This window comes from Ostrinia nubilalis, chromosome 16, assembly GCF_963855985.1.
Source record: "Ostrinia nubilalis chromosome 16, ilOstNubi1.1, whole genome shotgun sequence".
Taxonomy (NCBI): Eukaryota; Metazoa; Arthropoda; class Insecta; order Lepidoptera; family Crambidae; genus Ostrinia; species Ostrinia nubilalis.
Window position 1 is genome coordinate 13626978 of NC_087103.1, and position 479466 is coordinate 14106443.

General features: G+C 40.5%; 20 protein-coding genes and 3 long non-coding RNA genes across 26 annotated transcripts; 12 read left to right on the forward strand and 11 right to left on the reverse strand.

Annotated features, from left to right (window-relative positions):
* Nucleotides 1-21189: 21189 nt before the first annotated feature.
* LOC135079566 (E3 ubiquitin-protein ligase RNF126-like) lies at nt 21190-40127 on the reverse strand. Its single transcript, XM_063974218.1, has 9 exons — nt 39889-40127; nt 39106-39279; nt 35534-35589; nt 34782-34930; nt 33697-33797; nt 33544-33634; nt 32741-32902; nt 29601-29780; nt 21190-25907 (listed from the first exon to the last, which is right to left on the reverse strand). Exons 1-9 carry the CDS (start codon nt 39970-39972, stop codon nt 25714-25716), a joined length of 1191 nt encoding a protein of 396 aa, XP_063830288.1. The 5' UTR covers nt 39973-40127; the 3' UTR covers nt 21190-25713.
* A 10914-nt stretch (nt 40128-51041) lies between these two features.
* Nucleotides 51042-100828, forward strand: LOC135079427 (myotubularin-related protein 10-B). Its single transcript, XM_063974086.1, has 12 exons — nt 51042-51471; nt 51665-51719; nt 61995-62131; nt 64930-65088; nt 83426-83881; nt 84532-84696; nt 88610-88739; nt 89540-89675; nt 90145-90379; nt 91428-91548; nt 93863-94023; nt 97976-100828. Exons 1-12 carry the CDS (start codon nt 51412-51414, stop codon nt 98186-98188), a joined length of 2028 nt encoding a protein of 675 aa, XP_063830156.1. The 5' UTR covers nt 51042-51411; the 3' UTR covers nt 98189-100828.
* A 50-nt stretch (nt 100829-100878) lies between these two features.
* Nucleotides 100879-104906, reverse strand: LOC135079426 (metaxin-1). Of its 2 annotated transcripts, none has more exons than XM_063974083.1 (6): nt 104584-104906; nt 104349-104495; nt 103948-104217; nt 103619-103853; nt 103211-103362; nt 100879-101363 (listed from the first exon to the last, which is right to left on the reverse strand). In XM_063974083.1, exons 1-6 carry the CDS (start codon nt 104659-104661, stop codon nt 101238-101240), a joined length of 1008 nt encoding a protein of 335 aa, XP_063830153.1. In that variant the 5' UTR covers nt 104662-104906; the 3' UTR covers nt 100879-101237. The 2 variants fall into 2 exon arrangements, with proteins under 2 accessions (XP_063830153.1, XP_063830155.1); XM_063974085.1 differs by lacking the exon at nt 100879-101363 and adding an exon at nt 101685-102636 and having other exon boundaries at nt 104584-104881.
* A 1561-nt stretch (nt 104907-106467) lies between these two features.
* Nucleotides 106468-107816, forward strand: LOC135079178 (B-cell receptor-associated protein 31-like). Its single transcript, XM_063973767.1, has one exon. It carries the CDS (start codon nt 106642-106644, stop codon nt 107281-107283), a length of 642 nt encoding a protein of 213 aa, XP_063829837.1. The 5' UTR covers nt 106468-106641; the 3' UTR covers nt 107284-107816.
* Nucleotides 107817-110859: 3043 nt separating this feature from the next.
* Nucleotides 110860-166784, forward strand: LOC135079567 (uncharacterized). Its single transcript, XM_063974219.1, has 56 exons — nt 110860-110918; nt 111010-111157; nt 111341-111475; nt 111527-111634; nt 111686-111793; nt 111844-111951; nt 112002-112109; nt 112160-112267; nt 112318-112425; nt 120145-120382; nt 129050-129169; nt 129219-129453; nt 132465-132664; nt 132783-132881; nt 133039-133137; nt 133295-133393; nt 133527-133649; nt 135371-135513; nt 136883-137003; nt 138320-138457; nt 139853-139942; nt 140505-140633; nt 141047-141124; nt 141589-141754; nt 142288-142497; nt 142918-143120; nt 143809-143913; nt 144746-144880; nt 145582-145803; nt 146978-147084; nt 147503-147671; nt 148719-148893; nt 149821-149913; nt 151307-151436; nt 151750-151851; nt 152393-152598; nt 152898-153107; nt 153513-153698; nt 153952-154137; nt 155212-155468; nt 155576-155744; nt 156547-156732; nt 156864-157073; nt 157366-157551; nt 157804-157920; nt 158428-158613; nt 158772-158957; nt 159531-159656; nt 161709-161826; nt 162076-162255; nt 162514-162714; nt 163774-163880; nt 164489-164649; nt 165065-165151; nt 165282-165510; nt 166286-166784. The coding sequence occupies exons 1-56, from the start codon at nt 110860-110862 to the stop codon at nt 166395-166397; spliced, it is 8325 nt and encodes a 2774-aa protein (XP_063830289.1). The 3' UTR covers nt 166398-166784.
* Nucleotides 166785-167169: 385 nt separating this feature from the next.
* On the forward strand, nt 167170-171641 carry LOC135079568 (uncharacterized). The gene is made up of 5 exons (XM_063974220.1): nt 167170-167528; nt 167851-168813; nt 168884-169922; nt 169987-171278; nt 171529-171641. Exons 1-5 carry the CDS (start codon nt 167411-167413, stop codon nt 171639-171641), a joined length of 3525 nt encoding a protein of 1174 aa, XP_063830290.1. The 5' UTR covers nt 167170-167410.
* A 73-nt stretch (nt 171642-171714) lies between these two features.
* LOC135079179 (uncharacterized) lies at nt 171715-173908 on the forward strand. The gene is made up of 2 exons (XM_063973768.1): nt 171715-171838; nt 171922-173908. The coding sequence occupies exons 1-2, from the start codon at nt 171730-171732 to the stop codon at nt 173811-173813; spliced, it is 2001 nt and encodes a 666-aa protein (XP_063829838.1). The 5' UTR covers nt 171715-171729; the 3' UTR covers nt 173814-173908.
* A 7413-nt stretch (nt 173909-181321) lies between these two features.
* On the reverse strand, nt 181322-188814 carry LOC135079428 (uncharacterized). 2 transcript variants are annotated; one of them, XR_010258800.1, is made up of 4 exons: nt 188404-188814; nt 188064-188217; nt 181881-182076; nt 181322-181472 (listed from the first exon to the last, which is right to left on the reverse strand). It is a non-coding gene; the product is annotated as an uncharacterized LOC135079428 (long non-coding RNA). The 2 variants fall into 2 exon arrangements; XR_010258799.1 differs by having other exon boundaries at nt 188064-188809.
* On the forward strand, nt 183184-184833 carry LOC135079429 (uncharacterized). The gene is made up of 2 exons (XR_010258801.1): nt 183184-183596; nt 184270-184833. It is a non-coding gene; the product is annotated as an uncharacterized LOC135079429 (long non-coding RNA).
* Nucleotides 188815-188824: 10 nt separating the features above from the next.
* On the forward strand, nt 188825-193934 carry LOC135079569 (uncharacterized). Its single transcript, XM_063974221.1, has 7 exons — nt 188825-189039; nt 189279-189666; nt 189808-190005; nt 190100-190775; nt 191444-191573; nt 192841-193206; nt 193528-193934. Exons 1-7 carry the CDS (start codon nt 189028-189030, stop codon nt 193666-193668), a joined length of 1911 nt encoding a protein of 636 aa, XP_063830291.1. The 5' UTR covers nt 188825-189027; the 3' UTR covers nt 193669-193934.
* A 2728-nt stretch (nt 193935-196662) lies between these two features.
* On the reverse strand, nt 196663-205314 carry LOC135079430 (mitochondrial import inner membrane translocase subunit TIM50-C-like). The gene is made up of 7 exons (XM_063974087.1): nt 204996-205314; nt 204567-204747; nt 203335-203506; nt 202331-202464; nt 200819-201044; nt 197864-197987; nt 196663-196944 (listed from the first exon to the last, which is right to left on the reverse strand). The coding sequence occupies exons 1-7, from the start codon at nt 205132-205134 to the stop codon at nt 196757-196759; spliced, it is 1164 nt and encodes a 387-aa protein (XP_063830157.1). The 5' UTR covers nt 205135-205314; the 3' UTR covers nt 196663-196756.
* Nucleotides 205315-205466: 152 nt separating this feature from the next.
* Nucleotides 205467-253469, forward strand: LOC135079570 (recQ-like DNA helicase Blm). The gene is made up of 24 exons (XM_063974222.1): nt 205467-205662; nt 205768-205847; nt 206036-206058; nt 206215-206340; nt 206510-206773; nt 207297-208488; nt 209390-209545; nt 210040-210152; nt 218867-219045; nt 222357-222522; nt 223080-223204; nt 223626-223785; nt 224380-224670; nt 224824-224902; nt 231269-231526; nt 232014-232205; nt 232961-233118; nt 241494-241654; nt 243602-243736; nt 245826-245987; nt 248795-248985; nt 250158-250326; nt 251924-252195; nt 252797-253469. The coding sequence occupies exons 1-24, from the start codon at nt 205562-205564 to the stop codon at nt 252892-252894; spliced, it is 4851 nt and encodes a 1616-aa protein (XP_063830292.1). The 5' UTR covers nt 205467-205561; the 3' UTR covers nt 252895-253469.
* LOC135079455 (uncharacterized) lies at nt 225565-230268 on the forward strand. 2 transcript variants are annotated; one of them, XR_010258804.1, is made up of 4 exons: nt 225565-225935; nt 226206-226392; nt 229454-229519; nt 229772-230268. It is a non-coding gene; the product is annotated as an uncharacterized LOC135079455 (long non-coding RNA). The 2 variants fall into 2 exon arrangements; XR_010258805.1 differs by lacking the exon at nt 229454-229519.
* A 4401-nt stretch (nt 253470-257870) lies between the features above and the next one.
* LOC135079449 (sorbitol dehydrogenase-like) lies at nt 257871-265085 on the reverse strand. Its single transcript, XM_063974113.1, has 8 exons — nt 264923-265085; nt 264646-264679; nt 263544-263677; nt 262005-262195; nt 261185-261369; nt 260425-260603; nt 259571-259692; nt 257871-258730 (listed from the first exon to the last, which is right to left on the reverse strand). The coding sequence occupies exons 1-8, from the start codon at nt 264971-264973 to the stop codon at nt 258580-258582; spliced, it is 1047 nt and encodes a 348-aa protein (XP_063830183.1). The 5' UTR covers nt 264974-265085; the 3' UTR covers nt 257871-258579.
* A 1765-nt stretch (nt 265086-266850) lies between these two features.
* LOC135079448 (sorbitol dehydrogenase-like) lies at nt 266851-280150 on the reverse strand. Its single transcript, XM_063974112.1, has 8 exons — nt 280043-280150; nt 278712-278745; nt 277428-277561; nt 273741-273931; nt 272940-273124; nt 271869-272047; nt 268785-268906; nt 266851-267028 (listed from the first exon to the last, which is right to left on the reverse strand). The coding sequence occupies exons 1-8, from the start codon at nt 280094-280096 to the stop codon at nt 266851-266853; spliced, it is 1077 nt and encodes a 358-aa protein (XP_063830182.1). The 5' UTR covers nt 280097-280150.
* A 10034-nt stretch (nt 280151-290184) lies between these two features.
* On the reverse strand, nt 290185-296560 carry LOC135079431 (serine/threonine-protein kinase RIO2). The gene is made up of 9 exons (XM_063974088.1): nt 296408-296560; nt 296192-296333; nt 295868-296036; nt 295357-295477; nt 295066-295154; nt 293655-293846; nt 292830-293001; nt 291564-291683; nt 290185-290605 (listed from the first exon to the last, which is right to left on the reverse strand). The coding sequence occupies exons 1-9, from the start codon at nt 296471-296473 to the stop codon at nt 290201-290203; spliced, it is 1476 nt and encodes a 491-aa protein (XP_063830158.1). The 5' UTR covers nt 296474-296560; the 3' UTR covers nt 290185-290200.
* Nucleotides 296561-296940: 380 nt separating this feature from the next.
* Nucleotides 296941-300759, forward strand: LOC135079432 (arrestin domain-containing protein 2-like). The gene is made up of 6 exons (XM_063974089.1): nt 296941-297383; nt 297463-297612; nt 298001-298212; nt 298410-298589; nt 298842-299222; nt 299447-300759. Exons 1-6 carry the CDS (start codon nt 297263-297265, stop codon nt 299885-299887), a joined length of 1485 nt encoding a protein of 494 aa, XP_063830159.1. The 5' UTR covers nt 296941-297262; the 3' UTR covers nt 299888-300759.
* A 3099-nt stretch (nt 300760-303858) lies between these two features.
* Nucleotides 303859-313607, reverse strand: LOC135079571 (arrestin domain-containing protein 3-like). The gene is made up of 6 exons (XM_063974223.1): nt 313386-313607; nt 308577-308729; nt 307486-307691; nt 306798-306980; nt 305420-305605; nt 303859-304776 (listed from the first exon to the last, which is right to left on the reverse strand). Exons 1-6 carry the CDS (start codon nt 313498-313500, stop codon nt 303859-303861), a joined length of 1761 nt encoding a protein of 586 aa, XP_063830293.1. The 5' UTR covers nt 313501-313607.
* Nucleotides 313608-319679: 6072 nt separating this feature from the next.
* Nucleotides 319680-321864, reverse strand: LOC135079181 (THAP domain-containing protein 5-like). The gene is made up of 4 exons (XM_063973769.1): nt 321433-321864; nt 320954-321198; nt 320675-320728; nt 319680-320264 (listed from the first exon to the last, which is right to left on the reverse strand). Exons 1-4 carry the CDS (start codon nt 321531-321533, stop codon nt 320095-320097), a joined length of 570 nt encoding a protein of 189 aa, XP_063829839.1. The 5' UTR covers nt 321534-321864; the 3' UTR covers nt 319680-320094.
* Nucleotides 321865-327844: 5980 nt separating this feature from the next.
* LOC135079572 (bumetanide-sensitive sodium-(potassium)-chloride cotransporter-like) lies at nt 327845-371637 on the forward strand. Its single transcript, XM_063974224.1, has 25 exons — nt 327845-328560; nt 336956-337065; nt 337291-337405; nt 339987-340146; nt 340719-340814; nt 341308-341477; nt 343610-343612; nt 345528-345720; nt 347809-347948; nt 348884-349081; nt 354431-354538; nt 355117-355240; nt 356271-356392; nt 357443-357578; nt 360206-360305; nt 360415-360526; nt 360993-361127; nt 362011-362117; nt 363094-363227; nt 363805-363867; nt 365377-365491; nt 365924-366072; nt 367816-367930; nt 368672-368823; nt 369263-371637. Exons 1-25 carry the CDS (start codon nt 328162-328164, stop codon nt 369508-369510), a joined length of 3504 nt encoding a protein of 1167 aa, XP_063830294.1. The 5' UTR covers nt 327845-328161; the 3' UTR covers nt 369511-371637.
* Nucleotides 371638-382459: 10822 nt separating this feature from the next.
* On the forward strand, nt 382460-466245 carry LOC135079451 (mucin-2-like). The gene is made up of 12 exons (XM_063974115.1): nt 382460-382627; nt 425585-425618; nt 444521-444610; nt 444776-446800; nt 446939-448407; nt 458491-458670; nt 459430-459666; nt 460716-460853; nt 461336-461621; nt 462824-463009; nt 464193-464377; nt 464979-466245. Exons 3-12 carry the CDS (start codon nt 444583-444585, stop codon nt 465030-465032), a joined length of 4788 nt encoding a protein of 1595 aa, XP_063830185.1. The 5' UTR covers nt 382460-382627; nt 425585-425618; nt 444521-444582; the 3' UTR covers nt 465033-466245.
* Nucleotides 466246-466400: 155 nt separating this feature from the next.
* Nucleotides 466401-467158, reverse strand: LOC135079182 (uncharacterized). The gene is made up of 2 exons (XM_063973770.1): nt 467119-467158; nt 466401-466913 (listed from the first exon to the last, which is right to left on the reverse strand). Exons 1-2 carry the CDS (start codon nt 467144-467146, stop codon nt 466447-466449), a joined length of 495 nt encoding a protein of 164 aa, XP_063829840.1. The 5' UTR covers nt 467147-467158; the 3' UTR covers nt 466401-466446.
* Nucleotides 467159-470114: 2956 nt separating this feature from the next.
* On the reverse strand, nt 470115-476789 carry LOC135079183 (uncharacterized). Its single transcript, XM_063973771.1, has 9 exons — nt 476656-476789; nt 476138-476372; nt 475818-475954; nt 475617-475733; nt 475175-475318; nt 474778-475057; nt 474578-474705; nt 474010-474169; nt 470115-470585 (listed from the first exon to the last, which is right to left on the reverse strand). Exons 1-9 carry the CDS (start codon nt 476743-476745, stop codon nt 470455-470457), a joined length of 1422 nt encoding a protein of 473 aa, XP_063829841.1. The 5' UTR covers nt 476746-476789; the 3' UTR covers nt 470115-470454.
* Nucleotides 476790-479466: the final 2677 nt, after the last annotated feature.

The following is a 479466-nucleotide window of genomic DNA, read 5'->3' on the forward strand; positions in this document are numbered from 1 at the left end:
GTGGCTACGTGTTACATTTCAAATAAGAGCATTTAGCTGAATCAGAATCTGAATCATCATCATTTGCTTTAAATGTGGTACAAACGATGGATACAGTTAATGGATCTCAAATGGTCTCACAAATGATATTGGTGTTTTCTTCCTCTTTTTAAATCTATCTGCGATCAACCATCAGCCATTATTAGATGGGATTGAATTTGTAATAATGACAGTTCCACCAGCTCTGCACATCCCATGATTTGTCACCTCGATTCTTTTACAATACGTTTTCAGATTGACGCTATTCGCTTTCTCCTGAGCCTGATTGTAAAGTTCTCAGAATTTAGAAGGGGTGCAGCAAATACATTTCCTCTTTGACGTTTGGTATCACTTCAGTGGACTTTGTAAACCAAGGTGCACAGCTCAAGATTTTTAATACTTTATTTCGAAAACGTTAAAGTATTTCTACATTTGCAAGGCTGGGTCGATGCCATATGTCTACATGGGTCTTAGGATGCATTTGTAATAATTTGTTCTCCAAGCTTCTTCTGCCCATTATCCATTGCATATCACGAAGTTTTTTCTATACATATGTTTTTTCTAGGCAGGTAAGATGCAGTCCATTGTCTGTTCATTTGTTCCCTTTTGTTCTTAATGTGTTCACGCCAGGTAATTACTGTTGGACAATCTCTTCTTAGGGCGAAGGTAATATGGATAGATTTTAATGGTATTATATTAATATTAATTAATGATTTAACATGCTAATATCAATGATATTAATAGTAAAAATAAATATCTGGTACGAGACATGTTTCACGCAGGGGTGACATCTCCTGGCCATCTGGAAGCCTCGATTTCACTCCAGCTAACTTCTTTTTTTGGGGTTACCTTAAGAGTTAAAATATACTCTATAATCCAACAACCATGCAGCAACTGAAGCTTAACATTCGTCATGAAATCGAGGTATCTATTTCGAGGTAACTCTAACGAAAGCTTTCAAAATATTGATGTCAGATTGGAAGAAAAGTCCGTAAAGATGTTATGCGAAAGTCTAGGTATTTTTTCATATTTTATCATTATACTTATTCAATCGTGAGTGCAATTTGTAGGTAATAAATTCATACAACGGTGATTATAAATATATGGTAATTAGTACATGGAAATTATAAAACGATAGTTTTTCTTCAAAATTTCCAAAATCTGCAGGGTATGCAAATTCTGTCTTACTACAATGTACGGAGGTCAAAGTAATGTTTCTATTTAAACTAACAACGTGGATCTACCTTTATAAATCTAGTATAAAAATAAGGACATGGTAATTAGAAAAATTGAAAACCAAAGATATGGTAATTATACTCTTACGCAATTCATCGACGGTTACACCAACGCAATAGACATCCACTTGCTAACAGCTCAAGGCACTAACTAGGGGCTAACGCCGCGCGGGGTAATGATGTGTCAAATACTATTATTTAGGCTAGTATGATCACGAACAGAAAACGTAACGGTAATTAGGACTTTAGCTCGGACAAGCGGTTTTTTAATTATAATTATTTACAGAATGGTTCTATTGAATAGATATTTTGCCAAGCATAAGACAATCTTATAAACTCTTTAAAATGTTGAATGGAGTAATTTAAATCTACACGACATAAAAATTACAGCCACCTTTTAACAGTAAGTCGGTGTGCGGACGCGTCACTGTAATTATAGAACACAGGTTCATGAAATTAATTTAGCCACTTACACTTAAAATAGACGCCTATGATTTTATGCACAACTGGACAGGGTTGTTAAGTAACATATAAAAATACTTGCATGTCTCTACTTTGTCATTTTTAAGGATTTAACAGCCCGGACACGTAAAAACTAGCTAATCTGAGAATGGCCGTTAGGAATATGTGTTTTTAAAAGCATATTTTTGAAGATATTGTGGATTCTAGATTTAGAAGATACCTAGTTGATTTAGATTAAAGTATCATCAATCTAGTTTTTTTTTTCAAAATTATCACCTAGTCTTTTTGTGCAGACTTTTTATTGATAAGTGTATGTAAATTATGAATTATTTCAGTGAAAAATTAAGTTTTTAATCGGAAAATATGGTTGAATTTAACAAAAAATGTAATGCCATTCCATTCTTTGAAGTGGTCTTATTAATACCCTAGAGTTCCAGGAAATCAAAAAGAACACGTTGTAGAATAGATATTTATTTTAATAAATGTGGTCACTATAACATTAACCGGCGTTTTTGGAGATTGACAGACTTTTGACGGTTATTATTAGTTACAGAAAGATGGTGCAACTCAGGGCTAATAGGTTAGTCAATTGATACTTAATTGATTTTACGATTTAGTACATAGGCCCTTTCCACGGCGCTTATACACGTCCCAAATAAAGCTTGCCCTACCACCACTTCGGGAAACATATGGGCTGGTGCTGAGAAGAAGTGGCGGATGAAACTCTGTCACCTTTAACAACAACTCGCAATGAGTAGCAAAATTCATTTAAATTGTTCGTTATTGGTGTAGTCTTTGTATGCGCATGCTTTCGTGGAGGTACGGAGCACTCTGCATTTATGTTGTTTGCTCACAGTCTGCAAGTTCGAGCAGCCTGATTGGGTATGCTAGCGACAATTAGTGAAATAGTCTCATTTTCATTACATTTCATTGGTATTAAGTATTTCTAAAATTGCTGGATGCAGGCCGCTGCCAACCGTGCGATGTGGAAGTCATTGGGGGAGGCCTATGTTCAGCAGTGGACGTCCTGTGGCTGAAATGATGATGATGATGATGATTTCTAAAATTAAGCTCAGATGATTTGATTTTAATCAATGTTACGTTGATTAAATCTCATCTCAGTCTCTATTAGCAGAATCCTTTGCCTGTGTGTATTTCAATTATAATGGCTAACCTCTGTATTGTCTGTTTTAACTAAAATATCGTACGATTTGCTTTTACAATTACAATGCCTATAGTTAATTTTAAACACGTTTAGCTGATATAATCGTCACATGAAAGGACCCAAATAACTATAGCTTTCCACTTCGTAAGTTTTCTTTAATATTATCATGTGTGACAAGTTGAATACAAAGGACCCTCTTTCTCCCTTAGCAAAGAGCCCCTTTAAAGGGATCTTGCAAAGTTTTTGAAAGACATTTCTGTCTCTAAAAAGTTGGTAGAGTTAAAAATACGTGTTATTTTAGTAATTTGATGAAATAATAAAAACAGTAACATGTTTCAAAAGCTGTTAGAATGATTATCCCAATAATCTCAAAATTCATGAACTTTCAATACTACAAGTTCTAAGTAGGTAATCAATAAATAAACCCGTATTCACGAACGATGCTTGCTTAAGTGAAGCAGCAAATCGAACGCACAGCGTTGAATAGAGCTCTATGATTGGTTCTTGTGTCACCATGTGCGTCCACACGCACTGTGAGACCTCATAGTAATGTTTGTGAATACGGGCGTAATTATTTTAAATGTAGTAAAATTCAAGTTTAAAGGCTACAGTAGTTCCAAATACAAACAGAACGCCTACCTTCAATTTAACTAACCAAACAGTGGGTCCACAAAAGGGCAAGACTAGCCTGTGGGAACCCCAGTACCAGGAGTGCAGGACGCAAAAACAGATTCCCCATTACGTGAGTCAGCCCAGACGCGACGTCAATATTTACACTGCACACAGCACTCGCTCTGTGCCCACTACGAAGTAAACTATAACTTTGGAAATATACTGAAGAAAAGTACTTACTTTGGTATACCTGATTAGATATCAGATATTTTGTTAAGTATAATAAAGGGATCTTTGGCACTAATTTTGACGCATAGTGCACCAATTTATAATACATTATAATAACTAATCTGTAGAAGGACTACATAAAACCTAACTTAGGTGTTTTTTATTTAATCTGGCATTAATGACCGTGAAAACTCGGAAAAATTACCAGGAGCGCAGATCATAAAGGTCCAATATTATGTAGTTAACGAGATGACATTATTATTTATACCCCGAATCCGGATACACGACAGAATAGTATACGAGTATGAAGTCGTAGTCACATTTGAATTAGGTAAGTTAGCGTTAGCTAATTAAAATTTATCATTCGTGTAGCATCCACTGGACCACCGGCACGGCGAGTCGAAATTGCAATCTATCGGTTACCAAAGGGCCGATAACTCAGCCTCGCTGCCTTCCGCAAACATTCCCCCGTGAAAACCAATACTCCGCTCTTATGAGCGCCTGGTCCCCGCGGCGCAGTGCGTACTGCGTATGCAGATTTTTAACGCCCGCCAAACATTACTATGAGGTCTCACAGTGCGCGTGGATACACAGGGTCACACACGAAACAATCACAGAGCTGTATTCAACGCTGTGCGTTCGATTTGCTGCTTCACTTAAGCAAATATCGTGTGGTTCGCTTAATGCTTTAGATTTTTTTAAAAATTCAAATTCAAATTCAATAATTTATTTGCTAGAAATGCGAGAAGGTACGATTTTAATCACAAATAGTGACGTTTTAAAAACGTCATGTATGAAAATATTAGTGAGCCCCACTTGATTTACTGGTTCTTTGTGCACGTGTAGGATCTAGCATATCTAGGATCTTAAGCTGAGTTACACTTAAACCGTAACTATTTAACGTTAACCGGTGTTTTTGTATGGAGATTGACAGACTTTTGACGTTTGTTATAATAGTTGAAAGCAAGATGGTGCAAGCAACGCAAGCATAAAATGATTCCATTTAGTAGATTCAGCGTAGTATGATTTTAAACAACAGTAAACTCAATGAATTGCATATTTTTTGTTTTATTCTCTAGAAAATTCTGCCCAATAGACACTACCAGGGTCGCCATTTGTTTACATAACTTTTTACCCCCAATGTTCAGTAACATCGAGCTGTGTAACACCGAATCTAACTTCGATCGCGAGACCGATACCCATGGTAATGTTACACTATAAACTTTACGGGCCGATTGATCAATAGCCGAGCCACGACACCGTACCAACACGCACTGGTCGATAGTAATGAGTCAACGAACTTTCAATTTGGGTGAAAGAGTTTTTTCCCCATTCTAATTGCATTTTTACCGGTTAAAAATCGATCAAACAGGTTAGAACTTACCCTGGAACTAACCCTCGGCCCTTATTACGTTTAAGTGTACTATAATTTTAGCCACACTTAAAAGAGGGTACTATCTAGTTAATTTAAGTGTTTATTCAGTTTCAGTAGATCTCGACATCCTCTTAGACAGCTTAAATAATATAAGAGCTCTAAGCCAGATTGCGATGGCTGGAGGAAAATAATATTGATGCTAATATCAACTTTAGTTAGACTGTAATCTCTCGATGGCTTCTAGAGAATGAGAAGTTTTGAGATTTTCTTCTGAAATAATTAAGTTAATTAAGCTGGAATTGTTAGCATACCTGTGTATAACTAATCATTCCAAAGATAAACAAAATGTAATTGAGACTACGTATCAAAACACTGCATAAGTATGCTGCTTATGTATTACGAAGGATAACTTGAAATAAAATTACATGTCCATAAGTAGGTACACATGGACTTTTTAATGGTATGTCCTAAACTGAGAATCGAACCTAAGATTTCCAGGTTCCGGGGAGAAAGAGTTCTCATCCCGCTAACTAACAAAGATTCGAACTTGGCCATGCAGTTAAGATCCAGCGTGATTCTAGGTTCCTGTCAACATGTAAATTGTAGACAAAGAGTTTCCAAATTAAGTAAATAAACATCCTCCATCCATGATTCTTCAACGATCTCCAGACCGACTTACGTTTATAGTGGTCTAATACTTGACTTACTTGACTTAAGATCCTATGTCCCCTAGATGGGGCAGAGGACGTCCACAAACAGTCCTCCATCGCGTTCGGTCTTGAGCTTCGCGTTTGATCTCGCTCCAAGTCTTGCCGATCTTCTTCACCTAATACACAATACTAGATTTTATTTCATTCCAAGTTAAGCCGTCGTATTAGCTAATACGTGGTCTCCATTCATTCTTTCTGCCCTACAAATTGTGGTGCGTGCAAAGTTCTATGCGAAGCGTCCAGTCCCACCATAATTATTTAGGTCACGCGTAAGCCCTACCCGCTAGGGTCATATGCATACAGGATGAGGTCTTTTTTCTGTAGTAGTCAAAAGTTTTAACCGCCAGTTTGCACTTACGTAAATATGAAGGCACCTTACTTTTAGTCGTTTGAAACCACTTTGAAACAGATCACCCGTTTCATTATACAAAATTTAAAACAAAAAATCTTAACCTGATTGAAAAAATATGAACCAAATAACCAATTAGCAAACATTATTATAAAGTCAATCTACTAATACTTACTCCAACAAATAAAAAATAAAAAATAGTAGAGCTACTCTTAAAATTTTCACCCTATACATAAACGATGTCCTGGAACTTTGCATACCGCAATCCAACGCCATTTGTTATGCTGATGATACTGTCCTTATTTTCCACGGGAAGGACTGGAATGACACCATGGGGGCTGCTGAGACTGGGATGAGCATCCTGTCCAACTGGCTCGACAACAACCTCCTGACTCTTAACGTCAAAAAAACCAACTTTATTATGTTCCAAATTAACCGCGTTAATATCCCGGACAATACATCGATGAAGATCCATAGCATTGATTGCCATGCTTCTATGTCACCTACGAATGACTGCAACTGCAGTAGGATTGACAGAGTAGAGTCTGCTAGGTACCTTGGCATAATTATTGATCAACAATTGAAGTTCAAAGAACAGATTGCGCTGCTCTCTAAAAGGACACGAAAGTATATATACTTGATGAAACTACTACGAAGTTGCGCACCTATGGACATTAGTAGAATGGTATATGTATCACTCTGCCAATCTCTGTTGCAGTACTGTGTTGGCATTTGGGGTTGTGCTGCTAAGACCATCATGATCGAACTTGAGCGGGCTCAGAGGGCTGTTCTGAAGGTGTTACTTGGCAAACCACGAAGATTCCCCACAGACGAGCTATATGTAGAGGCCAAAGTCCTTAGCGTCCGGCAACTTTATGTCCTGGGAGCACTTACGAATGCGTATAAAAGCAAGTCCATTCACCTGTATAAGAGCAGGAATAATACTTACCGTTTACCCACTCCCATGATCAGAACTACTTTTGGACGTCGTTTTAGTCGATTTCTCCATGCACACATATTTAATAAAGTTAGCAAAATCATCACAATACCCGAAACGCTATTCGAAGCCAAAATTAAGTTCAAGAGATGGATAGGTGAATTAACTTACTCAGAAACCGAAAATCTTTTAATTAATTAGAACTTTTTAGGAACCACAGACAAAAAAAAACAAACACATAAACACACAATATGCTGGTGTTCTAATGTTACGCACTGTTTTATTTTATTTATTTTTGGTTTATTCTTTCCCTTTTCCTTTTTTTTTTTGTTTATATAGACTGTTTCACTACACTTAGGTATAGCTGAACTGTACCGCGCTGTGCCAGTCACTTTAATTTTGCAAACTGCACTGTTTGGGCCACCAAGATACAGGCTATGCCTAGTTTGGGGCCCACTGTTATTGATATACATCTTGCTCTTTTTTCTTACTGTTATTGTTAACACATCTTGCCTTTATTATTTTGTAATGCAAAATGTAACCTGTGCCTATTTAAATAAATACTTTTTTCATTTTTCATTTTCATTTTCAAAATGTCCGGAGTTAATTTCAAATAGAAATGAAACATTTAAAATATTCCTAAGTATGTTAAAAGAACTTATGTTTATTCTGAACGGTGACCAAATATTTTTTGTAATAATTTCTTCTAACAAAATAAATCATTCATAACATGGATTTCTTTTATCCGTGTATTTGGATATAGGGGACGGCAAAGTCCTCGACCTCGATACCGCGCCTCGATGGCATGCCACCTTAAGTGTGGGAGTTCTATATAATCACAGGAAAAAATACATGTCACTACGTCTGTTCATGACATATTTATTATGATAAAATAAAACGTCTCTATCACTAAGTTAAACCATGCATTGCCATGACAACGATTAGTAGCGACATCTTTTTTACTTTTACAAAATATTAGAGTCAATAAAAACATTGAATATGGGTCGTAGTAATTTCTTGAACTGTATTTATTATATTTTTAAGTTAAAAAAGAATTCCACGAATATCACCTGCCCAAAATATCGATAGGCGCTCTAAGTGGAATAGGCCAGGTGCTATTCGTGCAGGTACTATTTAGATGGGTGTAATACGTCACAATTTTAGGCTGAGTCTTTTAAATTATATTGTCCTTTTGTCGTAGTAACAGGATGTATACGGCCTGAGTGTTGTGCCCACATGCATACCCCATGCCACTTGCTAATACAATTGAGCACAGGACACCTGCCGCCCACCGCGATGCCTCAGTGCCAATGCCTTTTGCGCACCTTGTAGCATACATGTACACATGAGATCTTTGCAACTGTAAGTCAAAACAAAAAGAGATGACAAGTCGAGCATTGCCCACTGTCTATAGAACCATAACCTTTCAATTGTATCAAATCGTCAAATAAATAATAGAGTCGTAAAAAGATTGACGCTTAATGCAAAGTTTAACTAAACAGGTACTTACTTACCTAATTACGTGGTATGTCGACGACTTTGAGCGGAACATAGTGACTCTGTAACATATCACCATTGATTCACAATAACAATTTTTGTATTTGTATTTTACTTGTTATTACATCTGCAATATTTAGTGGTCTATGTGTATTTCCACCAAAATATATTTTTACAACTCAAAAAAATATCTTAGAATCTTGATTATTAAATTTAATTTTTACTTTTTGCGTTATACAACCCTTAAAAATTCTATTACCTACTTCACGATTAAAAAAAGGTATTATTTTATTAGAGATATATTTAAATTTATATTATACGTTTGTATAGTTGTTTTGCCGCATCAATGGGGTTATATCACAGGCACCTGGGGCACCCTCAGGGTGCGACCATGGGGCTATGACCTAGTTTCGGCTCACCGGGCTGCACCATCGATCCATGGGGTGTCCGCCCCTTGAGCCATGGAGCCCCTAGCTCATTTTTGCCCTATTTCTGTATTTATAATCTCAAGGCGGTTTGGTTTTATAGTCAAACGTATCTGACGGTAATAAAATTATGAATATTGCATTGTAATAAATAATTTCTCCATAACGAAGAAGCAGGTTGTAGATAATGTCAACTCGGCTGACGTCATCACTTAAAAATATTATTAACTTAATTTATAGTAGAGTTATTGTTACAATCTTAATTCGATTCTTATTGGCGGTTGTCTTTATTAATACATAGTATACTCTTACTCGTAGTATATTAGTCCAGGAAATATAGGTAAGTACTTAAGTACAAAAGTACCTAACAGTAACTAAATAATCTCCGTGATCCGCCACATATCAATTTCTTATATGATCCTTATTTTTCCTGGATAATTTAATAAGTAAGTCATCATAAAGCTATGTAACAAAATTTTTATTGGTGTAATATTTCCATGAACTCTACCCTCTACCATGCAATCCCGGAAACGCGACACCTCTTCTTGACTTAAACATTTACCCCTAGATGGCGCTGTACAAAGTTAAATCGCGATATAAAGTGCTTGAAGCATTTGTGGCTACCTACTAGCTACTACTGTGACGTACTGAAACTATTTTTAAATATCTAATACAAGTTAGGAGCTGTACAGAAACTATTTAAGTACCATCATTACAAAAGAATTATACTTAAACTTAATGTAGATGTATTATTAGTTATTACTTAGCTACGGGTTATTCCAACCCTTAAAATTACATCCTGTGGCCGATATCGACAGTTATCATTACTGCTAACTGCCGCCAGGTGGCGCTGCCAACAGCCGCGTCACAATGGCGGGACGCCGGCGCAATGGCCTTGACAGCCCGAGTGTATTTACACCTGATTCGTTTATAGGTTTACAATACTTAATCACAGGTCTGCAGGTTAGTAGCCTCTACTTATGTGAAGGGATCAAGGTGAGATTATCGTAAATTCACAAGCGATTGGAAGCGTGCAGAGTAGGTATTAACGATCACAATTTAAGCGATTTCTTCCAGGCAACCTGAGAAGAGGGCAAAATTGATCATCCAACCAAACTCTATCTTAATAAGTCATACCTACTTTCATGCAACTATAAATAATTAGGTTAACAGTAGGTTATTTTACTGACATGACAACAAACGAAACAGCAGTATCATAATGTAATCCGGTAAGGTCCGGTATTTACATGAAAACGACCGCACCCGATGAGATTAACCTATAAAATAAACATCAACTTGATGGATGTAATTTACTTCAGAAGAACTTTTCTCGTTTACAATAGTTATTAAAAACAACTTGCCATTTCAACGGCACACGAATCCTCGCATTATTATAATTTGCAAATTACCTGCTCTCAAAGCATGCCACAGCAATAAATAAATAAATAAACCTTTATGTCTTTGACCTCGCTGCGCGGTAAACAAAATAAAGTGGACACGCGGGCGCAATTATTACAGAGCTAAGGTGCGCGAGCAGCTGACGGAGCACCTGCCGCCATCTTTAACATTTCTTTAAGTTTTTTTCGCCTGCCAAGTTATTGGCCTATTTTTTATGGCGCAAGCTGTGGAAACAGCTGACGGGGGCCTTTGTTAGCGAGCCTTGACTGGCGAGGCACAGGACCTCGAGGCGATTTCTAGGATAATAAGGACGTGCAGCTGCCGTCTTGGATCAAAGGTTCGGGGCCAGGTGTGGGCGCCACGTGTAGGTATCAGTTTTTTGTGTTTATTCGGCGGTGTCCGCATCAAATGTGTTGCCCGACCGATACTCTGATATGCTTCCTACCTTTCCCCTAAAGCCTTTCGTATCCAACTTAAGAAACAGTTAAAAAATACTAAGAGCCGTCTTTGCTAGAAAGTTGAAAGCCAAGCAAAGACTTACTACCTACTTACTTATGTGCCCGACCACAGGGACATCATTAATCAATCAAGTTACATACTTGCCTATAACTCTGTAAATAAGTTAACTTACTATCTTAATTAGAATGCATTCCAGACGAGAAACCTCTTTCAATCTTTTAAAGAACATAACAATAATTTTCATTCTTCTTAATGTTTTTAAAATTATGTATTCAAGTTCGACTGTATGTGTGGCATCTGCATCAAGGTAATAATTGTGCATACCGACATCATTTATGACGCGATGATGTAAGAAACACAATAATAGCACAAAGAGTGTCCGGTTCAATTCCTTGATTGGACATTTTAATTTAAAAAGTTTTGTAACAGTAAAACTCAAATTAATGTAGTCTGTGCTAAGTCATCAGTTCCCAGCCATTTAAAATAGGCATAATGCCACTAGTGTTGATTTCATTTAGGTACAGTCATAGATTAAGGCTTTATTAATCTAAGGGTACAGTCAGTGTCATGGTTCGTGACACCCAAAGTAACCAATAAGTTCGCAACACTCTTCTTTGTTACAATGAGGGCTATCGTTTAAGCGCTCATTAAGTTAGCGCCACTGTAGAGTAAGGTCCTGTCACTTGCTAGTAGCGAAGACAGTGGCACCAACTGGTGAGCGCGAAAGTGGTAGGAGGACTATCGCATTTGCACTCATCAAGATGGCGCCACTGTAGAGTAGGGTCCTGTCAATCGCCAGGGGTGCCAACTGTTAAGTATAAAAACGATAAGGTTGTGTTATCAACTTTTTTCCACTTTAGATGTCACGAACTATTTGACACCACTATTTGTACCTACTAGATAAAATTGTTAATAAGAATAAGAAAAGTGATATTCACCAAATTAACACTAGAAATAAAAATAAATTGGCTATACCCGCTTTTAGACTTAATAAAGTGTTTGCCACTTTTATGGGACAAGGTATCCATTTTTATAACAAAGTCCCTGATAAATATAAAGAGCTACCGTATAATAAATTTAAAGGTATAGTTAAAGATCACATGCTTAAAAAAGCCTATTATACAACTCGAGATTTTCTTAATGATAAGTCATTCTGGGAGTAGGATTATGGTCCTCTCATGCTCGCACTAAAAAGAATTAAAATGAAAAGTAATATTGTATAAACTAATAATAATTTCTCAAATGTTATAGTGTCATGCTTCTCAATCTGGACTGTTACTTAGCTTTATTATTAGTTTTTTTTTTTAAAGAGATAACTTGGCATTGTCATTCTCACTAAAATGTCTCTGGGGTGGTGGCGTAGTGAGGCGGGTCGTTACATTCCCTCTAATATGGTCGAGTGAAGCGATGGCTGGTTCACTCGTCATGTCTGTGAACAGGCGCTGCTTTCGGGGACTGGTCAATCCAAGTTATTCAAATTGATGTATGCGAGTCATTTCTACTAGTACCTTAATATGTAAGTCTAGATATTAGCACGTCACTACCTTGTTTAATATACCACGCAATCTTGTATACCCATTCTTATGATACACCATACAAGAATGCATGGTAAATTCAGTGAACTGCTCCTGAATCGAATGTACCTACTACTACTATTTCTATTTATTTATATTAACCGGCAGACAGTGGTGACTGAGTTTGTTGCGGCGCTTCTTCTCAGCACTTGCCAAATGTTGGTCTCGAAGCGCTGGTAGGGTAAAAAGATTATGAGACATGTAGAGGCTCCTTAAGAGCATATGACGATTTGTAAGAACTATTTATTAGTCTAAACAAATAAAGAAATTTTGACTTTGACTTTGACTTTGAATACCTAATTTGTCTTTTTATTTAAAAATGTTTCAATAGCCTTTCTTACGTGAACGTCAGAATGGCGGGTGTATGATCACAGAAATGAATAAAATAAATATGATTAATTAATACCTGAGGTGTACCTTGGTGTACCTTTAGTTATTTATTTTGTACTTCTCTAAGATGGGAGCAATTACGATTGCAAAATGAGCCGCCAACCTGATATCAGGTTGGCGGGTGTATGCTGAAATTGGACGAAACAGGTAAGTTATGGTATTTAATTATTTATCATTATTTAGTACCTGAGATGTACCTCACAAATATATTAATACGAACCAAATGCGATGAATAATTAACGAGAAAATCGATACGAAAAATTTGATATCCACCATTTTCTTGATGGCCACCATTTTTTATAAGAAGTTAGAAAGTCGACACCGACACAGATAATACATACCATAGTATTTTTATTTTTTTAAAGGGGAACTATAATATTTTCTGTGAACAAAATTTATATTTTTGTCATCAAGTTGTATCACCAAATAATTAGATCTATCGTCACGAAATATTTTCGTTCTCAGATAAACAAATGTGTTCCTAGGTATGAATCACCATTAATGTTAATATACAACGTGTCCCAAAATTCAAGGATAAGCCGGCGCCGCAGGATGAACATAGTCATGACTACTTTAGGAAAAATAAGAAAAAAAATCTATCTCAATTATTTTTTAAGTTACACAATAAATAATGAAATTCGTCGAAAATTGACACCCCTTATGATATTTTACATTACCACGACTACAATTTTTCAAATACTTCTGTTTTTTTGTTTGTATCGGCAACTTAAGTAGTGCTGCTGTCCACTCCAATTCTTAAAACCCCCAGAATCCTTGCATTTTTTACACAAAAGTTAATCAAAATATGATATTTCCTTAAAATTTTGAACGAGTTTTACGTTCACTCCACTTTGACTCGTCGTTTTGTAAAAAAACAGTATGAACACTACTGCGGCAAGTTTTTTATAAAGTTGACGCAACTATCCAAGATTCCAAAATGGTATAATACTCTAAGAAAACTAGTCGCAAAAAAGATATGCGTACCATTTTTACAAGCACTTCGCTCGTTAGTAGTATGGGATAAATCTTGCAACTAAATTTAAAACCAGTTCTCCTCAACCAATTGAGCTGAAATTTGGTATACTTATGTAAGTACGATGACAATGCAATATTATGGTATCATTGAGCTGGATGGAGTCTGGAGGTGGCCATAGGAACTTCTAAATGAAACGGCGAAATTGCATCTAGTTTAGGTTCGTTAGATTTGTCTTTTCAAGCACTTGGGCTATGAGATTGAGAAACAACTAAAAAGTTTAAAATAAAGTTATAATCGCGCATGGACTTTATTCCTCTTTTTTTCTGTTTGCGCTACAAACTTTCGAAATTATTTGAACATTGCATACAATTACTTTTATCGTTAAATTCTTTCGTAAAATTTCGCATGAATGCTTGTTTTTAAAAAAGTTTTTTTTTTATTATAACTTTATTTTACACTTTTTAGTTGTTTCTCAATCTCATGGTCCAAGTGCTCGGGAAGTCAAAATCCAACGAACCCAAACTCGATAATCTTCCGCCATTTCGATTAGGAGTTCCTTTGGCCAGCTCCTGGCCACCTCTTGACTTCATCATCAGGACCCTGGACATCATCTAGCACTAAAGTGCTTGAAAAGATATCCAACGAACCCCAAACTAGATGCGATTCCGCCGTTTCGTTTAGAAGTTCCTATGGCCACCTCCAGACTCCATCTAGCTCAATGATACCATAATATTGCAATATCATCGTACTTACATAAGTATACCAAATTTCAGCTCAATTGGTTGAGGAGAACTGGTTTTAAATTTAATTGCAAGATTTATCCCATACTACTTAACAAGCGAAGTGCTTGTAAAAATGGTACGCATATCTTTTTTGCGACTAGTTTTCTTAGAGTATTATACCATTTTGGAATCTTGGATAGTTGCGTCAACTTTATAAAAAACTTGCCGCAGTAGTGTTCATACTGTTTTTTTACAAAACGACGAGTCAAAGTGGAGTGAACGTAAAAATCGTTCAAAATTTTAAGGAAATATCATATTTTGATTAACTTTTGTGTAAAAAATGCAAGGATTCTGGGGGTTTTAAGAATTGGAGTGGACAGCAGCACTACTTAAGTTGCCGATACAAACAAAAAAACAGAAGTATTTGAAAAATTGTAGTCGTGGTAATGTAAAATATCATAAGGGGTGTCAATTTTCGACGAATTTCATTATTTATTGTGTAACTTAAAAAATAATTGAGATAGATTTTTTTTCTTATTTTTCCTAAAGTAGTCATGACTATGTCCACCCTGCGGCGCCGGCTTATCCTTGAATTTTGGGACACGTTGTATGTGTAAAATAAAAGATGGATCACCAAATAAATTGTAGTGCATTGATTGAATATAAACATCGTTCTCATTATAATAGTTTTAATTACTTAAATAATAGCTTTGTCCTCGAAATGGTAGATCTGTCACCAAATAAATCGATTTTCGATCCCAAACAGCGATTCCCTTTAATTTGTTATTTTGTCACCAATACAATGGTAACATTTTATTTCAATGTTGATTATTACGAGAATATTTCACGTAAACTATGTGTTTTATTTACTATCCTGCTAGAAATTTCATCTAAATACTGCTTTTACCTGTGGGAATTAAGGTCCTTGGGGGAGGCATTATATGCCCAGTAAAGTAGTAGGTAGACTGTTTTCGTTGAAATGATGATGATGATGATAACTCCTAATTTTAGTGAAACTTTTTGAAATTTTCTAGCGACAAAAATATGATTTATTGGTGATCACTTTAAATTATTTTGCTTCAATACTTATTAGGACAAACCTATTAAAATACATTCAAAAATATTAATTTGGTACTAGACCCTATATTATCTCCATGATTTTAGGTGTTTTTTCGTGGAACTGATTTTATATTGTTTGGTGACTAGATTTTGGTGACAAATCTATTATTTTGGGGACAAACTGTATTATTAAGGAAACAGAAAACGACTTTAATTGGTAACAGCTTAAATCATACCCTTTTAAAGTCTGTTTTTTATGACACGCACACTTGTGAATTTGCCAATACCATTAACTTGCTACTAGACGAAAAGAAGAAGAGAATAAAATTAGAAGAAGAAGACGTCGTCCACGTTGGACAACCTTATTTATGACATTTACAGGAGGGCGCTGCTATCAATACTTTTTGATTTTAGCAAATTAATGGTATTGGCAAATTCACAAGTGTGCGTCATAAAAAACAGACTTTAAAAATACTTCGGTATTTATTATCTGTGTCGGTATCAACTTTCTAACTTCTTTTAAAAAATGGTGGCCATCAAGAAAATGGTGGATATCAAATTTTTCGTATCGATTTTCTCGTTAATTATTCATCGCATTTGGTTCGTATTCATATATTTGTGAGGTACATCTCAGGTACTAAATAATGATAAATAATTAAATACCATAACTTACCTGTTTCGTCCAATTTCAGCATACACCCGCCAACCTGATATCAGGTTGGCGGCTCATTTTGCAATCGTAATTGCTCCCATCTTAGAGAAGTACAAAATAAATAACTAAAGGTACACCAAGGTACACCTCAGGTATTAATTAATCATATTTATTTTATTCATTTCTGTGATCATACACCCGCCATTCTGACGTTCACTTTCTTACGAAGTTATGTGACCGGAAAGAGCACGATTATTTTATGAAAGTTGCACTTACAGCAATGATTGTTGAAAGGTTGTGCCTAAGTGAGCCAGAGAATGGAAGGCACGGGCACACACCTCGCTATTCGCAAGGCAGGTGCCGGTGGGCCGTTCAACCAACCGCAGCAGGTGGTCTTTGCATGTGTCGCTTTAAAAAATATAAAAAACTGGCAGGAATTTAGAGGCTGTCGTGGGAACCGTTGAGCCTACCCTTAGATGCCTCCTATTGCTTGCACGACTCTATCGACAGTCATTCGTTTCCCAAATTAATTGTTTAAAAACACGTTTTGGTTCCTAGTTTGATAATTTCAGGCTTAAATCCGATAAGAAAAACTATTTTGAGTAGTGTAGACGCACATTAATCGACTAATAGAGCTCTAAACTGAAATAAAATCAGTTTATAAACACTAGCACGTCTCATAAGCTATCCTCTGAGTGAAGCCGAGACATTGGCGTATCTAGGGTTCTTTTTCAGGTGGTGGGGCGTCTTTCAACTCTCAACGTGTTTCATATTGGATTTGCTTCTCTTACATAAGTAGATAGCCAAGGGGCTCTACGATAACTACGAGTTACCATATGACAGTTCATCATGGATTTTCTTTTTGCATAAGTTACTAATCGCTAAAAAGAACTCTGCAATATCCTTTTTCTGTAATTTAAGGCCCCCTTTCATCCTTAACAGGACAACAGTAGGTTAATTAAAGATGACCCTGCTAAGCCATTCCCTGATGTGATATGCTTAGATCACGGTCTCGACGAGGCTCGCCGGGGGCATAATGTAGGTACCTGACGACGCCGCGGTGGCCGGCGCGTGTCTGCGCATCTGCGCCTGCGCCTAATTGACCGCGGCCCGTTCCACAGCGCCTCACTCTTGGCGTTACCGCTTATTTTTTATAAACGATTTTTCGATAATTTAATGATATAGATTTAATGTAACTTTGGCCCAGAACAGACGGTGAAACGCAACTGCAACGAAACTGCAACTGCTAGTTACTTTTGAGTTGCATCTAAGTTTCTGCCATAGCGTCCGTTGAGAGACCACACATGACGCGACCAGTTTGAAAGTTTCAGTTTCATTCATCAGAATCATCAGAAAGTTGCAGTTTCGTCGCAGTTGCGTTTCACCGTCTGTTCTGGGCCTTAGTCTTCGATTTCGGTTTGAGGTATTTCGTCATACATCTACTTGCTTATAAATATACCGCGATCACAAAATCGAATCCGTTACATGCTTCATCATCTAGCCAAAATTCGAGGATATATGAATAAAGGAATTGTAAGTTTGTGTATGAAATAAAATAAATGAGCCGTAGATATCTTTCATAGCTTCATTTATTGTTATTTTTCACATAACTTTTAATTCAACTTTATCGTTACAATTTCAATAGTTCATTATGCCTAGGCTTCGATAATAATAAATACCTAAGTACCTACCTAACATCCTTCCAACAAAGGATGATGGGCATATTGGGCGTTAAACCAACAGAAACAAAAAGTGTACTAAATTAAAGCTTAATACTAGTACTTCATTTCATAGTATGACAACAATCCTGAAATACGCGGGGATACGGAGATAGAGGTCATTGAATATGCAAAGTTTCCATAGTATTTACATCACATTAGGGTAATAAAAATAATATTAGGTTAATTAGATTGCTTGTATCGATCATATTGATAGTACTGTATCATATCTTACTATCGATTCTATCGATTAAGTATGTATACCGAATAAATCATAATCGATTATTCGATTGCAATAATCGATTATATTGCTGAAAATAAAGAATCGAATTAACAATCAAAATATGATAGTGATGGTGGTAATCAATAAAATAGATTAATCGAATTGTTGATCGATAAATCTTTATTTGGCAATATCGTTTAATAATCGATCCGTGATCGATTATGCGACAACACTACAGCTTAACTGATAGAAATCCCATTGGAACATGACTGTGTTCATGACATTTCTCCAAATTGTACCTAGGTGTGGTCCTACGCACATAATGTAGAACGTGGTATATTATTGTATACCATTTGTTGGCCACACTCCTGAACTGTTGGACATAATAATTGATAAATAACTTAATGTATAATAAATGTAGATAATATATTCATTAATCATATTTTTTGTTTGCGCAATAAAGCACCTATTACTATTATACATTATGTCAATTTTCAAGCAAACCCGGGAGTTGTTGGTAGTTATTTATATGAAAACATATTTCTGATACAAAGTCCTAACAAATAATAGTAGTTACATTTCTGTTGGTTTTACGCCCAGCTTCCATAGAAAAGTGCCCATCATCCTTAGTACTAATGAGTGTATAAAGGTTGTACAAAAATATAACAACAATTTCTATTGGTCTTTATGGAGTAAAACCTATTAAATTATGAATTCAAATTCTACCTTAACATTTAAGAGTTCATCAGTCTTATTTATAAATAGACCAAGTCAGTCTTAAAAAGTTAAATAATTTGAAATGCATAAAAAACGGACAACAAATACAAAATTAAATCCTATTCCTACTCAGTTGGTCTCACGGTAAATGTTTCGTTTATTGTAATAATTTTCTTCGTTTATTACCTACGAGTGTTATTAGCCTGTAAAATGTTCTGAACTGCAACATTTACACTTATTACTTGCACAAAAAGACATAGTAAACCCATGGCTGCGCCGACTCATGGCATTGGAACGCTGCGCGCGCGTCGACTTACTGCGGACAGCCGGACACTCAAATTATCCTTCGCGCTATTTTCTTTCTGTGCAAAATAATACACATGCGTTATTATAATGTTCGTGCAGTTGACTGACAACACATACCTTTACTCCATGCACACTATTGCATGACAAATGGGTAACGCAAAATTTTGTAGAGCAAGCCTTTCGATACAGAATAGTTCTTTTTTTTAACGAACAATTTGGTGATTTTGGGCACATATCTGGTACCCCTCTTAATGGTAGACAGTTTCTTGTCCATATCATAGACTAATTTGCTTGCAAGTTTCAGGGACTATTGTCGCAGTTATAAATTCTTATTTTGACGCGGCGCGAAATTCCCTGCACACATCATTTCATTTTTATCAGAAACCTTACCTGTGCCGAAACTGATAATTTTATGCCCGTTTTCACCATCAATCCCTAATTTTTAAGTGACCCCTATAAAAGTGTAAAAAATAACAGGAATTTTGTTTACATAGGGGTACTTAAAAATTAGGGATTGATGGTGAAAACGGGCATTAGGCTATCATCGTAACAGTAAGCCCACCAATACAAATTAGCAACAGTTGAATCTACCTAGCATATCAAGCAAGTTAAGAGGTCGCACTTTGCCATGGGTCAACGATTAATGCGAACGCGCGACGAAGTTTGCAAGAGCAGCACTAAACCTTGGGGAATCGTATTATGGGTTATGTTGAAGCTCGGAGCGTGTCGAATCAGAAACTCATCTCGAAAAGCATTAACGTCCTATCTGTTTATATTATAATACATCCGTAGTCATAAAAACCGTCAACGTCCTTTTTCTTTGTGTGAACTGATGATAGGCGATTTCTTTTTGGTATACTTATTGTATTTGCGAAGAACTATTTTGTATCGGCACAAGACTCATCCAGAAACACGATGTCTTGCCTTTCTTGAACCAGTTAAAATTTTCGCGCAGATAGGTTACTTGTGCATTTTTACCAAAACAGCGCAACAGACTCAGAGAAAGTAGGTAGGTACCTATCTACGTAGTCACTTCTCAAAAACTAAGGAACTTAACATCTAAAGTAAATAATAGGTATTTTTTAAAGAAAACGTATTTTTTCCATACTTTTTTTAATGTCACCTAAAAAGACAGGCACAATATTGCACATAGGGTCTTTTTCACCACAGCTGTTGTATGTAAATATTTATTTGGTACGTTAAATATCGATTATAAATATTGTACATAATAATTTTTCACTAACTTTTATTTACCTATCTATAGTTAATGGAATTGGCAAACCGTAGGCTTAGGCTTAGGTCCTGGTTTAATTTAATAATGTAAGAGTATGTAAGTATATTATCCCTATCCGTTATGTATTGTGCTTTTACATTTTATTTACAGAAAATCTTCAAATCGAACGGCACTTTTATTTGATCTAGACATTACACTACTTATACCTATCCATTACATTTTACCCGTTTTAATTGTATTGTTAAACACAAGAGAGATATAGTAGATCCAATTTCAGTGTCCGAAAAACGACACTCGCCCCTTTCTACTACAATAAGTCAAAACGAAATAGCTAGCTATTTGACATGGCAATGGACGAGACACTTGACCTTATTTAGTAGAAAGAAACAGTCGTACTTCTAGGAACGCCTCTCGCTCATTTTTCATTCCATGTTAATTATCTTTTAAACTAGGATATAGCTTTTTTCAGAAATGGGTAATAAATTCCAAAAAAGAGGACAATAATGTAATAATAATATGTCAAAATGGTGGAAAAAAGAGGAAATAAAGATAATAACAATAGAAAGTCGAAAACCAGGAATAAGGTGACCAAAGAAGTGAAGTAAGTAATTTGACATACCCCCAGCAAACGTTAGACTAAACTGTACCTACTATACCTTTCTAGTGTCACCACATAACTACCAAAACTACACTACATTCTAGCCCACTCTACAGATAAGGTACACACATCCAACATCAAATGAAAAGATTATGTCATAAAATATTTTTAATAAGTTCAACAGAAGTGAAAAAGACCCTATCAATAAATGAAATGTTATACATATTTATCTAGAGTAAAAAGTATATTCTTCTCACAAGCTTAACACAGGAATGTTCCTGTTTATACAGATTGTATATTAGATTGCAGGCAAAAATTTAGGTGACTGATCTTATAAAAATATTTTTAATATTTTTTTTTTATGATCACTTTTTAATTAGAATTTATGATGCGTATTACAATAATAGTATCAACTAAAAGTTTGCCCGCATTTGTACACACATCCCATATTTATAATATGTGGCTAACGAAACAAAATAATAAGATCACAATCTTTCACTCGGTTGCACAGAAAAAAACATTATGCCGTAGCTACTGATAGCTAACTAGAGCAAACAAAATATGATACAAAATAAACATGGCAAAATTTAAAACATTGCATTAGTGAAATTATTCAATCCCAATAGATTTATGTTTACAGTTGAGCAAATCAATTCTCACGAAGAAGTTACATTCATACACACCCCATGTCTACCCAATAATAATTTACTAGCCATACAATCCAACAAATTCTCCTAATCTAAGTTATGAAAGATTGACAGAAAAACTTTACAATTTGTTACTTGCCAAAGAAAAAACACGTCACGAATTCGCTTCACAAAATTAAAAACATTAATTGTAAAATTTGATGGCACCATTTTTTTTATTGTAAAAAAATGTGTTTTAAATTCAGATTAGACAAATAAACACTATACTACCACGCAGGTAGGCTGTACAATGGCTGGCAAGTGGCAACACTATCTACATTTTTTCTTTGGCAAACGTAACGTCCAAGCTACGCCTATGACTGGCCCAACCGCACGGCGTCATTCCTTTGATTAAAAAAATAGCTTATCGGAGCAATCTGGATAAAATGTGGTCGACGTAACGACTTAGGAACTTCTAATGTATGTAATTATTTCCCTTAATCAGCGATATATTTACAGAAACTAATAAGGGGCTACTGCGCAAAACAATTTCGAATTTTCAATACATCGTATCATTTCATCTCCCTCTCTCCTTTAGTTTCAATCGCGTATGAGAGATACAGGCAATAGGAATCGCCGCACAAATCTCAAGATTTCATTCTACTCCCGTGTTTGGTAAAAATATTGAAACCAATTTGACAGGTTTGAATTTGAATCGAATGAGGGTTTTCGCGTATGAAAAATCCGCCAGATGGCAATACGTAGACGCAAGGTCCAAATGCTGCATGATTGGTTATTTTTGACATGACATTGACAGATATGTCAAATCACGCAGCAGTCAGACCCCACATCCACGTCCCGCCATCTAGCTGATTTTTCATAGGCGAAAACCCTCATTCCTCTCATAACTCTGAGCTTACTTTATTCAAATTATTTTGCGTAGTATCCCTTTGACATTGTATATTGTGGTCTGATAAATGCCAGCTATCCTAGTTTAACGATCGCTCGTGGTTCCACGGACCCTATCAATACGATTCGACTACAAGCATTGTGTACATCATTCAAACTATTGCTTTGCCGATGTTGGTATCGGCGGCTTTTTACTAATCCCTATCTATCCATCACTTCTATAAAAAGCATTGTGTAAAAGTCAATTAATTCAGAAATGGTCACATCAAAACATTGCAAGTTGAGTTGCTGCTCTGAGATTACTACTGTTAACGCAAAAGGGTTCATCTAACTTTTTGTAAAGTTCAGAGATGTAATGAAGAAATTTAAAAAAATAAGCGTATGCCTTGAACGTGTAACTTGACTTAGGACAGTTGTTTTAAAAACTCATTAAACACAGTTGACCATTTCTGATATAACTGGCATCATGTCCATTATAAGTATACAGTTGCAACCTTAGTGATCTCCTGAAAGGTGTACCATGTACACGTAAAAAAATAACTATAAAATTGAAGTTTGTTATTAATTATTTATTACATTGATGTTTTCACGCAATCTACTAACAATAATTTATAATCACTGGTACATTCTATTCGTTATAATACATATACATAGTTTAAATGCGAAACGCGGGCCCCGGCTCTTAGGTGACAAGTTACGATGACTATGTAATTTTGTTTTTTATCTCTTACACACAAAACTTTTCACGTAACTTCTTTTGGAAAATTATTACTTCTATTTCCTCGCAAGTGCACTATGTATAATCCTATTGGAACATCATTGTATTGGAAGCACCATAGCCGCTCACAATAAAAACTACAAGTAACGCTAAGAAAATTTTGATATTACGAAGATAAAAAAACAAAATCACAGCCTAGAACAGTTTGCGCCGTGTGGTAGCTCAGATTTTATTCTTCAATCTAACATTATATCTTCGAAATAACATTTTATAGTAGGTATTTTATTATAGCACTAATAATTATTTTAAGCGATCAAGTGATACAATAATAAGTCTATTTTTAAGTCATATGAAAAATACAAAATATAATTTTATTTCATATTGTTATAAGTATTGGTTATACTATATCTAGCCAGCCCACTAAGTTTATAACATCAAAACACACTTATACTCGCACATTTGTCAAATAATAATAAATAATAAGAAATCTATTTACAATAGTATTTTTTTATTATTACATAATGTATTTATTATATCGACTATGGATATAGGGTGATATCGGCACAATGTTTGGAACCAAGCCTATGGGCATAACAAGTCCAAATTTTCATTGTTTTTGGACCTTAAGACAAGGGAATAAAGTTCAAAATATGGTGGGAACTATATTCCCACTGCCGTATAGTCTCAGTAATGTTTAGTTGTCCTAACACAAGGGAGCCGGGACCGATGTCTGGCACTTGCGCTGTAGTCTAGACGTCGCAGGGCGCTCCCCAAGCGAACTTATTGCCCCAAGCTACACGAACGGCTGAAAGCGGAACTAACACCAAATGTCTGGCATCAAATAAATTACATGAAACTAAACACTTATTCCCAGAACTACAACCGATTATAATGCTATTGGAGTAATTGGGAAATTATTTCCCACTTTACCAGAGATAAATCTGATTTGAAGGTGGGAAAAAATACTTAGTTTAACTAATAGTTAGGGAAAGTTTATACCTTTTTATGGATAGTTTAACGGAAGAAAATAACAAGAATTTATTTAGTTAGAATAAGCGCCAACACTCAGATTATTAGTACTAATTGGCAGTAATTCTGGGAATAGTAATAAATGGAGGACGATAAGTGTTAATTTGACTTTCAGCAGTCTTCGTTATGACGTCGCACTGCTCTGTACACGGCGACGCGAGACCTACATTACTATTATTTACAACATTTACACTAGAGGTCGCAATCGGACAAACGACAGCGTATTCCTCGAGTTGAATTACCAACATTCTTTACCGAGCGCTTATATGCGGTTATTACGGATCAATTTTGATTTTAAGAATTCTACAAGTGCTACTAAACCATGTAAACATCAATTATTATGTCTGTGAAATTACAATTGTATTAACATAGCAAAAATCTGCCATATTACTACACACACAAAGATTAATTTAATTTATTGCAATCAAGATGGTGGTCCCTTAAATTGAGAAATAGTATAATATCAGCAATTTATAATCCGGTTACCAATCACTTAAGACGATATTTAATTTAAAATCCACGCATGGACAACGAAATAAATATTTTGTTTAAGATATTAACTTTCAAGTTTCGACGCAGCACCAAATTTAAAAAAACTTCAAATGTACTCACGAAGTAATACGATTTCCTCGCGTGTCGTTCATAGCCGACTCGTACTGTGAACTACCGCTAAACTATACTGTTTCCAGGGTTTGACTGACTACAATGCATTAATTTTGTACTCATAGACATATTTTTCCAATGGCACTTTAGAGATAAAAAGAAGAACTTTATATCACTCGACAAATAAACATTGAGTATCATAAATACCTTGGATAGATGTTTAGCGTGTAAAATACCCCTGGAATAGTATAATTGAACAGTAACACTTAATTTAATGGCCCAACTTTATAATCACTTGATATGTTAGCATATTATTATCGACGCGAGTCCAAAACGGCATAGTGCGACGACAACGCGCAAAATCGCATTCCGCGAGATTCGGCTTGCTGTCAGTAAACTCTAATTACAACTAATTACAATACGATCTCGCAATCAATAATTTCACATCAGTATGTAGCATATTGTCAAAGAATTAAAATTTATCATAGAATGGCGTTCGAGTGATACGTTTCAGACAATGTAGCGTTTGTTACTCAATCGAGTATATTTCATTGGATTCAAATCATAGGAGCGTCCAAATCATGTAACATTATAATAACTTTAGTTATACACGCCCACAGAAGTCTTATTAGCACATATCGTCCATTAACAAAACTCGCTAAAACGTGCCGTTACAGTTTGGACGCGACGCTACACCATCCAAAATCACTTCACCGCTAAAACAAATACGAAACGCATTCGGAACTCGAGTCACGTCTTCAGTCCCGGCGACGCACTAGCAAGTCCGCACTAGTCGTAGTCGATGTCCATGTTGTAGCGCTCGCGCTCCGACGCCGAGGACGAGGCCGAGTGCGGCCACGCGGCCACCGACGACGACGACGAGCCCGACGACGCCGAGCCCGAGCCCGAGCCCGAGCCGGAGCCCGAGCTCGCGTCGCGCCCGCGAAGACCCACCCGCCGGACTACTATTTGCGAGAATGATGCTGCGGGAAGAACATAAGAGTTAAACCACAGAATAATAATAAGTACTACGTACAGAAGTTTTACTTCGCGTAGGTATTTAAAAAAATGTATGCTCAATGTCACTAACAATATGGTGTAATTTAGCCTGTCTCAGGAGTCAAGCACCATTTTGTTGACAAACGTCAGTGATCGGCACTGCGCCGAAGCTATAGGACTGACTTCGGTAAAATGACGTGACATGAGGTGCCAAACTGCGGAAAATGGCGGAGGAAATACATGGCAATTAAATACTGCACAGTATTTCGTACACCATTTTCTTTATTTTCTTCCATTATACACAAGAATACGCGTGCGTGAGTCAATGTTCGCTCGTATGTGAGTGAGGCCTTGTCGAATAGTATCCTGTAGGTGGGCCATCGTGTGTGTTTTGTTTTCGATGTAAACTCGCGGAGATGAACAGGCCTGGTTAAACTCAGAACGAGCTTAGGGCTTGGTTTCCACTAAGGCGGAGAGGAGCAGAAGTGTTTTGAATAATCAATCAGATTTCATTATTTAAAAATCTTTTCTCCACACCGCACAGCTCCGCTCCACGCCCCTTTGGTGGAAACCGGGCCTGATGGTAAAGTCGAGTATTTTTTTTAATAACGTTGCGTTGCGTGTAGTGGTCAGTCGGATTCCTTATTAGTGCAACATGTACTATAAATTAAGGTGGGCGTGTATTAAATCAGATTCTGAATACTCGATAGCACACCAGACTACATTTTATTGCAACATCACCCCTATTACAACAGTATAAGGTACCACAGTGCTTACGCGCGCACGCTCCCTAATAGCAATACGTGTATCAAGTATAGATTTATGACTATAGTCTGGTCCGTGAGCACGTAGAATTTTGTCCGATGACCCCAAGCTACCCATCCTTATCGCTCGTGCGTAATTATGTTGCTATCGCGCTCGCACACTCACTGCGGGTGCCAGTCGCACAGTCGCGACAGGAATATAATTACGCGCGAGCGATAAGGATGGGTAGCTAGGGGTCATTGGACAAAATTCTACGTGCTCACGGACCGGGCTTTAGTATTATGTGTAAGGTCGCATTTTACCTAGAGTTATGTATAAAGTCCGGTCGCCGTCCAATTTCGTCCAATGACCCCAAGCAAGCTACCCATTCTTATCGCTCGCGCGTAATTATATTGCTGTCGCGACTGTGCGACGGGCGGCGAATGAGTGTGCCAGCGCTATAATTATGCGCGAGCGATAAGGATGGGTTGCTTGGGGTCATTGGACAAAATTCTACGTGCTCGCAGACCAGACTATATACCTAGTATGACGTGTAAAAGTACTGATTTGTGCAACGTTTTATGTTCTGACAGGTGCAACGTCTGGCGTAAAGTCGAGTCCTAAATAACGTGACGTGTAATGTAAAGTCGGGTTCTGACTGGTGCAATGTGTAACGTAAAATCGTAACGTGTAATTCAAAGTCAAGTTTATTAATTCATGCAACATGTAACGTCAGGTTTCTAAGCTTCAACCACATCAACGTGTGCAATGACAGGTCACGCGACCCATGACAGTTCACGCGACCTGTCATTTTCGTATGATCGCGCCGGCGATCTGCACGTGTTGGTGTGATTGAAGCATTAGTATTATGTGTAAGGTCGCATTTTACCTAGAATTATGTATAAAGTATAAAGTCCTGCTCGGCGACCAGATATAATTTCGTCCAATAACCCCAAGCAAGCTACCCATCCTTATCGCTCGCGCGTAATTATATTGCTGTCGCGACTGTGCGACGGGCGCCCGCAGTGCGAGCGCGACAGCAACATAATTACTCGCGAGCGATAAGGATGGGTAGCTTGGGGTCATTGGACAAAATTCTACGTGCTCACGGACCAGGCTTTAGTATAACGTGGAATACTGTGTTTTGACTAGTGTAACGTGTAAAGTCATTTTGACTAGTGTAACGTCAAACGTGTATAGATAACCCACGCTGAACTGTCCCGCCAAACTCAATGACAGGGGGGCGCTACCATCGTTCAACTATATGGTTTCCAACATGGCAAAAATCGGAACTAGCGATCCGGTATTGACGGTGGCGCCCCACTGTCAATGTGGGTCCATATTCGGTTGCATAAAAAATATTGTCATAATTTAAGAGTGCATAAAGTTTTTTGGCATACTCATCATTTCGCATAACGTTCATACAGAATAATTCATAAGGCATATTTTTTTTGCCATAACCACTTTTATTATAATAATATTTTAGTATATATTTTTTCTGTATACTCGTTTTTTTAATAACGATTTCTAGGCATAACATTTATTGGCATCTAAACCAATGCCATAAATATTATCATTCATAATATACAAAATACCATAATTTTAACAAATATGAAATATAAAAATGTTATAAGTTAACAAATATAAATAGACAAGCAAGCATGCAAACAAGCATGCAAGCAAGCAGCAAGCATGCAATCAAACAGCAAGCATGCAAGCAAGCTGCAAGGAAGCATGTAAGCATGCATGCAAGCAAGGATGCAAACAAGCAAGCATGCAAGCAAGCTGCAAGGAAGCATGTAAGCATGCATGCAAGCAAGGATGCAAACAAGCAAGCCTGCAAGCAAGCAGCAAGCAAGCAGCAAGCAAGCAGCAAGCAAGCAGCAAGCAAGCATGCAAGCAAGCATGCAAGCAAGCAGCAAGCAGCAAGCACGCAAGCATGCAAGCAAGCAGCAAGCAAGCATGCAAGCAAGCAGCAAGGAAGCATGCATGCAGGCATGCAAGCAAGCAAGCATGCAAGCAAGCAAGCATGCAAGCAAGCATTAGGATTGCCTTATCTCCGGCGCTGCGGGAAGTGCGGTCCTTCCGCTTTGGCGTAACATATACCCGGCATGCCATGCTCGCTTCCGCAGCTTCGGCTTGCTGGTCGCCTTCGGCGACCAGCCTCAGCCGCTCCAGCTCGCACGGCTGCCGGATATATGTTACAGCGAGCGAGGACCGCACTCCCTCCGCGCCTCCGGCTTTTAAATTACACTCTAGTATAGGGCAGACTAGTACCACGTGGAAGAGACCACGGCCAGTCGGGATCAACATAATTTCAGACCAGACAAGCTTAATGTTGTAAAAGAAATGTGGACTGTATAATATGTGCGTTTTAATAGATAAGAGGGATTCAAGATCAAACAGAATGTAGTTTCACGAGCTTAAGTTTTCTAAGAAACAGGTCAAAAATTAAGAACAAAAATGACAATGATACAGAGAATTTAGTTTTTGCAAATCTATAGGCCGAAAGAGTATAAAGGTGGAAGGAGGATCGTTCGCAACATCACAAATACATAATTATTTACTCTTCAATGTTGGTTGCTCTTATAGACAATATTTATGACTTTAAATGTTATAAATAATTAAATTATGTTTATAGTATTTTATTAAAAACAAACTTTATGTATATAAAAATTATGTTCTTTACATTTATGATTATTTAAATTATGGTATTGAAAATTAGAGAAAGTTATTATTATGCCTAAGAAACCATTATGCATTTAGAAAACTATGCATATCAAAGTTTATGCGAAAAAACTTTATGCAAATACTGTTATACCAAACTAAATTATGATGAAAAATGTTATGCGTCTAAGAGGGCACCCTGTCAATGTCATGCATAGGACAGTTCATTATTTTGGAAGTATAGTCAAACAACTGCAAGTACTCACGTCCCTCGGCCTCGGAGGTGGGCGGCGCCTGGGCGGGGGGCGGGGCCTGCGCGGGGGGCGGGGCCTGCGCCGGCAGCAGCGAGCGGCGGCAGATGGGACACGTGGCGTGCAGCTGCAGCCACGGCGTGATGCACGACGAGTGGAATATGTGGTCGCACTCTAGCCGGGACACTGTTTCACCTGGAACGAGACAGATATTATTGTTTTTAACTACTCGTATAACGCAGATCAATCGTCGACACACTTACATAGTTTAAAATCGACGTTTTGTAAGTTACAGAGATCAACAATATTTGTGGTCACCAATGAGCCCCTATCGTTTTAGCGCTCACCAGTTAGCGCCACTGTAGAGTAAGGTCCTGTCACTTGCTACTCTAGTAGCGAAGACAGTGGCGCCAACTGGACTATCGCATTTGCACTCATCAAGATGACGCCACTGTAGAGTAAGGTCCTGTCAATCGCCAGGGGTGCCAACTATTAAGTATAAAAACGATAGCCCTCATTGGGACCATTGGCGAATAAGGTTTTATTACTCGATAGTGCATAGGACAGTGGCGCCAACTGGTATTTAGGAAAAGTAGTTGGCGCCACTGTCAAATACGGTCATGGTCAAGATCACGGCCACTCGCCATTGGCATTACAGTAGCCGACATAATGAGGGTTTTCGCGAATGAAAAATAGTAATCGTACGTAGACGCAAGGTCCAAATGCTGCATGATTGGTTATTTTTGACATGACATTGACAGGTATGTCACAATCCACCAATCACGCAGCAGTCAGACCCCACATCCACGTCCCGCCATCTAGCGGATCTTTCATTCGCGAAAACCCTCATTAGTATCTCATCGAGCTGGATGTTAGATTTAGGAAGGCGCCAGTGACGCTATCTAGTGAATGCAAGCAAATACAGTAGCAAACTGTCATACTCTCCTGTCCGGTACTCTATGATATCTCGTTCTCTGGAAGTTCTATGTTAGGTCATGATGGTTATGGTCATGGTCACTCGCCAGTGTAGCCAACTAGTGACCACATGTAACTTGTCCAGTATTTCATGATCCCTACCGAGCTGGAAGTTCTCCCAGCAGACGGAGCAGGCGGCGCTGGCGTCGGCTGCTCCTGCGTGATGCCCCGCTGGGCGCGCGGGCCCGAGCTGTCCAGTTGGCCCGGTAGCTGTGTCCCACTGCTGCTGCTGTATGCTCACCCAGCTGGAAGTTTTGTCTAGGGACTTGTCGTATAAGGTCATGGTTATGGCCACTCGTTAGTGTAGCCAACTAGTGACCACATGTAACCTGTCCAGTATTTCAAGATCCCTACCGAGCTGGAAGTTCTCCCAGCAGACGGAGCAGGCGGCGCTGTCACTGGCCAGTCTCCAGCTGACCCAGTAGCGGTGTCACACTACATCTGGACCTGCTGCTGTATGACGATGTATGATGCTCACCCAGCTGGAAGTTTTGTCTAGGGGGGCGGGTTGTCGTATAAGGTCATGGTTATGGCCACTCGTTAGTGTAGCCAACTAGTGACCACATGTGACCGGTCCAGTATTTCATGATCCCTACCGAGCTGGAAGTTCTCCCAGCAGACGGAGCAGGCGGCGCTGGCGTCGGCCTGGTCCTGAGTGATGCCCCGCTGGGTGTACGGGCCCGAGCTGTCCAGCTAGCCCAGTAGCTGTGTCCCATTGATGCTGTATAATGCTCACCCAGCTGGAAGTTTTGTCTAGGGGGGTTGTCGTATAAGGTCATGGTTATGGCCACTCGTTAGTGTACCCTGTAACCTGTCCAGTATTTCATGATCCCTACCGAGCTGGAAGTTCTCCCAGCAGACGGAGCAGGCGGCGCTGGCGTCGGCCTGCTCCTGCGTGATGCCCCGCTGGGCGCGCCAGCCCGAGCTATCCAGCTGGCCCAGCAGCTGTGTCACTGCTGCTGCTGTATGATGCTTGTGCCGGTATGCACAATACTAAATCTCTTCATATCTTATCTTGATCACGTTCACAGTGTCAGCACATTTATCACGTATAGTGCTGATGCTGTGACGTCATTTACCTTTGATCTATATCGTACAAATAGTCGCGCAGTTCACATTAATAAACAGATTAATATCAGAGACTAACTACAACCCGTGTCTCATTCATACGGTCTCCCAACATGGCACAAATTGGTGACCCCGACGAAGAAGACGAAGCCGACGGAGCCGACGATGAACCAAACGAAGATGACACAAATTGGTGACCCCGACGTGATCCCGACGAAGTTGACACAAATTGGTGACGACGAAGATAAACACGTACGATACAACGTGATGTGAGACGTAACCTCCATCACAGCTCACTACACATCACACACCACACATCACACACCCAGCTGGAAGTTCTCCCAGCAGACGGAGCAGGCGGCGCTGGCGGACCCGAGTTGTCCAGCTGGCCCAGTAACTGGGTCACTGCTGCTGCTGTATGATCCCTACCCAGCTGGAAGTTCTCCCAGCAGACGGAGCTAACCCAGTAGCTGTGTCATACTGCATCTGAACCTGCTGCTGATGATGTTGTATGATACTGATACTGTATGGTGCTCGTTTCAGCCAAATGACGTCCACTGCTGGACATAGGTCTTCCCCAAGGTTTTCCACAATGAACGTTCCTGCGCTGCCCGCATCCAGGTTCTTCCCGCGACCTTCAACAGATCGTCGGTCCACCTAGTAAGAGGCCTGCCCACGCTACGTCTTCCAGCCCGTGGTCGCCACTAGAGAACTTTTCTGCCCCAACGGCCATCGTCTCTGCGAGCTATGTGCCACGCCCACTGCCACTTGATTTTAGCAATTCTGCGAGCTATGCCGGTCACTTTGGTTCTCCTGCTCGTAGCTGATTCGATCACGCAGAGAATCAAAATGAAAATCAAAAATATTTATTCAGTTTAGACCACAAGTGGCACTTATGAACGTCAAAATGTAGTAAAAAATATATATCTAATAAATAAAAATGAATTGCTGTTCGTTAGTCTGATTAAAACTCGAGAACGGCTGGGCCGATAGAGCTGATTATGGTTTTAAAATGAAATTTGCTTATTTACTGCCTTTAAGGCGGAACAGAGTTCGCCGGGTCAGCTAGTAAAAAATAAAAGGTAGTAGGTAATTGATTGTGTGATGCTCACCCAGCTGGAAGTTCTCCCAGCAGACGGAGCAGGCGGCGCTGGCGTCGGCTTGCTCCTGCGTGATGCACTCGCTGGGCAACGCGGCTATACGCTCGCGCGGCAGCGGCGGCGGGCCCGAGTTCTCCAGTTGGCCGAGCAATTGTGTCACTACTGCGTCTAAGCCTGAAAAAATTTGAAGGGGTGGTCAGTGGAAAATTAATTGAATACACGGTAGCTTTTTAAACCGGAGCAAGCCAAAATTTCGAGAAGGGTTCATAAGGATTTTTAATTGCTAATGAGTAATGAGTTTACGAGCAGCTGGTTAGAAATTGTGGTTTTTGGTAAAGTTAGTTAATAAATTATTCATTCCAGCTTAAAAAGCTAGCCGTAATTAGTTTCAGGATATCAATAAGTGACCAGAGAAAGGCACTGGCATTTTTCGAGTGTTATGGTACTAGCTCATTATCGCGACTGCTGAACGCCGGATCTCTGGATTGGCATCGCGAGGGAATGAGGGCTATCGTTTTAGCGCTCACCAGTTGGCGCCACTGTAGAGTAAGGTCCTGTCACTTGCTAGTAGCGAAGACAGTGGCACCAACTGGTGAGCGCTAAAGTGGTAGGAGGACTGTCGCATTTGCACTCATCAAGATGGCGCCACTGTAGAGTAAAGTCCTGTCAATCGCCAGGGGTGCCAACTGTTAAGTATAAAAACGATAGCCCTCATTGAACGACGACAAGCGAGTCGACGACGTTCGAAAGACGGTAGTGTGGGGGAAGCCTAACACGTCTTGATAGAATTCGAAGTGATTGTTTCAGAACTGTACCTTCGCCCCCAAACACGTAGTCCCCGGGCGCCCCGACCAGTACAAAGGGCCCCCCTGCCGTGACGGCGCCGGTGCCTTGCCGCCCATATTCCTAGCTATAGAGTAGCAACAGTCCCGTAGTGTTCATCCCTATTATACATAATATGACTGTACCTTCGCCTCCAAACACGTAGTCCCCAGGCGCCCCGACCAGTACAAAGGGCGCCCCTGCCCCTGCCGTGACGGCGCCGGTGCCTTGCCGCCCATATTCCTAGCTATAGAGTAGCAACAGTCCCGTAGTGTTCATCCCTATAATACGTAAATGTGACTGTACCTTCGCCCCCAAACACGTAGTCCCCAGGCGCCCCGACCAGTACAAAGGGCGCCCCTGCCCCTGCCGTGACGGCGCCGGTGCCTTGCCGCCCATATTCCTAGCTATAGAGTAGCAACAGTCCCGTAGTGTTCATCCCTGTAATACGTAAATGTGACTGTACCTTCGCCCCAAACACGTAGTCCCCAGGCGCCCCGACCAGTACAAAGGGTGCCCCTGCCGTGACGGCGCCGGTGCCTCGCCGCCCGTATTCCTAGCTATAGAGTAGCAACAGTCCCGTAGTTTTCATCTCTACAATACATAATGCAACTGTACCTTCGCCTCCAAACACGTAGTCCCCAGGTGCCCCGACCAGTACAAAGGGCGCCCCTGCCGTGACGGCGCCGGTGCCTTGCCGCCCATATTCCTAGCTATAGAGTAGCAACAGTCCCGTAGTCTTCATCCCTACAATACATAATGCAACTGTACCTTCGCCCCCAAATACGTAGTCCCCAGGCGCCCCGACCAGTACAAAGGGCACCCCTGCCGTGACGGCGCCGGTGCCTTGCCGCCCATATTCCTAGCTATAGAGTAGCAACAGTCCCGTAGTTTTCATCTCTACAATACATAATGCAACTGTACCTTCGCCTCCAAACACGTAGTCCCCAGGCGCCCCGACTAGTACAAATGGCGCCCCTGCCGTGACGGCACCGGTGCCTTGCCGCCCATATTCCTAGCTAAAGAGTAGCAACAGTCCCGTAGTCTTCATCCCTACAATACATAACGTGACTGTACCTTCGCCCCCAAACACGTAGTCCCCAGGCGCCCCGACCAGTACAAAGGGCGCCCCCGCTGTGACGGCGCCGGTGCCTTACCGCCCATGTTCCTAGCTAAAGAGTAGCAACAGTCCCGTAGTCTTCATCCCTATAATACGTAAATGTGACTGTACCTTCGCCTCCAAACACGTAGTCCCCAGGCGCCCCGACCAGTACAAAGGGCGCCCCTGCCGTGACGGCGCCGGTGCCTTGCCTTCCGCCGCCGATCATCCACACGAGCTGGTCCATAAACGTCTCACGCCGACCGGTGGTCGATGCCCCTCTGGAATTTAACGAAATTATTTGTTCAAATACTCGAGGGAATATCACGCAAAACTCTCGGCAGAAGGCGCTACTAGAAACAGTAAAAAGCCTTTGTCAAACATTGCATTTCAGCCAGTCTACGGTAGCCAATCGAACACAATATGACGGTGTATGGGAGCCCGCACACTAGGCAGCCAAGAGTGTTCATATACCGGATTGGTTGTCACAGCCAGGCTGTGGCACTTATACATTAACGCAAAAGATGACCAAAGTAGTCTTGTCTTAGATCTGAGACATAGCGGTTGACGGGGGTTGCACAGATCTGAGACAAAGCATAGGAGAGGTTAATCTCTCTTTTTTAATGCTAGCCTACAGTTCTACTACCCGATTTCTCAATCGCTAGATAACTTTTATCTGAAGTGTAAAAAATATGTTAATAGTTCTTTAGATAACACAATCTATCGATTTTAGGCCTTTGGAATAGTTCAGACAGAAGAACATTTTTTTTTAAACTTTTCAGGCTAAATTAAAAATATGTCAGCAACTAATTATTTGATTCCATGACTTCATAAGCACATTGGTTAATTACATTAATAATGTAGGTCAATAATAATCGTCTTACCGCAACCGGCCGCCGGACATCAGAAACGCCAAGTCGTTTAGCATTGGTGGCGCGCTCTGAAATTTTAAACAGATTAACTTAGTACAAAATATAACAAAGAGTAGGTATTAATGCTTATGGGAGTTCTACCAGGCCAGTCTAAACCGCACAATAAAGCACGCACCGCACGTAATGCACGTACCGCAAACGCAAACTTGAACAGTATGGTCTAAAATTGCACACATAACTCTTTTACTTTGATTGACCTGATAAATTCAGGAATTCATCTCGAAGATTTTTTTTTGTATGCTTCTATAGGCATACTTCTCTTCACCCTAATAGGGGCTAAATCTATAATATAAAAATTAATAGCAAAATGTGTTGGTAAAAGCGCATAACTCAACAACGCCTGGACCAATTTTACCAATTCTTTTTTTTTTTTAATGTACATCCAAAGATGGTTTTTAAATGGTGAAAAATTCGAATAATTTCCGGGAAAACCCTAAAAAAACTCGAAACTTCACCCCTAAGAGGGTAAAACGGGGTACCCGCGTATTTATTTATACAAATACACCATTGATGTGACATAGATGTTTCACCTGTAAGCAATCAGTCAAAACTTTCCCTTTAATAATCATAAGGTATTTATAAACAATGTCATGTGCTTGCGCGCGCGTTGTTCCGATAACAGCCAACTCACGCGAGGTGTTGGCGATAACACCACAGAATAATAATAAGTACTACGTACAGAAGTTTTACTTCGCGGAGGTATTTAAAAAAATGTATGCTCAATGTCATTAACAATATGGTGTAATTTAGCTTGTCTCAAGAGTCAAGCAAGTTTGTCAGAAGTTTTGTTGACAAACGTCAGTGATCGGTACTGCGCCGAAGCTATAGGGCTGACTTCGGTAAAATGATGTGACGTGAGGTGCCAATCTGCAGAAAATGGCGGAGGAAATACATGATTTAGCATGAATTATCATGAATAATATTAACTACTTATTTACCTCTCAGTGTCTTGAGGCAACTTAAAAAAGTACATTCTGTGTTTTTATTATTATTTAGGCAGTTAAATACTGCACAGTATTTAGTACACCATTTTCTTTATTTTTTTCCATCATACACAAGAATACGCGTGCGTGAGTCAATGTTCGCTCGTATGTGAGGCCTTGTCAAATAGTACTCTTGTAGGGGGCAATCGTGCGTGTTTTGTTTTCGATGTAAACTCGCGGAGATGAACAGGCCTGATAACACGTCGATATGACTAGGGACGTCACCTATTAATATGGTGAAATGTATGTTGCACATCACTATAAACAAACAATGCAATTTTATGCCCATTTATAAACAAAATATGATTCTAGGGACGTCACCTATTGATATGGTGAAATGTATGTTGCACATCACTATAAACAAACAATGCAATTTTATGCCCATTTATAAACGAAATATGATTCTAGGGACGTCACCTATTGATATGGTGAAATTTATGTTGCACTTCACCATTAAGAAATGCAAACACGTCGACATGACTAGGGACGTCACCTATTGATATGGTGAAATGTATGTTGCACATCACTATAAACAAACAATGCAATTTTATGCCTATTTATAAACAAAATATGATTCTAGGGACGTCACCTATTGATATGGTGAAATGTATGTTGCACATCAATATAAACAAACAATGCAATTTTATGCCCATTTATAAACAAAATATGATTCTAGGGACGTCACCTATTGATATGGTGAAATTTATGTTGCACTTCACCATTAAGAAATGCAATTTGATATGCTCATTTATTAACAAAATCACAATGTAAAGTAAAGTAAGTCAAACTACTATAAATGGCGAATTTTCGCAATGAATTTTGAACTTTGAAACATGGATACAAAGTTCATAATCAATTGAGAAAATTCGACGTGATAAAATGTGCTTGACTGTAATATGTATGTCATGTTCAATGCCTTTAAATAAATATGACATCAGTGAAACTGAATTTTACATCAGTTAACATTATTATGGAATCATATCAACTCAACACTTTTTATTGATGACTCATGAAACTAATAATGTCCAAAGGCTAACCTAGTTTGTTTGCCATGCTAAATTATTTATTAGTCTGATTACTTTCTATAGAAAAATAGCATCATAGGTTTTCTTCTTTTATGCATAACAAGATACGTATTTGACTGCAAATGCACCTACTGATAAGTATTTAAGTGAGATACAGTCTAGGTATTATAAAAAAAATAAATGCATTTTTTTTTCAGTAGTGTAAACTTGGCAAAATATCATTGTTGTTATCAATTACCACTTTTAAAGCCTTGCCATGTTGTTTACAAACCACATAATGGTAGACCATACCTAGCTACAGATAACACATTGATAATGATGTGTAAACTGACTCCGAGCCAATTTCAGAGTGAGATATGCAAAAGATAACCACGTAAGAAACTTGTGCATTCTAGAACGAAGCCGTGACGTCATAAGCATTGGCGATGTTGATTAGTATCAGTTAATTGATTTATTTGGCAAAAAACATCTGTTCTTTAGACACTGATTTAATAGAGGAAATTGTTGAATTAATCAATTCTGTAGTATTATTTATTTTTTAATTTAATTAATTTAAAACATAAAGTTATGTAAATGGTTGATAAAATGCCAATAAAGTGTATGAGTCATACTTTGAAATTGAATACTGCCATTATGCAATATAAACTACATAGTAACATAGTACCAAGGTCATGGAAACCAGTGCTTACAATTACCATTATTATTAATCCATTACTTTTTTAAATTTTATCAAATTGCAGTTGGCTGAAAAAGAATCCCTCCAGTAATAATTATGATAAAAAAATAAACTGATGTTTAAGAAAGTATGTGTAACATAGCTCTTATAAAAACCCTGTACTTGAAAGATATCAAGCTGAAGGTATAGGTAGATGGCTAGAGTGGAGAATGCCATTATATTTCTGAGTTCTGTTGTACGGGATTGACTGATAAAGATTAATCTTTCAAGTGATAAACTAATAAACACTTCTCAGAAACTAACACAAACATTAAATTCACTTCATTTAGTTTAGTTACTATTATAGAACCCCATTTCATAAACTTAGAGGACAAAATGTAATATGGAGAGATTTGAATCTTATTCTTGAATGAACATTCATTATGTATGAGCAAATTATATCAGAAATTCAAAGATAATATTCATAACAGATTTTGCAGCATGATTGTAAACTGAATCTTATCTTGACCATAATTTGGTTGTTTAACAAAAAGCAGACTCAATCCCCCTTATTACAAAAAGTTACTCTGGTTGAACTCTGGTTTGTTGAAATTGACATTTAGTATGGAAATGTCATTTTAAGCCAGTGTTTGGTCCCTGGTTTAACTTTTTTCTAATAAGGGGGTAATGAGTTTGAGTCTAATTTGAATTAGGACCTATTAAACTAGGACTTCTTATTACTACCAATCTTGTTAGAAATACCTAATTGGATCTGTGATTCTAATAAAACTTAAATTCTTGGGTATAACATCAATTTCAGAATACCAGGGGTAATTATTAAATACAGGTTATTGTTCATACTTGGTGCATATCATCGGAATCGTCTAGGTTGCTCATGTCGTCCAGATTGCTCATGTCATCGATGTTGCTCATGTCTGCGTCGCTAAAATCGTCTCCGGGGAGCCGTACAACATCTTCTGATTCGTTCACTAGGAGCTCTATGAATCCACTGGCGCAGTATGGGCATGTGTAATCCTGAAACCACATAAAGTTACTATCAGTTTCTTATTTTCTAATTAGTTTCTTATTTGACTGAGAAATAGGATTTAATTATTTAAACCAGAAGTTTTGTGTTTGACAGTTTCACCACAAAAAAGATTTGATGACCAAGAAAGTAAGATTGGATGTTCAAATTGAAATCAAATTGGCCATAGAAACAGGACTCTTTTACCAACAAGAAACTTTGTAATTAAATGTAGGGTCAAGTGGTAGGGTTAGGTATATTTCAGGCCTAAAAAGTTTTGGTAGCTCATCGTCATCACCGTGGTCGCACAATGTTTACACTAGTGGAGTTGATATTGGTGGCCAGATCATTATCACAGTTCTGCTGGCGCTGAAGCTTTCCTTTAAGCATTTGTATCTATAAATTTGTCGCTTCCAACATCCACATTTGACAAAAAAGACCGGCAGTCCAAGAAAATTAGTCGCAATAAATTTTAATCAAAGCACCAATCATGTCGTCTAAAAAAAGGAATTTATCACCAATTAGAAAACCATTTAGGGTACACAGACTCAGGCCCCACGAGCGGAGCATTCATAAACAATTAAAAATCTTCAAAATTGGCAGTAAATATTGATTTTTACCTGCAAAACATCTTCAAATTCAATGTTACACCTGTGGCAGAAAAATCTAGCGGTCGGCCTCCGCTCTACCATCGCATCGGCCATCCTAGGTTTTATTCACAGTTACACAACAACAAATATTTAATGTTTTAAATATGTGCCTGAAGATTGTGCTTTCAAAACCTGAACAGAAATTTAACAATCGCCATTTTTTTGAGACATGCACAATCCAACTTTTTCCAAAAAGATTTCTTGCCACAGATTACTAAAGCATGAGCAAGACCATAGACTACGAATAAATATAGCACTGGAGTTGCAAGGTTTGGCCGTTTTGATAATAAAAAACGTGTCCTTAGCCATTGCATTATTTCTTAATTTATGAACTCCCAATGTTAAAGCTAATAAAAAAATATATTCAGTGACTGACTGACGTTTTCCATAGAGAAAAGTAATACATAGGAAATAGAGAACCCTCTCTGTCAAATTTTTACCTGAATGTCTCCAACTTCCTCATTGGCCCTAGAGCAATTCCAAGTATACCATCAATAAAAGCCTAATTAGAGTCATCAAACCTCTCAGTCATTCAATTAGAGCCATTAGAACTTCATAACTATGAGTTGTTTTCTATGTGTAAGCTGAGGACACGTGTCTCCAGCTGACACATCTGTATCTTCGTAAATATTTATGCTACGATAATGTATTATACCTCAAAAATTACAGTCGAATCCAAATAGTAGGCTTTCCACTTTTCAAGACTTTAGCTCAAATACTGTTAAAACCACGATCAAAAAACTATGTGCGAGCTGGAGTACCGTGTCTCCAGCTTACACATCTGTATCTTCGTAAATATTTAAGCTACATCAATGTTTTATATCTCATAAATTAAAGTCGAATAAAAAAACCCGACTTCAATTCTTTCAAAGCTTTATTTCGAACCGTTTTCGAACTACGAACCGATACGTATGTGTAAGCTGGTGACACGTAACACACGGTGGATTATTAAAACCGTATAAGTTAGAGTTGCGTTTTAAAGATCAAATAATTCGTTATAATTAAAGTACACACGAGACATAATTTCAAATCTCTAGGCCTCTTAGTTTCAGAATTAAAAGCCAAAAACTATTTTCCCGCCAAATAATTCAAATAATATGGGTCGACTGCGACGTTGCCGTTCCGTGCGTCCACTAGAGCAGTCGAATTTGAACCTAAAAACTAGTACTGTTTGAATCATTTTTATTTGTAGTTTAAATCATTTAATTTCGATTATAAGAATTTTAGACTAGGAGCCGGCTGATTTCTGTATTGATAATGAGTATTTCTCAAAAAAAATGTACATTTTGAAAAAAAAAAGTGTGCTTTGAAACAGTTCAAAAGTTTTATATTTATAAATCATCACACAAAAAAAACACACACACAATTTTGAAGGATGAATATTAATCTTTAAGATAACGAAGAATTATAGCTATAATCCTACTTATTACCAAATATTTAGATATTTTAAAAATAGTCCTTTTTTACCTTTCATACAAAAACCTGTTTGCCACCCTAGCTTTTTCATGTGTTTTTGTTTCATAAAATGCGATACGTAACTAAATTATTGTAAATTTCTTTGTATTATCGTTCTACAGTAATCGCAGTTTCTGTATCAAATTGATTTTCTATGGGGTGTCATAATGAATTGGCAATTTAAAGCAAAAAAACAAAATGAGTCGCTCTCACTACTATTTCGTTATTTACTCTTTAGTTACGATTTATTTCTACTTTCCCATGGTTTCTGAACAATTCCGTATTTATTTTACACGGACAACAATAGCTGCACTCTGAATGGCTGTTGGCCTGACGTCTCCGCCATTACATCTATCGCGAAAATTAGTGAAAACGTGTGTGTTTTGTGGGATTACTTTTTCGTAACAGGCAGTAAAATCAGCGATTTTATATAGAACGGTAAGTCTTCATTTAACCATTTTTTGTAATACGTGTGGTACGAACATTTAGTAAGCTTTTATATTTGCTGTAACAAATTTTATCAAAAAAATACTTGTTTCTGATCTCATTTTGTCTAATATTTCGTTACGTTTTTTACGAATTTCGTTACGTTACGAAAAAGTACAACATAATGCTGAGTGTATACTGTTATTACCTGACTAAGCATAGTAATATTCACTGCTTAATTTATTTCAAAAAATATAGAGCGTCAATAACAAAAGGATTGGATACTATCTGCTTTACAGAAGTGCCACCAGCAAAAAATAATCAAATCATTTAGATTACGTTTTTATGTGATTACTTCTTTTGTTTTTTTAGTAATGCCGCCAAAAACCAATGCCAAAAGGCAAAAAGCTTACCGAGAACGACTCAAAATGGATAAACATGATGGAACAAAAATAATTTTATTAAAATAGTATGAATGATTACTCCCTTATTTTATTTCTAACCCCTTAATATTACCCCGTATTTGGGTGCATACTTACAAATATTTCGAATTGAATAAAGGACATCATCCACGTTTCATATATTTTTGGTCCAAAATCAAAAGTGCCGGCCAACAAAAAAAAGTGCTGTATTCTGACAGAATACGTCTGCCTTAGCATTTGTTACTATGGCACCAAAGCCGTAGCTCCACTGTGCGTCGAGTATTTGAGATCTAAAAGTCATCGACTATTCATACATTTTTTGTTCAAAATCAAAAGTGTCGGCCAATAAAAAAAAAAGTGCTGTATTCTGACAGAATACGTCCGCCTTAGCATTTGTTACTATGGCACCAAAGCTGTAGCACCACTATGCGTCGAGTATTTGAGATCTAAAATTCATCGACGATTCATACATTTTTTGTTCAAAATCAAAAGTGTCGGCCAATAAAAATAAGTGCTGTCTTCTGACAGAATACGTCCGCCTTAGCATTTGTTACTACGGCACCAAAGCTGTAGCACCACTGTGCGTCGAGTATTTGAGATCTAAAATTCATCGACGATTCATACATTTTTTGTTCAAAATCAAAAATGTCGGCCAATAAAAAAAAAAGTGCTGTATTCTGACAGAATACGTCCGCCTTAGCATTTGTTACTGTGACACCAAAGCTGTAGCACCACTGTGCGTCGTAGTATTTGAGATCAAAGTCAGTCGTTTCATAATATTTTTAGAACTCAAATACTACGATGCACAGTGGTGCTACAGCTTTGGTGCCATATTAATAAATGCTAAGGCGGACGTATTCTATCAGAATACAGCACTTTTATTTTTTGGCCGGCACTTTTGATTTTGGACCAAAATGGATGATGTCCTTTAGAGCATTCACAATATTTCGCCAATGTATAACAAGCCTTATGGCCTTACTATTTCGTTACTACCGTTTCGTTACGTACATTTTTTTTGAGAAATACTCTAATAATAACCTATATTTTATTAATAAGAAAAAGCTAGGTAAAACAAAATTATATTTTAATATACAAGTATAATAACGAACTTGTTTCCAAAGACTCAAATATTTGTGGCGTTTCTAAACGCAACCACTTTAATTTTTATTTAAATACCGTGAAGTCCCACGATTCTGCCACGTCAAGTGGCAAAAATGGGCAACAACTATACAGGGTGGAAACGTTAAGTGATCTCACTCGATTATTTCTTAACTATACAAGATATTAAAAAACTGGTTACTGATCCTGAAAGTGCTTAATGAGCTCTTTCAAACGGTACCAATAATAAGTTACAGAATAAACTGGATCTATCTGAAAATTCAATGTTTCCAGCTTCCATACTAAATGTATGCCAGACACACAATATTAGAAGTGTAATTTTTTTAATTTAATAATAAATACTTAAAATAAACTCGTAAATTGTATTCTTATTTTAAATTATTAATGAAAAACATTGGTTTTAGGCTTTACTTGCTATAATATTGTCAAGAGATGAGTGTCATGACTGTGGTAGTACTAAATGTATGGAAGAAGGAAACATTGAATTTTTGGTTAGATCCAGTTTATTCTGTAACCTATTATTGATACCATTGGATAGAGCTTGTGAAGCACTTTTAGAATCAGTAATCAGTTTTACGATATCATTATGTAGTTTTTAAAATAATGTGACTTTACCAAATGTATGGAAGCTGGAAACATTGAAGTTTCGGATAGATCCAGTTTATTCTGTAACCTATTATTAATACCGTTTGATAGAGCTCATGAAGCACTTTCAGGATCAATAACTAGTTTATTGATATCTTGTATAGTTTAGAAATAATCGAATGAGATCACTTATCGTTTCCACCCTGTATTTTGCTCTATGGTTACAAACAGATTTTGCATGACATTGACAGATATATGTCAAAATCCACCAATCACGCAGCATTTGGACCTCGCATCTACGTATTGCCATCTGGCGGATTTTCCAATCGCGAAAGCCCTCATTGAATTCTTCTTCTTTTGTTGAAAAAAAAAAATTAACAACATTAACATCACAAATCACAATCACTACTAAGACATCACAAAATAGACGAAACACAGCATTTGCACAGAATTGGCCGTAGCTTAGATTAATAAAGCCCGTAAGGATCTATATCCATAGCCGTAAAACTTGTATTAAAAAAAAAGATGACAGTTGACTGCAATATTGAGAAACAGTCAGTGTTGCCAGAAGGTTACTTTTGTAACCTTTTAGCTGATTTTTGAACTGCTTTGGTTTACTTTTAGGTTACACTAATGAAAAGGTTACTTTTAGGTGATTTAGTTAGTAAAATATGATTTATCTGTGGTAATTAAATAGATTAATTAGATTTACGAATCTCTGACTGATGAGTGATACCCGACCCGAGGTTTCCGCCAACTGGGACCGCAATCAACTAGGACCGCGGTCCCAATCGCCAGATCAGTAAAAATTAAATACTTTTCTGGGACCATTCATAAAGGACAATGACCAAAAATGTATGGAGTGTGGTCCAAATGTCAACCACCACCTACCTATGTAGTAAAATAGTCTACTAAATACTGATTCATTATAACCAAACCGCAATCAAAAATATGCTGTCAGTAAAAAGTTATGACTGAATGAAAAGTCATGTTTTTACCTTTTCATCTGAAAATTAATGTTCTTGATATCATTCTATCCATCGCACATTTCGGATTAATCTATGCATATTATGTCATGTCGCTTAGTGTGCCGTGTTAGATTCTCGCTAAAAGAAAAAAAAAACTCAGAAGAAAGACAACAATATTGGAATTATGGTCGGGTGGTCGCTGCTCCGCCCCTATTGGTTGTAGGGTGATGTTATAATATAACCTAAAACCATCCTTGATAAATGGGCTATCCATAACAAAAAGAATTTTTCAAATCGGACCAGTAGTTCCTGAGATTAGCGCGTAAACTACTACAATTTTTCATACAGTCATAACTTTTTACTGACAGTTTATTTATTTTTCGTCCCATACTGAAAGTTAATCTCTATTTAATGGACCATAAGCCAATATAGGTCTCATTAGTGGTGGACATTTGGACCACTTTTGGTCATTGTCATTTTAGTACGATACCGATTTTGGCTTGAATAATATATTTTTTTAAGTTATCTATGAGTGAACCTAGTCGCTGGAAGAAAAATATTTAATTTTTATCGATCCAGCGACTGGGACCACTGTCCCAGTTAATTGCGGTCCCAGTAGCCGGAATCTACGGCCCGATCGCGAACGTCTTCGCTTTCGCTTCGCGAAGCCCACACTCGGCCTCGTCGGCACGCGCACCGACGATCGCCAAACGGCTAGAGTACCTTCTGTACTCGCCACTCTGCCCGGTGAAGCTGGAAAAGCTCCTCCAGCTACCAGCGCGCGTCCCTTCAAAAAAAAAAAAAAGCCGGAAACCTCCCCGACCCGACCGTGGATCACCAGTATTCTACTACACAGTAAAGTATAGGGTAAGGTGGGGCACAATGTTACACGGGGTACAATGTTACAATGCATATTTCTCCGTCCCTTTCTATTAGTTGTATGATGTTCAGCGGCTCAGTTCAGCAGCTCTTATGAGCTTGACAAACGTGTATACCAACATCATACAACTAATAGAAAGGGACGGAGAAATATGCATTGTAACATTGTACCCCGTGTAACATTGTGCCCCACCTTACCCTACCTAGGTTATTAAAAGTTGATCGATCTGTGATAAATAATTTACCTGATTAATTAGTTTTATGAAGTAGGAATTTTATTTCATTAGTGATACCCGACAAGAACGTAGATCATCGGATTTCTAGTAAAGTGTATCTACCTTAATTATTAAAAATGTTAATTGATCTGTGATAATAATCAAGCTGAATAAAAATGTTTTTGATTGTTATTTTAGTATTTCATTCTAGCTATTATATTTCCAAGAATAACCTGGTTTTGCCATGTCTGAATACAGTTTTTTTTTCGGTTTCGGTAAAACCGGTTTTGTGACCCCCTAAATCCCACCCTTACGTTCATATAAAAAGAATGTGCGTAATCTATACGTACATAAGGCACCTAAAATAATAGAGAGGAAAGAATTGATTGTATTGAACAATGAACCGTCTCAGCTATAAAAGACCCACTAAACTGAACTGTCCCACCAAACACATTGATAGGGGGCGCCACCATTGTTCACCTCTACAAGGTTTCCCAAAAAGTACTGTCAAGCCGAAGCCCAGAGGTAGAGTATCACTAGGGCTACCCGAATACTCGATTTTTTCAAGTTATTTATAATTTTCAGATGATTATGATAATGATGAAAATATTTATCATATTTCAAAAACTGGGATAAAATCTATCCTACGTCCTTTCCCGGGACTCAACCATCTCTATGCCAAATTTCATCAAAATCGGTTCAGTGGTTTAGGCGTGAAAGCAAGACAAAGTTACTTTCACATTTATAATATTAGTATAGATGCAATGTTTTTGCCTCGATTAAATAAAACATTGTGATCAAAATAAAAACTTATTATCAAAATATTTTATAGGTTATTAGGTACTCAATACAGAAATCAGCCGGCTCCTAGTCTAAAATTCTTATAATCGAAATTAAATGATTTAAACTACAAATAAAAATGATTCAAACAGTACTAGTTTTTAGGTTCAAATTCGACTGCTCTAGTGGACGCACGGAACGGCAACGTCGCAGTCGACCCATATTATTTGAATTATTTGGCGGGAAAATAGTTTTTGGCTTTTAATTCTGAAACTAAGAGGCCTAGAGATTTGAAATTATGTCTCGTGTGTACTTTAATTATAACGAATTATTTGATCTTTAAAACGCAACTCTAACTTATACGGTTTTAATAATCCACCGTGTGTTACGTGTCACCAGCTTACACATACGTATCGGTTCGTAGTTCGAAAACGGTTCGAAATAAAGCTTTGAAAGAATTGAAGTCGGGTTTTTTTATTCGACTTTAATTTATGAGATATAAAACATTGATGTAGCTTAAATATTTACGAAGATACAGATGTGTAAGCTGGAGACACGGTACTCCAGCTCGCACATCGTTTTTTGATCGTGGTTTTAACAGTATTTGAGCTAAAGTCTTGAAAAGTGGAAAGCCTACTATTTGGATTCGACTGTAATTTGTGAGGTATAATACATTATCGTAGCATAAATATTTACGAAGATACAGATGTGTCAGCTGGAGACACGTGTCCTCAGCTTACACATAGAAAACAACTCATAGTTATGAAGTTCTAATGGCTCTAATTGAATGACTGAGAGGTTTGATGACTCTAATTAGGCTTTTATTGATGGTATACTTGGAATTGCTCTAGGGCCAATGAGGAAGTTGGAGACATTCAGGTAAATTTTTGAACCTACTAATTGACAGCCTGGTGTTAAATTCCCTGTACTTAACCTACGTACGTAACGCTCACATACATACATAGTCCACGCACACATACATACATAAAGTCCACGCACACATACACACAGTTCACGCACACATAGGCCCTCATAACCTTCAAAGAATTATTGTTTTTTTGATGTACAATGTAGAATTTTTTCAAATCCATTATTTTGAAAGTATTTATCTTTATGGTGTACGTATTGTATTATTTTCAAAACAATGGATTTGGAAAAATTCTACATTGCACATGGAAATGCAAATAAACAAAAACTTTTCAATTTAATAATTTTACTTTATTTATGAACACACATAATATTATACACCAAAAGCGTCTTTTCGCAAAGTTTTCAACAACACTAAAAAAGCATTTGCACTTTGAGAAAACTCAGATCACTTGTGAACATAACAGAAAGTTTCTTCGCGATTCACGAAGGAACGAACAAAACTCCGATGAACCAGAACAGCAGCAGGTACGAAGGAATGAACTTGAATTTGACTCGACTCTTCAATACTTTAATAGGGCCACAGAACTCATAAACGATGGCTAAGAAAACAAGAATGCATTCAACCTAACAAAAACAACACCGGCCATTTTGGAGGAAAAACAAAGTTGCCATATGTTAAATAGTAATTTCTACTACTCTATTATGTAAATTATAACAAAAAATGTCACCGTTCAGTTTTAAATTAAAACAAATTAATTTCATTTTAAAAAAAGTTTTCACATTGTAATTAACAATATTCTGAAATATATTTTAATTAAGAAAAAAATGAAAATATGAAGGAAACAGGAGCAGCGACATCTAGAGCGTTTTAGGGTAGTTAAAAAGTATTGCTTCCTCATTGTTATAGCATTGCTGCAAAATCTGAAAAGCTTTTAAATATTTTAAGATGTGTTTCTGGAGTCTGGTGGGGTGCTCACCCAGCGTCATTAAGACTTTTATACAATGCTATTATAAGAAGTGTACTTGACTATGGCAGTTTCTATCTAGAGCCTTGTAATTTAGTTGGTTTAAGTAAATTGGATGCGATTCAATCTAAAGCGCTAAGGATTATAGCTGGTGCTATGAAATCGAGTCCAATCAATGCCTTGCAAGCTGAATGTGTTGAGCCCCCATTGAAATTACGCCGCCAATATTTATGTGACAAGTATCTTTTCCGTGTACTTCAATTTGCTGACCATCCTATATACAGGGTGGAAACGATAAGTGATCTCACTCGATTATTTCTAAACTATACAAGATATCAAAAAACTAGTTACTGATCCTGAAAGTGCTTCATGAGCTCTATCAAACGGTACCAATAATAGGTTAAAGAATAAACTGGATCCATCCGAAAATTCAATGTTTCCGGCTTCCATACATTTGGTACAATCTCATAATATTAAAAACCACAAAAGATATCGTAAAACTGGTTACTGATCCTAAAAGTGCTTCACGAGCTCTATCCAATAGTATTAATATTAAGTTCCAGAATAAACTGGATCTATCTAAAAAATCAATGTTTCCATCTTCCATACATTTAGTACTATCACAGATATGGCACTCATCTCTTGATAATATTATAGAAAATTTTATAGCAAATAAAGCCTAAAACTAATGTTTTCCATAAATTATTTTAAATAACAATGCAATTTACGAGTTTATTTTAAGTTAAAAAAAAATACACTTCTAATATTGAGTGGTTGGCATACATTTAGTATGGAAGCTGGATACATTGGATTTTCGGATAGATCCCGTTTATTCTGAAACCTGTTATTGGTACCATTTAAAAGAGCTCGTGAAGCACTTTCAGGATCAGTAACCAGTTTTTCGATATCTTGTATAGTTTAGAAATAATCGAGTGAGATCACTTATCGTTTCCACCCTGTATAGCAAACTCAACAGACTTAATGATTTAATTGATACTTCCTCTTATTGGTCACGTAAATCTCCTCCTTGTGTGATTATTAGTTTTCGTAAATTTATATCAATCCAAGCCCCAGTCCACAGAACCTCCTTTCTTCCGATATTTTCTGTAAATTTTGAATCCCTTATTCTTACTCCGACAATTCATTTCAACCTAGACATACATAAGGATGACTACAATGCTAACATTAAGTTCAATCAGATCGTAGACGAACACTGGGGCGATTGGCATCATATCTATTGCGATGCATCTAAGCACTCTCCAACGGGTCATGTTGGCGTTGGCGCATACCATAAACAATATCATATTGTCCAGAAAATAAAACTCCCTCCAGAATCATCAGTCTTTACAGGAGAATGTTTTGGACTGTTTAAGGCTTTAGAGTATGCTCTCCTTATGAAATTAAACAAAACTGTAATATTTTGTGACTCTAAAAGTGCTTTGCAGGCATTACATAAATTTCCATTTAAGAACAATACTAATTATCCTATTATTACAGAATGCAGGAAATTACTTCACAAATGTAGTCTTAACAGTCATTTAATTAATTTTGCGTGGATTCCTAGTCATACCAATATTCCAGGAAATGATAAAGCTGATAAGCTGGCCAATGAAGCGGTTGAGTGTGGAGATATACACAAATTATTGCCATGACTTAACGGCAGCCCTTCCCAAAGCTTATCTCAAATCTGCCTGGGATGAGAATTGGGAGTTCACTAGCCAATCTAAGGGGAAACATTACAAGCTCATTCAACCATCCATCCTTTGTAAACCATGGTTTGTTAAAATGAATCTTTCCAAAACAGTTACTACCATTTTAACTAGAATGCGACTTGGTCACGTGTGCACTCCAGCACACTTGGCTAAAATTCATGTACTTGATAATGATTCGTGCACTTGTGGTTCTGGCGTCGGAGACTTAAATCACATATTTTTTTACTGTTGCCTATATATGATCGTTCCTCTTTTATTAGTTCTCTTTTAGCCATTAAAATTCCTTTTCCTACATCCATCACTTGCCTATTATATACCAATAACATTGATGTTTATAATATCCTAGCCGAATTTATTACCCATAATAATATAAAATTGTAAATAGTAATGTATATTGTACTTATGTAAATATTATTTTATTTTTATTATTTTGTACTTATATCACACCTAAATTGATCCTATGAAAACCATCCTTTGTTCCGTTTCCTTCCGTAATTGATTCGTTTCCCTACCTTTTAACTTTAACCCAATCCCACCCTGTCTAAACGCAATGTCCGCAAAACTTATGGCAAAACTGAACGCAAAAATCAAGAACCCTGTCGTGGCTAAACGCAATCCGCGAGAGCCATAAAGAAGAAAAAAAAAAAAAAAGTATTGGAATTTATCGACTGAAGTCGCTGTTTGGAAGCAAGTTTGATCGTAGTATGGAAGTTTCCGCACCCTGACGTTTTCTAAGTTTCATTGCGGAGTTGGGACTTGGGTCATAAATTTTGTGTAAAATTTATGTTTATTCCATCAGTATCCATAAATATTCGGGCTATTTTATAATAAATGATGTGATGTTCGATGTTTAACGTTCATATAATGGCCATAGAAACGTTATGTTGGTGCTGATATCCGTGTGAAAAGTTGTAACTGTGTTGGAATGATTGTTATCATATTTAGATGTATTTTCAACAAATCATGTGGATTTTATATAATTTAATTATGTATCATACCCTATTACACTTAATTTAGTGTTCATTAAGGCTTCTTTGTGTAAATAGAAGCGTAACAAGACTGAATTTCGTCGACCCAGTAACGCATAGTAGGCTACAATGAATGAGAAAAAAAGGCTAGTGCAGAATTTCAAGAGTTACATCAACGTATCACCTAAGGTAATTTTAACGTTGCAATTGTGAAAATACTTTAATTGGTGAAATTGGTTTGAGTTATTTTTTACACTCAAGTTAGGTTAGGTAGTAAACAGACTTCTAAAAATTTTCTTTTTTCCTTCTGCTAATTAACGTTTAGTTCACGCATAAAATATTGTGTTTGTGTATGTAAATAATATTTTATTTTAATTTGCAGAATAATGGGGAAAAGAATGGATCACTCCAAGAAGTAAAACCAAAGTTATTAAATGGTAAGTGATGCATTTTATTCAATATGCACTTGTAGATATGCTAAAAATTGTATTTAAACTTAATATTTATTTGAATCAACAAAGTTTACTTATTAACTCTTAAAAATATACCTACAATAAACTCTACGGCCCCCTATTAAATGCTATGGAGGAGTAGGATAGAGAAATAATTGTAATTATTTATTAGAAAATTACTTACAAAACTTACTTGATTACTTTAGTCTTGATAAAATGTTTAATAATTTTATTTTTGCTATAAAATTTTATATGAAAAAACTTTCTAATATTAACATGTTTTCCTATATTATCTCTTTTGTTATGTTTTTTATGACTAGTAATAAGAATAAGATTCAATTAAAACACAATACTAGTGCAAAATTACAGTTGTAATTTTTTCCTTGACTTTTGTTTCCTCAACTGCTCACATAGGGATGTTTTGCATTAGGGAAATAATTGATGATGATGAACTTATTACATTTTTAATTAATGAGAGTGAAATAAATACATGTTATTTATATCACAAACATGATTGTAATAATTATAAATTAGACAGTTTAAAAAAATATAATTGTAAGTGAATAATTATGATAACATTTACATCACTAATATTATATTTAAAACTGTATGGTCTCTGACAATCAAGATATCAGAATATAGGTCCATGTTTAATTACATGGGTTTTGAAGTTAGTATTCAGATAATTCTTGAATATCACAATTTATTTACTATCTTAAAATATTAGAGACCCAAAAAGAGTAAGAAATTGTATGGGTGTTTTCTATGTATAACATGTATGTATTTACAAAAAAAAGTATTTAAGTATGTTTATATCTGATGTCTAGTACCCATAGTACAAGCTTTGCTTAGTTTGTGACTAGAAGCGCAGTGTAAAATGTCCAAGGATATATTATGTTTAAAAAAAAAAGAAAAGAAAAAGGAATGTAAATCCTGATTTCTAATTAGATAAGATAATTTATTATTTGCATTATTTTTCTTCTTACCACTCTAACAATTCTAAGTTTTAGTCATTAACAGTGTTGTTTTCATCATTGTCAAGCTAATTTTATCAACAAAGATATAATAAAGCTTATTTTGGAGGGGGAAATGTACATTCATATTATCTTTTTCTTATCATTCAAGACTAGTATTTCATAATTCTTTTATAGTATCGTTGATCCGTAGATCGATTAATTATGCACAGCGTATACGTAACTGTATCGCCATGTACGTCTGGCATTGTTTGACGCCATGGGAAGTGCGGCCCGGGACATAATTGACGAAGACGTCAGTAAGTCCGTAAATCCGCCCTACGCGTAAACTTGCTTAACTACATTTGCGTGCTGATTCTTTAACAAACTTGCCGGTCTAGGATGCGTTTCTCGATATAATCTTAGTGTCGTCTTTAGCCTAGGCGCAGACTACCGATTTTTAGTTGGATAGCATGCTAATATGGACATGCCAAATCGGTGTAATTAATGTGCCGATTTTACACCGATTTGGCAAATTAGAATCTGACCCAACTATCGGCCAACTAAAAGTCGGTGGTCTGCGCCTAGGCTTAGACGACAAATGTTTGTGTCTGAGTGTAAAATGATCTGAGAGTTTTAGACCTGCAACTTACAAATTGACTCGATTCTATCCACCCAAACATTTTGCGAAGGTTTCGGATGCTTGAAGTCGGACTGTCCGAGTCCGAGCCTAATTGGCTAACATGTACTACCGTCGATTCTACCTGCCCATCGATTCGATGTTCATTTATTAATATCATAGCTATGGTCTGAGTGTAAAACCGTAGTATTACCGGCTGAGTATTTAAACTGGGACTGAATGTACACTTGTGACCACGGCTGCAGCATCGCAGCCGAAACGTCAAGCCGTGAGTACAAATAATGTAACTCATTAATAATCGTCGCGTTAAGACCCGTGTCTTACTATTTCAGTTGAATGTACACTACATTCAGAATCAGGATCAGATACTTTAGATTACAGTGATGCTTCTGATCCTTACGTTTTTGTACTCGTAATAGTATATCGTATATTGCGCTTAAACGCCAGTGCCGTACAGTGTTGCCTGTGACATGGGTGTACTCAGGAAAGGTCAGATAATTATTTACACAGCTTTTGTACTGCACAAGTGCACAATCGATTAACACCCCACTTTCATTTGTTTTATTTGATTAAGATTACAGTTGCTATGCGCTATTACAGAATATTTGTCTGAAACTAGAAGAGAAAAGTTAATTTAAAAAACGTGTCCATTACGGGGTTTGAACCTGAGTCTCATGCGTATGCGCTTTTACCAACTATTAATCTGTTTTCTATGTATAATATGCACATTTTCCTGAATCCATTAAACTCAGACATCATCTAAAGCTAAACTACATTTACAAGAAGTGCAGACAGTAGTCTCTATTTTTCTTATCAATTTTATAAACTGTAAACAAATAATGTTTCATCATTGGCATTAAATATTTATAGAAATGAATCCAAGATAGTCGTATCGGTCGCAAGTAGGTCATTTTTATGGGCCAGTTATAATGGTTCCAGTAATAATAATAAAAATGACCCAAAGTATAGGCATCAGACTACATTTTATTTGCCAAAATAGCTTGTATTACGACGAGATAAGACAAACTCAGTAGGAGTTTAGTTTGATGTGCTGTCGTCTGAAATGCAACACATGCTATTATCGCAGCAGTTTCGGTAGATAAATAAATAAATTGTTTATTTCTCTCTTCACGAAGTACATGCGTACTTAAATACAAGGTCTTACTATTATTTATTATGAGTGAATCACTGTAATATTACTAGTTAACGATTTTAATTAGGCAGTATCCATTTTTAACGTGATTTAAAACTTGTTTTTGTTTGTTCCAATCACATTTTTTTGACGAAAGAAAATCATTTATTTTTTCCGACTTCAGGAAGCGAAAATATTTTCTTTCAGTACCTACATAGTTATTTATGGCTAAAAATAGTTGTGTAAGATTATATTCTAGTAACACAACGTAGTGTAGTAATAAAATGTAAAATTATCCACACAAAAGCCTAACCCTTTCGGACCCGCGCTTAAACTAGAAAGAAATTTGTAATTTTGAACATGAATTTTAGATAATTTGGGGCCGCAGATTACGAATCTGCTATAATTTTCCAGATTTTCCGCCGCCATCTTGGAAAATTCATATACCAACAATTGTATCAAACTGGGCCCTTCACTTCCTACGTACAATTGTGAGGGTCAAAATTGTAAGGGTTTTGGAAATTTTATCAAAGGCATGTATTCCGAAAAACGTATTTATAACCAGTAAGAAATAAACAGGTTTCATTTTTATACGAGTATTTGCCATTTAATATTGATTTGTGGTCAAAACCATCTGTTCCATGCGCTCAACAGTAAATATAGCACTCGAAATATTCCTATGTAGCTTTAATATCTCCTGGATCATGAACAGCATCTCCTAGAAGATGTTGGCATTTGAAGGGCTTGGTCTGCCATGCTACTTGCATACTCAGAGGTATGTATCCTCATGAATGTCAGTGCCTTCATCAGAAGAAGAGGAGTAGTTCATCTGAAATAGCCGAAACTAGCTTTTGTCGTTGTCATCCCTCCCATCCCCATATGTATTGAGCATCTCTGCGATAGTAGCGTCTTTTAAAATCGGAAACATGGTGCGGAAACCATGAAAAATGAATAATTATGAGAAACTTAAAATACGCATAAAGGTATTGTAGGGCCCACATTGATACAATTGTGTCAGTAAAGTTCGTTAAGCCGTTACGCCCATAGCCTTTGCCTACAAGTAGTCACTGTTATCACAAAAAGATGCTATTTTTAACTATTTGTCTAATCAATAACTTGTATTTTACTACAATTACAAAATAAAACCATAGTAGGTACTTTCTTTCGCCAAGTCGGAGAGCGCAATCAGTCATGAACTGTACAGGTTATAACCGGCTCACCAACTGCGCTTTGGACAAAATTTGCACGGGAGGTGAAAGAACGCATCCCGCACAATCGTACGATACTCAGCCCATCCACTTCCGATGTAAAACTAATTAGATATTCTCGATTTTGTAACCCGCACAATTGTATTGGAGCGGTCCGAAAGGGCTAATATTTTTGTTGCAAAATCGCATCTACAAGTCCTACAACTACATGAAAGAACACAGTTGTGTTGTAGTTATTTTCAATACAAATCGCTCGAGAATTTACTTATTACGCAAACCGAACTGTTAGACTAGGCGCAGACCATCGATTTTTAGTTGGCCGATAATAGTTGGGCCCGATTTTAAATTGTATGAAGAATCGGCCAAATCGAATCGGCGTAATGTGCGCACTCCCATACTGATCAACTGCCCGACTAAACTATCGGCCGACGAAAAATCAATGGTCTGCGCATACGCATAGGCTTATACGAGTAGGCCTCATATAAAAAGTAAACAAAGCGAAAATAGTAAATGACTTATTCACGGTCAGGATAATTAAGAGCCATTTTACATTTTCGTGCGAATTTCTAAGATTTTGGAAGCATGAATTACTATCTTAAGCAACACCCAGAGATTATTTAATAACTGCGAAAGATAGGTCAATCCTTGGTGTTGACCATTAATGAAACGGATTTACTAAAACTCTTTTGCTTAATTCACAGTGCCCCATCTCCCACAACCATTTTACGGAAAAATTGCCGCAGACTCATTTTCAAAGTCCTGTATCTATTATTTATGCTCATATAATAAGCTTAAAAATATATAGTAATCATCGGACATATATTCTTGTAGTCCATTAATGAAATAGATTCTTGAATTTCATTACCATTATTGAGTAAAATCTAAAAATAATTTGGAAAATTTGAAGATTAACGTCACATTTTGATCGTGGTTTTTGGTTTAAAAACACAGCAATAACTGCAATAAAAGTATACCCAAATAAAGAATATTCATTGTAGAATTGATTTCTACAGTTATTGTTTAAATATTAGTAACCACTTGGTCAAAATATTGATGTGAATATCAGTATAAATTACAATGCGCAAGCCGACATCGATTAGTATGGCGCGAGCGCCCGTCAAGGCAGGACCTGTGTCATTTTTCCCGCCGTGACGTTTACGTGCGTTCGTGTCGTAAAGCGGTGATTTGTACGGCGACCAAATACATTTGATACTATGCTGAGAGGCTGTTTCGAGTCGGCCGGCCGAGCAGAAATTGAAATGATGAATTTTAAATTCTTTGACGGATCTGGGTGTAACTATGTATAATATGTAGGTACCATGTATTTAATTTAATAAATAAATAATAAAAAAAAGTATATCCATTATGCTAGCACCCTTAACACAAGCATAATAATATTGGTTGCCTACTTTTGGACTAGATGGCGCTGTGAAATTGTCCAAAGATTTGTATATTTATTTATCCGCTTTGAGTTTTGTTTCGTGAAGAAGAAAAAGAAGCGTTTTGTTTCGAGAGGGAAGCTTTGTTGTTAAATCTATACTAATAAAAGAAGAAAGATTTAATTGTTTGTTTGTTTGGACGCAATAGGCTCCGAAAAAAAATTCTTTCACGATTTAGAATCCTAATTTTTTTCTATGTAGGCTATAAAATATTTTCAAAAACTTTAGTCCAAAATCTTTGATAAAATTCGACGTTTAATAAATAAATTAGATAACATATTAATACTTTTTTTTTCAGTACGATTTTAGTACCTACTTGTTTTTCAGAAATTTTACGATTTAACTAAACTTCTAAAGTGTTTATATTTTATGCATAATTTATTAACTTCTAAAATATACATATTTTATATCCTATTGATAGATGACGTGCTTCGTATTTTATTAAAATTATTACCTGACTAGGTTAAAAAGGTGTAGAATGTTATTTTGGAGATAACTTGGTTCCATAGAAATATAGAGAGATGCTAAGTAATGCGCTGAGTTCGAAACTCAGTGTCGTATTAGAAATTCACACACACAAAGAAATCAAATTATGTGCTCATTATCCACTGCGGTATCAGTATTCAACGTTCGAATAATCTTAGTACTATGCAAGAAATACAGGGTGGAAACGATAAGTGATCTCACTTGATTATTTCTAAACTATACAAGATATCGGAAAACTAGTTACTGATCTGGGACGTGTAAAAGTGCTTTTTTTAAGCCTATTTACAGAAATAAATGAGTTTTTAATGAGTTTTTGATCCTAAAAGTGCTTCACGAGCTCTATCCAACGGTATCAACAAAAGCTTGCAGAATAAATTGGATCTATCCAAAAATTTAACGTTTCCATCTTCCATACATTTAGTACTATCACAGTCATGGCACTCATCTCTTGATAATATTATAACAATTAAAGCCTAAAACTAATGTTTTCCACCAATAATTTTAAATAAGATGCAAGTTACGAGTTTATTTAACCGACTTTTTAAGTTTATTATTTAACAAAAAATAAATTACACTTCTAATATTATGTGGTTGGCCATACATTTAGTATGGAAGCTGGAAACATTGAATTTTCGGATAGTTCCAGTTTATTCTGTAACCTATTACTGGTACCGTTTGAAAGAGCTCGTGAAGCACTTTCAGGATCAGTAACCAGTTTTTCAATATCTTGTATAGTTTAGAAATAATCGAGTGAGATCACTTATCGTTTCCACCCTGTATAAACTGTTTACATAATGACGTCGCTACTGTCATCATTGCTTTCACAAGCAATATGTTCCAATTTGTCCCTTGTCACATTTCCCTTTAGTTTCTGTGATCTGTGCTTGTTTCTAAGTTGATATCAATAAAATATTCTTTAGTACTTTTGATTTAAATTATTTTTTTTATTTTGAACATTGTTTACAAATAAATCTGCGGCAGGTGTAGTGTTTTAATTTTGTTTTAGAAAGATCTCATAATTTTGTAAGTATTCAAATATTTAAACATAATAATTTGTAGATTTTATATCAAAAAATATAATTATTTAACAAAATTAATTTTCTTAGAATATTTTAATTCTATTAGAACCATTTTCCACTTCATCGCAGAAGAAGTCGCGGGCAAAAAGCTAGTATGAAATATGTAGTATTGCCCGCGGCTTCACCCGCTTGAAATTTAGTTTGTCACAGATCGTCATAAATTATAGCCTATACATTGTTATTCTGGTCGACGCCAGGGATGGATGAGCGTCGCTGTCGCTGGCGACAGGGTCTTCTGGTTCAGGGTTCATGGCGTAGGTCTCAGGCAAAATGAAATCCACTCGTAGAAATTAATAAACTCAGTGTATTCACGAAAATAATTACACACAGCACTAGAGTCGTATCGGAACTGAGTGAACCAAAGGTCTTGCGATAGGAACGTCCGACCCGAGTGATAGTTGAACACAGACTGCCTAGTACTGCTGTACTGTACTGTAAAGTTTCATCAAAATCTGTTCAGTAGTTTTTGCGTGAAAGTGTAACAAACATCCAGACATCCACACAAACTTTCGTATTTATAATATTAGTAAGACTAGTAAGAAGTAAGATAGTAAGATGAATTATTTTAGTTATTTGTTTACTTATAATAATACTAGCTTTCCGCCCGCGGCTTCGCCCGCGTGGAATTTTGTCTGTCACAGAAAAACTTTATCGCGCGCGTCCCTGTTTCAAAAACCGGGATAAAAACTATCCTATGTTCTTTCCCGGGACTCAAACTATCTCTATGCCAAATTTCATCAAAATCGGTTGCGAGGTTTAAGCGGGAAAGCGTAACAGACAGACAGACAGACAGACAGACAGACAGACAGACAGAGTTACTTTCGCATTTATAATATTAGTTGGGATTTATTTATTTATTTCTTAGCTCTGTCTGATAATGGATCTGGAGGAGATGCAATGGCCACCTCCGTAACAAAACAATAGAACCCTATGGAGTTTGGGCTTGTGTGATTCGCCTTGACGAATATTTCATATCCAGGGTCCGATGATGGAGCTGTAAGGGGGCAGATTTTTTTTTTCACTATGTGACTGTCTTTATTTTGTACTTAATATATATTTTACATATTATACCTATTCGTGTTTCATTATGAATCGAAATATAAAAGACTTAACAAACTCTATTAAAAATTTAAATTAATTTATCAAGTTTGAATACCTCATTCTACCTTAAAATTAATAACTTAAATCAAGTCTTAATACGGTCACGGCTCAAGATTTTTTTGTCCATTTCAGCGTTCTTTTTACTCTTTTGACGTTGCGTTGACAGCTTTTACCTAAATTCGCGCGGAATGTTTTTGTGAAATGGCTCTTAAGCAAGCATTGTTTTTGCATCGATAAAAACGCGGGCTGCTTCGCTGCGCGAGCGCAAGGCTGTGGCGGGGCCCTTGGCGGATTCCATTTCACTTAATTAAACAATTCAAGTAAATAACGGCTTCAGTTGTTTAGGGCTTGTGTTACGAAACTACATTCAAAAATTGATTAAATTCTCCAAAACTTGTTTTTTTTTAATTGATTTTATTTCTTTAATATTTTTTCTACAGTAAATTGTCTAAAATAGGTATTTTAGACAATTACTAGGTAGTACATGCGGAAAAATTTGCTTTATCGCTTTATCCCACACTAAAACATTTGGGATGAAAGGCGCTTCATATGGTACTCATAAAACTCATTTATTTTTGCAAGTAGGCTTTAAAAAAGCACTTTTACTGTACCAGAGTAAAGGGCGGCAAATGTAGAAAACATGAACGTATTTTTGTAGATATGTAGTTTGGACAATAAAACATTGTTACTCGGTATCATCCAAAACCGCTTACACTAATCTTATCTAGTATAAATATCACATATGTAAGTATACTATGACGAATGACTAACGGTCTGGTGAGGGTGACGCGGTAGAGCAGTACATTTTCTTGAGAGCAAGGGTGACTGGGTTTATTTCCCGGTGGAGTCATTTCGTTTTATAGCAAGCAAATTATATGTGCGCTGAGAGATCCATTGTTTTCTCTTATATCACGTTTACTACTCTGGGTAAAAGTATTCTAAACCAAGGAGTGCATTTTCTATGGCTGGGAGTTTCGATAAAACTGAATTTAGCTTGGCTTTCTGAATATCATTCCCGCCTTACTTTATCTTAATTTAATTTTATAGGTCCTAAGAATCAGTTCTTTTCATGAAATTTTGAAATACATGTTATAAGGTACGTTTATTTGATAGAGAAGCACTAGTTTCCAATAAGAAAATCGAGACCTTGGTCCGCGGCTGTGGAAAAAAACCTTGGACTCCCAAGATACAAGGAAAGTCCTTGTTTTTTTATCCACACTATAACAGCAAACGAACCAAATCGGCCGATTTTCACTGATAACGTCGAACTGACTGATAAAGCTGCTAAATACTGTTCTTTAGTTAATAAAAAGTCTCTAAAAAGTATATCTCACGTTCCAACGGTATCTTATCGCGCTAAGAACTAAGGACGAACGAATTTACGTAATTAAGTGGAGTATCACCACAATCAAAGTTATTATAGTGGGCGCGTTTTTCATTGATATTTTACTGCTGTTAGAGTGACAGGATATTAATTAGAAAAAATACTTTCACGGTGATAACCAAAGCTAAGAAAAAGCCTGCTGCCAGAAAAATAATGTAAGGCGTTGCAGACCTAGCTTGTGTTAGCCGAAGCTTCGGGTGACAGAAGATAGTCTTATTTAAATAGAGAATAGATTATTCAGTAAAAAAAAATTAGGCTTAAGTATCACTAAAAGGGCTGATATCTCGAGGTGCATATCTCGAGGTACCAAAAACACCCTGACCCTGGTCTTCCGTATTTAACATTTTTGGTGAAAACTTGACCTTACTGCATCCACGTAGATTGCGATATCACCGTGAATCACCTCTAGGTCATTGCCGCTGTTGTTCGTATCAGGCGCGTAAAAATACGTTTATTTTTGCATTTGTTATAACTACCATACACAGTGCACGGTAACTATACGCTGTGATATGGGTCAGCGGCACTGCAGTGGGTGCACACTGATGAATTAATATTCTGCATTAACACGTACATTGATAGATAGATATTCTCTTTATTGTACAGGGGATGGCACATCAAACTTACATAACAATGATAAGTTTTTTGCATTTAGAGATCAACAAATCTATCGCTGGCTCAGAGCGTGATCCACTTTGAAATTTCGAAGGGTTTACTTCATATTAGCTCAGCGGTCAGAGCAGCCGCTCGGCAAGCGAAAGATTGTGGATTCATTTCTCACCTGAAGCAATCGAAAATATCCATTATAAGGCATGAATTAAGCTAGTATTTTCTTCTCCAGGCGAGCTGATAGTGGGCGCGGCGCACAGCGTGATCATGCTGACGCCGCTCAGCGAGTGGGACCAGGGCCGGTTCGGGTCGCTGTTCGTCACCAACTACAAGCTGTCCTTCGTACCGCTGGAGAGCTCGCCCAACGATGTAAGTGCTTAGTTCCAGCCAAAAGACGTCCACTGCGTGGCAAAGGCCTTTCCAAGGATTTTCACAACCGCCGGTCCGCATCCAGGTGTTTCCGCGACCTTCACTACATCGTCGGTCCACCTAGTAGGAGGCCGGCCTTCGTTCCGTGGTCGCCTCAAGGAAATTTTGCTCCAACGGCCATCAGTTCTAAGATACGGTACGGTAGCACAGTACGAGGATTCCCTTAATTGCGCTCACGAGTAAGGTCCTGTCACCAACCTGGTGATTGCGAATGCGATAGTCCTCCTTCAGCGCTCACCAGTCATGGCATCGCCTGAATTAATGGGTAAAAAAATGAAAAATTTCGATCATCGTCTTTAATTTCATACATGCTATTAAAAATGAATAACATAATACTTATTAAGGAATTTACCATTTAAGCACTACAAATATTTGTGTAAATAATTTTCAGGCATCAATAAGGAAAATTTGCTTGGATGATACACAGTAAACTAATTTATTTGGGTAGTCCCCTAGTTTCTAAGAAGCGTAAATAATGATGTACGAAACGCGCCTTGGGAGAGTTCTATTTTTGGCCGCCACCTATTGTGGGCTTATTGAATAGACACTCTTATAATAACTATGATGTGGGAACATTTTGGCTGGTGGCATTCTTTTAGTACAGACATAAATAATAATAAGTATTTGTTTTTGTTATTCTAAAAGGTACTTCAAACCTATACTTGTAATATTATTGCTTCACCTTCATATTAGAGAGAGCCTTGGTACCCATAACACAAGTTAAATCTTAGCTTGGGTGCCAGGATTCACTCAACATACTGTTTGTGTACCTATCTGGATTGTCGTAATCTACATTAATTACTGTGTTGTATGTTTTAGTGTAACACTTTATGTTAATAAAGAATTTATTATTATTATTACTTACTCTAGCGCAGTGATGGCCAAGAGGACGATTTTGGTAGCCCGCGAGAGTAAATAAACTGATCAGAATGATTGAAAATGAAAAATGTTTTATTTCACTTTTCTAAACTGTGCCTTGCAGTCGACAACAAGAAATATTTTCGAGCATAAGTAGACCTCACAGGTCAAAAGTTTGGCCACCCCTGCTCTAGCGACTAGATCAGCGGTTCCCAAACTTATTTTGTCTACTGCCCACTTTGAGAATAAATTCTTTTTAGCGCCCCCATTTGTAGTTGAGTGTCGAGTGCTCAATCGGTGTCTAAGAGTCCTCCTAGTAAATGACGCCTCCCAAGCCTGTCTGTACACAACGTCCCGATTTTTTTTCTGGGTCTCTTACCGCCCCCCTTTAAGCCTGCAGCGCCCACAAGGGGGCGTTATCGCCCACTTTGGGAAAGACTGGACTAGATAATAGATGGATATACCCACCTAAATAAATTGTATGCAATAAACACACACACAATATATGCTTTAAGTGGATCTGTTGATCCTGATCCTTAATGAAGATCCCGGGGTCTAGCCTAGTATTTACACAAAAGTTGCAGTGGTGGGAACAAAAGACGGAACAAGTCCCGTCTACTTTAAACTGGTGATGAGTGATGACATAATCCTTTCAAAAGCTCGAGACGCGTTTTGGCGGCTCCCAAAAAGTATGCCAATTAACTAATGAGTCAGCTGTTAGTTGTTTATAGGATTTGCCACACCGGACGCGTACAGGTCTGCGGTCAGGCCAAAGTGAACGCAGCCCGCATCATGTATGAACAACATTGTAGGTCAATCAGTAAGCGGTCAAAGCAAAACAATATGTCAGCGGTTCTAACAAGGCGATCTATCAGCGGTGCGGTTAGCGTTCTTTTTTTTTTTTTAGCTAAATATGCTTGTCTTGTATCACGAGTGAGCTCACCACAATAGTCGAGCGACGGCGGGGACCGAACCCGCGTTTCCCACATCACGAGTCGGCCAATCCGACCCCTTCACCATTCTTTACGAGTAAAGAGCACGGTCAGATCGCATCAACACAAAACACAGGGTGTTAGGTAAATGGGTATATGAGCCGACACTAGCCCATATTAACATGGTCATATAATTGGTATGGTGAAGTCAGAAAATTGATATCTTCATTTTCATTATTTTAAATTTCATGCAAATTGGATTTTATAAAATTTATTTTGTATGAAAATTAAAAAAATTAAAATGATGATATCAAATTTCTGACTTCACCATACCATTTATTTATATGACCATGTTAACATGGGCGAGTGTCGGCTCATATACCCATTTACCTAACACCCTGTATGTAGAGATTGACAATGTTGTTCATGATGCGGCCTATGTTCACCTTCTGACCGCAAAACGCATCCAGTGTGGAAAATCCTAAAGTCTTGTGATTCGTTTGTACAGTTTAAAGTAATCGACAACCGTAAAACACAATAAACGATCAACCCCAGTTCCCAAAAGACAGGATTACTTAGTTTGGGAACTACCAGTAATCTTCTTCTTCTTATTCGTTACGCTCTTGGCAGAGCGGTCGTGGTCACGTTGAGGCGTTGTTCACATCGGTTGTAGAGGCGGATACAACTCTCCGCACGATCTCCCTCCATCTCTCTATTGGCAGACTGTCTGGTGCAGTCACATACGCCGTCTCCCACTGCTGCTTTTACTTGTTCGGTCCAGCGCATTGGTGACCTGCCACGCGATCGGGTTCCTTCGACTTTTCCCTGGACGATGGAGTTGTCATCCCGCCTCGAGACATGTCCGAAGTATTGCAGTATGCGCGCAGTAATCTTAAGTTATTGTAAATCTTTCTGGAATAAATTATTTATTTATTTATTTGTCAACAGGAGTACTGCCAGCGTAACTTCCTGCTCGGCACATACGATGTGCCGCTCACAGCTGTAGGCGCCGTGTGGCTCACGGACGGCGGCCCTTCGAAGCGCCGGCGGCTCATGCCCTACGGGGATATGCCGGGCAAAGTCAAGGGGCTGCAGATTGTGTGCAAGGTAACCTGGCAAAGAATACTTAGTCTTATAGATTTTGATCTTTCGCGTCCTAGTACATTTCAAACTGAAAGCTGATCTTAACTGGCTTGTAATTACGGCTGTAGCAACACAGCCGAAACGTCAAGTTGTAACGATTACATATTATTATGTCTACCCAAGTAACATTTTACTCCATTTAAGAGTTCAATAGTCGTTCACATGTACTCCACAAGCTGTGTATGTCAGCTGTATACGAGCTGTATAGCTTGCTATAATGCTTTTATAGAACCAGTTTGGGCACAAATTAGACAGCTTTAAGTTCACTATGGCTGTACATTAGCAGTATAATAGCAGTTTAAGTAGTAACATCGTACTTAAGGCTGACTTACGGCACTATATGGGACGCAGTGTGAACCATACAACGTACGTGAGGACAATAAAGAGTAACAAGTGGCTAAATGCACAGCTTTCAAAGTTATAAAGTCCGACAAAAGTACTCCAATGCTACCTAAAGTTCACGTGTGTCTTAAATTATTTCCACATTTTAATATTAGTTTGGTATTTGTACGTGAGTGCCAAGAGGGAAACAACTCGGGCGGATAATCATTTATGCAAATAATAACACGGGTTTTAAATACTTAATAATGTTAATGCCATTGGGAATGCAACTTTATCGTGAAATGTATACATATTTACAGCTAAAATATTTACGCGCCTCTGTAAAAACGCGATATTCATTTTAAAATATTTAAAACTGGCTGAGAGGAAATCTACAATTTTCAGTTTTTGATATTGGATTGGCATTATAATTATATTACGGTAATTAATTATAACATGAAACCAAAACTCAATCGCTCTATCTGCGAATTTTGTGATAAATCTGCATTAATTTTGGAGATTTATTTGGTAAATATTTTAGGTTATGTAGAACAAAATGGTGGAAATGAAATACGGCTATGTGAACTGTTATAACTCCAATTTAATGCGGTGAGCGTATATTAGGTTCACATGTGTTCTGTTAGAATGCTGTTATCTATATGAAGTTCCACATTTGTACCACTACAGCGCTAATGTCTATAAAGGACATTGTCAGAAACCGCCTTAGATTCCTGGGCACAGCAGTAAAGTATCAAAATTAATCTCTTACTTTTTGAATACTTAAATATTAATTAGATTGTAACGGACACTTGAGGATTAGAAAATGAAATAATAAAAGTCTTTTATATGTATTCCATAATACTATGACGACATCCGGACATTTTAGGGCGTGGCCTGCTCCATATCCTATGAAGTTCCATAATTTGTGTCGATAAAATCTATGTAAAATCGGCACAAGGCAATGCCGTACTTCATTGTTAGGAATCCATGTAATAGTGATGTTGACTGCGGTCATCATAGACAATAAGATACCGATATTGTAAATAAAATAAATCGTCCAAATTGCTACAGTATGACTAGATTTTAATTAAAAGTTAAAAATATATTGCACGATACTACAAGAAGCTATCTAATGTGTCCAACTGGTCTAAAAGGTCATGAATAAAATAAAAAGAATTGTGATCATAATACTGATATTGACAATGACAATTTTTTTTTTTTTTTTTTTTTTTTTGCGCGCTGGTAGCTTGAGGAGCTTTTCCAGCTTCACCGGGCAGAGTGGCGAGTACAGAAGGTACTCTAGCCGTTTGGCGATCGTCGGTGCGCGTGCCGACGAGGCCGAGTGTGGGCTTCGCGAAGCGAAGCCCAGGCTCGTCCGCGTCGGTCGCAGACCGACGTTCGCGATCGGGCCGTATCGAGCGCATAAGGCGCCCGATCAGTGGCGAACCCAACTAGAGGGTTGCCCACCGCGGTGTTGGACCAAAGTCCAGCCTACGGCGGGCTCACTCTAGTGGGCCCGATCGAGGGGACTACGGACGCGGCCTGAGGGCGCCACGGTAGGCTCGGACCTCGGCTCAGGCCGTGTCCGGGGGACGGATAGGGGAGAACCGGCCCGGTACATGTCTGTACCGTCCGAAATGGAAAGCAGGGCCTCGTACTCGCCGGCGAGTACGGTGTAACGAGCTACTGTGTTGTGGAGTAGTTGGCGTGCTTAAGGCAGTGATGTCAGTGTTCAGAAATTCGGTAATAGGATCGTCCGGGTCGTCTAGGACATGCCTAGGTCGTCGGTATTGGGCAGCGACATCTTTCTGGGGTGTATACGTGGCGGCGCTAACGATAAGAGGGTTCTTGTGGTTGATCGCTTTATCAAAGTAGCGGCGAGAGGCTTCTTTCATAAAGTGATCAATCGATGGGATCTCGAAATCTCTATGGAGATTCGTATTACGCACGAACCACGGGGCATCCGCGGCTCGGCGTAAGAATTTGTTTTGGAGGGTCTGGAATTTCTTAAGGTCTGTGCAGGAAGTGTGAGCAAACACCGGACTGGCGTAAGTCAACACTGGACGGATGCAGGTTTTGTAAATTGTCAACTTATTTCTAAGTGACAATTTACTTTTCCTTCCAACTAGGTGGTAGAGTCGGTGGATGTAGTGGTTCGCACGGCTCAAGACGCGTCTGAGGTGCGGAGCGAACGATAATCTCTGGTCGAGAGTGACACCTAAGTACTTGGCCTCACTTTTCCAAGGAATAGTTTGGTCAAATAAGGTGAGATGGGTGGGGACATTAGGACGAGTGCGAACCGGAGGACGTTTCGCAGACAAAGCCCTAGAAAAGTACACTGCTGCACTTTTTTCGGGATTTACCTCGACACGCCACTTCCTGAACCATTCGCCTAATTGTGTGACAGCGCGTTGGAGCGCCAAGATGACGTAATTCCGATTACGTCCGGACTTGTAGAGTGCGGTGTCGTCCGCAAAGAGGGCTAAATCCGTATTCGGATATTTGGGGATGTCATTGACGTACAATGAAAAGAGGATGGGCGAGAGCACGGAGCCCTGGGGGACTCCGGCTCTTATGGGGCGGGGGGAGGAGAGGGAGCCATCTACTCGGTAACGAAAGGTGCGATTCGATAAAAAGTCACGTAAGATGTGCACGAGACTGTCCGGCACACCGAGTTCGTAAAGCTTGTAAATCAAGCCATTGTGCCAGACTTTATCGAATGCCTTCGCTACGTCGAAGAATAGCACTCCTGTCCCTACGGGTGGCTTAGCAGTGAGGCCGCTAAGTATGTGCTCCGTTAAGCGGTGCACCTGCTGTACGCAGGAATGTGAGGCGCGGAAGCCAAACTGTTCGTTTATTAAGAGTGTTAACTACTTCGATAGCGAATATGAGTTCCCCAGTGTCGTCCAGGCACAACACAATCAACAAAACACAGCAACAATCGAACAGGTACCTTGTCTGCCGCCGCGCTGCTGGTAGGTACTCTGTAGGACGCCGCCGGCCGGTAGTTAGGGCTTCGCCCGGTGTCTTCGGTGGTTCACTTGAGTCACTAACTTCAAGCAAAGTACTGTGGAGGCCTCACACACAAAACATTTCCAAAAAGTCACCAAATTTCACATTTCCGTTGGAGCACACAATAAGCGTGGCACTCGCGGAGCCGGCCCAAACGCGAGAGGGCGAGCTGCATAGCTTTCGTTCGTTTGCCGTCGTGGACGCGGCGCGGCGCTACTGTAGTCGCGCGCGCTCGCCGTGTAAGTTTTGGCGGGACGGAGTTGGCGGCAGATTTAAATAGGTCCCGCGCAATCGTACCGTGCTCATTGAAAGTATGTGTGCCTGAACATACACTCCCCCCCGAACCAAGGTCGCCTTGGTTGACCTAATTACTAATAATTGGAAGCCTACCGAGTTTAGATACAGGCCGTAAGAGCCTGCCGTTTGCAGTCTGTACCTCTACTACTCGTATTATTTTGTCCTTGCCGGGTAAAAGTTTAACTACACGACCGCGTTTCCACTGTAAAGGTGGGTAATTATCCTCTTTTATCAAAACTAAGTCACCGAGTTTTATTGGCTCTGTTGTATCCGTCCATTTGTGTCTTATTTGGAGGGTATGAAGGTATTCGTCGCGCCATCGACACCAAAAGTGTTGTGAAAGACGTTGCAATAATTGGAAACGATTAAGCCGGCCGATATGAACTTCTTCAAAATTGTACTCAGGCAGGGCAACCAAGGGCTCGCCGATCAAGAAATGTCCGGGTGTTAGAATTTCGAGATCATTCGGGTCTGAACTTAATGGAGTCAATGGTCGAGAATTCATAACAGCTTCAACACGCGTAAAGAAGGTAGTAAGTTGTTCAAAGGTCAACCTTTGTTCTCCAAGAACTCTACGCATGAGAGATTTAGCAGATTTAACAGCAGCTTCAAAGATGCCACCCATGTTTGGGCTGCTAGGTGGGTTAAATAGCCATGTGACGTTAGATTTTGCTAATTCTCGGCCTATTTCGTAGTTATGATCACGCAGATATACGAATAGTTCTTTTAGATATTTATCAGTTCCGGTAAAGTTGGTGCCGCAATCGGATCTCACAAGTGAAGGTAAGCCGCGACGGGAAACGAATCTCGTGAATGCGTCAACGAAGGCTTCGACTGACAGTCCCGTGACTACTTCTAGATGTACCGCCTTCACCGTTAAACACACGAAAACGCAGAGATAGCACTTCTCTACACGAGAGCTTCTTAACGAGCTTGATTTTATGTAAAAGGGTCCCGCGAAGTCCGTACCTACACTTTGAAACGGTCGTAATGATCTCACACGGTCTGGAGGGAGATCCGCCATCAATGGTTGAGCAAGTCTAGGTCGCGCTCGATAACACTGAATGCATTTAAACGTAACACTCCGAGTTACGCGTCTCACGGATAAAATCCAATAACTGCGTGACAATATTGAGGCCAAGGCATTGGCTCCTACGTGGCAGTGTGAGTGATGATAATATTCTACCAGACTTTGGGTAAAGGCACCCTTCCCCGGGAGTAGAATTGGGTGTTTCGCGTTAAATGGCAGGTTGGAATGGCGCAATCTACCACCCACTCGGACTAGCCCGTCAGTGTCAAGAAACAGATTTAATTTCTTTAAGTGCGACTTAATTTTAGAATTTGATTTTAAAGAATCTATTTCTTCTTTGAAAGCCTCCGCCTGAACTAAAAGAATAAGTTTTTTAAGTGCGTTCCTACGTTCCCCGACCGACAAATACTTGTTTTTATTAATTTCGTTTTTATTTTGAATACCCTGTATAAAACGTAGGATAAAACCGGTTACATTTATTAGCTTATCAAATGAACTATATCGCTCAAGCAAGTCAAAGTTAACGTTGTCCTGTGATACTGCAACATTAGTAACTACAGTTTTTAATTTAATACCAGGTAGTGAACTTTCGGGAATATCCGGTTTGTTAGAAGGCCACTCTTCGGGTGGAAGACAGAGCCAGTCAGGGTTCCACCACAAGGAGTGGTTAAGCAGTTCGGCTGCCGATGTGCCACGCGAGGCCGCGTCGGCACAGTTCTTGTCGGTTGGTACGTGCCGCCATGTGATTGGGACTTCCGATGTTATTATTTTTGTTACCCGATTTCCCTCATAGACTTGTAATTTATGTGGTTGCGTCCGAATCCATGCCAACACTATAGTACTATCACACCATCCGAAAACATCCTCAATGCGAATACCCACTTCGCTCGCGAGTGTATCATAAACATGTTTTGTTAAATTTACCAACAAAACCGCACCGTTAAGTTCCGACTGAGGTATTGTAACCTTTTTCTTAAGTGGTGATACGCGTGATTTAGCCAATAAAAGATGAAGAGATACATGACCGGTATCACTTACTGTCCGCAAATAAACAACCGCACCGTGGCCCGCCGATGATCCGTCACAAAATCCGTGTAAGGAGTAGGTATTATTTTTACTTCCGTGTATCCGTAAACGTCGTGGTATTGTAAGCCGAGTCAAGTTAGGTAAATCTGAGAGAAGATCGCGCCACTTCTGTACTAGGGCCTCGGGTGCAGGTGCATCCCATTCAACACTTTTACTGCTATCTCCCGTGCTTAGCAACTCCTGCAATATTAGTTTCGCGCGAAAAATTACCGGACATATCCACCCGAGCGGGTCAAATAACTTAGCTGTCGACGACAAGATGGTACGTCGCGTGACCTGTGTTTCGGTAGGGACATTTACCTTATATGTAAAACAATCCGTCTTTGGTTCCCACTGAACTCCCAATACCTTAATACAGCCAAACTGATCTTCTTTATCGAAACTACTAGGTACTTCACAATGATCTGACGGCAAGTCCTGTAACAACCGTGGGTCATTCGCAGACCATTTGCGAAGTTCGTAATTTGCCGTGGACATTAATGCAATAAGTTCGTCACGAACGCCTATCGCCTCCTCAATAGTGTCTGCGCCTCCGTTTAGGTCATCGACAAAACTATTATGCTTCAAAAGTTTAGCTGCTCTAGGATAAACCGAACCTTCATCAGCCGCTAACTGCTGCAAACACCGAATGGCAACAAAGGGACTTGACTTAAGACCGTAAGTATTCGTGGTGAGGCTATAAACACCTACGGGATCCGTACTATGCTCTCTCCAGAGTATTAATTGATATTTCCGATCATCCGGGTGAATCCACGTTTGTCTAAACATCATCCTTATATCCGTAGTAAAAACAAAGTTGGGATATCTAAAATTCAAAATAATTTTAGTTATGTCATTTTGTAACTTCTCCCCCGCATACAAACAATCATTGAGAGCGACCCCGTTGGAAGTCTTCCCGCTGCCGTCAAATACCACACGTATTTTAGAAGTGTCTCCCGAAGATTTAAAAACGCCGTGGTGTGCCAAAAAATAATGTTCATCCGAATAACTATGAAAATTAGCCTTTTCCATATGTCCGAGTTCTATGTACTCATTTATAAAGTTGACATATTTTTCCCGAAATTCCGGTTGTATTTTAAACCGTCGCTCTAAAGCTTGAAACCGCCGATAGGCCATCTGCCTAGAATCACCCAACCGATCGTGAGTAGGTATAAGCGGCAAGCGCACCGTGTACTTGCCGTCCGCACCGCGAGTTGTCGTGTTAACAAACAGCTGTTCACATTCCACATTCAAGGGATCCATAATTTTAACCAAAGGTGGCTCTTCCGAAGCCCAAAACCGTTCAACCGCTTCAATAAGTGTTATACCAGATGTATTAACCGAATAATTAACCGCCGCCGAGATTTGCCGTAAACCGATATTTTCAGACTTATCGCCTGCCGAAACCGAAACCGCCGAATTTTCATTTGAAACCGAAACCGCCGAATTTTTATTTGATACCGAAACCGCCGAATTATTATTTGATACCGAAACCGCCGAATTATCATTTGATACCGAAACCGCCGAATTATCCTTTGATACCGAAACCGCCGAATTATTATTTAAAACCGAAACCGCCGAGTTTGTATTTAAAGCCGAAACCGCCGTGTTATCATTTAAAACCGAAACCGTGACGTCATTATTTGCCGGACCGAAAACCGCATAATCAAAGATAGTGTCTAACGCATACGGACCCCCAGGTCGCAACGTCAACTTGCCGCCGTTAATAACCTCCCCCAAAATATCACATCCGAAAATGATATCAATTTTTGTCAAACCCGTAATATCCGATAAATCATAATTTTCCTGATTTTTTACTACATAAGTTGTAGGTATTTTCATAACCACCGCCGAACAAGACAAATCTTTATTCAAGTTATCTTTAGGTTTAAAATTCAATACTACCATTTGATTATTAAGTTTATTATTACCACCTACACCCGAAATAGAAATTAAACAGCAATGTCGCTTCAAGCACAATGAATTAGCAAAGTCACTCCGAATTATTGTTATTTGAGAACCGAAATCTAATAGAACACGAGCTGGAACATAATTACCGTGAGCCGTTTTAACGTAAACAATAACAGTAGGTAATAAAACATTTTCGGTTAACTTAGGTTCGGATGAAACGACATTACTGTTACTTAATTGCTATTCGCAAGCATCCCGAGACTCCCGAGTTTGTCTGTAGCAGGGCGAAGCGGAGCGACGATGTGGCGCAGGCGAAGCGGAGCGACGATGTGGCGCGGGCGAAGCGGTAACCGGCGGCGCCGCCGCCGGCAGCGAGCGGGCGGCCCTCGGCTCCGCTCGGCATGAACACTCGCGCGGCTCGACGCACGCCGACTGCGCCGGGGTGTTATTCTCAAAACATTCGACCGGGCGCGAAACGGATCGCTCGAAATCGTCATCATAATACCTATAGTTGTCTTCACATATTCCTACCGATACGTGACGAGCATTTTTGACAAATTCTTTGTTATTATTAATTGTTGAGCAAATCAGTTTATGGTGGCCCGAGTTGCCACAATATGCACACGGAATATTACGGTTACAAGAAGCCGCAGCGTGGTTACCGAAACATCTAAAACAACAGCCTTTTGATCTAACCCAAGCACGTCGTTCGTCACAAGCCATGTTTGAAAATTTATAACAATCGAATATTTTATGATTCGAGTTCGTGCAGAATAGGCACCCGCCGCCGGTTTGTTTACGTGAGCCCGCCGAGTCAAAGTTTGTCCTACGAAACCTCGTAATATTAATATCAGCTGTTCCAACCGTGTCCGAGTAGTTAGCGGTATCGATAAAATGACATTCATTTTGAAGAAATGAAATAAAAGTATCAAATTCTGGCAAGGTATTGCGTAAGCCGCCGTGTAATTGTTCATATCGAGTTTTTATATCGGAAGGTAACTTTGACAAAACAATAAATAAAAGTACATAGTCTTCGACACATAAACCCAAGTTTTTAAGTGACCGAGTACATTCAAGCACGGGGTTCAAAATGCCTACGCGCAAGTTTTTTGGGTTTGTCAAAGTAGGTAAATTAATCAAACGACCGAGGTAACGATCGATCAACATTCTTTTATTGTCAAATCTACCTTTTAATATCTCGAGAGCTGTATCTAAAGATTCGTCAGTCATTGATAAATGTTGGATTAAAGATCGTGGTTCTTTATGTACGTGTGTAAATAGGTAGTGATATTTCTCGGTTTTCGAGAGGTCTTTTCGTGATAATACTATGGAGTTAAACATGCTAATAAAACTGTACCACTCGAAAGTATCTCCGTCAAAATTTTGTAAATCAATTGCTGGTAATCTAGTATGTACTGAACTACTTTCCGTGGTTACATGAGAACCATCCTTTTGTGGGAATCTTAGTGAAATTGCCTCGAGCTCGTTATAAAAAATTGTAGCCGTTTTAAATTGCTCGCCATATTTGGAAATTTGCGACTCGTCTTCTAACACATTCAACAGACTCTCATAGGAGTTGGATAAAACCTTAAAATGATCATCCAATTTACGAATACGCGCAGTTAAAACCCCCGATGAGTACTCATTTGTTTTGATCATATCAACCGTGTGTGTAAACCACTCAAATTCAATTTTAAATTTAATTTCTTGAACTTTGGCCGCCATATTGAAATACAAAGTCTTTTCACAACACCGTGTAAAAATTATAAATTACGTAGAAAGCAAGAAAATAAACCGATAACCGTACCGTACTAAATAAAATTAGTTTATAACCGCCGAAATATGTGTACTTACTACGTAAAACCGAAAAATTACCGATAGAAAAAGCCGATAGGTACCTACTTAACCTCAAAAATCCCGGATCGATGGACCAAATTATGTTAACTACTTCGATAGCGAATATGAGTTCCCCAGTGTCGTCCAGGCACAACACAATCAACAAAACACAGCAACAATCGAACAGGTACCTTGTCTGCCGCCGCGCTGCTGGTAGGTACTCTGTAGGACGCCGCCGGCCGGTAGTTAGGGCTTCGCCCGGTGTCTTCGGTGGTTCACTTGAGTCACTAACTTCAAGCAAAGTACTGTGGAGGCCTCACACACAAAACATTTCCAAAAAGTCACCAAATTTCACATTTCCGTTGGAGCACACAATAAGCGTGGCACTCGCGGAGCCGGCCCAAACGCGAGAGGGCGAGCTGCATAGCTTTCGTTCGTTTGCCGTCGTGGACGCGGCGCGGCGCTACTGTAGTCGCGCGCGCTCGCCGTGTAAGTTTTGGCGGGACGGAGTTGGCGGCAGATTTAAATAGGTCCCGCGCAATCGTACCGTGCTCATTGAAAGTATGTGTGCCTGAACAAAGAGATTATTAGAAAAAACATAATCTCTTAATCGAGAGACAATTATACGTTCGTATAACTTACCCATGGTCTTTAAGAGACTGATGGGTCTGTAGCTTGTGGGGTCAGCCAGTTTCTTACCGGGCTTCGGGATGCCAATGACTTCTGCCTCTTTCCACGCGTCGGGAAAGATGCAGTGAGACATGGCCGCGTTGAAAATAGCAACCAAGAGGTATACTAGGGGGGCGGGCAGGGCGCGTAAGACTCTATTAGAGATACGGTCCGGGCCGGGGGCTTTGTTGGGACGGAAACCTTTGATTATCGTTCGCACCTCGTCGACGTTGGTCGGGTCTAGGGTTGTGGTCGGAGGGAGGGCGGCTCTACGTTCGACTTCGCTGTCCACCATGCGGAGGTGGGCAGAGTCTACTGGGAGGGTACTGGGGGAGCACTGTGCTTCTAGACTGTCGGCTAGACATTCGGCTTTGGCGTCGTCGTCAAACGCAAGCGTTTGATCGGGACGTAAAAGCGGTGGCGTGGACGCTACGGTGTCAGACTTAAAGGCTCTCGTCAACTTCCAATAGGCTTGGTGAGATGGCGAGATTTCTTTAAGTAGATCATCCCACTGATTGTTACGGAGTTCCGCGATACGGGCCTTGACAGCGCGCTGTAAGGAACGTAGGCGGACTCTGTTTTCCTCGGTTGGATAAGCGTCATAATCGCGAGTGGCTGCGTTCTTTGCCCTCAATAGTTCTCGCGCGTCGTCCGGCAACCTGAGACGGTGGTTAGCCATCGCAGGCACTTGCCTAGACGAGTCGCCGATGGCGACCGAGATGTGACTAGTGAGGGCATCGATCGCGTGAATAGTTTCGTGAGGCGAAACTATATCGTCGGGGATTGAGGACAGTTGTGGGCTCTGACAGTTCCCAAGTTTTACCTTGAGTTTGTCCCAGTCCACAACTGTCTTCATAGTGGGTGTAGACTCAGGAGAGCCTAGTTGGAGTACGACCGGGCGATGGTCAGAAGTGAGCGCGTGCATGGTTTCTATAGAGTGTAGGCGGAGGCCTATATTCTTTAGAATTGCCATGTCAAGAATGTCGGGCCGATGCTCGACATTGTAAGGATAGTGAGTGGGCGTCATAGGGACTAAGATGTCAAAGATGAGTTCCTCAGAGAGTTCGCTTAACATGTTGCCATTGGCAGTGGATGTTACGCAACCCCAATGAGTGTGTTTGCTATTAAAGTCGCCGCCAAGAATGACTGCACTATTCATAGCAAAGAGGGCCTGAAAGTCGCTCCTTAAGGGAGTCTTGTTCGGGGAGAGGTAAACCGAGCCGATGAGGATGGGCTCGTGTCCGGTCATGGCTAGCCGACAGAGTGAGACTTCTAGGTTAGAGAGAGAAGGGGGATCGACTAAAGCACAGTGCAGAGAACGCTTATAATAAATAAGCGTGCCGCCGCCACGTGTGGGCCTATCGTGTCTAATGATATAGTAGTTCGCTATCCTAGGATTGCGAATAGAGGGTGTTAGGAGGGTCTCTTGAACCAGAAAGATGTCGACCTGGTGGTCGGTAAGGAACTGAGTAACCTCGTCCTTCTGCTGTCTAAGACCGTTAGCGTTGAAAAATGCTAAGGTGATTGACCGGGGTTTGATCCTAGCGGTGGGATTAGCCATTACGGAGCGTGGAAAGAGGAGATAGCGTAGCAAAAGTCTACGTGTTCGGCGAGGATAGATAACCTATCCATGATGTTGCCTTCGCCATTAGTCGCGCGCAGTTTTGCGGCGATCACAAACATCTCGCCGACATTAATTTGGCCAAAGAAGTCTCTGACCAACTTAATGTCAGCCGCAGGTGAATGTGAAGGCTGGGGCTTGGCCTGAGGGGCCGGGACTTTGTGGGCTGGTGCCTTAGGGGCAGGGGGACTTGGGTTAGGCGCCTGTTGGGTAGGTGCCTTTGGCGTAGCCTTAGGGGCTGGGTGGGGTTGAGGAGCCTGCTGGAGCGCGGGTGGGGCCACAGCTGTTTGGGTGGGTGTGGGAGTAAGGCTGGCAGCCTGGGTGTAGGCCAGAGGCCTAGCCCAAGCATTGGGCCTGTTGGGGCGGAGGCTAGGAGCCTCACTTGCTACCGCAAAGTTGCGAGTAGCATTGATCTGCCTGGGGGCAGAGGGGATGGGGGCACGCGGCTGAGTGCGTGGAGCCCGGGGACAACCGCGATAATTCGCAGGATGACCCTGGCTACCACACAGTATGCAGCTCGGTGGTTCGGTGGCTGTGGCCTTGTCACGGACACAGTCGGCTGTGCCGTGATCGCCTAGGCACTTGACGCACCTAGGACGGGCGTGACAATTACGGGCAGCGTGCCCGTAATGTTGACAGCGGTGGCACTGGCCGGGAGCGCCGCGCTTTCGGGGTGGCTCAACTTTGAGCCCGGAGATGAAGCAAACCGTTTTCAAATTGAAAATCGATTTCGCTTCATCGGAATAGTCCAAGACTACTTGGACAAGGTCAAATGGTTCACGAGTACGAGTCCTGTACAGACGATGAACCTGTTTGACAGGGAAGTTTTGGGCCTTGAGGTCGGCCAAGATGGAGGCGGAGTCTAGCTCCTTGGGAAGGCCACGGATAACAACCCGCAGCTCCCTTTCCTCCTCGCGGGGGAAAGTATGATAACCGATACGGTTTTCATCTAGGAATCGTGTTAGGGCTCGGTGCTCGTCCGAGGTGGACAAGGACACCTTAATACCTACGTTGCACGACTTAGCGTGCGAGAAGTTGATGTGACGCTCCTTGAGCGCGCCGGAAATCTTGTTCTAGGACGCCTTGTCCTGGACAAAGACTGGGGGGACTCTGACAGTCCGCCCGGTGCTCGACTGCGAGCCGGAGGGCTGGGAAGATTGCGAGGGCTGAGAGAGGCCTGAGTTGGCCTTCAGGGCCTTCGCAGGGGGGGAAGGAGGGGGAGAGGCCGCGGATTTGCGGGTCCTCTTCGGACGACTGACGGTGGTGAAGCCACCGTCATCGGCGTCTGAGACAGAGTCACATTCCATGTCCCTACTGGGGGCATGGGATTGGTGATCTATCACAATAGAGTGCTCGTTCGTGAGCGGGATTGGTAGCGGGGCCGAGTTAGGATCGCACATGGCGTCCTCGGGACATGACGGGGAAGCAGGCTCCTCATAGACGGAGCTTGCGAGGGATTTTGCCCGTATGTGGGCTTTAAACCCGGAGAGAACCTCCGGGTGAGTGGCCCGGAGGAACTTTAATAGTTCCTCCGTGTCCATGGCATGGAGGGTGTGTTCGCGACGCGTGAATCTACGCCGGTTCGCAAGTCGCAACCACCGAGAAGAGCCGGCAAGAAACTCGGTGGTTATAGCGGTGTGTAAGTCCCGCACAGTCGACAATGACAACAATATGGGATCATCTTTAATATATCTGTAACAGTTTCAAAATCCGATGAAAAATCCTATGCCACTTAAAGTGAGAGAAATGTCTAAAGTTCTAATAGAATTGAAAGTTTTATTCGCTCATAATGCTTATAACTATAATTGGTAATACATTTCAAATATTAAGTACCTTTATAATGTATCGATAGAACCAAAATGATGTCCTCTCAGCTTGGAAAGGGAAAACCCAGGATTGGGGGAGCGCTCCAGGCAATTTTCAGAACATTTCATAGGTGGTAGTAAATAATATTTATTTTATTATTAAAATTGAATATTTTGATATTGATAAAATTGAATATATCTTTCGATTCAAATACCGAATATTTTTCAATCGATAATAATTATCGAGAATTGTTAATAATATTCAATTAAAAGTTGTTCAATCCCTAGTCATGCATAGACTAAGACGGTAACCATGGAGATAGTTAGTTTGGTAAGTCACGTGTTAAATGTCAAGAGTGGAAAGTAAACATAGGACTCATGTTATTTATTTACGTGCAAAATGTAAGTAAGTAAATCATAAAAGTGGAACGCCGAGCTATTTCCAAAACCCGTCCAATATTATAATACAATTTGGCTGCGACAACTACAATACAGAACATCTCCCAAATCGATGTGCATAAAATAATATAATACAATACTAGTAAGTAAGAGGTTATGATAACAATATTGCTATCAATAAGTTTATAGAATTGGTCCGCCAGGAATAATTGTTCTTACATAAAGATTTGTGTCATTTAGAACCTAGAAAGTATTTTTTCGGCACTGTTGATCTAACGGCGAACAATGTATGGAGAACGAACATTGTCCTTTATTCTAATGTGAACTTATGTACAGCTTTAAGATGTACCTAGTTCAGGTCAATTGTGTATCTTTAATTCTTTCAAATACTGAAATTTTAGAGATCCGCAATAAAAATTATTAATGTCCGTTAAATCGCCTAGCCCAGGTACTAATAGTCAAGTATGAATACCTAAAGCATCAGACGGTAGTGTTCCCGGCTTAAATTCGTTTATTATGCTTGACAATTTATTCAAAGCGGAATGAGGAATACGATTTTCAATAGCTCATGTTCTTATTTTTTTTGCGAAAGGTTAAATAATTGTCCAAATCAAAATGGTATTCACTATCACTAGAACTGCAATCATCACACTCTGATATCTGGTATATTTTGAAGGGAAATTTCAGGTTCAGGCATAATATTTTCCTCTGCATAATGTACAGAACCACCATGAACAACTAAAAACAGGCTTGGGGAAATGTGTAATAGAATATCACATTCACATTCGTGTTCAGCTTAAAGCAAATAAGAGTAGTACTTGTGGACAAATAAACTGCTATTGATGTTAATGGACAACACATATAGTCCTTTTAACAGCCTACAGTGTACAGTCAGGGCATGAAAAGGTTCGTCAGTTTTCAAATTGATTCCTTCAACGAATTGCGAGCACATATTACCTTTTGATACTATGTTACAGAATAATCTCGAGTTAGAGAAAATAATCTTTAACTGTTCGTCAGTAAAGTTCAAAATTATTCTTAATAATAATAAAATAATTATTATGATGCTGTTAGTACATACTTACTGTATAAATTGTAATCCGTTTCTATTCAGAATGTAACAGTAACTAAATCATGTACTGTAATATTTTTGGACTAAATAAATATCATTTTCATTTTCATTTTCATTCAGATCAAAGTTGTTTGACGATTTATCTTGTCAAGATTATTATGATTGATAAACTAAAACCTTCTTGTTGGTTCAACCTGCCATTATTATTTCTATTAAATAAAAAAAAAAACTACATTTTGTAACATTGCATGGGATAGAAAATTAAACAAGCAAAACCTTATTCGTTAGCAAACGTCATATTTATTTTAATGTTAGCAGCACTGTTTCTTGCACTGTTATGTTGGCAGGTTTGACTCTCAGTACCTAGTGCAAGCGAAAACCGACACTAAGGTGACGAACCTTTTCATTCCGCGATTGTACATGCGAACCATTGAAACACTTTTGTACAGATAGTAAAAAAAGGTTATTTTAATTATCACAAACAAGTCCCACTACAGCTACTAGCTGTATAACAGTCTAAAACAAGTAAACATAACAGCCTTTGGCTTTATAAATGACCACGTGTGTTCTATTAAAATGCTAGCTCTATAACATCGTACAAGTAGGCCGTTAAACAGCGGTTGCCGTATCTCTACCCTCCTATAATGCTCTTAGTCAGATGGCTGACTAAAGGATAGTTGTTAGAGTATTATAACACCAACAATCGTATAAAAGTATAACTCTACACTAGTCTACACTCCTATAAGTCCCTTAGACAGTATAGGTGTAATTAATTGCAATAATACAGCTTATACATCACGAGTGAACTGTACTAATGCTTTAAGTACACATTGGAACTAAATGTGAACTCTTAAATGGAGTAAAATGCTACTTGGGTAGCGTCTCAGTTAATTTAACTTATGACCACGGCTCTGCCAACAACCGAAACGTCAAGTGCTTATGGACTACAACAAATGTTGCGTGTGAGTCTCGTTGCTCTCAGTTATAAAAGTTAAACAACTTGACATATTTTTAGTACGTATTATGATTTGAATAAGAATTGAGCTCTAGGTCGATATGATTGAAAATCAACTATGTATGCCTATTCTCTACTAATCGTTTTGGTTTGTAAAAATTGAGTTCTGACTCTGGAGTCAGATTTCATAGCCACCACAAGATCAATCACTCATCATATCTTAAATCTGATACAATCATAACTGAAAATAACAATAGCACTCTTCGTCAGTAAATGGGTACTACAATTAAATAACACCAGCGCATTTCCCAACGTTCGGTCCAGTTGTGCGTTTACGGTAATTGTCAACACTTCGCAATAGGTATTTCACACTACCCGAAGACTTTCCATTTATTGAATTCGCATTCGCAATAACCATTTGATATGACTAAATTAAATTATGTTTCCCAGGCATTTCGAAAATGATTCGAGTGTATTTTGGAAATTCCTGGACCTAATTCATCTACACTAATATTATAAAAAGGAAAACTTTGTTTGTTTGTTTGTTTGGTTGTAATGAATAGGCTCAAAAACCACTGGACCGTTTTTAAAAATTCTTTCACCATTCGAAAGCTACATTATCCACGAGTAAAATAGCTACATTTTATTTTGGAAAAAAATAGGGTTCCGTAAAATATGTAGATAATGTAGACCACGCGCGCGAAGCCGCGGGTGGAAAGCTAGTTCCAAAATAAAAAGAGTTGTGCCCATGCACAGAATCACACTATAGTTTCTGTTTTAAGAAACCAAACAACATAGAAATGCATGTAAACAGACCGTAATTTGTAATATTTTGTTCATTTCTTTTGTGTCACAAGAACGTTTCTTCTTTAAAAGGGTATTTGTGACTTTTAACGTAGGAAGTGATGAGACCATGCTCCTAAGAATTTAGTACGCTTTATGCCTTATTTAAAATAAACAAAAATATTTGCATTATACATATCGTCTAAATTCTCAGGGTTATTGAGGTGACATTGAAAACATTACAACACTTACGTCATACACTTAAAGTCGTATATTTTTGAAGCCACGATAGCCGAACGGTGAAGGGTTAGGACTGGACGACTCGAATCGTCATCCGAGGAACCCCGATTCGAATTCCGCTGACGCTCGACTATTGTGGTGAGCCCACTCGTGACACAAGCATATGCTTAGTACAAAGGGGTAACGGGAGTATTAGTAATTTGTGCAATAAAATAAAAACCAAATGACTTTGCAAAGATACTTTTAACTGGACACTAATTCGAAATCGTACGAGTGGTAAACTTCCACATAAATAAACATTGTACAGATGACTGCACAACAGATTTAACATTTTTTTTTGCAAATTCACCTTTATTACAACTGCTTAAGACTTCACAGTGTTAAGCTTTACGTGCCATCGACTGCACCTAATATTAATCACCATTTTTTGTTTGGTAGTTATTATTAAATCGAGCTATCATCTCACATAAATGTATCTTTTAATGTCTAGACATAGAACCATGGTTGAACTCTTGTAAAGTCAAAAGCATATCAAACTATACATTTTTGTTGCAATATCGCACCTATTCCAACTACATGAAGTGCCAATGTCAAGCTTGATGTGCTCGCCTGTACGTGTAAACCAGTTGAACAGATAAGTGCGATATTTCGGGCAATCTGGCCGGTATCTAATCACGCTGATTCATCTTCAAACTGGAATGCTCGTGATTTGCTCTGTTTTCGTAAACAACTTTGTTTGTGAGTAGAAATATGTACAAATTAAAATGCATGCGAGAGTTTTCTCCAGAACTAATAATATGAGTAAGTTAGTGTCAAAGAATTTACCGCGCATAAATGATTGATGACTATGATGACACAGTCCAGTCACTTTTAAAGAGCGAAATATTCCTGACTGACTCACTGAACCTTCACAATTCCCAAATGATATAAGAGTAATTGACACTAAAACATGGACATACTCGTGAGATGCATTTTTACGCGAGTAAACCTCATAGAAATGGTATCGTACAAATTCAACTTAACTATACATTTACTGACTACCGATCCTGAGGTCCTGATTAGTGTTCCTTGTTTTGGTCACGAGGTGGCAGACTTAATAACCCTGATTATCCAATAAGAAATAGAATGTTTAGAATGTTTTAAAAGGCGCGCTAAGCCGTCTTTCTGATTGGATCATGAAGTCTGATGCCCGGATTATGGCCTCATTTTTACGACTTACACGTCATTTATAGAACACGATTAAATCTTTACACAAGTCTATAATAAAATCAACCATCTCTTTCAGAACATGAAAGTCCTACTCTTCAGCTTCGTCAACTCCCCCATAGACAACGGCCGCAAAGTGGCCATGGCGCTAATGCACCACGCCTTCCCCAAACGGCACGATCTCCTCTTCGCGTACGAGTACAAAGAGCCATACTACCCCACCCTCCCCAACGACTTAAATATGTTCCAAAGACCGAGCGACTGGAAGAGAGAGCTGGAAAGATGCGAATGCGTTCATTGGAGGATTACTTGTATAAATGGGACTTCGGATGCGTTCATGTTGACGGCTGGGGAGACGTTGATAGTGCCCAGTTCGGTGTTAGATTATAACCTCATGGAGACTGCAAGGCATTTTAGGTCGGGCAGAGTGCCCGTTTGGGTTTGGGGAAGGCCCGAGGGTGCAGCGTTGTTGCGAAGCGGGGAATTACTGCAGACTGAACAGTCGGCTTCGACGGAGAGCGTGCTTTTGGAACAAGTACGTATTCTGTTCGTAATTTTCTATTAATTTATTCTCACTGGAAGATTTTCTTTTGCTTCTCTTGATTTTTTAACCGACTTCAAAAAAGGAGGAGGTTCTATGTTCGGCTGTATGTATTTTTTATAACATCGTGACTGTTCATGAAACTGACATAAAACTGTATACGGAGCTGTCGCTGTAATACGGTTTTATGTCAGTTTGTTCTATGTGTTAAAATGAGGAGCTCCAAGAAACCTCAAAGCAGAACTCCAACTTTTTTCATGGCCTTTAGCATACTATGAGACTATTCCTATCTCTGCAACTCCTGTATAGACATACCTGTACTACAACTTGACCTCCAAAAAAATAACCACCAGTGAAATCTACGAGCTTTGTGCCCTGTTTCTTTGGTTACAGTACTATTCCCACCTCTCGTTCCCACCACTGCAACTCCTGTGTAGCCAGGATATACAGCTTGACCGCCATAAAAACCTAACCAATAAAGGTCAAGCTTGTCCCGGGGGAAAGTTAAACTGTCTTTGGACCCGCAACGAAATTAATCAGAAGAACATAGGAGGAGTTCGATCTTTCGATTCTGTTTTCTTTGGTTGTCTTACAGGTCTTCTGATTTCTAATTCGATCGACTTTATTCATAATCTTTCATCCAGGTCAGAAGATCTCACCCGAAGCTGACGCCGCCCTACGTCATATACCTGTGCGGCAACTCGTATTCCAACAATACGAGCGCCGTGCTGCCCCCATTAGCCACGCTGCAGTCTTCCTACAAAAAACTAGTCGAGTTGTGCACGCCTACAACGCTGTCGGCGTTTTGGGTAAGTGAATGAATTTTTTACCAATAATGGAGAAGCTCTTGGACATGCAACATTGAGCCGCCTCTGTGGTCTACGACCACCTGCTTCAGACGCAGAGGTTCGATTCCCAGTGGGGCACATTTTTCTGTTTGGTTTGGTTGGTGGTAGGGCTTGTTCTAAGTCCGCCTGGCTAGCTACCACCATCCTACCTAAGTCTGTCGCCATAACAATAATGTTAACAGCATTGTTGTGTTCCGGCAGTTAGAGGTAAGATAGCCAGTTCGTCTGTGGTTGAGGATTCCGGGTGAAGCTCGCTTTCACCTTCGGCCTGGCATCACTTACCATCAGGTGAGATATAAGCCAAGAGCTTACTCGTTGAGGATAAATGAAAATGCATCTCACCTGATGGAAAGATTATAAGGCTGAAATTCGAGCCGGAACCACAAAGGAACTGGCTTTCAAATAATAATTTTCAGACGCCAGTTACATGTTAAGGACATAATATAAGTTAATCGTCTCATGAATCATATTTTTTGTGGTAAAAAGCTATAATTTTATATGGTTTTATTGTTTTCCACACTGTCAAAATTAATCCATTTAACAGTAGGGAAAACTGTTCTTTTTTTAGCCGATCTTTGGTTAGCATGGAAGATCTCAGTTTCGATTCCCTGTAATTCATTCAAATATTGATACTGCTAAGTTTAAGAACCAATTTCACACGAAATTCCTTCGCAAATAGCAGCAGGATAACGCACTCACTAAGCTCATAATTTCAGCCGTTTTCCACAAATAAATAAAGTAAATACTTCGGGAATAACCGCCGTCGTTTCTCAGAGGAGTGAACAGACGTTATACGACCTGACTCATGCTTGCACCGAAATAGTTTACTCAGTTGTCAACCTTAATGCTTGGTGTTAAGAGCCAACTTGTTGAGCCTTGAGGGTAAATTGTTCGTATGATTGCAGCTTTCTGTGTGACCGATACAGATACAATACAATAATAAACATTGCGTAATAGTTACATTGTCACTTGAGTTCTTTTCTTTAGTTGAAAGCGAGAGTTCTTATGAAGTATTTGTTGATGTAAGGTCAAAGTTTTCGACGGTTTTGAAGAAAATATGTCACGATAATAATGGTTCATTTAATTTTTTACTGTCCTTGTCATTGTTAATTGAGAGATTATGTCATATTATAGTTCATTCAACTTATGATGGTGATTTAGACAGATAAAACGTTTCGTTTTATGATTCTAACTTTCTATGAATAAAAATATTGAGTTGTAAAAATCAATTACTTTTGTGTGTTTTCATCCTTCCAAAATATAAATCACTAATCTTTCTCAATTAACCTAAACAAGAATTTCTTATTATTTATTAGTTTATTATTTAGAAAAAATTGTGAAAAAATATTAAATGAATTGCTTCTGCGTTAGTCGGAACTTTTGCTCATAGGGATGGGACATAAACAATCGCAATAAATCAGTAATCGGCATGGTGGTCATCTTACCATCGAATCACGATTATTATCTCAGGCAGGTCAAAGCTAAGTCAGTACGGTCAGTACGTGTGCGTTTGCCTTTGATGACGGTTTTGTTTTATGCGATTTCTCCACGTATTGTTTGTTATTGTTATTTTGATGTTTTATTGAATAAAATGCATATATTTAATTCTTTGTGATTTATTTTGTACCACTAAGAATATTCACGTTTATTCCATTTCCAGATAGTTCAAATTCATAGATATAATTTTGATCAAGATTAAAAATCAAACAAATAAAAGGCGATTAGATTTCTATAAGGTGTTATTTTTTGTACTGATCATACTTTACCAACGCATCTAATAAAATCATACAAATACAACCCAAGTGTTTTTAAAAAAAAATTCAGGCTAGTTTTTGTTTTTACTTTTCCTAACAAAAAAAAGATATTATTTTTACAACCATCCTGTCTTCACTCACTGCCTCTCTCTCTTTCTTTACTCATTTCATTCATACGAGTACGAACAATGGCCGCGCGCATTCATTCAACGTTCACACACATAAAGGTTAGATTACACTAAACCTACGTTACCAAAAATTATCACTCGTGAGTATGTACGATGTTACGTCATGTTAATAGGTACTACGCGCTGGGAGAAACAAAATCTAGCTACATAAGTAGGTAAATAAGTGTATTTTCATTAGTGTAATAGCGGGGGACTTTTCCAACGAACCGAGGCGAATCATCCGCGTTAAACTAGAAATTTAAAAAAGGATAGAAATTGGAATTCAATATCTACGGTTTCGTAATGCCTACGCAATTTATTTAGAGACGTAATAAAAAATTGATAGGTACATACCTATTACTACTTCGCTTCGCTTCAGTGGAAATGCACCCTAATATTGAATATGAATGTGTTGTAAATAAAACTCACTGATCAATTTTCCTGGTTTTAATTCCTAAATTATGATTTGCCATCACACTTTAGATTCATTGATTTTACTTATTCACACATTTACCTATTTTGAATGTTGTTATTTAAAGTTCCTAGGTTATTATTACACTAATCACAATACATTTTGAACGTCAAGCCTTTGTTGAATGTTCACGTAAACACTGTCTTGCACTGTCTAATCTAGCCACGATCGAATTGAGGTAATGCTTTCGGGCTGCACACTTGCTTGCTGTTCACTAGACACCACGTCGGATGTTGTATTCACAATTCGCGCACTAACTTTTTTACGGAAAAAGTCCCTTTCGCGTAAACAAGCACTCATCTGTCCAAATCACACTGTAGGTATGTACCTAGGTAGACTTCCGCAATAACCATCGATAGAACTAGGTCGCGGTCGTGGCCCTCTGGCAACAACTCCTTGATAAGGCATTCCGTATTTCTACGCAAAAGCCGCCGTCTGCGGCGCTCGCATCTGGGTACCGCCAGCACTGTGCCGGTGATTGAAATTGAAATCCAGAACTTCGTCCTCGAAGCGCACGGAATCTCGTCAAGTCAGGATACGGCTGCGCTCCCTGAAGCGCTGCGCGGCTCCAAACAAGCAAGGTATGAAGGTTTTCGACTCGTCAATGTTTCTCGTCGGCCAGTTAGTGTGCCCGAAACATAATTTCACCTGCGTTTTGTTATTGATCAAGCGCGGCATTGTAATAAACCACACATACACTGCAATACGTTTGGGCGCATTGGACGGACTGGGACGATTATTTATGTTGTTGCGCTCCCGCATGCCGATCGGCGGCTCGGCGCGGGCTGTGGGCGCGGAGCGACTGGCAGCGATATCAATATGGCCGACTCACGCGGCGCGGCACGTGGCAGTGGTCGTTGCCCTCGGCCGGCTACTACGATAGTGCGTACAAACGAATACTCACCGCGCTCAAAGGATGATTTATTTTTTATTTTTTTCGAAACATTCTTTGTCGTTTTACTCGAAAACTAGCCTGAATTTTTTTTTAAAAACACTTGGGTTGTATTTGTATGATTTTATTAGATGCGTTGGTAAAGTATGATCAGTACAAAAAATAACACCTTATATAGAAAATATTCTCGATTCTAAAAAATATCGATTAGGTTTATAAGGAGCGCCTCACTAAATAGAACTGTCATAATCACCATCTTACGCTGAATGGACTATAGTCATATAAGAAGTATACTGTGTAAACAAAGAGGCTTACGAGCAATATTTCATAATTATTGTGGTCAGCCAGATAATAATAATGATGCGAGCTTTGTCCCCTTACAGTACAACAATTATTTTTGTATTAGTTAACTTATTTATCACACGAAGTGTATGAATGTGACTTATTTACAGACATATCTAAAATAAGCCAACAAGTGTTATGCAAGACCCCAATGACAAATGTACCAGTTATAATAATGTTAGTTCAAGCTTTGTTAAATTTGACACTAGATGACGCTGTCTGGTATTTATTTCGCACATGTTTGCAGATGCAAGACTCGCAATACTACACGTACCTGGAGTCGAGCCGGTGGCTGCGCTACGTGGCCAACTGCCTCGCGTTCGCCAACGACGCGGCTGCGCATCTAGCTGACAATGTCACCACAGTGTTACAAGAAGGTGAGTGAGAGACTTCAATAGTCACGGGATCCAGTGTTTTGTTACATCAAATGCCACAAAACTTCAGACTTGTTACAGTGGCAGTTCTATTGTGTCAAAATTACCTCTCCCGCACCACTACCATTACACTTCATTATCACATTTAACTGTCGATCTGATTTGTGGAACCAACATTTGTAGCTTAACTGATACGTAAGTCCCAAACAAGCTACCGGCCAATCTGTCTAGTTATCTTTTGTCTTTGAAGCAAGTCTTTAATTATTTTAAGACCCCGCAGACTAAACAAGACTTGTCGGCCGGTAGTTTAAGGCTGCATTGTATCTATCACTATGAAAATGTGTGAAGTGCACGATTTGGTATAAGGCCGATTCCTCATAGAAATTAAAAGCCGAACAAACTATCGGCCTATGAAAATCGGCTACGGAGACTCACCCACAACTACGCCAGAAGAAGGGTTATGATGTTTGCTGACATATAATGTAAAATAATGTAATCGACTGTAGTCTGGTCCGTGAGCACGTAGAATTTTGTCCAATGACCCCTAGCTACCCATCCTTATCGCTCGCGCGTAATTATGTTGCTATCGCGCTCGCACACTCACTGCGGGTGCCAGTCGCACAGTCGCGACAGCAATATAATTACGCGCGAGCGATAAGGATGAGTAGCTAGGGGTCATTGGACAAAATTCTACGTGCTCACGGACCGGGCTTTAGTCTATGGGGAATCTCACCCACCACACTACGCCTGAAGGAGGGTTATGTTTTTTGACATATTATAATGTAAAATAATGCAATCTGCAGGCGATGGCGTGGACTACTGCGCGGTGGTGTCGTGCCTGACGCAGCTGCTGCTGGACCCGCACTGCCGCAGCATCGCCGGCTTCCAGTCGCTCGTGCAGAAGGAGTGGCTCGCGCTCGGACACCCCTTCTGCGACAGGTAACGCGAGGCCCGCGACGCGTGGCGGTTGATGAGCTGATTGTTTTAACGCGATCATCTAACGCCACAGCAAATCGAACGCACAGCGTTAAATAGAGCTCTGTGATTGGTTCGTGTGTCACCCTGTGCGTCCACGCGCACTGTGAGACCTAATAGTAATGTTTGTGAATACGGGCGTTAATGACCTGATGATGACTTCTTGATTGTTGGTGTAAGGAGGCGTGGCTGTGATAAAGCACCGCCTCAAACAACTACTCTCCATAAAAGACTTCGATCGAGTTGACTTTTATCGCAGCACATGACATGATGAATTCCTTCCCAGACTGATAACTGACTGACTGAGACTGTTATGTAAGAGTGGGATCTCTCGACTCAAGTTACATAGTACTCAAAAGCAGATCCCAATCACATTTCATTTCAACTTTTTTCAACCAAGATACAAATACTGAATAAGGTTTTTTTTTTCAAGGCTTGGGCTCCCTCGTCCCGGCAGTCCCAAAGAGAGCAAAGAAACCAGCGCGGCGCAGACTGCTCCAGTATTCCTTCTGTTCCTGGACTGCGTGTGGCAGCTGACGCAACAGTTCCCGGCAGCCTTTGCCTTCAGCGAGACGTATCTGACCACGCTGTGGGACTGCGTGCATAATCATCTGTTTGACACGTTCCTGTTTAACTGCCCTAGGGATAGGGAGCTGGCTGTTGGCAAGGTAGGTTTTAGTAATATTAAGTTTTTCATAGCACAAGTTGTTTTTAGTAGCACATGTTAAGTTTTTAAATGACACCGGTTAAAAGATTAATGTGCAAACCCAAAACGCAACGAATATAACCATCTAAAATAGGTATACCTTCATAATACAGGGTGTGGTTTTGTAAAACAACGCCCATCTCAGGGGTGGTGGTAGTATACATGAAAGTAATTACAAGAAAAAAAATACAATTTTAACTACTGCTTTATTAGTAAAAAAAACTTTGTTCAAACGTCTCCTAAAACTTTCAAGACGGCGCTTGTTACCGCCCGCACCACCCCCGCGTGCCCCGCTACACGGACCCACGCGGCCGCCGCCCCGAGAGAGCGGGAGGATTGACCGATAGCTCGCCCGCGTAATAATACCATTTTTCTGATTCCATGGATTTGTCCATGTAAATTTTTGTTAACTTTTTTTTTTTTTTTTTGCTTCAGTGTCGTGTATACTACCCCTGAGATGGGCGTTGTTATACAAAACCACGCCCTGTATGAACACTCGTTTCAGTCAAATGACGTCCACTGCTGGACAAAAAACTAACCCAAAGATTTCCACAACGACCGATCCTGCGCTGCGTGCATCCCTCACCAGATCGCCCATACTACGTCTTCCGACCCGAGGTCGGAGGCCGCCACTCCAAAACTTCTGTCCCATCTGCCATCAGTTTTACGAACTATGTGCCCTGTTCACTGCCACTCCTCAATATACAGGGTGTTAGGTAAATGGGTATATGAGCCGACACTAGCCTATGTTAGCATGGGCATATAAATGGTATGGTGAAGTCAGAAAATTGATATCTTTATTTTAGTTATTTTAATTTTCATACAAATTTGATTTTATACATTTTATTTTGTATGAACATTTAAAAAATTCAAATGATGATATGAAATTTCTGACTTCACCATACCATTTATATGCATATGTTACCATGGGCTAGTGTCGGCTCATATACCCATTTACCTAAAACCCTGTATAAGTAAAATCTGAATAATACGAGCATTTGTCATCACAGAGCCTGATCCAGCGGCCGGTGTGGGACTGGGGCGAGCAGTTTTCGGACGCGGACCGCGCGCTATTCCACAACCCGCTGTATGGAGTTTCTTCGCTTGCTGCGCCCGCGCACAGGATGGCTGGTGAGTAATGCTGCTATTGATATACTTTTTTTATTTATTTTATTGAAGGATTTCGCGGTAGGTTTTTTTTATAATGCAAATAAAACTTGTTTTTTTGTAACTTTTAATAATTAGTAATTTGTGTATTCCCCCTTATTAATAAAAAGTTACACCCTAGTGGAACTTTGTTTTAAAGTGACATTTACATACTAAACGTCACTTTAACTACACTCGCGAGCAAAACTATGGAATCACTTACATGAAGTTGTTTCCACGCGATCTTGTGTACTAACGAATTTGTTAGTAACAAAAAAAGTGGCACCATTTTAAAGATTAAACTTTTAACTTTAAATTGATACCAAATTTATTTAAATCACATCAGTATTTAAAAAGATATCCCGGTTAATGTGACGAAGTAAGGAAAAAGACATGTATCCACTCTTTGATACGTCGCGAGTTGCGGCCTATTTACCCCCTATAAAAGCACGTGTTTTCGAATTTTGCTTTTACACGTTGATCCTTACACATCTCCGCTTCTTTTGACACTTTACCTGGGATTCTACACCTTCAGAAGCAGCACAAATCATTGCACTATTGCAAGAAGAGCTCAGCCAGCGGGCTGTCGCACGTCAGCTCCACATACCTAAGCCAGTCCTGGGTTTCGAAAGTTTTAAGACGCTTTCGGGAGGCTGGTGGCTTTATCCCGAGACCAAGTTCTGAACAGCACCGGTGCACATCGCAGAGGGATGACCGTTTTTTCATGTCAACCTCTCTATAAAATCGTCATTTGACTGGTATCGACGTCCAGCAAGAGCTCAGAAATGTTCGTAGGATAGCTGTTAGCAAGTGGACAGTTCGTCTAAGATATAAGCAATAGAATTTGACTCCAAAAAGGCCTGCCACGGGCTCGAAACTGACGGCAGGTCACCGATAAGCACGCTTTCAATTTGCTCGTACACATCTCGATGGGAAGTCGAGCAAGCCACCCCTATAAGCCACGGTTTCAGCGAATCAGCACTGCACAAATCTCTCCCCAGGCCGCCTATAGACCCGACCTCTTCGACTGCTGCACTGCAAACACAGTCTGCATTCATCGGAGAACAAAACTCGCCTCCATTACTCGCCTTCCCATCAAAATAAGTGCGAGCTAATTGAAAGCGTGCTAGTCGGTGACTTGCCGTCAGTTTTGAGCCTGTGGCAGACCTTTTTGGAGTCAAATTCTATTGCTCATATCTTAGACGTACTGTCCACTCGCTAACAGCTATCCTACAAACATTTCTGGGCTCTTGCTGGACGTCGATATCAGTGAAATAACGATTTCATAGAGAGTTTGACATGAAAAAACGGTCATCCCTCTGCGATGTGCACCGGCGCTGTTCAGAACTTGGTCTCGGGATAAAGCCACCAGTCTCCTGAAAGCGTCTTAAAACTTTAGAAACCCAAGACTGGCTTATGTGGAGCTGACGTGCTACAGCCCGCTGGCTGAGCCCTTCTTGCAATAATGCAACGATTTGTGCTGCTTCTGATGGTGTAGAATCCCAGGTAAATTGTCAAAAGAAGCGGAGATGTGTAAGTATCAACGTGTGAAAGCAAAAATCCGAAAACACGTGCTTTTATAGGGGGTAAATAGGCCGCAACTCGCGACGTATCAAACAGTTGATACATGTCTTTTTCCTTACTTCTTTACATCAGCCGGGATATCTTTTTAAATACTGGTGTGATTTAAATGAATTTGGTATCAATTTAAAGTTAAAAGTTTAATCTTTAAAATGGTGCCACTTTTTTTTGTTACTAACAAATTCGTTAGTTCACAAGATCGCGTGGAAACAACTTCATGTAAGTGATTCCATACTTTTGCTCGCAAGTGTATAATGTAATTTTTTTTTATTATAAGAGGTTAGTGCTTGGTTAAATGTATTTAGGTTCATCAGTAGAGTCCATCGAGCCCACGTTTCTCGGATTTCGAATCGGCCAATGCGACACCGACGCTGTTGCGCTACATCTCCTTGGATTTAATCAGCCTGTTTCGTTTATTTGTATCACACTAATGGTGTATCCACATATCGGCCGTGCATCTTTTTCTAGCAAGGTTGTCTGAAAGTCTGAGGCAAAACCGGCGACGTGTGGATATGCCATAAGCAGTGTGAACAAGAAACATGAAGGCACTTTGACATCGCAGGCCGCTACCAACCGGGCAACATGGAAAGCATTGGGGGAGGCCTATGTTCAGCAGTGGACGTTTTATGGCTGAAATGATGATGATGATGATTTTGACATCGTATAATTGATTTTTTTTTAATTTAGTTTGTGACGTCATATCTTTTTTATTTTACAGGTGCGTCACAGCCGTCGCGGCTAGACAGGTTGGAGCCGTGCTGCTGCGTGGCGGGCGTGGAGCTGTGGGCCGTGTGCTACGAGCGCTGGCTCGCGCCGCTCGACGTGCCCGGCCAGGGCGCCGTGCAGGCGCACGTCAGGCACGCCAGCACACGCCACCAGGTATACGTGACATATAGGGGACATGACACGCCAGAGGGGACACGTGCACTTTCATAGGGGACAACTGCTCAAACCAGGGGACACGTGCACTTTCATAGGGGACAATTACACGCAGCGCACTTATTCAGGGGACAAGTACTCACGCACAGGGGACATGTGGTCAAACCAGGGGACACGTGCACTTTCATAGGGGACGCTAGAGCCTTGCTGCTGCGTGGCGGGCGTGGAGCTGTGGGCGGTGTGCTACGAGCGCTGGCTCGCGCCGCTCGACGTGCCCGGCCAGGGCGCCGTGCAGGCGCACGTCAGGCACGCCAGCACACGCCACCAGGTACAGGGGACATGTGGTCAAACTAGGGGACACGTGCACTTTCATAGGGGACACGTGCGCTTACACAGGGGACAACTGCTCAGTCTCAAATTCAGGGGACACGTGCGCTTACACAGGGGACAACTGCTCAAACCAGGGGATATGTGCACTTTCGTAGGGGACTGCTCAAACCAGGGGACACGTGCACTTTCATAGGGGACAACTGCTCAAAGTCAGGGGAAACGTGCACTTTCATAGGGGACAACTGCTTAAACCAGGGGGCACGTGCGCTTACACAGGGGACAACTGCTCAAACCAGGGGACACGTGCACTTTTATAGGGGACAACTGCTCAAATTCAGGGGACATGTGCACTTTCATAGGGGACAACTGCTCAAACCAGGGGACATGTGCACTTTCATAGGGCGCGCCGCTCGACGTGCCCGGCCAGGGCGCCGTGCAAGCGCACGTCAGGCACGCCAGCACACGCCACCAGGTATGGGACATATAGGGGACGTGACACGCCAGAGGGGGCATGTGGTCAAACGAGGGGACAAGTGCACTTTCATAGGGGACAACTGCTCAAATTCAGGGGACACGTGCTCAAAACAGGGGACACGTGCACTTTCATAGGGGACAACTGCTCAAACCAGGGGACACGTGCACTTTCATAGGGGACAACTGCTCAAACCAGGGGACACGTGCACTTTCATAGGGGACGCTAGAGCCTTGCTGCTGCGTGGCGGGCGTGGAGCTGTGGGCTGTGTGCTACGAGCGCTGGCTCGCGCCGCTCGACGTGCCCGGCCAGGGCGCCGTGCAGGCGCACGTCAGGCACGCCAGCACACGCCACCAGGTATGGGACATAAGAATAAGAATACATATAGGGTACATGATAAACCAGGGGGGACAACTGCTAAAAACAGGGGACACGTGCACTTTCATAGGGGACAACTGCTCAAACCAGAGGACATGTGCACTTTCATAGGGGACAATTACACGCAGCGCACTTATTCAGAGGACAAGTACTCACGCACAGGGGACATGTGGTCAAACCAGGGGACACGTGCACTTTCATAGGGGACGTTAGAGCCTTGCTGCTGCGTGGCGGGCGTGGAGCTGTGGGCTGTGTGCTACGAGCGCTGGCTCGCGCCGCTCGACGTGCCCGGCCAGGGCGCCGTGCAGGCGCACGTCAGGCACGCCAGCACACGCCACCAGGTATGGGACATATAGGGGACGTGACACGCCAGAGGGGACACCTGGTCAAACCAGGGGACACGTGCACTTTCATTGGGGACAACTGCTCAGTCTCAAATTCAGGGGACACGTGCGCTTACACAGGGGACAACTGCTCAAACCAGGGGACATGTGCACTTTCATTGGGGACAGTACAGGGGACATGAGGTCAAACCAGGGGACATGTGCACTTTCATTGGGGACAGTACAGGGGACATGAGGTCAAACTAGGGGACACGTGCACTTTCATAGGGGACAACTGCTCAAACCAGGGGACACGTGCACTTTCTTAGGGGACGCTAGAGCCTTGCTGCTGCGTGGCGGGCGTGGAACTGTGGGCTGTGTGCTACGAGCGCTGGCTCGCGCCGCTCGACGTGCCCGGCCAGGGCGCCGTGCAGGCGCACGTGAGGCACGCCAGCACACGCCACCAGGTATGGGACATATAGGGGACATGACACACGAGAGAGGGACACGTGCTCAAACCAGGGGACACGTGCACTTTCATAGGGGACAACTGCTCAACCCAGGGGACACGTGCACTTTCATAGGGGACAACTGCTCAAAGTCAGGGGACACGTGCACTTTCGTAGGGGACAACTGCTCAAACCAGGGGACACGTGCGCTTACACAGGGGACAACTGCTCAAACCAGGGGACACGTGCACTTTCATAGGGGACATCTGCTCAAACCAGGGGACACGTGCACTTTCATAGGGGACAATTACACGCAGCGCACTTATTCAGGGGACAAGTACTCACGCACAGGGGACATGTGGTCAAACCAGGGGACACGTGCACTTTCATAGGGGACGCTAGAGCCTTGCTGCTGCGTGGCGGGCGTGGAGCTGTGGGCTGTGTGCTACGAGCGCTGGCTCGCGCCGCTCGACGTGCCCGGCCAGGGCGCCGTGCAGGCGCACGTGAGGCACGCCAGCACACGCCACCAGGTATGGGACATATAGGGGACATGACACGCCAGAGGGGACACCTGGTCAAACCAGGGGACACGTGCTCAAACCAGGGGACACGTGCTCAAACCAGGGGACACGTGCACTTTAATAGGGGACAACTGCTCAAACCAGGGGACACGTGCACTTTCATAGGGGACAATTACACGCAGCGCACTTATTCAGGGGACAAGTACTCACGCACAGGGGACATGTGGTCAAACCAGGGGACATGTGCACTTTCATAGGGGACGCTAGAGCCTTACTGCTGCGTGGCGGGCGTGGAGCTGTGGGCCGTGTGCTACGAGCGCTGGCTCGCGCCGCTAGACGTGCCCGGCCAGGGCGCCGTGCAGGCGCACGTCAGGCACGCCAGCACACGACACCAGGTACAGGGGACATGACACGCCAGAGGGGACATGTGGTCAAAACAGGGGACACGTGCACTTTCATAGGGGACAACTGCTCAAATTCAGGGGACACGTGTTCGAATGCAGGGGACACGTTCAAATTCAGGGGACACGTGCACTTTCATAGGGGACAACTGCTCAACCCAGGGGACACGTGCACTTTCATAGGGGACAACTGCTCAAACCAGGGGACACGTGCACTTTCATAGGGGACAACTGCTCAAATTCATGGGACACGTGCACTCTCATAGGAGACAACTGCTCAAACCAGGGGACACGTGCACTTTCATTGGGGACAACTGCTCAAATTCAGGGGACACGTGCGCTTACACAGGGGACAACTGTTCAAGCCAGGGGACACGTGCACTTTCATAGAGGACAACTGCTCAAATTCAGGGGACACGTGCTTTTTCATAGGGGACAACTGCTCAAATTCAGGGGACAACTAATCAAACCAGGGGCATGTGCACTTTCATAGGGGACAACTGCTCAAATTCAGGGGACACGTGCGCTTACTCAGGGGACAACTGCTCAAACCAGGGGACACGTGCACTTTTATAGGGGACAACTGCTCAAATTCAGGGGACACGTGCACTTTCATAGGGGACAATTACTCACACGCAGCGCACTTATTCAGGGGACAAGTACTCATGCACAGGGGACATGTGCACATCCACAGAGCATGAAAGTAGACATAAGCATAGAGAACACAATATACTGACCATAGCTGGCAAAAGCTTTAGTTAATGAAGTTAACTCTTTTAGTAATGCATTAACTTCTTAGGATTAGAACTTTAAATATTAACAAACTTCTATTAAACTTTCTTTACTTCCTTATTCTTAGTTGATTTGCCCGTTTTCACCATCAATCCTTAATTTTTAAGTGACCCCTATGATAACACATAACAGGAATTTTGCTCTCGTAGGGGTCACTTAAAAATTAGGGATTGATGATGATGTTTTTAACGGGCATTAGTTGTATTGTTTGACAAAAAAATACCTTAACGAAATTAACTATCGAACTACACCCAGACATCTGACACAAGTCCAACTTTGTCTCCAGATCAACCAGCTAACCGAGAAGCTGAATTCCCTCTCGATCCTCAACAACCGACAATCAGTATCAGAAGAGGCGGCGCCGTCGCCTCCTCCACTAGTGCCACGATTCTTTCCCTTCAGCGTGGGGCGCTCCGCCCTGCCTGCCGCGCCGCCCGCCTCTGCCTTCGACGCGGGACAATTGTTGGACTCGCAGTCGCTGCTGAACGCGCCCGATTAACATGTAAAGGGAGGTGAGATGATAAATCAATGGCGGTTTGACGGGTGGGAGTAGCTTGACTGGAAATATAAATAAAAAGTATTTATTTGACATGAACACAGGAAATTACAAATGAACAAAGATAGGTGAGATTGGATGCCGGTAATTTATGAGTTCTGAAAATATTAGCTGTCTTAAATTGATCAGTTGTTGTTTTTTGATCAGTTCCAAAAATGTTAACTGCGAGTAAGTCATAATAATGTCTTGAGCAAAATGGATGGCAAATAGGAAATATTTGGTTTGGTTAGGTTTAATTTTCACCAGCCAAACTTTATAGCACTTTTGTGTTGGCGAAACACTAGCAATTGATTCATCCATTAACGTGTAAACAGTTCTAGAAATGTTAGAGTGATACTACATTTCTGGAGTTGATTTGCTATCAAGTACGTAGTTGACATTTTTGGAACTCTATTATCTTGCGAAGTTGCGATAGTTAACTAATTTTGGAAATCTTAATCCATGGTCAAGTTCTAACTTTCACCAGCCAAATCCAGTAGTAGTATTTTTGTCACGATGCTAAATAACTTTAGTTGTGATTTCGTCATAAACTGTTTCGATGTATAAATCTTTTAAACGATTGTGTTGTGCTCTTTTAGTTAGGTCTTCTCTAGCTAGATAAAGTACTGGCGACACAATATGCGTTCAGTGAGATACGTAAATGGCTTACACGCCATTCAATATTACGTAAATGTATCAACATTTTACATAACGGGCCTACGGGAGCTCCTTGCGACACACCCTATTAGTTGTCCCGTTATTAAAAAGCGAAATACTTCCATTTTAAACTATAAAAGATGTTTTCCTGCTTGATAATTATACATATTAGTATTTGACTATACATGGCGAATAATTGCCCGTGCACTAGTTAATGCATTTTCAGTTTTGTAAGATTTTTATGAATAATTCAGTCTTTCTGAAAATATTTTCACATTATATTTATGTAAAAAAATAGCCTTTATTTATAAGATGTACATATATTAGAAATAGTAATTGCTTGATTGTAAAACGAACATTTTAAATAGTAAGTTATTTTTAGTAAGTTATATTTAAAAGGAATTGATTCAATATATTCCGTAGAACAAAGTAGTGATATTTTTTTATAAATATGTATGTATTGTAAATTCTATGAAAATAGTACATGGTATAACCATTTATTTTTTCTAAGACGGAGTAAATTATTTTTTAAAATCGAAGTATAATTTTAACAATTGAAGGTATTTCTAAAAGCCATTCCAGTAGAAACTAAAAATGATTTGAAAGAAAATTTAATAAATATTGCGTATTTGAATGAGCTATAATTTAATTAGTAGAAAAACCTTCCTTTAGCATGTGTAATGTAAATCTGGATACCTAGTTACCAATACGGTAATAATGTTTGTGTGTGTATTAAAGTTTATGGTCACAATTTACTCTACGTAGCTTATGACATACGACCACATAGAATCATAGGCGGTATACCATGTAATTGATCCCAATCTATTCTGTTACCACTACTTCTAATGTTGTATTTATTTCCTTTGTACAGATACCAAAATCAGTAAGTTATTTTAATTGTTGTTGTAAATATGGCAGCTCCAAGTTATTCACGTTTTATTGTTCTTCGTAACTGATATTTATACAGATTTTAGCACCATTTTGTATTTCATATCGCGTCGTTTATATTGCAATGCAAATAGTTTATATCTTTGTTTTATAACTTCAAGTTATTACGTGTCTTGGAACACACGAGGACTGATAAAATAAAGATAAGTGGGTGTAAAAAGTTTTCATTAGTAAAGTAGGATTACATTTCTTGTCTACTTCGGTTTGTTGAGCTTCCTCTCCACGGTATGAGCTACAAATTACTCCATGATCTACTTACAAAATTTCATGTTGGCAAAAATAGCGTCTTGACGATTATTTGGTTCAGGATTTTATTTTCAAGAATTGTAACCGTTATTGCCTTAGTGTGACTGAGAAACTAGTAAATTAGGTAGTTTTTTCTTGACATAAATAACTAAATTCCGCATGCCGATATTTAGACTAAATCTGCCTAAAGTACACGCAGTAATTTCTTCCAGTCTTGATCTTGGTTGTATTTTCTCTAATCTAGAAGTTTGTTTAGACAAATATTTTACCTAGCAAGATAAAATGCCCCAAACCAGAAGCTAACCATTGTCGTACTAAAGTATTAAACCACTCATTTATTTTAACTCGCCCAATACGTTTTGATATAAATATCTTTCAACTACCCGCCATTGGACGAATTGAAATAACTGAGTGAATTGTTGACTTGTTACGTTTAGTGTATAGTGTAATATTGTAAGAGTAAGTCAATTGTAATTATTATATTGGTTTAATAATAATTTTACGAACTGTTATATGATTAATATATACAAGCGAAGGTATGCTTTTGTGACTAATATCATTCGTCTCAGCCATGGTAATTTGTCGTGCCATCCCATTGAATAGGATGTCGGTTATGTCCAGTCTAGGATCCCAGTGTTAATGGCGTAGTCCCAGTTCCACCCACGTAGCGTCTCAATGCCTGTTGTTAAGTGTACCTGACAACGTGAAATGCAAAATGTTCAAACATGAGAAATAAATGCGGTATTATTGAAACATGTCTTTTATTTCTCTCGATATACACCTTGGCTTGGCACGTCCAACTCACTACACCAACGATACATTCCACTATCCACTACGCATTCAATAATCTGCACAAACATTTATAGATAAATTATTTACATTTACAAAAATCAGGTACATTTGGGGCGCAGCTTACATACATTATTGAATAGTGAATCACATTAACAAGATTTCAGGAGTCTGTTAGATACGTGTTTCTTACTTTGGAAACAACTCCGAGCTTTTGCCACAAGCAAAATCGTCTTCCTTTCAATAATATTGCACATCATTTGAGGCCTTTTAGCATTCTTCTCATTGTATCTCTTTCTTGTACAAAAAATTAAACTATCTAAGAATATAGAGACCGTCTTTTAGGCAAATAAGTAGATAACCGTTCTAGAATCTACTTGCTTTTCTCGGAGCCTTTGTTTTCATTTGACCTGATCTTCCTAATCCTGTCAAAGTGTGCCTTGGCGATTCGCAGCCGGTTCAGCAGCATCGTCCGCTCCCAGCTCCAAGTCGACCAACGCTGTGAAAAAACATGTTATAATAATGGTTGTCTTGTGATATTATTATAATAGAAAGAAGGGAAAACGAGCTTTCCTTTGCTTTTCACCAAATTTTGATCCAAGTAACCTAAGGAGGAGGATCTCCTTACATTATACATAACATAATGTTGAAATAGTGAAAGGTGCTTGTAATTTTTGATAAAATATGTATATGTTACAAAAACTTAAAAAATAAAATAGTTCTCAATACTCACTTTATAGCCAATCGATTTCAAAAAACTAAATAAATAATACAATTCGAATTATTTATAGCAATTTAAAGGGAGAAAGAAAAATACATGTTAACATACCACAATCGCATTTAATTCATGCACTGAATAAATAAAACTAACCATTCCTCGTTCACAGAACAAAATTGCGCTACTTTATCAGGCAAAACATTTGACAGTCACAAACTGCCTCAAACTAATTTCACTAACACCACTAAATGCTTTGGATATGTTACAGTGCATATTTGCAAAGCGGTGCTTATTCTGAGATACAGTATATAGGTAATTTTAGACAATGCAGTACTTAATATTATGGTCCATTCTTCAGAATGGACCATGACCATGAAGTTCTAATGACAAGATTCGATATGACGGATTTACAAAGGGCTCGGCGTCTCTCGCACGAACATTTAATTATATCTCAGAATTGACACCTTAAATCTCCTATGTTATAAACATAAATTCACCATAGGATTTTTGGTCATTATCATTACAGGAACCACAAATCTAAATCTAATCACCAAAAAGCTGCGATGAACCTACCCTAGACTAGCTGGTGTAACAATAAATAATATGGTATATAATTTGGTCAACTTTATTAAAATCACATTTAAAATGTATATTGCTTTTGAAGTCCACTTTCAAATTGAAATTCTAAATCAAATGAGAAAATTGTTGGCCAAGGTAATTTATCAACAATCAAAAGCATATAAACATGATCGATCATGGTAACAAATACACAACGATTAAGACAGAAAACAATCATTTCGATGCTGTATTTAAATGCAATAACAGTAAATGTTTAACAATAACATTATATCTATTACAATTACAACAGTACAGTAAACTCACAGTCATTTCGAGGCATAAACAAACCTGAAGTTGCCTAACATCTACCCTAACGTTATGTCTTCGGTGTTCTGGCGCGCGCATTCGAGCTAGTCAAGCACCAGCGTCAGTTGTCGTCCTCCTCATTCTCAAACATCTCGTTGTAATCCCCGGAATGTTCGAAATCTTTCAAGTCCTGGACAGAGAAACGTCCATGAGTCTTGTTGAGAATGAATAAGAATACAACAGTGTTCAACCAAAATATCCACAATGTGGGCACATTTTTTGGCTTGATATAGGAAAAGTTAAAATATTTGGTTAATGATAAATTTTAGTTTTAGACATTTCATGTTATTAATACAATAAAAACATGAAAATTAGCAGATATAATGGTTGAATAGTTATATTACATGTTAGCTACATTACTACATAACACATTTTCAACATGCAAGGAAAAAGATATAAAATGCAGCAGACAAAACAAAGCCAGGCATATATTATAAAAGCTTTAGAAGGTAGTTATTTTCAGGGTAACTAATTAAACATGCAAAAAATAATACAAGGCGTATTTGAACAAACATAAATTATTATGGTACTTTAATTCTCTCTTTGCCTTCAATCACAGAAATATTAATTTCAAATAAGCCCAGAATTCACACCATCAAGTTAACAGAAGCCAAAACAGAAATGTGCAAAATCATTAAAAGTTAAAAGAGTAAACATGCAAAATACAAAGGTGACATAACTCAAAAAGATTTTCAGTCACTCACTTGGAACATGCCATTGGCCACAGCATAACCAGTCATAGCAATGGCAGCGAAGAGAGCTGCCAAGACCTTGTTCCTAGTTTGGTTAGGGAAGTTCGCTGCCTCTCTCTCTGATTGTGTGCCTGTTGAATGTTTCTTGTTTTGCTTGTTATATTCTGCAAGTTTTATACATCATTATTTTAATGTGGAATTCATAATTTTTGCATCAATTTTATTTTATAATTAACTGACACATGGTGAACTTCGTGCTGCCAATAAAAATTCCATAGCCTATGTTTATCAGGGATAATGTAGGATTCTAATGGAGAAAGAATTTATCTAACCGGTCAATAGTTTCGGAGCCAATTCAATACAAATAAACAAACTGTCAAATCTTTCCTATTTACAATGTCACATTTTAAAACTACGTACCATCTGTAACATGCCTGAAGTTTTTCTGATTGATCCTTGCAACAAACCGAGACAGGTTAGCTATGCCTTTTACATGGTTCGACAGTGACGAGTTGGGGAAAGGAGCTTTAACTAATGGAGCTAAGTAAGCAAACACTGTTGCGTCAAATGAAGAAGGCCTGTTACCAAAGAAATATTCGCTTTCTCCAAGGCGGTCTGACAATGTTTTAAGGCACTTTTCTGCTTCGTTGTAAATCTGAAAATATTAAGACAATTTTGAGCTTAAGAATCATTTGAACAAACAGAATAATTTGAATGAAGTATAAATTTTAAAACAGTATGAAACTTACAGTCTTTTCTATTTCCTTTAAGTCCGTATGCTCTCCATATAATGCATCTATCATTTCTTTGGCTGCATTCTGATACCGCGAAGGGTAATAAAAGTTAAATGGAATCCTCAGGGCTTTAGCGTATGTGGGACGTGTGAGTTCACCATAGTTCTTCTCGTCTACCCACCAGGCATACATATACGCAGGGTACAGCTTATCTCGGAGGTACTGAGTAAATGCACTAGCCTCTGCTGCTTGCTTTGTGTTTAAGTGGACATCTGTGCTATAATGCTGTAAGATTTTGATAGCTATTTAATATTCAACTCTTACTAATTGTTAATTTAATTTAATATTTATTATTACGGCTTCCGTAGTACCAGGATTAAACTTTGTATAAATTGAATTACAAATACAATACTCACCAAGGACCTCAAATGTTCCACAACTTCTTCAAAGTTAGTAAGAACTTTACGTCCATCTCTCATAACTGGTAAACGCCCTTTTGGGGTGAAGAACGGATTATTCGCTTCGCGGACTCGCACTGGTACTCCAATAAATTTCATGTAAGTCTGCAAAATGTTTTGAAAACCCAAAATTAATAAAACCATTCACAGGAGCCGGTTGACAATAATACGCTAGGTTATGTAAACTTCTTACCAAAACCTTGAGGCATTCCAAATCAATGGATGCTAATCCCCATTCTCCTCGCCAAATATCAAGCTCTATGCTAGTCATTGTTTAAAATTGTATCTAAATTATTTAAAAGAAAGCTCTCATTTCATAATTTTATCCACAAGATTGATGATCAAGGATCGAAAGCGAATTTGACAATTTTGATTTTGACATATGTTTTTGACAACTACGAATGGGAAAGTTGTGGGAAAAGTCTATGATGAACTAGTGAGAGAAACAAAAAGGGTGAAAATTTTTAAATCTCCCTACTGACTGCAACGCACACAAATATCGGGATCGTAATGTAATCGTCCCACCTACGCGCCTTGGCACAAAGCACAGAGCCCTGATTACGGTAATTTTTTGGATTGGAGATGTTAAAAATGACCGTAATCGAGGCCCAGAGCACTGGCACAAAGTACAAACTCACGACACGAACCGCGCTGCATGGGATCAACTAACTTACAGGAAGAAACTAATTTTAAAAAATAAAGCAAAAAAAGGAATGGAATAAAGCAAAAGAAGGAGGAATCGCAAAGTTATAGACATTTTTTAACTTTTATTCGATTTTGAATGAACTTTTATATCGCCGCGTCGCGGCGTCGTTGGTGGTTCAATGTGCATTTTGGCTGCCATTTTCCGATCGAATCGAATTACTGGAGACGCGGCGACTGACATTAGCGAAAACTTCCTATTGGTTTGCGATGGCATTTTGACTAGACCCACAGAGTTGCAGAGTGTGCTGTGACCTTTTATCACAGGGGGGAAAACAAAATTGGCATAAACTGACTGACCGTAGACTATAGATGACGCTGTCTTTTTGACGTTTTGCCTGCAATGACGTGACATCAGGGTGCGGAAACTTCCATACTACGATCATCCAAGTGAAACTTGCTTCCAAACAGCGACTTCAGTCGATAAATTCCAATACTTTTTAACTACCCTAAAACGCTCTAGATGTCGCTGCTCCTGTTTCCTTCATATTTTCATTTTTTTCTTAATTAGAATATATTTCAGAATATTGTTAATTACAATGTGAAAACTTTTTTTAAAATGAAATTCATTTGTTTTAATTTAAAACTGAACGGTGACATTTTTTGTTATAATTTACATAATAGAGTAGTAGAAATTACTATTTAACATATGGCAACTTTGTTTTTCCTCCAAAATGGCCGGTGTTGTTATTGTTAGGTTGAATGCATTCTTGTTTTCTTAGCCATCGTTTATGAGTTCTGTGGCCCTATTAAAGTATTGAAGAGTCGAGTCAAATTCAAGTTCATTCCTTCGTACCTGCTGCTGTTCTGGTTCATCGGAGTTTTGTTCGTTCCTTCGTGAATCGCGAAGAAACTTTCTGTTATGTTCACAAGTGATCTGAGTTTTCTCAAAGTACAAATGCTTTTTTAGTGTTGTTGAAAACTTTGCGAAAAGACGCTTTTGGTGTATAATATTATGTGTGTTCATAAATAAAGTAAAATTATTAAATTGAAAAGTTTTTGTTTATTTGCATTTCCATGTGCAATGTAGAATTTTTCCAAATCCATTGTTTTGAAAATAATACAATACGTACACCATAAAGATAAATATTTTCAAAATAATGGATTTGAAAAAATTCTACATTGTAGGTACATCAAAAAAACAATAATTCTTTGAAGGTTATGAGGGCCTATGTGTGCGTGAACTGTGTGTATGTGTGCGTGGACTTTATGTATGTATGTGTGCGTGGACTATGTAATAGTATGTATGTGAGCGTTACGTACGTAGGTTAAGTACAGGGAATTTAACACCAGGCTGTCAATTAGTAGGTTCAAAAATTTGACAGAGAGGGTTCTCTATTTCCTATGTATTACTTTTCTCTATGCGTGACATTTCCCATCTGACAGTGACGGATGGACAAAGTCTTGCGTGTTTTTTTGTGAAAAAATCAAGAAAGTTCTTTGGTTTTACGAATTACGTTACTGGAAAAAGGTGTCAACAATCGGAGAGAAAACAACAATCAGCAGAAAACTAACCAATTAGTAATAGGCTATTGAAAATTGATTAAACATGTCTATACAGTGGACCTTTATTGCCGGCTATCTTTACTTCGAAGTTGCAGTTGTTATGCTGATGATACTACCCATCTTTAGTCCTCGGCGATGGCATCTGTTCTTCAAGTCGCGTTTGTTTGCAATGTTCAGGGAGCACGCGGGTATTTACTTCTACGGCCTGCTCGGAATTCTGTGCCTGTTTTTGGTGGACGCCATTAGAGAAATGAGGAAGTACTCTCACACAGATGCCAGTTATACACATTTCGCCAGCGAAATGAAAGGCAGCGTCAAGCTATTCAGAGCTCAAAGAAACTTCTACATCACTGGATTTGCAATTTTCTTATCATTCGTAATTCGTCGTTTAGTGAATATGCTGATTATTCAGGATGAACTGAGTTTGAAAGCTCAAAGAATTATTAAGGAAGCTGAAGCCGCTGTGAAATTAGCAAAGACCACTGTGCTTGCTAATACCACGGCTAATACTATACGTGCAGCTGGAGAGAATTATCATGAGGAGACCAAAAAGCAGTTAGAAATCACAAAGAGTTTGTTGGCAGAAGAGAAATCAAGAGTGAAGGAATTGGAAGAAGAAGCTACCAAGTGGAGGCTGAAGTATGAAGAAGTATCAGAAGGGCTAAGTGGAAAAGGTGATGAATGAGCTTGATCATCAACCTGGAAAGCCTATTATGATCTAAAATTTGCCATGTGAAGGAAGAAGTGTTGAGAATGAAGAGTTTGTTTTAAATGCTCATAAATGTATACCCACATCAGAAATATTATGTACTACTTCTTACTTTAAATTCTGTGATTGTTTGATGAAGGTGCTGTTGGTAGATACTTAAATTAGATTTGGGCATCATATCTAATTAAATTATGACAATGACTGGCAAAATTTTCCAAATATTAATCTAGTCTTTTTTTAAATTATCTTGCTGGTGTAATTTGTTGATAACATTTCAATAACCAGTTTAAATATAAATAAAAGTTTGTTTTTTAGTATTAATACTAGTCTGAAATGTAATATGTGTGTGCAATAAAATGCATGTAATCTCTCTACCTAGATTTACTCATGTATTTTAATATTACATAAGTTTTAAATTGATTGCTACTAATAACTTATGGTATTTACTTAAGTATTTGGTTATAATGACCTATGTAATGTGACTTTAAAATAAATAATTGTAATTCTTTTAAAAACTTTATTTTATTCTCAAACCAACATCATAGACCAGATTTTGCATGTCTGCTGCACTGGTTCGAAATGTTTGTTGAAGCACCTGGTTGACCTGGTATAATCTAGAAATGCGTTGGTGATGAAATGCATTTAGAATAGGTTGCATCATTGATCATCATGATCATGATTAATTTTATTTAAAATCGAGAGTATCGGACAGAGAGTCCCAAGAATCTAATGATGGCAAGGCAGTAAAATACTATGAGGAATGATGAGTTTTGCCTGCATCCAAAGAAAAGATTTTTCATTTTGGTATGCGTTTTGGTAAAACGATACTTGCTTGTATCGGACAACTTAATCGTTGTCAAAACAGCCAACCAAATGTCACTGTCAAACGGCGTCGTCTGTCAAAAATATTTAGATTATTTTTTGGATTTTTGGAAAAATTATCCAGATTCCAGATTAAATTCTATTAGAATTTTCAAGTGCATTGTTTTCATACTGCATTTTCACTGATTGTGCTTTTGCAACCGCGTGTGTACGATGAAACTGTGCGTCTAACAGTACTTGATTGTGCAGCGAGGATTTTGGTGACGACCGTCACCGTTACTCTCTATTTATGAATGTGGGAATCTTCAATAGAGTTAATCACCAGGTGAGGCAGACACGTCGATGCTATTCATGCGGAAAAAAATATATTTTATACGTCTAGAATGGTAAGTCTCGCCTCTGTTACAGTTATCCAGTAACATGTATTATTCGGTCAATTATTATTGTTAGAATATTTTAGACCTTTATTTACAATGTTCAGTAAACAAATACAATCATTTAAACATTGAATGTTGTTGGGGAATCTGTATTGAGAACTATTTTTAATATATTTCATTGTAATATTTAAGATTATAATTTTCCCTATTATTGTTACTGGTAGGTGTTCAATAATTGGAATACACACAACTATAAATTATTTTCCCATTGTGTTTCCCAGGATATATTAATGCTTTTGTTTTGTTTTCTAGTATGTGCTATATTTACATTATAATTTTGCCACATGCACCTAACAGAATAATTATTGCTCCATGTTGTTACACAAAGATGTTAAACTTAAATAATAAATGCTGATAATGATTTCACTAATAATAAATTCAGCAGATGAAGCTATAACTTTGCTTCTACATGTTACTGTAGTGCGTATGAGCCAATAATTTAATGATGATCTAGTTTCCGATTTTGTGGATAACTGAATTAGCTACACAACTTACAAATAAAATGTACATTCAAATCAATGATGATCCATTGTATATGCATCATGAGTTGTTAAAAAGCTACTTGGTGTATTTATAAATTATTATAGCTGTTTTATGCAATATGCATTCTAAGACAATTTATTAATATGTTAAAGTTTAGTTTATTATGTAGAAATATGTAGAAATATCAAAATATTTTTGCATTTCCTACATGCCAATGGGTACCTATAAAATTATCACTTCACGGGATTTATTGCAACAATATCTATTTTAACGGTAAATAATATTTACCCTCCCGACGTTTCGGCTCGGTTGCACGAGTCATGGTCGCGGGCAGACTGAAGAGATGCGGCGTCGTCTGCTCCGGCGCGATGAGTTTTCTTCACCCACCCGCATTTGCACAATATTTTCGTCAGTGGTACAGTCAGTCCGACAAACTACACTAACAGTGTCCGGGTTTCTCTGAGACGGCCTAGAACGCGATTTGTACTTCGTTATCACCGGATTCCACGCTGATGATAGGTTAAATCCATCTTCTCGATTGAAATTCTTATGCTTTTTAATTTCAATGGCTTCACGTATCAACCTAACATGGTAATGCCTATCAGTTGAGAGGATTTTCGGGTCATGAAGTTCCATCCAGTGATTAACGTCCGAAGTTAACAAATGTTCAGCTATCGCAGATTTGCACGTCTGTTGGTTCTTTACAGCCGCTATGTGTTCTTTGACTCTTTCAGCTATAGACCGCTTAGTTTGTCCTATATAAGAACTACCACAGCTGCAATCGATCTTATAGACACCCGGCGTCTGAAGAGGTATAATATCTTTTGGCGAGCGAATTTCCTTCGTTACTTTTGACAACGGACTATATACAGTCTTAATGGAGTATTTGTTGAGTACTGTTCCAATTTTATCCGTTACCCCTTTCACGTACGGAAGGAAAGCTGGTTCCCTGCTCACCATTGGTTGCTTATCCCTCTTGAATAAATCCCGTGAAGTGATAATTTTATAGTAAAAAATGCAACAATGGGTACCTATTAGATAAAAAGCTTTCAATTTATCTAACCTCCGCTTTACAAGTGTGTGTAAGACTGTTAATGTGTTATCACAGGCTGTGTAAACATATGTTCTGTTAATTGATAAAGCTGAAACAGAATCCAGACATTCTGTTACTTTATTTATGTTACTGATGTGCATGTGCTTTATAGTGAAGGATTTTTTTATTAAAAATGTGTGATATGGTTAGTAAAGTTTATGATTGTTATTAGTGAATTAGCTCATTTAAATGTTAATTTATACTATTCCAAAATTTCAAAAGTTATATTGCATGTGTTAGAAGTGGGTTCAAAATAATAGTCCAGTGGATGAGAGGAACCAACTAGTGGTTCTCAAATCGTCAGTCCGACCTGATATCAACTGACTAATTCTGTGTCTAAATAGACATTTATTAACTTCAAACTCCTATGTTCTTCTGATTAGTTTCATTGCAGGTCCAATGACAGTTTAACTTCCCCATGACAACTTGACCTTCACTGGTTGGGTTTTTATTAGTGGTCAAGCTGTAGATCCTGGCTACACAGGAGTTGCAGAGGTGGGAACAGTCCCGTTTTAATTCTGTGTCTGTCAACATGTCTAGAACAACGAGTGTGGCGGCATGTACTCGGAATGGAGCTCGCTGCCGCTGGAGGGCGGCGGGCGCGGCGTGCTGGGCGCCGTGGGCGGGCGGGACGTCGTGCTGGCCGTGGTCAAGCAGCTGGCCTCGCCCGAGCCGAGCCCGCTGACTACTGACGCCGAGGTGAGGCCAGCGTGGAGTATGTACTCGAATGGAGCTCGCTGCCGCTGGAGGGCGGCGGGCGCGGCGTGCTGGGCGCCGTGGGCGGGCGGGACGTCGTGCTGGCCGTGGTCAAGCAGCTGGCTTCGCCTGAGCCGAGCCCGCTGACTACTGACGCCGAGGTGAGGCCAGCGTGGAGTATGTACTCGAATGGAGCTCGCTGCCGCTGGAGGGCGGCGGGCGCGGCGTGCTGGGCGCCGTGGGCGGGCGGGACGTCGTGCTGGCCGTGGTCAAGCAGCTCGCCTCGCCCGAGCCGAGCCCACTGACTACTGACGCCGAGGTGAGGCCAGCGTGGAGTATGTAGTCGGAATGGAGCTCGCTGCCGCTGGAGGGCGGCGGGCGCGGCGTGCTGGGCGCCGTGGGCGGGCGGGACGTCGTGCTGGCCGTGGTCAAGCAGCTCGCCTCGCCCGAGCCGAGCCCACTGACTACTGACGCCGAGGTGAGGCCAGCGTGGAGTATGTAGTCGGAATGGAGCTCGCTGCCGCTGGAGGGCGGCGGGCGCGGCGTGCTGGGCGCCGTGGGCGGGCGGGACGTCGTGCTGGCCGTGGTCAAGCAGCTGGCTTCGCCTGAGCCGAGCCCGCTGACTACTGACGCCGAGGTGAGGCCAGCGTGGAGTATGTACTCTGTATAGAGGTCGCTGCCGCTGCAGGGCGGCGGGCGCGGCGTGCTGGGCGCCGTGGGCGGGCGGGACGTCGTGCTGGCCGTGGTCAAGCAGCTGGCCTCGCCCGAGCCGAGCCCGCTGACTACTGACGCCGAGGTGAGGCCAGCGTGGAGTATGTAGTCGGAATGGAGCTCGCTGCCGCTGGAGGGCGGCGGGCGCGGCGTGCTGGGCGCCGTGGGCGGGCGGGACGTCGTGCTGGCCGTGGTCAAGCAGCTGGCTTCGCCTGAGCCGAGCCCGCTGACTACTGACGCCGAGGTGAGGCCAGCGTGGAGTATGTACTCGGAAGGAGCTCGCTGCCGCTGCAGGGCGGCGGGCGCGGCGTGCTGGGCGCCGTGGGCGGGCGGGACGTCGTGCTGGCCGTGGTCAAGCAGCTGGCCTCGCCCGAGCCGAGCCCGCTGACTACTGACGCCGAGGTGAGGCCAGCGTGGAGTATGTACTCGGAAGGAGCTCGCTGCCGCTGCAGGGCGGCGGGCGCGGCGTGCTGGGCGCCGTGGGCGGGCGGGACGTCGTGCTGGCCGTGGTCAAGCAGCTGGCCTCGCCCGAGCCGAGCCCGCTGACTACTGACGCCGAGGTGAGGCCAGCGTGGAGTATGTACTCGGAAGGAGCTCGCTGCCGCTGCAGGGCGGCGGGCGCGGCGTGCTGGGCGCCGTGGGCGGGCGGGACGTCGTGCTGGCCGTGGTCAAGCAGCTGGCCTCGCCCGAGCCGAGCCCGCTGACTACTGACGCCGAGGTGAGGCCAGCGTGGAGTATGTACTCGGAAGGAGCTCGCTGCCGCTGCAGGGCGGCGGGCGCGGCGTGCTGGGCGCCGTGGGCGGGCGGGACGTCGTGCTGGCCGTGGTCAAGCAGCTGGCCTCGCCCGAGCCGAGCCCGCTGACTACTGACGCCGAGGTGAGGCCAGCGTGGAGTATGTAGTCGGAATGGAGCTCGCTGCCGCTGCAGGGCGGCGGGCGCGGCGTGCTGGCCGTGGTCAAGCCGAGGTGAGGACAGTGTTAACGTTTATACTTTATTCTGACACATTTATAATATTAAGTTCAAAACAACCTCACTAGATGGCGCTGTACTATTTTACATCGCGATGATGAAGTATTTTTCTGAGTCTACAAGGACTCATACATTTGTAATGTAGTTATTAAGATTCTCAATAGATGGCGTTGTAGTACTTTAGAACGCGGTATTAAAGTATTTTACTGTTCCTATAAGGTCTAAACCGTGTCATATGTATGTAGATCAATCTATAGATCAATATAGTTCAATAGCCCAAGTACTACGGTGGTTTTATTTACACACCTATAGTATTAGTGCTAAGTGCAAACTAGATCAGCCAGAAGTGCGACTTTTAACAAGTTCCTTCGAGCCGGATTGCATAGAGGTCATTTTTGAGCAGTGGTCATTGAGACCACAACCCCGCGCTCGCAGTGGATTACTGCGGATAAGGTGCGGTCCCAGCCACAAGCGGCAAGCGGAAAGCGTTTTGCTGTAAGGCGCTGGCTGAAGCTGCTGAAGTTGAAGGAGGCGCTGGGTGGAGCCAGGCGGAATTGAGGCAACCTGGGAGGCGGCTTTGCGACCATCTTGGAGGCGGACTGAGGCCATCTTGGAGGCGGAGTAGCAGCCGGCGCAGTGAGTGACGTGTACGCACTCAAGCCGGAAAGGACAATACGTCACACCAGGAAATCAGGTTCAGTTCAGTGAAGTGTTCAAGTGAGTAAACTTTTATTAAAACTTTACCAAGAGATTTTGAACTCTATTTGATCGCGTTTAAAAACTTAGTGAATACGAAGACATTCAAGATAGTTTGGAAGAAATAATTTGGACTTGTAATATTTTCGTGATTTGGACATTAACTTAGAATAATTTGCATGTTAGTTAAGGACTTAGAATAAGATCTCAAAAAACGGGGGAACGGGGAACCTATGCCCAATTTTGTATAGAAGTGTAAAACACTTAGAATAATTTGCACAAAATTTGTTAGCAGTAGTTTGAAGTTAGAAATTTTCTAAGTTACTTTTAGTTGAAAGTATTTACTATGGAACAATTACTTAAAGTTCAAGCTGATTTACAAAGTTCAATTCAAAAGGGTTTGTCTAATTTTAAGAAAAGTCCTAAAGATAGGATATCTAAAGAATATGTGGAGGCCAGACTTGAAAATTTAGAAAAGGATTGGTCATCATTTAGGTCAAATAATAGTAAATTATGTGAGATATCAGAGCCAGACCGATTAGCTAAATCAATTTATGTATCAAATAATTGTTATGAAAACACAGAAGAAGAATATTTTATTTACAAATCCTTAATGAAATCAGTTCTCAATAAATTAGCAATGCGTGAACCACAAGTACAAAATAAAGGTTGTAGTGACGCGTCAAATCAAATTTTAAGGCTACCGAAAATTACTATTCCTACATTTTCGGGTGCTTACTCTGAATGGACCACTTTTCGTGATTTATTTGTATCTTTAGTGCATAAAAATGAATCTTTAGATAATGTTCAAAAGTTACATTATTTGAAAACACATTTGTCTGGTGAAGCAGAGCAACTGATTAGGTATACGCCTATATCAGACGCAAATTACAGTCAATGTTGGTCTCTTCTTGAAAAACGTTATAATAATAAAAAGTTCCTAGCTAATTCTATTTTAAAGCGTTTTTTCGCACAAAAAAGAGTACAAAACGAGTCAGCTACAGGTTTAAAAGAGCTATTAGACACCACCATGGATTGTATGAATGCGTTAAAAAATATTGATATCGACGTGAGTACATGGGACGTTATCATTATCCATATCGTCGCGTTTAAATTAGATCCTGAAACACGTAAGCATTGGGAGTTGCATAATTCTGAAACAAGTTCGAATGAATTGCCAACGTTAGATCAATTTAAAACTTTCATGGAAAATCGGTTCCGAGCTTTGGAATTTGTAGATCAAAAAAGACCTATGCATCACCATAGCAGTGGTCCTCATGCCAAACCAAAGGTCTTATTATCTACAAACACTAATTGTATGAGATGCGAATTTTGTTCTGAAGGGCATAAACTGTGTTTTTGCAAACAATTCGCAAAGCTAGATACTGATCAGAGACGTAATTTTGTATTGAAAAACAAGATCTGCTTCAATTGTTTAGGTAGCAACCACTGTAGCTATGAATGCAAGAAAATGACGACTTGTAGACTTTGTAAAAAGCGTCACCATTCACTGCTACATCCAGAAGCCGCCAGAGCTGTGGTGAGGGACGTATCAGAGAGTAACAACTCTGAGGCTGGCCCTTCCCCAATAGTTTCGTGTACGTCAACTCATAAGGCACCTAAATACGAACAAGTTTTGCTAGCCACTGCTTTAATCAACATAGAGTCTGAAGTTTGTGGACAGCAAGCAGTAAGAGCTTTAATAGACCAAGGCTCGCAAGCTTGTTTCATTACAGAAGCTGCTGTTCAATTACTTAAACTCAAAAAGGAGTCAATAAGGGGAACAGTGACTGGATTAGGAGACAAGGGATCGACGACATTCAAACATGTAGTCACAATAACTCTCCGGTCAAGGATTGATAGACAATTTCAGGTCAAAATTAGAGCTTACGTCATGAGAAATCTCATAATTTCACATTTACCAGAGAAAAAAGTAGAGTCACTAAATTGGGTGGGTTTAGGAAATTTACAACTAGCAGACCCACAGTTCAATATGCCCAATAAAATAGATTTATTGTTAGGGGCTAATGCTTTTAGTCAAATACTAAAAGAGGGAGTGCAAAAAAGTCCAGATGGTTTGCTTATCGCGCAAAATACGTCATTGGGATGGATCGTGTCGGGGATACTTATGAAGTATAGAAAATCATCAAGAATAGGTCATGAAAATCCCAAAATATCAGTAATGCATGCGCAAATTAATGAAGACGATGCATTGAAACGATTCTGGGAAATAGAAGAGCAACCACATTCTACTAAGAATATGTGGACAGAGGAAGAGCAAAAATGCGAAGAAATTTTCGCCAGTACAACAAGTAGGACACCTGAAGGACGCTATATCGTGAAGTTACCTTTTCGTGAGAGTCAACCTGGCTGTAAGGGTGGTAATTCACGCGATATCGCTGTAAGAAAATTCAAATCACTAGAGAAGAGGCTATCGAAAGATTCAGATCTGAAAAAGAGTTATATCGAAGTGATAAATGAGTACTTGCAGCTAGGACACATGAGACCTGTAAAAAAGAATGACTCAAAAAAGGAGGAAGCTGTCTACTTACCGCACCACGCTGTAGTTAGAAATGATAAAACGACAACAAAAGTGAGAGTAGTTTTTAATGCGTCTAGTAAAAACAGTTTCGGAATATCGCTAAACGACACATTGATGGTGGGACCCAAGCTTCAGGCAGATCTACGTCATTTGGTGTTGCGCTGGAGAGAGCACCCTATAGTACTCGTGGCTGATGTCGTTAAGATGTATCGGCAGGTCAGGATAGCAGAAGAAGACCCTATTTTTCAGCGTATTGTGTGGCGTGACGACTCTGAATCTGAAATACAAGACTTCGAGTTAATGACTGTTACTTTTGGAACTGCTTCTGCTCCATATTTGGCAGTACGAGCATTGCATCAAGTCAGTTTCGATGAGGCCAAAAGTTTCCCGCTGGCAGCGCCAAGGGTAGTTAAATCATTTTATATGGATGATTTAATGACAGGGTGCAGTGATATTACGGAAGGAGTAGCATTGTATAGAGAAATGAGAGAGCTATTGTTACGAGGTGGGTTTCAATTACAAAAATGGAATAGCAACAACAAACAATTACTTTCAGAAATATTTAAAATTGAAAATCAAAGTACAAATAAGACAGAACAACAGGACACAAAAACAAATTTAGAACAAGATAATACAAAAAATGAAAAGAACAAAGAGATTGATATGAAAGCTGATAATATAACTAAGATTCTGGGTATTACCTGGGATAGAAGCGAAGATCATTTCCGGTACTCGGTGAGTCTCCCTACGGCGTCGCCTGGACCTGAAACAAAAAGATCAATATTATCAGAAATAGCGCGATTATATGATCCGCTAGGTTGGTTAGCCCCTAGCATAATTATAGCAAAGATGTTCATCCAAAAATTATGGCTAGCTGGCATAACTTGGGACGAACCAATCAGCGATGATATGAAACGTGAATGGTATACTTACCGGGATTTGTTGATTAAACTCACATCTGTTCGAGTTCCTCGGTGGCTGGGCACTTCCGGTAGAGAAGACATGCGTGAGCTGCACGGATTTTCTGACGCATCCAAGTTAGCTTACGCAGCAGTTGTTTACTTGCGGGTTGTAGACGCCAAAGGCAATGTACACGTTTCTTTGTTGGCAGCTAAGACTAGAGTCTCTCCCATAAAGCAAGTAAGCATCCCGCGATTAGAGTTGTGTGGTTCTACTCTTTTAGCACGACTTTTGTCTGAAATCAGTGAGGTTATCAACATTCCTAAGAGCAACATTAAGGCCTGGACGGATTCAACAGTGGTATTGGCATGGCTAAATAGCCACCCAAGTAAATGGAAGACTTTTGTAGCAAATAGAGTGTCTGACATTTTGACGACTTTGGATTCATCGCAATGGTATCACGTGTCGACGAAGGAAAACCCTGCCGATTGCGCCTCCAGAGGTGTTTCACCCGACGCCCTGGCTAGTAATGAACTATGGTTTTCCGGGCCAAAGTTTCTTCATGAACGCAACATACCCTATAATAGACCAAAGAATTTGAAACCAACTCTGGAAGAAGCTGTGAAAGTACATTTGAACACGATGACTGAAGATACATTATTGCAACGCTTCTCTACTTTAAACAGATTGCTTAGAGTAATCGCTTATTGTAGACGGTTTTATAACCGCGGAGAGACACGTAACAATTACTTGTCTAAGAAAGAAATCGAAAATGCATTAGTTTGCTGTATCAAGAAAGTGCAAAAGGAAGAATTTAATGAAGAGTATTTACATTTGCAGGCCAAAGGATGTTTACAATCGAAAAGTTCAAAACTCAAATCTTTATGTCCATATCTCGACGAAAACGGAATAATGAGAGTGAGCGGTAGACTGCAGAAGTCGCAGTTACCAGAAAACACCAAACACCCTATTATATTACCGCACACTTCACATTTCACAAAGCTCCTAGTAGCTGATGCACATAGAAATACCCTGCATGGAGGAGTCCAGTTGATGATAAGCTACTTAAGGGAGGCATATTGGATAATAGGTGTTAAGAGTCTCGTTAAACAACACATCCGTAAGTGTGTCACATGTGTTCATCAGAATGCTAGAGTTCAAACCCAATTCATGGGGTCTCTCCCAACAGTGCGATGTACACCAGCCAGAGCATTCCTACATAGCGGAGTGGATTATGCTGGCCCTATAAAGGTTAGAACAACCAAGGGACGGGGCAATCGCTCCTATAAAGGCTATATATGTTTATTTATTTGTATGGCCACTCGAGCCATACATTTAGAAGTCGTGAGTGACATGAGTACACAAGCCTTTATAGCAGCATTTAGACGGTTTGTGTCTCGGCGTGGACACTGTGCTCAATTATGGAGCGATAATGGCACTACATTTGTTGGAGCTTCGAAAGAGTTAGCGGAATTGAATAGTATTCAAGGGGAAATTGTGGAATACTTAGAAGGCCATGGGACAGAGTGGAAATTTATACCGCCCCACGCACCTAACTTCGGTGGGTTATGGGAGAGTGGTGTTAAATCCACTAAATACCATTTGAGACGCGTAGTGGGGGACACAACCCTCACATTTGAGGAAATGTGTACCTTCTTAACACAAGTGGAAGCTTGCCTGAACTCGCGACCACTAACTGTAGATAGTTCAGATCCAAATGATCCAAGACCTTTAACCCCGGGTCACTTTCTGGTTGGGGGGCCACTGCTAGCGGTACCCGATGCAAGTAACTTTGTAGAGTCAAATGTTAATTCACTAACCCGTTGGCAAGTTGTTCAAAGAATGCTACAATGTTTTTGGAGTCGTTGGTCAAAAGAGTACTTATCAAACTTGATAAATAGATATAAATGGAACAACATGATTCCAGAACCTAATATAGGAGATGTTGTCCTTATCAAGGAGGATGATTTGCCACCGAGTCGTTGGTTAATGGGCAGAATAGTGGAAAAGCACAAGGGTAGTGATAATGTAACCCGTGTAGTCACTATTAAAGTTAAGTCATCTACAATAAAAAGACCTACTTCTAAGTTGTGTGTATTACCCACTGATGGTGATTAATGTTAAGTTCATTGTTAAGTTTAGTTTGTTAATATTTTATTGTTAAGTTTTGTCACCGTGAACCAAACTGTAGGTCACGGTGGGCGGATTTCCTAAATTTTATTTGTTTGTTGAAGTACATTTCTCACTAAATGTCCTTGGTGGGCGGAAATGTTAACGTTTATACTTTATTCTGACACATTTATAATATTAAGTTCAAAACAACCTCACTAGATGGCGCTGTACTATTTTACATCGCGATGATGAAGTATTTTTCTGAGTCTACAAGGACTCATACATTTGTAATGTAGTTATTAAGATTCTCAATAGATGGCGTTGTAGTACTTTAGAACGCGGTATTAAAGTATTTTACTGTTCCTATAAGGTCTAAACCGTGTCATATGTATGTAGATCAATCTATAGATCAATATAGTTCAATAGCCCAAGTACTACGGTGGTTTTATTTACACACCTATAGTATTAGTGCTAAGTGCAAACTAGATCAGCCAGAAGTGCGACTTTTAACAGACAGCGTGGAGTATGGAGTGTCAAGGATCAATGTTTACAGTGTTTAACAGTTCAACGCGCGTAGATTTTTTTGTCATATTTGATTACGTACCTACTCTAGACAAAGTAACATTCGTGCCTGTTTTAATTCTAAAATAGCTGCCATATTGACTTAGATAGGACGGATTACGAAGTACAATCCGGCAGTGCAACCCTCGCATTCCAGTCGCGCACCTGGCTGACTGGAATGTGAACTTGACCGGGTTCTAATACCAATTTCCGAGGTATATTGAAGTGCGAAGTAAAATGAGCCAGTGCCATCTCTTGGTCGAAGCCAGAACTAAACCCTATTACTAGCCTAACGCAACGAACGTACGCATTAGGTGGAATGGGTGCTAGAAGTGATCCGCTACGGGCTCTTACCTTACTACCACTGAGCTCGCACGAAGCGGTGCGCTGCCCGCATCCAGGTTCTTCCTGCGACCTTTACCAGACCGTCGGTCAAATTGTATTAGTAAAGTAACGTAACATTCGTGCGCTTCAGGTGGAATGGGTGCTAGAAGTGATCTGCTACGGTCTCTCGCTCCCGCTGAGCTATTACTATCTTAATGTAACGCGCGTGCGCTTTAGGTGGAATGGGTGCTAGAGATCATCCGCTACGGGCTCTCATTACCACTGAGCACGCACGAGGCGGTGCGCGAACTAAATTCTATTAATTCGTTCGTGACGTTCAGCCAAATGACGTCCACTGCTGGACATTAGGCTTTCCCCAAGGTTTTCCACAATGAACGGTCCTGCGCTGTGCGCATCCAGGTTCTTCCCGCGACCTTTACCAGACTGTTGGTCAAATTCTATTAGTTAAACGTTACACTCATGCGCTTTAGGTGGAATGGGTGCTAGAGGTGATCCGCTACGGGCTCTCATTACCACTGAGCTCGCACGAAGCGGTGCGGGACTGCGTCCGCGTGTGCTGCGCGTGGCTGGCGCCGCTGCTGCCGCCCGCCGCGCCCGCGCAGCCGCCGCCGCCGGCGCTGCCGCAGCCGGTGCGCGACCACCCGCACCGGTACGCTAGGAAGATACTGGCGCATCTGCAGAACCTGTTCGTGCCGAGGCCTGATGAGAGTGAGCGCCCTTGTTTACTCATATACTTTTTAAATACACTCGACATCAAATAAATCGACCCTCCCGCGACGCGAACTTTAAAGATTTTCTTCTGACACAATCATGGTACCCCAACAATATTGGTGTTATTTGAAAGCCCAATAAATATCCTTATAGAAAAACACATTTCATTTCTTAATAAATGATTAACATATACCATAAATGTGACTTGAAAAAAGACCTTACTTTAGGCTCACCTCTGGGATCAATTAGACCAATTTTTATGGTTATAAAACCAAATAATGATCTCACGTGCCCTCTTTAACAGATGGATAGCAATTAATCCCAACTTAACAGTTTTATAGCCATAAAAGTTGGCTCAAGCGTAACTACCTATTTTTTGAAGAAGTGACTCTGGATTCTTCTACAGACACATTTTTGGGGTTAAAACCTTTCCTTTAATGAAATTAAATTTAGAACTGGGCTTTTAAATGGTGCCAATATTTGTGGGGCGTAACTCCCACATTAAAGAATGCTTGGGTAAGGATGCTATGCTGTGAGGATGTGAGTGATGCTGAAGGGTCGGGAGAGAGGTGGAATGAAAACGACCAGTTTGAGTGACTGTTAAAAATACACTGATTTATTGCTATAACGTATTCAATGCGTTTGACGCTAATTTGGGTCAACCGCGCAAACGCTTACTTAGCAATAACTTATTAGCTATATGAAAAGTGAATACGCTTGTACGATAGCTCGTACATCTTTCCCACCAGAAAAATAATATAAAATAAGAATGAGAAACAAGAATGTTTAGTGGATGCTGGGGAAAAAGATGCCTATCGTTACTCCTTGAATGATGATTGTGAAGTTTATGCTAAATGATATAAAGGATTGTTAGGTGATATAAGGTGATTCCATTATAACGGGTTAGTATTTTTATGCTACGAGATGCTAAATGATATAAATGCCTTTTTATATGAGATAAGATGATAACCTTTGTTTTAAAGACTAACGTTAGAGTCTTTAATATCCGTTATCTAAATCTACACTTTCACTAGGCATGTTAAACTTCACTGACCGGGACACCATCGGCGAGGTGCCTTTATTAACACTGAACAAGCTTTGAGACCGCACTATGTCCGCCACTTCACTAACAACACTAGCACTGACGTCACTGACACTAGCACTGAGATGAGGTCTCGGGGCGGGCGCCGGCGCGCCCGTCTGCCCCGGCTGCTGCGGCTGCGGCGGCTGCTCCGACTGCTGCGGCTGGGCCTTCCTGGCCCGGTTGATAAGTCTGCTTCTTATCTTTGTATACGCAAAGATACTTCCGACGACTAAAATGACGACCACGAGACTGTATGACAGGGTGTAGTGGTGTACATCGTGAACTGTCAGTGGATCCGACTGACTTTGCTTTAGTGTGTTTATTTGCTCTTTTATTTGGTTATATTCCTGTTCATTATCCTTAATGGGTGGAAACTCATAATGAATAGACGTGTTAAGTAGTTTATTCAGTACTGAGACTTGCGGAACCTCCATCTTTTGATTTATATTGATGGAGTTGATGTAATTGTTATGGGCATATAATGAAAATGAATCACTTTTTAGTGAGCAACCTTGACCGATATCTATGATGCCATTGTTCTTGAGCGTTTTCATTATCATATTTGTTGACGGACAAAAAATACGAACATTACACTCGTTGCAACAAGAGAACAGCCAAGCGTTTTGCTGATGTAGCTTAGTCCATTGATCGCGACAGGTGGATAACGACGATAAACAGGGCGACCCACTTTCATTGTTGCTATACATTTCTTTCGGTGTGCCCCGGCTGGCGCACATCCTCCTGAAGGCTGCTAGAAATGCTGGTGTGCTGAGGTCCGACACTAGCTCTAAGTGTACGGCCTTTGTACTCAGACACACAAATATGGCAATGTAACCTTTTGAGGTTTTTATGCCACGTCCCTTGTTCGCTTTTACCTCCACGTGACCTGTAAAATCGACTCCACAGTGTGTGAACGGCCGCGAAGGTGTGACCCTTGGTTTGGGCAGGTCCGCCATAACTTGACCAAGGTTTTGCTGGCTGAAGCGCCGACACGTAACACAACGCCTCAGTTGTTTTTTAACGGTATTAATTCCGCTTAATATCCAATATTTATCTCTCAAATAAGACAATGTTAATTTTGCTCCTCCATGTAAACAATTTTGGTGTGCTTGTTCTATCAATAGTTGAGTGAGGCGACTCTGTTTCGATAAAATGCAAGGATGTTTAGTTGTGCTATTGATGCTGGAGTGTTTGAGTCGTCCTCCTACTCTAAGTAATCCTCTCTCATCCACGAAAGGGTGTAAGTTTGCTAATTTGTTGTTAGATTTGACGTGACCTATTTTTTGAAGGTCGTGAATTTCCTCTGCGAATTCAATTGATTGATCGTATTTTATTATTAATTCGTATGCATTGCTTATTTCTGTCGAAGTCAATGACTTGCAATGCGACACGTTTACATTTTGCTGAGTTTGTGGATTACGACACCGTGCAATAAATCGCGTGATCCATGCTACGATTTTTGCTACTCGAGATATTGAGCTGTGTGTACATAAGAGCTGTTTTATTATCGGTTCGTCTCCTAATTGAGTTGTTGCTACAATTTTTGTTTTCCTGACTTCAATATCGGGTTCCGGATATTGAATGGGTTCGATGTCCTTAGGGTTGTTTAGCATCCATTGTGGCCCTCTCCACCACATGGGATCGGATGCTAATTGTTTGCTAGTCAAACCTCGGGTGGCACAGTCAGCTGCATTTTCTTCTGACTTTACGTGATGCCACTGGGATGCTGGAATGACGTTGATTATCTGTTGTATACGATTTGCTATAAATGTGCTCCATCTGTTTATGTTTCCCTGAAGCCAACCCAAAACAACCATAGAATCTGTCCATGCGTATAGAGTTGCGTTTTCATGTGGAATGGCTTGTAAAATTTTGCTGACTAATTGGGATGCTAATAGCGCTCCGCACAGCTCTAAGCGCGGTAGCGATATTTTCTTTTTCAGTGGTGCTAGTTTTGTTTTGGCGGCCACGATGTTCGATGTGCGCACGCCTTTAGGATCCACTGTTACTATGTAAACAACACAGGCGTAAGCCTTTTCTGATGCGTCACAGAAACAGTGAATTTCGTAATTTTGAAGTATATTTCCAATGTATCGAGGTATAATAAATTGATCAATATTTTCATAATCTGTTTTTAATGCTATCCATTCCTTTTGAATATCTAGAGATAATTCGGTATCCCATGATGTTTCTGTTTCCCATGCTCGTTGAAACAATAGTTTAGCTCTAATGCTAATAGGTGAGAGCCAACCTAACGGATCAAAAAGCTTCGATATTTCAGATAATAATTGTCTCTTTGTATGCTTTTCCTGTTTACTTTGTTCAATGTTGTTATTGTGAAAAGTAAAAGTATCAGGCTGCGAATTCCATCTTAATCCGAGTGTTTTCCTGGTTTCCGTGCACTTGAAATCGAATGGAGCATTTAACTGATCTGCTGTTAAATCCTCTACAAGCTCTGGGGTGTTGCTGGACCACTTCCTGAGGTTCATTCCAGCACTTTTTAGAATTTCTATTAACTGATGACGTAATTCCTTTGCTTGATCAATAGTGTAATGACCGCTGAGAAGGTCGTCCATGTAGAATGAATGTTCAACTGCTGGTGCTGCTAAAGGGTAGTTAGAAGCTTCATCTCGTGCTAACTGCTGAAGTGTCCTCATTGCGAGGTAAGGCGCGGCCTTTGTGTCGTAAGTAACGGTTGTAAGTTCATATTCCTGCATGGGCTCCTGTGGTGAATCCTTCCAGATGATTCTTTGTAGATGTTGATCCTCCTCCCTGATTAAGATTTGACGGTACATTTTTTCAATGTCCGCTGTTAGTACATAGGGGTACTGTCTCCATTGTAGAATAAGTCCTAATAAGTCCTTTTGTAAGTTAGGTCCACATTCCATGACGTCATTGAGGCTGTATCCTGAGTCCGATTTAGACGATGCGTTGAACACGACACGTAGTTTGGTTGTTGTAGATTCCAGGCGCAGGACACCATGGTGTGGTAAGTAATACGGTAAGAGCTGTTGTTTGTTTGCTAAGCGCATGTGACCTAGTTTCCTATATTCGTTCATGAATGCATTGTAATCATTGGCTAGTGGTTGATTACGAGCCAATCTATTTTCCAGTTGTCTAAATTGTCCTATTGCTTTAAATTTAGAATTACCAAGCTTTTCCTGGTAGCCTGGCTTCATTGGTAATGCGACCTGATAGCGACCATTCTCTAGACGCTTAGTAGTTTCTTGATAATAATCCTCGCAGTATTTCTCTTCAGGTGATAAGAATGATGATGATGATGATTCCGTTACATCCTCGAGTTCCCAGTATTTTGCTATCTCCTCCAGATTGTTAATAACGACGTGACAATTGAAAGTTTTTGTTTGAACGCTCCCCGAAAGTATCCAGCCCAGTTTAGTCTGTTGTGCTATGGGAGCACGGGTGGGACCTTTGATGAGACCGTTCATGATGATATCCGAGTATACGCTTGCATCTAAAAGTAAATCAGTCGGCTTTGAGATGTTATATTCGGGATCCGCTAAATTGATGTTTTTAAGATGAGTCCATGATTGCTTGTTAAACGTTTTTGTTGGTAAGTTGTTTATTAACTTTGTGACTACTAAAGCTTTCGTCACAAAGGCGAAATCGTCGTGGATGGATTGACACTGTAAAGTTACAGCGCCTTTGCTTTGCTTCGTTCCATTTCCTACTCCTAGGACAGAGGCGTGGTAGCTTTGACGCTTTAATCCAAGTAATTGTGCTGCTCTCTCCGTGATTAATGAGATCTGCGAGCCCTGGTCTAGCAAGGCGCGTAGAGTAACATAGGTTCCATTGGCTGCTTTAATCCTTATTAGCAATGTAGTGAGCAAGATCTCCTCATCTTCACTCGCCACGTGATTGACATTGTGCTGTTTGCTTGATGTTGACTTGTTTGACGTCATCGGAACGGCCGATTGTGAGGTGCTCGGGGCCGATGACCTCCGTTGCACGAACGATTCATGAAGTATCGTATGATGCGTGCCATTGCATTCTTTGCAACGTTTGCTGGAATGACATTTACTGTTGCGATGCAAATGTAAGCAATTAGTGCAGACGTTTAATTTTGTAACTGACCTCAATTTCTGTTCAGAGTCCATGCTGATGAAATTTTTACATTGATATAATACATGTTCCTGATTACAAAATGGGCATCTTGTATTTGTAGGTACAGAGACTGTGTATGCTGGATAAGATCTCTGATAGTTTGGCTTGCTAAATGATTTTTCCGGATGGTGACGATTGACGTTGTTGGTGGGTTGCCTGTTTGTAGATAGGGTTGTTTTCTCTCGTTTATGATAGACGGTCTCAAGAGCTGTGAATTTGCTCTCGAGGAAGGACATTAGCTCATCGAGTGATGGAAGCTCGCGAGGTGCTTTACGCGCTTCCTTGTAGTCGCTGTAAGTTTCTATATCCAGTTTTTTAGAGATGAGATGAACTAACAACGGGTCCCATGTTGTAGTATCGATCCCTAAATTATGTATTGCGTGTATACATTCTGTAGATGTGTCATACAATCTCCTGAGTTCAAATGCTGTTTGTTTTTGTATTGTTGGTTGGTTCAAAAATATGTCAATTTGTTTAGAGAATAACACTTGTGGGTTATTATAACGATGAATAAGTAGTTCCCATGCTATGTCGTAATTTTCCGCTGTAATATGAAGATGCTGGATTAGTCGTTCTGCGTCTCCCTTGACTTTCCCTTTGAGATGCTGCATTTTTTGTGTTTTAGTAAGTAAGTTGCTGTTATGGATTGCTTCACAAAATAAATCATGGAAGGTAGGCCATTGTGTGTACTTCCCAGTAAAAATTGGTATTTCCAGTTGTGGTGTACTTTGCTGTAAATGTGCTGTAGATGCTAGTTTCCTGTTCAATGCTCGCTTGATGTTTTTGTAGGATGATTCCACACTTGATAGCTGTTCCTCGTAACTTCTGTCCTCTCCTTGCAGAAAGTTGTCAATTTTTAGATGAAGATTATCGATAACATTCCATTTTGATTGTACGTTGCGAAGTTCATCCTCCAACTCCCATTTTTCCGAAATTCTGTCAAGGTTGATTCCTGCTATAAGCCTATTAAAAGCCCTGAAGTTGGTTTTCTGCTGTGTCATTAACTCCTCTATTTTCTCCGTCCATTGTGTTGCTGTCTCGTTTGTGTTCCTGGATTCTCGGGGTTGTGTCTCCATTTCTAGTAGCTTGGATCTCTGTGCTAATAGTAGGTTGCGAGTTGATTTATAGATATCGGTTGCTTTTGAGTATATGTCATCCGTGAAGTATACTACGTCGGATTTACCGGGATAGTCCTGAAGTAATTTGTGATTCCTTTCAAAGTCCGCCCAGTGGTTTTCCAACGCGTCCAGTCTCATTTTGACATAGTCCAATGTCTTCCTTGATTCCGAGTCCTTGTGAAAGTTGATTTGTATTTTTTGTATTTTCTTGATGTTTTCCTCCTGGTAGTTTAGTAGGGTTTCCATTTTTATAGGAATAAAAAGTACAATAAGAGCAAATAAAAAAGAACGATCTTACTTTGAGGATGCTGCTGTGATTTCAAGTCTCCTGACTTGCGCTGCGATGCCTTGCTGCGTGCTGTCGCGGTGTAGGCGAGCCTCCTGGCCCACGCCTGAACGCTGATGCTGTGAGTATCAGCCTCCTGGCCGATACCTTGATGCTGGTGCTGTGAGTACAAGCCTCCTGGCTGGTACCGTAATGCTGATGCTGTGAGTACAAGCCTCCTGGCTGGTACCGTAATGCTGATGCTGTGAGTACAAGCCTCCTGGCTGGTACCGTAATGCTGATGCTGTGAGTACAAGCCTCCTGGCCGGTACTGTAATGCTGATGCTGTGAGTACAAGCCTCCTGGCTTGCGTTGATGATAGCACTTCAATAACTTAGAGAGCACTAGTTCACTGGTTACACGTTCCGTGACGTGGTGTTAACGTGTCAGTTGACAACGCGAACTATACTGCACTGTACCGGAAACGCGAGATCAAACCAGTCCGTAGGATCGAAGGACCATTTAATGTGGGGCGTAACTCCCACATTAAAGAATGCTTGGGTAAGGATGCTATGCTGTGAGGATGTGAGTGATGCTGAAGGGTCGGGAGAGAGGTGGAATGAAAACGACCAGTTTGAGTGACTGTTAAAAATACACTGATTTATTGCTATAACGTATTCAATGCGTTTGACGCTAATTTGGGTCAACCGCGCAAACGCTTACTTAGCAATAACTTATTAGCTATATGAAAAGTGAATACGCTTGTACGATAGCTCGTACAATATTGGTGGGAAGTGGGGATGCATACGTTTGAAAGTGTTTGTCGCGGCCCGCGGGAGGGTCGATTTATTTGGTGTCAAGTGTAGTAGTTATAAAAAAAACTTTATTACAAAGCATTTTTCTTCCCAACTTGTTTCCAAATTCAACTGCCGTCTAATTTAAAAGTGTAATATTTCGATTGTAAAAAATCTATTAGCACGAAAAGTTATTCTATACACTTTGTACATTGCAATACATAAGATAAAACTCAATAAGCCTCATACTTTGGGCGTAATATTTTGTTTTTAAATAGTCTTTGAGCACTTCTTTGTAAATAATTGTGATACATTTATTATTATGACTCCAACAGCACCTTAATGCGTAAATACTAGCTGTGGTATGAGCATAATTATCATCCCCAATTTTATTTCAAAGAGCGCTAGTGAAGCCTGCACATTATGCATTTTTCATAAACGGTATTCTTTGTCTTTCTTTCAAGCACTCTCATTTGTTTACCAACTGGAGTTAGGTGAGTTTAGATTAAATGCTATATTGTTATTGTAGATATTATTATAAGCTGAAGTTGTCACAAAAATAGTTGAAACAAGTGAATATTCCATTTCTTCCATATTTTGAGACCATAAGGTTCTATGCGCACGTATTTCCATTGAAGACCTTTAAAAAATCGGCGCTGGATATTCGCTTGTAGTGTTTTAAGCATCACTTCAATACAATGCAGCACTTTATGACCAATAGTTTAGAATGTGTAACATATACGTCTAACGAGAAACTCGCTTCGCTTCGTCTAATCCGCGTCAATAGTTCACATAGACCGTGGGTGGCAGGTGGCGACCGGATCAGCAAGCAAGCTGTCCTGTGCCACCGCGTACTGCGAATAGCTCGTTCTCTCGCCGGCTCGGCTATGCTGGCCGTGCGAATTCCACTGAAGACCTTTAAAAAAATCGGCGCTGGAAATATCCAGCTACAAGCGAATACGCTTGTAGTGTTTTAAACAAGCACTTCAATACAATGCAGCACTTTATGACCTAGTTCAGGATGTGTAATGCTACGTCAAACGAGAAGCTCGCTCCGCTTCGTCTAATCCGCGTCAATAGTTCACAACTTTATAGTCCGTGGGTGGCAGGTGGCGACCTGATCAGCAAGCAAGCTGTCCTCTGCCACCGGGTGCTCCGACTCGCTCGCTCTCTCGCCGGCTCGGCCATGCTGGGCGCGCGCGAGTGGCGCTCGCTGCTGCTGCTGTCCCGCTTCTGACGCCTCAATGTGAAGTCTTATAGTCACTGCGTTGCTCCCAGGCGGCGACCTGATCAGCAAGCAAGCTGTCCTCTGCCACCGGGTGCTCCGACTCGCTCGCTCTCTCGCCGGCTCGGCCATGCTGGGCGCGCGCGAGTGGCGCTCGCTGCTGCTGCTGTCGCGCTTCTGACGCCTTAATGTGAAGTCTTATAGTCACTGCGTTGCTCCCAGGCGGCGACCTGATCAGCAAGCAAGCTGTCCTCTGCCACCGCGTGCTACGCCTCGCTCGCTCTCTCGCCGGCTCGGCCATGCTGGGCGCGCGCGAGTGGCGCTCGCTGCTGCTTCTGCTGCTGGCGTGCGCATCCGCGCTGCTGTCGCCGCCCGCGCCGCACCACTCGGCCGCTGAGCAGCTGTGCGAGCGCGTGCTGTGCGTGCTTTTCGAAGTGTGGATACTGGCGTGCCACAGGTAAAGTCGAAGCTTTTTATTCAGTACTATTAGAGGTCGGTAGTTTTATTCTCATAAATAAAACATTGGATATTTAACTTTCACATTATATTGCCTCATTTTAAAATACAATTCATCACTTAGCACAAAAGCGCGCGGAGTCGTCCACGCGTCCCTCTAATCTGACGTTTCTAGTGTGAAATTGACATTTCGTCAATGTCACTATGATAGCAGCTCATTATCTATAACGATACCGTTATTTTAACGTTTTAGATTTTTCACAATTAACAGTACTTAGTAGGCCCTTTCCAGGGCGCTTATACACGTCCCAAATATAGCTTGCCCTACCAACACTTCGGGACAACATGGGCCGGTGCTGAGAAGAAGTGGCGGAAGAAACTCAGCCGCAAAAGCCTCCTAAGCTTACGGGATCCTCATAGTAAACGTCAAACGCTGAGCCGTCCGATACATCTGTTCCACAGGATTTCAGTTCAGAGACATGCTAGAAGTTTCTCAAGCATTTCTTTGGGGAGACATTTTCACGTGGCGAGGGGTATGCTTTAATCTGCCTATTCTAACGTGACGAAGAGGATTATAGTCACCGACTTACTTGTTAGACTTTCGCACGCCGCGTGGCAGTGACCTTAAGTTAATGGCGGCTGTACACTCTCGCCCACGAGACAGGGCTGAATGTGTCAATGTGAAAGCTGCCTAAAGTTCGGTCGCGCTCGCACACACCTCCGCGGTTAGGGGTCGCAAACCGGGATACCGAATTTCGAAAATACCGGAATACCGGGCCAAATTTAGGTCTAATTAATACCGGTATTCATTTCACAAAAACCGGGATTTTCGGTATTTTCGGTTTTAGTAAAATAAATAAAAAACAAATACAAATAGAAAAATTTACGCGCCGTTTAATTCAAAATACGCGCGCGCGAGTTCGTTTTGAGTTGATTGAGTGATAGTCGACGTAAACTCCGCCGCCAACGTCCTGACACCTCTCATCGAAAACATCTGGATGGAAGAGGAACTACCAGACGACTGGAATAAGGGGCTTTTAATTACTGTGCCAAAGAAAGGGTACCTAAGCCAGTGTAGCAATTGGAAAGGTATAACTTTGCTCTCGATACCGTCAAAGGTATTCTGCAAGATTATCTTGGATAGGTTATCGGGAGCCGTTGAACCTCTTTTGCGTAGGGAACAGGCTGGCTTCCGCCCGAACCGCTCCAGTGCACCGACCAGATCAATACTTTACGTATCATCTTGGAGCAAGCATCAGAATGGCAAAGGGACTTTGAAAAAGCCTTTGATACGCTAAAGTGAGCAAGCATATTATTATGGTCGAGACTCGCTGACATTGGTGTCCCGCCGAAAAATATCCATCTACTTAATGAAGGCCATCTTCAAGAAATATTCATGTACTGTCACTCACGACAGCCTCATCTCCGAAGACATGGAGGTGCATGCGGGCGTCCGGCAAGTCTGCCTACTTTCGCCGCTTCTCTTTCTGGTTGTCTTGGGTGGAAGAATCATGTGTCGTGCATATCAAAACCAACGGCGTGGAATAGAGTGCGGTATAATCGGAGTCTTAGAAGACTTAGATTATGCTGATGACCTCTGTTTGCTGAGCCACACGATATGCAATCCAAAATTGATGACCTACATCGAGAGGCGGGCATCACGGGGCTCAAAATTAACTGCCGGAAGACCCAAGAGATGCGATCTGGAGTGAGGAATTGCACACCATTACGGATTGGTGCAGAGGATGTGGAACGTGTCCACAATTTTACCTACCTCGGGAGCGCCGTGTCAGAGACTGGAGGTACCGAAGAGGACATCACTTCGCGCATTGCCAAGGCCAGAGCTATCTAGCTAGAGCTTCGCACAACTTCGCCCCGTATGGCAGTCACGGAAACTGACCCGAAGGGTCAAGATCAAAATTTAAATCCGTTCCAACGTTAAATCCGTTCTGCTCTATGGGTGTGAAAAGTCACCAAGGTCATCTCGCACCAGCTGCAGGTCTTCGTCAACCGCTGCCTTCGCCGAATTCTCGGCATATACTGGCCTGAGAAAATCTCCAACGTCGAGCTATTGGAACGCTGCCACGAAATTGCGATCGACCAGCAGATCAAGCGCCGCAAGTGAAACTGGATTGGCCACACTCTCCGAAGAGATCCCGATCACATCCCCAAGCAGGCTCTGGATTGGAACCCCCAAGGAAAACGCAAACGCGGTCGCCCCAAGCAAACTTGGCGGCGCACTGTGGCAGACGAGGCGGAGAAGATCGGCAAGACTTGGAGTGAGATCAAACGCGAAGCTCAAGACCGAACGCGACGGAGGACTGTTGTGGACGCCTTCTGCCCCATCTAGGGGACATAGGACCTTAAGTCAAGTAAGTCAAGAGTGATAAAAGTTTAGATACTTTACTGTTTCTACGATCTCATTACAAGGCCTAAAAATTTAATCTAGATTTAATAATATTTAGATTACCTCTTTATAACTCAATTTGATTTGGACTGAATTTTGTTTTATTTAGAAGATAAATTAATTTAGGTTAGGTACCTACTTACTATACCTCCGCAAACTAACTTTATTATACTAAATTTGCTAAATTAAGCTTAATCTCGGAAATATCGAAAATACCGGATTATCGGTATTCGTCTGGAGCCAATACCGAAAATACCGGTTTTGCTGAAATGATTCGGTATTGCGACCCCTATCCGCGGTGCCGCGTCGACACAGTAAGTGTGCGAGCGCGACACGCGAGCGATAAGGATGGGTAGCTTGGGGTCATTGTACGAAATTCAAAATTGATGGTGAAAAAGCTTCGGGAATGGCTGACTACTGTTTGTTTCTACAGTGTTCGGGAATTCCTTACCCGTAAATTTGCATGTTAATATATTTTAACAGAATAGAATCCTTAATACATGTAACATCAACAATGACCTGTACTTACCTATTCTTGCAAATAAATATCTTTATCTTTATCTATCTGCTCGGCGACAGGACTTACAGTGTGATGTCATCCACAGATGCTTCCCGTCACCGCCGCTATGGCGCACGCTGCGAGCGCAGTGCGTGCGCTGGCGGCACCGCGCGGCGCTGACGGAGCAGTGGGCGCGCGCGTCGCTGTGCCTCACGGCGCGCCTGCTGCGCCACATGTACGGCCCGCTGTTCCCCGCCATGCCCGTCAGTGAGTACTGTGCGCTCGCTGCGGCGCAGTGCGTGCGCTGACGGAGCAGTGGGCGCGCGCCTCGCTGTGCCTCACGGCGCGCCTGCTGCGCCACATGTACGGCCCGCTGTTCCCCGCCATGCCCGTCAGTGAGTACTGTGCGCTCGCTGCGGCGCAGTGCGTGCGCTGACGGAGCAGTGGGCGCGCGCGTCGCTGTGCCTCACGGCGCGCCTGCTGCGCCACATGTACGGCCCGCTGTTCCCCGCCATGCCCGTCAGTGAGTACTGTGCGCTCGCTGCGGCGCAGTGCGTGCGCTGACGGAGCAGTGGGCGCGCGCGTCGCTGTGCCTCACGGCGCGCCTGCTGCGCCACATGTACGGCCCGCTGTTCCCCGCCATGCCCGTCAGTGAGTACTGTGCGCTCGCTGCGGCGCAGTGCGTGCGCTGACGGAGCAGTGGGCGCGCGCGTCGCTGTGCCTCACGGCGCGCCTGCTGCGCCACATGTACGGCCCGCTGTTCCCCGCCATGCCCGTCAGTGAGTACTGTGCGCTCGCTGCGGCGCAGTGCGTGCGCTGACGGAGCAGTGGGCGCGCGCGTCGCTGTGCCTCACGGCGCGCCTGCTGCGCCACATGTACGGCCCGCTGTTCCCCGCCATGCCCGTCAGTGAGTACTGTGCGCTCGCTGCGGCGCAGTGCGTGCGCTGACGGAGCAGTGGGCGCGCGCGTCGCTGTGCCTCACGGCGCGCCTGCTGCGCCACATGTACGGCCCGCTGTTCCCCGCCATGCCCGTCAGTGAGTACTGTGCGCTCGCTGCGGCGCAGTGCGTGCGCTGACGGAGCAGTGGGCGCGCGCGTCGCTGTGCCTCACGGCGCGCCTGCTGCGCCACATGTACGGCCCGCTGTTCCCCGCCATGCCCGTCAGTGAGTACTGTGCGCTCGCTGCGGCGCAGTGCGTGCGCTGACGGAGCAGTGGGCGCGCGCGTCGCTGTGCCTCACGGCGCGCCTGCTGCGCCACATGTACGGCCCGCTGTTCCCCGCCATGCCCGTCAGTGAGTACTCCCCGCGCTGTGCGCTCGCTGCGGCGCAGTGCGTGCGCTGGCGGCACTGCGCGGCGCTGACGAAGCAGTGGGCAGATTGCAAGCGGTTTCAAAGCGGAGCGTGACGCACGAGACACGTCGCGGATGCTCAACGTTTCCGCGTCGAGTTTTCGCCTCTTGTCCGCCGCGCAACCGCGACTTCTTCGCTCCAGTGTGGCAAGGCCCTAAGGCCCGGTTTCCTTTCACCAAGGCGGAGTGGAGATGTGCTTTGAATAACCGATCCCGATCAGATTTTATTATTTCCACTTCTATCCGCTCCGCGCCACGCCGCCGCCGTTGTCAAATTCTTTACCGCCCGACACATCTCTCTTCTCCGCTCCGCCTCGGTGGAAATCGGGCCTAACTGGCAGAAAAGTGGGGCCTGCCCACTAAAATCCTGTAGTAAGTATCAGACAAGAAACATGGCCGTTTGGTCAGTGTGATTCCATTTAAAGTGTGAAGCCGTTTTGATTCACCAGTCGCCCTTGGTGACATCGCTAACCTTAGCAGAAAGTAGGTGCCTACGCAGCTATGAAGTGCCGTCGGGAACAGTGACTTGGAGACGTGAGACACTGGCAGCTACCTTAAGGCCCTTTTCACATGTCCCGGTTGCCGGCTAACCGGCGCCGGGTACCCGGTGGTGAAGTGTATGGGCATAGTACGTAGCTTTCACATGTACCGGCGTAATTAATCCGGCATGCCCATACGACACCGGTTAGCCGGCAACCGGGACGTGTGAAAAGGGCCTTAGTTTCCCGCTCGGCACTTTACACTCTTGATATTGCGCAAGCGCCACCCGATATTTGAGTGAAGTGTTTCATCTTGGGTCTTTAGCGAACGGAACGAAACATGAACGTGATTGGTAACTGACATAGTAGATAGGTAGAACACACTTTATTTACGAACCGATCTCATCCACACCACCCAGAGTAGTAAAAAAAACTTTTTTAAAAACAAGCTTTATTCTGAAATGCAGTTGCCTACTAAAACGAAAAAAATAATTTTATGCAATGTTCAAGTAATTTCGAAAGCTTGTATCGCGCATGGAATTTATTCTTCTTTTCTCTGTTTGCGTTACAAGCTTTCGAAATTACTTGAACATTGCATAAAATTATTTTTTTCGTTTTAGTAGGCAACTGCATTTCAGAATAAAGCTTGTTTTTAAAAAAGTTTTTTTTATTATAATTTTATTTTGCACTTTTTAATTGTATCTCAATCTGGGCCCTGGTCATCATTTAGCACCAAAGTACTCGTGAAGACGAATCCAACGAACCCAAACTCGATAAGTTTCCGCCATTTTGTTTAGGAGTTCCTATGGCCACCTCTTGACTCCATCATCAGGACCCTGGACATCATCTAGCATTAACGTGCTCAAAAAGACAAATTTAACGAACCCAAATTCGATGCGATTCTGCCGTTTCGTTTAGGAGTTCCTATGGCCACCTCCTGACTCCATCATCAGACCGGCTCTATGGTACCATAATATTGCATTGTCATCGTACTTACATAAGTATACCAAATTTCAGCTCAATCGGTTGAGGAGAACTGGTCTTAATTTCAGTTGCAAGATTTGTCCCACACATACTAACAAGTGAAGTCAATATAAAGCTTGTAATAAAGCTTGTAATAAAAAGCTTGTAATAATAAAAAAGATAAGCTCAGATTAATTTAACTTTCTCATTATTACCCTCCAGGCGAGGAGGACGCGACCCTTATCCCGGCAGACATGAGTGCGGAAGCGGTGATGCAGAGCTGGTACCGCATGCTGCACACCATCGGCAATCCTGTGGACCTGTGCCGACCGCATCTCATCAGCCAGACGCCCGACTTCCTTCAGGTGGGAATATCTCATTAAAAACTCATAAAACTCATCTTATTATGAAACACATTAAGCAATTCACTTGTTTTCACTCCCCTTTAATGTAAAATTTGAAACAGTTACACTTTTATTTACCTGTGTTGTGTCAGTTAGACTAAGAGCTAGTGAACGCCAGACCTACGTCATTTTATAAAAGCTGAAAGTTTGTCAGCGTATGCTCGTTTGTATTGGGAGCGCTAGCGCCAGACCTACTGGCGTTTACTAGCTCTTAGTCTAAGTGTTTAGTGTGTTTGCCACACTTTCCCACACCTACAATTCCTGTGTAAACAGACCAAGTTAGGTTACTTGGAGCTGAATAAAAATGAAAAAATTTCGGCGTTCGAAGTAAGCAAAGACTCATAATGAAATAATTAACAAGTTAACCTTCTTTGTATTCCGCGTAGATCCCCCCACCCCTCCCTGGTTTTTCTCCTATAACAACGTTGTTTTGGTAACGGTGACGCGAAAGACAAGAGTCCTTTAACATTAAATTATTATTATAGGTCTAGCTAGAGCTTAGCTAAATCAGTGCCTTAGGTATATAAGCTGTACGGGAGGGTGTTTTTGAGACGTCAAACGTTATTGGGACTTCAGACTGGAATTTCAAACTGCACTTTGTATGATTTGTCACGTAATAATATGTCAATGTGATCCCTCCAGCCTCCCGTGCCGTTTCCATATCTCAGGCACTGCCTACTACTACCTATAGCATAGCCATCAAGTAACTAACTTCCCTAACTAACGCTACCAATCGATCAACGTGGAAAGCATTGGGGGAGGCCTATGTTCAGCAATAGACGTCCTATGGCTGAAATGTTTGTCTGCTTGCTCTTTTGTCGGCCGTTTGGTGTAGTGGTTCAGAACGGACTACTATGCCGAGAGGACCTGGGTTCGATTCCCGGCCGGGCAGAAATTGAAATGATGAATTTTAATTTCTGTGACGGGTCTGGGTGTTACTATGTATAATATGTAGGTATGTATTTAAAAAAAAAAAAGTATATAAGTAGTAAAGTATATCCGTTAAGCTAGCACCCATAACACAAGCATATTAATTGCTGCGTTTTCCGGAAAACGCAGCGTGGGACGTCCACCCACAAGGTGGACCGACGACCTGATAAAGGTAGCAGGAAGGCGCTGGATGCAGGCCGCTACCAACCGTGCGATGTGGAAGTCATTGGGGGAGGCCTATGTTCAGCAGTGGACGTCCTGTGGCTGAAATGATGATGATGATAATGATGATTAATTGCTTACTTTGGGGTTAGATGGCGCTGTGTGAGATTGTCCAAAGATATTTATTTATTATTTTATTTAATGATGATGATGATGTTGAACTAACTTCCCTTGGCAGTATTCAATCACAGCGGAAGAGGGAGCGCGCGACCCGAGCCAGCACCCGTGCCTGGCGGCGCTGCCGTCCATCTTCCACAAGGCCATGAAGGGCGTGGCCGCGCACGTCGACGCCTTCCTCGGTGAGTGCTACAGACCTAGTAGCAGTACTAGCTCCGGGTCACTTGATATTAGCTGCCTAGTATCAATACTAGCTCCGGGTCACTTGATACTAGCGTCCTAGTATCAATACTAGCTTCGGGACGCTGGATACTAGCGACCTAGTATAAATACTAGCTCTGGGTCACTTGATACTAGCCACTTAGTAGCAATACTAGCTCCGGGTCACTTGATACTAGCGACCTAGAAGGCTAGTATCAATACTAGCTCCGGGTCCCTTGACATTTGCTGACTAATGTTTGAAGTGTGCGGTTGTGACTTCAAGGAGATCTAAATGATTTTGTATCAGTAGGCACTACTCCGGATCACTTGATAAATATATTCACTGACTAATAAATTTGAATTGTATCTTTTATTCTTTTCTATGTCAATCAGGCCTTCTTGAAGTCACAAACTTGGAAATAATCATTAGATATTTTGGGATATTTTATAGTTTTATTGATCGTGAGTGTTTCATAAGCACTTACAGAGATGTAATAAAATTGTTTGCTGTGTCATATTTTGGAGGAATAGTGGGATCAGTAATTGAGGTTTGAATACCAGTATTTTTAGCTACTTAATTTTCTATGGGTACAAGGTGATTCTGGTTAAATTGCACTTAGTTTTTAAGTTAGCACAGTTTATATTGTGAATATACTTTTGAACTTTCAGTGCACTGTAAGATTTTAAATACCTGAAACTGAACGCAAGTAGTTTAGAAAATTATTTTATGAAAATGATTGAACAACTTTTGGGAAATAATAATTATGAACAGCTTCAAATCTTTTCTGCATTGTGATATTAGCTTCTGAACACTTGGAAACGATGTATATTGTTGGATATATCTTGTGCTGCCAATGTGCTACCTTTATTGTAGATTTACTCGTGATTATTGTTGATCTTATCTAAGCAATAACATTCTCTACCCCATACTACCATGATCGGGTGATCATGTCTAATCGCAATCTCCGAGAGTGACGGAGAGAATAATAATAAATATGCACAAAACGATGTGAAATGTCGGTTTTGTATCTCATTTCGCTTAAATCTTTCTTACCGCGATAAGTTTAATAAAAATAGGCCATGAGAAGTTTTGAATTTTAGTTCATTGTAGGTGCATTTCGCTTAAATCTTTCTTACCGCGATAAGTTTAATAAAAATAGGCCATGAGAAATTTTTAATTTTAGTTAATTGTAGGGGCAATTAATAACCTAAAAGTTCGCTGAATATCTCGCATAAAAGATTGGCGAATACATAAACATTGGCACCACAAGAGCTATCCTAACGCGCGCACTGCTAGGGCGGGGCGACTGCCGGTGGTGGGCGGTGCCAGAAGCGGGCGGGGCGGCCGACGACGAAGACACGCCCCCCGCGCACCGCCGCCTCGCCAAGTCCTTCAGCGTGTCCTCCCGGCCGAGGGAGCCTAAGCCCGAGCGCGGTACGTGGACGCTTTGCGCTTGGATACTTCGAGTGTAGATTGTTTAGGCCGTTTGTAGACATGTTTTTTCACCGGACGACGGACAATTTTTCGTCGGACCTATGTCCGATGCATGTGTACACGTTCATTATAAACCATACACCACCGCTAAATCAAGCGAAAAAATCGAGCCGTAGTCCGGTCAAAAAAAAAACGGATGTTTACAAGCGGCCAAAAGTTCGTTTTTTGACGGTTCGTCACCCGGTTAAAAAACGGATGTCTACAGACGTCCTTAGGGCCTCCGTTAAATCTTACGCGGCCACATGCTTGTCTGTATCGCAAGATAGTATAAGCAGCCGCAGTGTGGCTCCTATGTTCTTCTGATTAATTTCGTTGCGGGTCCGATTAACTTTAATGGCAGTTTAACTTTCCCCTGGGACAAACTTGACCTTCACTTGTTGAGTTTTTATTGGCGGTCAAGCTCTAGATCTTGGCTACACAGGAGTTGCAGCGGTAGGAACGAGAGGTGGGAATAGTCCTGAGCCGCAGTGTGGCTCGGAAGCGTGAGACGGGTTTCAACACTGCGGGCACCCGCTTAAGTAGTAGTGTAGGCCCTTATGGTCCAAAGATCATTGCAATGTAGCTGGTATTACAAAACTTTCAAAATATGGTTATCGTCATTAATATTTAGCATTGACTTAAATGTTATAGTATCAATTTGATTCGCTTTTATGCACGTAATTCTATTGCTAATTACGAAAATACGGTGCTCGAAGTATTCAAGTGAAAAGAGAAACTAGATAAGAGGTAAATGTCTGTAAATAACCACTTGACGCAGCATAAATTGGTATGTATAAATGCACACACAAAGCTTTTGTGAAATTAGGTTCTGCATGTATAAATGTAGTCTTTTAAAATATGAGTTTGTACTTTAATCGTTCAAAAGCGGTCATGTATGTCTGATTTGCTTCAATGTTTAGACCGTATCCAGATGACTAGTTTTCCGCGTTTCTACATAAGGTAGGCTGAGGTCTATCGTTACTCATCTGTTTTTGTTTTGTACGTCACGTCTTGCATCTAGTCGCCTGTAGATGATTGGTTTAAGTTATGATACAAAGTTAAAGTCGCATTTGTCACAAGTTAGATGCATTATTTTAACCGTATAAATGTCATTTGAATACGGACTTTACATTGAAGCAAATGGCGGGTGATGCGCATGAGTGGTTTCAGTTTCTCGTGTTGTTTTATTTGGTACTTTACCTTTAGTTTTGGGTGTTGTTGGGTGTCAGTGCTCAAAACTTTTGTAGTATTTTTCTGGTGCTTACTTTATTCGTCTTATGTTTGTGACTAACGTGAGTTGTTACGTGTAAACGTTGATCTTCAAGTACGTGAGTACATGTGTGTCATACAACGCAGGCACCCCGCGTACGTCTCTGATTGGACTGACAAGCAGCCGGCCGGCCAGCGTTGCACCCACCACGCCGCCCAACTCCATTACGTCGCAAGGTAAGGAAATAAAAATATTTGGCTCACATAATACTTGCAAGAGTCAAGCTAGACATTCTGTATTTATAGTATACTAGCTTTTGCCCGCGGCTTCACCCGCGTTAAATGTAGTTTGTCATAGATCGTCATAAATTGTAGCTTATATGTTTTTCTGGGTTATAACCTATAATATATAATAACAATAATACTGTAAAGTTTCATCAAAATATGTTCTGTAGTTTTTGCGTGAAAGAGTAACAAACATCCAGACATCCATAAAAACTTTCGCATTTATAATATCAGTAAGACTTGCTCCATACACAATAAACCTGGAAAGCTCTAGTGAAGCTTTCCAGGTTTATTGCTGTGTCATCAAATTAAGATTGGGGTAATATGAAAACTCATAAAACTCATTTTATTGCAAAGTAGGGTTATAAAAAGCACTTTTACATATATGTTTGTTTATGTCAGAAATCTCTATCTGAAGCTTAGAAGTGGTCGGTGGTGTAACAGATAAGTTCCTATAAATATCAAGAAAATTATTGGAAAGTGAACATCTCTTGAAATATAGTGATACTTCCAGTTTGCGACGCAGAGAAGCCGCCACTAACACCGCTGCGGCCAAAAGTGAACTCGATTTTCCACCTGTTTGGGGAGTGGCTGTTTGAGGCGGCGCTTATCGGGACCACGCCTCCTTACACCAACAACCAACGTAAGTCATCATCATTCAGTCATTTACTTACGACTGTAGGAGCCTCTCCAATTTACCAGAGAATTTTATCTATAGTCTGGTCTGTGAGCACCTAGAATTTTGTCCAATGACCCAAAGCTACCCATCCTTATCGCTCGCGCGTAATAATGTTGCTGTCGCGCTCGCACACTTACTGCGGGCGCCCGTCGCACATTCGCGGCAGCAATACAATTAGGCGCGAGCGATAAGGATGGGAAGCTTGGGGTCATTGGACAAAATTCTACGTGCTCACAGACCAGGCTTTAGTTAGTTTAGTCTTGGGAGGTAGTTTTATTAAAAACATGTAACGTACAGACGACAGCACATTAGACTACACATTTTTGTTGCAAAATAGCACTTATTACAATAGCATAAAGTTGGCGATATGTTTTCAGAACGCGCCGACGGCACACCGCCACCGCCGTCGATGTCTGACGCTACGTACAAACTCAATATGATGAGTTATCAGCCAGGTTAGTCAATTGACATGATTCATTTCTAGAGATTGTCATCGTCGTCGTCAAATGACGTCTACTGCTGGACAAAGGTCTCCCCCAAGGTTTTCCACAATGAACGGCCCTGCGCTGCCCGCATCCAGGCTCTTTCCACGACCTTCACCAGATCGTCGGTCCACCTACTAGGAGGCCTTCCCACGCTACGTCTTCTAGCCCGTGGTCGCCACTCGAGAACTTTTCTGCCCCAACGGCCATCGTCTCTACGAGCTATGTGCCCCGCCCACTGCCACTTAATTTTAGCATTTCTGCGAGCTATGTCGGTCACTTTGAGATTGTAAGATTTTTAAATAAGTGTGATAGAAAGTACAATTTTAATGATAATCGTCCTTATTTGTTTGCAAAATGTCAAAGCCTATTGGAGCTACTAGCAATCTGTATTAAACATTATACAAACATTTTTAACCAGTTATCTGTACACACAGGTCGTGCCGAAGCCCTGGGCACGCTTTGTCGTGTGCTGTGCTCGAAACAGTGCCGTGAAGAAGTGTTGGCTCCATATTTGGCGCGCTGCTACGCTGCCATACACCGGGGTCTGCGGGACCCCGCCACTGCCGCTGCCGTGGTCTTGAACGCGCCCGACATATTCAGGTAAAAATAGTACCAAATGTTGTCTTTAGTTTGGGAATAAATGGCGCAGTATAAAAATGTCCAAGGATTTAATAATTACAGCTGGTTTATTATTACCTACCAAATGCCGCGAAATGTTGTTGCTGTAATTGATACGTCGCTAAAATATGGCCATACTCAAAGGTCTGTGTGACCCCGCCACATCAGCTTACAGGCTTACTGCAAGCTGGCTGCTATTGGACAATACTGACTGGACTGGACTGTGTTTTTCCAAGTGTCAGTTTTGTAGTTGGCCCAGTTTAAATGCAATGTTTAAAAGCATATGAGAAATAAGATTCATGTAAATAAGTGTTGCGCCCAGTGTCAGAGACACGTCATTGACTGTGTCATTTATTTTCCTAATCATAATGTAATAATACATCGCTGCTTCTTCTCAGCACTGGCCCATTTATTGTCCCGAAGCAGTGGTAGGGTTAATACTGGGATATGTAAAAGTGCTTTAAAGCCTACTTGCAAAAACAAAATTAGTTTTATCTTTCCTTTTCTCTTCTCAGATTGGACCTAGACGGCGTGTTAGTTCTTGTGCCAGACTTCATCTCGGCACTCGAGAAGATCCTCTGCGAGCGGGAGCCCAAGCTGGAGTGCGGGACCATAGACAAGCGCGAACTGCGCAAGGCCGCTATAAGCGCGCTGTTGTCTCTGGTCGCTTTCCCGCATCATTATAAAGGACTGCCGGTGCCTGAGTTCCCTGGGTGTAATGAGTAGTAAGTACTTTAACGTGATGTTTATTGGTCTTCCCAAAAACTGCTAATTCTTATAAAAATAACACTAAAATAAAACATTGTCGATATTTCACCAGTTCGCATTAAGCGTTTCGCTAACTCCTTTATAATGCGAATAGCTAGACTGAATAAAATAGAAAAGGGACTGGAATTCGCTGCCTGTTACTGTTTTTTCCGAATACAATATTTCATGGTGAGAGTGAATAGGCACTTATAGGGCAACTATGTACAGTCCTAGACTGCATCTCACTTAATATCAGGTGCGATTGCGGTCATATACCTGCCTTGTTCTGCATGAAAACAAAAATGAAGAACATACAGAAAGTTTCACGTTATCTAAAACTGTGTAGCTGCGTTATAGCTACAATAGCGTAATTCTAAGCTTCATCGACGTATTTCCAGCGCGGGCATGACACTAGGCGACCTCGTGCGAGGCAAACTGTCTCTGATCTGCGTCTCTGCTGTGCAAGTGGAGTGGTCCGACGCACTCGCTGTACCGTTGCTAAGTGCGCTATACCTGTGCGTTCGACACAACGCACAGTCTGGCGGGAGAGCCGCGTCTGCTCCGCCTGGGTCGACTATGTCGCAGACTACTGATTATAAAGGTTAGTGATGCGATTAATTATTATAGAGAGGGTGTTCAAAGAGTAATAGTAATTATTATGATTTCAGACTTTTGAAAATCTATACCTTATCGTCATCAAAGGAGTTTGACGTTTGCTCAAGTTACTGCAATCACTTTAAATATACAATGTTTTGAAATGAATCAAATTTTCTCACTTGACTACTGTGTTAAAAAAACGGAAAGATTTTATTCCAATTTTTCACTTTTAATTTCGTCTTTATTTCAAACCACATAAAAACACAGAAAATGTAATAAATATCACATATTTTGTCACTAGTTCGCTTTTACCACCGACCAATATCGATACGTTAATCACACTTACATTTTTCCGTTACACGCTACGTTTATTTTGCTTCAAGATCCAACATCAATCCCTGTCTTACTATTTGTCATCAATCTAGGCTGATTACTTTACCATAAGACGAATCAGCGGGGGCAGATAAGCAATATCAATGATATAGAGGGAGTTGGTGACAAAATTTTCACATTTTCTTGACAAACCATACATACATCAATAATATGGATGAATTTGGTGGAATAAAACCTCATATTTCTGTGACCAGTTCGGTTGTGGACAAATTGTCTCTGTCACATGTATTGCTTATTATTTGGAACCGTGTCACCTTGTCTTAAGATCCAAAATGAAAGGGTTATGGGGGGTGTTTTAGCGCGGTCGGATAGCGGCAGCGCGTCGGGCAGCGCTGAAGGACACTCGTCCCTCGACGACTTCGCGGCTGACGTTAGGGAGCTAGACCCATCCTCGCCTGTTTTCGGTAACATTCACTTTTTTGTTTGCTATTACTAATGGAATGACGTTTACCGTTGACTTAAGTCCATTTATTTTAGCCAATAAACAAATACTTCTCTATATTTCGTCTCCTTATAGAAAACAGTGTAAGATAATAAATTTTCTACTATAAAATTATTTTCATCCGGCTCGAAGGACCATGTTTTCGACAAACGTCACCCCATGAATACACTACTAAAGTACTTTCGGTGTATTCGCTTTGTGTTCTAAGTTGCTGATACAGCTTGCTGTTTTTTATTAATTACTTATTCATTGTTCATTGTCGTTCTAGAAATGAGCTAGAATCAATCATATACAATGTTTTTTGTACCTGTTATGCAGTAAGTTTTACCTAATAGATTAACTAAATCTTAAATAGGAGGTCTACGGTTATAAATATGTGTGTTTTCTGAATATTATAGTTTTTTAAAGTGTCTAGTTTCCTACACATTATAACACGTCTTGTATTTGCAGAATAGATGTCTGTATATTATGTTACTTCAAAATTTCTACTGTTTTCGATGTAATTCTTAATGTTAAGTATGTTTTTTGACTTGTAGTTTTTGATATACATATCTAATTGTTAGAAGCTAGTTTTGTTTACTTTAAAATTCTAGTTATCTTTAAAATTTTATTGTTGCACATATTATTGTCTTGGGCTTTGATTAAAACTGAGTCACATGTTAGTAGTTGTTAGAATGGTGTTCGGGCTATTGATATCGCAAGAATGGATTATGAATTTTTAAATTGGTCACCCGAACCAAATATTCGTGTGACCAATTTCTTGAAGCAAATAGCTGAGACACCAATCAATATAGGTGCAGCGTTAGTGGTTCGCGCGACGTACCTCGTGTGCCACCGGCTCATTTCTTCGTGGAAGGGAGACTTGCAGGTCTCGTTGGCTGCCTTGGAACTGCTGTCAGGTCTAGCCAAGCTACACTCCGCTAAACCGGGTAAGTTTGTTGTTGCTAATACAGATGATTTAAGAGTAATTTTCAGAATGTGTTAAAAATATGTAAATTCTATTTGTTTTCATGCATTCTAGAATATATGATCGGTGAGTAATAAAATTGCTAAACTTCGTCATAGTTTCATCAAGTTTTATGATATTTCTCAAACATTTTGATCAGCGAAAAGTCTTAGGGAAGATCAAACCGACGACCACTGAATATCCGAATATGTCCTATTTATAATGTATCCTTGTATGTAACCTAAGAGTCTTTTCCGAGATCCGATTCCGAAGTCGGGCGATTTCTTTTTGCAGTTAATTTATGAACAATGCGCCATTTGCTCGTTGCGTGAAAGCTGTGTGCTTACTGCGTGTAAGCCGAGATATTATCTCGCCGTAATAGCGTGAGAAAACGCTTAGGCTAAGTTGCACCATCTAACTTTAAGGCCCAGAACAGACGGTGAAACGCAACTGCAACGAAACTGCAACTTTCTGATGATTCTTATGAATGAAACTGAAACTGAAAATTTCAAACTCGTCGCGTCATGTGTGGTCTCTCAACGGACGCTATGGCAGTTTCGATGCAGTTGCGTTTCACCGTCTGTTCTGGGCCTTACGGTCAAAGTTAGGTGGTGTAACTCAACCTTGGAGTACACGTTCGGCTTCGAGCCTGACGTGTGCATAACGCAACTTTACCATCAACAGAGGCGGTGGAGCGCAAGCGCGCCGTGCGCTGGATATGCGACTACATCGTGGTGCAGTGCTCGCGGCCGCCGCAGGCGCACTCGCGCGACCTGCACTCGTGCGTCGTGTGCGCCTACGCCTGCCTCGCCGCCTGGCTGTGTCCGGCGCTGCTGGACGCGTCCGACACGCGCGCCACGCTGCTGCAGGTCGTCGAGCTGGGGCTGTCCGGCGCGCGCAGCCAGGGTGAGTGCCGGACGCGTCCGACACGCGCGCCACGCTGCTGCAGGTCGTCGAGCTGGGGCTGTCCGGCGCGCGCAGCCAGGGTGAGTGCCGGACGCGTCCGACACGCGCGCCACGCTGCTGCAGGTCGTCGAGCTGGGGCTGTCCGGCGCGCGCAGCCAGGGTGAGTGCCGGACGCGTCCGACACGCGCGCCACGCTGCTGCAGGTCGTCGAGCTGGGGCTGTCCGGCGCGCGCAGCCAGGGTGAGTGCCGGACGCGTCCGACACGCGCGCCACGCTGCTGCAGGTCGTCGAGCTGGGGCTGTCCGGCGCGCGCAGCCAGGGTGAGTGCCGGACGCGTCCGACACGCGCGCCACGCTGCTGCAGGTCGTCGAGCTGGGGCTGTCCGGCGCGCGCAGCCAGGGTGAGTGCCGGACGCGTCCGACACGCGCGCCACGCTGCTGCAGGTCGTCGAGCTGGGGCTGTCCGGCGCGCGCAGCCAGGGTGAGTGCCGGACGCGTCCGACACGCGCGCCACGCTGCTGCAGGTCGTCGAGCTGGGGCTGTCCGGCGCGCGCAGCCAGGGTGAGTGCCCCCTGTCTGGCTGAGCGAGCCAGGGTGAGGATATAGTGGGAGTAGAGCCAGTCAGGTGACTGATCCAGGATAAGATACAAATTCGTAGCCGACTCCATGCAGCAGCTGCAGCCGACGACGTGTTGTTTACTAAAGCCTGGTCCGTGAGCACGTAGAATCCCGTCCAATGACCCCAAGCTACCCATCCTTATCGCTCGCGCGTAATTATATTGCTGTCGCGACTGTGCGACTGGCATCCGCAGTGAGTGTGCCAGCGCGATAGCAACATAAATTACGCGCGAGCAATAAGGATGGGTAGCTTGGGGTCATTGGACAAAATTCTACGTGCTCACGGACCAGACTATAGACGACGACGACGTGTTGGTAAGTAAGGTGAGCTCCTTGTTCCACGACCAGAAGTGGCGCTGAACACACTGGAGTGGAGATTCATATTGTTTGAGGCCAAGACTCACTTTGAGTTGCTGCGCCTTCTTAGTTAGTTAGGTGGTGAGTACATGTACTCTTCACGTTCAAACGTCACAATTACAAATTCTTTACAGATTGAACGACCACACCTAGTAGTTACCAGTTCTCTATCATAAGGGCAAATGTTGTACTGTTCACAGGTAAACCTGGCGACCCACCAAAGATGAAAGACGAAAAGGAGTTGAAACCTGTCTCCATGAGGGTTCGAGATGCTGCCGAATCTTTGCTAATGCTCATATTGGACCAGGTGACTACAACTTTTAAATTGTATCAAAATAGGTACAATGTGGAGTAGAGGCCACGTACCAGAAAGCGCAGCGTAGGATGCCCACCTACAAGGTGAACCGACGATCTCATAAAGGTAGCAGAAAGGCGCTGGATGCAGTGGACTAATTCACGTATTTTGACAGTCAAGATCTCGCTGACGTTCAGAAGTCGTCGAAAAAAATCCGTATTCACAAGGGTCATTTCGATAGAACGGTTACTCAATAGGATCGCAACTCAGCGATTGTTGTCGTTAAGTTTTGTTACGTGCATACTGCATAAGGCTACAGGCCGCTGCCAACCGGCCTTTGTGGAAATCATTGAGGGAGGCCTATGTTCAGCAGTGGACGTCTTATGGCTGAAATGATGATGATGAGATCGAACAATTTGTTTATCTTTAGGAGGGTGAGAACGAACCGGGTGGTGGTCGCTGGTGCAGACTCGACGAGAGATGGTTGCGAGCGTTAGGCCACGGCAGACTGCGACACTTCGTGGCGGACGGTGGTTTACTTCTGTCGCTGCTGGAAGAACCGCTGGCCAACAGTCAGGAGCCGCAGCCGACGCTAGTTGGTGAGTGGCTAATTAGCTGAGATTTAGTATTCAAATTCAAAACGTTTATTGCATGTCACATTACAATTTATATGTTGTTGCAAAATAGAGGTAGGTATACATGTGACGCCCTGCAAGGGCACAGCAAAACATCAGAGTACCCATATTTTCACAAATAAATTGATTTGATGTTTAGAGGTTGTGCAAACGTACCAGTGGATATTCTATTTTCATAAAATTAATTACTTACTTCCGCGTTGATGTGACTTGCTTCCACTTGATACACACTCCGATTAAATAGTGGTCGGCAACTAAAAGTCAGTAGGCAACACAAGCTTAATTGATAAAATTCGTTACCATGAAATTCACAGCTAGTATATTTGGGACGTGTATAATTGCCCTGGAAAGGGCCTATGTACTGAATAAACTACTTGAATTTATTTATTTATTTGCCGTATCGGGTGTACGAGTGTTTATAACTTCGTAATACTTCCAATAGATGGCGCTGTGCTGACTTAGCTCGTGTAAGTGAAGTATACTCAACATCAAATAAACCGCACCTTCCGCGACGCGAACTTTAACGATTTTCTTCTGACACAATCATGGTGCCCCAACAATATTGGTGTTATTTGAAAGCCTAATAAATATCCTTAAAGAAAAACACATTTAATTTCTTAATATACCATAAATGTGACTTGAAAAAATACCTCACTTTGGGCCCACCTATGGGATCAATTAGACCAATTTTTATGGTTATAAAACCAAATAATGATCTCACGTGTCCTCTTTAACAGATGGATAGCGATTAATCCCAACTTAACAGTTTTATAGCCATAAAAGTTGGCTCTAGCGTAACTACCTATTTTTTGAAGAAGTGACTCTGGATCCTTCTAAAGACACATTTTTGGGGTAAAAACCTTTCCTCTAATAAAATGAAGGTTAGAACTAGGCTTTCAAATGGTGCCAATATTGGTGGGAAGTGGGGAAGCATACGTTTGAAAATGCTTGTCGCGGAAGGTGCGATTTATTTGATGTCGAGTGTATTTCATGGGCCCCTTTTTCTTGCAGTGATAATCCGGTGCGGCTGGGGCCGCTTCGCGTGGTCTCTCAGCAGCCGGGGCGCCGCGCGCTGTGCGGGCCGGGGCGCCGGCGCGGCCTGCGCGCGCCCCGTCGACATGCTGCCCGCGCCCCGGCCCCCGCCCCCCGCCTGCCGCCCGCTGCAGCCGCCGCCCCCGTGCGCGCTGTGAGTACACTACTGCGGGCCGCGCCCCGGCGACATGAGGACACTACTGCGGGCCGCGCCCCGGCGACATGAGGACACTACTGCGGGCCGCGCCCCGGCGACATGAGGACACTACTGCGGGCCGCGCCCCGGCGACATGAGGACACTACTGCGGGCCGCGCCCCGGCGACATGAGGACACTACTGCGGGCCGCGCCCCGGCGACATGAGGACACTACTGCGGGCCGCGCCCCGGCGACATGAGGACACTACTGCGGGCCGCGCCCCGGCGACATGAGGACACTACTGCGGGCCGCGCCCCGGCGACATGAGGACACTACTGCGGGCCGCGCCCCGGCGACATGAGGACACTACTGCGGGCCGCGCCCCGGCGACATGAGGACACTACTGCGGGCCGCGCCCCGGCGACATGAGGACACTACTGCGGGCCGCGCCCCGGCGACATGAGGACACTACTGCGGGCCGCGCCCCGGCGACATGAGGACACTACTGCGGGCCGCGCCCCGGCGACATGAGGACACTACTGCGGGCCGCGCCCCGGCGACATGAGGACACTACTGCGGGCCGCGCCCCGGCGACATGAGGACACTACTGCGGGCCGCGCCCCGGCGACATGAGGACACTACTGCGGGCCGCGCCCCGGCGACATGAGGACACTACTGCGGGCCGCGCCCCGGCGACATGAGGACACTACTGCGGGCCGCGCCCCGGCGACATGAGGACACTACTGCGGGCCGCGCCCCGGCGACATGAGGACACTACTGCGGGCCGCGCCCCGGCGACATGAGGACACTACTGCGGGCCGCGCCCCGGCGACATGAGGACACTACTGCGGGCCGCGCCCCGGCGACATGAGGACACTACTGCGGGCCGCGCCCCGGCGACATGAGGACACTACTGCGGGCCGCGCCCCGGCGACATGAGGACACTACTGCGGGCCGCGCCCCGGCGACATGCTGCCCGCGCCCCGGCCCCCGCCCCCCGCCTGCCGCCCGCTGCAGCCGCCGCCCCCGTGCGCGCTGTGAGTAAAGCCAGGCCTGTTCATCTCCGCGAGTTTACATCGAAAACAAAACACGCACGATGACCCACCTACAGGATACTATTCGACAAGGCCTCACATACGAGCGAACATTGACTCACGCACGCGTGTTCTTGTGTATGATGGAAGAAAATAAAGAAAATAGTGTACTAAATACTGTGCAGTATTTAACTGCCTAAATAATCATAAAAACACAGAATGTACTTTTTTAAGTTGCCTCAAGACACTGAGAGGTAAATAAGTAGTTAATATTATTCGTGATAATTCATGCTAAATCATGTATTTCCTCCGCCATTTTCCGCGGTTTGGCACCTCACGTCACATCATTTTACCGAAGTCAGCCCTATAGCTTCGGCGCAGTGCCGATCACTGACGTTTGTCAACAAAATGGTGCTTGACTCTTGAGACAGGCTAAATTACACCATATTGTTAATGACATTGAGCATAATTTTTTTTAAATACCTTCGCGAAGTAAAACTTCTGTACGTAGTACTTATTATTATTCTGTGGTAAAGCCTGGTCCGTGAGCACGTAGAATTTTGTCCAATGACCCCAAGCTACCCATCCTTATCGCTCGCACGTAATTATGTTGCTGTCGCGCTCGCACACTCACTGCGGGCGCCAGTCGCACAGTCGCGACTGCAATATAATTACGCGCGAGCGATGAGGATGGGTAACTTGGGGTCATTGGACAAAATTCTACGTGCTCACGGACCAGGCTTTAGGGCCAACTTCGAGAAAAAGGTCAATCGTCGAATCCAACTCGGCTGGCCAGCGTTCGGAAAGCTACGCGACATACTCACGTCAGAAATACCGCAGTGTCTCAAGACAAAAGTCTTTGATCAATGTGTGTTGCCAGTGATGGTATATGGATCTGAAACGTGGTCGCTTACTATGGGCCTCATAAGAAAGGTCAAGGTCACCCAAAGGGCGATGGAGCGTGCTATGCTCGGAGTTTCCCTGCGTAATTGGAACAGAAATGAGAAGAATTGTAACACCTACTGATGTAAACCCATTTTCGCAAAATACATAATTTAAATTCGAAAAAAAATTGAGATCCGCAGGAGAATCAAAATGACTGACATAACCCGAAGAATCGCTAAAATCAAGCTCGTAGAGCTGATGGCTGCTGGGGCAGAAAATTTCTCGAGTGGTGACCACGAACCGGAAGACGTAGTGTGGGCAGGCCTTCCGCTAGGTGAACCGACGATCTGGTAAAAGTCGCGGAAGGTGTCGGATGCGAACGGCGCAGGACCGGTCTTATGTGGAAATCCTTGGAGGAGGCCTTTGTCCAGTCTTTCGGCTAAAACGAACGATAATGATTCTGACAGCTTCAGGATAAAAATGATAACATAAACCATGTTTCTTTCCACAGCGACAGTGCGTTCCCAAGCCTAGAGTCTGTGCTGAGACAGCTGAACGACCCCGAAGCGCCGACGCTGTTCAAACTGCTGGACCAACAGGCCGCGATAGAGAAACGCGTCACGGAGAGCGAAGATAATGTTGTGAGTATATTCGTAGAAAAGTAGTAAAAGATGAGTATTTAGAACGCACTTTACTTAATCTTTGTTTTGTCACCGTTTTGCACTAGTGGGAAGTCGAACCTTAACTTCGAACTCCTCCTATGTTCTTCTGATTAATTTCCTTGCGGATCCAATGACAGTTCAACTTTCCCCGGTCTTCTTCTAACTTTTCCTCGGTCAAGCTGTAGATCCTGGCTACACTGGAGTTGCAGCGGTGGGAACGAAAGATGGAACGTAACTTTATAAATTGTGAATTTTTAAAACATAAACTACGAAACAATGTTTTTATTCTAAGGTACCTGAAGAATACGTGCCGCCTGAGCCTGTTACCGAGTTCCAGACTGCGAGACTGTTCTTGTCACATTTCGGATATTTGAACATCGGAGGGGATAAAAAGGTAAGAACTATTTACTTTCTACTCTTATAGGGACACTTAAAATAAACAGGGTTAATAGATTTGTTAGCAGTTGTTTTTGTAGTTAAAAATGGAACGACTAAGGAAAAAATGGGTGGAATATAAAAGATGAAAAACATGCTGCATCAATGTGGGTAAAGTGTTCAAGTGCGTACGAGTATAGCTAGCATATAGGTCGCGATAATTTCAGGATGAATAAACGTCGTGATATCAAGGCAAAAACTGCGTCATTCTATGTACATATGTAGTTGTATAAGTCCGTACGATTGCACCCTTACGAATGATGGATTACGTTTTTAAGGGTGGATTTGACCAAACAAGAGTAAATATTAATTTCAGAATAAACTTGTCATTTTGATATATTTCCCATACTGAAACTATCAATGTGCCAGTTATACCAGGAGTTATTCTCGGATAAAAGTTTGGTGGAATCGGGCCTAAATAGATTATCCCGCGTCTCTTTTGATTTTAATGTTTTTTTTTTGTGTCAAATAAAAATAGTTCTATTCTATTCTCGCACTAGGGAGGGCCCCCACGTCTAGTAGCCCTAGACGACACAGCCCCAGGCTTCGAGGCAGCGTTACGACGTCTCGACGCGTGCGGGTCGCGCGCTCCTTTGACGGTGCACGTGTTCTGCGCGCGCGCCGGACAGACTACTGCCGCGGCTATACTGGCTAACGTGCACAGCTGCGATACCGTGCCGCCTGGGTTCATACGGATGCTGCACGGGTGAGTTACTTAGTGATTAAAAGTCATGGGAACAAAAGCTCTAGTCGTCATACCACCAGGCTACAAGGCGACACCGCACGGGTTCATTGCTGCGGCTATTCTCGCCAACTTCCACAGCTGCGATATTGTGCCGCCTGTGTTCATACGGATGTTGCACGGGTAAGTTAGCTTCCTTACTAGTAACTTGAAGCCGAGTTGAAGAGTTAGATTCTAGATGACACAGCCCCCAGCTTCGAAGCGACACCGTACCGGTCCAGATTATTTTACATGCTGAACGGGTAAGTTACTGTTCTTACTAGTGATGTAAAGTTATTAAAGCTACGAGCCCTAGACGACATAGCGCTAGGCTTCGAGGCGGCGTTGCGGCGTCTTGATGCCTGTGGGTCGCGCGCGCCACTAACCGTTCACGTGTTCTGCGCGCGCGCTGGACAGACTACTGCCGCGGCTATACTGGCTAACGTGCACAGCTGCGATACCGTGCCGCCTGGGTTCATACGGATGCTGCACGGGTAAGTTGAAGAAGAAACAGTCTTTTCTCGAATAATGGAGATCTCTCGAGGCTCGTGGTGCTAGACGACATGAGCGCTTGGAAGTGACGCTACGATGATTGGATGCGTGCACAGCTGCGATACGTTCCGCTTGGGTTTATAAGTATGCTACACGGGTCAGTTACTTACCTTATTATATTAGTGACGTGAAGCCATTACAGCTAGACGCTAAATGACACGGCGCCGGACTTCGTACTGCGTGCGAGCTGGCCAGACCAATGCTACGACTATCCTTGCAAATGTGCACAGCTGCGATACTGTGCCGCCTGGATTCAACAGGTCAGTCACTTTCCTTATCCCCTCAAGCGATTAGCGCCGCGAAAAGCACTTGAGGTGTTATTAGTGAAATGCCATGGGAGCTATAAGAACCCTTGATGACACAGCACCGGGTTTCGAGGCGGCGTTACGGCGTCTCGACGCGTGCGGGTCGCGCGCTCCTTTGACGGTGCACGTGTTCTGCGCGCGCGCCGGACAGACTACTGCCGCGGCTATACTGGCTAACGTGCACAGCTGCGATACCGTGCCGCCTGGGTTCATACGGATGCTGCACGGGTAATGTTACTTACCTTACTACTTACTAGTGATGTGAAGCCATTACAGCTAGACGCTAAATGATACGGCGCCGGGCTTCGTTCTGCGTGCGCGCTGGCCAGACCAATGCTGAGGCTATCCTTGCAAATGTGCACAGCTGCGATACTGTGCCGCCTGGATTCAACAGGTCAGTCACTTTCCTTATCCCCTCAAGCGATTAGCGCCGCGAAAAGCACTTGAGGTGTTATTAGTGAAATGCCATGGGAGCTATAAGAAACCTTGACGACACAGCGCCGGGTTTCGAGGTGGCACTACGGCGTCTCGACGCGTGCGGGTCGCGTGCACCTTTGACTGTGCACGTGTTCTGCGCGCGCGCCGGACAGACTACTGCCGCGGCCATACTGGCCAATGTGCACAGTTGCGATACTGTGCCGCCTGGGTTCATACGGATGCTGCACGGGTAAGTTGAAGAAGAAATGTACAATCTTTTCTCGAATCATGGAGATCTCTCGCGGCTCGTGGTGCTAGACGACAAGAGCGCTTGGAAGTGACGCTACGATCCGTGCTTCGATGATTGGACGTGTGCACAGCGGCGATACGTGCTGCTTGGGTTTATAAGTATGCTATACGGGTCAGTTACTTTCCTTATCAGTGATATGAAGACGCTAGATGACCAGCACTAGGCTTCGAGGCGGCACTACGGCGTCTCGACGCGTGCGGGTCACGCGCTCCTTTGACGGTGCACGTGTTCTGCGCGCGCGCCGGACAGACTACTGCCGCGGCCATACTGGCTAACGTGCACAGCTGCGATACCGTGCCGCCTGGGTTCATACGGATGCTGCACGGGTGAGTTGAAGAAGAAACAGTTTTTTCTCGAATCATGGAGGTCTCGTGGCACTAGACAACACAGCGCCAGGCTTGGAAGTGACGCTACGGTGGTTGAACGCGTACACAGCTGCGATACGTGCCGCTTTGGTTTATTTGTAAGTATGCTACACGGGTCAGTTACTTACCTTATTATATTAGTGACGTAAAGCTATTAGAGCTAGACGCTAGATGACCAGCACTAGGCTTCGAGGCGGCACTACGGCGTCTCGACGCGTGCGGGTCACGCGCTCCTTTGACGGTGCACGTGTTCTGCGCGCGCGCCGGACAGACTACTGCCGCGGCTATCCTTGCAAATGTGCACAGCTGCGCTGCGATACCGTGCCACCTGGGTTCATACGGATGCTGCACGGGTGAGTTACTGTTCTCATTAGTGATGAAAGCCATGGGAGCTAGAGCCCTAGATGACACAGCGCCGTGCTTAGAAACGTCACTCGCTAATTTGCACAGCTGCGATATTGTGCCGGCTGGGTTCATACGGATGTTGCACGGGTAAGTTGCTTCCCTTACTAGTGATGAAGCCATTAGAGCCAGACGTTAGATGACATAGTCCCCGGTTTCGAGGCGACACCGTACCGGTCCAGATTCTTTCGCATGTTGAACGGATCAGTCACTTATCTTACTAGTGATGAAAAGTCATTAGAGCTAGAGCCCTAGACGACATAGCGCCAGGTTTCGAGGCAGCGTTACGGCGACTCGACGCGTGCGGGTCGCGCGCTCCTTTGACGGTGCACGTGTTCTGCGCGCGCGCCGGACAGACTACTGCCGCGGCCATACTGGCTAACGTGCACAGCTGCGATACTGTGCCGCCTGGGTTCATACGCATGCTGCACGGGTCAGTTGAAGAAGAAACAGTCTTTTATCGAATCATGGAGGTCACACGCCGGGCTTGGAAAGAACGCTACGGTGGTTGAACGCGTGCACAACTGTGATACGTGCCGCTTGGGTTTATAAGTACGCTATACGGGTCAGTTACTATCCTTATTAGTGATATGAAGACGCTAGATGACCAGCACTAGGCTTCGAGGCAGCGCTACGGCGTCTCGACGCGTGCGGGTCGCGCGCACCTTTGACGGTGCACGTGTTCTGCGCGCGCGCCGGACAGACTACTGCCGCGGCTATACTGGCTAATGTGCACAGCTGCGATACCGTGCCGCCTGGGTTCATACGGATGCTGCACGGGTGAGTTGAAGAAGAAACAGTCTTTTCTCGAATTATGGAGGTCACACGCCGGGCTTGGAAGTGACGCTACGATGATTGGACGCGTGCACAGCTGCGATACCGTGCCGCTTGGGTTCATAAGCATGCTGCACGTGTAAGTTGCTTCCCTTACTAGTAACTTGAAGCCGAATTGAAGAGTTAGACGCTAGACGAAACAGCCTCGGTTTCGAGGCGACACCGTACCGGTCCAGATTCTTTCGCATGCTAAACGGGTAAGTTACTGTACTTACTAGTGATGAAAAATCATTAGAACTAGAGCCCTAGACGACATAGCGCCAGGTTTCGAAGCAGCGCTATAACGTCTCGACGCGTGCGGGTCGCGCGCTCCTTTGACGGTGCACGTGTTCTGCGCGCGCGCCGGACAGACTACTGCCGCGGCCATACTGGCTAACGTGCACAGCTGCGATACTGTGCCGCCTGGGTTCATACGCATGCTGCACGGGTGAGTTACTTAGTGATTAAAAGCCATGGGAACAAAAGCTCTAGTCGTCATACCACCAGGCTACAAGGCGACACCGCACGGGTTCATTGCTGCGGCTATTCTCGCCAACTTCCACAGCTGTGATATTGTGCCGCCTGTGTTCATACGGATGTTGCATGGGTGAGTTACTTCCCTTACTAGTAACTTGAAGCCGAATTGAAGAGTTAGACGCTAGACGACACAGCCCCGGCTTCGAGGCGACACCGTACCGGTCCAGATTCTTTCGCATGTTGAACGGATCAGTCACTTATCTTACTAGTGATGAAAAGTCATTAGAGCTAGAACCCTAGACGACACAGCGCCGGGTTTCGAAGCAGCACTACGACGTCTCGACGCGTGCGGGTCGCGCGCTCCTTTGACGGTGCACGTGTTCTGCGCGCGCGCCGGACAGACTACTGCCGCGGCCATACTGGCTAATGTGCACAGCTGCGATACCGTGCCGCCCGGGTTCATACGGATGCTGCACGGGTCAGTTACTTACTAGTGATGTGAAGTTATTACTGCTAAACGCTAGATGACACAGAACAGGGCTTTGTGGCGACACCGTGTCGGTCCAGATTCTTTTACATGCTGAACGGGTAAGTTACTGTTCTTACTAGTGATGTAAAGTTATTAAAGCTACGAGCCCTAGACGACATAGCGTTAGGCTTCGAGGCGGCACTACGGCGTCTCGACGCGTGCGGGTCGCGCGCTCCTTTGACTGTGCACGTATTCTGCGCGCGCGCTGGTCAGACTACTGCCGCGGCTATACTGACTAATGTGCACAGCTGCGATACCGTGCCGCCTGGGTTCATACGGATGCTGCACGGGTGAGTTGAAGAAGAAACAGTCTTTTATCGAATCATGGAGGTCACACGCCGGGCTTGGAAGTGACGCTACGATGATTGGACGCGTGCACAACTGCGATACCGTGCCGCCTGGGTTCATACGGATGTTGCATGGGTGAGTTACTTTCCTTACTAGTGATGTGAAGCCACTAGATCTAGACGTTAGATGACATAGTCCCCGGTTTCGAGGCGCCACTGTACCGGTCCAGATTCTTTCGCATGTTGAACGGATCAGTCACTTATCTTACTAGTGATGAAAAGTCATTAGAGCTAGAACCCTAGACGACACAGCGCTAGGCTTCGAGGCAGCGTTGCGGCGTCTTGATGCCTGTGGGTCGCGTGCGCCTCTCACAGTGCACGTATTCTGCGCGCGCGCTGGTCAGACTACTGCTGCGGCCATACTGGCTAACGTGCACAGCTGCGATACCGTGCCGCCTGGGTTCATACGCATGCTGCACGGGTGAGTTACTTACCTTACTACTTACTAGTGATGTGAAGCCATTACAGCTAGACGCTAAATGACACGGCGCCGGACTTCGTACTGCGTGCGCACTGGCCAGACCAATGCTGCGGCTATACTCGCTAACGTGCACAGCTGCGATACTGTGCCACCTGGATTCAACGAGTCAGTCACTTTCCTTATCCCCTCAAGCGATTAGCGCCGCGAAATGCGCTTGAGGTGTTATTAGTGAAATGCCATGGGAGCTATAAGAACCCTTGATGACACAGCACCGGGTTTCGAAGCAGCACTACGACGTCTCGTCGCTATACTCGCTAATGTGCACAGCTGCGATACTGTGCCGCCTGGGTTTATACGGATGCTGCACAGGTCAGTAACTTTCCTTATTATATTAGTAACGTGAAGGTATTAGAGCTAGACGCTAGATTATACAGCGCCAGGTTCGAGGCAGCGTTACGGCGTCACTGTGCACGTGTTCTGCGCGCGCGCCGGACAGACTACCGCCGCGGCTATACTCGCTAATGTGCACAGCTGCGATACCGTGCCGCCTGGATTCATACGCATGTTGCACGGGTAATTTGAAGAAGAAATGTACAGTCTTTTCTCGAATCATGGAGGTCACACGCCGGGCTTGGAAGTGACGCTACGATGATTGGACGCGTGCACAGCTGCGATACCGTGCCGCCTGGGTTCCTACGGATGCTGCACGGGTGAGTTACTTACCTTACTACTTACTAGTGATGTGAAGCCATTACAGCTAGACGCTAGATGACACAGAACAGGGCTTTGAGGCGACACCGTGCCGGTCCAGATTCTTTCACATGCGGCACGGTTCAGTTACCGTTCTGACTAGTGATGAAAAGTCATTAGAGCTAGAGCCCTATACGACATAGCGCCAGGTTTTGAGGCAGCACTACGGCGTCTCGACGCGTGCGGGTCGCGCGCTCCTTTGACGGTGCACGTGTTCTGCGCGCGCGCCGGACAGACTACTGCCGCGGCTATCCTTGCAAATGTGCACAGCTGCGATACCGTGCCGCCTGGGTTCATACGGATGCTGCACGGGTGAGTTGTTTTCCTTTCTATTGATGTGAAGATATTTGAGCTAGACGCTAGACGACACAGCCCCGGCTTCGAGGCGACACCGTACCGGTCCAGATTCTTTCACATGCTGAACGGGTAAGTTACTGTTCTTACTAGTGATGAAAAGTCATTAGAGCTAGAGCCCTAGACGATATAGCGCCGGGCTTCGAGGCAGCGTTGCGGCGTCTCGACGCGTGCGGGTCGCGCGCTCCTTTGACGGTGCACGTGTTCTGCGCGCGCGCCGGACAGACTACTGCCGCGGCCATACTGGCTAATGTGCACAGCTGCGATACTGTGCCGCCTGGGTTCATACGCATGCTGCACGGGTGAGTTGAAGAAGAAACAGTCTTTTATCGAATCATGGAGGTCACACGCCGGGCTTGGAAGTGACGCTACGATGATTGGACGCGTGCACAGCTGCGATACCGTGCCGCTTGGGTTCATACGGATGCTGCACGGGTAAGTTAGTTTCCTTACTAATGATGTGAAGCCATTAGACCTAGACGCTAAATGACACGGCGCCGGACTTCGTTCTGCGTGCGCGCTGGGCAGACCAATGCTGAGGCTATCCTTGCAAATGTGCACAGCTGTGATACTGTGTCACCTGGATTCAACGAGTCAGTCACTTTCCTTATCCCCTCAAGCGATTAGCGCCGCGAAAAGCACTTGAGGTGTTATTAGTGAAATGCCATGGGAGCTATAAGAACCCTTGATGACACAGCGCCGGGTTTCGAAGCAACACTACGACGTCTCGTCGCTATACTCGCTAATGTGCACAGCTGCGATACTGTGCCGCCTGGGTTTATACGGATGCTGCACAGGTCAGTAACTTTCCTTATTATATTAGTAACGTGAAGGTATTAGAGCTAGACGCTAGATTATACAGCGCCAGGTTCGAGGCAGCGTTACGGCGTCACGGTGCACGTGTTCTGCGCGCGCGCCGGCCAGACTACAGCTGCGGCCATACTGGCCAATGTGCACAGCTGCGATACTGTGCCGCCTGGGTTCATACGCATGCTACACGGGTGAGTGGAAGAAGAAACAGTCTTTTCTCGAATCATGGAGGTCACACGCCGGGCTTGGAAATGACGCTACAGTTGTTGAACGCGTGCACAACTGTGATACGTGCCGCTTGGGTTTATAAGTACGCTACACGGGTCAGTTACTTTCCTTATTAGTGATATGAAGACGCTAGATGACCAGCACTACGACGTCTCGACGCGTGCGGCTCGCGCGCGCCGCTCACAGTGCACGTGTTCTGCGCGCGCGCCGGACAGACTACTGCCGCGGCCATACTCGCTAACGTGCACAGCTGCGATACCGTGCCGCCTGGGTTCATACGGATGCTGCACGGGTAAGTTGAAGAAGAAATGTACAGTCTTTTCTCGAATCATGGAGATCTCTCGCGGCTCGTGGTGCTAGACGACAAGAGCGCTTGGAAGTGACGCTACGATCCGTGCTTCGATGATTGGACGCGTGCACAGCGGCGATACGTGCTGCTTGGGTTTATAAGTATGCTATACGGGTCAGTTACTTTCCTTATTAGTGATATGAAGACGCTAGATGACCAGCACTAGGCTTCGAGGCAGCGTTGCGGCGTCTCGACGCGTGCGGGTCGCGCGCTCCTTTGACTGTGCACGTGTTCTGCGCGCGCGCTGGCCAGACTACAGCTGCGGCTATACTCGCTAATGTGCACAGCTGCGATACTATGCCGCCTGGATTCATACGCATGTTGCATGGGTAAGTGGAAGAATATCGACTGTTCTCACATCAGGGAGGACTTCTATCGCCCCTATTCGCAAACATTACTATGAAGTCTCACAGTGCGCATGAACGCACAGGGTGACATACGAATCAATCACAGAGTTCTATCCAACGCTGTGTGTTCGATTTGCTGCTTTACTTAAGCAAGCATAGTTTGTGAATACGGGCGTAAGCCTCGTAACGCTAGACTACACAGCAGAAGGGAACAGCGTTGCGTTGCGGGGGTTAGTTACGTGTACAGCTGCGATATTGTGTCGTCCGGATTCATACGCATGCTACACGGGTTAGTTTACACAAAATATACAATAGATTGGTGATATTAATCTAATCTAATCCAGTATCTAATCCAGTAGCTAACTTTTTAAAGAGAGCTTCTGATACGAATTAGACTTCTCTATTTCGCCAATTCAATTGAGTAGTTATAATTTTTAAAACGACAACCTATATCTTGAAATTCACATTTGATTGAAACTAGTTTTTGCGAATAGAATTAAAACTTAGACATGCTATCAAATATCTAATTTGTAACGTATGTTGTACCAGGCTGGGCACGCCAGTATACGTGCGCGGGCACGGCGGCTGGTCGGGGCGCGCCAGCACCAGCTACGACGCGCACGCGCCCGCGGAGCCCCGCCCGCCGCCCCCCGACCCGCGCCGGGCCCCTGCCCCCGCTGTCTACGACGCGAGGGACCAAGTAAGTGTGTCGAAGGTCAACAGCATCCCTCCAGCCACCTAAGTTTCTACCTCACAGCACACGAATTGAATCTTACAAGAAAACGTAGGTATCTTTACGTCAATAGCGGTGTACAGACGCACGAGCTACGATGCGCACGCGCTTGCGCCCGCGCCTGCTGTCTACGACGCGAGGGAACAGGTAAGTGTATCACCGTACTATGTGTATAGAAAACACAGCGTGCGACGTCCACCCACGACCTAATAAAGGTAGCAGGAAGGCGCTGGATGCAGGCCACGCTACCAATCGTGGCATGTGGAAGTCATTGAAGGCGGCTGGTCGGGGCGCGCGAGCACTAGTTATGACGCGCACGCGCCCGCGCAGCCCCGCCCTTCGTCCCTAGACTAGCGCCGCGCGCCTGCCCCCGCTGTCTACGACGCGAGGGAGCAGGTAAATGTCAGGCTGGTTTTAGAGTCACGCTGACGCACGCTGACCGTCAGCGCTGACAGCTGAAATGTATGAAGCGTCGGTGCCGAGCGATCAGCGTCACACAACAGCATTCCTACTGCCACCTAAGGTTCTACTTCGCAGCACACGAATGGAATCTTGCGAGAAAGCGTAGGTATCTTTACATCAATAGGGCTGTAGAGACGCACGAGCTACGAGCCTACGACGCGCACGCGCCCGCGCAGCCGCGGCCTCCGCCCACCGACCCCCGCCGCGCCCCTGCCCCCGCTGTCTACGACGCGAGGGAACAGGTATGTGTAACACCGTACCGTGTGTATCGGAAAACAGCGTGGGACGACCTACAAGGTGGACCGACGACCTAATAAAGGTAACAGGAAGGCGCTGGATGCAGGCTACGCTACCAACTATGGGATGTGGAAGTCATTGAGGAGACCTGTGTTCAATAGTGGACGTCCTGTGACTGAAATGATGACGATGATAGTGAGGTACGTGTATCAACAGCATCCCTCCTGCCACTCTTGGTACTGCCTGCCTTACAGCATACGAATGGAATCTTTCGAGGGAGCGTAGGTACCTACCTTACGTCAGTAACGGTGCACGGCGGCTGGTCGGGACGCGCGAGCACTAGTTACGACGCGCACGCGCCCGCGCAGCCCCGCCCTCCGCCCGCTGACCCCCGTCGCGCGCCTGCCCCCGCTGTTTACGATGCAAGGGAGCAGGTAAATGCTGAGTAAACACCGGTATCGTCAATAGCCTCTTGTACTCGAGCAGTGCTCCTAAACACCTTCTGCCACTATCCCGCGCTTTCCGCCAATAGGTCCGCGCCGTGCCCCTGCCCCCGCCGTCTACGACGCGTGGGAGCAAGTATGTTTGTCAAGGGTCACCAGCATCCCTCCTGCCACCTAAGGTTCTGCCTCGCAGCATACGAATTGAATAGATGCGCGTGAGCAGGTATCATCAGGTATGTGTATCAACAGCAAGCCTCCTGCCACTCTTCGTTCTGTCTGCCTCGTACCATACGAATGGAATCTTGCGAGAAAGTGGAGGTACCTATTTTACGCGGCTGGTCGGGGCGCGCCAGCACCAGCTACGACGCGCACGCGCCCGCGCAGCCCCGCCCCCCGCCCACTGACCCCCGTCGCGCCCCTGCCCCCGCTGTCTATGACGCGAGGGAGCAGGTAAATGCTGAGTCAACACCAGTATCATCAGTAGCCTCTTGTGCCCGAGCAACACTCCTAACCACCTTCTGCTACCATCCCGCGCCCTCCGCCAATAGATCCGCGCCGTGCGCCTGCCCCTGCCACCTAAGGTTCTACCTCGCAGCATACGAATTGAACAGATGCACGTGAGCAGGTAAGTGTCATCATCATTTCAGCCACAGGACGTCCACTGCTGAACATAGGTCTCCCCTAATGACTTCCACATCGCACAGTTGGCAGCATCTTGCATCCAACACCTACCTACGGGACTATTCCCACCTCTCGTTCCCACCACTGCAACTCCTGTGTAGCCAGGATCTACAGCTTGACCGCCACAAAAACCCAACCAATGAAGGTCAAGTTTGTCCCGGGGGAAAGTTAAACTGTCATTGGATCCGCAACGAAATTAATCAGAAGAACATAGGAGGAGTTCGAAATTAAGGTTCGACTTCCCTCCATTGCAAAGCGGATGACAGGTGACAAACAAAGGTTTAAAATCTTTAAGAAAAGATTATGCACCACGGACAATAAATTAAATTAAGGGGGCCTATCTTATGAGCAATTAGCAACTACCTGCCAATAATATTTTTCACAAAATCGCTTAAAAGCACGGATATTTTTTCCTTCCAACACCTACCTGCTACCTTTATCAGGTCGTCTTTCTACCTTGTGGACGTCTAACGCTTCGTTTTTCGGTACGTAGCCTCCACTCCAGAACCTTGCTGCCCATCGGCATCGGCCGTAGGTACGTGTGTACAGCATCCCTTCTGCCACTCTTGGTGCTGCCTGTCTCATAGCATACGAATTTAATCTTACGAGAAAGCGGAGGTACCTACTTTACGTCTTTAGCAGCATTGCGCGTCCGAGCAATACTCTGGCACCCCGTAAACACCCCACCCCGCTCTATGATAAGCGATTCAGGACCGTAGAACGTGAATCATGAATCTTACTTAGCCAATACAGGTGGTGTTGGCGTCTACGATGCACGTAAGCTGAAGCTGCGTCGATGCTTATTTAAATTTTGATCTCATTTTCCAGGTTATTTACTGGGCAGACTCCACGAACGAGATAGCGTTTGTGGTGCCTTCAGGGCACGAGCTAGATGAAGAGAAAAGCGATACCGATGGCGGGTGCCAATCCACCAGGTATCACCATTTTATACGTCATTCCGTAAATACATTTTGTTATGCAATTTACATATCGTCCTCTTGCGACGACAGTGTAACATCTCTAACTTTAATATAAATAGAGTCATACTGTTGTTGTCGCAACTCGCAAGTAGACTATATTGATTTATTTTAGCGCAAAAACACTTCTTATATTTTGTACTCATCTTTGTGTATGGTTTTACAAAATTGCAAGGAACTCTCCAATCTAAAGTATATACGACAACACAGCCCTTAACTCAGCGACATCTTGCTGTAGATGTAATAGGAGTAGAAGCTATTTTGCCATGATGTGATGTATCTTACTATCATACTTCTTACTAATATTATAAATGCGAAAGTTTGTATGGATGTCTGGATATTTGTAACTCTTTTACGCAAAAACTGCTGAACGGATTTTTATGAAACTTTATAGTATTATTGTTTGTGACCCAGAATAACATATATTATGACGATTTGTGAAAAACTAAATTTCACGCGGGTGAAGCCGCGGGCAAAAGCTATATTTCGAACAACTTTTGTTTGATAACTGACATAAAACTTACGTGTGACGTTTGAAATCCCTTTACAACTGTTGTACTCCCCAGCAGAAGCTCGGACAAGGCGGCGGGCTCGTGCTGGGACGTGTCCGGCTCAGGCGCTCCGTCGTACGAGCGCTCGGTGTCCGAGTCGGACAAGGCGTCCGCGCCCTTGGACAAGGCGCGCGCGCTGTCGCTTGACTTGGACAAGCAGCCTGCGGCGCTTACAGGTAATTTACTGAATTATGAAGTTGTGGAGGATTTTGAAGTTTATGTGGTAAGTAAAGAGTTAACTTAAAATCAATCAAGGATATTTGTGGTAGGTTGATGTAGTAAACAGGTCGGATGAACTGATACAAAACTCAGACATTCGATTCGACCTGCTCGAATGTGTTTAGGACACAGAGAAATTATGTACAGTCGACAGCACATCAAGCTATACATTTTCGTTGCAAACTCGCCCCTATCGCAACTACGTAAGATACCGCAGTGTTTACGTTGACGTGCTGTCGACCGTACTTTCGTACTTGGTTATCAAATTTCAGTTACGAACGTGGACTAAAGGCTTTCTCCTTTTTTTATTCTGCTTTTTTGTCAATTGTAATCTCAAAACCTTTCACTGTAATGTTTGTTTTTCTTCTATAGGGAGCGGACGACGTAATAGAGACTTCACACCAAAGATCCTCATCATTTGGTTGGACGACTTTGAAGACCATCTCAATCTACCAATAGGTACGTTTGCACATATTACAACTTTTCTCTAACTTACAATTGGTTCCGCGCGGTTCATACATAAAAAACTAAAAAAAACTAATTTTTCGCATTTACAAATCTTCCTGTTTTCTCTTTCGATCTTCCACAGATGATCTTCTCCGTTACTGTGAGACGGGTCTCCCGTGGCGGCGCCACGAGGCCTACGTTATGTGTGTGTCGCCTCGTCGCAGCGGATTGCTACTAGTCCGTGTACCGCCGCCTGCTTCTTCCGCTGGAGTGTTAGCAGATGGCGCCCAGTTGGCGCCTAGTTTACTGCCCGACTGTCTTAGGAGAGCGGCGTTGGACAGGGCGAGACGAGCTAGGCTGCAGACTGATTTGTAAGTGTACTATAGATATGTCAAACCGGGCTTGTAGCCCAACGGTATCCTCAACTGGGAATACTGGCAATTGGCGCCCAGTTGGCGCCGAGATTACTGCCTGACTTATTGATCAGGCTGAAGATGGAAGCAAACTTCATTTGAAATCCTCAACATCCTCCCCAAATCCCACTGAGAATCGAACCCGGGACTCTGTGGTCTTATCATGAAGCTGCCAAAAGACAATGCCGGAAATTGGCGTCTTTTTTTTTTCGCACGGCCATCGACCAAACCATGTTTTTTGGATACAAAATAGTGTAATAAACCAAACTTACTATCACATGTATACCTCTAAACTCAGTCTGAACTGAGTTTCGAGCGTTAGAAGTTTGATGATTTACATACTAGATTTGCTTTTTGCGCGCAAATTTTGTAAGAAATTGCAACAAAATATTGACATTGTATGTGTAAACAAACAATACCATCCATTAAAGGCTCCAGACATCAGTGTGGAGCAGAATCAGCGCAATAAAAAAATAGCGCAATATTTTGTTGTAATTTCTTACAAAACTTGCGCGCAAAAAGCAAATCTAGTATGTACTAAATCATCAAACTTCTAACGCTCGTAACTCAGTTCAGACTGAGTTTAGAGGTATACATGTCATAGTAAGTTTGGTTTATTACACTATTTTGTAATCAAAAAACAAAGTTTGGTCGATGGCCGCGCGAAAAAAAAAGACGCCACCTTCCATACAAAATCTGGCATTGCCATTTTATTTTACCTTACCTATTTCAGATATCAACCGCCCCACGTGAAGCGGCGCCACCTCATCCAAGAACTAGCGCAGCAGTACAAGAAGGATTTGTCTGAACCCGAACTGCTGGAGTCCTTATTCCGAGCACCATAAGTTTCGAATTCGAGATGAAGCGATTGATTCGCGATTTCGAAAATATAAACTCAAAATACTCCACCATTTTTATCGCCGAATTTATGGGATGGTTACATTGACTTTGACACTTCCTTTAGAAGGATTAGGGAAGCACTTTGTAAGTAACAGAGTGTACAGCAGATTCATTTAATTTTACGCATTATTAATTTCGTACTTATTTATTAACGTTGATGTATTTTTTTAAAGTATTGTTTTAGTATTATCGCATATGAAATTATGTAACTTAATATTAAGACTGATTTTGTTAATTTTAATGTATCTCAAGTATTTAACATTCCCGAATAACATGATATGCATAGGTGCTTAAATGATTATTATATTTTAAAGCATAATATTATTGTATTTATGATTAAATAAAAACATTAACTTAATTTCTGTCTTTGATTCAGTCCTCAACCTTTTCCTTTTCCAGTCATCAAAGTTTTCAATTTGAAAATTATTTATGTTCGGTAAACCGAATTTGGTTTATAGTTCCAAAATACTGAACTGTCCTATCCATGACATTGACAGCGGGGCGCCACCGTCATTACCGGATCGCTGGTTCCGATTTTTGCCATGTTGGAAACCATATAGTTGAACGATGGTAGCGCCCCCCTGTCATTGAGTTTGGTGGGACAGTTCAGCAGATGGATGGATGAATGAATGAATATTTGGACTTTTGCATTGTCCAGCTTATAAAAACACGCTATTTTTGTGCTCAAGTTTGCTTCGAAATCCAGTTGTTGGCTCAATGTCGGTTGTCTATTAACTAACATCGATTCTCTTTTTATTTCCACCTTTTTCCACTCCAACCTCTGGCATAAACAACAAAATCGTTCGAAATTCAAACTGACTGACGTTACATCAATTCGTTTTCGAAAATGACGACTTAAAAATTTACAATAAAACGGTTTTGTCATAAGTGTTTTTGTAGTAATCGTTTACATTTAGATAATTAGCTGTTTGTTGGGTGTGGTGGGTCTGTCGATGTGATGCTGATCAGCAAAGTGCCTGACGAGACGGCGTCCTCGCGAGACCACTCGCACGAGTACCAGACCGCCAGCGAACTCTTCGATATGATGGCCAGGAACCACCCCTTCGAACCTGATGGTGAGTACACGACACCACATTAATGCTCAACTACCTACTTATGAAGTCATCTGTTTGGTCTGAGATTACAGTTGAAGGCCATCTTTGCCAGAACGGCGTATCCATTATGTACCTTAAGCCTTCGCCAAATAAAAGACGTTCCTCCTAGGTCGTCAAAGCGCCAAATTGTTTTGCTATGACGGGTTGGGATCTCGTGATCACGCTGTGTTTACCCGTAAAATTCGTGCGTCAGGAACGTGTTCTATTTGGAGAAGGTTTTGAAATGTTACTTATATTTTTGTTTGTTTGTGACAGTCTCCTTTTTTTCCTTTAAATTTTTCAGTGGGTGAAAGTCTATCAACTAGAGATTTAGTAATTTTATACAAAAACATCGATTTAGGCACAAAACTCATGTCCAACGCCGAAGAATTGAAACGAATCAGACCCAATCAACACGTGGAGACGGTCGTTTACAACGACGACCTAGATTCGGAGGACTCGGATGTGAGCGAAATTTACGGTAACGAAGACATGCGCAATGTATTTTCGGTCAACAGCGAGCGAATCGATCTGTTCAATGATCGACCTCCCTACCAAAACACTCTTTGCCAGAAGTTAGGCGATTTGGAAATACAAGCTTCAAACCTGTCTATGGAGTACGATCAACATTTCCTCTTCAAAGACCCCTACATAAAAGAGCAGCTCAAAAACTTAAACGGCATGGACGGGGAGTGCGATGGGATGGTTTTGCCGACTTCGCTCCTCGACTACATTTGTTGCAAGCGGTTAGAGGATAATTACAACTTCTACATGGAAAATATTATCCGATACGTCAAGCACACTATTGAGCAGCTCAAGCGCATCAGCAACGGGGACTACTTGACGGACAAAGCGAAAGAGAAATGGAGGGAAGTCGAGAACGCTAGCAAAGGCGACGACGACACCAAAGTCCTCGCCACATCGACAAGCATCCCACTACAAGTCGAGCGCAAACTGAACGGAGTCTCGACCACGTGGGACGACATCATACACTCGGAAGTAGACGTAAGATCTTTATCGAAGATACTGGAAAAGAAAATTATCGTGGAAGTGCCAAAATTAATCTGTGGATCGTACAAACTGTTTAGCAAGTTCTGCTCTGATAATTTAATTATTAGTTGCAAAAGAGAGGAGGAGCCGGTCGCAACTGAGAAGAAGAAAGAATCTCGAGTGGACGTGGTTCTTCAGCTAGAACGCTCGGATTCTGGACATGTCATGAGCAACATAAGTTCCATAATGATATTGCAAGCCACTCCTATCCAACTCGGTAATACTTTATACAAATTAATGTTGTGATATCGAAGTATATTAGTAGATAATTTATAATTTTGTTTCAGATGAGCGTCCCAAACCTCTTCCGTTGTCGTACAATGAAAAAGACGAAGAATGTTCGAACACTGAAATTGAAGAACTTTCTTCTGTGAACGAGCATAGAAAAGATGAAGTAAAAAAGGTTAAAATTGTTGAGGTTCAGGACACAACTGATGACGCTGATATCAATGCTGTCGGAGACAATGATACTGCTTTGAAAAATAATGAAGTTGAAATGCTAGCTGACGAAAACATTGATGATGGAAATGATTATCCAAATGATTCTAAAAGTAGTGCAATGGAATCGGGTGATTCAAGTATCGCATTGAGAGATATACTAGACACGAGAGCTATTCCGAATATACTGCGAAAAGAAGCGCCATATAATTTTATATCGCCCGATGACTTATCGCTGTCCATGCATAAACTAAACTTGAGCTCTCTACCTGAGGAGAACAGCGAAGATACGTCCCAAAACCAACCAACCAAAAAGAAATCGCCAATGAAAGTTAGGATTAAGTCACCCTACGAGAACAAATCATTTATAATGGAAGAAAAAAAGAGAAAAAAACTCTTGGAGATACGCGATAAACGTGAAAAAAAGAAAATGGCAGGAGGTGAAAACTGTAAAGTTTCCAAGCATAGATACGGTAAAGGAATCATGCCGTCGAGTTCCGTCACAAACTTATCGATTACGAACAAATCGTTTTATAATTCAATTTATGGCCAAAATGTGAATTTCGACAATAAGTCCACCAAAAGTAAAGGACGTAGGGGTAAGAGAGAATTATTTATCGACGCGCCTTTGGAGCAATTGAGAGGAGAGAACGAGTCGCCGATGTTAACTCCTGATAAAAATAACAAAAAATATGTCAATCGAAGTTATTACTTGGATGAGGCCGTGACAGAAATGATGTATACGCAACTGCGACAAAGCGACTGCAGCAGTGTCAGGGAAATATTCTCGGCATCCGCTTCTGCTGTGTCCGCCGAGTTCGCCGCCAACAGAGCTGAAGCTGACCCCAGTGATAAACTTGCTCCCAGTTTCCGGGAGGACTCGGAAAGGTAAGTTTGAATGACATTTCTCTAGTGTTATTGTTAACAAATACTCAAGAATATTTTTTTCCAGCGATGACGAAAACAAAGATGCATTTAATGATAATCCGGGAAAAAAAGATAGCCGCACAATTATGATCACATCTTCAAGAAGCATACTTAATGTTGTGCCTGCAAATTCGCCTAAAAATAACAAAGTTAATGATGAAGACGAAGAAGAAACTTCCGAAAATCCTGTGCCAACCGTCGCTTGTAGAAAGAGCATAGAAAAACTTTATGATCTGATGAAGAAATTAGGAAAGACCGACACGCTAGAAATGAGGTCTTCCAGAAGCAAACTCTTAACCAATATCAGCAAAGTTGACGCTATCGTACAAGGCACCTCTACCATACAAGGCAGCGACAGTGGAACCAGCCTCAAACATCATTTGACCTCATCGAATCCTAGCAGTTTTAGTTTTGAGAAAATTAATAATCACGATGAGATTCCAGATTCAAAAATAACGAGTAACAAAAATACCGATGCGCTCACTACGGTGGTCCCTAAAGTTATAATAAGTACAAAACATCAAACTGTAAAAGCTGAGGTTGAGAAAGTGAGAAAAGAGCGTAAGAAAATTGTCATGAATCCTTTATCTAAAGTGCCAGACAACCCCCTGAAGGCCATATCGCAGCTACTTCACGAGTTTGATAGCGTGCAAAAAACCAGGCAACGTCTTCCATCAGATTCCAAACCTAGCAGGAAAGGTGATTCATCACACGAAGGACGGAACGTACCCCGGCAAGGCTTCATGGTTAAAAGACGTTCCCGAATCGATCAGTCCGCTAGAGAAAACGAAATTCAAAGCGACAAAAATTTTAAAGTGATCGCTAGAGACCGAAGGGCCAGGCCCACCCCAGCGATGGAACTTTTAAAAATACCGCATCAGCAGATACCTATCGAGGAGAAGCACGTCGATCGCAATGTTAAGGAAGAAAGGCACAACCCGCACAACGATCGCGTTGCGAAAGAGGATAAGCATTTAGATCGTTTTAGTAAGAAGAAAATAGCCGACATAATAGATGAGGTGAAGGAAGCGAAAGGTGAGGCGGTGCGCGGGCCTTCGAAGATGAACTCTAGGTTGAATTCACTGGCGCAGCCGAAGAAGTCTTATGTGCAGGCGCACAGCGAGGAGTACCAGACGAGGTACGGCAGGAACCTCATGGCGGATCGCTTGCAGAGGCTGGCGTCGGCGCCGCCGGCGCCGCCGGCGCTCGTCGCCGAGAAGCCGGCGCTGCTGAACATCAAGAACAAGCCGAGGAGGACCAGCACGGAGGCAGTGTCGTCGGTGTCGGTGAGACCGCCTCCGCCGCCGCAGGCTATAGGTGTGTAAAGGTGAATTTTGTTGTGACATTTTGTTAATTTTTTATCAAATAAACCTAATTCGCCTCAGCCGATTTCCATACCGCTGCAAGCTTATCGTCGATGTAACATTAAACTGTGTCATTTTTATAACGAGTCTGAACACCGGCTCTCATTTTTGTAGCGTGCGATTTATTTATTTTCGAGGTAAAATCTAGTATTTTTTCCATTGGGCCGCGTAGGGTTGTCTAATGGTTATCCCGTGACGCACAGAGCGCGGGCTCAGGCTGCGGCGGTCGGCCAGCAGCAGCCCCGAGCCGCGCGCGCCCCCCGCGCCGCCCGCGCCCCGCCCGGGCCTCGCCTTTGATGCGCCAAATAACATGTGAGACGCTGACTTGTGATTGAAATCTGAAGTCGTATACGTTTGGTAGCTTTATTTATTAACATCGACAAACCTCTGCCAGGAAAAACAAGATGGTGGCGGTAGAGTCGTACGTGAAGAGCCACTTCCGCCGCTCGTCGCCGCACGCGCTCGGCGTGCACAAGGCGCGCGTGCCGCTCGTGCCCACGGACCTCGACCTGTGTACGTTCATCGTCCACCCTCTCATTTTCCTATCGGGAATGTGCAAAGGAAAACAGAAATTATTTAATTTTAATCGTTCGCAGCGTCAGTCGCGTCGTCCCCGACGGCGGAGGAGTCGACGGCGATCGGCAGCAAGCTGCACAGCATCATCGACAGCATGATCCACGCCGCGCCCGCGCCGCTGTCGGCGCTGCGCGAGAGCCGCGAGAGCAGCTCGCGCGACCCCGACGAGCCCGACGCCTACTCCCTCGGGAACCTCTCGCGCCAGGCCTCCTCCGTCGACTCCGACTACCGCGCCGACATATTCGAGGACAAGAACGTCGAGACGGCCGTCGAGAGCTTCCAGGACAAGCGGGACCTCACGCCCGAAGAGGAGTCCAAATCCTCGGAAACGAAGTACGACCGCGAGTCGAACGTTTCCTCCGGCGAGCTCCAGAAGCTGGAGGACGCCCTCCACGGCCGCGTGTCGGTGGGATCCTTTCGGCAGCTGAGAATGAACGACTTCGCGCTGACGCCCAAGCGATCGTTGCAGCGAGCGCTGGTCGTCCGTTCCGGCGACGTTGTGCTCAAATCTTCGATATCCAAAAGCCTGAAACTGAGCAGCTCCCGCTCTGACGTCTCCGCAGATTTAAACACGTTGCCAGCCCTTGGAAATTCTCAACTGGGTTGGAATTTTCGCAGCAACATCCCGATGCAAATCGCGACCGTCGGGTACGCGTTCCCCGATTACCACGCGGCCTACTGCGAACCGAATACGGCGATCAAATCCTTGGACAATATTTTCAAACTGGGAATCTCTCTGAGCAGCTCGTCCACAAAAAACAAAAAGTCTGATAAGACGAGTCAGTGTTTTAAGGGATCACAGTCGAAGTGCGATACTCAAGATAATACAGCATCGTCTCTGAATACTGCTGACGCGATGCCTGTAATGAGAATGAAGCAAATGAGTATTGCGTCGGTTTCCACGGAAGCTCGTCTGTTTGATAATATTGAAAAAACTTGTGGCGACTGTTCAATTGTAGTACCAGAAAAACGCCAGACCGAAGTCGAAAAGGTGAAGACTGAAAGTAACGCTGAAAGTATAGATTGCACTTCATCTTTGGACATGCTTGTTGGACTTCTGAACGAAATCCAGAAAATAACCACGGGCCATATCACTGACACTGTACAATATGCGGACGAGCAGGATTGCAAAGAGCTGGAGGATGTCATAAATGGCAACGATGCAATGAAGGATACGGCGAAAAATATTGACTCTCACGAATTGGTCTCCATCGCATCCTTGGACAAAATGAGGCAGTTGGAATCTAGCCCGAGTATTTATTCTCTGTACTTGTCCGATGGCGATAAAGAGTCGATTGAGGAGAAGATTGGGATTCCGCGACTGACTACCAGCTTAAAAAGCGTACTGCGTCACGAAATACCGATTCACGTGGACAAAGAAGTTGGCGCTGATTTCCCAGTGAGGGAATACACGAGTACTTTTACTGACGTGCCATCAACGTTTTTCCCTATTACCATAACTCACAGCACTAATGTCACTAATTCTCTAATCGGGATTCTGAGTAAGCCATCAAGCCAAACAATGTTTTCGCTCGAAGACTATGAAAGTGCGTGTGCGGACTCTACCTTAAATTGTAAAAAGATTATGGAAATCACAGAAGAGTCTAAAACTACTCAAATCTGTGAAACGCCTGTGATTGCGTATCCTGATAGCGAGAAACGTGTGGAGACTTTTACTGAACAGCAGGTGGAGGTATACAGTGATGTTGTTATTGAAAATGTATCAATCATGGAGGTGCACAAAGCTAAAACTGAGATGAATTTATTTAGCAATTATACCAATTACCACAAGAGTTCAGACTTTGATCCATTAATTAAAATGAAGCGCGATCTTTTAGTAACAATTTACTCGATGCTGGTTTTGACTGTATTTGCTGCCTTGTCGTTTCCAGAACTTGTGTACCATGTCTGAACTGTGAATGTAAGCTTTTATTTGGATGTCTTTATATGAAACTTATTTATTTTGGTATTTATTGTTTAGTTGAAAAATACAAGTATTTATTACAATATCTAGTTTTATTGTTGCGTATTACTTCAGACAGGTGCAACAAAAACATAACCCTCCTTTTGGTGCAGTCGGGTAAAAAGATAATATGAAACGTTCCATAGCACAAGACTCCTTATAGTGCTTAACCATAAGTAGGTTTGGTTCCTAGAGAGAGTGTGCGGAATTGAGAATGTTACTAGGTATGCAAAATCACTTGAAACCTATGTTACAGTTAGGCTTTTACATTTACAAATACATTAGTTTTTATTTTATTCAAAAATACCCAGTAGTTATGATTTTATAGGCATTCAAAGTTCGCTTAAATATAAGGTGTTATTTTTTATACTGATCATACTTTACCAACGCATCTAATAAAATCATACAAATACAACCCAAGAGTTTTTAAAAAAAAATTCAGGCTAGTTTTCGAGTAAAACGACAAAGAATGTTTCGAAAAAAATAAAAAATAAATCATCCTTTGAGCGCGCAGAGTATTCGTTTACGCACTATCGTAGTAGCCGGCCGAGGGCAACGACCGCTGCCACGTGCCGCGCCGCGTGAGTCGGCCATATTGATATGCCAGCCAGTCGCTCCGCGCCCACAGCCCGCGCCGAGTCGCCGATCGGCATGCGGGAGCGCCACAACATAAACAATCGTCCCAGTCAGTCCAATGTTGTGCCCAAACGTATTGCAGTGTGTGTGTGCGAGTTATTACAATGCCGCGCTTGATAAATAACAAAACGCAGGTGAAATTATGTTTCGGGCACACTAACTGGCCGACGAGAAACATTAACGAGTCGAAAACCTTCACACCTTGCTTGTTTGGAGCCGCGCAGCGCTTCAGGGAGCGCAGCCGTATCCTGACTTGACGAGATCCCGTGCGCTTCGAGGACGAAGTTCTGGATTTCAATTTCAATCACCGGCACAGTGCTGGCGGTACCCAGATGCGAGCGCCGCAGACGGCGGCTTTTGCGTAAAAATACGGAATGCCTTATCAAGGAGTTGTTGCCAGAGGGCCACGACCGGGACCGAGTTCTATCGATGGTTATTGCGAAGTCTACCTAGGTACATACCTACAGTGTGATTTGGACAGATGAGTGCTTGTTTACGCGAAAGGGACTTTTTCCGTAAAAAAGTTAGTGCGCGAATTGTGAATACAACATCCGACGTGGTGTCTAGTGAACAGCAAGCAAGTGTGCAGCCCGGAAGCATTATTTCAATTCGATCGTGGCTAGATTAGATAGTGCAAGACAGTGTTTACGTGAACATTCAACAAAGGCTTGACATTCAAAATGTATTGCGATTAGTGTAATAATAACCTAGGAACTTTAAATAACAACATTCAAAATAGGTAAATGTGTGAATAAGTAAAATCAATGAATCTAAAGTGTGATGGCAAATCATAATTTAGGAATTAAAACCAGGAAAATTGATCAGTGAGTTTTATTTACAACACATAATCATATTCAATATTAGGGTGCATTTCCACTGACGCGAAGCGAAGTAGTGATAGGTATGTACCTACCTATCAATTTTTTTATTACGTCTCTAAATAAATTGCGTAGGCATTACGAAACCGTAGATATTGAATTCCAATTTCTATCCTTTTCTAAATTTCTAGTTTAACGCGGATGATTCGCCTCGGTTCGTTGGAAAAGTCCCCCGCTATTACACTAATGAAAATACCTACACTTATTTACCTACCTATGTGGCTAGATTTTATTTCTCCCAGCGCGTAGTACCTATTAACATGACGTAACATCGTACATACTCACGAGTGATAATTTTTGGTAACGTAGGTTTAGTGTAATCTAACCTTTATGTGTGTGAACGTTGAATGAACGCGCGCGCCCATTGTTCGTACTCGTATGAATGAAATGAGTAAAGAAAGAGAGAGAGGCAGTGAGTGAAGACAGGATGGTTGTAAAAATAATATCTTTTTTTTGTTAGGAAAAGTAAAAACAAAAACTAGCCTGAATTTTTTTTTAAAAACACTTGGGTTGTATTTGTATGATTTTATTAGATGCGTTGGTAAAGTATGATCAGTATAAAAAATAACACCTTATATTGAGTCCCGCTAACGGTCACGTGACCCCGCGTGACGTACATTCACAGTGTCCGCTCACTAGAAAACGGATATAAACATACTTAAATACATTTTTTTTTGTAAATACAAACTTATTATACATATTAACACCCAGACCCATCACAGAAATTAAAATTGAACCAAATTCAAACTTGATGCGATTGTGTCGTTTTATTGCGAATTACCTTCCAGCTCCATTATTAGACCCTGATTACTATAAAGAATTAAAGTACTCATCAATACAAAACGAACGAGCCCAAACTCGATGGATTTAAGTCGTTTTATTATAGAGTTCCTATGGCCACCTTCCATCTCCATCATCAGACCAGCTCCATGTCATCATAATATTGCATGGTCATCCAAATCACATGTGTTTGCGAAATTTCAGCTTAATCGGTTGCCTGGAAGTGGGTCTTAATTCAGCTTGCAAGATTCCACCCATACAAATATGAGCCAGTCACTGTAATATGACGTCACGCGCATAAAGCCGGGTTGACACGATAAGAGTCAGTTCGGACCGAGTGGACTCGGATTACTACTCGGACGCTACTCGTATCGTGTAAACATGTAATCCGAGCGCACTCGTACGAATGTACTATGACAGAGCGGACTAGGACGCTGCTCTATTTTTTCTATCACTCGGATCTGAGCTCGGACAATTTTAATTAAAAATAATGGCGGCGTCAAGGAAAAAGTGGTCGGAATGTGATACTGTCAGGTTCGTGGAACTGTATGAAGAAGAAGAAGTGCTGTGGAACGTGAGACTTAAAGAGTATAAAATCAAAGATGCCCGAAATGCCGCTATTGAGCGCATTATATTGTTCAATTCTTTTATTAGTGGTAGCGCATTTTCTTACATAACTTTTCAATTCCTATCATTGAAGGTCCGAAAATATTTCTCATACAATTTGATAACATAATGATCATTCTTCATAAAAAATTTAAAACCTACATATTTAAAAACATAATCATTGATATTCATAATATCACTAATCATACACTTAGTTTTTACTAATATTTGTTTTCATATATTTTTCTATACTAATGATCAAAACTCATAATCATTCGAATAAATAACTATAATATTCATAAATGTAATGTATCCTAATATTTGTTTTCATAAATTTATTACTCATAAGTGTATTTATCCATATTATTGAAAATCATGATGTCTATATTCGTATTAAATCGTATTTTAACATTAAATTAATTTGAAATGGTCCAAAACAGGCAATATTTTGTGCCACAAAACTAACGTGACAGAAACGAATCGCTGCAAAACCGACTCCACGTAGTCTTGTCTGCCCTACCCCTAGAGTGTAATTTAAAAGCCGGAGGCGCGGAGGGAGCCCTCGCCCGCTGTAACGAGGCTGAGGCTGGTCGCCGAGGCGCCGAAGGCGCCGATGGCGATCCAAAAAGCCGAAGCTGCGGAAGCAAGCGTGGGTGCCTGAGCCTCGTTACGCAAGGGCGGAAGGGCTGCACATCCGGCAGCGCCGGAGACGAGGAGATATCAATGCATGCTGCATGCTCTGCATGCTTATCTACTCTATTAAATTATATATGATTTTTTTAAAGATACGAGTATGTCTGTTATAAAGTAAATTATTCTGAACAACAACATTATGAGTTGAAGTATGTTCTTAGTAACAACATTATTAATTAAAACAATATGATCAATGAATGTTATGAAAAAAAAAAGATCTGAAAATAAAAATTATGTATTTTAAATGGTTCTTAGTAGTAACAGTATTGATAAAAAAATTATGATTACTAACTGTTATGAGCTCCGATGGTAGTAATAAAAATGTATGAATAAAAAAAGTATGAAAAATAAAATTATGAAGAGAGATTATTATGAACACAAATCGGTAGTAAGACAAAGAATAGGATTTAAAATTTTATGTGAGCCAATATAGAACCTTTATTAGTATATCTGCAACAACTGTGATACCTTGCAACAGCAGATCAATCTGTTCCATGTTGAGCAGATCAGTGTTTTCCGAGAGTTGACACAAAATTGGTGCAAAATTGAATGAGCTTTGATAAGAGTACACTATGAACGTGTAAACCACTATTAGGAGTACACTCGTATGACGCTGACTCGTACGAGTGTACTCGGACGTGACTCGGTCCGAGCTGTCTCGTAACGTGTCAACCCGGCTTAAAATGGCGGGCCGGCCGCCGCCCGCACTTTTAAAATTCATTAACTTGGAAACTAATTGACGTATCGAAATAATTCTTTCACGTGTATTTTTTATTTTTAACAGTGAATACAGAAAGCTAAAAAACAAAATTAGTGAACATTCTTCATTGCAGAGGGATAGAGAAACCTCTTTCACTGGAAGAGTGGAGGCACCCCTCACCTAACCAAACCACATCAAGTTTCGGTTTGTTCCCGCCTTGGCTGTTTGTCAACGTCCAGGCTGTATAAAATACATAATACCAGTGTTGCCAGTCGGGTCTTGTCAGAAATTACCAGAAATATAAGAAAAAGTAACCTTTTTGAATAAAAAGTAACCTTCATACGGGGGGGGGGGGGGGGGGGGTTGCGGAGCGATTGTGTAAGGTTGTTCATGGAAATGAATACAATTTATTGATCATCTATCGTTTACCTAAATTTGAAATTTTGACCATTCCATGAAAGACCCGAAAAGTGACCGTTCGTATAAAAACGTTTCATGGATTTGCGTTTTATTATCGAAAAACATCGCTAATACTATTTTTTTTTAACAAAATAAATCAAATTCATGTTTAAATGCAATTTATGACATTATTTTTAAATGTCACTATTAATATTTTTTACTGAATAACCTGTAAAAGTTAATTCTACAATTTCTGAAAAATCACCTAAAAGTAACCTTTTCATTAGTGTAACCTAAAAGTAACCAATGCAGTTCAAAAGTAACCTAAAAGGTTACAAAAGTAACCTTCTGGCAACACTGCATAATACTAAACGTCGTTGTTTTTTTTTTTGGCGGGCTTTTGAACGCACTAGGCGCGATTTTCGAAGCCAATTTTGTATTTTTCTCTTTTTGTGTTATAAATAGTTATCTATCTATTGGAAGTCGTTAAGTCAACTTAAAACTCGACTATGCCGGACGGGGACGGTAAGGACCCGCCCAGGGGCAAGGAAAAAAGGAAGGCACCAAATAGAGATCACACCTATACGAGTGCAGATGAAGATTTCTACAAACCGTACGTAAAACCAGGGTATAGAAGGCTATTCGCGGAGAACACGGTGAGTGGCGAGTTTTCTGTATTTGTGGAAAGCACGAAAGAGAATGAGAAGATCGGGAACAACAATCCCATCCTGACTACCAACCTTTTCAAAAATGAAATCAAGGGCATTACCAATCTTAAAAGAATTAACGCCAATAAAATATGTGTCACATTTTCCCAGTCTAGTAATGCCAATAACTTCCTGAAAAACGATCCCTTCCTAACCAAACACCAACTCAAGGCATACATCCCAGCCACAGCAGTAGAAACAGTCGGCGTGCTTCGCTTTGTACCCACTAGTATCAGCAATGAGGAACTTTTTAAGAAACTCTTGTCATCTTACGAGATCATAGGTGTACGTAGGTTCACCAAAAAAGACAACGGCGAAATAAAGCCCTTCCAGTCTGTGTCTATCACATTTTTATCAACTGTGTTACCCGAACATGTGTATCTAGACCTTTTTAGGTTCAGAGTATTCCCATACAACGCTCCATTGTTGCAATGCTTCAAGTGTTTCAAATTCAACCATGGTGCTAAAATTTGTAAATCTGTGCAAAAATGCTCAATATGTTCTGAAGAACATCATTTTTCTGAATGTACTTCAAATAAAATAGCCAAATGCATAAACTGTCAAGGAGCTCATCTTGCGATTTCACGGGACTGTCCTGTCAAAAAACAAAAAATGGAAGATAAAAAAAATAAATTAACTTACGCTAATATGGTCTCCAGCAGTGCTGCGGCTACTAAGAGTAGCCCAGTTATCAAAAACTACATAAGCGAGTTTCCTCTACTGGCTGCTCCTAAAACTAACTTAAAATCTATTGCATCAAGGAAGCCACAAGCTAGCTCGGTTTCAACAGCGACCTCTTCCACTTCAACTAACTCGATGGAAGTTAAAGAAAAAGAACCACTTACCAATGAACAATTAATAGATGAAATATTAAACAATGATTTTATTCGCAAGGGCCTTGTAGGCGCCCTTGTCGCTATTGGCAACGAAACGAGGGCAGTTAATAGTTCTATTATACAGGAAATTCTTATAAAAAGTTTCAAAGGGCTTTAAATGGATAAAAGTTTCATAAGAATTTCTCAATTTAACGTCGAAGGTGTTATTAACAAAAAGCCATTACTCATAAAATTTTTGATTGATAATGATATTGATATATGTTTGTTAAACGAAACATGGTTGAAAGAAAACAGTTCTTTTCGTATTCATGATTACAATCTAGTCAGTAAAATAGGTAAAGAAAAAGAAGGCCGGGGTGGAGTCGCCATCCTAGTCAAAGATACTTTGAAATATTCAGTAATAGAGCTTCCCTTTTATGATTTTCTACAACCTGTAGCTATTAATTTGCGAACTGGCATAGGTAATTTAAGTATTCTATGTATATATTGTCCACCACCTAAAGAAAATAGATTAAGATTCAATGGTAGCAAACTGAAACAGATTATTAACTTACTACCTAAGCCACTTTTGCTATCAGGTGATATTAATGCTCACCACATCGCATTCGGCTGTGCTACTAGTAACGGTCGAGGTAATGAAGTTTACAATATATTTGACGAGAGCGACCTCTGTATCCTCAACTCAGGGGCGCCAACCACTGTTGGTAGATCTGTTCATAATCCTTCGGCTATTGATGTAACATGTGTCAGCCCTTCAGTAGCTCCATTATGTGATTGGAAAGTTTATGATGATCCAATGGGAAGTTATCACTATCCCACTATAACAGATATTCAGACTTCTGTTGATAAATATCAGATAGGTGAACCAGTACACAAATTTATTTACAATAAAGCTGATTGGTTTAAATTTCATACTGAAACAGAAAACATGGTAGTTAATATTAATTTAGATAATACAGATCCATTAAGAATTTATGACGATTTCTATAATAATTTGATTAATATTAGAGACAAATGTGTACCTAAACTAGTCAAAACCTCTCCCAATTTAATGAAAAAGCCTGTACCTTGGTGGGATGATGAGTGTAATAGTGCAGTTAAAAAAAGTAAAGATGCTTTAAATTTTTATAGACGTAATCCAAGCATTGACAACTACATTGCGTATAAAAAATTAGATGCTGCTAAAAAACTAACTCTTAAGGAAAAAAAGAAAACAGGTTGGAAATCTTTATGTGAATCTTTTAATCGATATACTCCTGTTAGTACAGTATGGAACTATATGAAGAGGTTTAAGCGTGTTTCAATTCCTAAACTGCCGAAGAATGATGAATGGATTCCCTCTTTTTTTGAGAAATATTCCCCTGTATCTCCTCCTGAAAAAGAAGTAAATAATTCATTATTGCAAGCATATTTCTGTCAAATTGGTGACGAAAAAGCAGCTTTTTTATCTCAACATTTTTCTTGGGAAGAGTTTATGACTGCCTTGAAGTCTCGTAGGAACACTACACCTGGTTTAGACAATATTCCTTATGAACTTATTCGTCGCCTACATAGTAATGCCAAAAAACTTTTACTGTACATTTTTAATTTACTATGGCAAACACAGGTCATCCCAGACTCATGGAAGACTCAATGTGTCATCCCTATACTTAAACCAGATAAGCCTCCTGATGACTGTAACTCTTATCGACCAATTTCTCTGTCCTCATGTATAGGTAAAGTATTTGAGTGCATGTTAAAGACAAGATTAGATTATTATGTCGAATCAAATAATATCTTACCAAATGAACAATTCGGATTTAGAAAAGGCCGAAGTGCAGCAGAAAGTTTTACAGCATTGGTCTCAGACCTTAGGAATTCTCTTGACGGTCACTCTGCTACAGCTTGTGTCTTCCTTGATGTACAGGGCGCGTTCGATAACGTGGTCCCCTCAATTTTAATAGCCATCTTATGTGATATTGGAGTACCCGGGGTAGTCTGTAAATGGATTTTCAATTTTTTGTATAAAAGAATAATGTATATAAAATTTAATAACATTTTTCATGGACCCGGATATGTATATAAAGGCACAATGCAGGGCGCTACGATCTCGCCATTATTGTACAATTTATACACTAGTCAAATTAATAAGTATTTAACACAAAGGGATATAAAATTTTTACAATTTGCTGATGATTTATTAATTTATACTGTAAATAAAAATGTAAATACTGCTGTGCATAGTTTAAACCTAGCTTTAGTTGAAATTCATAATTTTTATTCTGGTAAATTAAAACTTGATATTAGTCCCAATAAGAGCGGCGTTATGTTATTCTCGAAAAAATATAATGAATGTAATTCTAATATTTATTATAATAATAATCCTCTTCCATGGATTCAGGAAAAAAAGTTTTTAGGAGTGTGTCTAGATAAAAAACTCACATTTGAAAGTCATATCAAGCTTCTCATTCGCAACTCTTCTAAGGCTTTAAACTTATTACGCTCACTAGCCGGTGTAACTTGGGGCTCTGATCCTAAGATTTTATCAATGTTATACAAGAGTTTAGTGCGTAGTCATTTTGACTATAGTACTTTAGCATATATGAATTGTAGCCCAACCCTATTAAAGAAATTAGATGTTATTCAGAATAAAGCACTTAGAATAATAACAGGAGCTATGTGTTCAACACCTATCAATGCTATGCAATGTGAAACATGCATTCCTCCTTTAGTACTGAGACGTATTCAACTAGCAGCAAATTTTTGTCTCAAACTAATAACTTCAACTAACAAACCAGTACTAGATAGAATCATGCCACCCTTATCTTCCCAAATATGCTCTACTCCTCCTCCTCCAATTACAGGTAATGAGTTAATATCTGGACGCACTCCGGGCTTACTAAGAATTGCATTGTATATTGATTCTCTCACTGTAAATATGTATAAAGATAAGCCATGGCCCATGTACAAAGTTAATTATGAAGATCTTGTTGTAAATAATTTCACCATTTTAAGGGAAAAGATCCACCATTTTAACCATTTTAATAAATTTCTAAATAAGTCTTATTATTCGGCATGTGACGATGCACAGCATCTGGTGAGAGAGATGCGTCAACTTCCGGTGTAGTTTTATACCATTTTATACCTTAAATGACGTCATTTCCGCAATTATTTAATAGGAACTGATTTGACTTACTTCCGTTTGCCGCCATTTTAGTCACCTGGGGGCGAGCTTGCTCGGAGTTCTTCATAGCGTCTTTAACTTCCAAACTAGCAACATCGTAAGCAGAAACTCTGCTCAGATTTTTACTGAAATAATTTATTTCTCAACGTTCTTATACTAAGTTTAAAATTAAAAAGTGTAATTGACCGCGCGTGTGTGACCGCGAACGACATGTACGTGATGGTGGTTGGCGCCAAAGGGGACGAGTGTCTTCCGGACGACGAGCAGGTGGACCCAGAGCGTCGGATACCGGAGAAACTCGGACCCCGGCGAGATTCAAAACGGATGAAACGAGGTACGTGGGATTCTGATAGTTTTAACATTATTTTCGATCAAATGAGCATTCTCGCGAATCTCTATATTGTATTAATAGATTGAATAACGTACCCACAACCATCTTATACAATTCTAACGGCGGCCCCGTCAGCCCCAATCGCAAACATTACCTACCTACAAATGCTTTACCACATCAACAAAGCAATTTAAACTACAACTATTAGTAGACTGGGCAGTCAACCCCAACACTGAGCCAGCTTACAGCTTGAATTATTAAATTCTAATGTTTTTTTGCAAATCAAGAAGCTTAATAAGTATGACAAAATGTGCTAAGTGCATCGAACATGTATACTTCTATTTTGCAACAACATATAAATTGTAATGTGGCATGCAATAAACGTTTTTGAATTTGAATTTGAACATGTCACGAGCGTATCCTGGCTAAAATGCCTAATAAGCATTGTGCGAGGAGCACCCTCCCAGTGCTGGATTTTTGTTCGGCAAAATCACCCTGTGCTCGTACTGGTGATATCTAAAAAATAATCCGACCTTGGTTCTCTAGCCGGTCACTTCAAGCAAAATCAAAACATAATAATATCTTTATTTGCTTAGACTGCTTAAATTAGTTCTTACAAATCGTCAAATACTAATAAGTAAGTAACCTTTACCTACACATCTTATTATCTTTAAAGCAAATACATAAGCCTCAAAATAACTCCCTTCGATTTAGAACAAAAAGCCAAGGATTCCAAATCAGTCCCTTCAGGTCCCCTTGACGACCAATAAGTCAAATGACCATCCACTTAGCAAATTCTATGGAAGCTGCCTTTGAGCGTACCTATCTTGGGCATTGGCAGGCGTCATCATTCTGCGGAGGTCAACCTGTTACCTGACAATGGTTCCAGGGATGCGTCTGCCATTCACTTCCAAGCCGGTGCTTGCCCCTGCACCTGCAACGCCGTGATTTATTCAGCGTCTTAACACTCTTGACTGTCTAGCGCTGACCAAATAAGAATAGCAAAGTCAAGTGACTTTCCACTCAGCAAATTCTACGGAGGCTGCCTTTGAGCGTATCTTAGGCAGTGGCAGGCGTCATCAGACTGCGGAGGTCAACCTGTTACCTGACAATGGTTCCAGGGATGCGTCTGCCATTCACCTCCAAGCCGGTGCTTGTCCCTTCAACGCCGTGCTTTATTCAGCGTTTTAACACTCTTGACTGTCTAACGCTGACCAAATAAACCGAAATCCTGTTAAAACAGGTGCTGAAATTACCATATAAGTACCGCTCAGCACGAGCCTGCTCCTCACAATATTCCTTCGCAAGAAGGACAGACCAAACAACCTATTCTATTAAACGTCCTAATCAGTAGATACAATTATGAAAGTATTGATCCGATCTGAAGTAGTTGAATGCTAAATTCTAAATCTGGATGCAGATACCGATCACAGAGACACCGCCGGCCTCTCCGCATGTCTTGTCAAGGTACCCTAAAATTATCAATCTCTCGTTCTCTACTGCATACCGAAAAACATTGATACAATCACAAACTACTTACTAAACCTCGTCACCTTTGACAAACCAGACGAGACAGCAACTACTAGAACGGAAGGTTAGTGTGTAACATTTTATCTTCTGGAACACTTTAAACCTTGTCAATTACGTGAACTCAGGTTCAACAAGTCGTCATCTCTAAGGGTTTTGTCGGTAAATACGAAATCTATACGACTCAACAAGTGCCTATAATGGTTAGCTTAATCTCCAGTGAGGGCTCATCACAACTCGACCCCACACAACCGATCCAATACACAAGACTCCAGCCCAGCATCTCTTAACAACCATCTGGATGTCTACAAAATATCAGACGTCATAATCAGCGATGGGGGATTTCTCATTCTTTCATTCATTTCATGTGCGTTCACTAATTTTGCTATCGGACAATCAAAGCATAGCCTATACTTGAAACTAAGGGAGGAAGGGGCACATTCAGAACCTCTATTGGAACTGTCTCTCTAACTTTTCAACTTGAAAAACATCACCTCCTTCCGGTTCAGTCGGGTAAAAATAGCTCTGACAACGCAAAATATTATCTCCCAGATCGATTCAATCAATTTTATCTGATGATCTAGGTCGATTTACGGGGAAAACAACCTACTTAGTGGCATCTCCTGGGTTCAGATCCAAAGGTAAATATTCCAAAAGTTCGGGAAACTGGATATCCAGAGACCCCACAGAGATTCACCAGCAGCCTTTGCAACGACTTCAACCAGGGTGGCTATGGTGGTAAACTAGGCTAAATCTTTGCTGTCCCGTTTCTCACCACGGCAAAAGGTACCTGCTTAGCACCTCGAAGTGACCTTTTTGGCTTTTCTTAGCAGGGCTTGAGGCCGACCCTCAAAATACAGAATCTCCACCATGTTCTTACCACATGGTGACACGTCAGGATCAGGTAACATGTAATTTTTTAGTATGTTGAGTTGGGGGTAATAAGGTATCGTTCCTAAAACATACCTGGCAAAATTCCACTTTAAAAACTTATAAAATAACCTGGCCTTGGTGGTTAAACTAATGGCCTAAGGAAAACAGTCGTAGCTATATACTTACCTCTTGAAGCTCGACAGCAAGATTTATCTGCTAGACTAAATTGTTTATCTACTCTTCTACTACCTTTATGCCCTGTGGGTCTCAACAAAATTCACTTTAAAATCGCAAACCAGTCGAAGGATGGTCGATTAGCCTTCTTTTTTCTATATGAAGTTATAACGTATCCAATTTTCGATTCGATCAAAAAGTGCTACTTATCTAGGGGGCTGGTATTACTAATCTAAAACTATATTAAAGATAACTTTAATTTTCTTACTAAGCATAAAAGCTTAACCAATTTCACTTCCTGATAAAGGCCTTAAACCCAACAGTAGGTATCTAAAATGTGACCTTTACGAGGCTTCTCGCAGACTAGCTTATGTATATTTTTCTCCTACCATCTACATCAGCTGCTGACATGACAAAACATAGTCTCACCTGAATAATTTCAAGATTAAGTTAATAAACCTTGACCTACGAGTAAGTTCGACACCGTTACGGCATCATACAAACAACTGGGAAAAATGACAGCAAATCCCAAAAAACAACATAGGTATGCCCTTGCTACGGTTGCGTAAGTTACTGGAATCAGGCGAGCAGCGGAATATAATAACACATTATTTATTTATTTTTCAACACCAAGTAATACTAGTAATCTACATGAATAAAAACAGTATAAAGGTTGTTGGATTTAAAACCTCTCCTGGCATTGTTGACTTCGTTGTGGCATCTTTAATTTGGGTTGATATTTAGCCATAGATGAAATTATTTGATGAGATATTGGCGTAGGCAGAACAATAATAGCAATATGATAAGGCAGACACTTTTAAAACTGATCTACGACCGATACACCAAATAACATATTATTTAATTAATAACTTTCAATCAACAGATCTAAAGCATGTTGGATACTCTTCAATCACATCGTACGCCTGTATTATAAACTTATGTTGACGACTCGCATGAATCTTACTGCCATGCGGGCAAATTATATCAATACACACTCAATCTGCATTTTAATGAGGAAAGAATTTCTGAATTCAGTTCAGTAGCTTTCCAGTTTATTCATTTCAAACATACAAAAGTACAAGCCCTCCTACTTTGTGATATTAGTGCTGCTCTCACTGGGCATTTAGAACAAAACATGTTAATACCCTGAAATTAATCATGTTCTAATCTAGTTCTGTTACAGAAACTCGAAAACTTTCATCACATAGCGCCATTGGTAAGTAGTCACCAGGAGCTAATAAACAAGTCTCTCACCAGATGCTGTGCATCGTCACATGCCGAATAATAGTACAAGTTTTACAAAACAATAAAACTTGTATTATTGAGCAGAGACGATGCACAGCATCCCAAGAAGGCCTCCTGGTGAGCTCTCTATGAAGAACTCCGAGCAAGCTCGCCCCCAGGTGACTAAAATGGCGGCAAACGGAAGTAAGTCAAATCAGTTCCTATTAAATAATTGCGGAAATGACGTCATTTAAGGTATAAAATGGTATAAAACTACACCGGAAGTTGACGCATCTCTCTCACCAGATGCTGTGCATCGTCTCTGCTCAATAATACAAGTTTTATTGTTTTGTAAAACTTGTACTATTATAAAGTGTACACAGATGGTTCAAAGAAAGAGAATAGTGTAACCTCTGCATTTTATGATCCACAACTTAAACTTACTCAAAGTCATAAAATTGAAAGCCACTGTAGTATCTTTACTGCAGAAAGTTATGCTATCCTCTTAGCACTTAAACATATCTGTACATGTAATCCACCATCTGACAATATTATTATTCTAACTGACTCTAAAAGCGTATTACTAGCTCTGGAAAATAACTCTTGTAAATATAATTTGAATTATATAATTTATGATATTAAGAAATTAATTAATAACATATATAGACTTACTGGTAAGACACTGCTCTTCCTTTGGGTACCATCACACCGTGGCATCAGGGGGAATGAAATTGTTGATCTGGCTGCAAGGGATGGCTTTGATGTTGACCATTCTACGTTGTTGAAGTTACCTCACACTGACTATCAAGCCGCAATCAATCAAGACCTGAAAAAGATTTGGCATGAGTACTGGACTATTACTAGTATGGAAAAGGGAAAATGGTATGCTAAGATCCAAGGAAGCCCGCCCGCCAAACCTTGGTACCATCGGAGGAATGAGAATATAGATAACAGGAAGTTCATAACCATAATAAATAGGCTGAGATTTGGCCATTGCCACGCTCCCACTCACCTGAAGAGGCTTAATTTGATTCCGAGCGCTGAATGTACATATTGCAATGAAGAGCTTGCCGATATGGAGCACATAATCCTGAAATGTAGAAGTTTTGGAATCCAGAGACTGGTCATGATCGATGACCTTCAATCTATTTGTGAACGTGTACCACAGTCGTTGGACGAACTCCTCAAGGATCCGAAACTTTTCAAACCCATATATACTTTCGTGGTTTCAACTCTGGGAACTATTTGAGAAATTGAGAAGAGTAAAAACTAAGTAAATATCAGTGAATCACAGTGAATCAGTGAAGTGAAGTGTCAAACACAGTTGTCATGTGTCAAATTCAAACAAAAGTTCAACGGACTTCAAAGACTGGCTTAAAAGGGCATGCACCCAGAGCCGTGAAAAACTATATTAAAAAAAAAAAAAAACTAAACGTCGTTGACAATTTCAAAAAATACAAGAACAGCTGACTGCTGTCAAAGTCAAATTCGCGTGGTACGAAAAATGTAAACAATGCATTTTTTGTGAAATACGCTATCATAATTCAGAATTAAGTTACAAATTAATGAAAAACATAAACCGAGACATTATAATAATCTGTAATTTATATATCATTCAATCTACTCCACTCCAAATATGGCAGAATTGGTAAGTAAGATTTCCAATGTTACTCCAGCATTTCTTGTGGTGTTCTTTTAGGAATAAGTTTAATTTTGTGTTTTGTTCGTTCCTTGTAAAGTACCTAAATAGATCTTAGTTTACTATACACAAAATCATCGATTTGTTAAAATTAAACTCGAACTTAATAATTTCCAAACCTAACCTCAAAATCATACCTCGGCAAATGATGTTAACGTAGCTTTCAACAAAATGGTTAACAATTTCAGAGACAACCAGAAGATCAAGAGCTAGGAGCCGAATTCGTGGTAGACAGCACTGCTCCTGTAGAAGAGATTCTACAGAACTTGATTGAAAGGGAGCATTACAGTAAAGCGTATAAGTTCTACCGTTACCTATTGGTTCAGAGGCGGCACACAGCGAACGCCTGCTGGAACCTGCACTACACTCTCCCTGGACATCCCCTCAAAGTTTTCGCGGACGGCTGGGATGGGGACATTGAACTTGACTATTTCGAACCCTTCCCATACAGAAGCACAATGCCCAAAATCATAACTCCAATGCGGAACATGAACAAAACTGACCCTGTGACTGATTATATGAAAATGAAGAATGATTGGAAGCATGAAATTGCTATAATCAAAAAGCAGAGCGGCAGTAAGTATGATTTTATATTTTCTTTATTACTGTTCATTGCCATATGAGATAACTTTGTTTAATTTTGCATTTTAGCTTAATTAATAAAACTAAGTTATGAAGTTTTAATATAATAAAAAAAACTGATATTGTTTATTACAGGAAAAGTTGTACGCAAGCTAAACAATGATGTGATGCAAGTATCAAAGTTCTTAATCGACTTGGCAGCGACTATGGAAAAGGACCCTGACCCCAACTTTGACTCTACGTTCAACTGGTACTATGCAGGAAGCGGAAACTTACAGCTGGTCTGCATCAACTGGGTCGATTACCTGCTCCATAGTGAATTTAGTGTGGTGTGTGAGTATCATTTAAAATTTTCTTCAACATTTTGTTAGATGAAAAGCCACACATGGGATCAACTGCATACTGAACACACACTTTCATGTTTCAGATTTAACTAGATTTCACAGAGACAGTACTGTGAGCATTGAAAATGAGCATACTTCAAGTTTCGACTGTAAAGCTGGAAATATTCTAGAAACAATTTGTTCCTCTCAGAATATAGTAGCTCTAAGAACGAAACGATCAATTATTATGTTGAAGATCATTGAAACGGATGATAACATTAATTTCGAACTACTGAAAAAGTTTGACTCGGACGTGCCATTCACGAGTATCAGATTCGACAAGCACCACACGAATATACTTTACGTCACAACACTGGACGGTAATTTGAAAATAGTGAATGTGGATAGAGTAACGGCGAGGAGCGTCAAACTGGTTCGACAGAGCAAGTCCGACGTGAACAATTGGAACTGCGTGATCGGTGGGGAGCGTGCGACGTACGCTCACATCGAGAGGCGGTCGATAACATTTTACGACAAACGGACCCACGACGCAGTTTTTAAGTGGTCGGGCTTGCGGCAGATTATAGACGAGGTGCGGTGTAACGATATCACGGCGGCGACCCTGGTCGAAGGCAGCCCGGCTCTGTACTTTGCGACGGATCACCATTTGTTTCTGTTCGACGCGCGTAACTCTGGTGCTAAACGGCCGTTGCTGCGCTGGACGCACGGGCTCAAGTGCGCGCCGACGTATCTCGCCGTCGCTAGCGCAGAAGACAACAGGTAATGTGTTTTAACTTGTTTTCTATTGAAGCTTTTGAGTTCCTTAATTATTTATTTAAAGTAAACCTAAGATTAAAACAAACAAGTATATAATACAGCATAAGCGGAACTGTGGAAGTGTCACACTGAAATGGACGATGAAATGATGCCCATGGGCGCCATTTCGCTTCGATCACAATCTGGCTGAACTACTACTGCTTGTACTTATCTCACTTCGTTTATGAACAATCCAAGAATTAAAGACAAAGTCTACGGCATTACTTTTCAAATTCGCGATGTTGCCTAAAGCCTGGTCCGTGAGCACGTAGAATTTTGTCCAATGACCCCAAGCTACCCATCCTTATCGCTCGCGCGTAATTATGTTGCTGTCGCGCTCGCACAATCACTGCGGGCGCCCGTCGCACAGTAGCGACAGAAATATAATTTCGCACGAGCGATAAGGATGAGTAGCTTGGGGCCATTGGACAAAATTCTACGTGCTCACGGACCAGGCTTTAGTTTATTCCATTCTAGGAGGATTACTTCTGGGAGTGGGTGGTCTATAGCAATGTAAGCCCTGTGGCCACGTGGTCCTACTGCCCCTGTCCTACCGATCGGACCACATGAACTTTTTTATCTTCGTTTTTTTTAATCTAAGATTTCAACTTTATTCACAGTATTTTTTGCAGGGAGGTGGTGGTAGTCACGAGCCAGTGGTGCGAGGACGCGTGCGTGGTGAGCAACTACTCCGATTGCGTGCAGCGCGCCGGGGCCGCGCCCGGCGTGTGCCTGCCGTACCACCCGCCCAACTTGCTGCAGGTCAGTGCCCAGGGCTAATGAGGGCTATCGTTTTTATACTTAACAGTTGGCACCCCTGGCGATTGACAGGACCTTACTCTACAGTGGCGCCATCTTGATGAGTGCAAATGCGATAGTCCTCCTACCACTTTAACGCTCACAAGTTGGCGCCACTGTCTTCGCTACTAGCAAGTGACAGGACCTTACTCTACAGTGGCGCTAACTGGTGAGCGCTAAAACGATAGCCCTCATTGAGGCGACGCGATAGTAGCCAACGCTAGCTGGATGCAGGCCTCTACCAATCGGTCAATCAGTTAGTGTTGCCGAACTATCGATAGTTTTCACCTGAAAAAGCCTTATCTATCGATTGGCCTATCGATAGTATCGATACTGTCGAATGTCGATACTATCGATAGCTCAAAACGAGGCAATACTATTGAATATGTGCAATACTATCGAAACTATCGATAGTATTGTTGCTCGTAAAGAGATCGAGAGTATCGATAGCTTTTTATTCAAAAGCGACAATACTATCGATAGTATCGATAGTTTATTCTTCACGAGCAACAATACTATTTTTTTTTTTTAATTTTTTTTTATGTGATAGGAGGCAAACGAGCAGACGGATCACCTGATGGATCGATAGTATCGATGGTATTGCACATATTCAATAGTATTGCCTCGTTTTGAGCTATCGATAGTATCGACAGTATCGATAGGCCAATCTTGGCCTATATTGGCGATATGATAGTCTTGCGATAGTTTGGCTATCGATAGACTATCGACAGTTGACTATCGATCGGCAACACTACAATCAGTGGAGGAGGCCAATATTCAGCAGTGGACGTCCTATGGCTGTAATGATGATGTGAAATGAATAGCCCACCGGTATCGGAAAAGAACTGCTGCTGATTCGAAAATTGAACGACGATCTTCGTTGACCGCTGGACTATTGTGGCGAACTCATACCTAATACTATATTAGTTTACTTGGATGGGATAACAGGAACAGGGAAGATAAAAAATAATATACAATCAATTGTTCGTTTGCCCCCTTAATTAATTGTTGTACCTCCTCTACACTATTCGCGAAGTTAATCGAAGAAGATATATGGGCAACGCTTCACTTCGAGCAACCTCGCCTCGCCTTCTGAAAATTGACAGTAGCGCCCGAGTCAACGGGCTCGAAGTGTTCCGAAGTTAAACAAGAAGCGTCTGCTCTGACTACACTCATTTGTACTTTGTCGAAGCGAGTTATGTAGTTGAGGTATATCATTTAAATATTCCAGGTGTTACACGAGGCGCGCCTACGCATGTTATGCTGTTCCCTCGCCAGTCCCATCGAGCGGCGCCTGTCCGCAGCCACCACCGGCCTCTTAGCTCTCCCTCACGCGGCCAACACTCTCCTGCTCACTCACAACTCACTCGGAGACATCGCTTATCGAACCATCCACCCGGACTACATGGAATCCTTCATGGATGACGACAGCGCGCAGAAGTTGCACGAGTGGAGCCGCCCCTGTGAGGCCGAGAGGAAACCGATCGAGGTGTCCAGGGTCACGAATATAGCGAATCTGTGGAAGAAGTTGAAGAAGATACCGGAGGACTTCAGCTTGGTGCCGACGGATGAGCCGATGCAGTTTGATGATGAAAAGGTAAAAAGGATTATGTTATGGAATGACGTTCAAAACTAGATTCAATCACACTCAAATACATAATAATAAATATAAATCACTGACTTGAATCTATCTTGTGTGTCCTTTTGTAAAAAAGATTTTTTTTTATAAAAACTGCTAATAAATGCACATTTAACAATCCAATCAAGGTAATTACAAATAAGAACAAGGAATCTTTGACTAAAGCATATAGTTGCTCAATAACTGGTTGGCATTTCGCGAAGTTGGCATTCTGAGCTGAGAGATTTTCAAGATTTTTAGTTTTCATAGTATAAAAAATATATTTTGCGTCTATTCTAGGTATATGAAGCGTTCATGAACGAGGAGATAATGCCAGAGCTACTAGACGCGTGGAACATTGGCGGCACATCAGCTGGCCCGCGGCAAGATGACGACTCGCTGGCGCTCCATCTGCACTTCGACGACAGCGACGAAGGCTAAGCCACGCCCCCTGCAGGTGGAGTAGGCGGAGCGGGATAAGGACACGCTCACTTATTAACAGAAGCTGACTGGAATCTAAAAATAGCTAAATGCACCGATGTCTGAATAGATCCGACCGGCATGGAGTCAAGGTATAATCGACACCTTATCGAAAGTCGTAGTTGAGCGAATGAAAGAAGAATACAACAGAAGGAATTATTATGAATTAAAGCTCAACGTAAGTTACTTTTATCTTCGCTCAGGTGATATAATGCTGAAAGGTAAAGTTTAATATTGATCTCAAATAAAACATCTATTTTAAATAAACAACTATATTTCCTATCTAAATGACTGTTAACAATCTCTCCCGCAAACGCACGTTCATACGCTCATGTACACGCTAAACATTAAATTATAAACATAACAAATGCTCTTCGATGCAAATTAACACTTTCCCATGATTGAGTAATAAAATATACTCCAATAATGGAAAAGTGGTTAAATTACTGTCGTCAATACATTACATACACGTATTACAATAATAAAACAAAACTCATATAGTAAAGTTATTAAGACAGAAAAAGGAAACGAGAAATTTATAAGTACTTGCGTAGTAAATTTACAGAATAGGAACTAAAGCATCTACATAATGAGGGTTTTCGCGAATGAAAAATCCGCCAGATGGCAATACGTAGACGCGAGGTCCGAAATCCAAATGCTGCATGATTGGTTATTTTTGACATGACATTGACAGATATGTCAAAATCCACCAATTACGCAGCAGTCAGACCCCACATCCACGTCCCGCCATTTAGCGGATCTTTCATTCGCGAAAACCCTCATTCGACCAACACCGGCAATCCACGTTAACAGAACTTGGCAATCTTGCAAACAAATAAGTACGACCAATATTGACACCGACAAGGATCAGTCGCGTCGGTGATCAATGAACTCCTAGCAATATTAAAATCAGGACACAGTTGGATTTCTCAATCACTAGTTTTTGACACGTTTTGTTTGCAAGATTGCAAAAATTGTACTGACTTTTTAGTTAGCCTACTTTGAATTGTTTGAATCTATAGCTGGGCCATTGTGCGAACAGAGCATTATAATAAAAGTGCTATAAGTAATAAGTGTACATTTTGACTTGAAAGAACATAAAATTAGAAACTAAATGTAAAACAAAAAGAAACAGATTTATAAAACCGTTTGGTTAAATATGTAAGTCAATAAAACAGTTCACGGTAGGTAATGTCTCAAACTTATACATACATCAAATACGCCATAACAAATAACACAATTTGTTAAATAATTTATTTGTATATTATACAGTACATATAGCTTTAGATGTTTGTGGCTTTATAGGTACTTCAACATACATCGCTAGATTCTAGGAAACTTCATAACTAGGATTGTGAACCGGACTAAAGTGATAATAATCACATTACCTAAGAGATTAAATGCATAAATTAATTGCAAAATATTAGATTGAGCAGTAATAAATATGATAGAACTGATTTGTCAAAAACATAACCTTCCTTCAGGCGAAGTCGGGTAATGAAACATGAAAGTAGATGATAGTAAACAATAGGTTCTTTGGTGGCCAAATAATCGCCCTTTCATACTTTTTGTAGAATATTATGAAACGAAATTGGATTCAGACGGTTTTTCACTGTCTCAGGATGCATGCGGCGGCCGGAAGAACAAAAAATATGATTACTCAATTGAAATTGCAAGAATTGAAATCGCAAAAATAAAATGTCCGTTTATAATGATATGATGTAAACAGCAGTGTTCTTTACCATATATTGTTGACATTGGAGGAGGTGAAGAAGTGATGATATGTACTCAATCAACCATTAACCTGTCTTACATTTTTTTAGTAATTAAGAGTCCTAGCAAATGTGTTCCAAAATTGCAAAAAAATTCTTACAGGCCCTGTAAGAAAGTGAATTGATTTGAATTGTTGAGTAGGAGAACCTAATCTGGGCTGTTGCAGCAATTAAGATTAAGTATTGCTGTCGATCTTAGCTAAGAAGATCCGATATTCCTGCTAGCATCTGGTGAAGGTACGCAGTCAGCTGGCAGTGAACGGTTGGTTAAGATGAGTCTTAAATATTGCTGAGGGTTCTGGCCTGGTCCTGCTGGAGCTGAGCCGCTGGACCTGCTTCCCGCTGCACACAGGGTCCTGGCAAAGATGACCTGATATTCCTGCTAGCCCCTGGTACGCTGACAGTTAAATGTTGGGTTAGATGAGTTAAGTATTGCTGAGGGTCCTGGCTTCTGCTAGCGCCTGGTAAAAGTCCTCAGCCAGCTGGATGTGAGCAGCTTGACCTGCTTAACGTTGCACACAGGGTTCTAACAAAGATATCAACAACAACAAAGATGCATCGCGTACGCATCTAGCTGACAGTTAAATGTTGAGTTAGATGAGTTAAGTATTGCTGAGGGTCCTGGCTCCCGCTAGCGCCTGGTAAAAGTCCTCAGCCAGATGGAGTTGAGCAGCTGGACCTGCTTAACGTTGCACACAGGGTTCTAACAAAAATATCAACAACAACAAAGATGCATCGCGTACGCATCTAGCTGACAGTTAAATGTTCGGTTAGAAGAGGCTTAAGTATTGCTGAGGGTCCTGGCTGCCGCTAGCGCCTGGTTAAAGTCCTCAGCCAGCTGGAGGTAAGCGACTGGGTTTATAGGTGAGACTTAAGTATTGCTGAGGGTCCTGCTAGCGCTTGATAAAGGTACGCATCTAAAGCCTAGTCCGTGAGTACGTAGAATTTTGTCCAATGACCCCAAGCTACGCATCCTTATCGCTCGCGCGTAATTATGTTGCTGTCGCGCTCGCACACTCACTGCGGGCGCCCGTCGCACAGTTGCGACGGACCAGGCTTTAGCTGACAATTATGTTCATAAATGAGTCTTAAGTATTGCTGAGGGTCCTGGCTCCCGCTAGCGCCTGGTGAAGGTCCTCAGCCAGCTGGAGGTAAGCGACTGGGTTTATAGGTGAGACTTAAGTATTGCTGAGGGTCCTGCTAGCGCTTTATAAAGGTACACCTCTACCCGACAGTTCGATGAGTTAAGTATTGCTGTGGGTCCTGGCCTAGTCCTTCTAGCGCCTGGTGAAAGTCCTCAGCCAGCTGGAGGTAAGCGGCGGTTCAGCCTTGTTGCCGCGCTCGCGCTCCTCGAGCTGCTCAAGCAGCTTGCGCTGGTTGTCGCGGAAGGCCGCGATGGGGTCGTCGAACTGGCTGTAGTAGAGCAACACCTCGCGAACGTCTGCCACTTCTGACATCGCGATCGCTGGAAGTGATAAGTGGGTATGATTAGGCTCGAGGTTGGTAGCAGAAGTTTAAGGGATTGAGGTATGTAAAGCATTAGTGCGCCGTCACTTTTATGAAACTTTAGCAGCGCGACGATAATCTCATATTATCTTGCAAAATTATAAATAACTTGAAAAAATCGAACTGTTGTTGTTGGAAGAGCAGTCGCCCGGCAAGCGGAAGTTCGTCGTGGATTCAATTCCCGCCTTAGGCAGTTCGATTTTTTCAAGATATTTATAATTTTCAAATTAGTTTGAGATGCAACTCTTAACGCTAAAAATTTAATAACTCATATTATCTGACAGCGGATGCCTGCCTTCAATTTATAAATAAGGGTTCCTTGTCAGGACTACGGAACCCTAAAAACGTAGATGCTGCGCTGCTATCGCGCTTCTGACGACCTAATGTGAAAGTGGAGGGAACTTCGTGATTCCTTGGATAGAATTCATAAAAATTCATAAATTCATAAAATTCATTTATTTTTGCAAATAGGCTTTTAATCCTTCAAGCTCCGCGAATCTAGACACAATAGATAATCAATTGTTATGACATTAATTAATGCCGTCTGGGACTCAATCGGTTAAAAAGCACTTTTACACGTCCCAATATTAACCCTAACACTGCTTCGGGACAATAAATGGGCCAGTGCTGAGAAGAAGCAGCGCAAGAAACTCAGTCACTATTGTCAGCCTCCTTTTCAAGGGTTTAAAATAGAGTCTTTAAAATAGACCCTATACAGTGTCAGATAAGCCAGGTTATTGCCATTTTATTATTGTCATTTTATTATTGTTAAAAAAATATTTTTTATTCCAAAAATTTATTAAAAGCGACAAATAACGACCTGTTTTCATATTGGCAGTTCAAATGGCTAACGCAGTACTGAATAAAATAAAACTTACTTTGTAATAAGTTCGCGAGATCTAGTAGCGACGTGTCATCGTCGGCGCCTTTCCACTTCTTCAGTATTAAAGAGTTCTCCGGGTGGAACTTGGTCGCTCCTTTATTCCAATCGACTACAATAACCTAAAATAAAAATTGATATTAGTTTTCAAGCTGTAAAGTGCCTTGTTTTTACACAAATAGGACAAAATTTGCGCGCAACGTATCCATTGACAAGTCAGATGAAATCGGGCGACGAAGATTCTTCGTTTAGGTCGGTAGATTAGAACTAAAGGATATTAGGATAAAATATCTGCATACTAAGTTACTATAATATTTTTAGGCCAAGATTGGAGTAGAGGTGAAAATATAGGCCTACTTCAACAAAAAACATGATTGAATTGAGATAAAGTCAAGAATTAGGCGACTTATTTTAGCAGCTGCCTGAACAACGCAACAAAAGCGATCCAACCTTTGGACTAACCTTAGACAGATCCCGGTTGAGTCCCTCCAAGTTCTTGACATGTACTCCATCAATAAAGTGCGTGGAGTCGCGGAACAGGCGGTAGGAGATGAGCTTGTTCTCGGGGTCCAGTTTGTCGATGACGTAAATATCATCACTTTGTAGGAGGCTGCTACTGTTTGCAAGAACTGGTCTACCTGAGACGCTTTTTTAACTAACCTTAGACAGATCCCAGTCCCTCCAAGGTCTTGACGTGCACTCCATCAATAAATGACAGGCCAGATCATGAACGCGTAGTGGACCCCGCTACTTTTTGCAAGAACTGGTCTACTTGAGACGCTTTTTGAACTAACCTTAGACAGATCCCAGTCCTTCCAAGTTCTTGACGTGCACTCCATCAATAAATGACGGGCCAGATCATGAACGCATAGTTGGACGCGGCTACTGTTTACAAGAATTGGTCCACCTACGCTTTTTGAAGGTCGCGGGAAGAGCCTGGATGCGGGCAGCGCAGGACCGATCGTTATGGAAATCCTCGGGGGAGGCCTTTGGCCAGCAGTGGACGTCATTTGGCTGAAACGAACGAACGATTTTTGAACTAACCTTAGACAGATCCCGGTTGAGTCCCTCCAAGTTCTTGACATGCACGCCGTCTATAAAGTGCGTAGAATCGCGGAACAGGCGGTAGGAGATGAGCTTGTTCTCGGGGTCCAGCTTGTCGATGACGTAAAGATCACCACTTTGTAGGAGGCGGCTACTGTTTGCAAGAATGAGGGCTATCATTTTAGCGCTCACCAGTTAGCGCCACTGTAGAGTAAGGTCCTGTCACTTGCTAGTAGCGAAGACAGTGGCACCAACTGGTGAGCGCTAAAGTGGTAGGAGGACTATCGCATTTGCACTCATCAAGATGGCGCCACTGTAGAGTAAGGTCCTGTCAATCGCGAGGGGTGCCAACTGTTAAGTATTAAAACGATAGCCCTCATTGGTCTACCCTGGGATGCTGTTTGAACTAACCTTAGACAGATCCCAGTCCTTCCAAGTTCTTGACGTGCACTCCACCAATAAATGACGGGCCAGATCATGAACGCGGCTACTGTTTGCAAGAAATGGTCTACACCAGGACTCTTTGAACTAACCTTAGACAGATCCCGACTGAGTCCTTCCAAGTTCTTGACGTGCACTCCACCAATAAATGACGGGTCAGATCATGAACGCGTTGTTGGAGGCGGCTACTATTTGCAAGAATAGACAGTTTGACACCATACCCCAATAATTCGAAACCACAACTGTTTTAAAAAGACTCTTCATTCTGCTCTTAAAAACCTAATTTATTTTAAATTACCTGTACATTTCGATTTTTGTTCGAATTGTAATTGAAAAAAGTAGTTTAATTGGGTTGACAAAATAGTGACGTCACTTGCTTGTAGTGCCATACAAAATCTATGGGAGAGTTTCGTTTTGACAGTTTTAAAAAGTACGTCAATTGACTGTGGTGTCAACATGTCTATTGGTCCACCTACGCTTTTTGAAGGTCGCGGGAAGAGCCTGGATGCGGCGGGCAGCGCAGGACCGGTCGTTATGGAAATCCTCGGGGGAGGCCTTTGGCCAGCAGTGGACGTCATTTGGCTGAAACGAACGAACGCTTTTTGAACTAACCTTAGACAGATCCCGGTTGAGTCTCTCCAAGTTCTTGACGTGCACTCCACCAATAAATGACGGGTCAGATCATAAACGCGTTGTTGGACGCAGCTACTGTCTGCAGGAACTGGTCTACGCCGGGAGGTTGTTTGAACTAACCTTAGACAGATCCCGGTTGAGTCTCTCCAAGTTCTTGACGTGTACTCCATCAATAAATGACCATGAACGCGTAGTGGACCCCGCTACTTTTTGCAAGAATTGGTCTACCTGAGACGCTTTTTGAACTAACCTTAGACAGATCCCGGTTGAGTCCCTCCAAGTTCTTGACATGCACGCCGTCTATAAAGTGCGTGGAGTCGCGGAACAGGCGGTAGGAGATGAGTTTGTTCTTGGGGTCCATTTTATCGGTGACATGAAGATCAATCACGTGATATGCAGACCTTATAGGGGGCGGCTACTGTTTGCAAGAATTGGTCTACCCTGGGACGCTGTTTGAACTAACCTTAGACAGATCCCATTCCTTCCAAGTTCTTGACGTGCACTCCATCAATAAATGACGGGCCAGATCATGAACGCGGCTACTGTTTGCAAGAATTGGTCTACCTGGAACGCTGTGAACTAACCTTAGACAGATCCCAGTCCTTCCAAGTTCTTGACGTGCACTCCATCAAAAAATGACGGGTCAGATCATAAACGCGTTGTTGGAGGCGGCTACTGTTTGCAAGAATTGGTCCACCTACACTTTTTGAAGGTCGCGGGAAGAGCCTGGATGCGGGCAGCGCAGGACCGTTCGTTATAGAAATCCTCGGGGAAAGGCCTTTGGCCAGCAGTGGACGTCATTTGGCTGAAACGAACGAACGATTTTTGAACTAACCTTAGACAGATCCCGGTTGAGTCCCTCCAAGTTCTTGACATGCACTCCGTCAATAAAGTGCGTAGAATCGCGGAACAGGCGGTAGGAGATGAGCTTGTTCTCGGGGTCCAGCTTGTCGATGACGGGCCAGATCATGAACGCGTTCTCGGAAGTAAATATCACCACCTCATAGTTGGAGGCAGCTACTGTTTGCAGGAACTGGTCTACGCCGGGACGCTTTTTGAAGCTGGATGGGGAGAGAATGTCTTATAATTTAGGCATTATTTTGGGGAATAACAGTATTTCAAAGATTCCAATTTACTGAGACAAGGTAACACAGTAGTGAAATAGGGAGCCTGTCTACGGGAGCGGAGCGAGGTGGCAGAGTGGTCACTGCAGATGGCAGCAGAGCGGTTAGTTCTTCAGTGGACAGTGAGTTGCAAATTTCTTTGTATTACAAAATCGGGAAGCAGAGGTGCTTAGCGTCTAGAGAAACAGTTCGCAACTCCGTTCTACACTCATTCTCGCCTCGCTTCGCTACCTAACTCCGCGTCTTTGGACAGACAGTTTGGACGGACAGACAACTGCTCCGCATTACTACCTCGCTTCGCTACGCTCAGCTCCGGTAAAATTTTATCGATGATTTTAAGCGACAAATGGTCTTATCGCGGCGCTCATCGTAATGAGGGTTTTCGCGATTGAAAAATCCGCCGGATGGCAATACGTAGACGCGAGGTCCAACAAATGCTGCATGATTGGTTATTTTTGACATGACATGACAGATATGTCAAAATCCACCAATCACGCAGCAGTCAGACCCCACATCCACGTCCCGCCGTCTAGCGGATCTTTCATTCGCGAAAACCCTCATTATGACTGAACAGAGTGATGCGGCAGGTACAAAAGACACTTAACTTCAGTGATATTCTATTTATTGCGAAGATAATTTACAACCATGTGCACACACTTGAATGGTAGGAAAAAGAGACCATAGAGAGGGGCCATAGAGCATACAACGCTTCTGGGTTGCCAGATATCGTTATTACATTTTTACCATGCCTATTGTAGATTTTAAGAAAATCTGTATTACAGGTCACCAGGCCCACTCTGCGGAATCTATTTTATTAAATAATTAGAAGATTCCTAGAGGTACAGAGTGTTGGGTTCTAATTAAATAGACAGGCTAAACAAAAAATAAAATAAAAAATACCATAAAATACAATGATATGAGAGTGTGTGTCGTGTGTGTGTGAGCGTGTGTGTGGGTGTGTATGTAAATGAGTAATTGGTGTAAGGGCGTACTATTCCACGATATTGTCATAAAAAACACAAGAATGGGGCTTTTCAGATAGGCAAGATGGGTCTATTTCGGGGAGCTTAGTAATCTCTCAGTGTCTTCATAGTTGAGTGTATTAAGATATTTAAGTAAGGCTTTTTTAGCATTGGATTTGTGAAGAGTAACAGTAAAACTAATTTCATCAAGGCAGTTAATGTCACTTCGTAGATAATGATGAGCACATAATCATCGCTTACCGCCATCCAGTCTGGTAGGACCAGTCGGGGTGCACCAGCACATCAGTGAACTCGAGCACGAGCGTATAGGCTGGCTGGTAGGGCGCCGGCAGCACGTCCGGCAGCAGCTTCTCGCGGGACGGCTCCTTTATCATCTGCAACCCACGAGAACGGTTCACTTCAAGTTATAGAAAATGGGCGTTAATAAAGTTGCATTTGAGCGAAGCGGCTATGTGCTGCACGTCATTTATGCTAGTAACGACTAAAGGCTTCCACAGACCAAACGCGGGTCAGAAGCAGTGCGGGTCAGTTGCAGCGCGGCTGAGGCACACTGAAAGCGGCGCAGTTTAAAGCAGTTGCAACTCGAGCGGTTGTCAAAAATTTAATTATTCGAAAACCGCTTTTAACGCGCTGCTACCGCCCTGCGTCCGGTGTGTCATGCTAATATGGCCGTCATAGTATATCAACAGGCAGCGCGGGCCCGCGTTCGCGCCGCTTCTGTCCCGCACCCGCGCCGCCTCGTTTGTTGTTCGGCAGTTGCAGTGCGGCGCGGTTGGAGCGCGGACCCGCGTTCAAATTTGGTGTGACATACTTCTAAGAGTTTCTTATATTACAACGTGCGCGGGCCCGCATTCAAACTGCGCTGCTACTGCCCTGCGTTTGGTCTGTGGAGGCCTTAAAAATTAGAAGAATAATTTGACGCTTTGCGCCACGCCGCGTCTCTAAGGGCCGCCGCTAAAACTTGCGCGGGCGCACGGAGCGGGGCACCCGCGATGCTCCCGGCGTCTGACGCGGGTTTGCATCAGAGGCGGACACCTGACGCGTGCGACCGTCTATTAATGCACGGAAATCGACGCCCATATGTCCACCACTCGCCGCGCGTGTATGCAAATGATGGATTTCCACTTGTGGTAGTGGTGAACCGTGCGAATTTTAGAAGAGGCCCTAATAAAGTGCGGTCGGAATTCGGACCGGATTTATAGGTGTAATTACTCAACAAATACGGTCACAAGAAAGTGCATTACCTTCTCGTAGAACGTGAGCTCCTTCCACGTGCGTTTAAGGTACTGCAGCACAGTCGGCAGGTTGGAGAACTCGTCCTGCAGCGGCTGGCCGTCGTCGCCGCGCCTCGGGGCACCCATCTCCACCACCAGGCAGCCGCCCATCACTGTTAGGGAGACACCGAAGACTGCGAACCTGGAATTAACATGTTTTTCATTTGTTTCTTTTTATTTTTTTGTCAAAATGTCAACCAAGAGATCCAAGGCCAGATCCAAAACAAAAAATACTGTTATAAACACTCAATTTAATCTAAAGAACTGCATCATTGGATATTTATGGTGAAGTTTTCAGCAAATGAAGCCACGATAGCCGAATGGTGAAGGGGTCGGACTGGCCGACTCGTGATCCGGGGAACGCGGGTTCGGTCCCCGCCGCCGCTCGACTATTGTGGTGAGCTCACTCGTGACACAAGCATATTCAGCTTAGTACGAGGGGCTAACGGGAGTATTAGTAATTTGTGTAATAACAAATTACTAATAATCTTTTAAAAAAAAAAAAAAAAGAAGTACCTATTATGCTACTCGGGAACAAAACTGTTACCTTTAAAAAGTTTTGCTTCATAAGTTTTTTCTTATCAGAAACTTAATAGATATTCAAGGTGCTCTACAACAGAGGTTGCCTTCCTCCCAATTCCAAACTACACTGTGCTCAAAGAATAATAATTCTTACCATAATACCATAATAATGGTAGCTGATAAATTGCTGAAGGTGATTGAAGAACAATTGAAGGGTGGGTTGCTAGACTGATTGGTCTCTGTCAACCAATGGACTATGACCCCATTCTTAACATGTTTTCACAAAAAAATATTAAATTTAACACAGACGTAGGCGGAAGTAGGCAGGTAGTATCTAGCTGATGTTTGGACCAGAATTTGTTTGGTTGTACACAAAACTTTTAAATGCAAAATTAATTGTCGGCCGTTTGGTGTAGTGGTTCGAAACGGGCTACTATTCCGGAGGTAGCGGCTTCAATTCCCGCACAGTACAAACATTTGTGTGCATGAACATATTTGTTTGTATTGGACTGGGTGTTTTCTATGTATAATAAGTATGTATTTACAAAAAAAAGTATTTAAGTATGTTTATATCCATTTCTAGTACCCATAGTACAAGCTTTGCTTAGTTTGGGACTAGAAGCGCAGTGTAAAATGTACAAGGATATTTATTTATTTTAATTAAAAATTAGACAGCGTACCCAATCTTCATCCTTCTCCAACTTTTCTCATTTTCCTCCGTCTTCTCTTTGTTCTCTTTCTCGAACTGTTCCTGCTCCTTCTTAATTTCCTGTGCGTCAATGTCTTTGATAGGGCTTTGTGGAAAGAAGCGCCCTAATATGTCTACCTTCTCTGCTGCCTTGCCATCTTTATTTTTGTCACCTAGAAGTATTTTACAAACTACTGTTAAGATACTGTTATAAATTTTCAAATAAAGTTGTGATGATAACACAAAATTAAAAGCAATACTTTTATACAAGAAACTACTAAATACTGAAATAGGGAAGCATATCTGTGATCATTATTAGTAAGACAGTCTATGCTCCGAATTAATAGGAACCAAATTTTACTGCAAATAAGCAGTTATACAATAGGCAAATAGAAATTTTTGCAAGTACAGAAAAACTAACCTATATTTTCGGCTGAATAAAATCTTGCTGAATTCGCCGTAAATAACCAGTACTTTGGCCTAGCAAAATTTGTAGTCTGAAGTTTTGTAGTTTTACAACAAATAGCTTTAGTCAGAAATAGTGCTTTTCGAAGAGACATTTTAAAAAAATCACATTTAATTCACAACAAAATTGAACTGAACACAAATGTCACTTTTTAATTGTGTTCCTTTTTGTCAGCTCATTGTGTAATTTGAACTTTTTCAGTGATGTACTTGTGTTTATGATTTTCGTGCGGTATTGCATTACGTAAAAAGATTATACAGACTTTAGTTAAAATAATTGAAATGGAACATGCTTCTTCTTTCTTTCTTTTTTTTAAACATAGTAGCTCCAAGGAATGTCTGATTATACTGGTGCCTGGTTTCCTTCATTCATGCAGGTGACAGATCACTCAATGAAAAAAATAAAAATGTCAGAAAAGATTCGCGGGAGGACACTGCTAAAGATTTTTCATCAAATAGGTATTTCGTAAAATATTTGTACTGTAGTGATTGGACTTTTGTAAATTCAAAATAAATGAAAATATGGCATCGAAAAAGCTTGGTAGCAGTGATAAACAATATTCGATGATGAATTTTATTAAAAAAAGCAGTAGAGATCCCTCAAGGAGTAACAGCCCTAATAGGTATCTGTTTGTTAATAAAATCAAACCATATATTTTTTATTATACACACATTACTCCACAAAACATGCATAATAAGTTAGTATAATGATTATCTTTCTACTACAGTGGCGATAACAACAAAGTACTCGGTGTTGAGAAAAAGTCAAAGTTTGTTTGGAAGTCAAAATCCAACACTTCAAGTTCATGTAAGTTTAAAATTCACACATATTATTAATAATAAAGCCTATAATAAAAGATATTTATTGTACTTAATTAATTTAACACTATTGTAGGTTAACAGTTTGTCCTTTGTCATAGGCCTCCTCATAAGATCTCCACTTACAATAAAAAGTTTTTTAGAATTTATATGTATAACAATTCTTTTACATTACAGGGACTCCACCATTTAAGGCAAATGTAAGTGTGAATTCCTCTCTATTTCCTATAATTAATTTGCTTTACTTCGTATTGTTGATTTGTAAGCACTATTTTTAAAAGTCCATGAAAATAAAGGAATTTTGACTTCTTATTGTTTGTTAGTATGAATTTAATATCTTATTCTGTTCTCTTCAGGGCCATTCTGATAATCAAGTGGCTTCGAGCATTCAACCAACAATGAATAAGCAGGCGAAACCAGTAGCAGCCATTAGGAAGCAAATCCCAAATGAAAGGATCAAAGTTATGGACTCCATGGATGTTGTGAGTTATCTTTATTTTATCTGACCTCATCAGTACAACATCATCAGTTTATTTACAATCTATTTTTATGCTTACAATGAAGTTGATTATTATTACACACATTAAAAAGAAGAAAAATCTTAATATACATGACTGTTATTAATTTACTAGTAAATATTTTCTGCTCTAGGATGAGATCCCTGATTCCCCTGATATCTTCAATGATAAATGCAAGACTCCATCACCTGAAGTTTCAAATAAATCAATTAGAATAAGTGCCACCCCCACCCCACCGAAATCCAAATCTTCTGTAGAGAAATCTGCCAAAACATTGAGGACTCCAGAGAAGTTGAGTCCCAGGAAAGATAATGACCCATTGAGAAACTTAAAACTAGATAGTTCTCTATCGGGGTTTTTGAGTAAGATATCAGAAAATCCAGCCCTCAGTCAAAAGGTAAGTTTTAACCTTTAAAACAAATATTAGTCGAAACATTACAGATTATGTGTAAAAAAATTTCTCAAAAAGTATACAGGGTGTTAGGTAAATGGGTATATGAGCCGACACTAGCCCATGTTAACATGGTCATATAAATGGTATGGTGAAGTCAGAAAATTGATAATAATATCTTCATTTTAATTATTTTATTTTTCATACAAATCGTATTTTATAAAATTTATTTTGTATGAAAATAAAAAATAAATAAAATGATGATATCAAATTTCTGACTTCACCATACCATTTATATGCCCATGTTAACATGAGCTAGTGTCGGCTCATATACTCATTTACCTAACACCCTGTATTAAATTGTAGACATTTCATACATCCATAGATTGGAGTGGTGTTGTCTTTCGTTTTCCTGACACCACTTAGAATATATTTTAACTTTAAGGTCACATATTTTCGGTTATTACGCTTTAAAATGTCTTAGCAAAACCTTACTGCTGCTACTTTTTATCATAGATAATTTTTTTAGGAAAATAACTCGCATAAGTTGGAAGACATAGAAAAATGTAAGATGCAGTACATAGAGCTGTTAGAGAAAATAAGTGATGCCTTTGACAGAATACCAAATGTTATTAGAGAGAAATTTCCAGGCTATGATAAGAGAACATATGCAAAAATGAAGTCCTTAAAGTCAAAACTGAAGCATGTTATAAAGCAAAATAATGAGAATGATAAAGTACCGATACATAAAATAGAATCACCAAAAGTTGCTACTAATTTGAATGGTAGCAGTCCATCTATGTTGCAAAACTATGATGATGACCTTAGTGATTTTGATCTTGAGTCAAGTGGTATGAACAAAAAAAGGCTTACTAACACTGAAATAAATAACACCAGTAAATTAGCCACTTCCACACCAGACACAATTAATTTCAATAAGCTACCTGGACCTAGTAAAACTATTTATTCAGATTTAATGGCCAAAAAGTCTCTCTCGTTTGACGCATTTTCTCCCCGAGACGATGCGTCAAAAAATTTAGAAACTAGCGCCCAATCAGACACAGGGAATTTAGATGTGTCTGATAATGTTAACAAAAGCAAAGGCAAGTTTGTGTTCAAAAGACCTTCAAGGCTCATGTCCGAGGATTCTAGCAGTAAGACTTCCACCCCTAACAGAGATGTGCCTTCAAGTACACTAGAAAGACTGAAGATAGCCTCAGAAAAGCTCAAGCCTTTAGTGCAAGAGGAGCCGCCGAAATGTGCGCCCATAGCCAATAGTTCTGTAGAGTTCCAACCTCCTCAACTGAGCAAAAGTTCTCTGATGAATTTTGATAAGCCATGCACTATAGTTTCTCCGATCGTAAAGGAGACCATAGTCCAGGATTATAGCGATGAGATAGACGACTACGAAATCCCTATTGACATGGACGATGAGCCAGACATGTACCTCGCAGAATCCAAAGGCAGTGTGATTAACATTAGTGATTCTGTGGCGAGTACTAGTAATGCTGAATGTGTGAACAATCTTGATATACCAGTTGATGATGATGGTTTCCCCGAGTACCGGCCCGAAGACTTCGAAGACGACATGGTGCTGCTGACCAGTAAGGAGACAGAGGTAGTGAATTTGATGGACCAGTCCATTGCGAACGACAATGGGAAGGCCAAGTATGAAGGGATGGGGGACTTCCATGCTGGCACCAAGAACGATGGGATTACAGGTAAGGAATTAGAAGTAACTCAACTTTGGTACACAAGAAATACAAAAATATTAGTAAAGTTAACATTTAGATGTTACTGGATTTGCTATTCAATTAAAATCAAGGTCAAAATTTTTGAAGTCGAAAACTAGTCCTCCAAAGCTGGACGAAGTAGAAATAGTCACAAGTCGCATCTCTCTAATCTCAGAGCGAAGCTGAATAAATGATTCAATTTCAAGCTAAGGTTTAGTTAATTTTAGTAGACCAAACAACATTATTTTGTTATTCAGATCTTATAGAGCCAGCAATTTTGCAATCCTTAGGTCTCTACCTCTACATATAAAGCTACCATCTTATCTTATCTTATTTAGGGCCGCGCATAAGCGCAGGGCACGTCGACCCATTGGGATCTTTTGTGCTTTCCTTTATCTTTATTCCCCCTCATCCGCAAAATCCTATCCATATAGTAAATCAAGTGCTTGGGTGAGAGGGACCTATAATCTTCTGGTGCCGGATAAGCAGACCCCAGTAGACCCATCCTAGTTCTAGCTAGCGCGTCGCATTCGCACAGTAGGTGTTTCATGGACTCCGCATTCTCGACAGCTGTCGTCCGTAGTTAGGACCATCTTGTGGAGCATGTGGTTCGTAGTGTAAGACAGCGGTTCCCGAATGGTGGTCCGCGGAACCCTGGGGTTCCGTGGAAAGGCCGCAAGGGTTCCGTAAAAAATATTATCCCACGTTTCGTGACCGACGTTGTTCGCTCGCACCGACTTGTTTACGCACAAGGGAGGGGCAGGGCGTGCAGGCGGAGTAGTACGGGGGTTCCGCTAGGAAAAGTATAATCAATTAGGGTTCCTTGGCAAAAAAAATTGGGAAAACCTGGTGTAAGCCACCATAGCCTCAATCTTCCCTCGTCCCGCAGGCGAGTTCGACGGCTTCTCGTTCCCGCATTCAGAGCTGATGATGGAAACCTTCCGCGAGAAGTTCGGACTCAAGTCCTTCCGGCCCAACCAGCTGCAGGTCATCAACGCGGCGCTGCTCGGCCACGACGTCTTCGTGCTCATGCCCACCGGCGGAGGTCAGTGAGCTTCGATGATTCCGGTCTGTGGGCGTAGTGTGAGTGTACGTCAAACGCATTCGATGTCGACAGCGTAAAAAAGTGACAGTAAATGTATGACGGATTGTACAGCGCACCTAGCGAAAACTTTTAATAACTAAAATCTTCATATATTTTTTTTAACGCGCTCACTAGTGAGGACGTTTCATGTAACTGATAAACTCACACTAAGCCCTCTGGTCTACAACTCATCAGTTTTATAATTGACTAGATATTTAGTTGCTTTGAAGTTTATTAAGAGTTAGTCAAAGATACAACAGTAAAGCGCTATAGTCTATTGTAACATTCATTCAGGGTTGAATTTAAAGTTAAATTAGTGTTGCACACATATCGATAGTCTCTCGATTCTGTTGATATGTGTTGACTATCGATAGCCTGTTTCAGATTTTCCTAGGATGTTGGTAGTCGTAGTCTGCTCTATTTCTATTATGTAAGTAACTTATTTTCTCTCACAGGAAAATCATTATGCTACCAGCTGCCTGCGATTTTGACCCCCGGAGTCACCATCGTTATATCCCCATTAAAATCACTCATCTTGGACCAAGTGAACAAACTGCTTTCACTTGATGTGAGTATATCATAAACTCTTTCGTAAAAAGTCTACGCTGTAATCGATTTTCTTAATCAACTAGGATAATAGTATTTGTGTCGCTGAGCATACCGCGATGTAACTGGGTACAACGACATCTATTGACAGTCTTACGAACTAAATTGACATAGAATCTACGAGTCATACTTTTTTCTACACAGTGAAGAAGCTTGGCCTTCTTCGCACCTTATGGCAGGTAATGAGGATCAGTACTGTTGTAGAAAATGCAATAAAACTAGTATCTACGTTAATCTTTAAGACATAAGAAAGATATATCTTTTTGAATTATCCAAATCGGACCATTACTTACGAAGATATTAAGTAATAAACATAGGCCGTTTTTGCCGCTAAAAGTCAACGTACGCAGGGCCGCGTGACGTCACTATATCCGAATCGAGCGCAGCCGGCGTACTGTGTGGATAGAAAATATTTTTTTCCAGCTAAACTATCAGTTTTAGAAAAAAACTTTTAATAACATTTATTCATCAAAATAAAGTAACCTATCGACCAGTAATTTTTAAAAATAAAAATTGTGAAAAATAAGTATCGCTATGTCCAAAAACCAAATTTTTATAGGATTCGATGGAATGCGGAGACGCGGTTGGGGTGAGTGTAACTTTATGATTGTTTGTATTGAACATAATCTATACTTATAATAAATCTGTAGAGAGGTCAATTCTGTACATGAAATATATTTTCAAAATAACTATCAGGGGGTGATTAGTGATCGATACTGATGCCAAAAATGCAATCAGTAAAATTTTTGTCTGTCTGTCTGTCTTTCTGTCTGTCTGTCTGTCTGTCTGTATGTTCCTTATAGAAACAAAAACTACTCGACGGATTTTAACGAAACTTGGTACAATTATTCTTCATACTCCTGGGCAGGTTATAGTATACTTAGGAATTCCCACGGGAATGGGAATTAGCGGGAAAATCCTTTTGTATACAAAATCTAAACCGCTTCAGTTAGACGCTTGAAATTTGGCATGCAGGTACCTTAATAAACTTAAAGCTTAGTTACAACAGGATATTGCAAAATTCCCACGGGAACGGGAGTTAGCGGAAAAAAACATTTGTATGAAAAAATCTAAACCGCGTAAGATAGATAAAGGGGGTAAAACGGGATCCACGCGTACGAAGTCGCGGGCGGCCGCTAGTAATACATAATATGAATGCTAATACCCAGTTTCTGGGCTAGAGGGGGGGGGGGATAAGTCATACCCAGCTTAAAGCGTGGGGGGAGGGGCAAGCCTTACCCAGCTTCTTGCCTTGGTAAGAGGGGGGGAGAGGCAAGTCATAACCCAGTTTCTGGCCTAGGGGGGGGGGGGGGGTGGGGGGGGGTTAGTCATACCCAGCTTCTGGCCGAGGGGGAGTCATACCTAGCTTATGCTTATGGACTGGGGGGAGGGGCTAGCCTTACCCAGCTTCTGGCCTGGGGGGAAGGGGGGGGGGGGGGTGTAAAGTCATAACCAGTTTCTGGTTCTGGCCTGGGGGGAAGGGGGGGGGTGTCAAGTCATAACCAGTTTCTGGTTCTGGCCTGGGGAGGGGGGGGGGGGGGGGGTAAGTCATACCCAGCTTCTGGCCTAGGGGGAGGGGCAAGCCTTACCCAGCTTCTGGCCTGGGGGGTGGGGGAGGGGTCAAGTCATACCCAGTTTTTGGCCTGGGGGGGGGGGGTAAATCATACCCGACTTCTGGCCGAGGGGGAAGTCATGCCCACCTTATGACCTGGGGAGAGGAGAGGGGCGGGGGAGTCATACCCAGCTTCTAGGCTAAGATTAAATAGATTTCCAGGAGGGAGCAGCTGGCCCGCCCATGGGAACGGCGAATAGATAGGTAGGTACGTAGGTTTAACTCAGAAAAACTAAATTACAGGTAGGTATTGCGTGTACATCGAAATGATCTTCATAGCAATGTCTTGTAGCCTAGGCAGAGTGTATCTGCCTCAGCTATACTTATTGTTAGAAGTAAATAAATTAATACTTATACATTTTTATACTTTACTTGGACGAAGATATGACTCTAACAACACTTATGAACACTTTATTTGCATAAATCGCCAAATATACCACCGCGGAGACCCTAATCGCGTCTCCGCGTTCCATTGAATCGTATGAGCGTATGGATTTTTTGCGATATTTTTCACAATTTCTATTTTTAATAATTACCTATCGATAGCTTACTTTATTCTGATGAATAAATGTCATAACAAGTTTTTCTCTAAAACTGATAGTATGGCTAGAAAAAAATATTTTCTATCCACGCAGTACGCCGGCAGCGTTCGGATCGGATATAGTGACGTCATCGGTCCCGCGCCGGGCGGTCAGTGAACTTTTTTAGTAATTTGGCCATAACTTTGTCAATTTTTGTCGTAGAACAAAAATTTTTGGACTGTATATTAAGGATTTCTTAGACCTATAAATCTGCATTCACAGCTAAAAATCGAAATGATCCTCATTGATCGAATGTGAAAGAAGGCTCCCGGAATCCTCAACCACTGATGCTTTTTGTAGTCCACAACAAGGAAGCTCTTCATCTCACCTGATTGCATCAGCGATGATCAAGCCAAAGGTGAAAGCGAGCTTCACCCGGAATCCTCAAACACAGAGGAACTGGCAATCTTACCACCAACTGCTGGAACACCAGACTTATTTATGATGGTCAGTGGCGGATTAAGAGTATCCGAGGCCTTAAGCATAGAGCCTGTGTAGGCCCTCTATTGCTTAAATGGAAATGGAAGGAATGGAATGGAAGGTATAAAGTATAAAATGAAAGTTCATCAAAATAGAAAGTGTAGTAGGTAAAATGTAAAACTTAAAACATTATTTTCCTTGCCTTAATCAGAGCAAACTCCGAGATTACATCGTCGAAATTTATCCGACGAAGTATGTCTGCCTCAATACACATTAATGCTAAATAATTAAGCTTGTCTGGACGGATTTTTGTTCTTTGCGGGTTTTTTAACCTTTTTAGTTGTGAGAAGGATCGTTCAGCAAAGCAGTTAGTAATCATTAAGCTGTGAAAGATTCTAAACGCAACCACAATGATATTAGTCTTACACTAGCACACTTCTTTTGTTTCTCTTCTTTTTTCACATCGCATGTTTATTTTAATATATACATTTATAAATATATACACATACAGGGTGTCCCGTAATGCAACGTCAAGCCGGAACTGGGTGTTGAGGCAAGTTATAGATGACCCACGCTGAACTGTCCCACCCAACTCAATGACAGGGGGGCGCTACCATCGTTCAACTATATGGTTTCCAACATGGCAAAAATCGGAACCAGCGATCCAGTATTGACGGTGGCGCCCCACTGTCAATGTCATCGATAGGAGAGTCCAGTATTTTGGAACTATATGCTGGTTATCAAAAAAAAAATCTATGTCATTTTGTCAAAATAATAGGCATTTAAAAAAACAAAAAAATCTACTCCCGGTGACGGTCTTTTTACTCGTGTTGCCACAAATCTTCACTTTTTCAAATTTTTTTTTTATGTAACCCTGAATAATGCTTCTGTTTGGAATTTATTGTACCCTTAAGACTCCGCCTTTATCCGAAACTATCCGTAACTTTTGAATCAGTTTCGGTTACGGTTATGGATATTTTTTTATTTCGGATATCCGATAGTATCGGTTACGGTTACGGATATCCATAACATCCCTGCTTGGTAAGATGGCCCTCTCCGTTCCGCTCATACCTTTTAAAATGGCTTCTCCACCTCACTTAAGCCAGAAACTTGAATTTTGGGCACATTAGAATAATAATATTTAACCAAGGTAGATAAAGTTAAAAACGGGATTATTTCCAAAAAAACAAAAATTATCGACAATTACAGCAAGAATTTACCAAGTGTTATACCATTTTGGAATCCTTACTAAATGCGCCAAATTATGACTTCACTTGCCATACTCGCGTAGTACAATTTTTTTTCAGTACAGTCAGTTTAAACTAGGCAAAATTTTTATTTTGAAATTTTTTTTTGGGAATAATGTATTTTTTTCATCCAAGCTGGAGCAGCTGGTTTCGTAATTTTGATAACAATTTAGAGAAGCATTATTCAGGGTTGCAACAAAAAAAAAAATTAGAAAAAGTGAAGATTTGTGGCAACACGAGTAAAAAGACCGTCACCGGGAGTAGATTTTCTTGTTTTTTTTTAATGCCTATTACTTTGACAAAATGCCACATAGATTGTTTTTTATATTTTTCTGATAACCAGCATAACTTGCCTCAACACCCAGTTACGGCTTGACGTTGCATTACGGGACACCCTGTATACACAATTATTATTATTTTAATACGGGTATTATTTTATTATGTAGCATCTTTAACCGCTTGAGTCCCAGACGGCATTAATTAATGTCATAACAATTGATTATCTATTGTGTCTAGATTCGCGGGCCTTGAAGGATTAAGAGCCATTTTACATTTTCGTGCGAATTTCTAAGATTTTGGAAGCATGAATTACTATCTTAAGCAACACCCAGAGATTATTTAATAACTGCGAAAGATAGGTCAATCCTTGGTGTTGACCATTAATGAAACGGATTTACTAAAACTCTTTTGCTTAATTCACAGTGCCCCATCTCCCACAACCATTTTACGGAAAAATTGCCGCAGACTCATTTTCAAAGTCCTGTATCTATTATTTATGCTCAAATAATAAGCTTAAAAATATATAGTAATCATCGGACATATATTCTTGTAGTCCATTAATGAAATAGATTCTTGAATTTCATTACCATTATTGAGTAAAATCTAAAAATAATTTGGCAAATTTGAAGATTAACGTCACATTTTGATCGTGGTTTTTGGTTTAAAAACACAGCAATAACTGCAATAAAAGTATCCCAAAATAAAGAATATTCATTGTAGAATTGATTTCTACAGTTATTGTTTAAATATTAGTAACCACTTTGTCAAAATATTGATGTGAATATCAGTATAAATTACAATACGCAAGCCGACATCGATTAGTATGGCGCGAGCGCCCGTCAAGGTAGGACCTATGTCATTTTTCCCGCCGTGACGTTTACGTGCGTTCGTGTCGTGAAGCGGTGATTTGTACGGCGACCAAATGCATTTGATACTATGCCGAGAGGCTGTTTCCAGTCGGCCGGCCGAGCAGAAATTGAAATGATGAATTTTAATTTCTTTGACGGATCTGGGTGTAACTATGTATAATATGTAGGTACCATGTATTTAATTTAATAAATAAATTATAAAAAAGTATATCCATTATGCTAGCACCCTTAACACAAGCATATTGGTTGCCTACTTTTGGACTAGATGGCGCTGTGAAATTGTCTAAAGATTTGTTTATTTATTTATCCGCTTTGAGTTTTGTTTCGTGAAGAAGAAAAAGAAGCGTTTTGTTTCGAGAGGGAAGCTTTGTTGTTAAATCTATACTCTTTTATTAGTATAGGAAAGATTTAATTGTTTGTTTGTATGTTTGGAGGCAATAGGCTCCGAAAAAAAATTCTTTCACGATTTAGAATCCTAATTTTTTTCTATGTAGGCTATAAAATATTTTCAAAAACTTTAGTCCAAAATCTTTGATAAAATTCGACGTTTAGTAAATAAATTAGATGACATATTATTAATACTTTTTTTTTTCAGTACGATTTTAGTACTTGTTTTTCAGAAATTCTACGATTTAACTAAACTTCTTAAGTGTTTATATTTTATGCATAATTTATTAACTTCTAAAATAAACATATATTATTATCCTTTTGATAGATGACGTGCTTCGTATTTTATTAAAATTATCACCTGAGTAGGTTAAAAAGGTGTGGAATGTTATTTTGGAGATAACTTGGTTCCATAGAAATAAAGAGAGATGCTAAGTAATGCGCTGAGTTCGAAATTCAGTGTCGTATTAGAAATTCACACACACAAAGAAATCAAATTATGTGCTCATTATCCACTGCGGTATCAGTATTCAACGTTCGAATAATCTTTAGTACTATGCAAGCAATATAAACTGTTTACATAATGACGTCGCTACTGTCATCATTGCTTTCACAAGCAATATGTTCCAATTTGTCCCTTGTCACATTTCCCTTTAGTTTCTGTGATCTGTGCTTGTTTCTAAGTTGATATCAATGAAATATTCCTTAGTACTTTTGATTTAAATTATTTTTTTTATTTTGACACGTGTTTGAAAAATCAAGGTCAGATAACAATAAAATAACAAGTGAAAACGTAACATTGCATTGCAACTCGCAATTTCGCAATATTGATGAGGAGATTCCATTGGAAAGTCTGTATTCATTCCTAGGATTCCCCTAACACCATCAAATTCAAGAGAATTCAAGAGAGTGCAGTTTCCCATCTCATGCTTATGGAACACGGTTTAAAATAGTGTGGTTGCATAGAGCCTGCAACGGGCAACCGCGTGCGCAGCTGCTCATACTAATTTTCGATACAAAAGTAAGTGTTGGCGCCCTCACGAGTTTTAGCGGAGTTCTATATGGTAGCGGGAGTAGACTTAATGGAAATCTATGCTTCTCCGACGGCCAGTTGTATGTGGAATACTCCAGAGTATGCGCACACAATAGCCTGGTGATTTTAGCACCTGAAGGAAAAACAAAAAAACATTGTTTACAAAGAAATCTGCGGCAGGTGTAGTGTTTTAATTTTGTTTTAGAAAGATCTCATAACTTTGTAAGTATTCAAATATTTAAACATAATAATTTGTAGATTTTATATCAAAAAATATAATCATTTAACAAAATTAATTTTCTTAGAATATTTTAATTCTATTAGAACCATTTTCCACTTCATCGCAGAAGAAGTCGCGGGCAAAAAGCTAGTATGAAATATGTAGTATTGCCCGCGGCTTCACCCGCTTGAAATTTAGTTTGTCACAGATCGTCATAAATTATAGCCTATACATTGTTATTCTGGTCGACGCCAGGGATGGATGAGCGTCGCTGTCGCTGGCGACAGGGTCTTCTGGTTCAGGGTTCATGGCGTCCTAGGTCTCAGTCAAAATGAAATCCACTCGTAGAAATTAATAAACTCAGTGTATTCACGAAAATGATTACACACAGCACTAGAGTCGTATCGGAACTGAGTGAACCAAAGGTCTTGCGATAGGAACGTCCGACCCGAGTGATAGTTGAACACAGACTGCCTAGTACTGCTGTACTGTACTGTAAAGTTTCATCAAAATCTGTTCAGTAGTTTTTGCGTGAAAGTGTAACAAACACCCAGACATCCACACAAACTTTCGTATTTATAATATTAGTAAGACTAGTAAGAAGTAAGATAGTAAGATGAATTATTTTAGTTATTTGTTTACTTATAATAATATTTGTTTATTTATTTCTTAGCTCTGTTTGATAATGGATCTGGAGGAGATGCAATGGCCACCTCCGTAACAAAACAATAGAACCCTATGGAGTTTGGGCTTGTGTGATTCGCCTTGACGAATAGTTCGTATCCAGGGTCCGATGATGGAGCTGTAAGGGGGCAGATTTTTTTTTCACTATGTGACTGTCTTTATTTTGTACTTAATATATATTTTACATATTATACCTATTCGTGTTTCATTATGAATCGAAATATAAAAGACTTAATAAACTCTATTAAAAATTTAAATTAATTTATCAAGTTTGAATACCTCATTCTACCTTAAAATTAATAACTTAAATCAAGTCTTAATACGGTCACGGCTCATGATTTTTTTGTCCATTTCAGCGTTCTTTTTACTCTTTTGACGTTGCGTTGACAGCTTTTACCTAAATTCGCGCGGAATATTTTTGTGAAATGGCTCTTAATTTACTATAATTATGTTTATTCAACAAATGTTTGCACATTATTATTATTGTTATATATTTATACTAGCTTTTGCCCGCGGTTTCACCCGCGTGAAATTTAGTATGTCACAGATCGTCATAAATTATAGCCTATATGTTAATCTGGGTTATAAACAGTAATACTGTAAAGTTTCAACAAAATCCGTTCAGTAGTTTTTGCGTGAAAGAGTAACAAACGTCCAGACATCCAAACATCCAGACATCATGACATCCAAACTTTCGCATTTATAATATTAATAGGATTTAAACGGCCTTGTTGATATGCAGTTTAGGTTAGTGTCCGTGACTTCCACTCGGCATGGGGCCCACTGAAAACCAGCGTCGTGGCCTTCCCCACCGTGGGCCACGGCATATGCTGAGTGGAATCCCATTGCGATGGGTATCGCTGTTGCGACAGGATAGCACTGCTCACTGCTCAGTTCACTTTTTATTTCCTTGTAATATTTATGTGCCATTTCTGTCTTTTTCTCTGTCATGTATGTGATGTTCATCGTAATAAATTTTTCTTTCTTTCTTTCTTTCTTTAAACGCCACTTGTATATTTGGGAAAACGCGCTTATTTTATCTACACTATAATATTATAAAGAGGAAAACTTTGTTTGTTTGGTTGTAATGAATAGGCTCAAAAACTACTGGACCGTTTTTAAAAATTCTTTCACCATTTGAAAGCTACATTACTTACGAGTAACATAGGCTAAATCTCTATAAAATGTAGGTATGAAATGAAACGCCTCCATCCTCTGCTGGCGCGCCAGCAGAGGATGGAGGCCCCTGGAGAACAGGGGCCCCAAGCACGTGCTTGTAGTGCTTATACGTTAATCCGCCACTGATGATGGTATAACTTTACCAGTTACAACGGACTTTCACAGATCCCCGCCGCGCACTTATCGGGCGACGTGTCTCTAGCGGCTACCGATGAGGTATACCACAAGCTGTCCATGCGCGAGCCGCTCATCAAACTGCTGTACGTCACTCCCGAGAAGATCAGCAGCTCGCCCAAGTTCCAGGACATGTTGGACAACCTGCACTCGCGAGAGAAGATCGCCAGGTCAGTGCCGATAATTTAGTGTAATGTCCGGCATTCACCGTAGATCCTCGTCGCGCACTTATCGAGCGACGTGTCTCAAGCGGCTGGACAACCTGCACTAGAGAGAAGATCGCCAAGTAAGTGCCAACTATAGTCTGGTCTGTTAGCACGTAGAATTTTGTCCAATGACCCCAAGCTACCCATCCTTATCGCTCGCGCGTAATTATGTTGCTATCGCGCTCGCACACTCACTGCGGGTGGCAGTCGCACAGTCGCGACAGCAATATAATTACGCGCGCGCGATAAGGATGGGTAGCTAGGTAGGGGTCATGGGACAAAATTTTACGAGCTCACAGACCGGGCTTTAGTAAGTGTGATGTCCGGCATTCACTAAAAATCACCGTTGCGCAACTATCGGGCGACGTGTCGCTAGCGGCTACCGACGAGGTATACCACAAGCTGTCCATGCGCGAGCCGCTCATCAAACTGCTGTACGTCACTCCCGAGAAGATCAACAGCTCGCCCAAGTTCCAGGACATGTTGGACAACCTGCACTCGCGGGAGAAAATCGCCAGGTAATTGCCGATAATTTAGTGTAATGTCCGGCATTCACCGTAGATCCTCGTCGCGCACTAATCGAGGGACGTGTCTCAAGCGGCTGGACAACCTGCACTAGAGAGAAGATCGCCAAGTAAGTGCCAACTATAGTCTGGTCCGTGAGCACGTAGAATTTTGTCCAATGACCCCAAGCTACCCATCCTTATCGCCTGCGCGTAATTATGTTGCTATCGCGCTCGCACACTCACTGCGGGTGGCAGTCGCACAGTCGCGACAGCAATATAATTACGCGCGAGCGATAAGGATGGGTAACTAGGGGTCATTGGACAAAATTCTACGTGCTCACAGACCGGGCTTTAGTAAGTGTGATGTCCGGCATTCACTAAAGATCCCCGTCGCGCAACTATCGGGTGACGTGTCTCTAGCGGCTACCGACGAGGTGTACCACAAACTCTAAATGCGCGAGCCACTCATCAAACTGTTGTACGTCACATCAGCTCGCCCAAGTTCCAGGATATGCTGGACAACCTGCACTCGCGAGAAAAGATCGCCAAGTAAGTGCCAACTAGTAAGTGTGATGTCCGGCATTCGCTAAAGATCCCCGTCGCAACTATCGGGCGACGTATCATTAGCGGCTACCGACGAGGTATACCACAAGCTGTCCATGCGGGAGCCGCTCATCAAACTGCTGTACGTCACTCCCGAGAAGATCAGCAGCTCGCCCAAGTTCCAGGACACGCTGGACAACCTGCACTCGCGGGAGAAGATCGCCAGGTAAGTTATAAAATTAACTAATATACAGGGTGTTAGGTAAATGGGTATATGAGCCGACACTAGCCCATGTTAACATGGGCATATAAATGGTATGGTGAAGTCAGAAATTTGATATCATCACTTTATTTTTTTTAATTTTCATTCAAAATAAATTTTATAAAATCCGATTTGTATGAAAATTAAAATAATTAAACTGAAGATATCAATTTTTTGACTTCATTATACCATTTATATGCCCATGTTAACATGGGCTAGTGTCGGCTCATATACCCATTACCTAACACTCTGTATATGATATTAATATTTACTCTTGTCCACCTTTAATGAGCCTACATAGGCGTTTACAATGAATCACAAATCAATTGTATCGCCGGTTTAGCTCCTATCGAGACAAGAAATCGAATTCCTCGAGGTTAGCCCTTCAGTATTTCTCATTGGCACACGATAAGTAGGTAAAAATTTTGCACATCAAGTGTTTCGCATACTGCACTTCGTGACGCCATGAAGCGTTGAGCCACACTTTTACTCATAACCGTCTTGCCGCCATGTCCTCTTTCCTTCTCACTCACTCTCCGTACATTCGTCTCGCTCACACTCGCTCGTTCATCCAAAGAGTTTAACGCCCGATTCCCATATTCAATCCTTGTCCAAATCCGGATTACAACTGTCAAATTGAATTCAGTTTTAGATTATATTTCCAAAATTTTCGATGCATTTACACTTTAATATTGTTTAAATAGTCTTATAAACAATATTAAAATGTAAAAACATCAAAAACCGCAGTTATTTTGGCCAAAAACAAATTAAAATTTGACAGTTGACAATCCAAATTCATATAATTTGGATTAGGATTGAATATAGAAATCCAGCATAAGACAATAGAGTATTTACGCCATAGCACGGTGGTCCCGCGTCTATGTAACAGCGGTCAAAAGTGAAAAACTTCTTAATAAAATAAAATACTTTGTAAAACATTGTATATTATTATATTATGCTACTGAAATTAAAGTAAAATACTCTTTGGGTAAAGAAGACTTCCTTTTTTTAGGCAAATTTCGCAAACCAGTGATTATAAGGATCGCTTAACCAGTCAAAATGTCTATTTTTGGAAACTTTTGTAGACTGAGATGCCTTTTTAAAATACTCTCAATCAGATAATTACTCTTATTTTCTAAATTCTTCATGTTAATATTTTCCTCATCACTAACTAATGATAACTTTAGATTCTGGTACACAAGACGAGACTTTTCAGCATTCGTGCCTTTTGTAACATTCCATTGCTCAAATACAAACAATCTTGAAAACGAGCAATGAATTTCTTGGCCTAGAACAGAAAAATAAATTGTCTTGGATTTCAAAGCTAAGTAAATAATGCAACTTTGGACCCCTACTGTCAAGGCCTTTGGTACTCTTGGGTGAAATTACATACAAAATATAATAAAGCATATTGTCAGCTAACAAATGACGTATAAATTGTTACGGGGCACGACGGGGAACTAAACTAAAAGTCTGAAAATATTTAATAAATCATCAATTATTTTCATCATATTTGACATGTTAATACCAGCCATATAACTTTAAAATTTTGACAAAAAGTTACACATTACCTTTTTCCAGGATTTCCATTGTTAAATGCACTAGTTTTAAATACAATTTATAAACAAAACTTTATGTAAACAAAGCAATAAACTTAGGACGCGCTGATAGCAACCGTTCTTAGGCATGCAATCATTGACTTCTGACTCGCAAAAGTATACCAATTTGTTAAGAAACATGTTGGAACTTTATTATTTTCTAAAACTAGAGGTTTTTAACTACCTACCTGCGTAAATAAAAAAAGATTAATAGACAACTGATTTTTTTGACTTTTGACCTCTGCCGGGCCTTCTGTGCATAGATGTTACAATCCTACACTCTGAGACTTCACCATTCCATGCTAGGGCCGTCGCATGCGAATATTTAAGTCAGTATAAATGATAATTTAATAAAATATTCCCCAGATTCGTGATAGACGAAGCGCACTGCGTCTCCCAGTGGGGCCACGACTTCAGGCCGGACTACAAGCGGTTGTACTTGCTGCGGCAACGCTTCCCCGGCGTCAAGATCATGGCGCTAACTGCCACCGCCACGCCGCGCGTGCGCATCGATATTCTACACCAGCTGCAGGTGCGTGGGCCACGGGGGTCACCGCCGGTGGACACAAGGGGGCCACTTGCAGGCGGCTGGACTGCTACGGGGGGGTGGAGCCACGACTTCAGGCCGGGCGGTTGTACCTGCTACGGCAATGGTTTCCAGGAGTCAAGCTTATGGCGCTGGCAGCCACAGCCACGCCGCGTGTGCGCATGGATATCCTGGACCAGTTGAAGGTGCGTGGGCCACGGGGGGCACCGCAGGGTCACGGGGGTCACTCTTAGGGGGCAAGGGGGCCACCACAAGGGGCACGACTTCCGGCTAGACTACAAGCGACTATACCTGCTGCGGCAGAGTTTCCCCGGCGTCAAGGTCATGGCGCTCACCGCATCAAAATTCTACACCAGTTGCAGGTGCGTGGGCACTGGGGGTCACTGTCAGGGGTGCGGGGGCAACGCCACGGGACACGGGGGACACTATTGGGGTCATATTGGCCACTTGCGGGCGACATTTACCACAATCATATTAGAATAATTGTAATTTATTTCCTGCTATACGCTCACCTAAATTAATTGAATTATCTTTTCCCACAGGTGAACAGCTGCAAGTGGTTTTTAAGCAGCTTCAACCGGCCCAATCTGGCGTACAGGATCTTAGAGAAGAAACCCAAGAGTGTGAACCAGGACGTGGCCAATCTTATCAAGGAAAAGTTCTTTAGGTAAGCCCTTACAAATGACTTTCTTACTATTAATTTTTAATTTAGTACTGATTTTAAATCCTCTATTACACTGTGTAATAGCTACGCTCACGAGGCACATTGGCTAATGAGGAATCACTTTGCCATAAATGAGAAGTGGAGATATACTATGCTCCCGTGTCAAACTGATATAGTGGAGGACGGAACTATTATACTTTATTCCTCACCGCTACAACTTCTGTGTAGCCAGGATCTACAGCTTGACCACCAATAAAAACCCACCAGTGAAGTTTGTCCAGGGAGAAAGTTAAATTGTCAATGGACTCTTAACAAAATTAATGAGTCGATCCTTAATTTCGAACTCCTATCTTCTTCCATAGGAGAAATGTGTAGATTGTATCTCCTTTTTTTGTATTTTCTTGATTTTTAACTCGTTTCCCAGGGCATCCGGTATCGTGTACTGTCTATCGCGCAAAGACTGCGACAACTTGACTCAAGACTTGCGGCGCGCTGGCATTCAGGCCGCCTCCTACCACGCGGGCCTTAGTGACAAGCAACGCGAGGCTGTCCAGGCTGGATGGGTCGCTGATAAGCACAAAGTGGTCAGTGGATATAATAGTACTCTTTAAATTATTTATTATGTATTTGTCCCCCCACTAGGTGGACCGACAATCTGGTGCCTGATCGCAGGAAGTACATGAATGCGGGAAGTGCAGGACAGAAATCCTTGGGGGAGGCTTTTGTCCAGCAGTGAACGTCATTTGGCTGAAACGGACGAATGAAAAAAATGTTCTAATTCCAATTCTATCAATTTCAAATCCATATGGTGCATGGCTGCGGTGACGTTTGAACTGCACTGACCTACCCACCTTGCTTTTCTAATGACACATACTTCTGAATTACAATCTAGATCTAAGCAAAACAATTTTGTTAAAATATTTTTTTGAAAATTGTAATTTGTCATGTGTTTTATAAAATAAAATAAAAAAATATCTCAATTAATTATTAGGACCTGCGCATAACTCGCGTGATTGCCCGCAAGCGTGTCTGGATGGAAAAATTGTATAAGCCACGTCAGACATCCGGAGTAGGCGCCACCCGCGCAAGTTAAAACGTAGCCCCTATGCTACTACTAACCAACCCAACCATAAGCGAAGCACTGTAGCTTAGTTATAATAGGGTTTCTTTTCTTTTAGATCTGCGCAACAATAGCCTTCGGCATGGGCGTGGACAAGGCAGACGTGCGCTTCGTGGTGCACCACAGCATGCCCAAATCCGTCGAGGGATACTACCAGGAGGCGGGACGCGCCGGACGAGACCAGGAGCCCGCCGCCTGCCTGCTCTACTACTCCTACTGCGACGTGCTGCGCCACCGCCGCATGATCGACAGTGAGTGGGGGGCACCCGGGGGGCACCGCGCCGGCGCGACCAGGAGCCCGCCGCCTGCCTGCTCTACTACTCCTACTGCGACGTGCTGCGCCACCGCCGCATGATCGACAGTGAGTGGGGGGCACCCGGGGGGCACCGCGCCGGCGCGACCAGGAGCCCGCCGCCTGCCTGCTCTACTACTCCTACTGCGACGTGCTGCGCCACCGCCGCATGATCGACAGTGAGTGGGGGGCACCCGGGGGGCACCGCGCCGGCGCGACCAGGAGCCCGCCGCCTGCCTGCTCTACTACTCCTACTGCGACGTGCTGCGCCACCGCCGCATGATCGACAGTGAGTGGGGGGCACCCGGGGGGCACCGCGCCGGCGCGACCAGGAGCCCGCCGCCTGCCTGCTCTACTACTCCTACTGCGACGTGTGAAAGTCAAATTCAAAGTTTTTTATTCAGGACTTAGGCCATTTCTAGGGCGCTTATACACGTCCCAAATAGCTTACCCCACCACCACTTCAGGACAACATAATATGGGCGTGTGTTGAGAAGTCTATTACTCCTACTGCGATTCCTACTTCTAAAAGTTTAAATCTTAGCTATACTTAAGTTTGAATAGTGGGAAAGAGGAGCGATTCGATACCCTCAACCTCCATCCTCCCTCCCTCAATCAATCCATCTTGTGGCCGTACAACCCTCGGTTACGCCTGACCTAAATTAGTGCATGTGCTCGGAATTGCATCTTCTTTTCTTAGACAGGTTGCATAATGCATACCACCACGCCATACTTCGTCACCTCCTACCATAGAGATATAGAGAGATGCCAACTAATGCGCTGAGTTCGAAACTAACGCCCGTATTTACAAACATTACTATGAGGTCTCACAGTGCGCGTCGACGCACAGGGTGACACACGAACCAATCACAGAGCTCTATTCAACGCTGTGCGTTCGATTTGCTGTTTTACTTAAGCAAGCATCGTTTGAATACGGACGTCAGTGTCGCATTAGAAATTCACACACACGAAGAAATCAAAATATGTGCTCATTATCCACTGCGGTATCAGTACTCAACGTTCGAATAATCTTTAGTACTACGCAAGCAATGTAAACTGTTTACATTATGACGTCGCTGCTGTCATCATTGCTTTCACGACTTGGACGAATAAACCACTGGACGCGTAACGAGTGACGTTTTCGTCTTTACCCCGCTAGCACTTACCAAGGCTAAATTAGCCATGGTAAATGTTGTCAGGTTGTCACTTTGTCAGTATGACGCGAGCTCTCGAAGAGTAAAAATATCACGAAAAATGGGTAAATGCGCCGTACTTTATTGCAAAAATTATTCCGGTCACACAAGAAATGTTTCTTATCACGCGTAAGTACATTTTAAATCTATTATAGTAGCTATTTTTTCGTAAAATAAATAAAATTTGATATGTAAACAAAATATGATTACGTCATTTTAAAAAGTACTCATTGTACATGTAAATGCTTAAAACATGTAGCATATTTAATTTGGTTGGATTATAGGTTTCATTCATTCATTCACATCTCATTTTTTATGACGTAAAGGGCTTGAAAAATGTCGATAAGTTTATCGATATACCAAACAAACTGAAACTGAAATTATTCAAATTAATTTAAGATTTCCAGTGGATCCAAATAGAAGGAGAAAGTGGATAGAGGCAGTCAGAAGACAAAATACGTGGATTCTAACTAAAAACCACTGCATTTGTAGCATTCATTTTGCGGAAGAATGCTACAATGCCAATTCTACGAAACAGAGAAAACTGCACAAAGATTCTTTACCTACATTGAATTTGCCTAAATTTGTAAGTACAATCATCATCAAATTTTATTAGATATTTTATCTTAAAAGTCAACTAATTCACCAAAATATCAGTAGACACAAAACATTTATGGTTCAAATTGTGTAACTGGTAGGGCTCAAAAGATAAGGAGACACATAAAGTTTTTTAGAGTTCCGTAGTCCTGACAAGGAACCCTTATAGTTTTGCTATGTCTGTCTGTCCGAGGTTTTGCTTGGAAACTATTGGCACTAGAGAGCTGTAATTTTGTGGAGGTATGTATATTAATCACGCCGATAAAACAGTAAGATAAAATTTTGAAAAAAAAAAAATTACGGTAGCTAGTTGCTTTACATCTAGGGGTAGGTACATGTAAAGTGGGGGTGAATTTTTTTTATCTTCTACCTCATCGTGTGGGATATCGTTGGACAGGTCTTTTAAAATTGCTTAGGGGTTTCTAAGGCTATTTTTCCATTTAGAGATCTGTTTGCAAATTATTAAAGTTTAAAGTGCCAATTTTTTTTCGAGTCCCCTCTAAAAACTAAACCGTTAGCTTGAAAAATCTGGGAAAATTCATAATAATAATTTATTTTATGAACTTTCAAGGAAAACTATAACGGTTAAGATACATCAGTTAGTTTAGGAGTAATAGTCATTTGACTCATGTATTATACTTAACTAATAAAAATTCCTTAGAAGAAAATACAAAAAGTTACTTTAGATGAAGTAATTGCTTGCTTCTAAAATACAGGGTGTTGATTTCAATACCCGCCATATTTAGGGAGTTGATTAAGTAGCTTATTCTGATCACGAATCAGCAAAAAAACTGACTTCAATTTTTTTTAAATTATTTTTTAAATATCTACGATTTCCATAATCGACCACTACAGTGCAGAATAGTCCCCCAACGCAAACGGCGCGCGGCGCTCACCCGGTGACCCGGGCAAGCGCTGCGCCCCCCGTCCCGCGCCCCACTACCCGCGCTCGCCCATGAGTCAGTCAACTATCAGCCACAATCAGCTGTGAGTTCAACGACGACTACTGGACGGAGCTTAATCCAAATCTACCCTAAAAATGTAATGAGTAAATTAGTTACTTACACCTTATCACGTTACGAGTTTATTTTTTGTTCTAAAAACTAATTAATTAAGTACTCTTTAATAAAAAAAACCTTTTACACGAATTTGCTTCCTTCCGCAAAATATTTTTTTTTACAGAATCTACATTTTTTTAATTAAACCATGCTTTTATGTGTGTGATAAGTTTGTACCTACTTATCATTCAAAAGTACTGTAAACAGATGACAATAATGCTCTTTCATACAGGTTCGTTATTCCTTACATTTCTAGCTCTCTACCTTAATAACTTTTACGTCTTTACGATAGTAATTATTATAATAAAACTTAACTTAATACCGCAAACTGAACACCTAGAAATAACACACTGGCAAACTCTTGTTCCTTCACTTTCGATAGGAGATAAGACAAGATTTTGTTTTTAAACTCGATTGATTTCAGTATCTAAACAAAATTTCTATCTTTTAGCACTTCTTTCATTTAAATACATTAATACCGCCGCACGGACATCGGGCTCGCCTGATACCTGATACAATACATACTTCGCTCATCTTCGTGTTTCGGGCGTCATCGGCGCTCAATCGTGGATCATCGATTTTCTCCATTCGTCAGTCCGATTTTGGTTCCCACGCCGAGAGGCTGCGCGCACGCTCCGCGAAATCTAGCTCGTATTTAGAATTCCTAGTACTCAATCGCTATTTCTTTATTTCTTGCCTTGTAACTTCAACTTTTCTCTTCCTCTCTGCTTGATAAATGTTTTCTAGTACATAAACTTCTTACTACCGTTACCGTGTTCTATCTCTGTAAAAATTTATTTTAAAATAATAACGTAATTTAATTTCTATCGGCGTTTAATTTAAATTCCCTGAACGACTGTTAGACTGTTAGTTAGGTTCAGGTTAAACTTTCATTCTTCATAACTTACATAAAATAATTCATCATCATGTTCGTGATTATTTTAAATGAACTTAATTTCATTACTTACACGAAATAACTATCAAAATGTATTGATATTCTTATCGTTTTAATAATAACGATTGAGCTACTAAAAATCGTTTGCATTTGAGTATTTTGGAAGCTTGCTATAAGAGCATTACCTAATTATGATAGGACGGATCTTTAGTTAACAAAGATCTTCGGTCATCGAATGTGCTTTTCTAATTGCAAATTTGCGATTTTTGAATGTTTTCTAGTGCGGTTTTGAGTAGTTAGTGTGTGAACGTGTGATAGTGAGTGTGGTAATAGTGAGTGAGTGTTAGGAATATGCCTAACCAATCTAACCATACGTACAGTGCTCGTGAGTAGATACGTAAACATGGTTTACTGTTACGAGAGGGCACGTGGAAACGCATCTGAAGTCGCATCGGTAAGTAGTACCTAGCTCTAAACTTAAAGGACATTCCTTTTTAATGTAGGAAGTGAATAATCTGGTAATTTTGTGTAGAAAATACTCCCGCCGTCGCGGTAGGTAGTGGCGGAAAGCGCTCCAATACACTCACACACACACTAGGAAACAGCAAACTAATTTAAAACGAACTTTAACTTTAGTTAGTCAAAGAAAAATACCTATTTACACTACCTTCTTTACGGATCCTTCAGTAGACTATCCAACATGATAAGCGAGCGATCCGCGTAGCTCGATGGGTGCCCGTGCCACAATGTAAACGTATTGCATTATTGCGAGCCATAGTACAGTTGATGTTGCACGGAAAATATTCGCTAAAAATTCCACTTTCGTTTGTAATTTATTTTTTGGTGGATAATGCGTTTATGTAAGTCATAATAGATCACCTAAATAAATATGGCGAGTATTGAAATCAACACCCTGTATATTGTGTTAACGACGGACAACAACTACGGAACCCTACATTACGCGTGGCCCCCGCCCGACACGCACTTGGTCGGTTTTTTTTTAAATTATCTTTGACATTCATAAGTGCCAAAACACTGGTCAAATTTGAATAAAATATTTATGATTTTGATAGATTTTTTTGTTTTGATAATTTTAGTCACATGAAACAAAAGATGATGAGATCGACATAGATGGAACATACAAAACAAGCACACCAGTAAATGTAAGTAATAATTACACATTTTTTGAAATATGTTGTACATCAAAATACTGGTCAAATTTGAATAAAATATTTTTGATGTTGATTGATTTTTTGGCTTTATTTTAGTCACATGAAACAAAAGATGATGAGATCCACACAGATGGAACATACAATTTAAACTTTTCATTGCATCTAAATATTCATAATATCATCACAAAAATACGCCAAATGACTACGATTACATATTATTATTATTTTTTATTTTATTAACAGGTTTTATTTTCGGTATGCAATACCGAGGTGGAACCTTTTAGATCTGTGTCATCCGTCACGTTTAGTGAAATACCGGGGTGGTTGGAACTTGATTTGGTCCATCCTGTCATCAACTGTTTTTCAATGGGACGACTTCTGAACATCAGAGAGATCTTGACTGTCAAGATACGTGAATTAGGCCACTGAACTTTTCAAAACAAAACCAACACAGGTGAAATATCTGAGCATCTCCCTTGACAACAAATTGAACTGGGCGAGTCATATCGACAACATGCATAGTGCCTAGCAAACATAGCGGCCACGGGTTGTATGAGAACCACTCTATCGGCATCACTTGACTTCTTTCTGAATCTCAGACATTTAGACCTCATTATTCAGGAGGAAGCACAAGCACCCACTCTAAGACTTGAAGGAAACGATATATGAAAGCAAAACAAGGAGACAGGATATTCCGCGATTCTGCACAAAACCCTAAAAGAAATACCCCTCATCAACAGGATACCCTGTGTACACATCTTCGACCAAAGATAATATCCAGCTTACAGCGGAAACGCGAAATTGCTCTTCAAAACCGAAATAAGTACTGGGAGGTCTTCTCGAATGACCTAAACATAAGAATATCAACAACATTAGATAAGAATTAAATAATATCAGATAGTGCATCCGCTACAAAGCAATACATTGTCATAATGGCTTCAAATTGTGTTTCATGAAATGTATAGAAATAGGCTATTGATGAAACTTTTGTCCGTGACGTGAGACAGATTATAACATTTGTTGAGACCAAAAGCTAGTTAGCAGTCGATCGTAACAGAATACTACTTGTTTATTGCTTTACGAATTTGATAATGATAACACAGCAAAAAAATATTTCACCTAGTTACCTACCTATATGAATAATTTGTAATATTATTTGTATCTATGATTTACCAATGGCACTATAATAAACACGATACAATAATTAATTATAGTCTTTTAATTAAAGAAACTTTCAATAATAAATCAATCCATAATTCATTTATCTCGTTAGGTTCATTCATTCATTCATTCATTTACATAACTATCGATAAAAATTTACGATCTTTTCCCAGCACTAAATGTCATTATTTGACAATTGTCAAACCTCTCCCCCCGCAAAAAGTGGTTGATCGTGTTTCCTTAGAAATCTTGTAGGTTTCGTGTCCAGTGGTTTATTCGTCCAAGTTTCACGAGCACCGTGTTCTGTTTTTGGGCATATTGCTGCGACACCGGCCCCGCCCCCTTGTCACATCTCCCTTTAGTTTCTGTGATCTGTGCATCCTATAGTCCGGGCATGTAGAATATCGTCCAATGACCCCAAGCTACCCAAACTTATCGTTTGCGCGTAATTATGCGGCCGCAGTGAGTGTGCGAGCGATAAGGATGGGTAGCTTGGGGTCATTGGACGAAATTCAACGTGCTCGGCGACCGGACTTGACAAATCCTTTGTAATCTAATAACTTACATCTCCTTTTCCAGTGGAACGCAACTCAGTGGCGGAAGCCAAGCGGGTCCACATCGAGAACCTCCTACGGATGGTGGAGCTATGTGAGAGCGTGACGGAGTGCCGCCGCGCGCACGTGCTAGCGTACTTGGGAGAACGGTTCAATAGGGAACTGTGTATGGCTGCGAAAGAGACTGCTTGCGACAACTGCTTGCAAGCGCACGATTACAAGGTCAGTGTTATATCGAACCTTCTAAGGATGAGGCAGGGCACCGACGAGGTGGTCAGACGCGGTGAGGAAGTCTGTGACCGCAGTCTATGGAGGAACACTATACAGGGTGTCCCAAAAAGTAGTGTCAAGCCGAAGCCCAGAGGTAGAGCATCACTAGGGCGCTATCCAAATCACCCCCATGTACGTTCCGCGATTTTTGGTAGTTTTCAAATTCAATAATTTATTTGCTAGAATACGTAATTCGTTTCGAATTATGATTGTTATAAACTGTGTTTAGGCACTTTTTTGGTCACTGTGGCGCGAATAGTCAAGGTACATGCCTGATTTTTTTATTATTATTAGATTAATACTAGGCCTAGCCGATTCAGAAGTATTTACATCCATAACACGAATGCAAACTAAAATCCTGTATGTTGTAAAAAAAAATCATAACTCGAAAACTATCAAAAGTCACAGTAATTTGGGTAGCCCTAGTGATGACCCCTGGGCTTCGGCTTGACACTACTTTTTGGGACACCCTGTATGTGGTCGTGATCCTCATCAGTGAGGGACCGAGGAAGTAAAAATGGTGGAGCTATGCGAGAGCGTGACGGAGTGCCGCCGCGCGCACGTGCTAGCGTACTTGGGAGAACGGTTCAATAGGGAGCTGTGTATGGCTGCGAAAGACACTGCTTGCGACAACTGCTTGCAAGCGCACGATTACAAGGTCAGTGTTATATCGAACCTTCTAAGGATGACGGGTAGACTTACGCCCGTATTCACAAACATTACTATGAGGTCTCACAGTGCGCGTGGACGCACAGGGTGACACACGAACCAATCACAGAGCTCCATTCAACGGTCTGCGTTCGATTTGCTGCTTCACTTACGCAAGCATCGTTTGTGAATACGAGCGTTAGACGGGCATTCTAAGTAGGAAGGGCAGGGCACCGACGAGACGGTCAGACGCGGTGAGGAAGACGGTGGGCGGAAACATACATTGTGCGGTCCACACAGCTTATGACCGCAGTCTGTGGAGGAACACTATACAGGGTGTCCCAAAAAGTAGTGTCAAGCCGAAGCCCGGAGGTAGAGCATCACTAGGGCTATCCAAATCACCCCATGTATGTTCCGCGATTTTTGGTAGTTTTCAAATTCAATAATTTATTTGTTAGAATACATAATTCGTTTCGAATTATGATTGTTTTAAACTGTGCTTAGGCACTTTTTTGGTCACTGTGGCGCGAATAGTCAAGGTACATGCCTGTTTTTTTTTATTATTATTAGATTGATACTAGGCTTATCTGATTCAGTATCTACATTACATCCATATTATATTTACATCCATAACACGAATGTAAACTAAAATCCTGTATGTTGTAAAAAAAAATCATAACTCGAAAACTATCAAAAGTCACGGTGATTTGGGTAGCCCTAGTGATGCTCTACCTCTGGGCTTCGGCTTGACACTACTTTTTGGGACATCCTGTATGTGGTCGTGATCCTCATCAGTGAGGGACCGAGGAAGTAAGGATGGTGGAGCTATGTGAGAGCGTGACGGAGTGCCGCCGCGCGCACGTGCTAGCGTACTTGGGAGAACGGTTCAATAGGGAGCTGTGTATGGCTGCCAAGGAGACCGCCTGCGACAACTGCTTGCAAGCGCACGATTACAAGGTCAGTGTTATATCCAACCTTCTAAGGATGACGGGAAGACTTAGACGGGCATTCTAAGGAGAAAGGGCAGGGCACCGACGAGATGGTCAGACGCGGTGAGGAAGACGGTGGGCGGGAGCTTACATTGTGCGGTCCACACAGATTGTGACCGCAGTCTGTGGAGGAACACTATACATACAGGGTGTCCCAAAAAGTAGTGTCAAGCCGAAGCCCAGAGGTAGAGCATCACTAAGACTATCTAAATCACCCCCATGTATGTTCCGCGATTTTTGGTAGTTTTCGAGTTATGATTGTTTTAAATTTCTGTGCTTAAGCACTTTTTTGGTATAGTGACGATGTAATTAATCTAATTCTAAACAACCATAGCCGAACGGGGAAGGTATCGAAAGGTGACTCGAGATCCAAGGAATGCTGGTTCCACTGCAGGAAAGGAGGCAAAAATGTTTGTGAACCATATTTAGTTTTTTTTTTTTTTTCTCCAGCTTTTATTAGTTCTTACGAACTAATGGTACACATTGGCTTTGTGTTGTTCACATTTGTTATTTTTAAAAACCGTTAACACCCACCATATTTAGTTAGGTGTTAACGGTTTTTAAAAATAAAAAATAAGGCAAAAGGTAACTCCTCAGAGTGTAGGTCAAAAGAGTTGGCTTGATGGAGTGGGAGGCCTGATGTTCACACATTTCCCCCTTAATCGCTTCTCACGTCACCCACGGGAAGAGTGGAGGTATTCTTATTCTATTCTGCTGGGATCACATAGCTAAGGGTTTCCGCTAAAACTCTAAACCCTAAAACCGCACGCGTGTCTTGTATCGAAAAATAGTATGAGCACAGTGTGGCGCGCATGCGTGTGACATTTCCACGGGTAGGGGCGTGCATTCATGACGCAGCGGGTGCCTGCTCCGTGCAAGTCTTATCGTAGGTCCTAAGTGTTACGCTTCCATCAGAGTAAATACAAATGAGTAGGTCATCTTCATAGAAACGCACCGAGCGCGGTTTGTATGTCAGCGCGCGCCAATACGTAGGGGAGAGTTCGGTATATTGTACCGCCGGGTAAATTGTACCACCCTCATATTTCGTAAAGTATTTATTGAATGTCTGTAATTGCAACACTCAGCGATACACAACTAAAATCAATTAATATCGGCCATGTGGTTTTTGCCGTGACAACAAACACGTGTGTTTTATTTTGAAAAGTATTTTTTCATTGTTTTCAAGTAACTTTTGACAATACATGTTTAGATTGTAATTTTGTTAAATTTAATCACAGGGTGTTTCTAATATATTATTTAGAAGCGTAAATTAGTGTGGATTTCAATTATTTGAAACATTTTTCGGTATTTATAAGCTATATTTTTTACCGATTTTTTAAAAGCACTATCACCTAGTCGGCTAAATTGTACCACATCAAGTTGTATGGAACTATACCAAAGGATTTTGAATTTTTTTTTAGTAAATCATATTTTGAAGTTATAATAGCGTAGTTATGTTTGACTAACAATAAATGAAAGCAAAAGACTGGCAAAGAAGATTAGGTACAAGTGTGCGTTACGATAATTGGAATTACAAAACTTGTACTCAAAATCGTGATAACGTGTAAAACAATATCGATTGTCTATGTTATTAACTACTGTTTCTCTTCGTTTCCTAATTTGTTAAGAATGTATCGTATAATATTTTGCCATAGTTTTTTTTAAGGGTTGAAATTTATTGAAATCCAATTTAGTAACCCTGTGGTACAAATTATCGAACCGGTTGGCTAAATTGGACCGAAGCTCTCAACTCGTACTTTGTTGATTTGTGCTAAATAATATACAACAATCATGTTAATTAATACTTATGAAATAGTAAGTTGAATAGTGTATCTTTTATTTACTACTAACCTAGTTTTTAAGTATAAGATTGTTACTAACACAATGTATGGATCATAATGGTCTGATAATAAACGTATTATTATTATTATTATTGTATACCATGGACATTAGCAAAAACAAAAGAAAACTATGTGTAAAATGGGATTGAAAAAAACTGGTCCAAATTAGCGGACTCTCCCTTATATTCGGCGCACCTCACCGGTAGCAGCTGCACAGAATAAGTAATAGTACAGGTACAGAAGGATTACTTCGCAAGACGATTTAAATAAATGCGAGTCTTGCTACGACGCGATACAGTGGAATTCAGCTCGCACAGCACTACGTACCTACAATTTTATTCACCTACAAGTTTTGTCTCTTTCTATCGCGTGCCTCTGAACTCTTCTTACGCTGTTAGGGTTGCTGTCTAGTGAAAAAATAATTAATCTACTTATATGTCATGAGGTACGTATGTAGGTTTACGTACGTATGTACGTAAAGGGTACGTGGCTTATGGAAACTCACGTAGTCACTTTTGAATAAAATATAATATATTGTAAAATCTCCTATTGTACTACCTGACGTTCTCCTGACATCAACAACCTGGTTACCATCGCAACCGCCGTAGCCTATACCCGGCGCAAAGAGTTTTTCTTACCGCTACACTACCCCCCCACGAAGAAAGATAGCCCACGGCAAAAAAAAAACTAACTAAAAAAAACTTGGATCCACCATAAGAAAGAAAAAGGAAAAAAAACTTATGAAACTGCGGGGACTTTAAACCTCACCCTACGGCCTGACCGAGTGGTATAAGTCTTCGTGATTGGTAGAGGAGGCACAATTGCGGCGGGTTGTGATGAATGAGGCGATGACGGTGGTGACGAAGATGGAGATGCTACAGACACCCGCGTGGATGATGCAATCGCAGATGGATCGACATCGATGAAAGCGGGCTTAACCCTATCCAAGCTTACAGAAACATTCCTCGTGCCGACATCAAGACTTATCGTTTTATCACCCCTTTTAAGTACCTTATGCGGACCAGAATATGGGCATTTCAAAGCAGGTCTGTTTGGAATATCATCCCTAAGGAACACATGGCTAGTCGTTGCCAGATCTTGTGATACAAATGTCTTCGGTTGACCGTGACGTACAGGTGAGCAAGGTTTCAGATCAGCCACATATTTCCGCAATTGTGCGACATAAGATTTAATGTCTTCAACACGATCAGTCTTGGCATGCGAAACAAACTCCCCTGGTAAACGCAGTGGTTCCCCATACACCAATTCTGCCGCAGAAGTCTGTAAGTCCTCTTTCAACGCAGAACGCATACCTAATAAAACAACTGGAAGGCTATTGCACCAGGAATCGCCGTGACACATGAGAGCTGACTTTAGCTGTCGATGCATTCTCTCAACTAAGCCGTTAGCACAGGGGTGGTAACTAGTAGTGCGTATTCGATCTGCTGAGCAAAACCGCATCAAATCTTGGAAAAGAGCAGACTCAAACTGCCTCCCCTGGTCAGTTGTTACGACAGACGGAACACCGAAACGAGCAATCCACTCCCTAGTAAGAGTTTCAGCAACTACCTCGGCCGTTATGTTACTGATGGGCCAGGCCTCCGGCCAGCGCGTAAATCGATCAACGGCAGTAAGGCAGTACTGGAACCCTTTGCTAGGTGGAAGTGGGCCAATAATGTCAACGTGGATATGCTTGAACCGGCCGGAAGGAAGATCAAAGTCGCCAACAGGTGTTCGGGTATGTCTGCTAACCTTGCTACGTTGACACTTGATGCAGGAACGAGCCCAATTCCGACAGTCCTTCTTCATACCAGGCCACACGTAACGTTCAGCCATCAGACGTGTAGATGCCCTTACGCCAGGATGACTTAAACCATGAAGCATCAAAAAACGCGCCTTACGAAAGTCAGGTGGCAAATAAGGCCTAGGCTTCCCAATTGAAGTATCGCATATAATCGGAACATCAGCGCCAGGAATATTCACTTTTTCAAGCTTCAGTGAAGAATTCGCTTCAAGTTCCGGAAGCTCTTCGTCAACAGATTGAGCCTTGGCTAATGCCACGTAATCACTTTCCAAATTAACGGCATCTACACGCGACAAAGCATCAGCCACTACGTTCTCCGCCCCTTTCACATGCACAACATCAGTTGTGAACTGTGAAATGAAGGACAGTTGGTTTAATTGCACAGGGGGTAACTTTTCACGCCGCTGTGCAAATGCGTAGATGAGTGGCTTATGGTCTGTGTAAATTGTTACGTGTTGCGTCTCTAACACGTGTCGAAAGTGTTGAACCGCTTCATAAACAGCTAGCAATTCTCTATAATAGGCCGGCCACTCACTTTGTCGGGCAGTGAGCTTTTTGCTAAAGAAAGCTAAAGGCTGCCACGTACCGTGAACCTGCTGTTGGAGACAAGCTCCCACCTGTACAGATGACGCATCAGTAAACAGGCCTAAACGAGTATTGCAAACCGGATACACAAGCAATGTTGCGTTCTGCAGATGTTCTTTGCATTTCTCAAAGGCTAGTTTGAGTTCCAGTGTCCAAGGAACGGGGTTAGCGCCCTTAAGTTTGGTATTAGCTAGAACATTAATCAGAGGAGCTTGAAATGCAGCAGCTTGTGGAATGAAACGGCGGTAAAAATTTATCATGCCCAAGAAACGACGAAGACCTTGTACCGTCAATGGCAAAGGATAATCTCTTAAGGCCTCAATACGTTTTAATGGAGGGCGAATACCTTCTTTGGACACCTGATAACCTAGAAAGGTTACCTCAGGCGCACCAAACACACATTTAGACGTGTTGATAACCACACCATAATCAACAAGACGACGAAACAGGGTACGAAGATGCTGCGCATGCTGGACTGCATCCTTGGAGTACACAAGGATGTCATCAACATAAGGGAAGCAAAAATCGAGTCCTTTCACGACCTCGTCAATAAAACGCTGAAACGTCTGTCCAGCATTACGCAAACCAAAGGTCATGAAAGGAAACTCGAATAACCCAAAAGGAGTGGTTATGGCCGTCTTGAAAATATCTGCCTCGTTCACTGGAATTTGCTGGTACGCTTTCACCAGGTCTATAGTTGAAAATATAGTAGATCCTGATAGCGTGTTAGCAAAATCAGCAATGTGCCTCACAGGATATCGATCAGGCACCGTCCTGGCATTTAAAGCGCGAAAATCCCCACAAGGACGCCAACCATTTTCTCCTTTGCGCGCCATATGAAGAGGAGAAGACCACGGACTGCTTGAAGGACGTGCTGTCCCGCAGGCAACCATGTCATCAAACTCTCTTTTTGCCTCTAACAGCTTCTCCGGAGCTAGACGGCGTGGGCGACTCGAAACCGGAGGGCCTTCAGTTGTGATAATGTGGTGAACTGTAGAGTGTTTGACAACTCGCGGTAAGCCAGGTGGCTTAGTCAGATCTGGAAACTCGAGCAAAATCTCGGAAAATGGTGACTGATTAATGGACACCGCTCTAATACTGGCCTGTGAAGTCTTATCCACTGAAACAGCAGTCGAGCAATTAGTAGTTCCGTCTATTAGTCGTTTATTACGAAGGTCTGGTAATAGACTGTAATGCGCCAAGAAATCAGATCCAATTATTGGTATGCTGACGTCGGCAATTACAAAGTTCCAATGAAAGACCCGGCGTAACCCTAGATTAAGGCGTAGAGTCACTGTGCCATAGGTCCTGATTGAGCTCCCATTAGCTGCACCTAACACATAATCTGAAGAGGAATGAGTTCCTCTTAGAAGACGACGCGGAAAGCAGCAGAGGTCAGAACCAGTATCGATCAAAAAACGACGCTTAGATGTCACATCAGTAACAAATAACCGGCGGCCGGGCTCTAGACAGTCAGATGCCGCCATCAATGACTGCCTGTCTAGTTTTTTGCTTTATTGACATTTTCCTCCCAAGAACATGGAGAAATGCACCTGTGAGCCTTTTCACCGAAACGCTTATGAAATCTGCAAAGCCGCTTGTTAACACGCTCTGGAGACTTAGACGAAGATTGACCTCGCTGAATACTAGAGTTGCTAGAGCGTAGAGCCTCTACTTTTTCAGCCAACGCATCAATTCGCTGTACTAAACTTGTCAAAGTCGGCGTATTCGCTTCAACGGCATCCACGACAGATCCCATAATAGGTGGAGCTACCTCCATAACTTTATCAGCAATTTCAGCCACTTTACTGAGGGGTAAATCGACCTGCGCTGTCAAAATTACCTGGACGCTTTGTGGAAGGCGTCTTAACCACAACTCCCGCAAGAAATCATCATTAGGCAGAACGTCGCCCGCTAGCGAGCGAAGGTGCCGCAGGAATTGTGATGGCTTTCTATCTCCCAGTTGCTCCTCGTCCAAAAGTTGACGAAGAAGAAGAAGAGCCTCTTCCCTCTGTGGTGAACGCGGCGTGGTGTGTCAACCCGGAACACGGAGCACGGAGCAGGCAACACGGAACAAATTGTGTGTCAACTTCTAGGTGTGAGCTCGGGCACGGGGTGATGCGGTTCCAAAATGAAGTTGGAACTCGTTACTCGACCCTTGGTCGGGAGTTCAGGTCTGACGTGTAAAAGTAGTCCTTGTCCGTTGCAGCAATTAAGCAGTACAGTTGTAGACAAATTGGACGAAAATCGGGGTCACCAATAAAGGGTACGTGGCTTATGGAAACTCACGTAGTCACTTTTGAATAAAATATAATATATTGTAAAATCTCCTATTGTACTACCTGACGTTCTCCTGACATCAACAACCTGGTTACCATCGCAACCGCCGTAGCCTATACCCGGCGCAAAGAGTTTTTCTTACCGCTACAGTACGTATGTAGCCCTTTCGGACCCGCGCTTAAACTAGAAAGAAATTTGTAATTTTGAACATGAATTTTAGGTAATTTGGGGCCGCAGATTACGAATCTGCTATCATTTTCCAGATTTTCCGACGCCATCTTGGAAAATTCATATACCAACAATTGTATCAAACTGGGCCCTTCACTTCCCACGTACAATTGTGAGGGTCAAATTTGTAAGGGTTTTGGAAATTTTATCAATGGCATGTATTCCGAAAAACGTCTTTATAACCAGTAAGGAATAAACAGGTTACATTTATATACCAGTATTTGCCATTTAATATTGATTTGTGGGCAAAACCTTCTGTTCCATGAGCTCAACAGTAAATATAGCGCTCGAAATATTCCTATGGAGTTTTAATATCTCCTATACCATGAACAGCGTCTCCTGGAAGATGTTGAAGGTTGAAGGGCTTCGTCTACCATGCTGCTTGCATGCTCAGAGGTATGTATCATCATGAATGTCTGAGCCTTCATCAGATGAAGAGGAGTAGTTCATCTGAAGTAGCCGAAACTAGCTTTTGTCGTTGTCATCGCTCTCATCCCCAGATGCATTACGCATCTCTAGATAGTAGCGTCGTTTAAAATCGGAAACATGGTACGGAAACCATGAAAAATTAATAATTATGAGAAACTTAAAATACGCATAAGGTATTGTAGGGCCCACGTCGATACAATTGTGTCAGTTAAGTTCGTTAAGCCGTTACGCCAAAACCTTTGCTTACAAGTAGTCACTGTTATCACAAAAAGATGATATTTTTAACTGTTTGTCTAATCAATAACTTGTATATTACTACAATTACAAAATAAAACCATAGTAGGTACTTTCTTTCGCCAAGTCGGGGAGCGCAATCAGTCATGAACTGTACATGTTGTAACCGGCTCACCAACTGCGCTTCGGACAAAATTTGCACGGGAGGTGAAAGAACGCATCCCGCACAATCGTAAGATACTCAGCCCATCCACTTCCGATGTAAAACTAATGAGATAATCTCGATTTTGTAACCCGCACAATTGTATTGGAGCGGTCCGAAAGGGGTAGTGTAACGCATTCATTATGGAAAACCTTGGGAGAGGCCTTTGTCCAGCAGTGGACATCATTTGGCTGAAACGAACGAACGCATTCTGAGCAGTAGTCATGGTAGGTTAGGTTCCTATACTATCCTAAGAATTATTGATTACCTACATGGCCAACATACCTTTCAGCATCTTTAGGAAGCGAAAAAAAAGATAAATAAAATCCGGTAGATTTCTTTTCGAATTTAAACACCCGAACGCCGCACAATATTTCTTCCTCTTTATGTCCATTTTTAAATAATACTTCGATCGTAGAATTAGGTAGGTACCTACTACAACTCACGCCAGCGTCCTGACAGGCGCGCGCGTGACACTCGACTGTAATAATACCCGCCGGCGGGGCGCTTCGCTGTAGGTAATTATCGGATGTACCGCGCGGAGTGAGCCAGGCCTGCCGGTAGTCCACGCTAAATTTTGTCAGTGTGTGCGTGCGCGCCGCATACGTATTGGCGCGCTCACATACAAGCCGCGCTCGGGCATTTCTATGAAGATGACCTACTTATTTGTATTTACTCTGCTTCCATTGTCGCTTAAATATGTAAGCGCACTTGTTGACGTCACGTTACTTTGTATCCAGCCGGTAGACGTGACGGAGGAGTGCCGCGTGATCGCACGCAGCTTGCGCGACGCGTGCCGCTCGGGTCGCTCGCCCTACACGCTGCTACACGTGGCCGACGCGCTCAAGGGCTCCATGCAGCAGCGCTTGAAGCCGCTGCAGGACTCGCCGCTGTTTGGGAAGTAAGTTCTGGCCTGAAAGCCTAGTGCGAGTTTACATCACTAGTGAGCGCGTCAAAAAATGACATTTAATGTATGACGGATTGTACAGCGCCCCTAGCGGGAAATGTCAAAAAGTAAAATTTTCATACATTTTTTAAACGCGCTCTTAGTGAGTGCGTTTGATGAAAACTCACACTCAGCCCACTGTTCATCGGGGAGTAGGCATCGAAAAAACGTTATATGTGTTATATGTACTGTATTTTTAGTTTATTTTTCTATGCTGATTAAAGTATTTTTATTCTTAACGGCCTATTCATACCTGAGCGATATTCGCTGCCGTTGTGGGTAGTGGTACATACCGCGCGGGTTTCGCTCAGGTATTTAGCATCAAGTACCGCGGCTAGAGCGTTTTCTCTGCCGCAGACGGTAGCGAATACCGCTTAGGTCTGAACAGTATTATTACCGCATACCCATTGGGTTTTCTCTGCCGCAGACGGTAGCGAATACCGCTTAGGTCTGAACAGTATTATTACCGCATACCCATTGGGTTTTCTCTGCCGCAGACGGTAGCGAATACCGCTTAGATCTGAATAGGCCTTTAAACGAAACACGTGTGGCGTACTCGCCGATAGGTTTAATCCACAAGGGATTCACGAGTAAGTGAGTGACATGTGTATTCTTCACTCATTGTAAAAAAAATCGTTATGGAAGGAACAAAATTACGCGTGCGGTGTGCTAGATGGCGACACAGTAAATTCTTGTAACTGTCAGCCCTATCGCATCGGCATAATACCGATCACTGAGGGTTCGGCCAAACGAACGCGATCACACCGCGATCAACCGGCGTGCAGCGATGGCGACCAGACCTAAACGCATTGATCGCCATCGCTGCACGCCGGTTGATCGCGTGTGATCACGTTGGTGTGGCCGAACCTTGACGTTTGTAAACTAAACGGTGCTCGACTCTGAGACAAGCTACTTGGCGTCATTGAGTAGACATTTTAAAGACCTTCGCGAAGAAAACTTTCTGAACCTAGTTCATTATTATTACAGTGGAATCTCTATAACTCGAACCTCGTTAAGTCAAAATCCTCAGTAAGTCGAAAAAAATTGCCATTCCCTTCCGCTGAGCACCTAAATACGCGGTATCTCGAATTATTTAGACTTTGTAACTCGAACAAAATGTTATTTCCCTACGAAGTATTGATGATACATATTTATACTCTATAACTCGAAAAAAAAGGGGGACTCCGTAAGTCGTAGTTAGTAAAATATAATAACGTCTTACTTGGAATTCCCCGAAATAATAGCAATAAAATCCAAAATGAATGTTCGGGTTCGGGGCTTCTAATCTATTGTTTTTGTCTTGTAAAGAATACATCAATAAAACTTTCTAAGTAACACAGCTGTGAACGTGATGTTTGTCCTTGTCGCCACAGGACACGATTACTTATAGCGGAGCTTGTCCGTCCTCTACAAGTCGAAATTTCAGCAGTTAAGTCCTTGTATCTCGAAGTTCTTGTTAAGTCGAAAACTCGTTAACTCGATTTTTTTTGCATTTCCCTTGAGGTTCGAGTTATAGAGATTCCACTGTATGTGGTTTAAGGAAGACCTAGTTTTACTGTGTATTCCAATGCTAATTTTAAACTACTTTACCTACCGTTCTGCAGCGGTCCAGCGCGCTGGATCACTGAACGCAACTGACATTCAACTGACGACGCCGCGATTGGTGTGTGAGACTGGTTTTAGTGTCACGCGGACTGTCAGTGCGGATCGCTCCGCACAGCCGATCTGTATGAACTGCTAGGGAGCGAGCGGTTCCTTCGGACCGCATTACTCTAAAACGCTCCCTAGAAGTTCATACAGATTTGCCGTGCGGAGCGGCCACTAAAACTACTAAAACCAGCCTGAAGGTCCTATAAACACCAATACAAAACTGATTCATAATGTTATGTCTGTCACTTCCAGATGCAAGTCATGGCAACGAAGCGACCCTGCCCGCTTGCTACGTCAACTGGTGGTGCGCGGGTTACTAGCGGAGCGCCTCGTGGTCACCAACGACATCGCCGCCGCCTACCTGGCGCTCGGGCCCAACGTCGACAAGTAAGACACGACCACGGCCGATACTGGCGGAGCGCCTCGTGGCACCGACCACATCGGCCCTACCTGGCGCTCGGGCCCAACGTCGACAAGTAAGACACGACCACGGCCGATACTGGCGGAGCGCCTCGTGGCACCGACCACATCGGCCCTACCTGGCGCTCGGGCCCAACGTCGACAAGTAAGACACGACCACGGCCGATACTGGCGGAGCGCCTCGTGGCACCGACCACATCGGCCCTACCTGGCGCTCGGGCCCAACGTCGACAAGTAAGACACGACCACGGCCGATACTGGCGGAGCGCCTCGTGGCACCGACCACATCGGCCCTACCTGGCGCTCGGGCCCAACGTCGACAAGTAAGACACGACCACGGCCGATACTGGCGGAGCGCCTCGTGGCACCGACCACATCGGCCCTACCTGGCGCTCGGGCCCAACGTCGACAAGTAAGACACGACCACGGCCGATACTGGCGGAGCGCCTCGTGGCACCGACCACATCGGCCCTACCTGGCGCTCGGGCCCAACGTCGACAAGTAAGACACGACCACGGCCGATACTGGCGGAGCGCCTCGTGGCACCGACCACATCGGCCCTACCTGGCGCTCGGGCCCAACGTCGACAAGTAAGACACGACCACGGCCGATACTGGCGGAGCGCCTCGTGGCACCGACCACATCGGCCCTACCTGGCGCTCGGGCCCAACGTCGACAAGTAAGACACGACCACGGCCGATACTGGCGGAGCGCCTCGTGGCACCGACCACATCGGCCCTACCTGGCGCTCGGGCCCAACGTCGACAAGTAAGACACGACCACGGCCGATACTGGCGGAGCGCCTCGTGGCACCGACCACATCGGCCCTACCTGGCGCTCGGGCCCAACGTCGACAAGTAAGACACGACCACGGCCGATACTGGCGGAGCGCCTCGTGGCACCGACCACATCGGCCCTACCTGGCGCTCGGGCCCAACGTCGACAAGTAAGATACTGCAGGGCTACTCCGAAACGCTGTTTACGTAGTTTCGGATCTATCTGTCACCGTCGCTCATGCTGGCATCTCGCTTTGCGTGAGAGGGATGGCAACATTGAAAACTTCGAATAACGTTTTTCAGACATGAACACATCCGATATTAGCTCTCGGACAAAAGTTAGTCGGCCCTACACTCTTTTTCAGGAAAGACTTTGCCCCGTCCCCATTGGCCAGTGAGTATATGCGGGACTCTCCCCGCCAAGGCTTGTCCACCGAAGGCCCAAGAGCGGGGCTTACCAACTAAAACATAAATAATTATCTACCTACTTGTCATTAGCTTATTACTAACACTAGATTAAGATTATCATGTTACTAACACCTATGGATGTAATGTCTGAAATAAACGTTTTATTATTATTAAAACCCGATGGTATCCACCAGAACCCAATGAAACGAAGCCGCGAGTTATTGTCCTAACTTGGACATTCGTCCGCAGCTGTGGCTCGCTCTCGAGCGAGCAACTCCAGCTAAAAAAGGACCTCCAAACCCCTTCTCCAGTTGTTTTTTATAGAAGTTTTTCTCCTTGTGGCCCTGGTAGAACAGGATCCCAGCCGGTTACGGTCTACTCCATGTATATCCAGCTAAAACGTCTTACTTAAAATTATTAAACTTTTAGCGTTAAGAGTCGCATCTCAATTCCCAATCTTAATACCAGAGTAAATACAAATGAGTAGGTCGGATGCGGTAGCGGGGATTAGCGGGGAGCCAGTCGTGGTTGCGCCGCATTTTGTCAGTGTGTGCGTGCGCGCCGCATACGTATATTGGCGCGCTCACATACAAACCGCGCTCGGTGCGTTTCTATGAAGATGACCTACTCATTTTTATTTACTCTGTCAATACCCAACATTGATGAAATAAACGCTGGCCGTAACAGCGCATTACACTTGAAAATTTCGACAGGTTCATCCAGTGTCTAAGTAGCTCAGTTGGAAGAGCAGTCGCCCGGCAAGCGGAAGGTCGTGGGTTCAATTCTCGCCTTAGACAGTTCGATTTTTTCAAGTTATTTATAATTTTCAAATTACTTAAAATTATCCTAAGAGCATATTTTTTTGTCCCCAGACTAATGTCAGGCAACCTGCGCATAGTGTTCCCTATGAAATGCGACAAGAAGGCGTCTCTACTGGCGCCAGCCGCGCCCGCCGCCGCCGCCGACTCGCCCGTGGCTGCCCTCGTCAAGCGCATCGAAGAGCGCTGCTACGCCGACCTGGTGGAGGCCTGCAGGTAGCTAGCAGTGCGCTGCGCACAGTGTTCCCTGTGCAGTGCGACAACAAGGCTCGCTACTGGCGCCGCCGACCTGGTGGAGGCCTGCAGGTAGCTAGCAGTGCGCTGCGCACAGTGTTCCCTGTGCAGTGCGACAACAAGGCTCGCTACTGGCGCCGCCGACCTGGTGGAGGCCTGCAGGTAGCTAGCAGTGCGCTGCGCACAGTGTTCCCTGTGCAGTGCGACAACAAGGCTCGCTACTGGCGCCGCCGACCTGGTGGAGGCCTGCAGGTAGCTAGCAGTGCGCTGCGCACAGTGTTCCCTATGCGTGCGACAACAAGGCTCGCTACTGGCGCCGCCGACCTGGTGGAGGCCTGCAGGTAGCTAGCAGTGCGCTGCGCACAGTGTTCCCTGTGCAGTGCGACAACAAGGCTCGCTACTGGCGCCGCCGACCTGGTGGAGGCCTGCAGGTAGCTAGCAGTGCGCTGCGCACAGTGTTCCCTATGCGTGCGACAACAAGGCTCGCTACTGGCGCCGCCGACCTGGTGGAGGCCTGCAGGTAGCTAGCAGTGCGCTGCGCACAGTGTTCCCTGTGCAGTGCGACAACAAGGCTCGCTACTGGCGCCGCCGACCTGGTGGAGGCCTGCAGGTAGCTAGCAGTGCGCTGCGCACAGTGTTCCCTGTGCAGTGCGACAACAAGGCTCGCTACTGGCGCCGCCGACCTGGTGGAGGCCTGCAGGTAGCTAGCAGTGCGCTGCGCACAGTGTTCCCTGTGCAGTGCGACAACAAGGCTCGCTACTGGCGCCGCCGACCTGGTGGAGGCCTGCAGGTAGCTAGCAGTGCGCTGCGCACAGTGTTCCCTATGCGTGCGACAACAAGGCTCGCTACTGGCGCCGCCGACCTGGTGGAGGCCTGCAGGTAGCTAGCAGTGCGCTGCGCACAGTGTTCCCTATGCGTGCGACAACAAGGCTCGCTACTGGCGCCGCCGACCTGGTGGAGGCCTGCAGGTAGCTAGCAGTGCGCTGCGCACAGTGTTCCCTGTGCAGTGCGACAACAAGGCTCGCTACTGGCGCCGCCGACCTGGTGGAGGCCTGCAGGTAGCTAGCAGTGCGCTGCGCACAGTGTTCCCTATGCGTGCGACAACAAGGCTCGCTACTGGCGCCGCCGACCTGGTGGAGGCCTGCAGGTAGCTAGCAGTGCGCTGCGCACAGTGTTCCCTGTGCAGTGCGACAACAAGGCTCGCTACTGGCGCCGCCGACCTGGTGGAGGCCTGCAGGTAGCTAGCAGTGCGCTGCGCACAGTGTTCCCTATGCGTGCGACAACAAGGCTCGCTACTGGCGCCGCCGACCTGGTGGAGGCCTGCAGGTAGCTAGCAGTGCGCTGCGCACAGTGTTCCCTGTGCAGTGCGACAACAAGGCTCGCTACTGGCGCCGCCGACCTGGTGGAGGCCTGCAGGTAGCTAGCAGTGCGCTGCGCACAGTGTTCCCTATGCGTGCGACAACAAGGCTCGCTACTGGCGCCGCCGACCTGGTGGAGGCCTGCAGGTAGCTAGCAGTGCGCTGCGCACAGTGTTCCCTATGCGTGCGACAACAAGGCTCGCTACTGGCGCCGCCGACCTGGTGGAGGCCTGCAGGTAGCTAGCAGTGCGCTGCGCACAGTGTTCCCTATGCGTGCGACAACAAGGCTCGCTACTGGCGCCGCCGACCTGGTGGAGGCCTGCAGGTAGCTAGCAGTGCGCTGCGCACAGTGTTCCCTGTGCAGTGCGACAACAAGGCTCGCTACTGGCGCCGCCGACCTGGTGGAGGCCTGCAGGTAGCTAGCAGTGCGCTGCGCACAGTGTTCCCTGTGCAGTGCGACAACAAGGCTCGCTACTGGCGCCGCCGACCTGGTGGAGGCCTGCAGGTAGCTAGCAGTGCGCTGCGCACAGTGTTCCCTGTGCAGTGCGACAACAAGGCTCGCTACTGGCGCCGCCGACCTGGTGGAGGCCTGCAGGTAGCTAGCAGTGCGCTGCGCACAGTGTTCCCTGTGCAGTGCGACCACAAGGCTCGCTACTGGCGCCGCCGACCTGGTGGAGGCCTGCAGGTAGCTAGCAGTGCGCTGCGCACAGTGTTCCCTGTGCAGTGCGACCACAAGGCTCGCTACTGGCGCCGTCGACCTGGTGGAGGCCTGCAGGTAGCAGTGCGCTGCGCACAGTGTTCCCTGTGCAGTGCGACCACAAGGCTCGCTACTGGCGCCGCCGACTCGCGCGTGGCCGTGGCTTGCAGGTAGCTACATTATCATCATCATCATCTCAGCCGTAGGACGTCCACTGCTGAACATAGGCCTCCCCCAATGCTTTCCATGTTACCCGGTTGGGAGCAACATTATAGTAAAGTTTAAAATAATACTTGTAGGTAACGGGGCTATTCTCACTGCTGCAACTCCTGTGGTCATGTTTGTCCCGGGGGAAAGTTAAACTCTCATTGGACTCGCGATGAATATTTGTAGGTAACAAACAATATGGTGACATGACGTGACAAAGCATAAAACCTGAAGCACATCTGAAATCTCTGATGTTTGACCTTTGACGTCACAAAAACTTCCCGTTTCGCTTCCATACCTCAAGCACCGACTAATTAAACGCTACATCTGCTGTATTTGTCTAACTAAATTATAAGCACCAACTGGTGAGCGCTGACGCTGTATAAGGACTATCGCATTTTCACTCATCAGTGGAGCCATGATACACGTTAGGGTTTAATTTTATCAAGGCAATGCTGATTTTAAACGATAAGCATATCGTCTGTTTTGATCCGCAAGATGTTTATTACTTTATTAAACCTCCACAGAGAAATGGGTGCGGCGCGCGGTGCGTCCCTTGCGGCAGTCCTGCCACAAGCCGCGCTCAAGGCCATGGCGGTGCGCCTGCCCGAGACAGCTGAAGACATGTTAGCGCTGCCTCACGTCACGCGCGCCAACTACGACAAGTACGGAGCCGACCTGCTCAAGATCACCTCGGGATATGCGGTCGAGAAGATTGGTGAGTTTATAATACAAGTGCTAAAGGCGACCCTTGTGAGAGCCCAATCCTATCCTAAGCAACAGATAAGGGATTAGAGGTGTCCCTTGTGGGAGTCCTGCCTTAAGCAGCAACAGTTAAGGTACTAAAAGTGACCCTTGAAGCAGCCCTATCCTAAACAACGCCGCAAAGCGGAGGACAAAGCCCTATTGCACATCACTTCGACCAATGGCGTCCCTTGTGGGAGTGATATTACATGCCGCTCTCAAGGCCATGGCGGTGCGCCTGCCCGAGACAGCTGAAGACATGTTAGCGCTGCCACACGTCACGCGCGCCAACTACGACAAGTACGGAGCAGACCTGCTCAAGATCACCTCGGGATATGCGGTCGAGAAGATCGGTAAGTTTACTTTAAGGTACTAAAAGTGACCCTTGTGAGATCCCAGTCCTTTCCGGAGCAACAGATTAGGTGCTAAACGTGACCCTTGTAGCAGTCCTGAGTGACAAAAGATAAAGGCACTAAAGGTGTCCCTTGTGAGAGTCTAGTCCTATGCAGCAACAGAGGTACTAAAGGTGATCCTTGTGGAAGTCCTATCCTAAACGAAAACAAAAAAGGTGCTAACAGTGACCCTTGTGACAGTCCTGAGTGGGCAACAGGGAAGGTGCTAAAAATGTTCCTTGTAAAAACCTCGCTGCACGTATACACAACGCAATGGCTCAATAAAACGTGCAACGAGACAACGCACATCATGTTTGCTCTTGAATTTACTGTTAGAAATATGCGCTCGTTATCCATAATATGAAAGAAGATACAGTAAAAGAGGTGTTAAAACTATCCCTTGTGGCAGTCCTATTCTAACTGATACTGCAGAAAATCCAAACTTATCGTCAACTTTCCTTCCATTCGTTCGTTCGATCGTTCGTTCGTTTCAGCCAAATGACGTCCACTGCTGGACAAAGACCTCCTCCAAGTTTTTCCACAATGCACGGTCCTGCGCTGCCCGCATACAGGCTCTTCCCGCGACCTTCACCAGATCGTCGGTCCACCTAGTAGGAGGCCTACCCACGCTACGTCTTCCAGCCCGTGGTCGCCACTCGAGAACTCGTCTCCTTCCATTCAGTATTGTATCACCCAATTCATCACTCATGCTATGATCATAAGAAAAAATCTCAACAATGTCGTCTATCCACAGGCCTGCTAATGCAGTACCAAGACGAGTTAGAAGAAGAGAAGCCAGCGGATGACTTCCAGGAGTCGGGAGGTGACTCCGACACGGACTGGGCGCGCCTGGGCCAGGCCAGCCAAAGCAGCACGGCCAGCCAGCGCGGACGGAAGACCTACCGTGGAGGCGTGAGGAAGAGGTAAGATGTCACAACTGGGTTCGTTCGTTTCAGCCGAAAGAATAGAATATAATAGAATAGGTTTATTGTCACATTAAAAGACACAATACAGAAAAAAATACACAAAAACACAAAATAATACATAAGCTATAAAACAAAGAGTTAAGGGTAAGAGAAAAAAAAAACTGTGCCAATAGGCACCCGCTCAGAATTTATCGTGACATGCTCAAAAGGGCAAGTCACGAAGCTGGTCTTCCGCGGACGCCCTTGCTTATTGCGCATCCCTTAGAGAAGACACCGACTAAAAATAATAATAATGCAACCGTAATTATAAAGACGTCCACTGCTGGACAAAGGCCTCCCCCAAGGATTTCCACAAAGATTGGTCCTGCGCCGCTCGCATCCAGGCACCTCCCGCGACCTTCACCAGATCGTCGGTCCATCTAGTGGGAGGCTTGCCCACGCTACGTCTTTCGGCTCAACTGGTATGTGCAAGCTATTTTTATTTCATTCTTCAAAAAACTGCTAAAACCTGGTCCGTGAGCACGTAGAATCCCGTCCAATGACCTCAAGCTACCCATCCTTATCGCTCGCGCGTAATTATATTGCTGTCACGACTGAGAGCCCGCAGTGAGTGTGCGAGCGCGACAGCAACATAATTACGTGCGAGCGACAAGGATGGGCAGCTTGGGGTCATTGGACGGGATTCTACGTGCTCACGGACCAGGCTTTACCCTCTACAATGTATTAGGATCAGTATCCAATAAGCGACGAAAGCCGAACGGTGAAGGTGTCGGAATGGCCGACTCGTGAACCGAGAATGTGGGTTCGATCCCCTATTACTATTGTGTTGAACCCACTCTTAACACAAGCATATTTAGCTTAGCATGAGATGCCAACGGGATTATTTATCTGAGATTAACCATCTCTGGGATTAGATAGAAGCATGGTGCTTCTCAAAAATCGCGCCTAAATTCCTCCAATCATACCGATTAAGACTCATGGGCCTGTCTCCAGTTCTTGAAAATAACTACAGTAGAACGCCGATTATCCGAACGCCGATTATCCGAATCGCCAATTATCCGAATCGGTCCTAAGCTGTCCTAAGCTTAATATAAAAAAATAAAACCAAGTAATTTTTTATTTGTTTTGTTGTAACAAGTTGGAACTCGCTGGATTCCAGATATATTTCAACTGAGCGTTATTGTAGAACTGTTTTTGTTAATTTAATCAGTTTAATATATTTGTGTTAGTTCGTTTTTATTTATTACCAGTCTATGTCCGATTATCCGAATTTTCGATTATCCGAATCGACCCCGGTCCCAATTAATTCGGATAATCGGCGTTCTACTGTATTGTTAATTATGAAAAATCTAAAACGTTAAAATAACGGTATCGTTGTGGCCAATGAGATGCTGTCATAGTGACATTGACATTACGTCAATGAATAGAGGGACGCGCGGAGACGACTCCCCGCGCTTTTGTGCTAAGTTATGAATTGTAATTAAAATAAGGCAATATAGTGTGGAAGTTGAGTATTCAGTGTTTTATTTATAAGAATAGTTCTACCGGCCTCTAATACTATGTTCGTTCTAACTGTACTTTTGTATTACACTAGATACAAGCGCAAAGGCACGTCGTCAGCTAAGAAGAAAGCCTACCGCAGTTCCTACACTCGCGGTCGCGGCTCCAATAGCACCTCTACCGGTTGGGGCACCGCCTCCACCAGTAGGGGCGGAGCCAACAGTAGTAGGGGCGGAGCCAACAGTAGTAGGGGCGGAGCCAACACTAGTAGGGGCGGAGCCAGCAGTAGTAGGGGCGGAGCCAGCGGTAGGGGCGGGGCCGGGCGCGGCACCACCAAGCTAGCGAGAACCGCTGCAACCAAAGCTCGTGAGTACTTTACTTTTGACGGCTGTATAAGCAACTAGACCAGTGATTCTTAACCGGTGATCCGCGGACCACTGGTGGTCCCTGGAGGCATTCCAAATGGTCCACGAAGACATCGTAATAAACAAGTGACGTGACGTGATGAGTCGAGTTAACACAACGCAAACGGCGCACAGTGGGCGAGAAATCGACTTCCCCTTTTATAGGATTTTGAAAAAAAAAGTGGTCCCTGACAAGGCAGAAATTTGGTAAAATGGTCCCTCGTGACTTAAAGGTTAAGAACCACTGAACTAGACAGAAATTACGATAAGCGATTTACATAGACTGTTTACATTTGAAATTTCTTTGTCGTAAGATTAAAATTTATAAGTGTAAAGGCGGTTGAATATAACATTTCTAATATTTGACGACGAAATATTGCCAACTATTTAACGCTAAGTCTAAATTTCGATACGTTGTAACACACTTATCGTTCTTTACAAATTAACATCTAACATACCTATTTAATTCAAGAAAGAAAACGTACATCTTAAGTATTTGTCTGAAGACAAAGGGGTAATATTTAACACTTGAAAAATACTAAACACATGAATTCTGTTTTCAGCGAGCAAGCTGGGCAGTATGCCTGTCCCGAGGACCAATTCCGCCGTCATCAACACGCGGCCAGGTGTCTTTAACCCTTCTAAGCTCAACTTGCTGTGAAAAATGTAAAGAACTGCTACATTGCTATAAATCTACCTACTATAATTTAATACCAATAAGTTGATTTATTTGGCCCAGTCAATCGCTGCCGGTAATCGATTGAAAAGGGGCTCAAATGTACCTGATATTTCAGTATAATTGAAAATTAAAAAATGAAAATGAAAATGTTTATTGCCAGAATTATTATTTAAATTCGATTTGGACATTTTAGCTTGTGAATCAAAACTCGATTCAAACTCCAAAATGTGTAAGAATCTGTGATTAGTTATTTAATCTAATGTTGAAACTTATCACAGGCGCCATTATTACTTTTTGTCTAATTTAGATTTATATTGTGACTGTAATTCTCGATAACTTTTTATTGATTGAATCGAATTTAAATACTGATGTTTAACTGATAATATCAATCTCAAAAGAAACTCGGAAACATTCATTAATCTCTCCAATAATAAACCAACATGAAATTATCTAAATTAATTCAAACCAATTTATTAAATTAAATTAATAAATTTATTAATATAAATGTGATAATTGATGATACCTGTAAATATTAATAAAGTAATTTTCTTCTTAAACTATATTTCATTTATTAACATAGGTACCCGTTTTGTAAGAATGAAATAGATAGCCTGTGGTCAACAAAACAGCTGGGAGAATAAAGCAAAGGGATATACCGATATTGAATATACGGGCACCTTTCGTGCACTATTTCGATTCACCATCGGCAGGTTTTGATGAATTTGACGCAGAATGTGCACTTCGCAAAATGAGCATTCGAATCAAAATATACTTTTTCGTAGTCATTTCACGCAGACATTTAGTAGAGTGCTCATTTAACGAGGTCGTCGGTCCACGGTGAATGTCCTACGCTGCGCTTTCTGGTACCTGGCCTCCACTTCAGAACCTTATAAGTAGCAGGAAGGCGATGTATAATAATTTGGGCAATGATTAGTATCATATTATTGTATTTAACTGTTGATGATTTGGGATTTATTAAATAAAATAATCACTGTGTCATGTACATCCTGTTTTACTCTCCATTATTCACAGACAATACATATCCAATCTATAGTCTATTCTCAGTAGTGTTGTCACATTACAATAATGTTACATCTTTCCTTTTAACAAATTAATTAAAAGATACATACATTTGTTATCAGTTGATTCTGATACAAAACTCTAGATGCCTATAAACAAACAATTAGCATAACTATAATTAATTAACCCTGCACATAATCTTCTAAGTATTTAGGAAGCCTAATGGCTCTACCTTTAATTGACCTTTTACAATTATTTTGTGATGTATGATTATTTAAATTATCTTCCATTCTATTTTCTACAATGCAGCTAGGTTCTATGCTGGTTTCATTCTGTGATAGACGTTTATTATTAAGTGCGTCCTGGTGACTTACATTCTCATAACAATCATTAAATCCTGTATTTTCAACTTCTATAGCCTCATTGAAACTATTAAACTTTGGATATTCTATTTCTTTAACACCACTTGCAACAAACTTATAATCTTTTGAGCTCTTTTTTAAATGATATCTATTTCTATTAACAATATTTCCCGATTCAGTTATAACATTATATGATCTAGGTTTATTTGATGGACCCAATATCTTTGCATGTCTGTCATAAGTCCCATTTTTGTGATTTTTTATTAATACATTTTCTCCCGTTGAAAATTCCTTCAACGGCCTAACATTTCTGTCATAATAATATTTTTGATTAGTTTGCCTTTTTAATAATTCGCTTCTGACCTTCTGCTGACTTTGACTACTGATGCTTTCCAGATTTGGTATCAGACCTCTAATTTTACGACCTAACAATATTTGATTAGGTGATTCAATGTTGTTTGAGATGGGGGTGTTTCTAAGTTCTAATATTGCTAGATATGGATCTTTTTTATCTTCTACGCATTTTTTTAGCATCTTTTTGATAGTTTGTATGTGCCTTTCTACCATACCGTTACTTCTGGGATAATAAGGCGAAGAAACTGTATGCTGAAAACCCCATTTGTGTGAAAATTCTTTAAACTTCATAGATGTAAATTGAGGTCCTCCATCACTATTTAATTCAATTGGAATTCCAAAGCGTGCAAAACACTGTTTTATTGCTTTTATTACCTCCTCTGTAGATAGTGACTGTAAAGCTATAACTTCTACATATTTTGAAAAATAATCCACTATTAACAAATAATCTTTTAATACAAATGAAAAATATCCACACCTATTTTTTGCCAAGCCTCCTTTGGAATTTTATGTGGTAATAGAGGTTCTTTGTAATTTTCCACACTATGCTTTGTACAAGTATCACAGTTTTGAATGTAATTATCAATGTCTTTTGAAATTCCTATCCAATATACCGACTCTCTAGCTCTTATTTTAGTTTTCTCTCTACCCAAGTGATTATAATGCAATTTGGATAAGATGTCTTTCTGCAAAGATTTTGGGACCATGATACAATGTTTTTTGAAAATTAGTCCATCCATTAAATGTATTAAGGAAGAAGGGTTTTAAGGAATCCGGTAAATTTTTACTATTAGTCGGCCATCCTTCAGATAATAACTTTTTTACTATTTTTAGGTCTTCATCACAATCTGTTTCTTTTTTAAACTCTTCATATCGTTTCACACTCATTTTTTCTTTTAAATCTACTAACAATATACTACAATCAAAATCATCATCCTCCTCAACCTTAGCTTTTAAATAATTACGTGACAAGTAATCAGCAAGTTGTAATAACTTTCCTGGTTTGTATTTTAATGTTATGTCATAGTGCTGTAATCTTAACCGCATCTTTTGTAATCTAACAGGTATTTCTGCTAAAGGTTTTTTCATTATGGGAATTAAAGGTTTATGATCAGATTCCACCTCAAAGTTTCGACCCATTATGTAAAAATGAAATTTTTCACAAGCAAATACAATTGCATACATTTCCTTTTCGATCTGTGCCCATGATTTTTGTGTGTCTGTGAATGCTTTGGATGCATAGGCTACTGGAAATCCATTTTGTAATAAAACTGCACCCACACCATTACTACTTGCATCTACACTTAATAAACATGGTAAGTTTGGATTGTAATATTGCAATACTGGGGAGGAAGTTAAAAGCTCTTTGATTTCCTTGAAAGATTTTTCTTGTTCTAGACCCCATTCCCAATCCTTGTCCTTTTTTAATAATGATCTTAGAGGAGCTGTTAGTTCAGATACATTGGGAATAAATTTAGAAACATATGTAATGATACCTAATAGCTTTTGAATGCCTGTTACATCTGTTGGTTTCTCCATTTTTATTATGCTGTCTATTTTATCCTCATCAATATAAATTCCTTTATCAGTGAAAACATGTCCCAAAAATTTTAATTTGTTAGTTTTAAATATACATTTGTCTGCATTAAATGTAATATTATGCTCTGAAGCTTTTTGTAATATTCTGTGTAAAATTTTCTCATGTTCAGCTTCACTATCAGCCCATAAAATTAGGTCGTCTACAAAAATTTCTACATTTGGAATGCCTTCAAACAGGCGAGAAAACTGTTTATGGTAAACCTCTGATGCTACCTTTACTCCGTATGGCATTCTTAAAAAACAATACCTACCAAATGGTGTTTGAAAGGTGGTTAGTTTTGAACTGGTTTCACTTAATTTCAATTGATAGAACGCTTTACTACAGTCTAATTTACTGAATACCTTAGCGTTTGCCATTTTTGCAGCAATTTCTTCAAATGTTGGTAATTTAAAATGTTCCCTTAATAGACAAGAATTGAGATATTGTGGGTCAAGACATATGCGAAGCGAATTATCATTTTTTCTTACTATTACCACTGCATTTACAAAATCTGTGGGTTCTTCTATTCTTCTTATTATTTTATTTTCCTCCATAGTTTGCAACTCTTTTTTATATGCATCCAATAGCTTCATGGGCACCGGTCGACAAGGAATTACTTTCCCTGTGTAGTTCGGGATCAACTTGAAATCATAAACATAATCCTTCAGTTCTCCTATTCCTGTAAATAAATTAGAGTATTGCTTTATAATATCTTGTTTTTGTATTTCCCCTAATAATATCATTAAATTTAATTTTTGTATGGTTGGTAATCCTATCAATGGAGATGAATCACAATCTACAATATGAAATTTCAAAACATGTTTTTTATTTTTTATTATGCATGATAAATCTAATGTGCCTAGTAAATTAATTTTTGAGTTATTGTAATTTCTAAGAATAGAGCTTGACCTATTTAACTTTTTATGAATTCCCAAACTGTCCAACATTTTTTTAGATATTACATTGCAACCGGCACCTGTGTCTAATTTAAATGTAATATTTTTATTGCAGTCCTGTAGTTTTACCTGCAATGTCCAGTCAGTGTATACTGTACCCAATGTATATTCTTGATTTGTTTCTTGCTGAGGATTCTGCTGTATTTCCTTTATGTTGTGATCCTTCATTCGATTCCTACAGACAGTAGAAAAATGGTTCATCTTCTTGCAATAATTACATTGTTTGCCATATGCTGGACAACGACGTGGAGGGTGTTGATATCCGCAGCTTTTACATTTGAATGCTCTACTCATAGGTTGTTGGCGATGATCTCTATTTATTTTGTCAATATCTTTCGAGTCTTCTTCTGTCAGTTTTCTCATATATTGTGTCGCTATTTCTGCGGTCTTACACATATTTATGCACTTTTCTAATGATAGTTCTTGCTCTCTTAAGAGTCTTTCTTGCAATGTTTTATCTAATAATCCTCCTATTATTCTGTCTTTAATGAGACTGTCACGTAGACCCTCAAAGTTGCAGGTCACTGATAGTTTCTTTAGTTGGGCTACATATTCTGTTATATTTTCACCCTCTTTCTGATTCCTGTTAAAAAATGTGTGTCTATTTATACTTTCGTTTGTTTTTGGCATGCAATAATCTCCAAGGGCTTTTAATACCTCATCATAATCCTTCTTTTTAGCAGGCAGGTCTATCGTGTCAAATTTGTCCACTCCTTCCTCGCCCAAGAGGTGTAATAATATTGCTGCTTTTATTTCAGAACTCTTTTTATGGCATTCAGTCGCCACCATGTACAGTTCCACATGTCTTATCCATGTCTTGAAGTTTTTTGCCAAATCTCCTTCAAAAGACAATGGCGGCGGTTGGGCAAGGCTTAATCCCTGCATCGTGTCGGCTTTAATACTCACGGGTCTTACACCCGCGGCCTGGTTCTTGCCATCTCCTGACTGCGCCATATCATATTATTGTATTTAACTGTTGATGATTTGGGATTTATTAAATAAAATAATCACTGTGTCATGTACATCCTGTTTTACTCTCCATTATTCACAGACAATACATATCCAATCTATAGTCTATTCTCAGTAGTGTTGTCACATTACAATAATGTTACAATTAGAAGTTGTTTCCACATCAGCCAGATAGTTTGACAGTTCGAACTCCTAGCCAGACATTTTTTTAGGGTAGCTGCCAAAGCCACAATGACCCAAACTTCATGATTCACCAACATTCTAACTTATATTGGGAGTATACGCTGACAAACTTTCAGCTTTTATAAAATGACGTATGTCTGGCGTTCACTAGCTCTTAGTCTATATGTTCTGCAGTGGACGTCCTATGACTGAAATGATGATCATGATGCTCATTTTGCGAAGTACACATTGATGACCGAGGGGGTTAATCATGCGGGTGTATGATGATCTTCATGGCCTGCCCGCTCTTGGCCAGTTCAAGCGCTTCTTTGGCTCGCTCCAGCGGCATGTGGTGCGAGATGAACCGCTTCAGGTCGATGGCGCCGCTCGACACGGCCGCTAGTGCCGCTGGGTATCTGAAATTAGGATTTTTTGTCGTTGATACAAATATGCTGTGCGAAAATAACTGCCTGTCTGTTACTTTTTCACACAAAAATTTATGGGCTCGTTTATTCACTAAGTTGCATTTATAATTTATTACATTTATTATTTATGGAATTACGCAAATAAAGAAATTTGATTTGATTTGATTTGATTTAATATTAGTAGGATTGGCGTCACTGGCGAGTAGCAGTCGCTATCGCTATCGTATTGGATTCACCAGTTTGCCCCACTATCTTAGCGTTTAGCGAGTGTTGTGAGCGTTTCTCGCTAATGAAAAGCTATTTTTTGTCGCTAAAATAAAACTTGAAGGTGACCTCCGAAACAGCCAAAAAGTTCACAATACGTCTTTGTTAAAATTGGAATACGGTTGTGTTGTCAACTTTATGGATCACTTTTGGATGTTACTAACTATTTGACCCTGACCATGGTCGTAGCCAGCCATGGGCTCAGGGTGGGGCAGGATGGTAAACAAAAACAAAAAAATGGTAACTAGCAAACTATGTACCTACTCTCCGTTGATATTTATGAGTCCGCTCCATTCCTGAAACTTGAAAAACATCTTCCAGGGCGGTGGTGAACAGTTTCGGAGATATGACGTCTCCCTGTCTCATCCCTATAGTCGATTTTGCACCGTTGGAGAGACTGTAGCACTGCCCAGGTCTCGATTAAATCGAAGGCTTTCTCATAGTCCACAAACGCCAGGCAAAATGGCTGATTATACTCCTCGGTCTTCTGTATAATCTGCTGTAGCGTATGTAAGTAGTATGCGGTCTATCCTGACTGGACACATATTATGCTATAGTATATCTTACGTGTTGGCGATGCGCAAGGAGCCTCGCACATCGACCTCTCGCAGCAAGGCAGCGGTTAGAGGCACCTGCGACATGGGCTCGCCGATACCCACCACCAGGACCGTGCCGCCCGTGCCAGTCACCTGGAGAGACAATGTGTCAATCAGTTTTGAACCTTATTCTAAAGATGTAAAGTTGATAATTGACTGGAGAAATACTCGTGAATCGCTTTTAAAACTTGAAGGGTACAGGGGCAAAACAAGGAATGTCCCTAAAATTCAAAGGTATATTTTTGATGGCAATATTTTCGATTTCCCGCGTATTTTTATTTGAAATTATACAAAAAGCGTAAAAACAAGATAGACATATGTATTCCTCTTAGTAGTTTATAATTTTAAGTGACACATGAGAATGTTTTAAACTTTAAAATATTTAAATATTCATTACATAGGTAACTTTTTGTTTTTGTGACATTTCTTGTTTTGCCCCTGTACCCTTCACTTGTGATGGCCTAAAACTTGTGCAAAAATAAATGACAGTCGATTTTTTATTCATCAGTTTGTGGTAGATTGAATCTAAAATTGAAAGTCATTGGCTTGATTTTGAAATGACCTATTCTAACCAGAAATGAGACAAAAGCAATAACAACCCGAGCCTCTCTATGGGTTCCGGCAGTCAGTAGAGAATGGATGAGTTGTGTGTTTACTACCATGAGTTTACATAAAACGTACTGGCTAGCAAATTAGCGACCGCGTAAAAAATGACAAAATATACAGCGCCCCTAGCACTAAAATTTGTCATAGATCTTTTTAAGCGCTAGCAATAACGTTTAAAGTAAACTCATAGTAAAACTACTAATGATAAAGGGAACGTACCATCAAAGATACCCTCTGCGCAGAAGGAAACGCGCACGCGTCAATAGTGACATGCGGCTGCGCACCCAACGTTAACGTAATACGATCCACGACGTCTTGGTCCGGTTCTTCGGGCTTCACTAACAGGGCGTGGTCTACCCCCATCTCCTTTGCTGTGTCGAGGCGAGACTCGACAGTGTCTGTAAGGATTTGAATAATAATATTTTTACAGGGTTTGTATTTATTTATAAATTGCGTTCATATTATCACATGCACCTTAGGTGCATCTATTATGATGGACTACTACCACTCCTGTGTGCCAGATTCTGCAGCTTATCCACTAGTAAAAATTCAACTAACAAAGGCCAAGTTAGACCCTGGAGAATGTGAAATTGTCATAGGACCTGCAACGACAACGCGGCAACGTTAATCAAGGGAATGTTGAACGAGTTCGAAGTTGAGGATCGACTTCCCTCCATCCAGCGAAAAGTGGATGACAGGCAATATCTGCGTTTGACACCATGGATGTAACAACAAACATCCCCTCACCCCTCAGCCAAGTTACAAAACGTGACAGTTGTAATAGAAAAAGTGACGAAAACATTCGCTCCGTGCAGCGATTTTGAATGTAAAGTCCGGTCCGGATAAGGATGGTAGCTTGGGGTCATTGGACAAAATTCTACGTGCTCGCAGACCAGACTATAGTCAAGCGCAGCCTGTTTCTTCTGATTAATTTAGTTGCAGGTTCAGTCTCAGTTAATTCCTCGGTTTGAAGACGTACCAGTGATAAGAATGTTGGTAGCGCCCATAGCGCGCGCTGTCATCGCGCACAGCACGCCGACGGGCCCGGCGCCCAGCACGACCACGCTGTGCCCGAGCGATACCCCGGCGCGCCGGCACGCGTGCACCGCTATAGCTAGCGGCTGCACCGCCGCGCCTTCGTCCATTGATAGGTTGGCGGGGATCCTGGAGGTGACAAACGAAAATTGGTTGAATATCAATACCATTGTTAACTGATATAGGCCTTATAAATAAGCTGAAAGTTGTGCAGCGTACTATGGAGAGGGCTATGTTTGGTGCTTATTTACGAGATCGAATCAGAAATGAGGAGATCCGTAAACGAACTATAGTTACATAGTGGCACATAGTACGCAGAACTGACGGCCGATGGGGCAGCAAGGTTCTGGAGTAGAGGCCACGAACCGGAGAGCGTAGCGTAGGATGTCTACTCACAAGGTGGACCGTTGACCTCATAAAGGTAGCAGGAAGGTGCTGGATGCAGGTCGATAGCAATCGTTCATTATGGAAATAGTTAAAATGCCTATGTTCAGCAGTGGACGTCTTATGGCTGAAATGATGATGTAGAATTAAAAAGATTCGTAGTCTCACATGTGGCAAAAGTCAGCGATGGCTTGTAGTACCGGCTGAGGTTCTCATCTCACTAACACAGAACTACAAGTACAGAAATAAAGTCTTGAAGAGTCTCACTAGTGGCAGTAGTCAGCGACGTGCTTATGGTACCAGCAGAGGTTGCTCAACCCGTCAGACTAGTAGGTACGGTAGTAGGTAGCTACAATTTTATTACAAAATCAAAGTCTCACTTGTGGCAGAAGTCCGCGACATGCTTGTAGTACCGGCTGAGGTTCCCGGGAGCGGCGGGCGTAGAGCAGTAGCCCGGCCGCGCGCACACGTTGTAGCGGCCCAGCCGGCAGTGCTCGCACGCGCGGCACGGCTGCGTCGGCTCGATGGCCACGCGGTCGCCCACTTTGAGCGAGGATACTTTTTGGCCCACCTGGGTAAAGAAAATAACAGGGGCGTGAGGCGAGCACCAAATCTCAACTCAAGACGAACGATCGCACGCCCATCACGGCTGCGTCGCCGGCTTGATCACTGAGGTTGCCGGGAGCGGCGAGCGTGGAGCAGTAGCCGGGCCGCGCGCACACGTTGTTGTAGCGGCCCAGCCGGCAGTGCTCGCACGCGCGGCACGGCTACGTCGGCTCAATCGCTACGCGGTCACCCACTTTGAGGTTTGACACTTTTGACCCCACCTGGGGAACATAAACCTTCTTTTAAACTGCGATCTCTAACCCACCTGCCAGCCTGGAGATTATGGCAAAACCTTCCACTAAATGACTTACAGCTAACTTATAAGTATATGCCTTGCATTAGAGGTGTGTCATACACTACAGTAGAAAAGACTAATAGTTCAGCAGTGGACTGGAAAGGGATGATGGTGGAGGTCGTGATGCAAACAATATCCACTCAAAACAAATCACAACTCATGATGAGCGATTACTGTCAAGAGAGTCGCACGCCCGGCACGGCTGCGTCGGCAATAGCCACGCGGTCGCCTACCTTCAGGTCCGACACTTTTGAGCCCACCTGGGGAAAGAAAATAACGGGGGTGTGAGGCGTGCAACATCCGCCTACATTCATAACAGCTCATGACGAATGACTACTCTGACGCTCCGAGTCACTCCGAGTGGTCTCAAGAGTCTCAAGAGTGTGGCACGCTCGGCACGGCTGCGTCGGCTCAATCGCTACGCGGTCACCCACTTTGAGGTTTGACACTCTTGAGCCCACCTGGGGAAAGTAAGCCAGGGAGAAATATGGTGGGATATCGTAAGGAAACATTCGCCCACAACAAATCACAGCTCATGACGAACGACTACTCTGTCAAGAGTACACTCTTACACACACTAACTACCTAACGATTGTTGTTCACATGTTACATCTCGCTCGAAATTCAAGGTCTTTATTTATTTATCACTTCACATCACAACACGGCCACGAAATAACACCAGATTTGTAAAATAAGTTAAACGCATCAAAACAGAACGACTGTCCTTTTCGTTTAACTACCCTCCACGAAATTTTGACAATATCTTTACACTCTAGTCAATTAACATACTTTTTATTATCTATCAAAACGCGGCTTCTCGACTTTTTTATTGACTGTAGTGTAAAATCCACATACCATGATCAAATTTTATATGAGCCCGGCAGGATTTAAGTTTTATTTTGTCTTGACTACCGTAGCCGGTGCCTTCGTGACCGTGACATCAGTTTAGCTAGTTATCTAAAAAATAAGTAAAGAAGAAGTTAAGCAAAGGCTTTCTTTACAAAGACAAAGATGATACCTTGACTACGTATCCCGCGCCCTCGTGGCCGATGACTATGGGGCTGGCCACCTGCACCGCGCCGCAGCGGCCCGAGGAGTACAGCTTGACATCGGAGCCGCAAATGCCAACGCTGGTCATCTTCACCAGCACTTCTGCAAACACATGGCATTGAGCCACGATAGCCGAACGGTGAAGGGGCCGCCTCGAGATCCGAGGAACGTGGGTTCGAACCCCACCGCCGCTCGAGTATTGTTTGTGGAGAGCCCACTCGTAACACAAGCATTAGGGTGGTCCTTATTTTTCGACTTTTGAATTATCCCCGGAGCACTTTCTCATTTGATTATATACCTCTAAATATGAAATTAGCTTTTTTGTTTTTTTTTTTAGTTAAGATTTAGAGGTCGCTACCAGCTGTCAAAATATTTACAAAAGCTTTGAAACTCTTAGATCATGGTTTCATAAATGTTTATTTAAGTGTTTATATCACATTTTACGTGCAAATGAACATCGCATAGATAGAATAGACAATCGCTTCTTGTCCCCTTCTCCCCTCAACCCCTCTTCTACCTATACCGACCATATTATGGTACCGACGCGTCGAGATACTAACAAGTAAACTCTTATATCTTAAAAATAATTGATTCAAATATGTACATTGTACATAATATCTTAGTTCATAGCAACAACAATAATTTTGTAATATTTTTATTTGGCTTTGGCTTTAAAAATAAATGAATCTAACAAATACAGATTTTGTTTTTACTTAAAATTCAAACCTTGGTAGCGACCCCTAAATGTCTTTTAAAAATAAAAAATAAAAATAATGAAAGACTTTCATATGGTATATATTCAAATTACGTGGTGCCCCGCAAAATATAAGAAAAAATTTTTTTTTCGTAGGAATAAGGACCACCCTAACAAGCATATTTAGCTTACCACGAGGGGCTAACGGGACTATTAGTAATCTTAAAAGAAAAAAGAAAAATATTTTGATTTGGAAAAAGGAATAAACATAAGTACAATGGACATATTTGGGACGTAAGTATTTCCTGTTCTAACTTTTTTCCGCAAAAAGTTTAAGACATAATAGTACCTAAATTAAATAACTTAATTAAATTACCATAATCGTTGATCTCCGGCATCGGCCATTTTTCCTGAAAATAATAAAAGTGTATTACTTAATGTGTTTTTTAGATATTTTATGCCACATTATTCATGTAAATTGGTATCTAAGGCGAACTTAATACGAACTTAATTTCATTTCATTATATTTTATTCAAGAACATCTTTGTCTTTTTACTTGCGGTTGAGATGTTCAGTAAGCTTAGTTTTTTTTTGTTGTATTAAATCTAATCTCTTGATTCTCCTTTAATTTCTGGTTAATTTAACTAACTTACCACCCTAAGGTCGTTGGGTCCATAGAGCACAGCAGCGTAATTTTCAGCCATATTCCACTCTGCACGGTCTATCTAATGCAAATGAATATTATTTCCATCTCCACACAATTGTACTGATAAATTAAAACAAACAATGTAAAAACATTAACGTGGGTTAACGGGCTTGACATTACCTACGAAAATATTTACGAACTTGATAAGATAAGTCGTATTATTGAAGGAACTTACGCAAATAATTTCAGAAACATCTCAAATTTTCCAAACATCCGATGATAAGAGAGAGCTAAGTTAAAGATAGGTTGTATTCTTGGCGGGAAAGTGAAGACTCGTGTTATCAGTTTTGTTTTATTTTCTAAAATTCGTGTTTATTAATGTGTAATGGTGGTTGACCATTAAATGTTCGTGAACGTGCATAAGTGTAGGCAAATGAAACAAAACAGTGCAACATCAGTTTTCAAGTTCCCTCAAGAAGTCTGCGTCTAGCTTCAGTAAAGTGCCACATCCTTACTGAAACTCAAGGGGCAGGGGGATATCATCTCGTCTATCATTATCATTCGTTATTTCATCAATTGAATCCAATAGGCATGACTGACTGAATTATAAATAGGTACTTAACACTGGCTAAGCCGGCCTCGACGATGTATTGCCAACAAGAAAAAAAAGACGTTTTTTCTTGTTTTCAATACTCGTCATCGTCGTGTTTACATGATAGTTACGCAATATGTTTTGTTTATAAATTGAAATGCTGCGTTGGACATCAAACTTATCCTCTCTCTCTCTGGGATTCAATATAAACTCATTGTTATATTGGTTCAGTCACTTAGATGGACATGACATCAAGCTATAAAAGCTGTGGCATCTTATGTAGCTGTAATAAACTATACATTAGTTTGATGTGCTGTCGACTAGGAACCCACCCTAAGGAATAATATTTAGAAAATAACAGATACTATCAACAAAACATTTATTATAAAAATAATTTATTCTACAAAATGTATATTTCTGTACACCACCTTGTACTTTTTATTTACATAATCAAGCTTAATCTAAATAAAAGTGTAAATATTCATCTTTGTTGTATGTACTTTGTTTTGTATTTCTTTAGGAACTTTTTTCTGTTTTAATGAAATGCATTTAACAGTAAAATTCACTGGTTAATTACAAACAACACAATCAACTGAAGATATTTACTTAAACCTATACAGGGTGTTAGGTAAATGGGTATATGAGCCGACACTAGCCCATGTTAACATGGTCATATAAATGGTATGGTGAAGTCAGAAATTTGATATCATAATTTTTTTTTTTTTAATTTTCATACGAAATAAATTTTATAAAATCCGATTTGTATGAAAATTATAATAATTAAAATGAAGATATCAATTTTCTGACTTCACCATACCATTTATATGACCATGTTAACATGGGCTAGTGTCGGCTCATATACCCATTTACCTAACACCCTGTATACTTATTTACTACAATTCAATTTCGTTTTACATAAAATATTACATTTATTGATTCCGTGTAAACCGAGGTTCTCAATTGGTAGTCAGCGTCAAATAGTTCGTGACACCCAAAGTGGTCGAAAAGTTGACAACACAACCTTATTCCAATTGTAATAAAGACGTTGCGAATTTATTAGCTACTATAGTCTGGTCCGTGAGCACGTAGAATTTTGTCCAATGACCCCAACCTACCCATCCTTATCGCTCGCGCGTAATTATATTGCTGTCGCGACTGTGCGACGGGCGCCCGCAGTGAGTGTGCGAGCGCGACAGCAGCATAATTACGCGCGAGCGATGAGGATGGGTAGTTTGGGGTAATTGGACAAAATTCTACGTGCTCGCAGACCAGACTATAGACGAACTATTTGACGCTGACTGTGTCTTTCTGCCAAACGAATTTCATCCCTATCTTCCAGTCGTCTAGAATTTGTTCGGGTTGTTGGCGTCTCTGGGCTGGACGTGGATCATGACCTTGATGCCTTGACCCTGGCGAGCCACTTCGTAAGCCGCGAGAGTCTCCTCCATGCTGAAGTGGTGTGTTACCAGCGGTTTGACGTTGAGCTGGCCGTTGGCCACCATTGATAGAGCGATGGGGTATCTGGGAGGAGGGTGGTGGATTAGTTTATTACAGTTCAAGATGTAGGTACAGTAGGCGCGCGAGTTCATGTCCATCGGGGCCTTACTTACTTACTTATTTACTTACTAGCTGACCCGGCGAACTTTGTTCCGCCTTAATGGCAATAAATAAGCAGACTTTTTTTATTTCGAACGGGATAAAAAGTATCCTATGTCCTTCTCCTGGCTCTAAACTACCTCCCTGACAATTTTCAGCTAAATCGGTTCAGCCGTTCTTGAGTTATAAGTGGAGTAACTAACACGACTTTCTTTTATTGTATATATAGATACTTACTTAAAAAATATGGAATAAGTAGATAGGTTGACCTACTTAATTGGTAATAATTATAGATATCGACATTAGCATAATTAGTTAGGTAACAGCACTACCGCATTCCTCAGGATGGACATGAACTCGCGCGCCTAATGTGGGTATTTGTTTTTATTGTCACTCAAAAGGACAGCACTCATAAATTCTTCTCCCTCGTTTTGTTCGTTCGTTTCAGCAAAACGTCAACTGCTGGACAAAGGCCTCCTCCAAGGTTTTCCACAATGCACGGTCCTGCGCCGCCCGCATCCAGGCTCTTCCCGCGACCTTTACCAAATCGTCGGTCCAACTAGTAGGAGGCCTGCCCATAATTTTCTCTCGTTTACAAATTCATAACTCATTCGTATTCATACGTAGCTCTTCCTTACTCACTCGTAAATGCAATACACCAGCAAGCTAGCCTCACTCACTAGCAACCCATTTTCACTCATTCATGGGTTATGAATGAGTGAAAACCTCTACTCTCTCAAAATCCATTATCACTCATTCGCTACACATCATCACTCACTTGATCTCTCGCTTAACACTCATATACACACTCGGGTTACGAGTCTTTCACTTGATTTGTGCCATTTTCAAGTTTAAAGTGAGACGAGTTACAAAATGAGACCAAGTAATGATTTAATGAAGGATGATAGATGATACCCCTTCCCACCCTTCGAATCTCAGTAAAGTTGTGGTGCTTTACTGACACCTCATATGGACCACATGAGAGAACCCGAAGAATCACGATGCATTATTTTGTTTCATTTGCCCACACTCATGCACGTTCACGAAGACTTAATGGTTAATAATCCACCATTATTACACATTAACAGGAAATAAAACAAAACCGCTAACATGACGCTTCACATTCCCGCCAAGAAGTCCGCATCTTTCTTTTGCAACCAGTCCTCATTCACTCATCGTATACCCGTAACCCCTTATCACTTACTCGCACAACTACATTCCCTCGCTTCCCTCCCGCTACTCACTCGTTGACTTTCTTTCGCAACCAGTATTCATTCACTCATCGTATACCCGTAACCCCTTATCACTCATTCGCATCACAAGTACATTCCCTCGCTTCCCTCCCGCTACTCACTCGTTGACTTTCTTTCGCAACCAGTATTCATTCACTCATCGTATACCCGTAACCCCTTATCACTCATTCGCATCACAAGTACATTCCCTCGCTTCCCTCCCGCTACTCACTCGTTGACTTTCTTTCGCAACCAGTATTCATTCACTCATCGTATACCCGTAACCCCTTATCACTCATTCGCATCACAAGTACATTCCCTCGCTCCCCTCGCGCTACTCACTCGTTGACTTTCTTTCGCAACCAGTATTCATTCACTCATCGTATACCCGTAACCCCTTATCACTTACTCGCACAAGTACATTCCCTCGCTTCCCTCCCGCTACTCACTCGTTGACGTATCGGAAGATGCCGCGCACATCAACCTCCCTTGCCAGCGCGCCGGCCAGCGGCACCGTCTGCTCCGGGCTGCCCATGCCCACTAGTACCGCCACGCCGCCAGATTTTGTTGCCTGGAAACAACACACTCAAGTTTACCCTTTGTGGGAATATAGTTCCCACCATATTTTGAACTTTATTCCCTGGTCTTGAGGCCCAATAACAAGGAAAAATTTGGACATGATTTTTTAAAAATAATTGTTCATAAGTGTACACATATCTTAAACTAGAAGTCATGACCCTATTGGACTTGTCGTTCCGTAATAGTTTGAACTGTTTTTCAACTGTTTCTTGAAATCAAGAGCCCTCTGTGCTCGCCTATTGCCCGGTGAAGTTGAAAAAACAGCCCGCGGCCGCGTAGGTTACCGGCACATTCTTTCCGAAAAAAAATAAAATACTATGGTATTTCTCATTAATAATGTTTAATTATTGTAAGAAGGGGTTCTATCCAGCAGCATCGCAGCTGCATCTATCTGCTTCGCGAAGTCTATGCTGACTGCATCACATCTACAAAGAACACTTACCAGCATACACATACGGACTGTAGCGGAGACTCCACTGGCATCAAATGAGACGTCTGGATGCGCTCCCAGGAGTTCATGCACTTTTCTGACGACATCAGGCTCTTTGTCCTCGCGCGACACCAATAGCGTCGCGTCCGCGCCCATCTATTTGGCGAAGTCTAAGCTGACTGTAGCTTCTCTAATATGGATCACTTACCAGCATACACATGCGGACTGTAGCGGAGACTCCGCTAGCATCAAATGAGACGTCTGGATGCGCTCCCAGGAGTTCATGCACTTTTCTGACGACATCAGGCTCTTTGTCCTCGCGCGACACCAATAGCGTCGCGTCCGCGCCCATCTATTTGGCGAAGTCTAAGCTGACTGTAGCTTCTCTAATATGGATCACTTACCAGCATACACATGCGGACTGTAGCGGAGACTCCGCTAGCATCAAATGAGACGTCTGGATGCGCTCCCAGGAGTTCATGCACCTTCCTGACGACATCAGGCTCTTTGTCCTCGCGCGATACAAGCAGTGTGGCGTCCGCGCCCATCTGCTTAGCGAAGTCTAAGCTGACTGTAGCTTCTCTAATATGGATCACTTACCAACATACACATGCGGACCGTAGCGGAGACTCCGCTAGCGTCAAAGGAGACGTCAGGGTGGGCTCCCAGGAGTTCATGCACCTTCCTGACTACATCGGGCTCCTTGTCCTCGCGCGATACAAGCAGTGTGGCGTCCGCGCCCATCTATTTGGCGAAGTCTAAGATGACTGTAGCTTCTCTAATATGGATCACTCACCAGCATACACATGCGGACAGTAGCGGAGACTCCGCTAGCGTCAAATGAGACGTCAGGGTGGGCTCCCAGGAGTTCATGCACTTTTCTGACGACATCGGGCTCCTTGTCCTCACGCGACACCAGTAGCGTCGCTTCCGTGCCCATCTGCTTGGCGAAGTCTAAGCTGACTGTAGCATCTCTAATATGGATCACTCACCAGCATACACATGCGGACCGTAGCGGAGACTCAGCTAGCGTCAAAGGAGACATTAGGGTGTGCTCCCAGGAGTTCATGCACCTTCCTGACGACATCAGGCTCCTTGTCCTCACGCGACACCAGTAGCATCGCGTCCGCGCCCATCTATTTGGCGAAGTCTAAGCTGACTGTAGCTTCTCTAATATGGATCACTTACCAGCATACACATACGGACTGTAGCGGAGACTCCGCTAGCGTCGAATGAGACGTCCCAGGAGTTCATGCACTTTCCTGACGACATCGGGCTCTTTGTCCTCGCGCGACACCAATAGCGTCGCGTCCGCGCCCATCTATTTGGCGAAGTCTAAGCTGACTGTAGCTTCTCTAATATGGATCACTCACCAGCATACACATGCGGACAGTAGCGGAGACTCCGCTAGCGTCGAAAGAGACATCAGGGTGGGCTCCCAGGAGTTCATGCACCTTCCTGACGACATCAGGCTCTTTGTCCTCGCGCGACACCAATAGCGTCGCGTCCGCGCCCATCTATTTGGCGAAGTCTAAGCTGACTGTAGCTTCTCTAATATGGATCACTCACCAGCATACACATGCGGACAGTAGCGGAGACTCCGCTAGCGTCAAATGAGACGTCATCGTCTTCCTGACGACATCGGGCTCCTTGTCCTCGCGCGATACAAGCAGTGTGGCGTCCGCGCCCATCTGCTTGGCGAAGTCTAAGCTGACTGTAGCTTCTCTAATATGGATCACTCACCAGCATACACATGCGGACAGTAGCGGAGACTCCACTGGCATCAAATGAGACGTCTGGATGCGCTCCCAGGAGTTCATGCACCTTCCTGACGACATCGGGCTCCTTTTCACGCGACACCAATAGCGTCGCGTCCGCGCCCATCTATCTGACGAAGTCTAAGCTGACTGTAGCATCTCTAATATGGATCACTTACCAGCATACACATGCGGACTGTAGCGGAGACTCCGCTAGCGTCAAATGAGACGTCAGGATGCGCTCCCAGGAGTTCATGCACCTTCCTGACGACATCGGGCTCCTTGTCCTCGCGCGACACCAGTAGCGTCGCGTCCGCGCCCATCTATTTGGCGAAGTCTAAGCTGACTGTAGCTTCTGTAATACGGATCACTCACCAGCATACACATGCGGACGGTAGCGGAGACTCCGCTAGCGTCGAAGGAGACATCAGGGTGGGCTCCCAGGAGTTCATGCACCTTCCTGACGACATCGGGCTCCTTGTCCTCGCGCGACACCAGTAGCGTCGCGTCCGCGCCCATCTATTTGGCGAAGTCTAAGCTGACTGTAGCTTCTGTAATACGGATCACTCACCAGCATACACATGCGGACGGTAGCGGAGACTCCGCTAGCGTCGAAGGAGACATCAGGGTGGGCTCCCAGGAGTTCATGCACCTTCCTGACGACATCGGGCTCCTTGTCCTCGCGCGACACCAGTAGCGTCGCGTCCGCGCCCATCTATTTGGCGAAGTCTAAGCTGACTGTAGCTTCTGTAATACGGATCACTCACCAGCATACACATGCGGACGGTAGCGGAGACTCCGCTAGCGTCGAAGGAGACATCAGGGTGGGCTCCCAGGAGTTCATGCACCTTCCTGACGACATCGGGCTCCTTGTCCTCACGCGACACCAATAGCGTCGCGTCCGCGCCCATCTGCTTGGCGAAGTCTAGGCGGGACTGCAGCACGTCTGGAAGGAACGAAGATTTTTTATTCTTGGATACAATATACATAACCATACAGTTCCTTACTAAATAAAGATTAAGATATTCTGTGCTAATTTCTGGTGGAAAACCAATATTATTCTGAGTTTTTCATAACAGATGTTTTTGCAAATTATGCTCGATTTCAAGGAGTTTGTGCCTGGAAAAGTTTAGGATTAAGTTTTGTTTTGTCATCTTCTATCTTCTTCTTCTGCAGCAGTAGACATAGTGACAGAATTGATACTATTTTAAACTTCGAGTTCCATATTTCAGCTTGATGTTTCAGCTGTGTTATAGAGGCTTGTTGACCACGGCTGTAACTTGTACAGTCAAAATGTCAAGTTATCTACTCAATAATCTATGTCACTTTTCAGACCCATGCTCTCACCAGTGTCGAGTAAAATGAAGTGTAGTATGAATGAAGTCATCACTCACCCGTGACGAGGATCTTGCTAGCGCCCATGGCTCTTGCCGTCATCATGATGAGCAGGCCGATGGGCCCGGCGCCCAGCACCATGACGTCATGGCCGGCCGTCATATTGGAGGAGACCTATGTTCGGCTGTGGGTGCCCTATGGGTGTCCTGTGGCTGTAATGATAACTCACCAGTGTGACGAGGATCTTGCTAGTCCCCATGGCGCGCTCGGTCATCATGATGAGCAGGCCAAGCAGATGACCCTTTAAAGGTTGCGAGGTGATAATGTTGCAGTAACTGGTCAATCTAGAGCCCTATATTCAGCTGTGAGCGACCTGCAGCTGTAATGGTGACGTACCAGTGACGAGGATCTTGCTGCCGCCTGACTAAAAGGCCGAGCAGATGCAGCCCTATGTTCGGCTGTGGACGTCTTGTGCCTGTAATGATGATGCCTCACCAACTTACCCGTGACGAGGATCTTGCTAGCGCCCATGGCTCTTGCCGTCATCATGATGAGCAGGCCGATGGGCCCGGCGCCCAGCACCATGACCCCATGGCCCGCCGTGACGCCGCCGCGGCGGCACGCGTGCACCGCTACTGACAGCGGCTCTAGAAGAGCGCCTTCTTCCATTGTCACGTGGTCGGGGAGTCTGGGGAAATGGTACTAATCAATCATAAGGCAAAGGACGAAGCACACCACGTTACGTGTTTAAGTAGGGTGGACGCCTGACTGACCGCGCGGCGAAAGGCGATACGGTGTTGATCCCTTTCCGGGTTGATAAGTGTGTATGACCTTAAGACTTTTATACTGTGCAATTGTCGTTAAAATTGACCATCTAGATCGTGGAGTCTAGGGGAGTGACACCACTGGTCAATCATAAGGCAATCAACGTCTTGACATAAATACTGCGAAACCGACGTTGAAAACTAGTCCCATTCCCCATAGACATGAGCGAAGTACACAAAACGAACGAAACTTTCATAAATAAGCATTCGTGAAGGTTCAATTCCAAAATCGCTTGGTCAAGGCACTTTGAATTTAAATGCTAGTTGCAGTTGATTATAAGATTAATCCCATTTCTCATTCCTACCCTAAAAATTTACAGCTTCAACCAAAATACGTCCTCTGCTTGACAAAGGCCTCCCCCAAGGATTACCAATACAAAATTTCGCTTTCGACTTTTCTTCTTCAATACAACCAAACCACTTGACAGCAAAAAAAAAAACACTGAAAATTAATATTATGTTTGCCAGTTGTTTACGTACTTGTAGCAGAAGTCAGCGGCGTGCTTGTAGTACCGCACCAAGTTGCCGTGGTAGGGCGGCGTGGCGCAAAACTGCATGTCCGGACACAGGTGGTAGCGGCCCGTCTTGCAGAACTCGCAGTACCGGCATGGCACGCCCGGCTCGATGGCCACGCGGTCGCCCACTTTAAGGGTCTTCACTTTGGCGCCGAGCTGGAAACATAAAACTACAGTTACTTATTTCTAAAATACAGCCTAAAGCCTTAGGCCTCAGCCTCGAGTTTAGCGGGCAGCGGGGCGGGAGCGGCGGCGGCACGGGAGCGGCAGGATCTTATGCGTAAAATCAAATAGCCCGGTTCTCGAAAACAGCGGCGCGGCAGCGGCGCGGGAGCGGGCAACGAGCAGGCAGCGGCGCGGGAGCGGGCAACGAGCGGGCAGCGCACTCCTTTTGTCCACATTAAATCGAGCGTTAGAAATAAAGAATCGAAATAAAATTGTCGCCGTTGTTCAGACATTTCGTTTGCGAATAAAAACAAATATCTCGACAACACAACCCCGAACACAACACTTCGCCGCTAAAGCGCCGCGCGAGCTGCCCGCTTGTTTCGAGAACGGGTCTGCGTTGCCCGCCCAGCTCCCGCGCCGTTGCCGCTCCCGCCCCGCTGCCCGCTACACTCGAGGCTGAGGCCTTAAGGGCGTTCTATCCGGCCCGGCGCGGTGCCGGTTTCTTTCCTTTCCGTTTATTCCCGATGTCCCCCACTATTTGTCCACCACTGGTGGACATCGAGAAAAAAAGTTGCAATGTCCACCAGTGGGGGACAGCGCTACTGAAATCTTCCCGTTGGGCCCTACTGGTGGACACTGAGAAGAAATGAGTTGCTCTGTCCCTCAGTGGTGGACATCAAAACCAAAAAAGTTCCGTTGTCCTCCACTATTATATTTGTGTTCATGAATACAAACATTTTAAGTAAATCTTATACTAATAATTATAATACATACATTTTTAAAGCATTTTTATTATAGTTTAAAACAATCCTTAATTTATACTGACGCCCCTAGGAAGTGTGCGTTAATCGGAACGGTTTTGTCATTTTTAATTTTACAAGTACCCACAATGTTCATGTTATCAGAAATTATTGTGTCGGTAATGTTACTATTTTGCACTTATTATCTGTAATAATGTCGGAAATTGCAGGATCTCACGTTCACGACAAATTGAAAAAGTTTACATAAATAGGAAAGGTGGGATGTTAAAAAACTGAGAATTATATTTGATACGAATTAAAAAATATATTTTTTAATAATCACGAAAACAAAACAAATAGTGGGGGACAACGGAACTTTTTTGGTTTTGATGTCCACCACTGAGGGACAGAGCAACTCATTTCTTCTCAGTGTCCACCAGTAGGGCCCAACGGGAAGATTTCAGTAGCGCTGTCCCCCACTGGTGGACATTGCAACTTTTTTTCTCGATGTCCACCAGTGGTGGACAAATAGTGGGGGACATCGGGAATAAACGTCTACAACACGTCTGGCCAGCGTTTAGAGTGTAGGCAAATGGAAGATTTGTCTCATGGTAAATTAGAGGCTATCCTCGACTAGATAATGAAGGGCACAAGGGATAGAAGTTACCTTGCTCCGCACGCGGTGGAAAACCCGCTTTATGATTTCAATTGTCTAGACTATGAAACAGTAAACAAGTGACATAGGTTGCTGTTCCATAAAAAAATCTTGCAAGTCATAATAATGTGAATGTGAACGTTTAAATAAAAACATAGCTATCTACAAAAATATGCCAGATTTTAGTTTAGCAATTTCTATTTTCGGAAATCATTGTTGTCGGACATGTATGTTTTTCATTTTGTCTCGCTATTATCTTCCGATTCGTTACTTTTAAGCGATATGCGACTAAAATGGATACCCATAACTATTTAAAATCTAGTGTGGCACTGAGATAAAAGAATTCAGAGTTGAATAAATTATAATTATGGTTATAAAGCATTATTTACGCGAGTTATTTAGATAAAAGCCGGTTGCGAACCGGCCCCTAAGCTGTCTCCTATCAACACGCTTGTGACGTCGCGACAGTGAAGTTCAAGGCGACTCCGACGCAAATAGCCGCGGGCGTGTCCTATACAGTCGATAGCACATCATGCTATACAGGGTGGAATTCTGTAATGCCACCTGAATGGAAAGTACTCTTACTTTTTTAGTAAATTTATTCAAAAAGTACATACTAAATTTTACTCACAGAAAACATTCCTTTATTTTTGAAAAGAAAGAGAACTGCATTCAGATTTTCAAAAATTCACCACCACTATCATTTTTTTTTTGTAAATAATAAAAATAATTTAAGATTTCATGGTTTTCCTTTTATTTGATTTATCAAGTTTGTTAGAGAGATTACATTGTTATGCTTGACCCTAACGATTTATGCAGTAAAAATACAGGGTGTAATTTTTAACAGATTTTAGTTGGTTCTATTCCCAGTTGTGGCAATCAAATTTTTGGAAATCTTTGAATGCAGTTCTATTTTTTAAAATAAAGGAATGTTTTCTTTCAGTAAAATTTTCTATCTACAGTATTAATTAAAAGTACTTTCCCTCCAGGTGGTTTTACAAAATTCCACCCTGTATAATTTTTTCTTATAAAATAACACCTATCACAACCGCATAAGACGCCAGTGTTTAGTTTGATATGACGTCATTCGCTGGCACTGTGGATAGTTTACTACGGTTGTGTACAAACACACTGAGTGCATAAAACCGGGTGGGTACACACAACAGTGCATAGATATGATACAGCTAGCTGTCAGGACACCTAAATACATACTAAATCGATTGTTTCTGCAAAATCGAAATAAAATCATCATCATTTCAGCTATACAACGTCTACTGCTGAACCGTTAGGAAGCAATGGCTTTTCGTATGTCGTTCAAAGATACACCTAAGCGAGGAAAGTCCGCAAAGCATTTTCGGACTTAAAAAAATCTGCTTCGAACAGATGGCGGGTGGCGCGCAACTGGGACAAAGCCAAACCATCCTCGCGGTTATTGTGGCCGAATCTTGAGAGATGCGCGCGGAATTGCGGCTGCCTAGGGCAGAATGCAGATTGCACTCCACCGCGTGCAATTCTAGACTCTCTACAAGTTCTTTATTCTACTTCAATTTGTCCCTCTCCCCTTTCTGGGGCATGGATACTACTACACGTTGGCACCGTCCGATGCCTGGCAGTTTGACGAACCGTTCCTTCTCTTGTTCTCCAAGCGTGCCCTGCAGCCTCGCGAAGTTCGCCTCCGAACCAACCAGATCCAGTACCACGCAGGAGCGTATCCCTCCGAAAGTGCTATCCCGCTCAGCATCTTCCATCACAGGTCTTCATACAAAGGACAGTACCACAATATGTGGTGCCTGTTCTCCTCACTCTCTCCGCACTCGCACATACTCCCCTCTCGTAGCTTTATGTCGTTCAGCCTTTTGTTGAAGCATCCATGTCCAGTGAGTATCTGCGAAATAACATAGTCCGGTTGGACCCAGTGCATGCTGAGCCTACCGGCCACCTCCGGAAAGAACTGATGAAGCTCTCGACCTTTGGTTTCCTGCTCCCAACGCTGCTGCCAAGCTACGATCACCGACTCCCGTATATCGCGCTTTCGACTGCTCATCTCGTCTCGCAACTGGGATAGGTGAGGGATAAGTTATTGTGTTACCTTAGCGACGACGCCGCTGGCCTCGTGGCCCATGATCATGGGCTCCTTGAGTAAGAAGTGTCCGCAGGCCCCGGACTGCCAGTAGTGCACGTCCGACCCGCAGATGCCCACGCAGTCCATGCGCAGTAGCACCTCTGCAAAACAGATAAAATGCATATTAGGCTACTAGAAATAACACCTATATTACAAAAAAAAAAAAATATAACCTCCTCTATGGTCTAGTGCAGGGGTCTCCAAACTTTGAAGCCATATTTTTTTTCGTATGTTGCAAGGGCCATAACAATCAATAACAATGTAAATTTTTCTGCCCACCTATGCAAACAGGCTTAGTCTAAGCTGTCGCGGGCCGGATTGATGGCAGTGCTGGGCCGGGTATAGTTTGGAGACCCCTGGTCTATTGGTATAACCATCTGCTTCAGACCCAGAGATCCCCTGGTGGGAGTAAAATTTTCTTCCATTTTGGTTCTTAGCAGGGTTTGTAATTTGTTCTCAGTCCGCCTGGCTAGCTAAACTACAAATTCAAATTCATTTATTTGCACAGAAACATGGTACAATACAGATGTCAGATAAAAACAATAAGGTTCAACATGTTTCGTCTAAAAGTCCGTCGTTATAACAACAATGTTAACAGCATTGTTGTTTCGGAAGTTGGCGGTAAGTAAGACAACCAGGCTCCTCTGAGGATTCAGGCTGAAGCTCGCTTTCACTTCAACCATCAAGTTCAGATTAATCAATCGTTGTAGAAAATAAAAAATAATTCGTCATTCAAAGAAAGTACTGAGTTACAAGGACGTTTTACAGTGAAACTGTAATCACAACCCGGTCGAGTCAACTGCGCACATGGCGGCCGTGACGTCACATCGACGCTCTGGTACGAACGGGGCGAACGCGGGGAGATGTGCGGGTGAGTGCGAGGGAGAGTCGCATTCCAGCGAGGTACGCAGGTAACTCGACCGGGTTGTAGGAGTCAGTTAAACCCTCATCATCATCATTATTTCAGCCATAGGACGTCCACTGCTGAACATAGGCTTCCCCGAATGCTTTCCACGTTGATCGATTGGTAGCGGCCTGCGCCCAGCACTTCCCTGCTACCTTTATGATGTCATCCGTCCACCTTGTGGGTGAAAGTCCCACGCTGCGTTTTCCGGTACGTGGCCCAACTCCAGAACCTTACTGCCCCATCGGCCGCCAGTTCTGCGTACTATGTGCCCTGCCCATTGCCACTTCAGCTTGCTAATCAGTCGGGCTATGTCAGTTAAACCCTAGATACAATGATTAACTCACCATCATCAGCTATTTGTGGTATCGGCGTTTGTATCTGGAAATATAATAAAGTGGTTTAAGAAAATAAAAATTGCAGTCTCTTGAAAATATGTAAGTTCTACAAAAGTGCACCTAGTGTAGTTACATAAAAGTAGTTAGGTATGTGCGTTGTATGACTTTCTTACATAATCTCTTATCTATGCAAGTTATAACAGTTAACTAAGAAGTCAGAGCTATAAACTGATAATATCTTTATATCTTTGCATGGGTCTAAGAGATATGTTTATTATCATTTTATTATACTCATTTAGATATTTGTTTCAGAGCAATAACAGCTTGTTATGTGAATGTATAATGATCCTACTATCCTACTAATATATGTATATAATATTATAAATGCGAAAGTTTGGATGTCTGGATGTTTGTTACTCTTTCACGCAAAAACTACTGAACGGATTTAAATGAAACTTTACAGTATTATTGTTTATAACCCAGATTAACTTATAGGCTATAATTTATGACGATATGTGACAAACGAAATTTCACGCGGGTGAAGCCGCGGGCAAAAGCTAGTACCTACATAATTATTTATTCCATAACTGAACATACAAAAAGAGTGACCACTTGTGTGTTTATCTTAAAAACAACATTTAATTCAATACTTAGATGAGTTATTTTCGTAAGAGTTAAAGGATTTTAATAAAATAATTTACGAAAAAACATTTTCAAGTTAAGGAAAATATTTTTACGGGATCACCGTATATCATTTAATTATAATAGTAGGCATTAATTTTGATAAAAAATTACGTAACGCTGCAAAAAAAAAACATACGGGTCGAATTGAGAACCTCCTCCTTTTTTTGAAGTCGGTTGAAAATATAGATAACTTTAATCATACTTTGACCACGTCATATTATTTTAAAAACATAAAAAATAAATAAACGAGTTATCAAAAAGTACTTAATTCTGTTTTTCAATACGTAAATTAACTCATCTTTTTAAAGTTAGCTAAAGTTTTAGCTATCGTTGAAAATTCACTGACAGAAATTATAACAGTTACATAAAATTATCAAATAGGTTCTAAAATAAAAGCCTAATAGAATCAGTAGGTTCTAAAATAAAAGCCTAATAAAAAAATCAACAGCTTTTTATTTTAAAATCACTGATCTTTATTATCTGGATAATAAATAGAGCTCAACATATCCAATTCATAAAATGACCGTAGTAGAGCCGAATCATCTCTATCGAGCGCTTCTTCGCGCACTATCCAATATCTAAATTATTTCCGCACAAAATTAATCTACGAGAGCATTTTCTACGACTGTCACTTTAAAATATTAAGTGGTACTTACCAGCTGCATATCCTTAGGTTTGTAAAGCATCGCGGTGAGGTTATCTTGCGCCATGGTGCGTGCGTGTGGAGCTCCGGTCGATTCACAACTGACTTGGGGAGACGAGGACCGAATGGACGACAAAGGAGGCGGATGGAGAAGGCCCATTGCTATTGTGGTGAGATTTGTAATGCATCTTGGACAAATAAATGGTAAAGAGAACTAAACACCCGGGTTTTCAAGTTCTTTAATTTCTTTGGGTTCGGTTATTAGTTGAAAAAGAAACACCACGATGTTGAGTGATTAGAAAGCTGAATGCTTTAAGCGGATACCCTAGGTTCGATTAAGTTACTTGTACCTACTAGCCTACTACTAGGGACACTAAGAAAGAAAAAATTAGTTTCCATGGATTCATGGTTGAAGCAAATAAAGATATTCTATTCATTGATGGCTTTAATAAATCAAACTCAAAAAAAAAAACATTACGTGCTTTGTGAGCATTGTTGTGTTTTGGCAGTTGGAGGTAATAAGATGGCCAGTTCGTCTGTGGTTGAAGATCCTGGATGAAGAAGCTTCTTTCTTTGAACTGGATCATCATTTTGAAAAGCTTATCTATCAAAAGACTAACTCTGAAACGTCTAGGGTTGTTATATCGAAATATTTTTACCAGTCTGAGCCTTTAATATGTTCTTGAGTAGGACCAAATTCATACTAGAGGTTGAGTGTAGTTTCAGAATAGTATTTTTTATCCACAACGAGGAAGCTCTTGGCCTGTATCTCACCTGATGGTAAGTGACGATCAGACCGAAGGTGGAAGCGAGCTTCACCCGTAATCCTCAACTACAGAGGAACTGGCTATCTTACCTCTAATTGCCGGAACATAACATTGTTGTTATGGCGACAGACATAGGTAAGATGGTGGTAGCTAGCCAGGCGGACTTAGAACAAGCCCTACCACTAACAAAACCGAACAGGATAATCTGCCCCCACTGGGAATCGAACCCGAGTTCCGAGTGATCCTACTGCATACTGTTATAATTGTGGTCAGTGATTGTGGCACGTTGTGAATGGCGGTCACGCGCGGACAACTATGTCAAAATGCCGGCCGGTTTGCTAATTTGGCATCGGAGGTGTGTCTACAAATATAAATAATATTATGCAGTTGAATTACGTACAATTATATTATTTTAGTCGCAATGGAAAAAACCTCATATTGAATTTATTTTGGTAGATAAGTAATCCGACGAAAGACCTTGTATAAAACATGATTCACAAAAACATTTCTGAATGGGTGTAGCTTTTTTTACCCGACTGCGTTATATTATTATGTTCCTATGGGCTTGCCTTATAGGGGCAAACGGGCTACCTTCTGTACCACCAGCAGAGTTGCTGAAATATCGAAGTTTTCACACTACAATGTACTCATCTATTGTTCACTACTACGGGAAAATCAATCAAATAATGAAAAATAGAAATATAACGTGTAACTTCATTATGTCTGTTACAGCGTAACTTTGTGCCTAGGAGTTACGTTTTAAACCAACTGTGTAAATAAAGATGTTTAAACGTTTTATAATAATGGCACCTATTACTTAAAACGTTTACAACATTTATGCGCCGTTTCTATATATATAACGGTTAACGGTCTGTTCTGTGAGTTAACTTACCTAAGCAAAAAGCTTTTTGGAATCTGACATTTGTTTTTTTGTTATGCCCATCTTAAACCTTCTACTACATGATAACATGAATGATTAGTGAAATAACAATAGGTCAACTCCCCCATTGAGTCCACTCGTTAACAATGGTCCGGCAGCTGGCCGCCATTATTATTTATTCTGCTACGCGCAATCATCGAATATCGATTGATTTCAATCGGAATCGCTGGTGTATTCGGAATTTACACAGACATTCTATAAAACTAAAAAAATAAGGTATTTTATACACTTGTAAGACTACTAGATATTATAATGTAATAGAAACAAACCATAAATAAAAATGCAACCTAACATTAAACGCGAATAGCAAATTGTACCTATATGTACAGACAACAGCACATTAAGCTAAATACTATGGCATCCATTGTCGTCATAATAAGTGCTACTTTGCAACAAAAATGTATAGCTTATCTGCTGTTCACTGTACCTATTTGCGATAAATTACGGAAAACATTTCCATTATTATGGTCAGTGCTTTATGCGACGATAATATCTTTGCAATAACACATACTTTATCGTTAACAAGGAGTAAATAATAATCTTCCACTTATCACCATGCTGTTGACAGAATAATAACGTGTTGTATTCAGATAACTCAAGGAGTTTCATAATAAATTATGTATTTGTGTGGGTTTCACTCAGATAAACCGATAAGAATCAGATTGTTAAATGTAAGTATAGCAAACAGTAGAACAATAAACAAATCTAGAGCTTATCGCTAAATGCGATCTCTTTCAGAAAAAAATGTAAGACACATTGAATGGTTGAAAAAAACAGCAGTAGGACTTATCAAAAACTAAATTAACAAATTAATAATTTGGTAGGTATCACAAAAAAAAGAAAGCCAACAGAGCAATAGACGAATAGGTATTTCTTTCTAAAAGAACAAACAACGTTTCATGAAATTAATGAGCTAAGTACCTATTTCAAAATGCAAAACTATTTGTAACATGCAATTTTTTTTTTCATGCGGATGACCTTCATTACCATTCTGAAGTCACAAAAACCGAAGTAACACGTACAAATGAATTTATCTTATACGCATCATGGTGTCCATTCCGCGCTATGTCCATTTAGATATAATGATGTTAGGAAAAATTACATGATCGTAATTGCAAGTAATTATGTTAAGATGAACAGCAAAGATAACGCCCATCATTATAAATCAATCCATCATTAAAATGATATTAAAATATCATCATTCGAAAGTTTCTCGAACTAAACACGCCAAAATGGTCTACAGTCTGACCGTCCTAACACAATTTAAAAGCAATGGGAGCTATATGGGTTGCAATCTGGTCACGAATAGACCTTTTTCAATCAGACACATTTGCCTAACCTTGATCTATTTAATATGTTTGATCAAAACAAGCCAATGTTCGCTTGCCCCAACCAATTTGTTGGCCACGAGGGTGGGGCCGTGTAGCAAGGAGAAGAAATCAGTCATCACCGTGTCAGAACTGGCGATCTATACGAAGATATACGACTCTACCATCTCGGGGTATTTCAACGTGTCCATGAACATCACTAACGGCTGGATTATTAAGGTAACAAACATAAATAACAGTCGGATAAAGTGCTGGCTACAGGCCATTATATACTCAACATCAAATAAACCGCACCTTCCGCGACGCGAACTTTAACGATTTTCTTCTGACACAATCATGGTGCCCCAACAATATTGGTGTTATTTGAAAGCCCAATAAATATCCTTAAAGAAAAACACATTTAATTTCTTAATAAATGATTAACATATACCATAAATGTGACTTGAAAAAATACCTCACTTTGGGCCCACCTATGGGATCAATTAGACCAATTTTTATGGTTATAAAACCAAATAATTATCTCACGTGTCCTCTTTAACAGATGGATAGCGATTAATCCCAACTTAACAGTTTTATAGCCATAAAAGTTGGCTCTAGCGTAACTACCCATTTTTTGAAGAAGTGACTCTGGATCCTTCTAAAGACACATTTTTGGGGTAAAAACCTTTCCTTTAATGAAATGAAGGTTAGAGCTAGGCTTTCAAATGGTGCCAATATTGGTGGGAAGTGGGAAAGCATACGTTTGAAAATGCTTGTCGCGGGAGGTGCGATTTATTTGATGTCGAGTGTAGTATTGTGTCCATCGATCACTAATAACATTGGGCTTTTCACGAAAATTCTATTTCTCATTGACTGTCGCGTCTTCGTATATTAACTGCGGCACGCTACCACTTCCATCTTTTAAGGTCTTCCCATTTAATCTCGCAATAAACCGCTACTTTAACAACATTGTGAGCAACTTTGCAAAGATGAGATGGGAAAAGTTCTAAAGTTCTTAAGTGGCGACCACTGCCCGGAAGATGTAATGTGGCAGGCCTCCTACTATGTGGAGCTGGACCGTCTAACTGATGAAGGTCGCGAGAAGCACCTGGGTGAGTGCAGCGCAAGACCGGTTGTTGTGAAAATCCTTGAGGAAGGCCTATGTCCAGCAGTGGACGTCATTTGTCTGAAACGAGGAACGAAGAGCAAGTTTATTTGGTATGGTAACAATAATCACGTGGATGTTACCAGGGTACAATGCAGAAGTGCCAGGACATGCGAAACCTGGAGACCTGCGACTACTTCAAGTCGTTCTCGGTGGTGAAGAACGGTTGCAGTGAGGACGCGTCGCCTGATGAACAGGACTTGTACACCATGTTTTTTCACCACACCACACCTAGGTAGATATATCTTAGTTAGATACACACGCTCTGTGAGTGTAGGTATTATATCACAATGATTCCCTACACTGCAATTCCCGTGTAGCCAGAATCATCGTCAAAATGAGTAATTTTGACCTCCTGCGTGCAAACGTATTCTCACCGTTGCAGCGCTCTAAGCTTTCTCTCTCAAATCTATAAATGTCTTCATCATCACTCAGATCTGCGCAGCTGCGGTGATAATATGCCCAAGATATTTAAATTTTTAATTTTTTTTAAAATTGAACAATTGAGAGATTTCATTTATACATTATCTTTATTTATTATTGTTTTTATAAACACAACCCAAAAGAAACGAGATCCCGTTTAACCTTAGTTACTTATCAAGTTTTTTCAATACTGAAAGAATTGTATTCTGTTCTTTTATCAACTGCTCTGCGATAATAACATTACAGATACGTACGAGTAATAAACAGCAAACATAAATACGGTTTCTATGAGCTCGATCGTAATGGAAAGGATTAATCTTATTCTCCAAAAAGCGATGTGTCACCATTGCAATCTACTTTTTGTACCTAGCCCCAAACAAAGCAGAACGCAGAACTCTTATGTACGAGTACCGTAGCAACTACATATTTTCCGGTATATGAACCTGCTACATAAAGGTACCAGGAATAGCGCTGGATGCAGGCCGCTACCAAACGGGCAACCGGGCGATGTGGAACTTTGGAAGTCATTGGGGGAGGCCTATGTTCAGCAGTGGAACGTCCTGTGGCTGGTGGAATGATGAACTGCTAGCGACAATATGAGTTTGTTCCGGCGTTTCTTCTCAGCACTTGCCATAATATGTTTGTCTCGAAGCACTGGTAAGGCCCAAAAGATAAGGAGACATGTAAAGTTCCCCTTACTTAAGGGCTACCTTTTTTTACTGTATTTGACGTTCATAAGTGCCACCAGTGGTCAAAATTGAATAAAATATTTTTGATTTTGAATAGCAGCCAGCTTATCCACTCATCGTGTATTGTTCAGGATGTCCTGTCCAATCGAGGCGGGCTCCTACCGTGTGCAAGGATACCCGTTCTTCAATGAGGACAACTACCTGACCGTCTCCGAGTCCAAGATATCCACAAGCCTCTTCGGGTACACCTACAAGCTTGAAGGGTACCTCGAAAGACGTAAGGTATGCATACGTACTATCATTATTAACTGTACCAACAATGCGCTTTAAGCACGATGCGAAACGTCCCAGGATGCAAATGATCTGGAAAAACTACACCGACCTATAGCCGTAAGGAGGCGGAGTAGTATCATTAGGATAAAAGCTGTTGTTTTGTACCGAACAAACCCCTTATAAGATGATTGCCCATTGTATAGGTTGCTTGACCTACCGTCGTCTGTGCTTTCCACTCAGATCTTCCAGTGTATCTGCAGTTGTGCCAACAAGAAAATATGCGGCAATCGCTCTGCGCCGACTTTCAATATTATAGGCCTTAGTAATAGAATGTTGTATAGTCTGGTCCAGGAGCACGTAGAATTTTGTCCAATGACCCCAAGCTACCCATCCTTATCATCATCATCATCATCATTTCAGCCATAGGACGTCCACTGCTGAACATAGGCCTCCCCCAATGCTTTCCATGTTGATCGATTGGTAGCGGCCTGCGTCCAGCGCTTCCCTGCTACCTTTACAATGTCGTCGGTCCTTGTAGGTGGACGTCCCATGCTGCGTTTTCGGTACGCGGCCTCCATTCCAGAACCTTTCTGCCCCATCGGCCGTCAGTTCTGCGTACTATCACCCAATGCTGTCGCGACTGTGCGACGGGCGCCCGCGGTGAGTGTGCGAGCGTGACAGCAACATAATTGCGCGCGAGCGATAAGGATGGGTAGCTGGGGTCATTGGACAAAATCTACGTGCTCCCGGACCAGACACTCCAAAAGTGTATTTTCCAGCTGTTCTGCGTGGAGGCGTACTTGCAGCTGCTATACGTGCGCGAGCACAACTGGGGCAACGACGTGCCGCCGCCCGAGTACACGCCCGCGCCCGGCGCGCCGCCCGCCGACGACATTGAAGCCGACGCCGACGATGACGACGCGGATAACCAGCCCTTCTACTGAGGCTGATTTAAAATTGTTGCGCGACATTTGTAAAAATTGTTGGCGACGCCCGGAACAAAACGGAGAAATGTTTTAAGTAAGCAATATTTTCATTATTTCCACTTCTCCTCTCCACTCCGCACAGTGACGCGCCGCCGTCGCCGCTGTCAAATTCCATAGAAAAAATCGTTCGCCCGACACATCTTCTCCACTCCGTCTCTTGGTGGAAACCAGGCCTTTGGGGAATGTGGGAGTATGTCAGCATTAAATCTGATGTAGCAGGGTAAGGCCAGGTTCAGACACCGCGCGGTTTCTGGTACATTCAAGTACATTGGCATCAAACTGTTATCACCTCAATGTTTCGCCAATGAGAACTACCCAAAAACCGCGCGGTTATCGCGTGTGTCCGAACTGGGTCTGAAGCCTATGTACCTGCAGCTGCTATACGTGCGCGAGCACAACTGGGGCAACGACGTGCCGCCGCCCGAGTACACGCCCGCGCCCGGCGCGCCGCCCGCCGCCGACGACATTGACGCCGACGCCGACGACGACGACACGGATAACCAGCCTTTCTACTGAGCCTGAGGCCGATTACAATATGGCGTTACCCCCTTGCGGCCTTGTTATGGAAAATTGTTGCGCGACATTTGGAAAAAAAATTATGCGACGCCCGGAACAAAGCGGATAATTTATTGTTTTGAATAACCAATCAGATTTCAATTTTCATTATTTCCATTTCTTCTCTCCGCTCAGCGCCGCGCCACGCCGCCGCTGTCAAATTCTATAGAAAAAATTCGTTCGCCCGGCATATTTTCTCTCTTCTCCGTTCCGTTTTGGTGGAAACCGGGCCTTTGGGAGTGGGAGTATAGGAGCATCAAATCCCATGTAGCAGGATAAGGATATATCTCGTACATTTACATTGCGTCGCCTGTGTCTCGCCAATGAGAACCACCCAGAAACCGCACGGTTATCGCGCTTTTCTGAACCAGGTCTAAGACTAATTCCAGCTGTTCTGCGTGGAGGCGTACCTGCAGCTGCTATACGTGCGCGAGCACAACTGGGGCAACGACGTGCCGCCGCCCGAGTACACGCCCGCGCCCGGCGCGCCGCCCGCCGCCGACGACATTGAAGCCGACGCCGACGATGACGACGCGGATAACCAGCCTTTCTACTGAGCCTGATTCCAATACGGCGTAACCCCCTTGTTATGGAAAATTGTTTCGCGACTACCACAGCGGAGCCGAAAGAAGTGTTTCGAATAACCAATCAAATTTCATTAGTTCCACTTCTCTCCGCTCCGTGCCGCTGTCAAATTCTACAGAAAAATTTGTTCGCCCGACACATCTCTCTTCTTCTCTCCGTCTATTGGTGGAAACCGAGCCTTTGGGGTATGGGAATATGCGAGTATCAAATCTAATGTAGTAGTGTAGAGCCAGGTTCAGACACCGCGCGGTTTTTGGTACATTTGCATCAAACTATTACCGCCACTATACGTGCGCGAGCACAACTGGGGCCGCGCCCGGCGCGCCGCCCGCCGCCGACGACATTGACGCCGACGCCGAAGATGACGACGCAGATAACCAGCCCTTCTACTGATTCCAATATGGCGTAACCCCCTTGTTATGGAAAATTGTTTCGCGACTACCAAGGCGGAGCCGAAAGAAGTGTTTCGAATAACCAATCAGATTTCATTAGTTCCACTTCTCTCCGCTCCGCGCCGCTGTCAAATTCTACAGAAAAATTTGTTCGCCCGACACATCTCTCTTCTCCTCTCCGTCTATTGGTGGAAACCGAGCCTTTGGGGAGTGGGACTATTGGAGTATCAAATCTAATGTAATAGTGTAGAGCCAGGTTCAAACACCACGCGGTTTCTGGTACCTTTGCATCAAACTGTTATCACCTCAATGTTTCGCCAATGAGAGCCACCCAAAAACCGCGCGGTTATCGCGTGTGTCCGACGAACTAGGTCTGAAGCCTATGTACCTGCAGCTGCTCTACGTGCGCGAGCACAACTGGGGCAACGACGTGCCGCCGCCCGAGTATTGAAGCCGACGCCGACGATGACGACGCGGATAACCAGCCTTTCTACTGAGGCTGATTCCGATATGGTGTAACAACGTTGTTATGGAAAATTGTTGCACAGTTCTCATCAAGGCGGAGCAGAGAAGTGTTTTGAATAATAACCAATCAGATTTTATTATTCCCACTTCTCCTCTTCACACTGCGCCGCGCCGGCGCCGCCGATGTCAAATTCCATAGAAAAAATCGTTCGCCCGACACATCTTCTCCACTCCGTCTCTTGGTGGAAACCAGGCCTTTGGGGAATGTGGGAGTATGTCAGCATTAAATCTGATGTAGCAGGGTAAGGCCAGGTTCAGACACCGCGCGGTTTCTGGTACATTCAAGTACATTAGCATCAAACTGTTATCACCTCAATGTTTCGCCAATGAGAACTACCCAAAAACCGCGCGGTTATCGCGTGTGTCCGAACTGGGTCTGAAGCCTATGTACCTGCAGCTGCTATACGTGCGCGAGCACAACTGGGGCAACGACGTGCAGCCGCCCGAGTACACGCCCGCGCCCGGCGCGCCGCCCGCCGCCGACGACATTGACGCCGACGCCGACGATGACGACGCGGATAACCAGCCTTTCTACTGAGCCTGATTTAAAATTGTTGCGCGACATTTGGAAAAATTGTTGGCGACGCCCGGAACAAAGCGGAGAATTGTTTTAAGCAATCAGATTTCATTACCTATTCCCACTTCTCCTCTCCGCGCATTCATCAATTCTATAGAAAAATCGTTCGCCCGACACATCTTCTCTTTTCTCCGTTTCTTGGTGGAAACCGAGACTTTGGGGAGAGGGAGCATCAAATCTAATTTAGCAGGGTAAAGCCAGGTTCAGACACCGCGCGGTTTTTGGTACATTTGCATCAAACTGTTTCCGTCTCGCCAATGATGTGCCAATGAGAACCACCCAGAAACCGCGCGATTACTTTTTTAAACCAGCGGGGCTAGGATGCGCATCGTGGTGATAAACTTTATCGACGCCTTTAAAAACGACATTGACGCCGAAGCCGACGATGACGACGCGGATAACCAGCCTTTCTACTGAACTTGATTCCAGTAGGTATGCATACATGGCCTCGTTATGGAAAATTGTTGCGCGACTAATGCCCGTTTTCACCATCAATCCCAAATTTTTAAGTGACGCCTATGTACACAAAATAGGGGTCACTTAAAAATTAGGGATTGATGGTGAAAACAGGCATAAGACCACACCTCATCGCGCCGCCGCCGCTGTCATATTCTATAGAAAAATTACTCCTCCCGACACTTCTCCGTTCTGCTTAGACTGGGCCTTAGAGCTGAACTAGATCCGATTTGTCTAACATTTTTCAAGTCCGTATTTTTACGGATTCGGATCGGAACTTTCGCTGTTGTGTTTCGAACATTTTACACACCTGAAGTGGTGGTAGAGAAAAGTTGTAATTGAAACGTGTATACGTGTAAGGACCCCAAAAAAGGCTTCCATACTAACAAATAATTTGATTTTATCTTTACTGTGCGTAAACATTCAATAAATTAATTTCTGACACACGGCACAGCACATTATTTAGGCAGTAATATACTGTTAACGTTTACATTTTAATAAATAAAATCCACATCAACATTAAAAATACATTTATTCATCCCAGCCCCACAGTCCGTGGCTCTCGCGAATAGTCTCGCGGTTGTCCCTTCTCAGCCGCGTGACGGCGCTCGCTTCTCCCTTCGCAATCGCCTTCTTTCTTTCCATTCTCTTCTGCCTATCTTCTAGATTCTTCTTCACCTGCTGCTTCACCACCTCAGGAGCTATGGTACTAGCAGACGTATACGTCCTCATTGACCTTACATCTGACAACGCTTTCTCAATCATAGCTAGTCTATACTTCTGTGAATTTTTGTCCAATTCGTTGTCTATGGGCGCTGGAATTAGCTCCGGTATTTCTTCTGTATCTGGAGTCTTGTCTGTGATGTTTAGTGAAGCAGCTTTGTCGGCGATTTCTGATATCTTTTTCGTTTCGTCGTGCTTTATTGAGTCGTCCAACTGAAAATTTTGACATCAATATTATCTTGAATAGATGAACATTGCTATGAAAACAATAACTAACTACTGTAAGTGCAAAATACTTGTGAAGAAACTTACGTTGCTATAATTATTAACTTTTCGAGTGCATAATATTGCAAATGTTTTCTGCACAGGCTATTTTATTTTTCAAGTGCGTGACTCATATCAACTATTGTCGTTGAATGAGTTTATTTTCGTATCAAATGATCACGAAAATTAAATGTTTTAAATAAAGGACTCGTAATATTATTTTAGGATACGTTAAAAGTTATTTGTTGTAAATAAACATGTTTTCAAAGTTCACAATGAGTAAATTAATATAATTCCCATCACGTAAGGTTGTAAGTTGTAAACAAATATAAAAATTGATCGACATAATCAAAAACACATGAAATTGACGAACTTGGCAACACTATCAGAGTTCCCTATCATTTTAAAACGATACAAAATAAGACTAATAAACGAAGTGCAATAGCAATTTTTATAAATCGTTTCATCCACCAAGACGCGCCCCACCAATTTTGGTCTCGGTCGCGCGGGGTGCGGGGAGTTTGATCCGAGCAATCCGTAAGGCATTATTGTAGTGTGCGTGTGCACTCATGGATAATTTAGCGTGTACCGATAACACTCAAACATTAGCGGAAGAATGGTGGGGCGCGTCTTCGTGGATGAAACGATCTAAAGCCTGGTCCGTGAGCACGTAGAATTTTGTCCAATGACCCCAAGCTACCCATCCTTATCGCTCGCGCGTAATTATATTGCTGTCGCGACTGTGCGACGGGCGCCCGCAGTGAGTGTGCGAGCGCGACAGCAACATAATTACGCGCGAGCGATAAGGATGGGTAGCTTGGGGTTATTGGACAAAATTCTACGTCCACACGGACCAGGCTTTATATGAATGTAGCACACTGATATGCGGTCCAGTATGCAGTCTTACCTGTTTCCTGAGCGCCGCAAGTTCTTCGTCAGTATAGTTGGTGTTTTTCTTATCAGGTTCGTCAGCATCTTCATCTGCGCTTTCCTCGTCGTCGCTCACCGCTAGACCGATGCCCATTTCCTACAACAAAACAGGTTATATAATTTTGGAACTTAAAAGAAGGCGATAAGGTTGTAAATATCGTAGAAACTACTTTACTTTTGACAGAGCGGTCCAAAGTAGCTCCAATATTCACGTAGTCTATGACTACTCATGCAGTCTCGTATATTCCAATGAATAGAAATGTCGTAGTCGCAACTTTAAGCAGTTGATGTAGGCAGTCTCGGCTTACATTGGTGTCATCATAGCTCATGCACAGTTAGTATCAATTATCATCTTCGAATCGATAGCCTAATATCCCGACCGAGTTCGTTCGTTTCAGCCGAAAGACGTCCACTGCTGGACAAAGGCCTCCCCCAAGGATTTCCACAATCACCGGTCCTGCGCCGCTCGCATCCAGGCACCTCCGATGGACCTTCACCAGGAAGGTCGCGGGAGGTCGGTCCACCTAGTGGGAAGCCTGCCCACGCTACATCTCGTGGTCGCCACTCAAGAACTTTCCTGCCCCAGCGGCCATCAGCTCTACGAGCTATGTGCCCCGCCCACTGCCACTTGATTTTAGCGATTCTGCGGGCTATGTCAGTCACTTTGGTTCTCCTACGGATCCTCATTTCTGATTCGATCACGCAGGGAAACTCCGAGTATAGCACGCTCCATCGCCCTTTGGGTGACCTTGAGCCTTCTTATGAGGCCCATAGTAAGCGACCACGTCTCCCGACCGAGTATAGTAATTATATCAAGAGCCATAGGATACAGAGGGCTTAGTGTGAGTTTACATCAAACATCGTCACTAGCGAGCGCGTTAAAAAAATATATGAAGATTTTAGTTCTTGAAAGTTTCCGCTAGGGGCGCTGTACAATCCGTCATACATTTCATGTCACTTTTTTACGCAGTCGACATCGAATGCGTTTGACGTAAACTCACACTACGCCCACAGGTCGCTCTTTAACCCGAAGTATTTCTTGGCTGTATTAGCTTTTGTTTAATGTTGACATTTACCTCTAGCAGCTGGTCTTCATCAGCTCTGTTCCGCTTGTAGCCCGAACAAGCCACCTCAGCGTCCAGCTCATCATCTCGCTCCAGGTCAGAGAACCGCGGGTACAGGTCGCTCTCGAACCCGAAGTATTTCTTGGCTGTATTAGCTGTTGTTTAATTTTGGTATTTACCTCGAGTAGCTGATCCTCGTCAGCTCTATTTCGCTTGTAGCCCGAGCAAGCCACCTCTGCGTCCAGCTCATCATCTCGCTCCAGATCACAGAACCGTGGATACAAGTCGCTTTCGAAGCCGAAGCGCTTCTTGAAGAATTCGCGCACGCACTTTACGTCACGGTCGAAGTATCTGAGAAGAAAAAAATGAATTTATTGTTTTTTCCATAACATCTCTCCTCAACTTCAGGCGCAAATGGCTCTCAAGACAGCGGCCACAACCCGGTAAACCACGTCGCCTTGTGGGTTAAAGTATACCTGGCCGAGAGTGATCGCTCACTTTGTGGGTGTTTTTTTTCCAATGGAAACCTCCCATTTTATGTATAAAGTCTGGCTCGGCATCGATAGCAAACAATAGTAGATATACAAATGTCAGTTTCAGATATAGACACTGTCTATTAGACAGGGCCTGGGGCACAGCCTGTATCAATGGAAAATGGAAAAGTCATCAATCATGATGTTGAACTCGTTGAGATCTCTGTAAACAACTCTACTATGGCCCAACCATCAGTGGCGTAGCTAGGCAACCAAGGGCCCTGCGGCAAATAAAAAAATGGGGCCCCACTGCAATCTAAGCTGGTTAGGTTTTATCAAGTTTATTGACATTAAGCTTACTTACTCATGCCTGATACAGCTTTAGAATTTCTCTCTATTTATTTTGAAAATGGGAGACAATTTCAGTTTAGTTCAATTGACATTTTTTGGTAAGGCTTCGGGGGCCCCGCCTGCCCTGCCCCGCCTTGCCCCTTAGTAGCTACACCTCTGCCAACCATACTGTACACTCACAGCTCAGCGTTGGGATGGGAAGTAGACACCATCTGCGGGAAGTCGATGATGACGGGGCGGCCGGCCTCGTCGATCATGATGTTGAACTCGTTGAAGTCTCCGTGGATGACGCCGCAGTTGCCGAGCCGCACTATAAGGTTCATCAGCTCGTCGTATAAGGATCCAGGGTCTTCCACTTCTGTTACGTGGGTTCTGTGAAACAAGCAAGATTGAAAGGATAAAACCGGGTGGTTTAAAGTCAGGTTCTAGAATATTATCATAACTGTAACGTCTAACGTAATGTTAATATACTGGACATCACAAAAATCGTTTTACAGGAAAACTCGTTTCTACTAACACAATCATGGTGCCCCAACAATATTGGTGTTATTTGAAAGCCCAATAAATATCCTTAAAGAAAACACATTTAATTTCTTAATAATAAACGATTAACATAAACGGGATATACAATAAATGTGACTTGAAAAAAGACCTCACTTTGGGCTCACCTCTGGGATCAATTAGACCAATTTTTATGGTTATGAAACCAAATAATGATCTCACGTGTCCTCTTTAACAGATGGATAGCGATTAATCCCAACTTAACAGTTTTATAGCCATAAAAGTTGGCTCAAGCGTAACTACCTATTTTTTGAAGAAGTGACTCTGGATTCTTATACTGACACATTTTTGGGGTAAAAACCTTTCCTTTAATGAAATGAAGTTTAGAACTAGGCTTTTAACACTGCAGTACACGCGCCCCTTTTTTTACACGAATACACGCGCGGCCTACTCTGGTAAGCCAATTTAAAATCACTGTAAATCAGTTTGTAAGCAATTTATGAATAGAATTATTATGTAAATGATAAAAGTGTTTATTATTGTTATTTTATAAACAAAGTTTCTTTATATAACTATTTGGGATCAAACATTATAAACAGATTTAAAAGTTGTAAATTTTTTGGACCAAAATTGCAGTCTGAGACGATTGTTAACAAAAAAAAAATTGACTGAAAAAATTTGATTACTTTTTTATCTGTCTTAGTATTCATGACTTTCTACTGCCTGGTACACGGTGTAAATCCATTTGTTGCAAGTCTTTCATAATTTTTTTGTCGACTGATTTCGGGTTTTTGAGTAGACCCGCAGTTTTGACGGCCAATTTTAGAAAAGTGCGCAGACTTTAGCGACCCAAGCTTTACTGGCTTACTGAGAAATTTAGTAAACGAGGCTTTCCTGGAATGCCAGCTCTCTGGCGCAAGTTTTCAAAAAGTTATAGCGTAAAATGTTACCCTGGTCTACTATAGTAGTCCGCGCGTGTACTCTAGTGTTAAATGGTGCCAATATTGGTGGGAAGTGGGGATGCATACGTTTGAAAGTGCTTGTCGCGGGAGGGTCGATTTTTGTTTGTCCATAAGGTTTTAATACTTACAAAGGCCCTCCTTGCACCAGATCCATCACAACGCAGTGTCTGTTGAAGTCTATTGGCTTTGGAACAGGGAAATCTCGGTCATATAGTGCCTAGAATGTAAGAAAACGTTTATTAATTTCAGCCTACATTTTTCATCTTCTCTTTATATTTCTGTAAAACATATTTTTTGAACAAGAATAAAGTACATTTTTTTTTGTTGTGTTCATTTGCCATCTGCTCCAAGACTATGAGCAAATCGGTTCTGTTATGGTGACTTTTTTATGAATAATTCTTTGCACACTTTTTTCTTACCTTCATGTAGGCAAACTCCTTGGTGGCCGAGATACGCGACAGGTAAAGCCAGGAGGCACGATTGCGATGCGCGTGGTAGTCGCGTTTGTCTTTGACGTTGCGGAAACATGTTCGGCCCAACCTAACAAGTACAATGATTGTGAATTAGCAAGAACTTGCATAATACTTGTGTTCAATTGTGAAGATACAAAATTGAAAATTCAAGCAGTGGATGTTTATATCATTACTTTTTAAGATAATCACATAATATTTGGAATAATGTAAATCCTTGGGGGAGGCAACAAACATAAGGAGGAACAAACAAACATAACATTTAAATTAATACATAACATTCATAAAAAGGCACCCACTGAAAATCAGTGTCTTGGCAGTCACACTGTCAAGATATTACTGAGTGGGTGACCTTTTTTGGCAACTTAGTAATATTTTTTTTTTATGTAATGTCTTTATTGCCTGAATCTGTGGTTGTCAAAATAAAATTATTTTCTTTCTTTCTTCTTTCTAAATTCACCTGTGAAGTTTCAAACACAGTGGATTGCGATCCTCGTCAGCGACTGTGTAAATGTTGGACTCTTTCCCCACTCCGATTTGATTGCCAAATGAGGCGATTATTTTACGGTTGGTCAGCGCCTTCAGAGCCAGGTAGTCATAGCCCGCATTGGTAAGACGATAGCCATCGTCTGGAAAAATAATATTGTTGTAAAATGATAGCATTTATTAATTTCAATTCTTCAAAAACATAACCCTCAAAAAGGTAAAAAGACGTTTATCAGCTCAAAGAGGTAATTTTTGTATTGTAAAACTGGTGTTAAATGTAGTTATAACTTTAACTTACATTGCTTTCCACGTTCATAGGTTAGGAGCCTGTGTTTACATAGCTCCTTCATTAATTTGTGCACGCCACCATGTCGGAGGTTAGCAATAGATGCTACAAGAGAGCCAGGAACTAATTCGTGATTTTTCATACCCATTTCCACCTGAAAACAGGAAAAATATTAGTATTGAGGTTACAAAGTAAAAGTTATCAACAACTTACTGGGTGGTTGCTTACCGCTGTGAGTACACGAAAATCTTCACTGGTTAAATAGCGTAATATTGCTACGTCTAGCTTGCCCATTTTCGAGAAAATTAACTTAGATTTAGCAGGGGCAATAAAATAACATGAAAATAAAACGTGAATCCAGCTCCAGCTGACAAAAAAGAGTTTGTCGAGTTTGTCAACATTCAATGTCAAAATTTTGTCGAGGACGAGAACCATGAAGCTACAGATTCATGACGAGAACTCAACTAACTCAAGTGAGCATTACGTGTAATGGAATGCAGTAATTTTTGGTTTTTGCCCTTCTGCACAACGCTTTTGGTCAATACATATTATGTTAACGAAAAAATGTAATCAGTGTAATGTGAGTTTCTGATAAGCAATCACTTTTGCAATGACGTGAATGTGTTGTATGAGTATTTGTAATAATTATGTTGTGATGATGAGAATTGAGATGCGTAAACTGAACCACGGAAGTACGCCATCAGTCATTGTCAAAATTGACATTGACGGATTCCCCCCGCCCCCCTTTCCTTCCTTGACCTTCACCGTTCGGCAGCAAGAGGCCCGCCCACCCTCTTGAAAATCTGAATTTCTGAAAACTTTATTTGCAAGTTGTTTGTTTTGTTATTTTAAAATTAATTTCATGTACATATTGGTGTATATTGTGTTTGCAGTGCGTACTTCGTTCCCCTCCTCCGTAAGAAATGAAAAAGTTATTTTTGAGCTAAGAAGATCCCAAAAATAAATATTTTGGTACAACACTTATCAACATTTATCTTTGTATGTAGTGTCTACAAAAAGAAGTTGTTGGTATTCTTTGCATATTTTATCTAACCCTTCCAAGTGTGCGTTTAAATTATTGCAATGGAGGTTGGCTTTGCTAATGGAACAATAACACTGGACAGTGAAAAAGCTGTATACTATCGTGGACAATTTATTACTGGAAAGGTCAGCTTTAGGCTGGGGGAGCCAGTTAATATATCAGGTATGTAAAGTCCAATATTATTATGCTTTCAAATAATGTGTGTCCAACATACTCAATAATTTTTCTTATTATTTACCAGCTATTAATATCCAGTTTTTGGGCATGGCCCAAGTGATATGGTCGGAGCGAGAAGAACACAAACAGCATGGAAGGAGATTTGAGACAAGTGTGCAGTACAAAGCGGAGGAGCAGTATTTCAATGTTGTGCAGTGCTTATATGGCGGGCAGGGTTTGTTTTTTTGTTACATATTTCGTTTATAATATAACAATGCATTACAACAGGAATTATCTATTGTATTATATTTCCTTTTTATCTATTACTCTATTAGTAATGCATATTAGCACTAGATAAGATGCCATCTGTAAAAATACATAATGCATATGAGTCAACTTTTGAATTGTAGAATAGTGATAATACTTTTATTTACAATAATTATCTGGATGCATATTATGAAAAGCTATTTTTTATCAAAAATACTAGATAAGTGATGCATTGTTAAGACTGTTACCTGATTGCATTTACATACTTCAGAAGTTTATAGATTTGAACCTAATTTGTTTTGTTTTATGAATGTTGCTGATTATTTCCTTAATAAATAAATAAATACATTTTCCAGGTGTAACCCAGCTGCCACCAGGCCCTCATTCATTCCCGATCCAGTTCCAAATACCGCCAACTGTGCCCTCGTCCTTCAAAGGGGAGAGGGGACAAGTGGATTACGAAATTAGGGCAACTATGGAGTACCCAATTCAGAAAAAGGATGAACTTGTGAAACTATTTACGGTGGTTGTACCTACTGACTTGAATAAGGAAGACCCTGAAATAGCTGTGAGTAAAATCTTAGAAAGATTTGTCTTTAAGTATATTAAAAAAAATACAATTATAGCAACATAATTACGCGCGAGCGATAAGAATGGGTAGCTTGGGGTCATTGTACAAAATTCTACGTGCTCACAGACGGGGCTTTATCATTATTCACTTCTGTGCCTCATCTGCATGGATTACAATAAACCTTTTTTCCCCAGAAACCGCAAACCCTATCTTTCGAAGAAGTGTTTAGCTGCTCCTGCAGCCCACGGCCTCTGACGATAAATGTGGGGCTTCCTGTGGCTGGCTTCTGCCCGGGGCAGGTCATACCGGTCACGGTGAATGTAAAGAACAAGGCAAATCGTAAAGTGAAGAAGGTTATACTGCAGATTGTTACAGTAAGTTTTATACTAGATTATTTAAATATTATTGTAAATACTGCATCATTGGGAATTGGACTTGACTTTTTTGCGCTGTCAAAATGTGATTGCCATCATAGATTTTTACACCAAAAGGAATCAGGGTTAAATGAAATGTTTATACAATGTTGGTTGTGCGTCGAAATTGTTGGTTATCTAGATACCATTAAAATATACTATTAAACATTGTTCATTGGGATACAAATGAGGTATTATCGCGTCATTTTCCAGCGCACCCGCTACCACAGCCAGCAACCAGTGGCCAAGTACACGACGCCAGAAGAAGTGCTCGCGTCAACCAAAACCAAACCTGTGCTCAGCAACATGGAGCGTCACTACTCGTGCGAGCTCCAGCTGCCTGCTTTTATAGCGCCTAACTTGGACAGCTGCGGTATCATGGATATCGGGTACTTCTTCAAGGTAAGAACTCGCTACCATAGCCGGCAACCAGTGGCCAAGTACACGACGCCAGAAGAAGTGCTCGCGTCAACCAAAACCAAACCTGTGCTCAGCAACATGGAGCGTCACTACTCGTGCGAGCTCCAGCTGCCTGCTTTTATAGCGCCTAACTTGGACAGCTGCGGTATCATGGATATCGGGTACTTCTTCAAGGTAAGAACACGCTAGGACAACCGGCAGTTACTGGGCAAGTACACGACGCCAGAAGAAGTGCTCGCGTCAACCAAAACCAAACCCATGCTCAGCAATATGGAGCGCCATTATTAAGCTGTAGACAATGTTAATCATTTGAATGCTATGAAATTGAAAAACATAAATTTTACAGCATTTGTTTTTACCAATTTATCTTTTAGCTCACGCAAGCTTATAAATTTCAGGTGGTAGTCAAATTGTCAGGATGCACGGCTGACCTGGAAGACGCAGATGAAATCTTCATGGGGCAGATACCGCTGGCCAACTTCACGGACGGCCGCTACGAGCATCCCATGGCACACGGCCTGCCTTCGGGGCCGGTGCCAGAATATTTCCCTCAATCAGAGCCCGCGACGACCCAAATCAACCCAGTCAATGCGTTCCACACTCAATCCGTTAACCCACAAGTCAACGTGTACCCAGGTTACCAACATCCTCCAGCTAATGTATACCCGGGTGCGGTACATCCACCATCGAGCCAGGTCAGTGCGTACCCAGGATACCCACAGCAGCCTCTGATAAGCCCCACGGCACCGGTCCTGGATGCTTACCCTCCCACCTCGAGTGTAAGCAATCCCATGTACGATATGGGCTTTAGAGCGCCAGGGTATCCTGGTCAACAGTAGGGATGCATGGAAATCCGGTTCTGCAAAATATAATTGAGACATAAGATGGTCTTAAGCCAGGCCAGCATTTTTACGTAATAATTACGTTTTAGAGTCAGTCACAGACCAAAATAAAGTAAAACGAGTTTATCAACATATTTGCGACGTACTTAGAGGTGATTAATTTATAATTTCATTAAACTAAATGACTGATTATAAAGCAATCAATGTTAAATTTAACATCAGTAGACAATACAAAAATATACCAAATTATGTTCGGAATCTCTAAGTTTAATAGTTAAATCTCAATAATTTATTAATGATGCGAAATTGATTGATTGCTTTATTAGAGTAGGCGCACACCGTTGATTTTTAGTTGGCCGATAGTTGTGCCCGATTTTAAATTGTATGAAGAATCGGCCAAATCGAATCGGCGGCGTAGTGTGCGCACTCCCATACATGCCCATATTGATCAACTGCCCGACTACTATCGGTCGACGAAAAATCAACGGTGTGCGCCTACTCTTAGGCTTGAAATATGTCTTACTCGTTTACTTAAGTACACAAAAGATGCAGTAGAAGATAATTTTGCAGCTCAGATACAAAATTTAAACAATCGTACCCTCTTTGACACAATTTCACATTTAAATAAGAATTTTTAATACTTAGGCTAAGAGAATAATTATAAGTGATCTACAAGTGCCTCATTAAAATGTATGCATTTATTGTTAAGCTGTTACAGTGTATTTTTGATAGACATTTATTCGGTCGTCGATCGTTTGTAAACAAAATGATTAAATGATGTTCTTTATTTTTATTATGGTTTTGACAATCTCTAAAAATGTAATAATATTGATTATAGTCTGGTCCGTGAGCACGTAGAATTTTTTCCAATGACCCCTAGCTACCAATCCTTATCGCTCGCGAGTAATTATGTTGCTATCGCGCTTGCACACTTACTGCGGGTGCCAGTCGCACAGTCGCGACAGCAATATAATTACGCGCGAGCGATAAGGATGGGTAGCCAGGGGTCATTGGACAAAATTCTACGTGCTCACGGACCGGGCTTTAGTAATAATGACATAAAACATTCATTATTTTTGTTTGTTAAGTTATTGTTTTAAAATAAATAAATAAGTTATTTTTAAGAAACACGAGCAACTAGATTAGATTAAGATCTTTATTCCTTAGTTAGAATATAGTATTAATAAAATTCCAAATACCATTTTTGGCCTCCTGTGGTCCTAAATTTAGTGAATGATACTCGTATGCGTCTGATACTAGTCAGTGAAAAGTAACAAGACAACTTTAGTCCATTTTTGAGGTTTGTATCTTTCTTGGGAAATCCCAAATTGTTATTTCTGTCTAGCAAACTTTTCAAACATATTCTTGAATACTAAATAAATAATAAAATATGTAATATTTGGTGCTATAAGTTACTACAGTTACCAATACTTATTATAGAAAATATAAATATTTTTCGATATTTTTATTTTGTACTTAATAAAAAGTTTACAATAATAGTTGGTTTTTTAAGTCTGTCCATTGAAACTTCACAATAAAACTTCATGATAATGTAAAATCATGTTTATTTAAAACTTCTGAAACAGCAATAAAATGTCTTCAAAATAAAAAATATGCATACACAACATTATTACATAGTTTATTTATAATTTATAATATTATATCATGAATATAAAAATTTTGTAAGTCATCTAATATAACGAAAAACTATAATTATTTTAAATGCTAGGCCGAAAATACTTACAAGAAGCGCATAATACAGCCTAATATGGTATAGAAGTAACAAAAAATAATTTCAACCTACCTTATTCTACTAAAATTATACCTAAGATAAATATTTAAAAGACAATCTTAGTAAGTGTAGGTACCGGTACTGTCATCAGCACATCAGAATATACTTTTTTACTACAAAATAGTTCTTATTACGACGGCATAAGATGCCACAGTGTTTAGTAAGCTTAATGTGCAGTCGTACTATCGGCCAGTGTTAACTATCCATTTCCATGTTTGCTCTCGCTCTCATCAAATGGTGATTCTTTGCGATAGAACGAGATGACATGACCGGCAGTGAATTGTTAACACTATTGCCGATGGTACATAGGGGTATATTCCTCGTGGTAAAGCCGCAAATGTTTAGAAATCGCCGTACATTTGATGTCACATATTTTATTGTTTTAAATAGCACCTACTCGTATTATTATTATGTTTCCAGTACTAATTCATAAAATGCCGTTGTTTTGTGCGAGACTTGGAAGACTGACTTACAGTTATAATACATACTTAGATTATATCGAAGAGTATCATATTAGATTAGCACGAAGTAAATATTATTCATATCAATGATTTATTAATAAACATTGACTATTTTACCAACACTTATCCATATAAAACTGTACTCCCATAATAATATTATAAATAATGCACTATAGTAATTACTGTAATAAAAAAATAACATTCCATAATTAAAACTTTCATTTAAACATACTTATCATGAGGACTATTTCAAATGCAAAAACACTAAATAGTATTTTTTCTTCTAAATTACAATATTTTAGAGTCTCATTGACTGTTTTTAGGGAGGTATGATTATAATTTATATTCTTCTGTATGGCACATTGCATATTGGACACTTGGTTAAATTAATCTACTCTTACTTTAATTGTAATTATTGTGATGTTTATAATTAATAATGGTTTCAGCACTTCCAAAGCACTTAAACTGGGCACTTTTAAAAGCACGAATATAATATTTTATTGACAAAATCAGGCACTTTATATTATTGTATTTCAGTTATCAATATCTTTATTGTATGGAAAGATTATGTTTGAAGTATTGTAAATAACCTTTTTTAAAATATCCATAAATCTTTTCCTCACATTTAATTTTTAACCGTAAAAATATGAATCCTAAAAAGATATATTTTTTATAAAATTATAAAGCAGTTTCTAAATAGTCTTTTAACCACTTATTTAACATTGATCTCTTTATACATAGTTATATAGCAAATGATTGCCATAAATAATAATTAAACACATACATTACGAGATTTCAAGGTCTACGCCACATTCGGCTTATCGGCTTTTGATTTTGAATGTAAGATCACATAATAACATTTTGAACATATGCGTTAAATACCTTGTTTTCCTTAATAACAAAAATGCGTTTATTCAGCTGCTGATTTTTACCCCTGAAAACAAATCCAAGGGTTTCTAATAAAAATAGTTTAAATATAAAATGAAGGCGTATACAGTCATCGCTTACATCTACGTATAATACAACTAGGTCACGTTAACTGCGCACTTGACGGCCGTGACGTCACACCGACACAATGGTACGGACAGGGAGAACCGAGGTGCGCGGTTAACTTAACCAGGTTAGAGCTTAGCTTAGTCTACGTCACTATTCGAGGTAGTATTATTATAGTAAAACCTCGTGTCAATTCTTTTGGGATTCAACGAACTCTGGGTTGTATGGAGAATTGTTAGGGTTTTCTTCCAGCTTAGCTGCAAACAAAAATTACAATGGACTTAAAAACCGGCTTAAGGACATAAAAAAGCAGTCCCAGTCATATGGGAATGGAAATATTACTATGAGAATCCCATTGCTGTACTTACTCGGTTCAGGAGCGCTGGCGGTGGCGTACGGACTTGATACCTGAAAATAAAGACGCATTTAATTAAAGTAACATTATACAAAATACAATGGGCTGAAATATTCCAGAGTTACACAACATTTATGATTGAAGGTAAGGAAGGCGGCATAAATTAACCAATGCATGTAATGTATAGCACCTAATGCAAACACAGTTTATAACAAAGGTGCACAGTTATTATACAGCAGATATAGTGTAGGTCGCGTGAAGCTCCTGGATTCAAGCATTTCAGGACTGGACGTTGTAGAAATCTTTGGGAGAGGCCTTTGTCCAGTTGTGAATATTTAGTTGAAACGAACAGCAGGTAAAATATTTATTAACTTACGGTAGGATACGGGACGCCCGCGCCAGGCGGCAGTAAAGGAATCGCCGCCGGTTCCGGGGCGCCTATGAACCCAGTTGTGCCGGTCCTTAGTCCTCCGCCCATCATAGGGCGGGTATACGGGCTTGAAGCGGATGGATTCTCAGCGGGGGTGCTAGGGTACGCCCCTGCGGTAGGAAACGGGAGGTTGCCTTTTGAAGGTGTGGTAGGGTACGGCGGGTTGGCGCCAGGGTACGGTGACGCGTTTGGAGGCCCGCTGGGGTACGGCGGGTTGGCGCCAGGGTTCGGTGACGCGTTTGGAGGCCCGCTGGGGTACGGCGGGTTGGCGCCAGGGTTCGGTGACGCGTTTGGAGGCCCGCTGGGGTACGGCGGGTTGGCGCCGGGGTACGGTGACGCGTTTGGAGGCCCGCTGGGGTACGGAGGGTTTGCGCCAGGGTACGGTGACGCGTTTGGAGCTTCGCTAGGGTACGGTGGATTCGGTGACGGGTTTGGAGCCCCACCGGGGTATGGTGGGTTCGGGTACGGTGAGGGGTTTAGGGCTCCATTAGAGTTGCCTTGCGGGTAAGGAGCGTTATTGGGACTCGCGCCGGGGTAAGGCGGATTAGGGTACGGCGAGTTGGTGTTAGGGTACGGCGGATTGGGGCTGGGGTACGGAGACACATTCGGGGGTGGGTACGGGGACGCTCCAGGGTACGTCTGGCCCGGATAAGCGGAGTTGGCGCCTTGGAAGTTGTTCGCAGCGACCGGTTGGTTGACGACCGGTGCCGGGTACGGGGCGGCAGGGTTGACTTGAGGTAGTTGGTTGACTAGCCCGGGAAGGTTGTCCTGGAAACCCACGATCGGGATGGTCCCGAATATGATGGGGCAAGAGTCGTCCTCGTCCACGTGGCATCCGGATGTTTCTATGCTGACCTGAAAAATAATTAATTTTAAATTGTAATGTTTTTAGGTTTTAAGATAAAGCGATTAAGTTCAATATAATATACTGAGAACTAACAGGGGAAGGTAAGTAAATGTCGATTCTTCGCATGTAGATATTTTATGTCATTTGTCAGCTCATTATGCATCTCGAAAGCGCGTCTTGGAATTACTTTCTATTGGTAAGCTAATTAATGAGGGCTTACTCTTACCCAGCTTTGGAGTCTGGTCCCCCCTTTCTCGCAAGCTGGGTAAGTCTGTTTAGGGGGGAATACAGATTTTTTAGGCAGTGTCCCTAGCGCTTAGACCAGTGGTTCATAACCTTTAAGTCACGAGGGACCATTTTACCAAATTTCTGTCTTGTCAGGGACCACTTTTTTTTTTCAAAATCCTATGAAAGGGGATATCGATTTCTCGCCCACTGTGCGCCGTTTGCGTTGTGTTTACTCGACTCATCACGTCACGTCACTTGTTTATTACGATGTCTTCGTGGACCACTTGGAATGCCTCCAGGGACCACCAGTGGTCCGCGGACCACCGGTTAAGAACCACTGGCTTAGACGCTTACTAAAGGACAGGCAGTTATATAGGTATTCGTCCCCAATGCGTGGAGTTGAAAACTATTCAAACGACTGACCTTCAAGGTGTACCGTATGTCAATAAATGAGCAGGTGTTCAAATTGTACACGCCGACCTCCGGCACTTGCAATTCCACGGTCCAGTGTCGCTCCGTGTTCCCGGGGATAGGACCCTTCGTGATCTCCAGGACAGTGTCGTGGTCCGACTTCTCGCCCGGGTTCGTTACGGCGCGGAAGACCGTGTCCTGGAAGAAAATAAACAATAAAACTCATAAATTAACCCTACCTAATAATAATAAGTTTAGCGTAGTGATTCTATTCTTCGGGAATCGAACCCGCGATCTCTGGCATAGTAATCCGGTATTTGGACCACTGGACCAGGCGGCCAGCGAACGTGAAGACATGTTCTGATTCACTGACCGCAAACGTATTTATAAGCGACAATAGCCCAATGACTATAAATGTACTGGAGATTGACGGTCTCCATCATGGTGAACCCGCTTTGCTTTGCTATTAAGCATAGTTGAAGGGATCAGCATTAGTAGATACTAATCACAAAAACCATTAATTAAAAATAGGCATTAGTTTCTCACTAGAACCCAGGACTTCTACAGAATACGTATAATAATTACAGTCGACGGCGCAAAATATCATCTTTTACAACAACAAGTGCATAATCAATCAACATCATTATGGATTGTATTGCACACATTAATTACTAACAGTCCCGTTAATCCTTCGTGTTAAGTTAAATATTCTTGTGTTATAATAAGTGGGTTCACCACAATGGTCTAGTTAGCAGGTTTCGAGCCCGCGATTCTCGGATGTCGAGTTGGCCAGCCCGACAATTTCACCGTAGCTTCATTCGTTACCTTCTTGATAGCGAACTTGATCTGATCGGGCTCGACGGTGCTGGCGTTGAAGCAGCTAACAGTTTGACCAGCGTGTGCGCGGCATTGGAGTTTATACAGCAACAGAAGGTCTGGTCAAACTCTATCTACACGATTAGAGTTACCTTCTTGATAGCGAACTTGATCTGATCCAGCTCGATAGTGCTGGCGTTGGAGCAGCTGACAGTTTGACCAGCGTGTGCGCGGCATTGGAGTTCATGCACCAACAGAAGGTCTGGTCAAACTCCATATACATGATAAGAGTTACCATCTTGATAGCGAACTTGATCTAATCCAGCTCGACGGTGCTGGCGTTGAAGCAGCTAACAGTTTGACCAGCGTGTGCGCGGCATTGGGGTTCATGCACCAACAGAAGGTCTGGTCAAACTTCATCTACATGATTACCTTCTTGATAGCGAACTTTATCTGATCCAGCTCGACGGTGCTGGCCTTGAAGCAGCTAACAGTTTGACCAGCGTGTGCGCGGCATTGGAGTTCATGCACCAACAGAAGGTCTGGTCAAACTCCATCTACATGGTTGAGTTACCTTCTTGATAGCGAACTTGATCTGATCGAGCTCGACGCTGCTTGCGTTGGAGCAGCTGACTTCCAGCGGGATGACCTGCCCGGGGCAGTAGCCCGTGACAGGCAGTTTGACCAGCGTGTGGGCCGCGCCGGAGCTCATGCACCAACAGCAGAAGGTCTGGTCAAACTCCATCGTGCGTGGCTCCTGTGGGAAACGATGATGGTTAAGGATTGACACCGTATGCAGACGATGTATACGACGTAATTAAACACAAATGCGAAAATATCTTTTATTTGTCTGAAGTTTTATGTTGTGTATTCGTACATAGATAAATTGAATCTTGGCAAAGGTTTAGAGCTATCTTTTGTCACAAAAATATCAATGGTAATGTGAATGTGAACTTGTCTTATGGATAGTTAGATTCCTCTAAAGTGTTTCAGAACAGTTTGGTCGCGCGATATGTAGCCTTTTTACGCGATTGTAGCAATTAATCTGGCGATTACTCGGGGGGGACAGCGAGGTAATCGAAATCAGACACTTTCGGTGACAAATCGAAAACTACGCGGGCGGAAACTGGCAAGTCATCTAAGAAGAGGATATTCTGCAACTTAATGTTTACTATCACTCTATTGCTTAAAGGCTTTTCACCAAGTGCATGACTCCTCGTGACCCCTTATCTTAACTATCGTTACCATTCTGAACGCCTCACCTTGCAGTTCTGGTAGTTAAGGTCCAGCGGCGCGATAACTCGCAGCGGGTGGAAGATCTCCTGATCAGTCTTGTAGGCGCGGTCAGCGACCACCTTCAGCTCGTAGCGCACGTGTCCGTGGGACCCTTCGAACGCGGACGGACAGCTGTCCGGGATTTGGAACGTGAACGGGTACTCGTATTTGCCCGGGTTGAGTTTGTGTTCCGCTGCAAACGGATGGATTAGTTGAATGTTTTAAATCGCTCGTAGAGCTGATGGCCGTTTGGGACAGAAAAGTTCCCGAGTGGTGACCATGAGCTGGAGGACGTAGTATTAGTATGGGCAGCCCCCCACTAGGTCGATCGACGATCTGGTGAAGGTCGCAAGAAGTACCGGAAAGGTGAGAAATGGTCCCGTTTTTCTACCTTTACCTAAACAATGTAAACAAACTGATAATACATCTTACTCAATGGACCAAAGATCAGGTGATGGTCGCGGAAAACACCTGGATGTGGACAGAGCAGGATCGATCGTTGTAATATGGATATCCTTGAGGGAAACCTTTATGGACGGTCACGGTACTAGCCAATCTATGTATATCTATACTTATAATAAATCTGTAGAGAGGTCAATTCTGTACATGAAATATATTTTCAAAATAACTATCAGGGGGTGATTAGTGATCGATACTGATGCCAAAAATGCAATCAGTAAAATTTTTGTCTGTCTGTCTGTCTGTATGTTCCTTATAGAAACAAAAACTACTCGACGGATTTTAACGAAACTTGGTACAATTATTCTTCATACTCCTGGGCAGGTTATAGTATACTTAGATTCCCACAAGGAAAATCCTTTTGTATGAAAAATCTAAACCGCTTAAGTTAGACGCTTGAAATTTGGCATGCAGGTACCTTAGTAAACTTAAAGCTTAGTTACAACAGGATATTGCAAAATTCCCACGGGAACGGGAGTTAGCGGGAAAAAACATTTGTATGAAAATATCTAAACCGCATAAAGATAGATGAAGGGCGTAAAACGGGATCCACGCGTACGAAGTCGCGGGCGGCCGCTAGTTAGTAATCTAGACTAAGCTGAGACAAACAGATTCCTACCATTCTTGCTGCCGAGGATATACATCTTCAGGTTAATATACTCTTCGTGGGAGTCGTGCGAGACTGTGTAGTGTTCTGTCCTATCGTTGACGCGCCTGCTCTTTTGTGTGGTCCAGTGCACGGAGCAGAAGCCGTGGAATTTCACGAAAATACCTGAAACAAATAAATATCATAAATTATGGTATGGTTTTCTAGCATGTATTGGTATTATAGGTGTATTGTGTTACCTAAAGGCAAACGTTTCCCATTCGGTTAGCTATTCATTTGTTTATCATAATTTATGCAAAAAACAGTTTATTTCTTTTGGATCTTTCCTTAATCAGCAAATGACTGAACCGAAAAAAAAAACTGATCAGCAAGTGTAATTCTTCTGATTTTCTTACTTTGAGACCGTGACAGATAAGAGTATTCATATCTTTTGAGATTGAATTACAATACAATTATGTATCACTAGCTTTCCGCCTGCGGCTTCGCCCGCGTCATAATTAATTTTGTCTGTCACAGAAAAACATTATCGCGCGCGTCCCTGTTTCAAAAACCGGGATAAAAACTATCCTATGTCCTTTCCCGGGACTCAAACTATCTCTCTCTATGCCAAATTTCATCAAAATCGGTTCATTGGTTTAGGAGTGAAAGAGAGACAGACATACAGAGTAACTTTCGCATTTATAATATTAGTAGGTATAGATTATTTATTTACTTATTTTCTCGGACAGGCACGGCTCGCGCGCTCAATATGGTAAGTTCGCAATCCCTTTCCTGAACTTGACGTAATAAATTGAGCCCATGACCTCGAATCATATACGAACAAAGTATAGGTCACCCAAAATGTAGGGAGCGACGCGCCACGCCGACGCCAATCCTCGCAAATGGGTTTAATTACCAACTTCAATAGCATTTGGATGAATTTTGGTAATTTAGCTTCGTTAGTACGAGTACGGAAATGCGAGACGTTACTGAATGATATTTCCTATTTTTCTTTGAACTTTAACCCCTCTAGTTTACTTAGCACTAAAAGTTCCTCTGATCAGTAGAAAGTTAGAAGACATTGAGGCTACGCAAAATTGAGCTAGTCCAAATAAAGGAATTTTAAGCTTATTTCTCCTTTATGGTTTTCGGTGATCTTTCTATGAGGCGTTATAGTACTTCCCAAATATGCTTAATACACTTATACATATATCCCTTTTAGGTAGGTATACCTAAGTCTTATGGAATTAGGTAGGTCCTACATAATCATCTAGGCAATAAGTATTATTTTCCTGCTTCTTAGGTAATTAGTTACCTACATCCAATACTAAACCATTGCATTATCCTACTAAGTATTTCCACAGGTATTTCGAGACTTTAGCGTCTTCTATTAATATAATATGATACTAGCTGTGCCCGCGACTTCGTCCGCGTGAAAATAGTTTGAATAATATTTCCCGTTTTGTAACATTTTTCTTTAGTGCTCCACCTCTATTGGCTGTAGGGTAATGCTATGACCTAGCCTAGATAATATTAGGTATAGATAGAACTGCAGTGATTGCAATGACAACAAACACTCATGTAAACTAATCCTTATTACAATCCGCGACAGGCGAATATTATCTCTTTGTCGATTTATCGCGGCAAAAAGTGGTCCGCAAGGTCACAGCGTGCCGCTATAAATACAGGCGGGTGAGAAACAAGTAGGTAGGTTAGTAAAGTAGGTACCTAAAGATTCGGATTCTGTTTCGATTTCTTGATAAATAGGTATGTTTATGGGCATTAAGTTGGCGTAGGAACTAGGAAGTGTATAAAATACAGTCTATCTGCCTATTCGAAGGAAATATTGACAAAGATTATTGTAGGGCCTAGGGGGCTAGCTATGGAATTAGGGTGTAACAATACAGTGAAAGAAATCAGGACAAAATCTATTAAAGAAAGAATCGTTTATAGAAATTGATGGACGATCCGTTGCGTTCACATATTATCTTCACCTAATAGATGATTTATTTTGAGAAATAAATAAACAATATTACACGATCTTTTGTGCATAAGTAGGTAATATGGAGAAGTTGTAAAAGAAAAAAATACATTCATAACCGTAGATCGGTCGTGAATCTGGGTCTGCACAGCACACGCAGTTGGTTTTGTGTTTTTGTATGGTCTATTATATTCTACGAGTATGCTACCTAATTGTTATTCCGAACTGGCGCACCAAATGATTTCACAGCTGAATCGTATCGTTTTTAAATCGCGACCCACGACTCAAATAGCTCTCGAGCACTATTTGTGAGTTTTGTGACACTATGAACCTATCACCATAAACTCTACCATTTGCGAAATAGAAAATTTAGCAGTAAGTATTCTTGTAAACATGGAAAATTCGAGGAAAAGAACTAGAAGCATGGAATATTCTTGAGGTCCGTGTAAAACTTCCTAACAAGCTAATGATTATTATTTTGAAGAACCTTCTTTGTATGAGGGTAAACTAGGGTCGCCAGACTAACCAGAAATGGCGGACATTTTTCCGGCAAAAACTATGCTATCAACGTTTTAATTCTAAGCTGTCCTGTTTCCTTAATTTTCGCTAGTTGGCTTTTAGGGACTACGCCCCATCGACTGTGCTCCCGTCACTAATGGTAATGATGACAAAATTCGTACCCCAATATCTCCGGCTTCCATAAAGAAATATGGCGACACTAATTAAGGAGAATTAAGTGCCGTTATTTGCCTTTAGACACCGAATAATAATATACCTACTTCCTTTAGATATATTTGTACAAGCCGCCCAGTGGCTCCAGGCAAACGATTGTAACTATGTGCTATGAAAGTTATGGAACGTCCAAATCACTTCACTTTTCGCTTGGAGTTGGTGGATTCAATACTTATGAATCACTTACGAGAAGTGTCCCAAATTTCGCCTTGCGACCTGCGTGAATCCTGTAAAGGCTGCGCGTACTTATAATAAACTAGGACCACTTTGGCCTATACTAATAGAACAGACTGAAAAAGATAAATGGTCGCGACAGAAGTGCTTTAACTGCTTTCGTGAATGGCTGAAGATGTTAAGGACGTCGTATAAATGTGAAGAATTCAACGTGCCCCTGTGTATGGTGCACTGCTTCAAGGTTGCAATACTACCATAATTATTGCAGGCGCGGATCCAGCCCTCAAAAAAGGTTGTGGGTACAGCCACCAAAAATTAGCAAAGTGAGAGTCAAGTGGTGGCGGCGGCGTTTTAGTGGAACGGCTGTGTTCCAAATCACGCTCGATTTTTTATAGACTCATCAGTCAGCCGTTTTTATCATCAGCCTATGGATCTTATCAATAGATCATAATTAAAACAAGAAAATTAGGGTTGAGGGCATGCCCACAGTGCCCACAACGGTAGATCCGCGCCTGAATTATTGCAATACTATCTAAACACAATGTTTGTTTGTTATCATTTAATTATCATCTTTAGACATTCTCAAATTAAAGCAGATTCAAATACCTACCTATGTGATGATATTTAAAAAAAATGAAATTATGCGTACTATCCGTTCACTTTAAGTTTGCCACTGGCGATATGACGTCACTCGAAGGGAAGCGTCTATAACTTTATCTAACTATTATATTATTGTTTATTTATTATTTATTTATTTGATAAAAATTGTGTATTTGCATAAAATAATACACATTAATTGCGTTTAATCACTAACTAAATGCGTTTAATCGCGCATTCCACGGACCGGCAAACTTAGCGCGAACGGGTAGTATTTGTTTTTGTTTCTGTCTTGTTTGTTGGTTGTCCTAAATATGTTAATTAATATTTAAAATTACATAATGGTAGATAAAACTACAAAATGACAAGAATTGATGATGAAGAAAGTAATGAATGCATGTAACTAAGTTGGAAAACTATCTTGTAAGATAGATAAAGGTCAAAAAGTTATTGTAAAAAAATGCTATTGATAAGATTGTTTTGTTTAAACTTTGTTTCTTGAGAGCTAATTACATTAGTAAGTGTGGGTCAATAAGTAGAAAAAATGTGGTAGATAGAAAATATGGTTGGTGTATCCTAAAGTTCATGGCTATCATGGCTACACTATTGTTACTCCAACAAGTGGTGAGTCTGCTGAATTTAAATAAATAGTTATATGGATTGAATTATTCCGTAAGTACACAGGGTGTAAAAAAGAGGTGGTTTGGAGTTGGTCCTAAAACACAGAAAAAATTGTGTAAGAACTCTTGGAGATAAGGTAAAAAGGTCGCCATTATCAACTTAAACTAATATCTAGCTGTCTGTGATTGGTCTTCGTCAATGTATTTAAGAAAGAAACAATTAAGACTAATTAGAGCATGTTTTATGAGTGAATCATCTACCAGTACCATACCAATCCAAATAAATCAGCCAAAACCAACTCCAAAAAAGCGCACTAAACAGTAGAAAATTAAATATTTATTAGCGCAAATAAAGTTCCAGCCTGCCAAGGTTAAGAAACATATTATAAAATATTCGGGCATATTAAATGCCCAATTAACTGAAAGATATTTCCGATTTTAAAGGTATCTGTCTGATTGTTTGTATTGCTTTATCACAACCAATTAAATAATTTTGATCCAGTCTTAAATTAATTTTTTTTAGTTACTCTATATTTATGTGATAAGCATTGATAAAAAATGATAAACGGTTTATTTTTAACTTTACCCACCTATTTAACTAACTAAACATTGCATTGATAGGAGATTTTATTCACTCTTTTAGCAAAATGTTTCTAACAATTTATTGTAGCACAAAGGCTCTTTAAAATGCAAATCAAATGTATCCGCCAAAAATACAAATTACATTTTTGTACTGACCTCGAATCGTTTTTACTTTGGTCAACTCGAAGATAACTCGGCCGTTTACAGTTTGTCCAGAATAATAAGCGCCGGTCGGGCTGTCCAACATAATTTGACCTTCCGAAAACCCCATGATTATTAAATTTAACACAAAATAACTTTCAAAACTTGATTATTGATTTTTTCTTGGTGAAACCGGGAAAACAACAAACAAGTAGATTCCACCGACCCGCGGCGATAACTGACACTAATGACAGATTATATCGCACGTTCATAATCAAACCGTCACTATACGAAATTGGGAGAAATTGAGTTAACAACGCCATCTATCAGAGCTCCGCGAAAAGTGCATGCTGTAAAAATCCCACGCTTAAAACTCAAATAGTTCGGCAGATATGACTAGTGTCGTTATGGAGTTTAATGGGGAAACCGGCATATGTTGTGAGTAACAGTGACACGTTTTTAGTAGTAACGGGAACTGGACGGGCACGCCGTGATAGTTATGTGGACTCTGTGTTGAAAAACGTCATTTTTAGCATAAAGACGCTTTTACTCCAAATCATTAAGATAAGTCACAATAAAGTAATACGAAAAACGCCTTAAAACAAAAAGTGACAATATTTCTCTTACATTTTTAAGAAGATTGTTCCATCACTTCGTAGAATATTGTGTTTATCCAAATTGTGTAATATTAAAACAACAAGAAAGATTTTTAAATAATTAAGTAGGTAGTTATAATTTTTTTTAACAGCTAACAAAAATGCCACCAGTCAATCCAAACACTAGTAAAATCAAAGAAATTATCAATTACAACTGTATCTAGCGTTTGTGGATTATTTATTTATTTATTCGATCACCAACAAGGTTACATTGAGGCTTCACAAAAGTAACTATAAAGAAATGAAAATGCCTTGGATTCGATCGAGATCTGAGCAGTGCTACAGTCTCTCCAACGGTGCCAAATTGACTATAGATACATCGAAGTGTTGAAAGGCTTGTACGAAAACGCCTTGTCGGTTCGTCTCCAGGATCAGGACTCGAAACTCATCCAGTTGCAGCAAGGGGTGAGACAGGGAGACGTCATAATATCTCCGATACTGTTCAACACCGCCCTGGAAGATGTTTTCAAGCTTCTGGACTGGAGTGGATTCAGCATAAATATCAACGAGTACATCATCCACCTTCGATTTGCTGACGATGTCGTAATCATGGCTGAGACTGTGGAAGATCTAGGCATAATGCTCGATGGCCTAAGTAGAGCCTCTTCAACAAGTGGGCCTGAAAATGAATATGGACAAGACAAAAAACATGTCAAATGTCCATGTAGTATCCACTCATCTGGAAACTCTACACTCGAAAGTTTGTTGACAATTTATGTATACCTGGGACAAACTGTCCAGTTACGTAGGTCCAACTTCGAGAAAAGGGTCAATCGTCAATCCAACTCGGCTGGGCAGCGTTCGGGAAGCTTAGTGATATTCTCACGTCCGAAATACCGTAGTGCCTCAAGACAAAAGTCTTTGATCAGTGTGTGTTGCCAGTGATATTTTATGGATCTGAGAGGTCACCCAAAAGGTGATGGAGCGTGCGATGCTCAGTTAGTTTCCCTACGTGATTGAATCAGAAATGAGGAGATCCACAGGAGAACCAAAGTGACCGACATAGCCCGCAGAATCGCTAAAATCAAGTGGCAGTGGGCGGGGCACATAGCTCGCAGAGTTAATGGCCGCTGGATAATGATCCAGAATTTAAACCTACTTCTCTGAGCCCTTTTCCCATGAAAAATCACTATCTAGTTCGTCAAGTTCATCGAGGTCATCAAGTTCTTGTTGTTTAAAGGCTGCCTGAACAAAAGAGTACCTTATTTTCTAAGAAGTTTATTTATGTGATGTAATTTTATAGTAATTTCATGTGTGTAACGTATTTATTTCTGATCGAGAATTTACATTTATTACTGTTACCATAGGTACCACTTAATCCAAATTATAAAGTTTTAAGTTCATTAAAATTACTGATTTTTCTATGTTAGTTTTATTTAATAATAATCATTTTTTAATTTTTCATCGTCAAATTTATATGAAAATAGTGACATTTCTACCGGAATTAATAATACAACATTAACATGTTTTTAATTGAAAACTGTCACTGTCTCAATTTTAGTGGAAAAGTGACACTATTTTTAGGGAAAAAATTAAATATTAAATAAACCATTATGATAATTTGAAAGATAATTATATTCCCGTAAAAGCCAAACAAGCCACTACTGGTATTCAACAAAAAACAAAACATTTAAGAACATTTTGCACACTTTGCAAAGGTTTTAAAATTTGAGTATTTCAAATGCTTTTCCTGAAAAATCGACTTTTTTGTATAGTGACGGTTTGATTATGAACGTGCGATATGAATGAAGAATTCCAGATGGATGACGTCATCATGACGTAATCGCGTTTTCGTCCGAAATCGGAATTTGTGAACTTTTTACCAAAATATATCAATTTTAAATAATAAACCATCTTTACTTTATGTAATTATTATTTATAAATAATAACGTGTGTGTGTGACAATACAATATTATAATTAATAAGAAATTGTATACGCAATAGAATGTTGATTTTTTAATCGATTTAATCTATCAATCAGTCAGGATAATTGAAATCATTTATCACAATGATCACAACCGATTGCGCTAAATATTTTGACTAGACGACAAACGAAAATCACAAATTCGTATCGCGTGACAGCTAGTTCAAACGAAATCAAAACCCAACTGCTTCTTTGTGTAAAAGCTGAAAGAAAGCTACTTTTTCTCAAACTCGAGTCAGACGCCTTCACGAACATTTAATTTTGCTGTTTTTAGTGAAAAAATAAGGTGTTTGGACTTTTATTGGAAAGTGATTAAATCCGTTGTTTCGTCTTTGTTTGCGCGTGAACTTTATGCGGTAAAGTTCACGCGCAACTGAGCCCCGATTACGGTAACTTTTAACGTCTACAATCCAGACACGCTTCTCGATTCTGCGATACGATTGGTCAAAACAGCTGACGTACGCTGTTGAACGACCAATCGTATCGCAGAATCGAGAAGCGTGTCTGGATTGTTGACGTTAAAAATTACCGTAATCGGGGCTCTGGATTGAAAAACGGAGCGCAACTGGTGAAGGCAGTGGCGGCGTAGCATGGGTTGGCACCCGGGGCGATCAACCCCCTCCCCCCCCCCACTCCTAAGGCACCCCCTGGTACTCACACCCCATAATTTCATTATTTTTGGGATTACCTACCGATTCGAAGATTGAAAGACAATCGCACCCCCCTCCCCCCTGTGTCATGACATAGACCGCAGACTTGTCATGCAGATGCGCTAATTGGTACTAATCTGCGCGACTTGTGTCACCCCCTGATGCTTGGCACCAAAGAGCATAAAAGAGTAAGAGACGGCACTCCATAGATATTTTTTGAGCTCACGCACACATATGCATTTTAGAGAACGACCCGCAAATCTTTACCAACCGCACAAACTACAGGCGGAGCTACCAACATAATGCATTATTTTCTGACAGTATTAGTGACGTTCGTAATAACTTATCGATTATCGATACTTTGCTAGGGTTGTAATTGCATATCGATATCTAGTATAGGAACTTTCAATATTTTAATGCTATTTTTATTTTATACTATGTGTAAGTAAAACGAACTTTTGTAACGTAAATTATTTATTTCGAAATAAAATAGGTATATTACAATAAGTATTGAACATGACATAGCAGTTGTAGGCATGAGGAATTATTGAATATTATAACAAAGTACAGAAATGATAATTTTGTAAACTTTTATTTTCACAACTTTTTCTAAGAAAAAATAGGATTTTTATTTATAAACATCTTTAATTTTCTTATCAGCTGATCGAACCTCAGCCTCAAGATTACTTTTCAATGCTTTGTTGCTGTGCTTTTTTACTTTTGTCAGCAAAATTGTTTTCACTTTTTATGAAGCTGTCATTAATGATTTTACAACTTTTTCTTAGAAAAAGGTAACTTAATATTTTAAACATCTTAACATAAATTTCTTTATTATGTTGTTGACATTTAAACCAACTAAAATTACAATTTGTACTCAACATTAAGAAAATGAATTTTCCAACATTTTCCATATATATCTGGTCGGCAATATGGTCATGATAAAATTGTTTAGCTTCATTTACGGTGGTACATAATTGAATTGTTGGATAAACGAGACTTTTTTTATCATGCCACCATTCGCGAAGAGATATATATGCATACAAATCATTGTCAACAGGAGTTTTCACGCTCAAACACTCTTCACAAATTAAACAAGAACTGTTCTGTAATAGTTTGGCAGCTAAATACCCGCTTACATATACTACTGGTTGGTTTTCAAGGCTACACAAATTTTCAATGGGCTGTTCTAAGTTTTCAGGGTCCGGGATAGACAACACAGGATAAAATTCAGTGTCTGTGGAATCTTGAACATTAATTTTTATTTCTGTTGTTTTTAAATTAGTTTTTAAAATGTCTTTATATTCCAGCATATGTTTATTGTTGTCTGCCTCACAATTAGCACTTCTGCTATGAGGCACTTTCAGCCCAGTAACCATGCTTGTTTTAAGCGCTGCAGTAAAGTGCGTGATAGTGGGATTTCTATTGGTTACACTGTGTTGCCTAATGATTCCAAATAAGTTTTCCAGAGAGTCTTGGTTAAACTGTCTAAGGTTCATATATTTAAACCCTTCATTCTTTAACTTTTCCCAAATATCGTTTAAGGATTTGATAGATATTTGATATCCCTTTACGCATTTAACATTTTTTAGTATCGTGTTTTCTGCTGTTATAAATTTTATGGTTTTTAACTTATCAGTATAAAAGGTCCAAGACTCAATGTGATTACTTGATGTGGAAACATTTTCCCGGATCCCTTTCTTTACGTCATTTAAAGATGATGGACCATTTGTACAATCAAATAGTTTATCTAACTGTTCAATCACAAATGCTGTATCATTGCAATCAGAAACTTCTTTCCATGCCATCATTTTTAAAATAGCTGCCACGGTATTACTCAGAGCATGCGCAGCATACTTCACCCTCATCTTAGTTTTGAATGTTGGATTTACAATGGTACTATTCAGTTTTTTAAAATTTTAAAAATTTCTGTTGTGTTCTTCTGCAACTACCAAATGCCTCCATTGTGCAATTTTTCCATCGAAAGACATATTTCCACTTTTAAAGAAATTGTTTCGTAATGATTTGAACAAGTGAGGGATGTCATAGATTATAAAAATTTTGTCATTATTTACAGAGAAAAAGTTGCTATCTATGCCTTGTCCACAGTTTCTTTTTAACATGTTAAGAGCTCCTATATTTGTAGATCCCTGATCACAAACTGTTGTTAGAACCACAAATCCGATTTCTTTTAATTTTTTGATGATGTCCGATATAATTTTTGCCAGTTTTGCTGTTGATATTGTGCCTTCCACAAAATAGTGCGCAATATATTGTTTGTATTTATGTTTAGCACCCTGTATCATAAACACTAACGCATGGTCTGCAATTTTATTTTCTCGTCCCATGTTCTCGCCCTCTCCATAATCCACGTAGCCATCCACTTTATCAGCAATTTCGTTATAAATTATCCGTTTCTTTAACGCCATCTCGTCAAATATTAACGAGCAATATTTATTTTCCTTTGGCATACTTGATGCTTTTGCCTCTAACATATCAATTATATTTTTATTTATACCAGGCTCCATTGGTATATTTTTTAAAATCCTTTGGAGCGTTTTAGTGCTTGGTAGCGTAAACAGCTTTTGCATATAGCGGTATGCTTTAGGGGACCGTTTAAATATAGCCAAAGCATATATTTTGTTGGCTAAAGTCCACCTTTTTCCTTGTGACTTTTTTTTGTTATTCTGCACTACATCCTTTACTAACGATGTCAGCACTTCCGAATCTAACTTGTCTAAATTCACTCTTGACTTCGCTATATTCCTTATTGTTTTTTTTGCATTTTGTAACTGTCGCCAAAGCCTCTTCTCTTTAATTGTAAATGTTGATGAAGTGTCTGTAATAAAAACATTTCCATTAGTAAAAAAACAACATTAAAGCAAATTGAATTGAATATTGGTTAATTAATCAGCAATTTTACTTAGTTTTTTAAATTAGGTATGTTTTATCTTACCTTTCATTTCAATGTTTTTCTTAGGTCTTTTATAACTGTGGACTAATATTTCTGCCTGTGCATCTTGATGGCAAATGTTTTTATTATCTGAAATATTATAAATATGCTAATTAGTTTAAAATTTATTTAGTTGTTTTATGAAACATATTATTTCCAAATCAATCAATCATTATCAAGTTTTAAAAAAATGCAAAGACAGGATAATGATAGCTCTTCTCATAAAATATGAAGCGTGGGCCCACCTTCAATAACAATGACATAATATTAAATTAAAGGCATTTAGAGGTTTTAATGTTCTGCATTCTGGATGCGGTCTGCGGGTATGTCAAGACAATCTGTAAGTGGTCGTGATAAGGCAATCAGTCACGTGTGCTTTGCGTTCTTTGTTCGTATCCGCACGGTCAAATCGCATTAATATAAAATGTACAGAGACCTAGAATGTTGTACATATAAGTTCATTTTGACCTGACTGCAGACTGCAGAACGCATCCAGGGTGGCATTCTTTAGTTTGAGGGAAGGCATATTTTAGAAGGTAAATAATTAGTTTGTACACTTACCATGAGTAATTGGTTTATAGGTCATATGTTCTGGTGCATTGGAAGTAGAAGGAAGAGGTTCAAAAGTTGTTTTCGCAGAAATACCAGAATCTGGTATATCCACAGCTCCCAAACATGTTGAATTTAGTTGTTTGGTTGTAGTTGTAAGGGGAACTGAAAGCAGAAAATGAAATGTGAATTGGGTAATAAAATGTCATGTTCTTACCCAACTTTAGGGTACAATCAGTCTAGTACATGTCTTGCTCACATTAAAAATTACTAGCTTAAAAATATTATTAAACTAGCTGACCTGGCTAATTAATGTAGATTGCCTAAAATTTTTCAAATTGGTCCGGTAGTTTTTTTGAAGAATTTGTATTACACAAATTACTAAAGTCCCTCTAACTCAACACCTCATTCTAAGCTAAATTGTGTTACGAGTGGGTTTACTACAATATTCAAGCTGTGGGGTTCTAACCCGCACTTTAGGCTATCTTGGCTTCGAGTTACGGAGCCGATCAAATACAAACAAACAATTAAATATTTCCTTTTTATATTATTAGTATAATTTTAGATAAACATACCTCGTTCAACTGGATTTGACTTCTTTGGAATGCAATATGAATGATCATAAAGAACTGTAACAAAGTATAGATATAATTAATAATTGAAATTATATATTATTTATTGATAAGCATACAACACAGTCATGTTTGTGTTTACAAAGAAAGAACCTTGTTAAATTGCATTCGGTTGGTTTGTTTTGGAAACCAAAGAAAATTAATTAAGACATCTAAATAATTCATAAAAATTGATAGATAGTAAATTACATTTAAAAAAAATAATTGAAGTCATCATCATACCTGTCTTGAGGTTTTCTTTATTGGAGTCTTTTACATGAAGAGGAAACTCTGTCAAAACTTCATCTGGCAAGATGGGATTGCTCAATTCCAGTGTTGGAATAGCTGAGTTCTTCAGCCGAGTTCCTTTGGCATTGAAGGATTCAGGAGTGAAGTGCCCACCACAAACAAACTTAAGTTGGTGTAACTTTTCAATAGGTACATATGCTAAGTCTTCTATGCCAGCATTTTTAACCCACATTCGACAACTGAAATAAGAAATACCTATTAGAAAAGAAAAAGAATAACAAACTGAAATTTATTCATCAACTAATTTCTTTTAGTATTGTTATGCAATGCATTTACAGAGTACGAAACAAAATACTGAAATTAAAAATTGGTTATGGTTATTTACTGTATGATTAAAAATATTAATCCCAGCCTTTAAGTTTACACAATCATTAAAATTATCTTGTAATAAATGAGTGTTATTAGAAACTTACCGGTCAGAATCCAGAGGAAACCTACTCAAAAGTAAGGGTGATCCACCACGACTTCGCCTCTTATTACAAATAACGCACTTCTTGTTGTTTCTACTCTCCATTATCAGTAGAAGCCTAAAATGAAATAGGTATTAATTAAACAAAGCCTATAATTTCTCTCCAACCAGTGTCAATGCCCTGGTTCATGCATTTACCAGTTTTGAAAGTACATTTACATTTTCATCACATAGGGTTGTTTTTAATGAAAAATAGATTTGTAATAGATCTAATATTTCAAGTAAGTAGATAACATACCCATTAAACAGAAAAGTAAATAAGAGTTTAAACTTCTGTAGAAGTTGAAACACAGCTTATTTAAAAGAGTCTCTATCTCACAAAAAACAAAACACTGAACAGCAAACTTTATCACGCCCGATACGGAGGAACTTAATCAACTCAACGTACTTGGCACCCGGGGCGGACCGCCCCCACCGCCCCCCCCTTACGCCGCTACTGTGAAGAAGCGCTAATGTATTGGAGACGTTAAAAATTAGCGCAATCGGGGCAGTCGAAAAGTGGTCAAAAGGCCTTTTTTGTATGGAGTTATGACGGATTCGATTTTCGATTCAATCAAAAAGTGCAACTGCACTTGCAACCCTTACGCCAAAAATATGGGCCCTGTCGTATTGTCTGTTAATTATGAGGGTTTTCACGTATGAATAATCCGCCAGATGGCAATACTTAAACGCGAGGTGCAAATGCTGCATGATTGGTTATTTTTGACATGACATTGACAGATATTTCAAAATCCACCAATCACGCAGCAGTCAGACCCCACATCCACGTCCCGCCATCTAGCGGATCTTTCATACGCGAAAACTAGTCTAATGAATGTTTATTTTCAATTGAATAATCGGATCTTCTCGCTCTATGGATCTTCACTAGTGCATCGCCACAAAGCAAGCATTTTTAATCGATTTTTCCAGTTCTTCATTCATTCGGTTCAGTCCAGTGGGTAGACACTTCTCATACAAAAACTAGTCTCTATATGTAGCAATTGATATACAACCTTATCCCTTAAGTAATAAAGTGCATTTTGGATTGATTTCACTATAGCAGGGGAACCCGCGGATCAATACCACCATACTAAAAATAATTGTTAGTGTCCTTATGTTGGTAGTATTGTTAGTTTGACAAATGAAAAAAAAATGTCTGTCAATTGAATTTGAGTTTTAAACCGGCGAATTGATTCGTGTGAAGTTATTTTCTCAGATTTGGTGCAATATTACTGTAAATAAACTTTTCTGTCGTTTACGTTGAGTTGATTAAGTTCCTCCGTATCGGGCGTGATAAAGTTTGCTGTTCAGTGTTATGTTTTTTGTGAGATAGAGACTCTTTTAAATAAGCTGTGTTTCAACTTCTACAGAAGTTTAAACTCTTATTTACTTTTCTGTTTAATGGGTATGTTATCTACTTACTTGAAATATTAGATCTATTACAAATCTATTTTTCATTAAAAACAACCCTATGTGATGAAAATGTAAATGTACTTTCAAAACTGGTAAATGCATGAACCAGGGCATTGACACTGGTTGGAGAGAAATTATAGGCTTTGTTTAATTAATACCTATTTCATTTTAGGCTTCTACTGATAATGGAGAGTAGAAACAACAAGAAGTGCGTTATTTGTAATAAGAGGCGAAGTCGTGGTGGATCACCCTTACTTTTGAGTAGGTTTCCTCTGGATTCTGACCGGTAAGTTTCTAATAACACTCATTTATTACAAGATAATTTTACTGATTGTGTAAACTTAAAGGCTGGGATTAATATTTTTAATCATACAGTAAATAACCATAACCAATTTTTAATTTCAGTATTTTGTTTCGTACTCTGCAAATGAATTGCATAACAATACTAAAAGAAATTAGTTGATGAATAAATTTCAGTTTGTTATTCTTTTTCTTTTCTAATAGGTATTTCTTATTTCAGTTGTCGAATGTGGGTTAAAAATGCTGGCATAGAAGACTTAGCATATGTACCTATTGAAAAGTTACACCAACTGAAGTTTGTTTGTGGTGGGCACTTCACTCCTGAATCCTTCAATGCCAAAGGAACTCGGCTGAAGAACTCAGCTATTCCAACACTGGAATTGAGCAATCCCATCTTGCCAGATGAAGTTTTGACAGAGTTTCCTCTTCATGTAAAAGACTCCAATAAAGAAAACCTCAAGACAGGTATGATGATGACTTCAATTATTTTTTTTAAATTTAATTTACTATCTATCAATTTTTCTGAATTATTTAGATGTCTTAATTAATTTTCTTTGGTTTCCAAAACAAACCAACCGATTGCAATTTAACAAGGTTCTTTCTTTGTAACCACAAACATGTGTTGTATGCTTATCAATAAATAATATATAATTTCAATGATTAATTATATCTATACTTTGTTACAGTTCTTTATGATCATTCATATTGCATTCCAAAGAAGTCAAATCCAGTTGAACGAGGTATGTTTATCTAAAATTATACTAATAATATAAAAAGGAAATATTTAATTGTTTGTTTGTATTTGATCGGCTCCGTAACTCGAAGCCAAGATAGCCTAAAGTGCGGGTTAGAACCCCACAGCTTGAATATTGTAGTAAACCCACTCGTAACACAATTTAGCTTAGAATGTGTGTTGAGTTAGAGGGACTTTAGTAATTTGTGTAATACAAATTCTTTAAAAAAAAGTACCGGACCAATTTGAAAAATTTTAGGCAATCTACATTAATTAGCCAGGTCAGCTAGTTTAATAATATTTATAAGCTAGTAATTTTTAATGTGAGCAAGACATGTACTAGACTGATTGTACCCTAAAGTTGGGTAAGAACATGACATTTTATTACCCAATTCACATTTCATTATCTGCTTTCAGTTCCCCTTACAACTACAACCAAACAACTAAATTCAACATGTTTGGGAGCTGTGGATATACCAGATTCTGGTATTTCTGCGAAAACAACTTTTGAACCTCTTCCTTCTACTTCCAATGCACCAGAACATATGACCTATAAACCCATTACTCATGGTAAGTGTACAAACTAATTATTTACCTTCTAAAATATGCCTTCCCTCAAACTAAAGAATGCCACCCTGGATGCGTTCTGCAGTCTGCAGTCAGGTCAAAATGAACTTATATGTACAACATTCTAGGTTTCTGTACATTTTATATTAATGCGATTTGACCGTGAGGATACGAACAAAGAACGCAAAGCACACGTGACTGATTGCCTTATCACGACCACTTACAGATTGTCTTGACATACCCGCAGACCGCATCCAGAATGCAGAACATTAAAACCTCTAAATGCCTTTAATTTAATATTATGTCATTGTTATTGAAGGTGGGCCCACGCTTCATATTTTATGAGAAGAGCTATCATTATCCTGTCTTTGCATTTTTTTAAAACTTGATAATGATTGATTGATTTGGAAATAATATGTTTCATAAAACAACAAAATAAATTTTAAACTTATTTGCATATTTATAATATTTCAGATGATAAAAACATTTGCCATCAAGATGCACAGGCAGAAATATTAGTCCACAGTTATAAAAGACCTAAGAAAAACATTGAAATGAAAGGTAAGATAAAACATACCTAATTTAAAAAACTAAGTAAAATTGCTGATTAATTAACCAATATTCAATTCAATTTGCTTTAATGTTGTTTTTTTTACTAATGGAAATGTTTTTATTACAGACACTTCATCAACATTTACAATTAAAGAGAAGAGGCTTTGGCGACAGTTACAAAATGCAAAAAAAACAATAAGGAATATAGCGAAGTCAAGAGTGAATTTAGACAAGTTAGATTCGGAAGTGCTGACATCGTTAGTAAAGGATGTAGTGCAGAATAACAAAAAAAAGTCACAAGGAAAAAGGTGGACTTTAGCCAACAAAATATATGCTTTGGCTATATTTAAACGGTCCCCTAAAGCATACCGCTATATGCAAAAGCTGTTTACGCTACCAAGCACTAAAACGCTCCAAAGGATTTTAAAAAATATACCAATGGAGCCTGGTATAAATAAAAATATAATTGATATGTTAGAGGCAAAAGCATCAAGTATGCCAAAGGAAAATAAATATTGCTCGTTAATATTTGACGAGATGGCGTTAAAGAAACGGATAATTTATAACGAAATTGCTGATAAAGTGGATGGCTACGTGGATTATGGAGAGGGCGAGAACATGGGACGAGAAAAGAAAATTGCAGACCATGCGTTAGTGTTTATGATACAGGGTGCTAAACATAAATACAAACAATATATTGCGCACTATTTTGTGGAAGGCACAATATCAACAGCAAAACTGGCAAAAATTATATCGGACATCATCAAAAAATTAAAAGAAATCGGATTTATGGTTCTAACAACAGTTTGTGATCAGGGATCTACAAATATAGGAGCTCTTAACATGTTAAAAAGAAACTGTGGACAAGGCATAGATAGCAACTTTTTCTCTGTAAATAATGACAAAATTTTTATAATCTATGACATCCCTCACTTGTTCAAATCATTACGAAACAATTTCTTTAAAAGTGGAAATATGTCTTTCGATGGAAAAATTGCACAATGGAGGCATTTGGTAGTTGCAGAAGAACACAACAGAAATTTTTAAAATTTTAAAAAACTGAATAGTACCATTGTAAATCCAACATTCAAAACTAAGATGAGGGTGAAGTATGCTGCGCATGCTCTGAGTAATACCGTGGCAGCTATTTTAAAAATGATGGCATGGAAAGAAGTTTCTGATTGCAATGATACAGCATTTGTGATTGAACAGTTAGATAAACTATTTGATTGTACAAATGGTCCATCATCTTTAAATGACGTAAAGAAAGGGATCCGGGAAAATGTTTCCACATCAAGTAATCACATTGAGTCTTGGACCTTTTATACTGATAAGTTAAAAACCATAAAATTTATAACAGCAGAAAACACGATACTAAAAAATGTTAAATGCGTAAAGGGATATCAAATATCTATCAAATCCTTAAACGATATTTGGGAAAAGTTAAAGAATGAAGGGTTTAAATATATGAACCTTAGACAGTTTAACCAAGACTCTCTGGAAAACTTATTTGGAATCATTAGGCAACACAGTGTAACCAATAGAAATCCCACTATCACGCACTTTACTGCAGCGCTTAAAACAAGCATGGTTACTGGGCTGAAAGTGCCTCATAGCAGAAGTGCTAATTGTGAAGCAGACAACAATAAACATATGCTGGAATATAAAGACATTTTAAAAACTAATTTAAAAACAACAGAAATAAAAATTAATGTTCAAGATTCCACAGACACTGAATTTTATCCTGTGTTGTCTATCCCGGACCCTGAAAACTTAGAACAGCCCATTGAAAATTTGTGTAGCCTTGAAAACCAACCAGTAGTATATGTAAGCGGGTATTTAGCTGCCAAACTATTACAGAACAGTTCTTGTTTAATTTATGAAGAGTGTTTGAGCGTGAAAACTCCTGTTGACAATGATTTGTATGCATATATATCTCTTCGCGAATGGTGGCATGATAAAAAAAGTCTCGTTTATCCAACAATTCAATTATGTACCACCGTAAATGAAGCTAAACAATTTTATCATGACCATATTGCCGACCAGATATATATGGAAAATGTTGGAAAATTCATTTTCTTAATGTTGAGTACAAATTGTAATTTTAGTTGGTTTAAATGTCAACAACATAATAAAGAAATTTATGATAAGATGTTTAAAATATTAAGTTACCTTTTTCTAAGAAAAAGTTGTAAAATCATTAATGACAGCTTCATAAAAAGTGAAAACAATTTTGCTGACAAAAGTAAAAAAGCACAGCAACAAAGCATTGAAAAGTAATCTTGAGGCTGAGGTTCGATCAGCTGATAAGAAAATTAAAGATGTTTATAAATAAAAATCCTATTTTTTCTTAGAAAAAGTTGTGAAAATAAAAGTTTACAAAATTATCATTTCTGTACTTTGTTATAATTTTCAATAATTCCTCATGCCTACAACTGCTATGTCATGTTCAATACTTATTGTAATATACCTATTTTATTTCGAAATAAATAATTTACGTTACAAAACTTCGTTTTACTTACACATAGTATAAAATAAAAATAGTAATCATTAAAATATTGAAGGTTCCTATACTAGATATCGATATGCAATTACAACCCTAGCAAAGTATCGATAATCGATAAGTTATTACGAACGTCACTAATACTGTCAGAAAATAAGGCATTATGTTGGTAGCTCCGCCCGTAGTTTGTGCGGTTGGTAAAGATTTGCGGGTCGTTCTCTAAAATGCATATGTGTGCGTGAGCTCAAAAAATATCTATGGAGTGCCGTCTCTTACTCTTTTATGCTCTTTGGTTCAGTCAGTCAGTCAGTTGTCAAATTGAAAGTCATCAGAAATGGTCGCGTCCACAATTTGTTAAAATCGCGCGCGTGTTTTACGCGTGACTTTGAAATGTTCTAACTTAATTTCGTTAAATTTTGTGTTAACTAAATATGACGATAATAATTCAGTCCCTTCTTTTGAATTTTTGACGATTTAATTTCTATTCTCAATACCGCATGGTCGGTATTCGTGTCAACAAGTGAAGAATTTAATGCTAGCGTTTCGAATCTATATCGCTTAGTTGAACTGAAATGACTGTATTATTTGATTAAAATAGACTGTAACTGTGTTTTTCAAATCACACAATGACTTCCCCTCAGAAAGACATTGAGTTGAGTCCAGTGAAGACGGAAACGGGTGCTTCTAAGCCGGCCGAGCCCGCGGAAACACTTCATGTGCCCGTTAACGACGAAGAAGATGTTATTATCGGTAGATTTAGGAAGATTAGTTCTGCTAAGTCTATGGCAGCGACTAATGGTAACATCCAGTATCCTTCTGAGGTGATACCGAAGAGTGAGGATGTGGAATCGGGGTTGCATTTCAAGAGTAGGGAGGCGGGTGAGAAAGACCGGCTGTTGGTCGACTCTGTGTCGAATGGCGGGGTGGTGGTGCAGCCGGCTAAATCGCCGATGACGAAGAGCAGCTTTAGGGACATGGAGAAGCCCTCCCGGTTCAAGGATCAGCCGTCAACGACAAGATTTCAGGTGAGGATACAAACAAATAATTATTTTAGGCTGTAGATGGTATTTGTATGTTATAAATAAAGAAATAAGAAAGCTAGGCTTCTTAATGATAATTTTATGAAAAATGTGTCATTAGGATTTAGGGGAAAATGTGGCCTAAAAAAAACTGAATTATTACCTTACAACAGCCTTACAAAACTAAAAATTAATTTAACGAATAACATAAAATAAAAAAAAAAACTGAAACTAAATGCACTTGATGTTTATTTATTTATTTCTTTATTTATTATATTTGGGAAACAAACAATTTTGATACACAGACAAATAATCACACAAAAAAAAAATAGGACAGAAATCAGCAAAGTTTCCACAGTTACAATGTTTATTCATTATCTTTCCCTCAAGGATCTCCACTGAGGCCATATTATGTAGAATTGTAGGAGACATCTAGCTAGCTACTAGTTACCAGAAAATGTATTATTTGTGAAAATAATATGTACTATTTTCAAACTAAGTTATTATACAGACTATAATAGGTACTCCATTCATTGGTTTTCCCTCTGTGAAAACATTGATAAAATTAAAAATGCAGCTCCATTATTTTCAAGTTATTACCTAGACCCATTGATATCATACAGCACATACCAACATCCGTTCACTGCAATGGGTCAGGTACTCCGATGATCTCATTGCCTATAAAACAACTGAAAGTACACAAAGCTTTCTGCATAATGTCCACATGTTGATCAAGATAATGCTACAATAGGTGCTTCTGTTTGTTCAAACAATAATTAGCCTTGGATTGTTTAATGTTGGATTTCAAATGGCATTGTTGGAAATAGGTTTGAACTAGAGACAGTAGCGTGAAATAGTTCTTGACACCCAAAGTGGGCAAAAAGTTGACAAAAATACAACCTCAACTTTTTGACTACTTTGGGTGTCATAAACTATTTGATGCTGACTTTACCTAGTAAAAACTTATTTGTCAGATATACTAGACTATTTCATGACTAATTTATTTGTTTCTTGTGCATATGATTAATTAAATATTGATTTTAAACAATACAATAATGAGGTAGCTAATTGTGAGAATATTGGCCTTTTACCTATAGACTTGATCTGACCAAGTCATTCTGTGAATGTGAGTCTAAAGGTATTTAAAAATGTTTTTGGACTAGTAGAAATATTTAGAGAAGAAGTTTTCATTGTGAAATTGTTTTTATTTAACTTTTAACTCATTCTCTCAAAGTTATTTGAAAAAGTTTTAACTTGGCACCATTCATTGATTCTGGTTAGCGTCAGTTAGTAGTGGTTCGTCCACCGTCCCCCTCGCAACACCATCTCGACCTCCAAGGACTGTCGGCATTCTTTCCCGCCTCGATAATGCAATGTCCATCGTAAGGGCAGGGGCTCCACTAAAAGCGGTGCCGACGCGAATTCCAGTATCAAATAGTTGAGATAAGTCAAAATACTGTAGAACTATCCCAGACAACCATTAAAGAAACGGATTTAGAAGTGAAGCTGAAGACCAAGTCCAAAGAGCCTGAAATACCTACTTTTCAGGCGAAAAATACCAACCACAAGTAGGTAAACTATTAGATATTTATCTATATGTAGTACCTATGTGCTCTCAGAAAACTATCCCCAGAAAGCTTCGAGAAAAAAGACGCCATCAGAGAGTCCAATACCGACAGCCTTCGTCTTATATTGAGTGGATGGTAACATTTGTTTGTCTGATCTGACAATCGAAACCAGAACCTCCGAGTCGATATACATAGAGTCACTTTCTTGCCGCTGGACCACGCTATGAAGGTGAGGCCAATTTTAGAACGATTGAAATACTCCAAAAGTAAGTTGAAGAAGACTGACTGGAAGACGTAGTATGGGCAGGCCTCCCTCCCAATATTATAGATGGACCGATGAACTGGTAAAGATCGCGGGAAGTACTTGGATGCGGGCGGCGCAGGACCCGTCGTGTAAATATTTGGGGAGGATTTGGCTGAAACAACGCACGAAAGTTGAAGAGAGGTTTCGACATAAAACTCCCAAGAGAATCGCACGCTCGCAGCGAACACGAGTTCTAATCGAGCGGTCTAGGCCAGAGGCGCCTACTTGGATGGACGCACCAATAAATCATAATAGCGGCAAATTGGATAAGTGCATGGCCGGCGGTGACTTCCTATAGCCTCGGCTGACGTCTTAGGGACCGACCGCATGGAACTACCCCTTGGACCTTTTTAATCTCTTGCTCCCGTCTGTCGGCACGTAGACTTGATTGTTCTTGGAACTTTTGGCGGGCACGATAAAGTGTAACGTCTGCGCAAAAGGTCAATGTCAGAGGCGATAGAGTTGATTTTACCGATATCATTTGGCTGAATATGTCCCACTTGGATACCTGTGTCCATTCGAAAAAGGTCTCTAGCTATTAGATTTCTTTGTAAGAGACGATACGGTTTTTTCAAATGTCTTGCTTTCAGGATGCAAAGAGAATCGAAGAAATCTCAGATTGTGTCTCTAATGCTAATTTTTTTGACTGAGAAACTTGTTCCGTGGTTCCGTCCTCAGTGTTAAGCAGGCCTTTGATCCTTGTTTCTTTACTTAATAAGTTAATGTCAGCTTAAATATATCCCATTAATTATCTGCTTCATAGGTGATGGGTTATCATTTATTAGGCACTTTGTAAATATTATTGCTTTTGGCTGCAATACACAGTTACAAATCTGATGGGGTTTTGAGATAATATTCGATTCGCAACCCGTTATTCTCTCGTTTTTGGCAAACGCCTACACAATAAATTATAATTTACAGTAATGATCAAACAATCGTCGAGTTTAATATACGCTTTGGATTTTAGAAACGTTTTCTGTGTGTTCTTACGTTGAACATCGATGTTTTTATTCCATATAAATATTTCTGTGCTCTCTCTCTAGAGCTATGAAGGTATGAAGAGACGCAACCCTCTCTCATTCTTCGTAGTAAAATGATATAAAATGAAAGAAATTTTTGACGACATTACTCATGGACGTACAAAAATAGCCCACGGAAACATTTTGAGTAATCTTGAGATGACCAGAACATGAATCCTCGGAAGTTTAGATGACAAATAGCGGGAACACGAAATGTTTCCTCTGTGTTCAAAATATCCGACTCATTTCATTCATCATTCGCCAAACGGAACATCTACGTAGCATAGTTCCTCGTCACCTAGAAATCTACGACCTACATCGGAATTTCGGAATATAAGTTTTTTGCAAAACAGCACCTATCTCAACGAGATAAGAACCTCAGTGTTTAGCTTAATATGCTGCTGTCTGTATAGTTAACAGCACCTCGGATTGTACATATGTATTTCTGCCAAAATATCATCTATTACAACTACATGGCCATGATGACCGCTCGGGCAGAAAAGTTCTTGAGTGGCGACCACGATTGTGGGCCGGCTTCCCACTAGGTAGACCGACGACCTGGTTTAGGTCGCGAGAGGTGCCTGGATGCGGGCGGGGCAAGACCGGTCTTTGTGAAAACCTTGGGAGGCCTTTGTCCAGCTGTGGACGTCTTTCGGCTGAAACGAACGAACGAACGAACAACCAAATAGATGCCAAAATGCTTCTCATGATGTGCCGTCGTGTACATACTTCAAATATTTTATACCTTGAGGAATTTGTTGTTTATGTTGCTAAACACAAACTCGATTGTATGGTAAACTATGTCGTGACTTAAATGATGTTTATCTTCTGTAACTATGTAAACGGACTAGGAATGTTAATAAATAATTTCCGAGAATTTAACATGTGTGTAAAAACATTGTTTTCGAGGAAATGTGACAGTCACAAGAAACAAATACATGTTGGGAAATTATTTTCATGATTAATTATGTAAGCGTCAAGCAATGTAAGAATGTAACTCATTAATAAACGTCGCGTTAAGACCACTATTTTAATTATGTAAGGCAAAATTAAATACAGGTTCAGGTCTCTCCGTGGTCTCATACAAATACGCACATAAAGCATCTCTTGCCTTTTAGGCACAGACAAAGGCCAATCAAGAATACCTTAACACCTTATTCATGTAAAGAACACACTTAACACATTATTGCTTTTGCAAAGTCACCCCTACACTTTGCAAAAGCAATAATCGTCTGATGTAGACTGTACCTTAACTTTTGGTTATCTAAACACTTTAGTAGTCGACTGTACAAACTTCTAAGATGTGCCCAAGTTCCTCTTTAGCCGTGATGGATTATCGCAATGACAGCGAGTTATTACTCGTATATTGTTTGTCTCAAAGCGTTGCAGCTGCAAATGCATACTGTACCTACTGCCAAATATTCAGCACATGCACTGGGAGTTATTTAGCACACCATTTAAATTCTAAAGGGGCAGACCCCAAGTTTTTCGAACCATCAGATTTCTTCATTTCTCAACCTTAACGTCGAAATAACAATACGAAAACGTGCGAGGTAATGCGAGTGAATCAACAGCCCTTCGAATTGTCACACGTCGTGTATAATTTTTAACAATAGTTAATTTTATGGGCATAGAAGCACACACGTACACAATGGCACGGTTTTTTAACGGATTAAGTAACAAAATAGCTGGGATTGGGACTGTATCAATGGGGTATATTCAGTTCAGAGACGGGGAGATAACTTAAAAGTCGTTAATGGGAAATACTTTCCAAAGAATAATGCACAATAAGTTAGCGTGGGCAGGCCTCCCAATAGGTGGACCGACGATCTGGTGAAGGTCGCGGGAGGTGCCTGGATGCGAGCGGCGCAGAACCGGTCTTTGTGGAAATCCTTGGGGTAGGCCTTTGTCCAGCAGTGGACGTCTTTCGGCTAAAACGAACGAAGCGGACTTTTATATGTTTACTATGCATTTTTATTATCAAAAGTCAAATGAGCTTCCCGTAAATTCATTTACTAATAAATAACAGTAAGTGCCAATATCCTTTCAAACGCCCGCTTACATTTAGGTACAGAACATGCCATAGGTACCAGTTTGAAATGCTCGTAAAATGCCTACACCAGTTGGCTTTTAAACCAGTTGTCAGGAATTATCATTTCCTGTTCTTATTGCCAGTCTGGTTTCTTCAGTTGCACGCGATTAAAGAGTCAGTAGCCCCCAGTTAAGTAAGGGAATTTTCCTTCCTATTATTTCCGTTAATTTCTGTCATTCTGTATTACATACACTTTCACGAATATTGTAGTTAATAGCTACTAGCCTATGCACGTAACCGCGTAGTCCGCACTGTGCTGTTATTTTTAATTTGAAAACAAAAACTTCAACTTCGATTACCGTGGCATATGGTAAATGTAATTGTATATTTTTAGTCTGATGTACCGACCCGACTTTACGTTAAGAAGAGCAATTAATTATTTTGTATTGAGCTTAAAGTACAGTTAGATTTCTTTAAAGCAAAATTGGCACCTTTCAAACGTGCTTTGAACATAAAGATACGTAACATAAGACGTCAATGTCTGTCGTACTTCCTCCGCCAATAGACATCGCTTCCTTGGACTTCCCTCGTCCTTTGTGGTGCAAACGCCCCTGCGATTAACCAAGACCACAATGCGATTTAAAAGGCACATCCTCATAAAGAAACGTAAAAATAACCACTCCAGAGTGAACCAGTTCGTATGATGTGAGTGTGACTATATTTAGCCCAAGTTAAACAGCGCCGATGCAATTTAAACCGTGATTTGTTGGGCTAACAGAACATTTTGCAATACTGGTCTTATGATTGGATAAGTTGTAGATTAGATGAGACTGAACTCCGGTTGAGATGAAGACCTACACCGGCGATAGTAATGGGATAGTGATTACTTATCTAGACGGCACTTATGTAACTCATTCATTAATCCCCATCTTAAAGTATATCATCAACATGTAGATTGTAATCTAAAAATACATAATTGACATCAAGGTATTAAAGTAACAACTTTGAAAACCAATATTTGTCAAATGCTTAAACTGAATGCACAATGAAATGAAAATTGTATCGTTGATTCCAGTCTCTTTAAAAAGCAGCTTCATCGTAACTTATCGGATTTCGGAATGTTAAACCATACCAGCGCAGTATATGAATCCAAATGGCCGTAAGAACCAGGTTGTTGAACATACTGACAGAAGAACAAATATTTTTAAAATGCCCTTTGTGTTTCTGAAGCGCACATTCCGAAAATCGCTTTCACCACAAACTTGCGCAAGCGCAGTAGCTGATTGTTTTAAATTCTAACCGCTCATCCCGTTACCCGCGATGGCTCATTGTGCCCGTAATAGAGATGATTGTATTTAAAACACCTACGTGATAATAGATACGAGCTGATTGCGGTCTAGACACGTGGACCAGAGGATTGAGATATAAGTTAAAACGGAGTAAACCAGAAGATGACATTATTTCCACGTAAACACTAACATCAATGGATTAAATTACAAATTAACGTCACCAGACGTAATAGCTCTAGTTACATTTGCTTTCAATGGACCATTAATGTTTGATTTACTTGATCACGTTTATTTCATTTGTGCATACCACTGTTAAGTTGCATGGTGGTATAGTCAGTAATGAAAAAGAAAATAGCCATTCCTATGTGGTTAAATGCTGGCTTTATCATATCACCAACATTCCATCACATTCCAATTTTTTTTAACCCTCGTATATGGGACATGTTTCACAATTATGACTCACACTCCTATAGCGAAAACGCACGTGGCCAACATCTTAAAATTGTTACATAATCGTAAAACGTGGGTGGAGTAGTAAGGTAGAGCAAAACTCACTAAAAATATAGTGTTAAAAATATTGTTTGTAAATAATATGTTTGTTGGCGCCGTCAGTCGTTGAGGTACCTGTGAAAAATATGTCATCGATTGATATCGATTTTTGTACCAGTTATACAAACAAGTGCCCATCCCGAAGAATGCTCGGTAAACTTTCTTCGAAAACTGAATTCCTGCGGGCGAAGCCGGTCTCAAGACAAGTTACGATTACGAAACAAAACCGATCTTTCAATATCAAAATTTCTTTATTTGTATAGACTATATATACAAATCGTCAAATAGTCTCATATTTTTTTACCCTACCAGCGCTTCGAGACCAACATTTGGCAAGTGCTGAGAAGAAGCGCCGCAACAAACTCAGTCACCACTGTCTGCCGGTTAATATAAATAAATAGAAATAGTAGTAGTAGGTACAATCGATTCAGGAGCAGTTCACTGAATTTACCATGCATTCTTGTATGGTGTATCATAAGAATGGGTATACAAGATTGCGTGGTATATTAAACAAGGTAGTGACGTGCTAATATCTAGACTTACATATTAAGGTACTAGTAGAAATGACTCGCATACATAAATTTAAATAACTTGGATTGACCAGTCCCCGAAAGCAGCGCCTGTTCACAGACATGACGAGTGAACCAGCCATCGCTTCACTCGACTTTATATCAATAAATGCTAACTAGCCGATATATTTGGTCATCCGGAAGTTAGTCCCCAATACGTTAAAAAATAAAACATTGACACGAATAACATCACGATTCACGAGTTCACGACACGAGCCGGTTACGTCACAGATATTCGTATTTAAATCGTGCCCATTTATTTGACAGTTTTAGATTTTTTGTGTTAATTAAGTCACTTGGTTCTGAATTGCCTTGACATGGTTAAATGTTAGGTAACAGGCTGATATTTCAATAGAATTGGTTTCCTCCAGCAGTTTGTTTTAGTCAACTTAATATCATTTGGGGCTCCTTCTTGCTGAAAAGAAGCCATGTTATCACTTATTAATTTTCCATTGTAATAAAGTTCCCTTGTTAGTACATACCTATTTACCGTTAAGGCAGTACAATAACAATTTATTTTTGTACAAATGTGTACTTAAGTCAGGATAAAATGTTCCATTTCTACAATATTTGCTAATGCAATTCCAATTTCGCATGCATTTTAATTAATGTAGGTACTTTGTGTTTATTACCACAATAAACAGTTCGTTATAGAAAATATTATTTAATAACATAATATTGCAATGAAATATTGTTTATGTTTGAACACGTGACTTCGCTATGCGTTATGTGAAACATTAAGAATGTCGGTGGCAGAAACAATACAATACTTATGAAGCACATAAATCAAGAAATAAATAAAATCGTTATGTGATAATCATGCATAAAGGATTGTATTGTAAAATTTATGAACTGGCTTTATTAATCGTTAAAGTTGCGTAATATGTGTATTGAAGGATATAGGAAACTATTAACTAATTAAATATGAGTTATTAAATAGCCATTAAAAGCGGTAAACCGAATCGAAAATACCTTTAAGTGCGAACAATAATTTTACATCGTATTACATGTTCAATTATTGTATTAATGCTAATGCAAATATTGTTTATAGTCAATTTGTTTTGTATTCAGATGGAGGATAAAACCACAGAAGACGACGCGACAGAAGACTCCGACGCATCAGGCATGGATAGCGACGATCCCTTAACCGCTACAGACACCAAATATGGCAAGAGTTTCAGGTAAGAATGCACTTAAACGCATACTTTTTTGCACCACGTTGGGCGCCAAAAACTTGAGATCAACAATGGCGCCCAACATGGTGTAAAATGTAGGTGGTGTTTTTAATACAGAATTAGAGTGTTGGGACATAATTTGCTAACATGTTTTAGCAGAAAATCTGAATACTTTAGATTATCTTCTTACTTATTTTCTGCACAATTTTTAACTAAGTTTTATTATTGCAGACATTTCACCAGGGAAGCCTTGCCAAGGCTGGACAATTACAGAAACGTTCTGTCGCTCCACGCTGCCCCGCGGCCGACTTTGGATGAACTACACAATGCTTCTTTATCTAGGAAGGTGAGTTAAGAAACTAATTTCATTTGTTTAACCTGTGTAGTGTACAAAAAGCTTTCAGCTCGATAAATATTTTGCAGCGCAAAAGTACACTAGCAACTCTCTGTGACTCAGTGATGGATGAGATATTGAAAGGATCATGATCGCGAGTTAAAAATAAAACTGACTAGATTTATAAAATTGCATATTATTTTCATGCGTATGCTTCCGGACTTTTATTAATTACAGAATCGTCAGTATACCAGGCTATATTTATATTGGAAAATCGTATTACAACTAGGTATGTATATAAAATGTCACAATGTATACTTTGATTTGCCACTAATACACTAGCAAAATTATGTAAGTAAAAGTAAGATATTTGTATGTAACGCAAAATGAAAGTTATTTGTGAATCATAACTAGGTAAGAAACGGGAAACAAAAAAGAATATTAATGTGCTAACAAAATAATTATGTTCTGAATTCTTTGATAATATTATGTGTACATACTACGGTATATTTTAAACATTGTGGTACTCTATCTAATGGTGATAGGGGTGATTTTGCAACAGCGATGTAGAGTCTAATATGCTATCGATTGTACACTTGACGGCCGTGAAAATCCAACAACTAGCCTGTTGAAAACTAAAAAGGTCAAGCATAATTTCAAAAAGATTAATAATTTAAATCTTACCAAAACATTGTATTGTTATTCGTTGTGACAAAAACAATAATACATTCAGTAAGGATAATTTCATTCATAATGTGTCTCTATTTGTTTGTCACTTTTTCACGCCTGAACGATTGCAGCGATTTAGATGAATTTTGATATAGAGAGATCTTTGTAAACAAACGAATTTAAATTTTAAATAATCCTCCATTGACGTGTGTGTATCAACTTGAAACTTAGTATTCTTACGTGTTTGCTTGCACATTTACAAATCTAAGCCCACAAATGGTTCATATTTTATTATTGGACTAGATGGGCGATTCTTTTTTTACCCGACTGCGCCAGAAGGAGGGTTATTAACTAAATCATTGATTTTCGTCTATGGCCGGACGTGGTCAATAAATCACCTTAAACTGGTCACGAACATCAATTTGGATTTGATACTCCAATTAAATATAGCGATTAAAAGCGAAGTTAGAAGTTTACGGTTATGATCAGTGGGCTTGAAAAGTTAAGGCAGTATGAAACTTCGCTCTAAGTCTGTATGGCAACTGCGTAAAACCCGAAGTATGGGTCCTTCACGGCGCATTAGACGTGGACGTCATACGCAGGTGAGCCCAGTAATTGCCCCTAATTGTGGGCCCTCATTAATTAATTGGCCGTTTGATACATCACGTTGTAAGACGCCGCCTTTGTTTGGCCACGTGGGCCGGCTCAAGTTGACACACTGACAGGGCAGGACGAAAGGTGTTATGGAGGGAAAGCAATTTTAGTGGGTCTCATGTAGTATAAACATTGAAGCTACGCCCAAGGTCGGAAAAATATAGCTACATTAATTAGAAAGAAAGAAACAATATTTATTTATTTATTTCGTAGTAAAATAGAACACTAATAATGAAGGAAAAATACAACTGCGTATTCATTTTAAATTAATTGAGTATAAAATTAGTTTACAAACATTCGTGTATTTCACAGAAACTGTTTAGTGTCAAAGTGTAATTTTTTTTTATTCTCTTTTGTTTCAATTTCGGCCATCCATAATCAAAACTGTTGCCATTAGGCGTGAAACGTAACTAACGAAATAGAGTAACTTTCGCACTTATTATGTTAATCTATGATAATGTTCATTCAATCCACTATGTAGTAGTAATTCTATTGGCACGTCAAGGTATTCAACGTTCAATTGCAACATCCCATTGGAAGATTAAAAAATATTCTGATGGGTCTTAATTATCAATTAACCCATACCTAGGGCGTGACCTTACGTCACAGTCCGCGATGCACCGTGATCTCTTGGCCCCTGCACCGTGAATCCGTGACCTTCTGGCCCCTTGATAATGCACCCACTGGTCTAGTATTATCACTGAGTCATATGTTTGTCAATGCCCGACTTGTGAGAGAATGATTTAATATGCTTTTTATTCGATTAGATCCATCCATCAATAACGATATGTTGTCAGTTGATGTTTGTAGGGGGTATGCCTGATGAAATTCTAGAAGATTGACCTACTTTTGTACAGTTATGCAAGAACAATCGGGTTCGAAAAGGGTAATTCTGGTGCTTAACATCGAAATCTTTTTAACAAATTCATTTTTCCTCAATGATCGATTATCAATCTGTGTTTGGAGCATCTATTTTTCTGCGAAGTCACTAGCAGCTCAGTTGGCAGCTTTTTGTATGGTCTGGTACATGATCCGACACAAAAAGTATTTGGACATCACAATCAATGGTCAAACAGGTTTTTTACATGCTCTATGATATTTTTTGGGGTATGTGGTGGGGTACACATGCGACCATTAGGCTTTACTAACTCGTGGCTAGCATGGGGAATGTAATTCTCCATTTGCCTTCCGTACATTTGAGGGCCGTGCTCCTTCAGTGGAGACATAATGACATGATGATTATGACCAATGATCATCACCGCTCTTCCAGCCAGGCCAGACCCTGGAGAAGGACATGGACATCCGGGACCCTCCGTCCACCAACCTCAAGTTCGGCTGGATCAAGGGCGTGCTGATGAGGTGTCTTCTCAACATATGGGGGGTGATGCTGTTTCTTAGGCTGTCCTGGGTGGTTGGGCAGGCTGGCGTGGGTAAGTGGTAATATAGTAACCACTATTTTGAACTTTATAGTCTTGTGTGAAGGTCTAAAAATAATGAGATTTGTACTTGCATGTCCAATAAATTAAAGCTAAAAAAATATATATCCTTACGTCATGTCAAACACAGCGCCGGCGCTATAACGCAACGTCAGACTGATCCCTAGTGCCGTTTAGGTACGAATTCTATTTGGCGAATCCTTGAGGGTTGTAACTACACCCCTGGCAAACCTCCGCTGTGAACCATGACAGCGAAATATAAATCTCTGCGTTTATTTCGCCGCATTGCATTAGCAAATAGTGCGGATGTTATCGCAAATGTGTATTGAAATCGTTTCGCTATCATGGCTTTGCTGTTAAGGTGTGCCAGGGGCGTTAAGAGTTTACCAATTTACCATACGCTGTACAATGTTATCATCACCCAATTTTGTCGTTGTTTTTGTCTATATTTGCCATCTTATGTCGTTTCAATAGGTACAACAGAAATGTACAGTATGTTTTCGACTTATGTAAGTTCAAGTCAAGTGGTCGTAAACCTATTAACGTGTTTGTCGGTGGTTCGGCAGCGCAGTCCATCCTGCTGATCCTGACCACGTCGGTGGTGACCACCATCACGGCGCTCTCCATGTCGGCCATCAGCACCAACGGGGTTATTAAAGGAGGTAATTAAAAATGGTCTTTATTACACTTCATTAGAACTTATTCATTTGGTTCTCCCTACTGTGTGTGTTTTTGAAAACCTCTGTACCCAAAGTTGTGTATAATTAATTAAATGTTAGCGGGCGCAAGGACAAGACCGCAAAAGGAATGTACAATGTGAAGGATGATAAGTTATGGTTCTATTTTCGTCTGACAAAGTACGTGGATAGTCCAATATCGGTTTAACTTTTTCCTTAAGTATTAACTTTAAGGGATAAACTTGCCCTTTACTGCTTGAAGTTTTTGTTGCAGCATATTTATGCATAGGTAGGCCTCTATTCGTAGAACCGAAGCGGGAACGAAAGGTGGGATTGGTCCCATTTTTTTGAAAAAAAGCAGGTTGGGGCAATTTGGAGATTTACATAATGAAGTGTCACGAACGTCTTTAAAACTTCAGTTGATGCGTTATTACATGTAAAGTGATTAAATGACTATGAATGTGTGGTCAAATTCCAGGTGGGACCTACTACATGATATCGCGCTCTCTGGGCCCGGAGTTTGGAGGGTCTATAGGGCTGATATTCTCCATGGCGAACGCGGTCGCGTGTGCTATGTACGTGGTCGGCTTCGGCGAGTCGCTCATCACGCTCATACCAGAGTCGGCTTATATGGTCAGCAAGAGCTGGGTAAGTCATTATTATCAGCCTTATTTCTATGTGGTTGGAGTCCACTTCAGGATGTAAAATGCAGAGAAGAGCCGTAGAACAACGCCTTTTTCATTCAGCAACTGCCAGCTACCTTCGTACTACATGATATCGCGCACACTCGGGACACCTCGGCTACTCTAAAACGCTGTTTACGTGAGAGGGGAAGAGAGGAGAGAGGGATGGAAACATTCGAACTTCGAACCACGTTTTACCCTGCTGAGTTCGGCGGGTCCATAGGGCTGATATTCTCCATGGCGAACGCGGTCGCGTGCGCAATGTACGTGGTCGGCTTCGGCGAGTCGCTCATCACGCTCATACCGGAGTCGGCTTATATGGTCAGCAAGAGCTGGGTGAGTCATTATCAGCCATATTTCTATGTAATTAAAGTCCACTTCAGGATGTGAAATGCAAAGAAGAGCCGTAGAACAACGCCTTTTTCATTCAGCAACTGCCAGCTACCTTCGTACTACATGATATCGCGCACACTCGGGACACCTCGGCTACTCTAAAACGCTGTTTACGTGAGAGGGGAAGAGAGGAGAGAGGGATGGAAACATTCGAACTTCGAACCACGTTTTACCCTGCTGAGTTCGGCGGGTCCATGGGGCTGATATTCTCCATGGCGAACGCGGTCGCGTGCGCAATGTACGTGGTCGGCTTCGGCGAGTCGCTCATCACGCTCATACCGGAGTCGGCGTACATGGTCAGCAAAAGCTGGGTGAGTCATTATCAGCCATATTTGTTGGTAATTAAGGTCCACTTCAGGATGTGAAATGCAGAGAAGAGCCATAGAACAACGCCTTTTCCATTCAGCAACTGCCAGCTATTTTCTTACTAAAGCCTGGTCCGTGAGCACGTAGAATCCCGTCCAATGACCCCAAGCTGCCCATCCTTGTCGCTCGCACGTAATTATGTTGCTGTCGTGCTCGCACACTCACTGCGGGCGCGCGTTGCACAGTCGCGACAGCAATATAATTACGCGCGAGCGATAAGGATGGGCAGCTTGGGGCCATTGGACGGGATTCTACGTGCTCACGGACCAGGCTTTACATGATATCGCGCTTACTCGGGACACCTCGGCTACTCTAAAACGCTGTTTACGTGAGAAGGGAAGAGGGGAGAAAAGGATGGCAACATCTTTGAACAACGTTTTAGCCTGCTGAGTTCGGCGGGTTTATAGGGCTGATATATTCTCCTACGTGGTCGGCTTCGGCGAGTCGCTCATCACGCTCATACCGGAGTCAGCTTATATGGTCAGCAAGAGCTGGGTGAGTCATTATTATCAGCCTTATTTCTATGCGATTAGAATCTACTTCAGGATGTAAAATGCTGAGAAGAGCCGTAGAAACAATGCCTTTTCCATTCAGCAACTGCCAGCTATCTTCTTACTACATGATATCGCGCTCACTCAGGTCACCTCGGCTACTCTAAAACGCTGTTTACGTGAGAAGGGAGGAGAGGAGAGAGAGATAGCAACATTTGAAACTTCAAGCCACGTTTTACCCTGCTGAGTTTGGCGGCTCCATAGGGCTGATATTCTCCATGGCGAACGCGGTCGCGTGTGCTATGTACGTGGTCGGCTTCGGCGAGTCGCTCATCACGCTCATACCGGAGTCGGCTTATATGGTCAGCAAGAGCTGGGTGAGTCATTATCAGCCATATTTCTATGTAATTAAAGTCCATTTCAGGATGTGTAATGCAGATAAGAGCCGTAGAACAACGCCTTTTCCATTCAGCAACTGCCCTCACTCGGGACACCTCGGCTACTCCAAAACTCTGTTTACGTGAGAGGGGAAGAGGGGAGAGAGAGATAGCAACATTTGAAACTTCAAACCACGTTTTACCCTGCTGAGCTCGGCGGGTTTATAGGGCTGATGTATTCTCCTACGTGGTCGGCTTCGGCGAGTCGCTTATCACGCTCATACCGGAATCCGCGTACATGGTCAGCAAGAGCTGGGTGAGTCATTATCAGACATATTTCTATGTGGTTAAAGTCCACTTTCCTCCAAGTCCTCGGCGCAGGACCAGTCTTTGTGGAAATCCTTGGGGGAGGCCTCTGTCCAGCAGTGGACGTCTTTCGGCTGAAACGAACGAACGAAAGTCCACTTCAGAATGTAAAATGCTGAGAAGAGCTGTAGAACACGACTTAACGCCTCTCCCATCCAGCAACTGGCAGCTTCATATCAGATCATAAGTATAAAAATATCAATTTCGTCGACACTTGACGGATGACTAACTTGAGTTCGCATCGCAGGTAAAGTCAGCGTCAAATAGTTCGTGACACGTAAAATAAAATAAAATAAAACACGTCTTTGTTACACTTGGAATAAAGTTGTGTTATCATTGCCACTTTGAGCCATCAACAGTTGAGGATTTGATTCCAGCTAGAGGCACGGACTTAAGCATGTATTATGTTTATGCATTTCTTCACAATTAAATCGTTTTATGAAAAAATATTGTATACGTTGCAATTCAAGTTGTAAGTGTAAAACATTTTTTTTTAAATTTTATTGGACATTTTACACTACGCTTCTAGTCCAAACTAAGCAAAGCTTGTACTATGGGTACTAGACAACGTAAATGTAAATTAAATCCTCAATGCACTACTGCTACTTAAAATAGCATTTGGTATTTAATTAATAACTTCTTTGTTTCCTCTAGGATAACCACATTTCTATCTATATTGAGGAAAATCAATCGATTAGTGCCAATTTATAGAACCGACTTCGTATCGAAAGGAACAAAACAGACCAAAAATAATCATACAAATGCGTGTGTTTATTAAATTTCGCAACCGCGTAGAGTGGACGCGTGCCGTAGATAAAGAGATAAGGCGAACGGAAATAGACCCTTGCGGTATTCCTATAAATATGTACTGCACATGCCCTTGTAGTGGATACGTCGAAGGTTATGAGTTTATGATTCAAAGTGCAAAGTTATTTCATTGATGATAATAAAATAATAATTTAAAGACATAAGAAGTCTTAAAAAGTTTACTCGTCTTTGTAAACGCTTGAAAAAGAGTCATGCGCTGCTTCTCGGCACTGACCCATTTATTGTCACGAAGCAGTGGTAGAGTTAATACTGGGACGTGTAAAAGTGCTTTTTAAAAGCCTACTTGCAAAAATAAAATAAGTATTTTAACATACCTAAAAAACCACAGGTTAAATAGGTTAAAAAAGGAAGGGATTCGATTTTTTCGACTGAGCGCGTTTGGCTTGCACTTGGCCGGTTTCTTTCATGTCTCTTATCACGCGGGTGTAGAGCAACTAATAATATCACGTATTATGATTATGTACCTACTTGTTTTAGTAAGTTATATTTATGTTTTATCACAACTTCCTTTACCACTAACCGTACCGCATTGCCATAAAGTTGTTGTTACCTTCCCTGTCATAAAATATCTAGGTATAGTTCATAAACATTGACTGTGTGTTGAAACGTCCATTTAAACATTGAAATTCTACAAATAAGAAGACAGTAGTTAACTGTTAGTTCTTCACGTTTTCACACTAAACCGCCTTAAGCAGCTTCAAGTAGTTCTGATATAGTCAGCTTCAAATAGTTCGTGACACCTAAAGTGGTCAAAAGATTATGGCACAACTTAATTCCAATTGGTTACAAAACGTGTTGCGAACTTATTGTCCACTTTGGGTGTCACGAACTATTTGACGCTGACTGTACACTTTGTGTAGGAAGGTGAGGTTTGAGTGAAAAGCCGTTTCCATAAATTCACTTTTTTGCCAGGTCTACACAGTTTAGGTTAATTACAGCACAAATGGAAACTACGTACGACAATGCCGGAGTAAGAGATGCGATAAGATCGAACGAGTGAATGATATATGAATGATATATTTGACCTGGTATGAACGAAGGGAATGAGTTCCCCATACACATCTTCATTCCGCTTTTCAAAAGTGATCCGTCTACTCATTTGCCTCCTGTTCCATGAAAAAAATATTTTTATACTCTTTACAAATAAAAAAATGAATTTGACTTTGATTAGTTATTTGCCCATCTTTCCCCCAGGACCAAGCGATATACGGCTGCATCACCATCGTCCTACTAACTGGCATCGTGATCGTCGGCATGGAGTGGGAGGCCAAGGCGCAAATCGTGTTGCTGGTCATCCTTTTGGCGGCCATTGCTGACTTCTGCATAGGATCCGCCATCGGGCCCAAGAGCGAAATAGAAGTGTCTCAGGGCTTCGTCGGATATAACAGTGAGTGCCCATGTTATCATCATCATTTCAGCCACAAGACGTCCACTGCTGAACATAGGCCTCCCCTAATGAGTTCCAGATTGGCCTCGACTAAGATCGACTTATGTTATCAGATCACACATCATTATTTGGCTAGGTTGCCAAATAATGTTGGTGAATCGATAGTTAGATCAAAACTCAACGGTCGTAAATCGATCGAATCGCGCCGGTAATATTGTACGTATGGAGTGGGAGACCAAAGCGCAGATCGTGTTGCTGGTCATCCTACTGTCCGCCATTGCTGACTTCTGCATCGGATCCGCCATCGGGCCCAAGAGCGAAGTGAAAGTGGCTCAGGGCTTCGTCGGATATAATAGTAAGGACTTATTATTTATTATTAAGGTTGCTGAAGTATCCGAAGGATCGTCTTTAATCCAGTAATAGGACTTATCCCACTACTGCAATTTCTGTATAGCCAGGATCTACAGCAAGGCCTCCAATGAAACCCTACCAGTGAAGGTTGAGTAGTCCCGAGGGATAGCGAATTTTTTTGGAACCCGCAACGAATTTATTCAGAAGAATGTAGGAGTTTGAAATATTGTATCGACTTCCCTCCATTGCAAAGCGACTTTTTACTCACTAGACACCCTAAGCATTTAATAAAGGAAAATGCAAAATGTATTATAAAAAAAGCGATTACATGCAAATGATGTTTTCTGGTTAAAAAAGCAAGAGTTTGAATTAGTCCGTCGGTTCACTTATAAAAAATAATCGACAAGTATTTTTCGCTTTTTCAAACTAATGAAAATTCACGCAGCATTCAATAGTTCACGCAGAACTTCTTATTTGATTGAACGGAATTACTTGTTTGATTGACAAACAAAAATATACGTGTCCAATATTTTTTGATAATGGAGACGGACTAAAAGTTATGAACTGTGTATTTTTTTTGAGAGCGGAGTTCTGGGCCCTTGCCCAGAGTGCCCAAAGGGAAAGAGGGGCCTGGTTGAAGTTCGTTCGTTCGTTCGTTTCAGCCAAATGACGTCCACTGCTGGACGAAGGCCTCCCCCAAGGTTTTCCATAAGTATCTGGTTGAAGTATCTGCATAATATTTATTTATTTACATACATAATCTTCATCATATTCGCACAAAATATAACAGAAGACAAACTCCATACTAAACGCGCTCGAGCCACGCACACATAGACACCGCTCTAGCAAGACTGTCTTGGACGAATGCGAGCGCGACGTGGCGCGACAGACGTTCGCCACACGTTCGCTGTGGTTCGCTTGAGTCACGCGCCGGTCAACCGCCTGTGATATTATTTTGTTTTGCGAAATTGACGAAAATGAGTAAACAGAAAAAGTCGTATTATAATTGTTCGGTATTTGGTTGCTTAAACTCATCATTAAATACCGAATTTTTGTTTTTTAAATTAGCAGTTGATTCGGGGAGGTAAGTAAGTTATTTATTTGAATTTCAATTTAAATTGAAAGCCAACTCAATTATTAGGAATATCAAATTGTTTTAGAGAGGTTTTAGGAATTATTGGATAACTAGCTTTTGCCCGCGACTTCACCCGCGAAAGCCAACTCAATTATTTGGAATATCAAATTGTTTTAGAGAGGTTTTAGGAATTATTGGATAACTAGCTTTTGCCCGCGACTTCACCCGCGTGAAATTTAGTTTGTCACAGATCGTCATAAATTATAGTCATATATGTTATTCAGGGTATAAACAATAATACTGTAAAGTTACATCAAAATCCGTTCAGTAGTTTTTGCGTGAAAGAGCAACAAACATCCAGACATCCAAACTTTCGCATTTATAATATTAGTTGGATAATAGTGTCACTCAACTAAATACTACTTCTTTCTCGTGTATTTGTTTGCAAACTATTACTATAATAACGTACTAAATATAAATAAGTATACGTGGATATTTGTCATAGTATTAAGAGTAACATTTTTCTATCTTATCGAAATAAACGCAACACATGACAAGACAACCCTAGCGCGACGGCCGAGCGTGCGAGCGAGAGAGGTATGCAAAGCGAGGTACATACATGAGTTTACCTTCTGTTATATTTTGTGATATTCGTTTCTCAGTGTCGGTGCTGCGCAGCAACATGGGCCCGGACTACCGCTACTTCGAGGGCGTGGAGCACAACTTCTTCTCCGTGTTCTCCATATTCTTCCCCGCTGCTACCGGCATCTTAGCTGGGGCTAACATATCTGGCGACTTGAAGGTAGGATTCAACAATGTCACCTTAGTATTAGATCTTATTACTTCGAGAATAAGATACAATAAAAGGTGTAGAGATTAAATATGTTATTAATTGCCTGGGCCTGCATGGGCCTCATAAGAAGGCTCAAGGTCACCCAAAGGGCGATGGAGCGGGCCATGCTTGGAGTTTCCCTGCGTGATCGAATCAGAAATGAGGAGATCCGCAGGAGAACCAAAGTGACCGACATAGCTCGCAGAATTGCTAAAACCAAGTGGCAGTGGGCGGGGCACATAGCTCGTATAGACGATGGCCGTTGGGGCAGAAAAGTTCTCGAGTGGCGACCACGGGCTGGAAGACGTAGCGTGGGCAGGCCTCCTACTAGGTGGACCGACGATCTCGTAAAGGTCGCGGGAAGAGACTGGATGCGGGCAGCGCAGGACCGTGCATTGTGGAAAACCTTGGAGGAGGCCTTTGTCTGAAACAGTGGACGTCATTTGGCTGAAACGACGACGACGACGATGTTATTAATACTTTTACATAGCCATCTACTTTCAAACATAGTAAAACTTGTACTATGGAAACCAAAAAACCGGTATTTGCGATGCGTTGCCGCGTTGTAAGAATGCCTACGCATAAAGCAACAGCAATGTCGTCGTTCGAAAACTAAGTGTGCTGAATAAGCGTTATTCTTTTTATTTTCTAATTTATTCTTACTAACATCAACTATAAAAATGTTTGCAGTTAATCAACCAAAATACCTGTACCTACTCCGACCAGTAATATTTTATTTCTTCGGAAAATATACAGTGAAACAATAATAGACTAAAAACGACTGCTTAAGAAACTATACACCATTTACATGTTTTATTTATATTCAACGTTAAACAAGTTTGCTATTGTCTGTTATCGTTTTTGTGACCTTAAAGATCGTTTCTATTCTCTATTATCTTTCACAGGACCCCCAGAAATCGATCCCCAAAGGCACGCTCCTCGCGATCCTTCTCACGACGTTATCGTACGTACTCATCGCCGTCGTGGCCGGCTGGACGGTGCTGCGCGACGCGTCGGGCGACGTGGCCGACGTCGCGGGTTGGGCTATGGCGGACTGCGCTGCTAATAGAACCTGCCAGTACGGATTGCAGAACAGCAACGATGTGAGTTATTAAGTCAAGGGGGAGAGAGAAAGAGAGAGAGAGAAAGAGAGGGAGAGAGAAAGAAAGAGGGAGAGAGAGAAAGAGAGAGGGAGAGTGAATGAAAAAGCGAGTGAGTGAAAGAGAGAAAGCGAGTGTGTGAGAGAGTAAGAAAGCAAGTGAGTAAGTGAGAGAGAGAGAGAGAGATAGATGGATAGAGATAGAAAGTGAGAGAGAGAGAGAGAGATAGATGGATAGAGATAGAAAGTGAGAGAGAGAGAAAGTGAGAGAGAGAGAGAGAGAAAGTGAGAGAGAAGGCGAGAGAGAGAGAGCGAAAGAGTAAGAGACAGACAGTATGGCCTGCAAAACAGTAGTGACGTAAGTTACTTAGATCCTGGCTACACAAGGGTTGCAGCAGTGGAAACGTCTGGTAATGTATAATAGTCCCATAAGTTACTTGACGCGGTCACTGCCTTAGAGGACCCCCTACAGTCGACCCCCAAAGGCACGCTCCTCGCGATCCTGCTCACGACGCTGTCGTACGTGGTCATCGCCGTCGTGGCCGGCTGGACGGTGCTGCGCGACGCGTCGGGCGACGTGGCCGACGTCGCGCGTTGGGCTATGGCGGACTGCGCTGCTAATAGAACCTGCCAGTACGGATTGCAGAACAGCAACGATGTGAGTTACTAAAAGTGAGAGAGAGAGAGGGAGAGAAGGGGAAAGCGGGAGAGTGAAAGAGAGAGCGAGAGGGAAAGGGAGAGAACGAGTGAGAGAGAGGGAAAGCGAATGAGAGAGCGAGAGAGAAAACGAAAGTGAGAGAGAGAGAGAGAAAGCGAGTGAGAGAGAGAGAGAAAGCGAGTGAGAGAGAGAGAGAGAAAGCGAGTGAGAGAGAAAGAGAAAGCGAGTGAGAGAGAGAGAGAAAGCGAGTGAGAGAGTGAGAGAAAGCGAGTGAGAGAGAGAGAAAGCGAGTGAGGGAGGGAAATACATATAGTATAATATGTATATATACATATAGAGAAAGCAAGAGAGAGAAAGAGTGATCAAGAGAGAGAGTAAGCGAGAGAGAGAAAGCGAGTGAGAGAGAGAGCGAGAGAGTAAGTGACTGAGAGTGAGAGAAAACGAGAGTGAGAGATAAAGGGAGTGAGAGAGAGAGACAGCGAGTGAGAGAGAAAGAGTAATCAAGAGAGACAAAGCGAGTGAAGGCGAGAGAGAGAAAGCGAGTGAGAGAGAGAGAGCGAGAGAGTAAGAGACAGACAGTATGGCCTGCGAAACAGTAACAACGTAAGTTACTTAGATCCTGGCTACACAAGGGATGCAGCAGTGGAAACGTCTGGTAATGTATAATAGTCCCATAAGTTACTTGACGCGGTCACTGCCTTAGAATACCCCCTACAGTCGACCCCCAAAGGCACGCTCCTCGCGATCCTGCTCACGACGTTATCGTACGTACTCATCGCCGTCGTGGCCGGCTGGACGGTGCTGCGCGACGCGTCGGGCGACGTGGCCGACGTCGCGGGTTGGGCTATGGCGGGCTGCGCTGCTAATAGAACCTGCCAGTATGGATTGCAGAACAGCAACGATGTGAGTTACTGAGAGTCACGAGAGAGAGAGAGAGGGAGAGAAGGGGAAAGCGGGAGAGTGAAAGAGAGAGCGAGAGGGAAAGAGAGAGAGTGCGTGAGGGAAGGAGTGAGAGCGAGAGAGAATGAGTGTGTGAGAGAGAGAGAGCGAGTGAGAGAGAGAGAGCGAGCGAGAGAAAAGCGACTGAGAGAGAGAGAAAGCGAGTAAAAGAGAGAATGCGAGTGTGAGAGAGAGAGAGATAGCTAGAGAGAGTAATCAAGAGCGAGAGAAAGCGAGAGAGAGAAAGTGAGTGAGAGACAGATAGCGAGAGAGAGCAAGAGAGAGAAAGAGTAATCATGAGAGAGAGAGAAAGCGAGTGAGAGAGAGAGAAAGCGAGTGAGAGATAGATACTTAGCAAGAAAGAGCAAGAGTGAGAGAAAGAGTAATCATAAGAAAAAGAGAGAGTAAGAGAGAGACAGTTTGGCCTGCAAAACAGTAACGACGTAAGTTACTTAGATCCTGGCTACACAAGGGTTGCAGCAGTGGAAACTTCAGCTAAGGTAGAATAGTCCCATAAGTTACTAGACGCGGTCACTGCCATAGGGGAGCCCCTACAGTCGACCCCCAAAGGCACGCTCCTCGCGATCCTGCTCACGACGCTGTCGTACGTGGTCAACGCCGTCGTGGCCGGCTGGACGGTGCTGCGCGACGCGTCGGGCGACGTGGCCGACGTCGCGGGTTGGGCTATGGCGGACTGCGCTGCTAATAGAACCTGCCAGTATGGATTGCAGAACAGCAACGATGTGAGTTACTGAGTGCGGTCAATGTCATGAGAGAGAGAAAGAGAAGGAGAAAGCGGGATAGGGAGAGGGAATGAGATAGAGAGGGAGAGGGAAGGAGAGAGATCGAGAGGGAAAGAGAGAGAGAGTGAGTAGGAGAGAGAGAGTGAGAGAGAGAGAGACAGAGCGAGTGAGAGAGAGAGAGAGAGAAAGCGAGTGAGAGAGAGCGAATGAGAGAGAAAAAGAAAGCAAGTGAGTGAGAGAGAGAAAAAGAGAGAACGAGTGAGAAAGAGAACGAGTGAGTGAGAGAGAGAGAGGGAGAGAGATAGAGAGGGAGAGAGAGGGACAGAGAAAACAAGTGAGTGTGAAAGAGTAAGCGAGTGTGAGAGAGAAAGCGAGTGTGAGAGAGAGAAAGCGAGTGAGAGAGAGCGAATGAGAGAGAAAATGAAAGCAAGTGAGTGAGTGAGAAAGAGAGAGAGAGAGAGAGAGAGAGAGAGAGAGATAGATAGAGATAGAAAGTGAGAGAGAGAGAAAAAGTGAGAGAGAAGGCGAGAGAGAGAGAGAGCGAAAGAGTAAGAGACAGACAGTATGGCCTGCAAAACAGTAACGACGTAAGTTACTTAGATCCTGGCTACACGAGAGTAGCAGCAGTGGAAGCGTCTGGTAATGTATAATAGTCCCATAAGTTACTTGACGCGGTCACTGCCATAGAGGAGCCCCTACAGTCGACCCCCAAAGGCACGCTCCTCGCGATCCTTCTCACGACGTTATCATACGTACTCATCGCCGTCGTGGCCGGCTGGACGGTGCTGCGCGACGCGTCGGGCGACGTGGCCGACGTCGCGGGTTGGGCTATGGCGGACTGCGCTGCTAATAGAACCTGCCAGTACGGATTGCAGAACAGCAACGATGTGAGTTACTGAGCGCGGTCAATGTCATGAGAAAGAGAGGAAGAGAGAGAGAGGGCGAGAGAAAGAGAGAGGGCGAGAGAAAGAGAGAGTGAGAGAGAAAACAAGTGAGTGAGAGAGAGAAAGCGAGTGTGAGAGAGAGCGAGTGTGAGAGAGAGAAAGCGAGTGAGATAGAGAGAGAGTGAGGAAAAAAAGAGAAAGCGAGTGAGTGAGAAAGACAGAGAGAGAGCGAGTGAGAGAGAGAGAGACAGATAGCGAGAGAGCAAGAGAGAGAGAAAGAGTAATCACGAGAGAGAGAAAGCGAGTGAGAGAGAGAGAGAGGGCGAGAGAGTAAGAGACAGACAGTATGGCCTGCAAAACAGTTACGACGTAAGTTACTTAGATCCTGGCTACACAAGGGTTGCAGCAGTGGAAACGTCTGGTAAACTGGTAAGGTAGAATAGTCCCATAAGTTACTTGACGCGGTCACTGCCATAGAGGACCCCCTACAGTCGACCCCCAAAGGCACGCTCCTCGCGATCCTGCTCACGACGTTATCGTACGTACTCATCGCCGTCGTGGCCGGCTGGACGGTGCTGCGCGACGCGTCGGGCGACGTGGCCGACGTCGCGGGTTGGGCTATGGCGGGCTGCGCTGCTAATAGAACCTGCCAGTATGGATTGCAGAACAGCAACGATGTGAGTTATTAAGTCAAGAGGGAAAGAAAGAGAGAGGGAGAGAGAATGAGAAAGCGCGTGACTGAAAGAGAGAGAGCGAGTGTGAGAGAGAGAGAGAGAGAGAGCGAGTGAGAGAGTGAGAGAGAGCGAGTGAGAGAGAGAGAGAGAGCGAGTGAGAGAGAGAGAGAGCGAGTGCGAGTGAGAGAGAGAGAGCGAGTGAGAGAGAGAGAGAGCGAGTGAGAGAGAGAGAGAGAGCGAGTGCGAGTGAGAGAGAGAGAGAGCGAGTGAGAGAGAGAGAGAGAGCGAGTGAGAGAGAGAGAGAGAGCGAGTGAGAGAGAGAGAGAGAGCGAGTGAGAGAGAGAGCGAGTGAGAGAGAGAGAGAGAGCGAGTGTGTGTGTGAGAGAGAGAGAGCGAGTGTGGGAGAGAGAGAGCAGTCGACCTCCAAAGGCACGCTCCTAGCGACCTAACAGGATCTGCCAGTATTGCCTGCAGAACAGCAACGATATAAGAAGCATGTAGCGCATTAATTTGGTTTGCAGGCCTTACCAGGCCTGGCTCACTCCGCGCGGTACATCCGATAATTACCTACAGCGAAGCGCCCCGCCGGCGGGTATTATATCAGTCGAGTGTCACGCGCGCGCCCGTCAGGACGCTGGCGCGTTGTAGTATGTACCTAATTCTATGATCGAAGTATTATTTAAAAATGGACATAAATAGAAAGAAATATTGTGCGGCGTTCGGGTGTTTAAATTCGAAAAGAAATCTACACCGGATTTATATTTTTTTTCGCTTCCCAAAGATGCTGAAAGGTATGTTGGCCATGTAGGTAATCAATAATTCTTAGGATAGTAGTATAGGAACCTAACCTACCATGACTACTGCTCAGAATGCGTTCGTTCGTTACAGCCAAATGACGTCCACTGCTGGACAAAGGCCTCTCCCAAGGTTTTCCATAATGAATGCGTACTTACCTACATACGTACCTCATTACATATAAGTAGATTAATTAATTTTTCACTAGACAGCAACCCTAACAGCGTAAGAAGAGTTCAGAGGCACGCGATAGAAAGAGATAAAACTTGTAGGTGAATAAAATTGTAGGTACGTAGTGCTGTGCGAGCTGAATTCCACTGTATCGCGTCGTAGCAAGACTCGCATTTATTTAAATCGTCTTGCGGAGTAATCCTTCTGTACCTGTACTATTACTTATTCTGTGGCCTTACGCGGGATAAACTTGGCCTTCCTTGATTGAGTTTCTTATTCGTGGTTAAGTTGTAAATAGCGGGACAAACTGGGGGTTCACTGGCTGGGTTTCTATTGACTGTCAAGGTCATACGAGTTGCAGTGATGGGTACGAGAAATGAGTAAAGTCCCTAAAATGTCATCAATGCTGTGGCATTACGATTAATCCCTTAGGGATGGTCATGTATTTTCAGGCAGAGCAGGATTTTCAATTAGTTATTTTCTTTCCAGGTAATTCGCTTAGTCTCGGGATTCGGACCTCTGATATACGGAGGGTGCTTTGCTGCGACACTGTCTTCAGCTCTGGCATCGCTCGTGTCCGCGCCTAAAGTGTTTCAGGTACGCATTTCGACCCGTTGTTCTCTATTTCCATTGCTTTATAAACTTTATTATAGATGACCCACGCTGAACTGTCCCACCAAACTCAATGAAAGGGGGGCGCTACCATCGTTCAACTATATGGTTTCCAACATGGCAAAAATCGGAACCAGCGATCCGGTATTGACGGTGGCGCCCCGCTGTCAATGTCATGGAAAGAACAGTTCAGTATTTTGGAACTATACCTCAGCATCACTCGTGAAGTGGGCCAAATAATCGAAGTTAGATAGTGTAGACACGCACTTCACTGCAATTTCAGCAACCTACGATTGTTATCGGTATTGCGCCCGAATCAAAGGTTTAGGTTTGATTAGGCGTTTTGAAGTTTAATCACGAAGTGTCTGACTACACTATTCGGCTAACTTCGATACTAGCTAGCGCTGAAGCGAGTAGTGTAGCTGCGATATTACTTGAATAAAAGGTATAAAATCTATTGAGCATAATTGTTATTTGTATTGTCAGTAGTCAAGGCGAGAAACCATTCTCAGATACCTTGTAAGTAGGTAAGAAATGTTATTTTGTAATACCTCCCATTTCAGGCGCTGTGCCAAGACAAGCTGTATCCATACCTAGAGTTCTTCGCTAAGGGCTATGGGGCCAACAACGAGCCGGTGCGTGGATACGCTCTTACCTTCCTCATTGCGACCGCTTTTATCCTCATGGGTGAGTACTCGTTACATTCTGAACCAATTTCCTACCATACAATCATCATCGGTGGGTAATTTATTTTGTTTTCACTGTTTCACTATAGGAGCATGACTTTTTTATTATCAAATGCAAACGAGGGCCTGCACTCTCCATTTGGATGGATTTACGAGGCCTGATGTTCCCATAAACGCCATTTGCAACATCCACGGACAGAGTGGGAGTAGTCCTATTCTGTAAGCTTACCCCCTTATTACAAAAAGTTAGTCTCAGTTTGATCCCTGGGTTAAATTGACATTTAGTATGGAAATGTCATTTTAAACCAGAGTTCGTCCCGGGTTCAACTTTTTTGTATATGCCACGCAATTTTGTATACCCATTCTTATAAGATACATCATACAAGAATGCGTGGTAAATTCAGTGAACTGCTCCTGAATCAAATGTACCTACTACTGCTTTTTCTATTTATTTATATTAACCGGCAGACAGTGGTGACTGAGTTTGTTGCGGCGCTTCTTCTCAGCACTTGCCAAATGTTGGTCTCGAAGCGCTGGTAGGGTAAAAAGATTATGAGACATGTAGAGGCTCCTTAAGAGCAAAATGACGATTTGTAAGAACTATTTATTAGTCTAAACAAATAAAGAAATTTTGACTTTGACTTTGACTTTGTAATAAGGCCTTTAGTGTTTACATCAAAAATGTCCTCACTAGTGAGCGCGTTTAAAAAATATATGAAAACTTTAGTTCTTGAAAGTTTCCGCTAGGGGCGCTGTACAATCCGTCATACATTTAATGTAATTTTTTTACGCGCTCACTAGTGACGACGTTTGATGTAAACTCCAGTTCCTCCGTGGTTGAGGATTCCGGGTGAAGCTCGCTTCCACCTTCGGCCTGATCGTCACTTACCATCAGGTAAGATACAGGCCAAGAGCTTCCTCGTTGTGGAAAAAAAAAAAAAACTCACACTAAGTCCTCTGTTCTGCCGGCGTCAGACGGCTTTATTGTTTACTAAATATTTCTAAATAATAATTTGCGTTTCTATTTGCAGGCGGTTTGAACCAGATCGCGCCTTTGATTTCCAATTTCTTCCTGGCGGCGTACGCGCTCATCAACTTCTCAACGTTCCACGCCAGCCTCGCCAAGCCGGTCGGCTGGAGGCCTACCTTTAGGGTAAGAGTATACAACAGTACGTTTCTCTAGAAACTTCCTGCCCCGTACAACCAAACTGTGGAATGGACTGTCGTCTGCGGTGTTTCCGGACGGATACGACCTGCAAGCTTTCAAGAGGAGAGCGTTTCTTCACCTTAAAGGCCGGCAACGCACCTGTAACGCCCCTGGGTCTGCGGGTGTCTATGGGCGACGGTAATCACTTACCATCAGGTGATCCGTCTGCTCGTTTGCCTCCTGTCACATAAAAAAAAATCATTTTTTTTATTCGGAAACTAGCGACCGTGGATCCCGTTTTCCGCGATTTCGTACGCGTGGATGGGTGGAGTTTCGTAAAATCCTTTCTTAGCGGATGCCTACGTCATAACATCTACCTGCATGCCAAATTTCAGCCCGATCCGTCCAGTGGTTCCATTCCGATCCACAGCCCAAGCTGTGCGTTGATAGATCACTATGTCAGTCAGTCAGTCACCTTTAAGTTATATTTAGATGCTTTGCGTATACTCACTGGTTTATTGGGACGACCAGTGGGTTATGTGGGATTCTCCCCGCTAGGGCCCACTTAAGGCCAAAGGGCGGGTTCGACTTACTAAACCCGATGGTGTCCACCGGAGCTCAATGAAATAGAGCCGCGAGTTATTGACCTAAACTGGACATTTGTCCGCAGCTCCATTTCAGGCTTACCGACTTCGAAGGGTCCATCAATCCCCTCATCCAGTAATTTTTATCCCTCTTTTTATCCCTGGTGAACCAGGATCCCCGTCCTATCTTATCAAGTTATGGTCTGCTCCATGCCGCTGCTCAGTCAACTCTAATAATCAAAAAAGAACAAAGCGTGACCCTCTAACTAAATAAATGGGCCCGGGTAAACGCTCTTCCGGGCCCCGTTTGAGAGGCATTAGACTTATCCTGTATCGCGGCAGATGTCCAGACGGCTACCGGCCCCCCTCAGTTGACCCAGCGTACAAAAATGTGTAGCCTGATGTGTTCTAAACTGTACTTTGTGTCCATGCAACAGAGTTTAAAATCAACCATCTGCAAATTGTCCTACAGTTGTACAACATGTGGCTGTCGCTGGTTGGCGCCATGGTGTGTGTGGGCATCATGTTCGTGATCTCGTGGGTCACGGCGCTCATCACCTTCTCGTGTCTGCTCGCGCTGTACCTGCTCGTGTCCTATAGGAAGCCTGGTGAGTGACATTTGTAAAGCTGGGCGTATCGTTGTACAACATGTGGCTGTCGCTGGTTGGTGCGATGGTGTGTGTGATCATGTTCGTGATCTCGTGGGTCACGGCGCTCATCACCTTCTCGTGTCTGCTCGCGCTGTACCTGCTCGTGTCCTATAGGAAGCCTGGTGAGTGACATTTGTAAAGCTGGGCGTATCGTTGTACAACATGTGGCTGTCGCTGGTTGGTGCGATGGTGTGTGTGATCATGTTCGTGATCTCGTGGGTCACGGCGCTCATCACCTTCTCGTGTCTGCTCGCGCTGTACCTGCTCGTGTCCTATAGGAAGCCTGGTGAGTGACATTTGTAAAGCTGGGCGTATCGTTGTACAACATGTGGCTGTCGCTGGTTGGTGCGATGGTGTGTGTGATCATGTTCGTGATCTCGTGGGTCACGGCGCTCATCACCTTCTCGTGTCTGCTCGCGCTGTACCTGCTCGTGTCTTATAGGAAGCCTGGTGAGTGACATTTGTAAAGCTGGGCGTATCGTTGTACAGTCGCGGAATGAAAAGGTTCGTCACCTTAGTGTCGGTTTTCGCTTGCACTAGGTACTGTAAGAGTCAAACCTGCCAACATAACAGTGCAAGAAACAGTCCTGCTAACATTTAAATAAATATGACGTTTGCTAACGAATAAGGTTTTGCTTGTTTATTTTTCTATCCCATCAGTGCAATGCAATGATGACATTGACCAATTGACAATAGTTTTTTTTTAATTTAATAGAAATAATAATGGCAGGTTGAACCAACAAGAAGGTTTTAGTTTATCAATCATAATAATCTTCTTGACAAGATAAATCGTCAAACAACTTTGATCTGAATAATTTTGAACCTTAGTGACGAACAGTTAAAGATTATTTTCTCTAACTCGAGATTATTCTGTAACATAGTTTCAAAAGGTAATATGTACTCCCGATTCGTTGAAGGAATCAATTTGAAAACTGACGAACCTTTTCATTCCGTGACTGTACAACATGTGGCTGTCGCTGGTTGGTGCGATGGTGTGTGTGATCATGTTCGTGATCTCGTGGGTCACGGCGCTCATCACCTTCTCGTGTCTGCTCGCGCTGTATCTGCTCGTGTCTTATAGGAAGCCTGGTGAGTCACATTTACATAAGATAGATAGATAAAGCCTGGTCCGTGAGCAAGTAGAATTTTGTCCAATGACCCCAAGCTACCCATCCTTATCGCTCGCGCGTAATTATATTGCTGTCGCGACTGTGCGACGGGCGCCCGCAGTGAGTGTGCGAGCGCGACAGCAACATAATTACACGCGAGCGATAAGGATGGGTAGCTTGGGGTCATTGGACAAAATTCTACGTGCTCACGGACCAGGCTTTAGATAGATAAATGGTTTATTTGCAAAACACATTGACACACAAGAAGCAAAAAGTAAGATTAATAAACACAGGCGTAGCAGGAAAGATATAGTACATTACAAAGAGTAAGAAAGAAAATCCTGCGCCCTAAGGTATAAGTGTGCCGCAGCTATGCAAAAAAGCAGAGAGCTCAGTGTAGACACTGCTCTAAAATGAGCAGAACACTGATTTTCAGCTCTTGCTTTAAAAAAAAAAGAAGGAAGACGCACGAGAATGGTAGAGAATAAGGTGGTGAAAATGTTGCATAAGCTGGGCGTATCGTTGTACAACATGTGGCTGTCGCTGGTTGGTGCGATGGTGTGTGTGATCATGTTCGTGATCTCGTGGGTCACGGCGCTCATCACCTTCTCGTGTCTGCTCGCGCTGTATCTGCTCGTGTCTTATAGGAAGCCTGGTGAGTGACATTTGTAAAGCTGGGTGTGACTTCTGAGCCAGAGGGGGTAATCTGACTCAGTAGTTTCATGGTATCTTTTTTGTTTTATTATCCACAACGAGGAAGCTCTTGGCCTGTATCTCACCTGATGGTAAGTGATGATCAGGCCGAAGGTGGTAGCGAGTTTCACCCGGAATCCTCAACCACAGAGGAACTGGCTATCTTACCTCTAACTGCCGGAACACAACAATGCTGTTAACATTGTTGTTATAGCGACATACTTAGGTAAGATGGTGGTAGCTAGCCAGGCGGACTTGGAACAAGCCCTACCACCAACCAAATCGAACAGAAAATTCTGCCCCCACTGCGAATCGAACCCGGGACCTCTGCGTCTGAAACAGGTGGTCAGATCCAATCCACTTACAAACTGCGCTCGAAAAACGCACACGTACACCGCTTGCGGACACGATATCTCGGACCGGTTGAGACACCTATCTATGTTTCATGGTTTGTGCAAAAGTTGGATGTATCCAGATTTTAAGCCAGAGGGGGCAATCTGACTGTGTGAATTCACGCTTGTCACACACAATGTTCTCATGTTCTCGACAGTTTAAACGTGGAGTCTGCGACATTCTACGCTTTATTACAAATGATCCACTCAAATCTCCTCCTCCACGTTCTAATAAAAACCCTCACATTTGGGGACACCCTCCGTTATAGAATGCTGTTGTTTTCCTAACAATAAAATAAAATAAAAATATACAAAAAAAATAAATAATGAAATTGTTCCCTAAAATAAATCACATTAAAAGCTAGAACTACACAAACTATTTTGTTATCAGATGTAAACTGGGGATCAACAACTCAGGCGCAGACGTACAAGACGGCCCTATCTGGAGTCCACCATTTGAACAAAATCACAGATCACGTTAAAAACTACAGGTAACATTGATTGAAATCACCTAATCATCCATGTTTTTAGAAGTGCACAATCATATGATTGACAATCCAAAATTTTTGAATAATAAATATAACTATGTGTATGTTTCAGACCTCAGATTCTGGTGCTGACCGGCTATCCTGCAGAAAGACCCATCCTGACTGATTTCTCGTATCTCCTTACTAAAGGACTCTCGTTGATGCTTTGCGGACACATAATACAGGTTTGTATCCTACTTCAGTTTCATGAAGTTTATTATCCAAACTTCTAAAGTGACATTCTACTTATTTATAAAGAAAATTAATTGTTAATTTCGACCGATTCACTTCGATTTGATTCGATTGTTGAAATCGAAAGTCCATCTCTTGCCATTCGATTAACGAGGCTTTAAACTGGCTGAAATGATGGAGTGTTCGTTCATTTCAACTAGAAAAATTATCATGGTCATTATGGTCAAGTTTCTACAACGATCGGTCCTGCATTGACCGCAGGCGCTTTCCGCGACTCACCAAATTATTTGCAGATAAATTGGATGACGCAAAACGGATCTAGTGCATAAACTACCGGATTGCATTTTCACGGATTTGGATCGGACGTAGTGTGAGACCGCTCTAACTCTTTCGGCCCGTGGTCACCATTGAAGAACTTTTCTATGAACGATGATAGTAAATCGTGTATATTATGTGCAGGGCCAAACCAGCCACCGCGCGCGCGAGGCACTAAGCAGCCGCGCGTACGGCTGGTTCGCCAAGCGCAAGATCAAGGCCTTCTACGGCCTCGTCGACGACGCCGGCTTCAAGGACGGCGCCAGTGCGCTCATGCAGGTAACAGCTCGATCCTAATCTTTCAGCTACACTTGTTAAAAGGCGATGGAGTGGACTGTATATTGCTTGTTGAGATAGGCCTGCTGGTGGTGAAAGGGCCTAAACAGTGGATTTGCTCAAGACATAAAATTAGACAAGCACAAGAGACAGTAAAAAAGCAACTTCAAAATCCAAAAACAATATTAAAAAAAAGTATATTATTTTTTGACAAATAATATCAAAAAAGGACCAAACTGCCAGCCACAACACTTCTTTCGAAGTTTATCGAAGTAAGATAGCGGGACACTTCACTTCTCTTCGCTTCGGTCAACCTCGCCTCGCTTTGTCCAACTTCAAAAAGTTATCAAGAGTCAAAGGGATTCGGTACATTTTATGTTAATGATTTATTTATACTCATCCCGCCATAACGAAATCAACTATCGACTATTATCTCGCTCAAAAAACCTGCCACCAGCTTGTCGCAATCAAAGAGAGTCGTGTAATAACTATGCTGTTTCTTTGCTAAGCAATTACCGCTTCGCGATCTGAACTCCATGACCATCCGATCCAACTGTTATCCTACTACAGCGGGGTTTACTCTCGCTTATAGTCCAGCAATAAAACTGTCGGATAGTATGTGGCGTTTTGTGAGAGAGCAAAGTCGCTTTCTGCTGGTACAAGTGCCTAAACGCAATGCCGTGTGGTGAAAAACCATTTTCTTACGCCCGTATTCACAAACATTACTATGAGGTCTCGCAGTGCGCGTGGATGCACATGGTGACACACGAACCAATCACAGAGCTCTATTAAATGCTGTGCGTTCGATTTGATGCTTCACTTAAGCAAGTATCGTTTGTGAATACGGGCGTTATTCTCTTTCATAATAATTTATGATTGTCCACAGTCGAGTGGGCTCGGCAAGCTTCGGCCCAACATCCTAATGATGGGCTTCAAGGAGGACTGGCAGAGCTGCGCCCGCGCAGAACTCATCGACTACGTAGAAGTCATGCAGTGAGTGTAATGTTCTGCCACTCTTATAAAATGTACGGCCGATACTGCGGCATCTAAAGCCCGGTCTGTGAGCGCGTAGAATTTTGTCCAATGACCCCAAGCTACCCATCCTTATCGCTCGCGCGTAATTATGTTGCTGTCGCGACTGTGCGACGGGCACCCGCAGTGAGTGTGCGAGCGCGATCTTATATTTACAACACTCAAAAATACGGAATCGAGAAAAAATAATTCAAATGAAATGCTTAGGGCTTAGGGTTATACATCAGAAATAAGTTGGCAAACTAAAAGCTGCAGAAAACTTTTTGGGCGCTTTTTAAAATTAAAGGGATGCAAACTGAAAAGGAATGTTAGCGGCTCTTTGTTCGTCTAATGGGGACTAAAAGCCACTATAGGTGAATGTTAACGGTTTCAACTACCTACCCATAAAAAACTTCATATAGTAAACTAGCTTTCCGCCCGCGGCTTCGCCCGCGTGGAATTTTGTCTGTCACAGAAAAACTTTATCGCGCGCGTCCCTGTTTCAAAAACCGGGATAAAAACTATCCTATGTTCTTTCCCGGGACTCAAACTATCTCTATGCCAAATTTCATCAAAATCGGTTGCGAGGTTTAAGCGGGAAAGCGTAACAGACAGACAGACAGACAGACAGACAGACAGAGTTACTTTCGCATTTATAATATTAGTTGGGATGAGCAATAATCATAGAGGGAGTTTTGGTGTCAGTTTCGATTGCGACACCCACGCTGGAACACACCCCGCCCCGCACTCACAGTAATAAATCAAACCATCATCATTTCAGCCATAGGACGTCCACTGCTGAACATAGGCCTCCCCTATGCTTTCCATGTTGATCGATTGGTAGCGGCCTGCGTCAAATCAAACCAGCTGTCAAGTTATTATTTATTTATTTCATTTCTCCAAGCCGTATTAATAAACCGTCCCTTTATGCCTTACTTAAATAAGTGTTATATTCCAGCAAAGCGCTCGACATGCATATGGCCATTGCACTGCTGCACGTAGAAGGTGGACAGTACACCGCTGATGCTTTGGACGACGACCTACAAGCCTTCCTGCATGACGTCAACGTGAAGGACGCCTCTGCTATGTCACGTGAGTACTGTGTCACTCTTGTGCTATGTCACGTGATTACTCTGTCACGTCGGTGCGCGTGTCACGTGATTACGCTCCGTTACCTGAACGCGCTATGACGTCAGTTTATGGCGTAATATAAAATTATATTTTTTAACTTGGTTAATAAGGAGGTGGCGGTTAAAGATTACAGTAAAACTGTTAAAATACTCGTAGTACTGCTTAGCAGCTAAAATGTGTTCTAAATGATGCCACTCAATTATTTTATTTGTCATAACAAAATTTATGTGAGATGCTCGCATAATTAGCGACGTAGTGCATACCCATTCCATGAGGAGATACATATTAGTGATAATATTATATTTTTTTCTACGCGCGACTTGATCCAAAGTATGCATCGTATGACCTCTGCATATGGACTTAATTCGCGTGCTGTCATTTGGCCGTACTTTGCAAGCATCTCAACAAATGAAATATTTTTGTTTGTAAAATAACAAAGTCCCACCAGCATATCGATACTAAACCCTTCTTGTGTTATAATAATACGTGTAATTGTGTTCCATTCCACGCTGCGCCATAACAGGGAGTTTTTCCCCAGGGTCCATGGGCGACAACTTCAAGGAGTCCAAGTCTACTGAGAGTCTGACCACGCATTCTGTGGGTGAGTACGCTTGTGCTGACATCATTTCCCTTTTCTTTTAAATGTAATACTGTAGATCTCATAATGCTGACTTCTAGATTAATATGAGTAAAAATAAGTCACTATTCTAAAATACTGTCGCATATTATTTAGGAATGAAAGGTCTAAATAGTTCACTACTTAACAGTTAACATTGTGACGCAGCAGCCTGTCGACATGTCATTATGACTGGTATCAAAATTCTATGACATACCATTGCAGTTTGTTGCACTGCACTGTAGTGATTTTGTTCACATCGAGAATATTATGCTTAGGCAGCAGTCTATCAGACGCATTTCTTCATTTCTATATCTTTACGATTTATTCCACTGCCTTACATGGATGATGTGCATTTTGTTGTACTGCAGTAACTACATACGTACATACTACTGCAGTAACTGCAGTCACATCGACGATATTGTGCTTTTACAGCAGCCTTAAGGACATAGCAGACTTATCAACCCGGAAAAGGATCAATACCACAGAATAATAATAAGTACTACGTACAGAAGTTTTACTTCGCGAAGGTATTTAAAAAAATGTATGCTCAATGTCATTAACAATATAGTGTAATTTAGCCTGTCTCAAGAGTCAAGCACCATTTTGTTGACAAACGTCAGTGATCGGCACTGCGCCGAAGCTAGAGGGCTGACTTCGGTAAAATGATGTGACGTGAGGTGCCAAACTGCGGAAAATGGCGGAGGAAATACATGATTTAGCAAGAATTATCATGAATAATATTAACTACTTATTTACCTCTCAGTGTCTTGAGGCAACTTAAAAAAGTACATTCTGTGTTTTTATTTTTATTTAGGCAGTTATATACTGCACAGTATTTAGTACACCATTTTCTTTATTTTCTTCCATCATACACAAGAATACGCGTGCGTGAGTCAATGTTCGCTCGTATGTGAGGCCTTGTCGAATAGTATCCTGTAGGTGGGCCATCGTGCGTGTTTTGTTTTCAATGTAAACTCGCGGAGATGAACAGGCCTGTCAATACCGTATCGCCTTTCGCTCGCTGTCAAACGCGAAGCGTAGCGTTTCGTACAAAGAATACTGACCGCCTCGAGTTGATACGGTTACGATCCCTTTCCGGGTTGATAACTGTGCTACGTCCTTTAAGTTTTTTTTTTTCATTTATTTGGGACAATAAACAGTCTTACAATGGGTCTTAGTCTAGAATCGCACTTATCTATCTAAATTATTGTATGACCAACAACAATGTCCACATATTACATATAAATATTTTATTGAGAGCAGACCTTTAAAAAAAATTAGGTTCAGGGTAATTAAGTTTATAAATCATTTCTTAAAAGCTATAAAGTAAGCAACTAAGTAGGTATACAATTCAAACAATACCGCGCACAAAGCGCAGCTGACTGCTGCATCATTAGTGTAATTTAAAAACAAAACAAAAAATGAAAAACAAAAACTATCGCGGATTCTACCTCTTCAGTAACGTTCTTACATTGTCGATGTTGTGTTTAGGCAGCAGCCTGTCGGACGTGTCGCTGGGCTCGCCGCAGCTGCGCCGCGCGGGCGTGTCGGACGACCCCGGCGCGCTCGCCGCCGACCAGCCAGCGAAGACCGAGGAGAAAGAGAGGTATTTTGACTAGTTATTTATAAGTTGCTGATAATAATAGATTTGTGGTACTTTCCTGTTAATGAAGTGCTCCAGTATCTTTTGTTTTATTTCATACATTTCTGATGTCGTAGATGCGAATTCGCTTTTCTTTTTATCTGGCTTATTGTTTAAAACTAGTAATTTATGAATATTTTGATCCTTCTCCCTTTTTCCTTTTCATATACAAAACTTTGTAGTAGTACGTAGTTTTCCTAAGTGAAATTGTTTATTATAAGTACTTAAATGTTTTTCTGAACTTTGTTACGTGTTATTTGAATAGAATAACTACTAAATACTTTATTGCTTGTGGTTCCCGCATGGCGCTCTCTGCCGATATTACTGTGTGATATAACTCATTTCATTTCATTTTTCTAAGCATCCTTTTAGATGTTTCTATTAATATCAAATCAGTGTGCTCAGGAAAACCGGGCTAGGCAGTGCTGTGCGGCGCGCATTGGGCGGGTCTCCCGCGCGTCGTGCGTCTTCCTTCACGTCCGTGGAACAGTTCACGAAGCGTCAGGCCGGCACTGTCGACGTGTGGTGGCTATACGATGATGGAGGTACGTTACTGTTTATTGGTCTTCAGCCAGATTCGTTCGATTCAGCCAAGTGACGTCCACTACTGGACAAAGAGTAATCTATACTTATAATAAATCTGTAGAGAGGTCAATTCTGTACATGAAATATATTTTCAAAATAACTATCAGGGGGTGATTAGTGATCGATACTGATGCCAAAAATGCAATCAGTAAAATTTTTGTCTGTCTGTCTGTCTGTCTGTCTGTCTGTCTGTATGTTCCTTATAGAAACAAAAACTGCTCGACGGATTTTAACGAAATTTGGTACAATTATTCTTCTTACTCGTGGGCAGGTTATAGGATACTTAGGAATTCCTACAGGAACCGGAATTAGCGGGAAAATTCTTTTGTATGAAAATACTAAACCGCTTAAGTTAGACGCTTGAAATTTGGCATGCAGGTATCTTAGTAAACTTTAAGCTTAGTCACAACAGGATATTGCAAAATTCCTACGGGAACGGGAGTTAGCGGGAAAAAACATTTGTATGAAAAAATCTAAACCGCTTAAGTTAGACGCTTAAAATTTGGCGTGCAGGTATCTTAGTAAACTTAAAGCTTAGTTACAACAGGATATTGCAAAATTCCCACGGGAACGGGAGTTAGCGGGAAAAAAATTTTTATGAAAAAATCTAAACCGCTTAAGTTAGACGCTTAAAATTTGGCGTGCAGGTATCTTAGTAAACTTAAAGCTTAGTTACAACAGGATATTGCAAAATTCCCACGGGAACGGGAGTCAGCGGGAAAAAACATTTGTATGAAAAAATCTAAACCGCGTGATAGATGAAGGGGGTAAAACGGGATCCACGCGTACGAAGTCGCGGGCGGCCGCTAGTAATAAATAAATAAATAATAAATATCCTTGGACAATGGACATTTTACACTACGCTTCTAGTCCCAAACTAAGCAAAGCTTGTACTATGGGTACTAGACAACGGATATAAACATACTTAAATACTTTTTTTTTGTAAATACATACATATTATACATAAAAATCACCCAGTCCAATACAAACAAATATGTTCATGCACACAAATGTTTGTACTGTGCGGGAATCGAACCCGCAACCTCTGGAATAGTAGTCCGTTTCGAACCACTACACCAAACGGCCGGCCGGCCGAAAGAGTGGGAGGCCCCAAGCGTTTCTACAATGACCGGTCCTGTTATCCAGATTGTTAGTAGCAAAAATCAAAGCCAATAATTCATATTGCTGAACATAACTGGACGATAAAGAAAACACTTTTTAGGCTCCGTGCTACTGATCACAGGCACCGGTAGCTGTGGTGTTGTGGTGGTGTGTGGTTCCGGAAGAGTAGATTAGGATCCACACCACGCACATAAAGTGCCCCTTAAGAGCTACCTTTTTTTACTGTATTTGACGTTTATAAGTGCCATCAGTGGTCAAAATTGAATAAAATATTTTGATTTGATTTGACACTCTTCTCATGGATATCGTAAAAATCGTCTAAAAGCGATATGCGAATATCAGGTGTCCGTTTAATCGTCCATTTTCCTTGCCTCTGGTATAAGACTAAATGGGTTTAACTCAAATTGTACACTTTGCAAAATGAGCCACTTTGCAAAATGCGCACTTTTCTATCAAAATATAAGGGCTGAAGAGTTTGTTTCTATAAAATTTCTATGGAAAAGTGTGCATTTTGTGAAGTGTGTTTTGCGAAGGGCACATTCTGCATGAAAACCGACTAAATGACTTGATGTTGTGTGCAGGTCTGACGCTGCTGCTGCCATACATCTTATCGACGAGACGCGCGTGGGCGTCTTGCCCGCTGCGCGTATTCACACTGGCTAACAAGAACACTGAGCTTGAGCTCGAGGAGAGGAAGTAAGTACTGCCTGCCTTTCACGCCCGTATCCGCAAACGATGCTTGCTTAAGTGAAGCAGCAAATCAAATCAGCGTTGAATAGAGCTCAATACTCAATATTTTATTGCATCCATTTATGTACTTAAAATTAGAACATTATGGGCCCTGTAGGGCACGGTAATTAGGAGAGAGGAGGACCACCCTAGATCAACCGAAAAATGTATCAGAAGTTAGAGCCTAGTAATTTATCATTGAGATACTCACTTAAAGCATAATAGTGTTTGGAAATTAAAAGTTCTTTAAGTTTTTTACGAGCTATGTGATTGGTTCGTGTGTCACCCTGTGCGTCCACGCGCACTGTGAGACCTCATAGTAATGTTTGTGAAAACGAGCGTTAGTATAGTGTCTACAAATTAATCTGGACGAGTTTTTTACCCTGCACTTTGACAGCTTGCGAAGTGTCATTCGAATGGCATTCAACCAGGCTTTTTTGACACCTTCGGTTTCTATTTTGTCCCATTTTTCACTTCTTTTAATTTGGTACTGGATGTGTTATTTCTGTTAGTAGTTTCAGTTATAAATGAAGTATCGCGTGTGCATGTCTGCTCATTTACTTTAGTTAAAAAGTTCCTCTTTTTTAAAGTATAGTGAAAATTATAAATTACAGAGATACCAAACAAAAACCTAATTAAGAACCTCCTTTTTTCAAGTCCACTACAAATGCTTGTATTTTATATTCAACAACAATGTAATTTCTCCAGCATGGCGTCTCTCCTGTCGAAGTTCCGCATCGACTATTCTGCGCTGAAGATGGTTTCGGACATTACAAAGAAGCCGCGCGACTCCACCCTGGCGTACTTCGAGAAACTGATCGCGCCTTTTAGAAGCACCGACGATACGAACGATGACGGTAGTTATACTATTTTATATCAATGCAATGTACCCAGCTTGGAGTCACTTCCTTCTTGCTACGTTTATGAGGTCGTCTGTCCACCTTGTGGGTAGATGTCTTATGCTGGCCGAGCACTCCAGAACCTTGTTGCCCCATCGGCCATCAGTTGTGTATAGCTGGACAACACTGAACCAGTTACAGGAAGACGCTACCATCAAAACACCCGCAATTAGTTCAGATTTTTGCCACTTGACGTTTCAGAATCGTTTGACTATTATGTGACCTGCCCATTACCACTTTAGTTCGCTAACCCGTAGTTGTATCAGCGACTTTAGTTTGTCAACCGATCTCCCGATTTCTGATTCGATCTCGTAAAGAAACATTTTTGGTGTCAACTAGCCAGTTATTGTGTTACTGTCGTGCTTTGTAATAAAGACTTAATACCTATTTTGTCACCCAGGTGGCATAACCGAGGCGGACCTTTTAGCAGCCCGCGACCGGACCTACCGTCACCTGCGTTTACGAGAGCTCATCGCGGCACAATCGGCCGGCGCTCGCCTGGTCTGCGTCACGCTGCCCATGCCACGACGTCGTGGCGTCGTGCCTCCGCCGTTGTACCTGGCCTGGCTACACGCTATAGCGTCAGCTGCTGATAGGGTACTACTGATCAGAGGGAACCACGCTGCTGTGTTGACGTTCTACTCATAATTAGACGGTAACATCTATTAATAGTGCAAATTGTTAAGGACGGCTTAATTTGTCGCTCTTTTTGATCTAGTTTTTTGAACACCTGTACGGTCAGTCTCTGTCTCACTAGCTAGTGTTGATTAGTAACCCTGCCGCTATATCTGGCCTGGCTACACGCTATAGCGTCCGCTGCTGATAGGGTCCTTTTGATCAGGGGGAATCACGCTGCTGTGTTGACGTTCTACTCATAATTAGACGGTAACATCTATTAATAGTGCAAATTGTTAAGGACGGCTTAATTTGTCGCTCTTTTTGATCTAGTTTTTTGAACACCTGTACGGTCAGTCTCTGTCTCACTAGCTAGTGTTGATTAGTAACCCTGCCGCTATATCTGGCCTGGCTACACGCTATAGCATCAGCGGCTGATAGGGTACTACTGATCAGAGGGAATCACGCTGCTGTGTTGACGTTCTATTCGTAACGTAACGGTAACATCTTAAGTTTATCAATAGTGCAAATTGTTAAAGACGGCTTAATTTGTCGCTCGTCTAGTTTTTTGAACAATACACCTCGATCAGTCTCTGTCTCACTAAAGTCTGTTCGCCGAGAGTTGATAAATATTATGAAATGTCTTGCAATAGCGACTGTCGCTTAATTATCGCATTCTGTATGGCGGGCGTCGTTTGTCACAACGCGCACTGAGTACCATGGTACGAGCCACGCAGCTGTCGTCAAGCGCCCCGGCCGGCGGGCGGCGGCGGCCACAGCGTGACCACTTTTAGTAGATTTCTACTTTTTTGGTAGATTTGAGGCAAAGAGAACGATGACTTAGTAGTACGAAATCGTTTAGTAGATTTTGGTAGATAATTGATATTTTTAGAACATTCTTATAAATGGTGGTCTAAAAATTAAATTGTAACCGAGCCGAGAATCCAGGCCAAAAAAAAAAGGCCAGGCCAAATAATCTACCAACTTTTTCATTATATTGACAAAAATAATTAGCGGGCCGCAATTTATAATGAGTTTAGAACCTCTGATATTTTTTTTTATCAACTCTCGGCGAACAGACTTTAGCTAGTGTTGATTAGTAACCCTGCCGCTATACCTGGCCTGGATACACGCAATCGCGTCCGCTGTTCATAGTCTACAGCTGACCAGGAGGAATCACGCTGCTGTGTTGACGTTCTACTTATAATTAGACCGTAACATCTTTAGTTTATCAATACTGCAAATTTTTAAAGACGGTTTATTTTTCCGGTCTTTTTTATCTAGTTTTTTGAAGAATACACCTCGATCAGTGTCTGTCTCACTAAAGACTGTTCGCCGAGAGTTGATAAATATTATGAAATGTCTTGCAATAGCGACTGTCGCTTAATTATCGCATTCTGTATGGCGGGCGTCGCAATTTATAATGAGTTTAGAACCTCTGATATTTTTTTTATCAACTCTCGGCGAACAGACTTTAGCTAGTGTTGATTAGTAACCCTGCCGCTATACCTGGCCTGGATACACGCAATCGCGTCCGCTGTTCATAGTCTACAGCTGACCAGGAGGAATCACGCTGCTGTGTTGACGTTCTACTTATAATTAGACCGTAACATCTTTAGTTTATCAATACTGCAAATTTTTAAAGACGGTTTATTTTTCCGGTCTTTTTTATCTAGTTTTTTGAAGATTACACCTCGATCAGTCTCTGTCTCACTAGCTAGTGTTGATTAGTAACCCTGCCGCTATACCAGGCCTGGATACACACAATAGCGTCCGCTGTTCATAGTCTACGGCTGACCAGGGGGAATCACGCTGCTGTGTTGACGTTCTACTTATAATTAGACCGTAACATCTTAAGTTTGTCAATAGTGCAAATTTTTAAAGACGGTTTATTTTTCCGGTCTTTTTTATCTAGTTTTTTGAAGATTACACCTCGATCAGTCTCTGTCTCACTAGCTAGTGTTGATTAGTAACCCTGCCGCTATACCAGGCCTGGATACACACAATAGCGTCCGCTGTTCATAGTCTACAGCTGACCAGGGGGAATCACGCTGATGTGTTGACGTTCTACTTATAATTAGACCGTAACATCTTAAGTTTGTCAATAGTGCAAATTTTTAAAGACGGCTTCACATACCGGTCTTTTTTAACTTTTTTTTGAATAGCACCCACGATCCAGTTCGGTCAGCGTTCTGTCTTACTAGCTCTTGTAAAGATGTATTGTACCTTGCCTTCCTTGGACGCTGTACCTGGCCAAGTTACACGCCATAGCGTCCTGACAGGGTACTTTTGATCAGAGGGAATCAAACTGCGGCGTTGACATTCTACTCGTAAAAGTACCCTTAATTAGACGTACCGTACCGGTATTATACAATTTAGCGTACGCTGATGATCACCTACATCTGCTTAATATAAATCGGACAGCCATAATGAAACAAAACACCCCTACTTACTCTAATCACTTTTTTGCAATAGCAACTCTTAGTTGAAAAACTTAGGCATAGTTTTAAATATGTATATTGTGATTACGTTACTAACATTCCGCACTCAGCGTGATAGTACAAATTAAATAGTTAATCCACCGATGTTTATTTATTGCTTACTTTAAGTGCACGTAGTTTTACTTTAAATATAACATTAAACATTAATTTTAACATGTTTATCCCAGTAAATAACCAGTTATGCTATTTTGAACTCTAGTACAATAACCATAGAGTATGTGTAATCCACCTAGAAGGTGCTGCGATGAAATGCATTGTTTATTCATTAAAAACTTGCGTGATGTTAATTGATTGTCGGTAGCGAATTTTAATATTAATCAAATATTTCTCGAACGAACTCTGTAGTATCGTCGACAGCAAAAATGTTTACCAGGTGTTGGTGCTGACGGCATCAAAAAAGATATGCGTATAGACCTATTAAATCAAAAACTTTGCGCATGTCTGCATGTTTGTATATTTATAGGCTCAGAAAGTACTGAGTGAATTCGTATTTTATTTATTTTAAATGTCACATCACGTAACTTAAAATATAGAGTATATTTTCTTTATATTAATTATGTGGATCTTGCAATGTAGTTTGACCCCTATATTGCAAGCAATCTCATACAAATGAGATTTTGGTTGAGTGGAAAGTTATGTAAATATGAAAACTAAGGCTCTGATCTGAAAAATGATTTTAACGCGTGTGAAAATACAGAGACAGTTCTTAAATAAATGACACCCCTTTTATAAACAATTTACAATGAACTTTTTATAGAAGTTTTACATTAATACGCCTTATATTTCGTAACCATTGTTACTTATTTACAATTTTGATCTGTAAAATGCTTGTAATTGGTGCCTTAGGCGTTTATATAAAGTTTTAGATGCGATTTATATGTAATTTTGTAACATTTTATAGGTATACATTATGGATTTGATACGAATATAATGAAATCCTAAATATTTAGTCTCAAAAGAATCTCAACCCAAGAATTTCAAATTCAGTATTCACGGTTTTTGAACCATTTTCAGTTTTTATACCTACTTATTATTTGTAATGGATTTTTAACGAATGAATTTTACTAGTTTTCATTCATTTTCACGTTAGGCACGTTGATTATGTTAAAATCTGTTGTACGTAAAAGTACTTTTATGAAATTAATGTAGATTAACTTAATTTTAGTTGTGTGATAATGTGAGAATTGTAAATGCACATTTTGCGAGTGATGTTACCATGTACAAATTTCTTGTTTTTATTTATTTGACTTGCAAGACGGAAATGTATTTTCATACTTATTTTTACCAGTGAAAAAATGATAGTGAACGAGTACCTACCTAAAGACTAGTAACTCTAACTTATATTGCGTACAATCGCAGTCAAGAATCATGATTGATTTATTTTCGTCAATCTTTTATTTATTGTATGAACTTTCCAATTATTTATTTTTTTAGCCAATTGACTGTACTATTGTACAATTTATACTAAATGATGTGTGAATAAATGAATTTGAATGCGATTTATAAAAGTATTTTTCTTTATTAATGACTTAGTTTTTAAAGTTTCCTTCCTGTACATTTTATTTATTTAAATACGATAAAAACGAACAATAAAATTATAGCAAAAGATCTAGGTAGAATCCAGAGGAATCTTTTTACTGAAGTTGCATTTTATGTTATTTAATAAGGCTAATGATTTATAAATTATCGTATTTACATAATAACCTCTACGTAATGAGAGTCTGCAACGAAAGTGATTACAAATTATTATGTTCTAAGTAAGCTTGTTTTTGTGCTTACTTTTTGCTGTAATTCAGCATGATCATCACTTTCGTTTAATGGGTTTCTAATGTACACCGACTTGTTTACTACTAATCACTTATCTTGAGTCAGTGACATGAAAATATTACGGTAATAGAGGTACCCACCGGTCCGTTGATGAAATTGCTTTTTAGTTTTTGTTTGTTTTGACTTGTTGAAATAGTGACCAGTGAAAACAAGTTGTACTCGTATACCTAACAATTTGTCAATTGTAGCGAATGTAATTTTTCTGTTTCATTAATAGTAAAATTAAGTGTTAGAGAATGGCGTCAGCATTTACTTTTGTTAACCTTGAGTTTAAAGTCGGATTATATTCAGAATCACTTTCACATTTAGAAGTACTGTAATTAGGCAGTATTAATTATGCAGCTTTTGATATGTTCAAACTTATCATGTAATTTTTATCGTCATCAGTACAGCAGCAACATATTTTTAGGAAAATTTATATTCAGCAAAATGTCTATATTGCATTCACGAATTTATCGCACTTAATTTCTTTTTTCGGAATCATCTGAGTCAGAGCGTGGCATTATTGGTAATTAGCCACACGTTGTCAATACCCAATAGTTTATCTGCTGGATAGCGTGCCAGCCAACCGTGTATTACAATGAAAGTGTCTCGCCATTTTTGTCGACGTTTCGTTTCGCATAATTCTTAGTTCGTTACTCTGATTGAATTTAGTTGGTTTATCTACGATTTAATTAGCTTCTGATTACGCTACCATCACCATTCCAGCTACAATCACAATTTATAGACCGCCTAGACATACCCCCTGCGCACAGCACAAATGGAATTTCCTGCCTAATACCTTGTTCCCAAATTCATACAAAATTAATAGGTCAAGACTTTGAAGCCACGATCGATTCACGGGCTCGCTCAGTAAATAGTATCGTTTCTGCATCGTTTGGATGAGATTGTAAATATGAGCCAGAGCCAATACCTATAATGTAAAATGTCGACCTATGAAACGTGCTCGGGGCAGGGCACCGACGAGATGGTCGGACGCAGTGAGGAAGACGGTGGGCGGGAGTTTGCATCGTGCGGTCCACACAGCTTATGACAGCAGTCTGTGGAGGAACACTATCTGTGGTCGCGATCCTCATCAGTGAGGGACGTCCTCAAAGTATCTAATGTAACCAGTTTACTCTGGACTTGCGTCCTAATATACTCAACATCAAATAAACCGCACCTTCCGCGACGCGAACTTTAACGATTTCCTTCTGACTCAATCATGGTACCCCAACAATATTGGTGTTATTTGAAAGCCCAATAAATATCCTTAAAGAAAAACACATTTAATTTCTTAATAAATGATTAACATATACCATAAATGTGACTTGAAAAAATACCTCACTTTGGGCCCACCTATGGGATCAATTAGACCAATTTTTATGGTTATAAAACCAAATAATGATCACACGTGTCCTCTTTAACAGATAGATAGCGATTAATCCCAACTTAACAGTTTTATAGCCATAAAAGTTGGCTCTAGCGTAACTACCTATTTTTTGAAGAAGTGACTCTGGATCCTTCTAAAGACACATTTTTGGGGTAAAAACAGGGCCGGATCTACCTATGGGCTGATTGGGCTGCAGCCCAGGGCCCCGGGGTTACAAGGGGCCCCCAGATCCCGCTAAAAAGTAGGCCATAATTTGAAAAAAAAAAAAATAGTTGTCTGTAAAGTCGGTTTACAACGTTGACAACGTCATAAGAAAATATTGATTAAAAACGTTTCATATATTTTTGGTCCAAAATCAAAAGTGCCGGCCAACAAAAAAACGTGCTGTAGGTATACTGACAGAATACGTCTGCCTTAGCATTTGTTACTATAGCACCACTGTGCGTCGAGTATTTGAGATCTAAAAGTCATCGGCGATTCATACATTTTTTGTTCAAAATCAAAAGTGTCGGCCAGTAAAACCAAAGCTGTAGCACCAGTGTGCGTCGAGTTTTTGAGATCTAAAATTCATCTACGATTTATACATTTTTTGTTCAAAATCAAAAGTGTCGGTCAATATAAAAAAGTGGGACGTATTCTGTCAGAATACAGCACTTTTTTTTATTGGCCTTAGCATTTGTTACTATGGCACCAAAGCTGTAGCACCACTGTGCGTCGCAGTATTTGAGATCAAAGTCATCCACGTTTCATATATTTTTGGTGCATAATCAAAAAGTGCTGGCCAAAAAATAATGTGCTGTATTCTGAGAGAACACACACGGCAACTTCGCTCTCGGTACTATAGAAATAAACCGACAGGGAACGACGCACGCGAGACCAGCGGTGAAGGGTTGAGGGAGGGGTGTGTGGTCGGTCTCCGGTTCAAGCCAAGTCAGTCGGCCACTAAACTCCTAGTCCTGTCATGTAACACTGTTGAAGGGTGTGTCGCCTGTTAGGGCACTGGACACACGACCTTCAAGTGCGCCGCTGGCATTGACCGCAGTGGACTGTTTCCGCTGCGGTGAAGGGGGCCATTAGGCCAAAGTGTGCTCGGTCCAAGTTCTCCGCTGCTTATTATGTGCTCCGGGCTTGTAGGGCCAGGAGGGGCTGTGGTAGAGAAGGCTTTGTCCGGAACTCCACAGTTTCCTGCCACTTACCGGAGTACCGGGGTCTTTTATTGGGCATGGCTCGTCCTTCAGACCCTGTCCCCGCAGGGTAGGTATGCGATTCAACGCATTTTTACCCGTAAAAAAAGGGTTGTTGTGGTGCGGTGCGGCGGTGTGCCCATTGTATGACGGTAGGGTAAGGCTATTGGTTTAATTCCTAGAAGTGATAAGCCGCGTCTAAAATTAAAATTCAATAAAATTCATTTATTTTTGCAAATAGGCTTTTGGAAAGCACTTTTACACGTCCCAATATTAACCCTACCACTGCTTCGGGACAATAAATGGGCCAGTGCTGAGAAGAAGCAGCGCAAGAAACTCAGTCACTAGTCTAGTCTACTTTTAACATTCCTTTTTATTGTTTGTAGGTACTCATGGTGCATTTTTTTGGGTATGCAGTGTATATGAGCGCCAATAAGTACATCGTGTTAACCAAAACATATTAAAAACGCCATGTTTCGGCAAGATACTTCATTTGCTTTAGTAAATAAAAAATAGTTTAATCGTAAATGTTAAAAAGACAGACTTTTAGAACTCAAATACTACGATGCACAGTGGTGCTACAGCTTTGGTGCCATAGTAACAAATGCTAAGGTGGACGTGTTCTATCAGAATACAGCACTTTTGTTTTTTGGCCGGCACTTTTGATTTTAGACCAGCACTTTTGAGATTTTTTTTTTCTTCCAATTACTTCTTGTAAAGAAAACGTAATAACTTTTAAACTAAGAGGTATATCCTGATAAAATAAAAACAGTAATAATGCGATATACTAAAAAAATACATAAAATACTCAGAAAATGGCAACAAATAATAAAAAAATGGTACTTTTTGAGAAAAATCTGCATTTTAATTCGTGTTTTTTTTTGGTTATTTAATAAATTTCTCCAAATAATGCCCCCATAATAGGTTTTTTTTATTACTTTGTGTTATTCTTTATCATATTACCTTTGTAAAACTAAAAATCGCATGTCTCTATCCCTATCACAACGTTTGCAATGATCGTTTGAACTAAGCCTCTCCGGGCGCTCCATTCAACGCTTCGTTAACAACGAAACTGAAAGTGGCTCTAGATTTGTAATTTTGATAAAAACAAGTTACATTTCAAATAAAAACAAAAGATTTCGAAGTAAAATAAGCATTTTAGTTAAAATTAAAATTGTCTCTACCTGTAGCGGAGAATAATGTGGTGGCAGGCCTTTGTTCAAACGATCATAGCAAATGTGATGGAATGGATATATGATGATGATAGGAATAGAGACTTCCGATTTTTGGTTTTACCAAATTAATACGATAGAAAATAATACAAAGTAATAAAAACCACCTGTTATGGGGGCATTTTTTGGAGAAATTTATCAAATAACCAAAAAAACACGAATTTAAAAGCAGATTTTTTTTTCAAAAAGTATATTTTTTTTATTATTTGTTGGCATTTTCTGGGTATTTTATGTATTTTTTAGTATCGCCTGTTATTTAGCATTATTACTGTTTTTTATTTTATCAGGATATACCTCTTAGTTTAAAAGTTATTACGTATTCATTACAAGAAGTAATTGGCAGAAAAAAATTAAAAAAAAAATCTCAAAAAAATTTTGACCTCTTTTTTGACGATAAAAATAGGTCTATTTTCACCTATTTTCATATGTGCACTTTATCGTGACTCACACTGTATGTATAAGAATAACATATCATTATAGAAACAGTTTTTTGGCATGGCTATTAGTTGAGTATTAAGATAGGCCCCCAAGTAGTTTCAGCCCAGGGCCCCATAAATTCACGATCCGGCCCTGGGTAAAAACCTTTCCTTTAATGAAATTAAGGTTAGAACTAGGCTTTTAAATGGTTCCAATATTGGTGGGAAGTGGGGATGCATACGTTTGAAAATGCTTGTCGCGGGAGGTGCGATTTATTTGATGTCGAGTGTATGTTGAAGTACCTAGGTACTTATTATAGCGGGCGGGGTTGAGTATTCTCTACTTTCTTTCCCCCTACTATTGTGCAGTCAGGATACAGCTTACCAATAAAAAACCTAATCATTTAGTCTCTACCACTGTATGATGCGATGTGTTTTACGATGATAATGTTAATTTCTTCGGCACATCTCGAACTGTTGTGAAGCATTGTGCCATCGTTTTGTTACTGCTGTTAGATAATATCTTTCGCATTAGCATTAGTGATGCGATTTGCATTGGGCACGATGGTATACACTTCCGTGCTTGGTCAACAGTCGTGGTGACAGTTTGACCATGGTGTATTGAATTTTTGGGCAACTAAGGGGAATTTGCGTGCCCTTTAGATTATCTGAACGGCATAATTTCTATCGGTTTAATAGTTTAATCCGATAAGAATTCATTTTGTAACATAGCGTCAGTGACAAATGGAAGAGTTCAATACAATATTGAGAATTGATTACATGACGCACCGTTTCAATCCTGATTATCTATACTAATATTATAAATGCGAAAGTAACTTCACACCACCACTTCAAACCACTGAACCAATTTTGATGAAATTGGGCAGGGACATAGTTTGAGTCCCGGGAAAGGACATATGATAGTTTTTATCCCGGTTTTTGAAACAGGGGCGCGCGCGATAAAGTTTTTCTGTGACAGACAAAATTCCACCCGGGCGAAGCCACGGGCGGAAAGCTAGTAGTATAATATTTCTGTAACCCATATTACTTATGATAAAACCTGATAGTTAATTCGTGGAACAAAGACTTTGTGAAAAAACCAAAATGTCGGCTTATTTTATACGTTACTTAGTAGGCAACTTTTTTTGGGAATGCTCTCGTGCATGATTTGTGTGCTGGTACCCAAAGCGCCTTTTACCCCATAATCAGCCTCTTCGATGCCTCAGGTATAAGTTTAGTATATCACATTCTTTTCTTTTTCTCCCAGTCCAGCACGTAAGAAATATTGGTGTGCTGCGCCATACCATGCATAACTTTCAAATTAACGGACCTCATTCCTGACTAGGGTTTTATAAAATAGCTAGTTTTGATACAGATTTCATACATGTATGATACTAAAGAGTCCTGTGGTAGAGTCAATTATTATCTAACTGTAATTGCCTGTAAAGCAGATGTTACTAATCGTTTTCACCTTCAGCTGTGCGACAGGCCGGGTCTGTTTTTGCGTCAATATTTGATAATCGTTTAATGTTTTATTCAGAGCGTTGGCTGGGATTCCTTCACGCGAGGGACTTTTGTTTTGAGGAGGTTGTTCGGTCAATCACACAATTAATATCATTTTAGTTGATTTAATAGAATAAAAAGAATATAATATAAGAATAAGAATTAGTGAATATTGAGAGTGAAATGTGAAACTAGTTATTAAAAAAAACTGTCGAAGAGTCGCCTCTCGATCTAAATATTTTTAAAATAACTTGAAACCTTTCAACGACCTTTCGCTTGCCGGGCGACTGCTCTTTTCCATCTGAGCTACAGCTTAAACTGAAAATTTTGTCCTGCAGCGCTCTTAGGCTGATTTATTTTTAAACAGATAAAAAATTACTTTTGTAACTTTTTGGAAACTTTTAGTAACCATCCATTTGTTGCGCTATTGACCTCTAGTGTATTAAAATCCCTTCAAGGAATAGGTCGCGTCACCCTGTTAGGTAAACTGCCAAAGGCTTTCCATGAGAGAAGCTCATATTTATGAGAGAAAATTTCACCTCATCTACTTTTTAATTTACATATTCTCCGGTAGCCAATCTGGCACTCTACATTGATTCGATTAATAACCTAAAAATATTTGATTCGATTTCGTGTTCGCTTCGTTCCTAAGTGAGATCTCTTAACGAATGTATCGTCCTCTGTACAATTCAATACTCTACATTTACAGAATCGCTTTCGTAAACGATTGTTGACTTTTTCTGCGGACCTAGATCAATCAAGCAAAGCTAATAATGCAATCAAGTTAATTATATCTCTATTTTAGATCTTTCTTCGATTGCTACATTAATACATATTGGACTTAACAATTTAATGGTTCAAGCCGACAATATTAAATTGCTAGAGCTTTTTCCTGTTGCGAGATAGTTTCTCACAGCGCACTTAGCAGGATGCTGTCATTAGACTGCCTTCAGTTTATTAGACAGCTAGTTTACACAATTTTATTGGTTACTTATCTACTTCATCAATTTAGTTAGGGCTCTACCTATTTCTAGGCGAACCACATACCTATAGGTACTCGTAAGTAGCATACTTGTCAAATATTACATGTTAAGTAGTACTTACTGACAATTGTTAATTAGGGAATGGGTTTTTAAAGTGATTTCCAAGAATAAAAATTCATGATAAAAGTTGGCAGATTTTTTGGCGGGAAAGTAAAGCGTTATTTTTAAAAGTTTGGTTTTATTTTTTAAAATGTATGGTTAATAATGATGGATTATTATTATCGGAATATACTTAGTTATTGTGCAAATCGCAAGAAGCAAAAAATAATATTTGCGAAGCTGCAGCTGTGTGTGACGTCACAAGCTAGTTTTGATCTGTTAAGTTTTTCAGCTAAAACCTTAGCTTTCTATTTATGAGTAACTGTGAATCTTCTTTGTACATAATTCTTAAAAGAGCGCTCGCTAGAAGTTATTATTTATTGCACTAATTTATTATAAAAGTTCATCATCATCATCATCATCATTTCAGCCATAGGACGTCCACTGCTGAACATAGGCCTCCCCCAATGCTTTCCATGTTGATCGATTGGTAGCGGCCTGCGTCCAGCGCTTCCCTGCTACCTTTACGATGTCGTCGGTCCACCTTGTAGGTGGACGTCCCACGCTGCGTTTTCCGGTACGCGGCCTCCATTCCAGAACCTTTCTGCCCCATCGGCCGTCAGTTCTGCGTACTATGTGCCCTGCCCATTGCCACTTCAGTTTGCTAATCCGTCGGGCTATGTCAGCGACTTTGGTTCGTTTACGGATCTCCTCATTTCTGATTCGATCTCGCAAAGAAACACCAAGCATAGCCCTCTCCATAGCACGCTGTGCAACTTTGAGCTTCTGTATAAGGCCTATAGTGAGAGGCCACGTTTCCGAGCCATAAGTTATCACTGGTAACACACATTGGTTATACACTCTAGTCTTCAGGCATTGAGGTAATTTGGACGAAAAGATGTTGCGTAGTTTCCCGAACGCTGCCCAGCCGAGTTGGATTCGACGATTGACCTCCTTCTCGAAATTGGACCTACCTAGCTGGATCGTTTGTCCGAGGTAGACATACCTACTTGTCGACAATCTCGAGAATTGAGCTCCCAACTGAAACTGGGTAGGGCGTAACATGGACATTCGACATAAGCTTCGTTTCGTTCGCTTCTGAGTCATGTCTACAAACTGTTTTCGAGAGTCATCACGAACCGTCTCGCGCGTAGGTTCGATGACTTCCAGCCTCCCGAACAAGCCGGATTCCGAAAAGGCTATAGTACCATAGACCACATCCATACGCTGCGGCAGGTTATACAGAAGACTGAGGAGTATAACTTGCCACTATGCTTGGCGTTCGTGGACTATGAGAAGGCCTTCGATTCGATTGAGACTTGGGCAGTGTTACAATCTCTCCAGCGGTGCCGTATTGACTATCGGTATATCGAGGTGCTGAAGTGCTTGTACAAAAACGCCACCATGTCGGTCCGAGTACAGGAGCAGAGCACGAGGGCGATTCCACTGCAGCGAGGCGTTAGGCAGGGAGATGTTATATCTCCGAAACTGTTCACCGCTGCATTGGAAGACGCTTTCAAACTCCTGACCATTATAAAAGTCCAATTATAAAAGTTACTAGGTCGATAACAATAAATATTAACACAATTTCTACAACATTATTTCAAAGTGGAACAACACATTCATTTATATCCTTACACAAAATATCTCAGCGAGCGCAATACATTTTCCAATCGGCTGCAGATGTATCATTTGCTGAATTAGGTGGGCAAGCGCACTCGTCCATAGACTAGAGGCGATCGTGTGCTCTCTGCCGTATCAAGGCTGCCAGTAATTTATTGGCAAACACAGCATCCAAGCGATTTAATACGTTTTCTAGTACAGATGTATGTGCAATGATTACATATCTCGGCCGGCACTGGACGCCGGCTCGCTCAGTCCGTCCGCGCGCGCCGACCGCTCCGCACGCGTTGTCACTGTGATTAATATCGAGTTATATTCATAACTACGCTTATAAAGTATTTTGTGTGACTTTTTAACTGTGACTTGTGATAGTGAGGTGTTAAAACTTGGACTAAGGATCTAGAGCTGAGGTAAACAGTGTTTTTTTGTTATTAACTCGTTCAATATCTTTTGTTTGGGTTTTTTGTTTTGATCGGGAAATGGTGTAATCCACGTTAGTTTCGGTGGGAGGTAGTTGTAAAATTAGTTTTGCAAGTTGAATGGCAACTAAATTGGCATTTTGTAAGTTGATAGGCGGTTGCTTTGTGAACTTTGTGGTATGTTGGCAAACTCGTACCTAAATGATGACTCAGTGATTGCTTTTCTTCTGTAAGATACAAGTGGTAAATCAAGTTATTAAGTAGAATTTACTCAATCTTTGCTCCATAGTAATGATATTTCATTTAATTTTAAAAAAGCTTGTAAAAAAGGCATTGCTTGATTATTTTATTATGCTTTGGAAGGGATATACGTTATTTTTAAAATTTAAATGATAGTATTATGAGACTAATTTGGCGCCATTTTATACTGACCAGACACCATTCTATCGCCCAAGGTCGTTAGTTCGATTTCGCGCCATAGCAAATAAGTTAATGTTGTTGAAAGTAACAATAACTTGGAGTTGACCATTTTTTATTGTTGTTAAATATTGGTTCGTCAGACAATGATTATTTTTAATTTTGAACGTTGATTCTTTGCTGTCTTTCGGACTGGAAAATATTTTTTATCATGATTTACGATTAAACATTTTAAAAATACTTACTCGTATGAATTTCCCCAATAAAGACTGTTCAAGAAGTTCAAAGGTATTACTTTGTTAAGTGTGTTAACTACTATGTTTGTCGTCGAATCAATCTGTGATTTATTTATCATTTATGATTTAATATGAGTACTCTATTAAATAAGTACTCGATTTGAATGTTAATCAAGTAGTTAGAGACCTAGAAATTGGCCTCGCTACGTTTGTGTAAGGCCATCACTAAAGTTTTGGTATAAAACAAGGAAGAAACGTCACAGGTTTGAAACTCAGGGCACAGTTTTGTTAACTCTACTTTTCCATTATGTGTACCTATTTATAATAATATAATAGTTAAATAAGACAGTTATAATATTAGTCAAGTAAAATACAAGTTCAGTGACATCGAGAACATTTATCACCATTATAAAGATAATAAATAACAAAAGTGCTTTGAATAGTCATTACTGAGTTAATTATATTATTAGTGTTCTTTATACAATCATTATTATGCAATTAAACTACCTAGTTTAACGATATCCTTTTACTCACTCTTTCTGTAATTGTTATTCGTTTATTTTTAAACGGAAGTTAAGTTTTCTTCCAAGCGAACGATGATAAATTATTAATTAATTAGTTGATTAACAAAACGATATTATTCACGCAAATCGTTGTAATTAATGGGCTTTGATATTGTTGTAATTGTGGTAAAAGTAATAATTAAGTTTCTGGTTCCACTTTTTTATAAGTTTGACTTTAGTTAATCGATCGAAAAGAGTAGAATCGATTATATCTTTACTGTTGCTTAAGAATGCGTAATTTTAACCGAAAATGACATCAATGTGAGCTTTATTTATGCCATTTTAAAATACCTATCCAACGATACCCCACTCGATGGGGTAGAAGATGAAAAAAAAATTCATCCCCACTTTACATGTGGGGGAGCTACCCTAAAAAATTTTTTTTTTTTCAAAATTTTATTTTACCATTTTGCCGGTCCGTGGAATGCGCATCCCCTCTTCCAACCGCGATTAAACCCAATTAATGTGTTTTATTTTACGCAAATACACAATTTTTATCTATAATAATAAATAAAAAATATTTTAAATATAGTTTGTTAAAGTTATAGTGGATCCCCTTCGAGTGACGTCATATCGTCAGCGGCAAACTTAAAGCGAACGGATAGTAGGTACATACCTCCACAAAATTACTGACAGGGTTCTATAATCGAAACTATAAGGGTTCCTTGTCAGGACTACGGATATTTACTCTTGTTTGGTCGAATCCACCCTTAGAATCTTACACAGTTTAAAGTCTTCAATTGTAACACATCCACACAATTCCAAACGCCTCAGAATTCGATAGAGCACGCAATTGGGTTCAATTGGTTAAATAGTTGTAACTGTCCGCTGGGGTCACCGGTTCGGCTCCCGCCGCGTGTCTAATGCGCATTGACGAAACTGATTTTGTTGATACTGCCCGGTTCTCTTTCGTTTGCCAATTGTTCCGTATCTGCCGTGTTTTTGTGAAGGTAGGTCAGTAACTTCACTCTGTTTATTACATAGCCGGTATTGAACATGTCAAGAAATCATTTAGCACCTTCTTTTATTTTTTTGTTTTATAATAATTCGTGACGTTTCATAGAAAGCAAATTATCAACTTGATCGACTTAGTTTTCGTAGCATATCTTCTTGTTCGTACTAACAAAACTCATAAAGCTTCAATATTCTTTGTAGACACTTTGTAAAACTCTGTCTCGTCGTGACCATCCAAAAGAAGTGGTATGATATCGTTTCAGTTCAAAGTAAGCAGTTGGTAGTTGCTTTCAGCAGTACCTAAGTCTACATTTTGTACAGAGGTCACGTCTCACATTATATTTTACATTGTTTTTGTAAAATCGCTCTTTTTCCAAATACATAAGATGCCGTAGTGTGAAGCTTGATGTGCTGTCATCCGTACATCTGAAGCAAGCCTCAGTGCATGCGTCCCCTTTGCGTGCGCGCGGTTCTAACGCTTTCACGAGTTGCATGTTTGACTAAAAGAAGACAGTAGCGCACACCAGTGGAATTGTACCTTTACGTAGGATGCTGTTTAATATTCTGTATAATGTAAATTACAACAGTTGTTGTAACAGTAAATGTACCGACTACTACTGTAGAGATCGGAATATCTATTAGTTGTCTATACCCGAGGAGTCTAGGTACAGATGTACTCGAAATATACGAGTACTCGAAATGAACTATAAGAATTAGTACTTTAGTACTCAATTCGAAACGCTATTGAAGGGATTTATCTGAGATACTTGCTTTGATTACTCACAAAGGCAATTACCTAACTAAAGTAGGTACTTCCTAGGAAAGGGTGTTTATTGTTGAAAATCAGAACTATAGATTTTTGTTTCTAATACTCGTAATATTATATTCTGTCATTTGTGCTAGTAAGCTATTATTATATTGCTTAAAATTACCCATAACTGCTGATTGTGCGTGGTTGGTAGAAGATCTAGTGAACCTATTGTATGTACTTCTACTATGCTTCAGCTCTTCATGCACGTTATCATTTTGCTATAGTTGAGTCTGCATTATTATTACTATCTGTAACAAAGTTTTCAATGCTTTGTGTATTTTTAATTATATTTTTTCTTTCGCACGCCTTTTGATTTTAGATTGAATATTTTGAAGACTACTCTTATTTTCCCATTTCGTTACTCTATAATGTTTCAGAAATGAAATCTGAATAATAACTGCACATTAATGCCTGGTGGACTGAATACTATTTGACGAATTTTGTTATTAAACATTGAAAAAGGACAAAAAGTTTTAAGAACGAGCACTTTGGATTTCTTTATTGCGTTTTTTTGGTAAATTGTAATATCCGCGATAAATTATTTTCTGAGACAGACTAAAATCTACACGAGTTAAGCCAACATGAGCTACACTTTGATAGGACTTCTCGAAAAACCAGTTATAAACAGGCATAAAAGATTCTACAAGGCTTTCAAAAGTGCAAAGATGACATTAACAGTAGGTAGGTACTTATTATTCATTGATAAAATGAATAATGGCAAATATATGAATAAAACATAATCCATCCCGTATTAATCATTTGTGAAACGGGCCCGTGTATAGTCAAAGACGTAGTTTTTTATTTCAATATCTTTTTACTGCACTTAATTTCACTTTACATATTTAAATCAATTTGATTACAATTTATAAACAGATACAGTTTTAGGAAAAACCACTCAATTTGCAGATTTTTTTCGTATTGTCTCGGCTGGATCACGACAGGGCGAGAAGGTGCCTCACAAATGTCTGTTAACAGTAATAATTGGGCGACACAGTAAATAATTTAGAATAACAAACATCATACGTGAACTGTTTTAATACCTATTGCAATCAATTTACTTTTCGGCGTGTTTTGTACCACGTCGTGAAGCGATTTCGGAACTGAATCTGTCGAAACATTACATTGTCTAGCTCACGAGTTGATCTAGACTTTCGAAGGCAGACACTTGGTTCTAATAACCCCTCGAAATCGCGGTAATCTCGTGCCGGGGTACATGATTATGATAGAGCAATTTTCCGCAATGCTCGCCGGCAACGGGAGTGTGTGTGGTCCACCGTTTTCATGCTCTATGCGTCTGCGCACCGTTACTGTTCCTAAATACTGCTCTAGAGATATGGAATATCATATGTTGAACATACTTATAGTATAATATACGGGCTGTTTGAAAACACACAAAATAATGAGTAGGTTTTAGAGAAGTGCTTTCTTTTCTTTAATCAAAGATCATTTGTAAATTTGGGCTCCGGTCCACTTGGTAGTTATAATATGTGGTCTCTAGACCTTTTTAAGTAATAAAATATCTTAGAGTAAATGTTGCTTGGTGTTTCTTTGCGAGATCGAATCAGAAATGAGGAGATCCGTAAACGAACCAAAGTCGCTGACATAGCCCGACGGATTAGCAAGCTGAATTGGCAATGGGCAGGGCATATAGTACGCAGAACTGACGGCCGATGGGGCAGAAAGGTTCTGGAATGGAGGCCGCGTACCGGAAAACGCAGCGTGGGACATCCACCTACAAGGTGGACCGACGACATCGTAAAGGTAGCAGGGAAGCGCTGGACGCAGGCCGCTACCAATCGATCAACATGGAAAGCATTGGGGGAGGCCTATGTTCAGCAGTGGACGTCCTATGGCTGAAATGATGATGATGAGAGTAAATGTTTGCTAAATGAATAGCACGTAAAATATCTGTACTTTTACAATGCGCCTTTCGGATTTTACTATTTAACCCAAATGCATCGTACCTACACCAGTTAAAATAATTAACTTCTAAACTTCTGAGTAAATTCGCCACCACACACGAGATTTTTTTATCATTTTACTTTATGTGCCTACCACGTCCACACGTGATAATTTCCGATGATCAAATATTGGCGTTGTTCTGGTCGCCCATGGCTGGTGGTGCCGTTTTCATGGTCCGGCAGCGAGCAGCGCACCGTTACCACCAATTAGAACATTCCATCTCGCTGCGCGCGCATCCTGCTAGGTGATCTCGTTAGCGCTACAAGATGAAAATAAATTAACCGGCTCGGCTTTTCACTGTCTAAAATAAAGGTCAGTAAAACTACTTTTCTCCTCAGACTATAGCAATACTTGTTCCGATTTAATGCAGTTATTGCAGTGGTTTTTAAACAATCTATGTCGGGTCCGACGCAGAATGTGCACTTCGCAAAATGCGCACTTTTCTATAAAACAAAGGGCTTAAGAGTTTCGTTTCGTTTCCATAAATACGAGTATAGTATGGAAACGTGGGCATTTTGTGAAATGCTCATTTTGCGAAGTGCACATTCTGCGTCGGTCTCTCTATGTCGTATAAGATGAAAGGGACAAATATTATACGAACATCAGGTCTACGGGTTGGGTAGACCAGCGTTCGAAGTAAAGGACAAATGTTTTTTAAAACTTTTTTTTGATTACTTACAAGTATAAAATGGCAATTAGTGACGTTAATATTATCTTCCAAAAGATTATGATTAAAACTTTAGGGAAACAATTATTAAGAAATAAAATATAAACTTATGTTTCGACCGATGCAATAGATCATTAGCGCAATCGAAAGTACAGACTATGAAACTGATTATATTTTGTATAAAAAACGTCAAAAACGCGAATCAAGCGGCTTGAAACAATCGCATTGGGCAACGCCGACAAGGTTGGTGCCAAATATCATTTAGTAACTGGCTAATTGCTCTATTATATTGCTGGAAAAGTGTTAAGAGTTGTGTCTCAATAGTAAACTAGCTTTAAACCGCGTCTTAGCCTTCGCAAATACGACTCTAGGAAAAGACTTCAACGCGCTAGAACACGTTGGATTTTTTTTATTGTTTTAAATATGTATTAATTAATTTATTTGAAAAAACCTTGTTATTGCGGCAAATGTATCTTTGATAAGTAAGAAATTACGAAATATGTTAATCCAAGAAAATTGAGTATATTGAACTGATGAAAATTAGTAATTTACTCGTAAATAGGCAATAATTTCATATTGGACATTAAAATTAATAAATGGACGGTATTTGACTTCATTATTATGAGTTAAAAACAATAAGGTGTTGTAAGTGGTGTGAAAAGGAGAAGTTGGGTTTACTTGAAATAGTGTGCATTATTGAATTATCAAAATAGGTGCTATCGGAATGAAATAAAGCTTCAACAGTGTTAACTTTAGCGTTTTTCCTTTTAAAACCTGTTGCTCTGATCTAAATATAGACCGACCATCTCTAAAGCGAGTTAGAACTCTACAGACTTTACATAGCCGCTTCTACGTAGATGATCGCTGTAGGCAATACGTACTTCCATGTCACGAGTTTTAATTCCTAATTTATCACTTATACAAAGAGAAATAGAAGTAGGCCCGATTCGACAAAACTTATTTGAGAATACTCCTGTGGGTCTAGACAAAGTGCAAATTTTAATCGCAAACCAGTCGAAAAGTGGTCGAAAAGCCCCTTTTTTGTATGGAGTTTTGACGGATTCGATTTTCGATTCGATCAAAAAGTGCGTTTTGTCTAGGGGGGCTGGTATAACTGGCACATTGACAGTTTCAGTATAGGAAATATGTCAAAACTGACGATTTATTCTGAGATTAATATTTACTCTTGTTTGGTCGAATCCACCCTTACTCATATATTTTATACAAGATACATTATAAATCTTAAGAGTATGTTTGATTAAACGCACTAATCTCAGAAACTGATGGTACGATTAAAAAAAATATGTTGGAAAGCCTATTTATCGAGGAAGGCAGCAGTTCCCAAACTTATTTTGTCTACTGCCCACTTTGAGAATAAATTCTTTTTAGCGCCCCCATTTTGTAGTCGAGTGTCGAGTGCTCAGTCGGTGTCTAAGAGTCCTCTAAATGATGCCTCCCAAGCCTCTACACAACGTACCGATTTTTTTTTCTGGGTCTCTTACCGTCCCCCTTTAAGCCTGCAGCGCCCACAAGGGGCGTTATCGCCCACTTTGGAAAAGACTGCTTTAAGGCTATCACCCTACAGACAATAGGGGCGGTTCGTTAAAAAAAATGTTTCAGAAATGGGATAATATTAAACTATTTTCACGCGTATGAAATCGCGGGCACAGCTAGTAATAGGTTTGTACTCGTATAATATTAATTTGACAAAATTTTGGAGTAGCTTTAAATTATTATTATGTACAGGTATAGGTACAGGTAATTTTTACGTATTTTAACGCAACTAGTATTAGTTAAATATTTTATAGACGTGAACGAACAAATCCTTAATTGTGTCGGGAAGTTTTTTTACATTTAATGCTATTAACGAGAAACTCGTTTAGTTGCGTACTGGCTGACATGTTTCAAATAGCTCTACATACAATAATACATATTTTATGTCTGGGTTATTTTTTTACCGAGAATAGCAGAACTTTACCTATTACATACATTTTAAAATATCATTTCACATACATCATCATTTTATGCATTAATATACAATTAGTTAAGGTAGCCCGTCAATTTCGATTGGAAGAACTGACTAAAGATAATCTCACTCTTGCTATGTAACAATTTGTATACGAAATTAAATTCATATACAGGCATTTTATTGACCTACGGGTGGTACATAATACAAATCAAATTATGTCACCCAATGTCACAACTAATTCATTCATGTATTATTTATTAACTATTATCAACATGTAAATAGTAAACGTAATTGAATTCCATTGTAGATTGAATAACAGTCATTATTTGAGTGGCAAACAAAGAAAGCATACCAAATGGTGTCAAAATACACGTTTTGCTCAATGTACAGTCAATACAAACAAACTTACAATACTGCATACAAACTTGCAATGGTCTATTTATACAGTATCTACGTGCGAATAGAATTCAGGGGCAGGCAACATTTTGGCAATACATCTCGTACCTATTATTAATTTTGTTTAATTTTTCTTACAAGATTTTTTTATGAGACCTTGACAGCAAGATTTCGATTAAAGAATTATTCTAAAGCTTAATCAGTATCCGCGCAGAAATTTTTAATTTTTTCATGAAAGGTTCAACCATCCACGCTCGCAAACTTGATGATGATGAATCTTAAAAAAACATAATTTATCTGTTTAAATGGTATGAAATAAGACCCATACAAATGTTAATAATTATATTGTGTTATACAGAGTTCTCAGTTCTCATGGAGATAACGCTGGACAATAGAGTTTACGATGGCAAATCAAATTAAATTGCATTCTGCGAACATATTAATTATGCATTGAGTTTCTTAGCAAATGTTTACGCGTTTGAACATAGTTTTTAATGACCTAATCAAAGGTAATTAATTAGCTTTAATAAAAAGCTTTTTTAAAGTGCGCTAGAACTACGAGTATTGCAAGAATGTTATTTTTTGCCGATAGGTAATAAGTTTTTGAATATGATGGGATGGTATAAAAGTTAAATCTTCTTCTATCTAGTGTCAGACTCCTTTAGAGGCCATAAGCTTTGAACTACCTGGATGCAATGTTCTAACTATACTGGGGTCAACAACTGGGGTCACAATTCCTAAAAAGTGACAAAACTGTGCACGGCTTTCCTAGGAATCGAATTCAGAACCTATCTAATGCCCGTATTTACAAATATTACTATGAGGTCTCACAGTGCGCGTGGTTCGTGTGTCACCCTATGTGACAGAGCTTTATTCAACGCTGTGCGTTCGACTTGCTGCTTCACTTAAGCAAGCATCGTTTGTGAACACGGGCGTTAGTCGAGAATGTTCGAATTTACATCAGTGAACTACAGAGCAATAAACGTCGTAATAATTGAAGCAAACGTCAAACTGCGTCGCCATTACTGCAATTGGCTCATTGGACATAAGTATGCCATTAATTGTCCTTTAACGTACACGTGTTGAGAATACATTTTCACAATAATGATTGGGTATTCCGCTTGTATATTAATCGGTTTTTATTTACAATGTTTAATGTATTTAATGATTGGAAGACATCCAATTAATACCTTCAGCGGGTAATTGGAAACTGTAATATTACGGAAACGTTTATTAATTGTAATTATTTAAATGCATTAGAATTTTTACTAAGTGATCGGCATATTCTTAAAGGAAACTCTCATAATATTTCTCTTTCTATTTAGATAATAAATAAATAAACAAATAGATTAAGCATCTCAATTAGCAAGTTACACTCATTCTTATTATAGCATAACTGTTAATCGTAACCGATTTGAAGATTATTCGTAAGTTATATATAGATATTATGTGCTTTTAAACCAAATTAAAATCGGTTACGTATTTATTTCAACGGAGCAATTAATCATACATCAACGGTTTCTGGTGCAAAAAGTACAGTTAAAGTACAAGTCAAATAGTGAGCTAATCAAATAATTCTTTCCACTTTTCTGATTAATAGACGTTCGTACGTGCCGTGTTTATGGCTGATTAATTTTAATTAATACTTACTTAAAATAATACGTTTCATAATATTATTTATTGGCATTCTCTGGTCAATTGCATTATTGATGAGGAAACCAGTTTATTTAAGATTTAAATAAACTCCGAACCAGTAGTTGCGCGCACCTGCCAGACAATCAAACTAAACTATTACATTGATTGTATTCTTCGTGTTTCATGGCCGCCTGGTACTATACCTAATGGTTTGCGTATATCGGACTACTCGTATAACTATAGTTGTGGTTGTCAGTTCAAATCCCACTGGGTACAAAAGTTAGTGTATGTCGCCATAGTATAAGCTTAGTTTGGGGCTAAATAGTTGGCGTGGTTTTATTACTAAGTAAGCTAGTACTTATGAATTTTAAATTAATTCAGTTCCACCCATAAAACGAAATTTCAGCCGGAGATTAAAAGAAAAAAAAACCCATATAGGCACATATAGCCGCTGTTTGTGCCCTAACCAAATTGGCAGTTCTCAAATGAGCTTTACGTAGAATGACGATAGAGCGCTGAAGAAATCTTTGATGTGTTCCTAATTTGGTTACCATCATATGGCATCAATCTACGGTCTTTCGCTAACTCTAGGTTTCCATATTTGGAAGACATGAACCATTCTTGGCACGTCCACTTATTATACTATTGCATCAAAATGTGCATCACACAGTGAGTCCAAACTCACCAGCACTGTAGGCTGGGTTGCACCATCTTACTTTAACTTTGACAAACATCAAAAATCTGTCAAACTCCATACAAAAAACACTGGTTCACGATATAGTTACGGTTAAAGTTTAGGTGGTGCAACTCAGCCTTAAGTCTTCATTTTTGATCGTTCATTAAAACGACACTAGATTGGCTATTGGACATTGGTCACGTTTACGTCCAAGGTTTAGGATGAGAGTTTCTAACACAATTTATGCGGGTGATAAAAGTCCACTTGCTCAATGAAAAAAGTAGCATCTGTTCACCTGGATGAACTAATTCCTAGGCGACCGCCAGTCGACTCAATTCATCTGGAAAATGAAACTGGGTGAAATGGTTCCGAGGTGAAATGACGACACTAAAAATTCCACATTCTTCACCCAGGTGAGCAAAGTGGAATAATCCCAAAGTCTGTCTAAGACCTAAACACTCATGGGTATTTGGTCCAAACATTTATGTATCTTGCTGGCAAATATGACCAATGTTCCTCGTATTTTACAATTTACGGAGTGGCCAAAGAAAATATGTGTTCATTACATAAGTCAGCTGGTATATCTTTTGCGATCTTGCTTTTGGCTGTACCAACACAGGGTTAAGAAATCACTATTGCATACAATCGATTTTAATTCTTATTTTTATGAAGTGTTGCGCAGCTCTTTAAAACCAAGTTTTGATTCACAGCCTGTTATAAAATGATGTTATAATAGTTATTGAAGGAGCCTTCGGTTTCGTTCCAGCGGTTATGTATAACGATTATTAACAAATTGATTTCGGAAACTTTTCAACGGGAAAAAGAAGGATTTCGAGTTCTCGTAGACGGCTTAGCTAAGATATTTGACATCTTAACTCATCATAACTACTGAGGTCACAGACCTTTTATCACCTTAATTTCGAACTCCTCCTATTTTCTTCTGATTAATTTCGTTGCGGGTCCAATGACAGTTTAACTTTCCCCCGGGACAAACTTGAACTTCATTGGTTGGGTTTTTGTGGCGGTCAAGCTGTAGATCCTGGCTACACAGGAGTTGCAGTGGTGGGAACGAGAGGTGGGAATAGTCCTTAGACCTTTTATCAGACTAAAAGCCTCCATGGCTCGGATGGCTACAATGGCATGACGTGAAGCACAGAAACACATTTCTTATCACTCAATCCAGCTGATTCATGCAAGATAAGGGAGAGTCCGCTAATTTGGACCAGTTTTTTTCAATCCCATTTTACACATAGTTTTCTTTCGTTTTTGCTAATGTTCATGGTATATAATTAAAGAGAAATTATTCAACTTACTATTTAACAGGTATTAATCAACTTAATTGTTGTATATTTAGCACAAATCAACAAAATACGAGTTCAGAGCTTCGGTCCAATTTAGCCAACCAGTTCGATAATTTGTACCACAGGGTTACTAAATTGGATTTTAATAAATTTCAAGCCTATAAAAAAACTGTGGCAAAATATTATACGATACATTCTTAACAAATTAGGTAACGAAAAGGAACAGTAGTTAATAACATAGACAATCGATATTGTTTTACACGTTATCACGATTTTGAGTAAAAGTTTTGTAATTCCAATTATCGTAACGCACACTTGTACCTAATCTACTTTGTCAGTCTTTTGCTTTCATTTATTGTTAGTCAAACATAACTACGCTATTATAACTTCAAAATATGATTTACTAAAAAAAAATTCAAAATCCTTTGGTAAAGTTCCATACAACTTGATGTGGTACAATTTAGCCGACTAGGTGATAGTGCTTTTAAAAAATCGGTAAAAAATATAGCTTATAAATACCGAAAAATGTTTCAAATAATTGTAATCCACACTAATTTACGCTTCTAAATAATATATTAGAAACACCCTGTGATTAAATTTAACATTATTACAAACTAAACATGCATTGTCAAAAGTTACTTGAAAACAATGAAAAAATACTTTTCAAAATAATACACACGTGTTCGTTGTCACAGCAAAAACCACATGGCCGATATTAATTGAATTTAGTTGTGTATCGCTGAGTGTTGCAATTACAGACATTCAATAAATACTTTACGAAATATGAGGGTGGTACAATTTATCCGGCGGTACAATATACCGAACTCTCTATGTCCTACCAAAATGAAAGCTGGGTGACCTCGCTATAAATAATATTTCATTGTCAACTGTGAAATAAATAGTTCCGGGTTCATTTCCTTATAACTTTATCTTTTTCTTAATATTATAATATAATTTAAAAATATGAATTTGTTAAAAAACATCAAATAAGACGAAATTAAGGTGTCTGGATGCGGGCGGCGCAGGACCGGTCTTTGTGGATATCCTTGGGGGAGGCCTTTGTTCAGCAGTGGACATCATTCGGCTAAAACTAACGAAGACGAAATCAAAAATCGAAATCAAAAAGGAAATCCAAAACTAAACTCGAAGTAGAGAAACAATGGAACCAGACATAGAGATGAACCTAATATCTCTTCTTCTTCGTCTTGAATAGAGTAACTATACCTACTTGTGTACTCTAGTGTCGTTTTCTACTACGGGTAGCGTTATAATTTACTGTAACAACTTTTGCTACTCTTCCCGAGCCGTCTGCACGAAAAGAAACCGTAACAGGCATAGTGAACCGATTCATCTCATTGAGTAAGTGTTGCGCAAGCGCTTCCGCCCGCTTTATGGAGAGCGACACGGATACAGGGTTGCCAACCAATCTATGAGGAGTTCCCCAAACTGCGGGAAAGCGATGCTGATTGGGGAATGTGTGGGGAGAGCTTCGATTCTATTCGGGGAAAATGCGGGGATTTTAAGTAAGATACGAGTATAAACACAAATATGCGATATAGCATCAAATGCTTCTTACAATTCATTATTCAAAACAGGAATTTATATGTGATGTAGCCATTTTTATGGATTCTAATGTTCCTTTCCCCATTTGTGGGGAATTTATACAATGCGTTTTGGGGATTTTAGCATTTCACTGTCGCGGCAACCCTGCACGGAGAGTGCTGCCCTGCGGCCAAAAGTGGAACTAATGGTTGCTGCATGGTTTAATGAGTGATATGGAATGCTATAATTTGTATGTAACTTGCAAGTTACATTGCTATTTGTTTGATTTATTTTGGGCCTTCTGTGTGCTCCTTCTTTGTTGGCCTTAGTTATTAGATTGAAGCCAAAATCAAGTCGTTTTATACAGGGTGGTTTGAGTATAAGATAGGGTGTAAAGACGTGATTGGTACCAACTTAAAAGAACTTTTAGTATAGTCCACACTAGCGCCTGAATGTAGCGCTGGTGACTGTGGAAATCTTCGAGAGAAACTTTTGCCCAGCACTGGACTTATTTTATTTGAAGCAGAAGAAATAAATAGCAGCGGAATAAGTCGTATCACTACATTACTTAGAGTTTTGTTTAGTTAAGTATTTCAGAAACTTCGTCCAATTACTAGCACCGATATAAACAGTAAATATAAATAATAATCCTCACGAAGATATAATTTTAGAATCGAATGAAATTCCTCAGAATCCAATATTGTACGACTAGTTTCATCAGACTCTACATTTTTGTTGCAAAGTCACACTTATTACAATGGAATACGATACAACAGTGTAAAGCTTGATGTGCTATCGTCCGTGCATCGAGTCGCAATCTCAGCGCAAATAAACGCAGGCCAAGCGCGACGGAAGTAATGATTTTCGTCGCATTGACTGTTTCGAAAACATTGTACAGAAATAGGTATTTTCCACATTTCCAGTGACCGAACATTGACCACTGACATCGAGTAGGTTGTAAGCTCCTTTTAAAAATATTTTTGACCTCGGTTATTAGAGTTGTAGGAACTTCATCATCATCATTTCAGTCACAGGACGTCCACTGGTGAACATAGGCCTCCCCCAATGATTACCATATCGCGCGGTTGGTAGCGGCCTGCATCCAGCGCCTTACTTACTTACATTTTTTTTTCATAAACTCGTTTATAATGCATGTAAGATTAGTTAGTTTTGTTTTACGTCTTCGTAGTTAAGCGATTTAGCGAAGAGATTTCGATTTGAAGTCGAATGTTGCTCACTCTTTTAACCTGTGCACTGATTCTCTGGTCATCTGGGTTGAAATAACTAGTGGTCAGTTTTCAAACCACAAAGTGGAGTTGCTTATCTACTGGACGTGATTTCATTGTCATTGGCCACGTTAACCCAGAACAATCAAAACACGGACAAAAGATTCCAGAGATTTAGAGACTACTTATTTGTATTTTTGAGTCGACTTTTGAACTCACTATTTGAGAGACATTACATTTTACAGTATTAAGTACAGATTTGAATATCCAAAATAACAGAATGTGCTAATACACGAACTGAAACTAATCTAATCGTGTTTAATCCACATGTCCAAGATTAACCTTGATATACAATATTAAAACAACTAATGGATAATCTTTACACGTGATTAAATGTACAGATAAAATAAATAAAATTTTATAGCAGCCATATCTAGTGAATTCACAAAAATACCAGCTGTAACATCAATGTCAAAGGTATTTTTATTTTATTTATGAATCTCTATTGGAATTGCCCGTAAATTAATTTCAAAATCCGCATTAAAAGGACTTGTTAGTGGGCACAGTACTTATTAAATAAATCAGTGGGAATTTTCGTCGATGTGTTATCAAAAGAAGCCAATTATTCATTCGCCTCAAAACCCTACTATTTATTCATACTTATCTTATGAAATAATCCACAAGGAAGGAATGAAAAAAGGCATGCAGGACTCTACCATAATATTTTAATTAATATTAAAAGAATACATATTCCACGAAATACAGCTTCTAAAACGTTGCTTAGAAATTTTGTAAGTACGAGTACAAATAAACCAACTCCATTGGGGAACGGGAAACCTCCATTACTTCGCAACGTTTCATCATACGTACAATACTTTAATAATATGTATTGTAGTGCATTCACAGTCGGTCTCACGTATTAATTTGAGCATTCAGTGCACGTCGCTGCCCAGCCTTGTGGTAAAGGCCTTACTCCTACAATGTTAATGGACTTAACTCTGGAGGAAAGATACTTGTCTTGTGGACATTTCACGTTAGATTTAATCAATAAACAGAGATAGAGCTAGAATTCGTTTTAAATCATATTTACCTTGGCGGCCACTAGGGCCGCCCGCGACTTCGTACGCGTGGATCCCGTTTTACCCCTGGGTGGAGTTTCGTAAAATCCTTTCTTAGCATATGCCTACATCATAACATCTACCTGCATGCCAAATTTCAGCCCGATCCATCCAGTGGTTTGGGCTGTGCGTTGATAGATCACTATGTCAGTCAGTCAGTCAGTTCCTTTGAGTTCATGTATATTTAGATTATTACTAGCAATGTAAAAGAGAGTTAGAATCGTTTTAAATCATATTTACCTACTAGTGGCCGCCCGCGACTTCGTACGCGTGGATCCCGTTTTACCCCATAGGGGTAGAGTTTCGTAAAATCCTTTCTAAGCATAATATGCCTACGTCATAACATCTACCTGCCCCCTTAGACAAAACGCACTTTTTGATCGAATCGAAAATCGAATCCGTCAAAACTCCATACAAAAAAGGGGCTTTTCGACCACTTTTCGACTGGTTTGCGATTATAATTTGCACTTTGTCTAGACCCACTGCATGCCAAATTTCAGCCCGAACCGTCCAGTGGTTTGGGCTGTGCGTTGATAGATCACTATGTCAGTCAGTCAGTCAGTCAATATTTAGATTACTAGCAATGTAAAGCCTGACTACCTCAAGGTTTTGTTGGATCAATTGACTAATCTATTATTATGTAGGTAAAGTTATAACTTCATACGTTGCAGAAAACATTGCCTAACAAAAATAATTGCTGAATATTGAAAACATAATATTACTGAACTCTGAAACTGAAACTATTGTCAAAATATGTGCATAAACAATGAAATAATAAATAAGTTTCTTCAGCAACTGATCCGGTGATTCGTTTGTAAGAACAATACTTATTATACCCACAAACATTAAATAACTTATTTTAATTGCAATTGTTTAATGATAGCGATGCGATTACCTATAAATGGCTAAGCAGATACATAATTTAAGGTCCCATTATTTGTATTGTATTGCTGTTGGTTTTCCGAATAAAAAAAAAATAGTTTGTTATTCTATCATTATTCATATAAGAGAATAAATCCTCTTTAGTTGTTTTTTTAATTAGGCAGAGAGCAGAGCTACTTTTCTTTTTCATGTTGACATGTGACATCTGACATGGTGTTATTAAAGTGAAAATTTTATTATTTTAGAAGATGAAAATGTATAATAATTTTAAAGGAATCGACAAGCTGATGAATTAACTTTAAATGTCGTTTCTCTGTTGTGATTCGTAAACAATTTCTGTGTGAATAGATGATAGAATATTGTTGAAAATATCACTACTTTACAAGAGCAACACATTGTTTCATTTTGCCGATCCTAGATAATGAATGAATAGACTAATAGTCTTATAAAACGACATTTTTAGTCAAGAAAAATGGAAAAATTACGATTCACGTTCACGGTATTGGCGGCATCTGATGGTAAAACGAATGTGATATGTGTGACTTCTATCGAGACACCCGATGGACGCAGATTTGATATACCCGACGACCTGAAACCTGCGAGTAAACATACAGGCATAACGAGTACTGACGTCTATACAAAAGTCAAAAATTCGCTAAAGAAAAGACATCAAATGCGGAAAATATGGATCCCGTTAACAATGGAATTAAGGAAAATATATCTAGATGAAGGTGAAAACGTACAATTCAGTGATCAATACCTAGATGAAATCACGAATGTGACCAAAATTTTAAGATAAGATATGCTCCTGGAAAAGAAAATTTAGAGGCAGATTGTTTAAGCAGAAACCCAGTTTTAGAAGCAAATAAAGATTTAGATGAACAATTAAAAGTCATAAATATAATAACATTAGATGACATAATAATAGATCAAGAAGAGAATGAAGATATACAAAAATATAAGGACTCATTATTACACAAACATAACGTATATTTTAAGAAAGTAAAGAAACAAGAGAAGATTATACTATCAGAAGAATTCAGTATGAAGTTAATAAAACAAATTCATGAAGATATGTGTCATATAGGTATTAAACAAATGCAAAAGAAGATAGGAAAGTTTTATACAGCGAGGAATTTAACAAAGAATATTAGCGATTTATGCAAAAAGTGTGAAATATGTATAAAAAATAAGACAAGAGGACAAGTTAAGTATGGTTTAATGTCGCACTTAGGTCCTGCTTCTAAACCATTTGAAATTGTGTCAATAGACACGATAGGAGGATTTGGAGGGTCTCGATCAACGAAAAGATACTTACACCTGTTAGTGGATCACTTTACTAGATACGCGTATATAGTGACATCGAAGACACAGAGCGCAAGAGACTTTATAAAGCTGATAAATAACGTTCCTTATTGTAATGAAATTGGCATGGTTCTTACAGACCAATATCCTGGAATCAACTCGAAGGAATTTAAGGATTTTTTAAGTGGAAAGTCAATTACGCTGCTTTTCACCGCAGTTAATTCGCCTTTTTCAAATGGACTTAACGAAAGGCTGAACCAAACACTAGTAAATAAAATAAGATGCAAGATTAATGAGAAACCAAATACAACAGCATGGACAACAATTGCTCATAACTGTGTGAGTAAATATAATGATACTGAACATACAGTTACTGGCTTTGCGCCGAGATACCTGCTGGATGGTACAGATGTCTCGTTCCTACCAAATGAACTAAAATCAGGAAAAAAGACAGATGATTGGGTAAAGGACAGAAAAATTGCATTTGAAAGATCTATTTTATCACATGAATATAATAAGAGAGTGATGGACAGAGATAGAAAACATTTTAATTTTAATAAAGGTGATATGGTATATGTTGAAAATGGACATAAATTAAACAGGAAAAAATTGGATGAGCTAAGGATTGGACCGTTTAAAATTGAGGAAAAAATATCTCAATCAATATACAAGATTAATACAGGTCATAAGAAGTTGGAGTCAAATCTTTTCCATATCACAAAGCTCATTCCTATTGCTACACAGGACGATGATGTGAATTGTTTATCCCTAACGTGAATGTGTGGTTACTTAGTGAAAATTTTCATGGGAAAATTTTCCTACCTAGGGGGGGAGATATAAGAGAATAAATCCTCTTTAGTTGTTTTTTTAATTAGGCAGAGAGCAGAGCTACTTTTCTTTTTCATGTTGACATGTGACATGTGACATCTGACATGGTGTTATTAAAGTGAAAATTTTATTATTTTAGAAGATGAAAATGTATAATAATTTTAAAGGAATCGACAAGCTGATGAATTAACTTTAAATGTCGTTTCTCTGTTGTGATTCGTAAACAATTTCTGTGTGAATAGATGATAGAATATTGTTGAAAATATCACTACTTTACAAGAGCAACACATTGTTTCATTTTGCCGATCCTAGATAATGAATGAATAGACTAATAGTCTTATATTCATTTGCGTCATCTGACCTCGGGCTCCAATGTCAAGATTTCTATTAATTTTCTGTCAATGTCAAAATCAGTCAAAATAATATGTTAATGGGGCTCCGTTTCACTGGGCTCCGGACGACTCCCTCGTGTATTAGTGGGTAGGTCATGCCCTTCTGGCGAGAAGAGTCCCACATAACCTACGTCTCCATAGGTCAGTGGTTAATTAACTTCAAGCATTTCCAGATGGAAAAAACTAAAATTAGTAAAGTTTAGGGGGCGGTCTCGATATCACAGATCACACAATGCTGATTGTGCGCGTTATCGGAGTATGGCACGGGCCGGCACGGCGCACGCGCGTCTTCTAGCGATTGTGTGGTTGCGCAGGTCAGTGATCACTGGCCGATTGAAGGACTGCTTTTGGCATCACTTAGAGTAGGCGCACACCGTTGATTTTTAGTTGGCCGATAGTTGTGCCCGATTTTAAATTGTATGAAGAATCGGCCAAATCGAATCGGCGTAATGTGCGCACTCCCATACATGCCCATACTGATCAACTGCCCGACTAAACTATCGGCCGACGAAAAATCAACGGTGTGCGCCTACTCTTAGAAGTACGAGTAGTACAGTTTGTACCCAATTAGACTTGTTATCAGATAATATTTCCTAAGTCTGCGGTTGTTTCTATTATGTAGAGTGTGCTCTTGACTTTCATGGCCTTTTTCTATCTTCGATCAATGTGGTGCAATCTTTTACATGATAAATACTAAATACACCTCCCAACCATTCGCACTAAGCTTTAAGTATGTTTCTACACCTTTTGTAATGCGTTTTCCCAACGAGTCGAATTTCTCGGGCTCTAAAAAATTTTTGCTGTAGTCCTAACTAACAAAAGTTAAAGCTGTCAAAGTTACATTTGAATAATAACAATACGTTTATGTAAATATGGAATTTAAATATGTAATTAACTACTTTGCATATTATATTTGGTGTTCCAAAATTATTAATACGGTAGCATGAGAAACCACAGAGGTAAGTAACATTTTAACAGATCGTTTGTGAATAAATTGTGAGAATTTAATGTTTTCTTGGACTATATCTATTAAATTCCTAAAGTGTAGAAAGTGGAGAATGTATTGATGATTTTAAAGCGCAGTACAGATACTTCGCGTCACGACAGAGTCATTATCAGCTAGACTTTCCACCGAGATGTCTTCATAGTTAGTCAACAGTTTTGTTAAACCGTCTGTACTTTGAAAACTCGTTTTTTCTCCCAAACAAATGAATACATAAGGAAAACTAGGTGTATTTATTTAGATGGTCGTATTCTTCTTTTTTACTGTAAGGGCAAAAGGTAGATATTAAAATATAGAAGAAGAAAAAACGCTTTTACTTTTCAACTTTCTTTAGTAAATTCAGGATGAGTTTATTAAAGAATAGAGAGGCAGATAACATGAATATTATAATGAAGAAAACAGAGTATCTATCGATGACTAATCCTTTCTTCTTTCTGATTGCTTATCACGCGGGAAGTACCTTTCCTATGAATATATTGTTCAATAAATATATTATCTAAATAGCTACTATAAAGATTCGTGGACAATGTAGAGTCGCGATAAAAGTTAACCTTGTTGCAAGTTTGCAACTGCCATACTCTTCCATAAGAATGTTTAATTTAGTTCTTTTAGTTTTAGTTTCTTGGTTGATAGTTTAATTCGGCTTTTTTAGGAATTCAAAAGTTTTATAAAATAGAAATTAACTACGAATAATAATTGTAATTTTTAACTAGATTCAAAATATAAAATCAAATGCTTCCTTAGTGGATAATTTTTGCTACGGCCACACGGATTGTTTTTGTGATTTACTGTACATAATTATTTGTATTTAAATGAAGTACAGTTGTCACTAAGAAGATAAGTCCCACTTATAAAATTTACTGTTTTAATAACGCTTTAGACGACTCATACTTAAGTTTACCTCACAGAGTCACAAACATTCGTATTTATGTAGATGTTTTTATGGCAAGATTTCAGTAAGTAATGTATATTTCTAGGCAATAACTGTTCATAAAACCGTGTCAAATTAAATATACCGGTTGTAACATGTAATTTAACTGAAGTCGGTTCAACACGACAAGGTCCTTCATGCGTGTCATTCAATTATTGAAAATGAAAAGAAATTGTAAACTTAAACTCGCTTCCCGCGACTTCGTACGCGTGAAAATAGTTCGACTAATATTTCCCGTTTTTGCAACATTTTTCTTTACTGCTCCGCCTCTATTGGCTGTGGGTGATTTTATATATCCAAATGCTTTCCTGGATGAATGGGCTATCCAATACAAAAATATTTTTTCAAATCGGACCTAGTTCTTGAGATAAGCGCGTTCTAGCAAACAAACTCATCAGCTTTATAATATTAGTAGTATAGATTATTAAATCCCCTATTGCCAAACCATAAGGAACTTCAAGTTTCTTATCGGCCATTCTCAGATGAGCTAGTTTTTGCGTGTCCGGGCTGTTAAATCGTTAAAAATGACAAATTAGAGACATGCAAGTATTTTTATATGTTACTTAACAACCCCATCCAGTTGTGCATTAAATCATAGGCTTCTATTTTAAGTAGTTGTGACTTAATTAATTTCATGAACCTCTGTTCTCTAATTACCGTTACGCGTCCGCACACCGACTTAATGTTAAAACTTGGCTGTAATTTTTATGTCGTATAGATTTGGTTTATTCCATTCAACATTTTAAAGAGTACAAAAGATTGTCTTACGCATAGCAAAATATCTATTCAATAAAACCATTCTGTAAATAATTAGAATTAAAAAACTGCTTGTCCGAGCGAAAGTCCTAATTCCCGTGACGTTTTCTGTTTTTGGGCACACAAGCCTAAATAATAATATTTGACACATCATTTAGGCGCGCGGCGCGAGCCCTTAGTTGGTTCTAAGACCTGTTAGCAAGTAGACGTCTATTGCGTTGGCGTACCGTCCATGAATTGCGTAAGAGTATAATTACCATATCTTTGGTTTTCAATTTTTCTATTTACCATGTCCTTATTTTTATACTCGATTTTTGAAGGTAGATCCACGTTGTTAATTTAAATAGATTCAGTACTTTGGCCTACATACGTTGTAGTAAGACAGTATTTGCATACGCTGAAGATTTTGGAAAGTTTGAAGAAAAACTATCGTTTTATAATTTCCATGTACTAATTACCGTATATTTATAATCACCGTTGTATGAAATTATTACCTACAAATTGCACTCACGATTGAATAAGTATGATTATAAAATATGAAATAAACCTAGACTTTCGCATAACAACTGTGGACTTTTCTTCCAATCTGACAATCAAAATTTTAAAAAACTTTCGTTAGAGTAACCTCGAAATAGATTCGATTTCATGACGAATGTTCAGCTTCAGTTGCTGCATGGTTGTTGGATTTAAGAGTATATTTTAACCCCTAAGGTAACCCCAAGACAAGAGTATAGGCACTTTGTACCATCCTAAACTGCATCCTACCTGCTTTGTTATGCATAGAAAAAACTTCGTGATATGCAATGGGTACTGGACAGAAGAAGCTTGGAGAACAAACTATATACAAATGGATCCTAAAACCCATGTAGACATGGCATCGACTTAGCCTCGCAAATGTAGAAATACTTTAACGTTTTCAAAATAAAGTTTTAAAAATCTTGAGCTGTGCACCTTGGTTTACAAAGTCCACTGAAGTGATACCAAACGTCAAAGAGGGTGTGGAAAATCCTGTTAAGCTTACAACCAAAGACTAGACCTTCATGCAATCTATTTGCTGCATCCCTTCTAAATTCTAAGAATTCTGCATTTAGGCTCAGGAGAAAGCGAATAGCATCAATCTGAAAACTTATTGTAAAAGAATCGAGGTGACAAATCATGGGATATGCTATGCTGAGCTGGAACTGTCATTATTACAAATTCAATTTAATCTGATAATGGGTGATGGCTGATCGCAGATAGATTAAAAAGAGGAAAAATCACTTAAATCATTAATTAATTTTTCGATATATGCATATCCGAAAAATCAAATTTGTGAGATCTCCTGATCCATTATCTGTACGTTAAATCGTTTGTACCACATTGAAATCAAATAAATGATGATTAAGATTCTGATGAAATGTGACACGTAGCCCCTTCTGGCCGAAACTAAGTGTTCCTGTTATAGCCTTGATTATTGCAGTATACTGAAAATATCTTGATACAATAAATAATAGAAATGTGTGTTTTCCTTTTTTCAAAGGGTTATTAAGTGTACCTACAGCGTTTTTTATGACGCTATATATTTATATACAAATTTATCAATGCAAGATATTGTTTTCTTGCTATTTTACATATTTTTTCTAATTACCGTTAGATTAAGTATTAGCCTTATCTAATTACCGTGACCATAAAATTTTTGGGTCTCATTTACGCGAAAACCGCTTTGAATAATTTGACGCCTTAACGATTGTTAAATTCGTACTTTTCATGTGTTTCATATTTAAATGCGTTTAAGTCAATTAAGCCAAATTTCAAAAATGATATGGTAATTAGGCTGAGAACGCCTAATCGTGAGAATGACCGTTATGCGCTACACAGAACGGTGTTAACACTTTTTATTGTCTGTTATACAACTGTTATAAAACAGACCCATACAGTTACTGGGCTATGGCCCTTAATAAAAACTGTGCAAGCGCACACGGAATCACTATGCCGGTCGATTTATGGCTTTTCTTGTAATATACACCTTCATACGTAATAAATCGTCTGTAAATTATCTTTTTGTAATAAAAGTTGAAATATTTGCAGATAATATAAATCTTAAGGTTCTTGTGAAAGTTTTTACGTGATTGTTATGATTTATTAGAACTTTGAAGACTTAATCCCAACTAATATTATAAATGCGAAAGTAACTCTGTCTGTCTGTCTGTCTGTCTGTCTGTTACGCTTTCCCGCTTAAACCTCGCAACCGATTTTGATGAAATTTGGCATAGAGATAGTTTGAGTCCCGGGAAAGAACATAGGATAGTTTTTATCCCGGTTTTTGAAACAGGGACGCGCGCGATAAAGTTTTTCTGTGACAGACAAAATTCCACGCGGGCGAAGCCGCGGGCGGAAAGCTAGTGTTATACATAAATTGAATTTGATAGTGAAAATGATGGTAAACGGTTACTGGTTTAAGTTAAAAAAAAAACCTATCTCAGACTCTACCTACATTTGTTTGGCTCTGATCTATACAAGAATTCTAGTTTTAGTAGAAAATGGTTTACTATGCCTATTCCATAGAGAAAATATGTAGTTTGTTACATTTATCCATAAACCATAATATCTTTTAATCTCTTCTATATAGCTATACATTAAACGTTACTTGTAAAGCTTGGGCGGTGTTAATAGTTCCTTTGGTAACGGAATGCGGATATAGCGTAGGTTGAGAGAAAGAACACCGTTCAACCTTCATTTGGCACTACAATTTATCAGAATCTATTGAGATTCGTATCAGTACTAAAGTATTGTGATGATTAATGATGGCAGTAGAAGTCTGTTCTTCTGAAAGAAGGGTATAATTAGAGGCATTTGTCTGTGCCCTATGGCTCTCCTTCCGCATAGTCTTAGAATTACTGTTTTCCCATCTAAATAAATAAATTTTCTCTGAAACTGTACATAAAAATATGTTATGTTTCACATAATACTCGTAAGTACTCTGAAAACTAATAATAGTCACAAATGCGTCTATTTACAAATCTAACTACTTAAACTCTGTATACAATTTTGAGAGAGATACTTTTGCGAACATAATGGCTATTTGTTGAAGTTGCATCGATGTTGTGGTGCAATGAATGAACCTCTATGTTAGTTCAGTTGTTCACAATGTATGATTAATCGAAGCCACATGTAACTGTGTATGAACACAGTTATATGTGGCAAGCAATAAATGTAGAGTTAAATTTTTATTCACTTTTCTTATAATTTAATGTAATTAATATAGCGCGGGATTCAAGCCATAAAGGCGTATAGCAGTACCCCTAGGATGTCATATCATGTCTATAAATTGCGCGTCGAAAAAATTCTGACATTTTAAGGTTCTTCTAGTGAATTGAAACGAATTACCAAAAAAACAAAAAAGTGAATTTTCATGAATGGCAATAAATATCTTACAATAAAACGTTAATGCGGAACGTCTTGCAATCAATTAGCGAAGGGCTTTCAAGGTGATTAAGCACCTTAATTGAGTATGGCCATAGACAAAAAACAACACAATGTCGCAAGTCTAGTCGTGTGCATCGTAAAATAAATAATTGGGTCAGTTCTGTGATGAAAAGGAACCTCACAATGGGTGGAGATTATCAGACCATCGATTAGTGATGTGCTTACGGTGCACTAGTTATTGACGTAGTCGATATTTGAGGCTTCCGGCGACTGGGACCGCAATTAACTAGGACCGCAGTCCCAGTCGCCGGATCCATAAAAAAAAATAATTTTCGTCCGGCGACTGGGACCACTCATAGATAACTTAAAAGAAAATATTCGTTCGTTCGTTTCAGCCAAATGACGTCCACTGCTGGACAAAGGCCTCCCCCAAGGTTTTCCACAATGAACGGTCCTGCGCTGCCCGCATCCAGGCTCTAAAAGAAAATATTATTCAATCCAAAATTGGTACAGTACTAAAATCCATGAGTGGTCCCAGTCGCCGGAAGAAAATTATTTAATTTTTACGCATCCGGCGACTGGGACCGCGGTCCCAGTTAATTGCGGTCCCAGTTGACGGAATCCTCGATATTTGGTCTTAGTCTCCACGACTTCATTTGTGTTGGGCTTACACTGCAGGGTGTAACAACCCATGTTGTTAAATTTGATGAGCTAGATGCATCATGCACGAAAGGCTTTTTCATCTAATTTATTGTTAAAACTACTCTACTCTGTTGCAATACTTTCTAGTAAATAAGAATCACCTTCTGTGTGTAATTTATACCATTAAATAGCTATTTAATTCTCAATAAAAAATATTAAATAGAGCTCAATAAAGACCTGTTCAAAATGAAATAAGATTTTGCTTCCAATCTTCAATTAGGTTAAAAATACAGATGATAGTCAATCAATGTTATCATTCATTAAACAAGCTCTATGTAATTGCGAATTTAAAAAATCATCGATGAGGTCTTTCTAGAATACTACACAACACTAACTATAAATTCTTTGTACGAAATCATCAAGCAATCGGAAGGTGGCAAAAACTCGAGTCAGCGCCGTGAAGGCGACGCGTTTTTTGTGCGTTTATTATATCTTTGTCAAGATGTTGCTTGTGCCGATAATTAGTTAATTTTTTACTTATTTCTTTAAAGGTTTAGCCTTTTGAAAATACAAATCCGGTTGGTTTCCTTATTAATAAAATGGCAATGTTTTAGACAACTAATTCACGATAAACTTATTGCCTCAGTGGTCTTGCGGTTAAAGAGTTATTATTCGTTTTTGTAAAAAGTAGTTCATTCAGTTTTTGGTGGATCAAAAGTTGCGTACTTATTGTAAATTCCGAATCAACAATCGATTAGTTTTGCGATAAAAAACACAAAGTAGGCTATACACTATTGGCAAACTGAAGCATAATGAAACGGATAGGCACAACTTTTGTTAAAGCTAAAACTAAATTGCGTTGTAAAGATGCCGTTGTTTCCGAACGTTTTGGTGTTCTAGGTGATGCATACATAATTGCAACTAAATCAAAAGAAAAGACGGCCATCGATTCTGACATTTCCAGAGTGGGTCACGACCAAATGCCCCAAATGCCCCACTGGTAATCCTTCGGCCTATGTGTCATACATGGTACATTATTCTCCAATATCGCTCTCAATTAGTCGGCACGAGCCCGTTACGATCCTGATGCGTTCGAGCGCAGTGGGTCAGGGTGTGGACCGGTCTGAGACTTCTAGTGATGGGAAAGAGTTGAATCTTTTAAGTCAGTGTTTTTAACCTTTTTCATGACACGACCCCTCTAGCGTGAAAAAATTTTTGGTGACCCCCCGACCGTTCGTTCGATTCTTTTTTTCATGCATTTCCTACAAAAATGTTTGTAGGGACCGAATACTCCAATCCAACATTTGCATAATTAGATTTCGGATAAATCTGTCTTTATAAGATTTTTTTAACCGAGGTAGTTTTTACGACCTCTCGCAACCTCTCGCGACCGGTATAGAGGTTTCGTGACCCCCCAGGGGGTCGTGACCTACAGGTTGAAAACACTTTTATAAGTCTTACTAGCTGACCCGGCGAACTTCGTACCGCCTTAGCGTAGAGATTTTCTTTATATTTTTTTCCGTAAAAACCTTGTACAGAGTATTAGAAAACTACAAAAAAAAATCAGCCAAATCGGTCAAGCCGTTTTCATGTTATGTCGTGACAACGGAAAACGGGTTTCATTTTTATATATATAGATAGATAGATAAAGCTGGTCTTAAAGACTGGAATCATTTTATGGCTCTTTCGCTTGACTGGCGACTGCTCTTCCATCTGAGATACTTATGCCCGTTTTTACTATCAATCCCTAATTTTTAAGTGACCCCTTTGAAAACAAAATTCCTGTTATGTGTTACCATAGGGGTCACTTAAAAGTTAGGGATTAATGGTGAAAACGGGCATTAGATACCGGATGAACCAGTCGAAATTTTCAAGTGTAATACGCTGTTACGGCCAGCGTTCCCGCCTTAGGCAGTTCGAATTTTTCTTTTATAATTTAGTTTGAAAAATGACTCTTAACGCTAAGAAATAATAATAAATAATTAATAATAAATTTAATAACTATTTTATAAGACTTTTGTTGTACTGGAGTTTACAAGACTGTATCAAGAATAAGTTCGCGAATCTTTTTACGAAAGAAAACTACTCAAATTATGAAATTACTTCCTGAAAAAGTAGTCAAGATGTAATTATAATTAAAGTGAATATGTAATTCATATGAAATAAATAATGATTAAAGCTAGCTTTGATTAGTTAGGCCAGGTAATTGCTTTAATTGTGGCAATAATTTATAATTATTTTTTAATACAATAAGGAAATAATTTACAATTAATAATTGAAAGTTTTTAAAACATATCACTTGGAATATGAATAAACCCAATAGCTATTATTCAAAATAATATTTTTTATGGGCTCTGAATCATTTCACCCAAAGACTTGACCAAAAGACGTGGCAACCTAATTAAGGCAGCACTTAGATTAAGTTTAAATACTTTGTAAATATTGATTGTCTTCTAGTGTATGTCTTGTTGGTTGTCCTATTAAATAAATAAATAAATAAAGATTTGAGCTCTCGTTTATGAATCGAGAATTGAGTTAATAGTCTTTTGGAGTAGGACGTAGGAGACTCAAGTCTTTTCCCATCACTAGTCAGCCCACGCCAACATCGCCGGTCGGTTTACTAGTTTAGTGAGTTGTCGATGCGTCAACTCGACCCTTTTTGTCATACGTAATCTATATCGATACTTTAATCGAGAAAAATAATCAATTATCGATTCAATCTTTGAAAATGATTGACTAATGACTGTTTGGTTTCTGATTGATTTAATTTGCTCTCATCATAGCCACCGATGTCATATTCTTTTTTATAATGGATGGCTGGGCTTGCCTTTCAATATATCTCGTATTGTAGAGTCTTTTTACCGCCTCTAAATTGTTCTTTTATCTTTCCGTAATTTTTGTAAGCTAAATATTTTTCATACGTGCTGCCTACTTAAGGCAATGATTCCACATCTTTGTCATAAAAACTTCGACTTTTCCTTATTATTACTTAAATGTAACCTTATCCAAATTTAACAAGGTCTTACAAGTGGTCTTCGGTTCGGAATGATGTAATTTATTTGCGATTTGGACAAAAAGAAAACCCGAGAAAATGTAAATATAACGAGCCTGTTTGGGTGACCTGCCCTACAAACCACATCCGCCGACAGCTTTTTGGCTGGCTAACGATTAAGGAATATGTGAATTATTATGCTGAAGGTACAAAACTTAGCAAAAACGTTAATAGTAAGTCAAACCAAGCTTTCGAGTTTCGAGAGCGTTCGAGAAACTATAAAAAAAATTATGTATTCCCCGATTGATTTTCCCAACACTAAACTATCGAGAAGTTGTTTGCAAGGATTTTACAATGGTTGTTTATTTGTTTCTCCCATATTATGAAGACTTAACTATCGTAATAAAGGTGCTCCCTCACCAAGAGCATTCGCGTGTAACGTAACGTTGAGATTCGAGCGTTACATCTTATATTTATTTCCTAAAAATGTATGAAACGTGGTCTACACTCTACAGTTGTTTGAAGAAGCCTCTCATCACAAAGTAAACACAATGAACTGCTTAATTGATTCTCATCAGATCAATCAGTAATTAGCCTTCATAATTATGCTAATCACTGCATTGTATGCTCATAACAAATCGATCAGCTCTAAACACACGTTACAGGTGTCAACGTGGATTTAAAACGCGCAAAAAGGAACTTCTTGTTACGAATGATTAATTTCTCAGCAACAATTATACCATTTATACCATTCTTCCCATCTTGGACATATATCCAGATGTCACGCCATTTGAAATTAAATTTTAAATCCTTCAATTTAAAATTCAGAATGGAATGCATGTGGGATTTATCATAAGATGTTATGATAGTACAGTCATCAATAGAGACAATACATTTTTGCTGCAAAATAGCGTTTAATGCAACTGCAATAGATGCTACGGTATTTAGCTACACTACTTACTACTACGTGACGTCGTACAGCATCATGCTAGAAGCAAAAACGTGTCATTCCCAGTGCTATTGTGAGCCGTATCAAGGCGGTTAGGCCAATTGCGCGGGCGCACTTAAGACCTACAAGTGACCATTGGTTACCATCAGTTATTTTTAGATGTTTCGGTGTAAGTGAGGTTGAGAGGATAATATCCTGACTACAATTCGGAGGATACGTTGAATAGAACGTTAGTAATTAATCAGAATGTAGAGACGATACAATATCGAGGTATGCACAAGCTACGGCATCTTGTCATTGTAGTACGAGTAAATGTTATTAATGAACAAAAATATTTCTGAAGAGATTTATAGCTTGGGTAAGCTCATCTTCTACTCAAGAACGAATTTAATGTGAAAAGTTAATGTGAAATACCTAAGTACTTAGAGTAGGCGCACACCGTTGATTTTTCGTCGGCCGATAGTTTAGTCGGGCAGTTGATCAGTATGGGCATGTATGGGAGTGCGCACACTACGCCGATTCGATTTGGCCGATTCTTCATACAATTTAAAATCGGGCACAACTATCGGCCAACTAAAAATCAACGGTGTGCGCCTACTCTTAGACTGATTTGCAGTCGACTTAAAAACTGACAGATACAAGTATGCTGGGTTAAGGCTGAGTTGTACCATCTTGCTTTAGCCGTAACTATAACAATAACCGATGTTAGACAGACTTTTGACGTTTGTCAAAGTTAAAGTAACATGGTGCAACCCAGCCTAAGAGTATTGGGAATAATCACCCCGTAGAAAATGTGATGAATGTTTACAAGATGTTTAAAAGGAAATCACTACGAGAGGAGTGAAATTGCTAAAACGTTAAGTCCATTTCCATCGCACTAAACCAATTTGGTCCCACCACAAGCATCAAGATACAATTTACTTAACGACTTTTCTTAGAAAATGCCGCCGACACGCGTCGAAATAAGTGTGCAGTGAAAATGTCATTATCTCCACGATACAGTGATATTCCTAACGTTTCTGTTTTCTCTTTCAATGAGAAAGAGCTGAGGTCAGCCATTTGCAAATGTCAATCGTTGTATTCGAAATTCAAAAGCGTTCAAAGTACTGAACAACTGAAAGAGGTCTAGAGTCACGTTATACTCGTGCTCGTATTAAAGAGGAAACCATATTTTCTAAGTACCTATTTATAATGTTACTATGTACTTTCATTTTGTACATGCTTGCTTAGTTACATAAGTGATTTATACATCTAGCGAGTTTCTTCCACCGCTTCTTCTCAGGACCAACCCCCAGCCGGGTTAGTCCCAACGGCCCCGGTGGATCTGCCCCGTCAACGGGGAGGATGGGAAAAAGTGTTTCAACGACCCCGGTAGTCATAGTCTTAGCGTTCAACGGGGTGGATGGAACACATCAAGTGTCAACCACCCCGGTATATCGCTTAACGGGGCGGATGGATCAAATCAAGTTTCAACCACCCCGGTATTTCACTAAACGTGACGGATGACACAGATCTAAAAGGTTCCACCTCGGTATACCGAAAATAAAACCTGTTAATAAAATAAAAAATAATAATATGTAAATAATAATCAGTTTTATTTAACAGTCACTGTTTAAAAAATCTTCAGCATAAAAGTAAGTTTAATTGTCACAAAATATTATGGTCATAAACCTATAGATTATTTTTAGAATAACAGATGCGCAATTGCATTAATCAGTCAATATTAATAACACTCTAATAGTCTAATGTGATAAAAAGTAACTCTGAAACTCCTCACTAACAAATAATAACAAGGAAATCTAAAATTTTTACAAAATATAATTATTATTTAAGAATCACAGATACGTAGTTACATTAATCAGCTTTGTAGAAGACAGGACGCGGGGTTGATTAACGTCGAAGGGCAGGTCAGCAAATGAAACACAGGGCTCGATCCAAACGTGACAGTAATAGCGTGTTCAAACGGCGACTGAGGCATGAGCTCACACAATCAAAGCAACGGACAATTGTCATCTTTGTCTCGCTCACGCCCCAGTCCATCTTACTCTAATAACAATAGACAATGGTTACTTTGTTTAGAAATTCTACTACAGAGGTTCTACCGTTAACATTCCAGCTTGTGTTGATTAACAATAGTACTTAAACTACTAATTAAATAAATCATTAATAACGAAAAAAAGTATTCTAAAATTGACATAAAAAAAAATATCACGGTAGCAAATTATGATTATTAGTTTTAGAATCACAGATGCGCAATTACATTAATCATTCAATAAACACTTTAATGTTATTAAAGTTAACTCTTAAACTACTACTAACAAATAATAACAACAAAAAAATCTAAAATTATTACAGAATATTATAATTATTACTTTAGAATCACAGAGACGTAGTTACCTACATTAATCAGTTGTTGATTAACACTAGCGCTTAAACTATTATCTAATTAAATAAATCATTAACAACAAAAGAATAATTTGTAAAATTGACAAAATATAATTGTAAAAAAATATGGTGAAATAATAATCAAATCTCTTAAACTACTACCAGGCCTGTTCATCTCCGCGAGTTTACATCGAAAACAAAACACGCACGATGGCCCACCTACAGGATACTATTCGACAAGGCCTCACATACGAGCGAACATTGACTCACGCACGCGTATTCTTGTGTATGATGGAAGAAAATAAAATGGTGTACTAAATACTGTGCAGTATTTAACTGCCTAAATAATAATAAAAACACAGAATGTACTTTTTTAAGTTGCCTCACTCAAGACACTAAGAGGTAAATAAGTAGTTAATATTATTCATGATAATTCATGCTAAATCATGTATTTCCTCCGCCATTTTCCGCAGTTTGGCACCTCACGTCACATCATTTTACCGAAGTCAGCCCTATAGCTTCGGCGCAGTGCCGATCACTGACGTTTGTCAACAAAATGGTGCTTGACTCTTGAGACAGGCTAAATTACACCATATTGTTAATGGCATTGAGCATACATTTTTTTAATTACCTTCGCGAAGTAAAACTTCTGTACGTAGTACTTATTATTATTCTGTGCTACTACTAACAAATAATTTTGTTGTTATTATTTGTTAGTAGTAGTTTAAGAGTTACCTTTAATAACATTAAAGTGTTTATTGAATGATTAATGTAATTGCGCATCTCGGCCGTTTGGTGTAGTGGTTCAGAACGGACTACTATGCCGAGAGGTTCCGGGTTCGATTCCCGGCCGGGCAGAAATTGAAATGATGAATTTTAATTTCTGTGACGGGTCTGGGTGTTTTCTACGTATAATATGTATGTATTTACAAAAAAAAGTATATAAGTATGTTTATCCCGTCGTCTAGTACCCATAGTACAAGCTTTGCTTAGTTTGGGACTAGAGGCGCAGTGTAAAATGTCCAAAGATATTTATTATATTTATTATTATTATTATCTGTGATTCTAAAACTAATAATCATAATTTGCTACCGTGATATTTTTTTTTATGTCAATTTTAGAATACTTTTTTTCGTTATTAATGATTTATTTAATTAGTAGTTTAAGTACTATTGTTAATCAACACCTGATTAATGTAACTACGTATCTGTGATTCTTAAATAATAATTATATTTTGTAAAAATTTTAGATTTCCTTGTTATTATTTGTTAGTGAGGAGTTTCAGAGTTACTTTTTATCACATTAGACTATTAGAGTGTTATTAATATTGACTGATTAATGCAATTGCGCATCTGTTATTCTAAAAGTAATCTATAGGTTTATGACCATAATATTTTGTGACAATTAAACTTACTTTTATGCTGAAGATTTTTTAAACAGTGACTGTTAAATAAAACTGATTATTATTTACATATTATTATTTTTTATTTTATTAACAGGTTTTATTTTCGGTATACCGAGGTGGAACCTTTTAGATCTGTGTCATCCGTCACGTTTAGTGAAATACCGGGGTGGTTGAAACTTGATTTGATCCATCCGCCCCGTTAAGCGATATACCGGGGTGGTTGACACTTGATGTGTTCCATCCACCCCGTTGAACGCTAAGACTATGACTACCGGGGTCGTTGAAACACTTTTTCCCATCCTCCCCGTTGACGGGGCAGATCCACCGGGGCCGTTGGGACTAACCCGACCAGCCTATATGTTGTCCCGAAGTGGTGGTAGGGCAAGCTATATTGGGACGTCTCTAAGTGCCTTGAAAACGACCTAAATACTAATAAAAAATATTTTGTATTTATTTACCAAAAGAGAAGTGATGAAGAGAGGGCTATTGCCGGATTCTTTAGATTGCATTATTCAATCATTGCCACTGACCTTCGGCTGGTACGTGATCAATTAACTTGCAATGTGACAGAATGGTCTCAATACGATTTCATAGCAACGATTCCTCTTTGCTGCCTCCAGTCCTATGACATGTTCAAAACATTAAAAAAACTTATAAAACTCATGTATTTTTTGCAATTAGGCTTTTAAAAGTACTTTACACGTCCCAGTGTTACTTTAACTCTGCCACTGCTCCGGGACAATAAATGCTGAAAGATGCAGCATTTTCTTACCACGGTATTTTAAGACTGAATTGCACCATCCTACTTTAACCGTAACTATACCCATAACCGGTGTTTTTTGTATGGAGTTTGACAGTCTTTTGATGTTTGTTTAAAGTAACCCAGATTAATTCAATCGTTCAATCTTGCCTTAATCTAATTTAATAATGCCCGTTTTCACCATCAGTCCCTAATATTTAAGTGACCTCTTTGAAAACAAAATTCCTGTTATGTGTTACTGTAGGGGTCACTTAAAAATTAGGGATTGATGGTGAAAACGGGCATAAATCTTTTTCTAAAATCCTCCAGTGAATCGGATTACAGTGAGTATTAAATACTATGGACTAAAGACCAAGTTTGAAACAATAATGTTACGAGCTATTATAATGTCATAAAGGTCTCAGCATCGGGCCATTGTTGTTTTAAATATATCATTTGCGGTAACCTTGCACTCTCCACACTCCCATTGGCTGAGGCAACTTGCCACTTCAAACCGTGCTCGGTAGAACCTTAAGTCTGGCAGCTTTTATTGTTTGTTGTTGTTAAGTAAGTTTTCATTGCAGGTTCTATCAGCAAAAATAAATACTCGTACCGAACAAGAGAGAAGTAGAGTAGGTACCAAACTGCACGAGCAGTTTTTAAGAAAAAGTCTAAAAGGAACCCCCATGCAAAATTGGAGACTTCTAGCAATTGTACCTGTACCTCTATTACGAAAAACTTTCGAGTTCGTTTCGTTTGCGTATTCAAAGTGCCATCGAAAAATTTTGTATGAAAAATTAAACAGCGCCCCCTATATTATAGCCGCCCTAGGGGGCGCTGTTTAATTTTTCATACAAAATTTTTCGATGGCACTTTGAATACGCAAACGAAACGAACTCGAAAGTTTTTCGTAATAGAGGTACTGGTCTCTGAGATTTCGCGAGTGAGTGAATCAGTCAATCAGTGACCTTTCCCTTTTATAGATAAATGTAGATAATAGAACCAGAAAATATGGTTCACGCTTTTAAAGCGTAGTTTTCCGTTTTGGGAAAAGAATGACATTTAATATAGCCTAGGATGAATCAATAATTTATAACACTACTTTTATTTCTTTTCTTACACGATTCGTAAAATGGATCTGCGAGTGTCGCATTTCTTGCAATTGCACGAAAATCGTTTCATTTACTCTGCCGACATCTTTATTTGTACAAATTCAGTTATTATTTTAGCACTAAACGCAACAAAGCGAGCAATAAAAATATCTGCTGTAACAAATGCCGGCGCGCACGCGTCTTGAAGTCTCAAATACTAGAGAGAGAAAGCCATATGGTATAAATATGCATAACTCTGGCGATGATTTCTCTGGCAGCACGCTACGCGCGCGCGCAGTTTTCTGTGAAGAAAACTCTTGACCGAATTGAGTAACCGATCGTAAGACTGATCGGGAGCACTTGTATTACGTTCAGTAATGGCAATATACCGGTTCTATTTGGTCAACTCCATTCCCTTTAGGGTGGAACAGCTTTTTGTAAGATGAAAGGTACACTGCCCTATATTAATTAGTCGATCAGCTGGTCTCTATCTAGACGATAGGTGTTTGTATTTTACCAGTAGATTCGAGATATCTACCATCGCTGCTCTTATGTATGACTTTAACTCTAGTGAATCCTGGATCTTGACCATCAATCCAGGAGCTTGACCATCGATAAAGCCCAGGCAGGTTATGTCTGTTCTGGTGCAAAGTTGAACTGTCATTAGGCCCACAGTAAAAATTAATCAGAAAGAAGTGGCAAATAGAAGTAATATAGGAGTCAAGGATCAACTTCTCTTCAATGTAAAGTGAATGACAAAATTATAAACAAAGTTATAAATAAACTTTAAGAAACTGATAAACCACGAACAGTATACGTTTACTTCGGATGGGTATAGGTAAGTAACTCGTTGTGAGTGAAATACTATTGGCAAAAACACGGATAATTTTCCTTGTAGCAACAAGAGTGATAATAAAGTCTTTAAGGCACGTTTTTATAGCGTTCTGCAACAATCTTTGTGAGTCTCAAACTTCAATAGCGTCTGAAATGGCTCAATAGCCTATAATTAGCTAAAATATACCTTCATCTTTGCAAACGTTGGCCCCAACAAATGGTTGGCCTTGGTGCACCAGACCACTAGGCCAAATCATTTGCCACTTAGATTTCTGCAAAAAGTCATCTCAAGTTAGGAAATAAAGTTCAACAAACCGTTGCGGTCGTGCTTGACCGCAGTTGTTTTGTGTGATATTCATTTTGACGGTATAGTGCAATTTCTGACGCGGTCCCGGGTTTGGTTCCTGGTCAGGTCGAAACATTTCTTTGATGGACGCTAATCCGGGTGGAAATTTCGAAAAAAAAAAAAACATTGCTTATTTTGAAACATGACGATAAATGTTGCCATCAATAAAATTTTGGTGTAGGTTTGGTACCGTATCTAGGAAGCAGCGGAATACAAAAGAGATTTAACTTGAACACGTGCGTGACCTCTATGTCGGATGAAGGCTTAACTCGAAGACTTTTATGAGTACACCCACAGTGTCTCATACTTCCTTTCTCCATGGAATGTATGTATAAGTCATAATGTAGAATTGTAGACATTATAATTATAGATTTAACCATGGAGACTCTTATATACTTGCGAAAGTTATCGACATTCTTAAAATTATGTCACGTTCCACGCTCTATTGTATCACCAGATAGGCGCCACGTCTCTGTCGACAGGTCGCTTCAGAAATAATGTTCCCACTACTCATACTATTTATAATAAAACAGGCAGATAGTGGTAGTAACTGAGAGCGACATTTCTCAGAGCTTATATGATTATACCAAGTCTTCATTTCGAAGCGATAGGGAAAAAGGTTCAAAGTCAAGCAAAAGGTTCTTCAAACTTATTTTCATATTTTTAAAATTATGATATTAATAACGTAAATCAATTCATTTTATATTTTGATGTAGAGTAAATTTTATCTTGATTCTTTATCCTTTATTAAAGAATAAAAAATGCATGTTAATTTTAAACTGCCGAAGCAAGTTTAAAATTAACATGCATTTTTTATTCTTTTGATATTATGAAGATTAATTCCTGGAATTCATACAAAATAATATCTTGGTCGATGTTTTGCAAAACTATTTGCGATTCGTTGGTCGTCTTTAAAAACAAAACAATTGGTTTTTACCATTGCGTACGCGTTGGAGCAAAAACTTGTAGTATCTTTCCGTTGAAGCGATCGCGTTGTTTTTATCACGTTTTACTGAGATAATAATTATTTATTATGCATTGATATGCACAAAGAAGATTCTTGTTCTACTTAATTTACAAGTAGGTACATGCAGTCTCTACTTTTGCAAAACCTACTAATAAACACCAAAAATATATTTTATGTATTGTCACACATGTTCTGATAAATAAAAATATCTTTATCTTTATCTTTGCAATTTTTTAAGATGGTAAAAAATCTATTTATAAAACAAGGAAACTTATTGACCTCAACATTATTTTAATTAGCAATCAAATATTGTTAATTTGTAAATAAAGACCCGGGAAAACAGCTTACAGACGAAAGAAAACGAAAACGAAGCCGAGGGCAGAAAAAGAACTATCAGTGGGCTGAGTGTGAGTTTACTAGTGAGATGTAAGGTCACGATCACGGATGATTATGAAAAATGTATGAAAATTTTAGTTTTTGAACGTTTCCCGCTAGGGGCGCTGTTCAATCCGTCATACATTTAAAAATGACATTTTTTGACGCGCTCACTAATGTGCGCGTTTGATGTAAACTCACACTAGGCCCTCAGAATTTTATACAAAATTTAACTGCCTCCCTAACATTATGTATTTTATTTAAAATGGGCAAATGCCCATTTTACCATTTTCAGATAGAAATAACTTGGTATTTTTGTTCGTGTATAATTTTGGCATAGATAAATAACTAAGATTTATGTAAAGATTTGAATAGCGACACAAATGTCGAGTCGTCGGTAAAGGTGAACGTTCAAGAGGCGTGGAGCGGATGGCCCTGGGTTCAATTCCGGGTGCCAAGCGCGATCTCTCTAGTTTATTCTAAGCATAACACTTTAGTTTTAGTTATAGCCTGGAAGATAAATCTTTATAATGTGCATCTTCATTATGTATATTATACATTTGTACACTGGTATACCTATTATGCAACGATATAAAGCTTATTAAAATGTTATCTATATTTATTTTAAATTAAATGCAGGAAGGTAATAGAATAGAATATAACATAATATAACATGTTTAAGATAAATTATACACTTATGTCCACAATTCCTGATGTTTCAGAATTTGCCAGACCGCTGTAGTTTGAAATTCATTGTAATATTATAATTGAGAAAAAAGCTGTCTACCTGTTAGGTTTCGATGCTTAAGCAACAGAACTAACTTTCTGATTTATTAGACCAACATTTACCTTTAAGATATAATCCTCAAGTACTCTAATGCATACATTATCAATTATACTTAAATCAGTATACTGAATGCAATGGGAAGACATAATCACCACCACATAATCCGGTTTAAACTATTGCCTGATTCCGTAACTCCTAGATGCAAGCCTCGGTTCCTTTAACTAAAGTTCAGTTAATACACGACAGCTGTCTTATAGCTCTTATTTAGATAGCAATAAGGACGTCCGTAGGTTCCTAATTGCCGGGCGTTGCTCAAGCGGCGAGAACACGTTACGTTGGCTCTATGCTCTCCTGGTACTGTGGATTAGAATGCGTCTAGTCGTAGAACCCAGTTTTTTCTAGGTTTTGTCTATTTCAATGAGGGCTATCGTTTTTATACTTAACAGTTGGCACCCCTGGCGATTGACAGGACCTTACTCTACAGTGGCGCCATCTTGATGAGTGCAAATGCTATAGTCCTCCTACCACTTTCGCGCTCACCAGTTGGTGCCACTGTCTTCGCTACTAGCAAGTGACAGGACCTTACTCTACAGTGGCGCTAACTGGTGAGCGCTAAAACGATAGCCCTCATTACATTAACATACAATTAAAATGCGCCACAATATTCTACATTAATGCAATATATTAATCAACTTTTTTCAGTCTTGTAAATACATAACTCAGCAGTAATTTGAAGAGCTTTATGTACATTACTTTTTGATACAAAAACCACAGAAAAAACATTACATGGCGTTAAAGTCCATTCGGACAAGGTCAATCATTTCGCAAAAAGTAAAGCACATTAGACTAGACAAACATAACATCGTTAACGATTGTATCGTGATCGCTTCTCTGACACATCCCGAGTTACGCAAAAACTATGTTAAGTGACTTAACTAAATCGAAATCTGTATCGAATTGCGTTGCCTAGAGGCATAGTTTTTATTTTATTAGTTGTAGCTATAGGATGCTATAGGTCTAGTAACGCTTTACTGAGTCAATGCCTGAGGAATGGGAGCGGCACGGGAGGGTGTTTTTGAGACGTCAAACGTCATCGAGAATGCAGATCAGCTTCAGATTTGTATGCTTCACGTCATACGTATTATTGGCAGGTAGTTGCTGTAAGAATAGTATATAAGTCAATGTCCAGTCAATTAGTTACATTCCGTAGATTCTAAGACATATTAGTTCGCAAGACTGTCAATAGATGGCGTTGTGCTGACTTACATCGCGGTGTCGAAGTTTTAGGCGACCCATATATAAAGGTTTTGAACCACCGTTCACATTAACCATCCTACTTGTTACTAACCGATTGTGGTGACGTAATAAACCCGTCGTGTACTGAGTTTGGCTTTTATTTCTAAGCTAGTACACCCTCGATTCGACTTTGACCCAAGGGGGTTAAACAGTTGCTAATTGCTCATAAGATAGGCCCCCTTAATTGATATTTATTGTCCGTGGTGCATAATCTTTTCTTAAAGTTTTTAAACCTTTGTTTGTCACCTGTCATCCGCTTTGCAATGGAGGGAAGTCGAACCTTAATTTCGAACTCCTATGTTCTTCTGTAGTTCTGATTAATTTCATTGCGGGTCCAATGACAGTTTAACTTTTCCAGGGACAAACTTGACCTTCATTGGTAGGGTTATTAGCGGTCAAGCTGTAGATCCTGGCTACACAGGAGTTGCAGTGGTGGGAACAAGAGGTGGGAATAGTCCCGTTTTTTTCTCGTCATAATGTCAATGTCATACCTCTCTTGCCGCTTCATGCCTCAGGCACTGAGATATGCGTTTGACCTGTAGACAGAATATAGATACTTACTAGTACGAGTAGTACTACGGAATTTCGCCCACCATTCGTTGATACAAACTAACACCCACTAGTTTATTCACCCTAGTATTTAGGCTGGGCCAGCTGGGCTTTGATTGGTATCATTATAATTTGTGTCTGTTCTTTATGGATATATTGGTGGGAAGTGTTTTGCATAAATAATAACTTAAAAGATTGTTTATTTATTTAAAAAAGGACGATATTTTATTTTACGAAATTAAAATTCCTTGGTCAATCGGCCCACTAGATCGCTAAGAAAAACGGTCGCGGTCGGTTAGAATATCTTCTATATTTTCAAAAGTGTCTTACCTAGCTTTATAACACGAAACATACAGGAAAAACTGTGCATTTTTTACATTTATAAAAAATGAAAATCTTGAATTAGTTTAGTCTTTATTTCATAGAAGATTTTCTTACCGACCCTTTTTCTTTGCGGTCCAGTGAATTTTCATTAATTTAACCGGGTAATATGTACCTTCCATCTAATCTATTTTGTAGTAAAGCTTCAAAGAGCACGTATCGTACATGTAGATCGCTGGAATGTGGACTGGTGCGCTATTAAATAATAAAACTAATAGTTTCAAAGCTTTTAAACATGGTTTTACGATTTGATTGCTACCAGTTTTATGGAAGGCTGGTGTCTATGCTCTGTATCAGTGGTTGGCAACTCTTTGACATAGACAAAATAAAATATTTTGAGTTAACTCTCCTAATACTAAGGCTGAATAGCATCATCTTACTTTAACTGTAACAAACGTCAAACATCTGTCAAACTCCATTACAAAAAGCACCGGTTATTGTTATTGTTACGGTTAATAAGGTGGTGCAACTCATCCTGAGATAATGTCCTGTTATCAGCTAAGACTAAAGTAGCAGCCATCAGTTTCATGAAACTGCTAGAACCGCTGGGCTTATGTCGCGCCTATTATAAGTTGTAACTTTGGCAGCAATTTAAGTAAGTGAGGCATTTGGGTGCCTCACTTACTTAAAATGCTTTGTTGCTTAAAAATTGCACATAGCGTAAATATTAATTTAGACTAACAAAAGAGCCGCGAGAGTTGCCGACTGCTGGTCTATACCGCAAAGGGTTCGATGAATGGGAAATAAGGGTCAATTTACATAACCTTCTAATTACTCGAACCATTTTATGGATATCATAATGCGAATCGATATCTTACGTTACATCAAAAGGTACCGTAAACTATATGTACCGTAAAACTCTAGAAACAACCGTAAAATATTTATAATTAGACAACTCGATGGCCGGTACTACGAGCTACTACAAAAATCTAATAACATTAAGAACATAATTATCGCTGCCTAATGATGTTGCAAGAACATGGGTTGTGTGAGAAATTGGTAATTTAACGGCAATAATACTAATTTAGATTCATTATGATCATCTCGGCAATAATGAGGAAGTGAAAAAATAAACTTTTGATAGATTTAGAACGATTAGTGAAGAAAAATCTACAGGGTGGAATTTTGTAATGCCACCTGGAGGGAAAGTACCCTTAATACTGTACGAAAATTTTACTCAAAGAAAACATTCCTTTATTTTTAAAAAGAAAGAGAACTGCATTTAAAGATTTTTGAAAATTTTTCAAAAATTATCCACCATACCATACAATTTTCTGTAAATAATTACAACTAGCTTTCCGCCCGCGGCTTCGCGCGCGTGGACCCCTGAAACCTATGTTTTTCCAAAATAAAATTTATCCTATGTTACTCGTGGATAATGTAGCTTTCGAATGGTGAAAGAATTTATAAAAACGATCCAGTAGTTTTTGAGCCTATTCATTACAACCAAACAAACACAAAGTTTTCCTCTTTATAATATTAGTATGATAATTTAACATTTCATGGTTTTCCTTTCATTTGATTTATCAAGTTTGCTTGAGAGATTTCATCCTTATACTTAACCCTAACGATCGATTCAATAAAAATACAGGGTGTAATTTTTTACGTATTTTAGTCGGTTCGATTCCCAGGTGTAGCAAGCAAATTTTTGGAATTCTTTGAATGCAGTTCTATTTCTTTTCAAAAATAAAGGAATGTTTTCTTTGAGTAAAATTTTCTATCTACAGTATTAAGAGTACTTTTCCTTCAGGTGGCATTACAAAATTCCACCCTGTATAATTTCTAGTATTACACGAGAATAGTAAAAGTCAATGTCGTTGAACCACGTGAATAAAATATGGGTCGCTCACCCCTGATAGCTAGTCTGTGAAAGCATTTCACCATCAACCTGAAATGCATTTTATGTCCTGTGTCATAAAACTAAAATTCTTTTAACGGCTAGGAAATACTGACCATTTTTATATGACCCCAATGGCAAGGTTACTTTGTAGAGATGAGAGATCAGGTTTGGTGGATATGTCTCTAATGATAGGGTAATTGGTCGAAATGTTGACACTCGTGTCCGACACGCAATAATCGATTATAGGGTTCAGTAATTCTCACGAAGGTATCACTATGTTTGTTTTACACATTGGAAAAACGTCACGAATATTTTTAGTTTAGAAATTAATTTCAGTGCTATTAAGTTTGAAATTTTTTTCTTGTAGAAAGTGTAAAATGTTATTTTTGTTTCAGATCATGAGTTCCGAGGGTTGACGTCATCAAAAAGGTATAAATAATAAAATAAATACTTTTCGAAGTGTTACACATTGTAGACTAGCGAGGTTCATAATTCATTATTATTAGTTATCTTTAATAACAACTGCCAATCGTTTTAAGATACATAACGATCGATCGATAGTAGATCACCCTGAAGCGCAATGATTATTTTACTGCAGTCTATCTAAACCAATTAGAACGTCACTAATTTAGTTTTAAGTAACTAATTTATAGTAATTACGTACTTTCAAAAACGATAGAGTCAGAGATATTTCAGCAAAGAGTGAAGATATGATGACAAATACAGTGGAAAATGCTTATGAAAATGGTACAAGGAGTTGTATCCAACTAGTGAGCGCGTAAAAAAATGACATTAAATGTATACGGATTGTACAGCGCCCCTAGCGGAAACTTTCAAGAACTAAAATTTTCATATATTTTTTTTAGGACTTACAAGGTTTTTATCCCTTGGAGGGTTGTCTTTTGCCCTGTGTAGGCTTAGTAGTAGGTAGTAGTATGAGTAACGAATAAGCTAATTTTCTGGTGTTGCTAATGACATGGGCTCGAAATCCTCCTATGTTCTTCTGATTAATTTCGTTGCGGGTCCAATGACTGTTTAACTTTCCCCCGGGACAAACTTGACCTTCATTGGTTGGGTTTTTATGGCGGTCAAGCTGTAGATCCTGGCTACACAGGAGTTGCAGTGGTGGGAACGAGAGGTGGGAATAATGTCATGGGCGATGGTGATCGTTGACGTGATTGGGAGGCTCGTCTGAGTCTAATCTATAAAAATGGTAAAAAAATAAAAAGGTTGCTGTTACGAGGCAGCCCTGCCGTAGCAACAGATCAAAACGCAACAAACAAGAGTGCGACAAAAAGCATAAGTGCAGCGCGTGCGCCGCGGAATGGGCGGAGAAAGCCGCGTGCGCCGGACCGCGACTACGCGCCAGGGGTGATGCTGTACACTCAGTACACTCCAGGCTTTATCTCAGGCAGTAGTGTTGGTGACTCATTTAATAGTTTAGTAGTCATACGCCCGTATTCACAAACGTTAATATGAGGTCTCACAGTGCGCGTGAATGCACAGGGTGACGCACGAACCAATCACAGAGCTCTATTCAACGCTGTGCGTTCGATTTGCTACGTCAAAGCAAGCATCGTTTGTGAATATCGGCGATAGTTGCACAGAGTATGTACCGATTGATTAGTGCGATTCTGTAGGCAAATTAAGTTTGTTACTCTGAAAAAAAATGTACTGTCGCTGTTGAGATGGGCAAATTACCTTTTAAATAGTTAGAGAAAAACATTTCATTGGTTTGATGTTATCTCTTATAATCGACAAAATTTATCCACAAATGTAATGTCCAACGCTTGGACGAGAATACCTGAGAATATACCGTAGGTACGTATTTGGTGGACCGAAACCAATAGAGTGTGTAACAGAAATGTAATAGAAATTATCGACAATATTATTGCTGAAAAATCCAAAACTTTGATGGACCAATGTCTAGAAGACTAGAAGAAACGTGACGTCGCGTAGGTATTTCGTTGGTATTGCGATATCGAGATCTCGATTGTTTTCTGTAAAACTATCGATTAAACAACACTACAGTAAAGACGATTCCAGTAATTACTGACGCCGAGCATAAAATCAGATTCCGTAACAGTGCATGTATCCATAATAAAAGTATTTCCGGATACACTGCGTTACTAACAGAGTTGTTACTAAGGCTGGGTTGCACCATCTTACTTTAACTTTGACAAACGTCAAAAATCTGTCAAACTCCATACAAAAAACGCCGGTTATCGTTATAGTTACGGTCAAATTTAGGTGGTGCATCTTAGCCTAAGTTAAGTAGAGCTTAGAGTAATTATAATTGGGATTTGATGTTACATTTGTTAGACTACATGGAGGAATTGTGAAGGCAATAAATTGATTTATGGTGTTTTTTAAATGTAGTCGACGGTGTTAAGTAATATTTCTACAATTTCTGCAATATGTTTTCAATACAGTTTTTAAGGCCTTTATTTATTGTCAAACAATGATTGGCAAAATCAAACTGGCGTGGGCACTGTGGGTAAAATTCAAGTATTCAGAATCTGTAATTTGAAATTGTGTTTTTTGATGTAGCATTGGTGCCAGTCTTCATAAGTCGTTTACGCGTAACAGATCTAATCTAAGGCGCCATCATTTATTTGGATGATCCAAACTCAAAATGAATAAAATACAATACAAAACAAATTACTAGTACCAAAAACTAACTAAGCTGCTTAACATGCGCTATACATCCTTGTTCGTGACAATACAGCTTCCGTCAGTTACTCTTTGTAAGTCAAAATGTCTCATGTATTACCATTAATAATGCCAAAGACACTTTGTCTGTCTGTTACTATTTTACGCGTGACCCGTTGATTAGAAGTAGATGATCCAATAAATAGAAATTGGACCTTGGAGAAGGATATGATACCTTATTTGGGAAAGAAAGACGATAATAACATTGGTAAAATAGGGGATGAAATGGACGACTAACCCATCTTTTTAAATTAGATATAGTAAGATCACAACTCTACGTGATAGATATAAGATGAATTATTAAGAGTTAATCTGCTGCAGTAATTTGTTAGACAGTTCGTAAAATCTTCTAAAATATTTTGTGAAACATCGTACTCTATGATGAAGGATGAAGCCACAAGCAGAAGCTAGTATTAAATAATGAGCCGAAAGTAGGTTACTCGGGCTGTCATGTGGACAAGGTCGAGAGGGTATGAAGGTGGTTTTGACAATTTACTGCAGATTACCTTAGCGATTCCTCTTCTTAACAACTAGTGTCAGACTTTAAGCGTTAACTGATGTGTGGTCCTCTTTAACCGGAATAACAAAGTGGAAAATTCTAATTATCCACTTTGTTATAATTTAGAGTTTAAATGATCTTTTTTGTGGTTTCACCGTCAAACATCTAAAAAGGTGGAATTTGTACGAAGAGATGTAGTGGCTTTGAACTTTGGAAGAGTCAGTTTTTAAATTTGAGTTAGGTTAGATGCTGAAAATAACATTAATTATTATAATAATATCCACTTTGTTATAACTTAGAGTTTAAATGATCTTTTTTGTGGTTAAAAAAGTGGAATTTGTACGAAGAGACGAGCGGCTTTGAATTTTGGAAGAGTCCGTTTTCAAATTGGAGTTAGATGCTGAAAATAACATTAATTCTCTCTCTCTACAAGCTCTACTTATTTTTGAGCTAATATTTGGAAGAATTATGTGTAGTTACTACTGATTGATCATCGTTAAAACTGATCATTACCAAAGAAACTTCTCTAACCAGCGCGCGCGCATCTATGTCACGTGTCTCGGCTCCTTAAGAACTGGGCTGTCACAAATGACGTCATTTGTCCCGGTCTGGTTTCCTGACTCATCTTTACAAACTGTAATTATTATTGCACTTGTTTTGTTATCGAAAATGTACCGTTAAGATCGGCTTGGTACCGAGTGCATTGCTTGCTAACCTGAATTCGTTTATCATAGATCTGTATTATGAAATGATGCTCATTAAATTGAAAGTCAAGCATAAATCTTAAGCTATTGATTGTTTGATTCCAATATTTTAGAAATTTAGACCAATGCTCAAGTATTTTATTCTACCTAAACTTATTAATAAAAGTGTTTAGTTATTAAATTGGTCTAGTTATTAAAATTTTACTCATCACAGGCTTGACTTTGAATCTAGTTTTATCTGTCGTTAGAAATATTTTTTTTTATCTACAACGAGGAAGCTCTTGGCCTGTATCTCACCTGATGGTAAGTGATGATCAGAGCCCCGATTACGGTAACTTTTAACGTCTACAATCCAGACGCGTTTCTGATTCTGCAATACAATTGGTCAAAACAGCTGACGTACGCTGTTGAACGACGAATCGTATCGCAGAATCGAGAAGCGTGTCTGGATTGTTGACGTTAAAAATTACCGTAATCGGGGCTCTGGCCGAAGGTGGAAGCGAGCTTCACCCGGAATCCTCAACCACGGAGGAACTGGCTATCTTACTTCTGATATGATTCTATGATTAATATGATGTCATTGAGCTATAATGTGTTCCTTAAATGTCACTTCTATTATCTGCATCAAAGTCTGTGACCAGTGACCATGATAAAAATAGCAAAGAAAAATTCACTTTTGTAAAACATTCATCAAACTTATCTAGGTTAGTATATGTCTGAGAATAGGTTAACAATCGCATATTATTTGCATTAATTCATGTAAATGTTAAATGACAGTAGTTACGAAATTAAAACGTAAAATTTACATGGACTACATTTACTTCGGAAGCGGTTTCATAAAATTAGCTGGTAATAACCTATAATAATATTTTATTTTCTACACTCTACTGAATACGTAAGAATTTTTTAGGCTATCTATGGCCAATCCTTTATTTACCTAAAGTGTAACATCAATTACCTAATTAATTTATGCTTGTATAATGTAGAATACGTGTTTTTCGTAGGATGAATTTTGCTTGAATACCAACAGCAGAAATTCGTCATTTTTATTACGAAATCAAACAGCTGTTGGCTGTAGAAGCAGATAATTGATATATTTTGTTTATTGGAGTATCGAGTGACCAAAATATTTCGTTGTTTAACATTTAAATATGATAAAAGTGACATTCAAACATTGTAATAATCTGTCATCCACGAATAGGTAAGCTGTTACCCACCAGACAGCGTGATCTAATAACCTTTGGTTGGATATACTTGATTCTCGTTTTTTAACTGCCAGAGTTAATAGAAATTGGTAATCTTAAAAAATAATAGAAATTATAGTCTCAGTCGATAAGAAAATTTAAAGGGGTGAAATAGGGGGATAAGCTTGTTTGTTTTAGCCTGATTTTCTTAAAGATAGGAAAGTTTATTAGACAAGGCATTAAGTTCGCCTTTTTGTACCGCTTTTTTGTGTGTAATAAAGTTTTTTAATAAATAAAGTTAAAAGTTCGTACTTACGTATTCTTTGGGTTACTTATAAACATAGAATCAAACAATATAAAAACTAGTAGGCTAGTACTTGTATTTGTTTTTGGTAACATAATGTAAAATGCAATATGTAGGTGTTTCGTCACGTTACGTTTATTATTGCAACAAGCGCAGCGGGCGCCAGATAGTAGTTATGAATCAACCGTGATTACTGAGTTGACCTTTATTTTATAACATCACATTTTAATGTAACAGTATCGGTAATGTTATAAATACATACAAATGCAATTGAATAACGTGACTAACTGGAAGTTTTGTAGCGGAGGCCGATCTGTTGCTAAGTAAATAGGTATATCAGAACAACTAACAGCATTTCCTATATTTTTAGAGGCTGCAAGGGTCAATTAATTAAATCGATCAAACTGATCAAACAAACGGTAGGTACAGTCAGCGTCAAAGAAATCGCACCTTCCGCGACGCGATCTTTAAAGATTTTCTTCTGACACAATCATGGTGCCCCAACAATATTTGTGTTATTTGAAAGCCCAATAAATAAACTTAAAGAAAAACTTATTATTTTTTTTATAAACAATTAACATAAATGTGACTTGAAAAAAGGCTTCACCTGGGGCTCACCTCTGGGACCAAGTAGACCAATTTTTGTGGTTATAAAACCAAATAATGATCTCACGTGTCCTCTTTAACAGATGGATAGCGATTAATCCCAACTTAACAGTTTTATAGCCATAAAAGTTGGCTCAAGCGTAACTACCTATCTTTTGAAGAAGTGACTCTGGATCCTTCTAAAGACACATTTTTTGGGGTAAAAACCTTTCCTTTAATGAAATGAAGCTTAGAACTGGGCTTTCAAATGGTACCAATGTTGGTGGGAAGTGGGGATGTATACGTTTGAAAAGTGCTTGTTGCGGGAGGTGCGATTTATTTAATGCAGAGTGTAGTTCGAGACACCCAAAGTAGCCAATAAGTTCGCAACACGTCTTTGTTACATTGGAATAAGGTTGTTATATCAACTTTTTGGCCACTTTGGGTGTCACAAACTATTTGATGCTGACTGTAACAGCGGAACATTACCGTAAAATTCCAAAACCAATTGTATTGCGAAATTGGTAGTACGATTATAATCCATATTTGCGCAACAAAATGAAGCGGATCATCCGTGAAACATGAGCTTTTTGCTGTTAATCCATTTATGATTTATTTGCTTTGTTGGTAAACACTAGGCTCAAAAAGTGTGTGTTCTGCAATCTGCAACGTGACAGCAAACCGGATTTATCGATGGGTGACCGTCTTAAGGCATAGGTTTATTCAAATTCCATATTAATATGTAGGGCTTTTTGGGGAACTGACCAGTCCCAAAGATATCTTGCTCTACCACCACTTTGGGACAACATATCGGCTGGTGTTGAGAAGTAGCTGAAGAAAGTCAGTCACCTTTGTCAGTCTCCAGTGTATAAACTTATAAACTTATTTTTAGTAAGTAAGGGTAAGACTAACATAAAGGAAATTACTTAAAAATTTATTTCTCATTTAGTGTACCTCCAAAAAATTTCGTTTTCCAAGATGTACCTTGAACCACCTTGAACACAAAAAGTTTGCGGAACACTGCACGGTACGCAAAATTCCACAAATGGCAATGATACCTACTGGTGCTGCTCAAACAACAATTTTTTGCATGGGAGCAACATCGAAAACAAAGCAAAAAAACTTCGCTGTACTATTTGACTGATCACAATTTAATAAAGTAGGTAGTAAGTACATTTTTCTTCCAATGGAGATAGCGAATGTACAGAGAAAGTGATGGAACTCTACATGCGTCTGCTCTTAGAGTTAATAAGGAAATGATGATTGTGGCGACATCTTGCGCAACGTCACGATACGAGACGAGAAGAACTATTACAGAGTTATTTGGAACCGACTCAGTCTGCGAGGATATTATTTTGATGTAAGAACTTCCCAAAGATGGAACATAACATAACCACCTCAAGTCTAGTAGTAAGACCACCTGCTTCAGACGCAGAGATCCCGGGTTCGATTCCCAGTGGGGGCAGATTTTTCTGTTCGGTTTGGTTGGTGGTAGGGCTTGTTTTAAGTCCGCCTGGCTAGCTACCACCATCTTACCTAAGTCTGTCGCCATAACACCAATGTTAACAGCATTGTTGTGTTCCGGCAGTTAGAGGTAAGATAGCCAGTTTCTCCGTGGTTGAGGATTCCGGGTGAAGCTCGCTTCCACCTTCGGCCTGATCATCACTTACCATAAGGTGAGATACAGGCCAAGAGCTTCCTCGATGTGGATAAAAAAAGAATTCAACTGTCTAAAGTCTAAAAAGTGCGTAGATCGGAGACAAAAACTAGTGACTGAGTTCCTTGCGCTGCTTCTTCTCAGCACTAGCCCACTTATGGTCCCGAAGTACTGGTAGGGTTAATACTGGGACGTGTAAAAGTGCTTTTTAAAAGCCTAATTTCAAAATAAAATGAGTATGAGTTTTAGATTTAAGTAAGTATGTCATGATCGACTAATTTTACCAATATTTAAATCAATCATAGGACAATAAATGCTGAGATTGAATTTAGTTTTGAGCGTTGTTTTGTAATAAGAAATCAATTAACTTTACTTCGCTGATGCTAATTTTGCCTTTGTTTTTCTTTGTTTAGGAGTAGGTACCTATTGTACGACAAAAAAAAACGAAGACCTCACTGTAACAAATTAACGAATGCTTCAGTGTCAAGAAATCATTAGATTTCTATAATGTACTTTTAATTGTTTACATTCATGCAGGTACCTAATTGGCTTTCGGATCGTCATTTATGTTAACCATGTCAAGATTTGTGACATTAATAAGTTTTTAATGTAACATAATTCAGTTAATTTAACATGTTGTTTGTTATTTTTCTTTAATTTAATATTAATGAAATATAAATACAACACTAATTACACTGGTGTATTGCACTAATTGTTTCCTTTAGCAGTTTGTTACTTTAGGAGTCGTGTCTTGTTTTACTTACCTTTATTGATTAATTTTTATAATAATTTATTTTGTAACTTTAAGTTGAATAAGTAGATCTCATTTAAACGTTTCCCTAAAACCAACTACCTATTTCAATATAATAAATACTTAGGCTTGACTCGAGTTTTTAGCATTTTGAGTCTTCCAGTAATTAGGTCCATTTTTAGCTTGGTCCACGGGTCAAGTCGCTGGATTGAATTTTTAAATAATTTTCTTAAAGCAACTGGGCACTTGAAGACTCTTCTTTTAAAATACAAGCCTTATCTCTAGCAGCTACAATTACTAAGACGAAAATTCACTTTGTTGAGCACGTTCGTGTACGTACATACTTAAATGAATACTTTATAATCATTCAGAACCATTATTTTTGACTTAAAATAACGGACTACCGTGGGACATGAAGCTACGACCTTTTGCCAGGTGACTAACCACTGAGCTATCGAAAAATTGGTATGTTTTTGGAATAAAGTTAATGTTTTGTTTTAAATGCAAAATACCTTAGGCTGAATTGCACCACCTAACTTTAACAGTAACTATGACGATAACCGGTGTGTTTTGTATGGAGTTTGACAGATTTTTGACGTTTGTCAAAGTTGAAGTAAGATGGTGCAACTGAGCCTTTTTAATTTTTAATTACTTAAGCTATATTGTTTTTGTCCAGTTATTTATGAAGGCCCTTCACTAGGGAGCTGTTGCTCTAAATAAAACCCCATGAGTAGCTTGCTACTATATTTCAGATGCCATTAAAATCACGAATTCGTGCAGGTCGTGATTTTAATAGGTCACTACACTATAGTCTGCTATATTAATGTCTAAACTTAGAATATCTTTTGTAGTACAATAATAGCATACAAAACCGACTTTCCCCTTTTATTTTGTGGTTTAGATGCATTTAGTGCCGACCTTTGCGATGAAAAGATTCCGCATCATTGATTCTTTTGCACGCGTTGTGATTTTTTCATGGCTTTGGAATTTATTCTTGAACAAAGGTAGACGCAATATTTGGTTTTACATAGGTATGCGCGTAAATATTGAGACGAATAACTTTTGATACTTTTGAACTAAATTATAACCATACAAAGAAAGTTGTCGGCAAAAACAAAGAAAAAAGTTCGGAAATTAGAGATGAAAAACAAGTGAGAGTTATTGGTTGATTCATGATTACTACATGATTCACATTTTTGCACTTGCATTATGAAGCTGTAGTCAGAAAATAACTACAGAATAATCTCTTTTATTTTTATATTATTTTAGGCATATTTGTGCATATCCTAATTGGATTCTGGAAATTAGAAATTAATCGTGAGTTTTTTAAATAAATGCTCAGCTGTAGATAAGAGGAATGACTCAAACGGTCGGCTTATCACACCATCGCGTACAGAGTGAAACCTGAGTGGTGTACGCCCCCATTAACTACGTAGGCTGCACTACACTAATACTCTTATTATAAAGTTAGCCGACCGATAAGTAATACAATAATTCTAATTGAATCCTACGATTTTAGTTAGGGGATTGTTTTAAGTTCACCTAGCAAGATACCACTAAGTCGGTGAAAAAAAACGTCAAAAAAATTAATAACGTTAGCCCATAAAATATGGAGTTTTTCACATAATTATTGTCTCCCTTATCTTTTGAGCTCTACCAGCGCTCGCTCCACCATAATATCAATGTTAAAGATCATTGTTGTGTTTCGGCAGTTCGAGGTAAGATCGGGTGAAGCTCGCTTCTACCTTCAGCCTGATCATCATTTCCAACTAGACCAGCATGCCAAAATCTTATCCGTTGCGGAAAAAAATATACGTAAAGATGCTGAATGTAAAAAATTGTAGAGCTCTTAACTCAAACCCGTATGAGATATGCGATAGCCGTTATCTCAAGATCACAGAGCCAAGTTTCACTTTCGATCCGACGACTCAAGTTCATCCTCCATGACTAATGATGTACCCTTTATTACACCAGTAATTATGTTATTCGTTACATGGATTATAATGTTTTTGAGGCTATTGATGGCACATAATTTTTTTATGTAACAAGGAAATTACATATGGTGAAAATTGCTCTATTTTGTGTCTAAGATTGGGCAAAGATTGTGTATTATAATTTAACTTCTTCTTGTCGTGTCGACAACAATCCTACACAGCGTTAGCCCAAAACTCCGCCACAAAAGTGGAGTTGTCAGTAGCCTTCATTAAATCTTCCTGCGTGCAGTTAATAATTTAACTTAATCAATTATTTTGTGTTATTTTATTTATGTAAAGTTTGAGTTTTTTTTATGCGCCGGATCATTGGAAAAAGCTAATGGCCATAAGATGTCTTGATTGACTGAAAAAACATTTACAAGGTAGAGTTTTTTGTTTCGATAAAAAAAAAGCGTAACTTTGTATTTTGCCCTCGTAAATTCGAGAGAATCATGTTCTTTCAGTAACTAAATGACCTAATAATGATGATCTAATTTCGCCATTTCATGAAAAACTTTTCTCAATCCTTTTTGCCTAGATCTAGACTCATTGTATCAAAACAATGGCTTCATTATACCTTAGGAGTTCGACCTAGACACGGTCTGGTAGACCCAAACGTATCGTTTTCACTTTTTACAAAATAATGTATGGGCGAAAGTAAAAGTACTTGTAGGTAGCTATTATTCATAATTGGTGTGTACTTTAGATATTGTAATTAACATGTGATTAGTACAAATGTTTTAGTTACGGTATAGTGTTGTGTGTGAGATAAAATAACACTTTCATATGATTGTTGTGGGTAGAGTAAGGAACAAAATTGGGTTAAGTAAGAAAAAAATTATAAGTGGGTAGAGATGTCATGGATCGAATAAGGAATAACCCGAAAATACGTTTAAAAACGTGTAAGGAAGCAAAAAATAATATCATGCAACATAATTCCAAGGTTTGAATTGAATCTTTGAGATTGAGAAGAGAGACTGAGTCTTTAACCCTTCATTTGGCAGTGATGCTTTTAAGCAACAACCTCTTTGAATATTTCTACAGCACCAAATAATAAGTTTTGTGCAAATCATTCGATTTTGTTACGAAGCTTAGTTCAGCAAAAAACTAGTAAATCGGTCGTCGACTGAGTTTTGAGTGATTTCAAATTCATATTTCTGTCAGACGCCAAGATGACGCGCAATGAAAATAACAAAGACGGAAGTTTTATGATTTTATACTATTTAATCATCTCTAATTGTTTTTGTTTTGTCTAAATTTTATTCATAATAAATCAAACTAATCATATAAAGCAATACTTGGCGTAGAAACTGTGTTTTATAATATATGACATGCTTCCGAACCTCGATGTTGCCTAGAAGCATCAGTGCCAAACATCTAACAAAATAGGTTTGTCTTTTTGTTAATACAAAAGAGTGTCAATACCCAATAAATCAATCATGTATTACATGAATAATGTTATAGAGATGGTATACAATTACTTTTGAGGCAATTATGGACCCTGTCGGGCACAGCATTTTAGGAGAGAGGAAGAATTTGCTGTCTGTCTCTGTGTTGTCTGTCTTCAAGCTTACACCGCTGAACTGATTTAAATGATAAACACATTTTTCTTGCGTTGAAGTCAACAACTATAGCAGATAATGGTAACATACCAGTTTCAGAAGCTAAAGAGAAAATAAAAAGCCAACCTTGGCTTGGCATATTGATCGTGAAGTATGATGACATGCGTCATCTATCAAATGTTGGAGAAAAAGGTCGTTGTCGACTTTGCGAAAATGGTCAAAAAATAGTTTAATGCATAAAATGTGAAATACGATTGATTTTTTTAATGATTTTCATATAAAAAAAATAATTCTATAATATATCTCAATGTTTTATTTAAGTACCCCTATTTGGCAATGTGGTAAATAAGCAACAATCGTTTTTCGCGAAAATACCAACCAAATATTTTTTTTATTATTTTTCTTAACTTTATTTGATAGCAACAATTAGGTCTAAATAGATTTTATTGAAAAAATCAAACAATTTGTGTCTTGCCAAATGAAGGGTTAATTAATAGCTAGACATATTTGTGAGTTACTTATGATAAAAAGTATTTTTCGGGTTTGGTACACTTTCTATAGGTACTTTTGTATATGCATCACGTGATATTGTTAATTAATTTATATGTTTTAAGCTGAAAACTAAAAGAAATAATCTTGATGAGGAAATAATTAAGGCAAATGTGTTATTTACTTGGTTTTGCTTATTATGTTTTAAGAAAGTTGCTGTTCATTACCTTAATAAAGAAAAAAAAAAGAAAAAATACCTTGTGATTAGCTAAGTTAATTTTATACCTATTAAACAGCTCTAATTGTGTAAAATCTTGCGTTTGGATTAAAACTTATTTTGATTTAAAAAAAAACGTTTAAAACCGATTTGCATTGCGGGTCTGGCGCAAACCTCACAGCGGGGTATAAAGTTTAATATCCATAAGAAGTGCGCCGGTTTTGATTGAGTTTTTTTGGTCAAATATCGACATCTGTACTTGATAGAATTTCTTGATAAAATTAACGGTTTCGATTGCGTATTTAAGTTAGTAATAGGATAATGACACTATTTGCAAATATTTTCGTGCAATGCCTAGGAAGGCTAATTAATAAAAAGTAGATTGCAATCTAAGGCATTGCCCCCTAGCCTATTCGAGGAAAAAAACATTGCAATAAAAATAATTCACGGATTTATTTTGATAACTTTTATGTAGGAATTAAATGTAAGTAGGTAGGTATGTAATGGTTTGTGGTGAGCTGCAAAGGGACAGCAGACTAGAAACCGTTCAAAAATATTTGATGAAGAATTATTATATTTTATTCTAAAGTAGATTAAAAGATGGGCCCTTCTAGCATCCGGACCTTATTAGGTTTAGGTCAAAAACTATAGTACAAAAACTTAATAGGGGAGAGTTAGGTATATTGTACCGCCGGGTAAATTGTACCACCCTCATATTTCGTAAAGTATTTATTGAATGTCTGTAATTGCAACACTCAGTGATACACAACTAAAATCAATTAATATCGGCCATGTGGTTTTTGCCGTGACAACAAACACGTGTGTTTTATTTTGAAAAGTATTTTTTCATTGTTTTCAAGTAACTTTTGACAATACATGTTTAGTTTGTAATTTTGTTAAATTTAATCACAGGCTGTTTCTAATATATTATTTAGAAGCGTAAATTAGTTTGGATTACAATTATTTGAAACATTTTTCGGTATTTATAAGCTATATTTTTACCGATTTTTTAAAAGCACTATCACCTAGTCGGCTAAATTGTACCACATCAAGTTGTATGGAACTTTACCAAAGGATTTTGAAATTTTTTTTAGTAAATCATATTTTGAAGTTATAATAGCGTAGTTATGTTTGACTAACAATAAATGAAAGCAAAAGACTGGCAAAGTAGATTAGGTAGAAGTGTGCGTCACGATAATTGGAATTACAAAACTTGTACTCAAAATCGTGATAACGTGTAAAACAATATCGATTTTCTATGTTATTAACTACTGTTCCTTTTCGTTTCCTAATTTGTTAAGAATGTATCGTATAATATTTTACCATAGTTTTTTTATAGGCTTGAAATTTATTGAAATCCAATTTAGTAACCCTGTGGTACAAATTATCGAACCGGTTGGCTAAATTGGACCGAAGCTCTGAACTCGTACTTTGTTGATTTGTGCTAAATATACAACAATCATGTTAATTAATACTTATGAAATAGTAAGTTGAATAATGTATCTTTTATTATAAAGGTACCATGGACATTAGCAAAAACAAAAGAAAACTATGTGTAAAATGGGATTGAAAAAAACTGGTCCAAATTAGCGGACTCTCTCTTATGTAGTTAATGTGAAACTAATAAATTTTAAATAAACACTAATTTATTACTGCGTTATTACGCAGAGTTCTTCCAAGAGTTCCAAGTAGATAGGTATAATTATAAAATTGTCATGACTTCATGAGCGATTACGCGCAGTTTCTAAGTCCTTGGCCGCATGATGCAAGTGACGGACCGGGTTATTAGTACGGGCCATGTTTGGGACAACGTTAATTGGGACTGTGGACGACACAAGTGTTAGGCTGAGTTGCACCACCTAGCTTTAACGATAACTATGACGATAACCGGTGCATTTTGTATGGAGTTTGACAGATTTTTGATGTTTTTCAAAGTCAAAGTAAGATGGTGCAACCCACCCTTATTGTTTATTTTGTGACGTCATTTTACAAGTTGGTTGTAAAAAGTGGTAAGGCTTGATTCAAGACCAAAGTGCTACGAAATAAACGAGATAGTTTAGTCGGGCAGTTGATCAGTATGGGCATGTATGGAAGTGCGCACATTATACCGATTTGATTTGGCCGATTCTTCGTACAATTTAAAATCGGGCACAACTATCGGCCAACTAAAAATCAGTGGTCTGCGCCTAGTCTTATACTACTGAAATGCGTGTTACGATTTCAGGTTTTTGTCATAGTGAACTGGCTTCTGTTTCAGCTTATTAAAGCCCGTTTCTCATAAAAACTAATATCTACTCAATTTAAAAAAAAACTGTATTAACTTGTAGGATTGATGAAAGAAAAATACCGCTAACGATTTAAACGATTGCAACAAAGAGCTAAAATTAACTACTATTTATTTATAAAACACCACCCATTACTAAATCGATTGAACAAAAGAAATCCTCGATCGAACAAAATAATAAACTATAAAAAATAACACAATTAGTAAGTATAAGACAGCTCACTTTTCCAAGTATAAGCCAAGGTATTAAAATGCGCATTCACAACTAGTGTTGTGCCTTGTCGAACATCGACATCGACACGCGGCACTTAGCATTCCACGCACGTGCAGGCATTATGCGGCGCGCGAGTGATGTAATATGAAGTTATCGATGTGACCCAATTTGCTTTCCTTATAAGTGCTAGGAAAGTTTAGATTAATGTAGTTAAAGCTATGTTGTAATTGTAAGTAGGTAATAAAATATGAAGGACTTGTCATAAAATTCAAATTGGCTACATTAAAATTTAAATGAAGTTAGTTTTGTTGGATGAAATCTATGGAAAATTAATAAATAAAAAAATAAGTAACGAACGACCTATACGAATTAGATTTGTTCCAATATTCCATATATGTTATTATAAATACACATTCTTTGACATTATACACTGCGTTGTCTTAGAAGCTTGTACTATTATCAAGTTATAGTTCGTTAGAATGAATTAAAAAAAATACATTATTATGAATTATGAATCACGTAACGAGAAATACAACGAAACAATTAAGCGGGTTAGCTCAAAAAAAGTAATTACTAATTAAGCAATATTTACTGTCACTCGATATTTATTTACCTTTCCCAACACTAGCATGCAGCGGCCGCAGCCGCACGCGCATTCTGTCACGATCTCTTCATCACTACCATTTAAGTACATTGCTATACATTTCTTATTTCCACACAATACATTGCTCTCCCAGTACGACTCTCTTGACTCTACAATGAATTAAAATCAGCAATGGTCACTGAAGTAATCGATTCCAACCACAAAATGGACAAAGAAAATATTATGGACATTAAAATTTAGAAACGTCTGTTTTGAATGAATATCGAATACATATTTGCACGCGTATTTTTAAGTAAATACGCTAATATATGGATATAGTACGATGGTGGCATTTAAATGCTTTGTGATGTACTACGAACGTAATATTACGAAGAAAATGAAATGGGTAACTTGAGAGCGTAAGCTTGAGCTTTCTGAGCTTAACGAAAACGTTTCTTCTGATCTAAGTATTATGCCCGTTTTTACCATCAATCCCTAATTTTTAAATGACCCATAACAGGAATTGGTAACACATACCTAACAGGAATTTTGTTGATTGTGTTAATACGAGTATTTTTGGTCTAAGAATGTTTGTCGTCAGCTCTTATTGCACGGAAAAAAGTTATTTCGTGGCCAGAATGATTATGCAAAAATATTTTAATCGTTGTTTAGTTTTTGCACGGTTAGTTTAGCAAGATTATCCTCATTAGCAAGTATTTAGCGCTTCATAACATTAATAACTTAAGATACTTAATTCATCGCTATCGTAACTAAGTAGTTAGTGCTCTGACCTTTTTATTGCATTGAAATATTTTCAGTGCTATAATTTTTTTAATATGAACTTTTTATGCCTAACAAAAGGTGCTATTGGATTACTCCAGTTATAAGACGGTGTGCTATTTTTAGGATAAGTTATTTGGATTGTACGTTATAATATTTGTAAAATTCTTTTAGTAGATTTACGATATAAAAAGTGTGTAAGTTAAGTATGGAATATCGTGATTTTTTATCGTAAATTACACCTGCAACCCTCATTAGGCGAGGACTACACAAAGGGAAAATTACGACGACCTACTGAAGTATGAAATCAAAGCAAATAAATGTATGTTACGCGATTAAGGACAATATTCTTACCGCGCACCCCAAATGCGTGTACATTTTGATAGTATCGTTCATAATTATTGTTTAATAACGTGTTTGAGAACAAAACCTTTGTTGCAACTGTGCCATCGAGCCGTCAAATTAGGCCTAACAAGGAATACTTCTCTATCTAGCTGGGACGTTCCGTGAGGTGATACTTCTCCGTATTTTGTTGATTCTACCATACTATGAAAACTGAACTGATGAAAATCGACATTGAAATCGATTGAAAATTAAAGGCTGTCTAGTCTCTTAAAGGCGGCTTCACCCGCGAGAACTTTAGTTTATCACAGATCGTCATAAATTATAGCCTATATGTTATTCTGCGTTATGAAGAATAATACAGTAAAGTTTCATCAAAATGCGTTCAGTAGTTGTTGCGTGAAAGAGTAAAAAACATCTATACAAACATCCAGACATCTATTTATGATATTAGTAGGAAAGGACTAATTATAAGAAAGTGGAAAACGATTGGGCGACGAGTTTACTTGGAAAAGTGGTTTAAAACTCAGAACCCTGGCCCTGGTCTGAAATAGTTTTCGGCAACCATTCCTTTCCACCATTACAGAAACCCTACAGTTTGGTCAATACCAATGGATAATCATACCGAACCACCTTAACTATAGCAAAACAACCAAATTGCATTGACCTACTGAACTACGAGTAGCTAATGAGTAGGCCCAAGTTTAGCGCTTTTTGGGAGTCGAACTGCCATTAGTGCAATTAGAGCATTTGGGTCACGCCCCTGGTCATTGAGGTTAAGTTGATAGCAAGGACTCTAGCGAAGTTCGCACTCTCGCAGGTCAAATGGCTCTTTCCTACCGCAATCCCGTTTTGCGGGATCCAGTAATGTAGAATCCCGCAAAATTGGACTGTCGTGTGAACTGTGTATGTGTTAGAAATTCGAATTCAAAAATCGAACGGATATGTTTTTGTGGGACACCGCTAAAGTTTTCATGTGAACGTTAAGAAACATTAAGAAACGTTATGTTTAATATGTTGGGCCAAATAAAATATTTTCTTTCTTTCTTTCTTTCTTTCTTTCTTTCTTTCTTTCTTTCTTTCTTTCTTTCTTTCTTTTTTTCAAACACGTAGGTATATTACTAAACGAAATCTTGCCAAAAAAGGGATAACTCCGTGGAAAAGAGCCCTAACAGGTAAAATATTGGAGTACAAAATAGTATTAGATACTTCATAGCGCCTTTTGGGAGTCGAACTTACTGCCATTAGTGCAATTAGAGCATCTGGGTCACGCCCATGGTCATTGAGGTTAAGTTGATAGTAAGGACCAAGCTAGTAGCAGTTCGCAGTCTCATTTCGCAGGTCAACACGTGTAATTTTGAAATACAGAAAACATAATCAGTCGATAGATACGAGTAGGAACACATACATTTAATGCTCCTGGAAAATACGTTATAATGTTGTATTATGCTCTACATTTTATTAAGTATTTAATTCTGAAGGCGATCATTGACAATCGCTACTTTATTGATTGAATAGCAGCGGCTTTATAAAGTACACAGATATAAAAAGTCTGTAGCTGTTTTAAGGGTATCACATTATAAATGGATAGGTAGAACATTATTTTCTCTGAAACTCATCACTATTCCAGTGACTCTACAAATATAACGTGTTCCAAAGTTACGGTGTAAAAACTGTCGTCTCTCAACTCTTTCAAAAGCAATCATCATTCGCGCTACCTCTAGCATTTTTTAAATCCCATTTCCAAATCGTCCGCACGTTTCAAATCTCGCATGATCATCCTGCAATCAAGATGTGACGACAGCGCATGCATGCCCCGACTATGCCCCATATTGTCCGTTACGTAAGGCTATTCCCACGGTGTTATTGAATAGTCAACAGCATATTAGACTATACATTTCTGTCGCAAAATCGCTCCTATAACAACTACATTAAAGTGCTAGAGCGATTATCTTGTTATGGTTCGAACGTAATCGTGACCGTCTTCCTACGAGGTAGCTCTAGTCTTCAAATAAATTGGTATGTGCTAAATAACTAGCAGTTAAGGGTCATTTGCTGTTTCTGCAAATTATCACGTGTTTAAAAGTGATAAATTAAAACGTATACTTAATTAAATTGAACAAATTAAGCGTGTAATTTGTTTAATAAACAAGATGTTGTTTACTTATGCGAGTGATGTTTAGTTAATTTATGTATGCGGATTTAAAAGAATAATTATTAAATTATTCAGCTGTAGAAAAGGCTATTAGTGTAATGAGTTCAAGTTACCTCCTGAAATGTGTGTAAATTAATTTGAAATAATTGTATTATGTCGGTAAAAATAACTTCCTATTTCCTAAACGTAATTTAACATTATGTTTACCAGTGCTTGCGGTTCGAATCTGATGAAAGGGGTACGATTATTTATTTATACCCCCAAATATCCCGTGGAAGTCTAATATTGTAAATTAATATGAACATGTGTTTTATATAGGTGTTTTTTTCCTTCCAGGAGCAACCATGAGTGGCTACGGGACGAGTAATTGAACCTGCCCACAGCAAAATGAAATAATCATGGAGTCACCAGTAAGAATATGTTTCGGTACGTATTTCACTAAAAGTTATGCTATAAACTGAGTTATTAATGTTACGTAATGACCATATTTTATGACATTAAAAAGGATGTCAAGACAATGAAATCTTACTCGTAACTTGTTGCTACATGAAATGTTACATAACTAACCAGTTATTTATTTATCCATTCCAGGTGCGGCATTAGTAGTAAACCTACTACTCTTGAGCAGCACAATCGTTTGCAACGCTTTACCTCACGACACGAACTCGACCTCGCTTAAAGACGACAGCAGTACCAGATACGCCAGAGTAAACGCCACCAACTGGGTGCAAAGGCACAATGCCAAGACACCAGACACTTCTCTCAACGAGCTTAATCCTAAAGACGCAGTTTCTGAAGAGCACACGGAGAAAAACGCAAAGTACAAGGACAGGGGAAGGGTCAGATTCAACACCCAAAGCAAATCCAGCACTGCAAGCCCTCCCCGAAAAGTAAGAAGTTCCACTGAAGCCTCAAAAGTATCTCTAATTATAGTCACACCCACGCCAGAGGTGAAAAAGCCAGCGCAAATCATCGACAGCATGAGAACGTATAAGAAAACTAAACTGCCAGTAATAGTTTCGAGTTCGACAACTCCTATGTCTGTCAAAACAGAAAAAGCTAAAGTAGAAAATTCGGAAGAAGAATATGAAGACGAAGAGGAAGAAGAAGAGGAGGAAGATAATAAATCCAGCGAGAAGTTCACGTCTGGAAAATTTTTTGATAGTAACTTTTTTACAATCCCTAGTTATAATGACGATTTCAGCTCTTTTACCGGGCGAGGAAGCTCGGAGAAGAAAGATAAAAAGAAAGATTTTAGTGCTGAATCGTTCAGTGGATTCTCTACCTCTTTCCCAAAAGGCACATCTTATGGCCCAAAAGATCACGAAGCATACAAATCAGAGAGCTTCTTCGACTTCGATAGTGATTTGACTACGCCAAAGAACGATTTCTTCGACAAAAAGTTTAAAGAGATATCCAAAAGCATTGAAAGCAATTTGGCATCTGTTGCCACTAAAATACCCCCACCTAATGTGACAAACGTGCACAAAGTTGTAAAAGAAAATATAGGTCTAGAAAGTTTAGGGAATAACACGCCCGGTAACAAATCAACAGTAATTATTAAGAATACCAAAGAAATTCGACTATTAGATAATGAAGAAGCGGGAAGTGCAAATAAAGCGCTATCTGATGTGCACGGTACAAGTATTTATTACGAGATGTCTGTTTTGTCCACCGAAACATACGCTATAAATCACTTGAACGATGATGACTGCGATAACGACACGTTGCTATCTGGTCCTACCGTTAGTACTTCAGCTGAAGAAGAACTGGCGTCAATAAAAGCCACTCAAGCAACTCTGATACCAGCTCCTACAAAACCAGCGTTCCCAGATCCTAATACTGAAGGGTTTTCCACACAATCATCAAATTACTTCCCTCTTTCTAGTCTTATCCCAACTGTTTTTATTAACTCTCCCAGTCCTATCCCAATGTCAACACAAAACAGTATATCGCCAACTGAAAAGACTATAAAAGTATATTCAAGCAGCTTTAGCAGGAATCGAAGTTACTCTAAGCGTCTTAACCTAAGCGGTTCTAAAGATTCTCCCAATAGTGTGACGCAGAGACCTGAGCAATCAACAGTAAATCAAAACAATAGGCAACCGCCGCGTAGATTCCATCACACAACTCCTAAAACAAAGCCAATATGGATGGCACCGAGACGCAACGTCACAAATAGATATAGTCGACCGACCAATCCAACTACAATTTATTCAGAACATTTCAGTATCAAAGATAGGTTCTCTACTGTCCGTCCGTCTCTACCTAATGCTGTAAATAAAACCACCCTGACCACAGTTTCTTCAGAAATAGACCCCGTCTTGCAAAGTGACATAGGCGGGATCAAGAAGATTGTCCATTCACCGTCGATATCTGACAACAGTATTCCATCGCTATGGAAAAGAGGGTCGACGAAGTACACCACGGCATCTGGAACTACTTCGTCAGATGAGACGGGAATAAGCGAGTTGGAGATACCACCGACATTGACTGCGTGGGCGCTGGCCAGTTTGCGGAGTCCACCGTCGATGGCCAGTGCAGTTGTTAACGCAACGATACCGACGCAGAAGAGCGTTGATGAAAACGAGCTGCAGAAAGTTGGGGAGATTTTAGGTAATTTACTCTTTTTTATGACTTACCTACTTACTTTTTTAGAATTATCTTATCACAAAATTAGTAACAATTACAACCTGTGTAACAAAGTTTTAACGATAACAATTAACGAAATCAAATACATTTTTCCTGTTTCAGAAAAGAAAGAAGTAACCACGGCCCCCACAACTTCGGCTAGTACCAACACTATGAATAATGACATCGTGTCCAAGAAAATAACTGAAATTGATCAAAACAGGCTACCATGGCGACCGATGTATGCCACGACATCTTCAAAGGCTGAAACAGTTGACTCTAAACCTACAGAGGCAGCCAAATATGAGAAACTGCCTGCTGAAAGTAACATTTCTGAGCAAAGCAGTAACGGCTCAATTAAAACTACGGAAAAATCTAATGAAATATCTGACTCATCTGATAAAACTACTAAACTTAAGCCTACTTGGATACCTGCTACTGAGTCAGTGAAAACTACGGAACAAACGCAGGAAGCTTCTGAAGAAACAATTCCTCCAGTTGATGCTAACAAGTCAACCGGTTTCGAATCGATCACAAAACTTCCAGCGGGTATAACTACGCCCCATGATGAGAACATCGTCAGTTCTGAAGAAAAAAGTGAGACCAAAACTACTGAACAGATATCTAACTTACCTACTACTACTGACTATGAAATAACTACAATCAGATTCTCGTACGTACCTACTGAGCCGGTTACTGAAAGTGAAGAAAATGAACCAACAGAAACAACAACTGAATATTCCTGGCATCCTGTAGTTCCTACTAGAACCATGATGACAACAATGGAGGACACACCTGTCACTACTTACCGACCTAAATACATCACAACTACAGAAGAACTTGAAGAGATGACTACTACGGATCCGGAAACACCAGCGCCTATGGAAATCTCGTCTCAAATATCTGAAAACATTACTACGAAAATACCAGAAACTACAGAGACAGAGACAATTGCAACTACAACTGAAGAACAAACAACTCCAGTTTTATCAACTACTACCACAACTACAACTACCACTACGACTACAGAGGCGACAAGTACAGAGACAGCCAGTCCTACGACTGAGGCTAAGGAAGAAACTACTATGATTGTAACTGAAATTGTGACAGAAATAGTTACTGAGATCAACACTGAAAGACAAAAACCAACAACAGAACAAGGTACCCCAACAGCTATAGAAACTTCTTCGGAAGAATCAGATTGCACGTCAGAAGAGAACAGCGATAGCAATGAAGTTATAACTCAAGATTCCAAAACTTCAACTCAAGAGGCTGTGACTCACCAAGAAACGACTATGAAAACTGTTACTGAAATTGTAACATCTATAAGTGCAGAGACTACCACTGAAAATGAGCAAAACGCTAGAGTATCAGAAGTGACCACTAGTGATGATGAAAACATAGTTGATTCTACGACTGAGTTTGGAACTAAGTCTGTGAATAGTTTGGAAGATCTTGGAAGTTTCGGTGATATGACTACGGAGGCGATCCCACAGGTGTCGGGAGATGATGAGAATGGATCTGGAGCTGCCATAGCCATTGCAGTCAGCACGATTGGAGTCATAGCACTGATATTGCTCATTGGATTATTGGTAAGTACTTGCATGTTTAACTGAATGAACATTTATATTGTAAAATCGTAAAGAAGTGTATCTTAAAACACACGAATATTACCTTTTATGCCACAAACCGAAATACCTACTTTCTACTGTAAAAAAGTAAAGGTCTAGAAAAGTAGTTATGGCAAGTAGGTAGATCTGATAAAATAGACATTTATGTGACGTATCGGTGCAGTTTTTCAGTTCCAATATAACAACAATTAAAAGCCAAGAAAATCCACGGAAATAATAATAATTCAAAACATAGTTAAAGTTAAGAACATAGTTACATAATGGAAATAGTTTTACCACATGAGTAAATATAACAAAAACAGTGACCACTTTTACGGTATCAAAATCTTCCTTCTTCTATTCTTGCTAAGCTTCTTTTTCTTTCTTTTTTCTTCAGAATCTTCTGTTGAAATGTTGATGGTAATTCTTGCAACGTAATCCAAAGTAATGAGCATAATATCTAAGTATTAAGATTCACGATAAATTACGTTCACTACTTTGGGGAACGTTGTAGATTGACGGCGACTCTTCGGCGGAACCTGAAACTGAATAATGTAGTGGTTAGGAATATGTAAAAAAGTCATGAGAAGTTTTATAGGACGTCATAAAGTTAAGACAATTATGTAGACAAGAGAAAGAACGGTAAGCTATCAATATAATAATTTGTCATTCTGTGGTAGATTGATAGCAAATCAACCTACCACAGAATGACAAATTATTCTATTGATATCGATAGTAATCGACTGGGCCTAAGAAAAAAACCTGAATACTATTGTAATTAAGTTATAATTGTTTTTATTATTCCTACTTACTTCTTACAAATGTGCGCGCCGGTTCACCATCTTTTCAGCATTTTAAGGAAGTAACCGCAAACCTGAAACAGTAAAAATACAACAGTATGTACGGTGAAAACTATACATCACAGAAACTAAAGGGTGCAAACAATACAATTTTAGTACCTAATTTAAATTAGAGCTCTACATGTAAAATAATAATTATGTTAAGTATTTAAAGATTTATGTTTGTAATGCACTCAGTTTGTGAAGAGTCATACCTATTTCTATGAAGTGCAGCGTTCTTTCTCCTAGCAAGAGGTTTAATTTTCTCTGTCACTTTGGTCTTCACCGAGGAAAATATCCTTCAGAATCTTCCTGAAATCGTCGTATCTTGTTTCAACCGAATTCCATTAACTGTTGGGCAAAGGTCTCCTCCACAGATTTCTTCAACGACCGGTCGTGCCCTGTCCGCGTTTATGTACTTTCTGCGACCTTCACCAGATCCTCAGTCCCCCGATTGGGAGCTTGCTTATTCCACGTTTTCCGGTCCGTGATTGTCGCTCAAGAACTTTTCTGCCCCAATGGCCATCAGTTCTACAAGCTCAGTGCCTCACTCACTGCCACATACCCAGTGGAACTTTAAGCGGTCGTATGAGACCTCAGTAACAATTTATTGATTTCGATCTCGATTCGCTGGTACTTGAAGGGCGTTTCTATTTCTTTTTCTCTTGTAATGCTGATGGTAATCCTTACAACGTAATCCAAAGTAATGAGCATAATATCTATGTATTAAGGTTCACGATAAATTACGTTCACTACTTTGGGGAACGTTGTAGATTGACGGCGACTCTTCGAAGGAGCTAAATATTCCGTTTTAGTGGTTAGGAATATTATGTAAATAAAGAAGTACACAAGTAAAGACAAGTTGGAATAAGTTAAAAGAAATAAAAAGTTACAATCGAGAATAGGACAGTTTGACAACAATAGTTTGCGTGATATCGACTGTGCCAAAGAAAATCTTAAATACCAGTTTAGTAACTTACATTCTAATGGTGTACTTACCTCGTAAGAATATGCGCTCCGAGATACCATTTTTCCATCATCTTCAGCAAATGACCGAAGATCTGAAAAAAAAAAGAGGAGTAATGTTTATTTTTAAACTACAAGTATCATTCAATTCTGTTAAAAGTAATAAGTATTTGGCTATTGGTTTTTTGACTACTTAATGACGAACATGAATTAGTTTTGTTTAATAATGCTACATAACAGAAACATCATCAGCTTGCTCTTATTATTGAGGATATAAGAGCGACTTTGTACTTTATATCGCTAGCGGCCATCTTGCCGGGGAAACCCCGTCTTTTAAAAAGCTTTCGTCTACCAGGAACTTTGCGACAAAATTACTGATTAAACTTTATATAAGAGAAACCATTCATAATGTCCCAATTTTCGTATCAAATAAAGTTATTAATAAAGTTATAACTCATATTATTGTTTCGCAAAAATAAAACTCATAATGTTATTTTTACTTGGAAAAATTATACTAAAATAATTTTAGTTTTCATCAACAGCCCTTTACAGTCCACTGCTGGACCATGAGCCTCCTCCACTAAAGTGGAGGGTTTTGCCATAATCTCCACGCTTGGCAGGCGGGTTGGAGATCGCAGTTTAAAAGATTGATGTTTTTTCAGAGAGCGCTGCTGCCCGTTCTCTGTTTGATGTGTAGTCCCTAAGTCGCCTGTTACGACACCCGTGGGAAGAGTAGGGGTTGATGACAAATGTATTCTACTCTGCCGTCACCACACGTTTTAGTTTTAGTTTTAATCTAGAATATTTTTTAATTTACTTTGGCTGTAAAGATGCCTAGTTTCCTTTGATGGAAGATTGGACTTGGGAAAAATACTTTCGTACGGTAGATCTTATATTGAATTTTCTTCTACTCGTTGATTAAATAATAAATGAATGACTACGAGGTTAACAATTTTGAGAAATAAAATAACTTGATCTTTCATCCTCACTCATTCCTTTTGTTTATATTTAACCACTAAACAAAAGCCGTCTGTTTATAAGTTAATCTAATTAAAACTTCTAGGAAGGCATTGTCGAAATAAGCTAAACAATCAGCGCTGTGATGACATTGTCAGCATTGGCAGCGGATGCTGAGCAATAATTATTATTGTAAGCAAAGACTTGAGCTTTGTTTGTTTTTTTGTTACAACTAAGGCATGATTTGAAATTATTTTAATTTAATATAGGTAAGGTAACTTGTATCAATAAAGTAACAGTAAAGTAAGGTAACCTGATGGGCTTTATACAATACCTAGGTTAATCCAAGTAATAGGTATCCCATTAACATGTATATTTAAACAACAAACAAGGCGTATCTAACTTGTATTTAAATGGGAAAAAATAGTTAGAACGAATAGAAATGAAATTAGAAAATTTACACATGGGATACGATTTTTATAAACCAAAAACATACAAATTACCTACCTCTTTACTTTTGTTACTATCGCGATTCGGCTTTAATTTTCTAATTAGGTATTTCGTATTTGATAGCCTCGGTTTCTGCCTTGAGATTTTTGGCTGGAGCGTACTCATTTTACAGCAACATAAATTAATAATGCCGACTAGTGATGTGCTGTACCGATAAGTCCCATTAAGCCCGCGTACCAAGAAGTTCCTATGTACTACGGTTACAGCCGTAACACTAACATTCCGCAACGCGACTCCTGCGCACCGGACACCCGTTATCACGGCGGATGTCGGTCAGTCTTAATTGCCTTATCTTGCTGCGGGGTGGGCTTTGCATTCTTTCAGGAATAGCTAACGTCTCCGTCTAGTGGTAGTTAAATTTCTAGTTAAAACACACTTTGATTACCTACTCGTAATACCTAAATTGTTTGGTTAGGACATCCTAATTTGAAAATTATAAATAACTTGAAAAAATCGGAACTGCCTAAAGGCGGGAATTAAACCCATGACGATTTCGCTTGCTGAGAGACTTTCCGCCTTAGGCAATAATAATGATAAAGCTTTTATTTCTTTCTTTCACAATCCAATAATACAGTGAAACACAAATTGCTATGTACTAGTTAATAAACTAATCAAAACCTTGTTGAAAATACATTATTTAAAATTAATGTAAAAATGTGTATCTAACTTTTTTTAACTGTGCGAAAGCTTTCATTTCCTTTCAGCATCTTCAGTATCTTGGATAACTTTGAATACATTAAATGTATACGAACACAGACTTTATTACTACAATTTGCCTTTTCTGAATCTGAAATTTTTACTTTTTATTGATACACAAAATTTTAATGCAATTTTTGAAGCTCTATCAAATTTCTTGTTTGTTGCGAGTGTACGCAATTTATTTTCAGTCATATTTCAAGGAAGCAATATTTTCCAAGCAATTAAAGCTGTAGGCAGCTATAATTAGCTTTACTATTTTATATTATTTTATTTAGAGGCAAGGCGGGTGGGTGCTGTAATAACACATAATGGGATTATAACAGTTTACGTTACAGTAGTAGGCAATCAAACTTAGAATTTTGCATTCTGAAGATTTATTTCGGTGTTGAGATTTGGAAATGAAATTCGCAAGTCCAATTCAAGTATAAATGAAAACCGTGCCGAATTCGTGTTTAAACTGATTTTAAAAGAGATTACCCACGAAAATTTTAAGTTAACAATTCTGAAGCTGTAATTTTAGTTCAGATTAATTTTGCGAGCCTAGTGCTACCCGAACGAAGTCAGGGCGAATCGCTAGTGTTAAATGTGTACAAATAGGCCGCCACACCACTGTGCATTGTGTAGAAAAAATATGTGCCTGTTATCAGTACAGTCATTCATAAGAATTCAACGATAAGCGCCGATAAAATTATCTTCCAAAGTAATTTGCAGAAGGAATTGAAACTGTGTTTATCTACGGGTCGAAGCTTAAAGCTTTCCAAAGCTTCTTTGAAGATAATGTTGATAGTAGGGACATTTTAGTTTCGACTATGCGAAGTGATTTTTAAAAAGCATAGGCCTTTAAGACTTTGAAAGACTCACAGCTCGTATATTTACTCATAATGCTAAACTCGATATAAACTGAAATGCATAATTCAGTGAGATAATTGAAATTTTTAGACCAAAAAGTAATTTCATCAATGGTTCCGCGTTAAGAAATTATTTAAATTGTTTACTCACGTAGGTACTGAAAATACATTATGTTATTTGATGATTTCGATTGGTGTATTTAAATATTAACAAATATTATAAAGACAAAAAAATAAATAAACACAAAGTAAAAAAAAAATATATAAAAAGAACTTACCAAAAGTTTGAAGAATCTTGAACACACTAACAAAAATTAGTTTAAATTATCACAATTCTAAATAAAAGCTATAAAATTGTTACTAAAAACGTTGATTTCCAAAAATTTTTAAATAAATTGAAATGAGTACTACTGAAGGCAAAATAAATAAATGTAAAATATTTTACTTTGAAGCCCCAAAAATTGTAGTCCCTAATATGTAAACAAGAGTGCGGTAAGGTGATTGGCGCGGGAGTGAGGGACCTGCGCGCGCGCCGGTACCGCGCTAGGGCGGGGAAATGTGCGCGCTGCAAAACGGGCACGGCTGGACGAAAGTACTGGGTAAAAAGTGATGCGTATACGCTACCACACAACCACTATTACAGGCTAAAGTTTCGATGAAAATATGTTTGTTACTCCTTTGCTTGCAAGAAAACTTGGGGATGGATTTTGATAGAACTCTACAATCAGCTCATAGGCGGACTATAGTTTGTAGAATCTTTCTCTTTATAGTATCTACGTGGACGACGGTAAAAGTTTCATCTTCTATTTTAGATTTAGTAAAATTTCAAAATATAGGTACTATTAGACTGAAAAAATACTTAATTTGGGAAAACAAGGCATTACTTTTATTTCTGAAAGCAAAGGTAGAGTTGTCATAAAATACCGACATTTTCTTTAAAAAAAAAATCTGACACAAATTGACACAAACAGTAACTAGAGATTTCTAACACATAAATTTCCACTGCAAACTTCCACGAAGTTACATTTTTATTCATGTCAAACCCTCTTCTACACAGTCAGTCAAACCCGTACTTTCTCGTTGCTAGTGTTGTAACTACGTTTCTACTAAGCTGTAGGTGTCGCCAGTATCGCCGTAGAGGATGTTTTTACAACGAGAATTATAAACAAAGCTCGCCTGATGACGGACCTTGGTGCGTGGTTCCATTGTCTATGAACCACGGCTTTTTTTGTTAATATTATTTGAAGAAATAAAGAAAAATAGTTTGAAATATTTGGATTTGTGTAACATTTTGGTTAAAAATGTCCTTTATGGTTAAAACCTAAGCAGGTTAATTATTATGGATTAATCATAAGGTTACTTACTCTAGATATTATACTAGAGTTATCGTATCGTACTAGAGTTACCTTGATAATAATGAAAACTCTAATCTGAATCTTCCCATCTTTTAATGACTTTGCTAAGTTTATTACCCATTTAATTTTACACTACTCTGTAGCGTTCGACAGCCTTCTTCTTGAAGATTGACTTTATTTTTCATAGATTTGATTAAATCTATTTATTTTAAGCAAATTTTTAAAGAAAAATAATCGAATTCTATTAATGTTAAGAATTGATCTCTTGAAATAAATAATGTTCAATCTATTAATGTATAGTGAATGTACTTCTCAACTACAAGTTTTTGATACAAACTGTTTAGCAGCATATCCAAAAGCGAAACGACAAAATATCGTGCGAGCATTCTTCGTACAATGGAACCACTCCAAGTAGGGTTCACCATAAATTAAACTTTCGTAATTTCAAGTGCTCGCATACTAGCTCTCGAATGTGACACTTTTTCACTCAGTCCCAAGGTTTAAGTGCCAATTTGGTTTTTGACATGTTTATTGACACTGGAGTTTAGTTGGAGTGGAGGTAATTGGAGTATTTGAACATTTGGGAATCGGACTGAGGTATTTTAATTGCTGTTAAAAATTCTGTAATTTTATGAAATTGTGCCTACGTTTTCGCTAGCGGGCGCTTATTCGCGGTAAGAATATTCTTAATTAGTATACGCACGATTGAATCCCATATTTTCTTAAGCATGACGCTCTATGTAAGTTCTGCGATCTTGAAAGTTTTAACTGTCACATTTATACTGAAATCAATATAGTATACATAGATAAGTAATTTGTAGTTAAATATTGTTTTAAATATGATACGGTAACTGCTTACTTTTTATGTTATTGTGTGGGGAAGAATAATGATAGGTTTAGAAACTTTTCAGAAGCAACTTTATTGTAAGTAATAGATTATTTGAATTTTCAATCAAGAGTAAAGTGGCTTGTATAAGTATGGTTGAATTTCAATATTTCGAGAGAAAATTATAGTTTACGTTTAATTTTAAATGTGGTTCCGAGCATAAATGTTAATTTAATTTGTCTCTACATAGAATCAAATTTGAGCTCTCTTATCTCTAAATCATACAAATAGCTTCCACTAAGCCGTATCGTTACAAAAGTCCGTTGCTTGTTTACAATAGAGAGCTTTATTCTCTGAGTCATAACGATGAAACGTCATAGCACAAAATAGATTCAGTAGGTCTAGTCTCTTAGAACTATTTTGTGGTACGTGGTGACATCTTCAACACACCACTACAGACTAGGGGCAGTTTTTATCTAGGCACAATAGTCATCATCCTCATCATCATATTCTCAGCCATAGGACGTCCACTGCTGAACATAGGCCTCCCCAATGCTTTCCATGTTGCCTGGTTGGTAGCGGCCTGCGTCTAGCGCCTTCCAGGCACAATAGTGCATATTCCAAACTACATATTTTCAGTATTAAAATACTTTTTGTATAAATGCATCACATTTCTTTGTTCTCTAGTTCCGTGGTGTTCTCTACTTTAGTACAATACGGACGGTAGTCACATTAAACTAAGCACTGTGGAATCTTATGTAGGTGCTCTTTTTCCGCAACCATTGCATAGCCTGATGCTGTTGGTTTGGTTATAGGTATACTCGTAAATCGATTAGTTTTAGTGGTACCTACATGCTTAATTAATTCATGGGTCTGCGCTGGCCTTCGTTACACAAACGTATTTTAGACTGTCTATCTAAATTCAAGTTCAGTTTGTAGAGCTTTAACGAAAGATTCTATCATAAAATACGATTCCGTTGTCTAGAGAAGCCATCGTGTCTTTGTTATTTCCTATTTTGCAATGATTGCTTATTGATTTATATAATAAAACTTAATCTACTGCGTCTCAATGCACTGTGGTCACATGCGAATTGCGAACGCTGAACGAGCGAACCATTCATTGATAACTTCTGTTTATAATTCTTTTTATGTTTCCTTGCTGACTCGGTATAACGAGCTGAATGAAGAATGCGTTAGACATAACAATAATCAAATTAGTCTAACTCAAATTTAAATAACTATAGTTTAAATTACACTCAATCTCAAAGAATCTTTAAAATTTGTAATTTTAGATCATTTTTATTGCCTGCCTACTTGTGTCTAGATAGTTTTGTATAAAGTTTTAAAGAATTCAATAAATGAATATTTCACGGCAATATAAATACATCGGGAAAACAGTAAAAACTGTCACCAATAAACACATTACCACTCCTTTGCGTCGCGCAGTCGGGTAAAAATGTTGGAAATACATAGGGTTTCTGCTCGAGCTTTCTCGAACTCGAGAAAACTCGAGAAATTTGGCTTTATTCGAGACGAGAAAAAAATTACCGGAGCTCGAGAATTCTCGAGTTTCGAATTTGAAGCTTTTAATATTCTTGAAAGCCTATTTTCTTAGACAAAAGTAAGTTTTTAATTATTTAATAGGTTAACGTTGCTTTTAGACTGGTCTACTCTTTCCTTTTTTACCCGACTGCGTGACGCAAAGGAGTGGTAATGTGTCTAACAGCCTATGTATGTATGTTTTTGAAGCACTATAGAGACCAAACTATTGGGTCGATTTTTATTATTCGCACGTCAATCGATTTCTCTTAAAGTCCGGTGAGTGTCACTAAACACATGACGTTAGTAAAAATTCAATATGGCGACTACCAGACGCCATATTGTGAAACTCAATAAACTATGGCATGTGAGGTATCGTTAGATTTGTTTTAACTGTGAGAGTGACACTGGGTATAATTATGGAAAATATAAAAATGGCCGATTTTTGGCGCCATAATATGTATTAAAAAAATATCTCAAAACCTATCGAGTGGGGTATCAATAAAGGATTTTTAAATAGCTTGCAAAATGTATGCTCTTTAACTAAAAGATTGAAATAAAAATACTATTGAAAAAATGAAATAAAAACAAAAAACCAACTGGGTAAAATTGAACTGAAAAGATAGAAATAAGACAAAGTGTAAAAAAAATAAAAACAAAAAACCCAACTGGGTAAAAATGAACTGAAAAGATAGAAATAAGACAAAGTGTTCACAAATGTAGTTGGAGGCATCAAACACTTATATCATCATATCATCATCAACAGTCCTTTACAGTCCACTGCTGGACTATGAGCCTCCTCCGCGGGAAGAGTAGGGGTTGGTGACAAATGTATTCCATTCTGCCGTCACCACACGGCTTATCACCAACTACTTATCACCAACAAAAAAAAATAGTCATTTATGTCTCCGACTGCATTTTATGAACACTTTGTCTTGTTTCTATCTTTTCAGTTAAGTTTTACGTAGTTGGGTTTTAGTTTTTTTGTATATTAGATTTAAAAAAACCTGTGTTTTTATCAAATTTCAACCGATTTCAACAATTTTAATTAAAAGACTCGAGACCCGAGAAAACTCGAGACTTTGGCCTCGAGAATTCCCGAAACTCGAGAAAAAAAATAGGTCGAGAAATCAGAAACCCTAGAAATACAGCGTGTTTTTAGATATTATTATTCAAGTGTGTTGGTTTTTGTAGTTTTAAAAATGGTTTTAAAGTACTACTTAACTAAGTGCCATAGACCCTTTTTGAAGTATTTTGTTTTCGGTTTCAATTACTATTGAAATCATATTATTTCCAAACGGCTGTTCTAGTTAAATGTAGTCGAAACATTATGATCTTTTATCATTAACAATAATATTTAGTACTTAACTATTTACCTTTATTCAATGATATTATAGAACTTTTGTTTTTATATAATATCATTGCCTTTATTGCTAATATGATTAGAAATTTTAAGATTGGACACAGAAGATCAGCAAAATATGATTCAGAAAGCTTTTTCGTAGTATAGATGTAATTCTACGTAGTATTGCCCATTCCAGTTGGTAGTCCGGCGGCGCGGGCGTCGAGGCGTGTATGCGCAGCGCTGCACACCAGTGTCACTGGATGCCTACAGCCTGGACAGCGTCAGCGTCGGCCATCGTAAGGGCAACCACCGGCTGCGGGCCAGCAAGAGGAGCTATGGGAACCCGGCCTATGATGACGAGGTAGGAACTTCACTGGTTGGGACGGGGATAGGGCATAAATGTGCAACGCTGCACGCCCGGTGTCACTGGATGCCTACAGCCTGGACAGCGTCAGCGTGGGCCATCGTAAGGGCAACCACCGGCTGCGGGCCAGCAAGAGGAGCTACGGGAACCCGGCCTATGATGACGAGGTAGGAATTTGAATGGGAGAGTCGGGGGTGCGGGCGTAAGGTGTCGCTGGATGGAGGCTGGATAGAGTTAGCGTGGACCATCGTAAAGGTAACCACCGACTGCGAGCCAGAAAGAGGAGCTACGGGAAAGATACATAGATGTTCTAAATATTTCAGTTCAGTTTTATACTAAAGAATTGTGGTGTCATCTATTTTCGTATTTTAATGTAAAGTAAGATCGAACCATTTGATTGGGGGTCTTATAATAAAGAACTCGAGTCGTTTTATTCCCGAGTCTTATTGTAATGACTGGAGTTCTCTCAGCGTAGTAAAGAGTTGAGTCTTGAAAATCGAGTCTAGTCCTAACTTAAAGGACTTAAAAGACTCGAGTCCTTTCATCTCTAGTTGGATCTTCACTAAATAAAATTGATTTAGCGATAAAGCTGTAGGCCTTGACTACATATGAGTTATAGTTGCGGGAAGGAAAAGTTTATGGCAATCTCAAGTGTTTGTTTGAAAGTATACCGTGATATGAGATTCCGTTAACCCCTTGTGACTGAATATCCATTGACTGTACACCATACCTAATTATAATGTTAACTCATTCCAGGTGACATCCCACCCCATGCAATACGCGGCGCTGGCTAACTTCGCGATGGATATCGACTCCATGACGGCGGAGTTCGCGGAGATCCCCTCGGTGACGGTCAGGCCTGATGAGGTGCCTCCAGGGTGTGAGGACAAGAACCGGTACTCCAATGTCCTGCCGCTGCCCGAGACCAGGGTCCCGCTGAAGAGGATCGGGAACGATCCTACCACGGAGTATATTAATGCGAACTTTGTTACTGTGAGTGCAATCTTTCCCTTTAATATTACTTTTTTTACTTCTGATATTAATTATTTCTTATAAGTATTGATTTCTCGAAGCTTTTTAGGAACAATTAACTATTACCTTTTACATCTATATGTATACAGTGTGAGTCACGTTAAAGTGTACATATGAAAATAGATGAAACTAGACCTATTTTTATCGACAAAAAAGAGGTCAAAAAATTTTTGAGATTTTTTTTAAATTTTTTATAGAATTTTTTTTTCTTCCAATTACTTATTGTAAAGAAAACGTAATAACTTTTAAACTAAGCGGTATATCCTGATAAAATAAAAACAGCAATAATGCTAAATAACAGGCAATACTAAAACAATACATAAAATACACAAAAAATGCCAACAAATAATAAAAAATGATACTTTTTGAAAAAAATCTGCTTAAAAATTCGTATTTTTTTGGTTATTTGATAAATTTCTCCAAAAAATGCCCCTATAACAGATGGTTTTTATTACTTTTTATTATTTTCTATCGTATTACTTTTGTAAAACTAAAAATGGCATGTCTCTATCCCTATCACAACATTTGCTATGATCGTTTGGCAGTTACAATTACCTACCTAGTTACTAAGTTGTTGCTGATAGGCAATTTATAGTAATCAGACTTTCGCTTTAAGTGAAGTCAATTCATATAAAAATAACTGTAGTTTTTAAACTTAATTTTAAATGCAATAATTTTTTTCTAGCCGTGTGGTGACGGCAGAGTAGAATACATTTGTCACCAACCCCTACTCTTCCCACGGGTGTCGTAAGAGGCGACTTAGGGACTACACATCAAACAGAGAACGGGCAGCAGCGCTCTCTGAAAAACATCAATCTTTTAAACTGCGATCTCCAACCCGCCTGCCAAGCGTGGGGATTATGGCAAATCCCTCCACTATAGTGGAGGAGGCTCATAGTCCAGCAGTGGACTGTAAAGGGCTGTTGATTGATTTTGATTGAAATTTTTTCTATGATACCGAAATATTTCTCTAATGATACTGTTTTTAAACTTATTTTTCATATTTTCAGGGCCCCGGCAACATTCGCAACTACTACATCGCGTGCCAGGCGCCTCTCCCAAACACTGTAATAGACTTCTGGCGGATGATCTGGGAGCAGAACTCGCGACTCGTAGTCATGCTGACTGAGTACATGGAGAATGGGGTGGTGAGTGACTACTATTAGAAGAGAGTGAGAGTGCCTTCAATTTAGAGTCGTGAAAAAGCGTACTACAACCACGGCGTGCTTGCTGCACCACTGCTATTTTTCATATAATTTCTAAAGGGCAGTTGCAGCGCCACTACCGCGACAAACGCAAAAGCCTAAATATACGCCACTGAAAATCAGTTTTAGCCAGGAAAATTCTTCTTCAATAACGTAGGTAGCCACAAAACTCTGAAATGACTTAATTGGGACGATAGCATAACGTGACGTGACCTACAAAACACGGAGTAATTTTTGAAAAACCCTCATTGGCCAGTAGGTTTGCGCAAAGCATTTCCTGATTGAAAAAAAAAAAATATAGGACTAGACACATATTATCAGAACACACTATTCAATTTGATGTAACCACCACTAGGCCTTTATTTAAATTACTTATTAACTTAAACGTAACCAAAAACTAATATTGACTTCTTTTTATTTTCCAGGAAAAATGCTACGAGTACCTCCCACCGTCCGAGATATCAGACAACAAGCGGACCTTTGGAGACTTCCAGATCATACTCAAGAAGAGAGAACAACGGGACAAGTACGCTGTCTCCAGCGTACAGCTCATCAACCTATCCACAAGGACCTGGAGGGAGGTCACTCACCTCTGGTACTTCTGGCCGGCCAAAGGAGTACCAGATGACTATGACTCGGTCATAGACTTCTTGTCCGAGATGAGGAGCTATATGAAGATCTCGCAGACTGCCAAAGAATACGATGAAGAAGGTATGTGAATGAAAAGACGGGAGCTTCATAAGTTTTTTTGTAACCCATGCAAAAGAATCAAGCATCATACAATTCCTAATGATTTAGTTCGTTCGTTCGTTCGAAGGAACGAATGATGATGGATGCGGGCAGCGCAGGACCGTGCATTGTGGAAAATCTTGGAGGAGGCCTTTGTCCAGCAGTGGACGTCATTTGGCTGAATGATTTAGTACCTAAATGTAATATAACTCTTAGAGATAAGTTTGGAGATTCTCCTCAAATAATCAAAGAGTTGAGAGTATCCCGAGGTCTTGCTCGATGCTTATGATAACGCATACTTTTTACAGCATGCATAAAAAACCCTGTCAGATCTCATTGGGAATAACTAAAATAAATTCATAAAATTCATTTATTTTTGCAAATAGGCTTTAAAAAAGCGCTTTTACACGTCCCAATATTAATCCTACCACTGCTTCGGGACAATAAATGGGCCAGTGCTGAGAAGAAGCAGCGCAAGAAACTCAGTCACTATTGTCAGCCTCCTTTTCAAGGTTTTACAGTCTTTAAAATATACAAATTATAGTCATAAGTATTAATGCGAGCTAGGTAGTTAAACATTCCAAACATTTTTATCCTTTATATAATCATCAACTTTATAGTAGCCCTTTTTCATTAAGGTGCTTTTGATATGTGCTTTAAATTTATGAATGGGCAATTCTACAACAGTTTGTGGTAATTTATTGAAAAGTTTAATACATTTCCCCATAAATGAATTACCAATCTTGTGCAGTCTGAAATTTGGAACGGCAAGTTTATTTTTGTTTCTTGTATTGAACTTGTGTAAATCACTCTTTCTAGTAAATTGATCTATATTTTTGCGAACATATAAAAGGTTTTCATAAATGAACTGTGAAGCTACTGTCAGTATATTAATCTCCTTAAAGAATTCTCTCAAGGAAAATCGGGGTCCAAGGTTATAAATGGCCCGCACTGCTCTCTTCTGCAGAACGAACACAGTTTCAATGTCCGCAGCTGAGCCCCACAACAATATGCCGTATGACATTATACTATGAAAATAGCTAAAATAAACTAGCCTTGCCGTTTCAATGTCAGTTAACTCTGGTGCACATTAGAATATGGATCTGTTATAGACGATGCAACATTCGTTTGCCGAGGCTGCAGACCACTGGCAGAAATCTACACAAACATTTTCCCTTTTCCAGGAGTAGAAGTAATATACGGCGACCAGAACCGCTCGTCGTTCAACAACCTGTCGAAGCTGCGCAGCGACGACGCCGCGGGCAATGGCGTCAATGTGTACTCGCCCGCGCGTGCCGAGGAGATGATGCGTCGGAGCAACGCCAATAATGGCACGCTGGGACGGATGAAGGCTGCTTCCGAGATTGAAGGTGAGGAGACCATCCTGGTTTAGTTAAGAAGACAGTGTCTGGTTAGACTCTTTACGCCCGGTACGAGTGTTAATAACTGCGCTAGTGTCGTCAGTTAGGCAGGTCTTTTTTACGCCAAAGAATGCGGCCTGTGTGCTCGCACTGGGGAGTTACGACCATCTATTTCTCGTGGACATGTTGAAAGTGGTACTGGTCAAAGGACCAAGTCTCTTCTCGGTGATTGACAATATATACTCGCGCGCTGGGGAGATGATGCAACGGAGCAACGCTAACAATGGCAAGCTGGGATGGATGAAGGCTGCTTGCGAGATTGAAAGTGGATAGACTATTTAGTAAACGAATTTATGACAGAGTTTCGTACTCTGATGGATCGTGTGCAGTAAAATTTTAAACAAATAAGGGGAACGTTGGATGAGGGCAGCGAATCATGGCTCTGGGGATTTTCTAAATAGGCCTTCAACTTGCTGGAATGGAGTTCTTGACAATAAGGTCATCCACTTCTGGACTAAGGCCCTCTAAAGGTTTTCTGCAACTAGCCTTACGCTCGGTGCAAGCTTCTGAAACTGCAAAGGCTGCTTCTGAGATAGATGGTGAGGAGACCATCCTGGTTCCGTTCCAACCTAAAGGCTGGCGCTGGAAATGGGGAGCGCCAGCTTTTAGCTTCCCGCGCGACGCTGAGGAGATGATGCGACGGAGCAATGCTAACGACACGTTGGGACAGATGAAAGCTGCTTCGGAGGTAGAAGCTGGGGAGATCGTTTAGTTAGGTTTATCAGATGCCTAAGATGCGCGTCGCGATAAGCTTTAAACATGCCATGTTATCGATTCCATTCGCACTGGTCGAAGGATCAAGTCTTGTCTATTCTAGAGTGAGCCGGCCTTAGAGTACCCTCGCTCCAATGAGGGCTATCGTTTTTATACTTAACAGTTGGCACCCCTGGCGATTGACAGGATCTTACTCTACAGTGGCGCCATCTTGATGAGTGCAAATGCGATAGTCCTCCTACCACTTTAGCGCTCACAAGTTGGCGCCACTGTCTTCGCTACTAGCAAGTGACAGGACCTTACTCTACAGTGGCGCCAACTGGTGAGCGCTAAAACGATAGCCCTCATTAGCTGAAAAGCTTTAAAGTCTGCATTTAATTCAGATTCTGATTTAAAGTTTGAATTTGATATTGTCCAGGCGTCCGGCCGTGCGTGGTGGTTTGCGCGTCGGGCGCGGGCCGCTCTGCGTGCGTGATCGCAGCAGACGTGTGTGCGCGCGCGCTGTGCGCAGCCGCCGCCGACGTGCCGCGCGTCGTGCGCGAGTTGCGCGCGCAGAGACCGCACTCGCTGTCTAACAGGCACCACTACATATTCTTATACAAGGTGGGTGATAAATATTTAGTATTTTGCAAACGGGAAACTTAAACACGCCCTACACCATAGAAATATAGAGAGATGCCAACTAATGCGCTGAGTTCGAAACTCAGTGACGCATTAGAAATTGACACACACAAATAAATCAAAATATGTACTCATTATCCAATGCGGTATCAGAACTCAACGTTCGAATAATCTTTAGTACTACGCAAGCAATGTAAACTGTTTACATTATGACGTCTGCAGCAATGTGTTCTGTTTTTGGGCATATTGCTGCGACACCGGCACCCTGGTCACATCTCCATTTAGTTTCTGTGATCTGTGTCCTACAATAACAGCTAGAGCAGTTAGTCAGTGATCAATATAATATGTACCGCTCTTGCAGCCATAGTCAATTTATTGAAATATCACCGTACTGCCAACAGCATGAAGCAGTCACAACTGATCGAGCGGTTCTTGTACGTACCAAGAAACTATCACGTAGATGCCAGAGAACGCCTGGTGGTAGTGCCAAAGCAACAAGTAACATAACGTTTGCTGACATAAAACGAGCAGGCGTTTATACACAAGTTATTACATAAATGTAACTTACTTTGTTTTTTTACAGTTGCTGAGTGAATACGGCAATAAGCTAATGGGAGGAGGTGTGGATACTATCTGAGTATGTACGAGTATACTCACTATTTAAGATTACTTGTGTAGCCCCTTTCTAGGATTTGAGTAAATCTTACGCCTATTATAAAGCTTTGTTATTGGAATTTTAAGTATAATGTCAATAAAAATCGCATTTTGTATGCATGTAAATTTTGTTATTCACTTATTGACAAATTATGTTAAAGTATTATAGAAAACTATTTGGAATATACCAAAGCATAATATTTACGAGATCTCTCATTTTGTTCGCTCAAAAATCTATTTTATTTTTATACTCTTTGGATTCGCTTATTTTATTATGGTTATTATAAATGAATGTTATATTTTTGATGTTTTACGTTTTGTTCAGCGAGTTTCATAAAATTTAGTTGTAAGGATTTATTGTAAAGTTGATATTTATAAGAGGGTAGTTGTATATACGTACTGTTTCTTATATTACGAACAATTCGTTGTTTTTATAAGTATTCTTCACTAGTCTACTTTAAGCTCCACTTTTATTCACGATGTTGACATGAAAAGTGACTATTATTCGTATTACTTATTTTTTCTATTGTTTTCTGTATATGTATTTTCATTCCAGCTAAAAAAGAAAAATAATCTTCTTTGGTTCTTGATATCACATTTTTTTTAAAACGAAGCATAATTTGTGTTGTCACAAAATATAAAAATAAGTGAATTTCCTATAGTAAGTCATAGTTTTGAGATCTACTGTGATTTCTACTAACCTATTCTAAGTTATTGTAAATTAATACTAACATAATGCTAGAAGTATCTAGGCTAAATATTATATTTCTTATTCCTTATGTTATAAGGAGACTATTGAAATTAATACTCTATTATCAATAAAAAAATATATATCCTGCACACTTTGTTACATTCCACAGAAACTTAATTTATTTTGACATTATCATTTACAATTTAATTTGTTGTTGAAATTGTTGTTAATTTTAGTAAGTACATTTTTATTTTATCATCAAGGCAGCTATTAAATACAGGTTTTTATAAAAATAAAAAGCATTTAATACATCATTAGGATAAAAAGCACTGTTTGTCCCACACGTTTTAGTTCTAAGAATTTAAGAAACATGACCTAGTATAAGTGTATTATAAAAATAAAAATATATGTTAATGACCAAAAATAAATATTATGTATGTAGATGTAGCGGATTCATAATTATTAGTGCTGTATTTGAGTATAATAAATTTATTACAAAAGGGTGCATTAATTTTTAATAACACAAAATATGTCGCCAAGAACAATAACATCGTAATACCATTGAAACTCTGTTTCATTGTCATTAATCATCTTCATTACCTACTATCTACTTTACTGACCAAAACACTCATGAATTATAAAATGTATTTATTGAGTTACACATTTTTGCGCTAGCCGCAAATATGGACACCAATTGCCTTCGCACTCAGTTATCGTCTTCAGATTCATTCTCACCTTCAACCTCAAATTTCAACTCAGATTCAGTCTCAACCTCAATCATAGTTTCAGCTTCATCTTCACCTTTAAGCTCTACTTTCGACTCAGATTCAGTCTCTACCTTAATCATAGTCTCAGCTTCTTCATCTTCATCTTCCACCTCAACTTTCCCCTCACTTTCCGTCTCATAATGATGCTCATACACCACTTCATCAACAGACTTCTCCGACTCATCATCAGCCATCATCGCTTGGTCCTCGATTTCCTGAGGGTCCTCTTGGAAACTTATCCTCCTGTGACCAGAGGAGCATGCTTCCTCTTCTGTGTAATCTATGGTGTGGTTCTCCTTCTCTGGATCCTCAGCAACATGATCTAAGTCGTGGACAGAGTATGGAACGTATTTGGGGAGGTTCATGTATGATCCTGCGAGCGATGTTGATGATACTGTTGGTAAATCTGTAAAAAATACATAAACGGTGCTACATATAGGTAGTACCCACGTTTGACTTCAATCTGATGATCAGTGATATGTGGTCTTGTATATTGTGGAAATGAGAAACAAACTCTCACGACCTTATTAATAGAAAAAAGTTGACAGGCTACTTGACTGGCCTGATTACTTTAACTACTGCTGTTTAAATAAGTTACAGAATAAGCTTACAACAAGGTTTTACAGAAGTCGGCGCCATATTTTCACGAGAGCTTACCTGCAAATAGAGATGAAAATATTAGCAATTCCCGTTTAGAAATCTCTTAACATATCAGAAGTCTCTAACTTAGTTAGTACCTAGGCTTTGGATTTGTGAATTTTATTGTAAGCATTTATCTTGAAAAACAGTGGAAGAAACTTACATCAGCGCTAAATCGTAAGTTTTTTTCGGTTACTTTCTCGTGTGGAGGCGAACATTCTTGCGACTGATATTTTTGACGTCGCACACCATAAGCACGATAAGCTGCCTGTATGAAGAACATAAATTAAATTAATAAGCGTTAGTAGGAACGAAAATATGCTGGACTAATTCATCCTTTCATCTACATTGTGGCCAAGATCTACAGCTTGGCCATCAATAAAATCTGTGAAGGTGGATTATTACCAGGGATAGCTACTTTGGAAAGCATTATGAAGCGTGGAAAATATCGACATCCCTTTATTGCAAAACGTATAAACAACAACAACAATATAAACAACGTGTTTGGACGTTATGAATACGCGTATTATCAAATGAAAGAGATAGAATAAGGAAATAGTAGCAAACCTGAACTTTTGTGGCAGCTTTATTATATTCTTCAGGCGTGTGTTTGGTCTTCCTGTATAATTGAAGGGTGTGCTTAGCAGCTCTCGATACCTCGTCCAAGTCACTATCTGATGATGTCTGGAAAATAGGCACATATTTTTGATGGTTAAAATGTCTTTGTCTAATAGAGATGCTTATTCTAGAGTCTCCTTCATCTCCTATGAAACTAAGTGTTTTGTAAGCATTGTTATTTAATCCTTGGGGCTACATTTTCTTAGTCTCCAAAGACAATGAGGTATCAAACAAGAGCTTTAGGTAACCTTTAAATTAAACTTTAGGGCCCTCGCCCACGGCGACTTCAGCATCGCTACTGACGCGCGTTAGTCACATTTGCAACGCACTACAGAAGTGATCCAACGCTCTACTAAAGCGCTACAGCAGCGCGACTGCATCGCTACAAGAAGTCGCCGTGGGCGAGGAGGGCTCTTAGATTTTAGGTATGATTTTTCTTCGGTGATATTTATATTCGGTGATTATTTGATCGGTGTTTGTTTCGCTTTAGTACTAGGTTTATAAATAACTTTATTAGTACACTTCGATACCTCGTAAACAGTCGTTGTGTTGATCATGTGACGCTGATAAGCCCGCCTCACTGCTTCTTGTATCGCGGGCAGTTGACTTTCCTCTACATCTGTTTTGCTTGCGATTTTTATCATCAACTTTGTTTCATTCACTGTTAATAAATTCTGGTCATAATAATACAATTCTATTTTAAACCGTGTTCACATAAACGCTGGCGATTGATTAGCCAGACCATAGGTAATTTCGGAGAAATTGACAGTGCTTCTCTAAAAAGAACACGTACACGCAAACTACACCGACAGGGCAAGGATCTAAGCGATAGAAACGTTGGTCCTTATAGGTCCTTATTTTTATTATTACTAATGTTGCGTACTATTTAAAAAATATTTTCATGGGAGCGGAACTTAGATCATAGAAGGGAATTCCCTTCTATGATCTGAGGAGCGGAACCACTATGCTGGGAATTCCTTAGTGAAAATTTATCATTACCTTCGCCGCCTTCAAAGTAGTTCAAAACATATTTAACGATTTTCTTCGCGTCTTCGTCAGCCAAGCCTATGAACCTCAGTTCGTCCTCCAACTCTGGGTAGCATGAGCCTGCGCAGACATCCGTGCATAGTTTCGCAGCGATGGTGAGGTTCTCACGGGCTACCAGCAGCGCTGATAAGTAGTCGGCGATGAACTGGCATAAGTTCGAGGGCTGGGCACGGAGCACCTTTTTTATAAAGATATTTTTTAATGTACTAACTAAATTAATGAGCATCGTGCTACATCCAAACCGTGGCTTACCAGCCGATTTTAATAGCGTCCGTTTTGACTGCTCAGCCAGTCGTAAAAAAATTACTACGCCAACATCATCTCCAGTCAGCTCTATTTTATATCGACAGTAAACAATATTACACAAAAATACATAAAAAAGTAAATAGTTCGGGAATGAAACGTGATAATAATTTATTATCAACAATGAGTGAGGGTAACCGAAGATTTTGTGCGCTCGAATAGACGCGCAGCGCGCCGTCATTCAGTTGCTAATGTGCTTGTGACCATACGTTTTGTGTGCTTTCAAGTTATCATTGTAATCTAAATCACGCTTCAAAAGGAGTATGGCTATCGATTGACAATTAATGTGGTTTCGTTCGTGTTTATTCATCTTTGAAGTCACATCAATGGCAAGTGCAATAAACTGTACTAAATTAGACTTTAAAAACATTGTCAAAATGTTTGCGTGCCATGAGATCACACGGAAAATATTGAGGAAACAAGTAACTTTTTTTCGGCCAAATCAAAAATTCTCATCACGACTTACCTCTCTGGAAATATCACTCATCAAATCCTGTAGGCCCTCTGGCAAAGCCAATCTGCAACTCTCTTTTATTTGCAACTGCAATAAGTCTTTCATTGTGTTGGTAATGTCACAATATTTATAAAGTAACATTAGCTATACAAATTTTTAATTGAAATCTAGTTGGCTAGGTATATGGATATTATACATACATTATAGTACCTATGTGAATACCTAATTGAAATGTGTAGTTGTTGCTTTCCAGAAAAACGGTAGCGTTAATCATCATCATCATTAACAGCCCTTTACAGTCCACTGCTGGACTATTATGAGCCTCCTCCACTATAGTGGAGGGTTTTGCCATAATCCCCACGCTTGGCAGGCGGGTTGAAGATCGCAGTTTAAAAGATTGATGTTTTTCAGAGAGCGCTGCTGCCCGTTCTCTGTTTGATGTGTAGTCCCTAAGTCGCCTCTTACGACACCCGTGGGAAGAATAGGGGTTGGTGACAAATGTATTCTACTCTGCCGTCACCACACAGCGTTAATAAAATATCAAAATTTAATTTCAAGTGAACATTTATTTGAATTAAATGCAAGAACAAACTAAAACGTAACGTAACACATGAACATTTTTTACTAAATAAAATAAAATTACAGCAACGACAACTTTCAAAGTAACAAAACATAAACAGCAACAATTCGTGATAGCCAACTTAAAAAAAAGAAATAAACAAACCTTCATTTATACTCAAGCAAATATCATGCAAGTTTGCGATAAGTCGATATGGCTCATTTTGAGATAAGCAGTAGATAGTTATAAACAAACTACTGATAAACTATTTTTGTCAGGTCAAATCACCTATTTGCATGCCCCTGTTTTTCTATCATCATATCCAGTCTAATCTCCTTCCTCTTCTCCAGTGGAGTCAGCACCGGCGTCCTCTACGTCTGTGTTGTCAGCAGTATCAGGAGCCGACGACGGGACCGATGCTGTCGGTGCACTCTCACCATCACCCTCGGTGCGGTCATCTACAGAAGTGATAATAGAGTCAGGGTCATGTAAGTTAAACCTTTGAGTTACATTCTTTATTTTTTATTTCTCGGTGTTTCTTTACGAGATCGAATCAGAATTAAGGAGACCCGTAAAGGAACTAAACTCGCTGACATAGCCCGACGGATTAGCAAGCTGAAGTGGCAGTGGGCAGGGCACATAGTACGCAGAACTGACGGCCGATGGGGCAGCAAGGTTCTGGAATGGAGGCCGCGTACCGGAAAACGCAGCTTGGGACATCCACCCACAAGGTGGACCGACGACCTGATATAGGTAGCAGGAAGGCGCTGGATGCAGGCCGCTACCAACCGTGCTATGTGGAAGTCATTGGGGGAGGCCTATGTTCAGCAGTGGACGTCCTGTGGCTGAAATGATGATGATGATGATGACATTCTTTATACTGCTCGATGCCATACGAAACTAATTTAAATACTCGTTGTTATCACTCGGCATTCCACCTCTCGTTTCTTCCTATGACTGCAACCTCTGTATTTATATCCAGGGTCTACTGTTAGATGCCATCAAAACCCAATTAATGAAGGCTGTGTTAGGCTCGGTGGAAAGTTTAACTGTCAATTAGACTCACAAACGAAATTAATTAGATAAAGAAAGGCCGGCAATACACGGACAGCTCGAGCAGTTAGTCAGTGATCAACATACACGGACCGCTCTTACAGTCAAGAGTCAACAGCTTGAAGCTGCCAGTGATAACTGCTCGAGCAGTTGGTATTATTAACTGCTCAACAAATCACAAGCGCGCGCGCCGTGGAATGAAGAAAGTGGGCGGAGGTAACTGTGCGAGAGCTGTCGACAGCTCGAGCAGTCAGTGTATGGCTGGCGACTGCTTGACCGCATGATGAAAATTCACCGTGCTGTCGACCGCCCGAATCAGTTGCAACTGCTCGAGCGGTTCGTGTATGTGCGTCCATAGAACTCTGCAGTTCACTGTGCAGTCGCAGCTTCAAGCGGTCCGTGTATTGCCGGCCTAAGATGAGATCAGATCGTAAATGCTAGCTTTGATCGCCTTATCGCATCGGGTTCCAGATTTTATTCCCCATCCAGGTCAATTCAGAATGAGATCTTTATAATAGCACTGGAAATTGATCTCAGTGAGTCGAAATATTGCCCTGGATCAAATATTCTCACTTGGACAACAAGGATGATATTGTAAACTGAGACAATTTATAATTTTTTCATAAAAATCTGGTGAGGTTATCCTCGTGGAATTTCACATCTACAAAAATGTCGCCTTTTTGTCGGTTCGGTTTTGGGTAACAAAACAGATTAGTTGCACATTCAAGTGCAAGGCGATGTGTCATCCATTTCGCAATCGGTAACCTTGGGTTACCCACACGGGGTTGGTGACCTGGTTATTGCGATGTGACCCAAGGACAACCTTTGTAAACCGTGGTTTAGGTTTGAATGTGTATAAGCGAAATTGCGGATAAGTTTTTGAATAACCGTAGGGTCATTTTGATGAATACTGAAGATGACAGAATGTGTTTTCCAGTTAAAGATTCCTACTGCTAAAGGTGCTTTGTACATACATTAAAGGAGTTAAAAAGAGATGGAAACGTCAATAATTTTGTCTCAATTTAAATTTAGCCGGTTTTGTTGCTAAGAAAGAAGCGATTTCTTACAGACGACCTGGGGAGAGAGCAGTTAAGATCAAATTTTAGGTAAGGAAAGGTATTTTTGACCATTTTGAAGCGCTAAGTCGTAAAATAGCATCGACCTTCTTTCGCAAATATGTTAAAATATCTTCATGTACGCAACGGACGTCTATTTTGCAAGCTTACATAATAAAGTCGGTGTTTTTGGATGGTCAGATGCAATGATAGATTAAGAATGGCAGAATCGTCGTAACATATTTCGGGGTGATGTAATATGTTGCCTAACAATCGTTTGTTAGTCGTGAATCGTGATTGTAGTCTAGGTATACTTAAACATACTTTATGTGGCGCCATTGTGTCTTGTGTTGGTTACTGCATAAAATGTAATCTTGGCACTGGGTTTTGCAAAAGTAAAATAATTGAAATATAACGTTAGCTTTAGATATGGTATGTTACGTTGGCTTTTAAGGACGTAACTTTAGGTGTACAAAGGACATGTCGTTCAGATATAAGTCAGTTTCAAGGCACTTAAATGTAGATAATATGAATCATGTTAGCTTATTAATAAATAATAAATAATAAAAAGTATTTATTTCGGATAACAGGGATCCATAATGTTAGTAAAAACTTAGGCTATGTTAGTATCTTATTTCTAAAACAGACTTCGTCCTGCTGAGCATGTGGCCGATCAGTGGACAATCCCCACTATCGGCTATCTCCTTCAGTACGCTGTGGCAGCTGCCGCGCACTCTGTGCAGTAATGATGCGCACTTTTTGCGCATTATAGCTTCAAAGCTATCTACACCCGCCAACGCAAACATCGCAGACGCACTACAAAACCGCGGCAGCCGCAACAGCGCCCTGAAGGCGTTATTGTATTGGACACGCAGAGCACTGTAGGCCTTTTTGGTATAGTTGGTCCATAAGCTGCACGAATAAAATGACACACAATATGCTTTAAAAAGCGTTATTTTAACAGTATCTGTGCAGCGACCAAATCTATGTGCCAACATATTCGCCCTGACCGACAGCGCCCTACGTTCCCTATCAATATCTTCATCGTCTTTAAGGCTGTCAGTCACGATATGTCCAAGATATTTAAATTTATAAACTCTTTCTAAGGGTTCATCGTAGAGTTTTATAGTATGTTATGTAGTAGTATATTGTAATGACTTTTCTAGGCAATAAAGTTAAGAATTAAAACAGTTACATGTGTCATAACACACATCAGACTAAACGATTATTACTGGAACAAATTTAAATGGTTATGTTATGGTTTCAGTGGCGGCGTAGCATGGGTTGGTACCCGGGGCGATCACCCCCCCCCCCGTCATAAGTCCTAAGGCACCCCCTGGTACCCCCCAGGGTTAACCTACCGATTCGAAGATTGAAAGACAATCGCACCCCTTTCCCCCCGTATCATGATATAGACCGCAAACTTGCCATGCAGATGCGCCAGTGAGTACTAATCTGCGCGACTTGTGTCACCCCCTGATGCTTGGCACCCGGGGCGGACCGCCCCCACCGCCCCCCCCTTACGCCGCTACTGTATGGTTTTACTTTCTATGCAGTGACCTCGCGCCATTACTGTAACGTATTGAAAGATACATTTTTATCGTATGCGATACCTTTAGGAAAAGTTTGCTCAGACATTTTTAAATGTTTTTGATAACCTGTTGACATATCGTGAGAAAAATGATAAGACGCATCCGATTTGCACGGCTGGTATTATAATTTTTATCACAAATCCGCTGAAATAAAGCATTTAACTACTTGACATAGACCATACCTGGAATGTCTTCAGGCACCTCCTGAGCTGGCTCTCCCTCCACCGCCTCAGCCGGTTCAATCCCTGGCTCCTCTTGTACTTCCTGAATCTCTTGAACTTCGGCTAAGCCAGGTTCGGCTTCATCTTCAGGTTCGAAGTCTGGTATCACTTCTGGCGGTCTCTGTTTATCAGAAGACAAACTATTCGTAGATTCGTAAACGATTTTAGATACTTCTTATGTGATTTGACATGCTGCTATTCTTCAGTAATACCTCATAACTAAGGCTGAGTTGCACCACCTAACTTTGACCGTAACTATAACGATAACCGGCGTATTTTGTATGGAATTTGACAGATTTTTGACGTTTGATAAAGTCAAAGGAAGATGGTGCAATCCAAGTCACAAAATATTGAAGAGATTTAGACACATTGACTTACCCACTCGAGATAAAGGTAAGTCCACTATCTTATCAAAAGGAATAAATATAAGCCGGGACTATTCCCACCTCTCGTTCTCCCTGCTGCAACTCCTGCGTAGCCAGTATTGTAGCAGTGGAAATGAGAGGGAATTATAAAAAGAATAAATAACCTCGGCGAAAGAAATCTTGTGCAATGACGTCTCCAAATCAGTAGCAGACACAGGCATCTGGCTCGGCAGGCGGCTCACGCGGCCACTCTCGGAAATCTGACTTTGCATGCGACTCTGACGTGACGTTGCTGTGAAAATGAACAAGGATAAGAATGAAGTTCATCGTTTTTTCTGACCAGTTGCACTAGTTCGATATTTACCATCAAATTGACTGGGCACCCGACTCTGCCTCGATTCTGCCACGTCTTCAACGCGACTCATTCTGGACTTGGTCAGCTCAGCTCCTGTAAGACTTTTGGTTGATGGCAGACCAGCAAACTGGCTCATAGCTCGGCTTGCTCGTGACCCCACTTGCTCAGGCAGGAAGTCTTCACCATCTACGTGGGTTATTGTCTTCATAGGGTCATAGCCCAGACCAAGTTTTTCGCCGGCATATTCATCAAACATTGTATTGACGTCGTCTTCGTGGACTTTTATATCCTGGACAAACAAAACGCTTATAATATCTGTAGAAATGTGTAATATTTGAAAGAAATAATACAGTAAACCCTTAATTATATCATTATTTGTTTACTTTTTTGAATAATGAACTCTTACGATCATAGGTCCAAGGTCAATTTCCCTTGATGCTGCAACGTCGATTGGAGGTCCAAGTAGTTCAACTTTTGGTCCCATCTTCTTTTTCTTCGGTTTCAAGTGAGTCAGCAGATTCTTACGGATGTGGTATCCTCTGTAGGCTGCCTAAAATATAAAATCAAAGTCAAAGCTTTCATTAAGTATTTAGGCACTTTCCAGGGCGCTTTTACACGTCCTAAATATGGCTCGTCCTGCCGCTACGCTTCAGGGAAACATATGGACTGCTGCTTAGAAGAAGTAGCGGAAGAAACTCGGTCACCTTTGACCTTTGTCAGCCTCTTTTCAACATAAGTTTACACTACTAGGTACATAAGTAGTTCAATCAACGTTTTATTTGAACTACATTAAGTTTGTTGAGATATTGATTTTGAGACACTGATAAGATGAAAATTCTAAGAATCACCTGAATCTTCTCAGTAGCTCTTGTTAATTCAGTAAATGACGGTTTGGTCTTCTTGTAAAGTTCCAAAGTATGCTGTGCAGCAATTTCCCAAGGCTCATCAGGTTGGACTTTCATGCTCTGAAAATGTGGTATAGTAGTAGTACCTAGTTATACGAGTACACATCAAAGTACCTATTCGTCGATATTCCAGTTTATATGTACCTTCTCCAATAGCTTCTTTCGGTACCAATAATCTCGGTACGCGTTTCTGGAGATCTGACACACTTTGGCGGCCATGTCCTCATCTAGGACGGTCCTTTGGAGGATCTTCTTCATTATTTGCATCTCTTTTACTTTCTCTTTAACAAAAAGATATTTGTTTAGATTTAATTTATAGGTGTGATTTCATAGCCGACTGTACGCAGCAGCAGCACACGACTTGTCGTCGCAAAACTACTGGTTTCTATGTATTTCTATGAAATAGCATTCGTCACTAGTGACACGTTGTCTGCAAGTATTTCATAGAAATTGTTTAAACGAACCTCTTCCCTCAATAGGCTCGAATCCCTCAACCTCCTCCTTAATCACTTGGGACAGCATTTCAGCCTGGGCTCTCTCCATGCCCAACTGCATCAGGTGTTCGGTGACCGAGGGCTTGCAGTCGCATAGGTCTTCCAGTATTCTCAGGGAGAGGATGCCATGCTCCCTCGTGATGAGCAGCACTGATAAGTAGTTTGCTATGAAGTCAAATATCTTTTGGGGTTGTTCTCGTAATACCTGGAAAGATTTTTAATGAAATAGAATACAGGTAGCATGAAGAATTATTGCAAAAAATCCTTCATCCACCAGGAATTCTGGGTATCCTTCTTTCTCTAATTTTAATAGAGCGATGGCCATGCCATATACTTGGACGAATTAGAGATGCTAAAAGGGTGCTAGGTAGCATTTTAAGATCGTGTATGGTGCACTTAGATGGTGCATGGACTTATAAGTATGGTGATGTGAACTAAGGATGTGAAGTAGCCAAGATTTATGGTTATAAGTTTGATTAAACACTAACTTCTCGAGATATATCGCACATCAGCTCTCTAAGTCCTTCAGGAATTGAAAATACGTTGGAACATCCATGTTCTTGAAGCAGCTCGTTCATATTGCCTAAAAGCCACTTTATTTTTTTGGTTTAGTTATTTTTAGTCAAACACTTGACAGGTGAGACTTTATTATTCTGTCACGGATTTGACGTTATTACAGAAAAATAAAAGAAAGTATGTAACCATGTAGTTTTACCTAGTACAAATAGAGAGGACACTTTTTCGTCCAAGTTTTGATCCTAAAATCCTACGCTAAAATCAATCCAATTTCCTCCTAAGAAATCATTTGTCATTTTGTTACCATTTCAGAAACTAACTCAGGATCTTCGCCTGATCAAAGACCGAACCGATCCATTTAAGCTAGCTTGTGTAGAATTAACTGCATTTACATGTAGGCATAGACTGCAGTTAAACACTCAGACCCTATTGGTTATGGTATATGGTTATTCTTCTTACCGTTAGATAATTCCTGGCAGTTTGTTCCGGCGTTTCTTCTCAGCACTTGCTATATGTTTGTCTCGAAGCGCTGGTAGGGCCCAAAAGATAAGGAGACATGTAAAGTGCCCCATAAGGGCTACCTTTCTTTTCTATTTTTTACTACATTTTGACGTTCATAAGTGCCACTTGTGGTCTAAACTGAATAAATATTTTTGATTTTGATTTTATTATTATTTATGTCAGGTAAGGCTAACATTCAGCTGCTTAAATATTATTAAGAAGTACTCCATTGAGTCATGTCGGCCGATACTAAACAACTAAGTGTCAGCAGTCGTCAATGAATCACAGTGAGTCAGTAGGCTGTGGGAATCACCATTGGTATCGGTGAAAACTACTAAAGGTTTGGTCAAACCAACGCGATCACATGCAATCAGCCGCCGCGGCGTGCAGCGTATATGTCTGGTCGCTATCGCTGCACGTCGGCTGATCGCGTGTGATTGCGTTGGTTTGGCTGAAACTTTAAATGCATTGATCGCCATCGCTACACGCCGGCTCATCGCATGTGATTGCCCAGCCCCCCTAGACAAAACGCACTTTTTGATCGAATCGAAAATCGAATCCGTCAAAACTCCATACAAAAAGGGGCTTTTCGACCACTTTTCGACTGGTTTGCGATTAAAATTTGCACTTTGTCTAGACCCACTGGTTTGACTGAACCTTAAGTCTGGTCGCCATCGCTGCACGCCGGCTGATCGCGTGTGATCGCGTTGGTTTGACTCTCAGATCATAGAAGGGAATAGATGTGAAACGGGGGCGTGGCGAGTGTCTCCGCGATATGCCCAGAAACGAACATCGGCCGCGTAGCTAGGTTAGTCGCGATTCAGTCGTACTAAGGAAATGTTCTCCGATATTTTGGATAATGCGTCGTTACGTGCAATAAAACAAGTGAAACGAAGAACTACAGGAACAATGGAGTCATTTACTACATGTAAGTATTGCAAATCCATTGGTATTTTGCTTATAAATAAAAAAAACTAAACATTTTTACGAACGAATTCAGTGCCGTAACAGTTACTGCGATATCGAAATCAGTGGTGATAAAAATTCTAACACACTTGTACATTGACGATTTAGTTAGCAACCACTTTATGTCATGCTCAACTACTGCGCAATGTATTTAATTAAAGTACGGCCGCATGTGCCGGTCGTAACATAGTGCCGTGCTCGTGTTCTAATGCGGTTTCCTATTATCGATAAATAGAAGTAAATTATAATTTTCTATTTTGTAATTTTAAATAAAAAAATGATGTGTTACTTGCGATTATAAGATTTTACAAAAAAAATAATAACAGTAGAAGTAATTAGTAACTGTCAACTATGTAATTACTATAAGAGCTAGTTGAAAGCCTAATATAGGCATTATTTTTGATAAACATATGCGGTACGCAGATCGCCATAATTAAAAAGTAAATGCGTGATAGTAGTTAATAATAACGTATAATAATAAAAAGGTTTTCATACATAAGCATTTTGTGAAACCAGTTTCGAGCCTTGCCCCTAGCGATTTAAAGTATCGATATCTTGTCGACTCCATTTTATCTTTGTTCTCTCACTAGCATTTTCTTAGTGTGCGTCACGTAACGCGGCCATTGATTGGCCATAAGGCACGCCTTCTGGCCAATCACAGCACTTTTAAGCCGGTTGCACATGTTGTCGTAGACTTACAGTCGCTTTGTTTTTACACAGTTGAATGTGTGTGTGGGAGCTGTGGTGGGGGAAATGTGGGGACACTGGTTCTCGTTGTAGTTACGCGCGACTTCATATCTATTCTCTTTCTATGATCTGAGGTTTGACTGAACCTTTACTGGTATGCTATATTTGGTCGAGCTAGAAATCTAGATTGAATCGGCAATCACAGGTTTAGAAGTGAATGTTTCCGACAAACAAAGTCATAGTACGATCATCGCCAGGCCAGGGACTGTTTTTATACATTTTCAATAAACTTAACTAACACATCGATGTAAACAATCTCTACATTCTGCCATTTATTGCTTACATACCGTTATCATGCAGACGATGCCAGTTGATTAACGTTATTCAATAATTTAGTAAGCAAAATGCATGACAGACTGAAATCTACTGTGCTGGAACCAATGCAGGCAAAGCCTAAGGACAAACAAAGATAAATAATAATCTATTCACTAAACGTGCTGTAATAGAACCCGACAGCGAAATCAGTCATTGATAAAATTTTGTTAAAATGTTATTTTTGGTGTTTTAGTTAAATAATTTAACTAAATAGTTAGATAAGTTAAATAATCAAAAAAAAGCTAACCAAAAAT

What these genes read in the sequence shown, in the direction of transcription:
- LOC135079568 (XM_063974220.1), top strand. Translation starts at nt 167,411, where the DNA reads ATGCTGATCAGCAAAGTGCCTGACGAGACGGCGTCCTCGCGAGACCAC. An exon ending in TTCCGGGAGGACTCGGAAAG is followed by an intron (nt 169,923 to 169,986) that starts GTAAGTTTGAAT and finishes ATTTTTTTCCAG; the next exon opens with CGATGACGAAAACAAAGATG. An exon ending in TCCGCCGCCGCAGGCTATAG is followed by an intron (nt 171,279 to 171,528) that starts GTGTGTAAAGGT and finishes CGTGACGCACAG; the next exon opens with AGCGCGGGCTCAGGCTGCGG.
- LOC135079178 (XM_063973767.1), top strand. Translation starts at nt 106,642, where the DNA reads ATGTCTATACAGTGGACCTTTATTGCCGGCTATCTTTACTTCGAAGTT.
- LOC135079427 (XM_063974086.1), top strand. Translation starts at nt 51,412, where the DNA reads ATGAATGAGAAAAAAAGGCTAGTGCAGAATTTCAAGAGTTACATCAAC. An exon ending in ACATCAACGTATCACCTAAG is followed by an intron (nt 51,472 to 51,664) that starts GTAATTTTAACG and finishes TTTAATTTGCAG; the next exon opens with AATAATGGGGAAAAGAATGG. An exon ending in GCCCGCGCACAGGATGGCTG is followed by an intron (nt 91,549 to 93,862) that starts GTGAGTAATGCT and finishes TTTATTTTACAG; the next exon opens with GTGCGTCACAGCCGTCGCGG.
- LOC135079448 (XM_063974112.1), bottom strand. Translation starts at nt 280,096, where the DNA reads ATGGCGCAAGATAACCTCACCGCGATGCTTTACAAACCTAAGGATATG. An exon ending in TAGCAAGATCCTCGTCACGG is followed by an intron (nt 272,048 to 272,939) that starts GTAAGTTGGTGA and finishes CGTTCCTTCCAG; the next exon opens with ACGTGCTGCAGTCCCGCCTA. An exon ending in ATCTTCCGATACGTCAACGA is followed by an intron (nt 267,029 to 268,784) that starts GTGAGTAGCGGG and finishes CCCTCCTCCCAG; the next exon opens with ATACCCCATCGCTCTATCAA.
- LOC135079567 (XM_063974219.1), top strand. Translation starts at nt 110,860, where the DNA reads ATGTACTCGAATGGAGCTCGCTGCCGCTGGAGGGCGGCGGGCGCGGCG. An exon ending in CACTGACTACTGACGCCGAG is followed by an intron (nt 111,158 to 111,340) that starts GTGAGGCCAGCG and finishes TGGAGTATGTAG; the next exon opens with TCGGAATGGAGCTCGCTGCC. An exon ending in CGCTGACTACTGACGCCGAG is followed by an intron (nt 111,952 to 112,001) that starts GTGAGGCCAGCG and finishes CTGCCGCTGCAG; the next exon opens with GGCGGCGGGCGCGGCGTGCT.
- LOC135079566 (XM_063974218.1), bottom strand. Translation starts at nt 39,972, where the DNA reads ATGGCCGATGCGATGGTAGAGCGGAGGCCGACCGCTAGATTTTTCTGC. An exon ending in ATTCCGATGATATGCACCAA is followed by an intron (nt 35,590 to 39,105) that starts GTATGAACAATA and finishes TTAAAATTTCAG; the next exon opens with AGCGCGCCACCAATGCTAAA. An exon ending in CTACGTGTTTGGAGGCGAAG is followed by an intron (nt 33,798 to 34,781) that starts GTACAGTCACAT and finishes GCTACTCTATAG; the next exon opens with CTAGGAATATGGGCGGCAAG.
- LOC135079449 (XM_063974113.1), bottom strand. Translation starts at nt 264,973, where the DNA reads ATGGCTGAAAATTACGCTGCTGTGCTCTATGGACCCAACGACCTTAGG. An exon ending in GACCCAACGACCTTAGGGTG is followed by an intron (nt 264,680 to 264,922) that starts GTAAGTTAGTTA and finishes TATTATTTTCAG; the next exon opens with GAAAAATGGCCGATGCCGGA. An exon ending in GCGCGGGATACGTAGTCAAG is followed by an intron (nt 262,196 to 263,543) that starts GTATCATCTTTG and finishes TTCTTTACCCAG; the next exon opens with GTGGGCCAAAAAGTATCCTC.
- LOC135079451 (XM_063974115.1), top strand. Translation starts at nt 444,583, where the DNA reads ATGGAGTCACCAGTAAGAATATGTTTCG. An exon ending in ACCCGGCCTATGATGACGAG is followed by an intron (nt 458,671 to 459,429) that starts GTAGGAACTTCA and finishes AACTCATTCCAG; the next exon opens with GTGACATCCCACCCCATGCA. An exon ending in ACTACATATTCTTATACAAG is followed by an intron (nt 464,378 to 464,978) that starts GTGGGTGATAAA and finishes GTTTTTTTACAG; the next exon opens with TTGCTGAGTGAATACGGCAA.
- LOC135079183 (XM_063973771.1), bottom strand. Translation starts at nt 476,745, where the DNA reads ATGAACGAGCTGCTTCAAGAACATGGATGTTCCAACGTATTTTCAATT. An exon ending in CGAGCCTATTGAGGGAAGAG is followed by an intron (nt 475,955 to 476,137) that starts GTTCGTTTAAAC and finishes TTTTTGTTAAAG; the next exon opens with AGAAAGTAAAAGAGATGCAA. An exon ending in GAGCTACTGAGAAGATTCAG is followed by an intron (nt 475,319 to 475,616) that starts GTGATTCTTAGA and finishes TTTATATTTTAG; the next exon opens with GCAGCCTACAGAGGATACCA.
- LOC135079570 (XM_063974222.1), top strand. Translation starts at nt 205,562, where the DNA reads ATGGCATCGAAAAAGCTTGGTAGCAGTGATAAACAATATTCGATGATG. An exon ending in ACAAACTGCTTTCACTTGAT is followed by an intron (nt 210,153 to 218,866) that starts GTGAGTATATCA and finishes GGACTTTCACAG; the next exon opens with ATCCCCGCCGCGCACTTATC. An exon ending in GACTCGCCGCTGTTTGGGAA is followed by an intron (nt 241,655 to 243,601) that starts GTAAGTTCTGGC and finishes TGTCACTTCCAG; the next exon opens with ATGCAAGTCATGGCAACGAA.
- LOC135079571 (XM_063974223.1), bottom strand. Translation starts at nt 313,500, where the DNA reads ATGGGGTTTTCGGAAGGTCAAATTATGTTGGACAGCCCGACCGGCGCT. An exon ending in TCAAGTTCGCTATCAAGAAG is followed by an intron (nt 305,606 to 306,797) that starts GTAACTCAACCA and finishes ATTTTCTTCCAG; the next exon opens with GACACGGTCTTCCGCGCCGT. An exon ending in ACATACGGTACACCTTGAAG is followed by an intron (nt 304,777 to 305,419) that starts GTCAGTCGTTTG and finishes ATTATTTTTCAG; the next exon opens with GTCAGCATAGAAACATCCGG.
- LOC135079426 (XM_063974083.1), bottom strand. Translation starts at nt 104,661, where the DNA reads ATGACTAGCATAGAGCTTGATATTTGGCGAGGAGAATGGGGATTAGCA. An exon ending in CTTCAGGCATGTTACAGATG is followed by an intron (nt 103,363 to 103,618) that starts GTACGTAGTTTT and finishes TAAAACTTGCAG; the next exon opens with AATATAACAAGCAAAACAAG. An exon ending in TGGCCAATGGCATGTTCCAA is followed by an intron (nt 101,364 to 103,210) that starts GTGAGTGACTGA and finishes GTTTTTTCACAG; the next exon opens with CGTTGGTCGACTTGGAGCTG.
- LOC135079181 (XM_063973769.1), bottom strand. Translation starts at nt 321,533, where the DNA reads ATGGAGAGTAGAAACAACAAGAAGTGCGTTATTTGTAATAAGAGGCGA. An exon ending in TTTCCTCTGGATTCTGACCG is followed by an intron (nt 321,199 to 321,432) that starts GTAAGTTTCTAA and finishes TTCTTATTTCAG; the next exon opens with TTGTCGAATGTGGGTTAAAA. An exon ending in TAAAGAAAACCTCAAGACAG is followed by an intron (nt 320,729 to 320,953) that starts GTATGATGATGA and finishes ACTTTGTTACAG; the next exon opens with TTCTTTATGATCATTCATAT.
- LOC135079432 (XM_063974089.1), top strand. Translation starts at nt 297,263, where the DNA reads ATGGAGGTTGGCTTTGCTAATGGAACAATAACACTGGACAGTGAAAAA. An exon ending in GGAGCCAGTTAATATATCAG is followed by an intron (nt 297,384 to 297,462) that starts GTATGTAAAGTC and finishes ATTATTTACCAG; the next exon opens with CTATTAATATCCAGTTTTTG. An exon ending in TTATACTGCAGATTGTTACA is followed by an intron (nt 298,590 to 298,841) that starts GTAAGTTTTATA and finishes GTCATTTTCCAG; the next exon opens with CGCACCCGCTACCACAGCCA.
- LOC135079430 (XM_063974087.1), bottom strand. Translation starts at nt 205,134, where the DNA reads ATGTCTCTTCGAAAAGCACTATTTCTGACTAAAGCTATTTGTTGTAAA. An exon ending in TTATTCAGCCGAAAATATAG is followed by an intron (nt 204,748 to 204,995) that starts GTTAGTTTTTCT and finishes AAATACTTCTAG; the next exon opens with GTGACAAAAATAAAGATGGC. An exon ending in AGCTCACGTTCTACGAGAAG is followed by an intron (nt 202,465 to 203,334) that starts GTAATGCACTTT and finishes CGTGGGTTGCAG; the next exon opens with ATGATAAAGGAGCCGTCCCG.
- LOC135079179 (XM_063973768.1), top strand. Translation starts at nt 171,730, where the DNA reads ATGGTGGCGGTAGAGTCGTACGTGAAGAGCCACTTCCGCCGCTCGTCG. An exon ending in GCCCACGGACCTCGACCTGT is followed by an intron (nt 171,839 to 171,921) that starts GTACGTTCATCG and finishes AATCGTTCGCAG; the next exon opens with CGTCAGTCGCGTCGTCCCCG.
- LOC135079572 (XM_063974224.1), top strand. Translation starts at nt 328,162, where the DNA reads ATGACTTCCCCTCAGAAAGACATTGAGTTGAGTCCAGTGAAGACGGAA. An exon ending in GGTTGGGCAGGCTGGCGTGG is followed by an intron (nt 340,147 to 340,718) that starts GTAAGTGGTAAT and finishes GTGGTTCGGCAG; the next exon opens with CGCAGTCCATCCTGCTGATC. An exon ending in GGACGCCTCTGCTATGTCAC is followed by an intron (nt 363,228 to 363,804) that starts GTGAGTACTGTG and finishes GTTTTTCCCCAG; the next exon opens with GGTCCATGGGCGACAACTTC.
- LOC135079431 (XM_063974088.1), bottom strand. Translation starts at nt 296,473, where the DNA reads ATGGGCAAGCTAGACGTAGCAATATTACGCTATTTAACCAGTGAAGAT. An exon ending in CTATGAACGTGGAAAGCAAT is followed by an intron (nt 296,037 to 296,191) that starts GTAAGTTAAAGT and finishes TTATTTTTCCAG; the next exon opens with ACGATGGCTATCGTCTTACC. An exon ending in CTGGTGCAAGGAGGGCCTTT is followed by an intron (nt 293,847 to 295,065) that starts GTAAGTATTAAA and finishes CTTGTTTCACAG; the next exon opens with AACCCACGTAACAGAAGTGG.
- LOC135079182 (XM_063973770.1), bottom strand. Translation starts at nt 467,146, where the DNA reads ATGGCGCCGACTTCTGTAAAACCTTGTT. An exon ending in GACTTCTGTAAAACCTTGTT is followed by an intron (nt 466,914 to 467,118) that starts GTAAGCTTATTC and finishes TATTTTTTACAG; the next exon opens with ATTTACCAACAGTATCATCA.
- LOC135079569 (XM_063974221.1), top strand. An exon ending in GCTAGCGCAGAAGACAACAG is followed by an intron (nt 190,776 to 191,443) that starts GTAATGTGTTTT and finishes TATTTTTTGCAG; the next exon opens with GGAGGTGGTGGTAGTCACGA. An exon ending in TGCAGTTTGATGATGAAAAG is followed by an intron (nt 193,207 to 193,527) that starts GTAAAAAGGATT and finishes CGTCTATTCTAG; the next exon opens with GTATATGAAGCGTTCATGAA.